The sequence below is a fragment of the Buteo buteo genome, chromosome 26, assembly GCF_964188355.1.
Source record: "Buteo buteo chromosome 26, bButBut1.hap1.1, whole genome shotgun sequence".
Lineage (NCBI taxonomy): Eukaryota > Metazoa > Chordata > Aves > Accipitriformes > Accipitridae > Buteo > Buteo buteo.
In genome coordinates, this window is record NC_134196.1 from 10,723,833 (window position 1) to 11,285,082 (window position 561,250).

The window sequence follows — 561,250 nt, forward strand, 5'->3', positions numbered from 1 at the left end:
ATTTTTCCTAGACCATGCTAGGCTGTAGATGAGTAGGCAGAAATTTTGGACATTACTTTTGAAATATTATGTAATTTGTGGTACTACTACAGTAATATTGGTTAGTATGTTTGATGTTTTGGGGAGTGTGTAGGGCTGGCCCCAGGCATTTAGATCTCTAGCAGAAATGTGGTAGAGCTGATTCTCAGGATGTGGTGGGAGCCCCTTGCTAAAGCACTGGGACTGTATGGAGGACTTCTGATCTGCTTGCATCTGAGCACCCTTTTGCTGCATCCTGCAGATTTAAAAGTATTACAAAGTCTTCTTCAACAGCTGCTGACAGATTTATGGGTGGGGAAGAAAAATAAATAGACAACTACTTTTTCAGTATACCAGATAGGTATATGCAAGAGCTATAGAACAAAATGATTTGAAAAGTCTTTAAAAAGCACGCTGTATATAATGTCACCAAGTGAAGTCATTTAGTACACTTTAATGTAATTCACTGTGCCTGTCTAAAGTGGTGGTGCTTGTATGAGTTTTTTAAAAATACTTAGAATAACTACAGATATATGTATCATATGTTTATGTTTACAAGGTTAGAATGATTTTTTTTTTAATGTAACTGACTTTCTATTCAGGTGCTTCCCTTACATCCATTTAAATAGCTGTACTTGTTTGAAAAATTAACTGTTTTGTTATAGGAAATGCTAATTAGAATTAGCGATTTGTTGCTGGTGTAATGAGCCGTCGTTTTTTAATACTAAAAATTTTAATCCAAAAATTGATTGCTTGAAAGTCATGTTCCTGTAAGAACTGCCATGGTTATTAACTGGTTTTTAAGTAGTACCTAAGACTAAAAACATAGGTAAAAGAAAACATTATTTACATTTTCCTACTTTCTTTAGTATTCAGTAGCATTCATTACTCACTTTCTTAACTTCTTCTGTTTCAGTGAGATTTCACATGTGTATTTTTGGTTGATCTGCATAGCAGCAGGAGAAAGATACTCTTCTGGGTGCACTCGGTTGTAAAAGCCCAGAACTGGATAAGGATCACCAGAAAGGTGCTTCTTATTTTGAATAAAACAGCTTGTGCAGCTCTATAAGTATGCTCTTCTTTCAGATTTCTTTTAAGCAGCTGTCAGGAGTCTCCACTGAGAAACTCTCTATGTAGGAATCACATCCTTTTTATTTGGCAACCTGTCCGTTGAGTTTACGTTGCTTTTTGAATGCTGTTAATATTGTAGCTGAGGCAGTTGAGAGCAGAAAGAATTGTACTGGCTTCCTTCTGTGGGAGCATATTCCAATATTTGGAAACTGTTCCTGGCAATAAAAGCGTAGCTTACTCCAGCAGTTGAAGAAAGTGGATTGCTATTTGGGATTTGCAAGAAGTGGAAGCGTTTGCCGATTCAAAGGCAGTAGTGACCAGCAGGTGTTCACAGGGCTACCTCTGTAATGGAGAGCAATGTGCCATACTGAATTTTGTTAAGAGATCCACAGTAAGGTTGTAAATTGGATGTTAGCTCAGATGAGAGGTCAAAGAAGTATTCAAAGTAGAAACTAAACTCCTATATCTGAAAGTGTTACTGAAATGGATGAATTAAGCTGATGTCTTTGGTCTGTCTATTCTGTAGGTCAGTGAAGATGCAGACTTCTCAGGTCTTTTGCTGTGGTGCTTCTAATCTATAGGTAACTAAAGACTCAAGCTTTCCAGGTCTCTCACTTCACAATCCTTTTTTTCCTTCAACAGCACTGAATTATTTTTTATGACACTTAAAGACAAGTAGATCTCATTTGGCTACTTGAGGATTCTACAGTAGACGAGTGTAATTGTCCTTTTTCTTGGTTTCATTTTCTTCTGTTATCTTTTGCCTTATTGATACCTCTTGAGATTTTCAGTGCTTAAGCTGAAATATAGTTCACCTTACATTCTAAATCTAAGGAAGGTTATCCCAGCAGATTACTATTTACCTCTGCAATTGAAGTGTTCTGTGTATTTTACTCATTTTTAATGCCATGGACGCAAAAACAGTTAAGGCTTCAGGAAATGCCTGTATCGATGCTGCCAAATGCTCAATATTTGAATTTATTAGCAGTCTTTTCTGGCCCTGTGCTGCAGTCAGAGCTGTGCGATTACAGAAAGTAAACAACTGAAGTACCTATGCAGGGAGCAAGAGTTATAGGTAAGCACTTTCTGTTTGGTTTTTTCCTCTCTCAGGCCATGCTCTAGATACACTGTGCTGTCCGCTGAGCTGCTGCAGCTAGGCAGCTGAACCAACGTATTTCAGGGTAGTATCATTAACTGAGTGCTGATATGAAAACCCAGTGGACAGAATGAATCAGCTTCCATTTATTTGCAAATTGGCAGAATGTCATGTTCCTCCTCTGCTCTTCCTCTATGAAATTTTTACCTGTCTTTCCCACTGCTCTCTTGCAAATAACAGCGTGTCCCAGTGCCCAGAAACAGGAAGGTTTTAAAGCAAGTCAGCTATTGATTTGTCAGCTGCCTCATTCAGCGCTGAGGCAGTGAGACACAGGATGCAGTTTACTAGGCGTTGGCACCAAGGAGAATTTTCCTCCTTGTAATCTGGCAAAATACCATATCTCCTCACCAAAGAGACTGAAACAAAACATATTTTTTCTCGTCATTATGCAAGAATTAAAATAGTAAACTGTTTTGAGATCTTGGCAAGCATTACTTTGGATTTCAATGAACTTTAATCACCTCTCAAGAAAAGCAATAATTAAATCACTTTGAATAAAGCATCTAAATTTGAAATCATGGGCAGAACTTTTCCCTCCTGTTTTGTCCCCTGCATAACATTACGTTATTTAGCTTGTTAAGCATTCTTGGCGCTTCCAAGAAGAGATAAAATGGCATTTTGAAGAATATTTCTTATTGTGCTTAAGAAATCGTATCTCTATAAAATTAATTTCCCAGTGAGCACAGAATTTGGCTAAATATTAGGCCTTTTTCCAAAATAGAGAAGGAAACACTTTAATTTAGCACAAGTTCTGAATGAGTCATGTTCTGCCTGGTGAATTGCAAAGACCAAATACACGTGTACTGCTACAGTTCTTGCTAATGTGGCTCTAGGATCCCAAGCCTAAGATGGGAAGCTGCAAGGCCAGGGAAAGCAAGCCTCAAATTCAGTGTCATACAGGGAAAAGGCTGGGTGTGTTATACAGCCTTTTCTCATTCCTCTAATTATGCTTTTTATGATGCTTGACTTCATTGCAGGTCTGCTACAGTATTTTTTGTTTGTGTGTCACAGTGAGAATTCAGGGTGTGTCGTCGAGAGACGGGAGCGCGAGCAAAGGTCAGGCTGGATGGCAGGTAGGGATCGAGGCATTGGTAAGTATGCCTGCAAGGAGTATATTTGTATGAGATGATGATGTTTGGCTTGGGAGGGGAAAAGACAATGCTGTTTGGTTGATATGTTGGCATGGAAATAGTTATCACAGTAGCTAGGCTGTACTGAATCTGTGGAAAATACCATTACTTAAAAATAAGTCCTCATGCATACTGATTCTGTTTTTCCTTTTATTTCTTTAGTGCAATAGAGAGTAATAGCTATGGGGTACAGAGGAAGTAGAAAGGGACAGAAGAGGGGTCAGAGTGTGAAAGGCTTTACAACAAAATGGGCACAGTAAGTCAAATGCGAGAGGAGGGTGGCTGGAGTCCTCTTGCCAGCAGACAGCCTGTCCCAGCACTCAGCAAAATAACAGCAGTCAACCAGAAAGGCATCCAGTCAACTTAGAAAGGCATCCAGACTAGGGGCTGTGAAAGGTGAGAGCCCGGAGATTCTTCCTTTTCAGGCAGATAAGCTTATAAAGGCTACTGCTTTTGTCAGTTTTCAGCTGATAAAAAGATCTATATGCTGTTATTAAGCCTATATGATCTTTGATAAACATCACAGTACAAGGCTTAAAACTTACTACATATTTGCAGGTGTATTTTGAAAGTGTTTTTGGCACATGTAGTTTTTAAAATTGTCTCAGTGATACGTAATAAAAAGAGAAATGAGAAAGTATCCGCAGGCAATGAAGTCGGCTCAGCAGAAGCAGTAGCAAATTCTGAGCAACAGCTGTGAGTGTGTTTGTGTGCTGCTGTGTACTCTGTTACGTCTTTCCTTGAATTACCGTGTGGGTGAGTCTGATACTGGCTGACAGCAAGGTTGGTTTGGTGGAGCTGCAGAGAAATCTGGGAGTTTGCAAGCTCTGCAAGAACCAGGCAGAATTTAAAAAACAGTTCATGAAGAGATAACAGAGTGTCTGTGATGGGACTTTCTTCACTGAGGAAAGGAGGAATTTGACTATGAGCAGCAGTCTTAAGGACAGAGCACTCCAAACTCTACAGACCAGTGCCACTAGCAGTAATAACCTGTTCCTTTGAATCACAGCAAAGTAAGAGTAATGTCTGTGAGAGAAACTAAAGAATAGCATGGGATGATCTTAGCGTGGAGTGGTTTCTGTGCTCTGTGTTAAAAAAAACCTCAATACCTGGGCAGCATCTAGTCCTTTGAAAGGATCCTGTAAAAGGAAGGAGAAATGCCATTATGTCGTTCATAGTGCCAGGTGCATTTGAAGGAAGCGGAGCTTACCTTTCTCATCTCTGATCTGCTCTAGAAGGATTCTGATTTTATTTGAGGGACCTTTTTTTTCTGTAAAGGAGATAGATCTGCTAGTCTAAGATTTTCCACAAGAACTCCTCAACTCTGAAATTTTCTGTGTTTTATAACTCATGTTTAGTATTCAAGAGAACTAATGTTTTAGTTATCTAAACACTGTAAACACTTCTCATTCCTTCCCCTTTCTTTCAGTTAGGGTAAAATGTAGGGAAAGGATTTGAAATAGTTATTTCTTAGAAGGGGAGAGGTGGATTTGATGATCATTGCTAAGACTGTGGTTTAATGGGTTTTAGTGTTACTGGAGAGCTGGATATTTTGGAAAAGATGTTCAGAACTTTGGGTGGCCATTCTAGAATCTGTTTGTAATGTATTTCTAAATTAGGAATTAAAAACAGATGCAACACAAGATTAATTAGTCTCCATGTACTTTCCCTTGTCACCATGCAGTCGTCCTGTGAGAGCTGTATGCCAGAAAACCAGGAAGAGGGCAGTCTCACCACAAGTAATTTCATTGTACAAGAACAAAAACTAATTCCCAAGTTTCCTCCCAAATATAACCATGTTAAATAGAGGATCTGTTCAGGATTGCATAACTGCTTCTGTAGCAATTACAGAAAATGCCTACATGGAAAAGCAACAGTAGGAAAGCATCTGTGTTTCTAGCTTGTCTGTCTATAAGGTTTTCTTTCCTCTTCTGTTAATTTAATACAGATACAACTGTACAATCCATTTTTCTCTTCAGTACTTTTTTTTTCTCATTTGTTGTTTCTCTTCCTAAGTGAAATGAGCGGAGTCAGCTTGACAGAGCTAGCCAGCTTTCTGTAGATCCAGGGCATGTGATTTGTGGCCAATACTTGGGAAACCACTGGTATTAAGTCGTTTATGAAATCTACTTCAGTAGCATAATGACTAGAGAAGGATGTCAGCCCTCAGGAGGGACCAGGCTGGATGGAGTGCTAAAGAGCAGAGGAGAGAGAAATCCCATAGCCCACTTGACTACAGGCTGCTTAAATCACTCAAGCTCTGGTTGAAACACTGACCTCTCCGGACAAAATAGTCTCTTTCCGATAACTCTCTGCCCTGCTTTCTGACTTGCTGCTGAGGGAGCAGGATCTCTATCCAGTTTATTACTGGATTATACACATGATAGACTATATACAACAGGTGATATGAACTCCATCCTAAACCAGCAGTTTTGTTTTCAGTAGCCTGGTTACTCTTTAGATAGAGATGTTTAGATATCTCAGTCAAGACCTTTCAGTCAGCTGCTTTCTAGAGGCAGCTGCTTATCGGAGACCTTGCCTGTATGCTCTTCCCCGTACGGGCTGGGCTGGGTCAAGGGTGGGCTCGGGCTGCTTGGGCTCTCTGAGCCTTCCTCAGGGTGGAAATACGGCTGGGCAGCACATGCCGATAGTCTCATGGAAAGGCTAGGATCAAAGAATTGTAGTGTGGGAAGCAGCCGGCTGGGGAATGGAATCAGAAGCCAGTTCAGCGATCCATTTTTTCAGAAAGCGAACGAGCCATCTGAGAGCTTTTCGAGGGAGCCAGAGCAGAGCCCTGGGCAAGGAAAGAGAAGAAAACCTGGTAGAAAACTGCTGCGTGCACATGAGGTCCCACACTGTCTTCTTCCCCCGCTGGGCTGAAAGGGACATAGCTAAACGGGACGGTGGTGTGAACAGCCCTGTCCCTAGGAAAGGGAAAAGGGATCCAATGGACAGCCCTTGTGACTGCCCTTGATACACGGTGAGGTAAAAGGGGAGCTGTGTATTGAGTGCGAAAGGCTTCCTTGCCTTGACACGGTGAGAGACCAAGGCACCTGGTGAGGTCCAGATGTCCAGCTCTCTTTGTAGTGAAGGTTTCCATTTGTATTCTCTTTCTGAAATGGGAAAGAAAGACTTCTTTCACTGGAGGCCAGGCCATTTCACAAGTCCTGAAGAGACCAAAATATCCTGAATGAAAACTTGTATGTGGTGGCACTAGGTGTTGGAAAGTTACTTTCTTGTATGTTACGTATATTTGTCTTGGAATTGCTGTTCAGGATCATTTGTTGTATTTCATCTGTATTTTTGTAGGCATAAGAGCTATTCTAATTTTAACATCAGATATATAGAACTACTAGAGCTATGTAAAAAGGAAAAAACAGCAAACCAAAACCAACAGAAACCCCCAAACCTGAAGGAGCCCAGTGCTGTCTTAATTAAAAGTTAGCAGACTGCTTTTTAATCGAGGGACTTTGCAAGTTTGTCTCAGAAGAGGTGGGGCTCACGTTGTTTTGCCCGGATGACTTGTGTGCCCATTTAATTCAAAGGGGAATAAAAATTCATCTGTCTGTCCTCCTATACAGACAGAACATTTTAATGTAACTTCATTTCACATTTTATAAAATCAAATTGAACAGTTCTACCTAGTCCTTAGAAGCGGAGCCCTGAAGGTGTGTGAGGACACCACGTGCTGCTTTCCCAGCCTCCGAATTCCTCAGGAGCGAGTTTGGATGAAGTCGCGCCTCTTGGCTGGTCTGTTTACTGTCTCTCCCATTTTCAACATTCTTCTCTTGACCTGCAGTGTTAGTTTATGAACTCCATTACAAATTCCAGTACTGCAGGTCAGTAGGTGGAGTAAAGGTTTTAAGTAATTCCAGGCTGGTTTGGCGTGGGGTAGATAGGGGTGCGTGATTGAATCAGACTCAAGTTAGGTGTGGTTTATCTTGATTTTACTCAACTGAAGTGAAACAAAATGACAAGGAAAAACATCCTGTTATAATTGTAATCAACTTCTGTGAGGTATCGACAGTAAGTGCCAAAGTTATCGTTATAGGAAACTAAAACATTAATGAAGTTGCAGTATTGGAGCTGCATCTGTTCTTGACCTTAAAGTTCACAGTAATTTCCAAGATAATTGAACTAGTATACATTTGTAAGTAATTTTCATAATTCATTGCTAAACAGTAACTGTTGCTTATTTCCAAGGCTGTGAATGCTTTAAAGACAGTACTTTCTTATTGTAAATGTGGCTTTAATCATTTTTTAATGCTGGAGATAGAACTGTTCAGATCTACATTCATAAAGAACAGTTGAACCAAAAATCTGTTCTCCCCACCCTGCCTTTTGCTGAAGGCTGGGACAGCAAAACCCTTCTTTCCTGGGGAACTGAAAAAGGACACTGTTTCTTCATTTGAAATCCAAACTGTTCTGTTGCTTGGTTTTATATGAATCTGAACCATTTGGGGATTGCCAGCTGGAAGGCAACAGTCCGTCCCATCACATGTTCTCAAATCCATAGGGTGCTAAACCTGGTACAGCACTTGCTGTTTCTGCTGGACTGCTTAGGATTTAAAATTGAAAAAAAATATGACTTGCAATCTGGTATCTGAAAATTGGCAGACCACATCTGTTCAGAATGTCTTCGGACAGACGACTGGTTGCTGCCTGCCTAGCACTAGCCACTGGGCAGAAATGAATCCACATGAGCAGGTTGTTATTGCTCCATTTGTCATCCCAGTACTCAGTAAAGATTATGGATGGGTATAAGGAAATAGAAAAGAAGTCATAAAAACCTACCAGAGCATACTCTTTTGTAGTGAAAGCAAAAGCTGAAGAGTAGATAAGCACTGTAATCTTAAATGTCATAAACCTTTAGGTCTGCAATATACTGAACTCAGTTCTGTTCTTAGTGATCAATATCTTCTCTTGAGTACCCTGAAAGGGAATCTGCAGACATAAAAAGTGCAACAGTCAAACACAATTTGCTCTGTGTTTCTTGGATAAAACAGTTCTAATGGATTGCATTAAAACCTATTTAGTCATTATGGACTTTGTAACGTCTCATACACAAATTTTCGGGAAGTTGTTGTAGCACATATCACACATGTCATGCTTGATCCCAGAGTTGTGTGGGGGTTTGTGTGTGTGTGCATGGGCATACACAGGCACGTATGCAGGTATGTTGGTTTAAACCAACATTCAGGTCTTACTGGAATTGCTCTTCTGAAGTATTAAAAGAGCTAGTGAGAGTAGATGAGAAAGATAGATATTTTTACTTTTAATTTCAAGATATAACAACGTCAGAAACTTTGTTTTCTCTTTTTCCCAAATTGGCATTTTCCTTAAGTGTGAGGCAATGACATCTGTGCCTGTCAAGTGCTTTTCAGCTGAAGGTTTATTTCTGTGGGCTTGGCTTGTTCAGGCATCTCTCCTGCCACCCCCCACCCCGTTCATGGTCCGTGCCTGACATCTTCTGGTGGCATTTCCATACTACACAGTGGCTTCTACAGCAGTTAACAAAGAACATTATAGGGCCCTAGAGCTTATAAAAAAAAAAGGCGTAACTGCTTTTGTGAAATTGTCATACTAAGGTTTCATAACCCTCAGAATTATTGTTGTTGTCTTCTGCTTCATCACCTTATTTACGTATGCAAAATCTCACACAAATTCTGTATTTGCAGTTATTCCTCTAGGTTTCCTTTGCAGACTTATTGATTTTGATGACATTTAAAAAAAAGGCAGGGGGAGCATTTTTTTTTTAACAGGTGTCAAATAGATAAGATGCATTTTAACTGTATTGTGAAGTCTAATGAATTTTTAAAATGCATTTGACATCTAACTTGCAGCTTTGGGACTACTGTCACGTAACGGCAAAGCCTCATAACAGTACAGGCTTTAGACTCTCATAAATTTCATTTCCTTAAGTAAAGCTTAAAGCAATGTTTTTTTGGATGCTAGACCACTGCCTCTCATATTTCCCAGGAATTTACTGAGCTGCTATGCATATATACACAAAGCGGTAGGAAGATAGGTATGTGTTTAATTTAAAAGAAGCTGATGGTTTTGTTTACAGGAATTACATTCTAGTCTTCCATGTCCATTCCTTTCTACATTCCTTTCATTCAGAGGCTCAGACTGTTTACATGGTCCGCTTCCCTGGCGTTACATTAAACCCTGGAAAGAAAGACGGTTTCTCCGAAGAGGTCTGCTTGGCAAACTCCCCCCAGAGGAATGGTCTGTGTGGAGAGCTGGTGGGAATTTAAAGCCTGAAACTGTCAGCATCAGCGCGGGGTGTTTGGCAGCAGTCCTGAAACGAGGGCTGCTGCTCGTGCTCCAGATGCCTGCTTGCGTCTTAACATCGCTGAGGATATGGCGTCCTTGGGCCTGGGACATGCTGTAGCCACTTACTAGCTGTGTTTGTTCCTTGAATTTCTTTCAAGTAAACAAAATATTTTCAGACACTTTCTCCTCCCATCTCTGGCTTCTTGAGCAGGCAGTCCCAGCCAGAGCTTTGTGTGGTTCCCTCTGTTTCCATCAGCACCAACGCTGTCCTGCTGCATGGCCCTCAGCCAGAAGGCTTCAGATCTGCTTGCACCATCCTTCAGGACTGTATGTATATAAGTGAGGCATCCAGCTTTCTCATGTTCTTCCTTTGGGCCACCACTGATTTTTTGGTGCTCTCCCTGCATGCGTGAGCCGGAGCAGACAGAGCTGTATGTTATGCTGCTGCAAGGCATCCATCCCTCAATGCTGCGTGTAGTCTTCAGAGCTCCATGTAAGTTGAAGTACTCTTGTCGGGACTTTCCACGTTATGTCAAAAATCTTGTTACTTTTTCCCCTTGCTGTTTGGCTTCCTGAAAAGTCTTCAAATGCCTTGTGAAGGTTGTTCAGAACATGTCTATCTCCTGCTCCTCACAGAGACCTGGGGCTTTCTCCTCAGATAAGATCATCCCTGAAATGAAACTACTGAGACAACAGTCATGGGTGAGCATTTCAGAGCACCTTAGCTGCTTCCACTTTTCTGTGCTGGGTTTGGTTTGAGTATAGCCTACAAAGCATTAAAAGCATTGGCCCTAAAATCCAAAGCTGAGATAATGCCCTCACCTACTAAAAGGATAATCCAGCTCCTCTCTCTTCCTATTATTCTGACATGGTTTTGATCAAATTGACGTGACCAGCACTTAGTGAGGCTTTACAGCTCTTGCCACAGTCTGACATGACATGAACTTGCAATTAAGAGAGCATGCTCTGCTGAAGCACAGGACGGGGCTGGCACTGAGAGGGGTTCCTAAACCATTTCACGATCTCTTCAAAGCTAAGTGCCAGAATAATGCTTTGTCCTGTGTAGGGCCAACTTGTCAGAGGGCAACTTTGGATGGTTTGGGAGAGATTTATTTTGAAATTGACATTAAACTGAGGTGCCAATTCCAGGTCTGTGCATGAGCACCGAGTGCTTGAACTCCCGGTGTAGTCACTGGAGCTCTGAGAGTGATGTCGCTCCCTAATGCACGCACCCGCTGCCTTGTGCCTGAAATTGCCATTTCATTGACCAAATCTCTGCTGTCTATATTTGGAATGGAGCATCAAGTACGCTTGTAGACACCTGTATGTGGATACCTATAGTCAAAGGTCTTAAGCCAAATCCCCACCCTCATTACAAAGTGATCTTCATTTTGCAGCATCCAGAAGTATCAGCATTTTTTAAAGAAAGTCTATTCCATATCACCTTCCTTGAAAAATCATTTCAGTTCTGTGCAGTCAGTAGGTAGCCCTGTCAGAAATGCAGTCCTCTTCCATTGTATAGAAAACAGATTTTAAAAAGAATTTGTAAATATAATTATTCTGGTTAATTAATACCTTTAAAAACTTTCGTAACTGTAGCCTCTGGACACTCAAAACCATGCCAGTTCTTCTCCAGCATTAGCCCTAGAACTGGAGAATTTCTTGATAGATGGAATACATTCATTTCTATCAGAATATTCAACAGGGTACTGAACAGGTTGAAAAATCTTCCTCCTCCTTTATGAAAAATGAATCTGTGGTCAGGCAGTTTCCATGGTTGCATATGTAGTTATATAGGAAATACATTTCCCTTCAGTTTTTTTGCATGCTGTATTTTACCATTGTTTTTGTTTATTTACAACTAAGTAGGAGGAAGAAATACAGCAAGGTGATGATTTGAGTGCCTTTCAAGTTGAAAAAGAATGAGAAATGGCCTTAGTCCTCGCTAATTGTTGTTGGCCGATTCTGAAGACCCACATCTTTTATATGCCTGCCAGGTTCAGAACCTGCACAATCCTGCAGATAACACACCTGGGTCACTCTCTGCTTTCTTCTTCCACAAAGTGGAGCTGCAGCTGCACTAAGTAAAAAGAATGTGGAAAAACGATTGAAGCATAAGGAAATAATGTTCTGCACTGAAAAAAAGTTGAAGCTTGACAGCTGAAAGTGAAGGAGAGGTAATTCATCAATTTAGCTTTGCAATGCTCGAGATCCAGAAATCATAGAGGCTTCTCATCTTAATCCATCTTGAGTGAGCAATGAAGCGTGTGTACTGCTTGCACATGGCATACCCTTTCTTTACCTTGGCACAACTCTTACTGGGGGTGGTAGGATGTGTTTCTTGTGGAAGACAATGGTTGGTTTTCAAAACAGTGGTTTCGTTTACAGGTAGAAATGCATGGTGGCATGTATCGTACCACTGAGTAGCAGTGACTAGTGTCTACTGTGACTCCTCACATGGTACTGCACAACAGCTTTGTGAAATCTTTAAGAACTTTTTGGTGATGCTTTACGGCTGAGTGAGAGCATCCATATACTCTTGAGGTTTGAGCTGTGTCAGAACCAAAACTCTAATCGCTGCTGCAGCCCTGTGTGGCGTATTGCCGACCTGAGGTCAGATAAGTGGCATTCAGTTTCTGTCTACAGAAGAAGAGTAATAATGCTTACCAACTCATTACTGAAATAATTATTTAGATATGATGGGCAAGGTTTATACAGCATGTTGAAAAAGGGTGATAGAAGTTCCTAATTATGGAACTAGTGGTATTGCTAATATACAACTCTGTTACATACTTCCTACAAAACTCTCTTCCTCAAATTCTCAAAGAGATAAAGATTCTTGTTTCCTAGTTACATACGTGGAAACAGAGGTAGCAGAAATGTGAAGTAGATTACATAAGATTCCCTGAAAAAAAGCCAGTCAGGAGTAAAACCTGATCATCGCAATATAGCATACTGCCAGTCAGGCCAGCGATTACTTAATTAGCTCCTAAGTACACTGGAAGTTCAATTAACTAGGATGGTAAGCCCAACAAAAAAACAGCTACAGCGGTGGTTGGGATTAGAGAAGGTTTGGGAAATGCAGCCCTGGACTGTAGAACAGAAAATACAGGGTACATCTAGCCATGGGGTACATACAAAGGCAGTGTTTTACCCTGATTTTAGTGACAGGATCAGCACAGAAGATGGATCGGCCACGCCTGTGCATGAACTGATGCTCACTGATGTGGAGGTGAGAAGCTTGGGGAGGTTAAGCCAACACTGGTGCAGCTGGCGGGTGAGAGGTGGTGGCTGATGGGGTCATGGGACTGATGGGACTAATGCTGGACATCCCTGAAGTACGGCTGTGCTGGCTCCTTGCTGTTGCGTTTACCAGTGAACCTACCAACTTCCTTGTATGCCTTTTATGCCAAGTAGGGAGCAAGGGGAAGCAAAAGGGGCTGGTGCAAAATCCAATTCTGCCCAAGCTGAAGACCTTAGCTGCCCCTCGGCAGGCTGTTCCTCATTTCACCCTGCAGTTCTGGTGAAGGGAAAGACCTGACCCTAAGTCTTTGCTACACACACCGCGCTTATTAACCATGGGAAAACTGCCTGCCTGTATGTGTAAACTAAGCAAATATCACGCTGCTCCTTATTAACTCCTTGGTTTTGGTTATTACACCCTGGGCTGACACTGAACTGTATCTCCAGGCAGCCTGCAGGAGCCATGCATTAGGAATCACAGAATCGTTTAGGTTGGAAAAGACCTTTAAGATCATGGAGACCAACCATTAACCTAACACTGCCAAGTCCACCACTAAACCATGTCCCCAAGTGCCACATCTACCTTTTAAACACCTCCAGGGATGGTGACCCCACCATTTCCCTGGGCAGCCTGTTCCAATGCTTGACAACCCTTTTGGTGAAGAAATTTTTCCTAATATCCAACTTAAACCTCCCCTGGCACAACTTGAGGCCATTTCCCCTTGTTCTATAGCTTGTTACTTGGGAGAAAAGACTGACACTCACCTGGCTCCAGCCTCCTTTCAGGTAGTTGTAGAGAGCGATCAGGTCTCCTCTCAGCCTCCTTTTCTCCAGGTTAAACAACCTCAGGTCCCTCAGCTGCTCCTCATAGGACTTTTGCTCCAGGTCCTTCACCAGCTTCATTGCCCTTCTTTGGATATGCAATCAGTTATTTCATGGTATTATCCAGATCAGTAATTTCCAAAGTGCTGGGATTTTTCTTCCCCCTGATGAGTAGTACCCTGTGGCTGTGTGACCAGGCATGTGTTGAATCGTGTTGCGTGGCAAGGAAGAGACCATCTTGCTGCTAGTAAGACCAAATACACTTCACAGATAACTGTTTTAGGTAATTAACAGGATCAAATGTTTTCATATGTTCTAAGTAGTTCAGATGAAAAGGATACAGTTCTTGCAGGATTTTGAAAACTGACCTAGCTCTGCAAACCCATGTCACAGTAAGTGGCTGTTCTACACCACCATGTGTAAATATATTAATGAGATGATCAGGAAATAGCATTAATCTTCTCTCTTTCTCTCTCTTAATTTTTTCTCTTTTTCACTCTAAGGAAGAGTATGACAACCTTTAAGGACATTGAAAATCCAGACAGTTTTGAGTAAGATAACTTGGCTGATGATAATATGATTGTTTAGCTGATTGTGTCAATGATAACTTCAGATTTGCAATGTTAAAAGGTAGGGATCTTGAAGCCTTTTGCTGTGGCTCTGGAATGTATATGGCTAGCATTTGCAGTATAGTAATGCCCAGGTGCCCAAACTGTGGATCAGAAGTCTGTGTGCTGCGAACAATAGGAAAAGAAGTTGAACATGGCAACAAAGTGAGTGTGAATGAAGTGGGAAAGTGTGGTATATGCCATGTCATATGCTCAGCAAGGAATGGTGCGCTGCTGCTTACGTGTGAAGGACCCCTACTCTTTTGGAGGTGCTGAGGAATACAGGGTGCCAGTGCATATTTGTATTTGAGCTGCTAGTCAAGGAACGTGCTGTGTAATTGTGCAGGGACGTGAAATATTCGGTCATGAAGGAGCTTCTCATCTATCCTTGAACATATCAAGAGGGTGAGAGGATTTATGGAGCTGTCACCCAGGAGATAACGAATGCACACACGTACAAAGGAAAGTGAAGATGCTATAAAACCGTTAGCCTGGCTAGCAAGAAAATGAAAGAGTTCCTTGATAGTTAATGCTTTTAATTTGCTTATTTTTTCAATGCATTTTAAAACCTAGATTCCAGTGAACTTTGCTTTTATTTCACCTGTATTGACATTTTATTTAATGTTTGCTGTCTACTCTGTATCATGTAAATTTTGCCTTTTCAGATAACTGGAAGTAGGTAGGAGATAGTGATGCGACCAAAAGTTTGTTCCCCGTGAGATGTCTCAAAGAGAGAATGTGAGTCACGCCGGCCTCAGTCAGCTTGAGTAGAGATAGTCCTCTTAGCCTGTGATCAGAGGAGAAGTACTTGTGCCACCAACTTCAAACAAGGTTGGGAGGAGACTGGCTGAGGCTAATGTGCAGTTCATGCTGATTGTTCAACTACCTTGGTTATAATGAAATGGGCTTGCATTACGGCCCTAGGCAAAGAGAGTGTTCGCTCTCTCTTAGGGAAAGGGTTACTGGAGATTTGATGAAGGCACTTGAGATGATGAAAGTTGTGGTGGGAACTGATTTAGAATTTCTGGTGCAGGGGAGGAAAAAAAAGCCCTTGGTGTCACCCAGTCCATCACATTTCTTCTCCATCAAAAGTGCTACTACGCTTCTTTGAAGTGCTGGTATGACTCATCATTGCTAATAAGGTATAGAATAAGATCATGAAAAAAGTATGCTTTTGACTGCATATGTAGAGAAAGGTATTATATTGTGGCAAGACATGAAACACTGTAGCATCTTTCTGATTTATACTCTGAAACAAGTAATAACTGGTTGCAAAGGCTTTTGCAACTCAGTGTTTTTACCTGAACCCATGTTCCTAAGAGATTGTTAGGCACCAGTTGTCACAAAGTGCTTGAATAAACTTTAGAAAGGAAAGGAAAGTTGGCTAAGCAGAAGTGGAGCAACGGAAGCCTGAAAAGAATCAACAACAGAACAGCTTGTGCTCAGCTGGATTAGGGAGCACGGTAATTACAACATAAACAGTAGCAAACATGGGATCAAAAGTTTAGTTGGAAGAGATCTTGTGGCTCTGTTGACATGGGGAAAGTCAAGTCATGGGCAGTGACTTGGGGAAAGACAAAAACAAGATTGTGTGGCCTGGGGCTATATGGCAAGAGACAAAGATTTGGTCCCCTGATCTGCAAGTGATTTCTTTTTCTTCCTGCATTTTTTTCCCCAATTTATTCCTCTGTGTTATCTGTACTTTAAAAAATGTCAGCTGGAGAAGCTTGCTTGCTTTTCTTGCTTGCTGTTGTTGCATTACTAATTATTGCAGATTTAATTATGGTCACGGTGCTCAAACCTTTCAGGCAGCTATTTGTGTTAAATCCAAGGAGTGAGAGCATTAACCAATTCTCCTCATGACTGGGTTGGAGTGGGAGATGTAATTCTTTCTGTGTGGAAAAAAAGACTCTTTTCAGAAGCATGGAGCAAAGCAACAGTGATAACCGGAGTCTCCTCAGGTTTTTATTCTGGAGACCTGGAAGGCTCAAACACAGGACAGTATGTGGCTTAGGTAGGAATTGTCTTTGGTACAAATCTGTAGCTAGATGCTTCTTCTCTAGTATGGTAGAAGTCTGTAGCTAGGGTATATATTTATTCATTTGCCCCACATTTATTTTTCTGTTCATTTATGCAATCTCCATAAATGTGTTACATTTCCTTCAAGATTGGCTCTTTTTAGATTTACTTTTTACAACTTCTTTCTGCCAAGGACTCGCTTGATTCTTTTTTATATGCGGTGTTTGAGCATACCTGATTCAACTGCCATGGAGAGCTTTTTACTCTATACCAGATCATATGACAGCTTTTAATGGGATAGTATTTTCCAGTTTTCCAATAGGTATTTTTCAAGGCTTCATGTGATCTTTGATAAGCGCTTTGAGATATTTGCATAGAGGGAGCTCTGTCTCAGTGGCAGTAGTCACTGTAAGGGAGAAATGTCCTTACTGAAGTCAAGAAGCATCCTGGCGACTGCACGCAGTGCTCTGCTGGGACACGTAGGCATGTTCTGTGGGTGTGTGAAGCATGTCTACAACGAAACATACTCCAAATAACATATATGAAGTCTAAATATGTATATGAGGATAGTAATTTGAACATCCTTTGTGTATTTCCACTTCATAATAAGCTTTCATTATGTTCTTAGAGACTACTGAGAAGACAAATCTATTTTTCTGTCAGCAATTCCTGTACAAAAAAAGTGGTTCTGCCTTTATTTGCCTTAATGGCTTGACCAGCTCTCCTACCTTCTCTTCCTATTTGAGATCATCTTTACAGACATTTTTGTACTACTGTTCACAGAAGAAAGAATATTTGGGTGATCAAAAACATTTGAGTTGAAGTGCCTGTCTGGGTACTTGTTTCTCAATATACGAAATTAGAGATGTCCTCGTAATTTAGGTCTGCTCCAGCTGAAACAATTTCATGCCACATACTAACTTTTGTCAACTCACTCATCTGTTTTCTAGATCATTAATAAATATTCATCTGCAACAATGGACCTCTTAGCACCCCACCCTTAATCTTACACTATGCTGAAATTTGACCATTTAATCTTCATTTAATCCATGAAAAAGACTGTCAGTCACTCTGATTACTTAATTTCCTTGATAGCCTTCTCTCAGGGCTTTTGCGTATCAATCAGTGTCAGATCAAGGTGTATGGTTGGACAGGAGTGAGTGAAACTCTTAAGTTTGATGAAGCAAGGAGTTCAAGCCAATTAAATAATTTAGCCACTTATTAACTTTGAAGAGTTGGCTTACAGATTCTTAACTGACTTAAACAATAGAAGCAGCCTTGTATTTGAAAGAAAGAAAATATATGAAAACCACTTTGACTCTGTGAACGTCACAGAAACTATATCTCAAAAAAAATTGGTTTAATAATATTGCCAATTTCATGAAGAAAAAACCCATCTTGAGCAGGATGCAAATTACTGAGTCTCAGAGTCTATCTTTCACCAGAACGAGTGGATGATAATGTTTCTGACTAAGTGTGAAATAATTGACTTCAGTGTTGTATTCCAGGTTCCAACCTGTCAGGCTTTCAATCAGGATTTACAGCCAGAAATCCTCCTCCTTGTGATGGATGGTCCCAGGGAGAAGACAAATACAGCCTGAGCCTAATCTGGAACTCCTCAATGACAGATCCATGTCAGGGTTTTGGAACCACCTCTTGGTGCCAGTGGGTGCTGCTGCTTCTTAGAAAAGAGTCATGAAATCTTCTAGACTAAGGTACATGGATGTGAATACAATAAATACAAGGAGAGGAGATTTCCTGGGCTCTGGGAGGATGTGAGCAAAATTAGGGAGGTTTGTGTAGGGTTGTGGAATGATCTTGATTAGTGGAGTAGAGAATATTTTACCACTTCTGTGCATTGGTCTTTTGTTTAGGAGAAAAACTGATGTCGGCTCTATTTGGTGCGTAACATCAGTGCATCGCCTACTGTGTGCTTTCCTTGTAAGTAATAAGAGAGTGTACAAGGATATGAAATGGTTGACTGAAATTAAATGTGAGCTGTCAAACTGATAGGACTGGTTCTGTCAGAAGATGAAACTGTTGGTTTGGGCTTTTTTGGTCTAAATGGCTGTTCAAAATCTCAGTATGTTACTGCACAGTGCCGGCATTGAACAAAAAGACTGTACTACCTGCTCTCTCCATCTTTACCCCAAAAGCCTGGAAGAACTGTCTTCACTTCTCCAACCTATTTGGCCTCTTAATAAGCTCCATTAAGGACGTCTAGATCATTTGTTTGTAGAACTTTATTTTTTCATGTTGAGTACAGCATAATCTTGAAATAACTCTCTTCGTACGGTTCTTGTGTCTGAAAACGTTGCTGCAGGTGTTAGTCACAAAGTACTACATAAAGTCTTCCCTGTACTGGTTTGTCACATGCTTTTGGAACTGCTTTCTGGTGCAATGTTAAAAGTAATCGCTATATTGAATATAAACAGATTTACTGCATATAAGGTAAATGTAACTAAGACTGGGTAAAAGTTCTTGTGGTATGTATAGAAAAACCCTTTTCCAGACTTTCTTTAATGCCTGGATGAACAACGGTGTCTGAACTGACACTGAAAATAGGGGCTGCGTGAATTTGGTAGATGTTATGTTCTGAAAAGCAGGTCAGTATGTATATAAGAAACTGAACTGGCAGCCTGGAGTAAAATGCTAATGCATAAATAAATAAGGGAATTGAGTGTTAGAGTAATCAGGAAATATAATGTTCTAATTCTTGCTTTGCATAACTAACAGGCAATTAACTTTCATTGACTCATGATGTGAAAAGTGATCGAGAGATGTAGATCCTTTGCTTTGGTAACAGTCTGTCAGTTGGGAAGAATGTTTTTTTTGACAGTTGATTAGAGGTTACATGAGCTGAATAAAATCGGTAATTTTTGCTGCTTTTCCCACTTAGTATAACAGCTATTATGTGAAGCGTTTTTCCTAACATTAGTTGTAATGACTGGCTTTAACTGATTAGCCTTGTTGGAAGAACTGTTTTTGATATTGACAAAGATGTCATTTTGGTATGCTCAAGATCTGCAAAAATGGCCGGAGCATATAGAACCTGGATCAAAGTATTTTTATTTATTGACTTTGATAGATTTGGGTCTGCTCTGAAGCAAACTGCTTCTCTGAGGGAAGTAAGTGCTTGGTCTGATGATGCAACATCTTAGATGGCAAAGGGAGCAGCAGCATCTCATACCTCCATGATGTGGCACCTGCCTTTATCTGTGGGGAACCACACTGCACCACGGGAGTGTTACCTCAGCTCCCGCACACCAAGCAGGCGTCACCTCACAGCGGATTGGTAAAGCTGCAGACACAGACTCTACTCATTCACAGTTTTGGAAGAGTAACTGCTCTCCAGATCGCCAGGAGATGTCGGCCTGCTCTCGCTCGCCGAGAGTAGCATCAGTCCATTTGGTGCTCATTGACACTAGATGATGAAAAAAAAAAAAAGGGTGCTTTCTGAGCAGTGGGAATAGGGAAAAGGGTCAGCCCTGAAAATATTTACAATGAGCTCTAACTCGTAATAAGGCCTCTTTTAACAACGGCTGTGGTTAAACTGGTGCGTATCAGTGTGGTTCCTGAAAGGAATGGGCATATTTCTCTTGAGACTGGGGAAAAAGCAAGGGGGTGGGGGGGATTGCTGTGGAAAATGGTCACATAAAACAAACATGGCTACAGGTTTGGGGGTTTTGGGTGAGTTTTTTGTTGTTTTGGCGTTTTTGTGTTTTGTTTTTTTTTTTTTTTTTTAAGCTGTTTCTCTTCATAGACTCAGGAACTTAAAATGTTTCATAGCACAATGTTTTCAATCACTTTTTGTTTGTGGATTCGCTTCCTCCCATACCTCCTCCCTCTGCCTCTTATACAGTTTAAGCTTTTATTTAATGATTTAGTTCACATGAGGCTTGATTTTTATGGCCAGCTTAGAAGTAGTTCTTGAATGTAGGTAAAAATACGCCATCTCTCTCCAGAAGAAAACTTCAATCATAGCTCTAACACAATTGGCTTGAAGAGTACTGGTGTGTAGGTAACTACTTGCGATTTTTATCGTGGTATAGAAACTAGTCCATGTTTTGATAGAGAGTGATGTTTTTGGAGGTGAAAAATCAGGCTCTTGGGAAAACAAGGTAATAGTTCTTACTCTGCAATAGAGGTGGAGAATTCCTGTACTGGAGCGCTGCTGGCTGTGACCACCTTAAAGCAGACCACACTGATGAAAGCCGCTTTTCACAAACCCTCGAAAAGTGCTGAGCTATTACACTTGCAATGATACTTCAAAGTTTATGATTGTGCTGAAGTCCTAGAGTGAAATGTCTTTTCAAAATTTTAGATCAAAAGAGAAACACTAGAACATCAACAGGAAATAAAACATTTTTATTGAATATCTGTGTAATATGTATGTTATTTTAACGACAATTGGAAAACTCTACTGTGGGAAGTCACTACACAAAGTGAAACAAAATATAAACCACCTCATCAAAAATGAAGGTAAAATACGGCTAAAGTTGTCAGCTCGCGGGCCACGAGCGATATGGCAGGATAAAACACCCCAAACATTTCTACAAGATACAGAGAAAACCCACACAGAGAAACACTCAAGCAGGCAGTAAATATACACAAAGGCAACTAGGATCTTTCTACAGCATCAGATTCTAATACTTCACACAGCTTTGTCAGAAAGGTACATGTGGCTTCTTTGAGGATGAAAATGTCATCTTGGTCACACGGCAGGTTCAGTCTCTTGAGAATCATCGTACCTTACAAACCAGTTCTATGGTGACGTGTTCAGTCTGGCAGTGTAGGAAGAGAAAGCATTAAGAATACCTTAACACAATGAGTCAGTCCTGGCAGTTTGAACCTGCGGCTATCCTGAATGAACAACTGAAAGTTGGAGACCATGAAGCTCTTATGCTGGAAAGCTGACTGTCTACTTCTTCTCTTTGGTGGGGTTTGGTCCTTAAGGTTAAGATTTTAAAGTATTCCAGCTTGATGCTTTGCATGTATGCGCCTGTTTCTATCAGAAAATGTCTCGCTTGTGTTTTTTCCGTGTTTCATGTAAAAAACAAAGAAAATGGGTCTTGCTAGTCTCACTTTTGGAGGGGGGGGAGAGATCCAGCCTTTTATTCTCCTTCCACTTCTCGGCTGCTTTTTTACCCTCAGTGTACTGAAAACATTGGTGCTTGGCCATCACGGCACTGACCTCTCAGACTGTCAGAGCCTTGAGGGAGCTGTGGAATTCAGTTTTCAGTACACAGTTGCCTGATTACATTCATCTTTGTTCTTTGTTTTCAGTAACTTCTGTTAAGGTACAATTAGTAAGAATGTTAATGGTTAATTCTCATGCCTCCCTCCAAAAGGTGTAGCGTTTCCACATTTTTGGGGTAGTTTGCATTGCTGAAAATAATGAACTCTTTGAAGCATTATAAATATATTCACAGCTTGGAAAGATAAGTGAGGGGCCTCAAAGGACAGTACACGAGATAGAAGTGATGCCCTAAATGACTTGATGAGATGGTACAAGCTGAGATGACATGCTGGCTAGCTGTAAGATGACTATCTACAGTAAAGCGGCGGGGGGCGAGGGAGGTTGGAAATGTAGAGTATTGCACAGGGCTTGACAAAATGCTGCGTGGTCAACCCATTCAATAGAGCATCCTTGTCCCCGGCATAGCTCTCCAGTTCTAAATTGGTCCGTAATAACTAGAACTGCTTGTGCTATGCGTTCCTTCGGCAGTGCAGTAGAAGGGAATGGCAGTATTATTACAATATCACTACGGAATAAATTGATTGCTATCCACTGAGAAAACTACATTTCTAAGCACACACGGCAGTCACAGTGATACACAGAGCAGTCTTTCAAGACTCTTATGGAATGACTAGTAGCTTCATAATAGTGCCATTTACTACATAATAACATTGAAAACATTTAAAAACTCCTCCTGAAACGAGCATCTAGTATACAGAAGAGGTTGCTTCAGTTTTCTAGAACTTGTTCTTTGTTTTCACTTTTTTTTAAAGGACAAATTAAAACTTAAGTATAAATAGTATATAAAAGGTCACTAGCTGTTCTCTTTTGGCTTACTTTGAAGTGCATTTAGAACTATGGCTAAATTTTGTCATCTTCTGATGGGATTACAATACTGTCTGTTTACCATGAAACTATTTCGTATAATAAACTCACACGGCTGTGTCTAAAAAATATTCTGCATTCCTTCTAATCTGAGTTAGTATAATAAAATATTTTGTTACAAAGTCTAATGTGCAAACTCATTATAATGTGAAATCGTAGATGGAATTCACAGTATGCAAATTTTGTATAAAGGTGATAACGGAGAGCTACTCTTGTTTTTGTGGCAGCGTTTCGCTACTGCTGCGTCTTCCCCCCTCCCCGCCCCCCCCCTCCCTGCACAACCTCTGCAATGGTCTTACTTTGTATGTTCGATGAAGTCGTTGCCTCCTATGGAACTGCTTCCTCAACTTTCAATCTAAAGCCATTTCAGTCTGTTACGTGTTTGCTTTGGAATATATACAAAAAAATTATATCCTGGCTTCTGGCTACATCTCCTTGAGGTCAGCCACGGAGCTGCTCAGATCATGCTAAGTTGCCTGTGAAAGAAGTCTACCCAATTGGATTTGCCCCTCCAAGATTCACTGTGGACGCGTAGCGTGTTATTAGGGTGGTCCAGTTGAAAGCTCAGATTTAAGTTGTCCTTTAAGATGTCAGTGTAACACTACTAGTGCCTTACAAGTTGGAATTTTTTTTCTGGAATGCAGACGGTACAATAGTTACCCTATAATATATTATCAGCTCTCCTATATCTCAGTCAATTTACATAATTTAAAATAGAACATCTTATTAAAAACATCTAGATATACACAGATTAGGAAACGCTTACAACATACAAATACACAAACTAGAAATAAATTCTCAGCATACTGGTGTATATATACAACTGTGTGATACAATAAATAATTTCTGTCATGCTCTATCTACACATCATATTGCTTAAAAGAAGAGTAGATCTGGGGGGGCAGTGGTGAAATGAAGCGCCTTTAGAGGGCTCTCTACATTTAAATTTGTGCAAATTAAAACAGGAATTTAAAAGTACAACTGATCTGTGTCAGGACCACATGGCTGGAAATGAAAGGACCCATATTACTGAGGTATTTACAGATACTGGCTAAAGAGCACTATGTGGGCAAATGCAGAAAGGCTTCTTCTTTTTTTCTTCTTCATAATTTAATTTAATTTAATTTACTTCTTGACTGCCAGCATGGCATCTACCTCCTCCTCGGGCTGTAAGGTGTGCCACTGTGCAATGGGCCGCCGAGGGTTGGCCAACATGTCTGACCAATGCCGCAGCTCCGCTCCGGTGCTGTTGTAGCCCACAAAGACTTTCCCGATGGCATCGTTCTTGCCAATCTTGTCATAGTCCAAAACAGTCACAACAATTTGCACTTTCTACAACGAGAGAGAGAAAGACCAGTGAGCGTGACCGCGAGGGGAAGGCGGGCAGGGATGAATCTTGGGACAGAAAACAACGGGCACTCCGTGAAGGGGGTAAGTCTGTGACAGCCAGAGCAGGTTTCCCCAGCGAGCACCAAATTCAAACTGTTGTCTTTGCTTCCTGTGAGATTCCCAAATAAAATTAAGTTCACAGCCTCCCTGTTAACTTGAAACTTGCCCCCTTGCATCGAAGAGCTTCACATGGGAATTGAGGTTGATTTTTTTTCCTTTAACAGATTAACAACGTATGGATTTTTTGGTTGTTATTGAAGACTTAAGACTGCTGGAAGGCTGTAGGGCTAAAAGGGAGATCTTAAGCTAATTTAAAAGTAGTGCAATTTAACACATCATTATTGTTTAAGTAAATATGTTAGCAGTTAAAATTCAGAAACAGCTCTACCCCAAGTTAACATTTGCAATGTCATACTCTATTCTGTTAATCGCTTTTCTGCTTCTAAACAACTCTTACCCATCCATCCTGCATGCTAATCAGTTATTTTCAGATAAGTTCAGAAGATAGCCCTTATGGTTACTATAGACATAGACACACACACGTACTCACCTCTGTGTGTGCATGTGCGCATGTGTAAGTATGTGTGTATACTGTGTAAAGTCTATGTATTTATAAAGGAGTCTAGAAAACAGGCTGCATGCTCGGGGGGTTGGAAAGAAGTATAAACCCCGCTGTCTCGGGGCTCTGACGCAGCGGCGTTGGAGTGCCACTTCTGCCGTAGGAACAGTGATCTCTGGCAAAAGGGGCTAAACTATTCCCACAAAATCTGTGCGAGCCCATCTGTCACAGCTCATAGACAATTTTCCATTCACTTAGACTGGGGCACACTGGGAGGTGATGTTCAAGCCAGGCATTTGTGTATGGATTTGCGTGCACATGCACACATTCCTCTCCTTCAGGTCATTAATATTTGTTGAAAGAGCACAAACAGCTATTCCTTCAGTCGAGTGGTGTTCTTCCCCAATAGCATCTAAGTTAGTAAAATCGGCCCAAGGCTGTTAACAAGTTGTAAACGCTTCTCCTTGGGGAGCTTTATTTTTAAAGATGAACATACAGTTCTTTTCCTGATTCCTTTCTTTCCCATGATAACTGGACCCAGCTCCTTATTACAGTCTGAGTTTCCTGAGTTGGAGGAAGAAATTCCCTGAAACAAATTTCTTCCAGAAAAATCTTTTATTCTCAAGCACCAGGTTTTAAAATTCAAGGCTTTAAATATATGTACTATCTGGATTTCTTACTAGAATGATTAATTTCAGTGCTAGTAATAAGATTATCTTTTAAAAGTAACTGACTCTTTCAAGTATATCTGCAAAACCAGGCCCATGAGGTCTATTTTATAGAGTCCATTCCCCTACAAGATTGTACAATTCACTGAGCCAGAGAAAGAGATGATTCCAACAGGCACTAAAGTATTTATATAGTTGCTGATGACAAAAGCGTACATCATCTCCCCAGAGCACTCACAATAAAAGGCAATATCCTGAAGCAGGTATTTCTAAATGCCAAAATGATGTTTCAGTGTTGCTGTTTGCAATACACTCACTTTTAATGTTGATGGTACCTCCCCAAATGAACATTTATATTTTAGATGTATGGTACAATCACAGGTCTAAAAAGTAAGCATAAGACTATTATTTTACGGTACAAAAAAAGTTGCCTGCTCTATCTAGAAGCTTGGGGGCTAGTTACTATTGAATTTTTTTATTATTATTAATCATAAGACAACAGTGAGCACTGTAAACAAAAGCCCCTTTTCCTTGCTCTATAAAGATGCAAGAACAGCTAGCTGAGATGATTAACTGAGATGATTTTCACCTCATGGTCACTGGCTTAAACCTACAGAGAAATGTGAGCATCTCTTTGCCTTTGTACCATGTATTAAAGGAACAGCTGCACTGCAAAACCCAAGAGGTGCTAGTAGAAGGCACCACCTCTGCTAATAAACACCTGGATTAGCAGTTTCCTGGGCGTGATGAGGCGTTCTTTGGACTGCAAGGGCCTGGAGACCTTGCTACCTACAGAGGCGGTCTGTCTTGTACGTGGCAAAACATGGGCTCGATCTGCCTGCAGGAACAGGATTTGACTTCCCACTGGTGCTCTCCCACTACCCTTGAAGACAACTTACTTTCCCTTCAGAGCTAGAATCCACAGTCACTACTAAACGGTTGAAAATGTTAATGTTTGGCCCATTTTAAATTCCATAGCTGTACTGCTATCGAGCTGCTTTCCCTCCACAAGCTCTCTTGTCTTCGCTCTCCAACAATCAAGAAACTTGTATAACCATTATTTTCTATTTGACTGTGAAAGTTTGCTTAATGACTTTTACATGAATTACCCAAAAGTCACAGTGATCCTTACCATATTAAGTCTAAATAACATTTAAAATGTGTTTTTCTAATGATGAAATCACTTCAGTAGCCATAATGAAATAACTTCTAAATATAGTCCTTTATAACCGACTCTAAAATATGTTGGCATATGACCAAAGTCCATAATTACAGATTTTAAATTGAGGCTATATAACTGAAGTAAATAGCTATAAAGTCATTCTAACAAACTTATCCCCCCCCCCCCCCAAAAAAAAAAAACCAAAACCCAGGCAAAAATTTAAGCATCTAAACCACAGTGCTTTTTAAAGGCTCTATATCCACCTTACAAAACTGACTTAGGATTAGAAGGCAAAATGGCCAGGTACCTACAGAATGCAGCTAACCATGCCAAAACTCGGATCTGATAACTTGGAGGTGCCCATTCCAGTTCTGCAGTCCTGCCCCTATTTGGAAATCAAGATATTTGTTGCCTAAATTGCCAGAGAGGCTCAATTTGATTCATCTTTTTTTGCCTCTGGGTCTTCGATGCTTGTTATGAGATTTTCATGAGCACACAGACCAGCTTTCATTAAAATCAACAGGAATTGGGCCCCACTGGATTTCCCACTTCTTGATTCCTACAGTCCATAGACACCTGTACATGCTGTGGGACACGAAGAAACTCTAAACAGGCTAGTCGTGCATCCAAGTCACTGTTCCTACCGCCTCACCTTGTCTAGTTTCATCATCTTTATCGGTACCAAGTCAATAAAAACCAAGCACACAGCTTTAGTTGAAACGTAGACGCCTTGGCTCCTGGGCTTCCCTCCAGTACAGCTGCTATCAAAATCCATGATAGAGTCTCAAAACCCACAGCATGCTCTCGTCTCATCAAGAGGGGGCTCCCAGTTTGGCCCAGGCCATTTAAACCCATTTAAACTACAAGCAGCACGGCACCTAACTCGTACCTAGACCTCTCGCACAAGCCACAAAAGGATGTATTCCCAGACTATCTTAATTATGGTCATTCAAACTGGGAGACCCCTGAAAGTACACTTTCTGTGCTCGGCTCCACCCAGAAAAGCTGTTGTCTTGCTGAACACCTCCACGGTTCCCGGGCTCCATGGGTGGCTGGGAAGCCAGCGTGCAGTTCTTTTCTCTTCTGAGGATATTTAAACCAATACATCTTCCCTGCCAACGAATGCTCTAACAAGTGAGCAAAACAATGAAATAGTTTAACACTAATGGTTAAGGGTTTAAAAAAGTGGAGGCGGCCTGTACCGACTGACCTTTATGTGGTTTACATTACCTAGATCAGACCAGAGACCAAAGTCTCTCCAAGTGAACCACCCAACTAACACATATCTACCATCTGTGGCCAACCATATGCTTATTTATGCAGAAATGAGTGTTGCACTCCCAACACAAGGCATGGGCACAGGGGATGAGTACTTGCTTACGACATTGAAGATACAAGTTTAAATTCACTTGGACAGGAGAGTGAATTGGATGCAGGTTCCCCACACGCCTCCTGAGATGGTTAAGAAGAGCCTACCTCTTGTGAGAACAGGCTGCTTAAAGAAGTTAAATCCCGCTCTCATGAGCGAGAAATGATTTGCCTCCCAGTAGCCCCAAGGCAGATAACTGAGTCCCTGAAAAAAATGACCCGATGCCTTGTCCTGGTATTTCCCACTGCTAAAGTAGGTGACTTCCAGCTCACTGTGCTGACTTCTGAGGCCCCTAATTTTAGGCACTGAACTCTCCAGTAGCAGCACCTGAACAACAGCTCGAGCTCCCTGAGGTGCCAAGAGAACAGGTACTGCAGTACTGGCCCCTGAGATTCTCAAATATCTTTTTTTCTAAGGGATGTAGGAATCACTGAAAAAGTTTTTATGGTGTGGTTAGTAACTGAAAAAAAGTTGTGATTGAATTTTGCATTTTAAGAGGGATGCTGCAGTGCTTTTAACAAACAGGACCAATAAATGCATAGGGAACACAAATTTAACTGATGATGCCAATTTATTATTTCAAATAATTTGGAGAAAATTGCTATATATGCCTTTTCTTTTATCCCTATACTTTTTTGCTGGCACATTCCTTTGCTATCTCCCTGTGGATTTTTTTTTTTTTTTCCAGAATCCATTTCTGTTAACAGAAAATGTCAGTTACCCATTTCTCACTGATGAATCAAAGCTTCATAAGTACTGTGCTTTTTATCATTTCCCTCTTGAAGCAGTCACACTCATCTAATGTGGCACAGGGCTGGCACCTAGGTGCTAATGAAGGCACGCACATGTGATAATTAACAAGATTCCTGTTAAATATTTATAAGGGCTGAGAGATGGAATGCAGAGGGAAGACAAAACACTGTTTGACATTACCTGAATTTGCTCGAATGGTACTTCAAAGCTGAAAGACTCGTTGTAGTAGGGATTCAGAGTGTTCTTTTTAATCGTAGTCTTTTTCTTCTTCAGCCTCTTACCGTTCTGCATCAGATGGATCTTCACATAGGGATCTAAGTAATCAAGAGAAGAAGTAGAGCTAAGAAGGGCAGATCAGCGTGTTTTCTACAGATTTTAATCCCACACATTTAAGAGGTGATGAAAAAAAAAAAAAAAGAAAAACCTTTAGCAACAAACAGGTTGTATTTAAACAAAGTCCTAATTTCCACTATAGAAAAACTCCCATACAATTGCAAAGTGTTGCTGATGGAAAAAGGTTCAAAACATTTTTACATTATCTCCTTCACATCATGAAGGAGGGCTAAATTCCCACCTAACTGTGTTCCGTAGCTCATTAATCAACCTGGAGATGTTTTTTCTTTAACATTATTTATATACTGCAAACATTTCTTAGCAACAGGGCTATGGGGTGGTTTTCCCAGCAGCCAGGGCACTGCCAAACACACGCCACGGCGGCACAGGACTCGGGTGGCCGGCTGCTCTGCAACTGCCCGGCAACTCTTGACATCGTTCCTTTTCCTTGGGCAGGAGCGGCTCCGTGGTTTTTCTGTCCTCCGACCTCCCCGGCGGGCTGCGACAGCATCCACGGGTCTGGTGTACGGCCAGGCGGCATGGCAGGGAGAGACTTTGCTCCTTAAATACCAGTCCTCTACCTTAGTGCTACATGCAGCCAGAGTACGGTGCAGGCCACGGTACCGGTATAATTTATGAATTGGTTTCGCCACTCTCTATTGAATTCCCATTGTTATTTTGTAGGACTTGTGGTGGTGAAGTAACAGAAATGATTTGGCACCTAATCAGGCATTCCTCACGCAAGCAAAACTCTCGTGGACGTTACTGCCGTGAAGCGGTATCTCGATGGTTACACTTTCAATGGAAATTTTGCCTGCTTAAAAGAACAGCATCGTCAGCCCTTAACCTGTTACAAGAGCCATGTTCCCGTTTAGAGAATGAACTAGCAGTTCTTCCACGGTGGTGGTAACTAGCAGTAGCTTCACTGACCTCAGTTATTTTTCTTTTTAGACCTACCATGAAGCACCATTTGAAGTGATTCAAGCTCATCCTTTTCAACAACCTGTATGGTACTGTCACTAAAATTTGGGTAGGTACCTCTCTTGCCTTTAGGCAGCTGAACTGTGATGCAGGTCAAGGCAAGCCTTCCCTCTAGTGAGCTGGCAGGAGCTATACAAAGCGCCAGCCAGCCAGAAGTCATCTGTGGCATAAATTAAGAGAGCCTGAATGCAAACTATCAAAGGAAAGGGCTTCTCCTTTCTCTCCTGAGAAAAGGGTGGTGTTACAGAAGAAGAATGAACACTGAAATTAAATATTATCACTACGAGCAAACCAGTACCTCTGAAGGGAGCATAATTTTGGTAGTAGATGCTTCAAGCCAGCAGACAAGGGTATAATAAGATCCAATGGCTGTGAGAAGAAACTAGATAGATTCTAACTTAGAAACAGGCGTGTACTTCAGTAGTAAAACAGCTGGAATAGCTTCTCAGCGTTTGTGGTGAACTCTCTATTACAGAGGGTTAAGATTCCTTCTCCCTCAAAAGACTCAAGTTCAAATAGAAATCAAATCTGGGTAGGTTTACGCTCGAGGCTAGACAGGGGATTGCAAGGGTTCCTTTTGGCTGCACAATGTATGAATTAAGGAGTATCATGTGAAGAGCAGAAATGCTAGCAAAAAGCCAACAGAGGTCTGTTTCTTTTTGAATACCGAGTTCCGCATCACTGCATACAGTGTTTTGAAGGTAGAAAACAGGCAAATCTGGACGCGTTCAACATTAGCTGATACTTGAGAAAAGCTGATCTACCTCCTTACTTTTGCTGAGGTTCCATGCTGAATGCACAATTATTTTAACATGAAAATGACATCTTAGGTATAGCTAATATATAGTAAGAAAGTTCAGTAGTCAAGGAGCCAATGGTAGAGTGTTAAGATATGGAAATGAGATAAAAAAAAAAAGTGTTAAATTGTAATTTGAGTAACTGCAGTGAACTGGGAGGCTAAAGAGTACAGTAATACATTATTATTAAGGGGATTAGAACTGAAGAATTCTATTAGAATAAATGCAGCCGATATAAGCCAATCCATTACTGACCTGTGCTTGTGCATGGACAATATACACAGATTTGATCATTATTCATATGCCCATAAGGAACTGTACAGTAATGATTTAAATAGCGTTGCAGATATATTCCTACCTCGATAAACATTCTGTATTTTGGAGAAAAATATTTTTAACCGAGAATTCAAGAGTATGTGAATGCTCGGGGTCTACATGTACATCCACATTAAATGATTTGCTTCTATTGGCTTTCTAGATTTTCTATCTTCGTGCTACTATTAGAGCAAAATCTGACCCCAGATAACTCACGGCCATGGGACAAGGCCCAGAAGCTCGGTTTCTGTGGTTTCTTTTTTGTGTCCTAATCAGCTGCTTCTGTTTGTCTGTCTGGGGATTTGAGTTAGGCTCAGTCAAATGCCAGTTGTTTAGTAGGAAAGATGCAAATGGTAGCAGATTGCCACTGTAGCACAGAACTGTCAGTGGCAGAGGTCCCAAATGGGGCACAGAAGGGGGCATAACAAGTGATGCAATATCCTCATTTTTTTTCATCTGAGGGTAAAATTGTCATGCTAATCCAAATACAAATCGAACGTCACCTAACTGAAATCATGTTCCTTCTCTTCTAGCTTCAGACGAAAGTATTAAATAAGTTTACTCATCACATAAACATTCTAAATCAGAACAGGGTGTCCAGCTCAAGTAAGTGGATAGGCCAGTAGAGATTTTTAACTGAGTTTCTCCTCATGAGATTGTACATCCACTTCCTATTTCTTAAAGTATCCTGGTCTTACCTAGTTCTCCCCTCTCTTCATTCTTCTGTATCTCACATGAGCCCCTCCCCACCACTGCATTATCTCCAGTTACTCTCTCCCATCTCCCACGACATTATCCCTAACTCCTTCAACTCTCCAGTAATCTATTTGCTTGCGATCTACACGGACAACCTGACACCTAAGCTCAGTCTTTCTTACAACTTCATGAATAAATCTCAGAAAAAGACAGATTCTCTCCCACCAAATAACAGAAGCTGAACTGCTTGGAGTCAATTATTGGAAGAAGGGAGGATAATCAAAAGAAAGCGGAACCTCTGGGAAGTGCCAGTCTCCAGTGATTTTCCTGAGATAAGGTTTAGTGCTAATAGAAACATCTTTTCTCTCTATTTGCAACATAACCTCAGTGCTGGCACCATTACTCATGCTGAGTAATACTTTAATATGTAAATAGTCTCACTGAATAAGTGAGACTAGTAAGGATGACAGAACTGATATTACAGCCCAGCAATGATAAATTATCTGTTAAGTGCATAGCCTGGGCATAAAGGGCAGAATTCTTTTCACCAAGTAGAAGTGTCTACATCTGACACCAATGAAAATAAATAAGCATTTTTCTTTATGTACTCTGGATAGTTATTTCATTCCAGAGTAAATATCTGTCTTTAGTCAAATAAATTGCACCCCAAAATATTTATTTCTCTCCACTGATACAAGACAGCCTATTCGCTTTCATGTAAACAGTTACACTGAAGAAATTTCAGGTTAGAAGAGGTGAACATCACTCTGTTTTTTCCTCTGGTTTTATTCCTTTCAAGAAACAGGTATTTAGATCCCCATTACATCCACAGGTATCTGTGGATGGACCTTACCCATCTATCTGGAAGAAGGGATGTTGCATCCAGAGCACTACAGATGTCCCTCTGCCAAAGGGACAGAATGGCTGTGTGTCCCTTGCTTAATAATTCATGTTAAGCAATGTGTAGGATTAAATAAAATTCTGCTATTTATTCCCTTATTAACAGTATACCCATGAATGCTAAAAAGATGTAAAATTCATAACTAATTGCGCATTGTAGATTTTACAACAACATCTCAAGGGAGGCTGGCTGAACAGCTTCTAAAGCACTGGGGGACCAGCTGACACATTTTATTTTCCTTAAGTTTGCAGTAAGAGGCCAATACATTATTTAAGAGGTAATTGAAATGGTATGTAATATCAGGTGAAGACTTCTGGAGTCATTTGGACCATGAGACATATATATACAATTACAAGTCTCTTCAAATAATGACTAGTTCATCATCATCATGTTGTAGACAAGATGCACTTCATTATTAGAGGTTTTACAAAAGCAAACTTTAGAGCAGACACCCCTCCGCCCCCAACTCAAAAGAAGAAAATTGTGGCTAACGGCTATCTGAGGAAAAGGTGGAACTTGAGAATGACTGCTTGTCAGTGCATTTTAAGATGAAAAATTTGTTATAGGAATCAGTAGTTAATGAAAAACCATTTTCCACCTAGGTAGGAGAGAATTCAGCACACAAATTTCCAATTGTATGGATCTTCAGCAGAAAAGTGTCAACTACTCAGCTTGGGATGGTTTTACTACAAGGGTTTATTCTGAATGCAAACATAAGGATGGTGCCCATCTTTGTTAAATATTTTTAAGCCTTCTGTAATCTAATCAAAATATGAAAAGAAAGCACCTAGAAGGTTGACAAATTTGAAAAATGGTACAGGGATAACTCTGGAATTGATCAGTCCTGAGCCTGTGTGTGGAGGGGAGTCTAACAGTTTAAAGAAAAAATCCCACAGAGCTCTGTGCGGGGGGGATCAGAGAAAACCCTCTACGAGCCTCCAGTAAGCTGAACACGATTAATAGGAAAAAAATTGAGCCAGAACAAACTAGTCATAGATACAGCTGAATAAAGTTTCATATGACAAAACACTGTAATAAGACGTTCTCAACTAAAATGTAGAAACCAAGAAGAAATACGGTGCCAGAATTGCCTCCAGCTGTATTTTTGTCTTCAAAACGTTCGGGATAACTGGGTGCTAATTAGCATGTTTTTCCCCATCAGAAGAAAACTTATGCCATACCCATGCCAAAGCACACATCACTGACATTTAGAGCAAAGGTGTCAGCAGACAGTAGAATTTCCATTCCAGGAAGCAGAACGAATTCCTGAAGGGCTTGGAAATTGATCCAAGAAGTAAAGAAAATCAGGTTTGGAAATGCAGCCTTATAAACGGCTCTGAAAACGCGGTTAGGACAGAGGTGACTTGCAGGGTGGATCGTTAGTTCCATGCTAAAGAGCCATAATCACTCTCATCCTGCAACAGCGCAGCGGGGCGGAAAGCAGAGGGAAGGCCAAGCCAGAGCCTCAGACCAGAGCTGGAGCAGTGCTAAATTCAATATTACACCCTTAACCTGCTCCTATTCTGTGCAAACACCCTTCAGATGAAGCTTTTTTTGGCTTGTGGGAGCAGGCAGCAGGGAGAACAGCAATTCTATACAGCAAACAACTTTATTTTCTATAGAGACTGTACCAGGGTGAAGGGTGACAGCATCAGCAATACCTGCATCCTTGCTTCTGCCTTCGGAAAGCAACGGCAGCGGCTGCCAGAGCTGTGCTATGGAAAGCAGCAGGGCTCCAAGAGCTGAGCAAAACAGGATGAACTTTCCTGGGATTTCCCACACATTTGCTGATTTTTCCCAAGGATCATGGGACATGCTCCCTCCGTGGGCATATAAAACCCTTCTCTCCCGAGAGAGGGATGATTCACACGATGCCTGTGGCGTCCAGGCCATGGGTAATTTGCCCTGACTTTTTTTCTTCTGTTTATTCATGTATGGATGAGAGGGGATAATTAAAGTCTCTGAAATAATGAGTTTAGAGTGATATTGTGCCTGGATTGTCTAAACTAGTATTTTTCAGATGAATGGAAAGCGTCGAATGGGAAGGAAAGCCAGAGGGGGAAAATATGTTATCTGGGAAAGAAACAATATAAGGTACAATTACTAAGAAGGAGTACAAATGTTATGGTACATTCTAGATTGCATAAAAGTTATAGTTTATATTCATTGACACAAGCTGTTGGGCCTTCTACCTTCCTCCACAAATGAGCAAATTAAAGTTGGAACATTATTTTTAAGGAGCAGCTGATGTCTCAAGGGAAATACTGGAAAACATTCTCATTAGAAACAATTCTCTTGGCATAAGATACAGGGTTTGTGGGTTTATTCTTAACACATTTCCTTGAAAACAGGATTGTTGTTTTTTTTTTTAAAAAAAGTTTATTTGCTACATAATGTCCAGTCCTCAGCTAATGTTCATATTTAGCTCATACCTAGGACCTCATCACAGTTCCCATCACCCCACTGGGATTACTTGATGTTATGGGACAAATCTTTAGCTGTAGCCTGTACTTGATCAATACACAAGGGAAAGGTGGGTAGCAGAAGTATTTGCTGTAGATTCCTGCGTAGTGTCTATGCCAGTCCTGACCCTGGCAAAACACTTTTTAAAATCACTTTAAAAAGCGGGCTGAGGATTGAGCGGTGTGCCTGGGAGATTCTCCCACCACCACCCAGTAGCATACTGGCCACGAATAGAGTTGAGGTGGGCTGCCAAAGTAGCCCTGATAGCCACAAACAGTTTAGTTAAACAGACTAACACTACACTTGCTAACATCTATCCATGCCCCATGGGTGGACTGCTCCAGATGCAGCGTGCGTGCACAGAGAGTACACGGCCCATCAGGCCCTTTCTTGCTCATATGTCAGACTGTAACAGGTTAGATGACTTTGGATTACATATTTCCAATAGCACCTTTAAAAGAGGATGCTGTAAGACTGGGTAATTTATAGATGAAAACATTCGTAACTTCATGTTCAATAACATTAGACAGATTCTCATAGGAATAATGGAGTCCAATAATCCATTTATAGTGAGGAAGAAGGGGTTGGTATTTATAAGAACTAATGATAGCCTGCCTATAACAGAAAAAGTAAAACGCGAGTGTAGCAAAGCAGTCTCAAAATAACAACTCTTCACTGTTGTGCAGTTAAATGAACATCAAGTTGCTATTAAAATGCTGAATTCAGAGAACCAGGGAGCCTTGGGAAGAAGGAGGTGCTGTAAAACCGACAGCGAGCCAACAATTCCCTCACCCGAGAATCCCAAACTGAGGTTGCTGAACACATCGAGCTGACAGTGGAACAGCAACATTCACAGTGGCCTAAGGGCTATTCAGCCAGCACTCGAGTCTGCAGTTCCACCCACAGCGCTTCCAACTGGAACATAACAACAAACATTACAGCGCCAGATGGGGAAAGTAGCAGAAAACTGGAGAAAAAAAAAAAAAAAAAAGCAGCCAAAACTCTTATTTAAAAACAGCACAAATTAGTGCTTATGAGCTTACGATTAAGTTTACTGCCAGAGCAAGGGCAGCTGATCTGTCTCTCTTGCATCCAAGCAGTTCATTTCAGCATAGTTATACACAGGCAAATTATAAAGCGCAGCAAATGTGGGTTGAACCAACAGGAAAACGCACCTTGAGTTTTGGCTGTGGGTAAACACAGAATACTCTTGTGGAAAAGCAAAGCAACTCAACCAAGCACTTCGTAAATGTGATTACGTGGAAACTACGAGCATCAAAGCAGTAAACCTTGCTCCCCTGTATTTGCACCAGAAGGGGAAGAACTGACTGCTCGTGAAGCTTGAATGTAGTTGCGGGGGGGGGGAAGACAGCATGGCATTTTAAAACCTTAATATACTGGAGAAGGGTACCTGCAATCTTAGATAATGAGTAAAGAAATAAAAAAGCATATTGTAATATGTCACGTTCACATACAAATAGAATACAATAGCAACTAAGATGAGGGTGGCATTAACATCAAATGGTGGAAAGGTATTAATTGGGGCTGCTGATACAGGCAGACTCTCCAGTACAGGAATTCAAACAGAAACTAAAGCAAACTAGCAATACTTTAGGCAGCAATTCTGGCAGACTGCTGAGTTTGAATTTATGTAATGCCTTTTGATGATATAGAGAAAAAATTAATTAAATTTATATTTATTAAAATGGGGGGTGGTGGTACTGAAAATACCAGAAGATAATACATAGAGGCTTAGAGAGATTCAAAATATCATCCTCAAGTGAACTGGGGAGGAGGGAGGTGGGAATACACATAGACTGAGGAATAATGACAGGCAGAAGAGTAGAGAGAAAAGCAGAAGCACATACTATAGAAAAACCCAAACAACCCAAGGTTAGAGAGCAGACCAAGCAGGATGTCTTAGCCCCAAACGCCAGGAGCTGGGTATATAATGGCATATATTAGTGAGTACATATAATTAGTACGTATAACAACGTACTATTAGTGAGTACCTTGAAGTCCTCCAGATCTGGGCTGGCTATCTAACAAGGCCATGCAGAGAGGGGTATCGCTCTCTGGAGAGGGGACAGAACCACCCTACCTCATCCTGAGGCACTGGCTGCCAAGTGGAGGCCACAATTCAAAAATCAGGCTGAAAAAGGGAGCACATGAGGAGCATCAGGTGGGGTTTGGAAGGGCCAGACACCTGGGTGGAGAGCTGCCCTAACACACCTGCAAAAGGCATGATAGAGAGGAATTAAACTTCACCTTTTCAAGTCTCCACTGTTTTCTTACAGCCGTGCCAGCTTAGGGGGTTTTAGCTTTATCTATTTTGTTTTACAAAATAAAGCAATTAAACACCGGCTTCTTGTCTCCACCCCTCTTTTGCTGATTACCAAGAGGTTAAACTGCTAATTGCTGATTTAGGAAATGTTCTTCAGTCCTCTCCATTAGCTGAAAGGATCTGAACCTACGTTTCCCACCTCCCGAGAGAGTGAGACAAGGCTATGAGATATGAGAAACAGGTTCTTGGTCTGCTCTGCTAAGAAGAAGGTATTTTTTGTGCTCCTTTCAATTACTCAGTGGAGCGAAGGCTGGTGCCAGGTCTCCTTTCTCTGTGTGCTCTCACCCACCTTGCCTGTGTGATCATCATCTTTGGGCCTCTGCTCCTCTGGATATTTAATGCATAGAGCTATTTGCCTGCATCCTGGATGCTGGTGGAAAGGCACCTACTTTAGGAATCCCAGTAGGTGATGTTGCTGGGTGGTGGTGTGACTATCAAGATTTTAGGGGACTTGACTGAAAGAAACATAGGGGATTTACAAATTTTGGTTAGTCAAGAATTTCTATTTGCATGGTGATGTTTCTCTGTGCTTCCAGGCTTAACTAGCTGGGATGACTGTCCCGAGGAAAATTACTGTGCCACTCGGAGACAAGGGTGAGGAGAGACACCCAAAAATAACTGGAAGAAAGAAAAAAAAAAAGGGGGGGATTTCTTTCATGTAGTGAAAGGCTGTGCTCATAGAAAGAACTGACTGAAAGGAAGTAATGCCAGTCAGAAAGAAGTATAGATGATACAAAATCAAAAAGAATATTTTGCCATGGCCAAGCACTGAGACCCTTTACTTAGGACAAATATTATGGAGGCTGCAGTGTGGTAGGGAGCAACCTTCCATGTCCATTTTCTTTCTCTGAAAACAGTTGACACATTTTTTTTCCTTTCATAAACTGCTGACTGATAACAAAAATATTCCTCTTTTGGTTACACCACCCCCATCACAAAAACCCCCAAACCCAAAGCTGGCAGCTGTGAGGCAAAATAAGTCCTAATCTCAAACTGCATTGAGGATAGATAGGAGTTCCAGTATTACTGGATAATAAAGAAAACCACATGGGAGTGAATGGCAGTATTCATTCAAAGGAATTACTCAACCCTGAAACACACAGAAACTCTGTGAAAACAAAAACTGGTCTAACTAGTGTATTAGCAATTTACTGTAGCAAGAACATACATTTTGTGCTGCAGACTCTTCATGTCAACATTGCCATGGTAAGGTTTTATAGCTTGACTGCACATCAGCATGGTAATACTGTGTTGTGATTGTCTTTACACGGAAAAGAGCTAATATACCCTGCTTGAGGGTAATCTGCAGCCTCTCCCACAGAGGGTTAGGAGCAACACACTCAAAAGAAGACAAAGGCAGTGATAAAGGCTGCCTCGCATCAAAACCACTGAACTATCATATTGTTTACATGTGAGAGTTTTTTTCAAATGCAGCAAACCCAGTTATGACCATATATTCCATACCCTCGCAGTCCAAAATACTGTTAGGTGAGTTGGGAGGAGAAGCAGAGGACAGCAAAAATAGAAAAGCAAGGCAGCAGGATGTTTATCTACATATGACAGAAAGGGTAGGAAACACCCAATTACCTTAGCTCATATAAATGAGTCACCAGAAAAATGCAAACCAATATACTGCAAAATAATTCTGGTGTTTTTAATAAAAACCTATTGCTTCTACTTTATAAACTGCGTTTCTCATTCAGGTAAGCTTTCAGTCTTAGACAACGTGTGAGAGACATGTTTTTTGATTCAGACGATTAAACTAGAAATAGCACTGAGAGTTAATACTGCAGGAATGCTGCAGTACAGAAAATAAAAAAAATAGTCTGACAACATCAGTGACTACCAGTAAAGCCGCCTGATCCGAACTCTTCACAGCTGAGAAACCAACCCTAGTTATGCTTTATCAAGGTTGATACTTACTTTAAGAGCACATCAAGACTTTCAAACTACATTTCATTCATCAGTGCTGCATATAACGGGAGTCCATCAGCATCTGGTTTTCAGTCTCAATTTGAAAGAATACTCCTAGTACTTTTTCTAGCTGAGAAGTTTATAGTTCTATAAATATCAGTTCTCGTTCTGTTGTCATTATTTTTCTGTTAGATTTGAGCTTTAAGGAAAAAATGTAAATGGAAGGAGGGAGCTACACGAGTGCAGTCTTGCTTTTAGCCTACAAAACGTGCATTCAGAATTACTTGGAGAAAATACTTAACAGCTCTCTTTCTCCCCCTGTCTCCTGCTTCCCAACACATCCAGTGTCTGTTAAGCAGGATTTGGGGAAGTATTTTGGGTATTCATTTAGGCACCTAACTTTAGTGTGATTCAGAAGATGAAAGTCTTTATCGCCTCAGCACATACACCGGCAATCCCATACATGAAACCTAAAGCAGCCCATGATACAGTTGTTTGTTTGTGTGTGTTTTAGACACAGAGGCCACATGAAACCTTTCCCTAGTCTCTGCTCAGAGCAAAGGCTAAGGACAAGCCCAGCCGACGTGCTTCCTAGTGGTAAGGAGAAGACTCCTGGAACTCTGCAAGGCAAGAACTGCATTGGCTCAGGGAGTGGAAGGGGCCATCTGGGTGGTGTTTCCCAATTTTGTTGGCAAGACTGGCTTTGTTTTGGATTAAATTTAACCACAATAAGGAAAAGAAGATCAAAAGCAGATTTTCTTGGGATGGGCAACATCTTTATCTCAGTCTCGGCACAAGAAGTTACAACATAGGCTAAACTGATCAGCAGTTTCAACTGAGTTCAGCTGTTACATCTGTTTTTCAGAAATGACAGCTGACTGAAAACCTATTTTGCAGTATCACAAAAAAAAAAAAGTTTTGAAAAGCCTGAGGGTCAGATTTTTAACTCGGGTACTTGCAGAGGAAGGGCTGGGAGGCTGCGTGCCTGCTCGCATTCCTGTTGATTCCACATAATGAGAAGCAGTGACCTGAAACTTAAGGCAAATTTTTACTTGGACAAGAGTAACATCTAGATTATTCCCACAGAAGAGTTATGGGAGCGCTGAAGTCCTTGGTAGAACAAACAATTTACCTTGTTTGTTTACCCCAGACAAGTTATAAAAAAGAACAAGACCAGGAGGTATTTAAGGGCTAACATTCAAGGCAGACTAAAGAATAAGTGTTCAAGGCCAACAGCATCTGCAGTAAGAACGCTTTGCTGCCGAGAACGTTAGCCCCGCTATAAGACAAGAGGACAGACAACTTGACAAATGGCATCATTAGGTGAAAGATGGAAGTATTTCTGATAACACGACCAATAGCTCATGCCCCAAGGTACCCCAAATTCTTCTTCAAATTGTCCCAGCTGTTTAATGGCACAAATGGGTATTTGACTGACAGGTTCACCGCTGACTGTACACCACTTAAGCTTAAAAGGCAGTCAAACACGACACAACCTATCAGAAATCCAAAGGTTCATGATAGTTTTCAGCTTGGATACCCGCTACAAATTTATACAGCAGATATCCAATTTGGTACAAAAGTGGTGGAGCAATCTGATCTTGTGCTTCACTGACAAACCAGATTGAATCTGGGCAGCTCAGCATATTTTTGCGTGCTGCTCCACTGAAACAAGATTCTTGATGTAGTCTAGTCAAGGGATCATGATCTGTAATAAAATCAAATAACCCAGGAATCCTAAAAGCGCATAGGAATTTCAGAAACCCTTTGGCTCTTCAGAATTGAAAGTAGGAATATTTGAAAAGACAAGTCTGGGTGTTTGTGGTTATTAGATGAGGAGGAGGAGGAGGAAGAGGATGACAGAGGAATGAAACTGATAAGTGTTTTTATTTCGAATCAATAGATTGAAAACATAGTAAAGGAAAGGTGGATTGACAGGGCCTCTAAGCCAAGGCAGTACTTGTTGTGTATAATAGAGAATATAAATAATTTCAGTGAACCTAAGCTGGAAAAGCAATACTATTTTCAAGCAATGTTCCCCAAATTTAGAATAGATTTTCAAAGGTAATAAGTATTTGGAGCTGTAGATAAGTCCATTTTCAAAGGCACCTATCTACTGTTAAAAATCACTGCTAAGAACATGAAGCAATCAATTCCCCTGGAGTCCCAGACTTCAGCTTTCCTCTGGAAACTGCTACTGAACATTTTTCTGCATTAGTCAGTACCTAGGTGACAACAGGCCTCTTTTTTCTTGCCTGTGAACAATGAAAGTCAAGACAGTCACTCAACAGCAATAAGAAATAATTTAAATTCTTTTTGTTTAACGTACATGCCAGTAATGCCAATCAGCAAGTAATAACATTAAATTTGTGGATATTACAAAGACAAAAAATTCTCCTGTCAGAAACGAAGATCACAAATGTTAAAAAGAATGACCTAAGGAGAACTGAGGTTTTAATTAAAAAAGCGCCAGATTTAGCAAACAATAAACTTGCCTTTCTGATACCCTCAGGAGAGAGAGAGACAGGGAGAGAGAAAGAGGGAGCGCCGCCGGTTAGCTTGCCATTAGCACAAAGGAAAACAATTGCAGGGCTTAGGGAGGATTTAGCTTTAACAAATGCTTATCACAAAGTCATGTCACTGCACACTATTGTTCTGTATTTGGAATGAAATTAATTTCCAACTCCATATTAACCTTTTAGAGACCCTGCTTGGTGGAGGATGTCACCAGCAAAGGCCATTTCTAGATTTGGTGAGTTTGACAGCCTATTACCTGAAGAACACTTTATTAAAAGAAGAAAAAAAAAAGAAAATCAGTTTCCTTCCATTATGGACAGCAGATATCTCAGAGCACTGAAAATTTGAGTGTGTTGAATCAAGTAGGTAAGAAAAACAAAATAAAAGGGGAAATTCTAAGTTTTTTTCAATTCCCATAACATTATTCCCCTGTGCTATAATTAATCCACTGATACTGTGACAGCATGCTTTCAAGCCATACGCTAGTATAATAAAAACTTTATTGTGATGGAGTAGGTGTTTTCCAAACTTATTGAAAAATATGTTTTCTGATGTGATCAAGACAGACCATTCAGCTGGGTAATGGGAAACAATTTGTAGCCTTACCGTAAAGTAAGACAAAAGCAGTGATTTAGAGAGTAGTGAAAGCAGGAATTTCAGCACATGTGGGGAAACCCATTTTCTGGTCTTTATTAGTCTTAGTGCAACAACTGTCTTTATTGCTCTCTGCAGGACTCTTTCCCTGCTGCATTCCAGGAGCTGAGAGGAGCCCTCTGGAAGTCAGACAAAATCTGCTGTCGCTACCATATTAGGAATCAAACCGAGTAGCAAAAGCCCCTGGCTGAGCGGAGATAAATCAACAGGGAACACGTTTGCCTTCCAGCCAAATGAGTAAAGCAAAGTGATTGAGGACACAAAATAAATAATAATTAAAAAACAAATCCTAAGTGGTAGGACTGACTGCTTCTTTATCTGTTTTTGCTTTTATCATGCTTCCTACTGAAGTGTAGCTCGAAAGTAGATATGAGCAAACCCTGCCCCTTACATTTCTTTTTTTGCTGTGGAGTGAAATAATCCCAAGATACATATCAATGATCAGCTTCAAATGCTTTTACACATCCTTTTTGGCTGGAAAGGCATCATTATACTGCACTGGAGCCAGTGTAAATTGCTCTCACTCTATTGACACAAATTTCAGTTTACAGCCAATCTGGCCCTTCCACCAAGAGTTCCCCTAATCATGGATGTAGTCACTCTTTCACTGGTGATCAGCCTTGTACTCCATAGGAAATCTCACCTGAAGTACAACCTTTGCTAATGATTCAGCTCTTCGTGTGTGGGAGCAGAACACAGGACTTGCTATGACACTTCCGTATATGTGCATGGATGTATTTTGAGCAATCTTTATTAGAAAGGATCTGTAAGATAACTAATCCATTATGCCACTGGTGAAAGGATGAAATTCCATGTAGATGTGATTGAAATCTACAGATTTTGTTTCTGCTGCGCATGAATGAGGGCCAGATCTGCAAGGCATGTCAGTGCGTAGCCCGTAAAACGTGGGAAAGTCTTGCTCCTATTGTATGGCATTTGGGAGTCCAAACGCAGCGTAACGAACCGTCACGTGAAAGCTCTCCAGCTCTACTCTCAGCACTGCAGATGCTACGAGATGGTGGGTGCTCACAAGATGCAGACGCCTGCATCCCAACCGAGAGGAAGGACGGCTGGGTTCGATGCCTGGACCCCCGCACCAGCCCCACACGTAGGGCAACGTGCCACATCCCCTCCTGCTCCTCAGCTCCCGCAGCGCAACCATCCCACCTCCTCTCACGTCGCACAAGTACGCACCCCGCTGCACGTCAGCGTGCTTAACAAAATCAAGGTATAGGTGAGGTTTGGGCTTCTATTCTGAAATCCAGATGAGCTTTGCTTTTAGCATTTGTTATTTCACAGAAAGAAAACAGTCTGGAGGGTAGGAAAAAATAGGGAGATGGATACATTGTTGAGCAACAACAGTACTTCAGCCTTTGTAACCTTGCACGTCACTTGTGATGGTTGCCTTTGGTTGCAAAGGGTAGGGAACTGTCATATCCACACATTTTTCTAACCCTCAGCCATTAGGCTCCTCTGGCATCCCTCGTCCCCCACAACCAAAATGAATGGGGTGGTTTCCCCACAGAATTTAATTCAAAGGGTTGTAAAGATACGGGCAGAAATCCTATTTTGCCCATGGAAATATTGCTACCTCTTCTGAGAGGAGAGGTGGTTTGTGGAAGGTGGTAGACTAACAATAAAAAAGAAGATTGTATGTATGTCTCGTTTTTGTTCAGGGGAAGAAAATCAGTCGGGAGATTCTGTCAACCAGCATGTTGTCTCGGTATAAAAATAAGCAATGGCTGAGGGAATGCAGAAATAGGATGGCAGTCATGGCTTTCTATAGCTTCTGAGACAAGAATAAAGCTGCAGTTTCCTAATTATATAGTGCTCACCCTCTAGCATACCGATCTCATTGTTATCTTTTCTCCTTTCTTGCTAAGGCATTGTAGTTGTGTGCTGTTGTCAGCTCCCAGCATGTTGATTTTCTGAAAGCCAGTCTTAACTATTCATATAGCCACAAACTATATGAACATTAGCAAATAAAAACTGTGTGTAATACAGTTGAAGTTACATCAAGATACTCCTATCCAACCCCAAAATCGAAGGAAGAACAGAAGCTCACAGGTTGTGACACCAACCAGTGGTGGAAGATCAGAAACATTCTTTTGTTGGGTGTCACACCATTAAGCACTCCTCACCCGTGGGAGCCTGGAAACTGGACTCCAGCCTGGGAGAGCCCTCTGGTTAAAGCTAAATTCAGACTAATTCACTCTGCAAGGCAACGTGATGGCACGCAGAGGATGCAACTGGATAACTCAGCCTATAACCACCTTGCTGCTAATTTGAGTTCATTTTTCTTTTTCAGCTGGAGTCAACAAGGAGAATGCATCCTGCTTTCTCGGTTATGTTTGTGGCTGATAAGAAAAGCTGGTGTGCTGGGTGGAAATTTATGGGGAGTAGGGAACGGTGGGGTTTGAAGCCCTGTTCCCTTCCATTCCAGGTTATGGGACTTGTATGTATACTATTGGGTGAAAAGAGACAAGCAGGGCAGAGCATTTACAGAAGACCCAACTTTGCATTAAGTTCACTATGTTTTCCTTTGCAAGACAGTTACTATGTATTTTGTCATTGATATTGCTCACCTATAGAGAAGTATTGTTCAGTTAAGAGTTAGTGTCTGAGAAGTAACACGTTTGCAGCAAAAGTTGCAGATTGCAAAGATAAACAGTGAAAAGATGTAAAAAATATAGCTTTCATACAGCTGCAATTTTCTGTCAATTAACTTTTCCTCAAATCAGGTAAAATATAAACTCTGAGTCTTACTGGCACACATTTGGTATCTTGATCAGATTTGCACAAAATAAAGGCTTAAAGTACCTTTAAAGTGACCTGTGTTATATAAATTTGCCTACAACACATCATGCACCCCTCTCATTCTAACCATAGCAAATTCCAGACAGGACTGTAGGCAAAACCCACAGAAGCTTTTCAAAGGCTCTGTATTTTCCTGCTTCTCCCGGAATTATCAGGCGCCTTTGTTTCATAAACTTTTGAACTTGCCATAAACATGTCTCGGTATGTTAAAGTATTGTCCTTCACCCAACCCCAGACTGTGAAAATACAGTAGATTACAGAGAGATTTAACATTTATTTAAAAAGATACCCATATGCCCCAACTTCATATGTTTTACTTTTTGTAAGTAAAGAGGTGACTTTGCCAACCATTTCTAAGGGATTAAAAAGCCTGCTGTGTCATCTCATATATCTTCGTTCAGTTTCTAATGCAGCCAGAGAGCACAAAGGCTGAGAGAAAACCTTTTATCATTTGCAGTTATCGACTGGGCCAGAATACAGTATTAGGTACCTTAGAAAATTTTAGCTGAAACTTCTTTGCTTTGAAAAATGGCTGATCCCTTAAGTGAAGGAAAGCAAGCAGTCTAACTTCAAAAAGGTTGTTATTATTATCCAGAAACCTAACACATTTTAGGGAAAATTTGTTGGGGGCACTTTAAATAACAACCTATTTTCTACTACATTGCTACAGTAGTGCAAAAGTTTTTGGATGTTCTAAATCACTTTATACACCAGCATGAAAGTTGCTTTGGGAGAGTTTTAGCTGCCTTCAATGATACGGTCTTTTATTTAAAAAAATATGGATCAGAAGGCAAAGGCAATTTAAAAAATCGTTGCTTCAATGAGAGGGAAAGTTAGTGTTTTGTCCTGAGGCTCTTTATTCAAGAGGCAGCTGATCTTAATGTTATGGGTTTCTAGCAAAACGTAGGCAGAATCCTTCTCTCCTGACAGCCTCTTGCAACTGCCAGTGCATTGTGGCATTCACAAACTAGAAAGCCTGAAGTAAAGGCTGATATTAAACACCGGAGTACTGCCCCAAACTAGGTGCCGAGAACTCTACAAAACAATCATATAAAATGCTATACTTTTATATATAATTTTTTAACTTACATATATATAAATGTATTTTTAAAATCTTTCAACTTGCTTATGATTCCTGGGGTTAGGTTTGCTTTTGCATCTGTCTTCTCTTTCAGTATGGATCAGAATCTGGACCTCACTCTAAGGCATCAGTCTGTTTACTGACCAGAGACAACCCACTAAAGAACTCTGGCATTGATATTCAAGCCAGCAACCAGCTCCTGTAAGTACTGTATCATTAGAGGAGCGAGACTGCAAAATCGACTGTATGCAAACTTTAAGAATATTCACCGCTGCCAATTCCTGTGATTTTATCACAGTCCCTGAGATTTAGAGTGTATTTCTCAAAGCCTTAGTTTCTCAGCATTATGTTATCATGAGAGATTCTCAGCTTGCATTTCAAATTGAAAATAACTTTCTCTAACCCTCATGGCTAGAAATAAAAGTCTGAAAGCACAGAATCCAAAGCTTGAAATCAGGAATAATTTATTTATTACTACTTAAAATGTATATATTTTTAAGCCAAGAGCAAAAATTTGGGAACCTGGGTTTGGCAATATCACTGCCGTCCTCTACCTACCACCAACAGCATGCTCTGAAACTGAGCCACCTGCGTCCTTTTCTCTTACGTCCTCTCTGTCTTAGTGCTCATTTCCACCATTGTCAACATGCAGTGATAAAAGCTTTAAAAGCATCATCAGGAAGGCCTTTTACTTGTAGTTTTGCCTGACATTTATCCCAGGAAATTTTCAGAACTGAGTGAAGTCAAAATCAGTCAAAGTCAAGTCTTCAGAAAATTCTTGTTGATCTCCGCCTCGGAGCTAGGATGGTGGCATCACTAACATACTGAACTGATAAAACAACAAAACAGACCTGGAAAACAACCAGAACTGTACTGGATGGTTCTCTATCAGGTCAGCATGAACTCACCCACATAGGTGTTCTCACCATTTTGGTAAATATTTTTCTAACTACTGCAGTCTGTGTTACACTGTTTTTACTGTTGGGAGAAGATTTATCACTAAATTTCCTATAGTCCTCTTCCAGCTTTAAGTGTGATAGAAAGCTTCTTTTGCAATTATTATTTAGGTTTTCTCCTGGGGAGAAAATAAAGCAATTTAGAAGACTAATCAGACAAAAGTAGGGTTTTGAAGTGCTGACACAAAAAACCCTCCCTGCAGTTTCCACAGCAAAATAGCTGTGCCACATGATTCTCAGATGGTGCCTGTTTATTTTGCTTTGTTTTTGTCAAAAATCAAACTTTAAGCTCTGGCAAGCATGAAAGAAGGCTGGCAAGCAAGAGGAACGGCTACAAGAGAGCACTGACTCACGGTGCATGACCGGTGGCTCTTCAGGCAGCTGGTGTCACAGAGTCCCGAGGAGAGCAGCACCTGGGTCCTGCTCCTCCTCTGAATCACTCGGAAAGAATCTGTCCTCCTCTGCTGCTTAGAAAGGGAGATAAGTGGGAAAAAGGGCTCTGTCTACAGTTTAACTATTATCCTAAAGATTCTTGACTAGTCTGGTATCCCTCATCCTGATGTGCAGCACTCAGGGGACCTCTGCATTTTATCACGTGCAATTACAAACACCGGGTTTCTTGCCCCAGTTTGTTAACATGGATTAAAGACTTGGATCAGCTTAACCACATTTCTCCTGCTTTCTCTTTATGTCCTGGCTGTAGAAGGTAACTCTCTCATATCTGTTTATATCATGCTCTATTAAATTGGATCCACCTCTTAAAGAGACTTTGAGGGAGTGGTAAATATCCAGGTCACCATTTTATTGCCTCGATTCATAGCACAGGACATCTGACTTCCATGGACAGTTGCCCATGACTGCAACATGAATCAAGACATTTCCTTCCAGAATTCAGTGGACATGCTCCCTCGTTGTTTATTTTTCATTGAATTTTATTGGTACTTGTAAAAGGAAAGCAGGAACACTGTGACCAGTCAATCTGATCTTTAGCATACGTGTGCACTATTTCACCAAATGATTACTTCATCGAGATAGTATCTTCTGGCCAAGGTAAAGATGATCTTTTAGAAAGACACCAAACCAGATTTACAGACTTCAGGCTGCTCTGTTAGCTCATATTCTCTGTCTTAAAGCTGGTTTCACATGAAATCTCATAGGATGACTCTCTTATTACTTAATCAACCATCCTCATTGTTCTGAGGTGCTTTGATAGAATTTAAAGAAATCCAGCAAACTCAAAAACCTCTTAATAGCTATGAGTATCTCTGAAACCAATATAGTCTTTTCTTTCCTCATGTATCAATTCTGGAAGTTTTAGTTTATGTAGTAGCATTCGCTAATGACTCGGTTTTCACCATTTCATGTTAAGAATTGAAAATAGCACAGTAATACAGCTATTGCAGAATACAAAAATTTGCTTTAGTAGCTGAGAACAATTCTATAGTTGAACTACATTACATAAACTAACACCTTACAGAGGTATTCACAGCTATTAGAAGCTACTCATGTCACCACAGATTCAGCTCGGTACAATGGCGGTTGTATTGGGTCTGCATGGCAAGGTTTTGGTAGCGGGGGGGCTACAGGGGTGGCTGCTGTGAGAAGCTGCTGCAAGGGTCCCCCACATCCAACAGAGCCCATGCCAGCCAGCTCCAAGACGGACCCGTTGCTGGCCAAGGCCGAGCCCATCAGTGACGGTGGTAGTGCCTCTGGGAGAACGTATTTAAGAAGGGGAAAACCTGCTGGGCAACAGCAGCCTGAGAGTGGAGTGAGAATACGGGAGAGCCCCAGCCCTGCAGACCCCCAGGTCAGTGCAGAAGGAGGGGAGGAGATGCTCCAGGCGCCGGAGCAGAGATTCCCCTGCAGCCCGTGGGGAAGACCATGGTGAGGCAGGCTGTCCCCCTGCAGCCCATGATGGAGCAGATCTCCACCTGCAGCCTGGGGAGGACCCCACGCCAGAGCAGGGGGGTGCCCAAAGGAGGCTGTGACCCCGTGGGAAGCCCGTGCTGGAGCAGGCTCCTGGCAGGACGTGGAGAGAGGAGCCCATGCTGGAGCAGGTTTTCTGGCAGGACTTGTGACCCCACAGGGGACCCACGCTGGAGCAGTCTGTGCCTGAAGGACTGCAGCCCGGGGAAGGGACCCACGCTGGGGCAGTTTGTGAAGAACTGCAGCCCACGGGAAGGACTCATGCTGGAGAAGTTCATGGAGGACTGTCTCCCGTGGGAGGGACCCCACACTGGAGCAGGGGACAAGTGAGGAGTCCTCCTCCCCCTGAGGAGGAAGGAGCAGCAGAGACAAGGTGTGAGGAACTGACCCCAACCCCCATTCCCCGTCCCCCTGCGCCGCTGTGGGGGAGGAGGGAGAGAAATTGGGAGTGAAGTTGAGCCTGGGAACAAGGGAGGGGTGGGGGAAGGTTTTTTTCAGATGTGGTTTTTATTTCTCATGATCCTGCTCTGATTTGATTGGTAGTAAATTAAACTAATTTCCCCAAGTTGAGTCTGTTTTGCCTGTGATGGTATCTGGTGAGTGATGTCTCCCTGTCCTTTTCTCGACCCATGAGCCTTTCATCATATTTTCTCTCCCCTGTCCAGTTGAGAAGGTGAAGTGATCAAGCAGCTTTGGTGGGCACCTGGCATCCAGCCAGGGTCAATCCACCACAACAGTACTGAATATATTCAGCTTTGTTTAAAGAAGGTTAACTTCTCTCTTTTACCTGTTGATTGCGGTAACTTTTTAAAAATAATAATTAGGAGAAGAACTGCTCTATAGGTCTTCCAAAGGATTAGATGAAAACATGATCTAAGTCCTGGCAGAACTAATCAAATACAATTGGAAGAACAGCAACCCATTCATATCCAGGCCCAGAGTCAATAAAACCAGTTGACTGGTTTCAAATGTGACATTTCTTAAGAAGTGCAAGAGGCCAGCTAGCTAGTCTTTGCACCATCATTCCCCCTAGAATTTTTTTTATCATTTAAAGGGGCCATGGAGTTGGGTGCCACAGCCTGTTTGGCCTTTTCTTACAAAAAAACAGAGTGAGAGAGACAGAAAGAAGAGGCAGGGAAAGACTATTGAATCTAATGGTTAAGAAGTTTACCTGAAAGGTGGGTGAACAGGGTTGAAGTCCCTCATCCAATGAATACTTAGTTATTTCTAAGAGTGGAATCATTTGGGCACGGTTACACGCCAGTAGCTAATAACCTAGTGTAGAAAGGACTCCCCTGAGGAGAAGGAGATCTGGTTCCCCACTCTAAATGGAGTTTACCCTCTCCAAATGCCAAGTTTGAAAACCTCCTGGCTGCATTCATTCTCAGGAGTAGAAATCTTGGTACTGTCTAGTTTTGAGGAACTTAAAGAGTTTTGAGGAACTTGGAGGACCCTAAAACTAGCCCTTTTTCTAAACTGTTGATTTCCTAAACACTTCTGTAAACATTGTTATTTTCATGCCATTCTCTCTTATAATGGAAATAAAAACTTCCTTTCCACAGGCAGTGTTTGACAGTCCACCTCTGGCATGACAAGTAACTGTGTTTTGCACAAACAATGCATCCCATATTGGATTTACAGGCGATGAAAAATGCTGCATACAAAAACTTAGACAAACTGAGAAATAAGAATTGGCCAAGTCTGCTGCAGGCTGCTGCGTTAGGGCAGAACAAGCATGCCGGCAGTGAGCAAGAGGTGAGTCAGTGGGATTTTTGTTTGACTAACAGCTCTGCGTGACACACATAAAGTAAAGGCAGGCACAATTATAGCGTTTATGGTCACGGAAACACAATTCCCCAGCTAGTGCTCAATAGACAAAGACCGCTGATCAGTGAAAATTATGTGGTGCTCCCCCGCAAAAGAAGAAAAAGGACCACACTGTGTTACACATTTAGATGTTAGCCAGCACCCTGCTAGGTCCCAATCCCAGGCTCGGTCCCCGTGCCACAAAACCCAATTGTGCTGCCCAAGGCTGCCTTTGAGGCAACCCCAGTGAGAAACTGATTCTAACAAAGCAAAGACAAGGAGGCACTTCAGACAACATCAGGTAATTTAAAACTGCGCACAGCTCCCTGCTAGAATAAATGGGCACATCACCGTCATCCTTGGTGAAATTTTATCTGTTCAGATAAGCAGAGAATTAGGCCAATAATGCCCTACCAGACTAAATTATGTAACTACTTATCTGTAAAGGTTACTTTTGTTTTCTTTATAATGGAATTATATCCACAAAAACAGTTATTTAGCCACTTAGTTATAAAACCATGTAGGAACACCACAATTTCTATCATCAGTTTATGATTGCCTTTCATTATTATTAATTCCAATAGTGCTATATAGTGATAATGAATCACAACAGGGGCACTGCTTCAGATATTGTAGCACAGTATATCCACCAGACCAGAACAACTACCTGCTGCATTAGGATAATTCTGACATGCTTTGTCTTTTTTCCTATATTTTTTTTTTTGTTCCCTGTTTATTTTCTCTGCTCTCAGCTTCCTAATCTAAGCAAAAGCAATGATAATATTTTCCTCTTTGATAAAAGCCTTAGTGACATCTCAATTTATTTTTGAATCAGTCTGCCTGTTTCAATTCAGATCAATAGTCAGGTCCACTAGACATGTCCAGACCAGCGAGTGAAAAGGCTTAGTTGTTGAAACTTGAGAAGTCGACCCTAAATATACCATACAACATCTAAAAAATCAGGAATGCTCCTTGAACAAGTGACATGACATACTTGGTTGTTCAAAATATGGGATTACTTTTTTTTAGATCTGGTCTCACTGCTTTGCATCTCGCTAAATTATTTACATCTGTGGTGAATGAGCATAGAGACATGCCTTTACAGTCTGGTAGCACTCTACATCATCTTTCACACACAGCTACATGATTGAACAAGCCTTTTGTTGAACTAGAAAATCAGGTTCATGTTCATCCCCAGACCAATTCCCTAATAATGATTTTTCCATCTTGCAATCTGGATTTCAATTTAAGGACTGGGGAGAGATGAAAACTGTATTCTCCCTCATGAGAATTTGTCTTGTTCAGATCTAAACATCAACAAAATATATGTTAGGAATATACTGTCTTCATTTATATGTGAATAACTTTTTACTTGTTCCTTCTTTCTTTCTCTCTCTCTCGAGGAGCATAGTCCATGTCCTCTTCTGGCATCTAAAAACCCTACCTTATCTTGCACCAGGGAAGTCATTTACTGTTGAGACTGTAACCTCCTTTTTTGCAATCTACTGCTTATGAATATTAAGCATGATGGATGCTGCATACACTTTTCGGACCCTTACAGCATCAGCTTCAAGTCCATAAGAAGGCTGCTTAGGTCTAAAGTCAGTACCAATTTCCAAAAGGATACAATCTGTGGATATATATCTCCTCCAGTACATAAGATACGCTGCAAATGCACACTATGCATAGAGAAAGGCACTCTGCCTCAGTTCACTGTTGTAGGCATTTTTCTGAAATTTTATAGCATCTTGTCTTTGCAAGGGAATCTGCTAATATATTACTGAGTGTATTTCATACAGTCCTAGTCTTCTTAGCACATAATCTATCAGAAATAATGCTCATACAACTATGATCATAAAATGCTAAATTAATAAAATGTTCTATGACTATTGTTTCATTTCTCTTCAATTCGAGGATGTTGAAACTGAACTTTATCATAATATTCAAAAGAGCCCTTGTCTTTAGCAGAAACAAAGAAAAAAATATTAGTGGTTGTTTTCTACACTTCCGCAATACAGCGGAACATTTGGTTACAGCAAAATGAGCATTTTCATAACCATTTAAAATACTTAAGTGGGGCAGAGTATGATAATATTTTTGGAATGGTTAAAAAACTCGTTAGTTCATGAGGGTTCTCAACGCCAGAACACATTAATCCACGGAGTGTTGTCATCTCAGCTGCTCTTGTGCTCTGTTACCCTGCGAGCCTCAGCTACCTGCTGTACGGAGACTCAGGTTGTTGCCTTGCATTTTCTAACGTATTTTGCACTCCCAGGTGGGCAGTCTAGGATCTGCTCGGCACAACAGGCAGAGCAGCCTGAGCAAAAAGAATCTTCAGCTATTTCCTAATTTCATTTCTCTTAGTCATGTAGTAATGTGGAATTCTTATTCTCTATACGCAGAGGTTAAGTAAAGATTGCAATAATTCTAAAAGAGGAAGTCTTTCTCTTCTCTTGCAAATCTTACCTGTGTATAGAAAATAATGAAAAGAGTCCATCTGAGCTACCTTCTCGATATACGTTAGAACTAATGACCTGTGGATTTTGTCTTTTTCTATTTTTTTTCCTTTTCAAATTACTAGCACCAAGCTCTCAAGTTTTCCTTACATAGGACTAGAAAAAATGTTTTTCCTTTCTTTTCAAGGTTCTTCTTTTGCAGCATATGATTAGCTGGAACAATGTTCTGTTCAAACTGATGTTCAGAAATTTGCTTGGAGGCTCATTTTGAGACCGACACAATTCTAGAAAGGGATTGCATATATTTTAGCATCAGTCATTCATATACAGAAATATCTTTTTCATTAGGTTTCTTTCAATAGGTTTCATTTTCTATGCACATACAAACAGAATAAGAGATACTCCCTGCCCCAAACAGCCAGCAATACAAATACAGCCTAAGACTATGAATGTTTTATATATGTACCATTTCTCCTTCATCACACAAGCTACAATCGGAGTATCAGTTCAGATAATTTCTCTGACGATATTCAACAATACGCAATTTCTTCTTCAGTGGTGGAATAAATACAATCTAGTAATTAGCAGCACTCTATGACAAATGAAACAGGTAGGTAGAAAGGACAAATTTGAGGTAAGCAATCCTCCTCTTTAAACCAAACATGAAAATTCATACTGCCTTTTTTCATCTGATTGATACTTGTACTAGCACAGCAATATTTACATAAAATAAAAGTCAGAATTTACTCACAGCTGGAGGCTAGTATTCACAACACTGCTAGTTTACCATCATAAACTCTTTACACAGTCTAACTGAGTTGGAGCCTGATCACGATGAAGACTACTGTGCACAAATAAACAGTAACAACATGATTGCTGTATTGAAGAATTATAGGCTAAACTGCCAGGATAATGTTGACTACTGTTGCATTGCAGATTTGGGGTTTTTTTGTATAAGGAAGACAAGATGTTTTTATTTTGCATTCTTGAACAAAAACATTCATTAGCAGCTCTCAGAGTTATGCTTAGCTTAATCCAAGCTGGGCATGCAATATCCGTATTTCAAACTGTCCATAAATCACTTTCTAAGGATAAGAATCAGTTGTAAAAGGAGAACAGCTGAACAATATTTCAGAATTTTGGTATTAAACTCTTTTTATACAAACAAAATAATAAAAATATTGTCTGCATAAGTCAGGAGAAAGTCATTTAAGTGTATCAGATAAAGAGTAACACATTTCTTTCACACATGCCATGAAAACAGGATAAACATAATTTGTCATTCTTTCAATTCTGTGATGGTACTGTACAGTGGGGTATATCAAACTAGCACTATAAAAGGTGGATCTAAAGTCCTTCAAAATCAAAGTATTTTTGTGAAAAAAATTTGTTTTATTCTTTCACAAGGTAATTTGTAAAGTGATAAAAATAGGATTCATCCAAAATAACTGAATTGTGTATAAAATGGCATCATTACTGGAGAAGCCATAAAAATGAGAAAAGGAGGAAAACATGCAAAAAGCATTACAAAGATGGTTTGCACAAATTTTCATAAAGCATGCCACCTAGCCAAAATAGATGAGAAAGCATTTGCAGCTTCTGGTAATAGGCAATGGTTTTCTTAGTATGCCTATAAATACCTGAAATCAGCCACAGTGCAAGTTTCTACCAGATGCAAGTTACCGTTGCTCAGAGAAGCAGTAGGTTACCAGTATAAACCTACTAATATACTGAGCTATGGGGCAGTTTAATTTTCCCTACCTCCTGCCCAATCTTGTTTGTAACAGAAGAGGCAACCATGTGGAACCATTTTTTAAATGTTGGATAATGGTACAATATGATACCAAGTACATGGGTATATATGTGATTTTTGGTACTGTTTGCTTCCAACTCATGAGCCCCAAGCATCCATGGACCAGTGACATACTTTGGATTTCTAAGCATTACTATAAAGTGTGACACAAATCTCACATAAATCTTATTGTCCTCTGGTAATATAGTCACAGTCTTAATTTTTTTATCCTAAATCAGAAATTTCCAGTTGTTTACCGTCAATACTTGACAAACTAAAAGATTGTCACTTAACAAAAAATTCTGCGTTCATGTTTACTAATTTGATGTATACATATACTGCTCCCATACACATGCATATACCTGGTAGAATTGGCCATATATGATTGTGGCAGTACCCCCCCCATCCTGCCAGCAGGAAACAAAACTTTGGTTAGTCGTGCATCCCTAACAATGATGTAGAATGCTAATTTAATACCGTACAGGGGGAATGTTTATTCATTTCTTCCAAGGTGTCTTGGTTATAAGAACTACAGATCATTCTGATTTGGAAACGGTGTGGGAGTGAGGGAGGATGACACCTGTTCAGTACCACTCCTGCAGGAGCATTACTCCCACACAAGGGATTTGCATAGTAATAGAAAAGCAGCATTTGCAGGTTTTTATTTACTACATAAATAGCTGTACACTATAGATTATTGACCAAAGCACTGAGTGTAACAAACTGGAACCCACATCTCTGCTCACAGCTTTATTTGTCATAACTACAAACTCCCATCACAGTTCTTCCAGCATTATTTTTCTACTAAACTCACCCTTTTATGTTCACTTTCATTATTATCACAACAGGTATGTGTTGCTATATACCTATTCCAAAAAATTGTACACATTACATGATTAATCCTTTCACAGTATTGTTCTTATTACCTACATGAAGTTGTATATATTCTCAGGTACCCATGAAAGAACAAAACACTGTCCCGGCAGCACAAATTTCCTTAGATATATCTAGCATGATTCAGTGACATTTGGCCAACTGAAAAGTTTTTGAAAAATATTTTCTAGTCATTTGGCTAGGTGCCTGTTTGGCTGATGCCCTTTACTGCTACTGGGTGATTCATAGCTTTCTACCTCTGAGAATCAATTCAGCAGAAATTGCTGTTGCTTGTCTGTATCAAAGAGATAGGGTTGCAACCGATTTCTCTGGAAAATGCAAATCCAATTTACACAATTTCAAAAAGTAGCGGCACTATCTACTCTTAAAAGGATATAGTTACTTTAAATCTAAACTTACCCTAAGGCAAAGGACTCCCTCCCCCAAATAAATGGCCATCTTGCATACTCCGATCACTAGCAGCTCCAATGCTTCCAGCTCAAACCAGTCAAGGTCTTTAGACAGGACTGTGGCTTTGCAAAATAAAAATCAACTGGAAAGCTAGAAAGCCATTCTGCAGTTTGGGGAATGTCTGGATTGAACCCTCCAGGAAAACCGCGGCTCAGCAGCCCGGACTGCAAGGTCTTCTCTACATGCCCTGCGGGAGGGAAGGGAGCGGGGCAAGGGCTGCAGGACCTGCATGCCATCCTTCTCGTTACTCGTTTTCCTGCGGGCTTACAGAGCTCCTCTTCTCGCCGAACCACAAGCACATTCATTGTATGACTGCAACGTTTTCTGTCCACAGCGTGGGAACAGATAGGAAGGGATACCAGCTCTTCGGTCATGTGGTGAGCACATTTTCAGTTGCATGATGGGAGAAAGATAGGAGAATTGAAGCCCTACTGTGCTCCCATACCAGGTGAATAGTTCCTCATTCTTGCTTTAAATTATAGACTTCAAGCTTTCTGGAAGAGCTGTGAATATGCGAAAGCTGCAATGCAGTTATTTCTTAGTTTCCCGGCTATTTTTGTATTTCACTTTCTAAATTATCCTGTTACATAAAATGAGCTTATCCCCACCCACTATTCAGCATCTTTAATTTCATATCTGGTTTTTTCCCCACTGATTACTAAATCTTCTCTCAACATAGTTTTGCCTTTTTTGTAACTTTGGGCTATTTTATTTTGGGGCCTTCACATACATCATCAATCTTGTGAAAGATTTCAATTCTCTCTAAAGCTTCCCCATATTATTCATTTTACTCAGCTTAAATGCTTTGGCTGATTTCAAAGAGTTAACAACTAACAACTTATACTGCTGTACAGTGTATTCCTTCCCATACACGTGCATCCGTCGGCTCCATGCTTCCGCATAACTAATAATACATGTCTAAAAATGATTTGAGGTTAATCCAGTTGATCTATTTATGTAATCCAATCAATCCCTTTTTGTTTAAATATGTTTTTATGTTGTTATGGCATTTGGGTACCTCCTATGACTAAAATCTAGCGCTAAATTAATGATACCCACAGAGAATTGTCAGGCCCCAATTACTTGTGTGCTGCTGCTGTCACTAAACTGAGTAAATAGCCCTTCTGTGTTGCAGTACAGAGAGTGGAGACGATGTATTGTAATGCAGATCCCAGTCCTGTGCATTAGCATAGCAGCTGAGTGTATGAAGCGCTCATACTGTGCTAACTTAAAAGAATCGACTTCATTCCCATGTAATACACAACTAGTAATTACATCGAAAAGCCTCCAATTAAAGCCCTATCTGAAAGCTTTCCAGAGCTGCAGAATCCCAAACAAGGAATGGTCAATGTCAAGCAAAAATTAAATTAAAAGAATTTGATAAAACCTTAATTAAAAGTGTGTCAGAACAAATACACCTCACTTTATGTCCTGAAGCCCATTAAATTTCAGTATGACAAAGTGCCACTGGGCATGAATGTCAGAGAGTCAGTGCTGCTAGAGATTCAGTGCTGCTTTCCCCAAAGCCCGTTTTTTGGCCTGTAAACTTCCCCTTTTGCATCCTGACTGTCTCTGCAGCCGGCAGGAAAAGTGGCATCTCAGAAACCTTCTCTCCAAAATACCCAAGACCGCAGCTAGCCTCTGGGAGGTGGCAGCGAACAGATGCGGGTATTACTTGTTCCCAGCTCCCCACGTACAGAATGCACTACCAGAACCATTTGCATCAGCTCTCAGCTTCTGGGCAGCTGGCAAAGATAAAGGGCAGTTACAGCACTGGCCTTCAGTCCTCTCTGCCTTGAGATTCAACGTGCACATGAGCGACCATCCGTAGCCGGCTGGCCACCCAACCCAGCCCTGGTTCTGCTCCCGACTGAAAGGAGAGCAACCTTAAATTCAACCAGCAACAACCACGACAACTCCAAACTGTCTTGAGAAGAGTGGACGCTACACTTTCTCCTCCCCAAAGAGAAACAGAATAAATCCCTGCAAAATTCTTCACAAATTTCCCCCTACCAATAAGGTTCTTTTCTTATCTCAGCCTAATCTTAGATGAGACACCCTTTTTCAGACCTATATTTTGGCTACTGAGGAGGAAGACAGGAGGATCACAGAACCTATTTGCAAAATATATGCTGCAAAAAATGTCAAGCCATGACAGCCACAAAGTAAAAAAAATAAAAGCAAAAAAAAAAAGCAATCAAACAAAGAAAAGGAAAGAGCAGATAGGTTTTATTCAGTTATTGCTCAAAATTAATAGACTAACACAATTGAATATCACTGTCATTTCCATACATTAGTATTTTTTGCAACCATAGGGGGTATCTTGATAATTTTTTGATAGCACAGTTTCCTATTATAAAATCTATCAGAGATGGAATCTCCAAACCAGTGGTAAAACCCTCCGAGAAGAAACCCCCAAATCATTATAGCACTATATAATTACTTTATGATTTTATCTGCGTGTGTGTCAGCAGGAGCAAGAAAGAGACTGCTCTTCACAGAGACAATTCTATCACAACAAGGCTTACAAAGATATTAATGTAAAAGCTTCCCATTGTATGAAAATCCTTTGCCATGGCAACTTAAAATCAGCTGCTTCCAAGTGATTTTAAAGCTTAACCATCCCTCCTAACCCTTGAGCTTCAGACCTGGTATTTCAACCACAACTATTAAATCTTCCAAACAGGTGTATACATTATCTCTACAAAGACCTGCATGATAAGCAGGTCCATTTACCCTACAGGGACAAGGAATCATTTTGGGTCTCATGCGTGGCAGAAATTATTGTATCAGGAATCCTGTATTCAAATCACTCAAACTCTTACACGCGCACTCTCAGAATGGCTGGGGTGCTGAGATGGTTTTTGCATTACAATGAAGCTGCTTTTCACCAAACTGTATTTTGTGCTGCTTTGCACTTGCTGACAGCATTGATCCTCTTATCATCTTCAAGGATATCTGATAAGAATTATCTGATTCAATAGGAACTTGAGACAGTTTCAGCTACAGAAGTACCAAAATTTGCTGTGAAATCTACCGATGCTCCTCCATTCAGTGAGACTGAGTATGTAGGTAAGTTAAAAAATCTGTTACAAATTTGAACTGGGGAAGTATGTACCTCAATTTCTGTGAATATAAAGAACTGCAGAGTACATTTTCAGCTGTGAGTTTTTAAACTGTGTTGGACTAATGGTTCTCAGGCTTGCGTACCACAAACAGTGACTGTAAACAAGTTAACCCCCCTGAGAAAATACCCAACTCTATGCATTTCATAAGGAGTGCTTACCATTTCCTGTTCATCCATTATATTCCTGATTCATGCTGAGGTGATGGCAAGGAAGAATAATATTTAAAATTCTGCTATGTGGCTTTTGGGCTACTGTTTTTAAGGGCATGAGCATGATCAAACTGACTGGAGATCTTAATTAAGTACAGTCATGATACAAATAATAACAACAGTCTCAGGGAAGAAAGGGATCTGAGCACAGATGGAAGGAGGAGAGAAAAACAAGGAAATTCAAGACTGACTTACTATTACTACTGCCCAGAAGCACTCCAACCCTTTCAGTTGGACATTGGCTCTACACAATAAGAGGCAGTCCTGTCCCACACTGGAGATGATATGAGTGCAAACAAAGGCATAAAGAAATGCTCTCCAAGGTCAAACTTAGCCAAATAACTTTACGTATGGTCAAACAACAAGTTACTAGCAAATCTGAGAGGAGTTAACCTTAAGGCTCAAAGTAGCATTTAAGTGCATACAGAACAACATTGGCACATCCTGGGTATCAAAAAAAGTAAATGTAAGAAGACCTTACACATGCATGTGAGAGGGCAGAGCTGTCAGTGTTTTCTGGAAAAACATTTTTTTCTAAGTGTCCAACATCACACCACTGCACCTCCCACAGAACACGTTCATTTGGTCATCCAACATGTGGAGATGCCCTCACTCTCCTAAACATTTAGGGATATGGAAAATCGCACACTTCAGATCCTTCTGGGATGCACTTTGGTTGGCTCAGCTCCTGCTTAGCACAGAGAGACTGAGAGATTGTGGCAGAGCTCTGCACAAAGCACAGCCTTTGCATGCTCGGTAAAAAACGCAGCTGACCCTGGAAACAGAGAAGGTGGTTCTGAGGACTAGGCTGTCAGGAGCAGAACATGCACCAGGCAAGCAGGAACGCCGGTCCTGTTCCTACTCAACGTGAGGGAGTTTAATCCCCCCCCTCCTGTCAGCATTTCCTATTCACCAGGTTACAGTCTTGGCTGGTGGTTAGGAAATTAAACCCTTTTTCTCAAATCTGGACACAAGTAAATGAGAAGGAAAGGCTCCTGGGACAAGAAGGACATCTGGCAGGAAATGTCTTGACTTTGCAAACCACAAGTTAGGACACTTAGGTGGATGAGGACAGATGAAGGACTCTCGTTTATGAGATTTTACTTTGCTGGGATCATACAAACATTTTACATTAGGAAGTTATGAGTTAAAGCCCACCCACAAAGCATGCACTGAAGTGGGAACCAGAAAGTAAGATTTCTCCGGAGGTTCAGAGCAGAAGCTACGACTAAATTAGTCATGTTCCCGTGCCACCCCTATCTCCACTGCCTCATCAACTGCATCTGCAGAGCCATTTGGAATACTAATGTTTAGAGACCCCCTGAGAAATGCTAGAGGTACGTCTCAGACAAATACAGTTGAACTTTCTCTCTTTTGGTTTTGTTTTGATGCCTCAGAAAGTCAAGAGCACTTACTAGCCTAAGCTCTCCTTTAAATATTTTTATCACCTAGCACTATATGGTTCACTGACATCCAGGAATCAGCTTTTGGACAAAAGAGCTCAAGGGAATGAGCAATATGCACATTTTTCTTCTGAGTGCTCCTTTTCAAATTTGGCTATCCAAGTCACCTGACAGATGGTTAAATTCACATGCACTCTGTCATTTCCCTGTTGATTGTACATCTAAGAGACTACGCTAAGCATTAGCTTAAGCCCTAAAATATCTATGAAGCCCCGAGTATTAGAAAGTATTTTTAAAGTCCTCTAATTCATTGAAAAAAACAGCAGCTTCTCTGTGCTGTCAGAGCTGTGTAAAAGAGTTTTGATGTAACTGAGATATCAGCCTTTTGCTTTTCAGTTTATCAAGGCTTGACCTTAGAACTGCTGCTTCAGTGAAAATTTGGTCTCTGTGACCGACTGAATCAGGAAAAGTTGGTAAAAGTACAGTTTACAATGTATTTAAAAGCCTAAGTATGGATGGGATTTTCAAAAGTACATAGCTAAGCACCTTTCAGAGAACTACTGAAAATCCCATCTTACTTCTAATTCTGTATCTCAAGACACATAAATGACTTTAAAAATAAGGCCAAATTTCTACATTTCTGTTTTTAAAAATCACTGTAAAAATCACTATTTTACTTAGAAATTTTCTTCCACAGTTAAGTGAAAAGTTGTTTGTGTATGGTTATTCGTTTTGCCTATTAAAAATGATCTGCCTCATAAGAATAATTGAATGCCACTTTTTTGCATATGCAAGAGGACAAATAAAGATTTACCAATAGTCTACTCATGCTTGGAAAAGAAAGAAATCCAAAACTCCTGTCACCCACTGGAGTTCAAATTCATGAATTGTCCTTATTTGAAATAAAAATGTTAGCAGAAGTTCCTGTTCATTTTAGTAAGGCTTGTCTTGCCCTACACTGCGTTTGATTTATTAGTATGTTATCTATTGAGCTTCATGCCAGTAACAGAGAAGAACTGGAGGTCTGATGTAGCATATGCTGTCAAATCTGTTGATGTAAAGTTTGAAAATACACATTTGAACCAATTTTAATGCTTCAGCTTACCAGGACTTTGGAGAGGAAAAGCCAAGCTTTATGTGGATTTAGGGTGTCTATTGAAAATCTCGTGCTGTTCTACAGTGGTTTGTGTTTTATGACCATTGTCAAAACCGCAATCTGACTGTGTTAGCTTGCCTGGTCTTCCACGATGCATAGATGGCAACTCTCTGCGCCTTTTACGAATGCAAAATTTTTGCCTTCCTGGCAGCTTGCATTCAATTTCTTTCAAATACTTTTCACTGTAATTATTTAGGGTTTTTTTCCGTCTTGCTGAGTATCTTTATTTATCATTCTAACCTGATTAAGTCATTAAGTGATTTACTGTTTCTTATATGCCTTTTTTCTGTCATTCTGATTAGTTTGTGAGACACTCTCTAATTGCTGGGCTTTTTCTCTTTAATATGGCTTGCAGATCATTTAGGAATATGTGCTGTTCAGACTATTTTATTATCTCCATATAAAATTCACACAGAAATTGTTGACAAGAAATAAAAAACAGACAATGATAGGCAATGTTGCTTGTTTCCTAGAGGCAGAAAGGTGGCATTCATTTATGCACAAGCAGAACAAACATCCAGTCGACAGAGTACTCCTGCAATAGCTAAAGCCTTTACTAATTCTGGGGCCATGTAGATGTTTACAAGAAACAGCATTAAAAAATCCAAAATCTGAGTTCTATCACCCTTTACGTGATAAAATAGAAGCTTTGCCTGATGGCAGTCAGTGGGACAATCTGCAAATATGTCTTCTTGGTATGCTGTGGAATGTCAGAATCTAACTCTGGGTGTTACAGTCAGTTTTCACTTCTTAAGATATGCATGCAATTTGAAAGACAAGGAGGAAAATAAACATTCAGTGTGCATGGAAAGATAAAACTGGCAGATGGAGAAGATGGCTTTTACGCTTCTGAGGATAAATAAAAATTAACAGAGAAAAACAAAGGTAAAAATATAAAACTGAGCATGAACATTTTGCATTTGACCAGAACGTTATCTTTCAATGAAACGACACTGGAATTAATACAGAACAGTACTGTACCATATGGATGCTTGGATCTCTGCCAGAAAAATTGCACCATCTGTCCTTTTACCAAAAAATGGACTGAAATGCTATGTGTTACAGGAAGGCTACCATTCTTTTCAACATACCAGACATGACCCTGACTAGCAAAACACACTTCTCAGTCCAGTAAGATTAGCAATGGTCCCGAGACAGCGCCTGTAACCAAGTCTGACCCAAAGATACTTGAAGGACTGTTTAATTACCGTGTCATACTTCGGAAACACAGGCCAGTGACATAAAATTTGATCACTGATAATGAGGAATTGCCATTAATCATATTCAGAAGCAGCTTAGAGCTCTCTTCTCTTTGGTTACAATATAACATTATTATCAAAATTTTAGACAAGAAATCCAAGCTCCTCCACCTTCCTCATCAAGCTGAGTACAATAACTTTATTTTGTCTATAGATGGCAGCACTATCAATTTACTAACTTCACCCTGTTATCCAACACATGATATAAACAGTCATAAACAGCACACGGAACATGCGCTTATACAATGCATCTCATTTAGTATGCCTGATTGCTATAACATAAGTCAAACAAACAAAAAAAACCCCCATTCCCCCAGGGTTCTTCACATTTGAAGCAGATTTCATGGAAATTTAACTCAGTTTCGGGAATATAATTGAACTAACAATCTGTTCTCTCAGACAGGATGTCCCCTGCTTGATACTGTGCAGGGCTGGACAGATGCCAAAGCAGATCTGAATGTACCTCAAAGTGCTGGTGAAAAATGACTGGGCTTTTCTAAAAGCAAGATGCGTGTGCTGGGTAGGTCAGGCAGCAGCACTCTGGCTCATGCTAGTCTTCCCTTCCATTTAACCTATCAGGATTCAAATATGCTGGAATTGTAAACAAAGAGAAAATACAGCAAACAGCATGTAAACAAGAAAAGCCAAAGTGCTTATCCTGTGACTGCTCTGCAGAAAACAAACCTGTATGCAAATGCACAGCAATGGAATGCTTGGGGACCGTGCTCTTTGCTGAAGTATGATGCCAACAGCCAACAGAGCCAAAATTTGTTTTCTAACATCAGGGTATGGCTTAGGTTATTCAGATTCAGGTTCTCCTATGCATGGAAAGCAATTAAAATAAGAGGAAGTAAGGAATGATTTGGAGAAGCTATCTAGATTTTAAAAAGTATTCACTTGCTTTATCCAGAGATCAGAAAGAAAGAAAAAAACCACCACATGGCAAGAAAATGACAATAGATTTAAATATGAATCATCAAAGCATGTTTGTCACTGGATTTGCAATGAAACAAAGTACATTTCTTTTTGTTTGGGTTCCCAAGGAAACACAGTGTAGGTAATCATTCTGTCTTCTTTGTGTGCAAGTACCAGCCTGGTGACTGACCGCCCCCTTTCCATACCTTTTTAGTATATTGGCCAGTGTCAATCAAACTTGACAGGATCATAGGTCTCTCAAGAATATTAAATTCCTACAAGCTTTGTGAAAGCAGGCAGCCAGGTGGAATAGAGAGATCCTACTAAGTATCCCTATATGAGGTGAAAGCTGCAACATGGTCTCACCTCTCATTACACACCAGAAAATACATGTGTGAAAGAGATATTATGGATGTTCAAACTGTGGGCAAAAAGTTTCAATTGAAGCACGTATTTTATTAGACATCAGAATACCCAGTGACACTCCAAAATTTAAAGGAAATCATGCCTTATAATTCCACTGCTCACAGAACTATATTTTAAATTATCAGAGGACTACTGTTGGCCTTGGGCTTTTGCCAACTCTTAATGCAATGGAACTTTTCATCAGTGCAAAACCTACCTCAAGGCTGAAAAGCTATCAGGTCTATATCCCCGCTACCTCATGGAACCTGAAGCTGAGGACCATAATACCTAGACACTACAGCAATTGGTATTTCATAATGTCGTAGACATATTAGTTACACAAAGGAAAGTGTGCATTGGTGTATATGGAAGATGTGAATAATTTCATTTATGAACAAATGATTCTCTATGCTTTGGTGTGGATTCTCTTATACTACTCCATTTTCAAACCTTGATCAAAAAGATGCAGTCCATGCCCAGATTAGACAAAAGCCGCATCTGTCTCATACTTAGGTCTATTTCTTGACTAATCCAGGTCAAAGAACTCAATCGATTTATGAAGTCACTCCCTTTCTCTCCCACGGGGACTACCAGACACAAAGACGGAGCAGAGCAGCAGATGGAAAGATTGTTCTTGTCAAGTGCTGGTTTCCTGACCAGAAGACAGACAGTAACTTCCTGAAGTAGATGTTCCTCAGCAATGGGGAGCGCTGGATCGTCTCCAGGAATGGCTAAGCCAGTCCCTGACTTCCACCATCCACGAAGGAGTTTGTCCGATACCCTTTAAGCTTGCTTAGCCCCAGTGAAAGTGACTTTGAATGACAACAGCAGAAACCTCTCCCAGAAACACCTTTGCTCCCACAACTTTCCAGATTCAGATCCCAAATACGTTATTTGTAAAGTAACATGCACTTCTTTTTAATTAAACATTCCCCCCTCTATTTTTTTATCCATGAGGGAGCAGACTAGATTAACTTAGCTGCCAACCAGCTGAAACAATCTGCAGCACAAGACTTGCTGATGCTGTCACATCCTTACATAAGCATTTCTTCACATCCCACATAGCCAGGGCTCCTGAACTTAAAAAACCCGTTATGTTGCCTGCTTTCAAAATCACTACTTTTAGCATCCCTCAACTGTTGACAAGCATGTGATGGTTTGCTGATGGGAAGAAACCAATATAGCTGAGTACTTCAACTCAGCTTCCTGGAACTTGCTGCAGGAACGCGTCCCCTCACAACAATGTTGTAATGAGACTGGCCCTGGAGCCAGCAGTACTGCAAAGATTTCTGGGGAGGCTCAAACAGATTTTAAGATGCTTTCTCACTAGGGCTCAATCAGGGCATTATCATATTCTCTTCACTGGAAAGGTGGATTTAACCTGCAGACCTGTATATGTAAAATGTTCTGTGATACCGCTGGCAATCTGAAGAAAACGAGGTCCCATGAATTGGGCTTGATAGCTGAGATTAAACAGAACCCTTTACTTCTCTGACCTGAAGCAATCCCTACAGAGATGCTGCTGAGCTGCAGAGATTACATTTAGATCCCAAAATCCTCATGTGTCATTACTTACAGGACAGGAATTAAAATTTGGTTCTGCCTACTATTAGATCATGCACAGTTTTATAACGTATAACTGTATCTTTACTTTGTTTTCGACAAACTCAAATCTGAGACAGATTATTATGTTGTGACAAAGCTCACAATACAGAGCTTACAAATCCTCCTTTCTGCCTTCACAAAAAAAGTAGAAAACAGCTGAGCTTTGCAGTGGGTGGGATGCTTTATGACAGATTTCCTTTTAGGCATGTTTTGCAAGAAAGCCTCTAAATGTTACCCATTGCACATTGGTCAATTGTGTTATATAACATTTGAATTTTGCAGTCAAATAAAGAAGTTTATGTCTGGTGGCATGCATACTGGACAGATGCTATGTGATCTGTGATTTACTTGTGTCTTTCCTTAATGAGAGTTATATATTTTACCATTCAATAATTATTACATTAATACCTAACGTGATGGGATGCAGCAAGAAACCCTACACATAAATTACTTTGATTTAAAGAGAGTAAAAAATGTTGCTATTTGTAAACTTGAAGACAGCTCAGCAGAAACAAAAGGAACTCATGTGGGGAATGAGCAATAGCATATTCATCAACAAGACAGAAAAAAGATAGCTTAATAAACACAAGAGGAAGAAAAACTTAATCTCCTATGGACTAGAGTCACTGCACTAACTACCATAAAATGTCAGGAGATGCTCCCTCCATATTACCTATTTTACTATTGCATTATGTTGGTGATAGATGCATCAGTTGAGAGAAACACATCTGGCACCATCTTATCAACGAGACTAGTATAATGGAGGAAAAAACCCCACAGTTTTTAGTTTAAAACCAATCATACTGCTAAGGGAGAAAAAAAAAAAAGACCAGATTGCTCTCTTATCTTTAGCTTTGTAAAACAATTGCCTAGCATGTTAGGTGTCCTAGATAAACTAAATATCTAAATAAAGGTGTTGCTTGGGTAGGTACTTCACTCATACCCAGACTTCCCCTTCAATATATCTGAAAGTTTCCCAGAAAGCTATGTCTGAAGAGCTCAGTTATTCAGTTTATTACAAAGAAGATGTAAAGACACCTTAATGATGATACAGAAGACCCTCATGAAGACAGGACAACTGCAGTGTTGACTTTCACAGCCAATAAAAGCACAAGAAACAGGAGCTAGGAATTAAACCCAGATAAATTCTCACCTCCACCACACAGGAACTTCTTTACAAGGGAAAAGTGGCATTTTTGGGCTTCACTTTTCCACCTTGTTGGCAGGTAATCTGCAGTTAATCAAACCCCCATGACTGACTCAATTAAAACAAGGTGGCTCTAAGGCAGGGTGGCCTGTGCTGGTGGGAAGAAACAGGGCCCAAATGCTGGCTTTTCTACCTCATCCACAGCACCATGGAAGTAAAGTGAGGGATAAAATAGTTGGAAAAAGAATCCCACTGAGATTCATATCACTCTCCTGAGACACACAAAAGGCACCATGAGAATAACTGAATGTTGGCACCTCAGACTCAATCAGCAACAAGATTATATTTCTCTTCTGTTACCTCGAGAAGGGTAATGAGACCTTTCTGGGGAACTGCATCAATATTAGAAAGGGCAGGACTTGACCTCCACCTTCAGTTAGAAAGGTTTTGGAAAATAAATTTTGGAATTGGCAATGGGAAAACTTCCTTTCCATTTTTGTTGAATGATAAGCAAGCACCTTGTAGGTGCCAGCGGACAGCTTCACTTGCCAAATGTCTGAACAGACTTGAACAACTATCACCCATAAAGAATATACGTAGTGATACTGACAAAGAACGAGAAGCACCTGTTTTCCTCTCTCTTTCCTTACACTGAAGTATATACTTTCTCTGTTGTCACAGACGTATTTTCAGCACAGTGTACTAGAGGAGACATGCAGTTCCCTTCTCAGCACACAACCCCGGTCCCCTTCAGGGATAATTCAAGATCAGGACCAAGGGTCTAATTTGTGCAATGTTTCTTTCCATTGAGATGTGCACACAAAGGAGTTACATGTTGCAAACAGCCAGGAGGCCTGTAAGAAGTAACCACATAAGGATCTAGCAGAAACTAATCATCTTTCTTGCCCACATGGGATTAAACAAACAAAAAAGGCATGTGGGATTTAAACTAATGTATAAACTTGAATTTAAAGTTGTTTCTATCTGAAAGTCCTATAAACTTCATCAAACTTCAACTGTGTCACAGTGCTAATAAAATGCTCCCCACGCTATCTTAAAAACCTGTATGACTTTACACAGTCCTGTAAAGGAAATACCCTCAATTATACTTTCCTTGCTTTTTGTGACCATTTAAGCACTGATCTAAACTGTATTTATAGAGATGAAAAAAGACATTTTCTTTTTGAGTTCATCTTTTAATTTTTTTCTTCAAACCCATTAAAAGGAAAGACATAGGCTGCAATTTTCAGAGAGTAAAAATAAATTAAACTTACTTGTAAGAGAACTGACTAATTTCCCTAAGGACTCCAGAATCTATCTACAGTATTTCCACATCCATTTTACAGCCACTCACATTGCTATGAAATTCTGGTAGAGCTTGAAAACCTAAAGTATTAACCATCTCATTTTCATATGAGTAATTAACACATTGTGCTGATTTCAGCTGGGATAATTTTCTTCACAGTAGCTAGTATGGGGCTGTGTTTTGTTTTGGATTTGTGCTGAAAACAGTGTTGATAACACAGGGATGTTTTAGCTACTGCTGAGCAGTGCTCACACAGAGTCAAGGGCTTTTCTGCTTCTCCCCCCACCCCACCAGCGAGCAGGCTGGGGGGGCACGAGGAGTGGGGAGGGGACAGAGCCGGGACAGCTGACCCCAGGGATATTCCAGCCCATAGGACGTCATGGGGAAGACGAAGGAAGAGGGGATGTTAGGAGTGATGGCGTTTGTCTGCCCAAGTGACCGCTTTGTGTGATGGAGCCCTGCTGTCCTGGAGATGGCTGAACGCCCGCCTGCCCGTGGGAGGTGGTGGATGAATTCCTTGGTTTGCTTTGCTTGCGTGCGCGGCTTTTGCTTTCCCTATTAAACTGTCTTTAGCTCAGCCCACGAGTTTTCTCACTTTCACCCTTCCGATTCTCTCCCCATCCCACCCAGGGGGAATGAACGAGCAGCTGTGTGGGGCTGAGCTGCCGGCTGGGGTTAAACCCCACCACCACACATCTCCACACTTGCTTTGGGACTGCATAACCAAATAAAACCAGACTGTAATTGAATCAGAAAGAAGCACGCATGCAAACACACACAAAATGCATTATGTAGATGTGGCTATTCAAATCAAAGAATAAGAAGTCTTCCAGCTCTCTGTTTTGGGGAAGGGAGGAATCAACAGCAATGCCAGAAAATGATGAGTATTGGCTGGCAGAGTCCACGCAGCTGGGTGCTGACCTGCTGTACCTTCGGTCAGCGTGTACGATTAAGGAAATGTACACGTACAATAAGCTTTCTTTCCTTTCTCAAATCAAGAAGCTGTTCAAACACCTCCCGAGCCCAGGAGCTTTTTCCAGTGTTTGTCCTAAAGGTTTTGAGAGCAATTCCTACAGGTTTTGTACAACTTCACTGGTAATCAGCAGGCACAATCTCTTTTGCCTTATTTTAAGCATAGAAGGAAAAAGAAGAGCAGAACAATTTGACTCTGCTTCTTTGTAGGAATCACCACATTTGATGGTTCACCTTATACAATATATTATTGTGTGTAATACCCTGTAGCATATGATTCCATGGAAATTGTGTACTCGCTCCAAAATGGACAATTACCTGACAGCTTCCTCATAAGACTCTCCAAAACGGCCTGGAATATGAGACTCTGTGTATCCTTTAACACGGCTTCTATAATGAATACATTGTAATTTGGAGTATATTTTGATTTTGGAATTTCCTTCTTCAGTTTTTAACTTGAGGAAGAAGGTGGTTTGATGTGGAAGGCTTGAGCTGGGATTAGAAGAAACAACTCCCTAAGACCTTATTTACCCACTGAAAGAGGAGCATTTCAGACAAAACCCCCCACCCTACTGCCCAGTCTTTGGGAAGATGTCACCACCAGGAATGTTCTTTCAGGCAGGAAAGAAAGATTTTAGCATGATGGAGATTTGGTGACCAATTCCATCACCACTGTAGATGCCCACAGCGAATTTACTGTGATGCCGTGAGGCTGCATTGCAAGCGTTAGAGAGATGTATTGCTGCAGCCATCTACTGTTGGAAGTTCTCCCAGCGTATTACAGTAGAGTTACTGAGATATTAGATGTTATAGAAATCCTCACAGTAAGTAGAGATCTTAAAATATTTGTTGCTACTGATCTCTGTTGGATTCTTTAGGATTACGCTCATTGCAAATGCAGCTGTTGTGGTGGTGGTGGTGGTTGTTTATTTTTACTTTTGTCTTTTAATAAGGCTGTTTTCTTTTCCCTTAATATTCACTGAGTTATGCTTACAATATGGCTTATAGCAAGGCCATGGCACTAATGGTGTATTTCTCTTCCCATAATATTGCATTCATGTTAGCTAGCTTTTAAAGTTTCTTATGTTTTAATGAAGTTATTAAAGTGAATGCTCTGACTGCATAATTCATGAGCATTCACTATCTTCAAAGAGCTGGTCTCTAAACAATTTTTAATTTTTCAATTCTTTTCTAAGACATCCAACCAAGCTTTTTGAATTTGAATGCAGTATTTAAAATAAATGTCTAATTGTAGAAAACTAGCTTTGTTTCTACTATAGTACCATTTGGTCCCCAGAGATGGTTCTGATTTATAGTATTTGCTTGGCAGATACAAAGAGGTGCTGTGTATTTTCTATTTATAACTCATAAATATTGAGATTAGCTTTCATACATAATGGGTTGGATTATGGGCCGCTTTCTCTTCACGGCTGTATGTGCAGCTTTCTGCAGAAGGAAGAGCACACAGATCCAATGACAATCCTCTTCTTGCAGTTCTTCCTAGCCATTAATTTGGTATAAATAGGTACAGTTTAGGGTCTGCTATAGTATTTGCTACTTGGCAACAGTTCCTAAGGCAATACCTGAGCCCATGCCAGCTAGGGCATCTCCTCCCCATTGGAACTCCTGGTCTGATGAGGGGGGGAATGGTGAGAGGCAGCAGTGCTGAGGAGATAAGGGGAGGGTATACTGCTTGCTACTAGGATACATTCCTGGTAATGAGATTCACTAAAAGCTAAGCACACTAAAATAATACACGGAGAACAAAACCACATTTTAGCTTTCAAAGATTTTTAGAAGGAAAAAAACATACTGAAATTAATCCTGAAAAGATAAGCTATGTTAAGGCTTACACTTATTGTCAGCTACTAAGAGATGACTTTTTGATACAAAACAAAACAAAAGGCATTTAAGCCAAAGGACCTGGGTAGCTAAACACCCGCAAGAGCAGCCTGTCCAGGTGCCAGCCCCAGCTCCTGAAGGTTCAGAGGCAAAATGCTTTTCAATGTAATTTTTGCATTGTAGTGGAGGTGGTATTTATAATAATATATATTATAATATTATTATTATATAATAATATAATAAGATAATTTATTTCAATGATTGGCTTGGTCAATGCAGGGAAAGCTGTTCAAAGTTGAAATGAAAGCTTTTATTTCATGTTAGGAACAAAAATGAATACAAATGGAGGGTATGACTAAACACATGGAAATCTATAGAACTGCCTGCATTAATGTGTATTAATATTGGGAATTTTCCTATGTAATAAAAAGCACTGTATTTATTGCACAGACCATATTTAGCTGCTAGTCACATGTGCTGAGGGTTAAACCACCATTTTTCTTTAGAAAATAAGTAAAAACTACAAATTGAAAACAAGATTAAAATTAATTTAGATGAAGTTTCATACTCATTTAAATCTGTATATGAAATCACTACCAGTTTGATTTAAATGAATATCTCATAGGGGAGCTGCAGATAATTCCTGCCCTCTTTCTGGAGCAGAAGTAATCGTAAACCTGAATGAAGTATCATAATTCATAGACAACCCTTGTGAACCGACTGGCATAGCTGAGCTGCATTGTGCTCTTATCGAGGAATTAGTCAGGCTACGTCTCTATGGCCTGTTTGGAGAGATTAAACTGCAAACTAGTTTTGAAATATTCCAATTTTGCAAATCATCTAAATGAAATTAAAAAACCCCAAACACCACAGTGACTTGGGAGTCTAAGTTCCCTTGATTTGCTGCAAGACCTAAGCTTCTAAGTCTCATAGACATTTTGGGTGAAGGATACCTATAAAGCCATGTAACTCGAGTTTACCAAATTCAGACAAATAAAAATAATCTCTTTATAGCTTACATTACTACATATCACCTGCCAGATGTCAGATTCATTAAAAATGCATTTGAATATAATTTAAATAATTAAAATGCCATTTTAAAACATGCATAATTGTTTGCCAGAGGCCCTTGCTCACCAGAAGTAATAATTTCCACTTGTTGTGGTGACTTGATGAGCTCAGGCTGAACAGTTCCAGTGTTTGAGCCAAGGTTTGCTTTAGTCACAGCCTGATGTTGCAATTAAGTTTAAGACCTGGGAGTTTATTGCTCAGATGGGTGATCTGGTTTTGTTACAAGGAGCCTAATGAATTTGATGATTAGTCTGCTGTCTTTTATTGTCTGTTTCCGAAGTAATTCGTGCTTGGCTTTTGACTGCTAATAAAATTTATGGAAAAATTCAAAATGCTGGAGAGAAAGGCTTTTTTTTTTTTTTGTTTTGCAACTGTAGTAACCTTTAAATAGGATATATACGCTGACTAGCAGGATTAAGGTTTCACCAGTAGAAGCCCTGTAGAAAAGCTAGGAAAGGTAGTACTCTCAATCTACTTTGATTGGTCTCTTGCTTTTGACAGGTACTTTTGTAACTGGGGTCTCTAGCTGCACAACATAAATATACATGTTAAAAATCAAGCGTGTATTTAAGTCCGATTGAGCACAATTATGGATTTAATAAATTTCTAAATAGAAGCTCAGAAGACTACTGAGCCACAGTGACTGGTTCTTTGTAGCGGGACTGAAGATAACATAAACATTCTAAAGCTTTCCACATCGTTGAAGTGCAAAGGGATAGCAGATATTTACTAGCAGCAGTAACAGCCAAGATGTGGAGAGCAGCAGCCAGAAGGAAACTGCAAGGTCGTCTGCCGCTGTGCTGCGACTGCTTGGCAGCACTATGTCAGACCTCCCGCAGCAGCCAGGGCTCGCTCCTCCTTTCTGCAAGGCAGATAAACTCCACAGAGAGGCATAAAGGCTGGATGCAGGAGAAAGCAGGGCCCTTTCCAAATGTCTGTCTTCTGCTTTTCCAGCATCTTCTCCAAAATAGGAGAGAACAACAAAAAGACATACTCTAAACTCAAAAACAAGATACTTTTTGCCTATTTTTGACAAACTTCTAAGATTATTCCCCCCCCTCCCCGTGTCAACTACGTAATTTTCACATCTTACTGTTACCAAGGGAAAGCCATTAGCAAGTGCTGTTGAGGTATATAGGTAACATTCAGTTTGAGATCACATTTGATTGTTAACAGTTTTCCACCTCCACTGCAACGCAAAACTTCCAGTTTTGCAAAACAATAAGCCATTTTAGTATCTAGAGAAAATAACAGAACTAGTGGGGAAAGCATTTGCTAATCGAGATAAAATCCTGTCAGCTTCATTACCACTTAGCAGTACTATGAGAGTAGGTATTATTTAGTGTGAATACTTTGAGTGTAGGTATTATTTAGTGTGAATAATGGCAACAGAATCTCAGCTTGATTTCAAAAGTTATTCCTGCATAATTTATTCAAAAGATAAATTCCCTAATGAAAGATACTGGATCCACTTTAAACCAACATTATTTCATCTATAATTACTGCCTCAGGAATACCGTACTAACTGCCATTTATCACTGTCAGTGACTTTTGAATTCCAGCTACAACCATGGTATCCCATTGGGTTTGTTTGTCTTCGAGAGAACATGATGTTTCTAGTTTGGCAATGCCCTAAAAAAGGGAGAACAAAACCTGTTGTCCCCTAGAAATATATTTAAATGTCCCTCTGTGTGCTTCAGCACATAGAGGAGAGTAAGCCCATTCATTTCCTCGTAGTTATTTCCAACACAATGCATTATATTTTCCATCTGAAGTTTGTAGAAGGTCTTCAGTTCATTAGTGCTTCCCCTGCCCCTTTCTTTTCTTATGAGCCGAGTACCCATTATCCATCACATTTCTTGCAAAGATTGGAAAAGAATATAGTTGCTCTGGCTCTTAGAGATACACTTCAGTCAAAAACCCCCACATTTCCTCATTATAAGAATCTAATCTTTCATTAGAAAACAATTAGGAAGTAAATGTGCTTAAGAACATTAATTTGCAATTTGTTCAGTATGAGCATTAGGGAAACTATTAGTGGTATGTCCTAATCCAGTGTCCATTTTAGACAAGAAAAAGCTAGACTTGAATTGAGGTAATGACAATATATTTTGATGTCTTTTACTCTATTATGTCTGTTGCTGTGCAGTGGAGGACTTTAGAAGCAAGTAAAATAAAAAAAGATAACTGGTTAATGGTAAGAGACTTTGTTTCCCCTCACTTTGTGAAGGTCCTCCTGTTATTGTTCATCAGAAGTGGTAAATAAAACCTTCAGGCTTGCTTTTATCAGGTTCCCATTTCTCTGTGTATTTTGGATATAATTCTTACCTTGTGCTAAGATTATAAGAAAATAAAACACTTTTATTGCCACTTGCCAATTCAAAATTGGCAATTGCATCATCTGTGTGTTAATGACAGCTGTAAAAGTTTTCAGTTCTAGAGCTGTGCTGGAAATATCCTCATTCTCAGTGGTCGGCAGAAACTGCCTCTTTTAAACAGAAGGTATATAAAATAAAATTCTCCTGGAAAGACCTCTCCTTATAAAGCATGTTATTTAATTTGGTGTCAGCTGACTGGCAATTTAGACAGGAATTTGTGTCCAAATTCCAGACACAGCAGAGAACAGCAGCTTACCTGGAGCTCTACCAGCTCCGCGGGACACAGCCCTACCGGAGAGACCCAGGCCTGATGTCACACGTGCCGACTGCAGCCTCCCTTAGAGATGGCGTCCATCACCTCGCTCACGGTGTGTAGAGCCTTACTACGGGGAAAGGCCGCGAAGACTACTTGGAGGTACTGAGCACGGTGGAGGTACCAACCTCACTGACTACCACAAGTGCAAGACTGTCATTTGGATTGCCGGTGTACATGCAAATGCAGAGCGCTCCCAGCTCTGTGCACGGAAGCAATCACACCCGAGCCCTTCAGATGTAGAAACAATTATCCTAGCACCTCAACCAGCAGTCAGCATGGTGACCTGTGGCGAGTTCCTCTATTACGTATTATCAGTAACATTGTAGGGAAATGCTCACGTTTTGTGAGATTAAACAGACAATAGGAATTGTAGTCAGATTTTTTTCCTCTTGCCTGAATAGTCTTTATTTATCTCCAGGCAACAGGAGAGAAGGAAAGTACAGAGAGCTTGTCATCTGACTGTTTAACTCTTCAGACCTTGTCTTGGAGTGGAACGCAATGTGTAACAAAATTCCTTTTTTTAAGCTAGAATGAATTCTGATATACTCAGTTGTGCCCTAACTTTCAGAAAACACAAACCACATTTTTCAGACAGTGAACAACAGCCCTTACCTTCTCAACCAAGAGACCTCCAGTAGAAAGTGAGTTGATTTTCTGCCTTTACAAGCCTGCAAAAATCTACAAGCAGATTTTCATGCACATACCTGATAGTCCACCGACATCCATCTTCTTCAGGTTCTTTGCCTCTAAAATGACGACAGTCAGTTTGCCAGCAGTAGGCACATAACGGAGGGAGAAGCAGATATCACCCAGCTTTTCTTGCTGTGAAAGCAAACAAGACATGATGTTACATTTTAATCATTTTTTGTACCTTTTAAAAATGCAATTTTGAAAGCCCCGCAGAAAAGTAACAGGATTACATCTCAAACTCCTACTGTTAAACAAAACATTCAAATTAACAATACAAGATATCTTGGTTTAGTGGACATGGTGGTGTTGGGTTGATGGTTGGACTCAATGATCTTAAAGGTCTTTTCCAACCTAAACAATTCTATGCCAGATACTCAGCTATAGTTCAGAATGTACACCTTCCTCCCTTATCAAGAGGCACATGGGCTTGTGTCAGAAGATTTCCTTGGAGATGCGGAATTCTTTGCTGTTCCCAACAATGGACCAGACCAGTATATATTAAGAGCAGTATTATGTAGTTATTGTTCCTTTTAATAAAAAAAAAAACAAAAACAAAAAAACCAACAACTTAGAAACTGCAACAACAATGCCATACCTATAAAGTGACAGACACTGAAATTATTATTACAAGTTAGGAACAAGACCCAGGGATTGTAATAGTTCCCCACAAAACATCAGCTCAGTGATCACCAGTGGTCAGGAAACATACAGAACAAACACAGTTATGCAGAGTTAGGAAATGTTCAGAGAGAACACAAAATAGCTCATGATGTTAAATGTGTGTATCATGTATAAAAACACTGTCAGAATGCACATGTGCCAGTACCTTGAAAACTTATGGTGTCCTCCCCACCTCAAAAAGGATATGGTAGAATTGGGAAAGATTCCAAGAAAAGCAGCAGGAATGATCAAAGATATGACACAGCTTCTGCAGAAGGAACAGCTTAAGTAGATTAGGGCTCTTCAGGCTGCAAAGGGGGTAGTTGGGGAGCAGTATCTTAGAGACCTCTATCTGACCCAGGAGGGCTATAATGATGTTATGACCTTGCTCAAAAGAACAGATCCTAATATGAGAAAATTTCCATTTTCAACTCATAGCTAGAATAACCTAAGAAGCCTTTCACAGCATGGACTGCACTGCTGTGGAAGGACTTACTACCCCTTCATGTCTGCACATACTGTTCTAAATCCCAGCATAGATTCAGATCACAGAAATATGGATTTCAGCCGTGCAATCTGCACAGCTCATGCTCGGCTCTAACTGAACCTGCAACAGCACAGTGACAGCAAAACACGCTCCTGTTCCCCTGCCATTCGGTTTTGGAAGTCCATATTGGCTAGGCTAATGGTGAAGTTGATCTATCACTTGCAGCTTGTTCAGAACGGAAGAAATCAATTGCTTATTGATTTGTGTTATCATGATCACAGCTCACCCAGCCGCCCAGCGTTCTCTGCGGTCGCTGTTCTATTACATGGTAGACTTGGTTTAAATTAGCCTGGTTGATTCATGTGGCTCTGAATAAGACTGAAACAGGGTATATTTGAAAGCTCGTTTTAGTCCCCTGTCTTGGAGTCCTTTGTACTCACCTATCTCCTGACATTTAAGGGCTCTGCCCTCACCTCTTGATTAACGAGGCAGAGTTTTGGCTGTAGCAGCATGGGAACTTGCATTCCCTTGTATTCCTCAGAAATGCACCTCATTGACAGAATATCTAAACATCTATTTTAGAAGGTACTTTTAAATCAATACCATGCTTCTAATTGTTCCTTTGAGTGGATTTTTGGTTTTGGTTTTTTTGGGGGGGTTATTTTTTGTGGGGCAGGGGGTGGTGGGGAGGTACTTGTGTTGAGACTAGACCATGTTTAGTAAGCACAAGAAGGTGTTAGGATTGTTTCTGATCCAAGTGCTTCAGCAGAGGCTGGAGGAGGTACTTTACAAACACAGTTATTGCCACGGAGACCATCACCTCTCACTAGCCTTTCTCCATCTGTAATCATGCTATGCTTCTGTGCAAATACTGCAACTGTCTACATAGAAGAGTAATTTTATGAGAGCATTTAATGCATTTTTAGCCACTTTTAACGTAATTTTAGCTGCAGGAAGCACAGAGAAGCCAGCATCATGTAAACAGCCAGTTTTCCACAGATCACTAGCAAGCCATGGGAAAAGGCAGCAGATGATGAGCTCATTCCAGCGAGTAACTTGAAAAAATAGCATAGGTACCTCTTTAAATGCCTACATAATCACGTTTGATACTTTTTTGTTGTTATTAAAATCTGTATTAACTGCATTTCTTTAGTATTTCTTGTACTTTTAACATTTTCTCTTTGCATGACTGCCACAAGTTTTCTATTCCTAAGCTGTTTTTCGGTTTTGGTGTGGTGGTTTTTTGGGGTTGTTGGTTTTTTTTAATTTTAAAAATATTTGTCAGGCAAAATACTGCAAGTGGCAGCACTGCAATGAAGCAACAAAAAGCAATCACCAGAGGTGTGGTTTGCAGAAGATAATTACAAACCCCTGCAGGGCTACAAGGTACAGATGAGTGCTTCTGGTATGGTGATTATCTCATGGAGGTGCCTCATTGTTATTATGAATTTCTTTCAGCCCTATGTATAAATAATTTATGTTAGTAAATTACTTTGATCTCTGATGGAAACTGTAAGTTAGTGTTAGAAACTTCCTTCCAAGTGGGAGGTTCATAGACATTAACATATTCATGTATAATACCTAAACACCAATCAAAAGACTCTCCCCACCAGGCAACTTCATAACTTCATTACATTTAAAGAGGATGCAATGGAGCAGAACAAGTGACACAGACAGTGCTGCTAACACTTCTTCAGCTTGGAAAAAGCTACTTGAAGTCCTGTTGAGAACCTGGACTTTTTAGAGACGACTCTAAGAGGCTCCTGCCTGTCTCATGTTTCTTCTCGTATTTGTCAGTAGTCATGTTTGCATTGACAGTACACTCTCATAATGAGCTACAGAGAAAAATGCTATTTATGCAGATTACTCTCATTCGCACTGCAAATCTCTAGCAGAGGTATCTATCTTCTTAATATAAACATTCTCCATATTTTTGTGGAGGATATTACAAGAAAGTTGATGCTTGCAGCTCTCTTGGTAAAACAATACCAAAATAACGAGCCACGGCACCATATGCTTTTTCCTAATTGGATCCAAGACTCCAAAATAGTCAGTAGAGGGAGGAAGGATATCAACACAGTGAGGTGGGTTTCCAACTTCAATACCTGGTTTTGATTGTGGATATTTACATAAGCCTGAGAGAAACACAATAGGACATGGTTTATGGGTGAAGACCCAAAATACAATCTTCTACCGATCAATATTTACAATGGAAGCTCATAATGCTCACTGTATAGTTTTCACACCAACCAAAATGTTTTAAAACTCTGCGGAGGAAACAGGGACAGCATAAAGGTGGGTTATAAGCTAAACTAGAGTCTTTCAAATTCAGGAAACCCAGGTAAACTGTAATGACAGAATCTCTAATCCCAATTCCCACATCCTTGGGCTTCAGACAGTTTTGAGGCCATCATATTCTGTCTACACATGGAGATCTCAAATCTGACAAATTCCTTTTCTTGGCACATAAACCATGAATACACTAAGCTGCAAAGGTGTCACAGTAATACTAGTAATAGAATCACATGGATGCAGAAATGGATGACATGGACTGGCCACAACTCCAATTAAGCTACCATAGCAAGTGGGCAGAATTAGCAACCCATACACGTAGCTGGGATCTACAACTGGGAAAGTATCACTCCTCCACAACCCCTAGGACAAATGGAGATCACACTGAGAAAAGGAAGTACCGGTTTGTTGGGCTCCCTTTTTTCTTTAAACCTGAAATTTTATTGTCACAACAGCTGTCTTTAACGCTAACAGCTTCAAAGACATTGCATTTTTTATATATACGTAGTTAAAGAACAAAGCAGAAATTTCAAACCTGCAATAGGTATAATCAAGAAAGACAGAAAATCTTTTTTCTCTTACACTTGCAAATCAGAGACCACACGACCCCACAATATGAAGACAATTCTGCCACAATTAGGCAGAGGAGTGGGAAGTGAGCAAGAAGCTCTTAAAACTCAGCTTGCATAAATAGGCTAGAAATAGATGGTGCAGCAGGGAAAGATAAAGAACTGGAAAGAGAAAGAAAAGCTGGAGCTAATGTGTCAGCCCATTATTATAGCAATTCTGGAGACTATCACATGAATATGTATGCACACCAAGTACCACTGTACCCCAAAGTCTATGAACTACTTTTGAGATAAAGTACTGAGGGCGAATAAGAGAGGCAGAGCTCTCCTCAGCCTTTTCAATCAAAAGGTTGATTACGGAAGTAGCTATTTCAGACCTGCAAAATGCTAACTATAAACCCAGTCAACATAAACCTAAGGACTTTAACAACTAAACCATTAATCTGACAAGCAGATTAATTCCTTTGCTGTCTAAAAGAATTTCATGCCCATGAACGGAGCAGCCACGCTGTTATACAGCTAGCAGTAAATAGGTGCTAAATGCCTCTGGAAAGAAGGAAGAATCTTCATGACAACTGTACCTACTGCACTTTTGAAGATAATATTTTAAAACAATAAAATATGAACAGACAAGTGCCCTACTGCATGTTTCCATATTCAAGGATTAGTCTTTATTTGCAGGAATAACCCACTTGTCTTACAAAATGGAAGTACAGTGTTTGTGATCAAAAGTTTCTCCTGTTTGCTTTTACTAACATTAGTTCAGAAGCATCCTTATAGGTTTCACCTTCTTCAAATGCACAAACTTGGCCATAAAAGGAGGCTCCTGTTAATGTGAAGTGTTCAGTTACAAGGCACATAACAAGTAAATTAAGAAGCAAAGCAAAGCGAAATAGGTTACAGCAGGAGATCTTGGAAGAAACAGAGGGTTCTTGAGGCAAAGTTCCAGAGGGCTCGTTTTGGATGCTGTAAAAAAGGGACTGGCAGTGACAACAGGCTAAAGAAGAGATGGAAAGGAGACTGATGCTAGGTGAACAGAGAACAGAAATAGAAGCAAAGGTCTATGAGGTAAGTTTTAAAAGGGAGAAGTTTTAGGGCAGACAGGGAACAATCTTTTGAATGAAGGGAATTGATTAAAGGTATCAGGAGGTGGTATCTGTAGGGATACAGTCACGGTATAAAGTAGGAGTGAGGAAGAGCCAAAAGAAATGGTTTAATTGCATATTCCTTTTGACTGATTTCCCTACTACAGTTCTACTCTCCGACTCCTTTGTGATACAACTTCTGTATGCCAGCACTGCTTTTTACCTTTGCTTAAAGGGAACAGACCTAGCAGGATCTTTCTGTAGAAAGAAAAATCTACTTTTTTTTTATTTCCCCTCTGAACAGCACTACTTGACATAGAAATTCTTCACAAATCTCTGTCTACTTATTGCAATATATATATAGAAAGGTAGTAGATGACCTTTCTTTTAACTGTCCTAATTATGTAATATTCTCCAACACAACAGTAAATCGGACTTGAAAGCAAGTGGGGCAATAACTTGAACCAGCCAATGTTATTAAAAAAATTAACAAGTCAGGTTTTGTCAGCTTCCTCCTTTTAGTCCTCTTCATTGCATTTTTAACTGTTTGGAGAAAGCACTTCTATTACTGCTTTCTAAAAAGCAGAGGAAATGGAAAGAGAAAACATTGTTATTAGCAGAAAATGACACTTCACAGTCATCAGTTTAAAAGCATTACAATCAGCTGCCTCTTGCAAAATGAGAAACACTGTGGCTGAAGGCACTTGAAATCAAAGATTAGCAGAAACACACTCTTTGATTTCCAGACAAGAGACCATGCTACCAAACATACTGAGTTCTTAATTAAACAAGAAAAAATTAATTTATTAAATAAATGAGAAAGGGAAGAATGAATTAGAAGAAACATATACACCCGAACATCACAGCCTGGTTTTCTGTAACTCTTTGCCTACCCACAAATGCTTGCAGCTGGCTGCTCTGCTTTAATGATTGCATCTCACTCTATTTTGCCACTTGGCTTCTCCTCAGCTCCTGCCTGATCATATTTCTAAATGTCACTCACTTTTATGCAGGCCAGTGCACAAAACAAAATTAATTTAAGTGAATGGCACATTAATATTATTACTTTTGACAGCATGGAAAACTTATTAACTATAGCATGTCACAAGGCTAGTCTTCTAGTGAGTAGCCTAAGTACAATGTTGAAAGGAAATGTAATACATTTGAAAGATTTTTTTTTTTTTTTTGGCTTATCAGACACTGCGAGAAGTCAAGTCACAAAGCTTTTCCATAATTGTTAGAATATTTTATGTGCATTGCAGTCACTCTACAGAAAGTCCTTGTCCTCCTGTGACAGGGTACAGGAAGCCACGGTACAGTACCCTCGCTCGATTCAAAAACATCTCTTGTAGTAAGTATGGGTACCTTAATGCTCAGTTAATGTAGTTTCTACTACTAAGTGTGTCTCAGTTTCCAAAAGCAATTGTCTCCAAAGCTTTTGATTATGGATTGGAATTACAGCATACATCCAAAAATACACAGGATCAGTAAACAGCAGAGAACTGTAATTAAGAATCAAATCAATTACTGATTCCTTGTAAGATGTACCACTGGATGTGGTACTGTATTAAAAACCTGGCATGAACAGAGTCCTTGCTATGATGACCATACATTATCAATTAATGAAAGAAAAAACAAACAGATTAAACAAACCAATAGGTGGGAACAATTGGCATGATGGAATGAATAATCATCTATGGCTGCTGGTAAATCCTGCTGAAATTCAACAGCCCCAGGGAAAGACTATCAGGTGGATTCAGTACCTCCATTACTGAAGGCATACAGTATATTCCTATTTGTTCTGCAAGAACCACAAAGAGAAATTCAGTGGAATTTGTGGATTAACTTTGTAGCCAGCTATCTTCTTCCCTTTCCTCTGTAACAAACTACCAAGACAAAAAGCTTGTGCGCCTCGTGCCAGTCCCAGCTACATTATAAATAAATGATTCCTTTTGCAGTGACACCAGCACAGCCTGGTTCAGACTCCTGCAGACAGATGTCCTCCTTTCTCTCATCTCTTGCTTGCTGTAACACCAGTTCAGCTTTCATGTTCCTCCATAATATCCCCCAGCACTACCTCCAGCTCCCTTCCATGACCCCAGTCACAAACCCCACACAATACAACAGCCTCCTCCAAAATCTCCTAAATTGGCAATTAGGCAAGAAGCAGTACATGATATCATTGTTCTATAACTAGAAACTTGCTGGTCAGCTAGAGGCAGGCCAAACAGAACACGTGAGGACCTGGTATGTGCTCAAGGGTTTCCCTGAGCAGGGCAAGAATCTACCCTCTTTAAGGCATTGCTTTCCATTAAACTTACAGGAACCTTCTTACCACGCTCCCCAGCTTCCAGCGCAGCATGCAGCACAATCTGTGCCAAAACCAGCTTGAGCCTTTATCCTCACAAGAAGACAACTCAGCCATACAGGCAGGTTAGGGTCCTCACTACACTGCAGCCACAGTGGCGACCTGGAAAGGGCTGCAGACCAGGGGATCGCACAGCAAGCTGAAAAGGAACTGGATTTGCTAATGGGAAAATCACAGACAGCTGATGTAAGTTAACAGCTGATAGGTGAAGTCTTATAACAAGACAGTTCTCCACCTGTAATTTATCAAGATGAAGACGACTTTCTTTCATGTATAATTTCACCCAGGTTAATGTCATCTTTTATTTCTATACACAGCTTCTGCGCTCCAAGCACAGGCAAGATTTGAAATCCCTTTCTGTATCATTGCTTGTCATTTGGAAGGTTTTCTTACATTGTCCTCTTTTACTAATTTTTTTACTGGAGATTTTTCCAGAGCATCAAAACTGCCTAAAAATATGAGATGGGGTAAAGGATATGCAGCTGGAAAAGAGGCAAGCTGAAAACCCTCAGAAAAGCTCAGAGCCACTCTTGTTCTAGTGCTTCCTAGTTTCAGGGAAGTCAGAAATATGTAAAATACTCTCTCAGATAATTTCAATATTTTTGTCTTTGGTTCCAGTTGAAATGAAGAAACAAGTACATGCCTCCTTCTACAACGCCTTGCATTGTAAGTTATAAGTTCAGCTCGTTAAATATTTGTGCTCAATTAAAAAATGAGTTCCTTCTAACTAGTGCTATGTATTCAAATCTGTTGACTTACACTTACCAGGCTCGTATCCACTTCTGAAACTAAGCATGCAAAAATACATTTCTATGAAACTACTAAAAGATATTCAAGTTTTGGGATAAATACATACTGGCAAAAAACTTCTTTTATTACTCCACTTCCCCTGGCTATTTCACTTTGAAAAACTCTCTTAACACATTCTTTAGGAAGACAAGACAGCTCATCAAAGGTCATCATAGCAATCAGTACCACACACTGAATTTCATTAATCTGTTCAGTAAAAAGAAAGAGGTCACCCCAGTCATCTATAAAAATCTAGGAAAGATGACTGCACTTATCATGAGATTTCTGGCTCAATGATGTTCATTTTTAATAAATCTTAGGCCATAAGGGAAATTCCAGAAGATTGGAACAGTGCTAATGTTATGCCCATCTTACTTAAAAAAAAGCCAAATGGGATGAAGGCTGTATCTATCAGCCATCTGCCTTTTATCAAACCCCGATGAAACAAAGAACTCAAAAACATTTGTATTAATGTTGATTTAAAGGATATGAAATATACTGAAAGTGAAGTCACATGGTTTTATGGAAAATAGGCCTTTTCAACTAAAACCAGATTCACTCTTTGATAAGATTGTAAATTTGGTTGATGGAGGAAACATGCAAAATATTTTTTTGTTCTGTTCAAGGTCTACTGATGTTTTTATAGATGTGGAAGACACTTCTGCTGATAAAATATGCAGGTGATACCAAAAATACCATAACGGTAAATAATAATGCAACGGGTTGGTCAGAGAGAAAGTGCTAAATCACTTAGCTGTAACCAGTCACACAGAATACATTTTCATACAGCCAAAAGCAAAAATTCTACATTCTAAGACAAAGAACTCAAGACTATATCTAAGTATCTACTGAATCAGAAAAGATATCTTAGAAGGCAGTGCCTCCTGCTGAGGATTTAGGATCATAAGCAACAGACCATGAACTGCTAGTGTAATGCTGTGCAAAACATTCAATAGTAGGAGCGAGAGGAAGTAGCTGGTGACTTTGCTGTTTGGCAAAGACATAAAGTATACTGCACACTGTTCTTGTGTACATATATTTTTTTTAAGATGCTGAAAACTACAAAGAAGGTAGTCTTCAAAAAGTCACAACTCTTATTGGAAAAATAGAGAAAAAGCCTGATTATGAAAAACATAAAAAAATGAATTTCTTCAGCTTTCTGAAAAGAGGATTGGAAGTGACTTGATTACAGTGCATAAGTACTGTAGAGAAGAGGAAGCATCATATATTAAATGGCTTGAATCTACTGAAGAAGGGCATAACAAGAATCAATGACTTGGAGTAGAATCCAGTAACATCCAAATAACAAATAGAGTACACATTTTTAACAGAGAGAGAGAGTAACTGCTGAAGCTATAAGGGTTGTGTTATTTCTTCCCTCTACTGATGTCTTAAAATCAGTAACTTGCAAACTCTTTGGGTTTGAAGACCCTCTACGCATTTTCCAGCGGAGGTGCAAAGCTGCCTAACGAATGCTCGTCTAATGTCAGCAGTCTTCTCTTTGTATCCTTTGTCAGTAAGTTCTCACGCAGAATTTTCCAGTGGAATATCCACAAAATTCTGATTAGATGATAATACAATGTTTCATGGGAGACTTGGTTTTGCTGAACTTCCACTAAAAACATGTAGGATAATGCTGAAAGTCAGGATACCATGAGGAAATCCGAGCTTTTGGAATTTCCAGTCTATGGCCATGCAGCCAGGACAAAATGCCATGGGCTGAGAATCAAAGGATTTCTAGCTCCTTGCTCCAAAACCAAGCAAGGTCTAACCTTCCAGCTTGTAAGGGGGTTTCCTTGTGCCACCCTCCTCCCAACTTGGCACAGGGGGAACTCTACTACCTCCTGGATCCTGCCTGTTTCCTAGATTAAGTTTGATTATAGGAGGTTCTTTAAAATGTTCCTTGAAGATCTAGGAGTCCTCCAGGTTTAGGGCAGACAACCTCACCTCATTTAGAAAACTAGCCAATTTGATAGGCAATAGTAGTATTTCTAAACAAAACAAAGGTTTTTGAAATGGGATTTATTTTTTTTTTTCAGAAAGAAAATGTTAATGTTAGCTAGTCGAGGCTCAATGCAAATAAAATAAATCAGATTTAAAGACTTGTCATCTTCAGTGAGTTCTAAGAGCTCATATAGTAGTGCCTTCTGGCAACAAACCCAAGGAATCAATGAACAGGTGGGCTAAAAAGTCTAAGAAGCATGTCCCAGGGTTTATACACAAGATATTCACAGCTTTATATGTAGTGATTGTGCTCGAAGGCTGAGTAACAGCTAGTTTTCATGATAAGGAACATATAAACAGGAAAGTTTCACAGCCTTAAATCCTTATATAATGTGACTGGTGTTTGTGCTTGCAAGAACTTAGGCCAATTGTAGAACTCTACAGCTGAAATCCAAGCAGGAAGCCAATATTCGCAAGTCATTCTGGAACATATGATTGCTGCAGCAAATCTAGTAGAGTTTAATTAAAATCTGTTCTCATTTACAGTTATCATATATCAGAAAATACTAATTTTTGGATTTTATGTTTTTAATCATAAAAGTTGTAACTTTCAATACACTAAATGTGCATATATTCCCTTTAGGCTGATGGATGAAACTAAAAGCATACGGTTCTCCATTAAGAAAGCAACTAATAGTTTAGTATGACAGACAGACATTCTGAAGAAACAATCATGTCTTTCAAAGAGATTTTAAATGATTTAATGATTTAAAGGTTATGTAGAAAAGTATGATTCTATATCTAGAGAAACGTCATCACTTGCTGTATCAAATTGCAATAAGAGGAATTGGTCCTCATTGTAAAATAAAGGATGGGGAAGCATGCGCATATTTGGATGGCATTCGAAGTTAGAGGTGAGTTTTTCTGGAGGGCTTTGATGTATTGTCATACACAAGTTAACATTTAAGAGTGACAGAAAAAGAAAATGTAGGGATGAATATCTACTATGACAAGAAGGAAATCATGGGTTACAGAGAAGTGCTGTGGAAGAACTGCAGCTCTTACTTTGTGTCACAGACTTGTAATAGTTGTACCTATTTTCTGTACAATAAGTACAAGCTAAAAAATTAGAGTAATCAAAAGTAATTCAAATGTCCCACATCTCCTGGAAAACTTGAATGCTCTAAAACATCACAGAAAATTAATGTTCAGCCTGAATGATTAACGTGGAAGTCTGAATGAGTAAAAACACTTTCAGCATAATCCGCTGCTATCTAATTCTGGGCTGGGCATTAACAGACAGGGGATGTCAGCTGCAGACCTCAGGGCGCTCATGAAAATCAGTTGCTGCCAGTTTTGAAGCCTGAGCTTCACTCATCAACAGAGATCCTCCTGTTAATTTTCACAGTTACTGAAGAAGATATGGAAAAACAAAGATAAAATAACTGGATTCCAGACAACCAAGTAGCTCTGAAGATTACCAGAAGTAATTTAAGCAGCACCTAAAACTAGTTAAGGATCTAACGGGAAGCTCAGGCGCTGTCTGCCCGCTGCCATCCATACCATTGAGAAGCTGCAGTGCCATGTTCTATGCCGGTGGCATCAAAAGCAAGTTATAAACCCCACATAACAGTAATCGTCTAGGGAATGACTTAGGTTAGAATTTTATGGCAAGGTTTCTATCTAAGAAGAAGAGGTTTGAACTCAAGGTCAGCCACAAGTGGAAAAATGCACTAGAGAAGGGTTCCCAAATTTAGTTGCCATTATCAGTGACAGTGGAAGTAGCAATAACTTCTAATTCTGTTGTGTTGTAGGCGAATGCATCCAGTCGATCAAGCAGCAATAACATACCACTGTTTGAACTCTCTTTCTCACTGCTAGTTTGGAAACTCCTACCTTTGGCTCTATTTCTGTAATTGTAATTGCAGACATAATGTTCAAGGAAAAGGTCTTGGCCTCCATGTCACTGGATTCAGTGCCAGGTATTTCTTTTCATCTAGTGCTTGGCCAGCAAGAAGCACATACAGACAATATCTGGGTCCAAAAGATTAGAAACGAATTTTATTTACGCAATGGTGATTGTATCTCAAAGTGAGTTGTGTGCCGCTCTAAGGAGAGAGCAAGAGTAGTAATTCTGTGGCAGTGACCATACTCAAGCCCTCCACAGAAGAAACCATCCTACTAGGAAACTCTGCCAGTGGAGAGGGCAGAACAACTACAGTACCACTCCATCCACCTAGCCAGCCAGGCAGCCATCTGAAACAAAAAGTCCCAGTTAATGCAATTAAAGGCTGTTCACAAAACTACTAAAGTCTGCACAAAAGCTTCCATCACAGAAGATGAATAATAAAAGAAAGATGTACTTCTGCTCCATACTCAGGTCTACATCTCATATGCACACATACACACAGAGTGAGGATATGCTGAGAAGTGAGGAGGTGGAGTGATTCACAGAAGTTTGACCTCTGGTCAATATAGATACTAAAAAGCAACAGCAACTTTAGACCGGAGGCTAAATCGTGCAACTTAATAATTAACTGACTCACTCAGGTGTATAGAATGATGGTATAAGTTAAAAAAAAAGAAAAAAACCTGTAAGAATAAGAAACTGAGAGATCAGTCAGCATTGTATGATTTTCTCCCTTCCTGTGGCCAGTGGCATGAAAGTTTGGAGATACAGAGAGAGAGAGGAGAGATGGTTTGATCTTTAGACAGTGGCATCATTCTTGGAGTAAAATTCCTCACTATTGGAATTCTAGATGACAGAGGTTACACAAATTTGAATTGTACAGCACCAACATTATAAATGTTCATGCTCAGATAAGGTACAGAAAAGCATTTACATCTATCTTATTAATCTCTTTAAATTTTATGTATGACATAGTTACCTATGAACATCCAAGAATAATAATATTTGCTTTGATCTGTGTGATTGAAAGCGAAAGACTACCTATCATCAGTCCTTCAAAAAGAACTGTGTGTATGTCGTAGACTGCAAGATCTTAAAAACTGGAAATGTCAGTTCTCCACTAACCTACAAGGGAAGAATGCATAAAATGCAGAAATAATTCTATGAAAAAGGTTTTTTTCTGAAAGTTATTATTTTGTACAACAGCATCCTGCCCAGACTGAATTAGACATGAACAAGAGAAAAAGGCTGTTATTCCAAAGGTTTTTAGAATCTAATTTAAATCATCATGGCCTGAGTATTCCTCTAGTTACGTTGGTAACAATCACACAGTAAGCTGCAGAAGGCCACGGAAAAGAAAGAGGAAAGAAGTACAGGGTTGACTGCACTAAAACCACCCAGCTGCATCACCTGTAACACACCACCAACACATCAGCCAACGTGAGGAATTTCTTTGGCCTTTGGTGGAAGGCCAAGTTTCATGACACAATCAAACAGGTAACTAGGAACGAGTTATCGCTGTCTGTCATCCATTTAGCCTAGAAATAAGACTTGGTAATACATCCTAAAATCATATACTCTACCTCTTAAAATATTAGCATAAAACCAATAAAAGCCTAATACCACCGAACTAAAAATACAGTATTATGTTGTAGATTCTAACTGTGACTTCTCTAAAGTAAGGGCATTTGGTGCTAATTCCTGTCACAGGTACAATGCAAAGTGCTTCAAATGCCAGTTAAGCTCATTGTTGAACTAAACTGAAACACAACAGGCTCTGAAAAGAGGTTAAATGGTTACTATGGTAATCCCTGACATGGTCTAAATTGGTGTTTAAGAGCTGACAGAGGAAAAAAATGAAGAAAATGGCTAATCCTTTTCTTTCTTGGATGACTGTTCCTAAATCTTTGTCTTTTAACCTTTTCAGAAATACATCTTTCTCTGAGGCTTCTGGAAACCAAGATCTTTTAGTTCTATGTGGAGTGGGCACAACAAAACGAGGAGACCAGAGTGGCATACTATGCCTCAAGCTTTTAGTGAAAAAGCTATCGTCTTCTTTGTGAGAGCTGCTCTTTCCTTGTGACTGTTAAAGTGCTGGTCTCTGTTCTGAAGGCCCTTGTCATGACACCTATGATAGAGTATTTCGATACAGCTATCTCACACCTTCCCTTAGCTCCTGATCCTGGTTTGTAACAGCAATCAGATAATGATTTTTGTCACTCTTTGTTTGCAAAGGGAGGGGAGAAAGGGAAATGAGGTATTACCCTGGACTACTGCAAAGCTTCTGCCTAGAGTCCCAGTGAGAAATGCAGTTTCTGCCTCTGGATAATGCATTCACTGATGCTGGTAATCAGAAAAATAAGTACATAAAAGTCCAGGTGGAGAAAAATGCAGGAAAATTGCATATATAGCATGTTCTGTGGCCCTTTCACACCAATCAGCTGATTCTGCAGATGCATTTGCAATCCCTCGCAGATTACAGAGCTTTGTAACTGGGAGTACTCCACAATTATGGCTGAATTCCCTGGAATTCCTTCTGCAGCTTCCATCCAAAACATCTCTTCATACTGTAGCTTTAGCACCTTCCACTTGGAATATACTTCAACCCATGCAAATGACTGATACATCCCCTATCTGAATGAATCGCTTGCAGGTACATGAAAAATACTTCCAGCATCTAAGTGATATAAATTCTGCTTAAGCCTTTTGAAGAAGGACTCTGAGATGATTTTGATCCCTCTCAGCATCTTTCTCAAAAGCCTATAAAAACACCATTCAGAACATCGCTTTCCAAATGCCACTGTATGGTTAACGTCTAAGTCCAGTGCTTTTGAACTCCTTGGCTGGTCTGGCCTCCCTCCTCTATTAAGCATTTTAAAATATCCTATACTTGAGCGATAAAAACCCCACACAATAACATTAAGAGGCAGAGGTGGGGAATTGTACACTATTCCTTCCTTTGGCCTTGTAACTTTCTACAAGGTCTTTAGGAATATGCCTTGTCTAGAATCAACATTAATACAATTATTATTATTTTGTGTATGGATCATTAGATGCTTAGCACCAAGTGTATGATCTACTTTGTCAGCACAGTTTAACCTCAAGGTGCCCTTCCACACTTGAAAGTCAAATGGTAATAGGTATGTTTTTGTCAAATAAGCAATACAAGTTTTTCTCAGAATGAATACTGTCCAGAAACAGAAGGGCCCCAGCAGAGCCTGAATTTTACACTATCACTGAACTTCTTCTTGTCTACTGTCCTCTGTATTTGAATTTAATATCTGTAAAGCCAGGAAGTCTGAGATGAATCAAGACAAGTTCCCTTTTGATTTCAAGTAAGCCAATTACATTCTTTTTGTTATAACACAAGAATGCCTCTGACCTCCTAAGGTAGGTGTCTCTTCCAGAGACGAAAGAGAATACTCAACAAAGGTATATAGTGGGATTGTCAGCAGTTTGAGTATGAAAGGTGAAAAAAGAAATGCATAATTCTAATAGCCTGAAACAGTACTGTAACTGCTCTGCTTGAGTCATATGGTTTTACCTTTAAAATCACAACATTTCAACACCTTCAATTTCAAGATGAAAAACAACTAATTAAATGCTAAAGAATTTCACATCAGGCTTGCTTATTCTAAAACTTGAGAACCTCTCTCTTGTTCCCTCACCATCAAATTCAGTTCCTTTGCAGGACAGATGCTGCACTTACAGTGTTGAACATGCATTCAACATTGTGCATTTACTGCACAAACTCTGCCACAAAACCTGAAAATTAAAACCCCCTTAGATTTAACATTTTCAAGTTTTAATTGGGTGTAAGAAGAAGTGAACTCAAGAAAACTTGAACACCATGCAGAAGACATAGTGATCCAATATAATATGCAGCTAAATAAAGGAGACCTCACATTTTAAAATTTGTCTGACACTCTGACAGGATCTCCATAGGGATAATGATACTTTCTTTTGCAAAGCACTGTGCTGTCTGCAAAGCTGTATAAGAACTAAGTGTTATTATTAGAGATGGGAAAGGTCTATTAGATCATCTGTCCATCTCTGATATAACAGAAAATGACAGTGATTTGCTGCTGTGATTTGACAGTGACATTTGTAAAAACGTCCTTTCCTCTTAACTCTCTGCAAGTTTCAGTGCTGAGGATTCAATAAGCTAGACGGCTTACTAACTTTGTCAGTCTCCAACTGCTATGAAGCATACCGAGGTATTAAATATACCCATTTCAGGTCCACTTTTCCATCTCCTTCCTTTGACTTTTATTTTTTGAAGAGGAAGGGGAGAACAATCCTCATGTACAGCGCATGTCAAGCTTCACAGAATTGGTCTTCCAGCTGCAGACTGCTTGCATCTCACCCCTTTGCAAGGCAGTACCGTAGCATCCATCTCTCCTGCTTGAGAGTGTACAACATGTAGGAGAGAACCTGTTGTGCACGTTGCTGGTGTTTTCCAGAATTCCAGCTCAGAAGCCATGTAGAAAATATACCCATCACAACCCATTGTGATACGAGCATGCATCTATCATGTAACCTATCCATGGTGGATGCCTGATCAGATAATGCATAGAGTCTTACATGATGGCAGTCATAAGAGGTGAGCAGAACTCTTGGTGGTGGACACTGGCAGGTCAAAGATCCTTCTCCTCATGGAATAAGGCTCTGATTCTCCACTGCTTTCAAGGGAAAGAATGGTTTCTGCTCTTCCTTATATTGCCTAAAATTTCTTGGAATGTTTGCTACAACAGGTTTTCAATTTAAGTGCCAATATAACAAAATGTCTGGAGGGAAATCACTTGAAGTATTCAGAAGATGACTCTCAGTATGATTCACACTGCTGTGAGCAAAGAAGAGGTCTGTCTGGCCTTCTGTATTGGAGTGATAACGGATATTGGATGCAGTATGTACTCAGATAAAGTTAATGGCAGTGACATCTGGTAGATGACACAGAGGAGCAAACTCCTATCATCTGTTTTTTAACACTCTGTGCCCAAACCATTATATGTCAGACTTGGTAAAAGTGAATAACCTTTCAGTATCTACCCCTCTTCCCTCCCATGCTCTCAGTCATATGAGACTGAAGGACTACTACATAAATCACCTCTGTATATTCACAAGGACAGCAGAGCTAAAAGCAGCCAGGGAAAAACAATTCAAGGTATGCAGCTCATTAGTAGTGGCCTCCCCAATATTTAGCAGTCATTGTACAGACTCATACATTCCCAAAGCCTTCTCACAGTCCTAACAAATGCTTACATAAAGCCTTGTACCTTCAAAGTGCTTCACCGACATAAATATATTAATAAGACCTTCCCCAGAAGAGAATGCAGTGTCAGAGAGATGCCATTCAAACGGCTGGGCTGTGAGAGGTAGAGCTTCAAATATTTCATTAAACCTTCGTCCTCTGCCATCAATTTCAAGCTCATTTAGAAAAAAGGATGGAAAGCACAAAGGAACTTCATGAGCAAAAAGAAGAATACCTGCTAGTAAAACTATTCTGCCCTCTATGATTGCATTGTTAATTAGAGTGTATATTCTGTGATGTGCATCAACTGAATGTGACATAAAGTGAGATAAAAATAAGATTTTTATACTCAGTTTGACTGATACCACCTAGATGGTTCTTTCAAAGTGACTGGTGACAATTGCCACTGATGTGCTTTGGTATACATCTTGTTTAGGGGTCACAATTAAAACATTAAGGATAGTTTGGCATCTGATACTTAGTTGCAAACATCTTCAGAATTCTAGTTAGCGCTAGGTTGTTAAGAACTGACAAACTTACCTAACTGTTGTAAGGGCAAAACTGGAAATAAACCATATCATTCTTCAAATATTGCAGACCAGATACAGATGTGCTTTTCAAGGACAAATTCATTACGCAATTATAACATGTGGAATAGTCTACAAAAGATGTTTTGGTAGTAATAGAATTACAGTTGTCATACATTTTTGGATGAAATCCAGTTGCTTAGGTTTTAATTTGTTTTTTATCATGTTTTCTTACAATCAGTAAGCCAGACCGCCATGTCATGTTCATGATCACTACTAACAGACAAGCACATGTCTGTTGTTACACATGGCATAGGTAAATCATGTTAAGCTTTGTATGTGCAGTACTGTATTTGCTAATTGTGAAGCCAGAGTACTGCTTGGTCACAGCTGTATCTGCTGTGATTTCTGCAACGTCTGCTGTGTCAGCTGGTAACAGGTTTATGGCGACAGGACCTCTCCCACTCCTCTTTGTCCCTTACTTATTATCTCTTAAAATCTACTAGAATTTGTATGGCCTCTTTGCTCCTGAGCAGAGGCTGGAATATCGAAGATGGTGAGGTACTTGGCAGTAGTCAAATATGGAAATATGAATGACATTTCCTGGGAAACACAGCTCCCAAACCACTGACAGATGTAACTCTCTTGGTTCTTTTCCAGACTGGGCTAAGCAATTAATTGAATCAGGCCCAAGACGTATATGACAGAAATAGAGGTTCCATTACAGAGCAAAAATAAGTGAAGACCTTTTGGATTAAATATACTTGACTGACCTACATCTTAAGTAACTGGTTTCTGTGGGGTCACTTTTTATTTGTGAAGTAAGCTCAGGAGCTGTTGTAGGGAAGCTACAATTAATATATAGAAAACTAAGATTAACAAAGTCTCCAACTAATGTAAGTTATAATATTTTTCCATATTTATTGGATACTTTGCATGCTTGTGAGCATAGAGATGCAAAAATGGAACAGGAGACCTCCTGTATTATGAAAAAATATTTAGGGAGTTGGTGCAAGCAGTTTTTCAGGATGTTTTCACAGGATGATATTGCCTAGCTTCTTATAAATAAAAAAGCCACGCATCAATAGCAGCTTCAAAAAGGCCCTATCAAAAAACTTCACAAAAATTACAATGTTTTTTCTGTATACATAGTACCTGAAATTTGAGGAAAGCTGAGAGCAGAGGCTCAGACAGGAACTAAGGAAAGCTAGTTTCTTCTAGTTAACATGACTCTGATGAAAATATATTTGCATAGACAAATGCATGTAAAAATACACATCTGTCAGTTCACTTGGGCTCTGAAAGCACAAATAAGGTACAACCTAGGTTTCGTCCCTACTGCAAAATATTCAAAGTTCTTGTAATACTCTTCTAATATCCAAATAATTTAAGAATTATTTCTTCTGGTTACCTTCTTCGATTTTAATAAAAAGTTCTTTCCAAGTCAGAATGCATTTTTGGAAGTAGCTCACACTATTTCAAGCAACTTTTAACATTGTTTTGTATTAGCAGGACATGAACTTTATGAAGCAACCAAGGGAATGAGTTAGGTCTCGCTGTGGACGTGAGCTAGAAAACTCAAGGGGCAATGTTCTATGCCAGAAGACAGATGAAACCCCGCACTAATCTATGCCATGTTATCTGTCACCTGCATATGGGGATATCATTGTTTATGCTCTAAAAGCTTGAAGTTATACTAAAAAGGTGAAGGTTCAATTCCTCTTTGTGTAGTATGTGGCTCCTTTATGTGTTTTGCAACAGAAAAACATGAAACAGACTGATATCACACACAATAGTGCAATAAAAGTCCAGTTTGATACTTAATAAAGTTTAGAAGGATTAATACACTCTGATTTCACAGCTTTTTTTCTAGCTATTTTTTTTCTAGCTATTTTTTCTAGCTAAAAGCTATTTTCTAGCTTTCCGGTATGCTGAGGCTTTAAAGAAACAGGGCTCTTGAGCTGCAAACTTCCTTTCTTTTTTTTTTCGTTTTCATCTTTAGCTCTAAGAGCGGAAGAAAAATGCCCCACATAGCATGGATACCAATGTCAATGCAATAAGAGAGCCCTGCAAATGCTGTCACTATGAAACAATGCCAGGCAGAATAGTCTCAGTGTAGCAGCGGCTTTCAAATCAATAAGCACTAGAAGAAAGACATCTGAAAATACAGTCTTTAAAAACAAACACTCAAAAAGGCAAGACTGAAGTCTACCAGTTTTGAAAATCTGAGGAGGCTGCATGGCTCAGCATCCGCTGAATTTTTCACAACTTGTAGTCTGAATCCAATATTCAGGATTTTGTCACTTGTATTAAGGAAGGATTTCATCCAGAGATTGTCTCTTTAATTACAGAAACTAAGGTTTGAATCCAAAGCAGCTTATTAGCTAAATTAGACAACGAGGAACTGAGAATCAGATTCCTTCTCCTCCCACCAGACAACTGAAGCATGCTGTGCATGCTATTATGAGTGGGCAGATATTATCTAGCAATCAAAAGGAAAACTAATGTAAAACTGAGTAAAAAATGGTCTTATAATAAGCAAAAAGGTGGATGTGCCAGTATGAACAACCTCACAGGAACAACAATTTAGTGATGAAATTTTTCCAAAAAGTGTCTTGGGTACATGTAATACTATACCTACTAAACAATGAACCCACAGGATGTTGGCACAGAGACGAAAATAAAAAAGGCGATTAGTAGTTGAGTGAGATGCCATTCCAAGGTCTTTGTCAAATGCATAATTCTAATCAATGGATTGCACAGCAGCTCAATAAAACTGTAAGGTATTTCAATGAAAACCTGCCATTATCTTCATGTACAATAAGATGCTTTGAGATGCAAACATTTTGAAAGATTAGGACCACAAAGAAGCCTAAATGCACACTGCTCTCATAATTCAAATGCAAATTCTATATACCCAAACTGCATCAATTCAAGAAAAAGTCAAACTCATGAAAACTTTCTTAATATGTTGCATGAAGTATCAAAAAGATTGAAAATAGGATTAGCAAAGGAGAATGTACCATTCAATGAGTATTGGAGAAGATGCTTATCAAAAATTTATCAGGTGAAGTAAGTCTGAGAAATGCTGATAACAGATGGGAGCTGTCTCGGCAAAAAAAATGTTGCTCGTTTAACTGTTTCTCTAGCTGAGGATAAAAGTGTCCTGGGGGAAAAAAAAGTCTGATTTTTCTTACCTCTTCCTTCTCTGCACTTTGCAAGTCCCTCCACTCCTCAGTGACATGACCGAAGTCCACTGTGTTCATTGCAACCTTATATTCCCCAATGATATCATGTTTGGAGAAACGATCAAAGTCATAAACTGCCATCACTAAAGTTTTTCCACCCAGCTCGGAGTATGGCACCTGCAAAGAAGAGAAAATGACAAACTCCGTACCTGAGACAATAAAGATCAGTCCACTACGATGCAAATCTATTTCTTTGGTTTATCAGCTGTCATCTCAGGTAAATTGAACTGCAGAGAAAATTATGAGGTGTATTTGTTTCAGAGTCACCAGATGCAGTATTTTTTGAGACCAGGCTCTGGCACTCGATAGAACAATGTGGCAGCTCACTCATCACTCCCTGGGTTTTTCTCATTCTACTTCAAGTCATTTTGTGGGTGATGAAACTGAAACAGGAAGCCCAATTATTTTGCACTGAAGACACATGAACTTTTCACACAATGGTATCTTTTCCTCAATAAATCAACTGTCATCACTCAGAAATGGGTAGCTCCCAGACTTATGAAAAAAACAGAACTGGCTTACTGTATCTGGTACAAAGTAATTAGACACTAAATAGTTCTCTTACAGTACCACTACCTATCACTTACCAGGGCATATTTTTCATTATTATATCTTTCACACGGTAAACACTAAGGTGCTTTCTAAGTCACAGTGTACAGCTAGAAATTGTGGTGGCAGAAGGCCAAGTTCTGACTAATTCTCCAGCTGTTCTGATGTGTTTCAGACAGATGCTGTGGGTTAGGATGCTTATGAGTCACATTTTTAATATTCAGATGAAGATATGCAGTTCAGGTAAGCTACACTCGAGTGGCTGTCTGGAGAGGTCCGATTTAGGAATTGTTTGGACTTACATTGAACACTTCATCAATGTGAATATATTCTGCAAGTATAAATGCTTTCCGTGGGCTTCAGTAAACATTTTTCTATTAACTGTCTATATAAAAAGAGAAATGAAAGCATGGCATTATCATTGGTCATGTTAACCTCTGTCTGTTCCAGTCTGTTTAAACCCTAGGACTGCTGCCTTTTGTTACTGTTTGGTTTCAACTCGCTTTTTAAAATACTTATTTAATAACATGAGTAGTTTTCCTTTTCATAACATGTTATATAATGTTTAAAAGAAGCTTTTCAAGTTGAGACCCAGCTCCAGCTTCCATTCCTGAGTACAATAGTTTCAGTGGGTACAGAGCTGTGTATTGTAGTAAATACTATAGCAAAATCTATTTTGATTCTGTAAATTATTTGTAGATTCTAAAAAGCTATAGAAGGCAAATATATGTGGAAGGCAAAATTCTAAATAATTTCACTTCTATTTTTACACAGCCTCAAAAACAGGAGAAGAGAAATGTTTTAAAGTTTCTTTCTCTATCAGTTTACAATACCTCTTAATGGATCCTGGTCATTTGGAATGCATGAAAAGACTACATTTATCATTATTCATTTTTTTATCAATAACTTGACCTCAATAAAGCTTATTTTAGCTACCTTCCTTTTTCAAGAAGATCTAGTGGCAGCGCTTCCTCCATTCACTACCTCTAAAGTAGCCCCAGCCTCCAGCTTTGTTCAGGACCACCAAGGATGTCCTCAGCTCTTGCGAAGGATCGCGCCCTCTCCCTGCTTTCTGCTCTGCTCAGACACACTCAGCCTCTTGACTTAATGCAGGTGAGACCTTGGTAGAAGGACACGTATAGGAGTGTTCTTCTGGCACAGACACGCCGCTGCTCCAGACACAAACTCTCTTCCCACTTTGGGCCTGAGGAGGAGGAACACCTCCCTCTGCCAGACTGGTGTGGTCCAGCCAGGATTTCTCAGTTTCCTTTTGGCAGTGCAGTGCAGTGCGCTGCGGGTATACGACTCGGACAGCTGGAGCCTGACGAACACCTGCACCCTGGAACGGCACCGTGGATGTCGGGGAAACAGAAATGGAAAGGGGACTAACACAGGGAACCACCCAAAGAAGAGGAGGAATGAGGTCCAGGGCTCAAGATGCAGCACAGCAGAAACGTAACCCATCTCATCCTCATTAGCCCTTCTTTGGGAGGAAGGCAGGCAGCTCATGGCTGTGCCCGGGGAGAAGGTAACAAAACGGGTCTGGGCTGCCTGGTGGGCAGCTCTGCCGAAGACAGAGATGGGAAGGATGCCAAGAGAAGCTGTGCACCACCTGAAGTGGATCACAGAAGTAAGGCTCTGCCCAAGTAAACGAGACATTGTCAGTAGTTCCCACAGAAGTCATTTATTACGGTTGCAGCAGTAGTTTAATGGTCACTTGTCTTTTTCACTGTAGACCCCAGAACAATGATAGTACTTGGCATGCCCTATTGGTTCTCTCTTGAGTACAAACTACAGTATCCAGGGGATGATTAGTACCATATTGGGATGCACTTAAACACTCTGTCAGGTCTTGTGTGGAAAGCAAACTTTCTTCTGGAGCATAAAATTTGAATATTAAAGATGTGACTTAAAACAAGTGGACATCATATCCCATGGATGATCTGATTTATAATTTGTGCCTTCATCTTAGATGACAGCATTATTGGTCCTCTCTTTTCTTTTGTGAGCTGCAGGGGAATCTGTAATTTATAACTCTGTTTTCTTTTAAATACTCTCTCAGGAAAGCTCAAGAAAAAAATAACTTCCCACAAAAGATTATTTTTATGAACATCTTGAAGGGAAAAAATAAGCTTATACATGCAGTAGTAGTTCTGGCCTCCAGGGATATCTTTCTCATTGAATGATTACATAGCCTGAGTCTTTCACTGTTCCTGTTTTCAATCTGTAGCTGTCATTATAAGATTGGGCATCGAGAGAAAGGCCTAAAGTAACAGCAGAGGAATGTATATTAGGAGAAGCCCTATGAAATGTGCAGTATAGTATTCCTTTATTGTATTTAACTGGGGTTTAGGTATGGCTACAGTTTCAGAAAAACACTTATTGATAGATACTATTGGAATGACTTAAACATTGCAACGTAAGCCTACATTTATTTAGCTACATTTATTTAATTCATATGTTATTAAACCTGAGACATGATTTCTTTTCATATCTAAAGTAGCATGGCAAAGAATTGCTATGACAAAGTCTAGCAAGATTAATCTGCCCTATTGTCCTTCATCCATTTACCTTCCTTGAGTTTTAATTTATTTTTGAGGGGAAAAGAAATGGTATACTGAAATTCATAAATCAGGCTACAAAGATATTTAAGGAAAATGCTGGTCTAGTGAAATTTACCTAACACTTGTCAAAGTGTCACTGTTTTCTGACTTTCTTGTAAATTCTTATCCAGCCATAAAATATGGATCAGATTGTCATACATCAGCATAACCGAAGGGCCTAAAATCACTGTGCCTTTTATACCTATTGAGGTCTGACCCTGTGTCGTATCATTTTCATCATAAGATTGAATATCACAGGTTTCTACAACGTGAAAAATCACTATGCTGTAGTTACCAATTAACTAAGACGTGTCACTTTGTAGCCAATCATGAGATACATACTACTTAAATAAAAAAGTTTCAACAGTTATCAAAAAAATACCTTGAATGTAAATTGCTCATTGAAAACAGGGTTAAGGGTCTTTCTGTGGACTTTTGTCTCATATTTCTTCTTCTTATCAGGCAGCAGGAAAACTTTCACATAGGGATCAGATGTACCACCCATATCTAATGCAGGCAGCTCAGCTGCTTGAATAATCCCAACCAGAAGCTGAAAAAAGAGGAAAAGAGCAGAATGAAAATTCAAATAGATACTTATAAAAAAACTGTAAGAGAAATACACATGCAGACTCTATTTTTGGTCTATGAAAAACTATTCCCCCCCCACCACTTCAAGGAAGGCAAATGAAGCAACGCTATCTATAGACTTTAGAAAACCAATTATGGCAGATGCAGACTGCACAAAGGCTGTTTTTAAGTAGAAAAGAGGTTTTCAAAGGGCAGCTGATTACAGATAAATACAGACTTCATCTTTTTAAAGACTGCAATCAAATAACTTTCAATTGCTCTCTCCTCTTGTGCATTATTTTTCTATGCTGGGCACCCTGAATAGAAATCACATTATTAAACAATCAAGAATGTCTAATTTTGACTACAAAATTTGTATTCTAAATCCCCAACATGTAACCTTCCCCCCAACCAAACACAAAAAGGTGATACATCAAATGCAAATCCTCGGGAAGAGCTTTATTGAAAAACAAATGGATCTTCCAGTCTTCCTTATATTTAACTTCTCCTGCTATGTATACAAATGGGTTTAGGTAGTAAACTAAGGTCAGCATTTTCAAAAAAATACCCAATGAAAACTAACCTTTGGTAACTAAATCCTAATAACAATTCATAATCTCATTGCAAAACAGAAAAATTAGTTTCTTAAATCTCTTATACACATTTAAAAATAAGACTGAAGCACATTTGAAACTTGTAAATGCCTTAGCCATTTTTTAAGTGCTATAAATGAAGGCTTATGTTATGTTATGTTATGTTATGCTATGCTATGCTATGCTATGCTATGCCATGCTATGCTATGCTATGCTATGTTATCTAGACATCCCAGCCTCTATTAGGCCTCAGCCAAATGGAGTTGAGAGAAAGAAAATACTTTTTATCTTGTTTCATAGACACAGAACTAAAGTAAACATTCAAGTGACTCTTCAAGGTCAATCTGGAGACAAGATATTAAGAACTGGGAATGAAATCTGAGGATATTTTCTTCTAAATCAGTGCTTCAGTCACAATATATTTGCTTTTCTCATGGATGAATTGTTTAAAATTGGAAATAGAAGCTCTAGCAACTGGAATACAGAACAATATAGTAGTCAATCTAGGAAAGAAGCCTCTGGCTTCTGCGAGATTCCTCAAAGTTGGACTTATTTTTACCAGTTTTAAATTCACAGTATGGCCTGCATGCCTTCCCACCTATAGGACTCTCAAGCTCCATGAAACATTTTCCTTTAGCTGTAAGAAACACTTCTCCTTTTCTGCCTCATTCTTATTCTAGATGCGTAACAGTTCATAAATACAGGGATAGGCTCAGGATCTACATCAAGTCTTTCACATCAAAGAGTAAAAAAAACAAGTCTATGACTTTTAGTTAACAGAGTGGAAAAGCAATTCAATTCCCTTTTAAAATTTCTCTCTCTAAAACTGAGGCATCGTGCTCTGGAGAGTATATTGGTCATCTTGTCTCCATTCTTAACCCTGTGCAATATATTACCCAGATTTCTGGTCTGCAGTTTCATGCCACCGTGCTATACTAACCTAACTGAATCCCCTCTTCTACTCTTCTGTATCATCTATCCTCTGACAAATTCCAAGCTGCAACACAGTTTAGAGCAGCAAAATAAAATAGGAATCCATAACTCAAATAATTTATTACCTTAATTAAATACTACACACTTTTACAGATTTGTTGCTCTACCATCCTATTTTGCTTTGTAAAATATAGCTCACAAAATCAACATTTCCTTTAATAAAATTCACACAGAAAGTTTGTTTTCATATTCTAAGGAAAGTGAAATCCATTTGTCAGAACACATTTGCAGCTTTTCCCTTCCCCTTCTTTAGATCTTCTGCTTCTGAAGGGTCTAACACTTCATACTGATTTCATACCGATTTCAAGGGGGATCAGTGTGACTCATCACATGGCCAGGGAATTTGCTCTGGGAGTCAAGGAAAAGCTCCTTTAACCTGAGGTTCTTGAAAGGCTTCAGAATTCTTTTGGCTCTTGCATGGAAAAACAAGCATTGATAGTCAGAAGACAGTTGAAAAGACAGGGAAATACTATGTATTACGCCAGGTCGTAGCTGTGTGTAAATACCCTGCTGCTGACACAGAAATTTTTCTTAATTTCTCTTATTTTCTTCATTTTGCAACAAGTAAGTGTACTGCAACCCATGAACAGCATCAAATAAAGAATCTAAATGTGGAAATAAATCACAAGTACATGTGGAAGTTAGTTCAGATGAAGAACAGAAATTAACAGGGATTTAGGTTCAGTAGTCGTTTCTTTCCCTAAATAGAGAAGAATGATGTGGTTTTGACTAAAGTTGTCAAAAAATGAAATGCAGGAAATGTATTCTCAAGTTCACTGAAAGACATGTGGTAGAAGTGAAGAAGTCAGATGTGTTGGTTTACTTCGGTCCAAAGTTAAGTGCGGTGAGTTTTAATGTGAGGCTGTGAATTGGCATAACTGACAAAAAGTGATCCCAACCACAGCAAGAGGCCGGGGGGCGGGGGGGGGATTAAATATGAGGTAGTTCAGGATGTGGCCAAACCTGTTAAGTAGTTTGATTCTAGGTCTACATCACATTATGGTGTCTATTCCTACTGAAAACTTGGGTAAGTATGCCGAAGTTTGGTCTTATCAGCTTCAGAGTAGGGTACTGAAGGAGTATCAGTCCTTGACTGGAGACATTCTTCTTGTCCAACTTTCCTGTTTTTTTGGGGACAGACCTTTTTATTTGAACTTTTGTTCCAAACTAAAATTTTCTTGGCTAGTAGGTGTACTTTAAAGGAGAGCAACAGAACCTGATGCAGCTAGTTAATAAGGCAAAGTGCACACTTGATGAAGTGAAAGCGAGCTACTCCTGGCAATCTTATCAACTTGCTAAAAGACCCACAATGAATCAACTTACTTTCATGTCCCTCTCCTTCTCCTCCCATCTTTTGTTTGCTCACATTTTAAATACTTGAAGGCTGAAGCTATCTTTTACTGTCTGCATGCAGACTCCATAATATAATGTGGGTTGACATTGATTGGTGATGCCTTAATATAAGTTATTAATAACCATTAGATAAAACTGTGTCTTCAATTTTGATTAAAAGTGTAATATAAACTCTGAGTACATTGAATACCAATTTAGTAGTACCTCTGTCACGAATCTTCAGTCTTGCTTTCTCCCTTTACTCCGTGCAAGCAGTAAGGATTTCAGAAATATCTACTGCAACTACATGTATTACTTCATTCTCCCCTTGCACACACAGAAATGAAATGTTACAGGTTGGTTGTTTCAAACCTGATTGTTCTGGAAGTCATAATCCAAAGAATATTGGATTTTCCCTAGTTTCTCCACTTCTTTGGGTTCTTCTTTCTCTTCCCCATCAGTCAGCCCAGTCTCAGCATCATCATCCTTAAGAGCCTAGAGAGAAGGAATGTAATATTCATAAATAAGGCAAACTCTTAACTACCAGTTTTAAATAGACATGGTCCTCAAATCTATTTTAAAGCCATTAAAAGCAAGCATGACAGCAGAAATCCAAATATGCAGTTTACATATATATTTATACTATTTAGGTTGCTCAAGAAGATGTTATAAATCAGCAAGCAAGCAATGGAAGTAGGAAGAAAACTTCCTGGACTATTACAAGCAACAATTGTTGTAAAACCTGAAAGTAGAAACAAAATATCAACCTGATATAAAAAAATCCTTCTGGGCTCACACTGGCTCTTAAAAAGGCACAAGGAGGCAAACATGCTATTAAATAAGCAAAGTCAGACATTCATTCAACTTAATATCTCGGCAATGTCAAACCTGGTTGTGCATGCTGTGAATCGTTTGCAACTGGCAACACGTTTCTGTAGGATTACTATGATAAAGAGCATGTGCTGTGGATGAGTTCTTCCTACAATCATATGCCAAACATTTTTCATGTTTATTTAGAATGAATATGGAAGCAAAGTTTTCACCATGCCATTAGCAAATGCATGTTTCTTCTTTTCCCTCCCTCCCGAGACCAATTTCCTTTTTATTCATTCTCGCTATACAGCTTGGCTGAACCAAATTGATTGCAAGTTGATTTTCCTTTGCTTAGAAAGAAACACAAAAATAAAGAAATACATTGTATCAAACCTGCTATTTTTAAAGGACACAGCAGTTATCTTAGACTTTATACATAATTAAAATACTAAATGATGTAATCATTTTTTTTGCTGTACCAGAAAGCAGAAGTATTTGTACTGTGGAAAAGGGAATTCATACAATTATTAAGCCATATGAACCACATGGAACTATGTAGGTCTTAATCCAGCAGATTCTTACCTGAGTAAGAACTGAAAAACGGGCAAAAGTGATCAGACAAACAGCGAAAAATTGTGGAAAATGTGAAAATAAATGTTGAGAGTGTGAAAAAAAGGAATCAATACTGAGCATTCATCCAGAATTGTTATTTGCATGTTACAGTAAACAGTATGCTTATCTGTAAGAGCCCTGTCTGGATCAAAAGTTCCTTCTATATGGAGCTTCTGCTTGCACAAACAGACTATTAAGTGCAAGAATAAGATTTCTTATGTTCCTTTTTTCACAATGTGAGGCGGTCTGAAGAAACCTACAGCATTTATAAACAATAGGTTGCAGCTGGAGTTCTCTATCTGAAGAGATAGCAAGGCTGGAAAGTAGCTATATCCACGGTTGATGGTAGTTGGTGAAAGAAGAAATGTGAAAGCATTAACATTCTCCCTCAGCCATGCACGCAGCGGGGGCCACACAAGAGTTGCGTGGGGGTGGTAAGAAGAAAGATTGATCCCTGAAGTAGAAAATGTTATTTTTCAGAAGCCAGATCTAAATTCAAAAGGTCAGACTCAAAACTGTACAGTTTTAAGCAATTATTTCTCTACTTTTTGAAATAAGATAGAAATTCAGCTGGCATAGCTCAACTGAAATCAATGCAACAACATTGATTTATGCAAGCTGAGGAGCTGGGTTTGAGTTAAATATCTGAATGTTAGTGAATGATGGACTCTTTACAAGGAACATAAATTACCGTGTACCTGGATGAGACTGCTGGGAAAGGTCGGGAGTGGATGAGAATCACCTGTGTTGTTAGAAGAGTAATACTTTTTGAACTAAACCATTTCTATTTGGAAGGGCTGAACTGCCTGAAATGAAAATTGTTTTGAGACATTTTAATCGCTGGGCTGCCAGTGAGTTCCCTGGCTGTAGCACAACATTTTTGTTAGTACAACAACAAGCGTGACACTTCAAAATTGACAGGCTCTATGGCAAGAGGCACAGCCCCTGCGGGACCACACGTGGGACATTCAGGATATGGGGTGATGTGATTATGCCAAACCCCTTGCTTTCATTGGTAATAAAAATAAGCTTGAGGTTTTGTGATCATGAAAAAAAAAAAAAAGATGTGACTCAATCCAACTGAAGCAACCACATTTATCTGAGCCTGGAGACAACAGGAAGCAATAACTCAGAGTGGGATGTTAACTCCAAGACCCGCTGCTCTGAATCATCCCAGTACTGCCCTAATAGAGGACTCCATGATGGAAGAGTGATAAAGAGCTCCACTGTATCACTGTTTCTGGGATAAGTACTGGACTTACTGCTGTTCCATCTACTTTTGACCTGGATTTTGTTTGAGAGGAAGTATCCTACAGCCGTTGCTCAGGGATAAAAGGGAGAATGCAAAAAAAGCTTTATATGCTAATTTCTAGGTATGAGGAATTTGTAACTATTGCATCAAGGCAACAGGTACTTATCCATACTCTCCCTAGCAAAATTATATACTTTCTGCATAGCTGATCAATCCGGGAGATGCCAGAGCTGTGGGTAACTCGACGTGAAAAAGTTCTTACTGTGACTATGGAAAATATAACGGGAGGCTAACGTCCCTCCTGCAAGGGAGTTTTGAAGCGCAGACAGAAAACATTCATAGCTGGGAAGCTCTTCTCCACAGGTTATGAGAGGCCTATTGGAAGGTGAAAGCTATTTCCCCGGGGGGATGGAAAACATTGCACATTACTCACATCAGCTGAGGAGCTATATGATTCTTCTTGACCTTGACTCAGAAACACTGAAGCACTAAGAAACACTAAGAATGAGATGGTGTTTGGATTTGGCCAAGGTCATGGCATGGGGGAGGCAAGAAATGACAAATTATTATCTCTACAGCAGTCTGTACATAATAGTTTTTACCATCAAGAGACGAATTTGCTTTCAAACTAGAGGCCAATGCTTCAAGAAGAAGCTGAGTCAAAGGAAGCGCAGAAGTTTCTCATGTTTGATGCAGCTGCTGAGTTCCAAAGAGGAAGAAGAATTGGATTGCTTCAAAGTACTTGAAACACCCCGTAGGGATTTTCATTTTGTATTGAGATTCTCTGAAAGATCAATATTTAATGGAATAGTACTGCAACCCTCAATTTATAGCACACTGTATCACACTATATTGGATCTTATTGTTGTATTGCTACAATCAATTAAAATAAGCAGCTATATTTTATTGGGTTTAGAAACAATAAAATATTTTTAATTACAAGCCAGCTTTTTCCTCAAGCCTCTTCAGCTGACACAACTGTAATCAGAAAGCCTGGATTTAGATGCAGAGGAATATAAGCCTTTCCTTTCCTAATATTTCTTTTAATTCCATGACATTTTAAATGCTTTTTTGGTGAAATATGCAACACAGAAATGCATTATTACATTGTGCAGGAGACCAGATTTATCTTTTCTAATTTGGGATGACTGTGAATTTCATTCAAGTGGTTTCTACATAACATATGCAGAAACACACAACAAACCTCTACATCCTCTTACATCTGTGGAAGTATCTGAAAAACATAGGCTTATGTGTAAACTGGCATAGGAACATACAAAAAAAAGTATTAATCCAATACAACCATTACAAGGTGATACATCCACATCTAAGGAAATCAGCAAGTTTGTGCCAGGGACCTTAACAGAGCCACACAATACACAATATATGTTTTCTTAGACCTGGAAGACAAAATGAATTTTTGAGCAACCTGTCATTTAATCCATACTTGAATGAGCTCTGTAACTAGTTCTAACCAAGGGTGCAGACATCAACCTACATATGGCATTAGGATTTTCTTTTCCGTGCCATGTTTAGTTAATTGTTTTCAAGCTTATCTACTCTGTAGTGGTTCCTACAACAAACATGGCTAAATTACAGCAATCTGGGATCCACATTTCAATCTGCTGGCTGTTTTTTCACTTCTGCAACCTAATTAAGAGTGCTTTTACAGTCTCCCCTTTTCTTCTGGGTTGTTAAAGAAAATGCTTAATTTTCAATTTTTTTGTAGTTGCATCTTCTGCATTAAAAAAGGAAGGAAAAAAAAAACCCTGCTTGTAATTGCAGTTCTGCAAACTCCACACCTTGGAGTGGGTTTTTCCATTTCCTGAGCTTCCTTCCCCTCTCATTGCCCTAGCTGACAAAAGCCTCTCTCCACCGACGCTGCCTCCTGATCCTGCGAACATCCCTTGCTTCCAGCTCAGTTCCACCAAAAGCCCTGCACCCTGTCACCGGGTTTAACCCACTACTATCCACCACAAACCACAAGAAAGGTTTAAGGGATTAAAACAGCTTTATGTACACTTTCATTTAATCCCTCCCAGAACTACGTGTAGAATTCGAGAGGGTCTGCAAGGGATTTAGCACAGCTGTCTGCTGGTTGCCTCCAGATTCCACGTGTGCAGAAGCTCCAGGAAAGCAAAACTGATACGAGACTCGGGTAACGAAGCTGCTGGGGGAGCAAGTGTTACTTCCTTGCCTCTGGTACAGTGAGGCAGAAGCCACAACCCTGTCTGAATCACCAGGAGGACGCAAAGACCCATGAAGGTATATTTTGCACTTTGATTCCGGTCTCAGTTATCTTCACGTCTCATTGTTAATGCCTAGTTCATGCCACAAGCTACTTAAGACCGCAAGCAAAGTGTCTTTCACTGTCGTATGTAAAGAAACACTTTAATTAACAGAGTTTTTAGGGTTCCTTCCATTCATGGGGTAGCCTATGGCCTCACTTTTAAGGAAACAAGTTACCAGTAAGCAAGAAGGAGAGACGTTAGGCAGGAAAACAATGCTGACTGCAGCCTGTAAGTTTATTTGCTGCACAGTGCACGCTGCCGTCCTGAGTTCCATCTCCGCCTGCCTCATCAATCATTCCTTTTGTTCACACGGTGAAGGGGATATTTTTTTAACGTGTGAATGACGCCCAGCCCTCAGGCTTGTGCGATGCCTGCTGAGCTGAATGGAAGAAAACAATATGATTTTGTAGCGAGAATGTTCTGTGCCATGTCCAACAATGAATTTGTCAGAAAGGCAATTTTTCCTCCACACTTAGGAATGGCTGCATTTCCACTAATGGTGGTGAACCTCTTATCAATTTCTTTCACATTCCAGAACACCACAATTCTGACATGGCCAATTTTTATCCCAGGGGAAAACAAAAGCCTTTAAAAATTCCTGGTTGATTCCCTATCACAAAGCAGAAAAGCCTGCAATTCTAACACATTCTCTGTCAGAGTCCCTGAGAAGGAAAGGCAACATTTCATTCATTCAGCAGCTGCTTTCTCTCCATGAATTAATTTAGAGAGCATGTCGCGCATGGGTTTCCAGTGGCTGAGCCAGGCTTTGGTCATTGTGAAATCTGCTTTGCCCTTACTGCTGCGAGAGTGTTGGCCTCACACGCCAGCAGTGGGCCACACCGATGCAGAGAACGAGCAAGACCCTGCTGTGTTCAGCATGCGATGCCTTGACATTACTTCCTTGCTTGTTATCCAGGTTTTAAATGGTCTGTTGGGTTATTCAAAAGGCTTGCTTGCTTTGGAGTTCTATGACATGAGGTCATCGTGTTCAGCTTAAGAGCTCACTGAATCGTTTGGGTACTAAAAAGCCAACTGATTCTGGTGCAATGGAAGAATACAGCAATTGCTGGAGGTGTTCAACGTAAAATATGAATACATACGTTCAAGTTGGAGCTGTTAAGTCCCCAAATCAACCTGTTTTTCTTGTGGCCAGTGTTTATTTCCTGAAAAAAGTTGCAGCTGATCTCAGCCTGGGGGGCTACTTCAGAAGTTCACCCTGTGGGTCAGAGCTCTGCTTTGAACGCAGGGCCCGTGTGCATGAACTACAAGAAGAAAGCGCTCTTGCAAGTAGGCTGGCGTGCTCTGCCCCCACCTCCCATCTGGCAGTGCTTGGTTGCGCTAAGCAGCAGGCTGTGAGTAGGAGGCAGCTTTAGGCTGCTTGGCCAGTGCGTGCTGCTCCATCAATTGTTCTGCATCCTTCCCAAACGAATGGCAGCGGGCCAGACGGAAGCATCCTTTGGGACAGAGCTGGCTCCTCCACATGGGAGGACCCCTCCGAGTACTACGCTTATTTCTGTTTGAAAAATTTGTCATACTATATAATTAGGACTACATCTATTTAACAGTGAAAATTAACCTAAATATAGCCAGACATGATTTATGGGGTGTCACATTGATCTATGGAGAAAAAGTTGGCAAAGACCTGTTCTTCTGGCTTAGTTGCTTAAAAAGAGATAAGATCATTCTCTGACCATCCTCTAAATAGGACTTTATCAAGTATCTGATATTCTCATGCTTGAAGGTTGTTTTGCTATTCGTATTTATTATTCATCATTTTGTAAAGAATAAATGCCTTGGCTTAAAAAGTAAACAATTAAATATTCCCAGTGGGATCTGAAATGTATACCTCATTGGTATCAACTGCTGTTCCTGTTGTAGTTTATTCATACCCACTAACTTCAGGCACTTAGTGTAAGAGTTTAGCTTTCCACGTGATCAGTGAATACAGGTAAATGTCTTGAAAGTGTGACTCAAATCACTTAATTTAGGGAATAATTGCATATTTTCTAAACACCACTCATTAGGAACCTACAGACTCTGGTCTTGAATAAAGAATTAATAATTTGGTCTGTTAATCAAGAAAATGCAAGAAAGAAATGTCGTTGACAGTGGAAGCTTCCAGTGGCAAGACCTTCAGTATAGAAAAGAAGACGTGTAAGAAAATGAGTAGGAACTGTATCTTCATATCATCCTAACAGTACAATAGGTTATAATAAAAGTAATAAGTGAATTATTTTACAGGAAAAATATTTTTTAAAAAGGAGGAAAACAACGCTCACAAAGCATGCAAAGCAAGCTCCTATGTCTTCTTGGGAGTGACTGAGAGGAAGAGACAGGAATGCAAATAAGCCCAGCCTTGTGGCTCACAGCTGTTACTTCCATATTTTCAGGGTTTTGAAGTCTAATATAAATCTAAGTTACAAAAGAGTTTTGTGGAAAACCCTGCAGAACACAAACACTCATCTGTAACATCATATCTTCATAAACATGTTATTTTCACATTTTTCAGGAAGTTTTATGCACCCTGCACAGTTGCCTTCTGAGGCAGGTGAAAAAAGCAGGACGACTGGTCAAACCTGAGGTTGAATTAATGTATAAATGGGACTCAGTCAATCCATTTTGACTGCCACAGTATACTTATTGGGCTTGTTTTCTAAGAAAGACTTGTCCCCATTGTTTCTGACTAATTTTCTACACTGTCATGGCTCTGCAGCGCATGCTGTCTTTCTGAGTGTGAATTAGGATGTCTCATTCATTGCATTGTGGATAAGCCACGGTGAGCATTAATGTCACCATGGGCTGCAGATGCCAGCGAATGGGAATTGGCATGCTGAGACCAAGACAGGTGGCACTGTGGCATAAATACACTCACTATTCTCTAGGCATTCAACTGCGAAAACAAACAAGCACATGAGCAAACACTGCAGAAGAGAAGACCACTGCCAGCAACACAGCTCCTGTCCCTCAAAGAGATCCTCTTGGATTATTTCTGGCAATAAAGGCTTGGGTTCCTTCGAGTGAAATCCAGGCTCTCTGGACGTCAGTGTGGATTTTACTGACTTCATTTTGCCTATCGTCTTCACGCTGCCAGGTCAACACACACTACTTTGAAATACTTCAGGGCAGCTAACATTAAAAAGATTGTTCCTTCAATATTTTGTCTCCATGAGGACAAGGGTGTTTACTGTTCAACAGCCAAAATCATAAGGTGAAACAGTCTAAGAAAACCATTATAAATTGAAGTTCAGTTAGGTGTAATTGCAGCTCTCAACATCATGTTACTTTATAACGCCCTCATGTTTCACCTGTATTAATACATAAACATTAATCATAATATTCTGATTAAGTCAGTACATAACCTTGATGTAAAAGGCCTTAGTAAAGGAAGAACAAACATACAGAGAAGTCAGGTGGCTGACTGAAGGCCACAGTATGTCAGCAGCAGAGCCAAGAATATATTCCTCATACTCCAGGGTGTAGTACATATACCTGATCCCAAATCTCCTATTTCACCTAACAGACACATTCATTGTAAGCCAAATATCTTTCACTAGTGACAGTGTTTTAGCCTGATGCAATGAAAAAGGAATGAGCTATTAAATCTCCTTCTCCACAAATGCTTTGTGACCTTATAAAATGTTCGGACCACCACAACAATTATTCTCCAAACAACAGGGCTAGATTTTAGTAATTTTTCAGTGCCACTGTTCATGACTGAAATGATTATGTCTATTCCTTTCCTCAGTCCACAGGCTGAGCTTAACCAAGAATTTTGCTGTACCAGTGCATTAAATTCAGACCCAATAAATCAGCAGCTATTATAGAGTCTCTGGAGCTGGGTGTTTGGGGGCTTTTTTTTTTTTTCCTAAAGAAAAAAGTAGTGGGAGCAAGCAGGGGCATTAGCAGAGACTGAGAAGTTATAAAGATGAAAACTGTGATGGGAAGAACTCATAAAAACACTGGTGCTAGTTGTCATTCAGTTGCACCAACAGAAATCTGGAGTAAGACCACATAAAAGAGTTTGGTATGGAGCACTAAGAACTTAAAGCATGGGTACTGTACTGAGATGATGCGAGAGCCCACAGCAAGTTTCATGAGGTACCAATCATTTTACCAACACTTAGAAACTAAGACATTAAAAATACACACTGCTTTCGTCTACTTTTGATATGGTGACATTTATACAAAAAGGAAATAAAATTAGCAAGTTATTTTTATGTGCCTGTCAATTTTAAACTTCAGCTTTCTAGTACAGTTTGACTTAATATTTTATCTACAGAAAGAATGACAACCTCTTTTCTTTCACCCTCCTCTAGCCTCCCCCCAAATATATACCCAACCAAAAAAATACCCAATCAATTTAGTTCAGCCTCTTGATGTGTGTATCAAAGCTACTACATATAAATCTCAGCTGAGGAGCCAGAGCTGTCAGAGGACTATATGTATCAGAGCTTTAGACTAGGTGCATCCAAATAGCAAAATAAACCTACCGCAAGTGACAATCCAGAACAGTCATGAGACACAACATAGACAAGGAGGACATAGAAGGAAGAAATAAAAATTAAAACATCCACACACAAACAGTAGTAAAAACCATGGAGAAATGACCTTTTTACAGTAGTACATTCATTAACAATTTGCCTCCCCTAGAAGGAATCTAATCCTCCCAGTGGCCCTTGGTGGAGTTGCATACCCTACTTGAAAAAGTAAGCATTGCCTGGAATGGAAACGGATTTCAAGACTTAAAACCTAATCTTATTTTCAACTCATCTTCCACTTTACCTCAACTACATTTGCTCATAATCTGTATTATTTCATAAACAGTTTCTCGTTTGAAGTTCTGTTCAGGAAAGTGGAAATTCTGAAGCACAAATATTCTAACAGAGACAAAATTTCATTCTACTTTCTGTAATATCTAGCTATCATGTGTGACTGTTGAGCTGACTGAGTCTCTATGTCAAAAGGATCTTTAACTATGTCAAGCTATATGGCTCTATAATGATTTGGCACGGATGTGCGGGTCAGCATGAGTACATGTAGGTCAGAAGTTCTCTTTGACAAACAAAACCAGACTAAGATGGAAATTATACTTCCAGAAGCCGATACTTTCAATTTACCAAATGTTAACCTTACCCTTTCAAGTTTTGTGTGCCTAGGGAACTAGGACCTTGCAAGATGCCAAGTGCCTATCAACTCCTATTATGTACTCTCAGCTGAAGGCAGAAGGTAATTAGTACTTACAGGTTCAGGCCTAACAATGACTGAACTAAGCTTTTTGGGTTTTTTGACAACATTTCAGATCTTTGGTACTGTACGTTGCCCTTTATAATGGCATTAGATTTACACTGTGATCTCCAATTACTTTTTTTTAACATTAAAATTTGCTTCTTTAAAGAGTAAAAGGCATTCTTGTTATCCACTGTTCTATTTTACTCCAGAGCCTCTAAAGTGATTCAATTCTCTTAACTGAAATATTCTACATTTAGCATTGCATTGAGTTCAGCTAGGTATATTAAAATTTGCCCTGATAATTCAAGATTAAACTGTTAGAATAAACAATCAGTCACACCAAAAAAAAAAAAAGACAGCTAAAATTTCACAAATTAGGAATTTAGTTGGTAAAAGTTATTGAATGCCAAGGACTTAAAAATCTGTACACTATCAGACTGCTAGGTATGAATTTAAGGGGCTAATTTAAGTAGCCTGGTTTTGAAATCCCAGACAGTGAAGAGGAAGCTTGGCTGGACAGTTGGTGATCCATCCACTTATTAAAGGTCTGACATTTACATCATCTGAGAATCTACCCTCCTTAGGTTTAAGTGTGCAAAACAAAACATATTGGTTAAATCCCCAAATGTTTGGGGAAAAGTATGTTTAAATAACTATACAGAATATTTTGAGTGGAATCATCTTAAAATACCTGTCTGTGCAACATTTCAAAATTTGAGCTCTCTTTGTAGACAAGAGCCGCATGATTCAGCTTTTTATCAAATTTTCCCATGAAAAAGATAGAAATGAAACTCAATATTAATTAGATAATGTAATTTTGCATTTAAAATATTTATTTTCCAAGAATCCATGGTCATTTATCCAGGTCCTAATGAATATAATTAAAAACACTTAATTTTATATTGTAAATACAACAATGGCCTTACATGATATGGAACAAATTCCACATAAATATCAATCAACAAATTGCACATTATTTGTCCTACAACAAAGTATTAGGTTTGTTATAATTGGTAAAACATAACAAATAAGGACTTTTTCCACAAGCATAATCAAACAGTTCTTCCAAATTATTCTTGGTTCAATGGGAAGAGTTGGCTAACAGTAGCCCAGGGTAACCCAACAATTGATGATCTGATTTTCCATGTATTGCTGAGGGGGAAATATCTCACAATTACTTAATATTAATAGCACAGAATAAAGTCTATAAATCAAGTACAGGGAATCTATGAATGCTAAATCAAAGTGCTTAAAGAAAAGGCGTTTGTTTCACATTCATCATATGAAGAAAGCAAAATCAGCATAAAATATTTTTCAAGGTAGAACTCAAAATTTTTGCTCTGTTGTTTTTTGAGCTCGGCCTCACTAATCTTCCTAACCTTGGAACAGCTGCATCTATTTTAGTGATTCTGTGTATTGAGGAGGTTGTTTTCAGGTATGAATTTGTCTTCTGTTGGTGTCATGCACTCCAGTACACCAGTGTGGCACATGAAGCATCTTCTCTCCAGGTGGAACCAAGGTTGAAGTTGCACACTAGGGCGCTATCTAAAGTCCTCTACTTGCAATGTGGATGCAAGGATCTCCAGCCGTTCGCTTGTTGTGCCTGTGTAGGACTCTGTTAGTTGCAGTACGGCAGTCTAAGATGGCTGTAAAGATATCTGCTTTGTACTGCCTCCTAGCATGTACATGAGTACACCTAAGATGGGCAACTTCATTAGCTGTAAGCATGCAATGTGTACTTATGGTCTGAGAACCAAAACAGATTGAGCACAGGTGGTCACTATAAAATGTTGATACATCCAGCTTGAATGTAATGAATTTTGCCAAAGTTTACTTTATTGGTGTAGAGGATAGACTAGAAAAGTTTCCTGTCTAATGAATCAACATTTTAGTAGTAGCTCCTGCAGTTGAGTAGAATGAACAGGAATAAAACAACTGGATCTTCAGTTATTTTCTTTCCATACTGTCTACTGAGCAAGAACAACAAAAACTGTCCTGTTGTCTGATAATGGAAACTAGAAATAGCTCTGTACCTTTGAAGCTTATCCATTATTTTCCTCCCATTATCCAAGCTCCTTTCAGACTCCACTCGTGTGATCCAGTTGCAGCTAGTCATCAGACTTGTAAGGCTTCCTCATGCACTCTCCTGATTTTGCTCTTCCCCTATCACATCTTACGTGCCTGGAGAAGCATGCTAACCTGCTCCAGGACTCTTAAGACTGGCTGACAACCCACACTGTTCCTCACTGTACAGTGGCATCTCACCACTTGTTCTGGACTGCTCCATGGGCCTCATAGCTACTGTGCTCTAAGCTTCTCTTCTTGGATCTTGTTCCCAATCAGCTGGCCCTAGCCCTGCGGTTCCCAGCTTTGGCTTGTACTTCTAATCAAACCTGCCTTCAGCCCAGCTTTCTTCTACACTAGATCCCAACTTGTGGAAGGAACTGCTCATTCCTGACCATGCTTTTATGCTCTCTCTTTGGCTGGATAAGAGGTCCTGGACTGCCCTGGCTCAACCTTACCAGGGGTCTTGGGAGCACAGACTTGCAGTCTTTATCTTTACAGCTATTGCTCCTACTGAAGAGGTTTTGCAAAGCAATTCTCTAAATTTCTTCAGCACTTTCTGTTTGAAAAATATAGCCCTTTGTCTTCTTAGCTTAGGAAACTGGGCAATGCAGTGAGGACACATGGATACTTCACATTTGTTTCCCCATTCTTCTGCTTATCCTCAACAGTTTGCTCCAGGAAGGACAATACTAAAACCCTGTTAAAAAAAGCTTTATTTTCTTTCAGGGACATATTAGTCAATTCTGTGGCCCAGAGGATTAGGTCCTGCAACCTTCTGCTTCTCTTGCATGAAGCAGATCTGAAGGACAAGTTTTTCTGCCCTTATGAAAATGATGCTGTCTAAAGGGCATTATGCTAATTTTTTCCTCCAAGTTACTCAGCTGACTTACAGCTGGAAGTATGGCCTGTAATCTTTAATCTCCTCCTCTCTAGTACAAAATGAATTCTCCCAACATCATTGTATTGAATGCCCATGTGCTCTTCCTTTTTGGTTGTTTTCCCTTGTTTCTATGCTTCTCATTTTTTTCTTCTATACTGTTGTTTCTCTGCTGAACTTTTGCTTTTGTGTAAAAAGAGATTTAGAGTTCAGAGCTACTTTTGTGTATCATGTAAGCTCAGAAATACTGCTGGAAAGACACACAAACACTGTACTAGGTCCTGGTCAAAGTCTTGAAAAAGGACAGTGAAAATTGGGCACATTTGCTTCATTTTTGGGACAACCGATTCTCTCGATAAACTTGACCCTTCCAGATGAGTCATTATATGCCTGCTCATTTTTTTTTTAGCAGAGCAGGGAAATTGGCTGACTGCTTTATCAGTAATGCCACACCCAGATTCATCTTTTGTGATACAACCGAGAAGATGCTGCCAATCAGTCCCCTCTTCACAGAGCCACTACTGAGGCAACAAGCAGAAACCTTCAAATGCAACTCAAGAGTTCAAGAAAAGGAGAGGTACTTTACCTGGTCTTTCATGGTTTTCCCTAAATCTTTAACATCTTTCATGTTAATAGCATTCTTCCCTCCCTTCTCCTTTCCCTTCTTCTTGTTCTTCTTTTTGAACAAGCATTTCTTACAGAGACAAAAGCAGCAGGTAAGGATTAATAGGACTGCAACTATGGCTATGGCTATTAAGGCCCAAGGTGGCACTGGAAGAGAAAAAGAAACACACAAAAAGAAGGTGGTAATCCGTTAGTAGGGTTAAAACACATTTCTCTCATAGCTAAGCCCTTTTCAACAAAAATGCCTTGCAGAAATACCTGAAATCCTTTCTAAAATGTCCTGCCATCATTTGTGTATTTCTCTCAACTAAGCATTTACACATGCAATGCCAATTTAACACATCTATCTGCTTACATGCCTGGTGACACATATCAAACTCATTTGCAGCTATTTTGATTTATCTAACATCTGAAAACAGTATGTCCAAAATATTTACACTTGCTAATTGCAAATCTGTAAAATGCTCGGCACATTTAGGCAATTACTTGTTTCTTTCTTTAATCACTTCCCCAACCCACCTGGCATTGTGGCTGAATCGGGTGGAACCAACTGGGAATTTCCCTTTTCTGGAACGGCATCTGATCCAAGCAGTCGGTTTTAACGAACAGCCCTTCTCTGCCCGCTGCTGTACTTGACAGACTCACAGACTCCTCGCAACAGATGCAGGTCAAGGTCACCAGTACAGACTGACCAAGGACAGAGGACTGCCCAATCCAACGGCATCTGCCCTATTTGTCACTGTGCCTTAACACTAGCAAAGTTTCAGTACACAGCTATATTCTCTCCTATACCTTCCTATAAAGAAAAGCGTATGTTCCATTTATTCATTCAGTCCAGGATGCTGGACATGGCTGAAGCGTGAATAAATAACAGAAAACACTTACTATGATAAAATGGTCTTGTTAAAGATCAGAATTTTTGGAAAAAAGGAATTAAGATGACACTTAAACACAAGTACTCTGGAAGGGAATTATCTTCATACAAATCAGCTTTAATGACCACTGATCCCCACATTTAACCAGAACACCTGACAAAACTTTAAATCTTGTAAACTGTCATTTTCTAAAAATCTCAAAATGCACTCAGTCTATCATGTCTGCAAGATACTCTCTCAGTGCATTACCTAAAGGTCTCTAATACGATACAGAGCAAAACTGAAGAGTGAATTAAATTTGACATGTTGACGTCAGTGAATCACAAAAGGGAAGGGACAGTATAAATAGAGAAAATTAATTGCTTAAAGGAGCTAAGCAGAGTGTGAAGCATGGTCACAGGAACTTCCACTACAAATTACCCGTTCAGGAAGAGGACGGAGCACCTACACCTTCCTTACTCTAAATTTAATGACCATTTTTTCTAACTTTTATTCATATGTCCTTGGTGACAGATACAAAAATAATGCAGGAGAATAGTTAAACAAGAATTTCTGTAATACTTTTGTGCCTCCAAATGTTCATTAAATGCAGCTGCTATAAGAGGGAAACTGTACCATATGTAGAACAAATGAGAACTGATTACTGAACAAATGAATGTTAAAAGATAAACAGTGAACAGATTAACATCTGTTTATGGGATGTATTTTATGGAGTCAGCAACAGGAATTCTGCAGTTAAGGTTGCATTAGATCTGCACTTATTGCAACTTACAATCTTTATTTCATGCATTAATGATTTCGTTTTGCCTTCAAATCTGTTGTGGTAACACTTTATAGCACAACTGACTCGCCCATAAATTTTATTTTCTTTCATCCAGCACTCATAAATGTAAACCTATCACCTTTCATAGGCAATGTGCGCTCTTCTCAAATTCTAAACTTCACATGTGTACTTAGTCTGTTAGACACTTCGCATTTGAAACGGTATTTACATAACACTATGCTTTATATCTAAGCTAATCTACAGGACCTATGTCAATATGAAATGAATGCTGTGGCCAAACTTATCAGCTATTTGTTGTGCTGCCTTGTCAGCAGTGCTTGAAGCATGATGCCAGCAAATATGGGGAGCAGCAAGAATATGGGATGGGGTTCTGCCAGCAGGATGGCACCGTGGGAGGACAGAGAAGAGGAACACATCAAATGTGGGTAAGCTGGGAGAACCAAGGCATCGAGGAGACAGGGAATGTGGGTGTTAACAGGCTATATACATATGCATCCTAGAGATGAAAAAGCTTGTGTAGGTAGTGAAGTCAGGTGCCTTTGCGCTGAAACTGTTGTGTGAAGTGGTATTCTGGCACTGCTGCCTCCGTTCTCTGGAGCATGAACAATGTAGGGTGCCTTGGGGACCATTTGAAGCACTTGCAGATACCTCAGCTTCTTTTTTATAATGCATTGTCTGCTCTCATCTGTTTGTAATTTAATTTCACCCAATAGCTCTTGTGATGCAATTAAATGATCATCAAATTAATATCTGAGACACCAAGAATTATGCAGAATTCCTTATTTATCTCCTCAAAGAAAATACACTTCCTTTTTTATTAAACAAAGCATAAGCAATAAAGGAAAAAGTCTGGGGTAATCCAAAACCTGGACATTTCCAAAACAACTTCAACATTCAAGTCTGAAAAAACAAAAAAGGAATGGATTTTTTTTCCCCAAAAAAGTATACTATCTCTGTGAACGAGATGGCTCACCTGAATGCTGCCATTGACAGAGATTGCCCACCCAGTGGATGTAAATGTTAGATTTAACACAAGCGAAACATACAGTTATCACTAGCTTTGAAGCAGTGATTATTTCCTCTCAAAAGCATTATTTAAATAATTTTAAATGTTAATAACTTTACATAATATGGACAAGATTTTCCAAAATTGCTAAAGACTTTGAGAGTTTCCATATCTGTGCTCTCCAATTCATGATGCTGCCAGAGGAGCTTGAATTCCAGAAAAAGATAAATTTTTAAAAATTAGTTTTCTATAAAGTCATCTCAAGGTGGACAGGCCAGAATGAAATGACTGAAGTCACTAGTCGCTTCAGAAGACTCAAGTCTACAGCCTTTAATTTTTCAGCCTTTTTACCATCTGTGAATAATATGTATAAAAACCCTGCCCACAGTATAGAACTTCCTTGGTTTTGCACAGTGCCTCACTTTGGAGATTCATATTGATTAATTCCAGTTGGACTTTGCCCACAGTTAGGCAAAATTTTCACAGAATTTCATTTTTCCAGTATTTAAATGGACAACAAAGGGAATCTACAGTATGAAGACCACCTCCATCTATATTAAACAAGTTTGATCAGGTTCAGTAGCACAGTTTGAAACCTCAGGAGGTCTTTGGACAGGATCCATTGAGCAAAAGACCTCTGTGGCAGATGAAGCAGCATGGGTGACCTGAAAAACGCAGATCCTGACCAAGTGACTGAGGTGTCAGGGAGCCAGAAGCTTCTTGTACAACTTGCCTTACCCAGTGCCTGCACAAGGGGGTGCTTTGAAACAAGCAATACTTACCTATGCGATCAAGGAAAAGCTATTGGTTTAAGGATAATTAATATGTGTGTAAACTTTCTGGTATTTCAGTGCTATTTTCTTGGTTCTGCTCCTGTGGGAAAATACAGAATACTTATTTTGAAGAAGCTGTCATGAATTGCTACATGATTTGGTGATTCTACGAGGCTCTTAAAGACAAATCTATAGGAGGGGATCTGCTGAGTAGCATAGTTAGTAAATAAGGTCTTGAATGAGTCTTATTGATCCAATCCAAACAGGGTATGCTCTAGGACTTCACTCAGAAATGCAGGAATGAAGCCTATCTGTAAAAGGAGAGCATAGAGAAAATGAAGCGCATGGCTTACTCCTGAGCAATAGCAGGGCACTGAAAAGAGTTAGCTCTAGGATTGCGTTGATAATCGAGGCATTTTGGGTACTGATTTGGCATCCTGCACTCATGTTGAACATCAGTCAGACACGGATGCAGCTAATGGAGTTGTGAGCTCTTTCACCCCTCTCTGTTGCTTCCTTCCACTAATGCCAACCAGGGTTGTGTGCATGTTGTGGGTCATTTGATGCATCTGTAGCACTTCACAAATACAGCAGCTGTGATGCACTTATCATTCTAGTTTGGGCTTAGAAGTGCATTTCTGAGGCGTACCTCCAGACCATACCCATAGACCATGCTTGGACTCCCGCTATGTGGCGATCTGGGAGGACACGATGGACCGAATGGGAATATTCGCTCCCAGAGCTCACCTAACGGTTCTCCCACTGCAAAAGGCACTTGCCTCATGGGAGCAAACCTAAATTGAAGCATTACCCCCACAAAGTTTGCAGTGTGTGGCTGGGCCCTCAGGACCGATTGCTTTACTCCATTGATTTGCTTCTACTGCGCTGCACTAAATATAGCTTGTGTCCCAACCTGTCATTTAATGTTGTTCCACTGAATATGCTAGATTCAAAGCAAAGGGTGTATTACTGAGTTATTCAATTTACGAGCTACAAATTATGTCCTTTATATAAAGATATCCTTACTTGGCCTTACACAAAATGCTTGGAGAGGTACAGGCCTTGGGTCTAAAACTGACATTCCCGTTAGACTATCTAAAATTATCAAATGCCTTGGAGGACATTTGACTCCAGAGGAAAGACAGTAAGTGGGAAGTCACAAACGTGTAACAGCATCGAAGTGCTACACTCTGTAAAAGAGAAAAAAATCCTTCATCCTGATAATTTTCTTCCCTTTCTGTGTGCAATGTCAGAGGAAACTGTATTAACTTAGAACCCAAAGAGAGGGAAGGTCAAGGAAGAAGTGAAGAGAGGAGCTGAATTAAAAAGTAAAGACTTCCATACCAAAAATGCTGTACAACAACAACTCCCAATTAAGCAATTAAGCAGCCCCACTTAAACTCTGACAGCAGAGGACTATCAGATGATGGCAGCTTCCATATTATTCTGCAAAGGAGGCCCATGGCATGTCAGAATTGATAAATATTAATAATCCATGTTTCCGAGGGGCCATGATACTCAACAGGAAGCTGCAACCGCCAAATAGTTATATGTGAAGCACATTGCATTAATCTAAAGCCCCGGTAGCCTGAACATGAGATACTGGCAGTTTTCATTTACTAAACCATAGTTTTATCTTAGCTTTTTGCACTTACAGCTTCTAATCAGGAAGCAAACCCCATATATAGCGATATTCAGACTTTCTGTATAGAAACTCCCCAGGGGCCAAGTTCTGGGAGTCTATTTGACTTTCATTAGAAGTAACTTAAAGAAAAAGAAAATGCACTGACAGCAAGGACCCAGGTAATAGATACCACTATTCACAGCAGAAGGAATACAAAGGTGAGCAATGCAAAGAAAAGCAAATACTGATACATGGTAAAATGACTTGTAAAAGAGGAAGATAAAAACTGCAAATACATACTTACAAATACCGATGATTTAAATACTAGCCTTCAGGCTTATACAGCTACGTTTCCACCCCAAACACTCTTATGTATAATCTCTTGCTTTAATAGCATGTTTGCAAAATATTATTTTCACCTTCTTACATTTACCACAGATTTTTTACGTGGTTCAAGTTAATGATGCTACCTTTGACTCATCACTAGAACGAACCATTACTAAATACCTTAACAAATGCTCTCATGCTGACATTTCCCACCCCTTCTCTATTTTTTGAGCATGTACAGTTGCATAAGACCATCTCTATGAATACTTTATGAAAGTTACTGAAGCTTTAACTGAGCTAAGAGCTGTGTGTTTTGACAGTGAAAGTTCCCCGCATGCAAAACAGTCTGTCAAAGTGCACTGATCAGATGGGTTTCACTCATTGAATATACTCCTGCCTATAGCTTCTTTGTTAGACATTATCATGCAAAATTATGCAAAATTCGTATGACTGAACATTCCAGTCTTTGCAAATAGACTGACATTGAATTTAGTGGTAATCCTAGGTATGGCTACAGATTTAGCCAAGGTGCTTGGGCTGCTTCAGAATCTGGTGTACCTACTGTATGCTCCCAAAGCTCCAAGTCAAAATGCATAAAATGACTAAAATATTTACCTGAAGGCAAACTCGCACCTGCTACTGGAATTTGCAGGTCATTTATGTTTATTATTGCTGGTATTAGTTCACCTTTTAAGTCATGTGATAGGTTCTCTGTCATGCTAAAACACATCTATCCAACAGCATATCTTCTTTCTGCAGAGCAGAACTATTTCTGTCTCTGTTGCTCTCTCTCTCCTTTTCAACATGTTTTGCTCCTGCTCAGTCTCATCGGCTCCTCTGCCCCTCGTCTCTCCAGACACATGGGGGAGAAAGCAAGGCAGGGGAGTTGGCAGGGGAGTTTCCAGGTGAGATGGGACGGTGAGGTGGCCAGAGTGAGGAAGCGAAGCTGCCGAGATGTCTCCTTGTTGAAGGAAGTACCTCAGAGAGATCACAAAGGCCTTCAAGCTCAAAAGTCAGGTTTCATCCATATAAATACTAAACCGAAAACAGCTCCTCTGTTAACCAGCCCATTCCCGCTGAATCAAAATGAAACAGAATATGAGCAAAAGAGAGTTAACACAGATCTCCTCTCTGCCGGCTGTGTCACTGTCGGTCGGGGCTGCTCTCTCGGGCTCGTTTTCAGCTCAGCCACCGTTGCGCAGCCTCCTTGGTGGCCACGGGGCTCCTTGGGAAGGTCCCTCCTGTGGTCCCTGGCAGCTGGCTGCCCTTCCCAGCAGCGCCGTGCTTCTGCAGGGCTGCCGGCTCTCCTTTCACCCTCTCACAGCTCCCAGCCCTCCTGCCTGCTCCTGCCTCCCCCTTCCTCCAGCAAATACAGCCACTTCTTCCACCGCCCGCTATGGAAGCATGATATTCCTCCGTTTGGCATGCAGCGGCCCGGTGGAGGAACCAGCCGCCCAGCTCCCTGCCGCCCAGCGTGTCTCTTGTGAAGGACCGCAACGCTGGCTAGCGTGACAGATAAAACAGCCTCCCCTTTCCGGCAAAAACTCTAGGTCTCTTACTACAGAAAACAGCATAGGGAAAGGGGAGACTTCAGTGGAAGATGCTTTCTAATCAGGTAGATAACATTTTTAGACTGGTGCTTCCTATCAGTTCATATATCTGCTGCCATAAAGCTTTTAAAATAAAATAAATGAATTCAGGCTCTAGATAATTGCCAGAGAAAGCACTGGGCACACTGAGCAGCTGGGGAAGATGAAGAAAGCTGGAGCCTCCAACCAGACCTGGAAGCCAGACAGGTTTGCTGAAGGCTTTCCAAAACCTGTATGTACCAACACCAGCTGAGGCCAAATACTTTCCTGAGAAGGGACAAAACAACCCATGGGGCTAATATTCGACTCTGACAAACAAATCTGTAGAAGCTTGAGATGACTGCTTTCCATCATGTGGACCACTGTATTTTGTGGTTAAAATACATATCGCTTTTCCTGTGACATATACAATATGTTACACTTCAAACTTGGATTGATAGTCTGAAGGAAAAAAAAAAACCAGTAAAAAAAAAAGTTGTGCAACTCTCTCTGACTCAGAACTGGAATTTTCAAAGGAACAAAATACTCCAGTCGTATCAATCCCAGGACTCAGAAATCAAGAGAGTAAGACTCAAAAGTAATGAAATTGATGGGAAAAAAAATTAATTATGCCTATATATATATTTGATTTTCTTAGCTGATTTAATTCATTGTATGCAACGAACACTGTTTTTTTTTAATCTTCCTTCTCAGTTTTTGAACACTTGGAAATGTTATTTGTGTCACATTTTCAAGGTTTCCCCTGCAAATATGAGGGCCAGCGTTGTATTTCAATTTTCAAAACAGTAACCACATTTCTTGCATATCAGAATTGGTCATGCATAGCACATGTTGAATGTTTTAAGTTCTAAAATGAGGTAAAAACTCCATTGCCAAGGAAGGAAAAGTTAATTTGGCACATTTTTTTAATAAAATATTATGCAGGGGTAAAGTCCTTTAAAAAAAGGAACTCATTTGTGATTTCTGACAAGATGGACTTATAGAAACTCTATCTGTCTGTAAGCCAATCGTCTGTTAACATACATAAACTTAACACAGGATGCTATTACACGATGGCTTGGGGTTTAAAGGAGAACAGCTACTATTAAAAGAATTAACAACCATTGGACTAATACACTAAGTTCCCACTGAAAGTAATAACCAGTTTTATTCCTTAGTGAGATTTAATATTCATTTAGAAGGCCTCAAATAAAAATGGCTCATATATAGCACTTTCATCAGTAGATCACAACGTGTCTTATAAAGGAGGTAGGTAATAATATCTGAACTGCAGGGATGCAGACATTAATACATACAGAATAAAATGACTTTGGTTAGCATCATATAGAAGACACCGTGGGACCATTGGTCTACATTACTGCCTGGTGCGGTGCACAGGAAACAACAGGGGCTTCATTCACTGCGAGCACGTTTCCAGGACCACGAGTCCCTGCTAGGTCTTTGCCAGTAGCAAAGTTCATGTCAGCTGCGGGTCCCAGGCACGCTCCCCGCAGGTGTAGGGAGCTAAGTGCTAGAGGATGCCACGTGCATGTTGCAAGCAAGTGCACCAGATAGCAGCCTGGAGCGCAGTGTCCACCTCAGGTCCCACCAGAGGACCCACCCCAAGCACCACCCGGGGGTGCGTGCACGCTGCGTGGCTCCGGGTACTATAGAGGCAACACAAACTCACACCCAGAAGGAACCTCTGCAGCGCACTAATTCACTAGCATCGAGCGCCTGGTGTGACACCAGAGCCGAGCGCCCATCAGAGGTGCCCTGGGTCCCAGGCTGTAATCTTTCCGACACATCTCACTGGCACCTCAGCTACTGCAGCACCAGGAGCCTCGCTCAGCCCTTAGGGCACCTCCTTCACTCTGCTTCTTCCCAAGCAGCAAGTCAGAGGACCGCTTCCAGATTTTCTGCGTGGCCGTTTCGTACAAAACAGTCATGCTGCTGAAAAGAAGGACTGAAACACGGCACTTCCCACCCTGGTGTGGAACAGTTACTGTCAGCAGGGTAATTACTGTCCCACGGAGAGCGTAATGACATGCTGTGCTCTGAAAATGTTCCAGGCTTGCAGAGTGTTTGGGACCATAAAACTTAATTTTGTTTATCACTATAGATCTGTAGCATAAACAAAGAGACTTAAGTTTCATTTGTCATGATGTGCTACCATGGTGGGTTGACCCTGTGTGGACACCAGGTGCCCACCCAAGCCGCTCTATCACTTCCCTCCTCAGCTGGACAGGGGAGAGAAAATACAACGAAAGGCTCCTGGGTCGAGATACGGACAGGGAGACATCACTCACCAATTACTGTCGTGGGCAAAACAGACTCAACTTGGGGAAATTAGTTTAATTTACTACCAATGAAATCAGAGCAGGATCATGAGAAATAAAAACCACATCTTAAAACACCTTCCCCCCCCCGCCCTTCTTCCCAGGCTCAACTTCACTCCCAGTTTTCTCTGCCTCCTCCCCCCCAGCAGTGCAGGGTGATGGGGAATGGGGGTTGGGGTCAGTTCATCACACGTTGTCTCTGCCGCTCCTTCCTCCTCAGGGGGAGGACTTCTCACTCTTCCCCAGCTCCAGCATGGGTTCCCTCCCACGGGAGACAGTCCTCCACGAACTTCTCCAGCATGAGTCCTTCCCGTGGGCTGCAGTTCTTCATTAACTGCCCCAGCGTGGGTCCCTTCCCCGGGCTGCAGTCCTTCAGGTGCAGACTGCTCCAGCGTAGGAACCCCGCAGGGTCACAAGTCCTGCCAGAAAACCTGCTCCCCCGTGGACCTCCCTGGGCTGCAGGGGGACAGCCTGCCTCACCGTGGTCTTCCCCACGGGCTGCAGGGGAATCTCTGCTCCGGCGCCTGGAGCATCTCCTCCCCTCCTTCTGCACTGACCTGGGGGTCTGCAGGGCTGTTTCTCTTACATATTCTCACTCCTCTCTCTGGCTGCAGGTTCTGGGCCACAGCAACTTTTTTTTCCCTTCTTAAATCTGTTCTCCCAGAGGCACTACCACCATCACTGATGGGCTCAGCCTTGGCCAGCAGCAGGTCTGTCTTGGAGCCGGCTGGCATTGGCTCTGCCAGACACGGGGGAAACTTCTAGCAGCTTCTCACAGAAGCCATCCCTGTAACCCCCCCGCCACCAAAACCTTGCCACACAAACCCAATACAGCCACTTCGATAATAATTTTTCACTTCTTTAAATTTAAAGCTTTAAAAATGATATTTTTTTCCCTCCCGACTCCTGCCATTTTATCATCCAGCCAGCAATATTGTAACCAGAATCCATATACTCAGACAAAGCACTGAAGTATGGGATAGCACAGAGTAAATAGAATTTATTCCTCATACATACCAAACTGATGAAGCTACTCATTGAAACAGTCCTGCTGTTCCTCAGGTTTGTTGCCACTTTAGATTTTCATTTCCCACCTTATTAAAAAATTTGGTGAAATTCTCAGAGAAAGTTACTGTCTCTCCATGTGAAATAAGGCCAAATGTAAAAATGTAAACTATTTCTACCTTGTAAATAATCAAATTCTTTCTGTTTGTAAAAAATATGACACCATTTCCCCTAGGACTTGATCTTTTGCCTCTATCCATTACACAGCCCAGTAGAGCTCTATTACTCACTTTGACCAGATACTAAGCAGGTTCATACATCTGCTTTTATCCAGCCCTTGAAAAGGCCTGGGATGAACCTGGTTTTCCCCCTCTGATAGGTAAGATAAAGACAGTTTAAAAGACTCATCTACAGAATAGAACGTAATATATATATGTGTGTTATATCTGCCATCCCCTTACTAAAGAAACAGATGTATTCCACAGTTAAGAATTGTGGGAATAGTTAATTTCTAAAATTGATTAATACTTTCAGACATTAAAGCCTTTGTTGGTGTTTTTCATTATTTTTAATCGCTTCAACAGGAAAGCATTCGCATACTTAAGTACGGTAAGCAGTGAGAAAGGCTAATTTCTAATAGGTTTGGGAACTTTTTCATATCTTCAATGTCCAGAATGATTTAAAAAAAAATTAATTACATAGCTGTAGTAGTGATAAATCAATTATAAAAACAACCAAGGAGCAAACCAGAAACAATCTCCTTCTTCCAGCTAGAATTAAAGCTTTGCGTTTAGATTTTTATGGTATGTTAGGCCAATTGCAGTACGTAGGCAGTAATTGCTCACATGAGAAGCCATATTTCTTTTTGTGACAGGAATCTATCTGTAAAAGCACATTTCTTTTGCTGGGCAATAGTGTATACTCAGTGAAATCAACTGAGTATCTGCATTTCTTGATCTGTTATTTTAAGTGTACAGATATAACTTTGAACAAGATTCTTTCATTAAATATTATCATTATTAATAGACACTCATTTGTGTGTGGGTAGTGCCTAAAGGCACCGACTCAGAAGACATGCCTCACCAGATTAGACATTGCACGCAGATGAAATAAAAAGACAGTCTCGCCTGAGAGGCTTTACGGCGTAAGGTCCCAAGCCTGGGTGGTGGGTACGTGCCCATTTTGGTCCAACTGACTGCTCACAAGAGCTGTGCCCCTGTCCAACCATCAGCCTACGAGAATGCACCAGGCTTGTACACTACCAGATCCAGTCTGTTCCAGCACATCGCCTACCACTCCCTTGTGCACAACCTTTGCTAAATACCCCTCCTATCACCTCAACAAGATCCTCTTAGGATCCTGCCCACCTAGGACATGAATGCCCTCTTTCCAGAGGGAGCGCAGCCAGCCTGACACCTCCAAATCTCACCAGTGGCCAAGGTTATGGCCAAGACAGTGCCCTGAAACAAAGAATACAGAAAACCAAGAGACTCTTTTTGTCCGGGACCCTCCAAAAGTAGTGCCTGAGCTGACTGCGTCATTGAGGCAATAGCAGTTATGCCCAGACAAACCAGATTTCAACCACGGCTCTCTGGTGTTCCATGTGACAGCTTTTAATAGGAACGCCCCAAATAAAAATTTGGTACATTCAAAAATTCTTCAGGCCAAACAGTCTTGTCTATTTTTTGCATGAATGGTTGTATGGCAAGCACTGTCATGCTGAACCCTCAGCGTGAGATGATATTCCCTATCTCTAGTCACCAGGACTGAAACATCCCACACGGTCTGTCACCTTTGTTTCTAGGTGTCTGTAACACCAAGAATGGCCCTATAACACTTACGTGCAGCTGCTGGCAGGCACAACCAGCATGAGCCATGCGCACGTTCACAGAGATTGTCAGTAAGATAAACCTTGTCGGTCCAGTGTCCTCACAAATCTGGATGCAAGTGGATGCTAGGATTGCGAGGTAATCCTGGTCTTGGTGCGTGGCCAGCAATGCCTGACCGGGTGCACCGTACACAGGCAAGGGCTCATTCCATGTGTCAGTTGTAGAGTGCAGCAGAGCAGGGTGCAGGCGTTGAGACGGTGCTATTCCACCCCTGGCTGGCTCTGCTCACCTCGGTGGGACTAAGCGAGGCTGGTTGTGGCTGTATGTACGCTTTTTTCCAAGGGACCTCAAATTGTGTATTGATTCAGTTGTGCAGGGGTACGCGGGAGAGCATTCCTGGCAGGCGCCTCTGTCCTTGATGCGGCACTCTGCTCAGCTCAGGAGAGGGCAGAGAGTAAACTGTCCATGCTGCAGGTGTTTTGAGAATGTTGCATGGGTGACACTAGTTCATGGGATTGGGGGCATAATGGCGTGGGCTCTGCTGCACTGGTGTATGATGCATGCCTGCAGGCCAGGGCAGCTAGGCCAGCTGTTCTGCAGTGCGTAGTCTGCCAGACTGCCTGGGGGGGGGGGGGTGGTGCTGAAGGACTGAATGGTCCCAAGCTTGCCCCAGGCATTCAGACTGAAACGTTTCCATGACCTCTATCTATTGAGCAGAGGTGCTGGTCAGGATATTTATACCAGCTTTGCAAATTTCAAGGGAGTAGGTACCAACAGCCCAGCTATCCCAAGCCTCATCCCAGTGCTGGGATGGAAAGAGAGCCGTTCCCATGGCACACACCTTACCTCTGCCTCAACAAGCACCACAAAAGATAACTCCCCTCGCTTCTTCCCCGCCAAGACAAACTTCCCAAGAAAGCAGTACTGGCATGAATGTGCACAACAGCTTTTGCAGAATTCTGCTCTGCTCTGCCAGCACACAGCTGTCAATACGAAGATGTGTATCAGAAGATATTATAAAGATACAGTTTTGTGGAATCTGTATGTTATTAGACACTTACACTGCTAATACAGAAAAAAGACATTTAATTTGATTATTCACTGACTGTATACAACTCAAATCCCTTGAACAAAATGTTGTTTTCATCTGCTATTTAAAAAAATAGCAGGCTTTGACCTTTCTCATTTTAAGCGTTCAGTTTTATTTTAAAAGACTGAAGCAAAGAATCTAAATACAGGTTGTGCCCTTGCCTCATATTTCAACCTCCTTTATTCTCCAAGAAGCTATCAAGGCTGCAACCCACATATCAGTAGTGGCCTTTGTAGGAAGAAATCTATTTTCAAGGTACGGTTAAGGTTAATAGCAATGTTGCTCTTCTTTTTCAGAAGCTCATTTAGCAGCACTATTATGATGAGGATGATGATGATTGATTACTAACTTCTGCCTTTTTGCACAAAAAGCACCATTCCTGATTGGCTAAATGTAAGTGCTGTAATGGTCATTAACTTTGTTGCAGGAACCACTGCCAAAGTGATAAATAGATTTGGTTTACATTAGCTACCAGCCTAAAAGCATCATTTGACCTCATTAATAGATCTAATCAAATCTGGAGTTATGTTCCCTAAGAAGGAAGACTATCCTTTTTAGGACAAGAACTCGGAGGCTTTTTTCTGGTCTCCATAAATATAAAAGTTGGAATTTTGTTCCACTGAGGTAAGGTCAGTTCTCTCCAAAATGCTTTGTGCAAATGCTAGGCACTCAAGTTTTCCTTACTTCTTGTTCAGACTGGAAGAAGTTAAAAATGCTCCTAGGTGGCATTAAAAGCTGCCCGTACAAGACCAGGGAAGGTGTGTTTCTTGGAAAAGTGACCAGTTTGCTGAAGGAACCAAGAACACAACCTTTGCGTATACATGTCTGGAACTTCATGTTAGTATGTTGAAATTTACATCAAAATTATATGGTTGATGTACAGATATAGCTCTTCAGGTCTGTGGAATGAAAAAGCTGCAGACTGCATTTGATCTCTTAATCCACATTTCCTACCTGCTACCTGTAAATTGTTTCTTGTTTCCTTCATCTTTACTTCCGTAAGGTACAAGTATAACACGCTCCTCACTGTTGTTGTGCTTCTTACTTTGCCTAACTAGCAATGTTAGAAGGTATTAATTTAGCATGCCTGGAACATGTTTTTCTCTCATGTTGTGCTTCAGTCTTCTGCTAATTAGCCTGAATAATTAATTTACATGAGCTCTAGTCAGGCCCTATATTCAGCTGGGCCATGAGTGTGTGTTACAGCTGTAACCCAAAGTTGATAGTTTTAGTTTAGGGGATGATGTGGATCTGAAAGGAGCCTGGAAAGGACTGTTTTAAAAGCACACATATCACCCTGAAGGACAGCACAAAATGTTCTTGTACGGTGTGGATTAATACAGGCAGTTTGTCCCAATGTTTTCTGTGTCCTGTTAATCTTATTGCCTATCAGCAAAAGCAACTACTATCAGTTTGTCTCTTAAGACAGCAACTCTCCCTAAAAATCTCATCTAGTACTTTTATCTCCCTTTTTTTTAAACCTGACATGAAGTAGAGGTGAAGTATGACTCTGCAAGCTTTGGGACAGAGGAGAAACCATGAAAAAGAAGACTCTTTTCATTAACTTCTGTATTTTATTTGGGGATTGTTGCTTATTCTAAAATTTAGCAACACTGAGAATGGGAACCAGAAATCTGTTTTCCCCTCTTATTTTGGCCTATAGTTTGAATTATTTCCTACACAATGCCATGACTTCAGCATGAGTTAGAAGTGCTGTCATACATTACAGCTTCTGGCTTGATGAAGGAATTTAAGTCTCTCCATTTCCTGGAGAAGCACTCCAACTTTCGGATTAATATATAAGAAAGGGCAAGCTGTGCTACCAGTGTAGTATCAGAAGACCCAGCCTCGTTCTACTCCTATCCCCATTCCCCCAAAAGAAGGGCTGTTGGCATCTGTCCCTCAAAGGGGAATTTTAATTCCCCAGTGTTAAGTGGACAGGTGGACCGGTCTGCTGCTCTGAGATATGTGCTAAGGGTTTCAGATGAAAACCCTCCATTTTAAACTCCTGTATCTGGCTTGCTGCTGGACAGCCAGCCTGGGAGGCTTTTCATCCTTCTGAGACCCCTTCACTCCCACCTGTGCTGAGTGTGAAGTCCAGCTCCGTAACACTGAATGCAGGCTGCAAGCTTTTCCCAAATTGTGTCAGTCATTTTTCCTGGATATGACAGAAAGTAATAAATCCCCTCTCTCAGTACCAGAGTCCACCTTTGATTATCTGCAGTAGGTGTCAGTTTTGCCTTATGCTGTCCAAATGAAAAAGACACATTCTAGGCACTTACATCCCTTATGGGATCTAACTGTACCAGCTCAATTCACAGAAAGAGCATCCTTTTCCTCCATCTCCTTCTGTAGTGTCCTATTGACACTGAGTGCGCTCAGCACAGATTGATCCTACAGGCACGTCCAGGCCAGACTTTCTCCACTAAGTGAAGCATTCCTTTAAGGGCATACTGCAAACCCAGTGCTGAAATGTTACCGGCTTCTATTCATTGGGAACAGAATAGGAAAGGGAACCTTGTGCCAGCTCTGAAAATCAATCATTAGACATTCTTGTTTGACTTTGCTGCAGTAAATAGTCATCAGGGTCTGACTCAAAAGTTCTATACTAGACTTGGATCTACAGTCCTCTGGTTGACACCACTTCATGTTCATTGCTCTTTATCTTTGAATTGCTTTCTGAACGATGCTTTGCTAATTGGCGTAGCCAGAGAAAAGTATTATTTTCCTTTTGAAGAAGGAAAGCCAGGAGAGGATGACCTGTGACTTGCTTTCAGGATCACAAAGAATGTCACTAAAACTTCAGAGTGGTCAGTCTAACCCCATACCCCATGTACGCTTCTCTCCTGAGACTGGCCTATTTCCACTCTAGTAATATTTTGCTCCAGTATTTACAGCCAACCTTAGCAGCTGCTCTGCATGGACACATTTTCTTATTGTTATTATAACAACCACTGCATCCCCTCATTGCTTAAAAGTGCATCCCACTTAGTAAAATCATTTAATTAAACCCCGTTCTTCTCATTGGATTAGCTTCATTGCTACTGATTGAAAAGGCTGAAAAAATGATCAAATCTTAAAATTAAAAGTACACAGCAGAGTTCTTGTTTCTGTCTCTCTATAAATACAATCAAATTTGAAGTGATTAACCCCAGGTTTGGCCAGAATAGAGAAATAAAAATTAAAAGGGAACGCTCTAACTAAGCATAGGAAAAATAATCACTTCTGGACTTAGAAGTCAGTCTGCTGAAATCAATGGCCATGGTCCTGATGACTTCTGTCCAGCGAGATTTCTGTCCCAGGTTCCCAATTCCTCTTGCAAGTACTCTGCCATTAACTAAAGAAGCAGCTGTGCTCTCTCCTAACAAGAACTCTGCAATAGCTAATCAACAATTCTTTCAAACCTGCAGCATCACCAGTAATGAACAATTAATCCTCCATCTCCTCAGAACCGACTTAAGCTCAGAACAGAAAGGGAGAGGCAGCAAAAGAAAATGGGCTCTGTGAAGCATGAAGAAATAAAAATGAAAAGATCATAAAGAAAACAAACATTAAGGGTAGAAGAGCAATCAATAAAGTCCAAAGCTTGCAACGTTTGTCTTGGAAAATAAGTACTCTAAAGGAACTTAAATATGTATAAATGGAATTCTCAGAAAGATTTATGTAAGACTGAATTAATTCTTCCGCGCAATTTCCTTTTTTCTTCCCTTGCATGATTGTCTCTTAGACTACTTCACTTTCTGCATATGCTGCCACATGACAATAACAACACATTCATTTCTAAGATATATATGGTCTTCCACAGTGATTATTCCAGCAAGCAAAAGGTTAACACATTTAAATGAATGCAAATGAGATAGTGCTTTGTTATTGGCTGAAAGTGCCTCAAAACAGACTAACAGTGATACACAGATGCAACTTTGCATCTGCAGTCTAATTAAAACTAATCTAATTAAATATGGTGCATCTGTAAAGCAGTTTGGGCGCTGCAGAGAACACACAGAATTCCTTTTATAGTTGGAAAGAGCTTCCAAGAGTCAGTGTGTCTGCCATGCCACTTTATTTGGAACCACTTTAATAGCAGGTGAGTAATCAGCAAATAAATCCGCTGTAGCTGCTTTGGAATTGTTCATTCACAGAAGCAGAAGCGGTGATAATGTATCCACAGATACATTACAACAGCAATGGAGGCCACATCGACTGGGGGAGGTAATGTCATTTCATTAGGCAAAATGATACACTTGGAAAAAAGAAAAAAGCTTGAAGCCGTAAGTCATCCTTCAACCTCACTTACTGAGGTAGAACTCAACTACAAAAAAACACTTTTGCAGATGTGTTACGTTACTGACGTGAGGTGTCCACAGCAAAATCAGGCATGATCAAAACCTTGTCTTGTCGAGGGATTTCTTTTAAAATATTACAGATTCCCTTTTTTTTCATGGCAAATAAACATTCCACAGACATTGTATTCAGTATGAAAACTTACTTCTCTCAGTTGAAATTCTGCCATAAGCTATTCTAGCCCTAAGAACTGAAATGGCCACGAGGTCATAAAGTAATGTGTATAATCATCTACCCAGCAAACAGTCTACAGGTCGTGAGACTAATGTAAAAGAATAAATTCCAGTGTTTTATCTTTTTTCTTTCCCTCTCAAAAACTCAGGTAAGAAACTTTATGTTAGAAAACTGTCTATAGTCTGAACTGTCTTGATACACTTGCAACATAAAATAATTGTTTATAGAAAGCCAAAGATACAAAGGTCCAGTGCTTGGCAGGAGTCTGAATCCATGCAGGGTAAAGAGGCTCTCCAGATCTCATTGTTTTTCTTCTTTCTCCCTTTTCTTATGCCTAACCAGATTGCTAAAATGTTGAATGTAGTAATATCCAGATTGCTAAAATGTTGAATTCCAACACGTCCCTGACTCTGTGGGACAGGCATGGCTCTGTATTCCTGGGATATTCTCTACATCAGGCCACACTTTGTGTTAGAGCAGATTCATGGAATGAGAGCATGCAAGAACTATACTGTAGATATGACACTCTCCTAGAAGGCCAGCAAATTGACTCTTCCTAACATTTTACATGAAATGTTCACTGTATAAAAAATTGAAATAGGCTTGAGAGTAGAGCTCTGGAGACTTCCCTTTTCTTAGTTATTACCCTAACCAGTGAGCTATTAACCCCACATAAGCCAGAAGCTAAGCCACTTCTCCCACAGAACAACGTTCCCGAGTCCCTGGGTCTCCCACGGAGGATTTCTGTATCAGCCTCAGTGAGAGGGATGAGTAATACATTCTCCATGCAGTCTAACCTATAGCCCATAGGCTCTCTCTGTTCTCTTTGGGGTGAGATACCTGGATTTAAACTTGTTCAGGCTGAGTAATGTGCAAGCCATGTTCTTACTCCTCTCATGAAAGTGCCTTAGCAACTATCCTTATTACAAAATAAAATCAGTGACAACACTATCAGCATTTCCCTTTCCTTCTTTAGCCTCACTGTAGTCCCACTAGTTCCAAGAATGAAAACACAACCTCCAGGCAAAAGAGCAACAGCCAAGACAGATAAAACTCATAGTGAAAACTGGATCTGCTGTTTGAAAAAATGTACATAGAGAGCTCTGTTATCAAAAAGAAATCATAAGTGATGAAAATTCCCCAAATTGTCCCATTAAAGTAATTTTCTTTGCTGTCTGATGTTTCTAGACAAGTAGAGCTCCAATTTGAGTCCCTTCAGTTGTAAATAGTTCCATTAATTTCAGCAAAACTATGCTGAACAATGTTTGTAGGATTATGTCTTGAGGTGAACTTACTAATACACAGGAAAAATGCACTGCATGTTTTTGGTAGCATTCCTTTAACCTAGGAAAGGTAAGCATGGTGATTCATATAAGAGGGATATTTTGGTAAGGCATAACTAATTTTCAAAAGAAATGTCAGTCTGAAATTGCTAATCAAATAGTCATTTTCATGGTCATTTTTCTATATGCTGGTATGAAATTTACTCCATTGTAGAAGCTTGCAAAAGGTATCTTTCATAACTCAAAACCTATATTAAGGTGAGGTTTATGTGCTGCACAGGCTGTCACAGAGGCCCACGAAGCAGAATGAATATCCCCCTTTGTGAATATGTGCACTGATGGCTAACAGTACTGTGCACTACACTAAAAAGCCTTAGGGTAACAAAGACTTCAGAAAAATTGTGTTTTGTTTCTCCTAAATATGTAACATGAAGAAAAGTTCAAAATGAAGAGCATTTAACTTTAAACGAGGGAATTTTTATTCAGATCCAGATTTTCTTGATGTTGTATTTTATCACGGTGTCATACACTTCCTAAGGAATGAAAAGGGGACTGTCAAATACGTTGTTATTTTTACATCATATTTTGATTTCAGTGCAATTTGGAGCTTTTAGAGTGTGGTAAAAATATATGGCTGTATATACATTGCATTAAGGACATTGCATTTACTTCTTCTACTCTTTATTATTTCATTTACTAATTCATAGAATCACAGAATCACAGAATGGTTTGGGCTGGAAGGAACCTTAAAGATCACCTAGTTCCCACCCCCCTGCCATGGGCAGGGACACCTTCCACTAGACCAGGTTGCTCCAAGCCCCATCCAACCTGGCCTGAACACTGCCAGGGATGGGGCAGCCACAACTTCTCTGGGCAACCTGTTCCAGTGCCTCACCGCCCTCACAGTGAAGAACTTCTTCCTTACAGCTAATCTAAATCTACCCTCTTTGGGTTTAAAGCCATTACCCCTTGACCTATCACTACAGGCCCTTGTAAAAAGTCCCTCCCCATCTTTCCTGTAGCCCCCCTTTAGGTACTGGCAGGCTGCTCTAAGGTCTCCCCCAGAGCCTTCTCTTCTCCAGGCTGAACAACCCCAACTCTCTCAGCTTGTCTTCATAGGCGAGGTGCTCCAGCCCTCTGACCATGTTCATGGCCCTCCTCTGGAGCAGGTCCATGTCCTTCTTATGTTGAGGGCCCCAGAGCCGAACGCAGTACTGCACGTGGGGTCTCACAAGAGTGGATTAGAGGGACAGAATCCCCTCCCTCAACCTGCTGGTCACGCTTCTTTTGATGCAGCTCAGGATATGGTTGGCTTTCTGGGATGCAAATGTACACTGCTGGGTCATATTGAGCTTCTCATCAACCAAAACCCCCAAGTCCTTCTCCTCAGGGCTGCTCTCAATCCATTCTCTGCCCAGCCTGTATTTGTTCTTGGGATTGCCCTGACAGGGGGAGGACAGGACCTTGTGCAGGACCTTGCACTTGGCCTTGTTGAACTTCATGATGTTCGCACGGGCCCACCTCAAGCCTGTCAGGGTCCCTCTGGATGGCATCCCTTCCCTCCAGCATGTCGACCGCACCACACAGCTTGGTGTCATTGGCAAACTTGCTGTGGGTGCACTCAATCCCGCTGTCCATGTCACTGACAAAGATGTTAAACAGTGCCGGTCCCAATAGTGACCCCTGAGGAACACCACTCGTCACTGGTCTCCACTCAGACATGGAGCTGTTGACTGTAACTCTTTGAGTGCAACCATCCAGCCAATTCCTTATCCACTGAGTGGTCCATCCATCAAATCCATGTCTCTCCAATTTAGAGACCCCCCACTATAATGTCACCTGTCCCTGCCCTCCCTTCAGTCCTGACCCATAAGCTCTTGGCCAGCTCCTCATCCATCCCCAGGCTGAGCTCCACGCACTCCAGCTGGTCACTGACATAGAGGGCAACACCCCCTCCTGGTCTCCCCTGCCTGTCCTTCCTAAAAAGCCTAAATAATTAGTCATTATTTATTTATCGTTTGCATATTTTTATTTATTATCTTTACTGTTACTCTTGTATTAGTCTGATCACATGTTTCTCCCACGTTCGCTCAATATATAGTACTCAATGACAAACCGCTTTTATAATGCCTGAAGGCCTTATTATGGCTCGGCCATCTGTGAATTGTCTTTAAATCAGCACAGAGTTTTAGGCCACTATAAATATAGAATGGTAATTTATATACGGTAAAAAACAGGCAAGATAGAAATTATTTTTAAAAACAACAGAGGACATTGGATACAAAGTTTTTAACTTCTTCTAGACTTAAAAGTTGACTATATTGGTGAGCACAACACTTAATAAAATTTGAATCTTAACCCTGTGCTGCCTTTGCTATATTTTCAATAACCAAGGAATGCAGCAAAGTAATATTGATTTGCCCAAATAATCTCAGAAATAAATCTGCAAATATTTGCCTTAATTTCTGATCACTGATACTAGTATATTACTCTGCAGTACAGCAAAATCAGGACTTATTTGGTGAAATCTCAAAAAGAGTTTCAGAAACTAGCAGATAACTTCTGCTTATTTTGAGATGACAGTTTGAGTGTTTCTAAACAAACTTGTCACAAACTCCTGGAGCTGCTAGGTGGTGAGGAGCCTGTCCTTGAGGTGAGGAAAAGGAAAACCTCATCAATAATCCTTTTCAGTGGAGCTTCAGAGCCAAAGTTATGGCTACATACAGGAACACTATAGTGTATGAGAAGTGCAGTTGGCAGAGGTAAAAATGGGCCAATAAATTTTATTGTTATGGTGAAACAGTCCTTTAATAAGGATAAAGTTTTTGTCTCCATTGCCCGCAATATGCAGTAAGCTTGCAAAGTAATATTTTTGTGCTGTGACTAGCATGCAACCCATCCCAAATCATAAATAACTTATGTTGGCAGTGTTGTCCCTGGAGACTCCACTGAAGTAAGTGAAGCTAGTTCTATTTATTCAGGCCCATCACAGTAGAGGTGACACTTGATGAAAGAAGAAATCCTTTCCTGGAGCAAAACTAAACACCATTTACCTCACTGCTGATGGCGTAGAGATGCAATATCTCTGCAGTGGCTTCCACAGAGTCAACCACGGAAGAACTAAAAATACCACCCCCAAATAAACCATATTAAACAGCTCTCTAGTCAAAGTATTTTAATTATGGCCAACACGTAGACTGTATTTTGATTGATAGCCCTTTTATCCCTTTACAGAAGCAGTTTCTGACAGGCATACCCCTTGCAAGTGGCTAGTACTAATTTAATTGGCCTCACATGCCTTCAAGTTGAGCCAGCTCATGCCAGGAAACAACCTTCTGGAAGCCAGCACTGTAACCAATTTTCCTTTGGCTTCTCTCTAAACTTGGCAATGCTGTGATTTATCCTGGCTTGTCTCAGTTGTTGATCCTTATCTGAGGTCACACACAATTTTACTGACTGCCATTGACATCGCAGGGTCATAGGCAATACACTTTTCTCTTCTGACTCTCCTTCCAAAAATGTTTCTTGTCCAACTAGTAGTATAGTTAGTAGCAGTTAGAAAACACTTGAGCAGGAATATGAGGTTTCCAGTTCATGGTTCAGTGCAGGAACATTCAACATATTTATGGGGTAAAGAACAACCACTGACAGGAGCCCTGTTGTCTTGAGCAAAAAGCCAGCTAGTCCTACCCTCATGACTTCTGCCACTGCGACAAGAAAAAATGGTACATTTTACAGTACATTAGTCTTGAAGTTACTAAAAAATAAACATCAGTATTCAGTTTGCTTTGCTAAAATGTTAACTGAATGCTTTTCACTCCTTCATAGCAAGCTTTGTGTGAAGTAGAGGGAAAAGTAGAGAAATATTGGTTTATGTTTATTCTTTTTCATCAGAAGTATCCTATGGCAGACACACAGCCTGGAGAATGGAGCAGAGACTAGCACTGGCAGGGAGCCTTATGCCTCTCTCAGCCATATGTCAAAAAAATTTCGTAGGCTTTAACTTTCCTCTTTCCTCCTGTAACTGTATTCTCCATGAAAGTCTTAGCACAGCAAAACTGGGGTTTTTTTCTAGAGAGGCAGGAAGTGTAAAGGAAGGAGAAGGTGCTGTGTGATGAGGCAACCAGGAAAAAGTAAGGAAAAGAGGCAGTAGATGAAAGATGGTGAGAAGAACTGGAGGTGTAAGTCACAAATTGGTTATCGTTTACTTTCAGATCACAGATGTGACCTCTAATGCTTACAAGCTATACATCTCACCAACGTATTCTGTAATAGTTATTCTCAGAACATCAGACCTATTGACACAGAGACTGTGAAGACATATACTGTCATTAATGGTCATCTGTCTGGTGGTAGCAAAGTTGTACCTTCTTGGAGAAAGAATCACTGATTATTATTTTTTTTTTTTTTACCTTAGAAAAGGCAATTTTAAGTTCATCTAGCATCAGGACAGGAACACAGATATTTTACAGCTCCCAGTTCTCCACTCCCCAAATGTCAGTACAACCACAATACTGATGCAAAACCCCTTTATTTTCCTTGCCCCATAAAATATTGTGGGAAAGCAGGGAATATCAGCATTGCTTTGCTACATCAAGAATCCTCGCTGACACTTCAGTCTCCTAACGGCTCCCAACCCTCATTCTGACAATGCTGAATGAATAACAAACTGCTGTAATTCAACATCCTCACCATTTGGGTAGAGTCTCATTAAGTTTGGGAACTGGACAGTAAGTACACTCCCCAACAACTATAAACATGGACATAATTTATTTTAGTCCTATGTTGTTGTGTGTTACAGCTTGTCTTTTCCTCTTACAAAAACCAAACCAAAGCAAAATTATAGCATTACAGCATTTGCTAATCTATTAAAAGTGATCCATCTTAGCATACATGACTGATTTAATGTATGCTCCTAGCACTTTATAATTCCCCCTGATACCAGGGGAAAGATTAAAGAAGTCTGCCCAGAGAACTATCAGTAGCATTGGAGGCAATCCCGTAATTTTGTCTGCAAGGATTAAAGTACTGCTGGGGTCCAGCCATTGAGAAAGTCTTGAACCCTCTGATACTCTGATGCTGACTTTCAGATGCTTCTCAGTGCCGAAGCTGAAAGGAGGGAGGAATTAGTGAGGCATCGCATCTGCTCCCTGCTCATTGCTACAGCACTCCAGTACACCCACCAAAGACCCGAACAACTCGCTAAAGCTCGTGGATAACCTAAACCCAGAAGAAAGCTAAACATCATCTGCCAGTATCCTGGATCCCTCTCAGGCACAGAAAGCGGCACTGTGGTGGTCCGCTTCCCCCTGAGCCAGTAATGCTGGGGAACAGCAGTGGAGACACACTGATGCAAGGGCTGCTGTACTTTGGAGGAAGCATAAAACCAACGTCCTCAGCTTTTGTGGTGATGAAAGATCCCCTGGGACTTTCCCAAAAGGATTGTAATGCCTTACAGCCTCATCCGACTCTCATTAAACTAAATGGAAAGAACCTCAATCACTTCTGTGGAAATTGGATGTTTGCAGGGTTGGCCCAAATCCCAAGTGAGGTAATTACATTCTTCCAATGGCTTCCATTGGAAAATTTCAGTCCCCCCCCATCCCAAATGATCTTGAAGTAGCACTCTACTGATAATTTAAACTAAACAACTGCCCTAAATGCAGTCTTTTTTTGACAACAGTGATGAAAATGTGTGTTGCGATAATAAGCCATGTGACAAAAGAGGGTACAACTCTCAGCAAGCGGCATACTAAAATGAAATGGAAGGTAAAAAAATTACACTGATATTTATGAAGGTCTGAAAAGAAATTTGCTACTGCCACTATATGTGTGTGTGGTACATGTCTCTAAAATTACATCACTGGTAGAGTTACAAAATTTTAAAATAACCATAGCTAAAGTAAAATTAATTTACATTAAAATATGAATTAATGTAGCAGTTCATCAGGTAAATCGCAGCATGTATTAGAAATGTAAGTGTTTATGTCTTGATCCTCCAAACCACTTGTGTGTAACAAATTTAATTTGATGCACTATTCAGGAGCTTAAAGGTTAGTACACATTTAAATACCTTACTGGATTAAACCTCTTGAAATTCTAAAATCTGCTGTGTATCATTTCAGTACCTGCATACCCATGTCATACTTGCATGGCTATATCAAGTAAGAAAGTACTTTTATTGCCTTTTAGGTTATTTACAAGAGTGGTGTAGGTCAGTTAAGAAAAGGACTTGAAAACAAGAAAAAACTTGTTCACCAATTTGCACTCGTCCTGCACTGCAGGGTTCAGCTAGTGTCACTATGCCATCAGAGATTTGGTATCACAAATTATTTTACCTAATGTGGACACAATTTAGGGGATTGGTTGGTTGTTTTTAAAGAGGATATATTTTCTGTTCCTTTTCTACCAGGAATTACCAGGATAAATATTCAGTTCAACAGAATAAAAATGCTTCTTGTCATTATCATTACAAATTTATAGCTAGTTTTCTTATTCTATGTGGCAGTGAGAAGCAGTAGCAATGTTGGACAGATCCATGCACTTTGCAGAATCAAAGTCCAGCTGTCAGTAGGTTCCTAACAAAAGAGCTGTTGCAAATCAAGGATGTTGCACAGTTTAAACACTTCAGTTAATGCATTAACTGAACAGAAAAAAGATTTTTGTAAACAGTTTCCCTCTTCCATTTTGCCTCTTCCTACATACCTACATTTATGTCAAGAAAAGCAGTGTGCGTAAGTATTTTTGTACCTTACAATCACTGTTATAAATGCATGACTGTTTCAGAATAGTCAAGTAAATTTTGACATCTTTTCATGCTAAGTTATCTTCATTAACATTATGCCCTGAGTTCAGGTAACATTAAACTTTCTTGTTTGTCCACCCCCCATACTATTTTCTGTCATCTTGGCCACCTTGCTGTCCTAGGACTTAAAACTCATCAATAAATATTTCATGAGGCAAGAGAGTTTAGAAATTGGTATTCTGGAACAGTTTCCTATAAAGTGATTACCATCACTGAGTTGTAATCTAAAATGCTATGCCAGACTGAAATTTATGAATAGTAAGCTTGCCTTATCTTCCTCTGTCCTCCTTCCCTTGCCCGTGCTGCAAGTAAATCTGCACCCATGGTATATTACAAACAAATAACTGACTCCAGGGCTGAGACCTGAAATGCTATATTCCAGCTTAAAGCACGTGTTTGCTGCAAATTGGGTACTGAGGTCTTAGAAAACATGATAAAATAGCTGGCTTTGGAGGAGGAGTGAGCTTTGAAAACTAAAGAAGAAACAAGTCTGAATGTTAGGTTAGCAACTATATTGCTTGTGCCAATTTTTTCCTGCAAGTTCTGGCTAGGAGAAAAGTGTTAATAAATACATAAATGAAATAACACAGAAGGAAAGTAGAAAATTCAGTGAACTCTGGTAAGGAAGGACCATAAAAATATCTGTAAGAAAGGTATAAAAATTATTATCAACATTGTTGACTACGTGAAGAATGTATTACCTCTCTATAAACTGTTTTCATTAAAAAAATAATCTGATGCCTGTCCTAGCCCTGGAGGTTTCCTCCCCATCTGGGTAGAGCCATACAGGGGATGGTCCTGACACAGCTCTAGGTGGAGAAAGCTTCTCACATGGAAATTACTTTCAATCTTGTTGGCAGCTCACCAGCTTTAGGATACTCCTTCTCCCTTCCTCTTCAAGGAACTGCCATCCCCACTCCACTGAGTCAAACGAAGGGTTTGTGTGGCTACTTCAAACCGACAACATGGGAGCTGCCATGCCAAAGGTTGAGGAATATCGTCCAGGCTGCAGCCTAAAATACCCAAGTTCCTGGTCTTCCTGTGACTAAAGGGAATCAAGGGATCAAGCTGGAAAACTAACTTGGATCGGCCTTTCCTGCAGGAAAAGCTAGCAAAGAAATGCAGGATTCATGGGGTCATACTCTGTAGCCCAGTGTGGGACATTTGTTTAATAAGAGTAAGGAGCTGTAAATAGCCAGTGATATTTGCTTATTTTGTACAATGGCATTTCACAGCAAAACGCATATGCTGTCCTTCAGTCAGCTCTCTGGTCCAGTGAGCGCCCTTGCTCTTCATCAGATTGTACAGTGACAGAAGAGAGTGAAACAATCACTGTCAAAGTGAGAGAAATCAGGTCTCGAAGTCCAGGGAAAGTGTTTTCAGACTGTGAATCTCCCTGTTATAAGGGCCTAACCTAGGGCTCTTCCTAGATATCACAGGCTGTGAGACCGGTACCATTTCAGACACTTCCCCCTCTAGTTTTTCCTTCTGCATAAACCCGGGCCTCCTGTTTCTGTGTCATTCTTAAGAGAACCAAGGCATTTAACTCCAATTTGTGAATTTGACTCCCAGAGCCTCGTTCCTAAAAGCTAAGCGTAGAAACCCTGAGCACTTCTAGAGCTCCCTTTTAGATGTGGGTTGAAATGCCTTTCCCATCTGAAAGGACAAACCTCATCTTTCATTTTGGCGGCTCTCACTGCAATAGGGAAACAGTGCCAGCTACAGTACTGAAACATGCCCCCAGATGATATAGGGGCTGTGAGCAAATTAGGGAGCTCTTGCTGAAGTTGATAATTAAGATTAGATTCAGATTCAGAAACCTGCACAGGAGTAGGCAGATGGCTCGCTCAGCTGCCAGCTGGAACTCCGCCTTCACGAGGCAGTCATTCAAGTTCAGCAGCACAGCTCCCTTCTGTGGAGTCAGAGCAAAGTCTACCCATACCAAGATCCTTCTGAAGATTTGAGGCCACCTCCACAGCTCTTGCAGACCGGCTGTGTGTTCTGGAAGCAGTAGAGATTTTCAAGTCTAGACCAGTTCAAGATCTCGCTTGAAATACAAGCCAAGACTAAAAAGATAAAAGGAATGCAAGAAAGGATGCCATAGGACCTACAGCGTTCCTGAAAGCTCCTGTTGGTGGTCAGTGGCTTAGTATTTCAGCCACCTTGGCAATCTGGCATTGATGACCAAGTATCTTAAACACTTCATATATCAATAAAAGAATTCTTGTCTCTTTAAAAAAGTTTAAATACTTCAAAAAACATATGTCAACCAAAATAAAGAGGTTATTATGTATTTATAATCCCTCAGGGAAGACTTTAGTTTGGATAATTCTCCGCAGCAAACTTATCCAGTCCTAAGTAGAATAGTTAACAATAACAACAAAGAATGACATTCTGTTCTTCAGCTGTGCCAACTTACAACAGTGCCTCAGAATAACAGAGGCTTCATTATCTACTCTTGGTTTTTATAAAAATGCAAGAGAATATCTTCTAGATATGCCACAGTGCCTAGGCACAAGTAGCTGAGATAGGGATGGAATATCAATCTTAACAGTAATTCCTATATTTTCCATTGCCCATTTACACTATACTTTTTAAAAGCAAATCTATTAACCATAGTCCCAAGTGCTTTTTTTTACTTTATGCAGTATGCTGCTGAGAATCAATCTTTAAATGTATTTTCAATTTTAAGTTCAGAACAATCGTTCCATGAAGTCTCATTTTCAGAGCAAGATTACAAACTGAATTATAACAGATAATGGGTAATTTCTGTAGATACTTCAGCTGCAGGTAAGTTGAAAAAGACTAGCAAAGATTGTGTTTAGTTTATGCATGTAAACATCATTTTAGTGCACTTTCCCTCACACAAAGTAATGAAATTTTAAGATACATTCCCAGTACTGAAAGGAAGCCAGCAACTATGTTCAGTTTTCTGCTTGTAAATTGAATTCTCTACTCAATTTATAAGGCGCTGGCACAACTTGACATATCTATAGTTCAATAAAATACCTACCAGAGTTGTTGTAACATATAAAATAATAATCACAGTGATGTGCTAGAGGACACCCTTGGGGGTACTCTGGTACCCTTCGTTAAAACCCTGTCACCAAACCAAAGGTAGGTGCTCAGCCCTGTTTCTGCTATAGATGAATTTCATCCCCATCGCTGTAAAAGTTAATCTGAACGGGGTTTTTTTGTTTTCATATATTTTGCTGAAATGTTCTGAGCATCATGTATTTTACAGAAGAACTTGCTTCTCCTTCCCCTTCTTTCAGATTATACAACTCAAAACCAACTGCTGTTTCTGAAAACGATGTTTCAGACACATGTAATCCATAATGTATAATTCTGTTTGACACTGAGGTTACACTCCCAGTGTGCTTCTGGCTAAGAGACAGTATTTCCTTTCAGACGGGACAGTACGTTCTCCAGGTGCCGCAGAAGAAGACATGAGTTTAGAATGTGACAGGCTTCCCCAGTGCTGGGGATGGAGGGTGCTGCAGCTGGTGCTCTGGTTCAAGTTGTAGGAGTCTGCTCTTCTGATTTCTCTTTTCCTCCTCGGCTTGTCCAAGGAGCCAAAATAATGGCCAGCATAGGAACAGAGTCCTCCCTCAGACCTAAGTGTGTCAAATGCACGGGTCGAGCTTGCTTTCATCGGAGGAGACGCGTAACCTCCTGGTAAGAGTGTGTGCTTGCCGGTGCTGGATCCAGCTACGGTCTGCAGCAGCACTTTTGGGTCATGCCAGAGCGGCTCGTACTTCTAACAGCCTGAGGGTCCTAGCTCAGTCCTGTATGAGGATCAAACTGGCAGCTGTCACGGATCCAAACGTTTAAGTACAGGATGTGCTAAGGGGAGCCTATCAGAAGGCATGTGAAAATAACTCCTGGATTGTAAAAATTCTCTTAATGACAGAACCAATCATTAAAATATCATTAGAGTGTAATTCAGTAGGATCTCAGACCACATGCTATTCCTTCCAGACAAGGATTTTCATCCATCTTCTGCTTCATGAGTTTTCACTTTTATTCTTCCACCCCTCAGCATCTATTTAGATACTTTGGATTTAAAAGCTGTATTTTCAGGACTCCTAATTTCAAGCATTCAAAATATGCTGGACCCCTAAAAACAACGAAGGTATTTTCATATTATAAGTTTATAAAATAACAGTTGAATTGTTTTTCTTTGCCTCACAATTTTTATGTCTTCTGGATGCTTGTGGGCAGTATTTTCAAGATTTCCCTACTAGCAGGTGATCTAGAAACTTTTATTTAATGAAAAAAAATAATGCTGAAGTTCTCATGTAATCACTGAACTCTGGGACTGCAGGGTTCAGGGAGAAAAAAAAGTAACCTGAAATTTGCATTTAAATTGCTATATTTAGAAATAATGATTTTCCCTCCTCTATTATTGTACTGTAATAGCTCTTTCTTGTACTTTTTTTATGTTCCAAAATAAATCTTTATTTCTGATTTCTCCTGTTTCTTCCCCAATGTGAAGCTGCATGTATTTGTTTGGCATGAGCAACTGCCAATGATTCGATGACAGGAAGGGAAACAAGAAGACTTGAATTTATGCCTTCCCACTTCCTCCAGCACCGTTCTTTGGACTTTCCGGAACATCAAGAAACTTCTTTCTTTATTCTCCTCTAAATCTCTCCTTACAAGTCCTGTTTGCCAGGATACCTAAATAGAGTTTGCCAATGTCAGATTGCTCCTAAGCTGAGATCACTGCTTATTGTATTGACAAATATATGCGTGTACATATATACACGAACATACATACACATAGTCCTCATTTTCTGCAGGCAGGCAGCTATTACTTGCCTTATATTTAGACAGGAAGGTCTCTGAAGCAGAGACTAAATTTTTTTCTGGCTAACCTAAGAAGATCTTAGGCAATGACTAACATGGGTATGTGCCATAAAAATATAAATAATAGCTATTGCTGATAATTTTTTTTAATCACTTTTATTGTGATTTTATGGTATTTATCTGTCTCTATTAATCCAGTTTTGAAATCTGAAATCATTCTATTATCAGCATTTTGCTTCCTTTTTATGAACTTAGAAAGGAATGTGCCCTCTCCTCCCTGTGCCAGTGACACCTGTACTCCAGGAACCATTAGGAGAAGCAGTGAAATGAACAGCCTGAATTTATTTTCTGCAAATGATCAAGCTGGCAGCTCCATAAAAATTAAGTTTCAGAAAGACCCCATGCACAAAATCTTCAATTTTCTAATAATAGACAAAATTCAGCAATATCTCCTTGATAATCTTCATGCCAAATAAGAATGAAAAATTAAGAAATGAAGTCTACTGCCAGTTATAGAGGGTAATAAGAACTCTTAATACAACCTCAGCTGGTCAGTCAAGAAAGGCAGAAGGACAGAACAGCAGAGACCAGCAGGGAGAAAGAAATTATGAGGTGTGTCTAGGATGACTGCTGAATGCTGAAACTTTAACTTAAATGGCTAAACACATAAATCCAGAATTATTTTATTTGCTAACTTACCCAAATATAGCTATAACTCTGTACTTCAGCTTCTAAGCTATTATTTAGAATTAAAACTGACCTGGGTCTTACAGTTATTTTTACATTTTTTATTACAGTTTCCTCTGCAGCCTCCAGTCCCATTTTGTTTTGACAGTTATTCACTAAGCCAAGGAGAGGGAAAAAAACCTTTCTCTGAATATCTGCAAACAGACTGTGAAACAAGTCTGCACAGAACATCGGGTTTTAGCCTGAATCATCACACAGGTTTGAGCTCCTGGTTTGAGGGATTATCAGTCAGTCGTACACAATGAATCAAATTTAGGGGTTTTGAGCACCAGCTACTGAGGCTAAATGGAGTTGCAAGCCAGCCGAACATTTCAGAATAAGGTTGGTATAGAAATGTAACATTTTATCCAATTACAATGTAAGACAGCAAAAAGCATTAGAAATATGCAATAACTTCCCATTAAAGAGGTAATGATAGTATCCTGGATTCAATGCATTCAGCTATTACAGCTATTCAAGATTATACCAGAAGCATTAACAGCGTATCATTATTCAGTCAGATGTATGCTGGAGTGTTATTGGATTTGTGCTGTTTTATTTACCTTGTTGGCAGAACGAGATCTTCTGTTCATATAGGAATGTGCTCTTAGGAAACACATCAAAATCACTTTCCTTTTACAAAGATGCTTATTAAGTAAACTAATGCTGTATGGTTAGTATCAGTATCTTGACATGTAAAGCCTCCGCCCAAAAGCTGTTGCTGTCTTGCAAGTCCATAGTTTTGCTAGAACTCGCTTACTGTAAATGCATGGCAGATATTTTCCTAGCCTGTAGACAAAGGCCCAGATGGAAGAGCAGCGAGAGGGAGGAAGGAAAGAATCAGTATGTCTTATCAAGTCTTCTAAAGCAATTTTGTTTTCAGAAGTGTATGTGCCATTTTATCTGCTTTGTTTTATCCCCTTCTTCAGTGTTGGAATTCCTACATTTAAAACGTGAAGTGTAAAAGCAGAGATGGTACCTTTTTTCCCCTTCTGGTAAACAGCTTAAAAATTCTGCAGATTAAAGATAAATTGGGATAGAAAGTATAAGAACCAATTAAGACAGAGTGACTTTTATACACAGTGCAGTTATGGAAAAACAACTGTACTGTGATTATGCAAATCAGCCACTCACAACCAAAATGCAGGCATTTACATAACGGAGAAAAAAATTCTTCACAGTTATGCCTCAGTAACCTTACAGGATTCTTGCACTTTAATTGTATGACTCATTGTAATAAAATGATCCAACTTGCTTTATCCAGAGTGAAATATATGTTAAGACATCACCATTCTGAATGATTTGTGTGCTTTTGGAAGCCTACACTCTCCTGCCACAAAACGTGGAGTATGTTCTACTTTAAAGAGATAAAAATCCATGAAAAAAACAGAATTTCTGCTTGTATCAATCAAAACTTTAACTGGGTTTACATACTGCATCACTGCTCTTGAAATAAATGTATATTAATACAAATGGGACCTCCCTTCTTCTTGGAACTTTTATATCCTCATTCTATTAAATTCATCCATTTTTGACAAAATAAGATTTCTCTGGTGCATATATTACAGGAGGAAACATCAGTATAATTTAAATTGCACAGACCCTATCTTGCAGTTCTGCAAAGTGAAATCTTAATGGGAATCCTGATATTTTTAGTTAGTTAAGTATGTCTAGACTATTTAACTTGTGGCTTCTATGTATTCTACAAAACATATTCTTTTAAAAAGATGACTGTTCTATTATAAGCCATATGGAAGGAACAGTATTTATTCAGCTGGATGTAGTTTGCTGTACCTTTATTTTTGTCATCATGTATTCCACTATTTGAATGTTGGGGTTTTTTATATAAGCATGACTTGATATTATGTAATTTCTATGAAAAACCAGAAAGAGAAGATTATATATAAATTAGCCCCTACTACAGCTCAGCTTTTTTATCACTCAAACCAAGCTGATTGCAGGTGAACTTTTTCACAATATGGGTATATTCTATCCTATTATACATCCATTAAATCATGATGGCTTATTTTCCATCTGCAGACATCTTAGGCACAGGCAACTAAACCATTTAATTATTTCTCTCTTGCACATAGACTACAGAGCACTGAAAAAAAAAATCCTCTCGCAGTAACTACTGAGCTTTCAAATGCCTGAAAGCTTTCAAATGACTTTCAAACTACTGAGCTTTGCATGACTCTGCCATGTGTTAGGACTAGGGGTCAGGTCTTCAGTTTGAATCTACCAGAGGAAAAACCTGGTCCATGGTCTTGGAAGTGTTCTTAGACCCAAGTATCTGTGCTGTCCCAATAGGGCCCGTTCACCATATACATTCTCTCTTGCACAGCAAGAAATTCCCAGAAAGGCACTATAAAAATGATTTGGTTGGAACAAATTTACATTCTGCTCTGTTTTAAGAGTGATTCTCAAAAAATTTGCAACCAGCTGTAAGAGGTAAGGTCTGACAACTTTTCTACCACAATTAAACCCTCAGCTTTGTAATAGGCTAACACCACCTCGCTGACAACTCCCTATGGACATAAACTGAACGCATACAGACCTGTCAATTACAGTCCATTCACGTAGGATTTGTTATTGGGGAAAATGGGAAAAACAAAAGTTATCTGGGATATAAAATGCTCCAACTTGTCAATGGCACTATTCCATATTTAAATATTTAAAAAAACCCCACACACCCAAGCCCTTTGTAGCATAATGAACATTCAACTTTCTTCTTGAAATGGCAAAATTAAAAAAGCCTAAATAAACACAGCAGAATGTCATGTTAAACAGTTCCAGTATTTAATGGAGATGCTGGGAAGATCCAATCACATCTGCAGCCTCTAGAAGCAGAGCAGACAATTGGCATGGGATCTGTGACTATCCCAGGTTCATTTCTCCACTCCACCACAAAATTACTGCATGATCTTGGATAAGAGTCCAATTTCTAAAATGGGGGCAATATGTTCTGGTCTCATTATCAGCATGAGATACCATATTTTATAGATACTCTAATGTGTTTCATAATAACAAAGACTTGTCTTATGGCCTAGTACGCTTTTTTCAGTAAGCATTTTCACCATGTAATAGTAGGTACTTTTTAATTTTTTATTCAGTCCTATCTGGAAAGATTGTCCGGATTGGACTTGTTTTAAAAAACTATGCAGCAGTGCATTCAAAGTTCCTGTCTATCTATAGACCTTTTCCTAGACCTACCAATTACAGAGTTCCTCATCTTGGAAACCATTCACGCCTCTGCTATGCTAAAATCAAAGTTTAAAAATAAAAGAATATCTACATAAAAGTGTCATCTACCTCATTTACCTAGCGTGGTGAGATAAAAATTAAAAGACAAATGTTTCAAATGCTGACTGTTTCTCCTTCAATGTCTTGTCTTTTCTTTTTTCCTCTCTTTATTTTCTTCTTGTAGTTTTGTTTTTCCCATGATATCATCAGGCAATTTAATTTCAGTATGGTCTGCACTCGACTGTGCAGATTACCAAACTAATGACATACGGACTTCTTACCACTGTAACACCTCTATTCTTGCAAGTGAGAATTTCGAGTGACAGAGCAAAGCTGTTTGCTATCAATTTTTCAAAAACTGCATCTGCCAGATTGCCAAGATCCATTTCAAAGATAAAAAATCGATTAATATTCTAATTTGTTATCTGTCTTTATCAGTCACACAACATTTCTTTACACAAATGATAACCTTCTAAAAATGAAAACTCTTACACATGTTAAAATACTTCCCTGAAAATATTTTACATTTACTCATTCTTCTAAAGTAAAAATTATTAAAGACTGAATGACTCTGTAATGCCTGCTATTAAAACACTCATACACACACAGCCTTCACCTTCATGTCTACAAAAGTGCCAAAACTATCTGCTTGTATCATCAGGTAATTTTTCTGTCAGTAACAAAAAGGATTTTTTCTTTATTATATGAAACAACTTTGACACTGTTGAATTTGTTGTATATTTAAAACCAGTGTATGCATACTAAAACATACCAAACAGGTTCAAGAACCCTAGCATTATGATAAACAACAGCAAAAAGCTAATGCTTTTATTTTTTTTACAAATGTGAACAAATTGAGGCCTCAACTTTGAGTCAACACTTTCTAGCACAGACCAGAAGAACCCTGCTGACTTCAACCCTACTGACTTCACAGAAATATACATTGGTACTTTTAATGTATTCTGCATAGGTACAGGAACTCGCCACAAACAACGTTCAATGGCTGATCTAACAGAATTACTGAGTGGGAAAAGCAAGGCTATCTTCACACATTACTGATGTATTACAGCTATATCCTTTTTAAAAGCTGTTTTCCCTTTTTTTCTATATTTTCTAATCCCCAAAGATACACAGTTTCCTTATTTTCTGAATATTTATGAGTTTTGGCCAAATTCTGCTTTAAAGTAGTATGCCCACACACATTTGTCATAAACATGAAACCCTAACTGTTACTGGTAGGAAATATTCTGCTTATTGGTCCCATGGCCACCGTGAAGTTCTGCCATTCCAGTTTTGATGATTCAGCAATAATTCATCAGTAAAAATTACCAAGACAATCTGTCATGTCAGGAATAGACTCAAATTGCATGAGTTCGGCCCTGTTTTTTCTACTCCAATTAATTTTGAGAAGCTTACTAAACCAGGTTTATCTTGTGATTTTTCTCGTTTTGACTAGAAAGCATTTAGTATGCTGTCTAAATAAATGACAAAGAAGAAAATGTCAAGTTAAATCTAATCTGCCAAAAGAAGCTTTATAATCAATCAAGTTTTACTTACATGGAATTTTGTTCAGTTCATTCATGAACTTCTCTTTTAACTTAGAAAATGCATCTTCTTTTCCTCCCCCTCCTCCGGGACTGGCTGGCTCGGTGACATTACTTGGAAGGGCTGCTGCTACTGTGGTAGCTGGCGGTGCTGCCAGGGCCTCATGATGACTTTCACTCACCATTTTAACCCCTGGGTAAGCTGTTGGAATAAAAAAACCCAAAAGATAATGTTTAAATCATTGAAATGGGTCTCTCACCGGTAAAAGACTAAATAGGCACAATATCACTTGGTGCTCACGCTTACTGGGTAAATATGACTGCATCAGCATATTGCTTCATGCTCTTCATAAAATACTTATTAGACAAGAGAGAAAAGTCTTTTGCAGGGTTAATTCCAGCCAGAATCATTTTATTGCTTAGAGTTCTTCTCCAACCATGTTGCATTTTGAACTGCTGAATTTGAAACCTCAAAATTCCTGTAGAACTCCCATGCAGATTTACGTTTTGCTCTTCAATTTTGAAAGTATAAGCAAATTGGGTAATAACTGCTCCCCATGTGCAAATTTCACAGTGTATTTACAGAACTATTTTTCTGTGAGAGTTACAGAGGTGTGGATCATAGCCAAAGTTTCTGTATAAAATAAATGAAGCGATAAGGATATAATAAAAACACTTCAAGATTTCTTGTCAAAGTAATAAACTATTGTTTCCTACTTAAGCAAGTTGTATATTAAACAGAAATTGATTTACATCCATTTTTATCTTCACTTATTGAAGGTAATTTCACCTCCAGTTATTTTGTGTGACATTTGCTACTGACAATATTCTCTTAAATTATTCAGATGTCTCATTGGTGTATTCATGAAGCTACGACACCTATAGGGTATCTAAATGCAGCCATACTGAAATATCTGAGAGGCTGTCACAAACATAATCCCACATCAGCATATTTTTAATTTCATGTTGTTTAACGGGCATTTTGCAAAACCTTTACTTGAGCGTACATTACAAAGCAAAGAATTTTGGGCCAGTGGGGTGAAGGTGAGATGACATGCACAAAGCAATTTCAATATCACAGGAAGGCTGGCTGAAATGTTTTTATTGGTTTTGAACACATTGTTCTGATTTTCTGCCACATTCTAAATATCACTGATCTGAATAATTATTCTGTTCTTCTTCAGAAAACTAGAGGGAGAAAGGGTTTGAGAGAGAACAAACATTCATTATTGCTCTGAGTGTACAATTGCTCTCAGCCCCAAAAGACATTTGGCCTTTGACCTTTTGCTGAGAAATTTAAACATCACCACAGGAAAAAAGGCAACACATCAAAATTAAAGGGGTATAAGAGCATCTGACTGCATGCAATACGATGAAACATGAGCTTCCCTGCCTTACGTGACTGTTTTCATGGATGTTGCCGAGAGTGCTCAAATCACTAAATCAAGAAGAGAATTGGCTTTTCGTCCTTCAACTTCTCTTCTACGAGCCCACAGCCATGAAGACCTGCAGGCGCAGACCTGCCTGCAGGCAGAATGAACCTTTTGAGATCACCCTCGCCATACTTGTCATTAAACAGGGGTTTGCACACAAGTGTAGTCTGGAATAGAAGCCGTTCTCCAACACTGTCATCCGATGAAAAAGATTTTAACTAAATAGGGGCATAGCCTTGTTCTGAAGAAGCAATTTGGTGGGTACTTTGCAGCAATTTTATCAATGCAGTGCTGAACAAAGCAGTATTCCCTGCCTGCCCATCGCTTCTGCCTTTGCCCTCACAGTCTCTAGCCTAATATAAAATCATGTTGATGTTGACACAGAATATATATATATGATACAGCTCCATAAATATTTCATAAGCATGCAGTCTTATCTATTTGCCTGTAACAACATGGAAGCAGTTCACTATCTAAAGCAGACCGAAGTCGATGGAAAGATTCCAGTTAATATCCACGAACTTTGGCTCAAGTCCGATGTCTGTGAAGATTTCCCCACTTGCATCCCAAAATAACAATCGGGAAAAACACGTAGTGCATAATTTGGGTAGTATGAAATAACGTGCCAGCTATTCCAGACTAGAAGACTTTTTCCATATGCTCTGATGAATGCCAAATACTATGAAGCAAAACATGCAGAGACGTCAGCTGTAAACATTAGTGCTGTTTTATATTATAGCATTTTGTCAATGAATGTCAGTTAAATCAGAAGAAAAGTTGTATGATATATCATAATTAAATCAAAATTAAATTGCTTAATTATAATATATTGCTTAATTATTTCAGGCCTGGCAGTTGACTATTTTATTTTGTAATGGAAGACACAATTTGCAGTGATGACTTTCAGCTAATTAAAAATTAAGGCAAATGTAATTTATTTGCTTCCAGTTTTGGAGCTATATTTTGAAACTGTATTAGGAGAACAAATTTGAAGCATTACACTTTCATTTATTTAAAAGAAGGGAAAAATAACAAAACAGAGTATTCCTCTGAACACCAGGAACAATCCTCGGTAGAGTCCTAGTGCAGTTGGAGGTCACTGCATCTAATGAGGCATGCACAAATGCTCTGAGACTTGCTACAGAGCCTTTGACCTTTACATGCCAATGACACTATCTTGATATTTTAAATAGGTGTGAAGGGGCTGAAAAAGAATCTTGTCTCAGAAAAAGCTTTCTGCAGTAAAGAATTTTCTGAAGAGCACATGCCCACTTACAGAGATAACATCTGATGGCTTCTATTATTGTAATGCTGCAGCTCTCCACAATAATGGTATAAACACTGTGGTATTATTAGAGACTGTGAGTATTGAATAATTAGATTTAAATTGGCCTTTTACAAAAAAAGGTTACTTTAATGCTGCAGTGCATCACTGAAGGTAAAGATCTACAAAATACTAGCAGATTCTCTGCCATTTATGAAATGGTAGTTGCAAGCAAAAATTTCTTATAGGTTAAAAAATGAAATATCATAGAATTAAATTATTATTTCCAGTTCAGTGTTCACTAAAATGATTATAGTGCTAGGTATGAAACGCTACATGTTTCATGTGCAACATGCAGTCATAAATAAGAGTACATTTGTAAGTCATAAATAAATGTACAATTTCATTTACAGGCTTCTATAAAACACAGCATAGACGATATTCCCCGAGCATGCCAATTCTTTGGTATACCACTGCCCATCCATACTAGTGCCATATAATCATTATAAGACATGTAAAACAAAACAATGAACAAATACATGTAATACTTTGAAGTAATGCTTGTTGTCTCCATACAGAAGTAGGCAAGTGTTCAGTGAAAATCCAGAGATGATGATTTGAACCCTTGAGGAGGTCAAGGGTTTAAAAGCCTTACTGTTCCCTACGAGAGACAAAATCTGACAAAAATGAGTATCAGCTCAAACTTCTACAAAATTTCTACATAATTTCCTCTGAAAATGAAGCATCTGAGTAATACACAAATGCGCTCTGGAGATTCGTAAGAAGCAAGAGATTTCCTTATGGAGGTACAAAGTATTGGCTGACTGCCTTAGTATGCTGGTATGGATCCTGGAGGTGAGAGTCCCATTGGAAAGCACCTCTTAAAGGAGTAGTAAAGTAGCAACAACTCTTAAGAGAGGAGTAAAGAAGAGGAGTAAGACTTCTGATATGGGTGATTACAGAGCATGGACTAGACTCTGGAAATCAGAGCTGAAAGAATGTGTTCCAAGGGCAACACCCTCTCTTTGCAAACATTCTGGTATATCCAAAGTAAGACATGGACAACTTGGGGGGACTAATACCATGGGAAAATTTTACTTGTTTTAAATGTTTTTTTTTTAAATAAACTGAATACTCAGAAAATTAATGAGAACACTGTGGGATGTTCACAGTGATTCACATGAAAGGGGGATTTTCAGGATTTGGAATGCGAGCAAAACTCAGAGTAGTGTATCATCTTATGGCAAATCATGGGGAGATTTATGATTGACTTACCAAAAAAAAAACCAACAACCCAAAACCAGAACAAAAACAAAACCAAAACCCCAAAGGGCAGCAAAGCAAATTTGTATGGTTTCTATGTGGTTAAATTACAGAATTACAGCAGGTATACCATAGCAGCTACTAAAGGACTTAGTAAATACTTAATCTCATGGAAATAAAATCAGTGACATTCCTTCTGCATGGTGGATTTCAGACAATTTAATTTTGCTCATTCCTCCTCTTATCTGATGAATACAAACTGTGTGGAGTGAGACAGCAAACAGGTCAGACATCCCATGCTGACCAAATCATTCCCTCCCAATGAGAAATTTTCTGGAAGGTGTCCTTTTACCTTTCTCAATTTTTTCTTCCATATTAAAAATTAAAAGTAATGGAATTATTCAAAACATACAAATATAGTGTTACTATGGGTAACTGTGTAAGTTTTCAGAAGTACGTGTCACCATTCTTTCAATGTTTAATGCTGTAACTGTGGTAGAGCTGGTCACTGTACCTCAATAAGCCTGCAAAGTTGTAAATTGGAATCTATGCTCTTAAATGCTATTTCCTGGACAGCTTATCTTTTCAGCATCCCAAACATGTTCACCTCAGCAGTTACATCCAGCTTGGAATGTAATCACAAAACTTATCCAAGAAAGAAGAAAAATCACATGTTAACATCAGTTGTGTTCCTCTGTCATTTTTATTTACAGGTCCTGGGCACTGAAAGAGAAAGAAACTATTAGTTTTCAGTGCTGATATGGCCAGGGCAAGTATGCAGAGTTACCAGAGAAAGGTTTGACACCACATTGAAAATTTACCCTATTCCATTATACTGTTTTTGATGAAATTAATTCATCATTAAGAAGATGGGAACATTACCAGAATGTCTAAAGATATCTACAATACATGATCTCTTCCTAGACTTAAGTATTCTGGGATGTTAATAATACATTTTTTACTCATTCATCTTCCTATTAATGAAATACACTATCTTTCTAGCTTCAGTAATGGACATTTATTTTAAAAGACAAGCTCAGAAAAAGAGACTTTCTTGGCTTTTTATAAAGATGGGCCTGTAACTACATTTTCAGAAGAATGGAAGGTCACGGTAAAGATGTCATATCAAAACAGCCTTTTCACCACTACCACAAAGGCTTACAATGCAATCCAGATTGAATACTGCTTTAGAGAAGGTACATGAAAGGCTCAACGTTTCATGGGGAGAAAAGTTCTGATGAAGAACCTTGGTGGGGGAATTCAGGTGTCCTGTCTGTGCTGCTACTGATGCACAAGAAATGTCCCAGCAAACCCCCACAGAATCACCCCTGCACCTCTTTTAGTGAAGGAGAGACATTTCTCCTGCTGCCATATGTGAAACACCAATTACATCAGTTGATGCTTTCTAGATGCCAGCTGTACATTAACTCTTTTAAAACTGTTTACCAATGCTTGCTACTAATACCAAGCCAATAGTTTCATCGGCTTGACTGAATGAACAAGACAAAACACCTAAATCTCTCCCCCAAAGCCCACAGCTACTTTATTGCTCAGGTTTAAAAATTACTATGCCAGTGTGTCCTGTCAAAGGAGTATCGCTGGTCCTGGAGCAGGATGGAGGAACACGATATTGCAGATAGGAAGAGGACCAAAAGGTAGTGAGTCAGTAGGGATGAGGACCCACGTACAGGGAGGGTGGCATCTCTGAGGCCAAGTTTAAGCAAGTGTGGGGGCAGGACAGCAGTCACGTACCAAGTCAGGCAGAAGTGCTGCAACTCTAGGGTAGCAGAGAGAAGGAGAGCTTGGCAGAAATATTTTTTGACAGTTAGTCAAAACTGTTAGGTTTGGGAACCAACAGCTAGTTAGACTGAGTTATCTACAGCACAGTCCTGGGCCAGGCAATAAATCTTCCCATTATTAGGCATTAGCTCAGTATCAGTCTCCAGAATTTGCTTAAAATACGAACAAATATTTTTAGAAGAACAACTGAAAGACACTAACTTGATGGCCAAATCCAAATTCATTGTCATGAGAAAATGAAATATTGTAAGATTTCCAGTCTAATAGTCACAGTGGACACCTATTATCTAAGTATGAGTTATATCCAAATCATATCCAAATCTTTGTGTGCTCTTCTTAACCTATTTCACTTTTTTAATTCACTGTATAGCTAATAAACATAGAATATATGTAGAATAAGCATAGAATAGTTCACAGTTCTCTGTCACAATAAACATACTTTATGTAATTGAAATCATTACAACATACAATCTAATCTCTAAGCACGTTTCAAAGCTAACCATAAAATGTCCAGAAAACGATCTGCTCAGTGGACAGCAAACCATCTGACTATTTTGGAAGGGATATGGCCACTGTGAACATTGGAGAAAGACAAATTCCTCACCACATGGCACAATCTATATGTTTATCTTTCAGCTTCCTGGTCACCCATTATTAAACACGGCAGAACTATTCAACATACAGGGCTCCGAAATATCTTATGCTGCAGAGTCTGTGCAAGAGAAACTTTGGCTTGCATTTTCAGAAAGAACTTCAGTCTGATATGTAATCTATGAAGAGCTAATCACTGTATATTTTGCAGTACCAAGCTATGCAAAATGATATTTTCAGACTCACTCCTTAAGCTGTTGATATGACTGCTGTTAATTTAAATGAGAAGTGAGGCCAACACTATTTTCTTACCAGCTAAAAGCCGTAATTTTTTGACTGTTCTTCAAACTTCTGCTCCTGCAATGCAGAAGAGCATACAGGAGCCAGAGGAGTCACAGCAGCTTACAGACAAATATAAAAATCAAGAGCAAAGAGCACTGCAGTAAGTCAAAAGTGGTGAGTCCCTTGCATAGATTCACTATATAAATGCCTGTTTCCCTGACCGTGTTCCGAAACTCTTATTTTCCCCTAAGTATACAATATTTCTTAGTCATGTATTTCTTTTGATTTTTAGAGGTAACCAGGCTAGAGACAGCCCTGTCTCTCTGGATGTTGACATTGTTGTCATGTTGCAGCAGCAGTGAGGTTACCAAACCTGTCAAAGCATCAGAATATGTATAATTTAATCCCTCTGTCTTCCTCTACTGCCGCAAATGCTGCTTCAAAATGACTGAGGTCCTTGATAATAGCTAGTTATGAATAGGAATAAGAGAAAGAAAGAAACTACAGTAATTTCCTCCCACATGACCATTCTGTCATCTTTCATGCTTGCATTTTGTTTCCTGAAGCTGTAATCTGCATTTCTACTCCCCTGATACTTACTTCCAGACTTCCTTTATACAGCAGTGTAAGACAAAAGAATTCAGATAAAAATTAGTGTTCAACTGCATTTAAGCATGAAATTCTAATACAGTCCACAGAGAATTCTTGCTGTTCCAAAATCATTTTAGAGTAATCCTACAAATAATGAAGCCTTTTATATCAATAAGTTCCTTGTTGTGTACATTGCATAAAATCAATTTATATTCACATATTTGGCTCCCGTCCAATCAATGGCTCCAATAATGGCTATGAACTAGCAAAGTGCCATAGAGATTAACTGTGATGTGGTAAAATTCATAAGGAACAACACAACAGAAATTGTATAATAATATGCAGAAATGCTATTAATATTCTTGTTTTGGTATCTGTAGGTCATAGCTCTAAATTCACTATTTCCCCTTTGAATTTTCCTTCTATTGAGATTTCCTATGTGTCCCAATTTCTGCACTCAGTAACCATGGGGTTAGTAAAATTAATTAGGAACTAGCAGGATAGTACATGCACTAAGGAACCAAATATGGGGAGCTGAGATGTGCAATTCACTGCTACCTCACAGATTAGTTAAGTCTTGGACTTAGGTTGTGAAATAATTGGCACCTCAGAGTGTGATTCTACTCTGACAAGTGACTATATAAAAATGGCACCTTCTTTCTGAAAAAGATCTGCTCTCTATGTATATTCAGTCATATATGCTGAATTTAATGAGTACCACATTCCAACTTCACCATGGAGTGTTTTTTTCCCTGTTACATCTGCAGTGCCAAAAAGCTGAGAAAACAAGAACACAGTAAGATTGTATTCCTCCTCTGCATCATGAATGCAGTTATAAACTAAAATTTCAAAGACCAGTTGATTATACCTTTGAGAACCTACTGCAGATTCCACAGTTACAGCTGAAGGCATGGGATTATATCCTTGTAGCCAATCACATGAAATTTGGGCTGCATTACTTGGTGGTAGGAGGGAGAAGGAAACAGCTCAGCTAGTTTTTTCAGATCCTATGATAAAATTACATGGCTGGCATTTAGAAAAATGTAAACAGTTGGTATTTGGCATTAAAGCTTTAAGATGTGTCACCCAAGTATACTAATGGGAAAAATACTCACATGTGAGTGAATTTTGTACCTCAAGCTTTGCAAATTCTGTGCGATAAAAGATTCAGACTTTTCAGGTGGATAACTTCTAGTTTTAAAAAATCTCAGTAGTTCATCACTCAGATATCAATCAGATACATGTAAAGTACCTGCGTGTACACTGTTATATATCTCTGTAGATATACATCATAAGTATATTCCTCCCATGTGTGCATTTATGATATGCTACTATGCTCGCTATAAGGTGACTAACCAAGTATTATGATTTCACTGTCAATAAAGCAAAAAATGACAGTTTAAGTCCAAGAATTTTCTTGTAAACAGATGGTGGGTTTGTGGGGAAATACACAATTTTCATCAATTGTGATGTTGATAAAAAGGTTTTTCAGGGTTTTCTTCAGCCACATCATATCAGCACTGAAATCAGGAACAACACTGTAAAACCATGAACATAATCTGATTGACTGTGACAGGTTCTGTTAATTGCAGCTACATGAAAATTACTGTTTCATGAATGTCACCAGTCCAGGAAAGAAGAGCATGGGGGTGCAGGAAGTATCTGCATTTAGATTTGTTTATTAAGTTAAAAATAAAAATTAAAAAAATTATTTGATACTTATGGTTAATTATTGTACTTACACTATGAAGGCAATCTTATCAGCACATGGAAGAAAAATAGTGGAAATTGGAACTAATTGTCCCATAATGACTGATACTTTTTCCTCCTGTTGAGAATGATATGCCATCATCCAATAGCTTTCCACACACAGCAGGAAGGAAAATTATCAATCAATTACATGACAATTAATTCCTAACTTGTAACATTTTTCTACTGAAAGGAAAAAAAATAGATCCTAATTTGAGATTAATAATCATGCATTCCCTACAGTGTTTTAGAAAGCCATCTTCTTAAAAGATGCCCTTACACGTATCTGAAACTATTTTAACAACTGATAACTGTAAAATTAGGCAGTTATAAAGTATTAGTATAAGCACTACTTTCTGCTGTTAGTACAACTATTTCTTGTACTGCAATTCTTTCTGCAGACGAACAATTTAGCAAGGATCCCATTCACAAGAATGCTGTATCGAACTCACACATGAGCAATACTAGAGAAAACAACTTCAGAATAATGATGAGGAAGTAACAAAACCAAAGGAAAAAAGAAAAATACTTGGATATTTTTTGTTTAAATAAAGTTAAGGACTGAATGGTAATTTAGGGATTTTCATAAATTTAAAACTTTCAGGTTTTCTGCACACGGAAATGCTTGGTGTGGCCATGTTCCCATCTCTTCTCTAGACCAGAGAAAGCTCATATGACATGGCTTTGAATTCCTTTGGATAGATCACAGACCTTAGCCTAAGATCACCTTCACTGAGTGAGTTCTCCCATCACCGAGTTTTGCATACAACAATGTTGTGGCCTCCATTAATTTGTGCTTCTCTGAAAGGGAAGAGTCATCACTGTTCAGCTTTTGAAAAAAAAGACTTGCATGCCCACCTTCAGGAGAGGACACAAACATCACCTGGAGGAAGGTGCTGGAGACAGTTCGGAGGAGGAGCAGGATTTGAGTCACTCTTGTTTTTTGCATACCCTGCTGATTAGGTAGATTCTCACTCAGCACGCTGGCTGCTGAGCAACCCGTTTTGAGGTACTCACATCTTCTGGATATATAGGGAAGCTTGGTCTAACGCAATGATACAGCCCAAGGTTGTAGAGAGTAGGGGTATTTATATGCACAGCATCAGGGACCCTCTAATCAAATCCACAACCTGGATTTGCTCTGCTTGTATAAATAGGATGACAAAAGCAGTCTGGTGTCTCTGTCTGATGGTATGACCCTTCTGGGTCATGAATATTCCCCACTTCCATTTGGAAGTTCAGCACAGCTTTGAAAGAAACTTGGTGGACTGAGGCCAGCTGAGATGCCTGGGCTGAATTCTGAAAGCAGTCCTGAGTGCCTCATCTAGGACGGCAGGTAAAGTCCCAGAGCATCATGCCCTTTTAGACTGAGGGAGGGATCTACCCTAAATTTGGACAACAGTCTGCAGTAGCATTCTGACTGAGGCAGTGATTGATAGACCATTCTGCCTCATTAGCCACTTACTGCTGCAGGAGGGCAACTAAGGTTAGCGCTTTTGCCAAAACAACCTGGGGAGACAGAAATCCTGCTTAATAGGCATGGCTGATTTATTGCTATTGCTGGCTTTCCCAATTTTGTTCTGAGCACTTCTTCCTTCTGCCCAGTACAGTGCTCTTTGTTTTAAACCATTGACTCAGTGCTTGTTGGGGGGAAAGTGCTGTTCATCAAAAGCCTGTAAGAAGCATAATTCAGTTTTTCAAACTTGTGCATGGAAACTTGAGCAAATTTTACTTAACCTACTGGAAATTAAACTTGGACTGCCCTGAACACCTCATTGGCTACAGGACGGTTACAGATTGTATTTTTTTTTTTTTAGCCCAGTGCAGCAGGTACTGACTGCTATTGCTGTTACATCTCTAGCAGTTAAACACCTTAGTGCACACTGTCACATACCCTAAGTTTTCCTGTAATTTTAGCTGATTGAGCTAATTGTCCAACTGGGACATCAGAAGAAGGGCTGCGTGTACGTGAAGTGCTATATGGTTAACATTCATGCAGAAAAACAACAATTTTAAGTGAGCAAATGAACATGAGAGAAGCTTAGTGTTCTACTTTGTATAGATATTGATATAATTTTTAAAAATCTGTTCTGTTTCAGATCTTATTTTCTTTGATGATCATGTTCTCTAATTGAATGCTTCAATGTGATAACGCTTTTTTTGTTTGTTCAGTTTTCTTTTTTCTCCCCTATTTTGTCTATTGCAAAGCTCTCTATATATTTAATGGTCACAAACACTAACCTGTAACCATGATCCATTTAAAAACTAAACCAAAAAACTTACTGATCCTATGTGCATAGGAAATTAAGATTACCTATTGTCACAGAGCTCAGAACAAAGACAACTAGTTATGCATTCAGTTCCCACTTTTTTAGGTCACCATAGCTGCTGTACAACTATGCATCTTCCTCAAACTTCTAGCTGAAAAAAGGATCATTTTTACTATTATGTGATCTGTGGCCTGCTGAGCACTGTGTGGCATAGCAGACTTGCAGTTGGGGAGCTACAGCACTAAAGATACCCAACCTCCATGGTCGTGTGCTACCACTGCTTGGCTGGTAAACTTGGCCTACAAGGAGGATGACATAAGGCAGAGGTTCATGCTCTCTGCTGCTCTATGTGCTCAAGAGGAGGAAGTGGCCAGGACAGACAAGTGATAATTTTAACTTCATTTCCAGCCTCTGGTAGCTGTTTTTTTGCCCTCTGCAATCTGTAAATCAAAGTGTATTGCTCTGGAAAAGGATGAGGATACTGAGCCAAAACAGAAGCAGGATGTAGGGAGATTAGCATGACCTTTAAGACCCTTTCGGTGCATGTGTTTCTGCTTTGGGGCATGGGCATTTTGTCTTCATGAAAGCATGTAAACACAGGACTGGAATCAAATAATAATGCCAGTGCTACTTCAAGAGCTTGGTCCTCTGTAATTAATGTACCACCAATTATTAAAGAAATCCTTTGCTTGCTCTAAAAAACTTGCAGCCAAGAGCTTTCCAGAGATTATACCTACATTATAAAAAGGGAACACAAAACGATTCAACATTATTGATGAAATTGTTTGCTTTCTCTTTAGAAGACAGTAATAAATAAGTTAGCATTTCAAAGTTCTGTGACGAGAAAAGATATTTGAGAGAAAGCACACGGATGCATTGTTCTGTAGCACGGGCATCCAGAAATCTCTTTGGAAGAGAAAAGCTGTATTATAGTGTGTGAAAAGAAGAAATCTTCACTATCAGGCTGTTATGTAGTTGCTAAGGGCTGGTTCTTGATGAAAACAGAGCAGAATAGAATGGATAGTTTAAGCACTGTGAGGTAAAAGCAGAAAATTGGACTTAGAGCACAAGGGACATTCACAATGGAATCAAAGTGGATGCAGTAAAATGTTAAGAATGTGACAAGATTATCATAAATACGAAGAGAAAAAAGTCAAAGTATTGCCTTCACTTCAACAAAGCCCTTGGAGAAAAAAAGGGGAATTAGCCCAGCTGAAATGTACATTAGCAAAGAGAAAAGAAAGATGAAAAGAAGAATACCACTTCAAGGTCATTTTAAACCAAGCAGCAACTACTAAACTTCTAAATTATAAGCCTGTAATTCTTGTTTGTTTATTATTAATTGCTAGCAAAAAAATAGATAAAAGCTTGAAACAACATAGTTTTGAACTTCATTCTGTTCATATTTTTGCTGCCAAAACCCAAACAGGATAATTTAAAATTGTTTAAACCTAGACCAAAAAACCCCATTTTTTCTGTAAATATAAAAGTGTATTAGCTAATTCTTTTAACACACACTAAGTAGCACTTTTTTCTTGTCTTCTGTCCTTTACAAAACCAACAGTTTTAAGTTCACAGAGCACCTAAAGAACAAAAAGCCAAGGCATCTCCTCAGAAGTTAGGAACAAGTGCAGCTCCCTTATCCTACACACACGCAGTCCGGCTTTCCTTGAAGAGTTTAACAAACCTGGAGCCAGGTTCAGAATTAAGTCTGCACCGAAAGTCTCTTCCTATTGAAACCTGGGCTAATGTGGCATCTGTGTTTCAGCCATTATCAGCTGTCACAGTAGGAAAGAGAAGCAGCATTTATGGCAACGAGTGATATTTGTTTTTGATCCACAATCACAAGCACTGACTGGAATTTTCATCACCTTTCCAACCATTTGAAAACAATAATTGTTAGCTCTGTTAAATACCTTCTCTTTCTAAACCAATACTCTCCAAATGCAAATTGTAGTCACAGCTGCAAAGGAAATCTACTGCCAAAATACACCACTGGGAGAGAAGAAAACATAGTGGCAGCTGGCTGTCTCCAAAGAGGGAGAGTGTCATCTCTCTGAAACACTGTCGGCTCTTGTAGAAGAAATGCTAAAGAGCAAAAAACTGCAATATCAGCCAGGCACTGGCTGACAGTGTATGTTGCTAATGGGAACAAATTGGAGGCTGTAACTTTAGTAGAAGGAGAAGGAAAGGATCACAAGGGCTGAAGCACTGGGATGCCTTTGCCTGCACACAAGGCAAAACTTTAGTCAAAATGTGTATCGTAAAGATGCTTTTTCGGTTAGTTTGGATTCAACAAGTATTCTTTACCTTTCTTGCTCAAACATTTCTTACTCTTTGTGTTTGCAGATTCCTGACTAAAGCTCAGTGATTGCTTCACTAGTTATTTATTTATCCGACATTCCAGTCCCATGAGTTTATCATTAGCAGGGGACAGTTTAAGGAATAAAACTCAGGGAGGTGATGTGTAGCCCCTTAGTGCAATTTCACCAAGCAAGCTGTGAAGGCACAACACTTCAAGAAATGCATGTTGCCTGTGACATGGGAATAGCTCAACACAGCAGCTTTTTCTGCTGACAGAGTGGACTGGATTCAAAGTGGGGACCTACGAGGTGAGACACTGCAGCTGATGACAACTGCCCTACAGCACTAAGTCTTCTGGTCAGAGCTCACTTCAGAGGGAACTTACCTACAGCTGCGCCACAAGAACACTGAAGTTACCATCTCAAACTCAAAAGATTCTCCTGAGGCCTTTATATTTCTACTTTTTACCTAGCATAACAAGAACCTCTAGTTATATGATCATTACATATTATACTGGGTCCTTTGCAATGCTTGAATCAAGAACTTTTAGATCTACAGTACAGCCACTTTACAGCTCAGTTTACTACTAGCAGCAGTAGCTTCTGAATCTAGTCTACACGGGAAGAGAACAGCACACACTTTGCCTTGTTACAAAACCAGTTGTAAGACAGCAGGGAAATAATGGATACTGGGGTCTTAGGTATCCATATTCTGCTTACCAAGGGTGATTATTGCCTCGCATTCAGAGCAGTGGTTAGAAACATGACAGTTGGGTACATTTATTTCTCTATTTAATTCTATCTGACAGGCAATGGTGGTAGAGTAAGTGAAGTTTGCTTCTTTCTGTTGAAGCCTACTTACACTTCTTGTGACAAGCCCTCGTGACAAAATGGGTAAGTGATACCTGCTGTGAAATGAGAATCTGGTCAATAATAAAGGTTGTGAATTATGTTGAAATACACATACTAGCCTAAAAGGCACTTAGGGCTGCATTTACACCCAACATCTACATGTGTAACCTCAGTGGAAGCCATGACGTGTTGTAACAGGCCTTCAGTTTGGATAATCAGAACCAGCATCCTGTGGTGCATTGCAGCAGCATCTACGACACATACACTCTCCTTGTCGTCACCTGATATCCCAGCATAACCTGCATTAATGTCTGTTTCTTTTTAAATAAAGTACTTGTACCTTTTTTGAAGGCTAAGTTCCTTCTTCTACTTACTTGGTGGTTTTAGCCTCATCTGTTCTCTTTGCTCATGGCTGTTGTTTCGTTCTCCTTTTCCTTATCCTTGTGTGTGACTCATGCTACCCCAAGAATCACATTTCTCTGCTTCATTAACCATCTTCAGCCTATCTCTTTAGATCTCTCCTCTAGACATTCTCTCTCCTGTTCTCTGTTCTTCCCCTCTCTCTCACCTCAGTCTCTGTGTAATATTAATAAGAGATTTTCAGAAGCAGAAAGTGAAATTTAGACACTTAGCTATCATTCATGCCTTTGGAAAATCTCCTCCTCCACCTTCATAATTCTCTTGCTATGCCGCAAAACCCTTTCTTATTTTTAACTCCCCTTCTTCTCATCAACTGTCCTTTCCTTCCTCTGTTCTCTTTATTTCGTTTTGCTTATCTAACTGAGGCCATAGCTATGCCAGCAGATCTCTGCCCTGCACACATGTCAGCAAAACTTTAAAGGTATGCCATTATCCTAATGGAAACAGTTTTTGTCAGCCTGCATTACCCAATTTCAGAAGATAGTGCAACTTCACCAGCAAACATGCCTCCTCTTCAGCACTTGTTCTACCTACACATAAGGGAATGGGTCAGCGCAGTTAGAGAAGACAAGACTTCAGACAGTCCTTGATGCAGAGACTGTCCTTTCAGAACAACAACAAAAAAAGGCAACAAAGAATGCTAATTACAGTGCAAAATAAATATTTGATAGAATGTATTTATAGATCCTGATACTCAGCATCTATCTAATGGGCTAAGTGGTTCAGTTTGCAGAATATAACTTCAACTGCTCAACACTTCAGTGAAAGCAAATAAATCTATTCATTTAGCATAGCTGGAGTGAATAATAACCAATTCTTTTCAGGTCTTTTTCATGAGTCACAACTGTTTAGGAGTGATAGAAATTTTAATTTAAAATGGCTGTCTCGTTAGAAAACAGGACTGTTAAAAGACTTGTGTAAGGAAATTCATTATAATAACATAGATTATAAAGGACTGCTTTTTAGCACACCTGTTGATCTTATTGTGTCTTGCAGCCTAATGATGCTGTGCAAAATTTAATTGGCTATATTTTGAGCCCACCACTTCCACTTGGAATGGAAACTAGTACTGAAAAAGTAAAAAGAAATTGCACCTTGGGAGCCTATCAGGAACAATTTTTAACTTATGTTAATATCAATCTCTGTAAATTCTTTTGGGGTTATATTTTAACAATTTTCTTTGATTATGTTCTAGGCATACGCAACCAAGAACCTCCCTCTCCCGAGACATGAGAGAGAGGAAAAAACAGTTTTTTGTGTAAACAGAGAGAAGTCAGATGTACCCTTTGGGAAGTGAATTGCAATGTGACCTCAACAGTCTTCTCCCACACTCTCTTCTGAAACTACCTTCACTACCCTTGGAAAGCTACAAAGTCGCATTCCGTTGTGCACTTATCAAACTGTCAGCAGTAAAGGGGTTACAAGTAATTTCCTGTATGACAGATTAATCCACAACAAGCTGGTTTAGGATATCTTGCCATGCCTATTTGAAGCATCTGATTCCAAATACTGCCAGACATTATATATGGTATTGGATGGGTACTAACCTATATTAAACTAGATGGAATATAGGTTTAATCTAGTATAGTAAATCTCTATATTTCTGTATACTCATAAACATGGAACAGTGCTTGGCCATATTCCAAGATCTACTCCATTTCTGTTGCATACTTTATACACAAAGTATGAATCATGGTTAGGCCCTGTAAATATGGGAAAGTAATAGTCATCCAACTCATCTTCATTTAATTATACTAAAATGGCTATAATGTTCAAGAAGCCGAGAAGTTAAACAACCCAATTCACTTCTGATGTTAGAATAACTGCTTCTTCCATCCTACAGTAATGTATTGCATATTGCCTTGAAGTCATTTTAATTGTCAACACCTAGTGCCTGGTATATTCAAGGCCAACTACATGAGGTTTTTGTATGTTCCTGCCTACCATCCCTTCCTTTCAATGAAACTTTCCATTCTTATTGCCTGGTGTGGAATTTTTTGTTTCTTTGTTTTGCTTTATTTTTATTGAGTAAGGCAGGGATAGAAAGCAGAGGAAAAAGGAAGAGTTAATGTCTGAAAAGAATCTCTTCACATTAGCTACTCAATAACAATCACAGTTCTTGTTTTGAATGCCTGAAGACAACAATCTCTGAGCACATCTCAAACTGCAAATTGTAGCAAATTTGTTGTGTTTCGGGTAGATCTGATCAAAATATTTTGCTGTTTAAAGAGAATAAACTATAAGTAGTTAAAAATGGGATTCTTCTTGTATGCAGTAATCACCTTCCTTGTCTTGGGAGGAGCTATGAGAACTGTGAGTGAGAACTAAGTAAATACTATAGTTAATATGCAGATTTGCCTGGTGTGAGCAGGCAAACATTATCTGCTAATGAACTGGCCCCACACAGAGGACAGTTCTGAACCAAGAAAAGTTTTTTTGGTAAAAAAAGGAAGCAGATTCTGTTTTGACATCTTTGTTCTGCTGCACAGCTTGTAAACTGCACAGCAGGGTTTTTTTGGTGGGTTCAGTTTCTAAGCACAGAAGAGAGACTTTCTCTGGCATACTACATAATCATTGAAAGAGCAAACTGGTGAATCACTTTCAAATGGTGAAGCTTATGAATTCCACAAGCTGTAAGCATTGGACATAGTTCAAAGATCTTACAACCTCCACAAATTTAACAACCTTGGATTTTTCCCTTGAAAAGAGGAAAATAAAATATAAGACTTAGAGGTACCAAGAGTAAGACTAAAAGTGTTCATGTTTGTTTGCAAATTCTACCTTTGGGTATGCTGTTCTGACATTTCTATTTGTTCATCTCAAGATGCTCATGTTTCAAAATTTAGAATGATTTCTAGTCAGTAAATTTTTGGTTTATACTACTAGCTCTAGGTAGCCCATTATTTCAGTTAAATAAACATATAAGCATAATAGGTTTCATAATAGAATCTGTTAATTTCTTTTTTTGAGAAGTGAGACAAAATATTTGTAATACAAAATTCTGCAAAATATAGTAAGCATTGATTAGCAATGGGCTGTGCTATTTGATCTACATTTTAAATTCCTAATTAAAGCAATTAATTTGTAAAGACTTTAAATTTGTACATCTGTGAGAGTTGAAAGTTAATAAAAAACTTCCAACTTTACAAAAACTGCTAGTGGATTTTCACCTGCTAACAAAACAAGTATTTCCAGCAAAGAGTAGATAATGTTGTCACATTTATTATAAATGTATTAATAAAGCAGTTCAATCTTAAAAAGTATTTATGTCAGCACATAATGCTTACAGAAATTTTAAATCATGACACTACATCATGTTTTGTTTCTCTTTGTGTTTCAGTGAATTCTGATACATAGAACACAGATTATTCCAGGACACTTCACATCATTAGTAATGTAGCAGGAAAGAAACAATATGCAATCATATTAAAACTATTGCAAGCTACAAAATGTGGGCAGCAAAATTGTCATTTTAGCTTATGTTTTGTATTTCCTGTCTCCCAAAAGCTTAGAAGACTGCTTGGGACTTATGCAAGATATTTCCTCTCTCTAAAGACACATTAATAGCACCCTTTCTATTGTCTACATTCTAGTGGTCTCATATGATTTGAATCCCAAAATATCTAATCAGAAATCTTGATTTCTAATTCATCTTTGAAGTTTGGATGCATTTTTCATAAGTTCTAAAAATAAAGAGTTCTGTCTTCTGCAGTGGCATGTCATGCATATGTATGAAGGTACTGTGACAAAATTCCAAGGCATTTTAAGAAATGTAAATGGAAGGAAAAACATAGTAGCAAAATATGATGCAGCATTTTAGTCTTTTACATATGGGAAGTCTTTGAATATATCAATACAATTAAGGGCAACCCAGTGACAATGGCAGACAAAATAGGGTCATGCACTGGAGATACAGACTGGAGACTGTTAGAGGTACAGTCTAAAAGTGAAGTATTCATTTTCTGGAACATAACATCTTACTGGAGTGTGGGGATAAGCTTAAACAATGCTCATCCCAATTACACTGAAAAACAAGTAAAGGGGAAAGAATAAAGCTTCTGAACACTGCTATTATTGAGAATGACTGATTCACAGAGTTGTGCAAGCTTAGTTTACTGTTCCCATGTTAAAAGAACTCAGTCTAATTGTGTCAGATGGGTAAGATCCTATGAATGAGCAAATATTTTTTTTATTTTTAGAAGAAGTTGACAATTTTTGTACAGGCTCTGAAATAATTCCAACTGGTAGAACAGAGCACCTCCCACTTATCCATAAGAAAAACTAAAAAAACCCATGTGAAAACAGCTCAGAGGACATGAAAAGGGTTAAATGGATGCTTTCATAGACAGACTTTTACAAAAAATGCTTCCCAGGAGATCTTTTATAAGAGATGATGCATATGTGTGTAAACAAGCATTTTAGAAAAATGCTCTCAAACAAAAAATTTTAAAAACACTAAAAGCTCTACAATTTTTGAAGAATGTAGTCCAAAGTGGAAGTTAGCTGGGATATAAGTCAATTAAAGTGAGATTCCAGTACTTGACAGTGTCATATAGAAATTTTTCAAAATACTCTTAAATTCAGCTCAGGATGTTTCTCTTCCTATATTTACAGGAAGATTGTTCCTGAATCTCATTCTTATGGCTGGAAAGTTTCCTTTAATTTCCAGTATAACTTTACTCATGGCCAGAGTTGTCTTTTAACTGAAATAGTATTTTTCCCCTGCTAGCATTTATATCATCAATATTTTTCAATATTCCTCTTAGTTGTCTTTTTGCTAGAGTGAACAAGCTTGTTCTTTTTGTAAAATTCAGGTTATCCAGCCCCCTGGTGATCTTATTAGGGATTTTCCTATTTTTCAGCATTCTCTTCTTAATCTGGACACGCCATACTAGTCCTAAGAGTATCTGCTGTCATTGCCAAAAGATTGATAGAGAAACAGAGCCTCAGATTAAAGTAGAGAGCATGGATGGCACTGAGCCTATGATGACACAAGTAGGCCACTACAATTACTGTGAAATGTAGTTTTGCCTTGTGCAGCTGCTACCTATGATCATCTTTATCCTCTCTTCATTATGCACCTACATTTAAGTGTTATTTTAGGCCCTGCTTGCTGAACTCCTTCCCAGTGTCTGCTCCTGGCACCTCAGGAGCCTGGCTTTGCGAAGCGTTTCTAAGGCACTGAAGAGAGAGAATAGAAAATAACCATTAAAAGCTGAAGAATAATTTCATTGCCTGAAGCTAAATATTTCTCTGACCTAAACATAGCCTTCCCTTTGATGACAAACTTTATTATAAAGGAAAAAAACCCAACAAAAAAAACCAAAAGAAAACTAGCAGTCTGTTTAGGTTTGTACATGGAGATGGATGTATCTGAACAACTGCATGTGAGGGCTGCTAGAATTCAGAAGTGGCGTTCCCAAATAACGCCTTTTCAGCCCTGTCTGCTCTGATTAGGCAGAGAGATTTTTATCCACTGTTCCCTTCCTCCACTGGAGAAGGAGAGGTACACAAAAATTCAGATAATATATACAAAATCAATGTAGACTTGACTAAATAATGCCTAAGCAGTGGAACCTAATGCAATATTCCAATATTCAGTGCACCCCACTAGAACAAAACTTCTTCCATCATCTTCTGTTGTTATGTAATATTTACTAAGAGACTTTGGATAAGAAGATTATGCAGCGTAGTGATCAAACGCTAGAAAAACCAAAAGCAGAACTCAACTTCTCGTAAAAGAAACAACTAATTAAATAGTAGTGGGCATGGAATCAAAAACCTGTGAGGCTATAAATCCCCCAACCCCATATCTCACAAAGCTCAATATTAACATTTAAACTCAGTAAGCGTTTAAAAGGACTAGTGCTGTGTTCCTCTTTGACCTTAATTGATGTTTCAGACTGGCATTTCAGTCTTCTGAAGTCAGCTCCTTCCCCTGACACCAGCAGTACCAACAGGAGAAAGAAAAGTCTGGGCTGAATTGCGATGCAGGTTTCCTTCTCCTCTTTACAGGTGATGCTACCTCAGGACAGAATTAGCATCTGCCCGCTCCCACTCCTCCTACTGCAGAGGGAATTCAGTACTACTGCCAGTGGGGAGCAGACAAATCTTCAGGGAAAATGCTAACCTGAAATCACCTATGATGGGAAGGAAAAGGAAATCCTGCAAGGGGCAAGTATCAAGGGATAAAACTGAAGGATAAAGCACTTAAGAAGTGCTAGAGGTAGTAAAACAGTCATGGAAGATGGTGACAGACAGAGAGGTGTGATTGTTGAGTGCAATTCAGGAGAGAGAACAGAATAACAAAAGGAGAAGAACAAAGTGAAAGAACATTCTAAGAGAAAAGGTGAAATATGGAAGAGGGGAAAACAATGCAACAAAAGAATGAGTCACAAGTCCTAAGAAAGGTCACAAGAAGGAAAGTAAAAAGTGCAAGGAATGAATAAATAAAAATTACACAATGCTGAGGTGCTCTCATGTGGTCTGTGTATTTTAATCACCATCCTTGGAACACATTCTACAGATCTTTCAGTTTAAAAAGTGCAAAGTCTTGTTTTGATCTCTCCTATTGCACAATACTGTTGAATATGCTGGCTTACATATTTAAATAGTGAAAGAAGGAGAAAGAGAAATCGCAATTTATTTTTACTTTTTTCCACCTTCTGGCAAAGGTAAGAACCTTTGGACTGGGCACCTTAAAACTGTGTGAAGTCACTGTGCGTACCACAGCACGGCCCCTCGGTGAGCACCTTTCCCCTCCTGGGGTGCCAGGAGGCAGATTTCCTCTTGGAAAAGCAATAGGGCCAGTGAAGAGGGAGAGGCAAGGAGAAGGCATGCTCCTTGCTGTCTAATGCCATGTACAAGGTGTCTACATGAGGCATTCAAAGGACAGCAACGTATTCCTCCAGGGGCGCCTTTGAATCTTCCCGAGATGGAGCACCTCTCCATTTCCACTGACAGACTATTAGGCAGGGTGAACAGTCTTCCACAAGCTTGGGTAAGGAGCCTTGTCTCCCTCTGACTCCCTTTTCTTGCAGGCTGCTATACAGACTTAGGAATGAGGTGGTCACAGGCACCCCAGCAGTGGACTGACTTCAAGGAAGTTCAGTTCCAGCACTAACACCTGGTTCTCAGGGAGCACCATTAATTAGAAAGACAAAAAAGGATAACACTCTCTTGTTTCTTTCCACAGATCACTCAAGAAATCGCAGTAGGCAGCCGGCAAGAGTGCAGGATTCAGGAGCACCACACAGTAACACCGAGGGTAAAGTGCTCAAGCCCACAGTGGTCTCCTGGGTTCTCACCTTGGTCTGCCATGGCTCTGGCTCACGTGCTCTCCAGTTTGCATGATAACCTGAAGTGGCTACAGGAGGCAGTTTTTGGTAATCATCTCAGCATGGATGAAAACTGGCAGAAACAGGCCCCACACGTAGCAGGTTAGGCAAAGAAAGCACCATGTAGGTGCCGGCTTGCAGCAGGAGAAGCAGTAGAAGCAGCACAAGCAGGACAGCTGTGAGGGGTGGGTAGCTTTTTCGCCCCCATTCAAGGCTTCTGCTCTGTCACAAAGATTGGGGGATTTTTGACGGATTCTGCCCATTAGCTGGTATGATCCTTGTGACCCACTTCTGCTCTGTGCCTCCTACCCGCTGAGTAATCCTGCTCTAATCCATGCCTCTAGAAAACAAGGCAACTGGCTTGTTTGGCACAAAGTTTCATTTAAAGCCATCAAATTTTATGAAGCAATTTTAAATGGGCTTTCATATTCTATTTATAAATACAACTTCTTTATGAATGCTTTTTGCATAATCTTCATCCTTCATAGTCAGCCATTCTCACATGACATTAAGCAGGTTTTTTTCAGGAACCAGTACCCCAGTTTATAACAACTAAAGAAATACCCATGCTAGTACATGTTGCACAGTTTGTAATGGAGCTGTTTAAAAATTCCTAGATACAGCAAACAACAGCGAGTTGTCTATCGCATATACTGCTGCCATGAGACCTTCAATATTTTCTCCTATAAGCCCTCTGTGAGTACCAGAAAATGTTCTGAATAAAAATAACTTGACTAGAGAATCTAAATGACTTTATAAAACAAAGAAATCAACAATATAACCAGTTCAACAAAGAACCTCTCCCTCTGTCCCTATACTATTGTTTTTAACTACTAAACCCATGTGGAACAAATCTCATCTGTGCCAGAAATCCAAAACTTCATGTTAACCATCGCAAACATTAGACAACATTTTAACTTCACACAAAAGCAACAAAAATAATGTACATTTGTCTCAAAAAATGCTTTCTGCTTAGTAAAACTCCCGTATAGTACAGTATCTTGGTAAAAATATATATGATTTATATATGTAGATAGATACATTTCTTTGCCAAGCTTCAAAATAAATGCATCTTCAATCTCTAAAAGAAAAGGTCCAATCAAACATAAAAGGAATGAAATGAGTAGTAAATTCTGCAGAAATTGCTCTTCGGGTCCATGGAATATGACTGAAAACAAAAAATCCCCTCCTAAAGACTACAAATACAAAGTTTCAGAATCACCATAGATATAACGTAATAATAAATTACATGACCATTTGAATGATTTAAAAATTATACAGAAAAAAATTAACTTATCACTTTAATAGGATATTCTATCAAACTGCAGTAGCGTTGTAATTGTCCTAGCCAGCCTTAGGTAAACCTTACGTATTCACAGGCCCTGGAGATCTTAATCCAAGATCAACAGAAGTTGACTGCTCATACAAAGTGAAAACTAATGCAAGACTATCTGAGTTGCTATTTTGTAAACATGTGTGAAACAGTACAATCCATGACATTTTGAAAACAAAACATACCTCCATTATACGGAGGCAGACTGAAAGCCATAAACAGAAAAGTGGAAATGATTGCTATTATTCTGCTATTCAACATGCTTACTGCTAAGATGTACTGTCCACAACATGTATTTTAAATTTTAAAAGTCAAATCTTGAGGGGTGAAGAACATCTTAACAATGAGTACAGAATGTTTTAATACAAATTTACATATCTTTTCGACTTGTTCTCATCTACAGTGACTGTGTAAATAAAAACAAACAGAATAAAAAAATCTGTAATAAAATGGAGAATTGTAAAGAGATTCTATGAGTCTTTAAATATCTACTATACAACAGACTTAAGCAAAAAAATCACATGGAATTAGTGGAAGATACCTTTAAAAATGTTAAAGATTATATAATGACCTCAAACTTGGATTAATTATTATAGGCATTAGACAGAATAAATTTAAAAGAGTAATTAATTAGGCCATGGATGGATTTTGGTCAAACTAAGAATTATTCTGATCTGATGTAATAGGTAGCTTGGCAAATGCTACTTAAAGTCAGGAATGAAGACTACTTGGTAGAATGTCATACAGATTTAATATAGTGGAATGAAAAAAATTCTGGCACAGAAAGGTAAAATTATGTGAAAGTGGAAATTGTGAATGAATTCTATTAATTGCATTTATTCTTTGAACTATAGTACCTACAGAAGATGACCTGAATAACATCAACTACAAATATTGGATCCTGTATACTAGTCCGTATCCTATTACGTTATGATACCTCCTTCATCATTGAAGACATTGTTTCCTCAAAATGACCAAAGGTCCTTTTCACCTGGAAAAGTGGATAAATTGTGCGAAGTTCCATAATACTTTAAACTGCCTCTGTATTAAAGCTACAGAGTGAAGCAGCGCTCCAGAGGCCATGAATAAAGGAAGCAGGTCCATTGTGGAATAGGAGGGAATGTACAAAGTTGCTGCAAAGTTGTTGCTGTCCCAGGGGTCAGCTTTGGATATTTTGTGTACAAAAAAAGCCTGTGAATACTAGATAAAGAGTGATCCAGTGATCCAGTGCTTTAATCCAGTCAGGATTTTCTCGGGTGAAAGGTGGCTAGCGCAGATACACTTTGACTAGCTAGAGGCAGCACCTCTTTCTATGAAGTTACCAAGCTCCATACAACCAGTAGGATTTTGCCTCAGAAGTGTTAATATTTCAGCATGCAGAAAAGTGACACCAGTTAAAGTGACACCACCCCACTGAAAAACATACTGAAGCACCTCGTCTGCTTTAATGAGACTATGATTTATAATTTAATTGTCTAAGAAAAGAGCTGAGCACACTGATTTGCTTTACTGTGTAGAGGTGATTATTCATTATTAGAGGGAATGTCCTCTGTTATTAAGCTGGAGGATGCTGATATCTTATATGTAATCCACCTTGCTCAGTGAATGATTTTTAGCAAGAAACGTGGCTCTTATTTCAAATGCAAATTTCTCTGCATATTGCATCAAAGCAATATATTTGTTAATATAAACACAGGAAAAGGTATTTTAAATTAAGTGGTTATTTGCAGATATCATAAAGCAGAGACATACCTAACACTGATTATGTCTTCATATTGAGGTATCAAAAATAAAAAGCCCGGTCTCACCTCTGAAGTGAAAACAATCATCTTTATAATACACTTGGGTACAACTCATTGCAACAATGAATGGGGATCAGAAAGGGCAATTTTTTTTTCTGTTTTAAATGAGTTCCAGCATATGAAGTATCTTTAGAAAACCAGTATCAGCATGGATTTTCAGAGATTCTGAGAAGACACAAATCTCATTGAAGACAATGGAAGAGAAGGTACTCAGCAATTTTGAAAATCAGGTTATTGAAAGGCTTTTCTAACAACAGATTATTTTAGCTTTCTTGCTGCAGAACAAGCTTAAGGCAAATGAATCCTGATTTCTGAAGCATCTGGTTTAACTTCTCAAGCTCAGTTTATATTTAATCGAAGAGGTGTACATAATGTTCTGATTATTTTTAATGCTACCAGCCCTGCAAGCTTCTTCTGAGGCTGACTATCCTGGTGGTAGTGTTATTTTAGTCAGTAGATGGCATTAGCTGCCTCAGTGTCATTTTTGCTGTGCAATTTATCAAGAAGTGGGTCAGCTACAGCCTGTGGCTGTGTGTATGTTCCCAGCAGGCTGAGAAAAAAAAAAGAAGATTTTGTTTTCTTTTGTTAATTACTCTTGCCATATTTTAGTTGTTTCACTGGACAATATAATTAGACAATAAGGAACAGATCCAACAGCAGGTACGCATCTTCAGACAATGGTGTAAGAAGTAGGTAGGCTAGCACAGGCGTTTGTGTCCAGACAGCAAATCCTTCTGCTGTAGGTATTGCTCAGGATTACAGGGGGTTGGCACTGAGGCAGCGAGGACAGCAAAACTGTTCAAAGCCATGAGAGGAAAGACAGCTAACACAGCTCTAACCCTCTTCTGACCCTTCTGCTCTAACTGACTACTCCCAGCTGTTTCTATTAATGAAGAGAGGGACACGTTAGATGTCAGAGCTAGACATAAATTGATAAGCACGATTTATATTTTGCAGATTTTTTACATCTGGGAGTTCTTAAAAAGGATGTTTTCCAGTTATCTTTATGACAAAACTTAGGCTGTAAAAATACACACACATATAAACCATAGACAAAATCTTAATCCTGTATTATTCAAATATCCAATGGGAATGTTCAAATATTCCTCTGAAGTGGTTCCAACCCAAACCCTGCAGTTAAACACCATGAAAGTGTGTTTGTACGTGTATGAGACCCACAATCTAAAATTGCCTAGCGCTGAGCAGGAAGCAATTCTCTCCTCATGTAAAAATAATTCAAGCAGATTTTTTTTCCCCTTCCATACCGAGATGAATTTGACAAACTTCAAAGCCCTTTTCGGCAAAGTTTGAAATACTTCCACTCCCTGCTCCCACAGCCAATGATTAGAACATACAACAGGGAGGTGCAAGAAGCTGAAAGACGTGTCAGTGGGTTTCCCACACCCCTGCATACGCTGCGGCTACTTTGCAGTCTGGAAATCTCTGTTTCTTCCTCAGTCCTCTCAAACCAGTGCATACATTCCTGCTGATTGTTTTCAATTGGCAGGTGCTAGTCACAGAACTGAAAAGATGGTTGTATTCTGTGGGAAGGGGTTGGTTTTTTGGAGGGATATGGGGATGGGAAAATGCGTAGATGATATACCTGGCTTTCACTGTGTTATAGGACACACTGAAAACAATATTTTCAATTTGATATTTGATTTTCTTACACAGCTTCCTTGATTTTTCTCACCTGCATTTTCAAGGCAACAACTCATAATAGGTATCTCATTTGCAGTTAGTGTTTCCTCTTGAAATTTGAGGTGTTTATTCTGGTTGTGTATCAGAACTAGAGCAAACTTTCAATAACAAATGTAATGATTTTTCTGAGGAACGTATATTTTTAATCCACATTGAATATGCATATTATACGTTTTCAATTTTACAGCAAAAATAGTTTTCTGTCAAAAGTACAGCTTTTTCTTTTATCTTACTTGCCAAGTCTGATTATTGATATCTGTGACAGGCGAATCCTTATCTAGTCAAATGGTATATGCTCAGGCAAATCAAGAAGGGACTGCATCAGTACCTTTAGTCCAGCTACACACAATCAGAGACTCATCTAAACTTGCCCTCATTATTTCATACAGTGATATATCCACACAAATGCCAAGCCAAACCAACCTGAAGTTTTTTCAAACTGGCATTGCATGTAACTGCAACAAATCAGTTATAAACAAGTAACAAATGCTCCCTTCTCTTCAATGCCTAGATTAGCGGGATTACCCTCTTCCAACCCTCTAAATTTAAATGTTTTGAGTTCCCTTACCTAACTATTCATAGTATTCTCTTGCTGTAGGGAGAGTGGAAGAATAGTATGGTTGGCAGCAGGGAAATACTATCTCAGTTTTGTATGTGGGTAACTGAAGCACAGAAAAAGTAAAGGACTTTATCAGGCTTGTACACAGTATTATGGAAAAGCTTATTCCCAAATTTCCCATTCCAGTATTGTTACATCAAAATATTGCAAATCCATCCATAGCTCTCTAAGTGCCAGTATAAAACAAAAATGTTATACTGAAAGATAAAGTCAGAACATAAAAACAAATAAGCAAAATCAACAGCAGAGTGAAACAGACAAATCTTAAAATGCTGCCTGATGCACTTTCCTAGTGAGCACTTTTCCTCTGCTTCACATTTCAGCATCTCTGATGTTTCAGTTTTCTATAATGACTAGCAGTGTAGCACATCTTCTTAACTTGGAGGTAAACATGGGTTTAATGTTTAAAGGAGAAATTAATATACAGCCAGCTAGCTAGAACTCAAGGGTGTGATGCTGCTTTCTCCATAGTCAATCCTCCAGATAGTAACGTGAAATGGAGAAAAATGAGGATAAGAAGTCCTTATATATACAGAGACCCAGGATACCATTTCATAAACGGTGAAAGATTTTGCTTCCAGCCATTAAAACATCCAGCACTGGAAGCATAAGGCTTCTTGCCAGCGTAAATATGGCATCAGACTAGCAAGTTCATAACATACAAATGTTGTTCCCCACAAGGAATTCTCAGTTAAAGACCAGAAGAAATTATTGCTGAAATAAACTAAGAAAACAGAACCAGGATTCTTTAGGACTGTAACCCATCTTGCTCTGTTCTCACAAAATTTATGCCACATGTACAAATGGCAAATTATGTCAGGATAATTATTTATTCTGCAAAAAAGGACTTTGGCTTCAAGTTTGAACATCATATTTTTTTCAACAACAAAGAAAAACAATGACAATTTTGGTCCCAAAACACTGTCTTGGCAGAAGGCCTGAGCTGTTGTTCTTAAATTCAATGACACTGAAAGCTCAATAAAATAACTTTGCCTGGGAACTCACAAGACAGAAAGAACAAACAAAGAGACCCAGTTCTGAAGGGAAATGAATTTAGAAAGACTCACAACAGTGATCATTCTAGAAATATTTTTCAGGGTTGAAACTTGTATTTAATATTTTAGAAGGAAAATTGGAAGGAACAAAATTTCAAGTCAAGCAGGAAAATATCAAGCCATCTCAGATACCAAAACATGTCTAGATAAAGACAGATAATCATCCATCTGTACTTCATTCCCTGAACAATGCAATGACAATAAAACCTCCACACACATTAGGACAAGAGAAGAGATGATTAGATAAAACAAGTATCCTGAGTCTTTTCAAAACAGAAAAAAGCCCTCCGGCAACTCTTCAAACATGAAATGACAGTCATTATAATAGATGCAAGTTTTTTTTTAAATTGGCAGTCATTTCCAAATTTGCAATTTTCAATGACTTAAACAGCTGCTGAAAATTTAGTGCCATGTCTGAACACCCTGATTATTTCACATGATGTGCACATTAACATTACTAGGCTATTGCATATGACTTTGTAGACCTACCTTAACGCACTTAACACTGGGGAAGCTCCCCATCTAATACCACTTTCTAAGATTTGTGAAACAAACTCAAATTACCAGATGAAGGGAAGCATTTTAGAAAGCACAGACCCTTTCCTGTACAGAAGCAGGGCAATAAGGTTAATTACCTGTGTGAAATTATTTAGTTTTCTGGGTTTCCTTGTCCTTCATCCAGCTGCATCTCCCCAGCAAGGCCAGGTCTAAGCGGTTCAGTCTGATATAACCTTTTATGCCAACTGAATTTCAATCTTTTTTCACAAGTATTTGCCATTCTGGAATAAGACTTGGCTTGAGTTGTACAGATGAACGCCACAAATACTGACTCATATCTGGCATTTCCAGAGCTTCATAATGTGATTCATACAAAGTCTGTAGTCCTAGAGCAATCTTGAACAATAAATAGCATGTAGAAGGCCCAGCTCAATGTAAATACCTAAATAAATAAATTACTGGACTACACCTTACTCCAAAACCTGGCCCCAGATACAAGACTAGCCTAATATTATTCGGAAATGTAATTATTTAGTAGAGAGGGTATTTTTCCATGAAATCATAACACAGCTTTTCCCTTTATCACTTAGGTAAGTGTTGTACTGACCAGACCCTTAAAAAATACTGAAATAATACTGTTAGGCAATATGACATTTAGAAAGGATAAGACCGAACTCCCAGGGATTTTCTACTGCTACCTGTGCACTAATGAAGTTGCATAAATGCATTCAGAAAACAAGTCATCCAGCAGTGAAAATGCTAGCCTTGAACTTTGGATTCGGTTCTGTCACAGAAATGATCTATCACTGAGAACTAATATGAACTTGATGGGTCACTAAAGGATTGACTTCCTAAGTATGTTTTAGTAGATGCCGAGTATCTTGGTGCACCACAGTCTGAAGATATCTGTTCATTGTTGCGAGCTACTAAAATGACAGACCGTGAAGATAACTGCTTAACGACACACACACGCACAAAGTTTAACGTAGGGTTTATGAAAAATTGGCACAAAGCTAAGATTAAGAAATTGCCAAAGCTGGCATCACATAATTTCTTGTATGGAATGCTAAGGAACATAGAAAACACAGCACAGGGATTCAAACACTACATGAAACCTATCTTTTCCATTTGAGATCTATGGGAACTCATTTTCCAGCCTGTGCTGACCTCCAGGGTTCCTGTCCCACCCTTGGCTATCAAGACAACTGGGACCAACATCTGATCATTAACTGATTTTGCTTATGCAATGAGTTTCCCTCTTCCCCTGATCATTTTAATAACCCTTCTCTTTGTCTGCTCTAATATGTATTTATCTCCCTGGAAGGGTGATGCCTAGAACCGTATACAGCATTCCAAGCGTAATTTCACCTATGCCTTTCTAAATTAACACATCTCCATTTTTCTTGAATATCTTGCCCAGTAACTCCCAGAAATCTTTCAGTTTTCCATGGTGGTATCTCTAGTCACCTATGAACTGATTTTTTTTTTCTTCTTTGTTGTTTTCAAGGGATGAGAACCCAGACAGATAAGGGTAGAAATTTTTTATCACTCTTACCTTTCATTTTGTACTTATACATATTGTCTATTTCTAATGATCCTCTCCTCAATCTCAGCCCTTTCCCTAGAGATATCATTCCTTCTACAAGCTGCCAAAACTTTCCAATGTGTATGAGAAGCAAATTTTTTAAGTTTTCTGACTTTCTGGGGTCAGTTGTTAACAGTATAATACTGATTCAAGACCAATGTTCCTTTAAGAATCATGCCAATAACCTCCTTCCTATCCAGTAACTTTAAATACAGCCCATCATCGTTTACCCCTTCTGACAGTTTAATTGCTTTATAGCTTTCTTATGTATCTACAACATAAATAAGACCTTTTTTAAAAATGCATTTCCATATCAAATGCTAGAAAGTCCATATAGATAAAATTTACTGAGTTTCCTTTCTCAAGAAAAAACAGCTATTTCATCAAAGAACATGGTCAATTTAGTCTAGCATGCTCTGTATTTGGTAATTCCATGTGGGCTTCCATTACCTCCATGCCCCTAATTACTGTTTTATTAAAATATCTTCTAAATCCTTGTATATTACTGAGGTCAGACTAATGGTCTAACATTGCCCGAATCATTTTTTAACATGAAAGCAAGAAAACAATTTTTGTGTATAATAAAGTGCCTTTTCCAGGCACACTTCAAATCATACATTTTTAAAACATAATTTTCTAAATCTAGGACTTCTCTAAATTATTTACAGTTTTTGAAAAACCACAGGCAATAGGAAGTGAAAATAGGCATGATAAATCAAAAAGAAAACAAAAAATACCCAAATATGTTATAATTTCTGAAAACTTATGGGAATTATCAACGCTTATTATTCAGATTATTTAAAAACAAATATGTATTTCAATTATTTTATTTTGCTTATTAAAATGGATTTTAAAATAACAAAGAAGCAGAAAATACAAAATAGCTAATCTTTAATCTTGCTTTTCTGGGGAATTAGTATTTCTCTTTAATATAATCCTTCTGTCAGGTAGAAATATGGAGGTGATCCTCAGATGTGGAATTTCTAGACTACAGCATTTCATGTCTCAGCTGAACTGATTCACCAGTTTGTCATTTCATGGTGTTTACTAAGGAGACATGGTTATGAAACACGAAGGTAAACTGCTATCTTAAAAACAGTTTAATTTTCAAATTGCCTGCCAAAGAACAAGGACTTAAGTAAACAACATAATATTCAGAGTTGCTGCACACACACAGCTCTGAGATGAACGGATGCTTTGAGTTCTCACCATGACTTCAAAGCAGGTTTCTCATCTGGGTAGCTTCTGTGTGCTTAGCTTTAAGAACTTAGAAAAGGTGTCTATTTAAGTCACACGTGATGAGTATAGAGAGCATGAATCAGCAATTCTTACAGACACATAATTTCCATGAAGTAAGCAGTAACATGCTACTTGTAAAATGCTCTAGATGTGGTTTGAATTGAAAATTGTATACACATATAAACAATACAAATAGACATCTTTGGCTATTAGTTTTAATATAACCATGTCCACTCATAAACCACTTCATATAAATCATTGATATTGTTCTTTAGTGACAAGCCAATGGTTGTTTTACACTTCTATAGAAAAGTTTGAAAGATGTTAGTTAAGAATTATGTGAAAAGGTGTTAATGTAATATTAAAAACTGCCCATGGCTTAGTTTTCAGTAAAGAAAAGAAGAGAAAGAGAAGAATAAGAAACTTACAGTTATCTCTGTGGTTCAAGTATAAGTTTATGGATTATTTAACTGGAAAAAACAATAGATTTACATGTTCTGTCTGTAGTGAGAAACTGCAAAATAGAATATTATTGACCCTCCCTATCACAGGCACTCAAACAAGCTCATTCATGCCTCTGAAGACAAGAAATCTGTACCCCAAAAATACCTGGAATGAAGCTGTGGAATCTTTATTTAGAGCCAATGGGGAGGACCCAGATGCAATCTCTTATGCTTATAATAGTACAAAGAGAGTAGCTGCAAAAAAGGGGGAGTGCTGTAGAATAAGAATGGTTTAGGGTGAAGAAAGAAGCAAGTTCTTTAGTTCTTTAAAGCTAAATGCCTTTTTTCTGACACTCCCTTTTATCATCAACTTCAATATATTTTCATTATAAAAATTGTTTTACAAATCACTATTAGCACTTTTATGTCCAGCTTAACAACCTTTCTTCCATAATATCATAATTTATATGCAAAAAATAATGTGCCTGATTTAATATGCTTATCAGTCCTTGTACTAATTTATGCATACATATTTTCCATCAGCAGTTGAGCTTAGTAACAGTAATTTAAAAATATACAAACTGTATGTCAAAGTAATCACTAAGCCATCATGAACTCTTTTTTTATGCATGCCAACGTTCGTACCCTTGCAAGTATGCTTAGGATAGAATTCAGTACTTTTTAGCATAGCAATTTAAATCACAATGCTTTTGACAGGGAAACTGAAATCTAATTACTACATATATTGGCCATCTTGGGAATCACCTCTGCCAAAGTACAACAGACACATACTTCTTTAGAATCCTTCTTCACCACAATAAATACAACAGAGCAGACGTTTATGGAGGAAGTCTGCATCAGTCATGATTAAAAGGATCTGAAATGCCAAGGATTTAAATTGCTGCCTTTGTCTGCCAGCAGGTTGCTGGACACAAAGACAGATGTAAGAGTTGTAAGGACCCCCAGTTAAACTGACCAATTTTGTGCAAACTCTTCATGATATTTTATCTCTTTTTCTACAGCTGAACCTAATGAGTTGAAGATAGTAGCTATAGCACTGCGCCAAGACACTGCTTCCACTTGCCTACACAAATAATGTCTTTGGAAATTCATCTGAGGGAGTAATTTCTTTAAATGCCCTTCAGCTAGAGAATCCCACCAGAAACAGTATTTCTTTTCATTGTCAGTGTTAGTGGCGTGCAGGTTAGAAGCTGTACTTCTAAGATAAGGTGTACTTCCTGTCCCCTAAGCTGTGCTTAAGAATTGTTATTGAAAATGTTGCTCAGCCACCTTACAATGGTTTTCCAAGATGCATTTCAATTTACTTGGAAATATTTTATTTAAACTTTTATGGATCACATAAAATACTATGAACTTTTGCAATACATTTAAAACACATGATAGTTACATCATTAGTAATCAGTACTGTGTGTTGCCTCTTCTTCTTGTTACTTCAATAATCCTTACATAGATTAGTATTTTAAGCGGACCTCTTAGGGCATAGAGGACTTTAAGAGTGGGATTTGCCTCACTTGACTTTAGATACTAAGTCTGAGCTAACAGCAGAAAAGAGACACCTACAGAGGAAAGTTTATACAATTTTATCTGACTTTTTTAACATATTTTTATGATGTCTAACATTTATAGATCTAAAATCAGGTAAGATGAATCCAACTCTTGGCAAATTTATGAGGCGCCAGGCATTGCACTGTAATTTTTTTTCCAGAAGACAGCAGCCTGGGAAATAATGATTGCCCCAAAAGAAGAGGGTGAGTTTTATGAGAATATTAAGTGAGGAAAGGAGAAAAGCATAGCACAGGTCAATATGAGTCTGCGAGAAACCTGAAAGCTATTTTACAAACATATAAACAGAAAAGTAAGTTTCACTTTGGCTTAAATTATTTTATGCATAGCTTTACTATCAACTAAGAGGAAAAAAAATGGAAAGAAGAAAAAAAGACCTAAAAAATATAAAGAGTTTATTATTTTATATATCACTGCATTTAGACTATGACCAGTATGTATATAAAAAAAAGATTTAAAGATTCATTTAATTTGGTTAGAGAGAGAATGAAAAGGAAGGGTTTTTTCCATGCATTTGGCTTTTGGAAGCTTTCACTGTAATTGAATCCATGTGAAAAGGTGGGTTGCTATTTACAAGTTTCATTTATATGAAAATGACCACCTGCTATGGTAATGAAAAAGTCAGTATGTTAAAACTTGAGAAATATCTTTTTATCAGATATTCCTTCACCATCCTTACAAATACCACAGAATGGTAATAAAAGCTATTTTTCATATTTTCTTCTTGAAGTTTGAAAAGAAGATAAGAACCCTTAACATAAACCAATACTTTAGTAAGAATGGGAAAAAAGGATTTGACCCCAGTCTTCCATCACCTCCATAAAACAAAACAAATAAAATACAGTGAGTTTTTGGCTACCACTAAAGCAATTCCCCATTTTGTATTCAAAAGCTGTAATGCTTTCATATAGCCCCAGATATGAGAAACTGAGAAATGGCTAAGAAATCTACCTCATTCCCTATTGCCACATAATCCTATGCAAGTATATGAAATCCTTGGTTCAACAGTATTGCCTTAGTTATCAACCTGTCATCTGTGAATCCTTTTCTACTTACCTATTACTTGCCAGCAGAAGACAGATACGTTAATACCTATTACATCTAATATACTTGTGTTCTAGAATAAAGTATTTTACACTGGAGATAGTGTGCATGTCTGTACTTACAGGATTGTAATTATGATTCAGAAGAAATGGTATAACAACTCTCTTGATTTGAAGGAAAGGAAGCCAAGGGACTACTGGCAAGTATTTTATTTGTTCTTAGCCTTTGGAATTTATTCTCCTCTCCTCTCCAGTTTACAGGGGACCTGACTTGCCAATTGTTCAGACACATTACACAAAACTCTTATGTGTACTAGAGCATGTAGCATTTGGAAACTGAGAACTTTGAGAAACTTTTAATGTTGAATATGCTTTCCATGACCTGGAAACCAAAGATTATGCAGAAGTTGGTGGATTCTAAAAATTAAACAAAATAGGTATTTATCACAGCATTTCACGAAGACCAAACACAGATGTGCTAGCATTGGACATTTTATTAAGTTAGTCATTTGCTACCTGGAGATGACCATAGCAGTAAGACTCCTTAACAAGGAGATTTCAATAGGGAATCTAAACACTTTTTGGAGGTTTAGGGTTGAAGAAGCTTACAGCCCCAGAAATAAGTAACGGGCATGTGTTTTGCATATTAGCACCGAATCTCAAGTCAGTTACAAAACAGTAACAAAAAAATACGTGGAAATACTTAAAAATACAAACAAACAAACAATCCCACAGAAAGTAAGACTAAAGGGTGGTCCTACCAGGGTTTAGGGCTCACAGATATACAAAAAACATGATGCTGTTCTTACACAGTAAACTTGCTCAAATCTCATGCTACCCTTATTGGGACCATTTAAGTTTCTCAACAGTTCAGTGGCTCAGTATAAAAATCCATATAATTTAGGCAGTAAATCAAAGTTTGGCTTTTATCTTCCCTGTGAAGACTTGGCAATTTAAAATATCCCTTTGGCCCTGTTTTCATTTATTGCAGCTTTTCTATGGTCCGAAGAGATATACTAATGTACTCACTCTTTGGAACATCTGTGTAATCTACTTCAGCCATAACCAGGCAGAGGTTTCTTCTGCTGAAAGAACCACCTTTGTAAATTACAATGTCCTTCTGAAACAGCTGTCATTAGACTCAGTCCCTTGTCCAAGCACATCCCACTAAGGTACCAAAGCAATCATCAGCCACCAACCCAAGAAAGCAGGTTCAAAGCCTCAGAGAATGTTACGGCTGAACATTAGGAAATCTGAAGTCTAGACAGGGTGTATCTTATTTCTAACAACCTGCCACTTCTACAACCTGTTCTCTACCCAGAATTTGCTGAAATAAACATAAAAGATTCCCATTGCCTTCAATTAAATTTTTATCAAGCTTTAGCTACTTCCTCTTATCCTCACCCTCCCACTCACCTTCCCCAATATATGTATCTCATCCTTCTGCTCTATTTTGCTGCTTCCAATTAGTTGTGCTTTCTACCCCACTCACTTTCTTCTGTTGACTCTTCAGACTGCTTTTTTTCATTCCCTTTTCTTTCTTGCAAGCTTTACTCCTCTTACCCTTATGAAAGTGCTACTGGCACATTAATCACCTTAATCTCCTCTTGCCACACCCATTACTTAAAACCCTTGCTATGACTATCTGTAAAAAAAGCACTGGTGAGACCACATTTAGAGTGCTGTGTCCAGTTCTGTGCTCCCCAGTTCAAGAGAGACATCGACATACTGGAACGTGCCCAGAGAAGAGTCCCAAAGATCATTAAGGGACTGGAGCATCTGTCATATGAGGAGAGGCTGCGAGAGCTGGGACTGTTGTCTGCAAGAGCTGCAACTGCTCCATCCCAATGAGCAGGAAGCCAGACAAAAATGCCAGGAGGCTTGCACGGACGAACAAGGAGCTCCCAGCAAAACTCAGACACAAAAAACGAAGCATGCAGAAGGTGGAAACAGGGAGAGGCAACCTGGGAGGAATACAGAGATAGTGGCTGAGAATGCAGAGGTGCAGTGAGGAAAGCCAAAGCCTACCTGGAATCAAACCTGGCAAGGGATGTTAAAGACAGAAAGAGTTTCCATAAGTGCACAGGTGACAAAAGGAAGACTAGGGAAAGTATGAGCCCACTGCTGAATGTGGCAGGGGACCTGGTAACACAGGACATAGAAAAGGCCCTGGAGACCAAAGGGAAAGTGTGGAGCAAGGAAGAGGTACCCTTGGTGGAAGAGGATCAGGTCAGGGAATACTTAAGCAAACAGGACATACATAAGACCATGGGCCCTGATGGGATGCGCCCACAAGTGGTGAGGGAGCTGCCTGCTGCCATTGCGAGGCTACTCTTGATAATCTTTGAATGATTACGGCAACTGGGAGAAGTATCCAAAGTCTGGAGGAAAGCAAATGTCACTTCTAACTTCAAGAAAGGCAGGAAGGAGGACCCAGGGAACTACATGCTGGTCAGCCTCACCTCCATCCCTGGGAAGGTGATGGAGCAGGTAATCCCAGAAACCATTTTCAGGCATATGAAGGACAAGAAGGTGACTGGGAGTAGTCAGCATGGGGAAGTCATGCTTAACCAACCTGACAACCTTCTACGATGAAATGCCTGGCTTTGTAGATGAGGACAGGGCAGTGGCTATTGTCAACTCTGACTTCAATAAGGCTTTTGACACTGTCTCCTGTAAGATCCTCATAGAGAAGCTGATGAAGTATGAGCTAGATGAGCAGGCAGGGAGTTGGATGGAAAACTGGTTTCGCCACCGGGCACAGAAGGTGGTGATCAGTGGTACACAGCCTAGTTGGAGGCCAGTAACTAGCGGTTGTACCCCAGGGGTCAATAGTGGGTCCAGTTCTGTTTAACATCTTCATTAATGGTCTGGATGATAGGGCAGAGTGTACTCTCAGCAAGTCTGCAGTCTGATAAAGGCAAGCATTTCAAACAGAAAGTGGTAAGAGGACAGCAGGTAAACAATAACATATTCTTCCAAACCTCCCACTCCTAGAGCCAACCGCTATCATCTGTTATGTCTTTTGTTGCTCTTTTGTCTAATTTTAGATTGCAAACACTTCAGGGCATGGATGACATTTCTTATTTGCCTAAGATGTGAACAGCAGCTATACATAAACTATATGAATTATTAATAATGATAATAGCAGCAGCACAATGGCAAAATACAGCTCTGTCTCCACCTCCCATTTAATATCCAATAATCCAAAATTAAAAAATCAAATAGTCAACAAATGAGTAAATATTTTTACTATTTTTATATTAATTTTTCCTATAATCTTTATTTGGATATAATGGAGAATATTTTCCACTTTAATAATGCTACAGAAAGTTAAAAAGAGACCTTAAATTTCACAAATTCAAAGAAAACTTGACTTTTTCTGCAGAATGAAAAGGTTCTCTAATTCAAAAGTTCAGATAGAAAATGTTAATGAAAACAGAACCCAGTCAAGTCAAATAAAATACGAAAATAAACAGGGATTTTGCTTCAGGCAGCTTGAATCTGATTTAAGCAGCACTCTTGGAAGAATCCAGCTGTTGTTTACTGAAATGTAAAATAGTGTGCTTATTCTTTTATGTGACAGCATTCATGATCCTTCAAATCAGGATGTAACATATTTCTTCTCATTGACAATAATAATTTTATGTACAGTTACTAATCTGACCAATTACCTGAAAGCTAATTACTCAGACTTTACAGAATGGGACAGCTAACCCAATGTATTTTGATTTTAATTACTGGTATTTAATAAGGAACACTGCCAAATACATCCATACATTAATGTTTTACAACAGAATTACAGATATTTTAATAGTGATTGAACAAGTCTATGATCATCTTTGTTTTATAGCCTCAGAGCTTAATCTAATTTTAGCTAGTGCAGAGCTGGGCCATGCTTTGGCAATTACAGTATATTATTCATGTTAACAGTTTACCTCTTTTCTCTGTATATACACTGAATTTCCACATTAAGACATCGTAATTCCCTCAAGACAGCAGGATAACCCAGAAGGTGCAAAATGATGCATTATTGAGAAGAAAAAGACACAGCCTTCCTCAGAAATATAACTTGTAGCAAGTTTAGACAGAGATTTACTCAGCCTAGACTAAGCAAGCCCTCAAAATCATAAGCTGCAAAACCCATCTGCACTTCTATCTAACACATCTCTAAAACCAACATGCAGTCTATCCCCACCTACAGTTCCTAATTTTTACAGAAAATTAATGAAAGGCTAGTGCTACTACAGAAAATAGTTTCCTTTCTATATCATTGTGCTAAGATATGTTCTATATAATTGCATGTATTATATACATTCTATATTATTCCACTAAACATTCAGTAAAATTTTGTGCTGCTTATAAAAGCTAAAAAAGGTCAGCAGAGAGAGATACGCTCCCACAATCCATACTAAAACATTTATTTCAGTCTCATGGTCTCCGAGCTTTCACAAGTGCTTTAAGAGGAGATTGGAAAGAATTTGCTGCCCACTCACGATGATGTCTCATAAAAGGTTCTTCAAAAACGGATCAAAGGCTGTAATTTCCATGCCATTTCTGTCCAATTTCCTTTTCTCTTAATGTTTTCATTTTTGAAATGGCTATGATTGCAATCCAATTTTGCCCACACAGCACTGCAGGTCTAAATGAACCATTTATCACAAACTTTTTGTCTTTTGGCTGCTCGTGATTTTATTTGCTTTGCAATTTTTTAATTTCATTTTTTGGTACTACTTATACTGCATTGCAATTACCTTCATAATTATACCTGCAGTGATTTACATTATTCTGCTCCCAGATGCATCATCAAAACTTCTGATCCAACCCAACTGCACTTTAATATTGATGTTAATTTTTCCTCCTCCTCCTCTATCACCAAAAAGATTTTCATATGGATCTTTCCACAGGAAGAACTTTTCTTTTTTGTCCTTCTCACTGCATGCACAGAATGCTGATACCTTGCATTGCTTTTGCTAAGTGAGACTGCCTTACTTTACATGTGAACCTCACATCCTTTTTTTTCCCCTAAAATTTTCATGTATGAGAAAAAGAATTGAGATGATAAAGTTTAGCATATATTCCATTGCTTCTCATTATCTCATTAGACAGAATGTCATATTTTGAGTAACAATTGTGTTGCTCTTCTTCAACATAAAATAGTACCAGCCACAGAGAGGTTCTCCATCATTTGTCTAAATGTTTTTGAGTTCCTTGCCTCTGAGTTACAAAAAAAAATTAAATATAAGCTCTTATAACTCAGTTTAACCAACAAATGATCTTTCAAAAGAGATTTTAAAACCCTCTCATCTGTTGCCTTTCCAAATTAAGAATTTCAGAATTCAGCCATCTAGCTCTTTATAAAAAAAGACCAGACCAATGTATTTTACTTTAATATTTACCGTTTTCCTCCAATTTTCCTCTCTGTTCCAACACTTAACCTTTAATAATAGTGTTATTTATTACAGCTGATACATATCAAAAGATTAAATATTGTTTCAAGTATAAATTTTATTGCTATACTTTTCTACAAATCTATCTTTCAATATAAAACAATATGATCTATTACAAAATGCAAAATAGATTTGTTTCAGACTTAATGGTCTTTAAAGTGAGAAAAATAAACTATACATAATCATTAGGGGGATAATTGAGACAGACAATAAAGTAATAAATACAGCAATACTCAGAAGTTCTTGCAGACTGGTGATACGTGGCTAAAATACTTCAAATTTTTGTTACCACAGTGTTCACATCACTGAGTCTAGTACCTCACAATATTTCAGCTACATATGGACTTCTGGGAAGGCTAAATGGAACTGTGGCTGGAAAAAATCTACTGAATCTAGACTTAGAAATACTTTGTGAGTCTGAGCCTTAATGTGTTTTCTCTCATCAGTTTAATTTCAGTTTTCCCAGCTCTTGCAATTCTTGTTCTTACTTCTTTGTGGACAAAGATAAAGCTAAGTGATGTTTAGTCCTCTTGATTTTCAAGACAAAAAGGCCAAAATGGTGGCTGCAGTTTCAATAGTGACAACGGCTTTGATTTCTGTCCAAGGCTATTGACCACAAGTAGATGATAATGGCAGAGAAGTTTTCTTCATTAAGAAAAGTAAAATCTGTGACTTGTAAACAGTTACTGTATTAAAATAAGAAGGAAAAATAAAAGTAAAATCAGCTCTTCTTTCCCTCCCAGGTGTGATGCCAAATTTTAAACAGGAAGAAATACTGAAAACACAGCATACAAGACAGTGTAATATGTAACAAAAAATGGCCATTCAATTTAACACACAGAAAGGCATACGTGCACATACAGCTGCTGTTCCTTACGTGGGAAATAAAACGCTCCTGGCAATATTATTTACTAAAATTTATGGAGCCAAACTTGTTTAGGATGCTATATATATGTGTAGATACAGCAAGATGTATTTCAAATAATTACACAACAATAAAAGATCTCATCAACTGAGAAGTAAGTATATAAACAAATTCTATGATTCACATTTTGTGTCCCTAATTCTGTTGTAAATCTGTTGTCATTGGCTGGGTTTACCTTAGGTGTAAAACAGCATTTGGTGATATGGACCAGTGTTCTTTGCAACTTTGCAGCATGTAATCTTTTATTACCAAGCTCAAAGAAAAATTTTATACTTCCTTCTATGTCTAACGTGACTACCATAAATAATTATATTAAAATATGCTACATTGTATGCACATGCAGACATTCTCAAATTTAAATGATAGAAAAAACATTGAAAAAAAAAGCCTTCAAGCAACAGTTCATGGACATTTCAATGGAATTCTACTTATCACAATAAAGTCTTGATTAAAAGTGTGATGAGAATAAAACTTAAATCTCACAACGTGATTGCACATGAGCTGAATGAGCAATAATGGGAGACAGTTACACATTTATGTTCCTAGGTTTCTACCAGATTTGTCACCCAAGTTTCACTAATGTTGCTGTATTTGATTGATTGCAATTTTCTCCATTTCTAAGCTTTGTGCCAGAAAGCAACATTTTGTTCCATTCATCACAGCAAGTGACACAATGTTCCTTGGCATGTGATATTAATAAAAAGTCATGTTGCCTGTCTCTCTTGGTTGGTCACACCAAGGTTGATTTTTGGTAGCATTTAACATTCAGTTAGGTTGTCAGTCACATCCCTATTTAAATTTGAAACAGACTTCTGAAAATAAATACATCTATGGAAAAAAGCCAAATAGAGATAATTCACATTGCATGTCTCCCCCAGCACATCACACCCTGCCCTCACCCTCCATACCGAAGCAATAGAAAGGCCTTAGGTTAGGTTTTCATTCCTTGGTGATATCTTCAGGCCACAAAGTGAGATTAGTTTCTTACCTGGCCTCCCATGTGGACCCTGTTTGAAGCTCTACCAAAATGCTTTGTAAAGTGCCCTAGCGCTGACTTTCCAGGTGACAAACCTGCCCATCACTGCTGCTTGCTACACATTGAACAATGATCCTGACAGTCTGAAGAGCTTTCCTGAGGTTTTAAAGTAGGCACAGCAACACGGGATTACTGCATACTGCTTGAAACAAACTTCCACCCTTTCCGCAAGCAATGCTACTCACGTCTCACACAAGACAGCTACTCAAGCACATTCAAGGGCATTCCCCAAGAAACAATATGCTAATTCCATATCTCTAGCTAAGCTGGGTCCTGGTGCACATCCAAATACACCAAAAAAGGAAACTAAAATTGATGGTACAGACTGTAAAACATAATGAACTATACTGGCAAGGTAATACATTATTACGATATCACACATACTAGACACACATACACATATGCAAATTATACTTATTGATGAATAAGTAAAATTGTGTTGAAGAGTACAAAGCTGTACTATAGATTCACTATAAAATTAGTACAGATCTGCTTTTAGTGCGCTCATTTCTTATGCACAACTTATGTTTAAGTTATAAAACTTACAGAGTTTACCATTTTAATATCAGAAAGACACAAAATCCCCATATTAGTCTAAAAATTTTACTACAGTCTTGCAGCAAATTCATACTTCTTCAGTATTTATACTGGGGTAATGCATCAGCCTGTTTTTGCTGGTTTTATTCTCTTCTGGAGCTTGCCTCTATTTCATATTTAAGCTCACCTGTGTTTAACATTTATTCAACACTCTTGATGTGGTATGAATATGCACAAACCCAAGAAACAGTAAAATAAGGTACGTTACAAGGGAAAAAAGTTGACTTATTATTTTCTTCACGAAACTACACACTCCTATATGTAGGAATAAAAACTGTAAGCTGTAGGACTAGCAAATCATGCAAGACAAGGGTAGAAAAGTACAGAGCAATGTAAGGACTTGATAGAGAACTTGTGGAAACCGAGCCTGTTCCTTCAGTGATGCAGCACAGGTCATTTGCATGCAAAGCGCTCACCCTGTGGTCAAACCTAAAAAATGTACTCTCTAGCTAGCAATCCCATAGCTGACACCAGAACAAGGAACAGTTATTTGCCTGGTAAAAACTACAGCTCCGTCTTCTTAATGATTTTATTATTTTCCAGACATCTGGTTATGAATGCAGAAGAAATTAATTATTGCTAGAAGGAAATATGTTGACTCTGCTGTGGTGCCTGTCTTGACCTCTAGTGTTTAAGGGCGTAGTACCAAAGCTGTGGCTCTGGTTTAAGTAAATGGAAGGAGAGGCGAACACTGCATTGAGAGGATATAGCTTTCATGAGACAAACTGAGATAACAGAGAAAAGGATGTGATTTTGGATATATAAGATCAAAACTGGGAGCTGCAAGGAACTGCCCTGATTTAAGGACTTATTGATACTGAAAAGGGGAGGTCTTGCCTTCATTCCTCCTTATTCCCTTGCCTGTTCCTGGCTATGTAGCCCAGCAAACTCTTTCCACTCTCCTTGTTGTTCAGTGGTCCCTGATATGAAATAATTCTGCCTATTAGTACAGCTGTAAATTATCCATCTTCTTCTGCTGGTTTATCTTTTTGCTGGATTAGTAAAATGTATTGGCTCACAGGAAGTCCCAGAGTTATGAGAACTGGTGAGTGTATAAACAGGGAAACTAGATATTCCTTACTTTGGTGGCAGGGAGCTGTTAGACCACAGATGGAAACAATGAAGAACAAATAAATAGAAAATACCATTAAAGATCAACTAATGTTAATAACTTCTATATCTACTGGCAAATGTTTGACAGAGGGAAGGATGGGGAGTTGTTGTTTGTTTGGTTGGGTTTTTGGTTTTTTTTTTTGTATTAGGAACATTACATAGTGATGTCAAAAATGTCTGAGGATTTTGTGTACTCTGATTCATGCCCTGTAAACCTCCCCACCCATTACACTATGGACACCTGTGCAGAGTTAACCCAAGCCCTCTAGATGCATGTAATTCTTAGCAATTCCAGAGCACTTCTTTAGGAAAACAGATGAATGGCTTGGACCATCCTGCCAGACTACAAACATGAGATACAAACTCAGTGAAGTCTCTCTTCTCCCTTTCATTCAGCCAGGAAGGAGAGTGAAAAGATATGAGAAGCCAAATACTAAGTCAAACACAGCCATGCATTCCCAGGGCCGTGCTGACACTCTTAGGTTACGGTGAGCTAAGATGTCATGGCACTCCACTGGGACTTAACCACATGGTGATGAAGTGTACAAAGCACACACAGCCACTTCGCATGAGAGCACCATGCTGCAAGTTGCTGGCTGCCGCTTTGTTTGAAAGGAAAGCTGTGTGTTTATTCTCACACCTGTGATGTACACTACTTTCACACCATGGTGGAAATTTTATATCAATCTACACAGTCCCAATACTTTCCTTATCACTCAAGAAAAACATCCACCGCTGCGAATCAAAGATGTATCGTAAATAACTCAGATCGTAATTTGCAGTGTTCAACCTTTTCTGTTCTTACTTTTTTTTGCCTTCACTATGTTGCATTCTGTTTCCTCCATTTTATTATTTTCAGTTAGCCTTTTCTCACAAATGTTCTCATTTTTAATAATACTTAAGTAAGGAGCCACTTACTACAGTAATTACTCTCTAAAATTAATTAATACAATGAAGTGCCATGATTAAGAACATCTTAATTATTTGCATAGAATAGATATCACAAAAGTCTTTTGTGAAGCATGCTGTAGTTCAAGTGAACAAAGCAGTCTCTGTACCATGTATTTATAAATAAAACATATACTGTGGGGAGTCAGGAAGTCAGTCTGTTATCTTCTACAGATAGAGAAGTAGAGAAGACTGGTGATGAGGTCACTTGACCACATTCACCTCATAACAAGAAAAGTCACAATTGAACCTGTCCCTCCATGGCTTTTCAGCAAAACAGGGTGATTCAGAGAGCTGCAGAGAAGGGCTTTTCCTGTGGTGCTGATACAGGTTAAGTTTGTTGTTAGCTGAAACACTGTTTTGGTTTCATGTTTGCTGTACATTAGATGGGTCAACCAGTCCAGTAGCTTCAAATCATAGTCTATGGCAAAAACTTCAGTGTTTTATGAACAGCTATCATGAGATCTTGAAAACTTAGTTTTCTTCTATAGTGTTTTATACATCTAAGATATCCATTTATATCCCCTTAAATGCTTTGTCATAGGCTACATGCTCAGACAGAGCTTTCATGAGAATTAATGAAAAAAACCAAGTACCTGAAGAGAAAATGCAGGGCTCTACAGATGTCCTACAGTTCCATGGGCTCTACAACAATTCAACTAAGGCAAGTCATCATAGGTTTTATAGTTCCTGTACCAGACCTGCAGCTGTGGCTGGTGATGTTAACATTAACCCCCTACCCTTTTCTCTCTCAACTAACAACATCAGGAAATGGAATCAGGACAAAACCATCAGAAATACTGTTACTTTGCACTTTATCTGTCTCGTTCACAAAAGAAGCACCAACAAGAGCTCAAGAACCTGGAGAAAGTCTTGCATACTGAGACAATAAATTTCAAATTCTGATTGCCACTCATCCCATTTTGTGCCACAGAGAATGTTAGCTACTTAGAGATTAGATTAGGTGAATGGGTCAAGTTTTTTATTACGCTACAGATATTTTTATAGTGATTTGGATTCTTCTTTTTTTACCAGTCAGAGATCACTGCTTGAAATGTGCAACTATACATATGTCTTCTGCAAAACCTGAAATCAAGGAGTGAATATTCAGTAATAATAATGACAATAAAAAACCCAAGAAATTGCAGAATTATTTCTTCTTAAGCATTATCTCATTATCTTCTCTTCTTTTTCAGGTTCTCTTTTTTTCATTCAGTGCTCATTCTACATTAAGTTCTTGTCTGGTAAACAGAGTACACAAAGTAGATAAAGATGCCAGTGGTCTCACACATGATCATAAGTCATTTTTATAATTGATGCAGCAACTGCCCAAGCATAAGGTCCACCTGCCTGAGCAGTATAAAAAAGCTGAAGAGCAACCAGATGTGGGCAAGTGTGAATTCCCTTCCCATTTCTCACTCTCATATAGCTCCCGCCTGTTGATACCAGCAGAGCAGCCAGCGCAAACCTCACACCAGCTTGCACATATGTGATGGCATTAGGGCCAGGTGGCATAAATTAATACAGTCCCCCTTACATTCAGACCTACGCTTAGCTGCAGCATGGCCTCGATCTGCCCCCAGAGCCAGAGTGCTGTCATTACACCTGTGACATGACTAGAGCAAAGTTCTAATTGCGGCAGGTTTTTACACAGAAAAGTTAACTCAGATAATAAAAAAGTAAATTTCTATTAATGACCATCAAGTGTGCTCACCCGGTGGATTTTCTTGCCTCAAGGCCAACACTAATCTGCTGAGTGCTCAAATACCTTTTAATTAGTAAGACACGTTAATACTACAAGTCATTTAACTACCCTTTCTTACTTAAGACCCCAGAAAATGACTGGAAAAATAAAGTCCATACAAATCTGAAACATTCTTGAATATTTTCTCACTTCAGCGCATTTACTTACCACAGTCTTTTTGAGATCATCCTCACTTAACCACTTGCAGAATTCTTAAAAAGATCTAAAATAGGACAGGGCAAAAGAAAGTTCCTAAAAATACTAACTCATACCTTGGAATGTATTCCAATTCATTTAGAAGGTACTGCAATATAAACACATAGGCACAATCAACTAAAGCATTGTGCATATCTATTTTTATCATACGGTAAATTAAACAAAATAAACATTAGAGTAAAAGAGTATTTTTTTAAACGGGCAAGATACACACACTCTGTATTTGAAGCCTGTAGTTTAAAGCAAATGGTTGCAAATCTCTGTACCATGAACGATAAAATGTAGTTTGTTCTTAATGCTGCTGCAAGTTCTTTATCTTTCTGTGTTTACGCACATATTTCTGAGATCTATGCAGATACTTGCAATGGTACTATTTAAAACTCCTTTGTAAAGAAAAAACCTTTATAACATTAGACTAAAAATGAAAAACATTAGAATATTTCAACTGAAATATCCTATGCTTATTCTGATAATCTAAAATATTTCTTTGAGACAAGTAAAATGTTTTCGGTGTGGCTCTGTGTAACACTTCTGACTTGTAATTTTATACTGTAATCAATAAGAACTCATAATAACTTTTAAATAATTTACTGGAAGTGATGCAAGTAGAAAAGACTGAAAATGTCATATTCTAATGCCACAGCCTGGTAACTGTACAGTGGAGGTTAATATCAAATGGGTCTTGTAAAATGACCAAGTATTCCTTACACAGTACATGAAAAAGTTTGATAGGGGGGTCACCTGCAAAGTTGTAGAGATATTCACCAATAGTAAACTAAACTAAACTAAGCTAAATGGAACAGGTGTTCTGCAAGGTGGCACTGATACTTGCAAAACCTTCTTCAAGAGTAAGCAGACCTTCTCACATCATTACTTATATTTAGATTTCTTATTTCTCTTATTCTTGGCTCTGAAAGTAAATTGCTGAAATTAAAATACTGTCTTTATCGTCAATGCTAAAACAGCATGATTTTTCAGTATTATTTTTGTGATCAAAAGCCAGTTGGAGGGTATCACCCCATGGGCCAGTGGGTATGGATAGAGGCCTCTTCTGGCACAACACCATGTGCTCTGAGACTCGATTACAGCCACACATTACTGTCAGTGCAACCCAAAGCCACACCTGCTTTGCTGACACACAGAGGCAGATTAGAAAGCCAGAAGGGACTATTGTTATCGCGCAGTCTGACCTGCAGTATTACAAAGGGCTTGGGAATTCCCAGAAGAAATTCCTATTTGTAGCAAAGATTCTGCCTTAGAAAATCACGACTTTGATTTATAAACTACCCGTCTAAAGAATTTACCATCATTATTTTCAGAGGTGTCACCATGGTTCTTTATTTATGGTATGAATTCATCTACTTTCAATTGCTAATCTGTTTACAAGTTTGTCTGCTAGGTTTTAAGCTTTCTGTTTTCAGTTTTCTGTTCTCCATGTGTACAGTTATAGACTAATATCAAGTCTTCCCTTAATGACTTTGTTTGCTAAGTGAATTGAATAAACTCCTCAAGATAATGTATCACTATGCAGAACATTTTCTAAGGAGTCTTGTGGCTCTTAAAGCATTCTTCAGGTTTCCAACATCGTTGCTGAACAGTGAGAAATAGGATTAGGTTTTGTATTCTCTAGCTCCATAGAGCAGAAGAGATAAAATTATCTCCTTAGTTTTATTCTATACTGTCCTGTTTATACCTTCAGTGATTACATTAAATCTTCTTGACTACTATTCTGGATGAAAAACTTAAGCTCTAGCCATTATTATAATTATTATTATTATTATTATTATTATTATTATTATTATTACTATTACTCATTACAGCACCTAAATGCTTTTCCTGGGTAGCACCCCCCGTTCTGTAACTTGAGCTGCCCTTGTTGTACCTTGACAGTTGTGCTTATAAAACATATTGTTTGCCTCAGCAGAGTTCAATCCTTTATTATTCAAGTCCCACACCTGCATTTCCATCATTTTGCCTGAGACTGATGTCAGACTGACAGGCTTATAATTACTTAGGCTCTCTCACCCATTTAAAAAAAAAATGTTAGCAGGACCTTAACTCCCACAGGCTTCTGGAACATCCCCAGTACTCCAAGCTGTAATGAAAATCGATATTAAAAATCCAGAGTTCTTCTGCCAATCCTTTAAAAACATTTAGATATAAGTTACCCCAACGTACTGACTTAAGATTTCCAGCATTAGTAGCCTTAGTGACTGTTGGATTAGAAAGAATTTCATAATCACAATACAGTATGAATATGGCAACCTGCTTATCCTCACATACAGAACAGAAATATTTATGAACACTCCTAGCTTTAGCTCTTCTTTGTCTGCCACAGACTCATTATTCATTCAATCAGAGCCATCAATTTTATAAAGCTGCCTGAATTATTATTGCTTAGTACCCTTCAGAAATGGGATCAAAGTAGATCAAACTTAGTAAACTCTTAACATCTATGTGTATGTGATAACATGCAAGTGGCAGGAGTTAGCCACAGAAAACCATAATTGAAGACATTTTTAAGGGATAAGAAAGACTCTGATGAGAAGACTCATCATGACAAAAATCAGTATCCAAGAAGTTTTTCCTGAAGAGCTCTGAAGGCCAGACAGTTCTATGCTCATTCTTTGCTTTTGCAAAATATTACACTCTTCTTTCCCAAGAACTAAACTCCTGCCTAATTATCTACAAAAGCAAAAAGAGAAAATATTTCCAGATTCTACCTAGCAGAATAGCAGTAAATTTATTGCAAAGTTACAGCCAACTAAGTGGATTTCATAGAAGGTTCAAAATAATATCTCATGCTGGACCTTTAACATTGAGAAACGCTAAGTAAAAGGGTCCCAGAGGCATAGAAAGCACTTCAAAACTCAAGAAACTCCTGACAATACACAGCTGGAGAGAATGTGTTAAAAAAGATAACTCTTTAAATAATAATCCATACACCTTTCCTGTCTGTAAATTCAAAATGCACGGTCAGGGTAAAGCTTTTATAACAGAGACGTAGTACCATGGAAATAACTACCTTTTTACAGAACTGGTGACATGCACAAGCAGTAGGGATGTTTAATAGGTAGATCATTGGACTAATAATTGGGTCCAGGATGTGCAGCAAGAATGGCAAGTTTGTCAACTATGAATTTCTTTTTTTTTAAACAAATGGTAAAGAATTTTTTAAAAATGGTAGAAAAATAAACAATTGTTCCACAGAAAAATTAGCTGTAATAGGCTGATTCCATGATGTTCAAAACCCTTTTTAATGGATCCTGAAATCCCTCAGTTTTCACTGAAAGGGTCAGCAGAAGAGATTCCTACCCTAGGTTGCAGAATTAGAGCCATGCATGCAAGTGCAAAGCTATATTTTTAAGAACAGAGCATTATTCTGCTACAGATACTTTCAAGCATCCTACCTCAGTATTTCCTGGAAATCAAACATAGAGCACGTGCAAACTCTACGTATAACCTTAGTCATATTCACTGATGTTATTTTCTAACCTTTTGCATGATACTATTTCATTTTAATACAAAAAGATTTCAGCTGCTTGAATTAACAATTTCTTTACTACTTGCAGTTCTGGCAATATTAAGACATGATACTGCCTGCCTTTAAATTTTGTCCCCTCAGTTATTACCTAGCAACAAACTACTGACAACAGCAAACTTGCTAATATAATCATCAGCAACAATAAGAATATAAAGATTTAGAGAACTATTCCAGTTCCCAGTCTATTCATCTGATGATGCGTTATTTTTGAGCTTTAAGCTGCTAACCTTTTAATCTCACAATATGAGCGTCAACTGTGAGTGATGAGGCAGACACATCGGTAAACACCTTTTTCTAAGGTGCACCTGCATGCACTTGGCTTCGAGTGACATATCGTTCCTTTGAAGGGATGTTCTACAGAAAGATGTTCCCAAACACAAACGCTCTCAGAAGCTGCCACAGCTAGCAGCAGTTGAAACCAAACCAGGACAGATGGGGGAATATTCCACTCTGAATCTGTTTTTTAATCAGGTGAAATTTGTTTTCATTCTGAATCAGATGAGCGGGTTATACATTTTCAAGTCACACTTGACTCTTTGATAGGATTATTTTTCTATGTAGATTAAATCTTAAAACACATCCTTTGTAGTAGTTGAGCGAAGTTTCACTGCCAGGTATCGGAAGCATGAGTAAGCACATAAAAATAAAATAGTAAGCAAAGCAGGGCAAGATATGGCTGGGGAAAATCAAATCTATTTCTTAAATTTTGCCGCACATGCCACACAGAAGAAATCTATGTATATTCCTTACACCACACATATACTATTTGAGGAACATTGATCCTGCTGAAGTCAATGGCAAATGTCCTGGTGAATTCAAGGGTACAACATGCAAATATTCACAAAGAATATTTAATAGTATCTGCAATACTATTCTTCAAGTAAAAAGTCTTTTTTGCGACAGCCTCATGACACGGGATTGAACATCGGTCAGACTCCCTGTTTAGCATCTCATGTTTTAAAAAGTATTCTCTAATCATTAACACCTTCAACGCCAAACACTGCTTAAACGAGGGGGGTTGTTTCCTCTCATGATCTGGAAATAAAAGTAATTGCTTGCTACTAGATGTTAGCTAGGGACAAGGGAAGCAACAACAGTTAATGAAAGGTTTTTCACATTGGACAAGTCACCTAAAAATGATGAATAAACATATAAAACAACAACAGGCATTATATTGAAAGAGAAGATTTCATTACTGAATAATTCAGCTTGTCCACTACCTTTGTAAATTCTCTCTCTCCTCAAGTGCAAGGAGTTCTTTAATAATCAAAAATATTTAAATAACTTTTAACACAAAAAAGACTAGTTTGTCCATCATCTCAAAATTTCCTCTCTTACACAGAAGATAAACCTTTCTGCAAAGGTTTTGGATGTGCATGCCCTAGTTCTTTATACACACACATCTGCTCTGGGAAGAAGGTAAATGTATTTTGTAAGTTACGACATGATAAATGGTAGATTTATAGGAACTGGTGCATTGCAACTGGCTGAGTGCTCTGAACATAAAGTGAGAGACATCATTATTGTTGCTATAAATACTTTGCACTGTAAAATCATACTGTACTTTATGTAGCAATACAAAACCAAATAATACTAAAATTGCCTTTGTTTCTGGCCCAACTGAAACCATAATAATCTCTGAATGATCCCAAAAGAAGCTGAACTGAATGGGCGCAGGCATAGCTTCCAGTTTTTACAGGACCCCAAATCCATTGCATCATCACAGCTCCAACACAGATAACAGCATTATCTAATTGCTTAATTAAATCAGCAAAATCTCTTTCTTGTAAAGTGAAATGTTTATGGCTCAGTTATAAACCATATTCTTTCTTTCACCCATCAAACTCTGTAAGATGCTTTGTACCTTATGCCTCTAAAGAAAAGTAGAGATGCAAAATTCCTGCATGTCCAAGGTCTCTGGGACCTGAGGAAAATCACTTTGGTGAAGTCCTTAAAATATAAGTGTCTGAAATATCATTCTAATGTCACCGTTAAGTATCTGAGGATTATGGTACCGTGAAAATGTATACAACAGGAAGATGAAGACTTCCTGTGTATTGAGTTCATAAGTTCATTTCATAAATGTTCTCTCCTCATCCTTTTTTTCCTGATTTTTAGGCATACTGAGTTCCCACAGCTCTCAGCAGGTTCAGAGGGAGCTTCGAGGTAGTTACCTTGGTAAAGCTAAACCTAGAATTTGAGTGCCTAAAGGGTTCAGAACCCTACTTCAAAGGTAAGTATTTTTTAAATGCATGCCTAAATTTATCTGGCCCACTTTCTCCATTATTAGTTGAACAATAATAATACTGCCTCACGTTTACAAAGCACTTTGGGATCTCCAGCTGAAAGATGCTATTCAATTACTCTTATGAAATCATTGTTAAAAATGAGATTCCCTATTATGCCCATTTTCTAATCAGCCAAAGAACACTAAGTTCGAAAGTTCACCTTGATTCTAACTGGATTCATAATCTGTTTAGGAAATTGAAAAGAGAAGGCAGAAACGGAGCAGGAGAAAAATGTCCAGTGATAACAAAACAAAGGGAGAAGAGCAAGTAAAATTAAAGGGACTGTAAAATGATTCTGAGAAGGCATGAGAAAAAAATCAAATTATAAGTATGATTGATTTCATAAATAGAGAGCTAGCAACATTGGCTGTCTTTATTTCTACTATCATACATCATACACAATTCCTAATAGTTTTTTTTTATTACTTAATGAACTTTCCATATCAAAATTCCACAGAGAAGAAATAATTGAGAAACCAAATGATTTGTGAACCCTGACTGCCCACAAAATACTTTGAAAGGTTAATTTAAGGTATGTCAGATTGTAGAAGGTTTTTTCTCTAATTATGATATTGATCTAATATAAATATAAAGCCATCCCCTCAGGCTCACAGCTTTGCAGTAACCAGTACAATCACTTCCCATGAAAAAACAAGACTAAGGTCATCTTTCACATACCGTGGAGCCAGATTTCTTGTGGATACCAAATCTGTATAGTAACATTTTTAAAGGTATTTTTAATTGTCTTTATTTGAAATTTCCACTACAAAACACGTAAAATGGATATGATTTTAAGAAACTATTGGGCACTGTGATCTAAATATTAAACTTTATCAAACACCTGATAAAATTTTTTAAGGATTTTTGCTTCTAAGACTTATTTTCTTAAAGTAACACCTCCACTTGGCTTAGCAAAAAAAAGTAGTAGTTACTGTTTACACTAGATGAGGGCATCATACATGTCGGCATCATACATGTCAGCATCATGCAAAATCATTTTACATTTCTCAGACATTTTCCCATATCTTTTTTCAGAATACCATACATCCATAGGGCAAAAGCATGTCTGACCCATTCATTGAACCATCTGCTTAACTGTATGAAAGTATCTTATCATCCTTTGCTCCTGATATAAAAACTATACATTGTTTCTTGCGGAAAAACAGATAACCATAAAAAATAAAATCTTTAACTATAAATATTAATCTGAAGTTTCAATTCACTACCAATGCACATACAACTCCATCAAAACATCTGCTGTTTCCACTTCTGTGAACTAATTGTGCATTTCCCTTAGGTATTTTGAGTTTCAGATATGATTTATATTTCCAGGAGGTGGACACAGCAAGCTGCATGGCAAGTTCATCTGCCCTAATTTAACTGACAGACACTATGTTCCTTCATAGTCAATGGTGAGAAACAGCTCCCTTAGAAGATGAGTCATCCCATCCTATAACAGAGGTTGAAATAAAATAGGATGAATTGCCCTTCCCCTGGCTGTAAAACCAGATGAGGTCAGTACTGTAAACTTAAACACCCGACTTATAGGTATCTACAACTGGACAAAATGAATCCTAGTCCTTAGTTCTCAAATAATTAAAATTAAGATGAGAAAGCATAATGATTTTAACAAATTTACTGCAAATGATCGGTTTACCCTGCCCTAGTCTTTTTTTTCCAGTTTCAGCAACAGTATTAATGCATTTGACTGGCACTGCTGACTGCAGCTTTCACCTTCACGCTTCATATGTTAAAATACGTCAAGCCAGCACTGCTATCTGCTTCCATCCATGTTCTGATGTTGGCAAGCTCCAGAAGCATGGTGAGGTGCAACTGAAGCCAACCTATGGAAACAAAATGGCTGAAAATATGTTGCAAAAGCACTGCAAAGATGCATAAATGTTCTAGAAAGTGATGCTGTTGGAGAAGGGACAGAACATTCTAGTAAAATACTGCACTGACAAAGTTTCAGATTATCAGAAATACACACTAGTAATTAATACTGCTCATAAAAGAACTTAATCATACTGGGTGAGAATTTTTTAGGTGAGTTGACACTGCATCCAAGCAAGGTAAATTGAGAATACAAAATTCAGAGTCACACATCAACACTGTATGCTTACACTTAGCTATTTTACATAAAAAACTCATCTGGGGCACTGATAACCACATGCGATGAAAGATGCAGATTTGGCAGACAAAGCACAATTATCTGTTTTATTAATCTGGTCCTGTGTGTGCTTTAAATCAGGAAATGCAAGGCGAAAACTGCAGTGAAATGAGTAGGAAATCTAAGGAAAGTGAAGCAAAAACTTTAGAATTTGGCCTTTACATGTTAGCATTTAGCTTTCAAGCCTTTGCAATTATTTTTAATTGCTTACATCATGTAATTGCTTTAGTGCCACTCAACAGGAAAAGAATTATGGTTCTATTTTAAAATAAACTGGGTAAAAATATTTTGTAAATCAACAGCCAATCTGCCACTATGCTGCAAGTATTTGGCAGGGGAAAAAAGCTGCTTATAATGCATTTTAGTGCAAGTTTAAAACTTCTTTACTCCAGCAAAACTGATGCAACTGCCAATTTTTTTTATTCCATTCTTCTAGGGAAGCAGTAGTCCCTTAGTAGAGTGATATTTAATCTTATCAGGCTGTTTTACATTTGTGTTGATGAAACAGCAGATGAGAACATGAGGACTATAATTTGATGCTACAACTATGGAATTAAATGGGCTGATGGATTACTTCTTTAAATAGTTGTACTAATAGAATAAGTCAGAACAAGACCTAACCACCATGTCGATTTCAAGTTGCAGAACTTCACAGAAACTTTGGCTAGTTCTTTGAAGCTATACTGTCTTCTAAGTACGTGAGATACAAGGTTGAGGCTAAAAACTGACTGATGGATTCGAATTCTCCCAGTAAGGTTAATTGCTAAGATCTCTTCCATTGACATTAGGTTGCAAAGTGGCAACAAACCCACTTTTGAACCATTTCATCCACCTTTTCAACTTCCCATCCTTCTGGGAAATGCAGTAAGACTGTGTGTTCAATAAATACACCCCTTACTTCACTCCCAATGCCCCACCCCCAGAATCCCCTATAGCCTGGGGCACGGGTACCCCCCGACAAGCTCCTCCAATGCTGCGTGTGGAGGGGTCCGCACAGAGGCGAGTGCACTCACCTTGGCAATGCCGAGTTGTAAGAAGGGAGAACTAAGTCTGACCTGGCGTGCAGCTGGCAGGAAGAAGTAGCTCACATTTGCCTCGAATCTAGAGAGTTACAGGAAGAAGTGAACTCTGCCTGGACATCACTACTTAGAGTTAACATGAGGAAGAAACTGGCAGCAGAGATGAAAGGGATAACGACTGGATATTTGATTCAGCAAATGATGACATGCTTAGACCAGGAGGCTGGTGATACAAACACAGCATGGTAAAGCAATCAGTATGTTCATGAGACCGTGAGGTATTGGAGGAAGATCATCTGAAGACCCCAAAGCAACAGCCTCCTATAGGCATGACAACTGTGTGGAGGCACGGCCTCACAGGAGGAAGCACAGAGCCTTAGCTGTTGAGATAGGTGCGTGGTCCACGGCTTCCCTGGTATAGCTGGGGTGTGGGCTATAGGTAGCACGCAACTCTAGCAGGTTGTGAGTGAGTTAGGGGTGTATGTTTGTGTGTGTAGTAAGTGTTATTATTTGTAATCATTGCTTCGGTAGAGTTTCTTTTGGTATTAATGCTTTACTACTTTTAGATATTGTTGTCTTATTAATATTAGTTAATAAAACAAATACTCCAATTAAGCAAGACCTTGCCTGTTACTGCCATGGCCTCACCCACACAGTACACCATGACAACATCGGGTGTACAGTGTGGGGGTGGAAGGTGCTGAAGGTGATCGAAAGCTGGAAACGGATGTCCCTGTGCCAGGTCCAGGAGTGCCCTGTGAGGCAGTGGCGGGGATGGCCAGCAGCTGCAGCTGCCCTGTGACACTGTGAGGGCAGGCTACCCAAGGCAAGGTCTCGTATTTCTCACCCTACTACTATTATTGTGAAACTTTCATGTTCACCTGTGACAAATTTATCATCTTGTCCTTTATCAGTAGTTACAATCCAAACGCTATCATTTTCAAGTACCACCATGACAGTAACTGAACAAAGACAGATATTTCCCCTTTTGTTTGGAAAAATACTTGCATTTGAGAAAGGGGGGAAAAGGACAATGCTGAAGAAATGAAGAGAATGGCTTCAAGCCTGTGATAAAGTATTTCCAGTTTCACACTTGCAATGGGGGCACTTTCCTACTTTCTTGGACACAATTTCTTCCTTGTCTAGGTCTGATATACTGAAAAGTAAAATTTTTTCAGAAACTAGCAGTGGGTTAACCAGTGAGGTTAGGGACATTGCCTCCATATATACTGAGAATATGCTCTGGTAAACAATGTAACTATATATGATAAATTTCTTTAGAACTCTTGCAGGATAGAGAAAAGGTAATTAGGACAGAAGGGTCTTTGAAAATGTGGCTACTGTACTAGTTCAGCACATGAAGAGATGTGCCTGACCTAATACAAGTTAACAAGGTGAGGAAAAATCCCTTTCTTCATTTACTCCACAAAAAGTCATTGCCTAGTTTGTACAAATTTATTTGTGCTCTAATTACACATTTGTATCAAGTACTGTAGAGGTGTTTGTGCCACAGATGCCTCATTTCAGTTACAATTGGGTAGTTTAAGGAAAGAGTGAAACACCACTGACAGTACCTAATTAGCCATTGCCCAGTTTTGCCAGTAGTCCTCTACTGTGACCATCAAATATTATCCCAAAAGGTGCCAAGTGAATCTGTCTTGCAATGGCAGAAAGTAGTAGTTCTTAGCACCCCAAAAACTTTACTTCTGATCTAATATTACTGAAACTTAAGGTGGCAGGGAATTCACAGTTTTTTAGTAATACCCCTGGAACAGAAAGATCCAGCCCACTATGAAAAATGTTTTCCTTGAATTGGTCGTTGGTAATCTCATTCTTTTCAAAATGAAAAATGACTGTAATATGCACACAATATTAGGAACTAAGGCAAGTTAGTACAGATTTTCCTTGAACGTCATATTTGGTTTTTGTCTTACTGCACAACAAAGGTCCAAAACTACTTTTCTCTCCAGTACGTTATTCTTCTTTTGGCATTGAAAGATAGCTAGGTAAAGATGATGAAGATGTTCATTCACACATCCCACCAAAGTTCACTCCTTTTTTCACTTCTGTTGATGCTTTTGAAAAAATCTGAATAAATTCTTTTGGTCTAATTTATATGCTCTTCCTATGCCTGCATACTGCCAGTTTAGATATGTCACCTGCAATAACAATGAAAAATGCTCTTTTTTTTTCATCTGCTTTAGAAGCTCACTCCAGCTACCTTAAGGGAACTCAGTTGTGAGTAGTAACAAATCTAATTTAACATCACTAAGTCACAGTTTTTTCATCTTAACAGCTATTCTGTACAGCCTGGAAAGCTCGTTAATGGAAAGACTCTCAATTCTAGAACACGTATTTTATGGGAATGAACTAGATTACCAAACAGAATGCATTTCTTAAAAAAATAGCTTAAAGACTTCCTCTACTACAATTGTCAGTACCATACAATTATTGACATAAGCAGTACCTGCTTCTTGTAGCGTCCTGAAGAATCAAGTGTGCTTAACAATACTGAGTGACATATGGAGAAATTCAAAACAAAGACAACCAGTAATGTTCAGTTTGGAGGTCAGCTCAGTTACTTGTATTACTCAAGAGGCAGCAGCATATTCTTCCATTTACAACTGTGACGAGTGATACTACCTAGACTGATACTCAAAAGGCATTAGCACCTTAATATGTCATCATTTAAATTCTAGGTTAACTAAGGAGGCAGCAGCTCCTGCTTCCTTCCATCCTGAGACAAAAATTGTGTCTCAGTAATGTGAAACTTAAGATAACTCACAGCAAAAACTGGACAACTGAGTCTAGCCTATAACGCCAAAGTTACTTTGCCTGGTGTGTCAAAAATAACAATAGAACATCTGTAGCCCAAAGCCCTTAAACTGTAGAATTCTTCTCAGAAAGGAAGAAAAAATGAGAAAAATAGACCCAGATGTGGAGGAAAGAAAGGAGGTGATCACCATAAGAAACATGTTTTCTGGGAGTGACTAAAGAGAATCAATGCTTTATGCTTTGCAACGAAAGAACTTTTTCTCACCTTTGCTAAAGATGAAGAGGTATGCTCCAAATATGCTAAGGAAAAGGACAATTTATTTCAACATAATCTTCCTGACACTTGCCCATTTCCAAAGCATGCCCACTTCTGGTGAGGCAGAAGCAAGATTTTAAAAGCAAATCAGTGCTGGACATAGCATAATAGCATTATGTTACTCAAGCAGCATCAAGTCAAGACAAGCCAAGGACAAAGCAAACTTGGCTAGAAGTGAGTTAGGACTATGGACTTACAGCAATATACATAAACACAAGAAATATACCTCGGCTCTTCCTTTTTTCCCTTTTTAAAAATGGGGGTAATGTTTCCCCTTTTCCAGTCAGTGGGAACTTCCCAGGACTGCCACAATTTCTCAAATATGATGGATAGTGCCTTAACCACTTCATCTGCCAGTTCTCTCAGGACCCACGGACACATCTCATCAGGCCCCATGAACTTGTGCACCTTCAGGTTCCTTAGATGGTCGTGGACTTCATCTTCTCCTACGGCGGGTAGTTCTTCATTCTTCCCATCCCTGTCTTTGCCTTCTGTGACTTGGGTGGTGTGGCTGGAGCACTTGCTGGTGAAGACTGAGGTAAAAAAGTCATTGAGTACCTCAGCCTTCTCCATGTCCTGGCCAACCAGGTCTCCCGTTTCCTTCTGGAGAGGGCCCACATTTTCCCTAGTCTTCCTTTATCACTGATGTACCCATAGAAGCTTTTCTTGTTGCCCTTGATGTCCCTGGCCAGATTTCATTCTGTCAGGGCTTTACCTTTCCTAACCTGATCCCTGGCTGCTTGGACAATTTCTCTGTATTCCTCCCAGGCTAACTGTCCTTGCTTCCACCCTCTCTAGGCTGCTTTTTTGTGTTTGGGTTTGTCCAGGAGCTCCTTGTTCATCCATGTAGGCCTCCTGGCATTTTTGCCTGACTTCCTCTTTGTTGGGATGCATGGCTCCTGAGCTCGGAGGAGGTGATCCTTGAACATTAACCAGTTTTCTTGGGCCCCTCTTCTCTCCAGGGCTTTATCCCATGGTACTCTACCAAGCATATCCCTGAAGAAGCCAGAGTCTGCTCTCCTGAAGCCCAGGGTAGTGAGCTTGCTGTGCACCCTCCTTGCTGCCCTAAGGATCTTGAACTCCACTGCTTCATGGTCACTGCAGCCAAGGCTGCCCTTGACCTTCACATTCCCCACCACCCCCTCCTTGTTGATGAAAACAAGGTCCAGCATAGCACCTCTCCTCATTGGCTCCTCTGTCACTTGGAGAAGGAAGTTATCATCAATACATTCTAGGAACCTCCTGGATTGAAAAGAAAAACTACACTGTACTGTTATCCCCATGCATTCAGAAGCTACATTTAAGGAATCCCAAAATCATGAACTGGCATAATGAAACTTTTTTTTTTTTTTTAAGGGGGGGTAACTATGTGATCACTTTCTACATATAAGGTTTTTAAGTTGTAAAAAAACAAACTAAAAGTTTTGTCTCCTTTTTTTCCCAGAAAGAACTAGACAATGACTGTAAAGAGAGAAGTGATTCTCATGCAAGCAATTTAATTCCAAGAGGTGAGGCTTTAAAAACATTCTCATCCCAAATATTAAGAGGTTTATAACAAAACACAGATGCTTGGTCACTGCAATGAATGACCATTTTAAGTTCCTATGCATTTGGTAAGAAATAATAACCTCTGCATTCACCTGTGATTGAGAACCAGTTTTATCTTTCTCTCCTGTGTTAACTAAAGTCCTAATTGCAAATGTAAGGTTAATTCAATACACTATTTGGAGAAATGGGTTGGGTTTTTTTCAGTATTTATACCTCATTTAGCTAAGTAAAGCAAAAAAAAAAAACCCTAAATCCTAGATTCAGGGGAAAATTTTTTTGAACACCAAAACATATATTTCAGTAAAGAAACAAACAAAACCCTATATAAATTTAATTTTAAGACTGTAATTTTTTACTTGCTCTACATGCAAGTGCTTTTTTTTTCTGAGCATCCCAAACATTAGCTTATCAACAGAGAAATCTCTTCTTCTTTTGCTTGCGAGAATCAACCTAGAACACTCTGCAGATTTAATTCTGAATATAGTCATGTATCAATCCCTTATTTGTGTACCCAGATGTAATCACTTTTACTTCAACACATACCAACACTGTGCACAAAGAAGGGCTGTCTAAATAAGTGCTAATGTTAGGAGCTTGCATTTTAACTGAATTTCTCTTTCCCACGGTTCCAAGTATATGCGCACTTTCATAATGATTTTGTGGTCATTACTAACTACTTTCCACCAGAAGATTTGATTTCCATTAGTAGCCTCTGCTACTTTGAATGCTTGAGAAGTGTTGATATTCAGGGCTGATGTTTAGATAGAATAAATCTTACACAAACATTCAAGATGCTGTATTATATTACCATAAATGTACAATGAAATAAATACATGTAGCATATACAATTTAGAAGCAATTTTGCATTCACGTACGCGTATTGCACATAACAGTAAACCAAAAGGTTGTCTCACAGGAATTGTCTTGTATTGATAGCATGTCTGTATCAAGCTAAGGGGAATAAACAACCACAGATTAAGACCTATGCTTCTCTTGATAGACTGGTCCCGGTACCCTCAATAACTCATTTAAATCTAGCTCTGGTGTCTTTATATTACACTGCATCCAGCAACATAGACTAACTATGCATGTTGATCCTGACCATGGCTTTTAAGAGGTACAGCAAATCAAACAGTAGTAATAAGATACAAGAGTATTGCATTACTAGTGGAGAGAGCAAAAAATGAAATAAAATCAGGAAACAAAAAATGTGGACCACAGTGTGTAACTTAAATCTGTAATTGGATGGTAGGAATATTCATAATCAAAAGAAGAGGTTTCTCATTCACAGCAAAATCCATGAGATGACTTTGATATTTTATTTGCATCACCAGAAATAATTTAGGCAGCATATTTCTGTTCTGAGTGTAATGCTATTTCCTTATTTGCCAAATGGTTGAGAAGCTTAATAAAATCAAGTGGAAAACATAACCTAGAAAAGCTTAAAAAGAACCATCAGGAAAAGAAAGGCATAAAAAGCAAACCACCTTCAAAACTTATCAGACTAATATATGCTGGAAAATTTCATATCACAGCTCTGTCTCAAGTTATACTGGTGCCTGCTTTGGTTTAAAGAATGTACTCAATATGCAAGGCTGCAGGCTTGTGTATTCAGTTTTAATTGAAGGAAATTCCACTAATTACTTATTAATCCAGTACCGTGATTTTTCATATGCTTTGTTCATGCAGAATAAAATCTGTGCCTTTAAAATTTTAATAGATGGAAACTAGACTGAGGAGATTGGTGAATATAAACAGATTCTTTCACACTCCTATCAGTGGTTCAAATCCAGATAATGTTTCTGGGGACCAAGAGAAACCATCTGTTTAGAAACCTACATGAAATGAGTTGATGATCTTAAATATAACCCCTAACGGGCGTATGTGCATCACCTGCTTGATTGACACACATGCTGATAGATAGCAGAGAACAAAATCTGACCTATTTTCACATCAAGAGCAGAACCTAAAGAGCAAAGATGAAGTATATTGCTACAGCAATCAGCAGAAGCTTGTATTAATACTGTTTATAGTGAAATTGTTCTGCAGGTAATAGAGAGAGAATTTCAGTTGTCATCAGTTGAGGTTGTTATCTACTAAATTACATAACAGAATTGGAATAAGGGACAGTCTGTTATTCTAAATCTCTATATAGTGTTTTTCACAAATGTTCTTCTATCCATGTAACCAAAAATGTTTCTCTAGCTCAGAACAGTCAACTCCAAAATTTTATTACAGCGGGTGAAAGCTGGTTGAATTTTGCCACAAGGTTTAAGTTAAAATAGACTGACCTAAATGTGAAGCATCTCATTCACTTTTCACAATAGATAACTTTCTTCTAGTCCAAGTTGTCTGTCTCCCCATTTACATTTTTTCCCAACTCTGTTTCCCTTCTTTATATGGTTCTTATAATTTACCAGATTTTACTTCTACCACAAAAGTAATTTAAAGTTAATGCTTGTATCTATTCATCCACGCAGACAAAACCACATTATGCAAGCAGTTCTGAAACTAATACAGAAGCCAGAGAAAAATAACTAATCTGGAAAAAGTTTTTGGAATCCACTGCATAAACATATTATCCCTCTCTCACGTTCTAACAGGACGTGCAGTGCAGTGTCTATACACTCAAGAAAGGTTAGCTGCCCCCCCCGCCCTTGATGAGAATTCATGTTGTCATAGAGAATACTTTATGGATTTTTCCACTTCATCTATCTTCTCACCAAGAAAGAAACTGTCTTCAGTAGCAAACAGGCACTGGAAGAGTGACAAAGTCTAAGACGTTCCACCTCACACTTTCACCTTTAGGCTGCCATAACTTGCAAAGTGACCATTAAGTCTCTAGGCAATTTTCCACCTGGACAGTTCAAACAAATAATTGCTAAAGGCAATAGCATCCTGTGGCTTTCCTGCACTTGCTTCTCTTTTAATACAAGAAGGTAGATTTCAGTAATCATACATAACTGTAACTTTCACATAGGGCAGCAGCCTACTGTAACTAAGCTTTGATTGATTATCTGTGCCCTAAAATAACAATAAAATAACAAGATCCTAAAGACAGACTGCAACCAAGGAACCAAATTCTGTTACATGTTATTTGTATGGGTCTAGATCATGTCATTACAAATCCACACTAGCACTGTAGTGCCGGCTGCCAAAAGTGCCGGCGAGCCAGGCTTGATCCATACGGTGTCCATTTTATCCACCCATGACTTTACAAAGTGTTGCAGCAACTTGGCAGAACTGAAGTCATCCTCCCTTCCATAGTGGTACCTGTGATCTGGGAACCATCACAGAGGAATCTGTTTGCTGTCTCCCTACACCCTCCTGCAAGATGTAATACAGCGTTTGTCTGTAACACCTGTACTTCAGCATCAAATTCTTTCCCATAGGGACAGTATTTTTTGTTTCAAGTTTCTATAGTATTTGAACAAGTTAGTTCTTGATCTATAATGAGTACTTTGCTTATTATCACAACAGTAATCAAATTCCATTAAGCAGTAGCAGAGATGAAATTCAGCCCAACTAGTGAATTTCTGCTGAAAGCCATTTATGCTGGTTTTACAACAGCCTCAGAACAAAAAGAAAGCACAGCATCATTGTAAGAACCCTAAATCAGCTTTTACTTTAAATTTCAGTAAAGAACAAAGACCACAGTGAAATGCTTTTCATTCAGGAGAAAACTTATGTATTCACACATAACAAAGAAGAGAATTTGGTACTCCTGCAACTCTGGAGTAATAAATGTATGAAATGCCAGGCGTCTGACTTGGAGCCTTGGTTGGAGATCCAAAATGCAAATATTCTCCACTCAGAGGTGACTTTGTTCTTTAATGCTGATTGAAGAAAATTGCCACCAGTAAATTCCTTGTTCACTCTGTCCATGACCCTTCTGCTTTGCTTACACTGAAAGACAGATGTTTACTTTCCTCTGATAATTCATTACAATTATCACCACTATCTTCTTGGCAAACTTGATTTAAAACTGCATTTTTTGCCCTGCCTTCAACTGAGTAAGACCAAGAATAAGATGAAGGTCCATCTTCAGCCTTTTAGGAAGGCAGTCCCAGAATAGTAGATGAGTCATAGCAAAAGTATTCTCTCCATGCCTATTCCTTTAAAGCTAGCTGCAAACAACTACAGTACCCTGCATGGAAGCTGTTTTCATCTCAGAGGGTCTTTGTGATTACTTGACAGTGTCTACACTAGGAATACTTTGCAGGAATAAGTGTCTTCTCTGCCAGTGACTTCTGATTGGCCTTGACAGGCAATCAAAGTCTCCCATCAGGTGATCTGTTATTTAGTTATCAACACACCAAAGTGCAAACTTGAAAAACTAGCTTGATGTGTGTGGCTTCCACCTCTTTGTAGTGGGGGTTCCAAGTAAATAAAGGAGCATCATGTTTAACGAGAGCTCAGTATCACTCCAAAAGGAAAGCACAAGGACAGACAACAGAAGAAGATCCCACATTCCAAACAGACTTTGCCACGTGAAAGATACACACAGAGCATTCTAAACAACAGTTACAGGCGACTGCCGCAGTATTGTGGATTACAGCAGTTTATTAGAAAGCACATTTTCCACCGTACCTAGTATCTTTTTCAAATCTAACAGTAGAAACTCATGAACAGTCCGACTATTGCCCTTGCATAATGACGGACGGAGGACAGAGGAGCAGCTCTACATAGCTCCAATAAACTCAGTTCTCTTCAGAATTGTAATTTTGGTATAATATAATTCATCTGAACTTTTGGACTTAAACCAACATAATTTTCTTTCGAAATACTAGAAGTTGCAGCCTTAGACCTCCACCTTCCTCTTACTGTGAAATGGAATTACAATAGTAGTAACGGTGAATATCATCACATGCTTAAAATGGCTATGGGTCATTCAGACATCATTTTTTTGCCAACTTTGCATTTGCTTTACATGAATGGTAGATTTTTTCTTCCGTCAGAAATATTTCAAACTCCTTTCATCACTCTCTTCTATACTGTTTAAATACAGTTCATTTTAAGTGATATTTTATGGTATGCAATATCCCCAGAAAATAAAAGTACCAAAAAAATTCTATCCTGAGCAATTTAAATCAAAGCAGTTTCATATATTTCAATTCAATTAAAGAGTGTCTCACTCTTTAATACACACCCACACCCCCCCCAAATCCTTTATCAGTTAGTATCTAGTGTTTCTATAATAACTGTATGGACAGCTCCATTAGTACTTCATTTTTAGTCTGCAAAACATCTTGAAATATTTATTTTAAATCTGAAGGGGATACCTGAGTAATACTGCAATAAATACATGTACTGAAATATTAAATCAGTTCATCAAAACCAGGCTTAACCTAAGAAAAGTTGCTAAGTTAATAATTTGGATAAGATGCTGCAATTTAGTGTTTATACATGTTTCGGGATTCAAATATTTTTAAATGATTAATTGATAGAGGATTTTATGAGTCAACTTGCTCTTAGTCTCTTTACAAATCCACCTACTGTCCGTACAGTAAAATTTCAATATGCTGTGGGGCTATTTGCTCTTCAGGCTGCTCATTTTTTTCCTCAAGAAATATCTAAGTCTAATTCTCACACAAGAAGTACTAGGCACAGTATAAAAGATTTCCAGACCAAACAGAATTACCTCTACAAGGTCTGACTGCCTTTAACCCTTTCACGTGTCATCTCTTCATACTGTTGTCAATGCTGGTTCCTCTTTTTAATCCATCACTGGATGCAGTGTTGATTATGAGACAGGTAACAAACCAGATTTACTTCCAGAACATAACATTCTGGATCCACTTAGTTCAGAACAATTTCCTGTCACAAGGATAGTTCCTTGGTACTTGCAGACACCCAACACAATCTCAAAACACATGAAGAGGATTAGGAACTCACAAATAAGAGTGACGGGATCATCTGTTAATCACTAGAGAAAACAAATGTAATTATTTGAAAGGAGATCACTAGCCAGTCTGTTTTGTCTCAGAGCACTTCTAAGTCGTGGTCAAACAAAAAGCTTTACACAAGTGAAGGCCTTACAAGCTAGCTAATCTTATTTAGTTACAGTGACCTTTTCCTTTTTGTTTTTAAGATTTACAAATATTAATATGATTTTAAAAATATATAGATGCACGCTCAGACCTCTAAGGCTAATTGATACTCAATCCTCTGATGCACCCTTCTTAGGAATAAAAAATCTTGAGGAATATGAAGGTGCCCCAATGTACACGTGAAATGCATCTCAAGTCCTCCAAGTCCTCCACCTGCCCATGTTCGTAGACCTGAAGCAATGCAACTGCAGAAAACTCAGTGGCCTGTCCAGCACCCAAGTCAGTCCTGAATGGAAAGAACAAACAAGGTATTCTAACTTCCTTCCAAAAAGAATTGCATGTCCTTACTGACTGGTTTTTACAGTCTTTCCACACTCATATATGTATTTCAAAAGTAGCAAACACTAAATATTACCACAGAAGTATTTCAGGTAGTTACATTCTTGTGTTTTTACCTTCTGTTTCATATAAAAGGGAAGTTTAAGCTTGGTCGATCCATGCAGAGACAGAAAAGCTTTGCAATATTCAGATGTAATGGAGAAGAATTATGCATTTTAAAATTTCACAAATACTAAACTTAATTCTGTGGTGATATAAAAAGAATATTTACTTTACCCCATTTTGTTTGGTCTGAGTTATTAAACCCAGAATTTAATCATAGACGTTCATTCCTCTCTAATGTATTTCTCCATTTCTGATGTATTTCTCGAATGTATTTCATAAAAGGTATTCTAGAATCATAGCAAATTTGATGACTGAAATTAGAGAAAAAAAGTCACTCCAAACTTATTGTTCCGACACAAGAAATTATTTACTATAATAAGTATATTTATTCCCCCAAAATGCATTCTTGGATGAATGATTACTTAAGATTTCTATGCACTTACAAGGGCAAGTCTATAAGGAGTTTCCAGACCTGGAAGCTACACACTTTAAGCTTTTGTTCCTATAGAATGAAAAAAATCATTAACTCCATATATTTTTTTTATTCTCAAAATAGCATATTTGCAAAAATGTTGGGGTTTTTTGCAAATTATTTTCAATTTTCAGTTTAATGCACATTCGAGGATTTGGATGGGAGGCAAAATTTGAATGCAGTAGTAGAAAATTTCCCATTACCTCTTGTCTAGGGTAAACTGTTTTCATGAAATGAAAGAAAAAACATTTACACTGTTAAAGCAAGCAGTTTTCAATACTCTGGTTATATTTGACAGCCTGAAATCAACTGAATTTGCTGATGACCCTGCTTTAAGCTGGACTGAATACTAACCCTGATTTAATCTTACTGCTGTCTTGATATCAAACAAGTGTTAAACGTAAGCAGACCACCGTTAAGTAGTGCAGTTACACAGACAGTGGCTTCTAGTTTGTGCTTCATGCAGTTATTTACACGTTTATGTCAGGGAAGCCTGAAAGGACAAAAAAAAAAATCAATACTAATATAGTGGACCAATTCAAAATTGTTCTCCAGAATATTTTTAGTGTGCTGCTCACATACTCTCCAATCATATGTGGCAAGCCATCAATTTTGAGATCACAAAGAGTCTTGTTTTTCTTGAAGCAGATCCATCTTAGGAAAATGTGTATTAGCTCAGAAAAGAACAGAAGAACTCAACACAATTACAGAACCATTGAGAAGCCACAAGTGACAAGATGTAGTTCTCCACCTGGACGATAACAAATGGGCTAGATCCATGACTTTCTGAACTGATGACTGTTGGCACCATTTAGCTCATGTTAAAGAGTTGTTATTTTTCATAGAACTAATGTTCAGTGTGCACTGACAATCATGCTCCTTTAAACCCTCAGAAGTAGGATACTCACAAATCACTACGTTTTCTGAACATCTTGGCAAGCATGCCTAACCCTTAAGTGATTAGAAAACAAAGAAAATGAAATAATCTCTTGGTAGAGACCCGGCCATAATAGTCTGGAGGCAGGCAGATGAAGGGAAGAATGGAGTAGGGAGAGAAATTTAAAACAAATAAAATAATGGCATTCTTCTTTGAAAATAAGAGTTTCACAGGACTAATGGAAACAACAGTAGTTTATAAAAAATTATGACCATTCTTATGCATAAGTGGCCACTTACAAAAACAGTAACAGATTATGTCCAATGGAAACATGTTTATTATTTTGTAAGCCTGAAGAAAAGTAGTAGAATTTTGAAGCTTGAATTCAACATTAATCAGTCAATTTTAGAAGTCAGAAAGGTTAAATTATGAAAATAAAACATGTATGACCTAGGGGAAAAAAAGTAACTTCCATTAAGAGGATGTATTTAGAAAGCATGATTTTCTGTTAAAATAAAAGTTGAAAACAGCCATCAACCTTAGAATAAAGCTTGCCTGGAAACTGTGATACATTCTGGAAGGGATAACACACTGCCTCTTCTTTAGGCAAACACTGTATATAAACCTTCAGCAGTGGCACGGTTTGTATGTGCTCCATTTAAACAATATTGAACCACAGTAAGTTCAAACTACAGAATAATTACTTCTGTTTCAATACTTATCAGGATATACAAGGTTTTCAAGAGAACACCAAGTTCGTATCTGAAATATTTTTAACTAACTTTAGGACTAATGTTCCAATACTGCTATAACTGGAAAATATTATAGGTTTCTTCTCTTGCTTCTGATCCAGCTGGTTTATTCTGTGCATTTGACAACAGCTGATTAAGAATTTCTCTGCCATATACTCTTTCCCATTTCCTCCTCTTCCCTCCTCTCCCCTTCCCTTACCTGTTTCACTCTTCAAGGGAAGAAAAGGAACACTGAAACAATGAATTATTTTGCCTAAATTAGAAGGAAAACTCAAGTAACAGCAGTGTTCTTGAAACTACTTTAAAATACAAATCATTAAATTGGCAACATATTATATACTAATAGTGCACTTATGATTACCAACTTGTAATTCAGTTGAGCTAACAGGTGATAAGATGATAAACCCTAAATAGTCTGATACGATGTCCCCAGTAAATTTAATTTCTAGCTTGTAAAAAAAATCCATTACATATTTCTTTCCTGGGAATTTGATTTTGGAAGAATTAAAACAAAACAGGCTAGGCTATTAACTCAGTTAAAAATTAGTGCAGAGATTTTTCTTATCAAGTTAACAACATACTGCACAGGCTTTAAAAAAAAACGTAATTTCATAAGCCAGGGCTAAAAAACCCATGTTTGCTGCCAGCAGCAAGCAGGAGGTATGGCAAACAAAATCTTACTGAAACACAAGTCTAGGGCAAAGTAGCAGCGAGGCTTTGACCATTTTGTCCTTCTCCATAGGGAGTTATCTCACACAAGACTAGACAGAGAGATCATTTTCACCCCCAAGTTGTTGCACAGTCATTACTGGGATAGTCCCTGCAGGTAGCAATCAATGAAACACAAACGTTTCAGTATGGATTGGCAGGTGTTTTTCATCTCAGTCTAAAGTGAAGAGAAAAATAAAAACAGCATGCAGAAAAGATGCCACTATTATTTGGTCTAGATTAGTCCAAATTCAGCTACAATAGAAATACATGGTGAATTCTTCACACTTATTCCAGGTGTCTGTTTTCATTGCCGACATCTATTCTTTGCATCATTTATTGGGATAGAACACTTGTACAAAAAGTAAAATATGAGAAGCAAACATCTATTTCATTTTAAATTTCCACATCTAGGGCATCAAAGTTGTTATGCCTCTGAAATACTATTTTTATGAATTGCAAAACAAATATTCAACAGAAGAATCCTAACAAGAAAGGAGAGTAGTATTTAAAAAAAAATGCTGTTAAAGCATCAACTTGTTCAAAAATAATGCTACTTAAATACACTGTGGCATTTGGCCATGATTTCTGTGTACAACATGTTACATAACGGAGCTGGATTTCTATTTGCATTGAGGGCAGAGACAACAAATGCTGTTTATATTTCCTCATAACTATAGCTAACAGAAAGAGTTCAGTGCTTCATAAAAAAAACAAACTTGGAGGTCTGAAAGTCTTCATCCAAGAAATAATTGAGGAAAAAAGCCCATCTGTATAATTTAACACCTGCTAAATCACTAATTTGAGGCCTTTTTTTACTACTTCAGAAAACGTATTTGTGACTGCTGTATAGCATAGTTAGATGCACTGAGGCTTATTTAACTCAAGGACACTATTTTGGGAAAGATGCCATGAGTTTTTCAAAGTGGCTTATTAATACGAAATGAAAAAATTAAGTAGGGTAGGTGGAGGAATATTTTACAAATTCATGCAAATCACCCTGATGGATTACAAACATGATGTATGTATGTGTATAAACATAAAATATAAAAATTATTTAACTGAGAGTCTGCTGTATGCAGCAAGCTATGGCCTTGGGAAAGAATCATGTCAAATGCCATTTGATGCTGCTCAGCCAGGCACATATAAAGGCACATTGCACCAATAATATTTGACAACACTGGCTGTGCTTTTTCTGCTTCAGTGGCTAGCTTGTCCAAATTTCAGGCAAAGCAACACACCAATAGTTTATGAGCAGCTACACTGTCAGCATCATCCTCTCAAAGCAATGACCACACTGGTTTGCTAATAACCATACTTCACATTTCAGGTTTGAACTGGTGAAATAACAAGAACGGAGAAAAGAGAAATCTACTAGCCTTGGGTCATCAGAAAGACATAATTTGAAAACAGAATTAGCAGCAGTTAGCTTGACATTCAATTTTAATGTCCAGTAAGCACTTATTTTTCTTCAACAGTGCTTCCAATACACTTTTTTTTTTCCTCCCACAGCAACTACTGAGTACAGTTCCTGCATCTGGACAGAGGTTTTAAAATGAATGTCTTACATTAGACAATCAAAAGTGGACACATCTCAAAGCACTGAGTTCGGTAGCTGCGTTTTCCTAACCATTGGTAGGAATGAATATGCATTATGCATTATGAGAATCATGTATGTGGAAGAAGGGCCAGTCTCCTTCCACAGCCACAACAACAAATCACTTTGATTTCTTTTCAACAAAAGTACTTCTTTTCTTGGACCACAGCAACAGTACAGTTTGGTTTCTGTACCTTGTTTCACATTTTCTTTCTTCTGGAGTCAATGGAGAAGCATGGAGACAGTGGATGTTTGACCAGTGCTTCCGTCCAGAGGCACCGTCCTTCCCCACGGCAAACTGTCTGGCCTGAGCCGTTAAACATCATTTAGCCTAGCTGGGAAAGGCAAGTCAGTAGGAGACTACAGCCCTGCTGCTCTGGGCAGAGACTGAGCTCCTTCTGAACCAGCACATCAACAAAGAGCTGCAGGAGCTTCTGAGGTCCTTTGAGAAAAAATGGTTGAACTTTAGAAACAACGATGTATAAGCTCTCCTATACCACTTCAGAGCAAATCAAAGAGAGAGAGGCTTAAACTGCTTTCAGTACCGATGATTTCTTTCCAGAATCTTTACTCATCTTTAGTCTCACCTCCACAGTCATAGCCTGGGAAAGCCTCAACACTCACAAGCCTTTCTTCAACTGCACAGGAGCCCTGCCATGCAGCTCCAGGCATGGCATGGGAGCCCTCTGGCTTGAGCTTTAGCTTTCAATAGCCCAGACGTAAATAGCAGTCAAGCTCCAAGAATTCACATGCAGCTCACGTGCAGCTTTTCATGACCCTGACAACTGAAACCAATGGCAATGCTTAAGTGACTAACCATTCAGCTGGAGAAGTAGAGGATTCAAAAACCTGTATCTGGTGTAAACTGTTCCACCACGCAGCCCACCATGACCCACCATGTTCATGCAGCGCTTGAGGCTCTCACTGTTCAGAAAGTACAACTTATTTCTAAATATCCTGTAAATCAATCCTTTCTCGCCTCTGTTCTCTGTTGCCCTTTCTCGCCTCAGCAGTAGCTAGTGTCCTCCTGAAGGGTGAGGGGCGAGAGAGAAAAGAGCAAACCTTTTTTATCGATGTAGCGACAGAACACAATACAGCTTCTTCCCAACTCTTCTGCTCCACCTCCCTGGGAATCCTATTCTGCTGCTCCCATCCTGCAACTCCGAAGAGTAACAGTGGCTCCCAAATGCAATCAGGCTGAAGGAAGCTTCTCCTCTTGTGCTAGATCTGGTTAATACATGTGGAGCTAAAGAGGGCCCAGCTATATTTCAGATTTGATCTCCCTCTTCCTTCTTGCTCATCTTCGCTCCTTCACGCATGGACACAAAACAGTGTTGCATTATAAGTGGCCCCTTCAAACCTGTGTTCTAATAACTAATAATCAGCATTAAGCCACCACACTGTATCCTTTCAAATTGCCCCAGGGAACTTACAATTAATTTTATTTATTTATTATCAAAATGGCATCAGGTTGTTAATACTATTACAAAATCACAAAAATTTAACACTCACTTAGAATGCATCATTTTCATGCAAGTGGAGCTCTCATTCTAGGAAGGCTGAATCCTGCATGAGAAGCGGGACTACAGAAATTTGGGCCTAACTTCTTCCCCCGAGATCTAACCGGCTTAACCATGATCAGAAACAGCCCAAAAGAATTACCTTTGGGGTTTTGCTGACTACACTGGCTGATGACAGAGGCCAGAGGCTCACAGTATTTCTGGAGACAGGTCTTTCGGTAAAATTCGTCCAGCTACAGTGAAGCACAGACTGACTAGGTGTTTCCTCTACAGTTGTTTAAGTTCATGGCAGGATAAGACTATTTCTGTTCTGCACCTTCCCCTATTGAAATGGCACGAAAGGCTGTGTGGGAGAAGGGAGTAGCAGGAAGGAGAGAAGGAGAGGGATGAGACTACAAGCTGTGCCTGGAAACTGAAATCATGTGTTATTTCGGGGGGGAAGCAGGAAAAGACATCTAACCTGTGCCCAAGTGATTTTGTTCTCCATTTTGTCTGCAGTTATCCTGCCTCTAACTTAAAATTGTATCCTGACTGACAGCCCAGCCTCATTCTGTCTGCTGGCTGGGGACAGTCCGTACTTTCAGACAGTCATTACCAGGACGCTCTCACACAGTCCTCCCTCCCAGCTTCACTGTCACATATGGCAAACAGGATACAGGGTTTAAATGAAAAGATGAGGTGAAAATGAAAGCACTGCACTGATTAACTGTTTGGATTTTTGTGGAGCTGTTCATCTTCCTTAGTTAGAGCACCCATAATCAAAGATGATCGAAGATCACCATGGCAAATTGCTAAACCAGAGTTATAGGTTTCCATTTATGACAATTCTTTTGACAAGTCAAACAGCTCATAACATTATTTTTTTTTCCCTCCAGGAATTAGAGTACAAAAGAGAGCAGCAGGGGCTAATACAAGGAGCAAAATGTTGTCAGCTTTGTTCAAAGTCTGATATCGAGTCTCTTAACTTCTAACCTCCCACTGTTCTGTAATACGTGGATCAGCAGTTTTGTCACTTCCCACTATCTTATATCCAGCCTTTGTACTGCTGGAAGGATTTAAGTCAGTACGTTCCAAAAAGAATTTTTGCTAAATCGGTCCCAAGCTACGTCTGTTTACATTTACTTATACACCTCCTTTGACATTATATTGTCCAAGCCTTCAACACAATTGCCACTGTAGAAGACATGTTTGAAGTTACTTTCTAATTAATATTGTGGTTTTATGTTTAAAAATTAACAAAGGAAAATAGCTTGTTACTATCATAGATTCATAATCTACAATTTTTATATAGAAAGACACCATAAGAAGATCTCCTTGAGACACCAAATAATTAACTGCACATTTTATTTGATTTGTATCTTCAAATATGGAAAGGAGAAAAACTCGCAGACATGGACTCAAACAACTGTGAATGATCTCAGGCTGCTATTAGACTCGTAATCCCTTTAGATATAAACTGTTGACAAAGTCTGGGACTAGAGTTGATCCAGCCGCACCTAGACTCCAACAGGAGTTTTTCAAACTTTCCTGTGTAAGTTTTATCCATGTATTAAGTAATAGAGCAAACCTTGCCATTGAATTCTGTGAACTCGCGCTATTATATAAATTCTTATTAAAACATTTTTCCTAATACCCTTGACAGCGATTCTTTACGTGGTCCAAACCACACCATTTCGCAACATACCTCAATAGAAAAGACATTCTTAGCCAAAAGATGCCTTAAAATACACTGAATGTGTAAGAAGTCAACACAGTGTCTTCTATGACACACTTCTACAGAATGTCGAATTTTCAAGAGGTGATTTGGAAAATGAAGAGGAAAAAGAAGGTTTTCTTGTAGGATAAAGACAGTTGTTAGACCTAGTATCTACCATTTGAAAAAAAAATTCTAACTTCAGTCTTATCAAAATACCCACTAGTCAGTGTTATGACCTATGTTAAATTACTATTCACTTGTTCTCTTCCTTTCCTACAATACTCCTATGATGTTCAGTGAACGGTATCGTCTGTTGAGCCAATACTGGACTAGGAGTGTTAAACATTAGTTTGGTTGGTAATTTTTTTTTCAGTCCTGGACTGAATTATATTGGCAGAGTTCTGTGAGAAAACCTGCATATCACCAAAGTGTTCCAACTAATAATGCTAAGCTATCATTTTCAGCTCATTAAATTCACTCCCCCCTTTTACAATTAAAAAATTAAAAGTGTAAAAATAGGAACATTTGAGTAGATCATCTATCAGTATATTAAATGTATTTTTGCATTAATTTGCAATTCTGTTTTTGACCTTGATATTTTCCAAGGTTCTGACAATCAAAACAGCAAAACAGCTTGCTGTAAACATGTACTAACCAGATTTCTTGAGAAAGGAAGATGGCACAATATTAAATGAGTTTATGAAAATAGGCTTAGCTCTTCAATAGAAGTAAACTGTCACTTACTGGAAGTCTAACAAATACTTCATTTATCCTTTCATGGCAGTCATTTAAATCTCAACACAATGCTCTACTAGATCCTATAATTGAATTTTTTCTTGTTTTATCCTCCAGCTTAATGAGTATGATTTATAAACTGATTTTAATAAAGAAGTAAATTCAGCAGTTTACTGTAAAAGATGTCTATCTTCAATCCACAGTTTATGAATTTTGTCATATGGAGAAACAGACAAGAAACTATTTTAAACACAATGTGATAGGCAACAACCTCAGGCCGTTTCTTAAGAGCTGTCAGTACTCCTGATTATGTGAGTCTATTTACTGTGCCAAATCTGTTGTCCATTGAAATTCCTGCACTGCATATCTTCCTCAAATTGATTAAAAATATAATACTAGGGGGGGGGAAAAATGGGGGGAAAAAATATCTCACAAATCTTTCAAAAAGAAGTTTTACTTTCCCACCTCTTTCCAGTCTGGCACAAGGTTCACCCTGGCACCGGAAATGTGTTGATTCCTGTGAAGTGTCTAAATCCATCTAATCAATGAGCCTTCAGAAAACAAAAATCCTCAGTTTGTCTATTTGCAGTAAAGACTAAAGATCAGCAGCTACAACCCTATCACCAAATTTCCATCTGCAATCAACTTGTTCCAGCTAAGAACTAGAAGGACCAAGGATTTCTGCTGTAGAGCAGGGGAGAATTTTAGAAATATTGCCACAGTGCTACATACAGGAACTCAGACTACAAGGACCTTTTTTTCTGTATGAAGCCTTACAGGCAACCAGACAGTATGAAAAAGCATGAAGGACAAAGACTTGATTGGCTTTCAGTCAGAAAGAAAGGAATAGATGAAGAATCCCCTTCTAAGGGGCTGGCTGGTCAGAGTGTATATGTTTGTATGCCCTGGGACCAACGCTGGATAGGGAGAAGGGATGGAAACTGGAGACTGTGAGAATGGACGTGGTCAGCCCAACAGCCCAGGGAGGAAGGTGAGCCAGAGAAGGGAGAGAAGAGACAGAAGGCAGGAAGAGACTGGGAAAGAAGCACGAAGAAGCAGACAGGCAGATAGAGACCAGAAAAGAACACACATACGTGGCAAGTTTGCATGAAGAGCTCAGTGAAGACTCTGGGTGTGGAGAAGACAAGAACTATTATAGGTGGAAGAAATCCAGAGAAAAGCATCAGCTGTTGTGGAAATAGAAGGAAAGAGCAATGCCATATAGAAGCGCTCCCCCACCAGTATGTGGCTTCAAACACAGTTCCTCAGTACTTTTCTGCTCTCCACAAGTAACTGTGAAATTTGCTAACAGTGTGTCTTGCCTCCTTCCAGTTTTAAGTCCCTCCAAAGGAGGCTTTTAATGCATTATGTGCTACAAAAAATGTAGCATTCTGAAAGAATCAAGATGTTAAAGGTCTTGTGCTCACTGGACACACAAAATGAATGGACGCTCCTGTGCATTATGTGCCTGACCCATTTATAAAATGGAACTAAAACTTTTTCCTCTTTTCACATGGGTGCTGCAAGATTCTTAGTCTCCAAGTACTGTGCTATTACCCTTACTAGATAATAATGTTAAGCATCACAGAAAAGCCCACAGAAAAAAGTAATAATCCCATCTTCAGAGAAAGATGTGAATAGCACATGTAAATATCACACTAAACAACAAGGATGAAAGAAAAGTCTACATATCCACTGTTTCCCTGAGCATTCTGCATTTTGCTTATATTCTGGAATCCTCTGCCTCAGTTACTTTAGGATACGATCATACAACTAAATTGCATCTGCTGAAGCCAATGGAAAGGCTTGTTTATTACTAGCAATTCCTATTTTCCAATATCTCATTTAACGACTGTAGTTTTTAGTCTTCCCATGTGTGAGGGTATCTACAGTTATACTACATTATGATGAGATTGAATTAACTGTATGAAAAATACATGAAAAATTTGTTGGAAGCTTGTTCATGATAAATTATTTCCATTCCAGACTTTGGCTTGTGGCCGTTAAATATTAAGAACTGCTTCTTCTTTTAGTATTGTCACCACTGCATAGATATGGCTTATTATTTTGGAGTTTTAATGTCAAAAAGAGAGAAAGCATTCATTCTTATGGACATGAACCTACACATATCAATATCCACAAATGTAAAGAAACATGTGCATAATTTAATATACACATACATATTCTCATAAACAGAAAAATAAATGTGCAGTAACTCCTCTCTCTGTCTCTCTCCCCGCCCCCACACACACTTCAGCCACAATTTTATATGAACATATCTCAGTGGGACAGAAGAGTACGTTTGGTTGACAACCACAACAACAATCCAAATTTAATCTTTTTCCAAGGACAAGTATAAGTATCTGAACACTGAATTGAAAATGTGTTTTGCTTCCTATGTTAAAAACACCATTGTCCTTTTAATTGAATACCTGTTGGATACATAATGAATAATGAAAAATTATAATATGATGAAAGCATTATTTATGATAACACTTTGAATCATCTATAGAACATTACTTGATAACGCCGTCTGTTATGACATGTTAGACCCAGGCGCAGGGTCTTCTGTTTCTAATATCACTGCAGAATTCAGGATTGATATTTAAAAATCCAGCAACACAGAGAATATTTTGGAAAAAATTAGTTTCTTACCTGTACTGGTGGCCTTTTCATACTCACTTTTATGTTCACTAACCTTCCATTCTACTTTGTTGCTAGTCATATATGAAGAATAGCACTAATTCATAATTAAATAAGTTATGATAGCACAGAATTCACTTGCATTATTTTTAGACAATATTGAAATCTTGTATTCAGATTTTTTTGAAGACTGTTCCATGTGTTTTCTCACCTGCTGCAGTCATTGCATCAGATTATTATTTCATTTATTCAGACACACTAATAATAAGCTGAAGGCTAGGTTTTTCAAGCCATTAAAAATGTACTGATTTGTAACCGATTAGCTCATTTTAAACATTTAATTTCTCCAAGTATAATTTCAATCCAAACAACTCCAAATCAAATCACGGACACTTAATCAAAGAATATTCCACTTCTTCAAGAGTCTTTTGAAACTGAACTGGCCTTAGTCTGCAAATTTTGAATGCCTTGACTTGTGTTGAAGTAGTAGTTGAAAAAGACGGTTTCCACCTTGCTTGGGCTTTCCTGATAGATGCAAAGAAGCAAGAGTTACACTCCATTGAAAAACCTAAGGGAAACCAACCACAGTGAGATACTCTTCTTTCCAAGGCAAAACCAGGAACAAATTACATACAGAATGGACAACGAGCATTTACAATAAAGCCACTGGTTAGCTGAATAAAGCCTGTGCTTTAAACATCCAGTAGCATTTACAAAGGAACTGAGGTGGCAAGCTCATTTTCATTTCAGCCTTAGGTTTGACAAGTAGCTGTCAATCAATGCACAGAGGATTCTGCAGTACAGTTCTGTTGCCCATTGTAGTGTATCATGGAATTTCATATACCCAAACTGGGTCTGGTTGTTCCAGCCTTCCAGCCAACAAGATTTTTCTGAGTCAGGTCTGTGGAAGTCTGCAAGCTCGTTCTTATGCTCAGAAACTCAAGCTCACAACATCTTTAGGGGCAAAATGGGTAAGCCCCGATGCTCAGGTTTTAGCTGAAATGTGACTGGAGAAGGGGAAGAAACTGGAACCAAGACAGGATGGAAGGAGAAAATACTGAGCATAGAAGTAGGATAAAAGTAAATAAAGGAAAAATGGGAGACCATTAAGTGAATACTTAAAAGGGGATAAAAAGATTCCTCAATGGAAATTTGCTGTGAAGAGGAGCAGAATGATGTAGAAAAACAAAGGCAGAATATGGAAAGTGAATTTTTTTTTCTTTTTTTCTTTTTTTTTGAAAGGAAGCTGCCTTATCCAGCTTTTTGAATTTAAGTCTTATTAAGAATCTAGCTACTTCTAGTAACAAAAACATAAGACGACTGATGACTTTTGACAGAGAAAGGATGACACATTCCCCCCTGGAACTGACTCTACATAGCTGTGTGGTCACTTTTATTATCCCCTACTTGAAGAGCTGACAAGATAGCAAAGCTTATAATCCCCTTTCAAGTTCATTAATATGACTAAAATCCAGACATGCTTTACATCTGTTTTTCCAGTGTTTCAGAATGGAAGCTTTCCAGACTGATAAAGGATCTATTGATGATAAAGAACTTTCATTTTGCTTGAATGGCAATTCCAAATATATTTTTCAGAACACAGCCCAGACGTTGTGCTCTCATAAAGCAGCAGCTCTGAGAAGCTGTAAGAGGAGCATCTTTCTGAGAATCTGTGCACATTTTAGCGAGGGAACTCTTCCACTGGAAAGGAAAAAAGCATGTGTTTGTGAAATTATATTGACCTTGAAAAAACTTCCCTAAAAAAAGAGATTTGAAAATTAAATAAGGAAAATTTAAAATTAAAATATCATTCTTGAAAGTTTTATATTGAGAAAATTTCTGGATTTTGTCTTAAAAGCTGTTTTTAATTTTATACATTACACACTTCAATTTATACATTTTGCATATAAATTCAGGTCAAAATATGACATGACTATTTTGTTATTCCTATTGCATGCAATACTAATTTAAGTAAGTTGTATTTATGGATCACAATTATTTTTATTTGTACATGAAGTACTCTGTGGAAGAACAGGAGACAATGATCATAAATTGAAACTTGGAAGTTCTAACTGAATGTGAGGAAAACCATTTTCACAGAAGGACAATTAAGCACTGGTACAGGTTGCCCAGAGAGGCTGCAGAAACTCCATCCTTAGAGGTTTTCAAGATTTGCCTGGAGAAAGTGCTGAGCAACCTGGTCTAAACTCAAGTGCTGATCCTGTTTTGAGCAGGAGGCCAGGCTGGGAGACCTCTCAAGGTCCCTTCCAACCAGAATGATTATGCTATTCTACAGTTTCAGAGTCAATCAAATTGTTTCTCTTGCTTCCTTTGCTGGAGATACCTGCTGGTACCAGCTCCCCTCTCAGTGTGCAAAATGAGGAACAAGTATTGTGACCAAGTAGTATTTCCTCATCCTCATTGTTTTACAGTTTATCCACATCCTAAAAACATCATCACAACTCATGGTAATGAGAAAGTTGAATACTAAGATTTTGAATCAGAAAATAAAATAATCAAAGTGCTATGTGAAGAATTACTGTATTCTAGATCTCTGTGCTTATCATACTTTAAAAATAAAATTACATAAAATAGTTAAATAGAATATTTTATCACAGGTATTAATTACAAAAATAGTGATTTATTGTTACAATACCCAAATGCCTTGCTGAAAAAATAGAAGAAAGAGAAACAGGAAACCAGGAGGACTGATAAGAAAAGACATATCTTGTTATGCCTATTTCTGACAAATGATATAAATAATGACACAAATATGAAAAAATTCACACATATCTGAACAGAAAGAACTATCTGAAAATGCTTCATACAGAAGCGTCAAAATCTTTCCAGAACAGAAGTTCAGAATTGTGATCAACATTAAGTTTTAAGCTATCTGTTGCGCTTCCCTAATTCTGCAATGACATGTGCTGTGCAGTTCCAAGGCAGGCAGCGTAGGGCAGCTATGCAAACAAAACAGTAGCAGAGTTTTGTTTAATTTAGAAAAACCTGGGCAGTTGAATCTAATCTGTTCATTTTTCATGCTAGTATGGTATTACAAAGATAATAATCGTATTACTACTATTATTAATAAGATAAAGTTACATTTGTTATCAATGAAGCACAAAAGAACAGTGGTCTCTTATGACCAACCTTCACGGCAGGCTGTATTTTCATCATTGTGATTTCCATGATCAGAATGGTTTTAATAAAATTAGGTATACAATAAAAAAAGGCCCTAAGAGAAAAGAGCAAAACTCTTAAATGTAAAATAGATGCTGTTTTAGAAAACGATAACTGTTTCTCTAAAGGCTTTCATCAGCTACCATAAAGCTTGTGGAGGTAAGAATATACTATGATAGTGACCTGATAAGATTATTCAAGTCAGATGGAATTGCCTAACCTGGAAATCTAATCTTAGTGAAGCCAATAAAAATGCAGTATGCACAGGTGTAAAATATGTAGACTAAGATGAATTTCAAAGATCAAGGCTGTTAATTTACTTCTTACATAGCTAATTATAACTAACCGCTGGACACTTATCTGCCTGGAAGTAAGACTGCTAAAAAAGTTTTGTGTTTTTAAAACTGCATAATTATTTGCAAGTAACCATAGAAACTGGCATTTCTTCAGTGCAGCTTTCTATTATACATATAAACTTTATCTCTCCCCCCCCCCCCAAAGCCCTTTCTTTGTTCCTCAAGCTTTGACAGAAAATATTAATTTAGGTAGAAAGAATGAATTTAACTTTTACTGTGGAACAGAAAATAACAGTGTAGGCAGTAAGAATTGATCATTTTCACAATGACTGTTACCCCCACTGAAATTGGGACAATTATACACAGTCCAGAAAACAACTGCACTATATAGTGACTTTTGATATAGGGCTATTACATACTATTCCCAGTTCTATTAAAGATCATTATTCACTCCCTTTTATGTACTGAAGTTTCAAGAGACCATGAACATGCCCTACAGTAAATAGACTTTTAAAAACACAGTCATAAATTTACAAAATAAAACCACACCTTTTCAAGTGTCACTTGCAGAAGACTACAGAATTTAACTATTTTGTATGGAAAGGTAATTTTTTTGATTCTCATAGTCAGTAGCTAAAACATAATCTTGGGACAAAATTCAAAGTTTCCCATATCCATGTGTGAACTGCTCTGTACTCCTTCAATATTTTTGTTTAAGCTGCACTGTGACCTGGAAAGTCCAAGTAAGTATCATGGTAAAAGACATGGAAATTAACTGATCTCTTCTTCCATAATTATAAATATCTAAATCACCCACCTACAGAAATCAGGCTTAAAGAAACTAAATATTTACTAATCGCCAGCAACTGACAGAATGCTGAACTAAAGGGAGTTAATTAGGCAAACTCCTTTTGCTAGGTTACCTCAGATATGCATCTTTAATTAAAAAGCTAAAAAATTTACCTGTGTATCTTGACAACTCTACTGGAATTAATGGGTGGCATTTTAGTAATTATATTTCAAAGGCATCACATGGTGCTTTGAATCGGACAGGCTCAGTCTCTCAGGAAGGGCCATCTAATGGGCTCTCCATCAGTAACACTCAGCTGCTAGTTTAAAAAGTAACATTACTGTAACCTGGAGGTGAACTGATTGCTTGTCCTGATGGCAAGTATTATTCACAGCACTAGAGAAAACACTGAGTTTCCACAACCAGGCATAAAGACAAATGGCGTAAGCGGGAGAAGAGTGCACGACTAAACACAAGTAGACTACAACACGTTATCTGACTTCCTGCTCTGGATGTGACAGCTTTGGCAACTGCCCATCTTAGAGTGGTGACTGAGAAATGGAAAGCCAACTTTCTTAAAGTACAGGGTATCCTGGCACATACAATGACCATGAAAAATTCTTGAAGGTATTTTCAAGGTCTCAAGTTTCAAGGCTCATAAGGTTAGACAATATAGACACTAACAAATACTTACTAGCCACCTGCACATCCAAATGCAATAAACAAACACACAGTACAACACTAAATGTAAAGAACATGCATAGTAAGATGCATAACACCAAGAATACTGCAATATCAAGCATAAATAAACAGAAAAAAAATATGCCAAAACAACCAAGGAGGAAAAAAACCACATATCATTAACTCACAAAACCAGTTTATTAGTCGGTAAACACAGATTGTTCAACAGTTTATTGAGCCCCGTACACATTTTTTAAAATCTCCTATTGATACTGCACAGAAATGGATATGCTGTTTCTGAAAAGTAACAACTTGCTTAATCATCCATATTTATTTTCAGCATTGTATCTGTATCACTCAGCTGACTGATAGTTGCACTTTGGTGGCATTGCTCCTGGGAAGCTAATGTTGAAGAGATGCCGTAAACCTGATACAATATATTGCAACAAAAAAAAAGGACAATTAGGATTAATAAAACAGAGCTTTATTTAGTCTGTAGAAACAAGTAGATCATTCAAATAACCCCTCAAGGTCTCATAATTTTATCATAACATTTCTGGGTTTATATGCTAAATCTTAGAGATTCCTTTTCACAAGCCTAATACTGTATTTTTAATAATACACTTTTCTTCATTTAAGACTCATAAAATTCAGTTTCACTGTAAAAATGAATCATTTTCCAGAGCTTCTGGTTGATTTCTTTCAATTCAGCATTGGAATTTCAGCTGAGAGGAAGATATTTGACAACTGAGGACATAATGTTCCAGCAAAACAGACAAAAAAAGCAACAGAGACACAGAGAGCAAAAGCGAGAGAGCACACACATGCATGCAAGAAGAAAAGGAAGAAGCACAAACATGGGAGTTTTTTGGAGCTCTTTGTAAAATATCTAATCAGCAGAAAACAGAAGCTCTTCAAACAGATCAGACATAGCGTGCTATAGGCAGATAATTTGGAGAAAGCACTATATGTTAAAGCTAAGGGTTTAACAACCAACAAAAAGGCACAGAGATAATGCATTCATGTATCATCTGTCAGAAAATTTAGTGAGTTCTATCTGAAGCAATGCAACCTTATAGCCCCATGCCCATAGTACATAGAAAAGGAAGAAAAAGTAGAAGCAAAGCTACAAAGACAGTTTGCTGAGTGGGATAAAGAGATGCCCAAAGAGCTCTGAGCTTATGTCAAGGAAACGAACACTTACAGAGGGAATAGGTACATACCACCCATTCCCTCACTGTTCTATAGTATGACAGTAGGATACCTGGGCATGGGGAGGAAGGAATGTACGTATAAAAACAAGTACTTTCTCTGTGTCTAGATACATTGCTGATCACACAAATGGGTACCATCCCAGCTTGAGTACCTCTTTGCAAGGTCAGTCACAACCTAGTTACAGCACTCCAGCAGACATAAGTGAAAGAAGCCATATTTTATCCCCATTGTTATCCTTTTGAAAGCACTGCTATGAAGAACATCAGAGACTATGGAAACTACAACAAAACAAATTAGGGGACACTGGGGAATGAGGGATCTCTTCCAGAAGAGTATGGTTAAGGTAGCTCTAGAAAGGAAACTAAGATTTAGGTAGAGCTGCCAATAAGACAGACAGTAGCAAAGGGAGAAACATGGGAATAGAAACAAAAAATGAACAGAGAAAGGAGAATCAGAAACAATATGGGGCTAGATGTCACAATAATATGTAGCAGATTAGGATAATTATACCTGAGCTTTCCTCTTCCCTATCCCCATCTCATTATTCAGGCTTGTAAAGTCTGCATTTTTTTCCCAGGAGAACATATAGGGGAGGCAGGCAGTGTTTATATTGGCAAAATAGGCAACAAGAAACTCCGATGTTCGTAGGATTTGTTCACAGTCTTATATAGGTATTTTCAAGATTAGGAAACACCAAGTAAGCCAATTTTTTTTAAAAAAACCATAGTAACTTGACAACAGATGTAATCTCAGTTTCTTTTAACAAACATCTAAAATAATTAGGTAGTAATGAACACATTTATCAAACAGACCAACACACTGGCACCTTCTAAGAAGTACGCACTGCTGGACAAATCAATATTCAGAACAGTCTCTTAGTCTGAAAGAATAATGATTAAGTAATAGCAGTACACAGTTCTGTAGTTCTTCAAGGTCTTTGCAATACTGGGATTGTATCAGCTCATTTTTTTCATGCCACCAACAATACTATCAATTTCATGACAGGAGTGAATTCCAAACCCCCAGGAAAAGTTGTTATGTGCCACCATATCCATTTTTAAAAGGAAAGCTACTCAAGAGGGTTTAAGTAAGGTGCTTATGTCCACTAACATATCCTTGGAAAATTTCAGTATCAGACATCTGGATTTCTTCCCTGCCTTTTCCTTTTTTTCCCTCTTTTTTTTATTCCTTTTTTTTATTTTTTTTTTTTTTTTGGGGGGGGGGGGGTCTACATAAGCACTCCTCAAGCTGTGAAGCAAAAATTTAACAGGAAGAAGGATCCCCAAATTAATTAAAAGTAAAGTTTGTTAAGTGAAGTTCATTTTGGAATAGCACAGTGAAAATGTGACACGAGATACACATTAATGAAAAAAAGAACTTCTAACAACCACACCAAAAATGCTTGACAAGTACAAGAAATGCTTCCCTCCACTTCAGGATAGAGCTTAACGATGTGATCCCTACTAGTACCGAGACATCATGACTGGAGGAAATGAAATCTCACTATTGATCAGACACGAAGGACCGCCCACATATGAATAGGTAAGTACAGCTGTCACACTCTCGTGAATACCAGAAAGCTGTGAAAGCCATTGTATATGATCCATGATGGGGTTGGATAGCATCACACCACTTTCCATATGCTTAAAATCACTGGTTCTGCTTCAAAGGCAATTAGTCTAAGTAGAATTCTAGCTGTGATTTAATATAATGAGCCTACTCAGGAGATTATTAATATAAATGACAATTGTTACTTCTGGAGGAAACAGTCTTTAAAAGTTTCAAATTCTTTCATTCTTTTTAAATGGATATGGAACAAGTCCACAAGGATTGGGACATGGACTGGTTTTCCACAGTGCAGCAGGAGTGTCTGCGCCAACAGGTCATAGCTCCATACACCGAGGCTGCAAATATTCAAACTTCAGAGAAAATACAAAAATGACAACGATATAGCAACTGAGATGTAACAATTCCTGATTATAAGCACATCTGTGTACTGCAAACATTTAGATCTTTCTCAGGAGCATATGGCTTCATATGCAAAAAGCTACTGATTTTATTCTCCTTAAGAAATGTCTAAGTAGATAATTACAAAGTTTAGATATAATTCCCATTTTAAAACCTCCCTAAATTCATATTTGCCCAATAGAGCATAACTCTCCAAAAGGAATCACTGTTATCTGCAGGATAAACTATTAACAGTTTAATAGCTAGTGGTTTATTAACTAATGGTTTAATGCAGTTTAAATTTATTAAAATTATTATCCCTGAAGTAAAATTAGATCTTTAAATAAACTCTGTTGGTGTTAAGCATTTCATTTAAACTAAAGATTCAAACACTGAGACACGCTTCTAAAAGCAAAATCCCATCAAAAATGGTTAAGGTTTCACAGTCTAAATGACATCTTACTCCTTTTTTCTTATCCTTCTTCCTAAAACAATGTTCTCACTTGGCATCACAACTTACAAGAATGGGTGAAATAGGCTTATGGTATAAAAGCAGCCTGGGCATTATTTCTGTTAGAAATGAAAAGGTATTGGGAGACCTATTATGTGAAAGATTAAAGTGTACTGCTGTACAGTACTAGCAGAGACCTCCAGGCTATCATGCATTTTACACAGTATTGCCAGACTTTGCAATAAATGTTTGGGAGTTATCTTTGGAAGCTCCAGCTCCTGGATCCATGTGACTGCATGAAAATCTCACCTTTCAATAAAAAAATACATTTCTAAACCTTGCGATTTTGGAGGGACTGAAGCAGTCATGGAAATCAGGCAGTAATGAGAAAAACTCCCAAATACACAGCTAATGGGAAAAACAGAATAATATCTTTAATGGCTTACCTAAAGCTTTTTAATTGGCGAGACTGGAAACATTGCCTATATATTATGTGCTTTATGACCACCATGTTCAAAAACTTTTGCTTTCAGCTCAAATCACTGTTGTTGCATTTGTTAGCATAGCTACAAGAGTCTCAAGTATGAAATACATCAATCAACATTGCTTTAAGAGCTCTTGTGCGGAGGCTCTGCTCACAGCAAAACCACGTCTTGCCTCTTTAGCTTGCAGTACAAAACTGAAGGTATAGCAGCAAAAGCACACTACAGACACACGGCTAATATATCTGACATATTCCAGAGCACTCCTAATCACTGCTCATTTCTAGCTGTTCTAAAGTATATCAGCCCCGTCCAAAAATCCTAATCCAAGGAAACATGTTTTTTCCAAATATACTTAATTTTTACTTTTGTATTTTCAAAATTATTTACTGCAAGAAAAATTCTACAGTGCCCATTTTCTTTCAGTTTAGATACCAATATAAACCTAGCAGATTAACATCATAAAATATATTTTTATGTGCTATTTTTGGTAATGGCTTTGCAAAACATTTTTGCTTACATAGTAAAGTGATTAACTGAATTTCCTATTTTCTTTGCATTTTCAGAGATAAATGTTGTCAATAGACTAGTAACTTAAAGATAGGACTGTGAACAGGTATAAGATGCATCTTTTCTCATTTCTGAATGAACTTATTTGAATGAGTTTCATTCACACAAGAAGAGCTGTCAAAATGTGATGTTTATGATGGCTATATGTCTTCAAAACAAGATTTATAGTGCCAAACTTTGAAAGAAGTAAACAAAGAAAATCATCATTGAAGAACAAACTCATACTTGGAGAGGATCCAAAACTGCCAAATAATGTTCCTTAGCTATCACCAACTCCATACCAGAGAGTCACCTTAACCTGTGTGTAATCACTTGTATCATATTAGTTAATTTTTGAGTTAACCTTCATGGACCATAAATGCAAAATAGCAGAGCTGACAAGGAAGTTTAGCCTTTTAGTTCCTAATTCAAGTGTAAGTCACTACAAGAACAGTGACAGAACAGGCTATCTCCAATTCTCTAATGAAATGTGGGCTGGAATTCACCTACCAGGAATTACTAAGATACATATCCGAAGCTAACCTGGTAGTCTTTAAAAGAGGATTGTGCAAAGAGATTAAGAATTAAAAACAAAAGGTAAGTACTGATTAAAGCACGCTCTCACAAAAAAAGAACAACAAACCGCCCCCAAAAAGCACGCAACACTGCAGATGTCAACGCATTTTGTTTGATTGTATTTAGAGACAGGACTACAATAGCAGTTACCAGCGTCAGCAAAGCTGTATTATGATGACACAGTATAATTCTTCTTACGGAGAGCTTTTAATCACAAGTATTAAATACAGTCAGTAGCTAAAGAGTAAAAAAATCAAAACAAAGTATCAACCTCCCCATTCAAAAAACACAGATAACATAGAGCTGTAATAAAAACTGCAGAAGAAAAAAAATTTGACATTAAAACTTCTTTGATATGTGGATCATAGAAGGAGTTCATTACAGTAGCTTCTTGGAAGTTGCCTCAGTAATTGTGTCAAACTGCTGCCATGTGTATACACAGCATGACTTAATGCAAAAAAAAAACCACCCCTTTTTCAAATGGAAACTTCATGTTACTCTGAAAGATCCTGATTTAAAATCATAGCCAAGTTGATATTCAATGTAATGTTTAAAAATAACAAATTACAGTACAGGAACATAGTATACAAGACAAGAAAACAAGCACATGGTAACCCTGCTGACTGAAGCTGGCTTGTGACATTCCAATGAGCAAATTAAGCTAATAAATATTTTGCTTTTGAAACCTAATGTGCAAAGGTGGTTGAAGTCTACTGCAGCAGCATCAGTCCATGCATTTGGCTCCTACACTTAAAAAAGGTTCTCATTTCTTTTACTGTTTTTTGGTGGACAAAGAACCAGTTGGTAAATGCACTTGCATTTCAGAATAAATATATAAAATAACATTGAAAAATGGAAAATACAACACAGATTTCCAGTGCAAAACTTCCAAGCAGTAGCAAAATATCAGCCAATAGTTTATTTAAACCATTGAATAGCTTAAATGGCTAAATTCCTAGCTGAGAAAAATAAGATTACATGACTTCTGGGGCACTTGGAAAACACATCATTTGAAAATGTGTCTAGAAAAGTATGTGTTTACCAATTGAAGAAAAAGCTGAGAAGCTGCAGCAGATAAATTAAATAGTAGAGAGTAATCAATCACGGTGCTAAAATGATAGATGACAACTAAACTGAAGCCCCAGGGAAGTACAAACACAGAGCCATTTTGCAAAATTAGGTTGCATAACTAGCATACCTCAAAGCAGTACAGAATCTAAATCCGTGTCAGAGATCTCACATTAAAAAATGCAATGCTATGTCTGTAATACAAGATGGATAAAAAAAAGAAAAATGAGGTCTTGAGGCACAGAATTTTGTAAGCATATGAGTCACAGAGAATATACTACTCTGAATAGTCTTAACATGATAACGAAAATAGAGACAAAATAAAAACCTTTACACTATGCAAATGTTACTATATAATTTACCAGAAGTTTATAGTTCTACTGTGGGAGGATAAAAAAAAAAAAAAGTGACACTAATTTAGGGGAAGACCTCATTAAAGAATTCAGGTAGTGTGAACACTCAAATGAACTATTTTATCCAAGCCTGCAGTATATGCACATGAATTTTAATAGGCAATGACAAAACCTGGGAGCACAGGGAATGAGGGCACTTCCATGCTGCTTCTAGATTACTATATTGCAATGAAAGATTGAAATTGAAATGTAGGGGAAGATTATTGTGATTAGTAGAGAACATTCAGAAACCACAGGCTCGTTTCTTTTTGAAGGCTCATAAATTCAACTTTTACAAAACTGACCCTTCCAAAACCAAGGAACACTTCATTTAGCTACTTCATCTCTGGTACATTACATACCTCTAGATATATTATGGTAAATGGTAAAATATAAAACATGGTAGTTTTCAAAATAGGTATTAAGGTAAACAACAATAACATTGTGTGCTCATGAGCTAACAGTAAGTCCAGCATGAATTTAGTTCTACATATAATGGAGTCAAATTGCCTGTACAATAATTTTCAGCAGGGCAAGCCTCCTCTCATCTGCTCGCGGCAGAGCGTGGTTTGGCCATCCTCCTCCTGTATATAGCACTTCATTTGTGCAGTCTCCTAATTTATGTCACATTACCTGAACTTGCCTTTATTAAACATGAATAATGAAAAAAATTGTTATTAACTAGCAACCACCAAAGATGTCAATTATAAACCAAAGTATGTGGCAGATGAAATTTGATTGCTGCTGACTATGTGAGGATAATGGACACCTTTTCTGGAACACATATTGCAAGATTTTTTCCCTCATCCACAAAGGATGACTGCGATCTTTTGCCATATCAAAGCCAAATGACAAAGGCCCTTGCATTTAAAACAAAGACAAAACAACTAAAACCCACAAAATATAGCATATATTACAACTTTTATTTTATCCTTTTCTTAATAAGAACAATAGTAATTTTATCTTCTTCCTATATCTGGAATCCAATATTTTTGCCTCTCAGCACTTGATATTTTAAATTTTAGGGTTTAATTCAGGTTGAGAAAAAAAAGTATTTTTAAAAAAAGATCCACAGTTTATCAATCCCAGTGTCAGAAGAATGACTTGTTGCTTAGCATATGAACAACATACAGTTCACAAGGGTGTTTTAAGCATGCCCAAAGGTAGCATACATGGACTTCCCTACATGGCTGAATGTATAGCCTGATCAAGCTGGTAACATTGCTCCTCACGGATGATGGATGAGAGATAAATGTAATTTTATTTCTGTTTTATTATTCTAATTTCCCATGTATGTTCCAAAGAGAGTGTTAAATAAATTACACATTACAAATGTTAAATAACCACTGTACAGTTTCATTTCTGTAATTATATATCATTGTTAGATCATTTGTAGTTTATAATCATAATACCATGACTGATAAAATTAACTGATGGATACTATGAAAAGGTTCTGTCAACCTATTCTGCCAGCAGGAGAGAGGGAATTTGTATGTGATGGAGTACCAATAATAGTTGATTAATTTTTTCTCACTATACACAAATAAATCCATGCTATTCTGAAACAGCTGCTTGTGAGTTCTGGCCTCTTGACACAGAAATACAACTGAGGAGAAAATCTTCAAGTATCTGCAGTAGGGAAATTTAGTTTTTACAAACAGGTCTATAACAACTCCTGGATTTTTTGTATACATACATCAGTTGAATTATACAAATTGCTTGGAATTGCTAATATTTATGCATGTAACTATCAGTCACCTGCTGCCAAAACTTAAGATCTGGGCGAAACGCTTAATTGATTTGGTTGAAGGTATTCCATGTGTTAAATAACAACTCCCAAAAGTTTCACCACATCTTTCTGCATGTCAAATAAAAATTGCAAGAGCTGACCCATATCACACTATGTCGCAACCCTTTGCAAATTCCTTCGATATAGGTATATGGCAATATTCTGTGCATTATTACTTGACAATATCAATAATGCTCTTGGTCTGCAGAGTAGCTATTTGACACTAGAAATAGCAAGCTCAAAATTTGCCAAAGATCAGGAACATTCTGCAATGCAGCTCTGCCAAGAGGAAGAGGAGATGGCCCTGTGTGGGAGATGTGAGCAGAAACTATGAAGTTGGAGCAGATTAGCTGTGTAGGTAAAAGACTGGAAAGATAAAGGGTGAAGAGAGGTGTGATAGCACATAGGGAATATAACCACAAGAGTCATGGTGGGAAAGAAGAGAAAATGGAAGGAAAGTATGACTGACAGAAGCAGCAATAGAAAGTTAAGAGGAATAGATAAAAAAGATAAGAGTTTTGAGAAGTTTTTTTAAAACCGATTTTTTTTCTAATGATCTTCTGGAACATATGTATGATTCGTTTTATGTCTAAAAAATGCCTACTGGTAGCACAGTTTAGTACATTGTATAAATAACTATATAGATTTTCAAACAAGCATTATGTTGCCCTCAGCTTCAGTGAAGTGTCACACGTTTCCTTTCATGTTGTGTGATTAAACGTTATGTTAAAACCCATCACTGAACTTGATTGCCCAGAGAGATACTGGGCATTTTTTGGCTGTTGAAGTTTATACATATTCTTTTCCACCAAAGAGTTTTATTTTTACTGCTTGCCAAAAAACATTCAACATTAAATTCTATCCAAAACTAGTCTGTTCTACACGCCAGTTTGGCTAAATGAATAGAGATTTCGTATACAACAATAAAATTCCTTCAATTCTTCTGTATGATATACTCTCAAATGTATATTCTATAAGCAGAATGGTTCTGAAGAACACGTATTCTCTGTACATTACTTACTGTCCACAATCTTCTACCACAAAAAGGCAGGCTCTATTAGCACCTAGCATAGAGGAACTGTTTTGTTGGAACTGTTAATAGAAATGCCTTAACACATATTCACCCACTTTGGTTCTCAAAGGGTATTGCCACCTTTTAATACGCAGTAATGCAGTACACCCATATAACCTGCTACGTTTCCCAGGCCATATTACTTAGGATTGCAATAAAAGCAGTGCCTGTTCTCTACTGTATCATGACTGGTACTTCACCAGCAGCCTGAGATTTTTTTCAAAGGACAACATCAATAATATCATTCACAAGACAACCATGGCTCATTTTCTTGTCTCAGTGAGTAGTCTTAATTACTTGATGTTTTATAAAGCTGTAGTTATCAAAGGCCAGTGCAGCCATACATTGTGATTGGTCATACTGTGCAGTGAACAACACAGCTCTGACCAGGGCAGTTCAGAACAATTAGTCAGTGATTAAGTGGTTAACACAAACCCATAAAACTCTCTTACTTATGTCCCGACTCAACGGGATCTGACTACGCTGATAAATCTAAGTATTTTTCTGCAAAATTGCAGGTGTGAGCAAATGCTAGTGTAATACTATTTTTAGCTTGGTACCTTCTACTATTACAATTCACTTTTACTGAGAAGGCGGTGGCAATATTTTCAGTATGGGCAGTGATGGAGACACATTGTGTGGATTAACTGAGCCTTGTACCCAACATGATTACAGAATTAATAAAAGTCTACCCCTGTGAAATTAAACTGAGTTGGATAAAAGGCAGAAATGCTCACTGCACTAATTTCTTACACTTGTTAAAAGAACTGCACATAAGAAAAAAAAAAAAAATAAAAAGGAAGTACAAATAGTGTTTAGCTTCAGAGTATGTAATCTAGTCACTTACTGTTCACAATACAGAGTGTGTGCTTAACTCTCTTCTCTCTATTCAGGACTCCACGTTTCTGTAAGAAAAACAAATACATGCATTTATCATCTACATAAAATTAATTACCTAGTTTCATTTGTGCCACAGAAGTTTGCCATTTTCCTATTTAGTTTTGGCTTACTCCAAGATTTAAAGCCTTGGGTTTCTGTGAAGCATCCAGAAGAGAAAGTCCACATCACTCCTTTTTCTTAAAAGGCAACATTTCCAGTTTTAGGTACTACAATAGCAGCAGAGATGGGAAACCCACAGGCCCAGGGGACAAATCTATTTAGAAACTTCATACCAAATTCTGAGCATATGAATTGCATCTGGGCACCTGCAGCTCTCCCCAGTTCGGGAAAGGTGACAGGCTTTCACACCTGTGAGGCTGGCAATCCTTTGGTCAAAATTAAATACTCATGCTGTATTACGTCTTGGCTGGATTACCCCGTTAGACTGAGGAGTCAAGAAAGAAACAATGTGTACCTCCAATGACAGCCACAGCGTCCCCCACCGCTCCTGGAGGAGAGTGGGACCCGCTGCAGAGGGGTGTTTGATGCCTCACTCCCACTGTTTCATGCAGACAATTAGCATATTAAGCACTGATCACAGCACACCAGCTGCCTGGCCTTTCTTGGGCAGCTTACAGGCATCACAACAGAGGTGAGTTTTAAGGCAGGATTTGAAGGAACACAGCCTACTGACTTTGCAGATTTTTACCATTAACAATTTTCATGAATAAAGGTTGCCTGAGGGAAGGGAGAAAATTGGGACTGATGGGCAGTAAGGGTTGCAACAAGGGCAACATTGACGTGAAAGAGCAGGCAGGATCAAGCTGTGAAGGCACTTACAGGCGAAGATCACCAATTTTATGCGGTTAAAAAAGGGAGCCAAATGCACAGTTACCAAGATAGGTAAATATATTTTTCATTTTACATCAACTTTATCAGAGGAAAACGATACTGCTGTTATCTAAAATTGTCAAACTATATCACATCAATCCTTACTCTGGTCTTTCTTTAAAAAAGGCAAATCATGATTCCATCCAGCATCTCACGCTAAATTAACCAGGCTACCATCTTTCATGACTCAATAAAAGATTCAGAACATAACTGATTAAAAAAATCTAATTTTCCCTTCTTTTTTAGTAAAGAATTAATATTGCTTTCTGTATAGTTCTGTCAATATCTATGATATACCAGATACCACTCGCATGGCAGTCTACTTGAAGAAACCTGTTAGGCAACAAGTAACAGCTGTTTAGAGCTGAGGTCTGTATAGTCCATGAGCCTGAAGCATATGATACTATGTTGCTACTAAATTTTAATTTTTTTTGAACTATAGGGATTAGCTCTTCAATCTAACAGCCTATTTCATTATATCCTAGACATCAGCGAGGAGCTGTGGAGCACTCGAACAATGCAAAGCTAGCTGGACAATGATATGAAACCCTTACTCCAAAGGGTTTAGAATAATTCAGATGCTGGTGTAAAACACAGCTGTGTGATCAACTGATTTCTTTCCCAGAGACAATAGTCTTAGCAGGCCTCACATTGCTTGGTGCTCCTTATCAGCTGTATAAAATGTCCTGGTACAGGCCATGACAGACCTAATCTGAACTACTGTACTTAAATACCTCTTGAACAGGTTCAACCAAAACTTTGCCTCTCCCTGTCATTCAAGCCCTCCCAAACTGAGGGATCTGAAATTCAGACACACTCAGAGACAGATTTCAATTAAAAGCTCTAATCCCAACCTCCTCCCGGGGTTCAGAGCCAGGGTTTTGGTTCAGGTGTCTGTGTACATCTTGCATTTGAGTAGAGGTAGCTGCAAGTGCCTTGGACAAATTAACACGCAGAGTCACACCTGCTCTGCAGTACACTGTCTCAATCCTCCCCTGTTTCTCTAAGCTGTCTGTGTCAAGCTGTGTCATATTATTACTGGGCCTTTCAGAAGATTAACTATTTCCTTCTGCTGCAAAGACAGAAAATGGAAAAGAAAGACAGATTTACTTGAGTATTAATTGGAAATAACTGAACAAAAATACAGGTTATGTGCTAGAGCAGCAAATTTAAGTGAAACCATGAGTAAGTGTGGTGCTTCATTAAGTGCAAACAGAGACAGCCTGCCTGCTCCCTTGAAGTTGACAAACGGAGTTTCCAAAACATATGAAAAACATAATGAAGATCTGGAATAAATAAGCAAAAACTAATCAATAACAATCAACAAATATCAAGGAGACTAAATACCAGCACTCTTTGCAAAGATTCGCAGAGCTAAAATATATAAAGAGAAATAAACAGGAAAGGTTTGCATTTCTAGAGAAAGATCAAAAAAATTACCAGTGAAATTCAACTTGTATTTCTATCACTTAATATTAAACACAGGCTATTTTTTATGAGATATGCTGGAAGATTAATTCATTCACCCTTGGTTATGGACTCCTGTGGGTCTTCAATGCAGGAGATCCCCTGCAGTGACAACTATATTTTCAGAGCTACAAACAGCATCTGTCATACCGCTAGTATCTTCCAAGGCTCCGTTTTCATTTCAATAATATTTTCAAGGGAAGACTTTTCCTAATGAAACCATTGGAAATATCAACAGAAACACATTTTGATATGCCTGAATACATCTTGTAATATCTCTTTGAAGCATAATCTATATTTAACAAATGGTATCTCCAGAAGATACTTTAGGGCATGTAATTTTAGGGTAAGTAATCATGTAAATGATCTGCAACTTTTACTTCAGTTAGTCATGAGGATATGCAAAAGCAATCAAAACAAAGCCTTTTTTAGTTAATTCTAAGCTCTCTGTTCCCAGTTACTTTTAGTGGTAACCAATTACGGAAACAGTCCCATTAAACTGGGGTAGAAGAACTGGACCTCTAAAATAAACAATGTATAGTCAGCCACACTGAATTTAAGAATATACATGCTTATCTTTGCTCATGAAATGAAGCCCTATTCCACTGCAAGGAAGGGATTCTTTGCAGTTTTTCCCAGGAAACTCTTCTTTAACTCATACAGAAACAGAGCAGATTTACATTCATTACAGGTGACAAAGAACGTTTTTAGAATCACAGAATTATGGCAAAAATAAGCCCCTTCTATTACATGCTTCACTATTCATTGTGAACTTAAAATAACAGATGAAAGGGAAGTTGCATGGTAATTAAAGGTTTCCCAAGAACTTTTAGGCCATCTGCAGTTTCTTTATTCTATTACTATTTTTAAAGCCAGGAAGCATCGTGTGATCTTTTACAAACTCCATGAAGAAACAATTTTTGTCTGGTTAGGATTATGAGCTAAACACTCATTAGTAGAGCATATGGCTGTTGTTTGACTATTTTTCTCTCTCTTCTTTCAAACACTGAGGAATAATTTTGCAAACTAAATCTCTATACTCTGGACTAATCAAGAGCTGCTAATACATTGTCATGATGGTTTACTGACAGTTTGAGAGCACAACCGGACAACATTTTTGTCATGAAAAACTAAAAGCTCTGGAAATCAGTTTCAGGAGAGTTTTGGTTTTGACAGAGCTGAAACTTAGCCCAGGTTTGCTGAGGAGTTTATTGATCATCTTTCAAAGCTGAGGGCATCCCTTTATGTGGCATATCCGGGAGATTTTGAATAAACCATTTTGAAATTTTAGGTGGCAAAATGAGAAAATATAAACCAAACTTCAAACAAAAAGCAGATGATGTTTAGCCTACTGAATTTAGCAGTGCAGCCTCAAAACTCCACTCCAGGAGTGTTAGAAATGAAAACAGGAATTTCAAATTTTATTCTCTGCTTTAGAATTATTTATAAGAGAGAAAATCAGATTAATTGAAAGTGGAAGTTATACAGTATTATGAATAGACTGACATTCTGTAAAACACAAAACTGACATCTGGGAAAATGAGGCTAGCATTCGATTATGAAGTTTAAATTAGCTAATAACCAGTACAGAGTCTGGATAATTTCTAGTTGCATAATGTATGACAAATTAAATGTATTTTGAAAAAAATGGAGTTGTGGGCATTTATTAATTGCTTCACATATTGAAACAGAAATTGTCATACATTATGAACTTTACAGTCCTTAATCATATGCATATTCTAATATTTTATGGGCTTAATTTGCTCAACATAAACTTTTTACTGTGAGTAACATTGATTTTGTTGAAGCCTCAAATAAGTCACAGAACAGATCTGAGGATTAGTTTAGAAGGGATTTAAAGCACACACTGTGAATCCCTATACAACCACCACTTAAAACACTATCCGTTCAGGCCCAGATGGATTGCTATGGCAACAGAATCCCAAATACCAGGTTTGTAACTAACAAAAATGTAAATTATTGATGAACTCAGAGTTGTCTCTCTTGGACACCCTCCTATTCAAATACCAAACCGTATGGTTCGAGTACAGAGAAAAGGTTGATATGCAATTTCCCCAGCCCAGTGAGCACTAATCCCAAAGGATTTCATTAAATCTTTTGGCTTAAATTTTTATTCTTGGAACAGCAGTCAGCAAGCAGGGATTACATTAAAACAGGCACTATTGAGGTCATTACTGCCTGAATTCAGGCCTGTAATATAACAAAAGAGAAACTAATTTTAAATACACCTCCACCAAAAAAAAAACCCTGAAGAGCACTCCTCTAGGTTACCATATATTAGACGACAGCACTCTTCCCCTCACACCTATCACCCTGTCTCCTTGCCAGTAAGAAATGATGGAGAACAGTACAGAATAGTAAAAAGCAATACACATATTATTTGATAAAGAGGTACACATACCATGGTAGAGGTGATTGTGCACAAACAAGTGAGTTGCAGAATAATGAATGAAAGGAGGCTCAGTAGTCTGATATTCTATAAATCGAAATCCAGAATAAAAAGTTCTCTAGCAAATAAGCAAACCAGGAAAAAAAAAGTAATTATTGTCATCTTTATTGCAAATTTCATGAAAAGTCTGATAAGGGAGTAAATACTGGTAGGAAAGCTAAGCACTTCTATGGACCCCCCTTCCTGGAAAGCCTCTCAGACTGTATATGGAATGCGATTAACACAGTGAGTGCCACACAAAAATACACCCACCGGCTCTCACATTTTGGACTGCAACAGTCCAGAGGGTTTTAAAACAACTTAAGGCTTTAAAAAAATAATATATATATTCTCAGATGTGTGCCTGCCATTAGGCGTCAGCGTATAGAGAAGCGATATGGCAAACTTCTGCCTGTAAGAGCTTGTTACCAGATCCTCTGTCCTCTCAAAAATAGGAGAAAACAGGACAGGGAGTAAGTTTGTGGAAATGGATACACATTGATGCATGCTGCTGGTTTTCCTGAGGGAAAGGAAACAACTGTTGAAACAGGAAGTGAAAGAGAAAAGATAAACAAAGACAAGGAGCCATTTTTTAAGACAAGAGAGAATTTTAGAGCAACAGAATGAAAAAAATTATGCGGGTTGTACCACACACTTCCTGGTGGGGCAGGAGAAATTCTCCCATCCTCATTCATATACTTCAGCATTTATTTAGCACAGTATGTAAAGACAGAATACCTATATAAGGGAGCTGCCATTTGGACAGCCATTTAAATTTACAGATATTAACTAGATTGCAAGATTTTTTAGGTCTTGACATACAATATTTAAATATTTCAGCCTACAATTTAGCGGAGTACATATGCACTGTCACTGTGGCCACTAGTGGTAAAAACAGTGTTTAGACCCTGCTTCCTCTGCCTATTCAGTCTATGGCTCGGCCATCCCCACCCTGTGACCCATGTGGTTAAAGTATAACACAGTTTTCAGCTCCAGGGTTTTCTCTGCTCAGTGAAGGACTCTGTTTATAGCAGAATTTGTCTCTGGGAGTACTTTTTACAATATTTGCAATGAAGCTGCTTTTTTTGGCCTCTTCACTTGTATTTAGTTACCTGCTGCCTAATGTTCAAAGATGCTGCTCACCTGTGTCTTCCTCAAAATCTGAGTTCTTAGCAGATTAAAGATCCAAGGGTTTCAACTCCATGGAGGCTCTTTTTCCATAGGAAACTGGCTAGTCTTTTCTCGCTTATACTCCACACCTCCATCTGACATACTGTGTTTCTCCTACACACAACTCATTCACAGGCTAAACAGTAGCTACTAACCCTAAGTGCTAGCTGCTCCTCACATGCCCCTGCACCTCTCTCCCAGCTATGCGATGCTTCTCACATTCTCAGCTTCTGTTTCTCCTACTAGCACTTCCCAGAATATGCCTTGCTGTCCTCCTTGGTTCTCAGTCCTGGTGGATTCAGATCTCCTGTTGCTCATCAACATCCTTTTCCAGGTTCTGCTTTATCCTCATGCTTGGCTTGATGCTAAAAGAGCCATCCACTCTGATATTTCAATCAACCACACTTAGGTCAGTATCGTAACTTCCTGATCAATAAACAATCATATGAATCAGTGGCCACTAAAAGATTCTCCTTTCATGAAAGAAAACCTATTAATGGTGATAATACAGTCAGTGACAATACAGTCACAAATGGGTACCTGAATGAACTTAGGTTCTTATGACAACTCTTGGCCATACACACAAATGCCAAAGGATTATCAGAATTTTGGGCAGTGCTAGCATTCCCACCAGTATCTATCCAGGAAAATATATGGCTTTTCCTCTACTAACAGCCATTTCACAGTGAAACTACTGTAATCCTGCTGTATAAATGGGATGTCAGATGTGCCAGAGATGTGGATGTATACCAAATCTGGCACAGACTCCCAGGAAATCTTTGCATCTGACAGACCATTAAAGTAGACAAGTTGCATGTGTTCACACTATATAGGGACACTTCAACCACTTTGCTGCATCTGCCATCTAGCAACTGTGGAGCTACTCCAGGAAGAATCTTCACAGTGCATAGCTTGCCATTCCTGCTTTGTGATTGCTGGGTATGTCTCAGCCATTTTCTTAGTAAACAGTAGAATTTTCAAACTTTACATGAAGCTCACATTTTTCTGTTTGTCAATACGAACACATGAGGATACTGCTGACATCTATTAGTAATAAAAAGCTCTAAAAACTTTATACATCAGAGTGTAACTTCACTTTCCTAAGTGAAAGTTTTCAAGGCTTCTGCTGAAACAACCAGCACTCCTGACATGGCATTTCAGCAAATCTAATTCCAAATATTTTCAGGCTTTCCTAGACCAAAAGATAAAGAGCTACTATTATTTTCTGAGCCATTTTAGGAAAAGGAAATACAGTTCTCCATAAGTTGCTTCATAACACTATTTAGACTAGATTTCTTGGATTATATGAAATGGTAAGAAAATAGTTCCTAGCAAAACTGGTTTTAGAAGTCATATTTAGGTTGCTTGTTACAGCTACAGACCAAGATTTATTTAGAAGCACAGTGAAGGTTTTTAATCAGTCTCCCAAATACTTCCTAGAAAGATAACATAGATCTTTACATCAATAGCTAGTGTATTTTATGGAACTAACACACGCCATCTAACTGTAAACACTTTTGAAGAACTTCAGGACTTTCGATACACACTCAGCTGCATTCCAGTGCTTGGAGATTCAAAATCTAATTGCTTTTATCACAGGACAAAAGAACCTCCTGCAATATCCACTGCAGGAAGTGATTATACGTTACATAATGCTGCTGATCTTTTTCTTCTGGAAGTTTGGCGTGAGGTTTTTTTAATTTATTTCTCAATTCTGCTTTACAAAAATGCACTAACATGGGCAAGCACTTCACCCATAAAACCTGATACTGAGTATCAGCACCTCAGCAGATTAAGCAATGTAATCTATGGATGAGTTGTTCTAATAACCTTTCTAAATTACACTGAAGAGACTTACAGTGGCAACAACTTCAATATTTGCTGGCCATTTAAATGCAACCCTTCAAAGATAACTTTTTAAAGTAAGAGAAAATCCTAAACAGACTTATTCAGAGGTTCACCTGGATATGTACACTAAAAGATGGCAATTCACCATTAGTATACTGTTAGCCCACATTTTATCTAACATATTGTAAGTTTTATTCATGCTGCTGTTTTAGTTCTCCTAAAGAAAATTATTAAAAAGAAATATGAAAGTCTACCAAGTCTAAATAGAGAGAAAAACAAGTTACTGCCTACCCCTTCCTTTACTAATCCAAGAAGTAAAAGCCTACATACCACTCAGATTTCTGGTCAGCCTCAAAACAAATCCTATAAAACCAGGTACATCAATTTCTGCAGCAGCTATCCATGATCTCATTCATTTTAACATTGCTTGCTCTGTACCCACCATGCAGTATCCTTTGTGTACACCAACTGCTCGCTGTTCCCCTTCACCTTTCTCTAACTATCTGGGGACTTCGTACCCCAAGAGCATTGTTTTGAACCTTCATGTGAAATTTCACTACTCTCACGGTCACAGTAGGCTTTTCTTTTTTGTTGAACCACATTTTAAACTAATAAGAGAATGAAATGTCATCAACTTAAATGAAGATTTTTCTTTACAAGAAGAGATGATACATTGTACCTTTCTGTGGTCAGCAGCAGCAAAGAATGAAAAGCTCAAAATTAATGACCAAACTGGAAAGCACTGATCTTTTGTAGTGGTACTAGAATTTATTAATAATAGGATCACTAAATAAAGTAACCATACTTGAAGATTTTAAAGATTTCTTTCCAGTTACAACATATAATACTTTATTAATTCATTTACCAAAAAAATATTTCTAATCATTCTATTATGGTTTAGCATTAAATTAACTTTATCATAAGAAACAGCAAGCAGTTATACCATCACTGGTGGAAATACTTTTCAACCTTATGGCTAGACAATTAGGATGTCAAAATCATGAGCAATTAGTTAAAAATCCAAAAATTTCTGCAGCCTTCTAATTATTTATGTTAAAAAACTAACTGTGGTATTTCTGTCTGATACATTTGTCACAAGAATGGATTACTATTATAAGTCTGTTTTATAAACATCACAAAGTCTGTTGGAAAATATGAATCCATCTTGTACCATGTTATTTGTCTTCCTCAGCATATTAGAATATTAGCCCTCCTTACAGTTAGTAAAAAAAACCTTTAGCAACTGTTAAAAATTGCATTTTGATAAGTTACAGCTCTATAGTACAAAGATCTAAAGAAACAAAAATTTAAATGGATTAGCATGAAAATAACAGGATTTGTGGAGATGCTGCTGAAAATTAGAGAACTGAACAGACCAGTTTTTGTAAAACTGTTATATTCACATTTGCCACATTCATCACATTTGTCACAGTCTACTCCTGACACTGTCAAGTGTCTTTCTTATTTAGTACTGTCCAGAATTTCATTTTTTCACTTACTGTCATTGTAGCAGACAGCAGTGTCTCCTGGAAGGGGCAGCATATAGCACCATTACAGAAGTAAAAAAGAGATGTGCTGATCAGTATCACTGGTCCTCAAACACAAGTAATGAGATGAACAGTCAGCAGATCTCTCTGCTTCTTCAGTGTTTTTCCTTTTACCTAATCACAGAGGAGCAATCACACAGACACCAACAAATAAACCAAACCAAACAAAAAAATAGTAGACAGAAGAAGTGTCTGGGTATAAAATACGTGAATGCCAAGAGCAATGCAAACTGGAGTTTACAGTCAGGCTACAACTTGCTGAAGAAACATATAACTTAAATGACAAGAGTGAATCTTGAGTGACAAATGACAACAGCCTGTGAAAAGTACTGGGTGGGTATGTAAGGGGCCACGGTTGCAAATGCTACCTTGATTCTCAGAAGCTGCAAAGCCAACTCAGCAGTAGCTGCACAGTTCAGTAGAAATGTCTCATAGTCCTGAGGTAAATGGTCATCAGCCTGGCTGGCTGTGCAAGGGAGAGAATATACTCATCAGAGCTCTTAACCAAGCACAGGTGATGATGTAGTGTGGCTAAGTCATGCTACTTTCCATAATTAGTGGCACACAGTTAACATAATACCTGGCAACCTTGGCTTCCTTCCCTGGTCAACAAATTGGGTAGGGCTGGGATCTAAAGTAAATTTCATCTCCACACTTATGGAAGCACAGTAAAAGTTTTAACTAGCCTATTGCTACTGGGATTTGGGTCTAAATTCATAATTGTACAACATCACCTAGAGATACCATTTCAGTACCTTAAAACATTTCTTTACACACTATGTACATATGCCTGACAAATGCATCTGATTTTGCAGTCCTAGAGATGAAACTTTGAAGCATCATGACTTTTTTCATCTTGAAACTACAAGCAAAAACTTACAGATGGGGGAATTCTGGCAGACCTTTTAATCACAGGTGTCACCCTGGGCTGTGACAGAAGAGCTTAACAGCCAATCCTTGCAGATTACATGCAAAGATACTATTACAAAAAGCAGGATAAAAGACAAGTGGTGGTTTTGCAAGTCTCCATAAAGAAAAAAAGGAAGCATCAAGTCCACATTCAACACATCTGATAGCCTAATCAAACAGTAGCACATCAGACATTGAAGAGTGTCGAGGTACAGATGGCTAGGAACATTAGAAGAGGTAGTTATCATTATTGTTCCTTACATAGTTGAGTAAAGAAAAGACATGTTGATATTGTATTTGGCTATAAAATGAACTTCCTCAGCTAGATATTGCCAGAAGGAATCTAATGGCAACGTCTATTTAGTGAAAATCAAATAATTACCTCGTAATTACCATCTCATGTGTCACATTTAATGTTAGCATCTCTGAATCAAGGAAAATTCAAGAAAGGTCTATTTGAAATCCCTAAAAAACCCATATGGCAAATATTTTAATTGGGCTACTTTTGCTAATGAAGCTAAGTATTCCACATAGCAATACTTCTCCCACTTTGTAGAGCCAAATGTTAACATAAACCACCCTTTAATTTAATCTTCCTATCCATCTTGAGGAAACCTGTTCAATTTTTGATTATTAGATTCTCTGAAATAAAGCTTGTTCAGACCAAACTTTAGCCACTTCATAAAAACTACTGATTTGCACTCAAATAGCACACTGGAACAGTTTGAAGGGAAAAACCATGTGTTCTGTCTCAGCTGATGTATAGCGTAATTTTGTGAGATTCTTTCATTGCAATTTGCAAACACATTAGCTAAGACTATAAAACAAAAGCAATCTGTACTACCCATGGCCCAGAAGAGGCAGAGGCAGAAAGTTAGAAAACATAACAAATGTCTGAATCATCTTGAGGCAGGGACATACTCTACCTCAACACAGAACATCATTATCCAAAATGTGCCTCATCTATTTTTCTAACTGACAAAGCAAGCCTGGCCACTGAACACCTAATACTGCAATATATTTTTAAAACAGGCTGTATTAGACTTTTAAGGAGGGGCCTAGAGAAGGCAAACTTATGCTAGACTAATTCAGGGGAGCAGCACTGCAGTTAGGTTATGAGACTTCTTCCAGTTCCATCCTCAATTCTGTAGTCAGCCTAGCTCTCGAGGGGAATTTATTTCCCCTTCTTCCTTCTGTATCAAACTGCTATAATGCCACAGACCTCACACCAATCCAAGAAGAGGGAAGCTGCTTAACACTGAAACGCTGAAGTTTTCTGCTTCAATGCAGATTTTAGCAGGTCCCACTAAACACGCTTTAAGTTTTTTGTTTGTTTTGTTGTTTGGTTTTTTTTAAACAAAGCAGTTGTAAGGGAATACATTGTGAGTAGGAAGGTGCATGTAAATATAGCTTGGGTAAACAATCAGATGAGAGCATAACTGCATTCTTGGATAGGAAGGGACAGCGAAACAGACATTGCTACACAGAATGATTGCTTCAGCATCTCTCAGCATGGATTTGAAACAAATCAAGAAAACACCACATGATGTATCTAAAATTGCATTCCAGCATCTGGCAAAAAGGAAGTATCTGTTAAAGATCATCTAGTTCAAGGAAGCCCTTAATATGAGTTTCTGTGAAAAGAGAACTTGAAATTGCCTGTCAACAAATCAGCAGATGCCCTTTCTGAAGCTGACAGGTGCTTTTTGGCATTAATGTAATGACCGTAAATACTTCCTTGCGCAGGGTACAATCAATTGCTTTAATCAATTTCTACTATCACTTATGAAGTATGCAGACGATTTTCTAATCTATGCTTTGCAGTGACATTAAATATGCATGTTTAACATACTCTAGCAAAGCCGACTGTCAGTTTCTTTTCCTTTTGACAAAAAGGACATTTTGCCTATAAGGTTACAGTCCTGTCTCAAGAATAACTGAAGTGTGGGCTCTTAGGCAAAATTAATTCCCCTAGAATACAATAACACAATCCACAGCAGTGTCAGTTTTCAGCAAAGCTCTGTGATACATGGAGATTTTAGGATGCAATGTGAAATGTTGCTTTATGAACAGAACAACCTGACAGCTTAAAACAGGAACATTAGGGGTGCATTCAGGTACATGAATATACATCAATAAATCAAGCACCTCTGTTAACTATTTTCTTAAAGCTCAGTCCATATATTGGAAAATTCAAGACATTGAGTCTGTATAATATTAGAAACCAGTAAGAGTCAGAAAGAAGGTAAAATACCAAAGAAAATAAATGTCTCCTCCCCTGGCCCTGGTTTCATTTGCTCCTTCCTGATGTGCTGTCTCTCCTTCTTCTCCACCTTCTCTTTAAAGTAAAATAGGCACCAAACATAGTTAATACTTGCCTTTCTCTGCACCTGAACAGTTCCTTTGAGCATACAGTAAGAAACTTCTTTAAAGTACTTTTATACTGAATCTTGCAACACCCCTAAGAATAGGTAAAAAAGGAGCAGAGAGGTTAAGTTACTCTAACTGCAAAACAATTCTTGCTTGACACAAAATCCAGATCTACTGTCTTGTAATTTACCCAGTGCTCTCTCATAAATATGAGTTTGCAATGAGATGTAACAACAAGAGACCAATGTGATTTTTGGTCTTTCAACTGCTATCTTCCATGCATATTACAGATAATACTCTCATCTTGGCCTGTTGAAAAAATACATCCGCTTTCATTTTTTGCTTTGCAAATGGGAATAGTAAACCATTTGAACAGATCACTGAAAATGTTAAGAAAAGCAAAGCAGACCCTCAGATGGTAGATTTTGAAGAAATGAGACAGGCAGGTAGTGTTAAAAAAAAAAGTCTGAAAAGAGAGTAGAAAGTATCTAAGTATCTGCAAGATTGAAGTTTGGACAGTATTTGGCACACAACCAGCACTGTAAGCAAGAATAACAGCATAGAACAGAGAAAGAAAGCACTGACTGTATACCAAACCCCTCTTCTTTTGCCCTAAGTATTTTAAGGGAAATAGTAAAGTTCAGCTATACGTGAAATTTAAAACTGGACTAGGAGAAGCACAATAAAGTAGGTAGCTGAAATCATTTTACATTAGTTGAACAGAGGACTAGTTGAACTAAATACTTATTTTACTGTTTTCACCTTTCCCCTCAGTGAATACTAAGTTACTATTGTGGAGGTGAGTGGAATTACTGGAGCTAATACAGGGTTAGAAGTCAAGAACTCTAGAGCTGTAATCCTGGATTGGTCTCTGACTTGCTCTGATACCATGTTTACGTCATTGTTCAGTTTCCCTAGTAATAATGCAGCGACAATAATATCCAACTCATGAAGGAGCTTGGAGGATTAAAGTCTGTACTATTTTGAATAAACACTGCCACTTTTAAGTTTCCTGCAGTACTTATAATGATCAGACTATAGGACTGGGTCTTAGCTTATGTCTACAAAAATGTAGACTTCAGTAGGAGAGAATCAAGGCAACCCTGAATGTTTCTAAAAATCTCACCTATGCATTACTAATCTGTTTGCCAGGGGTACTGAATGTTTGCACCTCTGGGACTTCGTTTGATTTCCAGAATTAAATTACAGGACAGCCTATATTCTCTTTTGGCCCTAACGCCTTAAAATTGCTTTTATAGGGCATTATAAACAGGAGAATTTTTATCCCTTTCTTCATTTTTTTCACCATCTTTGAAGCCACAAGTGCCTCTCACTATTCATCTGTAGAGGGCTCATCACATTTGACTTTCTGGGCGAGGCTGTATTACAACAAAACAATGTTTGATAATATATTTAATGTGGTTCACCTGCCTCTACTACTAATACTACATTTATCCTACTAAATCCCAGAGTAGTATCTCTTCAACAGCATAGGAATTATTCAACCAAAAAGTAAATGTACTCTTAAATGAAGTGGTTTAAACAAAGATGAAGCAGTACTACAGGGCCAAAGGACTGCAAGACTGTTAACAGAATTTACCTGATGTATAGGCATGTATCTGTATTTGCAGGCATGTATGCCTTTGTCAGGCTGTATCCACTCACACATACATCCCCCCTTTCCTTTCCCAGTGCCCCCAGAAAACCAAGCTCCAACTCTGTTGCATATAGCTGTTTTGGATATATTTGAGGATTTCTGGTTACGAATTAAAGTGCACCAAACAATAACTGGATAAAGTCCATACATATGCTTATGACAGACATAAATTATATTCTCTATATGATTAAAAGATTGAGGCAGGAATATTTTCTTTGGATAACACAGTGCAGTCACACCAGTATGGATATAAAACTGAATGTGTGAATAAACAACACATTAAAATTCTAATTGTTCTCATTTCTGAATATATAGTAAGGTATAGTCTTTACAATACAATGTCATGTGACAGTACATCACAAAATATATATTGTCAAAGGATCACCCATATCTAAGATACTGGCTACAGAGTCTTGAATTACAAAAGGGAAGAGGAGAGATGATCCCAATTGAGATGCCTCCATGGTAGCAGTTAAGAGATTTATATCACTGTGCAAAACCAGTGAGGCCTTTGATGCCCAGACTGTGTGAAAACCTTCAGTTAGGTCAGTGTACCGTTCTGAAATAACAACTGTAACAAACACTATACAATTTATGGCACAGGAATAACGAAAGAAGATGGTGTGCTCCAGCATGGATATGGCATGCAGAGACTGAGAGAGAGACATTCTTTAACAGGGTTCTAGGTCTTTATTCTGCCTGGATGCCTTCTGAAGTCTTAAGCAATGTAACTAAAATAGAGACTGAAAGATATTGTCATTGATAGTGATAATTACCTTGGCAGGAGGCAAAAGGTTGTGCTGCAGGAGTATGGGAACACCTCTTTTGGAAGTCCACTAAATATATTGATTTGGCATATTCTGTACCACAAGGCTGTTTATTAAAAATAGCACTTTACTTACACTAGTCTTCCAAACATCAATAGAAAACTTCATGCCTGAATTTTTTGATTTAACCTAATAAATACAAATAATAGCTTCCTATTTTTTTCTATTACAGTACCCAGAATGAAGTGGCTAACTCATTTCAAATAATGAAGGAGCCAGAAACAAATTAAATTATCAGTTGTCAGTTATTGCCTGTGCATCAAGAGAGTATATCCATGAGGGAATACTATGCAGAGAAACATGAGTTGTATCTACTCAAACTTGGATACCATATAGCACGGTTTTCTGCAAAGGTAACAGATAGCCCTGCATTGGAGATGGCAGTCCCGCTGAACCTATCAAGGATGTTGGGATTCCCCCTTGAAGGAGGGCGGCAAAGGGCACATACTGTCTTAAGATTAAAAAGGCAAGACAAAACGGAGTCAAGTTCAGCTGGGTCAAGAACCTTGCAGGAAGGATTTCAGCCTCTGTGGGCTCCAGGGATAGCACTGAGCTGGCCAGGCTGCTGGCCTTACTGGTCCTTAGTACTGAAGACTGACCTGGTCTGAAATTTTTGGTAGAGCATGGAAAAAACCTTCTCCCTGAGAATCAAAGTAGCAGGATTACTACAAAAAGTATAGGATCTGACATTTTTTGGCTGGGACAGCCTAATTCATCTTCCTGCTTAGTTCAACCTACCTTGTTTAAAGCAAAGCCAGACAATTCTGTGTCATTTTACAATTTCCTACATAACCAACTCCAAGATAGCAGTACTGCTTTGAAATGACAAAGAATGAAATGACAAAGTCCCAGACTTCCAATACTTATCAAGGAAGTCTATCAGAACAAGGAAATGAACCACCTAAGAGCATGGAAGGGATTGCCCTGGTCACCAAGCGCAGCCCTCTGCAATCACAGACAACCCTGCAAAAAACCTTAGGTTAGAATGGCCTTGAACAGTCTGCACATTGCCAAGACAACAAGTTGCAGAACACACCCTACTGCTCTGACACACCTTGACACTTTTCATGGGAGGAGCCAAAAGCTACATAAATCTCTAAGCCACTGGAAGGATGTAGGAGAGCTCAAGAACACCCAAATGTCATAACGCTTTGCAATAACAAAAGAATTTGTTAGGTGAAAATACCCAGAGGGTAGCATGGCGGGGCAGGACCTTTCTACTTCTTCTACTGTATTTTTCTACTATGTGCGGGATGGAAGGGAAAACAGACCTGTTTCTATTAGCTTTGCCCTTCTACAGTGATCATGCAGCTTTTGTGAGTTTTTATTCAGATCAGTGGAAATTAGAGACCCTGTGTCACTTCACTGGATTCTACCATGGGTCAGTAAAACTAGTCAGTGCAGTTTTCGTAAGGCATAACACTGCATCCCAAAGCTTCCTTTGTGCCTCACACTACCTCTCTTTGTTCCGTTCCCTAGGTAATATTCCTCCTAATTTTTATAAGGAGCTAGTAAACTAAATATTTGGCTTGTTGGCTTTACATTTAGCAGGTTAACTTCATTCACTGCTTAGTTCTAAACATATATGCTTCCCCCCAGACCAAGAAACAGCTATTTGCTGTATATTTAGTCAGTCTAATGTGATCAGAAGGCATTTTCCTGTGAGATGCCAAATTCCCTAAACAATAGCTATAGCTTGTGGAGAGGTAAAGACACTCAGCAAGACACTTCAGCACATACTCAACTACTTTTAGTAGTCTGAAAACCTCTGAGACTACTTCTGTAGTTAAAGTTAAACATATGTTTGTATAACTGAATCAATGAACAGCACTCACAGTCAGGCTAGAACAGAGTCATAGTGGTAAAATTTGGTGGAAAAGACCCAGATGCTTTCTGACAATACCAACCATAAAATCACAGCATACTAATTATGCTTTGTTGTTCTACTCAGGGATGCTTACAGTTTTGATTTTTGATGGCTACATGTTAATTTAATTCTGTACATGGACCAAGCATGCCCTGAGACAGGTAATCTCTCTCAAGTATTAGTATCTTGCACCACCAGACATAGTTTTCACACGAGACAAACACATTAGTTTCTGCATGCTTTTATGTCATCTTGAAATTAATTCCATTCCCAGTATGTCAGTAAGAGGCAAAAAAACAAATGCCAAAATTCCCATAATACTACTGTGCAGCAGAGGCTGGATCATCTCCTGGATCTTCCTTAATGAGACTCTGAACACCTTATTGTTCACCTTGTCAGTACTGTTTATATACCTCTTAGGCTTACCATACAGTTTCATTGTTAACTTTTGGCTACACTCCTTGATATCTCAGATTGAATAAAATGTCTTGCTATTGGTCTCTAATGATTATATAGATAAAAATAAGTGCTTTTAGATTACTTTAGAGATTAGCTCTCTCTCTTTTCAAAATGTTGTTAAAATTGTAAGCAGACACGCATCTCAAATAGCATCTAACTCCAAAACTAAAAATGATCCCATATTGTCAAAAGTTAAGTTTTAAAATGTTCTGGAACAATTAATCTTGCTATTTCAAAGAAACAATAGTATCTTTTGAAAGAAAAAAACTTAACTGGGCTTTTCTTAAAAAGTCTTTGTCTTCCACTTTCTCAAGCCAATTATAATTAAATTTGTGTATATTTTTAAAAATAAAACAAATATTACAGAGCAGATTCCAATACCCTCAATGGCCTTATGTGATCCTTCACCTCTAAATTATCTCCATCCATGATATATTTATTACCTTATTTGAGAACTATCCATAGTTCTTTGTCATTGAAATTAATAATGATCTTTAAGGTTCCTTCCAGCCCAAACCATTCTATGATTCCTTGATTCTATCTTACATCTTCTTATACAAGATACATCTTACATCTTCTTACACTTGAAATTACCATCAGCAAAAGAAAAGTATCTGATGTATTAATAGGAAAGTACTTGAGTTATAAAAGACAAATAACTAATACAGGTGTATACACTTATATTCGAATCTTCTTATCTATCCGCCTGGAGTACTGTGATCACCTCTGGGGCCCCAGTGTAATAAAGCCATGGACCTGCTCGAGCGAGTCCAGAGGAGGGCCACGAAGATGATCAGGGGGCTGGAGCACCTCGCCTAGGAAGACAGGCTGACAGAGTAGGGGTTGTTCAGCCTGGAGAAGAGAAGGCTCCTGGGAGACCTTAGAGCAGCCTGCCAGTACCTAAAGGGGGCCTGCAGGAAACCTGGAGAGGGACTTTTTACAAGGGTTTGTAGTGACAGAACAAGGGGTAATGGTTTTAAACTGAAAGAGGGTAGATTTAGATTAGATGTAAGGAAGAAATTCTTTACCATGAGGGTGGTGAGACACTGGAACAGGTTGCCCAGAGAGGTTGTGGCTGCCCCATCCCTGGAAATGTTCAAGGCCAGGCTGGATGGGGCTTTGAGCAACCTGGTCTAGTGGAAAGTGTCCCTGATCATGGCAGGGGAGTTGGAACTAGATGATCTTTAAGGTTCCTTCCAGCCCAAACCATTCTATGATTCTTTGATTCTATCTTACAACTTCTTATACAAGATACATCTTACATCTTCTTACATTTCAATTTGAATCTTCAAGGAAATAAACCTACCTGTCAATCCTTTCTTCATCTATAGATGAACTCTGAACTCTAGACTAGTAACCAAATCTGAAGAAACCCTATAAAACTGCATTGCTAGTAAATACCTTTTATTTCTCAAATGCTACTGCTTCACGTTTGTCTTGATGATTTGGGGAAGAGACGAAAAGAAGTTAAAATGGTTCCTCTATTCTAGAATTAAGAAGGAAGCAGAGATTCCAAATGTGAAAGAAACTCGCCCTATACGAGGGAAGCCAATGAGAATATTAAAATTCATTAAAACTCATTTCAACCTTAGCAGATCAGATTTGGCAAATCAGTTCTTTCAGGAAAAAAAAAAGTTAGGCTGGCTTTGCTATCAGGTCATTTCTCATTCCTTTCTAAGTAAAAAAGGACATTCTGTAATGAAAACTGTAAATATTCAAATACATGAAAAGCATTTCAAGTAACTAATTTTGATAGGGGTATTTTGCTGAGCTGTGCAAACTGGTAGTGAAAAAATGTAATCTTTAATGATTTAAAAATTACTGCATTGACAACTGGAACATTTATTAAGTTTAAGGAAAAAAAAAATGTATTTAATATAAAATGGCTCCTCCATTCAGTTCTTCCAGCATGTCTTTTCCTATACCATGAAAGTACATTTGTAATGCTGACACTGATTCCATGAGAATTTTTTTAAATGGAACATTTAAAAAATTTATTGTTATTTGAAAGCAGACATCGTTTTAGACAATCTTGTGTTTTCACTCTCTAGCTACCTACTATATATAAGAAGTACCATAAATCTTAAAGCCTGAGGAACACTTCACATTTAACCTATTACCTGAAAAGTTGTTGGAGGTAAGGATTGTCCTTTTGGTTTGGGTTTGCACGTTCTCCTTGTACAAGCAAGGTTGGTTCACAATGCAGAGTCTTAGTCACTGCCATAGCAAGAATGCATTCTGTTAGATGATCATCCTCCTCATTGGCTATTGATTGCCCAAGGATATTCCATTTTCTTTGGATACTTAGCCTTGCACATTACACAGTTTCATGATGTAAAAATGAAAGATTTATGCTCTCTTTAGCTATTAATTTTCTTGACTTTTAAGAAACGGAAGTTTGTATACATTATGATAGAAAAAATTATTTTTAATTAGCTAATTTGGCTGATTTTTTTTAAAGGAAGCTTGGAAAGTGATTTCTATTTTGATTTTGTTGAAAATGAACGCTTTTAGATAAATGTGTTAATAGCACTGACAACACTGCTCAAGGACTGAAAGGACATCTTGTAGTCTGCAAAAAGTAAATCGCCTGTTAGTTCTCTGCTAGGTCAGTTTTTACAAGAGATTTATGTTTCGAGGTCAGGACAAAGCTGATGGATTTCATGAAATATGAGATTCCTTTTAAAACAATATAGAGCTATTTTCAGCTCAATGAACATATATTTTGCAATCCCTCCTCCTCCTCCATTCTTCTTCTGACCTATAACCTCCAAATTCCATTTCCTATTTCTGTTCAGTCTGAATGCCCTTGGGTGAAAAGCTGGGACCAAATCAATTTCTTTTACTACAAATCTGTTCTGTCCTCTTTCAGCTCAGTTCCTCTCCTGGCCAAGAAGCAATTATTTTCTGGGCCTAATGAATATCACACCTTCTACTTACATATAGTTTTCACTTCACCTCCACCTCTTCTGCTGTCATGTGATGTATCAACTTCTTCAATCAGGTCAACAGGAGTCATCCTTCTCTTTGGGTCTTTTCTATCTCCTTCCCACCTTCTCTTGACTTTTCTTCTTCCATTTGCCTTCCTTTCTCCTGCTCGCAAGTCAAATCCTTCTTAAACTCTTATTCCTTAATCTATTCCATATCACTTTGTCTCTAATTTTCAGCCCCTCACAATGCTGCGAAATGCCGTTGTCCTTTTTGAATCTTCTGTCCAGTTTCCAACCCCTCGCCCAATTATTTCCTTCAGCTTAATTCTCCTGTTATTTTTACCCCTGCTCTTTGACCTCCTGATCTCTTCTGGTTTTCTGACTCATTGTTTTCAAATTCTAGGCAAGAATGAGGCAATTTCTAGTTCAGTACTTTTTCCCTGTGATTATATTACTGAGACTATGTCTCAGCTACTGCAATGTAAAAGCGTGGATGCTTCAAAATCCTAGTTCATAATTGAGAGACTTCTGGTCAGCAACATCAATCTACAAAACCAGAAATGTTTGTAGTTCATACTTACTTTTATCACTGCCAGTGGTTCAGTTCTCCATACAGTAACCACAAGTGATGACAAATGATTTTGCATTTCTCACAGTTCGGTTTTATATTCTTAAATTATTGAAAAATGCCTGACTTCAGAGTATTAAGCACCCTTTTCCAGCAGAAAAAAATGTTGGTTTCTATCTGGACATGAAAAAGAACACCATCATGAACCACTAGACCTTTTGAAAATCACAACAGATATACAGTAATATATGGGTTTGGTTTGGTTTTTTTTAAATCAAGCAATAGATTTTAGTATGGGTAACAAGTATTTATCACCCTGATAGCACAACTGTCTGAAAGCACAAAATTCCTTTAGCAGACATGGTACTTCAACACTGATGTTGTTAGCTCCATGTAACTACTATCTATCTTAGATGTAAAGATTATAAGCAACCCCCAATTTTGAGTGACCAGAGCAGGCCAACAGGCTGTAAAGGTACACTACAAGGGGATATGAGAGGCAGAACTAACACTATGGAGCATTTTTAAGTCTGCAGACATACTTCTCTAGTTAGAGGTCATGTTCACATTAAACTGACCCTGTATAACAATGACAATACAAACATTTCTCTCTTTTTTGTGATACATAGTATATGGTAGGGAACCAAATCAAACCCACCAAGATATATAACTACTTTTTGCCTCTGGAACTTCAAAATGAAAAGTGAACAACCCAACCCAGGCTGCACATTAACCAGTCTTTCATTGAGGCTCATGGTGGGATCATATCATCACATATGTCTTAAAATCAAGTGCAGTTCATATTCATTAGCCTCAAGCCAACCCAAAGTATCACTCAATTTTCTTTGCTTGAGTTCAAGAGCACTTGCATTTATATTTGTTCTTGCTTCCCATCTAGGAGCCTTATAGTATTCTTTCTCAAGAATTTGCTTAATAAAAGCACATGAATCAAAAATCTATTCAATACACGTAAATAAAATAGCTTTTCCTAATGGTCTAGCCTATCCTTTCAGATATGACCATACTGATTTCCATTTCCAAGCTTGTAAAAAGCGATGCACATTGTATTGAAAAAGTAGTGGGCACAAGAAGAAACTGTTCACTTGAGCATACAGTTAAGAACACAGATCTTGTAATACATAACCTCTGATTTTGGCAATACTGGATTAAAAAAAATTAAAAGCAATGTTTTGCTAGGCATTTTTGCACCTTATTGCATAGTTACGTTCCAGCCCTAGCTACTATTTTGCTGTTACCTGTATAAGGTAATATACATAAGGAAAGCTTGACTTATGATGCCAAACACAGAAATGGTATTTTTTTTCAGGCCAGGATTCCAGCTGACTGCTATGAAAGAAGGGACAGAGCAAGGTAAAGACAAGAATAATTTTCCTAATTGAAAGCCTGAAAGCTCTTTACAAGAAGTGCTGACTGCCTTCCATCTCTGAATTACTGAATCCCTTCCAACTTGCTCTCTGTAGAGCCAAGCAGTGACAACAGATATCATAGTTTGACTCTGTACTAACTTCATGTAATTGAATTTCTTAATCTGTTGGCAGTTGAGGAACAGTTCTTTATGTTGCCATCTTTTATTTCTACAATTACCTACATTTCATAATTTGGGTTCCTCTTGTCGTTACAAAGCAGAGCTACATCAGAAATAAAGAATCTCTTGGAGTTACAGGAAGAATTACTAAAAGGAATTGTCCCAATACCTCTGAGCATGAATAACGTGTACATCTCCCTCAGATGAGATATTTTTCACACACTGGATCCCACACTTGGACATTAGCTGCTGTGGAAATTTTGTCCACTGGAAACAGCCAAGAAGGTTCTCAGGCACACAAATCAGTCAGAATTTCTTCCTTTAGCAGCATAATGCTACCCACTGGCATGAAGCAAATGAGTCACATCCTAGCCTTGTCCCTGGTTAAATTGATTTAGGTAGATTGAAATTACATGTTGGAAAATAACCAGAGTTCATAGACAGGTAAATTAAAAAGCTGTTAATTTATTTTGATGGAGAAGGAACTTGGTAACGTGTGTCATTTACATTCCAGGGCACAAACATTATTAATATCAAGGTCAATGAAGAAGAGAGTTGACCTTCCAAATAATTTGTTTTAGTTTTGAACTGTCAGATTCTATATGAGCTGTGAATGTGGTATTCACTCTCTTGCCATGTAAAGTGACATGGATTTTGTTTCATAAAATGAGGTTTTGCAGCAGCTCAGAGTACAAGTGTCACTACACAGTGAAGTGTGGCATTCTAAAGCAATTTGTAAGATTATTGGTAGAAAAGATTATTCTATTTATGCCAATGTGGAATAGCTGCTAGTAAAAGGAGGTATAAGAAAGGAAAATATTTTATACAAATAAAGAGTCAAATAACCTTTCTGTATTCTTTCCCACATTCTATGTCTCCTGCAATGCAAGGAAAAAGTTGCTTAAGGAAAGCTGTTGGGGGTAGACTTGGAGACAGCACTACAGCATTCTGTAAGTATTCATGAAGTTGTTTAATGCAGATACAGCGCTCTGTCAGACACTGGTAACATGCTTTGATTTATAATGTTTATGCTGACGACCTATGTTACTGCAGGCTCCAGTAACAATTTTACTTATCCATCTAATGAACTACTGGACTTAAGTTAGCTATTTGTTCAACTACAGTCATTTATTAGTTACCTTAAGGAGATTACATTTTATAGAGAAGCAATAGGAAGCTCTTAGTCTAGCATGTAGGTTACTCGAACAACATGCAGAATTGTTTACAGACTCGTATCTACAGATTACACAAATATTCAGCAACGGTTTTGTCAAAGCTGCAAAGTCAAGCAGATTAAAGTTTAGGAATGTTGTACCCCCTACTTAGTCCCCTAGAAATGTTTTGCCCCCCAGTTAATCCATCTGTCACACTGATTTATTAATATGGCATCAGAAATTCATATCCACAATGGAGAACATGAATGTTTTGGAGGATATGTCTGAGTGGTTAAAGCAGTTCATAAAAAGTCATTCTCAATTTTTTTTTTAAAGCAGGCAAATAAATATGTATCACAAGCAGAGTTTGAAGTTTGAACTGTTCAAAACCTGCAGAGGAGATTTTTTTCATATACACTTGAACTGCTGCTGTGAGCTGTAGTTACCCATCTGAGAGATGAAAGCTGGTATTCCAGCTGAGAGGAGCTCAGGCAGAATTCTGTGTCCACCTGGAAGATCCACTAGATGATGGGAGAGAGGAGAAGAAAAGCACGGTTTTACAGAAGTCATGCAGTGGACACTAAGCAGTTAGGAGGAAAGAAACCATGGGGAATGTACTTGACTGGACTGCTTCAGCAGCTCCTGGGCAGTCTCATGTACTCTCACTGTATTCCTATGCAGCTCTTCTGTTTCAGAGTGGATGTTTCAAATCACAAAAGCCTACCACAAAAGCTCTTAAAAAGGATACTACTACCATGGAAATTTCTAGCAAAACTGGAAAAAAAAAAAAAGTTTTTCAAAATGGAGGGAAGTTCAGTTTAGTCTGAGCTACAAAAGAAACATTTTTATTATGGATACCCAAAACATTTTTTAAAAAGTTTATATATATATATTGTGAGACTCTAAGCATACAGAAAATTCAAAATTTTGCTTTCAAGATGCCTACAAGCTCTATATCAGATCTTATTTTTAGGGTAAATTTGAATGATTTTATTTTACCAAATCAATTCCAAGAATTCCATGAATATCGGAAATACCTGAATGAACCTGAATAAAGTTCAATGAAACCTGCTAATTCAAAATACTTTGACTTTGACTTCAACCACAGCATTCTGCCTGTGCTGGGTCTTTTTTGGTTCTAGAGCAGAATACCAGTACTTAAAAAACAGGACACTGGGAAAAAGCGTGTCTTTGACATTAAATCTGATTTTATATAGAACTGACATTCATCAAACACTTTAAAACTGCTGTATGTATTAGGGTACTTGACTGCAACCACAGTGCGGTCAAACTTTGGCTGGGAATACTGAGCGAGTTTGGTGAGCTTCCAATTCTTTCACCAGAAGGAAGCAGCAAAAGGGCAATTTTAATAGACTGTATTTCAATCAAACTTGAGGAGCATTTCAAAGAACAAATGAAGTTCTTCTCTAGGGCCTTAAGATTAGTTTATGAAGAAGGACAAAAAGCCAAAATGCAAAGGAACAAGTGAAAGCTATTTAGGGGAGCAGGAAGAAACAGTTTAGCTCAGGAATTTAGAAGATAATAGAAGCATGACGCTAAATTGTGGAGGAGAACAGAGACAAATGGAAAGGCAGAGATGTATTACAAAGGGGAAGGAAATTTTCTGAACAGAGTAAGGGAGAGGTTGCATAGGGGTTTTTTTTACTTTTTATATTTCTGAGAAAGGAAAGTCATTCAGTGGTTTTGGTTTTCCTCAGCGGAATTAGTAAAAAAGTAAAAGAAAGCTATTAGCCAACAAATTTGGCATCTACTCAAATACTCATTAATTTTAGAAATGTATTTTCTACTTTAAAGATATGCGTCAGTTACAGGCCCATGTTTCCGTCACTGCTGTTGTTGGCTGATACTTAAATTGATTCTGATTTTGAAAAACCCGCATATTTACTGTAGAAGTTACCCTCATATCTCACAAATTATATTCAATAGGACAGCCATTTTGTACAGCATTGTAATTATATACAGTGTAAAAGATAGTCAGCTGAAGATCACAGCTGTTTAAACATGGACAGAGCTATTTAAAGGACAGACACATGTTTTGTGAAACAAACAAAAAAAAGGCAAAACGAACCAAACAAAACCCAAACAAATCTAAACCCAAACCCCAAAGCCCAACACCACACTTTTAAGCCCATTACAAGTCTCCCTTAGTATCAGTAACATATAGGATTATCATCACAGATAGTAGCACAGAGCTTGTACAGAGGTGCTTGATGGTATGCACTACATTAGTTTGACACTGCCATCAAACTTGTACAGTAACAGTAACAACAATACTTGAAGAGTAGCTAATATGTTGAAGGAAGAACTTGACATTTCCTGATTTTACTTATGTGCTTTTAATAAAATATCCTAAGTATTAAAAAATGAAGAAAAAAATTTGAAAATGCTGCTATTCCTCTTGTTCAAATTAATTTCCCATAAACCACATAAAGTTATCAGCTGATAAAACCCCTTCCTTAGCACAGCCTTGGGTTTATAATACTCTAATGTAATGTAACATTTTTATTTATCATTCACATTAATACATTAAAAATTGGCTAAAATTCATTAAATAGACTTTGTGAATACGATTTGTAAATAAAAAGAGTATAATAAAGCAAACATTGCCAGAATGAGGAAGACTAAGCAGAATAGGAATATGGAGAGATGATAGTAGCATGAAATTTAAGATAGGAACTGTTGCACATTTGCTGAAAGTAAACCAGGACCAACATAGACCTGTATATCACATTTCAGGTAACATGGCAAAAAGCAGTAGTGGTCTTCTGTACAGAGTCATGCGTAACAGCTGTTTGAAAAGGCTACTATGGTCTTAGGGTGCATAAGCAAGGGGATTATTTATAAATCAAGAGAAATAATGGTTCCATTAAACAAAATCCTCGTGTCAGAGGCTATATCTAACTTCTCTGGGTTTTAATCTTTGCAATACCTGTATATATGATTTTAAAGGCTTAGTCTCTGAGCTCGAGCTTTCCTTAACACAAAGCAGATAAAAATGACTTAGCCATTTACCTTTTCAATGGGAAAAAATGTGACCAAGGCAATCTTCTAATAGACAAAATTCAAGAAAGGATCAAGCTTAATGGAAGAAACTTGCTTATTCTGCAAGGAGAAGGAATGTGTGAGTTGAAATAACTACAAGAGAGAAAGCTATAACAGCATTTATTAAAGGGAAATCTGATGAACTCACAACCAAAATTTCTGTCAGCAAGTTTTGGGCCAGTATCTTTTAAAAAAATAAATACTCATATTGCAAAAGAAACATCTTTTGACAAATTGAACTGTTCAGCCGTTGACATACAGGCTACTTTTCTCCATGCTCAAAACATTTCTTTCTCTGAAGTCAAACTTTTCCAGAAGGCATATTAATTTAGAAGATAATAATAAATTTGAGTATTAAAATTGTCAGTAATTGATGTTTAAGCTCATGCTGTAAGCACGACCTAGTTAGTTTTTGCTAGCTTTTGCCCTGTCAGCTGTCAGAATGTTCTACCCGTTGGTAGATATGGATGACTTTGACTAGGAGTTGATTTTGCTACTTGAGTTAGTCAGAAAACACTGCTGTTGAGGCAAAGAAAATAGAAATAGCTGGTTACCAGAATCTAAAATGAGATGGTGGAATTTGTATTTTTAGAGAAGAGCTGGTAATAAAAAAAAAGGCTAAACAACTCCAAAATGCAAGCTATAGACATATCTTATACACCAGTCTTGAACTGTCATTAGCAGTTCAGGACACTAAAGTCAAGGACATTCAAATTCTTTAACAGGGAGTACCCAGAGACCTTAACTGGAGATTAAAAAGTTATTTTATGATTAAAGGCTTCAAGAGTTCTGAATCTGTTCAGTATTTGAAAGAAGAATAAAATGATGACGGGAGGTACCAGTGAACTTGAAATAGTACTGTACAGATTATAAATGCATCAGAATGAAAAATAAGGATAGGAAGATGGACAAGGAAGTGATATACCAGAGGAAAGGGAGATGATACTTCTCTATGTTGCACAAGAAGCAATGGAACATATGAAGGCAGCGAAAAGACTGCTAAGAGAATTCATGGTCACTTAAATATTCAGTATCACTGTTTGCTAGCTGGTACACTGGTTGCATCTGTCCAAAGGCAACTGGATAATGTTGGTGAATCTGTATTGTTCCTCAACTTCCACATGTGCTAAAATGCAGTCAGAGTGACTGGGGGTTGGTTGGTTGGTTCAGCAGAATATTACATGCCTGAATCTTTAATCACACAATAGTTATCTGGTATTTCAAAACTTTCTTCTCATGGCTGAACACTGAAAAGCAGGACCTATTACCATACTATCTCTTCTTGTAACCTGTTCAGAATCTCAGGCTTTTAATTGAAAGAAAATTAGATTAAACTTATTTCTTCCCTCCTTTGCCTTTGCTTTCACTTCTTTTTGTGTCTACTGACTAAAGCATCTTCCGCTTGCCTTACTACTTGTTGCTCATCACACTACCACACTTACACTGACTCCATCCATTGCTCCTACTCCACCCAGTTTATCAATAATCTCTGATTCTACTTACTGGTCCATATACATTCTAAACTAAGGGATCTTCAACTCCATCTGCCATTTTACTGTTCACCTCACAGCCCTATGTTCATCCCTCACCCTTCTGAAGCATTTTTTAAGCAGAGTTTTACAGCCTCCTTATAAAACGCGTGTCCTGCTCTTTCCTCACAGGTGTTTTCTACTACACTGATCAATTCTTAGCCAAGTCTTAAATCCTGCCATCCTAACACCTCTACAGCCTTTCATATTACTGTTTACACTCCTTTTCTTAACATCTATTTTAGACTCTGTGATCCTGTAGTTTAGTTTTCACTCATCCAACTTTTGCCTTATAGTTTTTTTTCTCTATTGTACTGGACTCTCCTACCTTTTAATCTTATCTCTGGTGAATATTATGTGGATTCAGCTACAATTTGTGAGTCAATGACTCATCTGTTTTTCACAACCAGACAGTTCCATTCCCCATGTTTGACCTCCTTTCCAATGCATTACTCTAAATGGCCTGTTAGCAGCTCAAACTTACTATGGCTAGTCCAGAACAACATTGACTTCTCTAAGTCCTTCACCCCATATCCTGGCTCATCTATTCTACAGTGCTTAGCCTCATTAATGGGAAGTTTCTGCTGTGGCTCAGGACATTTATTAACTCCTGCTCTTCACTTACATCAAAACAAACAAACAGCACTTTTTCTCTTAAAAGTGAAAAATACTGTCCATAGTCTAACTTCTTTCTTTCTTGGTAATCATTATCTTGCCAACTTCTCAACTCTTGCTCACCTGTCATAAGCCTCTCCTGATATACTCCTCAGATCTTGTTTCTTATACATTCAACAAACAGTCTTATCAAAATCATCGTTTCTCTTTCTGTGCTTCATTTTGTAACTTCTTTCAAGTTGCTCCGATTGTGATCTTTATTAGTCCCAACATAACCATATTAATATAATTTCGAAAAAAAAGCATGTCATGGAATCACAAACTCTAACTCACATTAGCTAAATTAATCTCTCCACCTCAATACCACATAGTAATGAAACAAATCAGGTAATTTTGTAATAAAAGCATTTCCCACAAACTTCTAAGTGCATCTTGTTTGGCTGCAAGACCCTAAACCAGAGACTGGTTTAATTTGTATCCTGTGTGAATATAAATACATGGTATCTGGAAGGCACCAACTGGGCTGACGCAACTGGAGCCCAGGCTCTATGCATTATCAATTTGAAATTCCATTTGTAAGTTAATGATGCTCCAATATACACCTTTTTGCTTTTATTAGAAGACTATTCCAATTGTACTAATAGCAAGCAACCTTCTAACACTAGCCTGAAATAATTAATGGACATTTTTACACCTGCTTATTCTAGAGTATATTTAGTACTTCACAAATACTCAGAGGTAAGGAAGGTGAATAAGAGTTTACCATACAAAGAAAAAAGCCAGATAGAAATTTTGTCTCTACAGGCAAAAAGCTTGTAAGGGATTTGAAAAGCTTTCTCTTCAGACACAGTTTTATCTTTAATAACACTCACAACAAAAGCTGCCAGACATTCACAGAGACAGAGGTGTTGGTAGCTCAAATTAAAAATTAACTACGATCAGTTAAAGTAAAAGGAAAAGAACACACAAGAGGAAGAGTGAAGAAAAACAAACTCGGTTTTAAGTTTAGATCGTTAAGTAAGATTATTAATATAAATGAGAAGGAAAAAAATCAGATTAGAAATACATTCTATGAGAAGCACTGCTAGTAAGAAATATCATCTGCTAGAGATAGAAATTAAGAAAAAACTTCTAAAAGTGAGTGAGGTACAACTGCAACTGTTGATACTACCAGGCATCTGTTGTTATCTGTGCATTAGTTAACACTGCCTAATACTTCTGTATCTACAAACCTTTTCATATATTTTGTCCGCTATTCTTATTTCATACTGGGTTGTAGTTTTCTGCCAAAACATTATGAATGGCCCCATTCAGTATATAAAAAGCTATCCCTACCTGTAAAATATTTTTAGAGGCTGGAACTCTCAGTAGATACAAGGCAATACTGTCTCTTTCTTGCCCCCCACTCACTGAAAATATTACTGAGGTTTCTGCTCATAAACATGTGAACAATTCTCATTCCACCTCAAACAAAATGACAATGTTAGAAAAAAACCCTGATGAAATATTTTTTACTTCATAGACATCTTAATTAGTTACACATTACTGGATTCATATTTCATATTTACTTTTTTGTTAAATGTAAATTGAGGGACTGTTTAATAGCCAGATTGGATGCAGGCACCCCTTCACTTCAAACTTTAAAAAGGTAAGTTTAATCTTTACACAGTCTAAAATTCAATGTATGTTGAAAGCTAGCACCATATTAGATAGCCTACCACTATCTATTTAATGTTGTGAAGCCTATCCAAGAGAAAAGTGAGCTCCTATAAAATGATGTATTCTTATTTCACACTGATTTGAAGTGGATGCTCCAGTTGCTGAACTTGTTTTGAAATCTACCACAAAAATTAAGAACAACTTGTTTTCTGTATTATTGACTCTACAAATATGGCGTGAGATACATTATGGTTGTGGTTCCAATATAGAAAAGTTCTAATATAATCTATATACCCATACGTACATGAACGAATGGAAACATCTCTGTGTGTATATATTTACATGCACACACCCCTTTTCTGCAAACAGAAAAAAAAAATGCAACCATAGAAGTATTCAACGTATATACACACAGAGACACAAGCACAATCTTAATGAACAAACTAATGATTTAGAAAGAACTTTAATTACTGTTACTCCTTTCCTCAGGTTTCTAAGGATAGGCAAAGGACAAGTCTCCTATAAGAATTTAGCAGCAAAGACAATGTAATCATCAAATAAACACAGTGTTTAGCAAGGCTATACTACACGAACTGCTAATGTTGACATGGAATATAAATTGAATCAGCCGGAGGCAAGAGTTCAGGGCAACTCAATAAAAAGAGAATCAGGTTGTTTACAGTATAATCACCTGAATTTTGAAGTTGATGATCCAAAGCCAGATAGTTTGAAGATCAGCAAACAAAGAAGTTACTGGAAAAAAAAATTATTCTAAGCGTACTTTCACAAATAGGCATAGACAGAAATTAGCCTTTGAGGGTTAGATGCAGCATACTCAATCTTTCACCTTGAAGCTAGAAATGTATTTCTGTTCGTCTGCAAAACTACACCTATAAGACAAAATGTGTGAGTAAAAGTAAATTATGAGAATGAATAGAAAGCATATGGCATGACGAACTTTAATTTACTACTCTAACTAACCTATTGGGACACTGCTCTGACATGTTTTATTCCCCTATGAAACTGACTCCATAATTTTTTTTCCAGAATTTGCGTCTAGAGTGAAATTATTTTAAAGTGGTTTTAATTAAGAATTTTTGTAGCATATACCATAGATACCATATATACTAGATTTATAAAATAATAAATTGGAAATTTTCTGCTGTGTCCTGCATCCTAAAAATGTAAGTTCTTTTATTATGTAGATCATTAAAGGAGAAGATTTACTTTAAGAAAAATTACAAAACCTTGAAATTTTCTAATGCAAACCTGTTGGTTAACCCTATCATTCATCTTAATCCATGCAAATTAAACATTCTTACATTTTTAAAATTAAATAGAAGTCTCCCCCCAACAAAAAAAACCCCACAGTTTGGTTAAAAACCCAAAACACTAAAACATTAAAAAAAAGAAAAAAAATTGATAAAGCAAGCTTCACATCATGAAAGAAAAAAAATTATATTGTCACCTTAACATGGTTAAAAATTGTTTCCTTTTTAATATTAAAAACCACTCCCATAGCAAATCACAATTATTTTTTTTTTCATTGGTATCTGCATGTGAAGCAGACTAAAAATTGGTTGACAGAAAGCAGTGTCAACATGTAAAGGCACCATCCAAACCCACCTATATCTACCATATATATCTGTAAAAACCTCAGGAAAGAATAATGATCTACTATTTATCTATTATAATTATCTTTTTTTTTCCTATTCCTCATTCATATCCCATTATGTCATACTGTTTTTGCTGTCTTCTGTAAATTATCATGTTGGGTAGGTGCAAGATACTATCAAATCAGGACAGGAATGTTTACAGACATAAACAACCATTTGTGTTTAAAAATTCAGAAAGTCTTATCCAGTTCCATGTACTTGTGATGGCTAGACAGAAAAACTGAATGGCAGAAAGTATAATCACCTCTGGCCCTCTGCCCTGCTCTTCAAATAGTTTTTCCTACCCTCCAGGCAAGGACAACTGATGTGCTCAAAGGGCCAGCTCCTGAAATGCTGAGAGTTTTTAACACCAATGCATTGTGGTAAACCAAAGACAGGCTAAGTCAAATGAGCAGGTTGGACATGATGTTCTCAGGGAAGATGCCACCTATCAGAAGGGTCAAGACACTAACTCATCCCTCCTCAAGTCATCTCACTTTAATCCACTGTTATGTTGCATAGTAGTGGAAGAACAACTTCAGGAGCTGCTGAATTATGCTTGAGATACATAACAAAAAACTGCAGCGTGTAAAACTTGAAACAACTAAATTGGAAGACAACTCCTAACATTGACACTTCTGCTTTCAAACTGAAATAGGTCATGATGTGGCTAAGTGAAAAGCAAAGATAATGGATTTTTTTTCCTCAAATTATATAAAGGGTTTTATACAAGATGCAATCAAAAAGGCTAACGTATCCATATCTGCATCCTTATCCATTACACTTTTTTCCCCACAAATTCCTATGTAAACAAGCATAAGTATATGAAGAAGTCAATCTTCTATAGAATTAATATCATAGGTAAGGGTGGTATTTTAGAACAGTACAGTTTTGCTGTAATACTGGGAAACGTTCACCATACGAATAAGTTAGTGATGAACTTCAGTGTAAAGCTGAGACCTTACGTGCATGCAGCGTCAAGCACAATGAAGCCTTGAGGTATACCAGAATAAGTAAGATCACACTTCAAAATGTCTGTAAGATTTTCTGCCTCTTCATGTTTCTAGAGCACACATAATTGACCGGCAGATTTCTTAGAACTATAAACCAGCATAAGAAATTCGGTATGCAACCCTTTTTGGGAATGTGAGTAATTTCCTACTGAGAAACTACCTATTGTTTAATGGAAAGTCATTGATCTCTGCCCACCACCTGCTTAGTCCAGCTGCTTATTTAACACATTGGGTGATAGCAACACTTTATCTCAGAAATTACCCTTGCTGAAGCTAATGAACATCATGTTGTAATTTTAACTAGATTCAGATTTATCTCCAGTCCTAGCCAAGCACTGAGTTCATTAGTTGCTGACAGTGACTAGTGTGTTTGGCTAGCATCTTAACCCACAAATTGTTCCACTAAAATCAACATAACCAAACATGCAAAAGTAGGCTCAACAATTCTCAGGTGGGATACAATGCGTATTTCAAGTTGTCATCCTTTCACAAGAACTGTATACAACTCTTGAATTTGATTAGGAAAACTTATTTTGGCTGCTTTCATGCTACAAATTTGTAGACACATAACCTCATCTGTAAACCTCAGGGTAGATCAGAAGAGCTAGCTGTGTTGCCTATGTAAAACACAATTCAACCACTGCTAACCTGTATTTGAAAAGAGGAAGGAACTCATGCCTTTCACTGGAAATTACTTACACATGAGTAAAATATCCTCCCTCCCTGTAAAAAGTTTTTAACCCAAGAAATATCCGATCAGGGAATTTACAGATTCAAGTTATGTAGACACAAGTTATGTAGAAAATCCCCCAACATGCAACTGTACCTCTCAAAATGTGGTATTAAAGGCCAGGAAGGGCTGCTGACTTCTGCTGCCACCACCCAATCAGGAGGAAGTGATCCTTTGAGAAGTGGCAGAACGTGGCCTTAATGCTTACACGCCTCTATGCTTGAACATTTTAATTTTTCAAATTTTCCATGGACAAAGAGTTTGAATTAGGTTTCACTTTATTCAAACCAGTCTATTCACAGTGCCACTGTTACCTTGCCACTGTTAACTTTTGATCTCAACAACTTATTTTTTTTTCCAAAAGCTGGATTAATAGTATATCCTATGTCACTGTCAACAAAACAACATGAAAAGAGGTTTTCAAATGGTGTCATCAAATTGCAGGTTGCTAAAACACAATAGTAAGTGAAGTCTTACACAGACATGCAGAAAAGTAGGATGGGAAAGTTTATGTAAAAGTTACCCAACTCACAATTATGTCTATCAGGTCCTTCCTATTTACTAAGAATGTATTGATTTATAATGGAAGCAGCTGACTCACAGACACCAAACTGACTGAATAACCGGCAGGTTAGCATTATCTATCTGACTTTCTTGTGCTGCTCAAGAACAAACATGCCTGAGCAGCCATAAGCATGAGCCTGCATTATACACATACAGCTGCATGCATGAATATATGTTTCTCACATTTATTATATAACATTCTCCACATAGGAACACAGGACGAAGACTTGCAAGGTTGGTTACCTTCGATGTTGTTTATAAACAACAATAAAATGCACATTTTAAAACACTGTTCACTGTAGCATGATCTGAATCTCTCTCTCTTTCAGCAGCACATACAGGGAATGGATTAATCTAGAAATAACCATGTGGTTGCTAGTGGAAAAAGAAGGAGCAGAATGCAGAGTAGTAGAGAGAGAGATTGAAAAGATTTTTTTTTAATCTGTACATTACTGTGTTGTAAACAACTGTTTATTTACAAAATGAGTTTGAGCTTACAAATATGTCAGGCCTACCCTCATATATGAATTACATACAGTTTTGCAGCAGTGGAATGAAATTTTGCAGCCAACACCCTTCACATATAACTAGTTTGTGCTGAAACAATTTGTCAATCTTATTTAACTGTCATTTGCTGCAGTACAAGGAAATTCTAACTGATGCAGGTTAGACTTCTGCTGTCAAATAAAAGTAGTAACAGCTGTCTTTCACAAAATACACTAAAGCTAGCTTGCATCTTCCTTGCCAAAACCAATCACATATTCTAAGGATGTCCACGTGCTGCCACGTATCTCTTCTTGTGTCCCAGAAAAGTAGAGCTGTATTCTCTACCTCTATGTGTGTAATTTCTCCACAAAAACTACTATTTTTTTTCTTTTAAATGGCATTCAGGGTTACAGAATGGAAAGGAATCCCATTTCACTGCAGCCATCTGTTCCTAACACGGAGATGGAATGGCGTGACAAGATGGAAGCTCTCTCTCCTGTCTCCACCTGCTCCCTCTCTAACTTTTTTCAGTACTATTCCAGTACACTTTAAGCCTTACTTACAAAAGCCAATATACCAGATGTCTTTGATTGTCCCACCTGCTGGCTGTGCTGACGTTTGCCATAACTAATCCTCCTGTCCATCCTCTCTTAAACACACGTACATAAAAAAGGCACTAGGCAGTGTGCATGACATCCTCTCTTGGACATTGCCCAGGGTATGTGAGGAGCAAAAGTTGTTTGTTTTGGAGCTTTTTACTTTAGTTCTAGCTGCACAGCCTCGTGTGCTTTGGTCAGGAGGTTCCCTGTTGACGATACCATAATAACCGACTTGGAAGCCACCACACAAGCAGGACCGGGTCTGGGAACTGAAATGTGAACAGCCTTAGCTACTCAACATGAGCTTCCTCTGCCTAGGGAAAATATATAATCCCCCGATCAGTGAGTATACATCTTCCTCACCTGTGCTCTGATCATCAGGGGTATGGTTTTCACACAGCTGTACCCACCTTGCTTTTTCTTTCATACAAGATTTTAAACAATCATATGATGAGCTCAGGAAACTCTGGTTTCTATCTCTGCTTCTCCTGAGAAGCAGGCCACACCATGCAGACTCTTCTGTGGCACACAGCATAGCTTAAACTTGTTTACTGCTTCTATCAAAGCCTATTGACAGCCTATCAAAAAGCCAAAAATACTTTTGGTTTTCCCACAATATAAAGCAGATTGCCACTGTTCTCATCAAATCAGATACCCTGCCAATGAAACATACAGGTTTCTCCATGCAATCTTCAGTCAGCACTGAATCCAGCTGTACAGACCAAGAGTTACAAAGTCAAATGCCATAACAGGATCATTGTGCACATACAGCACTGTAAAATCAAGAAATAGATGTTAAAAAAAAAATACTGTCTCACAAACAAACATTGTACAAATAAAACTCTGCATACATTGGAACATAAAAAGCATCAAAATTTCCTATTGTTCCATGATATATTTACATCTTACCCCAATATGTAGATGTAAGTACACCAGGATGTACTTATTGTCCACTATCCACAAGTACAGACCAAAGTCATGTATATAAATATGCTCCACATATAAATATCCAGTATTTTCAGTCATTTAATTTGGAACCTACAAAGCAAGAGTTATGTTACAGTTGCTTGTATTTATATCCCTAGTTCTTTAATGACAGATTTCTTTTACAGATGACATCAAGTTCTACATGTTTGCAATTCTACACTTTTTTCCAGCTGACTACTTTTATCTGTAAACAACAGATTATTAAGACTATTTTCCCTCTTTGCAATGACTCCCTATCCCCACCACATCCCCCCAGAATTTGGGGAAATGGACCCAAGCCCCACATACCTTGAAGAGTCCAATCATGGTAGCTATGAAGAGAGAGAATCATGGCAACTAGTAATTAACAATTTGTTCAGAAAACTAGCTGGAAAAGGGAACAAGGAAACTCAGGAGTGAACAAGAAAGATCTGTCTTGGTTCATTCCTTGTTTGGACAATGATTTATTTGGTTTTGTGGGCATGTTTGCCATGCTAAAGCTGCTTTTATGATCTCTGTTTCTTAAGATATCTGAAAAGCTAAGTCTGATGCAAAGACTTGATGGATGTCTGCCTAACTAATGCATGTAGCTATTACTTTGTATTTTCCTTCTTTATTACGTTTTCAGAATCAAAAGGAGATAAGCATTACCATGAGCCACTGTTATCAATATCAAGGAGACATACACACAAAAGATGTTTGAACAAAATGAAATTCTACATGTCAGTGGTAGACAAGCTACTGTTAGAAAGTGCCAGATAATTAAATTTTAGAGAGAACTACAAATTTTGGACCTCTCATAGTGATGAGATCTGTCAGACACAGATAAGAATTTGTATTTTAAAAATATACAAGGTTTCATATCACATCTTTTTTTAATGTGAGAACAAAATAAACCAGTTGTTTGTGCCAACAGATCCAACCAGTCTGTCATGCTATAAAGGACAATGTATCACTCTGGCTGGGCCACCACCTTTCTGACACTGAGAGACAGAAGTTAAAAATAACACTGCAGGAATTGGTATTCACCCAGTTTACAAAAGAAATAGTGGGAGAACAGCAGAGGATTAATTTATCTCAGGAGAGTGTCCTAACCAATGGTCCAGAGAACAGGCAGCCCCAAAAGCAGAGGTGGGCACCAGAAGGGATACAGCAGATCTGCCCGACTCAAACTGGAGACCTGGCTGTCTACCTCCCACCCGCCAGCTGAGAGCCTGCCAGAGTCCGGGGCTTGCCTGTTCTCTGGCACCCATTTCTCTCTTTTCCATGTTTTACACATCCAGGACATAAAAATTTTGGATTCAAGGTGATACAGAAGACAAATATTTTTTACTATTTTAGAAGAAGGAAAGTAATTTTACTTTTTTTCTTCTCAATGCCATGTATGAAGCTTACAGGCAAAATTCTATCACACCACGATCTGCACAATGAACTTGCTGCGATGCATGACAGATGGGCTCCAAATCGTAGCGTAGCAAACCACCTCCCCTACTAGTTTGCATTTCTAGCACAAATTTTCAGCCATACTTAATATCAGTAACGGATAAATACAAAAACATAACATAGAAAACATCTTTGCATCTACCATAAACACGGCCCCGCTGAAAAAAAAAAAATTTTCTTAAAATACATAATGGGATTTTTTTCTATTTATACTTACAGAGGCATTTAGAAGGAAGAGCTCTCGTGCAATCAGTATTGGTCTGCTACTGGAAAACAGGTGTCTGCGGGATCAGGTTAGGAAAAAAAACCCTCAAGTTTTCAAGACTATCCTGAGAAAATGACCTTTGCTTTCACAGGCTGCTTAACTGTTTGAGAGGCAACTTGGTGTGTGGGACACAGGTGCCCAGGTGTTGGCAATGAGGGAGCTGCAGGGGCCTCTGGGAGGAGCGGCCAGGGCTGCCCCGTGCCGGACACAGCTGGTTCCAGCCGGTTCCAGCCGGTTCCAGCCGGCTCCAACCAACCCCCCGCAGGGCACGGCTGAGCCCCGCAGACAAGATGGCGGCACCTCCGGGAAACTATTTAAGATGGGGCAAAAACACTGCCCAGCAGTGAGCCGTGAGGGAAAAAAGTTTGAGAAACAGCCCCGCAAGCACCAGGGTGAGAGAAGAAGGAGGGGGAATAGAATAGAATCGTTTAGGTTGGAAAAGACCTTTAAGATCATCGAGTCCAACCGTCAACCCAACACCACCATGCCCAGTTCCACTGTGGGAACAGGTGCCCCAGGGGCTGGGGCAGAGATTTCCTTGCAGCCCATGAAGGAGACCGTGGCGACGCAGGTTGTCCCCTGCAGCCTGTGGAGGACCCCACGCCGCTTGCAGGTGGGTATGCCCTGAAAGAGCTGCAGCCCATGGAGAGCCCACGCTGGAGAAGGGGAAAAGTGTGAGGAGAAGGGAATGACAGAGGACAACTGTTATGAACTGACCACAACCCTCATCCCCCAGCCCTCTGCGCTGCCCAGTGCAGGGAGGCACAGGAGTTGGGAATGAAGGCGAGAAGTTGAGCCCTGTTCCTTCCCCTGTCCTGTTGAGAAGGGGGAGTGAGAGAGCAGCTGGGTGGGGGCCTACTAATTTGGGTGGTCGAATTACACAAAAGTGACTAAGTTCATTCCTCATTACAATGCTAAGCACACTTAATAATAGTGAGGTGAGCAGTACTTGCTACATAGAAAGCAAATGGTGGTGTCAGCACCCACTGCCCCCAGCCACCTTCTGTGAAGGCTCAAAGTTCTGAGTGGTTTCAGAAGCTGCTTAAACTGATTGAAGGCTCCGCTGCTGCCAAAAGAGAAGAGATCCTGCCCTACTTCCCACATGCACATCACTGCACTGTTCCTTGTGTGGCAGCAACAAGGCTTATCTGGCTGAAAACTTCTCCGTTAACTTTTAGTGCTGGAACATAAAGGGAGCATAAGATCATCACTTTGAGAAAAAATGTGGGTTTATGCTCTCAGGAGACTACACCACTGGACTGTTTCAGGCTCATGATTCCAATGTACCTCAGAATAAAACTATCTTTATTAGACTTGGATCACAGCTCTTCCCCTAAATTTATAGTGGCGTTTCTTAAAATGTCCATCCTGATTTATTCAGATGTAAAGATGGTCAGAAATACCCTGTTGGTTTTTGAGCCAATTTGTCACAAATTTTTTTCTACATCACCTGACCAGACCTGTGATAGCACCAGAGGACTTTCTAAACCAAACTACATTTACAGTCTACCTAATCTTGTATCCTCTTTCTGACAAATGAGAACATCAATTATTTTAAAAAAATGTGTGTGACTTCCTGCAGTAGTTATCTGGAACGTATTTCATTCCATGTAAGAATATCCTACCCACTTGTCCATTTATTTTGCTCTACATGTGGGGTTTTTTTCTTCCCACTAAAATCTTGCAAGAATTTACTGTTACTATTCTCACTGCCCTATAAATTCAAAAGTGTTTTGAATTTTGCCAGCTTCTTGGCTTCATCCTGTAGTAATCTGGTGGGCCTTTTACCCACCCAGTTAAAAAACACAATACTCTTCCCAGGTATGTTGTGTACTTGTAGGTGCATACTTTCCCTGTAAATCTAGTTTTTTCCAAAGTGGTTTTAGTTTCTTTTTTGCCTGCCAAAAAGGAATGAAAAGTCATGTCCCCCCCACCACATAAACATATGCAGGAGAATGAGGGTCTATTTTCTGACCATCACTGATGCTGAGATTGACTGGGAGAAAACAGCAAGGCCTCCAAGTACCACCTCTGGCTCAGTGAGCTGACTGTTTGATTGTTCTCATTTTGGTTAACAGCTTATGTATAATTGCTGCTGGTTTAGACTGTAACACAATAAATGCAACGCTGTGGGAAGAAAGAAGCCTTTTTTGCACCAGCAATTTTATTATCTTTCTTATAGAGAGTGTAAGACCTGCACTTGACTGTATTACTTTGTGAACTTTTATTTTCCCCAAAAAAGCCTTTGGTATGTCTCATTCATCCTCAATCACAAAAAACCCAGAAATCTCATTGCAGCCCATGTTGCCGGTATAAGATAGATGAAGTTACTTTCAGGTAAGGAGGTTATATACAGTTTAATAAATTTCAACAAATTAAAGTTATTTTTGCATTTATTGTTCTCCCTATTTTTTTAATGGATGCATGTACCACAGATCTATCTAAAATTCAATTTTCACTGTTGCTTAATGGTTTACCTTTAAGATGGAAATGATTAAAGAAGGCAAGATCTACCCATCTACAGCCTAGGGATTTTAATTTATCAGTGGAATGTTGGCACCCAAAAGAGGAATGAAGTGAAGTGTTAGTTCAGAACAAAGGAGGTCAAAAAATACAGGAAGAAAAAAAAAAAAGAAATCCTGCAAATATTTATATTTTCAGAGACAGGTTTACAGTCTATCAACCTTTGCTCCGAGACAAGTCTACAAACTGTGGCAAAACTGTTCACCTGTAATTTTGGTGTTCATTGCAACAACACCTTAGTCCTTGATTCTTGAACAGTCCCATGACAATATGTGAACATCTTTCCAGTAGATAGGACTTTGCTGACCAGAAAATATAGAAACATACTAAAATTATTTAAAAGACAAAAAAACCCCCACAAAACTGGAAGAAGTTGAGAAAGCATAATTTTTCTCAACCAATTTAGAGAACACATAGGTAACAACTTTTACCTTATGGGGAGATATTTAACATTGGTTTGTAAGATACTTTCTTTTACTGAGGAACACTGAGTATAAGTCCTAAAATTAATCACCGGTTTTCTCCACCAGCCAAACTCACTGACTGAAATGGAATTTATCTGTAGTCCTACATGCTCCATCACAGTTAATGGAGTTTTACAAGCATGAGAATGAAATGGGGATTCCAGGATTTCTTCTTGTTTTCATAAATGGGCTATAAACAAAACACTGATAAGGCAAGAAAAGGTGAAAGAACTCATGAGAGTTTTGCTATCAGCTGGCATGGTTTCTTGAATTAAATGGGGTCAGACCACTGAGACTGGTTGGTCTGGGGCCTCCTGATTCTGGACCTGTACTATTTATAGCTTTCCTCTGTGCTCTGTGGAGATTCCCTCAGTGCTGACCTGAGCACCGCTCTGCATTTCTAGAACGTCCAAAGCAACTACAGTGGAAGTAATAGTTCCTGTAATATGAGAACTGCTTTCGTCCTTGTTACTATCATCAAATACAAGCAAAAAATAACACTAAAATCAACACACCATAAATATTTCTAAATGGAAGGAGTATTCAAGATAAATTGCATCTAAAACACTTAAAGCAGTATTTTTACCAATTTAATGGATTTTTAGATAGGAAGACTCCTTGTAACACTTAACCATCTGCAATTGTGTTTGAGTAAGCACTTCCTAATACTCAAAAAGTCTCAGAAGATATTTCCTACTGACTCTGTTTATTACAGTATACCCTTTAACCCAGTGTGTAACGTATTATATAGATGTCAACAGCACTGACCTACCAAACAAATTTTATGACTTGGGTGACAGATTAAGAAGCACTTCTAGTTCAGATTTGTGCATCAGATCCTCAGGTTTTGTTGCATCCTTAAGTTCCCAGTGTAGATTTTTTTAAATTCTCATGGATTCATTCTTACTCTATTTTTGCTTTAATTTGCTTTTCCACTTCATATTTACCTCACAGACATTACCTCACATTCCTGTGAACCTTATTGTAGCTCATGGGTATATGTGGATAATCTCTTTAGTAGCAATCCACCTCACGGCACAAGACAGTCAAATGTGCATGCAAGTCCTTGAAGCTATTGTTCAAATGGAAATTCAACTTTCAGATCCCAAAACATTTGCCTTCATTTAAATTAGTTTGAGTTATAACATTGGTGACTTACTCCCAGACACATTCATAGACAATATTTCATATTCTCAGAAGAAACTGTCTGTAACTGAGACATGCACGATAGTGAACAGAAATGGAAATTAATTTTATCACTGTGATGAACACACTGCTACTTCAATCAAAATTCATTTGCAAGTTTTGGTGGAACAGGAAAAGATGCAGGGGAATTAGAAAATAAAATATTTTTTCAGTCTCTCTCTCCCCCCTTTTTCCACATTCAGCACAGAGCTGTACTGTGTTTTATCACTGAAAATAAAAGGTAGGCTTTTGGCAAAATGACAGCCACTGCTAAAGTCACACATTGAGAGTCAGTGTCACAACAATCTGCTCTACAATACAAACGAATAGTATTATTCTTTCCAGGAGAGTTATTTTCTTTGGGGACAATTTGCTTTGAGGACATAATGCTTTGCATTTTCACGTGGCTCTTCACTTGTTCTGTGAAGTTTCATTGAGAAGTGCCCTGACATTTCATTGTCTTTATATGTTGTTGCTTCTCATTTGACCTGTGAATGATCTCCACTTCCAAAAGCTCTCTGCGAAACCATCTGCACAAACAAAAAGCTCTAAACTGAATGAAGCCTTGAAGCCCTTGCAAGTATAAACAATTAATTGGTACGGGAACTGTGACATGCAAACAGACGTCCTGTAAATATCTTCAGACTATACAGAAACTCTTTTCCTCTATTAAAAGTAGTGGTTTTAGCATAATGTTGCACTGAAATTGCATCAAGCCTAGCAATTATAAAGAATCTTAACTGAACAAGATTGTTTCTCTTATTCTCCTTATCCCTGGAGAAAACATCAAAGCGACTGGGTGAAGGCAGCCTATCTAGGCTATAGCAAGCTATGCTACTTAGATTTAACATATTCAGAAAAGTATCTATGCAATTTCCCCAAAACAGCTGCTTTGATTAATTTCAAATAGTCATCAAGAAGTACTGAAAGAAAGCTAAAATGGGTAGTAATAAATTTTCACTGTTCATTGTTGAAACAAATATTGTCAGATGAAGCAGTAACAGTAGCAGTATAATAAATTAATTTCCAAATTTTTTTATCACCAAACCAGAATAGCAGTGAAATGACCTTAGAACAACCCTAAAAATATATGTTCCTTTTCCCCTTGCAACAATAGTTAAACAGAGATGTAAATTAGAGGTATGAAGAGGACTTTTATTTACTAATATCCATAAGCACTGTGCATTTTTACTAATTGTCTTTCAAAAAAGAATAGTAGTCTCTTACCAATGTAATTAGCTGACAGGAAATAAAGACTTCCTTAGTAAATATATTTATATCTGGATATTATAGTTCTCTGTTAACAGTCGTGACATAAATTTCATTTCTGGCTCTTAAAATCAGAAAAGTCAAAATATAGGATCTAGAATGCAACACTGATACTATAATCACAGCTCCTAATTTCAATGGGCTGTCTACATTACTGCTACAGGAGTTTATAAAATGACTACAGAAGCAATGTGACTGCCTGAAAGAGATTGAGGCATACAAGCAATAACTCAAATGGAACTCATTAGCAGAAAAGCCACAGCAAACATTACATCTACAACCTGAAAAATCACAGTAACTTAGTATATGCAGCTTCCATTGCTTAAGATATTCACAGGCAAAAATATAAGAACACACACTACTGAATGTACAAATCAAAGACAAACCTTACTCAGAAGTGATCTGTATAGTGGTGCACAATGGCAGATGCCACAGCATATTTTTTTATGATGCAAGGCTGCTCAAGATGATGAACCATGACAGCTTGGGATTTGATAAAACGCAAGTTGATGGTGAGAGAAGGCAAAGAATACAACTACTATCGGAACAGCCAACAAATGCATATAAACTGGGTTTTTTTCCACTTTTAATGTCAGTATGAAATATGATGTATTACCAGAAAATTGCATGTTCACTAATAGACTTTACATCAGAAAAAGCTATCTCTTTACATTATTTAGTACCTCCATTTTATTTCTCGGAAAGAACCACGCATTAAAGCATTTAACAGGGTACGGAAGATAACAAAATCCATGTTTGTTTAAAATACCTTATATGATTGGCATCAACGCAGTTTTCTTTTCACAGGGAAATCTTGAATGAAGGCTTTATCAATCGGTTTGTAGTTTCTTCAGAGCTCAGAAAAAAATCCCTTTTCTCCCTTTAAGAGAAAGACATTGCATGTAAACACTTGACAGTACCTATGCAGCTGTATTTTCCATCTTTGCCCACAAACAAATGCTGCTTAAAAACTCCTTTAATTATACTTGGTTTGTTCAGTGCTCTTCACCTGCTGATTGCCAGAAGTTGATTATGATGGTAGTTAATCAGATTGTTAAGATACATGGACAAACAATACATGAACAAGTCTTCTTCACCATGGACTCATTTGGACTGTTTTCTTAGTGTGCTCCAATATTACATATTCCTGTAGATCTCATCAGTGAGCCAAGTACAGTGAACTGTAGCCATCTCACACATATCATGTTTTCCTACTGTTGTATCCCACACGGTTCCTTAACTTAGCATGCTCAGTGAACTCATCTGATACCAAAAAACCATGGATTTATACTTGCACATTTTTTATCTTCTATAAACAACCAGACAATTTCAAAACAGTTTGCGTTAAGGAGCAAAAGTGACATAATTCAGCCTTTAGACTCGAACAACTTCATAGAACTATTCAGATTATACTATAGATTTTTTTTTTTTTTCTTTTTCTTTTTACTTCTCAGCTCTTCTGTTATCCTTCTATAGAGTCTCCTATTCTGGTAAATTAGGAGAATTCACGTCACTTTTTCCCCACAGCTATAACTAGAAGCTCCAGTGAAGACTGAATGCTTACTGTGCTGGAAGTTGTTTGAACAAGAGTGTTAGAGATCTTTAAGATTTTTATAAATCAAATCCCCGAGACAGGCAAAGGATAGGAGTAAAGCTGTATCAACATATTTTTTGTACAGATGGAAGCTGAGGTACACAAAATTAAACAATATGCTGAATGTCACACAAGGAGTCTGGTTGAAGGAACCTTCTCAGCCTTAAATGTCTTGAATCCTTGCCCAATACCTTAGTCATACACCATAAAAGCTGTCCTCAGTCCCCATATCTTGCACGTAGCACTTTTGATTATTTTCCTTAGTAAAGAGATACCATTATTTCATTTTGCTGGTCAGCAAAACCAGCAAAAACTCTTCGAAATAAAGATATTTTTTTTAAACAACAAAGGCATTGCATAAATCAAAAGTTCATTAAAAGTATTTTAAATAGTTTGGAAGCTCTCATTTTTCACTAGAGTACTAAGAAATCAATATTGATAACTACAACAGTAAAAGCGATGGAATTTTCTATAAATGTGGATACCTATAATTTGCCTTCTAATTTTTTAGGGAATAAAGCTCATATCAGCAAGGAGCATTGCATTGAATGTACAGTCACCAAAGTCATGAGGCAACAAGAATTTACACCACCACACAATAAGCCTTTTCCATCAGAAAAGAAAAGAAAGGCTAAATCCTTTAAATGACTCCAGGACCTAGGGTTTTAATGAAATAAACATCAGGAAAAGCTGGTTAAAAATGTTCCGGCTTTCACAGTCAACAATTATTTTGTACCTTGTGGCTGTCTGGATAGAATATATTTATTTATCAAAACAACAAAGTAAAATTAAACTCATTAGATGCAAACCACAACATTAATAAAAGAACATCGCTGCAATATCAAGCCTCTTTCTGAGGCTTTATGACAGACTCCAAGTCACATATTTTTTGTGGGGAGCCATGCTTATCCAGTGTCTAGGTTGGCTTTTTTAAAGGAATTTAAAGGTCCCACCCCTCCTATTCTGTGAATGCTCTATAATTTATATACCATACAGAGTACATTTCTTAAAATAAAATTATGATTTTCATGGTGACATTTTCAAGATAAAGAAACCCACCGATTTTTTACACCCAATAATGGATCCTCATTTTTCCCCCCTCTTTTTTTCTCATTACAGCACGTAGTATATACTGTGTGTTCCTATATACCCAAGCACAGTTTCCACTGAATTCCATTTTCCTGCCTTCCTGGCTCATTTCTCAACCATTCCCAATTCTCTCCAGCTAGGATTACTGGCTGATGCTAATGGCAGTTATATTGGCAGCTCTACATCTGCTGCCCGGATATCCAATTCCTTATTAAATCTGTCCTCCCTAGAGCTCCCTGCCAATTCTCACTCTTTGTCTGGTCAGTCCCAGTTTCCCACTCCTTGTCCAATTTTTATGTCCCTTCCCATTCTCCAGGTTGACTGTTAATCCATTGACTTTGCCCATCAAGCCTCGGTCACTCCCTCCTCAGCTCAACGCTGGCCTTTTTTCTCCCATACTGGCACCCTTCTGTCCACTGGGGTCCTGACAGCATCCCAGCTCTCATTGCTGGGGCTGGTTCCTTCCCATCACACAGAGGAGTTATCAACAGACATCACAGAAACTCTTTTTCTATCATTTTTGTCTTGCAACATGAGTACACTGAGTCACTCCATGGGAACACCATGAGTTTATTATAGTCTACCTTACGAGTTTTGAGAAGCTTGAGCACACTCAGCAGTGACCTCAAATGGAGATTTTTACATCATTGGCATTAACAGATCTCTCTTTCCTCTGTGAATTCTGATGCTTTTAAAAAGGCTTATGATTTTTCTGATTCTCATAGATATTCACAGGGATGGCCACAAGCACATTCTGTTCAGAACTGGCAACCTCACTAGTAGGCAGGAAAACTTTCAACTATGACACTTAGTTTTGTGTCGAGAGCTTAACTGTGTTAAAAAAATCCTAGTTAGAAGCAAATATTTCCGAGGAGGCAGCAGTTAGCCTTTGGGAGTCAGGAAAAGATGGATAACTCAATCAATAAAGTAAGTTTTAGTATGTTAATAAAGGTAACAGTGAAACGTGATCCATGTTTCAACAAGAATTTTCAGGTTTTCTTAGAGATTTAAAACTTCTTTTTACAAGTCCCTTGGGGAGCACAATGAACCTCTCTCACTTATTGGACGAACAGTGCATGATACTTTGCGTAATGAAATTAAGCAGCCTGAAATACATGTGAACATGACTAACGAGACCAAATGCAGCAGGAAAAAAACCAAGCAGATGGCTTGAGCGTGCTGGAACAGAGTAGCAAGGAAAGATCTGAGTGTTTTGGGGTTTTGCAGGATACATACAGAAACACAAATATAATCTTTGCATTTCTGTATAATACTGCATCTGTCAGCACTTTGATGGTCTATGGATCACAAGTGAGAGCTTGCCAGAATACTAATAGTGTCTGTGGAAAACCTTTATGTGTCTTCCATAGAGATGCAAAATGCAAACAAAATGGGGGGGGGGGGGAGTTTCAGTTTGCATTGTCTCTCTTGCTTTTTTAATTACATAAAAAGATACTTAATCTAGTGGTATATTTTTAATTAACTAGTCTTTCTCTACCAAAAGTCCGGTTCTCAGAGACCTCCCCAGCAGTATGAACACTTGGGGGAAAACACAGAAGGACAGAGAGAAAGAAGGCAGCAGGTATTAAAAGATGATAGGAAAAGGTTTTCTTACCAAGAAAGGTCAATGACCAACTTATGAAGGATGCTACCAGAAACACAGTAAGTTGAAGATAAAATCAGTTTGTTCTCATTGCTTTCTGGGAAAAAAATAATTGTGTCCATAGGAAAGATTAGCTGTTCATTTCTATAATTTGAGCTAAAATGAGGGGTTTACCAGGCAGCTTCTCCTCGAGAGATATTTCTTGGCTGAAGGTATAATTCTGTTCTGCATACAACACATACTCACAGTGGCTATTTACATCTGCAAACTTAAGGGGATTGCCTACAGTTATGTTATAAAGAACAAGCAGATCCAGAAAGAAAAAGTATCAATCTAACCAATTTTACAATGTCATCCTGCTGCCTTCTCTACCACAAATGACTGGGATAAAATGCCTTCGAATGTGTATTTTCTGACAGCTGAGATTTTTTTTTTCACTAGAAAACTTTATGTTATGTTTTTGAAAGAATGCAGAGACCCTACCTGTGATCGCAATATAAGGACATCTTGTCAACAAAGTAATCCAGAAGAAAACTTTAATTAATTTATCTGCACCTGTTTGTAAATATAATAGTCTAGTCTACTGTTGATGGTAATGCTACAGCTGTAACCCACCTACCACATCTTTGACTATTACATACTCCTATTATTTAGTGCTCACAATGCAATTCAGTAGTGCAGAATATTTTTATTACCAACACAAACAGTAGAGGTCCAAGATTCAGACATTCAGCTAGTTTTCAGAACATATCTCTACATTATGTGCATTGGTTTCCCTTTTTTAAAGTTCAGAATTTTTAGAATCACAGAAAGATACTGAATAATTTCATGGAGCATCACTATTCAGCAAAAAAAGAACAAAACCCACCAAAACACAATACTATTTTTAGTTCTGGAAGACAGTAAGGATATTTCTTTACTACTTTTTCACTGACTTCTGACTGTATTTTTATCTCCCGTACTAAACAAAAACCAATCCTTTCAGTTTGAAGCATATTAAAGTTATCTCCACTCTGTAACAACTACAGGAGTCTCTAAAAACCCGGCATCTGTAGACCAGCAAGATCTTTCAGTCAGCCTTAAGTCAAGAAATGTCATAAAATGTTTGTTACATGATAAATTACCTTAAATGAAAACTGCAATACACAGACATCATTCCAGCCTATATTACTTGTATCAGGTCTCACTCTGACTGTCCATTTAAAACCTTGGCCACTACTCAAACTATCCCCCAAATCCAGCTTATACCACTATTGTTGTAGCTTTCTAAAATAATTTGTGTTAAATACGTGTACCTATTGCCATACTAACAAAAACATGGGGTTATTGATCTCAGTGCATTTTATCGTACAATGTCCATACAGACCAGGTATGCAATAGAGTTTTGTGAGAAAAAGTATCAACTGACAATTCTTATCTTGTCACTGCTGTAAAAATTATATTCTCCTTCTGTAAAGCTGTTTGTAAATAAATTCAGTTGTAAAGCGCTGTTTGTAAATAAATTCAGTTGTAAAGCTGAGTTTCTGTGATCTTCTGCAATAATTTGTATCAAATCAGAGGGCTCAAACTATACTTCTGTATCATTTTAGGTTTGGTATATTGTTGTATATAGGACAACTAGCAACCGTAAAGGAAGCTGGTAGAAGCAAAGCGCAAAACAAACAAAAGAAGGTGGTTCTTTGTCCAAAAGGCGGAAGATCTTTGAAACTCTCAGAAAAGCATTAGGGGGTACAAGAGAATTTTTAAAAAGTTGCATGGGGAAACTGAACAAGAACCTGGAAGAGAGATTCACTGAGCGTTAGAGAAACCACACCAAGTTCAGGAAATCCCTTGAGCTGAAACCAGTCAGAGGTTGAGAACTTTTGAGAAATGTGTGATATATTCTCACTCAATTCCTGTCTTCTCTGGAAATCTGCTATGGCTTGTGGGAGACAGGATGCTCGACTCTGTCGGTCCCAGGCTGTAAGAATCCCTGGTCTGAATTCTTGGGACCATTCTTCCATTCTAACCAGAGATGCTCTGAATTTGACCTATACTTTTGCCTAAGCAAAGGCAAGGAAACGGATGCCTTTGTATTCCAGGAATTAGTCAAAAAACATGACATACCTGCATCACGCACTGATCCTTAGTATTGCATGTGAGTCCATTTCTACTGAACAAATTTGTATGGCTTAAATTTATTATGTCCATGATCATCGTTACGATAGTAGTAGTGCAACTGCACCTAGAGTACAAGTATCTAGTCATCTAGAAAAATACATAATTCAAAAAACACGTATGAGAAAGTTTCACACTATACTACAAGTGAAATGTATCTGAACCTTCCCTACAGTTATTCTGCAAGTACTTTGGGATTAAGATCTGCAAGACCATTTCAACATGCCTACGTTTCCTGTTACTCAGAATGGTGAAAGAAAAAGGTAATAATAATAAATTTTAGATCAATTTTCTATCCTTACATAGCATATGCTAGTATAAGGCAGAGAAATGTAAACACAGAATCCAACAGGATGGTCTAAAAACTAGGAGGAACTACACTTCATCTTACCTGGAAAAGCAAGTGCAGAACATAAAGTGACTGCAGTACAGAGTCATGTGAACACAGAGACTTATAACCATCTCATCTTGTAATTGCAATGGAGACAAATTTGTTCCATCCCTGTGTATCGTTTTAGGTATCCATAAGGTAGCACGTAGCTAGATATTTATTAAAAAACTGACTTTGGTGACATATGGCCAACATCTTTGAGTTGTAACCCTTCAAGAAGATGTGCCTGTCCTCACATGTCACTACTCAAGCTCATATGTATTTTCTAGTCTCTCTGGTCTCAGTAGGATATTTTTTCACTTTCCTTTTGGGGGTATTTTTCCCCCAGAGAATTTGAACTGAAATTCCTGTTCGTCTATTAAAGTTACACACATTTAAGGAAGGAAATTCTGGTCCCTTTCTCTACTTCCTAATCAAAAGCAGCAAGCAATAAATATATGCAAATACACACTTTAGTTTGCACTGGCAAAAGCATCACTCTTGGTCTTGTCACTTAATGGACAGAAGCTAAAAAACCTATTTCTAATACCACCCTATCTTACTGGTCTTTGTGAAAAATTATATATAACTATGACCCTCCTACATCCACTTCACTTAGGTGAAGTGTAACTTAGTAAAATTCTTTTGCTTTAGCTATATCTCAGATCATTAATTTTTCTCCTATAGCAAAAGCAGACTGTGACAGATATCTTACTTTGCTATAAACTTTTTTCCTCCACATGAACACTGAAGCATGCAATAAAAAGTAAGAATCAATAGTTCACTACAGAGTGAACACATCAATTTTATATGATTTCCTTATATTGTGCCAAGTCCTATCCTCAAACTCTCATTCTGACCTCTCTTACCAACCCAATTCCATACTGATCAACTCATTTACTTGCTACTAAGGAACAATTTCAAGCTTAAACTATGAGTGTGACCTTCAATTTATGAAAGACATCAAACACAAGATCAATCTGATGGTATAGAACTTACTGCAGAGGGAAACTAAACTTTTTTTTTTTTTTCCCATGCTACAAGTGAAAATAACCCAAACACATAAAACTAACAAGCTGACAAAGAAAGGGTAAGTTTTTGAGATTCTGTCTTCCAGATGTGTGCATTTGCTCAATTAGTAATTATTAAAGTCAATTGATGTGACCAGCTGACAAATTGTAATGCCAAATTAAGAGTTTAATGTTCTTTGCCAACATCCAGCTGATGTACGATGTGCCACCCTGTACCTAGAAAACTCAGCATATCCTTTTTGAGATGACAAAATGATCTTCACAAAGCTTTGGCAACAGGAGCTCACAGTTTACTGAGATCCTGTATGTTATCTCAGGTTGGACTCTCTTCAAAGCAGTTTATTAGCCAATTAGGTTGGAAAGAAGCATTTTCCCCTACAAACAGCTTTGATGAGTTGAGTTACCATTCTTCTCACATACACAAAGGGGAAAAAAAAAAAAAAATCCACTCGCAAAGCATTGCTTCCCAACTGCAAAATTTAAAGGGAAGGTTGCCATTTCCTTTGGCAAAGACTTACGAACATAAAAAAAATGCTGTGGCCATAAAACCAGGAAAAAAGAAAAAACCCAATCACATTAGAAATCTCAAAAGGCATGAACATATCACGTGCATCCAGGCAGAGCTCTCTCACAGCTAGGGATCAGATAAAGATTTTAATTAGCTCCCTTGAAAATTGGTGTTTGCATTTAGAACGAACGAAAAGTTCATCATCACTTCTTTTTCATCCACTATCCAGGAAGCTTCCTTGTCAGAACTTATACTAAAGCTCTACACTCAAGCAACGAATAGGTGCACACATAAAGCAGTCAATTCAAGGTAAGTTACAATAAAGTGTCGTTTAAGAGTGGGAGTGCTTTGCATTTTAAGCTTGGAGTTCCTGTTGCCCAATCGGGCAACACAGCTTAGATCACTAGTTTTTACAGTTGCACTTATTTGGAAACAGGAAAACATGGGAACAACACAGCCAACTCACAACAGTGAAACCAGGTTTTCAACAGGAATGATATAAATGTCAACACACATGAGATTTTAAAATTAGTTCAGACAAACAAATAACAGCACAGTTAATTCTGCCTTGGCAGAGGAAAGACTGCAAGGCCCACATATTTTTTCAATCTGCATCTTCTATTTTTAACTTTCACATACATTATATGCATATAGATTAATTAACATTAATGTATTAATATCCAATTTATAATTCCAGACTAGCCAGGATGTGGTAAAGATACCATTTTTAATTATTTTCATTTGTCTTTGAAGTATCACTTTCTTAATCATAAGGAAATGACTATAAAACACCTAGCAGGAGAGGAAACTAGTCTGTACTGCCTCTGTGTGGGTGTAGGTGAAATGCATTTTTATAGTCTTTTAGTTTTCACCTTAGCTAGACATTCTGAAAGACACCATGACCTTATTGTAGATACTTTTATTTTTCTCAAGACTCAAAATAGAAAGTGAAGAAAATAACCAGATACAAAGTTACTATTCCTTGATTAGTTCAGTACAAAAAAGTAAGTTCATACTCATTGATATAGTGCCCATGTGATGAGCAAAATGTCATGACCAATGATTCCACAAGCCTTCAAGCCGTTACTTCAACAATACCACTCAAAAAAAAATCCATTAAAAACACACGAAAAGTCTCCTTAGTTTTCTAAGGATGTCCTGAGGAGGTTTGTCAATATTAGGTGATCAGACTTAAAAGGTGTGAAGTAATGTGTCATAAAAGCAAGTGTTTTCTGAGAACCTCCAACAGAATATTAAGTGATACAGAAGATCTTATCAGAGAAGTTAATAACACAGTGCCACAAAAACTTCAAAAAACCCAAATGGCCATTGACATAATCAGTTTATTAGACAACATTTGTATCAATATTACTTTCTTTCTTTTGTTTTCAAATTTTCAGTCAAAGATTTTTATTTTAGCTACAGATAAACCAACATTACCACTTCATTTCTAGTTGGCAGCTTTTGGGCTATCTCTAAACAGTGGGACTCAGAAGGACTCTCAAGTTTCAGGTATGTGGTGGGTTGACCCTGGCTAAAAACTAAGCACCTGCCAGCCACTCACTCACTCCACTTCCCCGCAGGGAGGAGAGAATTTGAAGCACAAAATCAAGAAAAATTCATGGGTTGAGATAAAGGTAAGTGAAGGGAAAAAAGAGGGAGAAAGCATACACAAGTGAAGCGAAGGCAATCACTCCCTACCTCGCACCAGCAGCCCAAGGCTCACGCAGCCTCTAAGCGACAACTACTTTGGAAAGACTACCCCCCCAGTTTTTATTGTGGGGCATATGGCATTATAAGGTACAGAATACCCCTGTGGTCGATTTGGGTCAGCTGTCCTGGCTGTGTCCCCTCCCAGCCTCTTGCCCACCCCCAGCCTACTTGCTGGGGTCAGCGTAAGAGAAGGCCTTGATGCTGTACAAGCACCGTTCAGCAGCAGCTAAAACACTGGTGTGTTACCAACACCGTCTTCGTCATTAACCTAAATCAGCACCATACCAGCTGTGATGAAGAAAGTTAGTTCTGTCCCAGGCAGACCCAATACAGATAGGCATCACAGTTCGTGTCTCGGTTTGCCAGGAGGACATCTAGCTGCACACTCTCCCCGTTTTCCTTCTCCTATCATTTCCACCCTCGTTTCCAGGCACACTGATGAACAGGCAACCAGGATCCCCGAAAGCACTAGTCATGCAGTCTAGATGTAGTTATTGAGGTCACAGTCCTCAAACTAGATGTCACCTCCACTGCCACCAGTCTCACTTCCATCCCCTTGATGTTCCACTCTCCAAATTGCAGCACAAGAAAAATTACTTAACTGACTCTGCTCCAGGGTGGTATGTTATAAGCTCTGTAAACACCTCATGTCCATAACTGTATCACCAACATTCTCCCTCTTTTTTTTTTTGTCTTTCTACTTTCTCCAATTTCTTCCCCTTAATTTACAGCCTGTCAAAGCTCGTCCAGTTCTTGATGATCTCATTCTTGCTGTATTTGACATCTCTCAGCTTCCTTCTACTCTATACATTTCTTCAATTTCTCTAAAAAATCCAACTAGCATCTAGCCCTGTAAGGAACTACTGTGTCGTATTCTCTGTTGGTGTTTCTGAACATTTGTGCTTGAATGGGAGTCATGCAGGTAAGAGCTTAATGGTGGCCCTTATTGATATAAATGCAACTTCTAAAGTTTGTGATAATACATATGCAAAAAGAAGTGGAAAGATGATTAAATAAATAATTCTGATTTCCATACCATTTCAAAGTTTACTTCAGGAATATTATAACGTGGCCAAAATAATATTTGAGGCAAAACTTAATTTCCAGTATAAATTGTATATTGCATTGCATTCAAGAAAACAGAAGGCTGACTCACTGCAATGTTGTCAGTCTATATTGAACTGAAACAAATTGAAGAAGTAATTCATAATACAATAGCATTCTCAGCAGTTGCACATGCTGTCCAGGCTATTTAAATATTCTATAAATAATTGCTCAGAGAGGCACAATTGACAGTGTGCATAGACTGGATGATGAATCATCAGGTAGTTTAAGTAAAATTTTGCTTGATTAACTGTTTTGTTTTTAAACCACCTGCACCATATTGTCTGATGTATCAGGACAGATCAGATTGTTCTCGGTCTTTTTCTGAAAACCAGACAAGCTTACAAATGGTAAGTTTTATTGTATTATGAACTTGATGCCAAACTGAAAAGCTGTGTATTGTGTGATTCCAATTATCTATTTTTTGGCTAAGGATTTAATATCAGGCATTGTTATAGATGAAACTAATCCAGATTTATCAGACCTCTAATAGCTTTGTGTCATATGGAAGTAATTTTACTTTTTGTCTCCCCATCTTCAAAATACATTTATTAGTCCTCTTGAAATGCAATTTTTCAGTTGAATTTTTTTTTGGTCAGCTGGCAACCAAACAGATTACAGCTAGAATATTTTCAGACTGAGGCATAAATGAACAGAGCCCATTGATTTGAGTCAAAGCATACCTGACTTCCATCACTGTAAATGTTGCTGGTGCATGCACTTCTTTGTTTAGACCAGTGCATGAGGTATTTAGATGCCTAAAGATGCACAAAAGCACCTAATGGACTTTATAAAAGCATGTAAATGAGTAAGCACCTTATTTCCATGGACTTTCATGGGAGTCAGCCACCTATTATGCTTAGTCACTTCAGTAAAACCTACTATATGTTTCCCTTTATCTTTGGTCACCTCCAAATACTTCTTAACAATATCCTAAAGAATGTCAATCAGAAATCTCTTTTTCCAAAAGGTAACCAACAAAATGTAACATCCAAAGCAATATAGAAAACCTTAAAATCAGAGTATTAAAAAATCTATTAGCTCTATCTTTTGGCAAAAGTAACATCTCAGGTAACAGAATCAGCTTCATCACCAGGTTCTGTAATTGCAAGGTTACTCTTCCTGGCATATATACAGTTTTAGAATACTACCTTTATGCAATATATTACTATATAATGTTTATGATGTACCAAGTTTTTCCCTCATCTTCATGTAATTTCAGGATTTGGCTCACTCTTAATTAAGAGCTACAAATGAACCATGTAGAAGATCATCTTTTGTAGTCACAGTATTGTAGATTTATGTCATTGCTGCCATAAAACGACACTAATGAACTTGCTAACCACCTGATTTTGCATGTTCATTTAAGGAATTAAGGACCTAAATGAATCTTTTTTAACCATTCCTCTAATTGCTGGTGGGTTGATTTTGGGGAGAAGGAGGAGAGTGAGGAAGGAATTGGTTACTTCATCTTATGTGTATTTACGGGATCCCAGATCCTTCTCTGCCACATTTTCCCCAGGTAATTAATACTCATTCTTCTTTCAGCAGAATCCCAAGGTTCAGTTAAGATCAGAGTCTCAGTGTGTTGGGAACTGTGCAAATATGCAGTCAAAAGAAAGAAAAACATTATAGCAATAAACCAAAGAGTTTCAGCATGCTACTGACATATTGGCATTGAAGAGTCAGGACATAGCACCCAGTTACTTTCGGAAATTGCCACATATAAGTAGAAGTCCCATTTCTGCTGGAAAATCTACTATAATCACTATCCAGCAAAGACAGTTCAGTAAGAACGTTAGAACAGAGAGTGTAAGCTATAAACTACTATCTGAATGAAGGTGTAAAGACAAAACATAAAGAACAGCTGAGAAAAAAATGCACTCATTCTTAACCTTGGGAGAAGCTTAAGAAAAAGACTATCTTATGCCATGAAAGGAAGCAAAACATGAGTCTTTCAATAAGCACATACGGCTTTTTCCTAATTAACTCCTCAAAATGGTATTTCAAGAAATAATATTCATTGATACCTTAAAATTCTGTTTCTGGAAGATTAGCAGAAAAGAGTAATATTTCAATTTTTGCTGTATGCCACTTAGAATTGCTTTTGTTATGCTATTCTTTTTTACACTACAGGAGCATGCAAAACTATATTCAGTTCAAATGACACATCCGAACAACTCACCTCGGAGGCTATTTTAAGGCATGCGTGCTAGCACATCAAATGGGACGAGCCTAGAACAAAGAGATGCGAGGCCAAACTCTGCTACTATTTCAGGCCGTCTCTTGTGGAGAATTTACGTGTCAGTTATGAAGATCATATAAATGCTTTATGTTTTCCACAATCACTATTGATTAATTATGACCTACATTAGCATTCAAACAACCTCAGCAGTAAGACCTTGTAAGACTGTAGACAGTCATTTTAGGTGAATTACTGGTATGATCCTACAGAATGCCAGTAAATAAGGAGATCATCTCACCACAGTAATTACTGAGGCAGTAGAAAAACAAACAAACAAAACAGTGTAGCTGTGACATATTATCTAGTCACAATGTCATGTTTGTGCAGAGCTTATTTTTAAATGTATCCATTTGAAAATATTGAACCTTCTGTTACGGCTATTCTAATATATGCCATTCAACTCATGAAAATAAGAATTTATAACTTAAGGTCCATCTGTTGTCTTGGACATACTTATATCCATCACTGTTTCTCCATGGGTTTGTGTACTCTTTGAAACCCATGCTCAGAACAGAACTAATATTACAAGAATCGAACATCTTGGGGCAGGATGTTCCACCTTCATTTACGTGGCAGAGGACATGGATGTCCAACGAGCTGTGCTGGAGAAGAGGGCAGAGTGCTGCCACAAAAGCTTTTTGCAGCAGGTAATACTGGGAGCTTTCGTGGAGCCGTGACTGAAACCAGAGTAAGCTTTACTCCGACTAACAAACTGCTGACAGTAATTAAAAAGGACCCATTTATTTCTAAAAAAAAAAAAAAAAAGCTTTTGATTTAAAGGTGAAATATATAGATAGGAGAAGAAAGAGAGCAAAATGACCATGTATGAAAGTTCAATAGTGTTTTAGTTGAAAATAGGAAAATTAAATAGCAGCCTTTATTGTCTTTCAATGAAAGAACATAATCAAACAAGCTATTGTAATTGTTTTTTAACAACAGTTTTTTCCATAAATAGCATTTATGTTTTAATTACATTGTTAAAGCTGTGCGAAGATAATTTATTTCGTTAGATGCTGTTTCTTTACAACCATTCTTAATATTGCTCATTAAACTAGCATGCCATTGAGATAAAAGAGTATTTTTATCCTATTCCTGTAAATCACTTAAACATCTATATAATTCCTTAGCACTGATTTAACTACTGATACAGTTGATAATCTAGTCAGCTGAGCATCTTCTTCCCTTTCACCTAAATCCAGTTTCTCCATGGATTTATGAGAGAACAGATTGGCGTAAGAGTCCCATGTAGACCCATAAGTTCCCTTGGGAACTTATTTGTTGTGCAAGGTTTTTCCCCCCATATAGCTTAATTAACCCTTAGAAGGATTCTTTAAATACTGAGAATCATGAAAGCAACAGATCGCTTACAGAGAATACATTCTCCTAATAAAATTAATATTAAAATTTCACTAATAACAGAGGCTGTGACACCATATTTCACAGCCTTCATCAGTTATTTTTTAATTGCAAAATCTTCATAAGTTATTTTTTGTTACAAATGAAACTTCTGAGGAAGAAAAAGCTGAGAACAAAACCAAAGTGTACAAGGAACGGAGCCGTATTTCCTGAGTCCTCCCAATAGCTCAGAGGCCACTAAAATTTCAAAAAGCAAAACAGTGGATCCTGTCTCTAATTTTAGAGCCTCAACCCATAGTGTCTGCACAGAACAGCACTTATTAAAGCAGTCAGTAGTACTACTAACCTGCCTAAACCCTATTAAGCACAAAGGCTGCAGAAATGAGGGGTTTAACTCTGGCTATGATCAAAACTGACCTAATAGTTATCCATTCTTTAAAATCTACTTTCTGGGACTTGTACCCCCTTTCACTGTTATATTCATCTGCTGACTCTCGTCTTAAACCGCACTCCTGTGCCAGTGGTGTCTTTATCATTACGTACACTGAACACCCCACATGATGGATCTACATTTCTTGACTAGGTGTTAGAGCAGTCCATAGCAGAAGGTGGTGGGAGCTTCACCAGGTGCTCCAACAAAGCACAAGAGTTAAGCTTCTGTTTTAAAGTTTTCATCCATTTATTTCCCCAAACGTAGGACGTTCGGCACCATCTGTAAGATTAGACTCCCAGTTTCATTAAAACTTACTCAACTCTTTTCTACCCCTCAAGAAGGCATGGAAGTGTCTCATCTCAGTAACTGCCCCGTAGCTGTACGTCTATCACAGCTCCTTCCCTTTTGCTTGGAGGAATGAGCTGGCACTTCCAAGGGGATGAAGAGGCACAGCGATGGATTGCAGTCCTGAGCAAGTTAAGGACTGTTCTAAGTTACACCAGACTTCCAGCCACAACGAGGGGCCAGCAGAGCTTTGTGAAAGCTTGGCCACCTCTGTTCCAAAACATATGCCCGTATCCTGCCCTCTTCTTTTAGATGTTACTCAACAGAAATCTGGCAAATGCATGCACAAACACACACTCATGCACACAAGCCCTCAGCAACCCAAATGACACTTTCACGATCCCTTTCTCAGCCAGGCAGATGTAATTAAACAACACTGATCCCCAGAGTTTGGTATATTGTTATTGGTATCATCAATATCTCAGTTCTGACACCAGGTTACAAATAGATCAAGACCATGTTGTTTTACATACCATTAAATAATTAATAGAAAATAAGTCATTAAAAAAAAAAAATAAAGGAAACCTCAAAAGAAACCCTATGATCTCTTGAGATAAGCAGTTCTGAGCTTTGCTCTGTACTACTAAATTAATATACTGAAGTTCTAACACTATGATTACAGCATCTATTATCAAAATCCATGCAAAAGGAGCTGGAATTTTTCTTAGTACTGAATTCTATCAGAATTAAACTAGTCTTTTTTGAAACAGCAAGCTGAATTACATTAGTGACCCAGCATCTGGCAAGTAATGCAACACATTATGGTGTACCTGAATTATTCATAAGCTTGAAAAATACTGTACTCCTTCCAAAAGGCAAAAAAGACCCCCACTAATAATCACATCGTACAGACAAAGGAGATCAAGAAAGTTAGCGGAAGTTACCCTAACATTTTTGGTGGGTAACAAATAAAAAAACTAAATAAAAATTAAACTTTGATCTCTCACTTGTTTTTTTTCCTTTCAACCTTTACTTAACCCAAACATGGCCACAATCATACACTGTCACTTTCTGCTCTCAGTTGCACAAATTATTACAATGTATTAGTACAATGTATTGCTTTATATTAGTCTTCTATTTCACTGTATCACTGAAGCTGTGGTTGCCTCCAGCGAACACACAACTGTCTCCTCCAGGCTCAAAATCTCTTTCCTCTTCCTTTTCTTCCCTTGTCTTTTCACATTGCTTTAAGTGGAAAATTTCAGTCACCTCTCTTCTCATCGCAGAGAACTACGTTCTCGCCCACTGAAATATGTAAACTCCATGACCTGCCTGGCTCTCGCTTCCTTGGTACTGTCTGTGCCTGCCTGGCGATGGCCTTCCTCATCACTCTTTTCTTTTCCTCTCTTCTCCTTTTGCATTAATTTCTGCTCTCTTGGTTCAACTTTTAAGTTTTCATTCCGGAGTGCTTCATTTCTTCCTTACCGATTTCAGACATTCGACCTGTCTTTGGGAAACAGCCTCCCAATCACCACCTGACTGGCATTTTCCATTTCCTCCTCCCAGTCTCCCTAAACTCCCCTTAATCTCAACACTAACTTGACTTAACACACAAAAGAGAAGCCAGTGGTTTCTTTTAATATAGATGTTTAAACCTATTCTTTCATTTTATTTGCACAGGTTAGGCTAGGTTAAAAACTGAGCAAATAAATTATGGTGCTCCTTTGAATATCTGCCTAACCCTGTCTATATAAAGTGTATTATAAGTAAAAAGTTACTTCAAAGTTTTGTGTATGGATATTAAGACAAAAATCTAGTGGGTCCTGCTGTTTGATTTAAATGTTATTTATTAGTCCAAAATATTTGTTCTTCTTATACACATACATATATACACACACACACGGGGTGGAATTAGCAAGAAATACACTAGTCCAGTTCCCATGGTGTTTGAAGTAGATGATGATAAAAAGTGAAGATAAAAAATCTGTACTTAAGTACAAATAGTAAAAGATTTTTCACTTATATGAATAAAATACAAACAAGAAAAATGAGGGATCACAAGAGTAAAGATGGTACAGAATTTAAGATTATGCTGAAAATATGGAATGCAGGAATGAAGATGGGTAACAGGAGTAAAAATTAGACATTATCAGTTATGTTAATTATACAACTCAGAAGAAAAGCTCAAGAAGATTAAACTGAGAGTGACAGGACAGCCTCCAGCCCAAATTCTGAAAGAACAGGAACAGGGTATTTCATACGTAGCAAGATTGGTATCTTGTCCTATAGGCATAGGAAAGAGTAGAATAGCAAAAAGCAGCAAAAAAGGAGAGGAGAAAGCAATCTGAGCAACAGATGGTCAGTAAACCTGATTTCAATACACTTTTCAATAATGCCTATGTTTTTAGAGGAAGTTTTCAGAGAAAGTATATTTAAAGACATGCAAGTCAAGGAAGGATGAGAAGGTAGATCACACCACATCAATGCAATAGCTTTCTTTGACGTTTTGGGTTTATAAGACATTGGGAATGTGAGAGACCTCACATATCTGAGGTTCAGAAAAGCATTTTTCATATGGTGCCACATGGGAAATCATTACTCAGTCTACAGAAAATTAGGATTAATATCAGAAATATTAGGTCAATAAGAAACTAACTGAAGGGAAAATGAAAGTGCTTAATATTGAAAAGTTTCAGGCTAGAGGGAAGCTATTAAGAGAGTTCCTCAATGATCAGTCTTGGGAGAAATCTTGTTATTTTCATAATGACCTTGGCCAAAGTATCAGTACTACACTGGTGAAATCTTATGATAATTCATTTTGGGGGAGATAACTGATACTGAGGAACATTAGGATAGCCATATGCAAAGATTTTGATAACCTTGAGAACACAAATAATATAAACAAAATAAAAATCTATCATGCATAAGGCAAGGCCATCCCCCTAAGGAATAATAAAAACATTTCTTCTATAAGCCAAAAGTTCATCAGTTGAAGATGACTGAGGTGGAAAAGGATCGGTCATAGGATTTAAGTATGAGTTGTTAGCGTTATATGGACAATGCAACTCTAAGCTGCATCAAACAAGATTGTTCAGGAGAGAAGGAAATACTGATGCTCTTGTACACAATGTGGGGGAAATCTAATCATCGGCATCTCTAATACGCAATAGAATCCTGTTCATTCGTGTTAAAGAATGATAAGCTTAAATTGGAAGAGGTGCAGAAAAGAGGTGCCAACATGATCAGAGAAATGGAAAAGCTATCTGACAAAAAGAGACAAAACGTTCTTAAGTATATCTGGTCTGGTGAAATGCAAGCTGAGAGAAAATATGCCAGGGAACTGAACAGTGAAGGAGAAAAAAAATAATAATTATTCAGTCTAGGGACCACGGCTGGCACAAGAATGAATATAAGATGGCCATGAATAAAGTTAGGCTGTAAATTTAAAAAAAAAAAAAAAAGTCTAAACATTAGAACAATGAGAACCTGGAATAGCCTTGGAGCAGAAGAAATGGATGCAGCTCCCATCCCCTCGCTAGACTAACAGCTAGCTGCACCGTGCTCTACAAGCTCACGAGGTGGACCAGTATGAAGTGCTACTTGAAACAGTAAGGAGCTGGAGCTGGCAACCGAAGAAATCCCTACCCATCTTACACTTCCAAAGTTCCTTAAACAGCAACTAGCATTTTTCAGGAGTAGCCATACCTGCTTACAGAATCATACACTGTTTTGCCATAGACTAAACGTGCTAATTAAAACAATGTATTTAACTTTTTCGGGAATTCACTACTGCATGCCCCTGAGACATTTGTGATCTTTCCACTTCAACTACATTTTATTACTGAACTGTTAAGTGACATTTTCATATACTTGAATACCAACTCTGTCTTAAGTAAAGTGAAGTACATATGAAAAAGACTATCCAGCACCAGCCATGAAGAATTCAATTTCTCAGATCACGAATCTATAACTTATCCTCTTCTCAATATATATACACCTCTACTTGTTTAGAAACTTAATAATTTTGCAGGCATAATAATTTTGCTTTGTTTTTTTACATAACTATTCAGACATAGTATAAAGGATGCACTTAGCTGATGCAGCCTGAATGAATAGAGGGAAAAAAGAGCTTTTGTAACACCACTGCATATCTGTACCGCTCTTTCATTAACAGCCACTTTCCAGAACAGGCTCACACGTGCAATTTATTCCTAAGGAAGTAAGAACTGACAAAAGTCAAGTATTTACTTTTTGTAAAGAAAGAGTCTAATCTAACTAGATACATGAATTTAGACAGTTCAATTATCATAGACCCTTATGAAGGGATATTTAAAGAGCAGTAACCTTTTCATTTGTCTGAACAGAAATGACTGAGGAGCAAGGAGGAATAAGTGTCAGTAAGACCTTGGCAGCCCTTTCTTTTATGATAAGGTCAGGACTTTTTATTGGACCAAATGAAGAGCCAAGAAGTGGCTGGGAAAGCCATTGTAGGAGATGCTTGAAAAGGCGTTTTCAAAGCTAAGTTACTAATACAGCTGTTGATTGAACAGCACCCTGGCTAATCGTCCCCAGCTCCGCGTCTGGGCCGGTACAGAAGTACACTTTCCCATTCTGTACAGTTTGCATTTCCATATTGTTGGCGCGTTTACCAGCTCATGCTGCTCACAGCTCCAGGCACCTGAGAGGGCTGTAAACCGCTCCCAAAATCAGTTTGCAAATTCACATACTATCACTAGACATCGTTCTTTTAAGTCAACTGTACACTTCCCAGAACAAGCCCACGCCTTAGATTCACCTGCCTATTGCAATAGTTGCTTCTTTTATTTATAAGTTATTTAAGCTTTATTTTAAATAAATCCATAATAAACCACCTATATCACAAACCAAATAGATGGTGAGAAAATATACCATTACCAGTAGTGATAGATAGAGCTTGTTTTGACCCTAGCATAATGTAAATGAGGAAAGGCAACATTAATAGCAACATCAGAGATCCACTGTTTGTACACAAATACAAAAGAAAGAATAAACAACTACATACAAACAACTTCATTCAAAAAATAATTATCTGGTTGACTATACACAAGGATACTGTCTCCAATACTGCCTTGCAACAAACAGGTATTCAAACTTGTGCCTCTATTTTTAGTATGACAGTTATTTTCCAATACTTCCTGACTGCAGTGAAGTTACACAGGATTTATGTGTGTTAAGGGATAAAAGAATACAGCTCAGTGCCTTCAACTCAAGCTGCTCTGAATAAAACGTTGTTCACCCTCTTTTATCACAAAACTTGCAAAAACCATTTGGACTTGGCTTTCAGAGACATCCATCCTAGAGAGCTTCATGTAGGTCTAGGATGCGTGCGCTGAGTTTAATGAAAGACATTCTGCTGTAGCAAGGTTCAAGAACACGTATTAACTGACAGCTACGCTGCGGTCACCGCGCTGCCTGCAAAGGCAGAGCTGTAAATGCTTCTGTTTACATTCAGTTGGCTTCATTTCTCCTGCCCAAGGTATGGTCTGCTCCATGCCCATTGACATAAGTGGTGTCACGGGATGTGCTGCTGTGCTTTTGCACCATCTAAGTGCAAAACCTACCATCATTCCCCATTTTTCTCCCGCCCTTGGGCTTTTCTGCATCAGTAGACAGAACCTGATAAATTATAGCTTTCAAGAGCTCATTCAAGAGCTGGAAAGTACAGATTGTATTTTTAAAACATGGAGCCCTCCAGAATCCACTTTCCATTCATTCATTTTTTTAGTATTTGTTCTGAACGCTACCTTCAAGATAATTCACATCTCACCACCAGCCATCTTGAATAGCTGGCTTGCAAATGCAATATATGACTTTGATCCTAGATCCCTAGAAATGTAGAATGATTAAAAAAATCACTTTGATAACTGAACCCCAAATTTACATTTAAATGAGATATTACTTGAAAGAAAATAACTATCTCGTGTTACTCTAAAACTATTAAAATGTTCAGTTTTAGACCTTGCCTTCTTTTATGTAGCTCTTGAGTATTGACTTTGATCAATGCTCAGCTGTTCCATTTATTAAAATCTGCCATTTCATCTGCAAAATTTGTACTTGTTTAGTATTGCAGTTTCATCAAGATCTCTTAAATAAGCTTAAAAAAAAGGTGTTGGATAAACATAATCTTAGGCACAATATACTGCTCAGTGATTTCCCTAGAAATGCTTAGATTGGTATTGCTGAGCAAAATGAGTGGAGAACTACATTTACCTCTGTTGTTACTGAAGTGTTCTCTTATTTCTGGCACTTCCTAAGCAGCTAATTTGTTTTGTCTTTGTGGGGCTCTGCAAAAGCAGTCTACGTAGCAAACTACACAGAGAGAACAGCTGGTCCCATAATGTTATTGTACATTGCTTCACCTCCTGAATGAGATTTATCTCCCTGATCCAATCCGTCATATGATTTGGGGGAAAAAGTAAAAGATAATAATTTTTATTTACTAAGAAAAACATGTAAATCATAAAAGTAGAACAATTTCCAGTGAGCGTGGAAACACTCATGTGTTGAGTATCCACATTTTTCTTGGGACAGTGGGAAACTAATTTGTTTCTTTCCCGGGCCCATTAAATAGATGATGTTGTTATCTCAGGTGACATGTGAGCAGAAAGCTAGCATGCAGCAAAGGCAGTACACAATACTAATGAAACACTCCAGAGGCAAATCTGGTATACACTGTCACTAATTCAAAGTTTATGGTAGGTTTTCTTATCAGTGAAGCCACCTTTTCCAATTTCTCTTTCTCTACTGGCTTTATCCATATTAAGCTCAAAGCAACAAGAAAGCTCTCGGACATGGCTTGCTGAATATTGGCATGATTAATACCTGCTCCCTGACAGCTGTTTGAATTGAGGTTTTCTCTCATTGTAAACAGCCTGGACTGTGTTCCTACTGAGGTCTGGCTTTTGAGGAAGGACTTTGCCTACGCAGAAGGGGTGCCAGGAGAGAGGGGCTGCAAAACCCTTCTCCACACTTGCCCTACTTTCTACAATATCTTTTGGGACACAAGAGTAGTCTGAGCAGTCACGGTCAGGATTACAGCACCAGGGATTTTTAAATAATGCTAATTCAGAATTAGCATCGAGTGCCAACAATTTATTCCATATAATAAAAGGTGCTGTTTACTTGCCCCTCAGGAGGCAGCTCCAGCTGAAACACAAATGGGGCCCCATTGATTATGCATGACAGCAGAAGTACCAATAATTAAAACAGTTTTCAAAGAAAAAAAATCTCTTCCCTAATTGCAGGCCTGTGGCCTGAGGGTCACCAAAGATTTATAAACAACTCTAAATTGTCTTTTTTAATGCAGTCATCACAGCATCTCCATGATAAGGCAAGTATTGTTGCCATTTCCACGGGAGATTGACAGGAAAAGGTGATGGTGTGAGGTTACCCGATAATGTATGATAGCAGTCCCTAGTATTTATAAGCAAGGGTGCTTTTCTTCACACCTCTCTGTTCAACCAGGATGTATCTTCTGCTATTTCTCTTGCCAAACGACATTTCAATCAGTTGCCTGGGTGGATTAATGGGGAGAAGCCCTATGCCAAAAGCAGCTGTTTCACTGACCCCGTCAGCTCCCGTTCCCTGTAAGTGCAAACTGGTTGCTGTTCACCACCAACTGGAGGCATCTGCCACCGTGGCTTCCCTGAAATTTAGCAGGACACTATGAGTACCTAGGACAATGGTTGGAAACAACCCACAAGATCAAGGGTAGCTCTCTCGTAATTAATTTGATGTGCGTGGTTTACACGGCAACTCACAAGAAACCTCCAAGTTGAACTACTGATGCTCATCTCGAAGAGCACCTTCACATAACAGAAGGAATTTAACATTTTTAAGGAACACTTGTATTAATTATAGCAATTCACAGCTGTGGGCCCTAAAACATTGTCTCAGCCATGCAATTACAGATCTTGATTTGATCCCCACCCCCACAAAAAAAAAAAAAAAAGCTGCTGACGGGTTGCAGTGCCTGACTTTCCATGATACAAGCAACTGATTTTCCATGGCTCTGAAAAGCCACATCTCTTTAGGGAGACAATGTTTCTTCCTATTGCATCTCCTCTTCCTCTCACCACATCACGTGCGCACTTCAGAAGCGCAAGACACCTTCCTGTTTTGTGCTGAATACAGGTTTTTTGCTCAATTTCTAATCAGCCATTTGTTAAGGGAGCTGCAAAAGCACACAAAGAGAGCAGCTGTTCCCTGGCTGTTGCAAACGTGCAGCTCCCTGGGCAAATGCAGCTTGAGGCACTACCCAGAAGTGGCTGCCAACGCACACCGAGGCCTCCCCCACCCCAAATGCTTCTTCTCCGGGATAACTCTCGCCCTATGGCACGCGCAACTGAATTTCTATCAGCATTTTCTTTAATACGGGTGTTAACCTGATGAAAACCCACAACATTTTCCAAAGATTTTACTTTAATAAGAGTATAATCCAGAGACATAGAGGTTGCTTTAAAAAAAATACATTTATTTTTTAAAATAGTCTATGTATTTTGCAGCAGAGGTTACTTTACTATTTTGTGATTTTCATGCTATTACAAGCACCGAAACATTCGGTAACGGAATGTATTTAACAAAATTATATATAATACCTAAGACAGATATATCCACCAAGGTAAGCAAAAATAGTGTTTTCTAAACCATGAGTCAAAAGGTACAGGGCTTATTAAGGAATGGACAGAAAAACATGACAATTCAAAATTAAAATGGAACATCTAGGCTGATACTCCTTCATCTCATTATAACTTGAAACACTTCAACAGTTTTTAAATAAGCAGTATCTATTAAACCTGATTTCCTCAGTATTCTAAATTATGTTTTAAAAAAAAAGGGGGGGGGGAGAATCAGGTTTAGATGGAAGTGCTCAAACAGAGATGGATATAAATGTAGGTTCTAAATGGAAGTTGTTGGTGTGCTGCTGCTTTAAAGTACCACCAGCTGAGCATGCTAAAATACAAGACCCTACAAGACTTCAAAGGAAGGTTCAATACTTTAAGAAGTATTCCCAGGGTTTTTCAAATAAAATAGCTTGCTCCTTCCCAAGAAAGAAACTTGCCTTTTTGTGCTTTGCTCCAGTGAAGACCCCTTGCATCGGCAGAGCTCCGTGACAGAACAAGATGTGGCCATATGGGTTAATTTGAGGTATCTTGCTCCAAACCTCTACTACTCAAGAAATGAAACATTCATACAGCTATTCAATTCCCAAGGAAGACATATAATCCTCCATTTGAAAAAACTAATGTGGAAGATGAGAGCAGTGTTCATGTGAATAGCATTTTTTAACTGGAGAGATACTATTTACTTGGATACCTTCTGATTCTTTTGCTTAGTACTTCAACTGGGCTTAAAATTAATACTTCTGGTTTTATTTATAAAGAAGCTTTTTATAAAGTATGTTTTACAGTGAAGTGTCTCTAGAATAAAAGATAGATAACCATGTTGCCACTGTGAAAATTGCCCAAGAAATTACCTAATAATGGCTTTAGTTTGTATTAATGTGCAAAACAATGAGTAAAACAGAAATTACACAGATTTTAATGATAATTTAAGCATTTCCACTGTATTTTCTGCAGGTTTTAACCTAGTCATCAAGCAAAGTTATTTGAACAGTACGTAGTCTTTTCCTAATTCAGTTTATTTGATAGCAGTAATCGTCAAAATTATATATATATATTAAATATACATAAGTAGAAAGCAAGATATTGAATAGTGAAATGTCAAGTTAAATCACAATAGAAATTCACTGTAGGACTTGAATCCACATGCATTTTTAATTTAATGAAGTAAACTTAGTGTTACCTACATAATTGCTGCTATTGATAATTGCAGTGTATTATAAATTAAAATAACCCGTTTCACTGAGACAAGACAGACTTGAGAATGTTAAAAGGAATATTTTGTACCCAGGAAAACGAAACAAAAAAAAATCAGTCACCTATACAATTCTGTATCCCCAGATATCACAAATAGAAAGCAGTTATGCTAATTGCTAGCATTTAGCGTTACGTTATGTATAGCAAACCTGTACTTAAATATCTATTTCTAGAGTAATTACACGTGAGAAGGCTGTAATTGCGCACGGCTAGCACGGCGCACTCGATGTCCCAGCTGACAGTCTCCTCCGGCATCGCAGAGCCGGGATGGCCTCGCTCAGCCAACCCTTCTTACTGGTAACGGCCCCCCTTACGGGAGGGAACCCACCACGCCAGTGCTCCGAGAGCCGACCCCGGTCGGAAAATGCTTCCTCTGCCTGGAAAGCCATCCTGCCTCCCCCGGGAGGCCTCAGGTGATGAAGTGGGAAGGCATGGGGGGGACAGATGGAGCAGCTCCCTCCTCCCACCTCCCCAGCAGCTGGAAGGGACCCTCGCCAGATGTTCGCCGCTCTCCTCCTTCCTCCCCACCCGCCTGTCCCTTATCAGCACGAGGGTGCAGGCCCTTCATCTTTAGGCAGGAAATACCATTTGCATGTATGTATTAGAAAGCCTTAAGTGGCTCTGTATGAGACCAAAATCACAATTTTTTCTATTTACACGAGCTGATATAATGAAGGAGAGAATCAGCCTCCTATAGCACATGATACTATGCCACCTTCGGTGTGAGAGATATACAAAAAGTCTAAAATACATTCTATTTGAGTGAGAATATAAATAAAATTAGGCAAAGGGTATGCTTGTGACACAAAGTAATCTTTTGTGCTAAATTCTGAGTAGGAATGTTGCCTAGGCAATAGCCTGTAGGGTAAAGACACAGTTAGAACTAAAAAGCCTTCCTGGAAAAGCCAAAAAAGTATGATAAATTACGGAGTTGCATGAAGTTTACTGAGTTTCTTGCACTATTCCTGTTGAGCTATAATCTGGTCTGGCTGTCATTCTTGCTCCGATACCCATTTTGCACAGAGACCGAAAAAACATGTTCTGTATGTCTCGTACCATGCATATGCATAAATCTCACCCACATTTTTCTGAAAACGCACAGTTCTTTGCCACGCAAAACTCATGCCTACTTTCTGGACTTTCTTAATGAAAGATGCAACAATAACCAAACATTAGCTGAACTATAACTCCCATCCCAAAATCTGGTTAGCTTCAATCTGTCTCTGTGTAGAGACTCACACCCATTTGCCATATAACCCAGCAGGCAAACAACTCACCTGACACAGCACCAGCCAGGAGCATCCACATATACTAACAAGATGAAATGTTTTAGACAAACATTACTCACTTGTTAGAGAAACTGTGCATTGGGTCAAGGGATTTGCCTTTTGGGGAAGCTGCAAAAGAGTTATTCTACTTCAACGTCTACCTCTGTTACTCCCCTGAAATAATCACTCAAGTTTAATGAAATATTTACACTGTTTCAAGCACTTTGGCCATTTCATTATTATTTAAGATGGGAAATTATAGTTAAGAGCAGCAGCTTTAAATCTGAGGAAGATGATATACTAGGTCAAGCTCAGTAATAAGACAAAATTATATACACTGATTACCTAATTTTAGTTACAGCAAGTCTTAACAGACACACAAACATATGACGAATTCAAATACTAATTGTATTTTAACAAACTACATTCTGTATTAATACTAAATTCTTGATAGTTCAGTGACCCATGTTGAAAAGGCTGGCTTTTGCCACTTCTGCTATTTCTGTGAAGAGTATTATATAAAAGTGGAATATCAATATAAAATGTTATTCATTTAATGAACGCTATGAAAAAAAAAAGCTAAAATACTCCTCGGGAGTTTAACTAGGACTGAAGGGTGGTAAAGAGCAGGGAATCAACAAATGAACAATGTCAACATCTGCACTTCAGGCTCCCTTTAAAGTCAGAAAGGAGTAAACAAATTCAGAGGATGGTTCTTTCGGCTCAGTTCAGGTATCTGCTTTACGTTAAGAGCAACTGACTTTAGAAGTGACTGTTTCTCTCCTCTGACTATAAAAATAGATGCTAGATCACAGTCAGATGGTTGTAACTGTAGATATCCAAAAGGTAAGTTGAATCCACCCACTGTTTCCAGATGATAGCAAAAACCCCACCCCAAAACACAACACCCCCTCTGTCCCCAAGAAATTTAAAAAAATCTTATTGATAAGGAGCACTTACTTGGTTTAAAGAACAAGAGACTTAGGTGCAATAAGATTACACCATTTCCTTCAAAAAGGAAAAAGAGAAAATGTATTCCCCCTTCACTCAGGACGGAACATCCAGCCGTGGGCTTAAATCACAGCCAGGCAGATTTAGATGTCCCATCAGGACAAACTTTCTAATGGTCAGCTAATTGCTGTCTAAGCCTAAACAGACTCCATAAGAAGGCTGTGAAATGTCCACCCCTTTGAATTTTGCTAAAAGCGTTGATACCCCTTGGGAATTATTTCTGTTTAAAAGGTAGGGGACAGACAAGAAAATGTCTTTATAATCCCTCCACCATAAGAGCGCTCCTTGGCTGATGGACTCAGTGTCCATCTTACAGTCCTGTCTGTCACCAGTTACTTTCCAAAGCCCATCAGAAATCACTGTTACTCAACCTTGGCAGCACCATTCCAGCTTTCAAATCCAGCAGAGAAGTTGAGGGTCCACAAATGCACGACACATACAGCTTTGTTTTGTTGGGTTTTTTGTTTTTTTTTTTTTCAACGCTGTTCAGTGTCAGAAACGAAGGCAGCAAGCCTAATTTCATTACGGTGTTGCAAATTAGCCTCCTTTAACCCAGCAACAGTCATTTGGCACAGTGGCTTAGTTTTCCATTAACTTTCCCTAATCATATTCCAAGTCCCAGTAATGATTTAATACCTTGTGTTCATTGCCAGTTTTGCTGCTGCCAGCATTTTACCTGCCTTCTTCCTCCCTCTCCCAGCTCCATCACCGACGCAGCCTAGGCAAGGCGCAGTTTGGAGAGCGCTTATCCACCATTAATACTCGCTCCGTGTCTCTCAGTCTCAAGGAAGCCATCAAGTCTCCTTGCATCAGTGAGCTTACACTCAGTTAGCTCCAAGAGCACTGAAAGTCCTTACTTACGGCCACAAGAGGCACTATTTTGTCTTTATTTCCTCTGTGCCAATAAATTTTCATAAACAAAATACATTCACTATTCTTACCCTCTACCAAAACAAATGTCATGTTTAACTGGAAAAATCAAAGTAGAAAAGTTCTGCAAATTCAAAAAAATTTCTATTTTATCTGAGAAATTTGTAAAAAGCAGTGTTCTCCCACAAAAAAAAAAAAAAAAGCTTTGCTGTCTGCTTAGTAGTGTTTTTCAGGGCAATTCTGCATTCCATTTTTGTCCGATCTAGAAGAAATTAACTGACTGCTCTCTTTTGCTTTAAGAGTGAGCTGATCCTCAACAGTATCGCACCCATCCTCCTTAACCATCCTTGTTTTCTCCCTCTTTTCTCTTTCCATCCTTCCACCACACAGAGATATTTCTTGCTGCTTTACTTTTTTACTCCCTTCTTTTTCCAGCACTCATGTTTGACACCATCTCTACACATATTTCTTACGCTACTACCACTGTTACAGCTAACTGAAGCTCTTGGTAAAAAACGACAATTAAAAAAAACCCTAAGTATTCTGGAACTAATCACACTTTTCAGGGAATATAGTTAAGCACAACAGTATGATGATACCCTATAGATTATGCACAAATTACATATGCTTTTTGTGACTGAGACTGGATACCTAAACCATGCAGCTATGATTTTTTTTAATTGAATTACTAACCTATACTGGTGTTACGCCTTGCAAGGGAGAGAGATACTGCCAAGATAATATTTTTTTGTACTTTATACTTCTATAATTCAATCTGGCACCTTAAACTCTTCAGTTTCTAAAATAGCTTGAGTGCCTTCAACAGATGTAGAAAATGAATGTATTAGCTATCTCAGATTTCCTTTTAACACTTGTATTAATTGAATTTTGTAGCTGTTGTGTGTCTTGCCTGTATCCTTCTATTCAGAATTTTTATACGGTGCGTATCACTATAGGAATGAGGTGTTCATTTCCCCTTGCCCCTTTAACATTAGCTATGGTTGGTTTTCTGTATATCCCTGATGGTAGCGGAAGGAACACTTAATGGTCCTTCTCCTGGCATTTGTGCTGTTACATCCAAAATGGGATCAGTGTGCAACCAACTGACAGCAGAAATTTTCCTGTATCATGGTCAGAATTAGTCCCAGATGAGACTGAATGACTTAAAATAAACTCTAACAACTAATCTGGATCCATTTTAGGCAAACACCGGTAGTTATAGTCCTATTTTAAAGAAATTAAGTATTATTTGTCACTCCATCAGTAGACTAAAACAAGCACGAAAAATTCCAGTAGAAACTTTCTGCATCTACAGAGAATAATGGAAACTGCAAATGTGTTAGAGTAATTCTGAACACTGCACATTTCATTAAATCTTGATAGGTCAAACCTGAAAGGGGATTAAGGTGAAGCCTGAAAGACTTTGCACTAATATTTGAGATCTTGTAAATAGGTTTTTCCATCTTTCATTTAAGTTCTTAGTCAAGTATCTACAAGAATACACAAAAGCACATTTTATTGCTTAAAAAAAAAATCAGAGTAAAACATGCTCTCATTAAGTATAATTTTTGTACAGGTACACTGCAGGGAAACCAGTGAGAATGGGAATACTTATCTGCTGTTACTGGGAGGAACAGAACATGGCTGCATCTTATTGGCCATGCTCAAATACATAGCATGGACATAGCAGATCTTGGACCTCTTCTCAGAAAGGTGAACACCAACAGCGCACCCAGGATGGAGACATCAATCTAGCTCATGCCCAGCTATTTAAGATGCACAGGAATGAGGAAGCAGATAAAGTTATGCATATGTAGAGAATAGAGTGTACCTGTGTTAAAAAATGGGAGTCTATCCCAAGTAGACTAGACTGTTGTGTGAAAAAAATAAAATCTGAAAAAAAAGAAACACATTTTCAGTACATTTCTCCTAAAAAGTAGGGAGACACTTATATTTAATACTGCTTACTACACAAAACTGGCTGAGCATTCAAGATACACCTACCCTGGACACAGAGTGATTCTAATTTCCCTTTCTGAGGTATCCAACTCCAAGACCTGGAGCAATTGTGCATCATTAGACACTTGTCTCGCTGAAAGACTACTCACTCAAAAGACTGGAGAAGTTTGATCTCTTTTGTGCAGTTCTTGATTGGGTGAATTTGTGTTCTCAGTCCCTTCAAAATGGTGACGTGACAAGTGATCTTGACCGAGCACTGTGAAGAACCAGTGGGAATCGGCCAGTCAGGTTCTCATTTCCTGGTGGCACCTTTTGTGTTGACTCCAAGGCTGGAATAATAGTAAGCTGAGGTCACAGTCTCACACCATCTGATAAATTGTAGGGCTTTTTGGTAGATGATGTTGGGTTGGGGTTTTTTTTCCTAGCAATACTCATAAGGACTGTCATGTTTACAAGCCAGTCATTGGCTTCCAAAGTAGAAAGGAGGGTTGTTCCATAGGGGAGTTTTCCCTGGACAACAGAAAGGAAAAAAAAAACACACGAGACAGAGCTTTGGCAGCAGCATATGCTAGACAAGGGACCTTCAATGGACAGCTGATACAAAGAAGCTAGCTGCAGTCTCACAGATGTTTTTTACAGTGTGTACTTCCATAATCATTGTCAAGGAAAGATAATAGGAAAAGCTGGTGCTATGAAAAAAACACTAACTTCAGTATACATACAAGTCACAGATAGTGAAGTCACACTTCAGAAATTTATATACAAGCACAAGGAGATTAAGAAGCAGAGAGATTCATGCAACTGACATTTCTAGAGAAATGAACCACTAAAGAAGCAATTAAAAGCCTCAGTTTGAAAGAATATTATCAAACAAACATATAGTCATGGAAGTAATTAAAAGCATTTGATTGCTTCATAATGGGCAGAGCTAATCAAGTGTGTTCCTAATCAAAGTGTGTTCTGCTCATTTTAAACATAGCTGTAAAAAATACCAAAATTAATAAAGAACAGCCTACACTGCAGGGTAGTAGCTACGACCTAGGTAAAATCTGCCCAGGTACATTATGTACCATGCAAGGAACCAATGTGGATAACCACAGCATCAGAAGGATGAAAAAGCATCGGCTCGTCAACAGCCCAGCTACTTACGCTCCAGGGAGCTTGCTCAAGTATGTCAGGGATGTGGAGGAATGTGTGAATCCACATTTCTGTACCACTTGTACATCTACCCAGCAGCTGCCATTCCTGCTCATGGGCAATGACAGCACAACAGACTGTGCCCATCGAGGTAGGGTGAGGAAACTTCTCTGTGTTTCCTTTCCTAACTGGCAAGGGATCATTCAGTCCTCATCGAAGGAATATTGTTATTACTGTGAATAAAAGCAAATCTGAGCCTTTTTGCTCCCTCCTTCTTACTAATGCAACAAGGAAAATAAATGCTTATTTAACGATGGTGGGCAAGAAGAGAGAAGGCATGATCTAGATGATGCATAACACAGAGCAATGCACCACTTTGATCGTAATTTAGACAAGTATGGGCTTAACCTACTAATCTTTGTTCATCCATCTTAATGCCAGTGTCATGTCACTGACTCTGCAATGTTGAAGTCAAAATAGAATAAAAATCTGAACAGGTATATTTTTGAGGTGACCGCTTTGCTACACTACCTGCTAATCCTAAAAGGCAGGAACATGTGTGTTGGCTCGTAAGTAGCAGCAACTCACCCTCCAGCGGCACTTATCAGTCAAACTCAAAGTATTGTACCAGGGAGAACAGCACCACTTTCTCAAGAGCCCAGATGGAGATGGTGAATAATTTGCCCAGGGTCACCAGAGGCCACTGGGACTGTAACTCAAGTCTCCTGAGCACCAGGCTGGTACACTAACAGGTCATAAAACTAGATCAAAACAAGCACCAAGTGTTCTTTTATCATATAACATCTGAAAGTTACATACACTTTGAATATACATGATGAATCATGTTACAATACCTAAAGATGTAACAGAACAACAATCATTTATGATTGACTCGATACTACGGCTATAATCTGGATTTTAAACCCTCAAATATGGATTCTTACTTAAAACACAATTGACAGAAGCCTCTAGGAAGAATTCTAGTTTATTGCAATTTCCAGGTATGAAAGTTCTCAGATCAGCTAAGACATCTCACTTCCACTTAAATTAAAAATACTAGACTGCCATCATCTTTTTTTAAAAAAAAAGAAAACAAAACAAAAAACCCAGCTGAAGATCCTTGGGGGCTACTTGAATTCACATCCATTTTTTCAGCAAATATATTCATGTTATTACTTGACAGACTTTGGAAAATAAAACAAGGCTAGGTCAATCTTTATTTTCAGCTAAAATAGTATGAAATTGAAGAAAATGCTACTGTTGTGATGCTTGATGTCTGTGCTCACAAGTTGCTTCGCTGACATGAGGCAACACATCAATACTCTTCTTGTAAAACTTAACATCCATCCCCTCTTTTCCTAGTCCCCTTCTTACAATACAGTCGAAGTATAGTATAGAAAGTGGGCAGTCTGCTACAACAAATACAGGTCAGATTAAATATCACATATAAATACTGTATTGCCACCCATATTCTGGGAAATTCGAAGTATATTTAAAGCTTTTTTATGTAGATGAAGAAAAATACAGCTACGTTTACCAAATTAAATAATCATAGTTACTTGAAAACAAAATTCTTATCTTACAAGCAGATTTAAGTGCAACGTTTTAATAGGGCCTTTCTTTGACTTACTGGTTGTTGCATACCCTTCCCTGTTACTGGGACTGTGATGGAATTTAACAGCACATCAGCCATGGGCAAAGTGGCACTGTTCATTCATAGAAGTCACAAGTAGACATTTCTTCCACTCTAGATTTTCAAGCAGCAAATCCTGGACCTGCTTAGCAAACAACATTACAGCTAATATAAGGAAGAACACAGAATATTTCGCTTGCTCCTTTACTTGCCTTTATCCCAGTGCCGTGGTATCCTGCGAACAAAGATGTAGGGTGTCAGTCATTCTAAATGCAGTGTCACCCCAAAGCAGTTAATTATCATCACACCCTCTCTCAATGAGGAACTATATGCATTTATTACTGCATTAAGTAAACTTACTAATTAAGCAGACTGAACCAGTTCTTGGTCAGTACCATGCCCATCCCAAGTTAGGCACTGGGAACAGGAAAGAAAGAGAAAGCAGAGATGATGAACAGAAACATCTCCTGTTGCTTGCAATGAAGTGTCTGGAATCCTGCCCTCAGTCTTGAAGAGGAGATACGGGGAGACTATTATCTCTCATTCTGTTGATGAATTGTTAACCGTTTAATCAATACAGAAAGTAACGCTGTGTCTAACAAACAGACATTTATGCCTCTGTAGGAACAGAAGGATCTTTATTGTAGTTAAGAAATATACTGATTAAAGAGAAAGACAAGCTTTAGGAAAAAATATCAATCTGTATTGATCTCCTGAAGGATTTCAAGAAGGAAATTAATCAGAAAGATGGATGCAATCAGGGGTTACAGAAATACCAAATTCCTGGCCAGCTGAGAACCTCAGAAATACACAGCAAGTCTGCTGGATGAAGGGGGCAGGGGGAGAAGGAGGGGGGAGAAGGAGAGGGAGCTTTCCAATATAATTTTATTAACGAAGAGACCTAGCATCAGCTACCTTTCATTTCTTCTTTTGTATCTTTTATAAATATTTTATAGACATCTTACAAGCATTTCACACCCAGATGTCCAGCTCCTATTCTACAAGTAGCCAAAGGATAAGCACCATGCCCACATACATGCTGCAAAGGGTATGTGGAGAATTGGTATCCATTTGGTCCAGAAGAACTGTTGATGCAGTAATGGTGACACACTGCAAAGCTCCCTGGCATGCAGCATGCCAAACCTCTGAAGGTCCCAAGGGAATTTTCCACACGCTGACTTCTGTATGTCCTGCAGGGTCCCACCAAAAATCTTTTATGGTTTGGCAAGTGACTGGATAGCATAGTAAAGGGATGCAGCTTGAAGAGTGTCACAGCCTACACTGGATCAGCAGTAGCAACACAGACCAAGACTTTCTGAACTGTGACCCCAGCAATAGTGTCAGCTGTAAGAGTCCTCTGCATCATTCCTCTGATTGCAGAAGAAGTTACTCAGCAGCTGCACTGTTAGAAGATGAAATAGCAAACCAAATAATAGTGCAACATGTGCAAAAAATTTAAATACTATAACATCAGAATATAAAATATAACTGTTATATGTATTTGCTTCCTATTTGTAAGCTATTCATGCTATTGGTTGCATGTAACAAAAACCAAAAGGCAACTGGATGATGTTAATGCATCCCATTTAATAAGCACAAACTGTCCTGTGGACCCTAAATATAGTAAATTGCCATTTTAAAAAGAATAAAGGCAGTTGCATCAACTAAAAATCATGGAATCCACCTTACTACGGTTTGTCTTTGCACAGTAGAAACTGTATGCAGCATTATAGCAGAAACTAGTACTGGTTTCTACTGTAATTTCATAACTGTGAAAAAGAGATGACTAACTAAGGATTTGTCAAGAGAGCTGAAATAATTATTTTACATCAATAACCTCCTCAAAAGTTCAGGCACAGGAAATTTTAGTTTCACCTGGGCTTTGAAAAAATCTAAATAATTAGACTTTTTAAAACCATTAGTCTCTGGAGTGACATACTGTTTATGTTATACTGTGTTCAGTTTGAATTCCAGATAGACTCAACAGCCTCCTACATAATGTAACTGTCCTGGAATAAAAGGAGGGTTTTTTCTTTCTTTCTTTCTTTCAGGCATAAAATGTAGGAACGCTAGAAGCAGGCAACATGTCTCTAGTGCAGCATTTGGGCTCTATTAGTCAAAGTGTTGTATTCCTTAAGTATACATTAGAGGATAGATGTGCACATAAAATACCATATGTCAGTTTCAAAGCTATAATTTACATAGTTATTTTAACTTATGCAAATGAGGACATTAGAGTTGAGACACACACCAATAAAAGGAAATTATAAGTTAAAGCTGCCACATCGTCCTTAACTTCCTGCAAGCGACTAGGTATAGCAGAACATATGGCACCTACGCTCTCCCACTGTTCCCACAGCTCCTGAGAGAAGGCCATATGTGCTGTCTTACCTAGACACAACAGGGCGCGTTAGAACACACGGTAGCCTTACCTCCCCGTTTAACTCTTACAAACTCACGCCAACTACCTGGAAACAATCCTTAAGCCGTGGCCCTTTTTGTCCTATTACTCCTCCTAGTTCTTACCACAGTACAACGTGGACTAGAGCAAAGAGCTCAAGTCTGTTCCTCGTCACAGCTTGGAGAATTCAAGATTTCCAAACAAGATTCATAGGATTTTCTGCCCCGCAACATACTTAAGAATTAGCTTGGTATAAGTCATTTAGACCTCTCACCCAAGTATCGTAAGGTCTTTGCCTGTTCCAGCTGGAAACCAGGGTCACAGAAAGTTTATCTCCTCAAGCCTGGACTCGATCTCCTACAGCTTTCCCGTAAACAAAATACTGGATATAAAGTTTGAACAAGAGTCACATGTGACAACTTCGGCAAAGTTTTAAATTCATCATACAGATGATGTTGACAACCTGAGATAAGAGAAAAATATTTGCAATACAGAGGAAGAAAAACATGATAAGAGGGTTTGCTTTGCAAAGGTGGCAGAGGCTCAGTTTTACCCAATTTTACACAAAACGTGTTTTAATTAGGAAATTATTGTGGGGTTTTTTCCAGCTCATGGTAAAAAAAATAGTTTTCTTTCCCCAAAGCTCTTACCATTCCAGGTTTTATTTGCTAACTGAAAAAAAGGACAATTGCAAATTTAGCATTTATAAAATGGCCTCCCCATACATTGATAATGTATATATAATTTAAGAACTTTAAAATGCTTTTAAAAATTTTTTTTAAGGTAAACTATTCATGTAGGTCTCTAAATCAAAGGGGACTGACAATGAATTATAAAATCAGGGAGATTAGCAAAAAAAAAAAAGGGGGGAGGATCTAATAAAGACAAATATCATACTGTTAGGCTTCACCTGTTTACTCCACACTTTCAAACAGTAAAAAAAGAAAAAACTTCATGGCTTCTTCCAAATGAGAGAACATGGTAGAAGATTAGAAATACAGATCTCACCTATGCACTTTGCCATGTTGTACCTCAAAATTTAGCATCAATTTACTAAATAGCTTTGGTGCATCCATCTGTAAGAGCAGCAGAGCTGCTATTTTCCAAAACACACTCAAGTTTCCTGAGACTGCCTACTTATTACTCTCAACATTAAACTGTCAAAACTTCAAAGCTTTGTAAGACATCTTAATTCAGACCTATAAATTTATACTTGAACATATTTGAAAACAAATAGGCTGACAACTGCGATGTGTTACTGTCACTGCCTGCTAGGGAGGTGAAGAGTTACAAGACAATGAAAATACTTGAGACAGAAGTGGGATATTTAAATAAAAAAGTCAATATAGCTTTCATCGCACTAACTCGACCTAGCCACTTTTTCCAGAAATCGCTCGCGGAAAAGCACGCGCATCCTCCCGCGAACCTTCCCCTTTCGCACGCAGCGATGCGAGACTGCGCTAGAAGGCTCACCGATCTCACGGGACGAAGGGGGAAGCGGTCTGAGCGTACGTATGACGTGTCTGCTAGTGACACATGCCTGGAGCCACGGCTTACAGCTCCTCACGCTGCAAAACGCTCCTCTGGGCTTGGAAAATCCGTGCCGTTCAGCTGGGAAGGCACAACACCGTAGCTGTGCTGTAGTGAGGGGAGGGAGGTCTGGATTAACTGAATCTCTCCCTGACAGATTTGAGATTTGTGTCGCAGTATTTTATATTACACCATGTGAGAGTCCACAGGACACGCGCACAACAAACAAACACAGCATAAAAAAAAGCAAAACAGTTATTTACTCTGCACGTTTGGAAACACGGTTGCTGATGGCTCTCCAGAAAGCGTAGCCTTGGTGTAAATTATGTCAGGGTCACCGACAAATGCTGTGCGAGTTAATCAGATCGCAGACTGCCGTTAGTTCAGCTGAGTGAGGCCTCAGTGATACCCGTTTCTTTTACCAGCTTTTGTGAAGCTTTTGTCACAAGGAGGAGACAAAAACTTTCTGACCACACACACAAGGGACTAACAAGTATTCCTTGTCCTTCCTGCTTGCTATAGATTTGAAAAACATCCTCCCAGTTAAAAAAAAAAAAAAAAAAAAAGGATGTAATTTTACTAATAACTCGAACAGACACTGCCCTGGGGATATTCCCACAACACTAAGTGCTAGCTTGGAAAAAAACCAGATGAAGTTCAATGGACATAACAGAATGGTGCTACAGGTTAATCTCTAAAGATTTCACACAACTGCACTGAGGAAATCAAGAGGAGTTCCAGATGCCACTATGAGCTGTTATCACGACTTTAAAAAGGGCTTAAAAATGTGGTAACTCACAGTAACGATCAGTCTATGTAACCCACTCCGAGCTGCAAGAGAAATGACATGAACTCATTTTGCTCCTTTTCTTTCCTTGAGCAGCAGTTCAGAGGGGCACCATCCTGCCGGCGTGTACAGCCTATTGATCATATTTGATGTCAGCCTAAAATGACCCAGCTAGTAAGTGAGGCTATTTTAATATTGCATTCTCAGAGTGACCTGTATTATGCCCAGGTTAAAAATCTCTTTATCAAAGGACATAAAAGTACTATATTCCATTGGATACGTTGAGGAAATCAGATATTGGCAAACACTATCAATTACGGAGTCAAAATTTTGTGGCAAATGTTGACCATAAACAAAAGAGACAGGGAAAATGCCTAACAACAGATTTTCTTGGTGAGTACTTCTGAATATTTCTGCGAGGTCGCATGGGTGCAGAAAGGTCACCAGCCACAATTTGGACCTTCCAAACACCTTCTGGAGCCCAGAGACAGGGAGGAGCACTGTGCCAGACGGAGACAGCCAGTGGTGCTGTGGTGGGCAGATTTCCTGAGGTCTTACACCATTTTCTCTCCTTGCCTGGAGTCACCAGCCTCTCTTGGCAATGGCATCCAGTATTTGGGTAAAGTGCTCTGACCGCTGGCACCGGCCTTTCATCAAAAAGGTAGGATGGTGGGAAGAGTTATCACAGAAAGGGATCCTGATGGGGCACTGGGGCCAATTAGTAAGAAAGAACAGAGCAGCTGCAGAACTCAAACAGAAAATGGCATACCAGCGGGAAGGCTGTACTGGAATGGTCACCCTTCAGTGACTCTGCTGCTGCTGCTCACTCCTTTCCCCTTCCCTATTGTTGAAGTTAGTCACTCAAAAAAGAATCATGATATGCTGAGGAAGAAAAAATTTTCCTCTCCCTCAAGCTGTGAAACATCTTATCTGAGCAATACTTAAATGTCAACACAAATGTGTTCTAGTGTACAGAAAAAAGTATTATTATTAGAAATCACAGCTGCTATTGCATTTCATAGTCAGGTGGATTATGTTGTCTAGAAATAGTTTGAGAACAGCTCTTTGAAGCACCAGCTACAGACCACGACCAATTTCATCTGCTCTATATGCCACTGAAACATACTAAAGTCTGAATTTCTTACCTGGAGACCAGCTTTTCCAAAGTTCAGATACCTTGTGATTAGAGGTTATGGTCTGAATTCAATTAAGTTAGCTTAATTTTGCCTAGCTGGACATAATAATTTCAAGGCTGGTCCAAGCTCCTTGGACTGTAGGGGCTTATCATGATGGTAGGACTACCTGCACTGCTGCTCCCACCAGTGTTTTCTGACTGGTTTGGGTTGTGGGTTTGGGGGGGGGTTCAGATAAACTTAGCAGGTTTGGACTAGTGTTTTAGTAGGAAATTTCACAGCTTTCCAAATTTAGAAATAATCTAGGCAAAGTGACCTCTGTATTCCCACCACTGTAAGAGGGAGCCAAAGGTTCAGCTAGTCTCTTTTTGAGAGCCTGGCTCTCAAATCATCACCAACAGCATTCCTCTGGAGAAACAGTTTTACTTAAAAACAAAAGCAAATCCGTAGAGAATTTCTGTTTTGTTTGTTGTTTTTTTTTTAAACTGTGTATTTCTGTATTTTCATTCAACTGTGCATTCTCCATCCCATTAAGATGCCCGAGTAAGGCTTGCCTTCTTCAACACTTGCCAATGTTCCCTGCTCTGCTCTTTTTGCCTCATGCGTACTTTTTAAACCTGGCAGAACTGCTCTGGACTTTCGAGTATGATTTATGCCTTTCTTTGTCAGGTTAGATTTGCAGATTGGCCAGAAACAATAAAATAGGACTTGTCAGTGTTAATGGTCCTGGCACTGCCTCTTCACAAGTTTTCGGCATTTGCTGTTTTGCTAATCTGGTGTCATAAAATTCAACTGCATCTGACTAAGAACCAGCTATCTAAAACCATTCTCCCCTTTTCATCTGAACAAGATACATAATGGAGTTAAACTAATCTATTCCTTTAAGAAATAACACTGCAATGGCTACACCAAAAGTATTCCTCAACTATTACAGATGGTTCCATACATGTTATTGAAAAGTTTCCACTTTAGTGCACAATGAATCAGACCCTAAACATGGTACGTTGAAACTAAATTACTAATGTTCGATCAATAAACACATTTACTGTTCTCCAGTCTTGTTGATTATTAAATGGCTTGTAAGGTCATATAAACAATTTTCTATGACTTCCAAAATAATCATACATGGCATTTAATTTCCTTTTTCTCCTTAAGCAATATTATTTTAGTATTGGCTTAAATGGATCTATAGAGTTCTCCTTTTGACATTCATTCTTAGAAGAAATAGGTCCTTCAACTCTTATCTAGTTGATTAATCATATTAAAATGTAGTTAATCTTATTTTATCATTGATAATACAGAGCTTATAACACCCACATTATACTTAACTCATGTTTTTTAATTAGACAGTCATTGTTTAGTTGCTTATAGCTTTGGCAGACTGAACAATGGGGCTAAAATAATCTATGCTTCATCTCCTACTCTGCCAGTCTTCAGGGGAGAGGGTGGGAAAGACATGACAGGCTTTTAGATTGAAATACTGGTTTTCAAAAAACTAAGCTGAGGAATAAATATGCAATTTTCTAAGTGCTAGCATTCTCTCACCTCCCTCCTCCACCTCCACCACACTCTTTCCAGTCCGCTTGTTTTATTTAAAATAGGAGGGGATACAGGAAAGGAGTCAAAAGCACTGACCCATGAAAACACATGCAAATTTGGCCAGGCTGAAGCTGTTAAAAATTGCTAGCTGTGGCTGATCCTAAATCTGACCTGTTATTCTTGCTAGAGAAAGCTGGCATAAAACTAATGACAACATGAACTCCACAGCCATTTCCTCCAATATGCATATCAATGTTTTGCATTTTACTGTTACCATATAGAGCAAGGTACAACCTTAATTTAGCCTTCTTGTGGGTCTTTAATTACATATTCAGCTTTCAGTCCTCCATCTCAGCTGGACAATGAGATGGGCAGTAAACAATACTGAGGACTTCAAGAAGACTGAGAATAATCTTTGGAGATCAACAAACAAAAATTTGTTTCTTCTATTCCTGTGTGATCATGGGGAAACATATGAAGACAATAGAAATAAAGTTACCTGGGTAACATTATAGTCAGCACTGCCTAGGTTTTAGTGCTTGACTTCACAGCTTTAACATTAATCTTCTCTGTAATTTTATCCTGTATATATGCGTGCTAAATTGTGAGAAGAACCACTCAAGATCAACATAGGCTTGTATCCCTATTCTGCAAAATGGTACCTAGCTTACTCACCACAGTAAAAGGTGAACTGTACTTTTAAGTCTAGAGCCCAGCTGTTTGAAGACTGTATTTTCACTTATATTCAAATAAAGTGGTCTGCTGTTCCATGTTCTACTTTTCTCCTAAACCCCCCCAGATTTTACTTGCAAAGAAAAAAAAAATACTTGCTCATTTTAATAAGAGACATTGAGTTTAGCTTACAGATATATCATATAAGCAGGTTTTCAAAATTGCTTATCAGCATTTAGCTACATAAATGGAGCTGAATATAAACTTCTGCATTTCACATTAAACAAAATTCACTGTCATATAAAAATTGTTATGTTGAAGCAAAAGGCTATAAAACAAGGCACTGCAAAAACTGTCTCTCCCTTTCCCTATGCATATAAAACCTTAATTTAGCATGTTACAAGATGTAGTTTTACCAGCCAGGGCTATCTCAAATGGTAAACTCTTTAAAGTCATCAGTAGTGTAATTATCATTCAATATTACCATAGGATATCATTCCTGTAGCAGGTAAGGCTTCATCCATAATGCACACCAAATTAAGTTTTTATCTGAGAAAACTGAAGGGGATTACTTAAAAGATTACTTATGCTCTAGCTCCAAGTTGAAACCTCACTTCCCCATCCTATTACAAAAAGGGGGAAAGAAGATTTATGCTTATGTATTAGAGCTGTTCAAGTAATTGGACTCTTCCTGCCAACAGCAATTTCCTTGCCAAAGCTTGTAATCATAGCTCCCACTTTTGTTGCTATATGATTCATTTTTTTAAGTTTAGTATATACTGCATAATATCTGCCTTTTTCAGTTGTTTTGTTCTTCTCTCAGAAATGATTCATTTGAAGTTCGATCCATCTCATTAAAAACAAGGGAAAGATTCAAACCATCTATACAAATATTTGGATTGGTCCTTAAGGTCTAAGAAGTGACTGCCTGGTCCATCATTCTTGTATATGCATATAAATAGATTTTGGGATATTTTTACCTCTGAAGTAAGGCGACAGAAGGAATATGTCTTCCTGCACCTACTCTGAGATGAACAGTAACAGTCACACTAAAACCAAGTGAGCTTAACAAAAGGGACAATGATTCCATTAACTAGAGAGTCAGGTTAGTTTACTTTACCTTTTGTTCAAGTATTACCATCCAAGAAAATGTCACCTGGAAGGATGCAATCATTTAGCATGACAAGAATACCTAGACACTAAAAACTCATTAAAATTACTCTTTGTGTAACTTAAAATCTATTAAACTTCAAAGCCAGATTTTTGCTATTACTCAAGCTAGCAAAACAAAGCAGCATCACAGATTTAAATAAGACAGGACTTCCTGAGAAGTCTTTAGGTAACTTCAGTGAACATCACATGAATGTAATGCTTCAGTGAGAAGTGAATAGAGTACTGAAAAAAGCAACGCTATTGTTGTCCTGTTACTCTCCTTGGTTATTTGTCCTAAGATACTATGTGCTTTAGAAAGAACAACACTTGAAAACATATTTTTTTTCTAAGCATTTGTTCAGAATTTTGCGCAGTAGCGCAGAAGTTGGTTTTGCATGGAAATTGTTATCTTCTGCAATCCTGCAATAATTTCTTCCAATATCATGACTTTTAAGAGACCCTGTCACACATGGACAAAAATGAATCATTTCTCTTTGGGGCGAATCAGGTGTCACAGCTGTGACTTCTCCTGCAAGAAGTGGCCCTACCCCACAGAGTCAGCAGGGAGCCACATGAAGACCTCTGAGCAGCAGGATGAGTTCATCGCCCTGGTCCTTCCTTTGATTCCAGTTTTTGCTCCCACTGCAGGTATCTGAGATCTTAGCTTATCTCTTGCTCTGATTTAACCTGTGGATCCATTACCAAGGACTCCTGATCTTGATATAATCAGTATTGGTTTTTTTTGCTCAGCTAGGACTAACACAGGTGGCCAGATTTAAAATTTCAAAAATCAAACAAAATCAGCTTCACAGATTTTGAGCAGTTAAAGTATCATGACTGCAGGACACACGAGGCTGACAATGCTGGTTCTGCTGCCAGTGACGACATGGAGCCAGAAAAGAGGGAGAGTCAGAAGTTAGAAAACATGAAATCACTCTGACCTCTTCACCACTAACACACAAATCTTCAGCCTTTTGCTAACTGAGGCATATTCACCATCTAAATACTGCCAAATAGAGTTTGCAAAAGAAAAAAGTAAATTGAAGTCTCTGACTGCTTGCAGTGATCTCACATAGAAAGCTATGATAGTCACTATGGCAAAGGAAAGTGAAAGATATCCTTAGTTCATACTTACAGAAATTAATTACGTATCATTAAAATTTTACTAACAAAATTTCCAGATGATGTTTTAGAAGCAACAAAACCTGGGGGACTTCAGGTTGGGAAATGGGGAAATTTTAATAATTAATTTGTATAGGTAATTCCTGTAACTGGTAAAATCCAATGATAGAGAGACTGTTTACTATTGGGTCCCACAAATAGTTTAAGATAATCTTTACTCATTAATTGTATTCATATTGTGAAAAAATAAAAAGGATCAAAGTTTTCGGTATAGGTAATAGAATAAGACCCTTGCAAATCATAGTTAAGTAAATGCCTATCTTTTAAAACCAAAGAGTAAGACACTGTTCAGGAGAAGATGCTTTTGATAACACATTATTATGAGCAATTATATGTGATTTGATTCTTCCTGGACAAATTTTGTTTGAATTTACAGGCAAAATAATCCATAGCTCGATATAAAAGGGAGTATGTGTGTTTGGAAGGAAGGGGGGATAGCATGCTAGCCAATGACAATTTAATTTTTCAAGCTTTACATACTAGCTATCCGTAAAGACTCTAGTTAGTGTAATCATTATCATGAAAAATTACCTAACCCTTCCACCGATGACTAATTTTGCCACCCAGTTGGTAGTTGATCAAATCTCTCTTGCCACACATATGCTGAGCACATCGCTTCCAGAACGTCTGGCAAAACACTCAGTATTTTTTCCTTCACTTGGATTTATAAAGCATGTTATGTCACTGTCTTGCTTGGGCTCCTTCCACTTTTTCATCTTTCCATTCCGGTGTAAATGTCTGTGCAAGGTGACTGAGAAAGAGGTTTATAACCTGTTGGGTGTTTTACAGGACTTGGAAAACACAGAAGAGAGGTCCCAGAGGGGCATGTGGTGCCAGCTGGCATACTTGGGTATACACAGCATCTCCCAGAAGCCCCCCCCAGCATCTCCCAGAAGCCCCCCCAGCCCTGCAGCGGGGTGTGCATTTCTAACAGCCCTTGCGTAGTACCCAGCAGCCCCATGGAGAAACCTCACATCATCTGAAGCATCTCATAAAGAAGCAAGTGCCTCTGTGCAGGTAAATCACTCAAGTTCAGCATCTCTTCTTGTGAAACAAGGAAAAGATGACAGAAAAATCTCACAGTAATTCAAGCTCCAGTTAGCAAAGGTCTGTCTCTGTTCAGAGAAGAGAGGGTGTGAGCTCTCTCCTAAGTTGGAGCTCTTGTCCTAATCATTACAACTGCTGCTCAGAGAGGCTTCCTTAAAAGAGCTTCCCCTTCCCATTTACCCTCCATCACTTCTTTGTCTGACTGGATACCTGCGAGTGTTCACCCACCTCCCCATTTAATGGTAACTCAAGCCTCAGCATCCCGCACTGTAACACGATGCTGATGTTCACACACTCTAACAGCGAGTGGCTCCCTGCGGAGAATAAGGGTCACTGTTGTAGTAACATTATATACGTAAGATAGATCTTTGCTATATTTCCATTTTTTTATGGTATAGCTGTTAGACACATGGAATACATTTCTAAAGTATCAAGGTTTCTTTCCATTCTTCTCCATCTGTTATCCTTTCAAAAATACAATATTGACTAGTCTTCAGAGTCCCTTAAATTCTTTACATTGTGACTAACCTTCTCTTAAAGTTCAAGAAACAGAGGATTCAAATCAGCAAATTCAGTTCCTTAAACATCCTCTAGTTGAGGACGAGACCAAGAGACAGAACTCTTTTTGCAGACATGCAATACAATAGCCTCCAAGCCACAATAACAAAAGCAGTGTGGTATTCTGAATTACTTAAGTACAAAATCACAGATCCCTGCTTCTGTATCTTCCTTATGTAAGAAAAGTTCTCTACAGAAGCGCACACAGTATTTGTATTTTTCTGAGGTCCAACACACACATGGCTTGGAAAAATCTCCATAGATTGCATTTTCTGCATCTCACATAAACCAGAGCTGCAGGCATAACATAGAATCATGGTTTGGGCTGGAAGGGACCTTAAAGATCATCTAGTTCCAACACCACTGCCATGGGCAGGGACACCTTCCACTAGACCAAGCGACCAACATGACCTGAACCGGGCAGTATCCCATGGAAAAACTGTAACAGGCATTGCCTGCTACCTTGTCTACTTAATTATAGACATAGCAGGAAAGTAACTTGACATTTCTGTTGAAGGAGACTGTGTTACTAAGCTATAATCTGAGTACAGAAAATCTGATTTCTTCCTTGCTTAAACTACGGCAAAGGCCCAAGAGGTAAAAAACACAGAATGTTATTCCTCTAACGCAGGAGTAACCATTAACAGCTCAAGTTGCCACCTAGCAAACAAAGTAAAGGACTGCGGATGTGACAGCTCTTGAGTTTCCAGGACTAGCTATGACAATATTCCCCCTTGTGGCCTTGGGCAAGTTACTTAACCACTCCAGATGAGAGTCCCTGTCTGTAAAAATGAGGATAATGATATTTACTTACCTCTCTCAGAGGAGATGTGAAAACTAATTAAAATAATTTGTGCAAAGGGCTTTGAACCTGAAAAGCACTACATAAAGTGCTGAGGAAATAGTGTGTATATAAAAGACTGAGGGGAAAAGAAGATTCGAGTTACACCATAATACATCAGTTTAACAAAGAAACATAGCTTGGTTTTCCTTTCTTCCATTTTTATGCCCAATCAAAACTACACATCTAAGATTATTATTACACTTACGGTAGAAAAATTAAGGACATGGGTATTGAGGCATTTTCATACTACTGACCATTCATACTCCCCTTTTGTCTAAACTTAGTCAAGGGATGACCTGAGGAAGCAGTTACCAAATTTGTCCTTCAATATTCCAAAACATGTCATATGGATAGATTGCAACCAAAATTTGTTCAGAATTTTGGCATTTTCTTACCTATAAGCATTGTGACACTTCTTTTGGTCAAGACCTGGATTCTGTTTCCCTACTTGTGCCGAATTTGGTGAATGTCACTATCTGCATAAGGGATTAGATGAAGCCTTCACTATGTTATTTTACAACTGTGAAAAAACAGTGCAAGTGAACACAGGGGAGCTGTCAGGAGGAGAGACACATTCTTCTTTACCCACACAATTGTGCGGCTGGATCTCGAGAGTGGCTGAGCATTTGATTTAGACTGTCTGTGACTACAGAAGTGCTGCTTTACCTAGTGAGAGCAATGTGAAAGCAGGTGAAACCATACCAGCACCGTAACACAGCACCTGACAGTCCCTGGGAGTGAAAGATTTATCAAACACAGCAATGCTTCTAGGAGAAAACGATGGCTTTTTTAGGAGAGAGAAGATCTCTTTAAGGTCACCCAAACAGCAAGTCAAATTCATTGATAATCTTCCAGACTGTGGCAAAGTAAATCTTAGAACTGTAAAGAAGAATGATATCCCAAAGATATCATCCCAAAAGCCTCATTCTGGGCAAAAATACTTCTTTGTAATTATTGCCTTGACTAGATCTTAAGATCACTTAACTTCTAGAATGGTATTTAGTAATAGCCAAATAAACAGATACTTACTGTCAGTTCAGAAAGCAGCACAAAATTCATTAAAATAATCAGAGAAATAAAACAAATATATCTTCATTAGATATGTGAATTCTAATGGCTGGTTTTGATCACTGTTTATTAATGTGATGACATTACCAAGCCATTCTCTGTCAGAAAAATTACATGCATTGGATTAGGGTAAATTCTGTCTTCAAAGGCTTCCTAAGAAAAAGCATAAATGTAAAATAAAGCTAAATACTTACCAGTACTATAGCTAAGTATTAAAATACATAGCCAATATACCATATTTTACTTATAGCTCCCTCCCAGTGCATGGGTGATGATTAAGGAAATGTATGAGGAAGTAAGAAAACAAAGAAGAGTGGTTATTTTAACAAAAAGTAAATAAAATTATTCTCTCTGTACACGTTTTGGCCAACTCCACCATCTCCACCAACGTATCAAAAAGTCCCCAGCTCAGAGAAGGCAGCCTTACCCCAAAGGGGGAGAAACCAAGTGCAGTAGAGACCAAGATAACTCAAACTGGGTGTGTTAACCAGACAAGACGAGATTTGGTTTTTGGTTTGGGGTTTTGTTGTTGTTGTTGTTGTTGTTTGGGGTTTGTTTTGATTTGGTTTGGGGTTTTTTTAAGGCAGTTTGAGCTTTTATTAGAAAAACAGCAAACCCACCAAAGCACGAAACATGCTCGTACACATTCAGGCAGCACCGAAGGAGGTTATTTCAGCACTGACCATACAAGGTGGAAGACTGGACAATAACAAAGCAGCATGGAGGGATGGTTAATTGAGAGCCATCCTTATATGCCTGGCTCATTTAAAACCTGGGCAAACTAATGTGCTCTTACATCTTTGATCAACTAGTTTACGCCATACTGACTGTCTCTTTGCATACATTTGAACACAACCCAGAGTATGGAGTTCAATTAATTTACAATACATCTGCGTTTTCTTCTTTGCTTATGATTAAAAATTACTAATCAGATCAGAACTGTTGATTAATGCACTTCATAATTACAAACAATTCTGTAGATGGCATAATTGCTTTAAAATGCATTTCTGGAGTAGTATAAATACACGAATAAAAGTTTTTGTCTAACAAGGAAAAAAACGTGACTGCACATGTAAGCAGCTTAACAGCCCCCTCAGCATCACTATACCTGCTCGGGCATCCTATTACAAACCAAAGCATTAGCATTCTGAACCCTTGTGAAACATAGCAACCAGAATTATCTCTAGCTTAATGTCTTTCTGGTTGGATAATTCTGTTATTATTTTCAGAGGGTATACTTCATCTTCAGAACAGTTAGATACTATTTCAGGTTATTGATGTTGAAATTGGAACAACTGGAACTAATCTAGAATCCCACGTTGCTTCATCTTTTGTACTGTAAGTTTTAATTATTCTACTACTTTATTACGCTTTCCAAACGAACATAAGCCTCGGGCAGAAAGATTAGAAAAGGTGTTTATATCCCAACACATTTTGGGTAGCATTGTGGGGTGTGCATATCAAGTGTTTTGTTGCAGGGCTTCCTCCCCCCCATCCCGTAAATGAGCTCTGTGATGCATTTGTTACTTCTCCAAGTTGATTGCTAATCATCCACAGATATTAATATCCTGCTGGTCCCTGTGATTTTCAAGTGTTTTCTTTGGGTTTGGGGGTTTTTTTTTGTTTGGGTTTGGGGTTTTTTTTTGTTTGGGTTTTTTGTTTGGTTTTTGGGTTTTTTCTTTGTTGCTTTGTTTGTTTGTTTTTTAATTTAAACAAGTTGGTTGCCATTTTCAAACTCCTACCTAGTAGTGAAACCAAGATGAATCAATATTGTCAAAAAGTTATTCTGATCAGCAACTTTTTAAAAAATGCAACATTTCAAATAGAAAATTAAAATTATAAAAGATGATGAATCCTAAAACATGTCAGCTATCCTGGGTAAAGAGAAAAAGCTCTGTGAAGACGCTGACAAATAAAGTAACACTCCATGTGTTACTTTTTCTAAAGAAACAAGCATATACTTTTGATGATTTTACACATGGCCTAAATTAATTCCTATTTTGATCATTTTAATTACTTCACTAAAACCTAGCAGTAGCAGCATATAAGTTTTGTACCAAAGCTCACACTTTTGTTTCCTAAATGTTATATAATACTTAACCTGTAAGTTACACGGTTATTTTAGCCGACTCTGTAAATCATATCAAAGAACTCAAATTTAGCTAAGAAAAGCTAATTTAAGTTGCCATAAAAAATTTTATCCTTTTCCTCAGATAAATCAGTCTTCCATAAAAATGTGTAATTACAAAGTATTTTAACTGGAAGTTGCTCTTTGTTGAATCAAAGCTTGAGTGATCATCAACAAGACCTTGCTGATAGACAATTTTAATTAAAAAGTGCTTGTTTATAAAGTTTCACAGTTCCCTCCCTTCTTACCACTCACATTACTATCTCAGAGACTACCCGAGAGGAGCCCATGTCATGACATATTTTTCTTTTTCCTTTCATGGGCAGGATATGCAATGTGCTTCAAACATATCCCAGAACTGCTATGCCTTGTATGACTTCAAGATGGAGTTAAACTCTATCTCAACTGCTACAACACAAAAACTTTCCACTTGGCATTTAAGGGCTTTTATTGTTATTTTATCCATATTTTATGTCTAAACACACAAAATTATATATATACTTATTTTTCTTCCCTACAAAGAAAGCTAAGATTTCTGCAGGATAAGTCAGATCAACACAAGTGACAGATTTACTGATTGGAAAGAAGGCATTAAGTTTTCTTGAGACATAGGCTTTAAATGGGCTGAAATTAGATCTGGATAAAAGTATTATTTTATAAATCCAAACATTCATCAGCAAGCCAGCAGCCCAAATTACAATATGCAGTCTTAACTGAAATAAAGTTGTCAGAGGATGTTTGGATGAAAGGTGGATGTAATGGAAATAAATGAACTTAAAATAAATAGAACAGTGTCAAGTGTAGCTCAAAAGCCCATGCAGCCTCAAATGAGGATTTATGAACTAATAAACTATACCCATTCTTTTGTTCTTCAAGGCTGCACTGTAAACCTGAGAGACTGAAACTACAGTCTTAGATACAGTACTGACAATCTCTTTGCAAGCTGTCTTGTACTTCAAACAGTAGTCAGCGTATTTTAATGATTTTCACATTGAAGGGGGCAGCAGCACTGAAAAGGATAGCAGCAACGTTGAGCCTGGTCACGGCTGTCTGAAGACTAGGGTCTGTCTACCATTTTCCTTCTGTCAGAGCTTTGGTTTCATGGTTTCTGGTACCTGCTCCAGGGCTCAGCCATTCACTGTTCGTATGGTAACGGCAATATGACACTCTAGTATTTTCTTCATTCAAAGAGAAGTTGGCTTTTGAGGAAAGCTGTTTTTCCTTTTAACCTTTGTTGTTAAAGACCCCTCTTCTCTTTGATCAAAATTTGAGCGATTTCCCCTGTTTACAAAAAGTCCCAAAAGTTTCCAGTGGACCTACAGACGTCAGCAGCTACGGTGCTAATTCTTTGTAACTCAAATCACAAATAGACGCACACTTAAACAACACTTTGCATAAAATGTTATAGTCGCTGTCAGTAAATGCCACTAGCAGGCCACCTCAGTAAAAACACTGGCCTATTAAGATTTTAATCATTATTCCTTGAGCTAAAATCCACTATCTGAAACCAACTATCAGTGTCCACAAATGAGCTTTCAGTCAAGTTTTACACGTTAAAAGAGCTAATAATTGATACCAGGTATAACACTATCCATCTCTTCAGTGGAACCAGACCTCCTAGGACTTCAGAAGCAGAGAAGGTAGTATTATATTTTGGCTTGATCTCCATCTTCCTTGTGACAGAAAACATAAGTATCGATGGTAATTAGATGTTTCTAGTTACTATCTCATCCTACAACTCGCTTTGGCTCCTTGTGAGCGGAACAAAATGTTTTAACAAGCAGCATTAACAACATCGTTATTAACAATGCTTTAACAACCTCATTTTACTGATGAAAAGATAGAAATGACATAATGAAAAGAAGAACAGTATAAAGAACAGTATATGGAAGAATTATGCTGTTTCCAAATCCCATGTATACTTCCAAATTTTAAAGTGTAGTCTGTCAGCCTGGTACTGCTGCGAAAGTGAGTAAAAGGAGTAATAGGCGATAGACAGGGAGGAAGGTTTTAGTTTTAATAATTTCTGCATACTAGCCGGTTCTTAAAAACCTATCATCAATTTTAAAACATTAGTGAAATAAAAAAAAGCATTTTAAATATATCACTAAGCTCAAGGCATAAATCCTTGGAATAGCATTTATGCAGTACTTGGATGACAATTTTCTGCTGGCTCTGCACATTTCACCCTCAAGGTGAAGCTGAAGCAGCTTCCCACAGAGGCACTCACCAACAGGTCAGTCGGTATGATGAGGAGGTGTCCGTCCTGGCCCACACCTCACAGTCATTTCACTGCTGCACAAAACACTGAGTTCTTGCACAAGCACAGCCCACGCTTCAGCTTGGATTTACAGCGCCTGTTTCCTCCCTTGTCTATGGGAGGAAAACTTCAATAATGTCAACACTTCTTGTTCTCCAAAAATAAAAAAATAAGGAAGGATCCTAAGTCTTAAATTCATCACTGCCACCAGCGTATTGTTCTCATCTGTTTTCTGAGACTTGCTGTCCAAACAGAGCAAGATAAACGTTCACTGTCTTCCATTAAGAACCACTCTCAATGCAAGCACTCAGTCAAATGGTCTATGAGATAAAAGGCACTATAATAACAGCAAAACACCACAAGCTATACAGACAAAGCAAAACCACAGGCAGTTTTCAACCATCTCTCATGCCCTGGCCTACATAACATCACACAGTTGCTTTTTAGCTTCTCAAAGCCCAATTACCTTTTTTTTTCTTTCCACCTCTCCAAGTTTCTGTATTTCCTCCATAGATGGAGAAGAAACATTCAGCATCAAAATACTTGAGTATGGGCATATAACACACAAAAGAAAAACAAACCCCCAAAAAACCCACACCACACACACTCAAGGCACATTCCTGCTTTCCCCTCTTTCCGGCTCTTTCAGCCTAAATCAGTACCTCCAGCTTTATTAAAACAACACAACAAAGCAGGTAACAGAAATAAGCAAGACTGTGGCATACCTCAAATGGCTCTTAGAAGAGGTGCTCCTTTTCCTATTTTCCTGTTATTTTTTGTTAGAAGTATTTTATTAGACCTAGCTCTTTCACTGCCAGGCAGCCAGTAGCTCTGTTGAGGATTTTAATAGGTAACGTTATCAAAGTTTATTTTAGGAAGGACAAGGTGCTTGCCTAGATGCAATAGGCTACAGCTTAGCTTAATCAATTACTGTACTGGGAGACAATATTTTAAGACATAGATACTTTCTTCAGGTCTGTCAGGTTTTAAAAGTTACAAGAAGATCTAAAAAAAATATATATATAAAAATCACTGCAGAAAAACTACAGTAGTTTTTATTCAGTAGTTTGTGTTGGGGTTTTTTGTTTGTTTTTAAATTTGTTGAATAGTGAAGCATCTCACTTTAATTTCAGTATAGGTGTTACACAGCTGAACACAGGGGAGAAGTTATTCCAGAATTACTTAAACTTTGGCTTCAGGAGAACAGCAGCTGAAGATGTGAACCCTATCCTCAGTCTTACCAGACAGGAGTTACTCAACACTGGCAAAGCCGTCTGTGGTACAAATAAAGAGGAAACAAGGACATATTCTGAGATTAGCCATTGGTTAAACCAGGGATAATATTACTTGCTTGCTCTGATAGGTATTTGCAAGGTTTATGTCACTGTATTTGTTAAATGCTTCAACCCCAAGATAAGCCTAAGTGGAACGGTCTTTGAAATTGGACTCAGATGTGGCGTCCGTTCCCAACCCTGCAAGGAATTCAGCAGACAGCCTTCAAAAAGCCAGTTAAACTAGGACTAAATAAGTAGCGAGAGACTTCTGCATTTGAGTGTGGAACCAAGATACACCACTGGTTCTGACTCTCGCACAAGCTGACATCTCATGACTCGGATGGAGTGAAGAGATCATGCCTTGAAGTCGGGGCATTAGCCTTCAGTGTTTGTCAGGCTCTCAGATGTAATAAAACTCAAATAAAGCTGTAAGTTCAGAGCATTATTATAAAGAATACTCCGTTATTTTGAGATATCTGTGACAAGCGATCTCTAAATTACAGTTTTCCCCAGGTGAAGCAACAGCAGGTATGATGATGCAGTTCAGTAGTTTCAAAGTAATGACTTTTTAATGTCATCACGTTAAACCTAAAGAAAATTAATTTCTAGATTCCCCCTGTCCAAGGCAAAAAGCAGCCTTCCAAAGTAATTTAGGATTACTCATTCCCACGGATCCCTGCTCAGGTCCACTTTCTGCGCCCTCTGCTTCTCAGTTATCTTGTTTCTTCTCTATAATGCCAAGTCCCAGAAAGATGGGGTTATTCATTAGTATCATGGGAAACACAACTTTTCCAACACCCCGAACAATAAAACAACAAAACACAGAGGTCCAACTGAAAAGGAAGTCTTGATCATACTGGTAAGGGGCACATGCAATACAAATGGAATGATAAAAAAGTGTTAACTGCTAAAATCCAAGGCTCTGATGCAAATGTTTTTTTAGAAACACAACTCCCACTGATTTTAAGCTTCTCCACTACCAATTACTCATAAGCCAGATCACAAGTCCAACTAAAACATGGACACAGCAGAGCTTCTGACAAGAAGGTCAGTAGAAGTTGTTGATATTCCCAGCAGAGTAAACATTTAATATTTGCACAAGGTTAAAAAAAAAAAATATATATATAAATGAATGGCCCATACAAGTTTCTTCTGAGAACAAAGACTGGAAACTGGAAATTTGTTGCTAAAAAGCTATTTATTTATCCATCTTGTTTCTTCTGTTGTACACTGGTCCAAAGCCAAGTATCCCAGTTCTCAGCTGCTACCTACTGAAGCAAATGAAAGACCAGCAGACAGAAGTGACTTTGGCCACTTATACTGCGCGAGCATACTCATTATGGGCTACTGAAATCAGCATTTTTATGAAGTGACATTTGACAGTGTACAGGCAAGATCTTCATGTTTTCTTCCACCTTTGAGTGTGTATTTGGGTTTACAAGGAACTATATCAAGGCATACAATCTGAAGCTCCCTTGAAATTAGCATTTTGCACCAGCTAGTGCTAAGTTGCCTAGTGCCCTACACTAATGCCTGGATCGATAACGTGGTCAGGATACATTACAGAATGGAATACTAGATTTGTTTTACTTCTGTGCATGAATGTACTGATGCAGCCATTTATAAGTTATTAGCCTCCCTATGTGTTGCACTGGGAAGAATGACTAGCAAAAAAAAAAAGGTCAAGATCTTTTACAGATGCAGTAATGAGGGGAAGACGTTTGGGAATGCCAAACTGGGAAAGCATGATATCCCAGATGTAATGCAAGGTACTTCCTTCAGGATAAGTGCCAAATCAACCCTTTTAACAGACAGGATTTAGCAATAAGAGACTAAGTGTATTCTGCTCTATTAGAAACGATTAAATGTAGATTTGCAACAAGGAGAAACAATTGTCTCCCCTCCCCAACCACATAACAAGGACAATCAATCATGACCCCTGTTAGCCCCTCAACTTGCCTAGAAAGTTACTACTTCTTGTACAGCGCCATAGCAGCATCTAAACGAAGACTTCCAGGCTCCTGCTCTTCTCCCTGCCCTTGGCCATGCAGTCATGCCTCTTCCTTTGCACTGGCACTCACGCTCAAATGAGCACGTTATGAGCAAGTCCAGTGATTTGAGCCAGCCAAAATAATTACTATTTTTCCTCTCCTGGATCCACTTTCTGTTGGCTCAGTTCCTTGAGCTGACTTACCATCTGGTCATACAAGAGCAAGAAACGGCATAAGAGGGGGCAGGACCACTAAGTCAGGGGAGAAAGGGAGGAGGAAGGTTTGTCGGCAGTCCAAGCTGAGATACTGTAGGTTAGCACTCCTCCTACTCTGGTGGAGGATGTCTCCTTCCAGATACCACATCACAAGAAAACCGTAATATACTATACAGCATATTACATACGGGGAGACAAATCTTACCACTGGACAAGTATATACCAATCCTGGTACAACTAGGGGAAGTTACTTCTAAAACATACATTTTACACAGCTGGTGTGATGTCTATTAACAGTCAAACCAAATGACCTTTGCCTACTGTAATTATTTACAGTTGGCTAAATTCACACCAGAAAGAGAGCAATCATTATTAATATCCACAGGAAATGCAGATAAGAATGAATTCCTATAGATTTCCAGTTTGGTGAAGTATTTCCAATGACACCAAGTGAGAATGAAGCTATAAAAAACTTGTTTCAAATATGTCAGCTTACTTAGGTATAGCTAGTTATTCTAAATAGTCATCTATAAAACAGTAAGTATATTCTTCTTCTGAATGTTTCAAAAAGAAATTTTAATACAGGAAACAGGAATTTACCAGTACTAATAATTTAAAGACTCCTTACATTAGAAGAAGTCTTATCTATAAAAGCAATCCATGTTGCTCAGTTGTTAGCAGACTGACAGAATAAATTTCCTTCTCCCTTTTGCTGTTCTCTTGTGTTCAGTGCTGTCTTGTTTCCTCTCTCCTTTCTTGAGGAAAGAGTTAACCCAGCTTCTAATTGTGAGCTTTCTTTAGCTAAAGAAAGATAAAGCAGGATTTAAACACCATTTTCAACTAGCTTCATAACACACTAAAAGGTCACTTGCTTGTTCAACCAATTCTGACTTTAAGTTCAACGGCTATTTTAAAGACACTGATCTTCAGACTACTTTTATTTATAGAACAAAGAAAATAAGCCCAGATTTTAAAACAAATCCCTGCAAATGCCCTATAAATTTGTAATTTACCATGTTCTTCAATTAATGTTAGGAGTTTTGGTTACCTAAAAACATTTAAAGGTATTTTAATTTTAAGATTACAAAAATTAGACTCTTCTAATCAACATACAGAGATGGGTCATTCACATGATGAGAAAATAAGGGAACCAAAAACAAATAGCTACATCTGATCTAAACATAATTTCTCTTTTTCAGTCCATGTCATATCTTCTTTATTATTATTAGAGAAAGAAAGCAGCTGATTGTAATGTATCTTAATATTGCCAGGAGAACCAGAAAAGAACTTCAAATTGTAAGCTGTGCCTGTTGCCTCTTTAAATTAGCAGATTAAATTAACATTTTTTCAGTTTAAAACAATTCACAATATAATTTGAGAGTTAAGAGTTACATTCAACTACTGTTTAGGAAGCCATGCCTACCTTTGAGATTGTGTTATTAATCTGGAAGCACTATTAAAGCTTGGTTCTGGGGAAATTCATTATTGGAAGAATTAACTTCATTTTTCTTTTGGTCGCACCCCAGGTTTTTCAAGACTAACAGATTTATTTTCTCAATTTATATAAATCACCTACTGAAATGTTATTGTCAGAGTTGTTGAAGAGAAAGAGGAAGCAAAATGAAGACTGCATCAATTCAAGAACTTGACATACTGGTTTACATAGTTTCATATTCTAGAAAAGACTCAGACTGCAGTATCTCACTTCAATTACATATATTTATGGTAGTTCATTATAGATAAATACACAGAGATATAAAAATCTTATATAATACTATTATGGCTACACAGAGACTCCATATCCAAAACAATATGTAAATGTATCTAGTCAAGTATTTCTGACCTATTTTGTTGAGTATATTTTTACATATATAATTGGGTCATGTCCCACTAATATCATGCTTTCTTCTTCAACTCATTTTTATTCATTTATTTTATCACATTTGAACAGCTTCTGCTAATCCTATTCTCTGTCATATTTGGATTAGAGCAGTGTAGAACTTTAACATCATTTTAGCTGACAGATAGGATTTCTGGCAACCCTAAAAACGTGGGCAGAAAAGGCTGCAGAGTGAGATGGTTTTCTTCATGCGCACCTATTTGTTACAGTCCCAGGCTGCATGAAGAGACCTGCAAACAAAGCTCCAGATCCAAAAAGTGTTCTAAGAAAATGCTTCAGTCCTTTTTATGATTAAAATCTGTAATCCAACCATTAAATAATTCACAAAGAACACTCACTTTCAGACTGCTAGGTGGGTCAGCACACCTGGAAGCAATAGCTATTTACATAATACAGATCAAACCACTGAAGAGGTACACTAGGATTTATAAATCATTACCATTCACAGTAACTGTAACAGCTATTTTGCAAGTATCTCCCTTCCACAGTTCCCCTCTTTAAGAAACCCCCTTCCTAGACTACTGTCTGTGAGCCTTCTCTTTTCATAGTATTTTGAAAGTAAAATTGATTAAGTAGTAGGCAAATTGTCTCCTCAAATCATTGACACAATGAGGTCAGGAAGAACTGTACTTCCATGGGAATATAGCAGGTTGAATGTTTCCTGCATACTCTACAGTTGTGCATATAATTTGTCTGTATTTATCACAACCCTCTTGTCCCCCAAACTTAGATTAAAATAATGCTATGGCTGCTAAGATAAATACTCTGAAGTTAAGAAAAGCCCTAAGTGAGATTGCTAGTGCAAAGTTAATTCAGCCCCCTAATGTAACACAGTCTTTAGGGTTTGGGTTTTTCAAAGGCTCTACTATTTTTCTCCACAGGATCCTGCTTCATTTAGCACACAGGATGCTCTGGGGATTAATTTGGGTTATATAGTGAAGGAGACTGTCAGTAGAATTCCAGCTTCATTTGCTGCAGTAATAGGAAACTATGTAGTAAATGAAGCAAATGAGTGCCTCCATCCCTTCCTTTCCATCACTCACTCCCAAATCCATTCCCGTTTTCCTTCCTATTTCCTATTTCCTTCCTATTTCCCCAACTCGGGCCCTAACATTGGCAGCCTCCAAGTTGTAACACCTTTTACCAGGCATTCCACCTCTTCCCTACAACTTCCCATCTCTGGGTTGGTGCCATCAGCTGAAGATGAACAAGGGGGAGCGCGTCCCTCCGCACGCCGGCTGGGTGGCTGCAGGGAAAGCACGAGCTCAGCAGAAGTAGGATATGCAGTTTCCATACCCCGAGCTCACTAGTCAAGAAGAACTGTTGTGACAAGTTACCATCAAATCCCAGGCTAACTAACATATGAAGACAGATTTTGTCCCTATTTTGGCGGGACATAGCTCCCAGACTCTAGGCATGTTCTCGTTGCTTTGCCATTGAGTTCACAGAGAGAAGCAACCAAATTCAGCCTTGCTGGACACGTTCATTAGAGATGCTTCCAAATTATTACTAACACTAAACTAATTATTTTAATGAATTTATTCACATTACAATAACTATTTCAACTTTTATTCATTGACAGATCACAGCAAAGGCTTCTGAATCGATAAACACTGAGAAGTAGCTACAGCCCAGTGTCAGTTTTATACACAACCCCACCAGAACAATTGGATACAGATTTTACTGAAATAAGTAATTACCACTAGTAATATATTAAGCTTTTAGGAGTTGATATTCAATTTGAACTTATTGCATCAAGAAAAAGAAATCAGGTAGCAGCCTTTTTTATGTGCTCAGATGCAACACTGAATTTGCCACGGTGCAGGTGGCAATGACAGAATCATGAAGTCATTACTGAGCATTAGAATCACAAACAGATCAATATGCAATTGTGGGAGTGAACAGCATACACAGTGACTCCTATTAGTTGAACTCGGTTTAGCTGAAACTCTCATGTGACATATTTTGGTCATATACCTATGAGTTATATGCCACTAGAGCAGTGGTAGTGGGCAGGAATAGCAGCTGGCTAGTCTGAAAAATCAATTTGTTTTTATTCCTTACACTCAGATTTTGGATCAGCAAAAGCATAAAGTATAGCTCTATTCCTACATTTCCAAATGATCCTATTCTACTTATGTTTCATGTTCAAACGACAGCATGGTAATTATAATACTTAGTTGGGGGTCTTTTTCCCCTGAAATACTTCAACTCCATGAATCATGACTTCATAACTTTTCACCATGTAATAGGGTTTCTAGTTCCCAAATAAAAAAGCAGATAAACATTTAAAGTAATTTGTACAACAAAATTTTCTGCCAGTTTCATATTTTAAGTCCAATTCATGATTTTTGAATACCTATGATAAATATTCTTAAAGTAGTTAAGGAACTCATGAAAAATCAGCTCAAGTTTCTCCATGGTGCTGAACACATGCTCCTACACACAACTAACTTCTGGAAACAATAAGGAATACATTATTTTGATCAAGGATTAAAAAGTGCCACAAACATAGGTATATTTCTATACTTGTTATAAGACAGTGTTATCAATTTTCTAAACTTTTTTAAACTACTCCTCAAAGTCCCAGTAAAACTACTAATTCTGTTTGGGTTAGTCAGTTAAAACTGTTCTTCCCAAACATAAAGATAAAATTTTCAAGTTTCAGATCTCTTTATTATGATTCCCACATCACAAAAGTAACCCATAATTTAAGGCTGTATCAGGATCTTTCATAATGGAGATAGGTATTCACATAGGGGAAAAAAAAAACAAACAAAAAACTGTTTCAGTATTAACTTTATCACTTCACCTACATTTCTGCATAATAAGGCTTACAGCACTGCAGCTTTTACATCCCTGCTGACTGGTAGGTACCCATAGGGAACGCTGCGCTCCTGGCTGTCGGATATCACATGCCGATTTCCTCACTCATCACGTACGTAGCACACTCGTTGCATCCTGTTCCCAAGGCCCACGTGTTCCCATAGTCGTGAGCAGTCTCAGTGCTGGTTCAGACGCCACTCTGGAATACCTGTACTTTAAACTTGTGCTCCTCGGGTTTGTGGGTCCTTTATTTATCTGTTCACATGTAATACTGGTTTCTACTCAACTTGAAAACTGCAACATCCTTTTAAACAGTGCTGTGAACTAATAAGATACTTAAATTTCTTTTACATGTCTTCATTCCTCCCTCTTAGAGTGTTTCAGGTTTGTGTCCTACCACCATTTTAGTTTCCGTTCCTACTATAGCATTTAGCCAATGTTAACTCCCTGAAATACCCACACTAACTCTATTCCCTATATTCACCTGATTTTGTGACATTTTCCTGGAAAGAAACTGCACAGAGCAAATTCATAATAGCAAGAAATTGAGGTAGGAAGTTGAAATCACATATTTGTTAAATTGAACCTTTTAGAAAGTAATAGTTGTACACCAATAATATATTCTGCTTTTGTAAAGTTAAATTTGTGAACTTACATTCTAATCTGACTGATCTAAACAATTTTTCAACTTCTTTCATATTACGTAAGTCTCAGGCACATTAAAAAGGCTTCTTTCTAGTGCATGGTCTAGAGAGATTCATTAAATCTGTAGGGTTTAAGTAGCTCATAAAAACAAGACAGCAAAGCTAGATATCTAACATCTCAAATTATGAGCAACATGACAAGAAACAACATATGTCACCAGAACTACTGACTGCTAAATTATGATTTTCCACAGTTTTAACCACTTGGTTTTTTGCATGCCATTTGATAGACTTATATTGGCTAAAGCTTCCAAGCTTTATTAAAATAAATACAGACCTGTAATGCACTTCTTTCTGAAGAGAAGACAGGGAATATATTTAACTCAATCCTTTCTTATTCACATTGCAGTTCCAAAAGTTCATCTTAAATCCCAGTTCAATTTACTTCAGCCTTCTTCAATAAGTTTCTGACAGCTCTCTTCTTTGGTCTTCATGCTGAAACTGCCAAGTCTCAGAGATACTTAACTTCTACTGAGATCTATTCTTTACAGGAACAGACATGCACAACAGATCTTTTTTCCTTGCTTGCTCTGCTAGACTAATGTCCTTTGGTTTCTTCATTAAAATATCCTTAAGGCCACAGAGAATTTCTAATGTTGCATATGACCACTTCGTGAATTGATGACAGGTCAGGAACACAATTCCCAATCTCCTTACCAAAGTGTTTGGCGTCTACATCTTTCAGTTAAGGTCTATACATATCAAAGATTCTGAATATATCAAAACTGCTTCTGTTTGCCAACATTTGTCTTCTGGCAGTCCTACCCTCTTGGGACACCTACATGAAGCATTCATTTACCTGTCTATCTCCTGACGGTATGCTAAGGGTAGGCTTTGAGCATCTGCAGTGCTCACCTGTAGGCAATATTTTTAATCCAAAAACACAGATTCCTCTTCCTTATCTATCTCCCATTTTAATTAATAACCAAAGAAATAGTGACCACTTAAGTATTTTATCCAGGGTCTTAAAAACATGAAAAATAAAAAAACAATCCTAGGAACAAGGCTGGAAGGCCAAATATCTTCATTCTGAACTCCTTCTGGGAGATGACTGATTTGAAGGAACAGATCACTGCATGAGGAATATTCACTACTATCTTTTTATTCCTTAAGGAAAGCAGACAAAGGTATCTCCATGGAAATGATACAAGCGCACTTATTTCCAGAAGAGGGCTCAGGGCTACTGAAACCAAAGTCATTGAGGACACCTGCAGGCAGTCCAAAGATAGGAGCCAGGTGGTAGCACCAAGACAGAAGTGTCTTTACAGCATTTTGCAGCACTGAGAATTACCATTCCAGCTTTTGGAAAACCTGTTCTGAGATGCTCAACTCATTGTATATGGAGTTGAAGTTCCCATGCTAAGTTTCTAAATTCCATACTAGGTGACAAGTGCCTAATGGTGAGATAATTATCATTTTTCAGCATCAGAGTGTTTAAGAATCTTTGAGGACACAGGACTAAGTAACCTGAGCACAAGGTTAAACAACCAACCACCACCCCAGCCATCAATTGTTCAAACATTTTACTATTTGATTGCTTAAAATCAATGTCCTTTACTAGCATTGCTATGTTGTTAGGGACCAGGGTCCTGTCAGAGGCAGGTCAAAAAAAGAAGAAAAAAGTTGTTTGTCTGTTTGTGGTTTTTTTAATGTTTTCTGCGATTCTTATGAGGCATTAACTTCCAGTAATAGTGGAAGACTAAGTTATCACTTAAATCTTGGGAACTATTTTCTGAAGTGTGCTTGCTACCACTAGAAACAAAAGCCTAGGGACTTATCTTTTTTTAGGGAACATGTGAGGAATGAAAGTTTGTTGCATAGTTATTCCTTGGAATTTTATGGTAATCTCACACCTGAGATCTGACCCTCCTCCCTGAAAGCTCAACCAACAGAATTTTCAAAAAAAGGTTTCAGCTCTTGTTGATGTGGAGAAGAGCTTGGAAATCCACGTTTGGGAAAGAATTAGCAAGTGACAGGAAATAACTCTTCACAGGCATCTTCAGGTTTTTTTGATGACTAATGCCAGTGTCACGCACCAATTTGTAGGGTTTGTAGTTGCTTCTTTTCTTAAAATAACATTTGCATAAAAAATTAATTTAGCAGCTCTAAAGCATTAGTTATTCTAGCCTTTTTATTCTAACTCAACTGATGGACAGCTAATACAGGTAGTTTGAACAGAACAATTACACATCTTCACACTATCCTTAAAGATACAAAATAGCCAGTATTCGCACACATATTTACATATACATATTTCCATACTCACCTTCAAGTCTGTACAGCCATAAAAACTTTATAATCAAAGGCTCAGCTCTAATGAACTGGAGAGGCTGTTAGCATACATAATACTTAAATGCTTTAAAGCGTGGCTACCCAGGACAATACTTCAAGGACATTCCTGAAGTATCTGGGCTAAATGACACTTAGCATCTCTGAGTTCTCTCCCACAAATATAGAATGACAGAGAATAGGAGGGAAGACACAGTCTCCTAAGAATAGCAAAGACATGCCCAGGGACAGGAAAAAAAAAAAAAAAAAAAAAAACACAAAAACCGAACCATGCCAGGCTAAAAGCATTATTATTGGCAGACACATGCAAATTGTGCAATGCCAATGTATACTGTACATCAATCTATGAAGTCATGTGTGCACATTCAACTCAGCTGAAGTAGTAACACTATTATTTAAATATGTGAGATTCACAGTACCATATATGCAGTCAGAGAAAGAGAAGAAGCATGAGCAAGAGAATTCTGCTGAGATTTTATACAATTTTCAGAAATCTGTTTTGGTGCACCAGTAGGTATGCTGCTTCCAAGACCTTAAGAAAAAATGCTTAAGAAAAAGTGCTTAATGGCTGGTCTCTCTGGATCCCATTAAGTGATCATGTAAACAGCAGGGCACTGAAAGGTACTCAACGGAAACCTCTTAGCGACATTTTATGTCACCATGCAGGTTGTATTTTATTTGTTCCTTAGGAGACTTCAAAATTCATTCAGGTTTGCAGAACCAAAATGTCATATATGAGAGAATCTGCACCTGAACACTAACGGAAGTACATATCAGCTACAAGTATGAATAAAGACAAAGTTACATGGACACAAGACATATGCATCCTGATCACAAAGTATTATGGACATGGTTTTCATCTTTATTCAATAGTGTTCTGTGATAGTGAGTGGAAACCTGCTTAGTCCATTTTGTAGACTGCTGTGCATAAAGAAGTTTCCAAGCTATGATTAGACAAAGCAAAGTAAAACAAAGACTAGAAGATTGATCAGATTAGAAAAAATATCAGATACAGTAGAATGGTCATAGGACAACTAGTACTGATTAAAACTGATTATTTTGAATGCTTCCTTATTCAATATTCTAAGCCATCTAAGCAGTATCATGCTTTAAGATGCTATACCTAAAGTGCAAGAGGCATAAAAAAAAGCAATATTCATATGATAAAAACCCAAAATCAAAACATAAATTAGGTAAAAGTACCTCATTGCTTTCATTTCTCTACCCGTTTATACTTTCAGTACTACTCTCCACAAAGCCTTTTATCAGAAAAATTACCCAAAAGTAACACCTCTTGCTTAACAGAAGTTGATACTCTCTACTTGTTTTCTCAGATAGAAGATTAGAAAAATTCTTGAAAAATGTTTACCTAAATGAGCATTTTAAAAATTCCATTTAGCTTTTCCCCCCTAAAATGGTGGTAATTAATGAATCTTTGATGCAGACATCACATCCTTCTAGACCAATGGTAGCTACTTTGGCTCCCACTGTATGCAACCGTGAAAGAACTCCAGCATTAAAGGATGATTCCTCATCCTAAAATGGCTATCTAAAATTGGGACAATGAAGAATCCCTTCTTCTCTGTCTTTTAATGATAGAAAATCACCCTTCACAGCTTGGACTAGCCAGCTACCTTTAAGATGGTTAAGTCAAGTGACACTGAGGACATACCAAAATTTATAGTAATACTTCCATATGCATCTACTCAGTGGGTACTGAGAAGATGAAGAGCTTGGTGCCAACTTGAAAGAACTCCTAAAAGCCATTGTACTGCTCTAACAAAGTGTGTTTTACCTATTAATCACATTTTACACAGTATAGCTATGCTCTCTCAAAGACCATACATGGGATGCATAGGACCAGTACCCAGGACATCCTGGATGGGGAAGACAGACCTATAACACAGGATCAGGCAACTTTCTCTATAGTCCTACCAGTCTGTGCTCAAAGTGTCCCTATCTCATAGTTTCTCTAACACATGAATAAAACTTGCCTTCAGGTCAAGCGTGGATAAAGCCTGATTTTAGCAGGATGCATGCCCAGCACATGCTGAAAACAAGGCACTTCCAAATGTGCTTCAAGCTGGGCACTGCTGATAAAACCAGTCATTTACAAATCCTGACCTGCATAAACAGTAATTTAGCTATTCAGTTTTGCCCTTCACCCCAAAAACTTGGGGAGATCTTCTGTCAAGTATTGCCTCCCATATATGCTTAAGATGGACAAGATTGTTAAGCATTTATGATCTTGACACTGTTACAATTCTTACCATATTAAACTTTTCAGCATCTATTGTAGTGAGTATCAAGCTGTTTGTCACAGTAGCATCTGCCTTAGATAATTCTTTCTCTGGCAAAAAGAGCTCTTCAATGACGAAATAATCGTAGTAGCACATTGACCACATCTTGAGTTTGGGCATATGTCCCAAGTAGATCTATTTCAAAAGCAATGAAGCACAACCTAAAATTGAATGGAATAATATGTCACTATCTTCTACCATGGAAGGGAACTCCTGTGCAGTTTTTTCTTCTAGTCTTTGTGGAAAGTAAACTTTGAAGTCCTTACGTGTAATGTCATTATTGCTATTGTCAGCATAATTGATTTTTTTCTTCCAAAAATATAATCTACTGAAAACTGAAACAGTAGTGAAAAGTTTCCATGTAAAAATTGGAGATATTATTTTGTGTCAGGTTTCTGTATTGCTGCAAGTTTCTCCTGCAGCTTAAACCTGTCCCCCCTGCAGCCCTACCAATTGCCTATATCTACAGAAGTTCCAATGAAATCAGCTCAGAAAGTCAAAATACGAAAAAAAAGGGGGGGGGGGGGGGGGGCAGGAAAAAACCCAACTATCTCGACATTTTATACTTTCAGCACACTTAGTTTTTCTTCAGTTGTCAACAGAAAGCATTAAGACATTCTGCTCCACAATAAGGATAGTAATCTTTAGGCCCAATTACTTGCATAATTGGAATTTTGAAGTTTTAATGAACTCTAGTTTGTACAATGCTGTTCATCACAAGTATGGACAAGAACGATTTAGAGGGTTATGTTCTTTTTTATAACATACAGAACTAAAAATGACTTCTCATTTTGACAAAGACTGATATGTCTAGTGTTCAATGTCACCAAGTGATATGAGTAATGACTGGTTTTCTGCTGTTGAACAGAAACTAAAGCTACTTAAGCAACAGAAATTTATTTCTAAATGCTTTATTTTACTAGTATTCAGTATTAATGGGTCCAAAAAAATTCAGCATTCTCTGAAGTGTTTCAGTCTTGTGACCCATGATAATGTTTTCCATATGGGACTCCTACATCCTTTTGCAGCTATTTGATGTGATAGCCATCTGAACTTACACACTTACAGTTATTTTTAAACACCGCTGTAATACAGCAGAGGTAGAAACAGCTTGATTTCCAAGTGAAAGTTTCTAAACAAACTTCAGAAAATTTAAACCACACAGAACTCTTGAGACAAAATCTTGCTGCAATAATAACCAGGTGACTAAGGTTTCAGAAGACTACCCATTTCCTAATAAACCATAATGAAGCGTGCTAGGGTTCAACAGTATTCCTTAGAATGGAGCAGTGAGTGTCTCTTAAACTGTAACAGGAGTTTGAAAGAGTTATTGGAAAAACAAAACAGAAAATTATTCCCTTTTTATAAGCTATTTGAAATATTTCATAGACTTCTCTTAATCTCTCTGGTATACCTTCACAAGCAGACATATCAATAATGTGTTCTCTGAAGAGATTCTCAGCTGAGATATGCCATTTTCTCTTAAAAAAAACCAATCTGATATGGTGAAAGGTTTCCCCAAGATCTCCTCCCAGCAAAAGTAAGTCTACACACACAGCCATTTGATAGCAGCCTCTCATGCTTTTATTTCAGAAGTTTGTTAGTTTGTTTGGGGTTTTTTTACATACAAGTACAATTTCACTTGTACAGATTACTTTAACTTCAGAGGTATTTCCAGATGCTCAGAGACTCATGCACAGAGCACTGTATAGGATGAGTGCCTTAGCATAGGGACTTCAAGGTTTACCCACCCAGTACCACCATACTTCCCAGGAGAATGGAACAAGAGCACTCAGAAATCCAGATTTTAATCACTGAAGAACAGTTGATTAACACACTGAATCAGTGATAAACATAGGGTCAATAGGGTGATACCCAATCACCTTGTCTACTGTATTAACGATGGGGGTTTTTTTATTATATACGTGACACCTCTTTAGCCTTTCCAGTATGTTGCATGCTATTTACCTTCTAACCAGAGTTTTTTGCAGATACCTGTGTTTAATTATACATCTCATCCTTCTCCCCTCAGTTTTTAAAAAAAGTATGGTAAAAAAGGGAATGTGTAAGGGAAGAAAAGTATGGGAAAAACGTCTAGTCAGTTCAAATCCTAACACAGCCATAGGTAAAAGCAATCCAAGAATCATACTTGGGTGTTCCAAAAAAAGAGCAAGTGTTGTTCAAGGTCTCTCCAAGAGTGACACTGTAGCCTTAAACACATGGTGCTGACTTTGTATTTTCACATACCATCTCTCTTCTCTGGTGAGGAGTTCCGACAGAAGTGAAAAAAACCATCATAACTATTTACATATTACACCTGACATACCTGATGCTACACTAAGAATTCTGCTATTGCAGAATGGAAAAAAAAAGTAGTTTACCGAAACCAACACCTGGAAGAAAAAAGTTCAAAATGTTTTGCTACTGTGGTCACATTTAGAAACACTGATAAATTCAGTTTCATTAGAAAGGTGATAGGTGGCTGCAGTTTTGCATTGCAGTTTCTGAACCTTGAAATCTCTTTTTCCCACAAAAGGATGCTGTTTCAAAGCCTTCGTATCTGGAAATGAAAGCACTAGAGTAATTGCTACAGGATGGGCCGCCAAACTGCTCTGAACAGGCCAGCGTGCCCAGCACCTTGGGCTGTGTTTGATGAGAGGCCTGCAGCTGAACAGATTGGGCCATGCGTGTCCCCATCCTCATGAGCACGGGAGCCATCTGGAAACAAACAGCTCAATCATGAAAAAGTAAAGATAACGAGGAAAATTTCAGCTCCCCAGTCAGAAACATAGGAGATACTCGCTCATCTCCTTATGACTCCTGTTTTAAGCCTCACCAAGGATGCAGGCTTTTCTTTACCTCCTTCTTTAAGTATCCTGTTTGACGGCTACATTAAGAGCATCACCACCAGAAAACAGAGTCAGTGATGAAAGACAAGGGCGAGTACATCGTTCATCTGCTGTTGATGCCCTAGTCAGAGGCATCGCAGACCCAGCAGACGTGCAGCCTAGCAAGTTTTGCTGAAGACTGCTGTCAGGTCAGCAAGACCCTCCGAGGGCTTGCTATATACAACTAAATTTAAGGCCACGGCATCCTCTCTCTCTCAGAATAATACTCAAGAGAAACAGCAGCTGGATGAGGGAGACAAGTTAAAACAAATTCTGTACATCATCTGGGATCACATTTTGAGCACCTCCCCGAAGAGGTGGCCATCGATAAGCCGCACTAACAAGGTGCTATTTCGCTTGGCCAACTTCCCTGCAACTCCAAGTCAGCCTGTGCCCCAGCAAGCACCCAGGCCCTCGCTCTGCTGACAACAGCTACCCAGAGCCAACCCCAGTTGCTCTGAAGTTCACCAGCCCACCTTTACTGAGCCCAATTAATTTACTTTCAAGGTAGTCTGACTCCAGATTGCATTGTTTTTCCCAAGTGTTCTCCATAAAGCCAGAGGGAAGAGATGCGCGCTTCCTTTGAGCCCTGCCACGATCCCGGGGCATCCCTCCAGCGCAGGCGCTGCTCAGCACCTCTCCCGGCCAAGGGGAAAGACCCAGTGCCTGCTCCCAGGAGGGCCTGGGGAAAATCAAAAGGGAAGATAGCCTGATGGACGATTGACCTGGGATTTTATTATTAAAGCGAGTCCTCAGACGAAGAATTATAACTGCTAAAAGCTTTTTTTTTAATACCTTTTTTTAACATGAAGTGATATAGAAACAGAGATCACTGCCCTCTTTAGAAGGTGCTTTTATTTCCTTATTCACTCCCTCAGTTTTCTAACATAAATTTTCCTCTGCTACTGACAACCTCTGCATTATTTATACAACGGCCAAAGTATAATTGGCCTCTTTCACATGGGTGAATATCAACATATGGGGGGGAAAGTAGGGCAGGGAGAGAATGCAGATAAGTGACAATTTCCATATTTGTAGAGAAAACAGTTGCACTCTGACAGTGTGACAGATTTTAGATGTACTGTTCTGCCTTTATATATAGTTGATGTCTAGCTTATAAAGGTTCGTTTAGGTATAAACACATGTTTAGCTGCTGACTCAAAGGAGGCTAGAAACAAATGAGAAATTCTCCTGACCAAAGGTATCAACAAGACAACCATTTTGCTGTGATAGAAAAATCCAGTACTCTGAAAAATTATTTCTAGGCCATTCTAATTTAACTTTACAACTAACCTGAAGATACAGTTCCTACTATACACAGTACTGGGAAACCAATAGCCATTTCCCATTCTTTAGAGGAAGAAATTGCATCGGCTTAAAATATACATCCTATTTTATTCTCCACATTACCAGCTTCTGTTTTATCTTAATATAGCAGAATTTTTCCCTTTTTTTTTTCCACAGCACTTCATTGAGAAATATATTTTACACCCTGAAGCTTTAACACCACAGCGTATTCCCAAGTAGAGATGAGATGCCGTGAATTTAAGGGGGTCACATATTACCAGGATCATGTGAGCAGATTTCCATGTACAAATTACACAAAGCTATTTAAACAGTTTCTGCACTACAGCTCAGAAAACAGGATTTCATCTCAGTCACAAACCACACCAAAACTACAGCCTTAAAGTACATTAAGGTGGAAGAAGGGGGCAGGCATGTGCAGGGAGGCAAGGAAGAACCAAGCTAACCCCCAAAAAGCACTGTGCCTGCTCAGGTGCAAAACTCACTGCAGTTCAGAGGGGGAAAACACACACTCTAGCAACACCTGAGCTGCTGCTTTTCTTCTCTCCTCCAAGAGCTTTGCTCACCAGAGGAGAGGCAATACAACAAGCCTTCCTCTACTTTGCCAAGCACAACTATTTCCATCACTACCATTTGTGCAGACCTGCTTGGTTCCCTGCACGCTTCAGGCAAGATCCAAAGCCTGGCAAAGCCCATAGTGCTCTCCCTAACAGCTTTAGTATTCACATTTCAGAAAACACTGTACCTCTTAACTGTTGTGATTCACAGTAATGTAAGGTGTCTCCTTTCGTGCAAGCCCACTTTCACCAGCACAGACTGGACAGGACTGACTTCAATGAACTGCCCATAACCACGAATACAATATTGTCACCCCCAATACAACAGACCTTTATCTACAGTTTTACTGACAAGATGTCCATCTTTCTGTGGAGCTGACAGTAAAGTTTTCATTACTATTAAGAACTGTACTTTAGGATATAACGTTTATTCCTTCCCAACAGCACTGCACGGATTCTGCAGACAGACAAATTTGCTATTCTACACAGCAAAACATTTATCTCCAAATACTCTTTTTAAACCTAGACTCTTGCACAGTTACTGCACTATTGAGGTTGACATAATCCCATGAATCAAATACAGTATAATAATTTGAGCTGGATCTTAACTGGGTACTTCCAAATACACCACCACCCCCCCTTTGGACCAATTACTTTTTTTATTTGCAACTGTTAAAAGCAATTTTAATCAGTCACCACACACTAGTTCTAGACATAGATCTAATTCTCCTCTTCGTAGAAAAGACAGTATTGTAATTAGCACTGTTAATTTGGATTCAGAAAACCTGGGTTCAGTTTTCAGCCTTAGCCACAGGCTCCCCAGAAAGGCCTTAGGCACATTACTTGGTGTCCCATGCCAGGTGTCTAAAATTAGACTGATTAAGTCTCACCTAGTGATCCCAGTGATTTTTACAGTCACTGGAAAGGAACAGATACCTCCAGAGAGCAGTCAGTCTCACACCAAGACAGATGCCTAAGGTAGGTCAAATGAATCACCTTCTAAGGGTATTTAAAGTTAAATGAGATGAATCCCATCCTTAATCTCCCCCTGCCATTGATCCCCATCTGTCATATGGGATCTATGTTTCACCACATCAATAGGACACTACTTTGATTGGGTCCTACATAATATAAATGACCACCTGATGTGTACAGACTTGCACACTTCACAAAAAGCTAATCCTAAAATCTTCACCTGAAATCTGCAGGTCTACCTTCAAGACAGGCTACCTGGGCAGTTACAGTTTTGGCTTTCAATTTGTTTTGCCCATTTATGCTACCATGTATCAGAGTAGGACTAGATGTTCTCCTGTATCAACTTCTCATTGAAAGGGGGGGCAGAAATCTCCAATAATTACATCAACCTCCAGACAGATAAACTGGCTCCTGTACTGGGGAAGCTGATGTAGCAGAACTTTGCTAATTCCTCCATCATAGAGACTTTTAGACATTGCTTTCTGGCATGAAGTAGCTAGTCTCTTAAGTATTGCTGGAGCTGGAACTAGTTTATCCCCTTTATGCCAGATAAATTCCCTCCTGTCCACATCAGGCTAAAATCTAGCCCCTTTGTACCATCCCACCTGCAAATCATTCAAATCCCAGATGTGAGAGCATGGCATTATGCATAAAATAGCTTTCTTCAGTAGCAAGCCAAACAGTTTACCCAGTTTTCAACTGGAAAGTGGCAAATCAGATTACTGGGAAACTGGAAACACTTTTTCTATTTAAAACTGATAAATTCCTAAGTTGTACCAGGATGAAGGTAAAGAGGTTGTAAAGAGTAACTCAGCATAGTTTCTAAATAGAGCTCTAAACTGAGTGTCCAAATCCCCTAGTATGACCAGTACAGCCTTAATGACCAGGAAAATACACTTATATCTAGCAGAGTGCCTAACAGACAAGCATTCACATTTTCAAGTATGAAGTTTCCATGATACAATTAAAATCCCTTTGAAGGAGAAGGTTGATATGGTTACAGCAATGAATTGTTTATTGATCTCTGGGGGCATAAAATAATGGCACTTTTTCAACATTTGGGCTAATTATTATTTGTTTTGCACAGCAGTCCACATCCCCAGTCAAAGATCTGGATCCTATTATGTTAGGTACAGTATAAACACATTACAAGATATGTCAGGCCCTGTTCTAAAGAGACTGCAAAGCAAACACTGCTTTTGACAAACATGAAGCAGCTCTTGATGAAGCAGCTGTCACCAGTTACAACCCACATTCGGATTTTACCATGCTAATGGAGGATGTGGAGAGGTGAGCCATCACACACACACACACACACCCCACCCAGTATCTTTTCCTTTATTCCATATGAAAAAAATTTAGAAACTTGCCCATCACACATTGGGATGTTCACAAAAAAAATAAAATACTGCTTTTGATTTTTCCCATGTGTCCAGGTAAGCAAGCAGCCTAGAAAAACAAAATAGGTTTAAAAGTCTAACTAGCTATTCTAAGTGATGGTGACAATAAATGACTTTTTATGCAGCCTTCCAAGTCATCTATAGGTGCTTTGAAGGAAAAAAAAAATATCTACATTTCTGGGATCTAATTCAGCTCATCTAATAAAAGGAAATATGATTCACTGAGAAATATATTAACAAAAATTTGGGTCTAAGTGAGCCTGAATTGGATATACAATATTAGACAAAGTCCAATAGAAATAACAATGTGGCCTGAAGCAGTTGCTTTGTAACAGAAAACAAAATTTCAGCACATGTCCGGTCCAGGCTCACTCTGTGTGCCTTATCTAGGAAAAAAAACATGTATTTATGCTTTTAAAACAAATAGCTATTGTACACGCTGTGACTGTATCTACATTTGCAAGGATACTGGCCACTGGGGTGAACATGCTTATTGCATGTTAGTCCTGGAGACCAACTTGCTGCAACTAACCAGCTAACATTGGTTCCATCTCTGCTATGCAGTGTTATATAGGTCATCATCTTTATCTCTGCACCAACACAGACAGAATTTTTGACCGTCACTGAGCAACATACAGCCCCTCCACTCGCACACGTCACTGCTAAGCCCTTTACCTTTAGTTCCTCCCAGTCCTACTACAATTTTGCAAACATACAGAAAACTCATACATCCAGTAATAAGGGGGCAATAGCTGTAAATTACAATAAACTTGATGAATCACAATCAATAAACTTGCTGATGGTCTGTAAGAGTGGGAAACTTTCAGTACATTCCCCTACTCTTTTTTTACAAGTACTACAGCATGAGATGAACACTAAGCACAGTTCTACATTATTTACAATACACCTCAGACTTCATACTTAGAATTTATTCAATATAATTATCTCTAAGCCTGATTGAAGCAACTACCTTTAAGCATCTTACCAGCACTATGGCTGGAAGCAGGACAGGCTGAACTAGTATTTTTCACAGTTTAAAGATAAATCCTTGTATTACCTTATCAGCACAACTCTTAAGCTATTCAGAACCATCAATACATTTATCCCAAAAGGACCCATGAAATAGCCAATATTTGGCCTAATGGAAGAAAAAACCTTGATTATTTGTTAACAATCTGATTATATCTTCATCTAGGCTCAGTATTCACTACACCTACCTATGGCCTTCTGTCCACCCTTGTGTTCATCCTTTCAAACTTACACATTCACCTACTTAAAACATCTAAAGCCAACACTGCCAACTATGCTAAGAGGTTGGGTTTTCACCTCCCCAGAAGAGATTACTTTTCTTCATCACAAAAAAGGTCACAGAACTGAGTGGGAGAAGGCAATAACACCACAGACTAAGGCAATGCAGGTGATGACCCCTTTCAGCAAATAATTTATCTTTATTCTGTGAAATCAGTTAACACCATTGAACTCGTAAATTGTTTTAAAAGTAGCTGAAGAGCAGAGCCATTCTAAGAGCCAAAATTCAACCCAAAGCAAATTAAATGCTCTTAGTTGCATGTTAATACTAAAAGGAAATTCAGAAAAAAACTGTAACTAGCATAGTATTGACAAGTGCCATTTAAATTGTGCCAACTATTTTTCCTTTCACCTATATGCAATGCGTACATTTTGGAATCCTGTTGATGGGTACAGATATCGAAGAGCTATCTGGAAAGGCAGAAAAAGGTTTTGGCTTTAGGGATACATTTGAACCCTTCAGTAACAGTGTAGACAGTCTCTACTATGCCTGCAGAAGACTGGTTTGTCACCTTTAATGGACATTTGGCTGGCTGTTGCTTTAGAAGCTAATTGACACTACATGGATAAACACTACTCAGTTCATAAGTCTGTGTTCTAGCTCCTTGATATTGAGATAAAACATTTATTACTATGATTCTTCTTCTAAAATACTTATTTTCATAGCAGGTTTTATGCCTTGCACACCTATAACAACACAGAACTTCCATCAATATTTATAAAGAATAATTTATTCTAGAGTAAACAGCTCACAATTATTAGCCAGTGTACGATTTGTAAAGCTAATATTTGCATATCAAATATTAAAGTAGGTCTATGTCATTATTAAAAAGTGGACATATATTTTTGAAAATGACAAATGCAAGGAAGAGCTATGGCACATGATTTCAGGTGGGTTTGTCCCAGATGATTTTACTTGAAGTTTTCACTTTTAGCATTTTCTCAGCAAGCTAAAAGAGCGCTAAATACACATTAATACAGAAAACAAACCTTTCAATCCTATTATGCAGGATTTACAAAAATAAAACAAATATACAAGAGAAGAGTAGCAAAGGCCTTGTACAGCTACAGCATATCATGAAGAAGCAACTGACCTCTGTCAAGGTCACATGGATATATCCTGGTGCTTCTCTGCTCTAACTAGCAGCTGAGTAAGCTAACAAAGCTGCAAGCAAGCAAGCTGAATCTGAAGAGCAAGTGCAAGACAACTTCTTGTTATTAGTATATGAAAAACTATGATGAAATTAAAACTACAGAAAAGATAAAAAGGCATCTACTGTCAGACTTTTCCTGAGGAAATGTTAGTGTCCCAGATACAGTTATCAAATGCAACAGTTTAACAGATACATCTTTAATTAAACACTTGGGCTGTTAGCAAAGAGGTAAACTTTAATTTCAGGGTCCAGAAATCCTGCAATTCAACCATCTCTCCACTTACAGTCAAAGACGTGTTTACCTTCCACCCTCGCCTGGACTACTCAAGGACATCTCTTTGGCAATTCAGTGGGAGGACACTCTCAAAGACAACTCTTACCTGCCACTTCAGCAGAGCTGCACCCCTCTCATAAGAGACACCGCCAATTAACCATCCACAGCTCGACACACAGAAAGAGGACACAGAAGATTCTCACCAAAGCAAGTTTATCCTGGTGCAAAGTGGGTTCAGGACAGGGTTCCCTGGCTCAGATGCTAGGTGCAACCATTGCCACCTGCCAGGCCAGCTCCAGAAGGGGTTTGGCAGAACACAGTACCTGACTGATGGGCACCTGCAAACTAATTAAGGCCTATTTACACAAGCCCAGGCCAGACTGATGGGACACATGATATTGGTCCTCCCACACTTAAAAGAGTAACAGGCAATCTCTTCTTAAACAGAATTCGTATTAATAAGCACAATTTATAGTTTTAGGGCACATCAGAGGAACAAAATAAATGGAAGGAACAGTTATCAGTTTTTATGGGCTTTAAATCAGGTCTCAAAGATTAGCACCAGTTAGATAAACAAGCAGGAATTTCTTGTCAGTAAGGTGGGACAAAATAGGATTATAACATACAAGGGCAGCTTAAGAGAAGTTCAGACAGAGCCTCTTCACACTACACAAATAACATGTCAAAACACCTTTTACAAAAAATATGGTTTAATCCAAGAGACACAATAGGAGTTAATGGCAGCAAGTTCAAGGGGTTGGTGATTTTAAGGCCAGAAGGACAGCTGATTATCTACTCCGTTCTCATGGATTAACACAAATCAGAAATCCAGCAGTCTCTACATCAAAACTAGATCTTGTACCTGCTCCAGCTGAAAGGAAAGGAAATGCTGATCCAGAGACTTCAAGTAGAAAGGTGTCATCTCCTCAGTAAGCTAGCCCATACACTTGCTACTCCAATAGACAAAAAATTGATACCTTATTTCTCATCTGAGCTCATATAGCTTGTATGCCTGGCCAGGCTGCAGCATGAACTTTTACATACTAGAGCACAATTTAATACCAGTATTTTCATTGTGTGGGAATCAAGAAAGCTCTTGGCATACACAGCTTTCCAAAGGGAATGGTAAGCTTTTAGGAGTCTCAAGAAGCAGATTTGGCATATCTCAAATGAAGCAACTCTTGGTCCCTTCTCTAGACTAATTTTAGTCATCCAGCATCCTTTTTGAAGTTGGGCACCTTTCCTACTCTCAGCACTTCAGTGTTTACAGCTGCATATGGCTTCTCTGCTCTTTGAAACAATGACAGATGATGTTCCCTCGATGTAATCCCCAAGTCTTTTCTCAGAGCCACCCTTCAAGGGGAAATCACAATTTTTTTTCTACTGGAAGTAGGCAAAAGTATTACAGTTCACTTTGCTAAAACACCGATTCAGATGTAGCAGGATGAGAAACCAAATGAACTCAGTCTATAATAACACTTTTTCCAACTTCTGATTTTTTTGTGCCAATTTTAATAAATATTCTCATGAATATGGATTTTGTATTTTATTCCAGATCACTGTTAAAGGTAATGATTAGAGTTGGAATAATGGAGACGGTGATTCCCCATACACTATCTCTTCTCCAATCCATTAAATAAAAAAAATTTTAATCTGTTCACGTGGACAATGATGCCCTTCTACAGTACTACTTCTTTCAACCAGAACATCACCCTAAGCTAAATCAAATGACTTACTGAAGTCAAAACACAAAGCTTACAGTTTCAACAAGAAACAGAAACAGTTCTTTTTTAATTTAAAAAAAAAACCAACACACTTTCAGAACTATTTTGCTTGGGATGCATTACACTGTCAATCTTTAACCCTCAACTATTTGCCAATACATTGTGTCTTCTGTCAGAACACCATGCCACTAAGCTTTCCTTAAGTTACCACATTTAGCCTTTAAAATAAAATTTAAAAAAAACAAACAAAAAAACATTTTAATGGTAATTGTCACATTCTTCTAAGAATTCCTCCCAACTCTAAGATTTGATCATAGAAATAAAATAGAAATAGACTATTATAAATACTCTCCATAGCTTTGGAAAGAAGTAAAAGAGTTAATTAAAACTACATATTACAAGTGGTCATTAAGTGTTCTAAATAAGAGTGAGGTCTAATGCCCACCTGACTAATGATGTATGTGTACACATTTTCTAGAAAAAGTATTACTGTTAGAGACAGGGTCCTGAACTAGATAAACCACTTGCCAAGGAACCTTTATCTCCACAGCACCTTCTACAAAAGCACTGCAATTATTTTCAACTGCCATATCTACATGGTTAATCAAACACATGGAGACAAGGGAGTTTGCAGGCAATCTTGTCTCTGAGCCAAGCTGGATAACGGTTACCAGCTTTCCCATATTGCAACTGCTCCACTGATTTTCACCCACACGTAGGAAAACAATACCCCTAAGATAAAGGTACAAAACAGAACCCATAAATGGGTTTTTAATCAACTTCATTAAATCATCACTGAGCAGCTTTGAGGCACGTATCCTCATGTACTTGAGGCGCTGTACTACCTAGTCACTGCAACGATGGCTACATTATTAAAACTACTACAGAACATTTGGCTACTACCATAAATCCTGAATAATGCCCAGGAAACTTAGCATCCTTAAAGTAACCAAACTGCTTTTAGCTACTTCTAAATAAAATTCTATATACCTGAAATATTATATTAATAAAATTATTCTGAGTTGATGAATAATAAATAGTTTGTTTGGATAATTCCTGGTGACACTTTTTAAAATTTGTATGGTCTTCCATTTAGAAGAAGACTAAAGACCAAAGACTGCCACACAGGAGACATTCTAGATTTATTTTGTGTTCCAACATATTTCTCCCAGCACCTTTGGGGATGGCTAGGAAAGAGAAGTGGCATCCTGAGTTAGCAAACCTCTGAGAACTTAAAAAGATGGCAACATCACTCCCTCTAGGATGGAGAAGGAGAAGCATTCAGTGCCTGCTGTTCTGGGGAAATACCTCCAGACTAGTAGTGATAAGAAAACAGGTTAAGAAAAATAATCAACTCTCTTATAAGCATTTATAGCAAACAGAATGAGGAACACTTCATGGATCTTAAGTCACTGGGGAAAAAAACAATAGAGAAGAAAAGCCAGCCTCAAAAAAATTCTGATTAAGACTTTTATCAGAAGTAATACTTAAGGAGACATTTTTGTTACAGCTCCTATCTAGCTTTTGGTCATTACATGCCTCAGGAAACAAAAAATTTTTTTTTTTTTTTTTTTTTTTATTTAAACCAGCCAACTTTTTCCACGCACTGCTTGTAGAAATCACTTTGCTACTCCGTGTAGTCCTTGAAAGAGATTGCCTGTAGCCTGCTCTTATCCTCTCACCAGAAGAAATCATGAAGAGCCCTTGTCAGTTGTCCCCCCTCCTAATGCATTCTGCTTTGGTATCTGATATTTCTGTAAAAGATGTTAACAGTTTAAAACCAGCATTTCCTAATCCCCCCTCTTACTGAGGTGTATTAGGAAGGAGCAAAGCCTACTCTAGCAAAGATGACATTTGTACATAACAATCCTGAAAATATTTGTTAACATAATGCTTTGTTTATTTAGTCTGGCAAATGCTTTTATTTTAACCTCAAGTATCTTTAGTAAATGTCAGCAATAAATATAAATTCATAGTTGGCTAACAAGCCTCCCTTATGTGTATTTCTAATTAAGCTTCTTCCTAGATACCAAGTAACGTTTAAAACAAACATTCTGTAGAGAATGAAAGTAAATCAAACAATGAAGTATTTCTCTTTGTGAAACTGCATATTTATATAGGCATCACCAGCAGAGGGAAGGAGATCATGGTATCCACACGTAACAATTCCTCCATGCTTTTCTTCTGGATATGCAGAAATATTTTCTTGTCCTTTTCAATTGTATTGCAAACTTTGATGTCTCCTCCACAGCAGGTAATACGAGGTTGCGCGCACCCTTTATTCAGAACGCAGTTCCCAGCAAGAATTTATCTGTGTGTTTAAATGTGTACATAAATATAAAACCACACACATTCACACATAAGTATTTTTAAAATTGTAATCAGACTGCTGAATGGACAAGAATAAGACTGTGATATAGTAAATAAGAGCTTCATCTTCATGCGAGGAAACATCAATTAACTGAGTTCTGTACGGCTGAGTGGCTTAAAAACTTCTGCCAAGACCCTAAGCTGCTCCTTCTTTTCACTTATTACAGCCAACCCTGCCAAAAGACCATAAAAATTGATTTTATGTTTCCGGTCTCTCTATGCTAGCTGGAAAAGTATAGATTTTTTCCCCCCACACACCACCCTCTCTAGGCTTCTGACAAACAGAACCTTCCCTTATCTCACACCTTCTCAACTACCATGCTAACCAATGCTGAACATCTTCTGGGCTCTTATATCTGATTTAAGTTATGATTAAAGTAAGAGAACATTTCAGATTGTTAAATCAAACACTGTTTTGTATCTATGGCTTTAAAGGGTTTCTTGCCTGTCAGTGTTACAGAGAAGGCTATATCCCACTTGTGCTGCTATGACACATGTGGTAAATGATTATTTTTTCACATTTGTTCTGGGAAAGTGTTAGAACTGCACTGTTAGTCTGTGAGCTACCTCTTTAAATTCCAGTATCAATCCTTAAAATGGATTTAGCATCTTTTGCATCAAACATTAATAAGGCTCACTTAGGCAATCTTAATGTGAAGGAAAATTGGGCTTGTATGAAATGGCTACACTGGAACATTTCATGCTTTTGCAAGTGCAGGGGTATGATTATTTCCTACAGTATGTCATTATCTTCTGCCCTGTGGTTCTTTTTTAAATTATCTCTTCTCACTCAAGCTGCCTACACTATGTTTTTAAGCTATATAGTTTCAATTTATGAATTGCATGCATGCAAATTTTAAGCAACTATACCACAAGCCAAGTAATAGACCACATTAAAGTATATTCCCCACAGACACTACTAATAGAACTACAATTCCGAAAAGCTTGGAAGAAAAAAAAAAAACATATTTGACTCAAGACATAAAATCAGGTCATTTGTTGCCAAGACAGACAAGAAAATACTATTCTAGACACACGTGGAATCTCCTTACACTTTTCCTGAGCAGGTTTATTTAAGCATGGCAGGAGATGTCATTTCATATCCTCGCAAAGCAAATTAGTTTGCTGCCTAATTGTCCTTGTACCCAAAAGCTCCCCCTCTGCTTTTCAGGGTCACTCCTAAAACAATTGCTCATCGGTAACTCTAGATGTTGACCCACCAGGGAAAGGAGTCTCCTCTCGGGTCTACAACTGTTGTCCTCCGTTTCGTAGGATGAAGTAACTCTCTCGGACAATGAAGCAGTTTAAACAGCGCCTAACAGATTAACGCACAACACGGATGGCACACTGCATAGCCGCTCGGAGGATCGATATCGCCGTTGCTGATTAGTAGTCTACTTGTGGTCTACGACATGTATGTGCATCTAAAATTACTCTAGTGACCTTTGCACAGAAAATATTATTTCAGAGACAGTGAAATATTATTGCACTACAGCATTTCGCATCGAGTTTACAAGGTAATAAACCCAGAGCTCCCTCTTCTTCACCTGCAAATGGCTATTAAATAAGGAAAATAAGACTTGACATCCCCCGGACAATCAAAAGAAATGATTTATTTGGATGCTAACATCTGTCTCGAGATTGTGGCCAAGTGCTTTTCTGTGCTCATTTAGGACTCCACTTGGAAAGCTTTCCAGTTACATTTACCTAGAGATTTCTCTCTACCACTTCCCATCTGACAGAAATCACTCAGCTGGGTCTGATGAATAATAGCAAAAGGCAGCTTGTATTGGAGATGATTGAATTACAGATTGTGGAAAGTGCCATAAAGGCTCATTCCAATGACTACATTTAATTTACTTACTATACTGACTACCAGAAGCTGGTAGTCGTTTGATATCTTTATTCCAGAAGACTGGAAACAAAAGAAATATTAACATTCTTTGCCACTTTCTTACTACTCCCTACCTAGCGGAGTTCGATAGGCGAAATTAACTTTTAAGCAGAGCGCTGACGCCTATCCGTACCGTGTGCGCCTACGAACCGGACCCCAACGCACCCCAACCCCAACCGAGGCGAGCGGTCTTCAAGAAGACGAAGGCGACAACGTCCGAGGACGCAAAACGAAATTGCGTGGAAAGAAGACACGTTCGCCCGACAGCCTTTCGAAGCAATGGAGGAAAAGGCTCTGTGGAAATTCATCCCCCAACGATGCGCTGCTGCCCTGCGGGCAGGAGGGGAGGGCCGGGGGGAGCCACACCGGCGTGTCCCACCGACCCCAACCACCGGGACAGACCCCCCCCGGCGAGGTCGGGGGGCAGGAGGGCAGCTGAAACCCGGGGAAACAAGTTGGCGCGGCGGCGGTCGCCTCAGCGCCGGCTCCGGGGAGGGAAGCAGAGGGCGGGAAGGCGGGCGGGCGGACGGCGCCCCGCTCCCGCAGCCGGGGGGGGGGGGGGGGGCGCCCCCTTTGTCTGAGGCGGCGCCCCCCCCTTCCCTCCCCGGTAACCGCCTCCCCCCTCCCCTCCCCACCGGGAGCGCCCCGGGGGCGGGCCCCCACCCCCCGGCAGCTGCGGGGGGAGCCGCCGAGCAGGCGGCGGCCGCCCCCGGAGCATGTGTGCCCCCCCCCCCCCCCTTCCGCCTCACACACAGCCCGCCCGCCCCCGCCCGAGGAGACACCGCCCGGCGGCCCCGGAGCGCTGCCTTTACCTGGCAACCGGGGCGGGCGCAGCCGGTTCGTCCTTCAGCCTCTTCCCGCGGCGGCAACCACACGCGGCCGGGCCCCTCCCGGGGCGAAGCTGCGGTGTACGGCGGGGAGAGCGGCGGCGGACCGCCCCCGCGCCCGGCAGGCAGGCAAGCGGGCGGGCGGGCTGCCCCAACGCCCTGCCCTCGGCGGGGCTGGAGCGGCACGCCGGGGCGTTAAGTTTCGGCGGCGGGCAGGGCAGGGCACGGCGAGGGGAGGCGGAGGCGGCACGGGGGCTGCGCGGCGCCGGGAGCGCCGCCACACTGCAGCGTCTCTAGGAATCCCTCCCGTGAGAGGCAGCCCATCACCCCCGGCCCGCCGCCCTCATTGGCTGGGGGGCGGGGAGACGGGTTCCGCTAAGCCAATCGCCCGGCTCCCAGCATGGGTGGAACCGCCGCGCCGGCCTCGCCCATCCCGCGGCCGCGCGGTCCCTGTCCGCCCCGTCGGGCGGGGCGGGGCCGGGCCGGGCCGGGCCGGGCGGTGGCGGGCTGAGGCGGGAGGAGGATGAGGAGGGTGAGGATGAGGATGAGGAGAGGGAGGGGGAGGAGAAGGGCATCCCCGCGCATGGCGGGCAGGGCTGGCACGAGGCGCCGTGCCCACGGACGCAGCGGCCGTCGGGTGTCCGGGGTGCCCCGGGCCGGCGAGAAGCGGCGGCGACCCCCGCCAGGCGCTGCCGTCGCCCCCCCAACCCCCTTCCCCGGTGCTCGGTACTTTTAGGGAGCCTGCGGTGCGCGGCCCTCCCGCTGCGGCGGGCCCCCGGGCTGTCGCGACTGAGCGGTGAGTCGTGACAGGCGTCCGTGGCTTAGGGGAGAGCAGAGCGTATCGCGTGTTCGGGTAAGGACGTGCAAGGGTTAACTTAATTCCCTTGATCCATCCACTCCGAACGGGAGCTTTGATTAACATTGGTCTGCAAAATGTAACTGTAACAAATTCAATTAAGGGAAGCACATTTCTTCAACTTTTAATTAGATCTACCCTATTTGTCTAATGTTTAATATAACATAAAAAGCTGCTCAGGTTCCAGAGGGAAATGGAAATAGATTCAGATGTAAGCTTAGCTTTTAAAAACACAACGGACTAAAGTTCTTTGTTCCTCAGCATATATTATTGTGGCATCTATACCCTCGAAGGCACAGGAGGAAAACATAATTTTATCTGCAAAATTGTACAAATAATCGTGTGGTACTTATGTAAGAGTTTCCCTTTAATTGGTTGCAGGGTACCGAACAGACAGGTTCTACCCCAGGCTTGATGCACGGTAGTACAGGATCCTGCTGAATTACAGTTGTCGTAAGAAAACTTGAAGTAGTTATGTATTCCACGACCATTTAGTTGGTTTCACTTAGTACATGAGAGTGAAAGTTATCTAAATTACGTCTTAATATGATAAATGGCAAATGTTGGCAAAGAGAGGAGCCCCTACGCCGTCGTTAGCAGGTAACCGAGAAAGTCAAGAAGCTCCCAGGCACCCCTCAGAAGTGACGGTGCCTTCAACGGAACGTCGTCCTGCCATTCCCCACCCACACTTTTGTGGTGGGATTTGCCTCTCAAAATCACAGCCCTTTTCCAGTTCAGTTCAAATACACGTTTTCTGATCGCGTCAGTTCTTAGGTCTGTTAGTCACAATATGAGTTTTTCTTCTATGGGCACGTTAGGTCGTGAGAGGGATAAAGGGAAGAGGAAAGCAAATACCGGCTCTTGCTGAGCTACGGAAAGGAGGAGCCGCCGTAATTTAAACTGCATATGCAAAAATGATCACCTGTGCCCAGATTACCCTGTGTGATTTAAAAATACAGCTGTTTTCTCTCTCCCAGTACGATAGAGATCAAGGACTGTTTTCTCTCGGATCATTTATCTGGTCAGTTAAAAACCCCACACATTTCAGTGCTAATAGTTATGAGGACGTGGTGCTGTGTTCCTAACAGCCACACAGCCAGAAGTCTGTGGGAGTCTGGCATTTGCAAGGCATGACACATCATACCCTGTCCTAGTGTTTGAGCAAAGACAAGAAACATCATTTAAGCCCAATGGCCCTCTCTTAGCTTACAGACAGTGAGGAACAGAAACGCTGTCTGCCAGTAGCCCTGAAGTGTATACCATCGCTTTCTCTGAGTGTGGTAGTCCATATGTGATTATTCTGCTAGATTAAAAAAATAAGTGAAAGACAAGGGTAGGTGTGGTAGGGGCTGAGAGGGTGGTGGGAGAGATTTCACCTAATCTTTTCTGAGCTTGGTAGTTTGCAATGGAGAAATTGCTGCAAAAGTTGCATTCCTACTAGCACACGTACTTCCTTCAGTTCCTTTTGGGCCTAAAGGCTTGCTGAGACAGAAAAAGGTCTCCACTCCTGTGAGCAAGTTTTATTTCACTAGTGTGTGCTCAAGGAAACGGGTAGTTACTGTCCAGTCATGATGTTAATGAAACCAAAGGAAGCTGTGAACCTTAAGGGATGCCATACGTGTCCTGAATGGACAACGATGCTCTAGAAGAGCCCAGGAGCCCTTTGATGAATGCTTGGAGTGCTAGCCAAACGCTAGCCACTAAACTCACAAAACACAAATCATTCTATTTATTATTATTGTTGTGTCTTCCACAGTTGTGTTCAGGGAAGAAGAAGGTATCCTATCATGAGAAAAAAAGAAGAAACATGCAAAGCCAGAAGGAATGATGTTCTAAACCCAAGACCTATTTTGTTTTGGGTTTTTTTAATGTGCAGTAGTGTATCAAAAGAGAATTTTAAATAGTGTCTACCATTCAGAAGTTCCATCAGGAATCTTACTAAGTACAAATGAAGAACTAGACGCTGTTATGTCCTTCATATCCCTTGTTTTTAATTTGGACTTTGACTGAGCCAGTGTTAGAGGAGCGTCTGGGAAGAATCTGCGTAAAAAAGCAAGACCAGAAATGGTGCAATGTTTGTCCATACCATTTTTATTTTTTACTCTCTGTATACTATAACTTCAAGGTAAAACCTTCAAGATTGGAAAGCAATATGAGCCATAAAAACTAGGTTTTGAAAGTAAAAGACTCCTGCTTGCTCCATAAAGAAGGAGAAAGCCTGGGCCAAAGCCAATGAAACCAAAATATTCTCAGGCCTGTCCTGGCAAGTTTTATGGCATATAAAGAGCAGCTACTAGAATGACAGTCACTGAACTGAGCAAATTCAGGAGCAACAGCATTTGTAGCACATCAAAAACAGCAATCAAGTCTCTGGCTTGGGGCCCAAGCTGCCATCGGTTTTCTTTTGTACGTCAGCCTTTGTGTGACCAAATATCACAACCGCCACAATTAGAAGTATCAAGAGGGGAAGTCAGGCACATCATGAGGGCAAATCGGCGGCAGGTGAACAAGTGAATGATACTGGTGGCATGTTAATTTGCTTACCAGGCAGAGTTGAGAACTGTATACGAACAGGGATTGAACTGTGGCTGTCATGATGAAATTATTCACTGACCTTGCGTTGCACAAGATCACAGGTACCTATTTTTAACAGAAAGAATCCTCTACTTTGTTCTTCATTGCCATGTTATTTTATTCCCATTTTTCCTTTGTTTTGGTCTCTTCTATCGAGTTTTTCATTATGAGAGTAGTTTGTTTGCCTGAAGATAAAGGAATTGGCTTTTGCTTAGGAAGATGGGAGAAATGAAGTTCTGCCTGCATGAGTTCAAGTACATGTTTCTGAAACTTTTTTTAGCAAATGAAACACCCGCTCTCAATTGGGTTTTTTTCCCCAGTTGACTGGGAATCCAAGGGCTGGTATGTACAGCTGAAAATTAAAAACTCTGAATCCCATTTTAGGGCACTGTCATCCCATCCTGGATTTCAGTGAAGTTTCCACAGTATATACCGTGCGATGATGATGTTTTTAGAAGGCACATTCTTTCGGAGTCAGGAAGCCAAGCCTGCATCAGGAGAACATGAAAAACATGAAAGTAAAGTGAGAGAGCTAAGTCCCAAAAGTGAGAATTAACCTTCAGTAAAATGAATATGTACTGGAGTAACTATTCAGCTGTACACAACTAACAAAAGCATCGTATGTAGTAAGCCTTTGAAGGTGATTTCTGGAGCAATGTGTGAGATTGTGAGTTGGATAGAGGGAGTGGAGAGCAAGTGTTGGGGTTTTGTTTTGGTTTTAATTCTAGCTAAAAATCAAAGGGCAAAATCAAAGAACTTGTTAGTCTGCTGACTGATGTTTGTCTCAATGTGTCATTTGATTTCATTGTTTTCTTGTGTTTGATCCGGACACATCTGCTGCTGCTTCTAAGTTGTTTAGGCAGAGGTGGTCTCTCAATCTGCATTTGTGTAGCCGCTGACGCAGAAAGCTCCTGCTCTGTGCCCAGGGCTCCTGGACACTGTGGCAGCATAAATGAAAATGAAATAGGAAATACTCTTTTACGAGGGAGTGTTCAAGTGTAGTCGAGCCAACCTGCCTAGGCTTTGCACAGATGTCAGCTGTAATGCAAGGACAGATCTGAGTCAGTGTCAGTCTGTTCCCCTGTAGATGGTGCCCCTAGTTCAGGGATCCTCTTTTGGGTTGACAACGCTGCATCCCTAATCCTCCTCCCCGCTTTGAAAATCAGTTTTCACCAAAGTGGTGCTCAGGGTGGTACTCCAGAAATAATGCATTTTCGGTGCGGGCAGGACGAACTGGACTGAAGTCCTGGTTTTCTTTTCAGGCAGAATCTACTCTATAAAATGACAAACGACTGAACTGTTAGCTTCCCGAGTGCCCAGATATTATCAATCTCCAATCTTACCTTATGGTGGTAGACATTATGGCTTCCCCCGTGTAAAATTTCTTATCACTGGTGAGCATATGCATCATATGGATGACTGTGTAATAAAAAGAACGAGTCGTGGGATTTCTAGTTTAATTTTGTGGAGCTGACCTTCACAAAGCGTGAAGAAGAGCTGTGTAATGGCAGGCAGTGTTACCTCTGAGGAGAAGGTTGAAACTTAAGCAAGGTCTTTTCAAATGGACACGCATGATTGTCACAATGTGCATAAGAGGGGACATTCCATTGTCTCCGATACAAAATAGGGATAACTCTGTTTGGAGAGACTCCAGTGAATTGCCTATTAAGTGCAAAACGTGCTTGTATTTACACCAACCAGAGAGTGGAATGAGGGTGAATAATATACCTATCAGGATATAGCACTGAAATGTAGGTAAAACCTTATGGCTTCAGGGCTTCCTGAATGTCATGTCTCTAATTTGAGATCTCCACAAAACCTTCACCGTGCAGCAGACATATACCAAGGATCCCCCAGAAAGCCAGCCCAGCCATGAAGCATGGCAAGTTCTACCATCTAACTATGCAGAGTAGGCCAAGAACATCCGTGTCAAGAAAAAATGGGATAGAGTTACTAGGGTAAAAAGCTAGTTAATGTATTTTAAATTTCAGAAAATACTTTTGAATATCAGCAGTCTGATAAATAATTCTCAAGGGAGTTTGTTTGCATTTAGCTCACACCATCACCTCATCCAAAGGCACAGTGAAATTACCGTAGAGTTTACATTTAAAATGCCAAACCATAAAAGTGTCAGGATTTTTTTTTTTTTGCAGTTGTCACCATTTCATAATATTTTCTGTCCTTTTTTTTAAAATGTATTTACTTCTGTTACAGAAATGCAGTCACTGTACAATTCTGATGTTTAGACTACTGTTGGGCTTAAAAGCTTGCAAAACACATGGCTAAATGAACTAGAAATTATATATCATTAATGTAATTAGGAGAAAAGAATTTTTAATTTCGATTTCTTCACAGCTATGTTTTAGCCAGCATGCAATACAGTGAACTAGTTACCTCTGGCAATTCTGTCTGTCAGCAGCACCATTTTGTTTGCAAACTAAAAGGCTTGTTTTGTTTCCCATATTGCTTTTTCTATAGCATATGCCATAGCCTTCAGATTACATGAGTATAAGAAGGGAATAGAGCTCTCTGACTGTAACAGTGTTGTTAAGATGATAAGGTCAATGGTAATGTCTCTTCTGCAAACCTTGATAGATATTTATCCAAGTCAAAGCTGAATTTTTACTCATGACAATATGTTAATGTAAAAAAGGCCTTTCTTGTTGTTTAAAAACTTAGGCAAAGAAAAAATAAATCCTACCCCGTAAACCTAATTCTCCTCACAGTTACACAGGTATAAATCTGTAGTAAAATCTGCTGTCTTAAAAGCACAGTTCCCATGACTGCTATCTTCTATAAATCAAGCTATTTTAGAGACCCAAAGAAGTTAATGTAGCAATGCAGAATTTTAATTCAAGTCCTGAGTTTAAATATGAAGTTTTAAGGGAACAGAGACTGCAGTTGCACACTGGGGACGTAGTTTCTTCCTTACTCAATAGTTCTTACTGAGTCTGGAGCAAGATCATCTTCCCCAGCTGCTCATAAATCTGTGAATGAGAATCCCCTATCACCTTCCTAGTTTTTTGCTTTTGACCTCTTCAGTTGCCAGTCCTCTTACCTTCCTTTTTCTCTGTCCTTCCCGTTCATCTGGGAATGTATTTTGTGATAACATTGCCAGTCCTAAGTGAGAAATGATCTGGACAGTCACAATCGTCCTCTTCAGCCTTGACATTAGACCTGTTTCTGCAAGAATCAGGATTGGTCCTTTTCTCTTAGGGATGGAGGTGAAGTCTGTAGTCAGAATTGTGACTGATGATGAAGTACCATAACAGATTGTTCCCTGCTGAGGAATGGAAAAATCACTAAATTGTTGGTTTGGTTTTAATTTTTGTTTGTATGTGAACAGAGGTAGCTAGTCAGGAACGTTATTTAATGGACAGAACTAAAAAATAGAAAATGAAAAGAATAAAAACAGACTAAAAAGCAATTTAGGATGGAGATAATAAAGTATAAAGATTCTCATCACTAGCAGCTCATCCTTACCCACACCGAAATCAGACTAAGAGCTTGCTAGGTTAAGCTCAGTAATTTGATCCTAGGGACAAGTTCAGCCCAGAGGAGTGTTTGGTACTAATTAGTTTAAGGATTTGGGCCAATGTCTTCTTGTCCTTAAGTGTGGATTTTCAAAGAAATGGTGATTTCATATGGTCTTTGATGTTGGAACTCTAAATTAAAATGTTCTTTCTAAAGATGAGAGCCTAGATTAAGTTATTCAGAGACTTACAGTGGACTCCTTCATGCCTTAACTTTCTTCCTTCAGCTGGAATCTGACCCACACTTTCCCCACCATAATCACAGAAAGGCATTATCATCATTATTCCTTCATAAATACGCAGGTACCTGCAGAATAACCTCAGGGATTTATTAGAGCAACAGTCATGCCTCCGAAGTTTAAAAAGGCCTGTTCAATGCTAAGGTTTTTTATTAACTAACTCTTCAGTTTGGCTTTCCCTCTGAAAGTTATTAAGCTTTATCTCTGACCAAATTGATTTTTTTTAAGGAAACTGGTCATGCCATTTTTTGTCTTACAGGGGCTCATAAAAATGTCCACGTTTGACTTTTTCCAAAAGATTTATATTAGTTTGCCTTTCCTTGTACTCTAATTTAAATAGAACTTGTTTGATTTTTCCTGCAGTCACTTCTCGTAAAAAAAACCTTGACAGTTTTCTTTGCGGAAAAAAAGATTATTTGCTGAAGTTATTTACAGGTTAATTGCCAGTTTAATTACAATCTAATGTCTCGTTTACTGTGACAGACTCTACTCCGTAGGCTGAGCTGCAATAGATTACGGGAGTCACAATGGCAATGGATTCACCTGTGTCTGGAGCTGGGCAGCCCCACACTGTTGTCAGCAGACCTGCCCTAAAAAACCACGCCGACCCTCTGGTGAGGGTCAGAACATGAAAACTGTTCTGACCAAATGTATTGTGGGTATTTCATTATTGTTGGGGATTTTGCACTCCCCTTTTTTGCCACTGACTCATAGTCCACTGAGTTTCTGTACTGCCTATATGTTGGTGAACACATTCAGGGGCTGTCTGAGAAAAGGCTTCTCATCGCATCAGTACAGAGACTAGCTGATGCTTTTGGCATGTTTTGGCTCTCTTCGCCATGGATGCTATCATACTATGTCTGGCCAGCTTATAGTCCTCCAAAAGGATCCCAGCAACCTAGGTACCCTTACAGAAGGACCTCACTGCCATACTACAAAGAGCTGTGTTTGTAATATACAGCAGATGAATTTGATGTTCTGTTCCTATTTCTGGTGCTGGTTAGAGAGCTACGTGAAAAGAAAGATTTGAAGCATCCAGGTGCTAAATTTCATAGTCATGCGGGTTTGCTGCTAATGACATGTAGTCATGGATTTATAAAGTAACTTTGGTTGGGAGAGACCTTTAGGGGTCATCTGCTGCAACCACAGTCTCAAAGCAGATCCAGATAGAAGAGGTTCCTTAGGGCTTTGTTCAGTCAAGTTCTGAGTGTCCTGAAGGATGAAGGTTCCATAACCATCTAGGTGGCCCTCCACTGGCCTCACCCCAGGGTGTCAGTGTCTTTCTTGTACTGCAGTGCCCACAACTGACGTAACGCTCCAGATGTTGTCTTACAAGTACTGGATAGAAGGGAAAGATTTCTTCCCTTGACCTCCTGGCTTTTCTCTTGCTGATCCAGCCAAGGATGTAGTTGGCCTTCTTTGCTGCAACGACACGTGTTGCATGATTCGTGTTCGTGATTCAGAGTCACAGGTATAAACTGAAGAACCGAAAGGCTGTGCATGTGCATGCCCCTCCTTGATCAGAACCAGCCAAAAAATGGAGCAGCTTCCCACACCCGCTTCATGAAATCGGTGGCAGGAGGCCACGAGCCAACCTCTTGAGGGGCCACAACCATCCCTCCTGTTACAGAGCTGTATCTCTTAGGGTGGTGGTCAGCTGGAACACCATTTATAGCTCTGGAAAGTTGGGGAAGCTGTGCAATGCCTGGCGCTGGAGGAGTATAGGGATTCCTCTGAAACCATTCAGTCGTGGATGATATACATGAGGTCTGTGTGCATCTCTATGATCTTGACAGAAGATTCTCCTAGCCCAAACTAGTGATCAAGAATGACTAAGCTTGAAGGGGTAATGGCTTCCTTCTTAGATCTGGAGCTTCAGAGGAGTATGACAAACACTAGGCAAATGTGATGATTCTTGTCCTGAAATTCACCGTCATCCTGAACATCTGCTTTCAGCTGTTCCACACCTGGAAAGGGATGTTGTTCCACTAGCTGGAATTAATTTCATTTGTTCCAAGTTGCCAGACAGCAAAGGGTAGACTGTGCTCAGATGTAGCTATGACCCAGTCTGCCCTGGTAGGAGGTTAGGACTTGCTTAACAGATTCCGTCCTGGTTCTTCTGGTGGAGATGGTGGAAATGAATGGCCACGCACAGGCAGGATGTCTGCAGAGCAGGTTCAGGGTGCCTGTGATGCACTGCGGGCTTTGGGAAGCAGAGAGCACCCCTGTGTTTGGGACAATTACAGCGCATGTTTGAAACAGATATTGAATGTCGTCAATAAATGCAAAATAATGCTCTATAATGATCTATAACTGTCAAGATTTTGTAGTGAGGGGAAAACAATGTGGGACAGAATGTGCCTCCTTGATGCATTGCACAGATTGCAGCAATGTGGGTGCAGCTGGCGCACACACACCTTGGATGGAAACTTCAGTGTGCCGCAAGGTGCTGCTTCCAAAGACAGTACAGACTTAGTCTGTGAATCTCCTTTTCAAAGTATATATAGTATATATGTGCAACTCTTGGTGTAGTCCATGAATCACCTCTGAAAAAAAATATAGTGTGTGTGTGTATATATATATATATATATATATATACAACTCTTGATGTAGTTCTAGATTTATACTTAGGCTTTTCATGTTCATTCATATAATCCAACCTTGGAATAGATATCTCAGCACCTTTCCCTTGCTTGCTCTTTCTACCTTCTCATCACACACTGGAAACCTCCTTTTCAAGCTGTCATGCACAGATTCAGACTGAGATGGGAGGATGTTACCTATATTTTCCACAATGAAGTGTTATGCTGTCTATGCTGTGTGATATGCTTACCTCTACTACACCAGTAGGAAAGCTAGTATAGTAGTAGTAAAGCTAATATAGAGTAGTAAAGCTAGTACAGCAGTAGTAAAAATAAAATAGTAAATTAATATAAAAGTAAAATTAAATAATATATTTTGTAAAATAAAACAAAAATCATATATAAAGTAAAATAAAATAGTAAATAAAGTAGCAAAGATAGTATAGCAGTAATAGTACAGTATAAAGTATACTGTAGCAGTATAGTATAAAGTAAATTAAATAATAAGGCTAGTACAGCAGTAGTAAAGCTAGTAGTAAAGCTAGTATAGCAATGAAGAGACTCTCCTCTTGGCATGGAGAACATACTGTGAGTTTAAAGTTTGTTTTGGAATTGGGGTTTGTGCTGTCTGGAAAAAAAAGAAAAAGGCTCTTTCCAATATCATTCTTTTTAACTTTAGGGGGTTGCTGGAATACCCTGAAGCAACCTTAAAATATGCAAGTGTCTTTCACTTTCTAGAACTACGTTTTTAATACAATTTCAGTAACAGTTCCTTCTATGCTACTTTTCCTCCAGAAAATTGTGTATGTTTGTTTTTCTAGTTAAAAAATATATCAGATGCATTCTTTTATGATAGAAAGTAGAGCAGAGTAATCTTTGCCTTCAGATCATACCGCTTTAGCCAGAGTTGGAGAGTTGGCTGAAGTAGAATTCTCCTAATAAACCACAGAGAAGTGATATAATGATAAACATAATCTCTGCAGCTGTTGCTGGAACCATCGGCACTATCTGCGATCGAGTATTATTACTATTCATCATCAATATCCTCTGCCTCAGGATGTCATTTCTAAGGTGATTTTCTCATCAGTATTTTTTTTCATTTTTGGTTTCTTATCTTGACTTCTTTATCCTTGCCATAGTATTTATAATGTTCCACACAGGAACTGTAATTAAACCTTTTCTTTGCTCTGTGCCTTCAGCCTCTAATGCATTGTATAATGTTATAGTCCTAAAGTAGAAGAGTGAGAATCCACTAATGTAAACTTCTGGGATGGTTTCCAGAAGTACATTCTGATTTAAATCATGTAATCAATTGCACTGACATACAACTGCTGATAATGGTGTACCAAGATCTCTCCACAGATATCACAGGAATCTGGGACTTCTGTGACTTAGAATTTGTAAAATGGAGCTCTTGGTGAAAGAACCCAGGTAATCCGAAGTCTGCGGATGCTTATGACTAGCTCTCTTTCCAATTCTTCATAACTGAACCCGTATCTGTCTTTAATCGGTATGTAAATGGGGGTATTATCATTTAAATGAAGGTAATTCAGATATTTTCTGGCTTTTGTTCTTCATAATGTAAGAGATATGTTTGGCTGTGGGAGTACAGAGTTTTTGTTTGGTTTGGGTTTTTTTTAAATTTCATTTCCATATGTTGTTTGTATTTAACTGTATCATTTTACTCCCAGTTCTCTAAAGTTCTTCGTCCATTTTCCTTCCCTAACGCCACGAGTAATATTTAAATTGCATTTGGACTAGACTTCGTGTATGTGACTCACTCTATACACATTGCATTATTTAGCCTAGATTTTCCATTACTAAACTGAAAAATGCATTGATTACAAGATGACTGACAGTTTTGGGACATGTCCTTATTGTTTTCCATTTGGACATTTTAACGGTCTCAAGGTGCGTTTAATAGAACCTACCCTTCTCTAATTAGAACTGATTTGGGAGTGTGAAGCTAGTTTGATCTTTGACTATCCTAACTTCTCAAATTCAAACCTTTTAGTTAAATGCCTTAATTGGCTTCTGGTTCTTTATATATTCACTCGATGGCATTGACCCCAAGAATACTGGTCCTTCACTTGAACATCTTTTTCTAGTAGCCTAATTTAATATCAGCCTATATGGCTACTCAGAAACTGCTGAATCTCAGGTACCTTTCTAGAAATTGCCTTTATATTTTTTGGTATCCCCTTGACAGATACCTGTTAATGCATCATTCACCTTTAGACCAATGCTTATATTAAAAATATAATAAATTTCACATCTGTATTATTATAATTTTCTTTAAAGCAAATTGACTGCTTTTTCTTAAAAACCAAAGAAGCTCAAAGGTAGATAGGCACAAAACCACTGCTTGTAGCAGCAAAAAGCTCTATGTTTCTAAAAATGGTTTCACTTGTTTTCACATCTCAAGGATTCAGGTTGGCTGTTATCTTGGCAGAACCAATTTGCTGTTAAAACTAAGGAAGAGTTGGAACCTGTGTTCCAAACAGAGATGTGTGCTTAGAGAAAGGTCATCATGGAGTGGGAAACAGAGCCACAGTTTTACAGAGGGTCAAATTTACCTAAGAACAGAGATCCACAGTGCTCTTATCGATGCTCAATCTCTAATTAATTGAAGAAAGGGAGCGGATCTGAAAATGGCAGATTCCCAGCGGAACTGTACTGGAAATACAAGATGGTAGGGAGGTGGCGGAGGGCACTGAAGACACTTGGGTTCGGGTTTCCATGCTATAGCTGTGTCTGTGCCAGGATGCCCCGACTAGCACAGTTTTGTCGAGGTTGGGTTTGGAGGGTGTTGGCAGGGCTCGGGAGAGTAAGCCTAACCCCACTCCATCACCCAGTGCCTTGGGTAAGAGGCTTGGAGATCACATTCACATCAGGGCTGTGCCCTCCTCAAACAGTATCTGCCATAACAGGTAGAACACGAATACCAATCAGAAAAGATTCAGTTTTAAAAACCGATTTTCATGAAGCCTCTCCCAGCAGCTATCAGTAGCTCCTGGGTTGGGCTAGAACCACATAACATCCTGCTCATATACTGACTCTCAGATGTCTTCTGTTATGAAAATGCCAGTCATCATATATCACTAGAACATGTTTAGCATAACTGTTTTGCATTGGCATCCATATGTTTCTGATGTTTGTTCTGCATATCCCTCTCTCTGATTCCACCGTGATTTCAGTCTTCTACCATTTCTGTTTTTTAATAATTCATAGCGTGTAGTTTGAAAGTCAGTCTGCTTATCTTTTAAAGCAGATCTTTCTCTTTCAAATCAGAAGAAGAAACAGCAGAATCAGTGTAAGGTAGCTGGAATTTAGATAATTAGAAATATACTTACAGAATTCAGATGCTCTGTTTTTCACAGTCAAAATTTGCAAGCCAGTTTAATGATGACTGTCCCCCAAAATATGCCTACTATCATTGCAGAAAACAAGTTGTTTTGTAAAGAAGTTATGTGGAATGATGCAACATGACATGAGTCATGCAGTTTAAACTGCATTCCAAATTAAAATTAATATACCACATTTCATTTATCTGTTACATTTCAAATGCACAGTTTTTAAAAAAATGGTATGCGTTGGTATTGCAATTTACCCATAGTAAAACACCGAATGGAAATAAAAATTCTGCTTCAGTCGACTCCATTTCTCTTGACACTGAGCACTCTTTCCAGCTCCCCTCTGAGCCTCAGGATTTCATGAACATTTCAGATTTATTTTTTACTGGTTTTACATTTGTGGCTAGCTTAAAAACGTTATGCAGTAAAGCTTGAAAAAACCAGTCAAATAAGACAGGAGCAAGTATAATCCAGAAATTCGTGTATTTTTTTTTATTTCACTTTCAAGCCAATCTTTTGGGATTTAGGGTTTGATATCTTTTGTTTGAATAGTTGCAGTTGGCAATACTAAAGATCCTCAAATCCTCTGCAATCCAGTCACAATGCCAATACACAGGAATTTACATTTACTGACTGAACTATTAACAAATAATTATTAGAAAGGAAAGAAAAGATGGAACAAAAGTTCATTTGACCTTATATGGCTACTCCAAAGACACAGAATACCTTTATCCTGCTGTCATATTCATTAACTTAAGGTAAACACTGAACAACCAGTATTCTCACATCCTTAGTAAAAGCTACAGCAGCTTCTAAACAAACAGAGGGTCTACTGGAGAATACTAGCAATAGTGGCATCTTCCCTGAACAGTCAGAAAACTGTTTCGCTCTTGCCAAAATACTTTCCTGTACAGGTAAAACTAATAGTACAGAACAGGTACATCAGATTGAATTCCTGCCGAAAATCAGCTAAGAGGATTTCATCTAATAATCATCAGGATGACTATGTATATTCTGGAAATTTCCCAGGAGGCCTTCCCAGGGGACACCTTGTCCTCTGTGGTAGCATCATCATCTCACTAACATGCACTGGATTTGCTTAGGTGCAGCAGCTTCTTTGTGTAATTCAGTAGTTTGGCACGAACATGCCGCACATTCTGGCATATGCTGAACTGGTGGGATTGCTTTATATGAAAAGATAAATTTTTCAACTCAGTTGACAGCAGAAGGCCCATTTTTGTGTTTCTGTCAACTGCTTTCACATAAGATTTTCTTCTATACCTTTCCTGTTACATCTCAGTAAATGTGTCTGCTTTCTGGTGGTTTAGAACTCCAGAGATTTTCCTGGTTTAAGATTTTCTTCACCGGTTCAATGACCTGTTCCTATGCCTCTAACTATTTGCATTGTCATCCTCTAGAATTCATACACTCCTAAGGAGTCTGCACAGAATCTGTAAAAAACAATTGACAAGACCATAGGTGTTTTCATATCCTTGGGTTTGCACATATCCATAACAGTCCTTAACCTCTTGGCCTTTGTGATTCCTGTGCAATCGTTTCACCTTGCCCCAAGTTATCTGGGAGTTGAACTGGACCCTGCCCATCTCCTAGTGATAGAAGAATCCCTCACGCTCGGTCTACAAGGGTCACTTAGATCATGTCACTATTTGCAGTTGAAGTGGGACGTGGCTCCAGTACTGCAGACCTTACAAAGAAGCCAGTTTGACACCAAACCCATGACATCTCAGAGCTGCTAGACAGGCAAGATTAGATATTTGAACTATTTTGTATCTGAATAAAGTGGGAGAGATGAAAAAAGCTCTAATACCTTTCGGTATTGACCTCCTTGGCTCTAACCAAATTATATTACCTCATGGTTAACAAATTTAGCATCTTTAGCTTGGAGACTACTGGAATGCAGATTTCTTCTCTCAGATCAGGTGATTTGCTCAAAATATTAAATCTGTTTTTCTGAGGAAAACAAACGCATCAGCACATCCGCTCAAAGGAACAAAGCAGGAGGTTTGTCCCCTTGATGAATAATTTTGAAACTTCTGGACAAAGCAATGTCAGTGCAATAAAAAAGAATCCTGCTCTGCCTGAGGGCAGTATAAAAAACAAAAGGGCACTTACATAAATAAACTTTACTTCAGAAAGTGTAAAAGGAAAAAGGTGAAGAAAAAGGCAGAAGAGAAAGCTTTGTGGGCTACAATAGGCATCAAGAGTCTTGATCCTAAACAGGGCTCTGATGGCTTTCCAGCTATAAATGCAGCTTTCTGGATTCAAAACTGACTTTGATAACTCAGTGAATTAATAAACAGCTTTTTCTCTGATCTGGTGCTCACTGGTGAGCAGAAAGTCTGTTGGCCTTGTAACTGTAAGCAGGACAGACATCCAACCAGGAATTCTTTGGAGATATTTTTAAAAGGGAAGACAAGTTTTTGTTACCCTTCCAAATAGGACTTTATTTTGGCTTATCTACCTTTTTCTCTGATCCCCTGCCATTCTCTTCTTTTAACCTTCCTATTTGTCTTCTTTTAAATAATCTTTCTTTAGTGTAGCTCCCCAAAATATTCTTGATTCATTGATGTTGGCAGAAAATGCCAATCTGTTTTAAATCAAATTCTATAGGAATGTATTTGTTTCAATGAAACTACAGCTGAAAGCAATTATGGGCTCCAATTTGGAATCCCTGTAACAAAACTAAAATTAAAAAATCCCGGGAGCTCTTCTAGCTACTAGGTTTTAAGTTAGTGGCGCTCGCTTGGGAATTGAGGCTGCAAGTTCAAGTCCCTGTTCCATCCAATTTGGAACTGGAATTGGAACTGAAAATTGGATCTGGGTCATCTGCATTTCAGGCAAGCATCCGGCTCAGCAAGCCAAGAAGTCAGCATCCCTTATCCAACAAACACTTTTCATTTAAACAAATCTTGAATGGGACGGATTCAGCATCTTCCATGCTGTGCGGAGGAGGCACTGGTACCCAGCCCCGCCATGCTCCTCTGCCTGTCCCACGCCGTGTGGCAGTTCCAGGAACAGACTCACAGTTTCATGGAATCCTAGAATGGTTTGGGTTGGAAGGGACCTTAAAGATCATCTAGTTCCAAGCCCTTGGTTGACGATCATCTAGTCTCGCTAGACCCATTCCTTTCTAGTAAGTGAATAACATCAAAAGCCTTGCTAAACAGGGTTTTTATACTCCAGCTGGCACTTCTGTGAAGCTGTGGGCCATCACTCACCCTGGCACTGCAGAGATGCTCTGTCTGGTCCCAGAGGTGGAGCCAGAAAACATGGAGAGGGAACCGAGGAGGTGCAGGCTCCCCACTCCCCCGTGATGCCGACCCTAATCACAGCTCTGCCCTCCCTTCCCAGGTCCAGGGCTGGAAAACGGAGGAGGGACTTCTCCCCAGATAACAGGGGCAGCAGAACTTGCCTGAAGCAGTTTTTCTTTTCTTAAGGGGAGAGGCTGGTAAATGGAAATTTAGAAGTTCGTCATCTGTTTGAAATATTGAACTCTTGTGTTTACTTCATTCTCTCCCTGGATTTACAGGGGTGAGCTATTTTCATCCAAACTAAAATAAAAAGCCCAGGCAAACTGACACGTGTGGTAACCAGCTTCTCTCTATCTCATGTAGGCCTATTATGAAGGCTTATTTTAACTTTCCTTTATCTCCCAAAAGACATGTTAAACCCAGTTTTTAAGGGCTTTACGATATAATCAAACCAGCTCAGCACAGCAGGCATTTGCATCTTTTCCCCATATTATTATGAAGTCTGCTTTCAAGTGTGTTTGTACCCTGTTGCATTTTGGGAATTCTGGAGATTATAAATAAAAGCATCTTCTTTTATGAAAGAACCTCCCGGCAGGTTCTTTCAACAAAAGCTTCTCTGCACAACATTAGAGAATGCAGTGTAAAGTTCACTATTATAGGCAAAATGTTCCTCCCACTTATCAAAGAATTATTTTAGGCACATTAGTTTAAGACATACCTTTAAAAGGTTGTCTGTTTAAAAAGCACAACAAAACCCTTTGTCTTCTCGATGTTTATGTTTGCTTTGTCACTTCCAGGCTATACCTTCATCATTTTGTTGCTTGTTTACTAAAAGCGCACAGATCAACCTGCAAATGCTCTTTCTTCACATATGGGCATGACCTTACCACAAAGTGCCAGATGAATATAGGGAGGTAGCAAGAGAGCTATGTGAAAAGTAGAGATTTTCATTTGCACTTTCTGACAAGTCTTTCCAGGAGATGGGAAGGGATTTGCTTAGTCCTTCTTCAGTGAAGGTTGGATTCATACTCTCAAACAAGTCCAATGGGAAATTCATATTAGGTCTGCCAGTTTTGTCTGTTGTGTGAAATGACATGATGACCAACAGCCTTCGTTGATGAGAACAATAATGTTTTCCATGGATAAAATATGTACTTTCTGGAATGTGGTTCACAAATAGAAAATCAAGGAGAAAGTTAAAATTCTGCTGCCTGTGTATTAAGTTTGCTGACCAAAATTAAGAGCTTAATAGGCAGATCTGCGATCTGTTGAGTTTTACAATACTTTGCAGTTTGAATCTGGTGTAGAAGTAGCCCAGCTGGAGTGAGGACTTACTATGCACACCCACTGTGTAGTTTCACAAACTAACAAGAGAAAATGAGTTTTTTGAAAAATATGGGAAACGGTAGTTTATAAAAAGAATGTTTCTTTCTGTGAAGAAATGGGCTACCAATTATTTTCAGAGCTGATTTCAGGAAATTCAACACATCATATGCATCAGTGGGGAAGAAAAAGCATGACCATGGCTGTTGGTACACAAATGTTTATAAAGAACCTCTTAAAGAATTTGACCCACAGGATCAAAATGTAAGATAGCTTTTAGATCAGCCACATCTTAATTCAGTAAATATTTGTCTTTACTCCTGCCATATAAATGCATGTTCATGTTTTAGCTCTTGCCAAATGCTGTTGAATTAAATTAAAAAATATATAGGCTGTTATTTTTCAGAATCAGTGACTTCACAGAATATTACAACAGGAACTCAAAAACCCATTGAGTTCCGTTTTAATTTTATAATATTCTGGTTAATAATGTCTATTAAAATGTCCATTAAAAGACCATCATGCTAATTTAACTGGGAACATATAATAGATGCTGTTGGAATGCTTCCATTAAATTAATGCTAGAGACTTAATGTCTTAAATAGATGTTGTTATTAACAATATCTTAAATAGAGGCTGTTGTTAAAAAGAGTAATGCAACATTAATTAAAAGCAAGCTAGGACTTCACTGAGAAACGAAAAACTCCTTGCCTAATAGACACCAAAATATTAGCAGTAGCAAAACATTTTCTTCTTTGGTTTACTGTCTTCTACATTCCACCATTATTTTCCCTTTAGTGTAATGACCTCAACTGTGCTATGTAATCACATGAAATGCCAAACGGATACAAAATGTATGCTATCACAGTGATAGAATGGTTCTTAGTTTCTTTCCCTTTCTTATTTTTATTTTTAAATTAATTAGCAAAGTTTAAAGACCAAAAAAAGTCTTTATGTCCAGGTTTTATTTGATGCTAATTTCTGTGTATTTGTTGACATGTGTATCATTTTCAAGACTTTTTTTTTTTCATTCAGTCTAATTCATAAATCCTATAAGGCCATAAAGCTACTGAAAGGCAAGAAATGGCCATATTTGACTGATAATGTTTGACTGCTATGAGACAGAAACATACAAGTAGGTCTCATCACACATGGAGCTGAAGCAAGTGCAAAACAATATGAAAGCCAAAAGCCGTGACATATTACAAATACCACACTAGAACATATCTTACAGATAATATCCAGGCTAGTATGGCATTTCCTCACCTTGAAATGCAAGCTAAAGTACTCTCTTAAGCAGGGTCAGAATACGAGATAATTTTTTTTTTTAGCTTGAAAGCGATTGCTTTTCTCTGTCATCACAGACTGGAAAAAAACAGAGCAGAAATAAATACATGAGAAAGAAAATATCATGAAGATAATGCTCATAGTCACATCTCCAATAGGGAACAAGATTTACATCACTTTGTAGACTCATATTTCCTGACATTTGTCCTAGCATATTATGATCAAAGAACTAAAGCAGTGGCTGGGAAACACCGCAGGAAGGATTAAATTAAATGATTATGTAAACTTCCAGAGGAAGACAGCTTCCACTTGCATCCTGGCTGCTAGAAACCTTTTAGAGTTTATTTAGAGACTGCCTCTTTTTCAATATAGCAGGCTCTTGTTTAGGGATCCCCTGATGATTTTAGCTTGTTTTATTGGGCGTGCATTGCCCTACAGTTACCGTCTCCTTGAACAGAACTGGCTGCCAAACCAGCAGCTGCTGCCTGTAACCCGTCCACCAGTGCCAGCCAGCAAGAGACCATGACCGAACTGCAACGGATAATATCATACACAAGCCACTGAAGGAATATTAGGTTGATACGTGATTAAAAATCTCAGGGACAATGCTGAGGGGAAACTGTACAAAATCCTCATATTTCTAATGAAGAATTATTCCAAGAAAGTAAGAAAGCTTTGCGTTTAAAAGTGAAGAAATAAAAATGACTCCTCTGTTCTAACCCCAGTTGCTTAATATATTTCAGGCAGGGAATTCAATTCAGTGAAAGCTAAGCGAATTGAACACTGAAAGGATTTTTAAAATAGATTGGACAGGTTTATAGCCTATGTAAAACAAAAATAATCAAATCTTATTCATGTGCTAAACTGATTACCTTCAGCTCCAGTACTGCACAACAGGCATGGTCGTAAGGGAACGGGAGGAGGACTGCGGTGGTAGATCGATCACAGGTAGCCTGACACCGGCTGGGATTTCTTCCTGATGCAAAGAGCAGGGAGAAAGCAGGGTTGATGCTCGCATTAATAGACCTTTCCTTCAAGCAGCAGATTATCTGATGTTTGATAAAGATTTTTTTTTTTAACTTTCCATTTTCATTTTCATTTTGCTTTATAGCGTTAGTTATAACCCAGTTGCCAAAAATGCATGTGAAATATGCATGATACTTTTTGGCAGCTATCGACCACCAATCTCTCTAAAGAAGTCTTTGGTTTTTAACTTACAGGCTCTCCCTTATGTTCACTCTCCTCAGAGAAAAAGATACCTTTTTAACTCATCCCTATCTCCTACAACTCAAATTATCCAAATCCTTGCATCTTGGGAGATCAACTGTACAGAGAATGTGAAGGGGGTACTAAATGTTATCATGCTGCTTTCATACTTTAGACCTGGTTTGAACAGCTACACCAAGGCAAGCAGTGAAGAACCAGACCTCAGTAGCCTTTTACATGAAGTTTATAGAAGCCTTTTTTCAGTAGGGAAAAAAAATTGGTTTTATTTCTGTAAAATTAACTCATACTATAAACAATTAGTTCATAACTTACCTATGCATCCTGGTTTATAGAGGGAAGAGTAGGTAGATAACGTTTTAATGAGTACCAGCTAGTAAAGTTAAACATCACTGAAGAGTTAAACATCATCAAAGAGTTAAAAGATATTTTAAATTTGTCTCACTAAGATTCTCTGAGATGACTATCTGAGGAGCTCATTTTATTTTTAATTGAAACTGACCTCTGCGGAAATATTTGGTGTTTCCTTGCCCCTTGTTTACCATATGTATTCATGGCTTTAGAAACAAACTCATGGGTGCATGTATATGAACTAAAGTTAATTGAAATTTTGTAGATTTGTGATATTCTCATAAAAGTTTGCAAACACAAATGAAGTAGAAAGTTTTTGTCAATGTTATAAATCACCACTTTGAGCCATTTATAACTAACAGGGTGCTTTTATCAAATTAAGACTTTAAACAGTAATTTAGAAAGATTTTATCCAGCCAAGTCACAAATAATAATAAAAAATAAATTAATGAATTTTAATTAAATTTATGGCTCTCACAAAGAAGGGAAAGATTCCATTTTGGGTGTTGAAAAGCTGAAATAGTTATAAAGCTTTCAAACCACTAATTTTCAGCATTGAAATCAGTGCAAATGGAAAAAAACACCACCTTATGCATTCTCTTTCTGACAACAAAATGCCTGATCTGTGATACACTATTAGAAATAAAAAGCTCCAGCAAATGGCCTAGAAAATAGAGGAGTTCCTAAATCTGACAGCTGAGTCATTCCTCTTATTTCATGGTTCCCCTCAGCATTAAAGCATGCTGCTGACCTACCTGGAAGCCAATGATTTGCAATGCCAAATCTTTCAGAACAAAGGTGATCGCTTATTAAAGATTCCTTAAATTTGTTGGTCAAACTGTCCGTGAATCAAGAGGAGGTGTTTTGAGAGCTGGCACTGGTAAGCACAAGGCTGTCATAGAAAAGCTGGCCGTGGAAAATACTCTGGGGTTGTATGATAAATACATGATTCGTTTTGTATTCATAGATGAAAAAAATGCATGGAAAGAGAAAGAAAATTGTACTAAAAAATGCATTCTTTTTCAAAAGGACAAACTTGGACAAACTTTGTTAAACTGAAGAAATCGCTCAGTATTAACAATCAGGCAGAGGGGACCAGGACTCACATGTGAAGGAAGGTTTAAATTCCTTCCAGTCAATGGATGTAAAACTGTCTAGAATTTATATTCCAAACAACACAGGGGTTAAAAAACCTGCAGGCTGTAGATCTGCCGGCTGGCTGACTGCTTCACGAAATGCACTTCAGAACAAGCAGAAAGCATATTCAGAAAGGAAGAAGGACTGATTAGCAAAGAAATACTTGTTTAAGAGGTCAAAAAGTGCAGGGATGAGAAAGGATTTGAGAAATATATTAAAATGATAAAAGGTTCTCCAGCAATACAAGTAAAAAGAGAACAGAAATACCCAGGGTTCCAAACAGTAGGAAGAAAATAAGAGCTTTGGCATGATGCCTTTGGTAGCACAAAGAATTTTTTACTTTTCAAAACAGGGCTGTGATATAAACTAGCAGGGCAAAGCTAGAGGGTAGTGCAAAGAAAATGGGTATAGATATTTTCCACCAATTTTGATAGAAATGCCATACGAGCTTACAAATTCGATAGTGTGTATTTTTAACAAATCTTTTCAGTAAGAAGTGTTACTATATGGTTGGAGAACAGAAAAAGTAGTAGTGATATTTTCAATAGAGAATAAATGCGATTCAGGCAAGTGCAAACTGCTATTTTGTCTGCATATAAGATACTAGAGCAAATGGTGAAGGAAAGCTCATTAAAGACATTGGGGGTAAGAGAAAATCAGTGAAATATGACAAGAAATGACCAAAAGTAGATTTTGCCAGAGTAGTCTGATAATGCATTTTCTAGACGAATTCAACACAGATCTTAACTACAGTAATATGTGAAGCACCGAATAACTGAGTCAAATGTAAAATTGTCAGTGAAGTTGGAGAGGCCAGCCATCGGAAGGTAAACTAAAAGTGAATAAAAAGATCTATCCAAGGCAGATAGGCATGAGTAGTGATGATGAACAGCAGTAGGCTGGAGGAAGTTTATTAGCAGTATTCCTAAAGGTCTGATTTTCTCTGATAACTTCATAAATGAGTGGCACCAGCAATAGGTTAAATTTTTCTGGTGATAAAAAAGCCAAACCGATGAGGAATAGACTAGCAAGGATCTAAAAAGGCCTTCCGAGGAAGACTGAGCTCTATGCACCCTTCGGGACTAGATGAAATGATTGCTATAATGGCAGTGTTTGGATCTAATGAGAGAGGTCCCTTTCAGATATCTTTGCATTCACCAGGATGCTTCAGAACCAGGAGCCCATCTTCAACCTTTTATTTTAATTTGCATTTCACAAACCACATGCTAAACTGGCATGGATCTTGCTTCCCGTTTGGATGCATAAGTAGTTTACATGTTCTTTGAACAGTCTGCCCACAGTATACAGATGCTCTGGAGTCAGAAAGATAGTGCTTATGAATCTGAGTGGATCCGTTTGCCAGCTTTGCAGTGCCAATAAAGCCCGTAACATATGCACTGGGACCCAACACTCATACCAGATCAGGCTGAACAAGAAAAAGATTGGTTAGGTGTTTTGGCAAGGCAATAAGGGCATTGACGGAGCATATGCCAACAGTACTTAATATTTAACATTTACTATGGAATTCTTAGGCTAGGTATAAATGTACTCCCTGTTTTTACTTCCACATTACCAAACTTTACATGTTATAACTCTTTCACTAATAGAACCATCCTCTTTAGGTCTCCTGGATGCTAAAGTGTTCAGCTGGAAAAGGCCACTTCATTTAGCACACCTATGAGATCTCTTTTTGATGGCTTTGCACTTATCTCTGCAGAGAGTTTCAGCTGGCTGTTTCAGGTGAGGTGTGAGCTCAGCTGCTCATCAAGAAAGTAAGAAGGGGTCTTGCATATAATACCAGGATCTTCCAGCTGGTGCCCTCTGTCTTGGGAGCAGCACAAAGAGTTGGTGGAGTCCATATTCAGTTCACAATATACCAGCTAGCACAAACGAGTGAAATCCGATGTTCTGCAAACAAAAAGGTTAGTGTAGGTTTGGTCCTTGCTTCTTTTTTGCTCCAGGTTGAGAGTTAGGTTATGAGTGAACTCAGGTCTGAGTAGAATTGCATATAAAAACATTTTCTTTAAGCATGATGGGGTGTTTAACTTGAGTTGGTTGCACTTCAGGAAATCATTGTGCAGTCGTTGTGTTCTGCTGGAGGTGTAGTCAGTGGTGTGACCGCTCTCTTGTGTCAGCTCTTCAGTGAAAACACAGCCTCAAAGTCTATCTTTGCTGCAGAGTTATTTCAGTGATAGGAATTCACTTGTTAAGGGCTAAGTGGATTCTGCCCTACTTATGGGCAGTGCATTTAACAGACATGCTCCATCTTTCCACTAGGTTATAAGTTTACAATGAAGCCTTCGGAAACCTCGATGGAAGGGCTGCCTTGCTGCTGCCTGTGGCACAGATTCTCTTACTGTAGCTTTTAAACTGCATCACTGTTCTTTCTCTCCTTGATTATATATTCATACACAGAAGTAAGCGTGGAGTAAGTGACTGCTTTATAAATGCAGTGTCCCGGAATGTAGAGCTGCTATCTGCAGGGAACGTTTATTCATTGAGGGCCTGCAAGGCCACCGTGTGAGCAGTAATGTAATCTGACTACGACTGCATGTAACCGAGGGCAGCCGTGCCACCGAGTCTTACAGCTGCTGACCTTGGGAATGCTGTGTTTGCAGCAAGTCACAGAAAGGCACCAGAACCAAGAACAGGTGGCCTTGAGTTGTGCGAACAGCCTACAGGGTTTTAAACAGTTCTGATTTATTCAGTGTGACAGTCCCTGTATAATAAGGTTGGACATGGAGATTGCAAAATATGAAGTTTCCACTTTTTTTTGTGTGTGAATATGATAAGGAAAATGGGTTATAGCTTTTCATGTAAGTGATTGACATTCATTCCATCATCACTTTTAAGGTTCTGAACAGCACCGCTCGTGCACATCTTGTTTCCCCTGTTATTACATGAACTCTCAGCCAACAGTGCTCAGGCAGAGCTTCCCATCTCTTGAGCCCCAGTACAGTCCTTCTTTCTAATTTGCTACCTTCTACCATGGTGGTCATGTTCCTGATAATCTCAGTCTAGTAAGATAAGTACTACTGAAATGATTTATTGAATTTGCTAGTTTTCCTGCTATACCTCTTTTCTTTTTGGGGGGATTTTGTCAAATTTCAGTCCTGATCCTTCAGTCAGACCAATGAATTCAGTGGAACTGTAAAACAGGCACACAGGTCCACTCACAAAAATAAAAATCTTTACCTGGTTAGCGCTCTGTCTCTAAATGCAGTTCTCAGTCCAGTCATGAAGATGTCTGACCTTTGCTTTCTGCAGTAAAGACATTCTTGGTAGAAGAAAAATTCTCTCCAGTTCTTCACGTTTTGCTCAACATTAATTCCCATTTACTCGTACCTTCATACCAAAGAGTTGAGTCAGAGCTTCCTTTGAGATCCTTCACATTTCCAGTCCTGGGCCTTTCTAGATGGGCCATTCTCATGGCCTCCCTGAATTTTCCTCTCTCTGTTTCCCAGCTGGTTTGTGATTCTCTCTGACCCATAGCAGAAGATACCTGTAATACCCACCTTCACTTAGAATAATGCTGCTATTCCCCACGGTTACAGCTGCAGACTATATTCTATACCGGCCTCTTATCGGCCTCCCAGTCAATGACCAGCTACAGGGCCTTGGAGATATAAAAAAGAGTCTTGGGGGTGCTTGTAATTATTAGTAGCTAATGCACTTACATATACTGATGATCAGTAAGGCAACTCAATGATTTTACAAAGTGGGGGAAGATCACATTGGATCATCTCTATCTTTTATTAAAGTATACAGTGAGCATTTGCTGACTTCTGTCATTTGTCAACATGATTTTATCTTAAAGAAGGAAGAAACTGAAGGAAACCCAACAATTTTCCACATGATATTTATTTTTCATTTTATACAAGGCCCTGTTACATGGCTTCTTTTATCCTGTCTATTTTTTATTCACTAGCAACACTGTCACCACCTTTTAGAATCACATCAGTACTAGCAGCACTGTTAGCACCCTTATTCAGCAAAACACATGTTCCAAAGTTTCACATGCCCCTGCAGCAAGAATAGTTATAGAATGATCTGGAAAAAAATCTCATTTTTCTTGAAATTTTGTCTAACAATATTGTACTTTTGCTGTTATTGAGGTTACAATAATAATATGGAAAATGTGTTTTGGCTTTTATAGGGGTTTTTGTCTTGGTAAAGTATCACTAGGAGCTCTCTGTGCCTGATAAAGTGATGGAATCACATTTATGTTTGATATAAGAAAGGTAGATGAAAGCAGGAAGAAAAAAAATTGATGCAACTTAAGAGCAAAGCAATCAGGTACTCTAAAAAGATGACTTTTTTTATTTAAAAAAAGCCATGCACATCTCCAATCAAAAGGCAGGGATAGAAAATGAGGAGAATTTGAGCTGCACCATTTGCTCCAGCAGTATTCTCTCCACCTACCCTCTTCATCCATCTTCCTTTTCCATTTAACTTGACTGGGTGGGAGAATAGGCAATAAAAAGCAGTGAAGAAAGGTGGGCACAGCATTTTTTTTTCCCTGGGAAATCAGTATCACTCGTCTACAAATCAAGATGCTGTAGCTGTCTGAGCTCATTCTGCACGTTGAACTAAACTGCAGTGCAAATTTTCTTCCTCCATTTGCTTATTTTAAGCTCCAGCTAATTACAACTGTTTAATAGTCTTACTAAGATCACCCTGAGGAAACATTAGAATAATAGTCTTTTTCTTAGAATCGTGACTACAAGGTATTTTTAAGGTGAATGCGGAATCTCAAATGCTATGCAAGTGCCCATAATGCACACACGAGCATATGTTTGTGTGTGTGTGTGCACACATGTGAATGCCTACCTGACTACACAAGCTGACGGACATCTCGCAAGGAAAGCAATAAAGGGCACTTTTCCTGGCCTTGGGGTCAGGAACTTAAGGATGACCAAAATAAACATCTTTGGCATGAATATAAAGGCTCCTGGAGCATGAGGCATCTTTATTCTGATGCATTGATCCCTATCTTTTTGTGGAAGAAAATTTCTGGCTTGTTTAGAATACCCCCAAATTTCAATTAACTCCCTTCACAACTGCTTTGTGCAGTTAATTTCTCTAAGCTACTAGTTATCTCTCCTTTTGCTATGGATTTATACAGTGCTTAGCATAATGCATCACTGATGCCCAGCTATTTCTATAAGTGAACGCTGAATAAGCTAAGGTACTGAGTAGCTTTTAACTGCTTTAAAGTAAATTAGGTAGCATTCGTCATTGACAGAGTGTTTACTAAGTCCTTTGGGGAAGGGATTTTTTCTCCTTTTTCTTTCCTTCAAATTTTCTCAACTCAGAGATTCATGAACTGCTTATTGAATTTCAACCTGCAGTTCATGAATCACTTAGATGCTGGCCTGATTAAATAATAACAAGACCATTTCCATAGAAATGGACTCATTATTATGTTACTTTCATTTTTTTTTAGATGGCAGTTACAGAAAAGAAACTCTCAAAAATACCTTTATTTTGGGATAGAGATTTGGACTTTAGAGGGAAGCAGTCCTCCTGCACTTTGCTTACATTATTTCAGTGTAGGAGATTGCTTGTTCTCAACTGGGATGCTAATCTGCAATTTTTCTTGTCCAGGATATGAATGTTGTTTGTTTGACCGAGTGCTGATCATCAGAGTGAACTGCTTCTGTTACAGCCTAAAATCCTGAATATTACTGTGTATAGTTTTTGGGTGTATCTTATACCAAGACTGAATGTCCAGTAACTGAAAAAGACTAAAAAATATTTATAATGGAAATAAAATATTTGGGTATTCCTAAATTAAAATGTTTTATTTTCAGTCCTTGTGCTGACCCAAGGAATTCATTTTGAGCTACTGCAGCTCTGAACTATATTACGCAGGAGAGCACATTACCACTATTCATTGGCATTTGATGGTCCTATTTTGCTTTTAGACTAGATTTCCTGGCAGGTATGTATATTTGTCATTTACTCAGAGTTAAGAGGTACCGTAATGTATTAAACAGCTCTAGTAAAAGAGTGACGGCAGTGATGTCAAACCTGAGTGGCTGTTTTTTAGTAGTCACAGATCAGTTGCATGAGAAGAATGAAGAAGTATTTTAGTTTAAGAGAAATTTTAGGAAAATAACATTTCAGTTAGCATATTATGCAGCTTTCTCTCAGCTGTGTATTTCTACTGTAATACGATTGTCCAAAGTTTTTTGTTGTTGTTGGAAACTGTAATTATCAATTTCAATGCAATTCAATACATCTTTGTTTTTCTAGCTCAGTTAATAAAATTCTTGTGCATGTAAAACTGAAATTAATTGCAGTTTGTTACTTGGCTATAAATGATTCAATATTTAACAACTTTTTGCTGTATGTTCAAGTCTGTTTCCACAAGGAAAGTGTTTTTTTCCAGCACATTTGAAATAGAAATGAATATGATAAAGTCAACATGCTTTAGAATTTGAAGATCCAGTTTGAAGACTGAACATTATACACTTACGAACCACATATACCTGTACTGTTGAATCTCTTGGCATGCAATATTCTTGAGTCAAAAATATTTGCATCTCACGTCTTCTCAGGCTTCAACCCTTGAGGAATTTATGGAGTCATACAACTATAAAATAGTTTAGGGTGGAAAGGACTTCTGGAGGCTGTCTTGTCCAATGTCCCACTCAGAGAAGGCCAACTTTAAAATTAAATTAGGTTAATCTGGCCCTTGTCCCAGCTGAGTTTGAACATCTCCAAGGATGCAGATTCTATAGTCTCTGTGGGCAGTATCTCAGCATTGGACTGCTCTTACTGTGGAAAGTTTTTTCCTTATATCTAACCACAATTTCACTTGCTGCAATTTGTATGCATTCCTTCTCTCCCTTCCATCATGTAGCTCCAAAAATGTCTGCCTCAGTCTTATCTACACCCTCCCATTAGGCAGTTGTATTGTCTTACCACAGCTGCCTTCTCCAGGCTGAACAGACACAGCTCTCTCAGCCTCTCCTTGTACATCATGTGCTCCAGCCCCCTGACTGTCGTGGTGGCCCTCCACTGATTGCACTGCTTTATCCTAGTGCTTCTTTAACTAGAAGTTCTCATTAACTCCTTACTTTGCCATTAATTTGTTATGTCACTGACTGCATGACGGCATAAATACCAATGACTGTAGAAGAGCATGTCATAAGAAGCAGATTGTGAAAATGTGTAATTAACACTGGTTCACTGAAAGCGTTCTTCTCTTTTCTGGTTTATGACACCCTTGGAGAACACATAGTTGCACAGGGAAACACACATGCTAGTTCTAAAGTTCTAATGGCAGAAAGACCTTTCCAGGTGCCAGGTGGAGAAGGAACTCTCTTCTGGGGACTCACCCAAGATTTCCGTATATTCAAGGAGGTATCTGCCTCCTGAGATCCATCAACTTATAAAGAAAAATGACTGAGAAGCTTTATAATTTTGAATATCATGTAACAAATATATAACGTTCTCTAAAGCATGCTTTGCTGTATATTTGGTATATGAGCTGAGCATCAGCTGTAAGTTTTTATTTTTCACTCATTTATAAACATAGCTTCCTTTAATATTAATCAGCATCAGCAGCTGTGCTGTCAAAGTTAAATTTTCTCACATTTTTAGTATTAGTTATACAACTTTCTTCTGTCTTAAAAATTATCAGGTGGACAACGCTTTCAACTAAATATGTCTTTTCAGTGGCAGGCAAAGTAATTTCTGTTCACAGTTCATAGGAGAAGTGAGCTCCTTTAATAGTAAATACCACAATAATGTAAAAATAATGATATGTAAAGATACTTCCGGATTTTGCAGTCTCTTTGGGTAGTGAATATTTGTAATTGTCTTAGTCACTCTCAGTTCTTTGCCTTTTCTGACTATATTCTTCTGTCTTCAAGTTGTTCATGTTCTCAATTCAGAGAAAACACATTTCCCTTTCCAGCTGCACTAAATGGTTCTCCTTAAACACTCTCCTCAACAGCTCAGTCTATACCAGCAGTATAATACAGCAAAGGCTCGTAAGGGATGAAGTACTGCTATTTTTGTAGGATGCAAACTGGATTAAAATTCGCAAAGAGTCCTGGTATGATCCCTACTTACAAACTTCAGGGTGTGCCAGAAGAAAATGGCTTATTACTGTTTTTCAGAGCTCTCACTTGCACATAGTACACAGCCAATAAGAAATACTAATTCCCCTGTGAATCACGAACAAGAAGCAAAGTCTTCCAAATGAAGCTACGGGAATGCTTTGTGTTCCAGGTTTTAAATTTAGTTCAATCTTAGGATAACATAAAAGAATAATCACTTTTAAGCTTTTGTGGTTAGCTTTTGCTAAATGCACAGGTTTCCTCAGGATGAATTTTACACTGGGAAGAAATTTTAATCAACAATTGCATTCCCCGATGTTGCTTTGCAAAGGTTTTCTTGATTGTTTGAAAAATTTCAGCTTGCTTTTACTCCAGTGACGAACCAAAACAAGAGGTGGTCATCTCCGCACTGACGTTGCATCCAGCCCCCAGGCTGCCAGCTGGAGCTTGCTGGTATAATGGATTTTGCCTCTTGTGATTATGGTCAGTTTGAGAGAAGTAGAGTATTTTGGGGGGAAGGCAGAGCTGTCTGTTGGTTGCTAGAGAAGAGATGGGCACAGCTGTAGTTTCATCTCATTTATAATCTGTCTAGCAAATGCGACCACATTTATTTATAGCCCCTAATGCAATAAAGTAAGTAATTTGAAAACAACAAATTATTGGTCTCAAAATGTCTGGCTGCTGATCATAAGCTTGGTGATTTCTAAGCAGAGCCCTCACGCATTTTTCAGTGAGACAACTATTAGCAGTCAAAGATATCTCAGGATGAGGCAAGCTTGACTTTAATGAAGAAGCTTGCATTCAAGCTACTTTATTGTTCCAGCAAGACCACTGAAGTGGGAACTCTGTAATTGAACTTTGAGGATTACCACCTCTGTTCTCAATTTGATATAGTTCATAGCATTTCAAATTGGGATATGAGAAGGGAGGGGATTTTGTGTGTTTTCTAAGGGACTGATTATGGCTGGGACAGAGTTGTTCTTTATTTGCAGTCATAATTTCTGCTGTGGCTGAATCCATGGGTGGATTCATGCAGAAAGACTGGATGTTTACACCATAATCTAAATTATATAGTGTTTTTCCATCAAAACACTGCTTTAGTGTGAATCATACTTGTTGGATTCCACCTGTTGTCTAATCGCTATGTTAGCAAATTGTAAATTTAAGTCTCAGCATGAGGGAGGGACAAAAATCAATCTTTTTTCACTGACTTATGTCATTATCTTGCTATTGACTGGTTTTGCATTTAACAATTTCCAGTTTCATTTCTGTTTCTTTTCAGAGTTCATCTAAGTGAACACTGTGTAGAACAATTTTTTTCCCTTTTCTCTTTGAAGGCTAGAGGTGTCTCCCCCCTCCTGTCCCCAAATGTGACCTGCCGTGCTTTATTGTTAAAAGCAACAGTGACTATATGCATTTCTCTAACAACCAGTACTCTTTAATTAGATGTGGACTTTTAAGAGAAAAACTTTAGTGGTATGCAGTCTTGAAGATATGCTCTCAGTACACTGAAGTCCCAGCCATATTTTGAAAAGAACCTTAATGCTCTGAGAAATGCCTGTAGGGCTTTGAATTAACATCCCCCACTGATAATTATGGGGTTGCCCAAGCTAGCTAATGATCATGTAGCAGCAGCATGAAATTAAATATTTTTGTACCCTTCCACACCAGGGCTAGAATAGAAGTCCAGGGAGAAAATTTATCTGCAGTGCACTTGAATCACATAGGTTCCAGTAAATAAAGAGGGGAAAAAAATTGTTTCAGGTGCCATTGGAATTTCAAGAAGAAAAAATAAAAGCTTACATTTTTCAAAGGGCATAATTAGTAACTATCCATATAATTATTTTTAAAATTAGTAACTATCCATATAATTATTTTTTAAATTAGTAAACAACTTGGGGAAATTACTTGACATTTTTCTTGAGTATTTAAAGTATTGTCACATGTTTTTAAACCAAATGGGTTGCTTTTCTGGTTAGAAAAATTTGTTGTGCACCCTTCCAATTTGTAAGGCTGTTTTGTTATTGCAGGAGGACTGAAAGCAAGACAGCCTCTGACTAAGCAAGAATAAATCAGCCCAATTTCCTTCTATCAATCCATTTTCTTTAGGCTGAAGACTCCTATCCTTTCACATGAAGGAAGCAATAGTGCTTGCCTGCTTCTCTTGACAGCAAAGGAATATTATCTCAACAAGGGTCATTTACTCCAGTGTATTTTTATTGGCCACTGCAGTGTCCCACTGTTACATCATGAAGATATGATGCTGTATAGCAGCCTATTAGGAATGACAAGTGTGGCTAAATGATATCAAGTGGTTTGATAAAAACAAGGAAAGGCAAAGATGCTAAGAAAAAGGAAGACAAGAAGAGCGGGAGGCACCAGAGACAGGATAAGGGGGAATGATGGAAAAACACCATAGCAACAAAAAAACCCCTGCCTAGTTCAACTTAGTGTTCAAAAGAGCAGAGTTGTCCTCTGTAAAACCTGCTAAAATTTGAACCTGCTGCCTCCTGATTTGGCTGCCGGGACCAGGAGAGGCAATACCTTTAAGATACTTCTGTAAACCAGCAGTAATTGTAGTTTGCTGGCCAAAAGCATCACAGAGAGCACAGAGCTAAAGCAGGGGGTGGGGAGGGGTACAAACAAGCCTGGTGAGGGGGTCAAAGCATCTGGAGACTTGAAGGGAGCAGAAAGTTTGGGCTTATTTTTAAAGGTAAAGTGTGGTTTCGTGAAGTAGGGAAGAAAAGACTAAGGTTCCAGGTGGGTCCCAAGCTAAAGTCTGGACATCCTTTCCTGGCATCACTTGGTCTCCAGGAAAGCTCCCACGGTTGGCCAGAATACCTCCTCCAGCTCCTTGTCTCCACCTCCGGTTCCTCTGCTCTGTCCCCATGGCTGAGCGTCCTGGGCCAGTGCTGCTGATACTGCAGCTGCCCTCCTGAAGATGTTCATTCTTCACTTCTTCCAGCTTTGTAACTGAAATAGCCTGTCCTGAAACCATAGTTATCCCTGAGAAGGAGGTCATATTTTACCAGTATAATAGAAACAATAGTATGTGAAACAAAACTATATATATTCTTGTTAGCACTGTTAATTAGGAAAGAAGGCTTCATTTGCCGAAAGGAATCCAAGTGTGTAGTAATGTTTGAATTGAACGCTGAGTACATTTTCAGCGGGGATATTATTTTTGATCACTGAAACTAAAGTGCTTCAGTGAATTATTTCCATAACATGTTCGTGGGAAATATTTAGTTTGTGTACAAACCACCTGTGAACTGCACCTCTCCAAACAATTAGGATGTTCAGTCATACAACAGTTACACACAAGTAACAAGATAGTGACAAGACTAATGGAGAAGGTTTTATCAAAATGACTACTCTGTTGCTTGAAAGGAAGGAAATTATAGCAAGGGCTGCAAAGAAGAAAATTACATGTTGTCACCATTTATTTTACACAGGAGGAAAGTTGTGTTTTTCCATGCTCAGTGTAGCAGCAAATTCAAAGAAAAGAGCCACATACAAACACTGTGTAATTCCAAATAAAATAAAGCTACATTCTAAGCTCCAAGGAAGAATCTGAAATGCTGAACCACCATCATAATCTTTTATTTCCTTGTGACCATCCGAGCGATCCTGCCTAGATCAGACACAGAACATGCCTGCTCTTATACAGGACCTAGGCTACAGAATCACAGTTCTCTATGCCGTGAGGGAAGAGTCCATTCAAGCACCACAAACCTACCCCAAACCACCATGAAGGGTAAAGTGAACTTCAAGAATTATACAGGATCAAATAGTGCTACTGCAGCTCTATCTCTGGAAAGTTACTGTCAGAAAAGCAGAGCGAGTGTTCGCACCTTCAGGTTAGATGTTTAAGATGCCTGTCGTATGTCTGAAAAAAAAAAAGCTGTGTGTCAGTGCACTTACTGTGCCTGCCTTTACGTATAGAGCCAAGTAGGCCTTTTCTAAAGTCATAAATTACATGGTTTAATTGAAATCTGTTTTAAAATCAATTCTGTTAACTCAGTGCCTCTGAATTCACTGACGCAAATCCAACAGGAAAAAAACCAGGTTTAAGCTGATTAAAGAGACTGAACATAAAGACTGAGTATAACTCTTTTTTGTGTAGCCTGGGCAAATGCAGATAGTCTGGATTCATTCAAGAGAAACCTAAGGCTAACTCTATAGAAGTTTGTTTTTCAAGGAGAGGGATGATAGCCAGAACTTACCGGGACAGTTTGCTCGGTCTTGCTCCTGTTTGCATCATGCCTCGCTTAAGGTCATTTGCTCTCATGAGCATTAAATTCAGAAACAATTTATTTCAGATTTCCATTTCAATGCATCATGAATCACTTTCACTTAAAAAGTGACACAGCTTAGAATCGCATGAAATTGCTTCCAAAAAGGAGCGAGACACCTTGGCACATATTAACTCATTGAGAATTACTTAAATCCTTCAGAAGAACCACTGATATCTCAGATGCTCTGCTTAGCATCATGTCCAGAGATTGGTATGAGTGTGAGAAGACCAAAGAGGGTTCTTGGCAGTTCTCATACAGCACAAAGCGACAACTTCTTGCTTCCTTTACTTCAGGTGTACTGCCTCCAGCATTCACTGTATATCAAAACCACCTACAAACTCCTAAAAACACGACTTTTTTTATCCATAATTTTACACTCTACAATACGCAGCCACAACCTTATGGAATTTTTATAGAGGTTTCTGATGCAGTCAACAGGTTTGTATCATGATTATATAGTTGGATTTAAAAAAAAAAAAAATTTAGCAATATCCTTCTGCAGGTGTCCCTAGTGCTTACAATCTTATCTCATTTATCATCAGCAAAATCCTGTACAGCATTCTTATATGGTTGTGACTGTTCTGCAAGTGTGGCCTACAGGTAGGACAGTGTAGCTGATGATGCTTGTAGGACATTTCAGTACTGAAGGTACCAGGTACCTACAGTCCTTCCAAGACTGCAGCTTTTCTCCTCACATCCTCTATTTCATCAAAGAAAAAAGGATGTAGAAATAAGAAAAATATCTGCCCCTGTAATATTTTGTTCTGCTAATGCATACAGGAAAGAAAATAAGCGAAAGGACTGAGTTCATATTTGACCCCTTATCTATTGTCATTTAAGTCCAATTGCTATAAAGCCTTTACTATAGCACCTTCTTGCTCTTATTGATAATAGCAATTTGCCTATTGACTTCAGCAGGACAAAAGCAGGACTTCGATGAAGTAACTTTTCTAGGTACACACTGCATTTTTTAAAGTTTGGCAGCAATGAAGTAAAAAGTGTAAATTCCCTTCATTGTTACGAGGTCAGTACACTGGGTTTTTTTAAGACCAACCTCAGCAATGACAATCTAACAGATACCAAATTACTAGTAACGTAGTTTTCTTCTGGTTCCTCCTTTCATACTTAACCATGTTTCATTACAGATCTGAGAGCTTCATTAGCATACAGGACAAAAGTTGTTGTCACACATTGTTTAGCTTTTCATTATTAAAATAAATTAATGATGGCTCTTGAAATCTGTGAAGGACTGTCACTTCCAGAGGTCTAAACATATTAAGCTATCTTCTTGGGAGAAAACAAGAAGGCCGCATCAGCAAGACTGACATTTATTTCAAACACCTACTCTGAAATCTGCAGTTAACAAGGTCAAAAAGCTTTGGGTGAATTATGGGACAAGAATTCTTAAGATGATTTGCAGCATGGATTTATTATGAAGCCAAAATTGTATTGTCAGGAGGAAGCAGATATGTAGTGAATATGAGCAAAAAACAGTCCATCTACTTTACATGCTGTCAAATGTTAAAGGCAGGAATGATTCACAACTGTACAAATGTGCAATTCTGAAACTGTAGGAATTATTTCCTCTTGTGTCAACCTTTGCGAAGAAATAGCTTTGCATATGGCTAAAGTGTGGAAATAACCGGTTTTTTCCCCTCTCTAAGACAGGAAAGTATTACCCTATGTTCAATTAAACTTACTTTGCAATGACTAATTGAGATACATAAGAACAAATTTGCTGGAAATGGCTCAGACCATGTATTTTAAACTTGCCTGCAATGGGTTCCCTTCCTGAGATTTCCTTTGCTGACTTCCAAGTGATGGAGGTTCCACAGTCCTTTTTTTCCTTCTTCTTACACTTTACAGGTATAGGGGGTCTTCTGTGTAGCTACACATTCCCCTTGAAAAGCTGTTGCAATATGCATCAGAAGGAGTCAAGAGAATGCTCCAAGAGGCTAGAGGACAGCATGGAAGAGCAGGGTTGGATGAAAAGCACATCCTGAACTCTGAGAAAGCTGCAAGGAGGCTCCTCTTATCTGTAGACCTTTTCAGATCTTTGGCCTCATGCAATGTGTGTTCTATAGACAGCTATGATGCCAGCTCTAAGCATGTTCCCTGCTTTTCTGTATTGTTATACTATTGCTAAATAATCTAGTAATTCACCTGAAATACTTTGCAGCATACAGCAAAGCAAATTCTCTGAATGTCCTGCTTCACCGTTTTACCAAAGCTCTGAAGAGAGGTTCTGGGGAAGGAGGATCCCGAGGTCCTGACCCTGCCAGGGCAGGCGTGGAGAGATAGCGAAGTGGTTGAGTCACCTCGTTTGAAAACCAATCTATATCTAATTAGTGAATCCTTGCTGCAGCCCTGGAAGGTACATAAATATTGCCGCTCTGTTTTACAGGAATCTGGGATGGAAGGGGACAAATTCTGCTGTGCTATAAAAAATGCCTTTAACCAGTTGAGTGAAGGCAAATGAGGCAGTAATATGCTGTGACTGTGCCTTATCAGGTACAGCTTATGCTCCTGCTGATTACAGTTCCAGTTTACCTGCTACAGAACCCTTATACTTACTGTTTTAGCCAATGCTTTACAATTTTGTTAAATTTCACAGCCACGAACTGTTTTTTCTCAGAACACATGATGAGATGTACTCTGGAAACCTGCTAACTGTTGGGTTGTTATCAATTCTCATACCAAAGGGAGGAGATTTATCCTCTTATAAGAAACTCTCTGACTTGCTGGTAAATAGGTATCCAGTCTCTCCTGAGAAGCATATGATGCAAGATGAAAGAAAACATATAGCATCTGAACACAGCACAACAGAGCAAGTGAGGTACAAATATAGGTGTATCAAAACATATATTGAATTTTCTCCTCCCAAAGCACTATTCTTTTACACTGGTAATGTTTACTGGGGGAGTGGGAGAAGGAAGGGGGCTTTTTACAGCTCCTGGTAGAGCAGAAAAAAACCCAAAATCAATAAAATGAGTAATGCGGAGGAAAATTTTTGTGCTCGGAATAAAACTGGACTCATCAGTCTCTGGACTGATTGTATGTTTAGCTGATAAACTTACTGAGCATTTAAAAACATATTCTTAGCAAGCAAAATAATGTTTTATACAGGTGTGCTTCTCTTGGGGATATCTGGTGAATCTCAGAATCAGATTAAATAAGAACAAGGATGTTATGCTCTTAAGATGACAATACTGCTCTATATATCGTCTGAGAATGCCACGTGTTTCTTGTCACTGCTTAAAGCAATCAGTCCAGAACACATTATTTCTTTGCACTTTCTGCTTTCATTATTTAGCAAAAAGAAACTTTTTTTTTTCTTTGAGTGGATGTCACTTGAATATAACCAGAAGAGCCACAACTGATTTTGAACATCTTGAAGGAACCTATTACGCAAATAAAGTGCACTATGGGGCTTCCATATTGATGAGTTAAAAGAAAGACATTTTCAAATTGATGCATGCTTGGGAATGCTAATGAGCAGTCCTGGACAAATGACTAAACAGCAGCGTTAGAATGCTAGTGAGTAGTCATCTTCCCCAGGCTGTGTCTGCCAAACAATAGCTAGCAATTTTATTTTCATCACAAAAGCTTCTTCCTCTGTAAGTGGCTTTCCTTCTTCCCCCCTCCCCCCTTTCTTTTCTTCCTTTTCTTTTTCTTTTTATTTTTTCCTTTTCTTTTTCTTTTTTCTCTTTCTTTTTGTCTTTTTCTCTTTCTTTTCCTGTTTGTCTTTTTTCTTTTCTGCTAGCTGAATGTTAAAAAAAACCCCTATTAACACAAAAATTCCTGTTTATGGTCAGTCCTTTCATTAAAATATCTCTTCATTGATTTTTTTGCTTGGTTTTTTTTTTGTTAAGAAGCAGCAGAAGTTCAGAAACATTCTATAGTTTCTTTTGTATGGAATTAGGGCAAGAAATGGGGAAATCACTTTGATAGGAGGTACTTCCCCCTTGGACATCTGGCCTCTTAATTTCTTCTTTCAAGTTGTACAAAATATGAGTCAAATTGCTTTCAGATATAAGTATTACATCTGTATTACAGATAATTCTCAAAAATTCGGTCAGGCTGGAAGAGCACATAAGACTGAATATTTACGTACATACACATATCTCTGAAACCACTGAAGTTTTCTCCCTTCTGTAGGGTCTAGTCTGGCTTATTATTGTTTTTATCTCATCCCTTTAAGACCTGATGAGAGCTCAGCGCCTTTAGTTACTCCCTGAGCCTCATTAGGGTGATGCCTGAGGTTGTCCATCCAGGACTGTATTCCTCATATATGTTTTCCTCCTTTAGAAAGATGTTACCAGTCTGTAGGAAAAAGAACACCCTAAGATGCCAATAACTGGAAAAGCCTAAAAGCTTACATATAAGAGAGGTGATATACGGTAATAAATGGAAGCTTTATGATGCGTTTATATTCTCAATGGATGTGAAAAGATAGGGGCCAAATATGAGACTATATGGGCAAATATGATGTGCTAGTTAGCACTGACAAATGAAGAAGTCAGCATGGAAAAAATGATAGGGAAATTTAAAGATATTTAAAAAATTAAAGGGAGGTGTCATTAAGAGCATGGAGATTTTCCATTTCCTGTATTAAAGGAGCTTATATTCAACAAACACTGGGAAATAGATAAATGAACCAAGAAGAAGAAAGGCACTAAAGACAAACTGCTGAGAGCACAACCAAGTTATAGTTTCTTTGTCCAGGGACAATCAAAAGGAAAAATCAGTATCATCCAAGGTTAAAAGTGATGTAAAACTCCTAAGTGGCCATAACTGTCCAAACAGGAAGGAATGACAGAGTAGTTCAATTACACCGAACATAAATTAAACACATTTGTCAGTGAGTTCTAATGGCAAGATACAGTGACTTTTATGCAGGTGAAGTCTCCCGAATAAACAACTTCTCCTGTATATTGACTATAAGTTTGAAGAATATCCTTTATGTTAAAGATTCTTTCAAAAGACAATGTCACCTTGCATTTTTCCTACAATGGGCAATATAATAAGACCCATCAGTTCTTCTAAAAATAATATCCATGTTTTGCTATCAAAAAAGTGGTTCTTTAAATATAATATGTAAACATTTTCCAAATTTAGTTCTTTGTATACAAATTTAAACATATTTTATATGGCTGAATATGATTTTACAGACCATTAAAGATTTACACAGCCAGCATTACACTCCTGAAATCCACATTTTACTCATATTAAAAATGGTCATGTTAAACAGTCTATTAAAAATGGTCATGCTGATGTATCTAACTTTATTGAAGTTGTCTTATGGTATCAGAACTGTTTGTGCTAGTCTCTTTACAACCCAAAAGTTCCTTCTGTCATCACCCCATTACTTTTTAAAAGAGATCTGACAGGCTTAAACATTCTGCTTATCTAACTCCTGATTGAGAATCAAACTTCTGCACTGCCAGATAACCACTTATCTTCAAGCACCGTAGTATTCTAAAAATTTAACAGGTTGCAGTTATTAATAATTGCATCTACTGAAGCTGCAGCCCACAGAATACACCATATTTTATTAGAACTGTGTCTTCTGGAAAGATACTTTCTCATTTGGGAACTGCTGTGTTTGCTGAGCTATGAGAGTGTACAGGTACTGCATACACCTACCTCCATATCCAAGGCTTCCTACCTAACTACATTGCTTTTGTGGCATGATTCTCCTGGTTACTCAAGAAGAGAGAGGGCGAGCACAAGAAATGGCAAGGTAGGAAAATGTTGCTCTTGAATTACTAAATACCATAGGAGTTCACTGGAATTACTATTTTAAAATCCAGTTATGTTAAGCTCTATGGTCCAATAATGTTAATGCTAAAGTATGGCTATTTCCTAGCTATTACTATTTTTAAACTGTCTAATTCTCAATTTCAAAGCATCAGATAGGATGTATTTGCTTTGGCCATTAATAGTGACTAATGCTAAAGCAAAGAGATAAAAGGTTTTAAATCATAAGACCTGAAATGATATTTAGGAACAGTAGAAAGTGCAGGTTTCACCCCTTTCAAAGGTCAGATGGGAACAAATAAAAAAAAAGGTAAGTCCCTGAACTTTTATTAGAGCAATAAGTTCTTGCCTTTGTATGGTGTCTTTTGTCTGAGCACTGTACAAACATTAATAACATTAGAAGTTCTGCAAGCCTTGGAGTCTCCATTTTAGAGATAGGAGAAAGTGAGGAATAGAAAAAGTTATGGTCTAAACTCTCAGCATTGCCACTTAGATCAATCTTGGAAAGTATTGCTTCATTTATGGTATTACAGAATAGCCATAATTCCCAATAAAATTACAAAAGAGTTAAATAATCCCATACTAATGGAGCCAGATCCAGAGCTCCTGAAGATGCACCCTTAAAATTTAAGTGTCTTGCTCACAGTCACACATAGGCAGCAGCAGTGGCACTAGAAAGCTCTATTTGAATTTTTACCTCAATATTTACACATGGCAGTGATTCAGCAGATAGCAACTAGTGGAATCGGCAATGTGCCCTTTGTATATATAAAGACAAGATCAATTTACAGTTTGGGTTTAGTTTCCTTAGGGCAAAAATCAATCTTACCATGGCTTATTGTGAATGGCCAGTCTCTTTGAAGCCAGGTCAATTGAGGCTCACCTAGACAGTGGGGAGGTCCATCAAGCTATATTTTGGCTTGCACTCTGTAAAATGTCAGTGCTTTAATTCTGCTCTTTAGCTGGTACACAGAGCTCCCTTACAAACATCTTTTAAATCTAGTTCACAGCTGCATTTTCTGTTGCTAGATAAAAACCCATGTGTCTGTACCACGTGACAGAACATTTTAGGTACACTTCAGCTACACCAGAGCATGTAGTAAAGCAATATGAACATAAGAAACACTCAGTGCATCAGACCAGTGGTTCCTCTAGCCCTCTATTCTTTCTGGCACTGGGAAAAGTTATTTAGGAAGAGCATGCAACCCTGGCCATTTCTCTTGGTTGTCTCCCAGCATTTACAATCACTGGATAGATGTTGCTAGAGGATACATCCATGACTATCCCCCTTTAGTATCTCTTTATGGATTTTTGACCATTAATTTATTGAATCCCTTCACGAACCTGATGATGCTATATGCTTCTACTGATTTTCTGCTAGTTTCACTGAATACCATCTAGTTCTTGTACTGCAGGATGTGTTGAATGGTAGTCTGCATTCATCTTACTCAGCAGCACCCACGTTTTCACCGTAAAACCTTTCGATTTTTTCCTCTCCAAACTCAGAAGTTATAGCCTTTTTCATCTCTTTATGTAGGCACCTGCTCCATCTCTTTAATCATTTTAGTCGCCCTTCTCTAGATCTGCTGTAGCTTCTTACCGGCTGAATAAATATATATTGCCAGGCTAAATTGAGCAGCTCAGCTTGTGCTGGGTTGGGCATCCCTGCCCTGTTTTTTGTGTGTGGTGTAGTCCTGCCACAGAAACATGATTTTACATCCACTGACTGCAACAGTAAGACTGCCCTACATTCCCATCCATTGCGATCAAAATAGGTACAGTAGCTCCCATTGTATGCAAAAAAAAAGTTTTTTCCTTTTAACTGAAAGAATAGGAATAGAACAAGAAGCTATTTTGTTATGTTTTAAAATGGACTTGGAGATGCTGGCAATCTCCAGAAAAGCTTCTTTTTACCTCCTTTTGTGCCAAACTTCACAAAACTATTGCTTGGCCATGCATTGGCCACACACTAAACAGCTTGTGCATTGTCATTGCCTGGATTAAATCAAGTTTTAAAATATAATTTCTAAATAAAATACAAATTCTCAAGCTGTCTTTCACATGTAAAAATTACAAGGTCCTTTTAATTTTTCAGTGTTCTTTAAAAACTGATGCCTCTAAAAATACAAGCAATTTCCATGTCCTACAAGTAAGAAGAGACACAACAGTTTTATTAAACAAAATTATTAACCTAAAGGGTTCAGAGGAGAGAAATGAGCTGATGATTGACTCTTTTGACTAAATAGGTGCTGCAACTTCATTCTGGGGCGACTATATTAGTGACCAGGTTCTGTTATAGCTTTTGTTAGCCAAGTAGTAGGGATATTATCTTGGCATTCATAAGTCACATATTCTTCCCCTCCTCTGCCACCGACTCCTGTGTGACTATGAGCATGCTACTCCGGTCACAGATTTTTTTTTTCTAGCAGAATTCCATAGAAATAAAGCCCTTAAATATATTTTTCAAGCTTATCCTTGTTTTCCCTAAGTCTACAATCTGTGCCTATAATGGAAGCATAGAATTACTATGTTTGTCACCCCAAAGCGTGGAAGACCCACTCAATTTCAGAGGTAAAAAATTTAGAGACCTTTCTGTTCAACCACTAGTAGGGCGCCTTCAGCGAGTTGTCTGACCTATTTTGGAATATATTTACGCTGTCATGTAACCTAGGCTCCTGCTGGGTCCCGATGATCCACATTGCTGAAGAAGGGGTCCTCCGGCCTCCTGGGATCTCCTTGGAGTGAATCCACGAGACGAAGGCTGAGTGTGGCTCCGACAGCTTGTTACCGGCCTTATTCCTCAAAGGCAGCAGGGATGACGTTCTGCCAGACGTGGCACCTTCACCCTCCAGAGATCGGCAAACTACCCCAAACCTTGCCCTGCCAAGTACTGCCCTTCCCTCAACCTCATGGCAGGCCTGAGAGCACGCAACGTGTACTCCCACTGTCCGTCTATAAATACTCCGCTCTGTGGGCCACTTCTTTTCAGACACTTCGAAGTGAAAGACACAAATATCTATAGCTACAGACATATGCCTTGGGATTGCAGTCAGGGTACTGGAGGAGGCCTGGGCCGAGTTGCCTGCAGTGCGGGAGCAAGCGGCCGACTCTCGAGGAGGTTCCTCAGGGGCACAGGGACATAAATCGCTCCTGGCTTTTCCCAGACGGCCCGTTTACAGCAGATGATTCCCTCAGCCCCTCCGCACCTTCCTTGGGCATACTCGGGTGCTTTGTGTAGGAGATTTAGGAGCACTCTAAAATGACACGTAGGCCGAAGTGCCGGAGGTACATGTGTTACTAAAGCACTGGCTTTAATGTCATGCATCTATTTACCTAAGTCCTTTTCCCCAGGGCTGTTGTTCACTAGAGTGTAATAATTTTGATCTCTTCATACTGTCACTGCTTCTTGGTGAAGCTTGAAAATATCACAAGGCTAAATGAGATCCTAGTTTACCTTAAAATAGACTCAAGCAGTTCAAAGACAAATGTAGTTTAGATATGGAGCAGAAAAAGGTCTCTCTGGAAAAAATAATTGGATCTCTGCCAAAGCTACTGCAAAGTTTGCCATTTCTCCATTAGTTTAATATTCACGTGCTGGACTGAAAATGACTCTTGCTCTTCCTCACAAGGACTACTTAAAAATGGAAATGACTCTAAATTGCCAGGCAATAATTTCTCTCAGGGGGTCTGCTACTTTTTAATCCTACTTACTTCTCTCTTTTCTCCTATTTACACCATCCTTCAAATGTTGTATTTGCTTAAGGCTGTTTATCCTCCATCATGAAATTTCTGTGCACTGTCTGCCGGACAAAAATATTCAAAAGTAGGTGAATGCAGAAACTGAAAGGGACGCCTGTCTTAGCTGGCACACGTGATGGCTACGGCATTTATACCAGGTCAGGTAAATTGACCTTACGTGGGACTCCTACCACAGAATAAGAACAATATAGATTTCTCATAACCAGGATAAATAGCTGATTATTCCTCAGCTCACAGGCAATATTCTACCCTTAACACCTGTTCTGAATGAAATAGGGTCCTACTGAAGTAGTGAACTTTTAACAACCACATAAGTCATGGAGAAAAAAGCCTCCCTGCCCAGCATTGAAAGAGACTGGAGACCCAAACGCAGGTGGAGAGAGCCTGCGGAACATGATACACTGAGAACTTTCCTCTTGAAACCCTCAAGAACTGTCCTCCGTACAGGCAAGCAGGTAAACCCCTTCATCTATGTAACTTCAATAGTCTCACTTCCATTTTGGTCTGCTAATGAATTATCTACTTTTACACATATGCGCAACACAAGCGAGCCAAATCCTATTGACATTTGTACATCTTCAGGACTTGATACAACAGTGCAAAACTTCAGTAGTTCCTTAAATATTATGACTGTCATGAAAATATCTCTAACAGCTATATACTGGAGTACTAAAATTGTTAAGAGGAGAAAGGGCAATTCTTCAAGAGGGATGATGACATTTTCTATGAGGGAAGAAGGACCAGATCATCCTTTCCACCACCCCATGGGGAAAATGGCAAAGTGCCATATTGGTGAGCCATTCATTCTGTACTGAACCACGATTTATTTTGCCATACATCCTGCAGTGCTTTAAACCCACAACCTGGAAAGGACGGAGCCCAGCAGAAGCATGTCCTTCAAACTACTGCATCCCTCTGCATCCTTTAAGGATTTTGTTTCACCTTGATCCACTGAAGTCCGGAGAGTTCCTATGACTTGATGCTGAGGGGTATAAAACAAGAAGAGGAAAAGAGCACCAAATTTATGTGGAGCTGTGTGACATAAATCAATGCTTCAGTGCTTTTTGGAGACACTAGTCTATAACATAGAGAGCTGCTATAGCCAAGAATGCGTTAGTTTTCAGTAGCCTATGAAAAAAAAGAAGGAGGAGAGGAAGTTTTGTTTCTGGTTTTTGTTTATTTGCTTTAGGTCAGCATGATGATGCATTGTTTCTCAGGGAGGAAAAAAGAAGTTGTAAATTCATATGCAGAGCCAGGCTGGGGTGGTCTGTTTTACATTCTTCACAGGGACAGTGCTAGACTTATTTCCTTTCCTTTCTATTTCATAAATATATGATGATTTAAAGACTGTAACATGAAAACATTAATAAGGATTATGTGTAGGATAAAAAGGAGTGACAAGAAGTAAAGCTCACTGTATAGAAAGTGCTGAGTCTTAGGAATACCTAGGTCTATATTTCTTTTCTACTGTCACAGGTAACTACTTGGCACTGGTCTCCCCTGAGGGTTTAGTAGGACTGGCCTCATTCTTTACTTGGAAACTATGGTTAGATGAACAGCAGGTAAAGACAGTCTGTCAATTTGCAATTAATGACATTAAAAAAAGGCTGAGTCAGACATAAAAGTTGTGTTTAGCCTTGAATTTTTATAAAATTGGTTCAGATAGTCTGACCTAAGTATTGCTATTAGCACAGCTGAATTCATGGAGCATGTATTCAAAGCAGGCTTTGATATCGTAACTAAATTAAAATTGATTTTGTAATGGGAATATCTTGTATTTCTTCCTTAGTTAAAAATCTCACTTCAAGCTAAGTGGCTTGGGTCTGACAAGTCAAGGAAATCAAATCATTTATATGTGATGGCAGGCAAGATCATAATGAAGAACTATATGGACACAAGTGTATTGATAACAATTAAAAAAATGTATTACACACCACATACTGTTCTTTCCTTTGCAGTTGTGCCATTGCTAGGCAACTGAAAATGGATGAATAATAGATTTCAGATGTATATCTATACACTTACATTAGGCTTCATTTGGAGGATCACGAAAGGGATTTGTGAAAAACAATCAGTTTATTTCTGACCAGGGTCCAATATGTCCTTATTGCCAATAAGGACAAGAAAATAGATTATTTCCAACATGAACAACTTTTGTTGATAAACACCACAGTGTACATGGACTTTTTAAAAAATGCAGCCTTCTGTTTAGTAACAGAGTGTTTTCTCAAATTTTAATGCTGAAATTTTTTAGTCCCCATATTGTGACATTGTACAAGCTATGCGTCCTATAGCCAATGAAATCATCAATGGTGAGTGATCAGCATTTACATTTAAAAATATTCATAAAATTTCCTTCAATAGGGATTGTATGTAGCTCTAACAGGTGGTAACTCTTTGTACTTGAGTAAGTAACCTAACGTCTTCTCTGTCATTTAAAATCCAGTTATTCAACTCCTACTGTATTTTGTACATGCTTCAGCAAACATTTAATTTCTTATTTCTAACTATGTTGCAACAATAAGGAAAGAGAGACTGCTACAGGAACATTAGAAGTAGCTGATAATTCACACTTTCTCTATAGCCTGCTACTCCTTAAAAAGGGGGGGGGGGAATGGAAAAAAATTCCAGTCCCCTGATAATTAGTACCCTTTGTCAAAGCTTCAGTTACAGTTTGATGAAAAAATATTCCTAAATGTCAAGAACCATGCAGTCTGATAAATATGGATGACATTTAAAAAGCAGAGGAGGCAGTTTCTACAAAAGCAGAAGAGGCAAAAAGAAATGTAATATGTATTTATGGAGAGAAATAGTTTTTCCACCATGTATCCTCCTCATGTGTTGACTGTTTTGTACTCTTGGTTCTGTTTTTCATGATGACTGTGACCCCTTTGTCTTATATCAAATGCCTCATCTGCATTTTGTAGTGTTTCTTTGGTGGAAAACAGTACATTTGAATGGCCCAGGCCTTTCCACTTGTAATCACTCAGTATAATTGATTGAGAAAATACAAGTCAGAGAACCCTCCAAATATTTTAATTCTTCAGCGTCACTTAAATTTAGCAAAAAATGACACCCTGAGAAAATGAAATGGCACGTACTCATAAATTGCTAACTGTGTGATACAGATCAATCACAGCCCTCGGTGATTACTCTTTAAACAAGTCTGTCTCACAAGCAGATTCAAAGGAATTGACTTGCTGAATGTTAACAAACAGAAGGGGAAGATCTTTCGATTCTAACAACTTTGAAAACTGTCTTCTTGGAAAGATTGAAAGACAAGTCTTTTTTAGCAGGTTGAAGCAGAAAGCTAGGTTCTCCATATTGCCCATGCTGGGTGCGCCAGTACCTCCTACTACGGTCTTTGTCGGAACAACGCTCCCTAAGAAAGCTGCAACCGAATGGAAGATTATCATGTCCTATACAGCTAATTGAAAAGTAGTGTGCAATGAGAAAGAAAGAAGTGAGTGAGCTTTTCAATGATAGGGTTAGAAACGTGTGTCAGTGTGCCTGCACTGGCAGTATGAGGGACAGGGGATGTAATGAATTCACAACCTTCATTTCCTGATTTATCATCCTGCCAGAGCTGAGAGCATTGAGAATGTAAATGCAGTCGAAGAATAAGTCCACATCTTACACAGCCGGCACTGACGGGGTCCAGGTGCCACGACCACCACTCTGACTCTTACTCTACCTGCTCTGACTTATTTTTCAAGAGATGGCAGTAGAAACAGCCAGGTCCCATCCATACTGCTAGCAGTAGTGTAACGGGACTACACTGGCTAGTGAGCGCCTGTCGTGGTAGCCCTTACTCCCCGAGGTACCCGGCTCTCTGGGAGCTGCTCAGCCGAGGCTACTTTTATCAAACTTCACTAGCTATGAACAAAAACTAGCCTACCATATTACAAATATATAATGGGAAATTTTATTTCTGGAACAATTTTAGATTGTCCAAAACTATGTTTGACCTACTTATGAGTGTAAAATATGTGCCTTTCCTATTTAACTGGGAATGTAAAATAAATATCTCCCAAATTATTGTGTTAACAGACCTTGACCCTATTATAAAGAGGTGTTGAGATACCTTTGAGATGAAAGCAGCAATATATAGCAAATTTAGCTCAGATAACAAAACACAGTTCTGTTTTCATATATGATGCAGCTGCCACTTTATAACCTGAAAGCTGTTGGACAGCTCATTAAAATTGCTGTCCTTTAACCATCTCTAAGGCCTCCATCGGTTTGATGCATTCTCTCAGGTATGTCTCCCAACACTAACTACTTGGACTGCACAGTACTTTGCACTGCTGAACTACTATGGTACCAATGCTACAGTAACAAGGACTGAGAGACCTGCACAAAAAATATATGGGAGATCTGTTAAGTGAGTGCCTGTATCCTGTCCCTAAACCCATGAACAGCTCAATCCACTTGGTGCCAATATGCAGTTCACAGGGTTTCCCCTTTCCTCAGCTTTCTGAGGCAAACAGATGCTTTTCAGATTATTGCAAGACTGTATTTGTCCCCAGGCTTCCCCACTGATGCATGCTGAAGGGAAAGAAGAGCTGCTGTCACAGCACTGGACCGGGAGGGATACAGTCTGGCCTCAGATAGAGGGATGATGCCTTATCAGCAAATATCCCTTAAAAGAGGGATCAACATATCAGCACTGAAAAAGTGCACAAAATCCTGTGAAATAAAAAATATGCATACGTACGTATCTTTCTCTAACTGATAAATGAGGAGAAAGATGCAGGAAGAGAAAAAATATTGGCAGTATTGAGTTTGTGGGAAGACACAAATCTTCAAGCCCCCTCAGAAGGCACGTATCCAATCTTGGCCCCGTGTTTCTGAGGAAACACAGCTGTTCTGCCAGCAATCAGCTAGTGTGCAGAGGTGTGACGTTTTGTTACAGTATATGCAGTTTTGTCACCTGCACAATGAGAAGGCCCCAAAATAAGGACACAAGCCACCAGTTTCAGCTGCACTCCCAATTACTATTCCATCCTGTTTCTGGTGAAGTCAGGGAGAGCTTTCCCACTGTTTTGGGGGGACCAGAATTAGACTTTTTGTGACCAAAAGTCCTGCAGTTAAATAATAATATCTATATATTCAGGTCATTTTGTTTTCAGGCTCATTCACAGTGTGGCTAAGCTAAATGTCCTGCAGCACAGACAAAATACTTTTAGGTTATCTATTAAAAGAATCAGTGACATATCTGCACTCATACACAGCTGCAGCAACTGTCCAGAAGCCATGAGATTTGCTATATAGTGTATTTTAAGTCATAACCTTGCTTATGAAAATATGCTCTGCCCTTGTGGAGTCTGTTGTGTTGGTTGTGAGCTTTTGGTTTTTGTTGTTGATTTCTCAGGTGAGCTTTCCATCTTGCACTGGGCTGTTTGATATGCACAGCACAGCAGTACCTTTAACTGGAATGGTAGTTATACAGAGGGAAACATGGTGGTGTCATCTCCCCTCCTTCTGGGAGTGCTTTGCAAAAATTGCTTTTCATGTAAAAAAAATCAATGTACCTTCTTAAGGGTGTTGGAATTCAAGTAGCAAAAGACTAGACAGAAGGTTATTTAAAATGTAATCCCTTTGTTTAAATATTCACATCCCTTAAAAAGAAAAATCTATAAAAGTAATGCATGTTTAAAAATTAATAAAATATAACTTTTTCAGATGCAGTAGGTACTTTTTCATAAAACCATGTATTTGAAAATGAAAGCTGTCTGATATTTTTTTGTAGCATTGTCATCTTTTTCTAAGGCAAATGTAAGAATATCTTTGTCTTCAGGAATAGCACTTCAGCATGAACTTTGAATCCCAACCCCCAGCCATCAGCTTCTTCCTAGATTAGCTGAGTGCATTGGGCCTATTTAACCATTAGCTTTTATTGAAGGATAGATGAATATCAGTCCCTGAAGAATAGTGAATTAGCTACTGCCTTGTAGCAAAGCATTTTCTCTTTTCATTCTACAATAGGTCTGCTATAAGCACAGCTTTTCATAATACAACTAGCAAGTAAAGTGGCAGGTCTGGAGAAGAAAATGGAAATCTTCTGGAAAAAAAGAGTCTGATGTGCAAGGGCTCTTGCTTTCATTTTAGTAACCTTAGAATAAGGTGATCTTTCCCACATAGACTTTTGTGATAAAAGGATTTGACTGATGCTTAGCTGGTCCAAAAATATTCTAGTAAGTATTAAACAACATATGTTTAATAGCATATAGAAAAGTGATAGCATCTCTTAGAAAAAAAAAAAAAACACTCCAAAATCATTGAAATGAGGGACGTGAAATATGAAATATGGTCACATGAACCTTGAAACAAAGAACATGAAAAACTTGATAAAGAATATTTATGGTAAATGAAATTATGAACTTCTGTTGCTGCATCTATGTTTATCCCACTTATTTTCCCTTATTCTTTCCCTCCCTATGAGGCCAACTGAAATTACATCAGTTTAAGAAAAAAGATGAGTCAGAATTACTGGCTTTATTCCTTTATTTGAAAATATCTGTGTTTACTTTGAAAAAAAAAATATTAAGGCCATATTCTATTCTGTGTTACCTCTTAGCTAAAGCTCACACAGATCTTGGATGTCTTTCCTTTAAATTTGGAAGGATATTCTTGCTAAGCCAGCATAAATAAATCTCCATGTTTTCTTCAACAGAGAACAGAAAGAGGGAGGAAAGGAGCTACAGATGCTGATGCCTCAGTCCCTGATAACCACAGTACTAAAAACCTTAAAGGCAGACAGCAGATGCTGTAGAGGTAGAAAAAACAGCTCTCTGGCCACTAAAATTTTTTTCCTTACCTTTTAAGCATCATGGCCTTTCACATTTAGTCACTTTGTATTTTAGTGGCAATAGGCAGCAAAAAGAGAAAAAAACCACAGGATTGGTAACTTGCATTTGAAGCAGAGAAACATGAAACAGCCTCAGGAATAGAGTGGAGTGCATTTTCTCAGACTTCAGCACTGATCAAGACAAGTGACTGAGTCCCAGTGATGGAAAAAGGGGTTTAGAGGAAAGGTGTAGGAAAGGAGAAGACTGATGACCTGGGTTTGTTTCTCCAGCAACTTGTCTTCACAAGTGGCAAACTATAATTTTTCACAACAAAAGTTACCAATGTACCAGCTTTTTAAAAATCACCACGCAGATCTGAAAGACAAGAGGAGAGCGATGTTTCAGGTGACCTGTGAAGTGCCCAGGGATGCTGGACAGGCTCTCATCTAATATGAGAACTCCTTGTAGTCCTATATGAAATGCTAATTTCGGTCTCATTTTCTTTGCGCATTCACACCACTGGCCAGCACCTTTGCTGGTCACTCCATCCTTTCCTTCTTGATGAAAATACTGAAAGTAGAAATCCCTCGAAGAAACAAGACAAATTTACAGATCCATGCTGGGAAGGAGGTATTCTCTCCCTGACGGTGAAGGGAGAGTTCCTGTGGCATCCCAAGGGCTTGGTCATTTTCTGTAATCAACCTAAGCTCAAAGGCCGAGTCTTAATCCACTTGGGAATCTAAGAGCCCAATCTAAGAGCCCATTTGCCTTTTGGAAATATCCTACTTTCTGTTTCTAGCTAGGGACTCGGGAAGCCAAAGGCTGCTGATCTAGTACCATAGGGTGGTTCCTAATAACAGCCCATCTTCCACTGGGTGGGTTGTAAGACGCTCAGTTCAAATGGGCAGGACCTGTCAATAGATTAGAAATAAAAACTCAGGCTCACAAATATTCTATTTGTCCCAACTTCTCTGTAATCTTACCCTTTCCTGTTGTGCTGTAGATATAAAACCAAAACAAAATGGCCAAACCCACTTCTCATTTACTGCAGAAAAGTGAAAGTAACAATAATGAAAAGGTTGCTTCTGTTCTGTTTGGCAGTTTAGTGAAATACAGTTAACTTAGTGTTTGCAGTTTCTTCCTTAGCTTTAGCTAAATCCGTAGTTGAGGAAGTACAAAGTGCATCTTGCATGGTAAATATTGGACTATGATTAGGCAAAACCTGCATGTGGCGAGGAGGAAAACCACACCATAATAATATTTCAAGTGGCAGAACAGAGAAATTTGAGTGTCCATTTTTGAAGACATTTATTTACATATCTCTCAGAGTGTTAAACTACATATGGAGCAACAGAACAACATGTTAGTGAGAGAGATGGAGACAAAAAGGAGTAATTATGTCCTGAGATGCTCTTTTTATCTAGCAAGCAGTCTGGTCCTGCTCAGAAGCTGCGCCAGCTCACCCAGTACACCTGGCTTCTCACCTTACAGAGCGTGGCAGCCCTCAGCCCGATCCTGAACTGGACCTCTGAAGGAAACCGTGTGGGGAGGTAGATAAATATCTCAGGTTCAGAATGTGCTCAGGCCTGTGTTTAACTGATAGTGTAGAAATCTCTGTTGCACCATCCACTGAGTCTAACCCGTGCCATGCATCAGAAGCACAAAAGCTTTCTAAGGTCGAAAAACAAGCCTGAGAGATTAAGCAGTATATCAATATATCAGCCTAGGCCTTTCTCTGAACTAGTGTTTAGGACTGGCCTGCTTTCCAGGTGAATGAAATTTGAGTTACACCTATCTACCAGACTGAAGGGTAACCATTAAAAATACAAGGACAAACGGAATATTACTGGCCAAGGAATGAATATTATTGTGTGGGAACGAGGCACCATTGATCCAAAAGAGTTCAATGCCTTCCAGAATTTGCTTGTGTTGCCTTGTAACTGATTAAAACCCAGACAGTGAATGAAGTAGACCTTCTTTGGACACCAACACTGTGATTTTGGACATTTCTGAGTGCCAAAAAGTTGTAGTAGAGCCTTAACTCCACAAAGGCTCCAAAGTCTACTTATTTCATCCTCAGGGACAACCAGAGAGTTACTAAGCCATGAGATCTGAACATATCCAAACTAGAAAGTTTCATTTCATAGAATCATAGAATGATAGAATGGTTTGGCTTGGAAGGGACCTTAAAGATCATCTAGTTCCAGCCTCCCTGCCACGGGCAGGGATACATTCCTCTAGACCAGGTTGCTCAAAGCCCCATCCAGCCTGGCCTTGAACACTTCCACTTTCAAACTATGACACTGAAAGATAAGAACATACAGCAGTAGTGTCAATAATAAACAACAATTTTATTTTTTAAACTCTAGAAACTTCACTCCCTTACACACATATACATGTTTAGCTTGGGAAAAAATGCAAAGACATAGAAATATTTACTTCAGATGACTCATGTAAAGGCTGCTAGCCTCAGAGAAGTAAGACAGTACATTATCCCATTCCTTCTCTCGGTTGTGGCAGCCACGGGACCCAGCAGCTAAGTAGTGACAGAAACATTCCTGGTGACATCTGGCTCCTTGGTAGGTTCCTCTGGCAGCTCTGGAGTCACCTCTAGGCTTGTCACATTGTTGGTTTCTTGATGGGCTGCCTACAGCTCCAGATTACTTGATAAAAATCATTATAAAACTTCAGAGGCACATGGAATTTATTGGAGTTGTATCATAATCCCTTTGTCCAATATAGCTAACATTTCTAAGACTGACTACAGGTTGGAAAACTGTTTGGGCACAGTATGTCCCAAATTTGTGGTGAGATATGGACAGATTTTTATAAGCACATTTCGGCCGTGTATACCACTTGCCTCATCCGTGAATTGCTCTGAAGCCAGTATTTTTGTCTGAGAGCTCTGCTGCACAAAATACAGTCCACACAACATAATGGAAAAGCTTAAAGGGACTAGATTGCAGAGCGGCTAGAACAATCAAGTGCCTGTGAAAGAACTAGCTACTATATTCATCTTCAAACTTCAAAAGGCACTGGGTTAATCAAAAAAGTCGGCACTATGGTTACTACCATAAGTGACTTTTAGTGTTACCTCTATTGTGTTCTTTGGTGGACACAATTTGTGACTTTCCCATCTATTTAGATAAAAACACGTATTATTTTCTCATGCAGGAGCTACAGGCCAGCTTTATCATTTTTTGCCTGAATTTTCATCCTCCTTTGCAAGCTTTGATGAGTTTCATTCACCCCAGGGACTCAGGGGGTAAGAGAGTGGCCTTCTTGCAGCACTTTCTGGCTGTTTGTATGCCTGAGATTCCCTTCAAGCAATTGCAAACTACTGCTTCAGCTTCCTTGGTGTTTTCTAGGTCAGTGGTTCAGAATCCTTGATCCTAGCCTTAGGACAGCAAAGATTAAACCTCTCTAGCTTAGAAGGAGCCAGGTAGGGGTATTGGCCAGTTAACAGTGCCTCCCTCACTAAGGAGCTTAATCTTTTAATTCTTTTTTTCCTTTTTCATTTTCTCCTTACTCTTTTCCCTTAAAAAAAAAATCCTCATTTAATTATCCCTATGCCATCAGGCAAGATACCATCACACTGATAAACTCAATGTTTGGCATAATATAATGAAGCCCCTGAAGCCAGTGATTTGGAACAGGAACACCAACGTGGTCTGTGCTGCACTCCTTGCTGCACCTTGGGCAGATGCTATTTTAATATACATGCTTGGAGATAATATTTCTTTTAAATGCACATTATTTTTCCTAGAAACGGATATAGCTTCCATTTTGTGGATGTGCAAACTGCAAAGCCTATGTGCTTTTGAAACATGCAAGGAATTTTGTAACCTTCTACTCAATATAATTAGTTTAATCCTGCAGCCCAACATACAACATGTGAAAACTTGAAAACAAACAGTCAGAGCAAGTCAGCTAAACATAACATTGTGTCTGCTAAGGTACGAATATTGACTCGCTGACAAATTACTTCTAAGCAACAACACCCTGAGACAGCAGGAGGATGTATTCCTACCACCGTGCCCCCGTCGAGGGGATGGCCTACAGCTTTGTATTTCACACTTGCATGGATGCTGAGGGCTGAAGCCACTGCGGCGGCACCCAGAGAAATACAGACTGGGAAACCCTAGCTAGGCAAGTTTGTTCCCATCCTGCCCTGTAAGTTAAAGGCTGTAGGAATTGCTGCTCACCACTTAATTCACAGCACGTACATCCAAAAGCAGCATCCAACAGAGCGCTGTATTTGGGATTGTGCTCCAAAAATTAACTGATGCAAGGTAAATCCATGCATATTTATTAGCTTTGATTAAACTCGCATATCCGCCAACTTTTTTAGAAGTAATAGTTCAAAACTGAGACTTTACAATAGTTTAATTATGTTATATCCATTTCCTACTCATCCCCCAAATCTATGCAAAGCATCATCATTAATTAGTCTGCCCACTGAGATTGCTAACAAGATCGCTGATTGATAACAGAGCCTTCTCAGTGTAAGGTCTGAAGTCTGAAATACCATTTCAAATAAGATCAGACAGACTTTGTCCCTCACTGCTTTCAGGTCACTGTCAGTCACTGTTCTTTGCTGGTGTATTTGTTCTTCCTACCGCAAGAATTTCAGTAATCTAAGAGATTCAGAAATGTTTCAGTAATGTACAAGACCCAAATCACCTGGAACTGGAAAACAGTTTCATGAGCTCTCTTTCTAAAATGTAGATAGTTTTTCACTTTACACAGTTCAGACTGATATGTTCTGGTCTTTAGAATTTAAATCAGATTTTACTTTTTGAAAACATACATTAATTTTTCATTCAATAAAATACTTAATAGACACCAAAAAAGTAATATAAATTTAAATTTTTAATTCTAGCATATGAGAATATACTTTACTCATAGAAAACATTGCAGTCACTTCAAAGTTTGTGAAAATTGACAATGTGCTCAAATTCGGGACCTCATCAGAATAAAGGAATAGAAGAAAGAAAATACCACTATGGAACAAATATCATTCTATCTCTTTATAAGGAAATGGGAGATGAAAATTAAGATTAGGACTAACTTTAAAATCCTAGTTTGATTTGTACCCCCCATTTCCCTGATCCAAGGAAAACATTAAACTGGCAGTAACCCTGGAGATTTGCTCTCTTTCCAGCCCCATGCTTCATGTATTTCTGGCTTTGCAGTGGCCAGAAGAAGTACCAGCATGAAGGCTACTCTAATGCAGATTCAACTAGTAATATGTTGTAAGAAAAGCTGTACTTTTAATTAAAATGTAACTCTCATCGACAATCAGTATCAGGTACATGCAGGCAACATCAGTCAATCGCTTATAATTGGTCTTATTCTCAGGTAATTGACATATAGCTCTCTCAAAAAATAAGCAGATTCACAAGAACATGGATGTTGAAGGATGTCAACTAATAAACATCCAGGGAAATGGTGAAAAGATTCAGTGGAGCAGTTCTGCAAATGCTTAAGGACAAAACAATTTGTGGGAACAACTCCATTAAAATTGGTGGGACAAGAATTGAGCATTATCTGTGTAGAAACCTACGTGTTTAGTATCCCACATTTGCTGAGGCTCAACAGTGACGTCTGACAGCAAGGCAACTCAGAGTGCTACGTTTCCAGTAGGTCTGTTGACAATTTTTGAAGGTATCTACCTACCCTTCCAAAAGATATCCATTTTACATTAGTTCTGTTTAATTTTTTTATCCATTGATTGCAGTCTCACTGAACCATGTTAAAGAAGTGGAGTGCTTTGCAATCAAAATATAGAACCTTAAAAAGGTCAAAATTAGTTTAGCACATTACAATAATTTCCAAGATTGCATTAAAACTCCAAATCCTGATGCCCTGTTCAGTGAAAAAAAATTATAATACTAAATGTAAAATGCACAACAGGATTCCACTCTCTTGATAAGAGGCCACAAACGATTGGCAAATGATCCCATAATTACAGACTAAAATGTAGTACAGAGTTTTATGTAAGAGAGCATTAAATTGGGAAAGTCAGTCATTTAAAACTAAAGAAATAAAGTTAGAGTTATGTTCCAGCATGGCCCTAGGGAAACGTGTTCTAATTGACCCTTCTCTGAGCAGGGGGGTTGGACTAGTTGATCTCCAGAGGTCTCTTCCAACTTGAGCCACTTTGAGATTTTGTGATTCCTTCAAATATACCCCTTATGCACAGGCATTATCTATTCAGACATAATTACAAGGTCTCACACTATTATTTTCCACAAGAACCCTGACCTGTTCAGAAACTGATCTAAAGCCCACTGAACGCCACAGGAGTTTTTCCAATGGACTTTGGTAAGCTTTAGATAAAATCTACAATCCATATGGTGGACGGTATCTCTTGAATGAGGGACAGAGACTGACCTTTGCTTTGAAATAATAATTATCACAGCGGCACAGAGCAAGACGCCAAGGAGTACAGTTGCTGTCAAGGCAAATGTTATTTATCAATGGATAGAACATTAAACAAATCTAATTAATTGTTAGTTAACCAATCTATTAAATACTTATTTTTATTCACTGCTCATTGAAGCCCTGCATTTATGTCTGTATTCAATACATGACATTATCTGACCTGCCCATTATGAATCAGGGCTTGCTCTGAATTACTTTGGTATCAATTTAAAAGAACTTCTTTGCCTTCAACTGAACTATTCCAAATTTATGCTGATCTGAATGTAACAGAACTGGGCCCATGTCTTATCTGTCATGACACTGAAGTGCATAGTGAGCATGGAAGTTAGTCCTGCATAGGGATTTTTCCAGGGTTTGCAGTGCTTTAACCTGCCAACATTGCATTCAGTACTGAAAAAGCTTTATGATGATTGACTGGAATGGCATCTGTGAAAATAATGAACAATAAAGTATTTTTTCTTTGATAGCTACATAATTTTTATTTTGCCTTTTGATTATTTTGCTTAGACAACAGTTCTTTCTCTCCCTTCTCATCTGATGCAACATCTGTTAAGTCTTTCAAGATCCAGCTCTCCATCCAGTGAGTAGTGTTTCATGAAATTATGTTTCTCCATCAGTTTGTGTTTCTATAAAACTCCTAGTTTAAACAATAATCAGTAAAAAAAAAAAAAAGAAAGTGAGGAATTGTTGCTGCTTGACTGCAGGAAACTGGGGAGCCATTACTGAGTCTTGAAAAAACGTTTCTCATTGCAGAAAGCACAGTATACTTTCTGGACTTGAGTCCAATTAATTTGCTTTTATCTTTTGGCTTTGTAGCCATTTTGTGGAGAGTCTGAGAAGTTGTCAGAGTTGATAGAAGAAATCACCTTAGTTTGCCTCACGCTCTTCTTCTGTTTCCCATGACTTCTTACACTTACTAATTCAGCTTATCTCAGCTCAGGTATTGAGTTCTTGGCAGAAAGACTGCTAATCTGCCCTGTAACTTTACAGTCCAAAGGAACAGCCCCTCAAACCCTGATTGCGGTCTTGGGCGGGAGTAGCTACTACTGAGTGCCACTTCCACAAAAAGCTGGTATTTTCTAAGTTTATCAACCAAGTTAATTGACCATTACAAAGCTTTCAGAAATATACTGAGTGCTACGTAGCGGCACCAAAAGCATATTAAAGCCTTGAGGCAATTTTTTAAATTTCAGCGCTGTGAGGAAGCTGTGCATCTTTTGCTAGAGACTCAAGGCTTTTTTCTTGGTAAAGAATACAAGTTTTTATCTTCAGGATATCATGAATCTAAAAGTAATGAAAGTTTTAAGGCTAATGGTCTTTTGTCTATAGGGAGTAAATTTTGCTTTTGTCTTGGATAAACAACACGTATATGCCAGTATGTTATATAACTGAAAATTTCTCACCAGAAGTATCAAAGCTCACTAGTTTATCTTACTTTTGGGCACAGAGGGGAAGATACTGAAATGGAATTCCCTCAGTAACAATAAACTAAAATTGTACCCCATTTTATTTTGATGACACATTGTATTATTTCAGTTGCCTTTTCACCTTATCTTCCTAGTGGAACAATTGCCTTTGGAGGACTGAGTCATATAATGAAAAGCAAGAAACACGGGAGCTCAGCCAGAAGATAGATGAGAGTCAGAAAAAATAAACAAGGAATTGCATTTTTTTATAAATTACAAACAGTAAACTATTGCTAGTATTAAACAGTATAAAGTAAACTTAACCTTGAACATACACAAAGTTTTAAAAAACTAAAAGGTAACGAAACTGGAAAATGTATTCATATTCACTTTTGAATAACAAGGTTCACAGATCCACTGCAGTCAGTATTTTAGCTTGCTATCAAAACTGCAGACAGAACCAGAGATGTTAGCCCAGGAGCTGCAGGAGCCTGCTAGCTCATCTCTTGATTTTGTCCCTAAATAAAATAGCTTCTATTACCAGCATAATTTAAGTCAAATTTCTTAAATTAGGAACTCTGTTAAGTCTACAATAGGAAAAAATCAGGAGTTGTTTTCAAAGTAGACTAGTAATGGGTTATATACTGGCACTGTTGCGATATGTGGGATACTTGCTCTGTGCCTCATTTTGCATCATCATGTCACAGTGATACTTTTGCACAGTCTTTCCATTGCTAAGAAGAAATATGAGTGGAAATGGCCAGGTCCTGATCTTTAGCATCTTCCAACCTTTCCAGCACCTTCCAGACGGATTCAAAAAGATCAGAAGATGACCAGAGAAGACTTGGAAGTTCTCAGATATGTAGGAGCAAATCATCTTTATGCTGCATCATCTTTACATGCTTTCAATGGGATTGCAGCACACTCACCTGGTGGAAGAACTACAGCTATCCAAGACAAATTATAATACCTATATCCTTATTTTTGATTTTTTCATTAGTTTGGTCCTTCCCAACCACTGTGACAGATCTCACTGATAAGGCACAAGTCAGATGAAAAAAGTGTAAGTCTGAGCTAACAAGCAAATCCTACTCTTTGTTTGCACCATGGGAAAGAGCTGAGAAGTAGCAGTCTTGGGTTAGAAAAGAAAGGAGGAAGGCAAGAAGTTGGAGGCAATAAGGCGTAGTACAATGCTACTCTTCTCCAATCAACTGATTGTTGTGATGGCCAATGTTAGTTAGTCATTGGTTTAGATAAGCACTGGACAGAATTTGATTTATGTGATAAGTACTGTAGAAAATGTTATTCTGCCACGTCATCTCTTTCTCACTAACAGTCAAATCTGGATGCAGGGATAACTCACAGATTATTGGCTTACCCCCAGGAAAGGCATGGTTTTCTGATGATCCAGGCTGCCTAAAATTCTCTTTTTCTTCCATGTTATGCTGTATGGATAAGGTCAGGACAAGTGTCTTTGCTATAGCAGGCTCCTGCATCTCATCCCTGAACGGGAAAGATCTCAGCAAGCATAAATGGGAGACAAGAACCATAGCTTGCCACTGCACAGAACTACCATGTCCTGTCCTTTCCACTCCACCACTTTTGCCTATTGGAAATACGACAGTCCTAGCAAGCTGGATTTCTTCTTCCTGTGAAGGATTTCCATGCATTAGGTCTAGTTCTCTTTGATTTGTCTGTGATAGTGCTGACTCTCATGAAAGAATGACAGCAGTCATTAGTTATCATGTATATTTGGTCTACTAATCCATTCTCTGTAGGCATTCCTGAAACTGGTTAAACTAGTAACAGTATGTGTGGTGCTGCTGCCCAGAACCTGAAATTCTTTTATTTTTTCTTCTTTTCTCAGAAGCTCCCGCAACTCCATGTCTTCTTTTAAACGATGTGTGGGAAGGTGGGAAGTCTTTATCTTTAGTACCATTAAACCATGGATCAGGAGGCCTCCAGTTACTGTCTTATCTATAACTTTTTGCTTAATAGAATGTATGGTCGGAAAGGAAGGCAGATTATAGCAAAAACAACTCTTTGCCAATACAGTCACACAGAGTGCATGCTTTTTCTTCATTCTACCTGTTCTAAAGGAAACTTTGTTAACCAAGTAAAACTGGGAGAGCAGCTAAATATTGATGAGTATGTTCCTCATTCCACCATCCCATACCATCCTTAATGATTTCCTTATCCAAGTAAGGTAAAACCAAACTGAATGTTTCCAACATGCTAAGCACAACAACTTTAAAAGACAGCAGAGAAGGATAAAAAATAAAAAGAAAAGAATGTATGCTTCAAATGAGGTTTTTATCTATGCTTGCTTGTTCAATTGCTGAGGCATTTTCACTATTGCCTGCAGTAGGCATCACCCACCAGTTGCATAATAGGGTAAGCACATCTGAACTCCCCCAGACCACTTTCGATTCTTTCACTGTGTGTCACAGGAAGGCATGAACAGTCATCCGTTACCATTGCTTTAATTTCCAAAGCCCCCCTAATTTTCAAATTAGTTAACAGTAACTAACAGTAATTGAATTTCATACATAGTATATATATATATATACATTTTATATGAAATATACTTCTGATTAAGCATTCAGAAGAAACTTAAGGGAGAATATTTCACCTCTCTGTTCTGTTTGCAGATGCAATCTAATCCTAATATTCCACCAAGACAAAACTCACAAACTTAGTCAGGATTGTTCCTGCTAGAAAAAGAACCTGCTCAATGAAGAACAGTTTTGCAAGGAACACATGGTTGTAGGTCTGTGACATAGAAGTGATGGCATGAATATTCAGAATCTTTTTGCTATAGAATTCAAGACAATCTATATCCCAGCAAAGATAATTGTATCTTGAATCTAAAATCTGAGACCCAACAATGATCGTAGACAATACTCTGCTGTCATCTTTCGTATGGCAGGCTCTGAATTATAGAATAACGCAAGTTGGAAGGGACTTCTAGAGGTCACCTAGTTCAGCTCCTGCTACTGCTCCAAAAGCAGGGACAACTTACATCAACATACTCAGGGCCATGTGCTGTTGAGTTTTGAATATCTCCAAGGGTGGAGATCATGTAACATCTCTGGACCAGCTGTTCCAGTGTTTGATCACCCTTGCTGTGAATTTTTTGTTCCTAGCATCTGACCATAATTTCCCATGTTTCAACTGATGTTTCTTGTCTCTCTCTGTTTCAGCAACAAAGACACCATCTCAGATGAAAGTCAGACTTTTTTCATGTCAGTTCCTTCAAATGTTAGTCTGCTACTACTCATTCTAAGGGAAATGTTTAACACTGGAGATATTTGGAATTCCCAAAGCTACCAGGGAAAAGAAAAGTTTATAGGAAAATAGGAAACAAGAATGCTATTAAATCCAGCTCTGTAAATTAAAAAATGAAATATACATTTCCTGTGAAGAAAAAAGCTTGAACAATTTTTCAATGTCTAGACAGAAAGACAAAAATATTAAAAATGCTGAAGCTTTCATAACAAATCCACATATATCACAAATGATAGTTCAAAACCAGACTGCATAAGGTACATGGTTTTGGTTTTTACCACAGTCGGCTGATTACTCAGCTTCATCTGTCACAAACCAACTGTCAGCTAAGAGAAAGGTCACTGAAGATGGTTAACAACCATTTTGGTATGTCCAAGCAAATGAAGGGTCAGCTTTTTTTTTTTTTTTTCAAAGAAGTAAAATCCATTATGATTATTTTTGTAGTTCCTGTTGAGAAAGCTGAAAGCAAATATACTTTGTTTCTTCTATGTCTTATTAATACATGGCTTTGATCCAGGTGACTCAACTGGTATATGAGTTTATAAGTACACAAGGGCAAATGGACCATCTAAGCTTACCGATTCTGCAAAAAAGTTATTTATTCATGCCTGGGCAAAAATAATTATAGCCTTTTCAGGTTAGCAATTTATTCAAGTTCATTCAAATGCTTTAATAATGCAAGTGTTTTAGTGTCATGAATATATGTATCCATGATTTAACAAAAGAAAAATAATTGAGTTATCCTTTTCCAAACTCAGTGTTTGTAGTTGTAAAATTAAAAATTGCAGTACCTGACCTTCAGTTGCATATGTCTGGCAGGAATCAAGATTTAAGCTGGCTTTTCTAATGACACTGCGCAGCTTTCACTTTCCATTAGGTTTCTCTGTTGTAACCCTGAGACGGTTGGGGACAGTAAAACTAAGTAAAACTTTTATGTAAATAGATTCACTGTGTTATTAATTTCTTTCAAGAAATGAATGCCTTTGGCAGAGTGTTTTGCAGGTTGAGAAGGACCGCCACTTACCAAATCTGTCCACCATAGGATCTAAAGGTGAAAGAATGACCATCTGCACATCATCCACGTAACAGGAGGCTCCTTGCTGAGAATAAAAAGAGAATTCCTGACAAACAAGGAAAACTATGAAGAGTTATTTTTGAGAGGCATACATGAATAATCTCTTACAGATGCATGCTGAGAAGCCTTCTTTTGCAAAATTAGAAGCTGAGCTGGAAACGTATAAATCATAAGCCAAAGGGTCCCATACTGCCTGCTGATTTTTATTAGTGAGTTGCCACCTGCTTTGAGGGTCACGGTGGATGTAGGTGGATATAAATGGCACTGTGACAGAAGCCAGAAATGCTAAGCTGGTCAATGGGATGTAATAGTCCACAAAATGATTTAGGATGACCACCCAAAGCTTCTCAATCTTCTAAGCATGTTTGGAATTGCCTGCCCCAAACAACACCCTCCTAGTCTATTAACAGGTTGTCTAGTCTAGCTGTAAACATCTTAACATAACCTCATAATGTTTTCTGGGATATTTCCTGTGGATCTGCATGCTACAGATTGGTCTGTTTCTCCATCTAAGATATTTGCCTTGATCTGTAGGGTTCTTCCAGGTTAAAAAAGGAAAGATAAATGGAAAGAGTGTCAAAGCACCACTCAGAGGTACAGTCCCTGGCGCAAGATATAGCTGAGTTCTTGTCTGGGCTTCATCTTGTATGTTGCCCTCCTGGCAAACTCTGTCTATGGAAGCGGGGTAGGGACTAGAAATTCTTCAAAGCCAGGTTCTTTTTATTTCTTGTCTCTTTTCCCTTCTTGTGTGGGAGCAACTCATCTGGGACTAGGCTTTCAAGCAAAATTCACTTGATTTAAATAGTTGCCTGAACTTCCCAATGCACCTCCCAGGAAAGGGCAAGGAGCAAAAGGCCCTGTTTTTTCTCTGTCTAGCCCATAGTGCAACTACCTAGCAAAACAGAGAAAAAAAGATTTCCACAGTGAAAATTTCCCTCCCACATATCAAAGACCAGTCTTGGGATACAGCTGGGAATGTCAGTTTTTTGACCTGAGCTGTTAGTCTAAAGTTTGAAGTTTAAAATTCAAAATTCTCAGAAAATCACTGCAGACCAGGGAATTGGTGAGTCTAGTTCTTCCTGCCTGCTAGGAAGAAAAAAGCTGGCATCATCCTTACAATGTACAGAATTTCCCTCCTGCATGTGATGAATGTGTCTCATACTGCTTTCTGTCTACTAGTAGGCTAAAATACCACTATAATAAACCCAGAGGTCTTAACATGAGAAGAAAACAGATGGATTCCAGCTGAGAGACTTGGATATAAGAACAACTTAGTATGTGCTAGCCAAGTGCAAATAACTAGTCCTGTAATGATCTGAGAAATCTGTTTCAATTCTTGTGAGTTCTCTTTAATACTGCAGACTCTCATTGTGTGTGTCAGACTCCAAACAGTAAATTGATTGAAGGTTTTGTCTATCTGGGTATCTTCATCTCTGTAGAAGTAGAAAGTGATACAGGGCTAGCAGGAGAAGGCTGCGAGTCCCCGGTGATCACTCATTCACGTGGAAGCACCACTGGATGAAGTAACTGGCAGCTCTGCAGAAGAGTCAGCCTGGCCAAGGGTACCGGTAACTAATCAATCAGTCACCTGGCAAAGCAGAACAGGGGGTTGTTTGTCAAGAGGAGCTGGGATTTATTTTTTCAAGGGCTTAAGGCTGGTTATTTTAGACAGGCGAAATGACAGAAAAGGAACAAGATGTGGAAGAAAAAAAAAAAACACCAAAGTAAAAATTGGAGGATTTTGACCAGTCCTTTCAAAACACACCACAAGAAGCAAACAAAACCCACCCCAAACAGCTGAGGAAGGTAGGAGACTGAAGCAGGGAAAGGCATATAGGCATTTTGCTTTTCTGTCTCATCGACCGTGAGTTCTTTTCCAGGTTCACGGTTCAGATTCAATAGGATAAGGTCTCTTGTTCCACGTGGCCATCTGGACTGAACTTGCAGATGAGTCAATATATATGTGACGCCATTGGCAGCAATTGCCAGCTGTTGCCAAGGCTTCAGCTATATAGCACATGCATCCCCGTTGCCCCTGAGAACATTTGCCCCAGTTGCCTTTGCTACCTTTTTCCAAAGCCCACGCTAGCTGCACTCATACTTTCTCTACCAGCAAAAAAGTTTATACTGGCTTTTTGGGGCACTCAGAGTAGTAGAAACCACTAGAGAAATCAATAGTTTAATTCAGAAACATATGCCTCTGTAACAAAAATAGTGAGGCTCAGCCCCCTCGGTGGGTCACACGCCAAGGACCAAGTGTGCCACATACAGCATGCTGAAGTCCTACCGAAGCTCCTTTCCATCCCAAACCAGTGGCACCAGCATAGATGGGAGGCTCAACACAACTTCCAGGGAATACACCAGATCCCTCTCTACCTTCTCCCCAAAGCAGTGAGGCTCTTCATTCAGCTGCTACAGCACGGTGCCAGCAGCGTGTGCGGTACCAAAGCCATTGAGCTGCAACAACAGATAGGAAAAAAATGCCTCCTTGCTCCCCCTCTGGCACATCCATGCCTATATATTAAAGTGTCAGTATTGGCTGTCTTGTGGGAAAATGAGAACCTGGAGGTTTTGGACTTCTCCCATAATCCATCCAACTGGAACATGCTCATCATTATTGTCTCTGCGTCGCTCCTTCTGTTACTTTAGAATCAATCTATTCTCATTTATGTCCTTTCCAGAAATATGAAACGGGGGGAAAAAGTAAGCATATCAGTGACAAACTCCCTCTCAGCTGCCAACACCATGAAAAAGGATTTAGCTGAGCAAACCTCAACTTCTTTCTGGATTCACAGCACAGATGCAGAGTTAATGTAAGCTGTTTCAAAACCTGACACTGTTTCGATAAATGTGCACCAGGTATAATATACATGTACTGCATTTATAATATGAGCTACTTTCCTTACCTATTAAGTATAAACCACATCTCAGTGCAGTTAATACAGCCTGAAATTTGGATAATCCACTTAATTGTTAACGGATATATTTTAAAAATAGATCCACTTCCATTAAGATACTTCTTAGACCCCACAGAAACTCCAAAGTGTATCTGGACTGGTAATGGGAAAGAGTAATTTCCTTTTGGGGTATCAGTTCGAATCCAGCCCAGACTGGTGGTAACCTGAAATTGTTATCTTCTGGAAGTTATCTGATCACTTTATTCCCTATAGACAAGTGTGCCCATTAGAAATATGCAACAGCTGGCATGAATCGGCTTCTTGCTGGCATTCGCAAGAGCGAGGCAGGGGAAGGTGTGTGGTTGGAATCTAAATTATTCCTCCCTCGAGGTGGTCTGGCCAGCACGGGCAGAAGCACTTTAATTGGAAGGGAAACTTGAACTTTGTACTTAACAGGTGAATAAATGGAAGGCTTTGGTCCGCAGGACTGTCAGATGGGTAGCTTTCACAAACACTCAAACTAAATCCCACATCTGAGTGGAAGAAATTAAGATGTAAATATCCAGGCACCAGTGCCAAGCCCAGTGAAATCAGAAAACAGATTTGCACTATTTTGGTTCTGTGCCTCAAAATACAACAATACATCAAGATCTTGTTGCCCATAAAGATGGTTTCTCATGTCTTAAAAAAGGTACAAAGGACCTCAAATCTTTATCCTGTGATCTGCCAACAAAATAGAAAAAAAAAAAGACTTAAAAAATAGCTTCTGTAAAAAATCATATATTTATGTTGAGAGGGGTTCATTGGACACTACCATTGCTATCAAGAGAGATTTCTCTCTGCTGAACATGAGCGCTTTTCTGAGAATTATAAGCAGCCCACTCCTCTATCTACTGTGTCTACTTACTGACGAATCATGCCAGTAAGGCAATTTATAGGGTGCTCAGAGTGACCACTGGACAAGTCGTTGAAAACAAATATTGGACATGCCATAAATCTACCCCAAACGATTTCTAAATGCAATAGTCGAGACACATTTATACCAATAGTCGAGACACATTTATACCAGCATAATCTAAACACGCGTCGAACCTCCTGAGCTTGTAAGAAAATGCAGCTATTGCTTTCTGGGCTGGCTGTCCACTGCAGAAGCTCTGTCTCCAGCAGGGTTGGCCGCTAGCACCGGGCTTCACTGTCATCCAGGGCACCTCATGGCTCTGGAAGGCGAGCTGCTGGTCACAGACAGCTGGTGTAGACTAATGCATGTAGTCTATACTCCTGATGGTCAATATGTGAAGCTCCAGCTGTAAGGAAACATAAATTGTACAGTTGATTTGGTTTTGCATATCAAATATGTGCAGCATATTATTCACAGATTCCGTTAATTAATCCTCATGAAATCATAATGAAAAGAACATTAACACTAATAGATTTGGATGAGATGAAATTTCTGACCTTCCTGACATTCTCATTTGTGGCACATACCATATTAAAAACCAACCAACCAGTTTCCCCCCTGCATTAGCTTCCCCAAAGGTAAAACAGAAGGTCAGCTTAAAAGTCCCATTTTCTACAATGAACAGCAATGCTTTAAATGACATAGAACAGCATGCAAGCATTAGAGATATTGTTTTCATAAAGCTATTCTGCTAGTGACTATTCATAGCCACCCTTTGGCACGTGATTCCTTTCTCAAGCAGCTTTCCAATTTAGGTTTCCATAGACTACGGTTTGACTGAGTAGCTAGAAGAATTCATGCATGTACGTTATGAAGTTTCATTACCCCTTTTTATTTTATTAATAACATTCCTTATAGGATACGTTCTGCGGCTGCACCGTGCCCAGACAGCATTTTTTGCACTTCTTGACTAATGAGGGTTCACCACAGAGGGATCGCAGGGTTGCGCAAAGTCACATCTCTTTTTGAAGGCTCAGGAGAAGGCAACTTTTGATGGCAAGCAGTTGGACCTTCATGGAAGTCCCGCTGGCAGCAGTGTGAACTAGCACCTCTCCTGGGCTGGTCCCAAGCTGGTCACCGACCGCCACGGGAGGCCCCTGGGAGCTCATCACACGCCTCTACTTGCAAGGCTTGTGAGTAGCTGCTGATGCCAAACGCCAGGATTATACGAAAAGAAATCATAATCCAGGTCAGAGTCAAGCCCACAAGATGTATCTTTCAACTGAGTTGGAAACCATTGCATAATTTCTCACCCAGACTCGAATAGCATTTGTTTAATCAATCCTTTCCTTCTAAAGTTACCCTTTTATCTTTTCTCTCTCAAACAAGACCACGTATTTCTATTTAAAATGCAACTGACAAAATAAAAATGTACCTCAAGCTTTTCATATCTGCAGTTCTGATGCTGTAACACCTCCAGCTGACTAGGTAAACTGACGATCACATCAGAACAAATTTTCAGCAGAAAATGTAAAAGATGCAGTTTCATTATGCAGAGGTAACACACTGCTTATTCCAGGAAGTTCTGCAGTCTTCTGGAAAAAAAGAAAAGCAACGAAGAAACTTTGGAATAAAATATCCACCTTTGACTACCCTAGAAGACAGTCCCCCATGGTCATTTAAAATGGCTATGAAAAGGTCTCCACTTTACACTTTCCTGAAGTATGCACGAACAGGAGACTTGTATCACAGTTTATCTTTCGTTTTCTTGTATATTTGTACTCATGGCTTGTGAAGGCCTAAAAATGAGTATGTATGATACCCAAGTTATATCCATCTGTCACCAGCACTAAAGGCTGCTGCATTTTAAATCACTTCAGCATACTGCTTTCACAGTGACTCAGCCCTGACAGGGGCGTCCACCCTGAGGGTGAGAAAATGATTCAGTATTCATTAGTCTACCTTAATGCAGTCTCTTCTCAGCGGGAGAATAGCCAATCATGTGCCTTATCTCTGGCTGTTTCTGTGATTTATCCACTGAGGACTGACCTCCAATCAAGAACTTTACTTAAAACCTTTCGACAGGCAGTTAGCTGCCAATCCAGAGATAAAGCTGAGCTAAATACACCCATGCTAATTTCAGACTTTGCCTTTCTTTCATTCTGAGAGCTCTCCATAAAGTATTTGAACAAAATAAATCAAAAATACTGCTTAGACATATGTATTTTTTTCATAAATCAGAGATTCTGTTTTCTAAATTGTTCTTGTTTGGGTTTTGTTTTGAAAAAAAAAAACCATTGAAAGAATGACGGTGGTCTTAGTACATCACTTCAGAGATATGTGCCCCAAACCTGTGCAGGATTTCAGGATGGTGTTGCAATGTAAAATTAAAGCATTAAACATCTTGAGCCTTCTGGGTCAAAATGGAACTTTTTCATTTGTGAAGGTGGGAAGACAAACTCTGCTTAACTAAAGAACAGAGAGAGATACGGGTCTGATTCCAGCACACTCTTCTCAAATAAACCTGAAGTTGAAACATTTTGAAGGTCCCTGCATCATGAGACAATCTAAAATGCTTTCCAAGGGTGGCTGATTTGATAACAAGACATGAAGAGGGGGAATAGAATGAGACCTGTCAATATACCTATATAAAGAAATCTTCTTTCTATTCTCTGTGCTGATATTTCCTTGTCGAACTTCTTGTGTTTGCAGGGGGAAGGGGAGATGAGAGAAGGCAATAAGCTGGTTTTTGTTTCATTTTGCTTTGCTGTAAAGACACTCCCAAATAATGATCTTTTCTTCCAGCCTGGGATATGCTTTAATTTCTGAAATAATATTCACAACAAACATTCTAATTCTCACTAGATTTTCCCCTGTACCTTTACAGAGCCTTTAATTCAGTCAATACAAGACACTTTTAGTTTCAGTTTCGAGACGGCAGGACTGAATGCCTCAGCCCACAGCGAGGGGGAAATGAGAAGGATGAACCCAGAAGAAGGATCATTTTAAAAGTGTTCTTTGGCCTTATGTAAATTTAAATTCCAAGAGAGGAAAAAATATCACATATTTTCTTGCCTAAGTGTGAAATTATTGGACTCCTAAGGAAGCTAGATAGATTTAGAAGATTCGGGTGCTTTCAAATACCTAGTCAATTTATAGATAGCAGTATTCCATATAAACCCATGATTGAAGAATGAATGAATCTGACAGCCAGCATCTCAGTAAGGTAAGGACTCAGACTGTTTTTTTTTTTTCCCCAATGTCAAATCAGTGTCATTCTTTGGAGGAAAAATATCCCTATTTGAACTCAGTTTTCTAACTTACTCCTGTCTCCAAGAGAAAAAAGGAGAGGAAGCAGCCTATAATTAATATAAGCATAAACATGTTTTGATTTGTTTTAATATCTCTCCTTTCTGTCAACTCCAAACACTATCAGATGGAGTTAGCATTAACCATCAGATAATTCTCAAAAAATTTTGGATGTCTACAGACCATGCAAGTTGTGAGATATTTTTCAGTAACCTTTCTTAAATTCAGCAAAGAGTTTCCCCTAGCTCAGGACTAATATGTTTTTTTGTTTTGGCTTTGAGGTTTCTTTGGTGCCATGAAATAAAAACCACAGCACTGAAGGCTAATGGTGGAAGTCAGCTGTATGTGCACTCTACCAATTCTCTGTTGTTTGAATCAGTTTTTCTAATTGTTACTAGGTGTGACACATTTTAAGTCATTTGGGCTGTTTCCTTTTAACTGATAAAACTTACATGTTAAATAGCTCTTTTAATTTCTGTGTGTGTAGAAAGTAATTTTCTGTATTATATCAGATGGAGAACTGGGACTTCCCAGTGTCCAGCAGGCATTACACAATCCAGCACTCATGTCAAAAGGTCTGGTGAAACTTCGTGAGGGCTTGGTTCTGAAAAAAGCTTTAAAAATCTTGTTTGGCAAGAGTTTACTTCTCTGTACAAGCAATAGATGATTTGTATGCACCTGAATGTTACCATTTTAAGACTGCCAGACAAAGCCAGTAATAATGATTTGTATGTCTGGAATGTATTGGTATTTTTGATCCTTCTGCTTTTCAGATAAGCAGACGGGAAATAGATGAATGCTGTGAAGCTGTATGGAAGCATATGAAGCATATGGAAACACAAATAAAGTGGTGTAAAACAATGTGTTTAGCTACCCTCCAATTTTAACTCCTGCAAGCACTACAGCGAAAAGATTGGTAACATTTACTGAATAAGGCTACAAAGGCAATAGTCAATCCATAAACTAAGATGAACTATGTAGGACTGGGATTTTTTATTTTACATTAAAAAATATCTAATTGTCAGCAGTTAAAGCCCTAGTAATATTTGAGTCAAAATCCCAAAGCTGAGAAACACCAAAATAGTTTTAGGCATTGCTGTATGGCTTGCCCTTGTTTATATTTAAGTGCAAACATTGCCTTTGATTTTTAAGATTGGTCAAGAACTGAGACTACTAGAGCGCTTCTTAGGTTTATTTCACCTTAGGATGACAGAAAATTATGCATATTTGATTTTGTAACCCATACAGTAGCAGAAGTTCAGTTATGCAGTAGTTTTCACAAATGCTTTCTACCACTAATTTCATATGAAAGTTGCTCGCACAATGTTACAGAAATGTTTTGAAGCTGCTGGTACTGCAAGGGCAATCTGGAGCAAGAAGCAACAACTAAATTTTTCCTGCTTGATTTTCACTGGTTTGGAGATTTTTTCTTCTTCACCTGGGATTTTGGTGTTTTGTTTTGTTTTGATTTTTTTGTTTTGTTTTGTTTAACCTGGGAGAAGCAAATCAGACTGCTCATTCTACCAACATATGAGTACTGGGATGGAAAAGAGTTTCAGGAAGAGTTTTAATGTGCCCTCAAACTGACCTTTACTTATGTATGTGGGAATTAATTAAGCACATGGACTTTTCCCCACCTTATGTTTTTTTTTTTTTTTTTTTTTTTTGTCCAGAGCTGGAAGTTATCAGATTGTTATTTTAGTTTTTATGAATACTGTCTACCCTCTGGACTTCATCTAGAGTCCAGTCAAGTTAGTAGAATACTATGAATACTCACGCATATCAATTAACTTAGTCACACATTTTTTCCCCCAAACAAGTGGAGTTGTGGGCAATGCTTCTTACAAATTACTGCTAAGCCATTTTAAAAAAATCTGATTTTTTGGTGATTTTGGTGCTTCTTTAGGAAAGAAGACATTACTCCAAAGTCTATCAAGAAATAAAGAAATGTCTGATGTGACATGTCTCCTCTTTTCTTGTGACCACACTTATTTACATCTAAACAATTTCCCTTTCATATTTTACTGAATCCTTCCACTCATCCCCTGACTTTCTACCCTGTCTGTCTGCCTGTATAAAATGTTAAGGAGGCCCACAATGACTTAGAAAATCATGCAATTTTGCAACACATTATACAATCTATTTTCATTTTTAGCAAGATTCGACTCTTTTTGCTTTGAACACTTTCATTCCTGCTGCTTAAGAGGATGAGGTTTAATTCTGTCACATACAGAAAATGTAAAGTGATTTTGTCATCTAAAAGCTGTGAAGGTCAGAAGACATATTTGCATTCAAGTGAATTTAAAAAGAATATGATGTTAAAAATGTAAAAATAACATGATGTTAAAAACAAAGCCAGGGATGTAGAATAATGTTAGGGTAGCCACTTCTTTTCCTCATAAGTGAAGGATAAAGAGAAATATTAATTGACCCAAACTCTTCTTTTAAATTACCAAAATTGTAAATTAAAAACAGATAAAAATTAAGAAATACGTATATTTAAAGCAGAATGCAAGATATCCTCTGAGTCCTTTGATCTCACTTCATGAGTGCTAGTAGTAGGAATGGTTATCTTGCCACTCATGTGAAATACTTTCCTGTGTGAAATCACATCAGCCCTACCCAACTGCTTTCTGAAGGGTATTCCTATCAAAAAGGGAAAGGGAGGAAACCATGGTCCACCATGACTACAACTTCACATTATGAAGGATATTCTGTTTTCCCTATGGATGAGTTGCTTCTTGGAGTAGGAAGTTCTGGAATATGCATCAGGTTGCAGATTGAAAAGAACCAGTTCAGAGTATATTCAGTACTATTACATTTCCCATAGTTCTCTATATAAATAGCTATCAGTGACTCTTCTAGTTGCTTGTAACTTCTTCACGGCTGTTCATAAAGAAGTCCGTTATTCAGAAATTGACAGGTACTTGATAAGCTTTTCCATTTCCTCTTTGCAAGAGTTTAATTTCCTTTACCCATTTAATTGCTTGTATTTCCAAACTTTCAAAGCCTATCCTCTTAAAAATGGATTTGCAAAAGCAGAAGACAATCACTTCAGCAAATTCTGAATTAACCTGATGGAATGTAAATGTACATTTTTCAAGACTAAAACCAAAAAATATCTTTGCTTATAAATATTCTGTTTAGTGTCTAAATGTTAAGAGTTCACCTGCAGCTGTAACTCAGAATTATAAGTGCCCATCAGCAGCTATTTGGTCATTAAAAGACAGGGGAAATTCAGAGACAAGTCACCTGACACAACTTGCCAAACTTCCTTGATACGATATAAATGGGAGGGATCCTCTCATTTCAAGTAATAGCAGCTTTTGAGCACCGTGAAGGCTGAAAAGTTTGGATCCGCTTGTCAGTGAAGAACAATTCTTTTGCAGCAAGGCAGTCTCTTGGCAGAGCAAAGACGTGGTACAAACAGGGTTAGAAAAAAGATCTTAACACAGTGGATGAAAGTGTTCTGAATACACATAGGTTTTTTGCTTTATTGGGTTATTAATTCTCTATGATAGTGACAGAATATCCTAATAAATGCTAAGAAATCACATGGCTACTATATCATTCAGCGGTAAATAGCACATCATGGTGATATAAACATACGGGTTCTCTTCATTTTCATTTGCTATGGTTACTGTTGGTAAAATAGCTGAAACATAACCAAACTGATAATTTCATATTAATAGAGTGATAGCTGAGGTTACACTGTGTTCTTTCATTCGCCATGGTAACCATGAATAGGATGTATAACTTTAAAAAAAAAAAAAGAAATTAACTGGATTAAGAACCAGAATTAACAACCAGAAGTGATAGTTTATTGATGTATCAATATCTTCTGTGTAATAAAAATGAGTCATTGTTTCTGTGATTAGGTGAAGGAGAGATAGGATGTGTTCATGGACATTCTATTTTATTAAATCTATTTTCAATATGTAACTTATGTACTGAAGAGTGTGATTGACTTTTAAGGGGGATTTCCATCTCTATGAATCTAGATCTTGTACAACCCAGCTTATATTCATCAGAGATCCAGAACAAAGGCAGCGATACAAACACTTAAAATTAGTTTGAATTTAGGTCATGATCCACTGAACTTTGTGATCCTTACTGACTCTTTTCTGCAGAATGCTTTTTTTTTCATTTAAATTTTGCTACAGCTTATCTACACCAAGAAGATTCAGACTTTCCATTTCCTCACAACTCAACTGCAGAACAAAAGATCTACCATCACACTCATTGTATCATTTTAATTAATGATATATCTAGTATATGGATAGATAAATAAACTAAAAATAATTACAAAGCCTCCAATGGTCTCCTTTCTTTTGGTATGCACTTTCTCCTGCAGTCGTCTTTCCACCTTTGACTCCCTTTTAAAGATTTACATGCTGCTCTTTTGCTATTATGACCGGCTGTAAATAAAGCAGATCACTATATTACTTTCAGAAAATATCACCTGTCTTGCTGACTTATCACTCTCAATTTTTTGCTTCCTATCGAGATGTTTGAATTTACTGTTACTGATCTTGTACATGAAGGAAAACACTTCGGAGGTGGCAGCTACAACCACAGCCGCCACGTCAGAGAGCGCAGGGAACATGGAATTACGCTCATTTGACTGGGCCGGTTTGCACCTATTTTCCCTTCGCTTTGGGTGCCAGTCGCCATCGTCTAACCTTGCTATCACAGTTACTGGTGGTGTTCCCGCTCTCCTCGCAGGCTGCCTCTGGCTCTCTTGCTCTCAGTGAGGTCTCGGTCCACCAGGAGGGGTGGGAGACACTCGGGTCTCCCCACCTGCGGGAGAGACCTGCCCCACGGCGCCTGCAGGACCCGTCCGATGCCTGCCCCACTGTTAACGTCAAAAGCTCTTACCCACCTTCGGGGCAGACTCCCTCCGCCGTTAGCAGCCACTCAACCGAGGCAGACCTTCCGCTCTTGCACCCACAACAGGCTGGACCAGCTCTGACGGAGAGCCGGCGCGCTCCTTCCATCCAGCTGGGCTACCCGAGTACGTCCCGTGCCTGTTGCAGTGGAGAAGAGAAGGGGACTGGTTTCCAGCCTGGTGTTTTTCCAAAAGGACTCCTGGCTTTTCCACGTGCGGGGGAGCCCACCCCCAGCAGGGTGCATTGCCAACGTTTTTCCAACATGCTGGTGGAACACGTCAGAGTGTGCCGGCTGCAGGACCTGGCCGTGACCTCGAGCAGAAGGGATTTTATGAGAGGACATAACCAGGACCCGTTTCCTTGTGCAGAGTAAAAATAGCAACCAGCAGTGGTGCTGGCTCTTCGACACCATTTATGAACCCTCTGCTCTCCTCTACTCATTTTTCCCTGAGAGCAAGTGATTGTGCAAATGTGAAGTTTGAATAGATGGTCTCGCTAAGATTAAAGTTAAGAAAGCGAGTTTCCAACCTCCCTATTAAAGTCCTACTACACAGACAATGATCTAGTCCTCCTTCTAGAAAGGGAATGCGCCATGCTGTGCTTAAACTGTCTCTAAAAAGATAATACCTACTGTTTGGCTGAATTAACACTAAAGAGGATTTATACAATTGTGATCTTTTTTTTCCAAGTTCACCTTTACCATCGTCCTAGTTCTTTCATTTTCTTTCACTAGGGATCTAAAGTTTGTTACATCACGAGTAAGAAAGGCCCACCGACATCAGCGAGAAAAATAATGATTAAGAGTATGTTGTAACCTCAGCATTTAGAACTGTGCTTCTCCAAAAGCACATGACCCCCGTTGTTCTTAAAAAGCCTGATTACTTTCTTGATGTTTTTAACTTTGATTCTTTTACTGGTTGCATTCCACCTTATTTTGCTCAAGGATAGAAGGGCTGCACAATTCTTTAGAATGGTTTTGATGGCATCTCTGTGTAATAACAAAGTCTTTGTTCTTTTTTCTTTTCCTTCAGAAAAAAAGAAAACGAAAAAAGCCTCCAGGCTTTCTGTGCTCCGGTTGGTATATCATTTATATGTTTACAAACCTTTCATAATCTACAAAAATATTTATGTGCTTCACTTCCCTATAGAAAATATTCTTTAACTGGATGCAGTAGGTATAACTTACAGTGCTAGCTGAACATGAAATTATTCAAATTCTCAATTTTGGATTAGCTAGGAAAGCAAAGATGAAGCCCTGGTTCCAAGGAAATCCTTTTTAACAGGTTTAAAACTGGTTTTGATGCATCAGATTTTATTCCAAAACTTGATATTCATATGTAGGTGAAATCAATATGTTAGGCTGGAGCCTCACATCATATTGCTATCCTCATCACCTACTTGTATTACCTGAGAGCCCTGGAGTCTCCATTCTAGGTTAATCAGTGTGTAAATCCCAGATGTTCCCTGCTTCAAAGGATGGGTGCAGACAGGATACTACAAAGAAACAAGAAAATATTGTTCAGCAGGAGACATGATGATATCAGCACAACAGCACCAGATGGATGTCATGTCAGTACAAGAACTTGGAGGAGGAGAATAAATTAGAAATGGTTATGCAGAACATCTCCAAAGTGGAAGGGGAAAGGAATATATGGGCTAAGCCAGAGGTTTGAAAGTGGTGTATGTGCAGAAGTTGTGCCAGATGAACAGGAAAAGCAGGGTCCAGAAAAAAGTCAGAGCAAAGATACCCTTTATGAAGCTTAGTAGAGAGCCAATATAAATTCAGAATGGAATTCAGCACTTCTTGTTTTACTCAAATGCTACCATTTCTGATCATCGTCAATACTGGGATACTCAATTATAGGAGATCACAGAAGCACAGACTAGTCGAGGTTTGAAGGACCTCTGGAGGGAATCTGGTCCAACATCCCTGCTCAAACAGGGTCACCAAGAGCCCTTTGCCCAAGACCATGTCCAGATGGCCTTTGAATATCTCCAAGGATGGAGACTCCACAACCTCTCTGGGAAACCTGTGCCAGTGCTTGGTCACCCTCACATTAAAAAAGTGTTTCCTGATGTTCAGAGGGAACCTCCTGTGTTTCAGTTTGTGCCCATTGCCTCTTGTCTTGTCACTGGGCACCACCGAAAAGAGCCTGGCTCCGTCTTCTGTACACCCTCCCTTCAGGTATTTGCATACATTGACAAAATCCCCCTGAGCCTCTTCTCCTCCAGCTGGAACAGTCCGTAGTCTCTCAGCTTTTCCTCATATGAGAGATGTTCCAGTCCCAGTCCATGAATCATCTTTGTGGTGATGCACTGGACTCTACAGCATGTCCATGTCTCACTTGTACTGGGGAGCCCAGCACTGGACACAGCACTCCAGGTGCAGCCTCACCAGTGCGCAGTAGAGGAGAAGGATCATCTCCCTCGACCCACCGGCAACGCTCCTCCTAATGCAGCCCAGGAAAAAACTAAGCGCCTTTCCATCAAGGGCACATTGCTGGCTCATGTAGTAGAAAAAAGTAGTGTTTAAGAGTTTTACTTTTAAACTTGATTTTATTTTCGAAAAAGCTTTATTTTGTTAAGGAGTTTGTAAAGGAAAGCTATTAAATCTATACCAGACCAAGAGGAATCCAAGGTCATTATCTATGGGGTTATAAACCAGTCCTTTAAAGGGCCATTTGATAGCAAACTGCCACTCCATAATAGGTTTTTCTCAACAGTTAAAGTATAGAAAACCAGTTACATCAAGGAGAAAAGCAAAATCCCCCATTTGTGACCGCCTATGCTGTTTTTATGCTTGACTATACTAGGCATTTATCATTACATTCATCTCCTGCAAAAGGAACATAGACTGCATGTTAAAGGGTCAAGTGGATTATTCTTCCGGATACTGAAAAATGTGTTCCCCACTCTACTTTTTCGGAAGCATGTTCATTAAAATCATAACTACCTTTCACACCTTACTGACCATGTATTTTACAAGTAAAACTAGTAGCTGTTAGGTCATATGAATTAATATACAGTGGTAGCTTTTACAAGTTTTTATACTTTGCCATATTCCTCTCTCTCCAAAATATTTCCAAAGTTAACACATTCAGTTGCAAATGTTGATCCTCTGTTTAGTCAGAATGATTAAGTGACGGTCATTGTAGCATGACTCATTGCTTCTGGATAGGAACATTTACACAATATTATCTTTGTTATGAAGTGCAGTTATGATTCACATCAGTCCAAGCCTTTTTCAAGTGAGGATAGTTATGATTACATTTGGAATACTTCATTCTGCTTGGTGATTTACTGGTAAGTGAGCTCAGTACTTATGCTGAGACTTTCCAAAGGAGAAAAAAAAAAAAAGAGGCTGACTGCATTTCTTAAAGATTGGTGCTGCCAAAACCATATGTTCTCATTAGACGAAAATGAACCTCCTTAGAGGAAAATTCTTGAAATCTCCTGTATTAGAACCTTCCCACAGAGAACAGGAGGTTGCTGACGCATTTGGTCTTGTACAAGGTACTGACAGAGACATAGGGTAAAGTCATAGGCAGAGCTTCACTCTTCAGTGAAGCTTTGATTTTACTTATGCTACTAGCTCTGCAGGAAGATTCCAATAAAAAAGGGTGATTTGGAATAGAGTTACTATAAAATATGTCCCCATTAAGCTGACTTATTTGAACTGGTGTTTGAAATAAAACAGCTGAGCCCAGCTTGTATACTCATACTGGTATCTGGGATTGTGTCCTTGTATCCGTGCATGATCTAACCTAGCCTTTTGCTATGTTGACCTTGCACACTACATTCAGTGTTTCAAAGCTAGCTCAGTATCTGATTCAACATGGCAATTTCTGTCCCATAAAAATGATGTTCTAATGGTAAAGAGAAATAAAAAGTTTCTAATGCCTTTTTTTTTTTTTTGAGTTATAGGGGCAACACCATCAACTAAACTATGCAGTTTTGACAAACCTATATAGTTTTCTTTTCATTAGTCTATTAAGGTAAAAGATAAATCTGAACATACTTTCTATTTTAAAGCATAGCGATCTCCATTTTTTTGTTCTTGTAAAGTAAGGATGTGAATCTTGAAACAAGCAAAACATTGCAGGTATGCTTGAAAAGGAAAGGTTTTGACCTTACCAAAAAGCAGCATTTCATCTTTTTCTTCCCCAAAACAAACAGACACATTGACAGACATCAAGGGAACTGCTGAATTTTAAAGATGCTATATTCTCTGAGAGAAAAACAACATTTGTGACTGCAATTTTTGACCGCTACTCCTTCACATCTCTTAGTGTGCACTTTTAAAAGTCACAGAGATGCCTCCGCTTGCCTTATGCAGGGCATGCCTAATATACGAGTTAGCTATGCATTAGTTCTGCCTTCTTCTACATAATGAGTCAATCAAGAAGGAGTTGCATTTGTCATTTATATAGGTCTCAGAAGATGTGAGCATGGACGGAACTGTCTTTCTTTCACAGAATCGTGTTTACCTTCTCTTCATTGCACTTTCATGTCACTTAGGCTGTAACAATTACTTTTTACAAACTATTTCACACAGGGCACGTCTTACTTAACCTACGCCAAGTAAAAGGGAGGTGCCTAATCAACTTAGCTGTCTCACATTTCTATGGAAGTGAAAAGGTTAGGTTTCTTCAGTTATTTCAATTAATTAAAAAATAAATAAATCAAAGTATCTCACCCTTGAACACACGGAAAGAGACCTGGTTGTAGTGTTGAAGCAATCAAGAAATGCTTTTGCAATGCAGTTTGGCAGCATAAAGTCCATAGCTTTTTTAATAGCATTCAATCTACAGAGGGTATTTCATCTATGTAGGACAATAAATACAACTACACCTGCAGCAGCTCTGGACATCTCATTACAGGGAGACAGTGACAGATTGGAGGAAATCCAGAGCAGCAAAACACAAGTGATAATTCACTCACAGGACAGACTTATGGAAATATTAGGTGGGCTAAATAGATAGCAGTTAAGCCAAAGAGTAAGTAAATGGAAACAGAATTCCACTGCTATTTGAATAATGCAGACAGAGGAGATGGAGATAGGTGGGTTTTGTTTGGCTGGTCTTAACCTTGATATAATGAGATTTCGCTGAGTTCATAGCAACAAAAGAAAGATTTAGGACAACACCAGGAAAAACTCCTCAGCTGTATTGCTCAAAATACTGGTCTGTACTAATCTGGGTCTGCCACATCGAGCCGTAGATACAGCTACAAAAAAATGCACTCCAACCTAACCAACTAACGCCCTCCATCCTTCAAAAAAACCACCACAACCCAAAAGCAAAATAAAGAACTGCCAGAGTACACCTACCTAGCTGCACAACAGGGGCAATTTCTTGCTCACACAAATGAACTTCTAGCACCTAAGGTTTTGCTGTAGTTATTGTCTTAATACATTGCTGTAAGTAATGAGCATGGTCAAGGTATGGTAGTGATTCTGTCTGCCGTTGGTTGAATAAAGGTCCCCTCTCAGGAAGGACTGACTAGAAAATAACAAGTTTGTTCTTATTTTCTGGAGAGCCCTCAAACTCTCGTGTAGAGAGTTGGACTCTGCATATTGGAAGTTTGCACCGCAGAGGAAAAAAAATCACATCCTTGGGACGTATGGTAGTAACATAGAGCAAATGTCACTGAAAGTTTACCCCTTCATGTCCAAAGGTCTGGTTTTCCAGCCCAAATGTTAACCGCACTGAAAAAATTCTGCTTAGTACAGAGATACTGAGAAGTTTTCTAATAGGGAGATAGTAGAGCTATACATTATTCCCTATGCACGACTTAACTAGGAGTCTTTCTGGATCCTGAGAGATTCTTCTCCAGATTCATCTCCAGAACTCTGGAAAGGTATAATTTTCCAAACTTTGTTATATATGAAGTGTTTGCTCAAATAATTCAGTACAGGAGCAACAAAAGAAGTTTTAAAATGTTTCTAAACATTAAAATGTTTTCTAAAAGGAGTTTTGAAGTGTTTTCTAGTAGTAGCCATTACTTGAAAAGAATCCTATTGCCATGAGGACATGATTAATTCCTTCTATGCTATTAGTCTAGGAAGAATTCATGATTTCATACTTCTATTCAGGGAGTCAGAAAGAAGAAGAGCTAAATCCTTCTGATCTTATTCAGTCAGGGAACAGTCATGGGACCAGATGCACCAGAAGGATAACAATAATCTGATCGGTAATGGTAATTTCTTTTTCTGCAAGTGCTCTCTATTTTGAGGGATCTACCAAAGATACTCAGTGAACATTACAATGATCCTAGATTAGTTTTATTTATTGAGCTTACTATATGAAACATAATTATGAATAATAATTCAAACAATGCCCAAGTCCAAACAGCAGGTCGCAGTGGCAGTGGCATTTATTTGAAGTATACAGGAGTGTGACTCAGTTCTCCTTGCTGAGAAGTCCTGCCATGATTATTAATGCTTCCTATAATGTAAAAGGAAATTTAGTTTAAAGCAAACATAGAAATTAAAGCCCAAATATTTAAGTAAGGTAAGAATTTTCTCTCTTTGTTTGAGAATGCAACAAGCTAAAATTTAAGACCACAAAATATGTTATCCAAAGCCTCCAAAGAAACTTGTTACTGGCTCATATATAAGGAATTACAGGAAAGGGAGTGCTCGCTTCAGAGATCTGCATAGCCCGAAAGGGGGAAAATAGTAAATTATACCCCTTTGTGAGATAGGAAATTAGACATAAAGGAATTAGACAGAAATGAAGGTATTTGCTAGGTAATATCCTTAAAAGTTTTAAAGGGGATGTCATAATGATAAGGGAATGGCACGTAAAGGCGGGCAGATGGGAGCAGCCCGGGAGGGCTGCTCAGCAGGACAGCGGACGAGTGAGCCCTGCTTGCACAGACTGGACGTCCGTGTCTGACAGCTCGATTCTCTCTTTCCAGAGAGGAGGCCCTAAGCTAATGAAAACTGCTGCCAAGAACAGCCTACACAAACCCATTTGGCTGCCAAACTGCAGCAACATCAGGCTGTGAAGTTATTTTCCCCTGTTGTTGCCAGACTTATGAAGGGACTGTCACTTTGATGCCTTGTTTTAATCTTTTTATTTTTTTATTTTTTATAATGAGAAATTAGCAAATATCTGTTTTTTTTAAATTTTCTATGACGAGACCTACAGGGCACCACTGTCAACAAACAGCATGTAGAACTCTAGATTTGCATTTTTATTTTACAGAGGAATAAACCCCAAACAAAAATAATAATCAGTGAATACATATTTTCCTGTTAGTAGCTAGGTTGGCCGTAGTTTTGTTTTCTATGACAAGCCTTCATGAACAGGCAGGAGAGACAGCTGTGCTCAGAATTGTGCACCTGTAGCCTAAGTCCTCTCTCTCTTCCAGCTGATTGGGAGGTAAAAAGATTTAAACAAGAAAAAAAAATATTGGCAGGGGTTTTAAGTTCTGGAGAAAAATAATATAAACATTAAAAATGCAGAGCACTGCCTCGCAGCTTATTAGAAAGACTTACCAGCTTGAAAGCAATTTAGAGGCAGACACCTTATAAAGTACACTCTTTGACAACAAGCAGTCATACTGCCTCCGATTGAGAAATCATAGAGGTGAAGAAAACCAGGGAAGAAGTGAAGCCAGGTAGAGCCTGGGGAGGGGAAGGAGGAGAGCCCAAGCTGATTTATAACCCTCTTAACCAAAAATTCAACATCTGCCTTCAGCTGTAGAGATGCTCTAATGCAAATGCCATAGATCCCTAGCCTACGTTCTTGTAGCGTATCTGTACAGGTAACTGTCAGTATGGCCCCTGTTACTGAGGAGCCTGAAGGTTTACAGTATCCAAAGAGGCAAAAATGTGCCTCTGTAGACATAACTTTCTAATGGTCAGTATGACTGTAAGGTGGCTGATGTGAGATGCACATTAATTTTTTCTCCAAAAATTATATTTTTGAGTTATTTTAAAAGAAGTGTTAAAAAAAATCTTTCCCCTTTGTAGGGCCGCAGTAAAAGTATCTGCAGTCTTAGCTTTCTTGGGGAATAGGTAGCCTATTGAAACCAAAATTTCTTCTGCTTCAGTTAGCGGGCTGCTCTCCTACAGGGTTTTCTTTATGTCTCCCAAGAACTCAGATAATAATTTTCATCTCTGGACTACACCAGCTTGGCTTCTCTTAAGACCGCCTAAAATCTGAGCTTTCTGCACACCGAATATCAGACAAAGCTCTTCCACTTTTTTCCATGCGATGCTCACGTACGTGCCCGAAGTCAGCTGTGAGCCAGGCGTTGGCGTGCCGGTGGGGTGTTGCCCCCAGGGTCGCCCACCCAGCAGCACTGCTCTTGGCTTTTTCTTCGCTGCAGCCGCTTTGTGTGGAAGGTTGGCGATGTGCGATGGCCCCGGAGGAAGAGCCCACGTGCTGACTAAGCAGCTTCTCAGACACGTGCGGTTCCAATGCCCACGACTGTTAAAAAGTCTATTGAAAAATTCCTCATACCAACTTGGCAAGTCAGGATGCGATGGGTTAGTCTTGGTGCAGCAGAGCTTCGTGATACTCGGGTAATGCAAATTGCAACTAATAAGCGCAGTGGTACCCTCCAGCCCTGTGTGCAATGAGGGGTGAATAAATGCTTTTATGTACATAATAGAATTTGAAACTGTTACTTCCTGCCACTGGAGTTTTTCTGAGCGGCAGCGCTGGGAAATCTTTACAGTGGAATCGCACCTCCACGAGTTACTTTCAGCTGTGGCCGCTGCAGAGCTGCGCACCATCTGTCACGAAGGCAGCAGAGAGGAGCGTTGGAATAGCAGCCCAAGCTCCTTCGGGAAACATTGGCACCGGCTCCACGGCGGAGCCACCGGGAGCTTCACGAGGGAGGCGACAGCTCCCTGTTGTAGCCTCCTGAGAAATGACAGGCAGAGCCGTCGCACAAAACAGATCCGGGCTCTCGAGGAGCTAAACCAGCAGGCAGCACAGCGAGCGAGAAGTTGTTGCAGGCAATTCTCCGCACTTGTTGTACCAGACCCCGATCCGCTCTTGCTAACAAAGGCAGAGCCTCTGCCTCGCGGTGCTTCTTCTCCCCACGCTCTCCTAGGGTCCCATTAACAAAAATGCCGACACGTGGGTAAAAAAGTATTTTGGCACAGAGAGCGTGTTTGTGAGCAACAGTAACACGCTCAGCTGCTCTATTGTTAATGGAATATGGGAGAAACCAAGCGTGCAGCAAAAAGATAAACAGGAAGGATTTGTGATAGCTTTAAGCTCTATCTACTCTGCAATCAAAGAAAAGAAACTGAATTTACAGTGAATGTCTCGCTTCATTTAGTATACTTTAGAAAGCTGAGTTTGAATCTCACGTGCCGTTGGGTACGTGCGCCAGGCTTCATTATGTATGCAATGCAAAATTAGCAGCAGTTAGTGCCCAGCAGGGCATTTGACAGCTGTTTGAACCAGAAGCTGATCATCAAGTTTAGAGGGTTGGCTAGAAAGGAGGGAAGACTGGGAAAATCCTACAGGGTCACAGTGCAAGCAGAAGGCTTAGTTCAGAGCCTTGTGAGATCGGGGAGACACTTGTCATTGATTTGGCAGTGAGTTGTGTAGACCTTGAGTAAAGAATCATATGAGCTGAGTAGGGACAAGGAGAGAGAAGCGGGTATGAACACAACAGGATTTGACATAGGTCTTCTTTCAATAAAGAAACAAATCAGCTGGAGAGGCTCTGGAGTTTTGTAGGGATTGGAGGAACAGCTGGAATCCTCTCAAGATTCACCAGAGGCTGGTAACTTGACAAATAGGATTGATCTTACAAAACTTCCTTTAGTGAAAGATAAAAAAATGTACTGGCCAGTCAGAGATCGTTGTCTAGGTCTTATCTATAGTCAGTGGAGAGACAGGAGCAGCCACAAAGCAATTCACTCCATCTACTTTTTTCTGCTGACAACAAAGGAAGATGAGATGACTATCTCATGCTGCACCGAAGCAACTCTTAAAGGACTAAATTTATGTACAAAGAATGCAACTCTCGGTTGTTATTAAGCAGTGTCACTTGAAAGTGTGCTTTGAAGAACCCAAAAGATAATCTGGGGTCTACTTCTTGGAAGCTGTTGAACATTGCCTCTTTACAGATTGAGTTGTGGTTTTGTAATTGTATCTCTTTCAGAGAACAGTTTACTTAAAATAACAAAATTACATTCAAGCGCACTTTTATTAAATAAAAGAAAAACCATTTTCTGCAAAAGTGCCTATTTAGAAAACACTGACGCTGTAATTGTCATTGTTTATTCTAGCTGTGCAGAGCCTGAACTGGTGGAGGCTTCCTAATGCTAATAGCTGTGATTAGAATTGTTGAACACTTCGATCTAGGAGGTCCTCATACCTTGTCCTTTTGTACTGCTCTGAGAAGATGTAGTAGGAAAAAAATCTCCTAAGTGTGAAACAAAGCCTTAGGCTGGGGTGGGGGTGGTGGAAACTACCTATAAGAAGAGGTAAGCAATGAAAGAGATTTGCTTAGGGGAGTTATTGAGCTGTCAGCATTGGAGATTTTTAGAAATTACATACTATATGCAGCTGATCTTAATTTTGGACAGATGGAAGTATCTTTAAGGATCATGAACCTTCCATCTGGAAGGAGCACTTTGAACTCAGAATACTGACGTGGCTTGGAGAAGTACAGCCTAATTTTCCAAATATCAGCTAAATAGATATGAGACAATTGAGTACACAGACAAAGCATTATGCTGTATTGCATACAGCACTTGTGTTGTATGTAGAATTAAGCCACAATCAGTCTTGAATAAACTAAGATTTACATCATCTATGCAGTTTGAGAGTTCTCTACCATGCTGGGCAGATGGTTACCTCGCTAGCCTCTGCTCAACCAGCTCAGTTTCTCAGGTGTATCTCAACACTTCCTTAGGAATCACAACTGGTTTTTAGTGTCGCAAGCACACACATATAAATGGGTTTAGTATTCTTCTGCTTAGAGACCAATAAAACAATGGAAGAATCATTCATCTTGCCCCCAAATTCTGTCATCAAAAATGATATATGCATTGACAAATATTTGATACTTAACACTTCTTTCAGATGATCTTCTAAGTATCTTCTTGAATTTCTAGTCTTGTATATGCAGGACAAACTGCAACAACTTGCTTCTAAAAAAACCTGTAATAGACATCAGTGCAATAACCAAAAAATGACTGTATCATGTTAAAAAAGCTTTGCTAGTTTATGTGGATGGTCAAGAAAATGGAAAATATTACTTAAACAGTGGTGTACATGTTAATAGTTAAATTATATTTAAACATTGTATGAAGTTGAAATGCCTGGTAAGGCTAAATGCAGAGTGATTAAGCATTCCTACTAACATCAAGCAAAATATGTCTGTAGAAATGGGGGAGGGCAAAGGTTAGGAATTTTAAAAAATCTCATAAAAGAGAGGCTGTTTCCACATGATATGATGATATAAGGCTCTGTGAGATATAAGGCTCTGTGATAATCCTTGAGGAGTGATTCCATTTAATCCTACTTTATGCCTCATTATTTATATATTTTCTTGTTTCACCTGCTTGCAACAAACATTAATACTGATAAAAAACTATTTTCATGATGCAGTGGATCATGATCAGAAGAAAGAACGCTGTTAATAAAGTTCCATAATCGAAATGGCTTCTAGTAGATAGTATACTTTCTTCATTTTCCCAAGTGAGCTGTAGCAGACTATACTTCTAAAACTCAAAGGTGTTGATGCAGTATGTCTTCTTTACGCCTCTTGTTAAACCTATAGTCACTGGAATGATAAGGCACACTTAAAGATAACATCTTCCAAGAGAGATAAAATGCTACATAAAAAGCAGCTTCAGAATTCTGAGGACAAAATTTGACACAAGGAAAGAAAATGAAGAGGTCAGCTTTTGTTTCACCACTGGATCTATTTTGGAAAAAAGTCACATTTTTTCACCAACATAATAAATCTTCATGCAAGTCCTTTAGTGTGACCATCAGAAAATTGAGAGTAAATGTATCTGCTATGCTGCAAAATGAAGAGCTAACTGGACTAAGCTATTGGAAAAGTGAACAACTGCCAGTTTCTGAACATCATGCCTACAAGTCCCGTGTCACCTTGCCTGTAGTGCTGGATCTTCATTCTGTTTATTCCGGACAGCTGAGGACAAAACTCAAACTTGACTCTTGCAAACTGTTTCAGGCAGTTGAATGTGGCTTGCAGCTGTTACAAGGGAATGGAAAAACGATGCTTGCCGCAAAACCAATGGCTGTTGTGCAATGCAGGTTCTAACAGAGATAAGGAGATTCACAAACAACTACCTCTTTTGAAACACGTAATTTTTTTCCTTCTTTATTCTGAAGTTTAATCACTGAGTCAAGAATCAAACCATACTGATGGTTTACAAGTTCAAAAACTGGACTTAAAGACAGGTGGTTTTCCTTGGAAGCATAATACAAAAATATATGCTCCTACTCAAACATATAAAACAATGTAAAACTTTTTCTGAATGTGATTTTATTGTATAGATCATGCATTATTATTTAATCATTAAATAAAGCAGTCTAAGGCATTGTTGGAAAACATTGCTATAGATTTTTGTAAATTTATATCTCTTGCTAAAATATAAAGTTGGTGGAAATTGTACCCGGTAGTAAAATTTGACAGTGATATTTCTAGCCACTGATTTTTGATAAAAATACCTCCTGAATCCTATCAGTCCTACATATAAGCTTTTCATATATCTGCATAGAAGAACAAGATGCTGACATATATAGGTTGTACCTGCATGTTTTCAGGCCAGGATTTATACCTCCAAGGCAGGTGGTGACCTCATCTTGAACCATGCAGAGGCATAAGTGAGGTGAGAGTCCACAGGTTATCCTCCAGATAGTATTTTTGGTAAGTTAGGACGAGTCATAGCACAGAAACAAGTCTGAAGTGTGCTAAAAGCACAGGAATTAAATTGGTCTGTTTTCTGCTGCTTAAAAATCTTTACATAAAAGGTCTGGTAGATAACATGGCTACTTTAACAGTGATACCGACCTCTCCTCCAGGGAAATACTGATCTTTGGGTACAGCCAGAAGAACGTGTTACTGCAGGATCCATTAAGGAGTTAACTTGCAATATGGTAAAAATATTCATGATCTACAGTAAAACTCCATGACAATTTATCATGAATTTTTCTCCTTCACTACCAGTTAAGAGCTCTTAGGTTAGCCAGGAGTTTCAGTGTGTAAACTGGCAATTACTGACACGTCAGTCTCATGACGTGAGTTTAAATCAGCTTTAGTCTGCAGAGACTCGTTTCTCTGTGCATGTGCCAGGCACTTACCGGATGCTGTTTAAGTGCTAAAGAGAGTCACACACATGATATTTGGGACAGTGATCTGCTTGCTATTTATATTTCAAAGTGAGTCAAGCTAACCGGATTTTTGAAAGCCTCTTAAGGAAGATTTAAAGGAAGAAACAAAATCCAAGAATAGAATAAACAATGCAAAAGAGGTTTTTTCCCCCCAGATAGTTATGTGCCTCAGTTTACCTATTTGGTATTACATTGGGCAAAAGAACAAAATTTAAAGATGACAAAAAGGAAGGGAAAGGACACTATCTTTACTTGGGAGATGCTCACTTTCAGCCATACTAACACGGTTATTTTGCCTTAGGCCTATGCCTCAGGGTTTCCAGAAGTGTAGACTTGAAAGAAAGATGCTAACTAACTAACAGAAACTGTAAGTGAATTTCTAACAAAGAGCTGTCAGCTAAACACTATAGGAATAGTCTTGTGGTCCCACAGCAGAAACAAGATTTGAATTGTACTAAACTTACTAAAAAGCATGCAAGGAAAGAAGGTCCGTGAATTCGCATGGCCAAGGGTAGCGTACACTTCTCCAGCCACTGAAATGCTTTTGACTGTCATATCTTCCTTTTGACAAAGCTGAACAGTGTACGGCTTCTGGTCACTGGGTAAATTGCTTCTGTTTATGAGAAAGCAACGTGATGGACAGCGGGGCTGAAACCTTCGTACGGCATTAGCTCCATTTGTCAGGAGAAAGGATGCACTGAGAGTCTGCAGGAGAGCGAGATGTAGCAAACTACCTTCCCTTGAAAAGGGCAAACTCTAACCCCGAGAGTTTAAATCTTTAATGTGGCCAGCTAACTACAAACCATCTGAGGCTTGTTGAAAAGGCGCACCGGTTGTCAGTTTGAAGCATAAGCTACTGACATGCATATGTTTTCACAACCTGAGGCTTTATTTTCTAACTGCTTAAATAAATATCAAAGCAGCATCTCTTGAAAAATGCTTCTTGAAAAGAATGCTGAGAAGGAAAGAAAGTTCATTTACAACTATGATTGCCTAATAATGTCAAGAATCCTGCATGCTGTATCTGAAAATTTTCTTATACATTATAGCAAATAAGGTTCATATGTTGTTAAATGCATTATTAAAATCTGTGTAATATTTAATATATCTTGAACATCATTCCATTTTTGCCTATATTATTGCCTTAAATAAATATATTTAAGTATCATTGTGGAGCAATTTCTGTGAGACATAAAAGAGAAAATTCCATTCAAGTAATTGACATTAAAGTACCTGAGCACTCAGGCAGAAATTCCCTAAAAATAAACATATATCACAAGGCCACAATACCTTATCAATGAGATATAGCATTGCTGTTCCTTTGTTGTCTTTAAGACTGCATATAACATTCAATTGCCAAGTTGGAAATGATCTTTTTTCGTTACTTATTCCAGAAGAGTGTCTATAAGCTTTGCTATAATCGTTGATTCCTCTGTGTCAATTCCGTTTCTTGAAGAGATTCAAGTTGCCTCAGAACACTTAGCTTATTTATATGATGCTTAAATTTCATCCACCCACAAGTCACCTTTTTCCTAAATCCTTAGGCAAGCATGATTTTGAGGTTTTTTTTTTTTCCCCACTGCTCTTTTTACAGAAGTGGGCAATATGCATTTAACATTATTGTCACTTAGTCTCAGGTTTGCTGAAGCATAGCTTCTGCCTGCTGAAGCTTACACAACCTTTAAAGTTCATCTACCATCTTTTGGAGACTGTTAAGGAGCCACCCTACTTAGCAACAATTTTGCTTAACATCTCACATTCTTCCTCATTTCTTTCCCTGCCACGCCTGACGCTGAATTTCATGGAAATAGTTCTGTATATCAGTATTTGAGATGGAATTATGACCACATAACCAGCATTACGGCTTCAGATAGAAAAGAAGTAGGTGGCAAGTTGCTTTCCTTTGTTAGGAAGGGACAAAAGTGCATATTGTTCAACCAGAGGCACTTAAGATTATAATGTTAACTTAAAAATAAAATCAGCAGTCGGCCATTTTACAAGATATACTGAAAATGCAACATTTCTATTGATAGTTTAGGATTAAATTTTTGAGTAACATCCCCTGTGAACTAAAAAACTAGTTCAGCAACCACAAAACCAATGGTCTGGCTTCCTACAAGTCAATGTCCTGTGGTTGATTGTCTTTGGTGTGTTAGAAGGTACAAGACACGCCAAAGCATATGGAGGAGGTTTATAAGACATTTCTCCATTGCTTGGTGAGTTAACACCAGCCTTTTCTTTACTGGGGCTACTGCAAAGGTGTCATGGCTGCATAAGACTTGACAAAGTTAATTAACCCTGAGACTTTTAGTTTTCTGCCAAATGTGATTGAAACTGGCCAATAGAAAAAAAAAAAAAAGGCTGAGATTTCTTTTTAGTGGGAGAGTAGGCAGGGAAGACAAAGCACAAGATCACATACAATTTTTGAAAGAAAATGTGATTTAACTCCCCTTCCCCCCATCTGCCCACCAATGGCTTAAACTCTGTCCTGGCCAAATGCTATTACAGTTAATGTCACTGATTATAGAGCTGTTAATGGGCATGAAGATTACAGCTACTTTCTCCTCATACTGTTTGATTTCCATTAGCACACTTTATCATCAGGCTGTACCTAACAGAAGGTGCTGAAATCTCTGACAGTAATTCCTCATAATTTTGGCTCATATGGAAATAAGAATGCATCTCCCAGGTGAAGCAGTATATCCATTTTCCACTGCATCCTGCTAAACATGGTATTAATTTTCAGTTGGCCTAAATACTGTACCCCTTCAACTAAAATGCAATTATTTGCAAGTATGCTTGGCAAGTAAGAACTGCAGACTTTTCTATTTATTTCACTACATGGAATGTACTTCATCTTCACCTGTTCATATTAAAATATAATCTAACAATAGGTTTCCAGCTCTCAAACTGACATTTCATTAATTTTCATAGACATCTGAGCACATTTTAAATGTTAACTTTGTGCATAGTGAATAGGATTTTTCAGTTGCTCAGTAATTTTTTTTTTATTTATAGCTTTTGTCTATTAAAGCATGTAATGTCATGAGGGCTGCACTACCAAAACATCTTTAATTGTGAAGCACTACTGTTCATATCTTGTGATCTCTACTGGTAGTACACAACACAAGAAATTTGTTACCCCCTTGCCGTGGATGAAAACTTAAATTTCTGCCAACAAGTACAGACCATATTTTAAAATAAGTCAGTAATGAAATGACATGGGCATGGATTAGGGTCTCAGGACTCAAAAATGGAGGGAGAAACACTCCTAGAAATGCAAAAAAAAAAAAAAAAAAGAAAAAACCAACACTTGTGCAAGGTCCTTTGGAGGCTGCAGGGTGGAAAAAGGATGAGGGGACAGAGAAGAAGACCCAAGAAGCAGCACCAGGCCAGAGGCCAGACACCCCGAGGGGACAGCCAGAGCTCTCTTTGCTGCTCCGGTCTGACATGAGCAGGTCGGATTCTGACCTGCCCCAAAAGAAGGACCTCAGAAGCGACCAGTTGTGGCTGCTGAGGTGGCCCCAGCCGTGGGTTGGGTTGGTTTGTACCCGAGCAGCTCAGCGGAGCAGCTCTACCTTCCCGTGGCCGTGGCAAAAGCTCCAGAAGCGCCCTGGAAAGCGGCAGCGGCTTCTGTTAGAAAGAATAAATTCCCCCGTGGCAGTAGCTATCAGAAGGGATTACGTGTCTCCTTGTCCCACACGTCTCACTGTATCACCGTCCACGTTCCCAGACCGGAGGCGAGGGTTTGTGCAGACGTTGGGTGCATTTTGTGGGGGGACGTGCCGGCCGCACTCCGATGGTGTCCTCCTGGCTGGCAGCAACAACTGAAGCTACCCAGTAAACGTCACGTCCAATTCGTGGGGTGGGAAAGGTGTGACTTGGTGTTAGGATGCTACAGCAGAGGCAATAAGTCTGAAGCCTTTTGCAGAAAATGATGTATTTGTGGAGACGCTTGGAAGGAAGTATTTAGAGAGATGGATCAGCCGGGAGCATCCGATGTGAGTCACTAACTGAGAGGTCGGAAGGAGCAGCTGGACAGAGTAGAGCGGGGATTTTTTTTCCCTGTGTCTCGTTATTGCTCTGCTGGGAGTTGCATAGTGCGGCCAGCACCATGGGCATTAGTTTAAAAACTGACTCAGCAAGAAAAGTGGTGTTCGAGAATCTATGACTCCCTGCTATAATAGATCTTATATAAAAGCATCATCAACAAAAATCCCAGCATTTCTCTGATATATTCCTGTCATTCTCCATTTAAAACTCTAAATTAGTGTTTCTAAAATTCAATAGCAATGTTTTGGCAAAGATGCAATGCGAGAATGACAGTTTTCCAAAGCTCATCTTATGCTGTATGCCTATTAAATTGAGGTGCTGTGCTCTATGATGGATCCCCTTAGTACTTACTAAACCCATTAAGTTAAGGGAAGGAAAAAATCAAGCTCACAATTCAATCTCAATATTTCATCTGAATACCGCACATTTTTATGTGTGCTTATTATCAGTCTTTAACTAATTCATTCAAAGCTTGTTTCTGTAACAAATCAAGAATGAAAATACTTTCAATTATATCATGCATCAGAAATTCATTGACTAAGTAATTATAAGTTTGTTATGAAACAGCCCTTATGGGACCTCAGCATCAATTCCTAGAAGTAGACAGCCTCAGACAGCAAAGGAAAATAGACATTTTGTCCCAAGATTTTCAAACTAAGATAGCAAGCGACACAAATGTTCACAATATTCTGACACATTCACAGAATACTAGAATATATCTACTTTATTTAAAAAAGAAAGTCATAAATTGATTGAAGTAGGTTATCTTTCCACATCACTATTTTTTCAGTCATCTCAAAAGAAAAAAAAAGTTAGATATTAACTGTAAAATAAATCTGTTTTTTTAAAGATAAAATGAATATTGTTAAGAGCTTCAGCACCTGCATACCTCTCCTGTTTGACCGCTGCCTTTTATGACACGGTTTACAAAGAACTTTTGAGCACATATATTTTCAAGGACAGGAAAAGCATTTAAGTGATATAAAGATCCATAAACATAAAGCTAGCATTGTCTACCACTAAACACATATTTCTGCTTAGTACACCTAAAAAGTAACCTTACCTGATTCAGTCAAGGCAATTTCCAGTACATTTTTCTCTATTGAAGTCAATCAGAGATGTGAATACAAACTAGCATATGTGATATCATAGAATCATAGAATCATTTAGGTTGGAAAAGACCTTCAAGTCCAACCATCAACCATGCCCACTAAACCATGTCCTGAAGTACCCTGTCCACTCACTTTTTGAATATCTTCAGGGATGGTGACTCAACCACTTCCCTGGGCAGCCCATTCCAATGTTTGACAACCCCCTAAGTAAAAAATTTTTTCCTCATATCTAACCTAAATCTCCCTTGCCTCAAATTGAGTCCATTACCTCTCGTCCTATCTCCACAGCCACCTGACAGAAGAGACCAGCACCCACCTCACTACAACCTCCTTTCAGGCAGTTGTAGAGAGCGATAAGGTCTCCCCTCAGCCTCCTCTTCTCCAGACTAAACAACCCCAGGTCCTTCAGCCGCTCCTGATAAGACTTTTGCTCCAGACCCTTCACCAGCTCCGTTGCCCTTCTCTGGACACGCTCCAGCACCTCCATGTCCTTCTTGTAGTGAGGGGCCCAAAACTGAACACATATTCGAGGTGCGGTCTCACCAGTGCCAAGTACAGGGGAACAACCACCTCCCTGCTCCTGCTGGCCACACCATTTCTGATACAAGCCAGGATGCCGTTGGCCTTCTTGGCCACCTGGGCACACTGCTGGCTCATATTCAGCCGGCTGTCGACCAGCACCCCCAGGTCTTTTTCTGCCAGGCAGCTTTCCAGCCACTCTTCCCCAAGCCTTGAATGTCTTGAAATGGGCATTTTTTTCTGTCCCTTGGTTTCATTACAAAAATGGTAATAAACCTATCTAACCTTAAACAAGCCCAAAGTAAAGTATTAACAGTTTCTTCTTGTGTACTCCTTCACTGGAGTGACCTACAGGTCTCCAGAGGTAAGTGACGTGACCCGAAAGGCTCCTTCTCACGCCGACGTAAGGAGTGCCACCAGCCTCCTGCCCACAGCCTTTCCCAGTCACCCTGCGTGGACTGGCATACGCCCCAAAGAGGACGACGCACGACTGTGCTCTGACATCCTTAGACTGCAGATTTCTCAGGGTCAGTTTGGTTCTTGGGTCAGCAAAATGCGCACATTTTCAAATCCTTCCACATGTTTAAGGAACGCTGAACACAATGCTGCCCATGCCTTGCTAGTCTGCTGCAACGTGAAGCAAAACCGGCACAAACCACAACAAGCAACAGCTGGGACGAAGGGGTGCATGTGGACCCACTGGATGGACACGGTCCTCCTGGAAGGGAGCATGAACCTCCACTAGAGATGGATGTAACTCTTTAGAGCTTTCCAGAAGAAGCACTCCTCTCATCCTGTCCTACCTAAATTTAGTAAAAAAAAAAATAAATTCAGTAGGAACATAAATACAAGTTGCTGCTTTCATTTCTATTGACAGGAAGAGAAAGGGTTACTTAATTTATTTTTTTTTTTTCCATTGCAAATCATGAATAGCTCACAGACTTGGAGAAGAAGGGAAAACTGGTTTACTATGAAAGCAAAATATGGTTGCAGTACTGCTCTGCCCACCTACACAATGACAAGAACAGGACAAAGCTGCAAAGCTATTCCCAAGGCAAAGTGGATTCTAAGCAAGAAGGGGTGGGAATAAACAAAAAAGATCTTAATAGGAAGCTGTAAGATACATATGGCTTAAACTATAGCTCTTGATGAAGACACTGGCAGTACAAAAGCTTTTAATGGTATTGCATTGTCTGAAATCCTTGCAATACTCGGCATTGAATTTAAATCTCAGAAAATACATTAAGGATGATTGTGTACTAGCCAGAAAAAGCAAACTGTTCCTTCCCGGCTCTTGATGAATCATGTGAATGATGCGGTAGAACAGATAGTGCACTAATGGTCAATACTTTATGGAAGGCTGCCTTGAGACAACTGTACTCCATAATGTGTGTATCGCTGTTCAGAAGATTTTGGGGGAATGCAAGGAGTCTTTAAAAAAAAAATCCCAAACTTTACAGCGAGCACAGGCAGATATTTCTAAACTCATTACCGAACATCTGTGATTCTCAGCCAGAGCCTCACAAAAACAGAAATCAAAACATAAGAAATAAAAGGAGGAAATAATTACATACACGAGGAAAAATGCAGGTTAAGATCTAAGGAGATGAGGGTGCAAATAAGCTCAAATAATGAAATCACATGGGTGTTTTGCAAGTGAACTTCATGAATGATAATGAAGTCAGAGCAGTTACGCCAAAATATAGCTGATTTATCAAAGTAATATATAAATTATTAAATACAATGTAGTATTAGCAATTCTGTATAGTATAATAGCGAACATAATACATAATGGTATACACTGTATGGCTGTTAACATACTGCTGAGATTTGGCTCTGTATACTCTGGGCTACTTTTGTATATCTATCTGAGTAATGTTTTTTTTTTAAACACATAATCTGAAATTTTACATTATCACTTTCAAGAATATTTTATGGAGATTTTTGCTTACCAACTAGGATTAGCTGCAGCCTAGCAGGGTGAGAATAATTCGAATTGCATTCATTGCTTCTGTAATTATTTTAAGTGACTTCTAATCAGGATTGAAGAACCGTGCCTATACTCTCATTTTTAATTACAAACTGAGGTTTGAAGGACTTTAACTTGACTCAAGTGGCCCTGATGTATGCAGCTCACGACTCATTCACGCTAGCCCACCAATAATTCCATTGCGGTGAGGGAAGAGAAACCAACCTTTGTTTTTAAAGAGAAATCAGTCACTGAAGTACGTCACTCTTGAAATCGCAGCATCTTAGAATCTACATTACATACTGTGGTGTTTTTGGAACAAACCAAAACAACAAGTAATTTCAACTAGATCTTCAAGTCAATGCATCCGATAGAGACAAGTTTTCTTTAATGAGAAAAGTTCTACTGATTAAGAAAGATCTCATTAAGCCAATTTCCAAGATAGGCTGCCTGGCAGAATTAGTTTTAAATTAAAGCTCTCCAGGAGCTGCATGCTATCGACATTGAATTCGGAAGCCACGAGACTGTGAAAGTTACATATTTACCAAAGAAAATCTAAGGCAAAGAAAATCCGGGTAGGTATAGACAGAAGACGATGGCTTTTTAAATACGACCCATTTCCCTCTAATCTGGGTGCAAGTGGCCAGAGGTCCGGTCCGAGGGGAGGCAGGAGGAGGCACAGCCTTCCCTCTGGAGCCCTCGAGACCCCATGGCCCAGACACCATGGGACCACTCGCTCGGTGCGGGCAGAGGTGTATCTTGCAGGTCTAGGCAGAGCACGAATGTGGCACATTTCCCACCAATCTGAAGGTTGGAGTGTTCAAGATGTTTGAATGTTACCTCAGCTTCTTCCATAGCAACGTTTTGTACACGAGTCAGCTAACAAAATGTCCAGTGTTTTTACTTTTTTTCGTTCTCCAAATATACTTTTAAAGTTATGCCCCTTCTCAGGCAATGATTAGTTAATTCTTGAGTTTGGGGGTAAACGTGCTCAAATCTGTGGAACTCAAAGCCGTTACAAGAATGGAGTGATCTTGACTTCCCTCTCACCTCATTAGAAAACAAACGGAATTAGAAAGTCCATATAAAGAAGACAGAGTTGTTCCAGGACTTGTCTCCTTGCCTGTGAGTGATTAATACGTAAAGTCAGATGAAAAACATTTTTTTCCTGGCAGGTGAAAACAGAGATAGCAGGACCAAATTCATCTCCAGTGACAATTCATTAAGCTCAATAGAGTTACACTAGGACAGCATTTAACATTGTTTCAAAAACAAAACATAACAGAAACCTCTCTGCTTTTCAATGAATAAATACTGAACAGGTATTTCTGTCTTCATTTACCTAGATTGCTTTAAAGGAAATGATTTGCAAAGCTATGAGACAATTTCTGTTTATTCAAACAAGCAAGGCTTTTATCCTCACGCACCTGTGTCTTCTAACCTAGAAAATTAATCAGCTATGTTCTGCTAAAGATAAAGTACTATGTTTTTAACTAATTATGCTGAACACTCTAGCAAAGTGTTTCTGAATAGGAGCATAAAACATTCTCCCATTTTATATGGTAATCAACAGAAGCATCATTTAGTGTCACTTGCTGCAGGAAGCCACTGCGGTAGCTCTTTTCTGCAGGACATGGGACTGGGGATCAGGACACTGGCTCTTTGAAGAAACTCCTCTCACATCCTGATCGGATGCTTGAGCTGTTATAAAGCTTAACTAGTAAGAACCTTACTTTGACAGCCCAGTTGTCTGTGAGCAAGCACAAAACATTTAAAAATACGTTTCAGGTGGTGAGTGGCATACTTACCACTGCTCTAAAATTAAAAATTCTTGACTATTAATGACTATTAATGTGTCCATGAGTTATGCAGGTTCTCACTGGTTTGTTTGAGATGTAGGGAAGACAGAAATTCTAATAATAGACTTGGTGAAAATCCCAGGTCGGTGTCTCAAGTGGAGACACACCATGGTGAGCAGCCAAAACTCCATTATTCCCAACAGCACCCAGGCAGAAGTTCTTTTCAGCTGTAGCAGAATAACATCCTCACTAGTTCTATGTTCTCAGGTAGGGATAACATGGGATTTTCTCTTCTTCTTTCTTTAAAGCAAACAATTCAGTATGCAAAGAAACTGATAATGCTGACGAGTCTCACTTGGAATAAGCCACCCTTCACCATCTAGACACTCTAATAATGCACTAAGATTTACAGAGTTTATATTAATCTACAGTGGGGAATTAGTAAAGAAAAACTATAGCATTTTGCAATCATACTCTCACGAGTTCACTTTCACTTTCTGAGCAATTCTCTGTATAGACAAATGAGGCTTTGGCGGAGGGGGTAAATTCACAAGAAGCCATTGAGAATCCCATCCATTCTTGTCTGTTATAAAGCATAAAATATTACCTATAAAGTCCTCCTATTCTTACACATGTATGCAACCTGCGGGAAAACTCTCAAGAGATTATTAGAGCCTTTTATTTTCAGTGGGCTCTTCTCTGATGGGAAGTATGAGATGGCAGGGAAGGCACAGGACTGAGGGTGGCTGAGAAGGGACTTCTGCTGTACCATTCCCTAGTCTCAGAGGCTGCATAGGTGATCTTTCTATCCTTTTTCTCATTTCAAGGTGACCATTCACACAGATGGCTACTCACACAAGTTACAAAACAAAAAACCCTAATGTGGCAAAGGAGAGAGAGTAAAAAGATATTTTTTACTGTCTTGTCCATTTTAAGAATATTTTGCCTGTTTTAAATATGCCAGAAAAGTTGAAATGTCAGTATTCCCCTAGCGAAGATGCAGTTATACAAGTGTTCATGCCAATATTATGTCACATTAGCTCTGTGAAGCACAGCAAGAATGGTATAAAGAACTTGATACCAGCACACCTCTGCACTGTGACTTTTCACAACAGGCTTATGTACATATATATATAACCCTACCAAAATGGTTGATTTGATAAAATTTACCAAGCCTGAAAACTATAGGGTATCTGAAACTAAAAGCATCAGTATGTCCCATTTTTGTGGTGTTGTTGGACTATAGTAGGTCGATTGAAGAGTCCTAAGGAAGAAATAGAGGATGAAAATTTGACAGACAGCATGGCTGCATTTGTAGCAATCTTTCTGGCATATTCAGTTTTCTTGTTGCCACCACACTAGATTGGAATTTTTTAACCTATTTCTTCGCTAAGCTATGGATATTTTCCCCTCATTTTTGACAATGCTGGTCAAAACTGTGTTCTTACTTACATGCAGCAGCTCCATTGCCCTGCTGGGAAAGTGGGAAAGGCAGCAAGGAAGCTTATTTTCCTACTTAACCTCTAAAAATATTGAGCATTTTTGATGTTCGTGTCATTATAAAGCAATAAAAAGGGGCCTCTTAAAAATAAAAAAGATAAATGAAATTTGAACCTGCTCCCAATTGTGTTAGTTCTAGAATATATAATTTTATTAGCAACTGCATCAGGCCCAGAGAGTCAATTTTGATCCTTTCCAGTTCAGTCTGGAATAAGAAGCAGCAATTGTTGTTGTTGTTGTTTGTGGTGGTTGTTTTTTTTTTTTTCCTGGCTGCTCTCACTCAGCTAACAATTCCCTTTAGCAGTGAGATGAACCTCTCTGAGGACGTACCATCCACCAACCTCCTGGAGCTGAGATGCAGCAAGATGAATTTAACTGCATGATGTTATTCTATTCTGTTTCTTCTGTCTTTCAGGACAGATCCTGGCTCAGAAGAACACTTTAATTCGATTTGGATTCTGTACTAGGAACCTTGTCTATAGCCCTCCCAGCAGTGTTCCTTTATGAAGGAAGACTGCACCTCAAAGATAACTGATTGCCATGCAGAAATCAAGTTATTAAGACAACTTCATATTTTTTCAGATTTTTTTTTGTGTGAATATGTCTCAGTTACTAATGCTGTGGCCAGGAAGTGGGGGAGAAAGACACAAATGATTCAATTTCTTTGTCTGAATATGTATTCCCCTTTTCAGCCATTTGAAAGAAAAAAAATACCCCATGGTTTTTATCACCAGTTACTTTTTTCCCAAGTTCTGCAAGCTCTGTAATTTGAATAAGATACTCTTTCTTACCCCACACCAGACTCTACAATTTGGTTTTGAGCACCACTTTCTTTGATGTAAGAATTTTAAGATCTTTGTATACCACTTACTAATCCTCTCTATTTGTATTTCACCACTGTACTCCTTACGGTCCCAGTCAGACCCCCCTCAAACACTGCCTGGTATTTCTTTTCTGCTCATAAAACATACATCTACACCATTAGTTAATCCTAAACATCTCTTAAGACCTGCCTAATTGCAGTCCTAAGACTCCTAGCATCATCAATAACCTCCTCTTCTCTGGAGAAGGCACTCTGGAGAAATTGGGAAGGTGAGCTGCTCTAGAGAAACTTCCCCAGTCACAAAGATGGTCTTACTGTACACAATTATAAGGAACTGCCACCATTTGAATAACTGACCTGGGGAAAATGCAATTTCTGTATATATTAACTATCCCATGGTGTTTTGGGGCTCTACATTTTTAATTCCAAATCATGGACTTTGCCTTAGTCATGTAATGAAACAATAAATTCATGGGTGTTCTATGATATGAGTGAATAACATAAACAATACAAAAGCAAAAAGAGCAAAATATATCTGAAGACTACAGCTGAAAACTATGAGAGAAATACAGAGCAGATATATGACAGAAAAATAACACATCTCCAGCTTTTCTGTATAAGTCCTAGCACAGTTTTCCCTTCAGTGCCAAATCCTTCTGGATGATCAGCAGCAGAAACATAGTGAAACTCTTCCCCTTTAAACATTTTCTATTCTCTACATTGTTTCATTCCCCCCCACCTCAAATCTTACAGATCTGCATCAATATTCATCTGTATTTATTGATACAGGCTCTGCTAAGTGTTTCCATTTAATTAATTGGTTTGGTTTGTTTCAACACTGATTGACTCAAGTCCCAGCTTCCATTAATCTTCCCTGCTGACCATGACAAAGCTCTCATAAATTTGTCCCACTCACACAAGTGGCAGATCATTTTTCAACTTCATTTCATGTTACTTTCTGTGGGAGAAGCTTCTTGTTCCCTTGGCCAAGGGCAGCGCTTGTTAAACAACTGCATTTAAGAACCAAGTGACAGCTTCTGGTTTTGTTAGACCAGGTAGCCTCCAAAATAACTCAATACAGAGCAAAGTCTGAACCAGATTGCCAAATGGAATACAGTTTTGGAACAACTGCAGAAGCGTGTTTCTCTCTTGCATAAATTTCTTTATTAGGCAGAAAATGTTACTCTTATTTTTAGCTGGAATAGTAAACTAAGTATGCAGAGGGTTTATAGAAAGGTTTCTTCTAGATTGAAAACAAGAAGTGAGCAGTTCAAGGCCACACAATAGACAATTTCAAAATGAGTTCTCAGAGCTGGCTGTTGGCCGAATTCCCTGAAAAACATGATTTTACAAAACCATTACCAAACAGTGTTGAGGCCTGCAGAGCTGCATGGTATCACCTTTTGTAAACACATTTTCTGCTGGTCCGTTCGGGGGAAACTGTTTCCTCTCCTCCGTTCCAGCTTCAGGAAGCTGAAGAAGAAAAGACAGAGCAGATGTGTGTATTCATCCACATGGCAGAGAGAAGTTTGGAGGTAAAGGATAGACATCCGTGTGCCTTGGGATGAAGGAACAGTGAAATCCCATAAATCAGCTTTTGGTGAAGACTGTGGGAACCTTCTAGAATAGCAAAAGATATTCTTGCACGTTAGCTTCATCTTCTTAAAACCACCTTTGTGTAGACAAGTGTTACGCTGTCATAAGAGGACAGAACACAGCAGTGGAGATGTGGTTAGGACAATTAGACCCATGATCTGTCATTAGCTAGAGTAGTTGACACCTAGTCCTAACTGCATCTAGGATATTTCTTCTTTAACAGAGAAAAGGACAAGAATAAATAGACTATGCACATAATTAAATAAAAGCTATCAAATTTCCAGCTCCAGCTTTGCTGAACAAGTCCTAGAACACTCTTTTTCCCACAGTACCAAATCCTTCTGGATGATCATCAGCAGAAGACATTGTGAAACTCTTCAGCTGTCATTAGCTAAGTAGAGATTACCTAGTCCTAACTGTATGCAGGGTATTTCTCTTTCAATAGGGAACAGGACAAGAGTAAACAGTCTATGGCCATTACATTAAAAATAAGCTATCAAATTTCACTTTCTCCCTAGTAACTTCTTCTCTCCTCACCCCCTGTAAAACACCAGACAGCTCTGGAGTAAGCATCCTTTTCAGAAAGTCTATCAGCTCATAGAAAGGCTGCAACAACAGTACCGTACAGGCTGACATTGAAGAGCATCTCTATTTCATTATGCAAAATAAACCTTTTCCTGACAGAATTATAAAAGGAAAAAGAAATAATTTTCTGTGGCGTGAGAGGAATTTATCACTTAGCCAGAATGTTTAACTGGGGTGACAATGAAAACCCATCAGGTGTTGGAAATGATATGTTGTTAAAACTTATATAATTCAATTTTGTTCCATTTTTACCTTTGGGGAAAAAAATATTGGGTAGGGCAGTTTTCAGACAAAGTTGAAGAATGAAATTTGAATACTTAAATAAAGCTACAAGCACCTGAAAACAACATCAGAATGATAAGTGTTTTGCAAACAGTAGTAGGCATTACACACATCGCTGCAGTTCGGAAATACATTATTTCTGGAACAGGTAATCGAAGAAATCATGTCAAATTTCACAATGCTAGTAGCAATTATATTTGCCAAGATTATCCCTTGCTACTTACCCTGTTCAGACAGCAACGCTTTCTTCCTTCAGGCAACTCCAGGCACATCAGGAGGACTGAGAGTCGTTCATGTGCCAGCAGTACTGCCAGCTGGACCGAAACCTGGGTGTGTAAGGGAAAAAAGGGTCCAGAGAGCTGCTAGAGACTGGAACCAAAGGGCAGGATTGTACCTGAAGAGGGAGAAAGACACACAGAGAGAAAGGGACAATAAGAGTGGGAAGGGAAGGGAAGGGAAGGAGAAGGGAGAAAGTCCAATCATATAACAGATGCTCTCAATTTCATTGCTTAGCTCCAAAGACAATGAATAGGCAGGGACAAATTTTGGGAAGCCTGATTCTTCTGGCTGACCTGTTTTAGGGCAGTATTTCTAGAGTAAGGCAATGCATATTAGCCAAATGAAGATTTTACTGTATGGCAACCTTCAGTGCCCTGGGAGGGAAATGCATTTGATTTCAGAAGATAAACATTTTCCTTTTTCCTTTCTCCACATCAGCTAGAGCTTGAAAGTTAATCCTTAAGCTTTTTACTAAGTGTTACCTTGTCTACACTGATCAAATGTTCCTCCACTCCCACTGATACAACCATTTTATTAAAGACTGGATGCTTTTCTTCTCTTTACTAGTCAGATAGTATCTCCATAATCCCTAGTACCGTCTGTGTTGTAGAAAGTCACGCTGATGGTAGCAGAGCTGACTGACTCTCTGCATCACATGTCTTTTGATCACACAACACAGGAACTTCAAATGTGATGCCAGGAGAAAGGGAGAGAGACACAGTCCAAATGAAAATTAATTTATCCTGCCCAAGTCCAGTCTTTCCCTGAGGCAGAGCAGCAGGATAATACAGAGACAAGCTAACTCCCCTTCCCAGAACCACACAAAGCACAAATAGAAAAAGCCCTATGAAGTCATACAGTCCTCTGACTTATCGCTGTAGAATTGTCCTTTACAGTATATTGTACACTACAGTTTTAACTTACACAACCACTGAAACAACCAACATTTCCCTTAGGAATTTATTCTACAATCTACTAGGTCTCATTCTGAGGAAATAAAGGGGTAATGATTGCAAAAGCTTGCCATCTGTCAGATTTTAAAAGTCATATATAAAAAATTACATACAAAACTACATTAAAAGGTCATGGAGTATAACACTCCAAATTTTAGAAATGTGGAAATTAATGCTAGAGTACTCAACCTTATGCACATCTACATGATGATATATTCTCCAGTTAAACAATTATATACTCTTTTTTTTTTTTCCTACTTGACCCTGCCTCATTCAGAATGGACAGAGCTCATTTAATGAGTTGACTGTGACTGTTTTGCCTTCTCCTTATTTTTCAGGCTTTGGATTCAGGCACTACACATAAAGCAAACTCTTCTGAAGATTAATCTCCTTAAAGGCTTTTCTCTGGTGCTCTTCGCAATACCATTTGGATGTTTCACACACACTATGCTCAGGGCAACCTTGGGAGCTGCCAGGAGAGGTGTTAATTCCATCTGACAGCCAAAGAGCCCAGGCAGGAAGCCCTCCTAACATTTGGGTGCTCAGTCTGAACCCCCAGAGCCTAAATGTTCAAAATACTCAGACTTAGGCACTACCGTATCCACCCCAAGTGTAGCTGCTACTGCATCAATTCCAGTGAATTGTCTGTAGTACTCCTGGAAATCAAAGCACATGTCCCAGATCAGGCTCTAGAAACCAAGGGATGAAAGCAATGAAAATCAGTGCAAAGTGCTGGTTTAATGCTGGAGAGACCGACACCCCAGGCTCCACAGACTAGCCCCACTCCATTTACAGGCTTCTACAGCCTCATGCTCCCTGTGCAATATCTAAGAGCAAGATTCACAGGCTTGCTGATTCACAAACCCTCAGTGGAACCTATTTCCCATTGGATAAAATAAATACACGTTTGCTTAACCTGAGGAATAGAAAAAGCTTCAAACTTAAGATGGGCATTCATGGAGATGCACTTATGGGTAATGGGTGTGAAACAAAGGGAGCTGAGTTCTGATCCTCCTTCAGGTGAATGGTTTACCTCTTTTACTCAGAATGGAGCAAATTCAGCAGAAACCACTGAGCTTTTCAGCCAAAGAACACCGTTCGTTAAAGTCATTATAGTACAGTGATTGGTTAAGTAATTTAAACCAAGTTTCCACACCTAAATGCATGTTCTAGAGACTGGAATTCTGGAAAAATACTGGTGGCAGTGCCTTTGGCAGTGGCACCCTGCGTTGTGCAAGGCTTAATCTAATAGGTAGGCTCTGAAACAGATATCTAATCAAAAAAGACAGGCAAAAGAATGGCAATTTGTGAATCTTGACAACATTTAGTTGTAAGATAGATAGGTAGTTATTCAGCACTGTCAAGTCTTACGAGACTTAGCTAGAGTAGGAAAATTACTGGCACAGGCATAGGTATCTGGGGACTAAGTGTGAGGTCCCCCATTCAAGTCCCCCACTTAAAGGTGTGGAAAAGAGGCAAAGTTCAATACAATGTTGAGGTTGACATTAGCCTGTCCCACCACATTTAGACCTACTGCACAACACTCTAATGCTTTATTGTAAGCAATTCATTTTTGCTTGTGTCTTTGTGTTGTTGCTCCCTGTTTTCTTGGAATCAGTTTCTCTAACGATCCCAGCTGCGTATGTGAGAGCTCTCATCTGGATCAGAACTGGACCAAACTTTCGGCTTCTGATGTAGATATGACCATTTTTGGCCTGAGAACAGGGACTGTCTCTGACAGATAGCGAAAGCAGTGTGTATCAACCAGCTATCGGTGTGGAACACCACCATTGCATATTTATACACTGTAATATGTTGTAACATATGTACATTAATTTAACCCTAATGCATATCTGGTGTCAGAGGTCTTAGCATGAACCGGGCCCTTCCCGGGTCTCTGATTAGGTGCAATCACACCTAAAGGAGATCATACCGCCACATCCTTATTATTATCTAGTCTAAATACAGCAAACTGACATGGGTAGCATATGCTGCAAACACAGGTACACCTGGCCATCACTGGAACCAATAATACAGCAAGAGGGCCTGGGATCTCGTGTCCAGTGCCAGGCTCTATAGAAGAGCGTGCTTTAACGGGAAAAGACTTTGATGCTTTGTTCCCCACCTGCTCCAAGCTCCATTCAGTGTGCCCATCATCCTCAGCCTGCCTCTGCCCTTTGCCTGGTTGCTCCTAAGACACATCTTCTCACTTCACTAGTCCCAGAAGTGCTCTAATTTCTCATCCTACTCCTGGTCCTTTTGCATAGCTAACCCTCCTCCACTCTTCTGCACTGCTGCCCACTGCCACATCTTCTTCTCCCTCATCCAGTAGTCTTGTTAACTAGTCTCATTTTCCCTTTCTGGTAGCTCGATTGTATTTTCCTTTTCTTCCACCCTAGGTTTCCAGTTGTCTCCCAAACTCTGTGTCTGTTCCAGTTATCTCCTTCAGCCTTGCTCCCCACTCTCGCTGCCTGAGCAGCTGCTCTCCCGCTGGCACTGAAGCTTGTTTCAGACCTATTTCTCCTTTTTTCCAGTTTCACCAGTTCCTGGATCACCCTCCAAGCTGCTTGGAAGACCAAGAACACTGACTGCTCTTAGGGGTTCCTGGTCTTGCCCAAAGACATTTAAGTGTCTCTGCAGGAGATCCACGCCAAACTCCCGATTTTGCTCCCCAGTGCAACTCACAGTCTAAGCAAGTTCTTCCCTCTGTTTGCCACCCACCTTTCCCGTGTCTCTGCCTCAGCTCTGCCTTGCCACCTGCGCATCTGAACTGGTGAGCTTCGTCTTGCAAACCGCCGGATCAAGGGGCAGGAGGAGAACTGGAGAAACACACAACCCATCCAGCGTGGGTGTGTAGACCATGCACAATCACAGCAGCCCAGAGCTGCAATGGCAGGAAGAAATCTTGCTCTGCTCCACATTCAGAGAAAATGACACTTTCAGGGCATTTATATGCTGGAATTTCAAGACGTGTGAGCTGCCTACATTGACTTATCAAGTGTGTGGGGGTTTTCACGTATAAAGAAGTTACTCCTCATTAAATGCCAAATCCGACTCCAAGCCAGGAACTGCTGGAGTTTCTAAGCAAAAAGATAGTTCTGATAATGTATATCCTGTCCAAACTTCCTCTATGCTGATCTTCTTGAAAAAGGAGAAGTTATTGGTTTATTAGAGCCTTAAACATTCTTCTCAGCATTCTACCAAACTCATCTAATAGAATAAATAAGTTAAAGGGAAAAAAACCCCCAACAATCTGTTAATGCCTCCCACAAAGAGCAATCATCTGAAGACTGAAACTTGAAGATCAAACCAGAGAACTGGGTATAAGAAAAAACCTCCCCTAACATGCTGCAGGAGTAACCTCTCATCTTTTCAACAGACCAGGCAGTAGCATGGGAGTATGATGAACACTGAAAACAATGGAAACCAATCCAAAGCACAAACACTGGAAAAGTAAAAAATCAAGTCATGATTTTTGATTTGCTTTACCCCATTCATGTAAATTTAGCACACAAATGCTGGTAGATATGCAAGTTCTACTTGAATAGAATGAACCGTGTGCAGAAGGCAGTATGTGTGATATCTTACATCCACGGACATTTTATCTAGCATTTTTCTACCTCTGTAAGGAATACACCAGGCTATTTTAAAACAGCAGTTTTGGTTGTTTCCCTTGTATATGTGTTTTTTCACAAGTTTTAATTAAATTTAACAAGAAAAATAGCAATTGGGTTAAATAACAAGCTGTGAGAGTAAAACTACCCAGTAGTCAAAGAAAAATAATAATGTAAGAACTAAAATGCTAATGACATACTATGAATGTAATGATCAGCTGATTAGCCATTTAATTTCTCATTTGAAATCAAATTTACATACCTAACTTATCAATTCAGATGTGACAGTAACATTAAAATTAAATATGTGGTTTGGTATTTCAGTAAATGACAGCCATTGGTTAAATAGCAATAATACTAGCCTTTGGGACAAACATCTAGAGCACATTGGCTAATTCATTTCATTTTCAAATGAACAAAGCCTGGCTCTGAATGCCCTGCTTTCCTACAAATATGCCTGGAAGGGCTTGTTGTTAACTCTGGAGACTGAAAGATGGTGGCTGCAAAAATGAGCCCCATTTATTATGTCAAAACCCAAGCTTTCAAGCAGAAGGGTACCGTTCAGACAGCACAGCAGCTCCCCGGAGAGGATGGATGCTTCGGATGTGGTCTGTACAGAGCTGCTCACCAGGCACGTTAGGGCTCCATGCCCCACTCTTTCTAGCAACTAATAGCTTTAGGATTACATTCTCAAGAAGGAAATATGAGATTTTTTAAGCCCTTTTTAATGAGAAACAACCCCCCTTTCCCTGAAAATGAATTGCTTATGTAATACTTAATTCATTATTTTTCAGAAAAAATAGCCACTATGGATCACACATCCGTGAAATTTGGGTTAATGTCCGCTTTGCTGCTGATGCTGTTGAGTGACTTCAGGGACATCAAGAGTAAAATCTCGTGAAAAAATAAAGATATCTCTTCTGATGTATTTTTCAGTACTGCTAATTAATGCATTGTTGATTAGGACCATGTGTCTGAGATAACTATACTTTATAGCAACATTTCCATTACAAATTCCTATTTATAAATCTGGGAAAAGAGACACATTGCAATTCATCACGGATGGATTATCACTCTGCTTTTTAAATATGGTTGAGAAATAGTAAGGAAAAGTAAAAAACTTCTTTTCTTCTTTTTAACCATGAGAATAGAATTGGACTTCCCCACAGGCAGGTTACCTTTCCTTCCATTTTCTCTTTGTAACAAAGACACTTGCCTGGAATGTTAATTCACAGAGAGAGAAAAGAAAAAGAAAAACCTGGCAGATTGGGACTCTACCTGCTACTACACATTTGGAAAGATGGAAACACAGCCTAAGGAGATGTAGAAACAAGTCATAGTGCAAGCTGTGTGGCAAAACTTGCATGCAGAAATCGCATAGTTATAAAAATTGTCATATAGGGCTGTGGGTTATCACATGATTATCTTTGCTAACAGCATGTGTGTGTATATATATATGTAGTGCCCAAGTATATGCAAGGGTGGAGGAAATATTCTTTGCCCTGTGATGTTTAAGGCTTTTATTCACTTCTGTTGCTACTTACCGTGGTTATTTGTCCCATCTGCATAGCAATATGTTGTGCGTCAATTTGTGAAAACTATAGGAGATCACCACCTACATAAATGAGAGCATAAATGGGAACATTTATGGACTGAAAAAATAGCCTGAAATGCTGCATTAGTTTTGCCTTTATTCCTTCCTTACTGAGTTTCACATACCTGTTTTCCCAGAATTTACAGTCTTTCAGCATAGAGCACTTTCTGTGTTGTCAGTCTCACAAGCAGCCTGCAGGTTCAGAGACAAGGTTTGTTGTAAGCTTATTTCCTTTCATTTCTCAAGTTCTTAACAAAACCCCCAACTTTTCTATCTGTCAAACATTGCCATGCCATAAAAATTAGTCTGGTGGATGTGGGCATTAAAGTGCTTCAATTTTTCTGGCACATATTTATCTCAGAATGGTGTATATACATTCCATTTGCAGTAAAAGAGAAAACCTGGCTTTGCACAGGCATGGAGGATTAAAGAAAACATTGCAGAATAGAAAGTGAGGCTGCCCAAAGCGTGCAGAGTACCCTGCCTTCTGGGCTCTGCACCAGCCTTCTGTTAATAGCAGACCTCTGCTTTTGGCAGCAATTAGGAGGATAATTTCATAAAGAAAAGTGCTGTCAGAAAACGGTAAGACTAATGTATTTTGAACTGCATGTTGCTCTTGGAGAATATTACCCAGGACACAGGTTTATCTCCATGAGTCCTCCTCTGAACAAAGCGTTGTGGAAAGAATTCAGACTCTGACCGCCAGCCCCTCACCTAATTGCCCCGAGGGACATTGATTAACAAATCTGAAGATTATAGTGACAGAGTGAATGTTGGTGGCAATTATTTCATCACAAAAGAGAGTTAAATTTGGCAGCCATGCTGTCATTTCATTGAAGGATAAGGGAAAAGCACGCGCTTTGTTTTTCAGGAATATTCAAATTGTGAAAGTTTGTTGACACTGGCCCTTTTGTTAAATTAAAACCCAGTGAGCACATTCAGACCCTGACAGCCAGATGACAAGCCTCTGTTTCCAGTTTTTACCAGCTTAATAAGTAACCAAATTGTCACCATGGCATAAAAGAGCCACGCTTACTCCTATGCCATGTCCCCACTCCAACGCCAAGCCACCAGAAATTGCTGAAGAGTCACTCCATTCATCTTCTCCCCAACAGCCCTAATGGCACTTTCGGAGCAGGCAGACAGCATGAGCGACAGCAGCCCTGAAGCTACTTTAATGTGTTCCACAGGCACAGGCTGGCATTTTTTACCTGAGATTCAGGGATATGCATCAATGTCTTAATGCCTCTTCCTTCTACTTCAAATGTGCTTTAAGCACTGTTCCACTATCCCAGAAAGTCAAGGCCAAACTGCAAGCTATTAGTTACTGCCTGGAGCAGGAGCTAGCCACAAGCAGCGCAGAGGGAAGAGCTTAGTCTTGGGATTATTTGCCACAGAGCTGTATTCAAATCATGTTTGCACCGAAAGTTTTTTTTCCCCTCTATATCTTAACTAAACTTTTGTTATATAGATCTGCCAATGCAGCTTTTGTAATAAATGAAAAGCCCATGATGAGTTTGAAAACAAAACCTGATATAATTCTATCCAAGGGAACTTGTATTTCTTGCAATGACAAAAAAAAAATGACACCTTCATATTTATTAGTAATAACAGGTAGCATCACCATTCCCAGTCAATGCTATCAGATGATTTGCGGAGACATAAACATAACTGTTGATGAATCCTCACAACAAGCGGAGATAGAAACCAGCATCCAGAACATGACTGATTTCTTTAAGGTACTGTAATGAATCAATGTCATTCCTTCTGTTAGATTTCTGGATCCCTGGTACCCAGGCCTGGAACCGAGCAACCCAGCCACACTGTAATCATTACCTTTATTCCATAGCAAGGTCAGAAATGTTGCAGTAAACTCGGGTTGAAGGACAGAACAGTTCCTTGGTGTATTAGCTGAGAAACAGTGGACCAACACAGCCACATCCTTTCATAACGCCCAGGATCTTCACACTTCCTAGGATAGCTGTATTTGCATCAGTTAAACGCCTCGTCAAAGTTGTAGCACTGTCCAACCTCCTGTTTGTTTGTTTATTTATTTATTTTCTATATTCATTCAACAGCAGGGAGCATAGTAATTACTTCCTTGGTCACTGATTTTTTCCCCCCACATCTCTATGACCACAAAATTCATGTGCTCCCGTTTCCTGTGTTAACCCTATTGCCTTTTATTTTGATAGCATCCAGCTGCCTGCTCATTTTTTTTTAATTTGTCCTGGGGTTTTGGCAATTTTTGTCTGTCTTGTGTTGACATCTGTCATTGCTGATACCTCACTGACCGTGAGTTAGGATGGAGGGAGGCGCTGCCTCAGACTCAGTGCAAGTGGTCAGGGCTGTATTTCTTAAGGGAGCTGATGGTACTGATAGAAATGACTTGCAAAGTGATTTCTGTGCTTTTTTGCAACGTAACTACGTCTGCTGCAGGCTCACAGGAGGGGCAAGCAGCTCAGGAGATAACGCTGATGGATTAGTGGAATGAGAAACTTGTTCCAAAGACAGCTTTGCTGCTGATCCTGTTTGTCACACTTGAATGAAAAGGAGGTGGGAGAACATTATCCTTCATCAGAGCTGCTACAGGTGGGCAAGTCATACACCAGGTTTGGGGGTTGTTCTGAACTGGTCCCTAATCAAATATCCCTGTAATTCTCTTATTATCAGCATGCCCCTCAGTTTCTGTTTCTTCATTTTACCTAATCCATCTTATTTTTTTATTTTGTCCTAGTTCAGTCCCAGCTCCTCTTTATAATTTGCAGCCGTTGTCTTCACCATTTAAATGACATGTCAAATGCAAGACTGCAGGAAAAGCGAGGAGCCAAAACGTCAGGGAACTGCTGCTCTCCCCCACGCCTGCAGCACTCTGCCATTCCCTGGTTTGGTGGCAGTGCCTACAATAACTGCCTTCTTGCACTTGCCTGTGACTCGTGATTTCTTTTGCATAACCACAATAAAGAACACCCACACAGAGCCATCAGTGACTTCAGCAATGGAAGCAGCAAGCAATTTCTTTATTTCTCATGAAATATTATATTTTTGAACCCCCCCCACCTCAAAACCCAAACCCACTACCTGACACAGGCTTAATTGTTCAGTGTTATATTTTCAAGGACTATTTAAATTCATTTTGGAGAGAAATTCTCTTGCATAGCCTATTGAGCAGAAAGGAAACATTCTGAGAGTCTGCAAAACAATTTGATTTTAAGGAATTACTGAGTCTTTACAGATTTTAGGGAATCAAATTCATTATAATCTGCTGATGACAGATTTATACAGGGTAAGGGAGACTGAATATCACAACAAGTAGGTAACTGGCATCTCCTCTATGCCAAACACTTTACTGCCTTCCCTAGTACACGTTACCCTACCTACCTCCAATGAAATCCAAATAAATTCATAAAAATGTAATTACTGGAGGAAGTCTGAGAAATATAGATATAAATTACCCAGACAACAGCACATGACTTGCAGCCAGGCTGCAGAAAAGAGAACGACTACAATTGCTGGTTTGAAAACTCTTGTCTAGGTCTTTTAGTTTTCTAACTATAGGACACATATGAAATTCTACTGCAGAAAGGCCATAAGCTCTCAGTGACCAAACCATTTTCTTTTAGAATTGGAGATGCATACTTTCTTACTCTCTACTGAAGTCTCATACATGAAAGCTAAAGGTTTAGATCACGGTTTTGGGAACACATTGCTGTATGCCTTTGAAATTAGCACAGTAAGTAAAGCAGAACTTTATCTTCAGGAGTAGCCCAGAGAGAAGGGGCAAAGTTAACATAATTCCTCCTGCATCCATCACTTCACTTTATTTAAAGAGCCAGTTGATGTACAATGAAAGTGAGAAGCTTTTAAGAAATTGGAATTTTGTATTATCTTTTTGCTAATTTGCTTCAACTTCTAAGCAACCTCATGTAGAGACACGATAAAGCACCTAAAATGCAGCATAGACAGCATACATCACTCCACTTGACTATTTCTTTGAAAAGAAAGTCAAATTTCCATTCTGTTTTTTTTTTTTTTTAATAAATAATGAAATGCATTTATTCCCTGGACTGACTGATATGCCAGAGGTTGCAAGTTTCAGTTTAATTTACTTGATAATAAACTTTAGCAGGGGCACAGTATGTAATGCTCAAAGAGGAAATTAGCATGTCACTTATTGAACAAGATAATATTCACTAGATGTGTGGGTATCTTTTGTATTCTTCTCATTCCTTGGCTCTTCCACCTCTATTCTCAGCCCTTTACACCAAGAGAGAAACATGAATGCTTATCCGCAAACACACCTTTGTAGTTCTCATTTCCCATATAAATCAACAACTTGTAACAAGTGACAGAGCTGGTAATATTTTTCACGATCCATGCCCTCAATTAACACCGTTCCAGTGGCATCCATGCTAGGATGGATTTCTTCCTGCACTTCTCTTAACAGGATCCAGAGTTACAAACTTGGGATGTACAAAGCCGCACAATGCTTCCCCCACCGCTTTCATTTGGCCTTTTGGTGACACTTTCTAAAAATCTCTATTAGCATTTCGTGTTTGTTATCCCTTGTAGCAATGTTGTCCAAAAGACAGAAGGAAGTTCTTAAGGTTGCTGTTTAGAAACAACTAAATCGGGGGGGGATTCTTGTGTTTGTTCTGTCAACGTTCGCAGGCTTGAAATGTAGCTTTTTCCCAACCCAGCCTGCTCTCTGCGTGGATATTCCCCGTGCTGCCACGGAAGCCAAAGGATCAAGGATGAGCAGTTCAGTGCCTGCGCTGCAGGAAGCCTCTGGTGGGCCAGAAGTTTTTCAGAGAGCACGAGCTGCAAAACTAAAGACCGCAACCGCTGAGGCGCTTCCAAATACAACTACCTCTAAACAAAACGATCTCCAAATATTTTCCTAAAAACTCTTTTAAAAGGCTCTTGCAGTTTCAAAACTGTACGGCTCTGTGACCGGTTCCAAGTAGAGAGTTGATGGCTTTGGCTGAAATTTGAATTATCTTCTTTGCATTAATGCCCAGCAATAATTAGCAAAAGCATCCTTAGCGTGTGACCTCACCTGCGGAACGGCTTTGCTGGCTTGGTGATTGCTGTTCTAAATAGGCAAAACATTTTTTCTTAAGACAGCCTTAGCTGCAGAGGTCATGAGCTGCTCCACACAGATGAGGGAACTCAATTGTGTTCTTTCTTATTCCCAAGGATTTCTGAAACCTTTTCAGGCTAAACTGGCGATTAATTTGTTGAACTGAAATTCATTAAGCACTCAAATTGCAAACATGCAGCTGAGTATTAACAGTATATGAATCATATTTTGGTGCTTTATGCAACAAAATAAATTTCCAGTTGAACTCAATAGGACAAGTCACACTGCCCAAGGCAGTGATTCCTTAACTCAGGGGACTGAGTCAGATTCCTTTATAACCAATATTCCCCCAAGAGGGCAAAACACTGAGAATGAAGCTGAGCTAAAATGCTGATTTGCTGAACTGTGAGTTCTGGATTATTTACTGGATGAATTATTATGTATATGGTGCCCTGTTCTGTTAATTCAGATGTCTGAGTGAGAAGCCTAAAGCTAGCATGGCTGCACACAAATGACACAGTCAGCTGGGATAAATACCTGTGCACATATGGGCATTGCTTGGCATGAGATTTACACTATCTCCTCCAGATTTTCAAGGACCAGCAAGAGCTCGCTGGATGCTGCCAGGGCCATGACGCTTTCCCAGGCTCAGACCCTTTTGTTAGGGCAAACCCGTTCCAGGATACCCTGCCCTCCAGAGAGAAAACACACATTTCCCTGGCTCCCACCTGCTTTCCCTGGATGGTTTGCTTAGTGGCACTGGGTGTCATCTCTAAAAAAGCCAAGGGGAAGGTTCCAGGGACTTATAGACCAGCCAGCCTCACCTCAGTCCCTGGAAAGATCACACAGCCTGTTTTTTTGGGCTGCATTCCCAAACATGTGAAGAACAAAAACTTTAAAGTTGTAATCAGCATGGATTTACCAGGGACAAATGATGTTCAGCAAACCTGAGTGCCTCCTACAACAAAATGACAAGGGGAGACCAGCGGATGTGATATACCTCAGCTTTACAAAAGCTTTTGACTCCATACCCCACAGCATTTTCATTTGGCAGCTGAGGAATTGTGGACTGGAAAAAATGAGGGTTAGATGGACTAAAAATTGCCTGTACCTCTGGGTTCAAAGAGTGGCAATGAGTAGTTCAGCATCTGCTTGGTGGCCAGCAATGAGCAGAGTATGCCAAGGGCTGAAATCTTGCTTGTATTGTTTGATGTCTTAATCAATGACCTAGGTGATGACCTAAGATGTACTACCTGCAAATTTATCAGTGATAATGCAAATTAGAGTGAGACACTTGCACAATGAATGGCAGAACTTGAATCCACAGGGAGTTTTATAAACTTGAGAACTGGGCCAACAGAAAACTCATGATATCCAACAAGGAGAAAAGCAAATTTCTGCTCTTGGGACAGTGTAAGCTCACACATGATTGAAGGATGAGTAGCAATCCTGCTGAAAAGAAGAGTAGTGATGGGCTCTAGGTTGAATATGCATGGTGGTCATTAGGAAAAACTTTTCACGAGGTGGAAAAACTGCAGTGTAGCCCTGCGTCAAGCTGTGCAGGTAAACTCTGAAATCCCCATCTTTGGAGGGTTTCAAGACGCAGTTACACAAAGCCACTGCTGACCTGACCCAGTGTTAGCAACAGTCCTGCCTTTTTGGGGAACAAGTTGGACTAAATGACCTCCAAAGGTCTTTTTGAAAACCTTCTGTGATGAGCAGTTTTATGTTTGCCTTCCATTACTCTACACTGACTAGGGATTTCTGAATCTACAACATGAATTCTGGCTGCTCCACAGAATTTGAAGATTAATAGCTTGGAAAATACCTTTTCCATGGTTGTCTGGGAATCCTTAGCTCTGTCTCCTTTGCATGCAGAAAATATATATTACCAAGACCTGGCTCCTGTGGTGAAAGCGTTATGAACTGTAGCTGTCCATGCAAATTTGTATGGGAATTAAGATTACACAGACAGCCTAATTACTGGAACATCCTATATTTCAGAAGTTTGGCCTTTCAACTTAAGTATGGAATACCTTTCTATAATGAACCCAGCATTTCCTGTCATCAGGAGAGTTTGAGCTACACACCTCCAGAACAGACATCTCGCAGCATACTTGCTCATAAGCAGCTGATAAAGGAGAAGACTCTTGCTCCAAGGGATGGTGTGGAAGACTCAAGTCCAACAAATAGTCATTTGGGGCTTCTCCTACACTTAACACCCATACATGGAGAAGAAGTGAGGAACCTGAAAACCTCCCCATGATGACTTTCACCATCGTCTCACCACAAGAGTGAGACTGTAATTCCAGAGAGCTCTATACATTTTTCTGCACCCACCAGAACACGAGGGAAAGCAAGGGGTGACCCAGACAAGATGAGATGATAATAGCACTGCTGATATGAGTCCAGAGAGATGTGAAGACACAGTAGGTTTATTTCTCTCATAATCCCTTCCATAATAGTCACTTCTGCAAGAAGCACCCAGGCATTGGTGATGCAGCTGGTGCTAGAGACTCTGATCAAGCTAGTGAGCCAGCCTCTGCAAAACATTTCTAGACATTCATTAATTTTAACATACTGCAGAATCTTCCCAATCAACACACATTACTGAAGGCAATTAGTTATTTTAAATAATTCTCACTTCAGCCAAAACTAAATGCAACTTCACTGGCCAAGAATAAAATTTATCCCTACCTAAGGATTTCCTATTTTCAAGTTCTAAAAGCCCCTGAGAAAAAACAAAAAAACCCGCCAAACAAACAAAAAACAAAACCAACAACAACAAAAAAGGAAATGGGAGGAAAATACCGTAAAATTTAAACATAACATTACTAAAAAATCCTTTCCTGATTCAGGTTGTAAACTGATAAAGGGAAACAACACGTGATAGAATAATGCCTTACTCTCAGAAGGTTTTTTTTTTAAGATAAGAATTTACAGGTTTTTTGAATTCAAAGCAGGTGTTCCCTTTTTGTGTTAATGCCAGAAAAATTGCAGAATTTGGCACAAAAATAACAGAAATATAGTCAAGGAGAAAATATGCTTTAATTATTGTACCACCTTAAAAGCTGTATTTCTAAGCTGCCAGGAAACTCTACTTACGGATTTGTTTGCTTTTCTTTTATTTGATGAGCCTTCACCCATTCTGCTTTATTATTCTCACTCTTTAAACCCGCATCTGAGATAACTAGGAAATTAACTGCCTGCATGCCTGTGGGTGTTCGCCCAGGGCCTTTGCAGCTTGTCTCGTACAATTTCTCTCGGTGTTGCAGAGACCATTGTAAAAGTACCTATTCAGGCTGCAAAAAGTAAAGCATGAAAAAGTTAGAGGAAAATAGCACTGATAATTTAACTAGAGAGTCTGTCATGCTGCATGTGCAAGCAGTAAAGGCAAGAGGGAGAGGTGAGGCGTTTGAGAAGCCACAGGCGTTAGCCCAGTCCGCCTGTCTCTTTCCCTCTTTCTTCTCCCAACCCTCTCTCCCCGTTTTCCATCTGTTCCATCTATTTTCCAGCTGTTTCCATCTCCAGTTCGCTCCCCAAGAGCACCTTCTTTCTTAACCTGTATGCCCGTGTCATGTCGCAGAGAGCATTTGTCTCAACTATTGACACCCGCAGAAGAAGCGATACGCAACTGACTGTTACCAGCTGGGAGTTTGGGATTATGGCTCATCTAAAGCCACTTTCCAAGGGCTGCTGGTTTGGGGTCACCCCATGGGCTGTGGTGCAGAGCTGTGGGTGGTGGTAGCCGCACTCCTCATCACCGGTCAAGGTCCAGGCAGATGACCAGGCACATGTCCATCTCTGCCTCTTCCACCATATGCCCTTGACACTTCCTCAGATCTCAGTTAACGCCATGTCCCACCTTCCCTATCTCCTGCTTTACCTGGTGAACAGGTAAAGAGGTTTATTCCCTGTACTCAGTAGAATCTCTGTGGTCCCCTTTATCTACCCCGATGATCTGGAAGGCCTCAGACAACTCTTACAATCTTGTTGCGCTGGGGAAGGTACAGGTCTTGTCTCAGAGCCTCCGTGGCTGGAATTGCAACCTGAATCCTCAAAGATACTGAAAGATGGCAAGCAGAGGCATCGCTGGGATGACAGTCTCATGAGGGTGAATATCACAGTGTAACTGTTGGCAGTTGTTTATACATACTGCAATCCATATTAGAGAACTAGTCTGAACTTTAGCATTCACATCCCTCAAAGCATTTGGCTTAAATGGATACTTCATTTCCCCAAGCAAAAGGCAAGCTGAGGCTTGATCGTTAAGTCTCTCTCTCTTCAGTGAATCCTACAGTAGGAATTATGAATCTTCACTCTCTTTTCTCCTGAACAAAGCTGTTGCAATGTCATTTGTAGAGTGAGGCTCTGAATAGAAGTATGGCTAATAGCTAATATGTTCTCAACACCCCACACAATTGTGTCAGACTTCTCAGGGATAAAATTTCTACTTTTGGAAGAGCTTGCTATAGAAAGTACAAGCCTAAATTTACTGTTAGTCACTCTAACCATAAACTTTCTATAGACAACCATATTGTTCTGGAAATTGCACCACATCCTCCCCTAGCTCATTCTCTAAAATGTTGTAATACTGGTCAGAATGTTGAAATCTTAACTTGGTGCTTTCCGTGGAAAACAGCTACAGTGACATAATGAATGTATAGTCTTCTCCAAGTATGCATTTTGTGTAGAGCCCAGATAGTTCTATTGAGCAATGCTCTAGCTCTCCTCTACTACTTCCATTAACAGCTGGACTCTCTTGCCCTTTCCTACCTTATAGCTGAAAGAGCTTAGGAAAATCTGGCAGGCTCCTTGACATGCAGCTAGGTTTTTTAACGCTTCATTACAGTTTAAAAATCCCTACTGGGGAATGAATTTTCTGATCATTCAAACTCAAGAAAGTCAAGGAGTCTATTATATTAATGGCATCTTTCATTGCTTCAAAATTCAAGAGGGACAATATATGACACCATTTAAGAACAACGGAGGGGGAATAAGCTCAGCAGCCAAGGCGGTGAATGACACACTGCTCTGCACAAAGCCCAGTGTCAACCCTGAGCACTGTAACTTCCTACAGCCGAAACTACTGCTGCAACTGAAAATTCAGTGCTTTAGAAGGAGAAGACTTTTTCTTGTCCATAACTGACAGTATCTGCTCAATAAAAGAAATGACATATTCTGGGGGTACCTACTTATGATCAGCATTCATTTTGTCACTATTGTGCCAGTGCAGATTTTGGGTAAATCCTCCAGGCACCAGAGAGAAATGATTTGGAGGATTTCCTAAGGAGAAAAAAGTTGGGGGACATTATTAGGAGACCTATCCTCCCTCTAAACAAATACTCTCGACAGCAGTAATTATGTCTTTCAATAAGGTAAGTTATATCAGTCAGCAAATAAACTATGGTCATAATGACTGTAATAAAGCAGTGAATACCATCCGAAATGATTCATAGAAACTGCAATAATTTAAATTTTATCTAAATTGTGTAAACATATAGTAGTAGCCAAAAAAAAAAATCTCAACATTACATTCAAAAACATACACAGAAAAATCCCTAAACTATCAGTGATTTTCCACTGCACTAGGGACTGTGAGAAATCTGTCTATGCAATCTTAATTAATTTTGTTTGATTTTATGAACTCTATTTATTACTATGACCTTTGGTTTGCTTTAAAACTTTCTTTTTTATGGTAGAAAAAGGCAGTATCTCTGAATCTGAAACAGGAACATCAAAGACTGTCATCAAAGAGACAGGCTCTTCAAGAAGAACAAAAAGAGACGAATCACCAACCACATCAGAGGGCTGAGCTGAGCAAGTGAAGGACTGGAAAGACACACGATCCCTAAGGATGCTGAAAGGCATCCCAGCAATGGTGATGGTACAAGAGGGAGGAGTTTGCTGTCAGATATTGTTTTTTGTACACATCTGTAAATCTCAGTTGTCTGCAAGCAAAGCTACTGCAAGTTTAAGAAAAGCTTCAGGAAAGCAAACTAGTTTATGCCTTTTATTTGGTAAAAGAATTAAACCAAGGACCCTACTTCAGTAAGTTCTGAGTAGTGCATGCAAGGGGTTTGCAGTTATCCTGCAGTGGTGTCAGGTCCAGCTCTAATACAGAGAGCCAGGGAAGTGGTCTGGAGCCTTCCAGAAAGGGGTCGCTGGAAATCAACATCATTTTTCCCCTCGAAGGTGTGCCTCGCATGCCAAAACTACATGTGGTGTCTATGCTTCTGCTCTCATCATATGGAACTCACAATGTCCCAGCTGTCCTTTGGCAAAACAAGGTCATACTCCATACCCATACAGCTTCATTTCAGAGTGCTGCTTCCCGTCAGTAAGAAAAATAAGCTTTGCTTTCTAGCAAAACTTAAAGCTTTTCGTAGGCCAGCAGATGACTATCACTTTCAGTCTTTACTGGCCTGGACTCAATTATGACTAACAATATAGTTCAGAAAAGGTCCCAAAATCTTGCACCCATTCTGATCGCTCTCCCCCTCCTCTGCTCTTTCTATTTCAGCTTCTGGTTTTTTTTTGTTTTTTTTTTTTGTTTTTTTTTTCCCAAATAGCTATGTATTTCCTTCTCTCCCCCCAAATAGCTACCCAGATTTAATATAAGCCATTCATTGCAACACCAAAAACCCTCCCAACCCCAAACCAGGCAAAAGCTAACAGAAATAGTCACTGTTAATTCTGTCATTTCCGAAAATCTGACTTCATAGCTTAGCTGTCTTACCAAGCTTTTAACAAAGTTTTACTTATGCAAGTTTGAGGGGGAGAAAAAACCCTTAAAATCTAAGGGGTGAATTTCTACTGAGCTGTATCAAGAGTTGTCATTTAAGAAAGTTGGGAAAACAGAGTTTCCTGGGAGAGTTCACAGCTTGTTACTTAGTCCTTTTCAGTCTCATAGACATGGGATACAGAAATGGTCTCTCCTTTATCTGTTCCGTTATACTTATATTCATCTTCCCAGTTCTTGAACCTTGCCCACGTCCATTCTTCCTTTCTCTCCAGTGCCTACCTCTGTCATCACTCCTAAAGATGCCTCCCATTCTCTCTTGACACTGAATGGAAGCTTGCTCATTTTTTTCTCCTTAATGCCTCCTCCCTTCAAGTAACTTCCCACTCTCTCATTTTCCTTCCCTTCCAGATGTTCTGTTTCAAATTAATTGTTCCTAGTTCTAGCTCTCACCATCGTCCTCTGCTTTGTCTTCTCCTCTACATATCTCCTACACCCAGTTCCTCACCCTCTGTGTTTTGGGCCAAGCTCTTCCCACTGAAGAGAAAAAAGGTGTTTTCTAGCATAGCTTAGAGCTTTTCAGGGGCCAGATGAGAGATGTTCCTTGGACAAGGAGATAGGGTGTCAAGTCCAGGCTGTTGGCAGGAACAGGTCGGGAACATGTGAGAATTTTGCTACCAGATTTGTAAGTTACTACTGAACATAAATATGTGGAGTTTGGGCCAGGTGTAGTTGATTTTTACAAAAATAGCAAGACAATCTCTCCTTCAAAACAATACAATACCCTGTGAGGTTACAATTTTCAGCTCCAAGGCTTGGAAAAATAGTTTCTTAGTCAAACAGCTGCTAGTATTTTAACATGGGAAAAGCATTCTTTTCCTAGTAAACTCAGTTCTGGAAACACCTTAAACTTTCACAAACAAATAAATGATGCACCTGAGCAGGAAAAACAGTATTCTGAACCATTCAAGTTGTTAAATGTTATAGGCAGTTAATAACAGGATCACACAGTACAGCGTGCAGGGCCTTCTTAGTCCTATAGGTGCACCTCTTACAGTGATAATGATTGCCTGGTATAGGAGGGAGTCGAATATAGTCCTTGTAAATATTTCAAATGCGTTTTCCGAAAGCACAAGTTCTCGATGGTTGTAGGCTGTACTTCTCACCGCTTTGTGTTCTCATCATGTCAAATCCTTCAAGTTAAGTGACATTACACTCAGTCTGCACTGAACAGTACTGGTGATTCACTAGACTGCAGTCTTCCTTTTAAGTCTGTACTGAGCCAATACTCCAACTGGGGTTTATTAAAGAGCACCCTGATGATGCAGGTCTAATCCTTTGATGGGACCTACTGTTGGGATGTGCCCCCTTTTTGATCATTTAACTCTCATAGCAATTTTTCTGAAAGCCACAGTTTGCCTCTTAACCTGGATATCTTGGACAAATTCCAGCTCAGGAACAACATGCTAAAAACTCAAATCCCCAGAGAGTTTCAGTGGTAGAAACCAAGTTACTATTTAAACTGTTTATTATTGATGAAGACTTTAAGAAGTGGTTGTCCTCTACACCAGAGGTAATCACCTCTGGTGATTCCGTCCTTTACCGAGTACTCATTACGTATCTGTTCTCTGCGTCTTAGGGGTGTTATGAAAAATAAATATTTCGGTCATTGTGAAGGCACTGCAGACTTTTATGTAAGAGGTACCATGTAAGTGTTAAGTATAATTGCTTTGCTGCAATGTTATTATTACATTGCTTTTTTTTTTTTTGGTAGACCATCCAGCTAGCTCCACACTGGTTTAAAAATACAGTTCACAGGCACCTAGGAAGGAATTCTTTCCATGGGCTGGGAAAACAGGGTGCTAAAATATTTTCATTTGTTAACCTGGCATATAAATTCATAATAATTTGACTAGCTAGAAAGCGACATTAAAAGAAGCTTGTTACATTTCCTATTTTGTATGCAATAAACAATAACTATAAATCATATTTAGAAAAAAGAGTTGGAAAATGCCTTTTGGGAAAAAAAAATAAATAAAGAGAACAGAGCTTGCTAGAATCTTTAAAGGAGACCAGTCTTCCAGAATGAGAATGAGTCATCTATAATCACACATCACATCTTCTAAGCAGTTCTTTGTCAGGTGTATATGTTTAATTTCCTGCTGGGTTTTTAATTCTGCCAGATAACGTGGGGGGAAAAAGGAAAGATGTTTGAGTCATGAAATTTTTTTGTTGTCCTCCCTCCCTTCCCCCTTCTCTAAAACTGTCATTTGGATGGCTCGAATTTTGGTCTGTTACAGTGCCAAACAGAGAGAGGCAGCTAACATTTGCAGCAACAGATTCAGACTCCTTACAGTATTTTTACTTTTCCTCTGCTAGAATTCTAACAGACTTGATTTATTTATTTTTTTAAACTGTTGTCCTAAAAAGCAATGGAACAAGTCCCCTGTGTCAGGGTTCCAGTGCAAGCCATATATCTGCTGTGGCCTCTGGCCATTTTAAAGCTCCGAGCCACAGCGTAGGGAAGAACTGCAAACACACACGGGTGTGACTGCAGAAAGCTGGACACTTCTCCAGCTGCTAGAAAGGCTTTGTGGAGACCTAGGTTTGGAGGGGCTCTGGTGAAAACCTCTCCACAACAACCAACTAGGGAAAGGTAAGGAAAGGTGAGCTCTCTCCTTCCTCACGCTGCAGTAAAATGTATTTGTTAAGAAGTGTTATGCACCTCTTAGACCTTTTGTGTCTTTTACTTAAGAATAACAACTCTCTAAAAAAAGGAACAAATTCAGGTATTTGTGCTGCTAAGAAGTCTTCTGGTGATCCTGCAAAAATGTAGAATTTTCTCAACTGTCAGAAATGATTGGCTGTATGAAGAGTTGATTTTTCGACCACTCAGATCTGGACCATGACTGAAGTTTTCCATATTCCCTATCTGAACAAGGAGTCAGACTGTAGCTGCTGGGGCAGCCCTCAAGAAAGAGTATTTTCATGTAACAACCTTTTCAATAACTTCAATTATGATCTACAAATTGAGGTATTTCTGAATTGCTCTGTGTTCTTTGCCCTTAATTTAAGTTTTATAGCTCCAAAAGGGATGTCTGGAATCTGGATGTCTCTCTCTCTCACAATGCAGAAATGGGAGAACACACAGCAGCCTGCATGGATTTAAATCACTGTTCTAAATACTCCTAAGGCATCCAGCTCACCTCTACGTACCTGAACAGGCGCCTCTCAGAACATTAGGGTATATAATCCTCTGGTAAGTGCTAAGTAGGCTGCTATTTTTTCCAAGCAGAAAGAGCTATTCTTTTCCCTCTCCCACATTGCCCTCCAAGAAACGTGTTTTTTGTAAGAGCAAAATGGAGACTCTATTTTGAATCTCTATAAAAGCACACACAGAGAATGAAAAAAAATAAAAATCAATATGAGCCCCTTTGGCAGCTGAAATTAGATGCTTCATAATGCTGTGCCAATCTCACCGAGCATCATGTACCTTACCTTCTGTGTCTTTTCACTTCTTTTTGTCCCTTTACCTGTGGGAATAAAATACAGTCTGGGTTTTGTTTTGGTTTGGTTTGGGGTTTTTTTGGTCAACTTTTTATATGCCTTAGCATTTTTTTATTAAAAATAAAAAGAAAGGTCACATCCCAGATCACTGGTTGGTATCCCTTTTTAATGAAATGCTCCCACGTCAGGTGATCCCAGTTCAGTTAGGTTGTCAGTGAACATGTTGTGGTTATATTCTAAACAAACAGAATCAGTAGCTTTCATGAAAGCTCACTGCTAAGGAAGATGCACAGAGCAGGCAGAAACAGTATGTGTGCTAGGGTGCTCTGAGACTGGCTGAGGGAACATGATTTTGAGATGTTCCTGAATATACTAGCATTGTACTGGTGAAATCCCTCCAAAAGGACTACTGAAATTGCAGTGGCTGTATGAAAGTACTTTGGGATCGTCAGCTGGAACTAACGATGTCAAGCACAACTTAGGAAACATTTCTTTACCGAGAGGGTGGTCAAACCCTGGAACAGGCTTCCTAGAGGGTGGTTGATGCCCCAAACCTGTCAGTGTTTAAGAAGCATTTGGCCAATGCCCTTAACATGCTTTATCTGTTGGTCAGCCCTGAAGTGGTCAGGCAGTTGGACTGGATGGTCATTGTAGGTCCCTTCCAACTGAAATAGTTCTGTTCTGTTCTGTTCTATTCTATTCTAACTTTAGAATATCCTGTTTAAAACATCCTATATAGAAATTCTTCAGAGCTGCATGTAAACTACATCTTTTTCTAGTGATAACCAGCAAAAGACAATACTGTTGAACATTCCTATGAGAGAAGAAGTGTGTTTCAGTGCTTATCTCTGCCCTTTATTGACCTTCACAATCCTGATTAAAACAAGAGGCCAGGTACTCCTTCTTGTTTAACATGCTACCTGACTGAAGCAGCGTGGCGCAGCAGAATAAACCCGTTGAGGAACACCCCAAGGTTTTTCTGCCAGAGAAACAGAAGACGGTGCAAAGTCTGGGGAGAAGGGCAGGGAAACCCACCTCAGCCCTTCAGTACTAGAGCAGCTTCTGCAGGACAAGGCAGCGGGAAGGGGTTAAAGCTGGGCAGTCCGACCAGTTATTAAGATGCAGAAGAAGTCTTTCTGAGTGGAGTAAAATTTAACTATTTTATGTACCGAATCCCCCGATCATTGCCTTAACTTGCTTTCTATTTTTTCTTTTAAAGAGAGAAAACTACCATTGACAGAGATTCAGAAAAGAAGGATGTGATTCTTCTTGTTACTAGGGCTACCAAAGTAAAACCTATTTAGAAATCGGTTCTAGTATGTTAGCATTTTTATTTGTTAATCTCAGCACATTGAGCTGTTTAATAACATCTATGTTTGATAACTGATGTTAACAACAGCAGTACAAGCTAAATTTCAGTCCCTGTATTTCAGTCAACTATTGGGTGACAGTGTTCTGAACTGTGGGCAAGGCAACAGGTGTACTCCCTGCATAGCCTGTACCCCTGCCAAGGGTTACAAAATGTTGAATTCTGCATCTGTGACCTTTATGTAATGAAGAAGGTCATTTTAATGCTAGGACATCTGCACTAAGCCATATGGTGAGCTAGAAATGGTGTTATCACCACTCAAAATATGTTGCAGAGATATTATTCTGGTGCCACATGCCCTCTGGTATCTTCAGGCAGAGTCTTATTTATCACACAGTAAAAGCATAATCGTTCAAAGAAAAATGATCTGGAGTACTTAAAAAAAAATATTAAATACTTGAACAGAAATATTTGCTGCTGGATCTGAAGATCATCTCATGGACATTGCTCTCTTACATGCCCTCGCATTTGCTGCAATGCATCATAGGACCAGTGAAGCTAGGAGCTCTCACAAGTAATGAATTAATGAGACTAATTAGAGAACTGTGGGTTATTCCTGTTCCTGTTTGCAAGGCATCATGATTTAAGCCTGCAATATGACCCAGGTGCCAGTCAACTGGATGAGAAGATCCCAAATGGTGGACACCCAGAAGAGGAAAGTTCTTTCAAAGGGTTGGTGTCCAGCACACTGAACATTGAACGAATAGTCTCAGATTTGTCCATGAATGTCTTTGTCTTCATACAGCAGGAATTGTTCTGCTTAGTGATGCAGTATAAGAAGCCCCCCTACACAGACGGAGTTGGTTTTTAGATTAAATGAGTGCTGGAAAAGGGATTCAAATCCCCCCAAAATAATGCTTGTGTAAGAACACAGTCCAAAATAACCAGGAGAGCCAGTTTGCTTGCTCTCAAAAGCTGCCCTACTATTGTTAAGCGTATTAAGAGGATTAGAATCAGGATGTGCTGAACACATGTGAAACACCTGTGATAAATGCTCCGAAAATAACTCAGCAGTACAGAGCTCTTACTGGGTCACAAATTACTTGATTAAAGCTGGAAAAGCCAAGGTTGTTTTTGTTTTTCTTTATCAAAGCCATGATCATTTTTTCTTCCAGCAAACAATGCTTTAATGTTGAGTTTTAATGGGATTCTTATCATTCAGATGCAGAATATAACATTTTAGTGATTGTCCTGGTTTTTTTCTAACTTTGTTATTCCACTGTTACATTTGAGAAGCTTGATGAATGGATAAAATGAAAGAAAGTTTCAGAGAAACAAAGAAAACCCATTTCCAAGAGGATTCTTTGATTTTGGGAAAAGTTGCCCTTCCTTATTATGAAAAGACAGCTTTCGATTGATCTGCAGAATTTCTTCAGGTTAAGAGATTGACGGCTTTGTCTCAGTAAGGTAATTTAAACTTGGCTCTGAAATGAGCCAACAGAACTGCCATACTTCTTTTGGAAAGAATCAGAGATAATGAAGGAGATTACAAACAAGGACATGTACTTACAGTCGGTAGCCTTCCTTTTCCCAAAAAGCTAATTTCCTGGAAAATAATTAATAATTCAGAGAAATTTGGATGTGATGCACAAAAATGTGGCTTTCAGCATCATAATGAAAGATTATGAATTGAATGTCATTAGAGGAATAGTTTAGAAACATGAATAATCTGTAGCAAAACTTCTAATCTACTAACAGGATTCCCAGCAAGCTCTCCAAAGCTTTACCTCTTAACTAGGGACAGGGTTTCGTCCTGCAGACTTGCACTTCTGAGGGTAATAAATGTACCTGCAGTCTTTCTGCTTGCCATGTCTGCCCTCACAACAGAGGCACGTGGAAGTCAGCCTGAGTGCTACCCAGACAGGCAGCGTTCAAGAACCGGGTTTTAACAATTCTGCCTGAGCCTACAAAAAACCAAACTCCCCGTGGCTGTAGTTTCAACTGAAAAATCCATCAAAATATCCTGCAGCTGCAACGTGAGCCTGGCAGCTGTTGAAGAAAATGGGGAAGGTTGTTACTTCCACCCGCTCCTTCCTTCGCAGAGTGCTTTTTCTCAGTAAACACTAATAATCTCCCGGCAGTGCCTGTAGACTTTTGGACAATCAGGGCGTACTGTGGGGAATCTGCACTTTGAGATTTCCCCTGAAGTCTAAGAGAAATCTCCCCACACACTGGTTTAACTACAGGATTGTATTTTCAGCATCTGTGCAGTTAGTCTCCAGTGAAATACTGTGTTCGAGAGACCCACTAATTTATTTCTGTTCTTGCTAACTGACTTACCCTGCATATTAATATTAACAATCATGTTTGTACAAATGGGTCCATTAATTCAAATTTCATTTCTTTTTCGATTGGTAATATATATAAAGAACAATAACCACCGCAGCATAATTTTACCCGTGGCTATTATAAGTGGGTACACAATATCATATTTATTTCCTTCTAAAAGCATTGCTTTTAAATGAGCAAAGAATATTACACAAGTGTTAGCTTTTCTCCTTCCCTCAATGCATTGCAAAGATGTGGGATGGTTGGGGAAGGAGAAGCTGTTTAAACCCAGAATGGAGTTTGATGTTATTTGGGGGCCTGATGCAAAGTCAGATTCCTCCAGGGGGAATGTTTCCTTTTACTTTGTTAGGGTTTGGTATGGGCCCGTGACGAGCATTAACAAAGATGCCCCAGCAGACACAGAAAAAGAAAATGTTCTAGAAACTGTGCTTTCACTTTGCCACAATAAACTGTTTGTATTTAACTGAGTCATTATGGGAAAATGAAGGAACGTATTACAAAGCATGGCTGAAAAAATACTGTGAATTTCAACACCAGAAAAACCTTAACTCAATCCAAATCTCCAGTGCCAAGAAAAATTAGTAAACATTCTTTTATAAATTAAATTAGGATTATTTTTCAGATTAGGAGCACAGAAGTGGGTCAACAGATAGTTGCAATCATACTTCAGTGTTAGATTGTACAGCAGGGAAGGCAATCAAGAAAGTTAAAACTACCTTTGGGAAACTCAGGCTGTAACACTTAAGGAAACAGAATGGAGTTCTACTAGCTCTTGAGTTTTTAACAGGCAAGACCCTGAATAATGAGGAAAAAGACAATTAGATCCTTCGTTACAGGCAAAATACTAAAAGGATGAGATGATCTTGTTTCTATAAGAAAAAAAGGGTGGTTACTGAGGAATTCCTGGTGGTGTGACTAGAGTTTCAAAGCTAGGGTCATATAGATTCCCACACAGAAAATCCCGAGAAAAAGCACTTCAATCCAACATCAATACTGTCATCTTGCACGGTCAATACCTTTAAGCCAAGCTCAGCACTTCCATCCCATTGCAGCTACTCCCATGAAGCTGAACTATAAATTGTTTTTTCGATTGGATTTGCTAAACGCTGTCTATATTTTTAAAACTTTCCCAAGATGGGCAAAAAGCATGGGTTTCTAAAAAGAAGTTTTACCACTTTCTCTGGGAAGTATTTTTACTATCTCCTACCAAGTCTATCCTAAGATCTTCTTACCATAATGGGATAAAGCATCACAGAGTGTACATCAAAAGAAATTTCCCAGTGGAGTAAGCGTCTTCAAACAACTGAGCTGGCCTCAGTGAGTGGAAATATCCAGTGCCACAGAGATCCCTCCAGCACCTACTCCAGAAAGAAGCATTGCAAAGATAACAGAAATGAGCTACCTGATTACTTACCAGCACAATCTTCATATTTTACTTTTCCATATTGTTTAGTGGTGGTTTATTAGTTCATTTCTGAGGAACAGCTATCATGTAATTCATAGCCCAACAGAAAATTTGGTAGTCAGTACCAAAATGTGATCATCTTTCAAGTTATCCTGGGTTTCTTTCCCTTTGGACTAGATCACTCTGAGAAATAATGGTCGAACATTAACCCTTAATGAAGTAAGTGCATTGGATGGGAACTGGTTAAGCCTATTTACTTTCATCTAGAACTTAAAAAAATGAGATAAATTCTTACTGTGGTTGTATGATACAAAGCCCTGGGGGTGGGAGTTCTGCCTGAGGGCACATCCAGTGCTCCGCAGGGAGCAGGCTATAAGCTGGCATGTGATTTCATGGCAAACTTTTCTATGTGTGATGGCGTTAGGTGCCATTAAGTGGTTCTTTCCTCCAACAGGTTTAATCTCCCTCACTGACATAGGTAAACACAATAAAAATTTAGTTCAGAAAGGTCTATGGGACTACTTAAACATTTATACCAAATAGCCCTGGGTACCCTCAGCATACTGTTAAATAGTAAAAGCACATTATTACAGTGTGTCACAGAAACAGAGCAGAAGAGATCAAGGGTCTCTGCAATAGGAAGAAATTTGCAAAACTAAATTCCTGGACCATCTGTGGTGATGCCCCATGAAATTGGGCAAGAAAAATAGAAACAAAACAGGTCTCAAATATCTGCCCTATGGAAATATTCTTTCCTTCCCACAAATGAGTCAGTCTCTTTAAACCTGAGCAAGCTACACTAATCAAGCCCCTGAGAAATTTTAGAAGCAGTAGGAGTACTCCTGTACCACTCCCAACAACCTGTCTCCAGTCTCCAGTGCATCAAAAGAAAAGACAACTTCTCCTCTTCTCTGTTCCCCACCAACCAAATTATGCATCCAGGGAAAAATTTCCTATGCAGCTTTCTCTTTCTCATTCTCCCTGCTTCACCTTACTTTTCAGTATCCCTTCATAATATTTCTTTTTGGAAATACCCTCTGCATTTTAATTGAACTTCCAGAGTCAAAAACCCACTCTGAGTAAAAACTCCTTTTAGCATAAACTTGGCAGACTTTCTCCCTTGCTGATAACAGGCATTTGGGTATGTTGCCAGCAGTTACTTTGATAATAGTCACACTATCTTACTGACAATTAATGTAGGCTTCCCTGTTAGACTAGTAATTAGGCCTTCAAAATGTCAGAATCTAGTCCAGGTTGAATTTTCTGGATAGTAATTGTGCATAAATAAATAAAAAATTAAAATTAATGGGAATTGAAAATATCTGGCTGGATCCAAGTGCAATTCTACTCCCTGGTGGGGATCACGGGGGGGCCAGGCTGGTTCGTCCTTGCGAGTGCTGGCCCCCTCCAGCTCGCCCGGCAAAATCACTGCAGTTGCTCACTGGCTGAATCAGATATTTTTCACATGAGTAAAGAAAATAAAATCTGTCACTGTGCAAGGCAGAGCGAGATCTTTCTGAAACACAAAGTGCTACTGCAGTGGTTCGTGTTTATTAGTAGTCTTGAAGATCACTGCAGTTAAAATGGCTGGAATAAACCTTATCCTCCAGCTGCATAGTAGTCGATGGCAGAAAGACAAAACCAGGAGCTGGAGGGCTCCCAGTTATTCCCAGCTATGGGAGAGGACCTGCCACAAATTCCCACTTACTCAAACCAGGAAAATGGGATGAGGGGCATCTGCTATTGCCCTTCGTCCTAATAGTATGCATATTTACAATACATGCCACTGAATCAAAAGAAATGCTCCTTATAAGTTTACCTTCGCTGGGAGGATTTGGAGAGTAAAGCAGCTGCCAGCTGTTGAGGTGCCCAGCCTTCCGGCCTCACGTGCCTCTGAGTCGCCTCTGTTTTCAAAAATACTGATTTGTCAGGAGACAGACATTTAACCAAGTTCTGCTGGCTAAGCTGTAGCACACGGCTGCCCTTTTTGACCCAAGCAGTTAGACAGAGGATTTTGGTTCAAATGAAGATCTGAGACAGACATCTCTCCTATGCAACCTGTGTACTTCCGACTAAGGTTCCCATGCCAAAATAAGAATAAAACTTGGGCATGAGGAAGTTCACAGCCCATTTTTATTTAGTCCTCACTCCTGAAAAACTTAGTCTTTAGTTTTCTTCTAACTACTTCTTTTTCTTAGACTCTCTAATGTTACTCCTGCCTTTTTTCCACATAGAGGCAGAGAAATACATGCATTTCCCTACAAAAGGAGAAATCTTTAACCATATCCCTTTATCTATATGTGCCCTGCAAGTATCCCAGGGACGGCTGTATCCCACAAGGTGTTGTACCACCTCAGTTTTGAGTAGAAGATACCAAACAGTTGGGTTTTGGGGTTTTGGTTTTTTTTTTTACATTCTCTATTAATAATGACGGACGTGTAATATTCATGTCAGGGTGATTTAATCCAACCATAGCAACAAGTTTTGCTACTGTCTTCCAATTTAATACATTGGAAATAAGAGAGAGATTCTACTTCCAAGTTGTGTCAAACATAATTTTTCAGTACACATATAAAGGAGATCATAAAAAACAGTTACAAACTTTCTCTTCTATTTAGAGGGGAAAAGGTTGTTCTGGGTTTTTTAATTTCAGATAAAATATTGCCGTTTTCAGTAAACTTTATATATTTCACTTTTAAATGAAAAATATGTTCTAGCCATGAAAAAATCATCAGTTTGTCAGCAAACTTATTCTAAAAGGTGGAAGACTTTATTCTGAAGCAGCAGAAAAATATTTTTTTTTTAATTTTTTGTTGGTTTTCTTTTGAACTGAGCAATCTGGTTATTTAAAAAATACACCAAGATTATATTTCAGCCTGCCATATTCTGCAGGAAAAAAATATCAGAATTGCAAAGTGCTGTAATCACTGGAAATGGGAAACTGGAGTTGATAAGCTTCGTTTCCCATATAATCATTTCAGGTGAGTTGGTGACAGCTGAAATCAAATTCTGGGGATGAGCAGATGTGTCTTTAAATGGCTGAGATGTCGGAGTTCCTCCTCCCTCTTCTCTGTATTTGCAGATTTAAGGAAAAAAAAAAAAGATATTTTAGGGTTTTGATAATACGGCTTTTAAACCAAGCTGTCTTTTTCATCTTTGCTAATGTGTTTGAGAAGGAAAGGGCTTTTGATTGAGAAAACAGTATAAAATCCAGACCCCATTTTGAAGGACAGTTTCTTCCCCTCTGTTTCAAATACCATCTCTATTGCTTTTTATTTACAAATAAGTTTATTTGTTGGACTATGTGTGTGTTGAACTGATAAGGAGGTCCTGGACTTGTCAGTAGGCTAGAGGGCTGAATGCTCCCACTAGGAAAAAAAAAACAACATTGCTTATGGGTTTGATTTTGAGTTTTTTAGTTTTAAGTTTTTCAGATTTTTCCACAAGCTTCTCTACAGCTAGCAGAGAAGAGAAGAGAAATTCCAGCTGTGGCAGAGGTGAGAATGCACAATTTATGTTTGATAACTCTTCATTTTAGGTAGGGTGGGTTAGTAATTGCTGAGGTCAGTGGAAGAGGTGGTCATGAAGGTAAGGGATGGGAAATCATGAGTCTGGACATGACAGGAATTTGGAGTGAGGAGAGGGGGAATTAGAGAAACCTGAAAAGGGAGAATAAACATCCTGAAAAAGGGATTTTTAAATTTTTTTTTCCCCAGGTAGAAAAGCAAAAGGAATAGAAGAGGATAAAGGAGGGCTTTAGGATGGAAGCCGTGACCCAAGCACCATTAGCAACACAGTAGCTTCTCTGGACTAAATCTGCATTTCTCTTATCCTATTAACTGGGAAGGGCAGGTTATATTTACCGCTTGCTCCAATTAAAGAGCAGCACCTCCTCCAGACGAGACTGGGGATGAAGGCTCTGCCGCAGATGCTCGGGGGGGTTCCTGCTCTCCTCCCCACCTTCCTCCCTGCCCACCCATGACCCGGGGAGCCCCCGTGTCCTCCTCTGCCGTGGGCCCTCACCCCCCCGCGCTTGGCAGGGGAAGGGAAACGCACATCCCAGCTCTGCTCGCGTTTAACCTCTCCTCACCGGCTCTGTCACCGTGTGGAGAGGAAAGGTGGAAAAAAGCGTCTCCTGGATGAATTGTAAACCACACAACTGGGGGGGGGCAGGGGAGAGGCTCGGGGGATTATCTTTAAGAGCATTCTTTTGCCACCTGTGGTTTTGGATCTTCAAGAAGTAGCAGAAATTTCTGGAGAGGGCTCAACGCACGCAAATATTTCCAAGGAAGGAAAGGAACAAGATGCAAACACTGCCACAAAGTCCCTTTTCTGCTTCTTGCCTGCCAGCCACAAAAAAAAAGCTGCGATGGGAGTGAAGATCCTTGAAAAAGTTCATACCCTCCCAACCTGGAAGGACCTTTCTCATCATTTCCAAAACACAAGGGAACATGCTAGACCGTTCGGTTGGATTTTCAACTGCTAAAAACCTTCACTTTCCATGACAACTGGGCTGACTCTCCGGGGTCCTCTCGAGGGGCTGAGAGCTCCTTGTTCCCTCTTCAGTGTGCCACTGGAGCTGGCAGCCATCCTCACGCTCCAGGTTTCTTTTATTCCCTTATTTTATCTCTAGGATTAATTCATTAACATTAAAGAATGCCCACTAAAGGTGTATTATTCTGCCTCGGCGGGAGCAGCCCAGTGTGGGATAACGGAGCTTGGTTCTTGCTCAGGTATCTGAAGGGACCATTTAAATCAGCAGAGTAAGGCACAGGGGGATCGAGGGGGTATCTCACCCCAGTGTGAGATTTAACAGCCTAATGAAGTACCTACATCGCCGCTCAGCGCCCAACCTGCTGAGGGCCGCAAGGGTTGTGCTGGTAAGGAAAATGGAAGCAGGATTAGGCCCAATGCCAAAGGCTGGCGGACCAAGATTAGCACACCTGGTCTTCTTTCACAGCTCCTTTAAGAGCCAACTTGGCCATCTCACTTATTTCTTCTCTAGTCCACCTGGAAGATATTAGAAACTGCGCTTTTAAAGTAAAGTTCAGTAGAAATTCCAACTCTCCTTCGCAGACGTCCTTTCTTATGAATGGGCTGTGGTCTGGTCGGTGCCTCTAATGGAAGACGGCTGCTGCGTCAGACTTGGACGAGCAAGCCCGTCCTGATTACCCTAGTCTTGTTACGTGAGAATTTGTAGCATATTTCCCCTGAAACAAAGAAACATGGCACATAAGGCAGCCAGAGACCGGCACGCATTTCTCTCCCAGAGCTACTGAGTGTTATTATCTTGGAAGACAGCACTGCCATCTGGGGGATGGAAAACCAGTATTTCAGTTATTTCAGTCACAGTTCAGCTACCCTGTTGAGGGGGGGGGTGATGGTGGAAACATGGAAAAATAAATAGAAGCCTGCAGTAGCTCACAATGATATTCTTATGGTATACATGAATCAACAATCCCCTATTGGATTATTGCTCTCAAATTGGGTAATATTATTTTTCACTTTAATACAAAGGTTCTACCCTTCCAGAAGCATAAGTGGGGTCTTGCCATTTTAATGTTTATATCACTTAACAACTGGCTACATGGTGCAAACACTCAGTAATGAATTCCCTGTAATTCCTTGAATTACAGTATTATTCCCTTTTTGCTCACTTATACCAGTAAACAAGGGCAGAAGTGATTTGCTGAGTCCAGCTAATAAACTGTTCCAGAGGCCAGTCTGCAGTCTTTGAAATTTGTTACAAATAATAATGCAGACATTACCATACCCATATCTTTTGACATCCTACTGAGCCTACTGCCATATGCTTTACACACAGTATTTATTCTGAAACATGTGTCTTATTCCTGGGAAAACTGCTGTCCTTTCTTCCCTCTCATCCAGGTCTGTCAGGATTTCCTTCTGTTTCACTAATAGAGAAACTGCTGCACATACTTATATAGCTAATTATTGCTTTGATTTAGCTTAAAATCCATGTAGAATATGGAGTTAGCAGTCTAAAAAACTACCCCACAACCTCAAAACCACACAAAATACCCAAGCCCAAAAGTCAGCAACGTGATTTATCAACTATTATGATACGCTGGCATGTAGCCAGCTGCTTCTGATGTCCTAAATCAACTGTATGTTTCCTGCATAGGCGTGTTCGTACCGACTCAGAGTGTGATGGCACAAGGAGCGTAAGCCGACCTAAGACCAGACGGAGGCCAGAAACGTGATTCCCATTCCTGCTCTGCCCTTAGCCTTGTGCTTCCATCCTTTCACTGTGTTGGCTCAGCAAAGCAAATTGACCTTGCTGAAAACTTTGTGGGTTTTTTTTTGTTTGGTTGGTTTTTTTTATCTTCCCAAATGCAGGTTAGTCTTCAGCCACATCTGCTCCCTAATAACATGGGCACAAGGGAGAACTGAGATCCTGCAGTTAAAACTGCTGTTTTAAGAGGTGGTACAAGACATGTATCCGCTTACACTGAGCATGAAACCACATCCTCCCATATGCAGTTTACAAATCTAATCATTCAGTCATATATGAGGTAGCATATTTAAGTCCAGAAGATTATTGCATAAAAATTCTGGTAGTCCATAAGTTTTCTAAAAGAACAAACCCATTTTTTTTCTGTAAATCATACAGAAGGAACCTTTCTTATAAGTCCAAAACAACGTAAAACTGAACAAGACTTTTAAGACTGAGTGCAGAGATTTTAATGTAGATTCTTATATAAATAGATTATATAAGCACACCCAAATGGATTACCCCAAACAATATTATTTGAACTGACTCACTACTTATTTTTTATTTGCCATTTAACTGCAAATGACTGTCCTCTGCATGAAGCCACTTTCTTTTTATATCATTTACTATTTTAGTGAGCCCATATATCCTACCTCTGCTGAAAGGATTCTCCTGCAGTAGATAGAAAGCATTTTTAATTCTGTCTTACAAACCTCCATTTTTACACAATTTTCATGGAGCAAAGCTTCATAATAAATGCTGAAGACCCTCTTATGCAGATGTTCATGAAGTACATCTGCCATCAGACAGGCGTTACTGACCCGCAGGATAGAAATGCTTTGGTGCAGCATTTCTGCTCTTGAGCTATTAAGCAGTTTGCTTAAGAACAAAGTGACCAGAGGGTGGCTCTTGAGCCATGTGCAATCCAAGTGTGACTCCCTAGCACAGCTGGGTCCAGCTGTTCCAGCTGTGGAAGCCTCCAAACCCTCAGCTGCCGGGAGAAGAGACACAGGAGGGACAGCTAAGGTCTGCCCTCGCAGCAGAAATCCAGCCTGCAAAATGACTAGGAGCAGCTGCCTGCCCTCTTTTCTCATTTCTTCTGTAAATATGGAAGGGGTTGGGTTGATTGGGATCATGTGAAGATTTGGGAACCTGACGTTGAGGCTGGCCACCCCTGGTCCATAGCATCTTGAAGGAAATTATTGCATATTTGTCATACCACAGATAACTGCTGCTACTGATGGCTGCCAGAATTTTATGTACTTTTATGAGTAGCAAATTTTGCTCTAACGTAAGACATTAAAGATGTTGCATTTATACTGAACAAGAAAAAAGACAATTCTGGCCTTCTAGTCACCATTTTAGGAATAAAAATTAAAAGTACTTAATAAGATCCTCAGGAGGTTTGTTCATTCTTAACCAAGCCAGCAACATTCCCTTTCAGGTACAATAAAGCAAGCTTTGGCCGCTTTACACAGAAACTAGTGTCGAGCATTAAGACTGCATAACATCCTATCATCTCAGGTCAGCTTAATGGCTTTTTCTTCTGAAAGTCTCAAATTAAGACTGCATAACATCCTATCATCTCAGGTCAGCTTAATGGCTTTTTCTTCTGAAAGTCTCAAAGCACTTACGAACCCAAGAAGATGCAGGTGATGTATTCAAAGCTGCCCAGGGGTTTTGGACACCCAAATCTCATTAATTATAATGGAAAAATGGGCTTTCAACCCCCAGAGGCAAGTCTGAAAACCTCAGCCAGATGGTATTGTTATTAAAGCACAGAACTGGGAGTTGGGAGCTGCTGTGAAGAGCTTCACAAAGAAAACAGTGCTGTGCACAAGAACAATTAGCATTAGTGGATTTACAAAATAAAATACAGGTGCATGGGTACAAAATTCAATATCACCTGTTCTACATTAAGCAAAAACCTAAGAACATGGGCATACAAATCCTTACAGTTTTTAGTTTTCTTGTGTCCTGTTACATCCCTCTAAGCTAATTCCTTCCAGTCTGCTGAAGTTATTTTGCTACTGCAGTAGCACCTACGGAAATGGCTGAATTATGTCTGGGGTTTATATTCATACTTTAAAACCAGTCTAACCATCACCGTCTACTGAGGGGAACCAGAATAGAAAGAGATTATATATTTTTTTTCCCCACTGGCACTTTTAAGTTAACCCAGTAAGTACAACTTATTGTGAAAGCTCCACACTGGAATCACTTCAGGATGGACTACAAGCCAATGTGTTTGAAGGCTTTTAACAGCTGAGGAGAAGAAATAAAAAAAAAAAACCAAGCCACCTTAGATCATTCAAAAGTGGACGCATCAACTACCTATTCAGTAAAATAAAACAGCCTCATGTTCTCTGCTTTGTGGGAAGCAGGGCATCAAAAGGAATAGACAAAGAAAAAGCTGGGCAAGGAGGAAATAAGAGCTTGCTTTAAAACCTAGGTTTTCCTTTAAATTACACAGGCCTTCCACAAAATATGGTGGAGTGACCAACCAGAGACAGATGAAGCCATGTCCTAATCAGCACTGGAAGAACTGCTTGCTGTAAAGACAGACATTAAATTTGCTTGTGACAGCATTCATTTTGATTTGACAACATTCTGGCCCTTTAACTGGAGTAAAAGCTTGCAGACAGTCGGTGACAGCACAGCTCTTGAGACGCTGCAGTTTCGCAGAGTGGAAGGGCATTTCCTGCTGGAGACCAGGAACAAACTCGAGGGGCACCAGGGGTTGTGTTATTCATAGCCTGTACAACTGTTGCTTCCTTATAACAGCTATAAAAAAATAAGTTATGTCTCAAGGATTTGTTAGATGTCTACTTCCTATCGTTTTATAGCAGAGAATCTGTTCTCTTTTATTCTTTGCTCCATATTACAGGATATTGCTGGACTCTCAAAAATCACAGCCAGAGGAAGCTGTCTATTTGAAAGAAAATTTAAGCATTTCGTTTCAGAAAACTTCTGTTTTGACTTGTGGGTCAAAGCATTCATAAGCTACTAGTTCTGTTCATCCTCCACACACTCTGGTCCTTTTGCATCGGAGTCCCAGCCTTGGCAGACAGCATGTTGTAAGACACAGTGTTTCCCAGGATCTCTGAAGCGACATCTTCTTGCTGGGAGTTGCCTTTGCTCTGAAAATGAGGGACCAATGAAGGTGGCAAATCACAGGTGGGGTGCAGCGTTTCACCTGCGTTACACGCAATATTGAATCCTTTATTGGGAAAATATAAAAGGGGTATGTGCAGGGTGCTTCTGCAGAGTTAAATGGAGTGGCCAGCTCATGGTGTGCCCTTCCTGAGGAAGCTGAATGGTTGTGGGATAGGCTCAAAACTCTCAGTGGAAGTAGTGAAACCAAGTCACAGCTACAAACAGCTGCACCTGTAAAGAACTCTCACGGGAGCTAGGTTTAAAGCACTGCCAAATTTACACAACTGCAGTAAAGGAACTGTTAAAGGACTTTATGAAAGAGAAGCAGAAAGCATCACGGAGCAGCAAAAGAGACTCCAGAGAAGTAGCCACCTGAAGGAGAAGTGAGAGAGGAAGGAAGCAGGACTTTAGCTCTGTCCCAAGAGTGGTGAGGTATTGGATGGAGGGTGGAGAGCAGCAGAATCTCTACAGAAGTATCAGCATCTGGCAACTGTCAGGGTCGGAATGTGGGGTTTGATGGGCCTTTGGCTTGACCCTCTACAGCTGCTCTTTTGTCATTTACTGTTGTGCCAAGATCTGCATACTTGTACTAGTTTAGTAAGAGCAAAGAGGATGAATCTATGCATCTATTTACTTCCACTTTGGCAGGTCTTTAAAGAATTCAGAGAGGTCAGTGGTCTGAGTAATATGGGACTTATTCAAATTATGGAATGGAGGGGTGGTTCCTGAGCAACAAGGAAACACAAGTGCAAGTGTTTTCTTAGAAAAGATTTATTGAGGATTACCCTCAGATCTGTCTAAGGAAGTATGACAGTGGGGCCGTGAAAGGAGCCAGCCCTGCAGAGTATTCAGAGCAAGCAAGACTCAAGAGCTGATGAGGCCAGAACAGTGGTGACCCAGTAACGTGGTCAGTAGGGGACATGCAGCTGGTATCAGTGGGACACCAGGTGGAAGGAAATGTTACAGCTTCTTTGTTTGGTTTTGGTTTGGTTTTTTTTTTCCCCAAATAAAAGTTTTCTCATCCACGCATTTATAAATTGTATGTTATTTTCTCTTATGATACCATATAAAATAGATGCGATGTTTCACACAACCAGGTTTATAATGGACACAGTAATGCTGCCTGAACTGTAACACGGGATAGTTACATAGAGAAAAAAAAACAATTCACAGAGGAAAAAAAATTCTCCACCTTTGCCTTATCTTGAAAGGCAGCAAGAGAAACTTTTTTCCCTTTCTCATATGCAGCCTCGCCAGAGGCCATTCCTCTAGTCACACTGCAGGTGTGGAGCCTGGTGGAGCCATCGCATGTCCCAGCCTGCCCTTTCTAATATATATCCTTTTTTGTTAAAGAGGCAGCTTTAATTGAAAATATGTCTGCTTGAGAAAGAACAAGGGTCATGAACTTGCTCCGCGGTGGGAGCCTGCAGGAAAGAACTGGCCTAGCTTTGTTAAAATGCCTTTTTCCGCGAGCCAGATGCCGTCTCTGCAGAGTTCAGTCCTGCTCCTACGCACATCATCCCTCCACCTCCTGCTCCCAGCAGCTCAATGGTTTTGTGGCTGGACCAGCAGAAATAAGTCCAAACAGAATACTTCTTAAAGACAGCTTTTTGGTGAAGGTGAGACAAGGCACGAGGCAGGGCACAGACCCTGCGCACAGGGATGCCCATCATCCTTGGTGCACAGCCAGGACAGTTCATCCCAGCCGCTCTGAACAGCGAGGGATCTCGCAGATGCCCATGCTATAATTACTATTTGTAAAAGCGTCCTGGAAATTTTCTGTTGCATCGTGGCATTTTGCCCAAACAACAGCAACAAAAAATAATCCAGCACACAAGGCTGCAAATCATAAGCTAAGGATTAAGCCTTCCTTAGACTGTGAAGTTTACAAAAGCAGTGGAAGAAAGGAGGAATAAAATTCATGGTCCCATTACCAAATCTAGTGCTAATTGTACTGGCTACAGCAAAGCTGAAACTTGAAGCAAATGGAGTCTCAGAAAAAGCATTTAGTCCCCCACTGGATTGGCCTCCTCTTTTTTGTTGATTAAGTAAGCCGACCGGTCCCGTTTAAAATAATTTAAGCCCTAACCCAACTAAACAAGGCATTTAGAGACTTTTACCCTGACACTGAAAGGATGCTTTCTTTCCAAAACCCAACCTTCTCCAGACCCTGAAGGGTACAACTCCACCTCATTACGTGGGTACTACTGCAGAGCCCGACCGTCACCGCAGACGGACTCACCTGCGACAGAGCTGCCTACGGGAGGTCTTTACGAAGAGATCTGTGCCTGCAAATGGCCAGCGAAAGCAGCAAGAGGATTAGTGACACCTCACTTCTCCTGTCCCCTACAATCAGCTAGGGACTCGGAAAGCACAGCTTTATTATTTTGAAGCCTAAGTTGTGTGGGGTAAATTGAGTCTTTTACCCTAAATCTTTCTCCAGCGGTCGGAGCTGAACTGATTTCCTCCAGGTCGCCGGGAGTGTCATAACAGGTTCTCCATCGTTCCATTACGCTGCTCCCGACACCTCTCCCTGATGGCAGAGGCAGCCCCATTTACCTGTGTTTTTTTTCGTTCCCTGACAGAGAAACCACAACAAATACAAGTCAATCACTCTCCTTTGGAGGGTAGCAGCAGGAAGATAGGAACATTGATGTTGAATTACAGCTATTCCAAAGAGATTTATTGTCCCCCTGGGCTAATAGTGGAGGGCCAGCTTGTTAAATGGTGTAAATCAGCACAGTCACAATTTCACCTAAGCTTCTAAGGAAAGGGTTTCGCTGCCGCTCTGAAGAGATGCCTGACCTCTATCATGTATTTCCACGTATTGCTCCTGTAAACCATTGCCAATCGAGAGCACAGTATAAATTTTGATGATGAAAAGCTTCGTGTAAACAGAATGACCGGCAACATGGCATCCGCTTTGCTCAATCAAAAGCGAACGTGATGTATCCAGCATAACCCAAAGTTACTGTGAAAAGCAAACACATTTGTAATTCATCTGATAGAAAAGCAACAGAGGCAAATTAACTGACTGCTACCATCTGAGAAATAGGATAGAAGCATTTTAGTTGGAAGCAAAGTTCATATAAGATTCACCTCGTATTCTGCTTATTCAGTTTTATTGTCTGAATCTGAGAGGTCCTAGATCAGCAATGAATTCAAGTGCGTTTTTAGACTTCGCTAAAGCAAACAAACTCTTGTAAAGCCTTCGGGCTGCTGATCCGTAACCCAGTAAGGCAGCCTTTCCATTAAAATTCAGTGGTTACGTCTACCCTGGCCTTTGAGGGCCCCCTCCACTTGCCTCTCAAGATGAGGCGCAGTCTGTCCTGACTGTGAATTTGCCCCCGTTGAAGCATCTGACACCCCAGGTTCCTGAGAGCATCTCGGGCTTAGGTAGCCTCGGATGCCATGAACTGACGTCTGACGTTGCCAGAGGCTCCCACGGAGCCTGCGCGGAGATAACTGCGCTCGCCGAGGGCTGGGAGAGGCAGAGAGGGTGGGCAAAGCTGCCCTTAGTGGTCTTCATCGAGGGCTGGGCAGGCAAAACCAGCCTCTGAACAGACCCCTCTTGAAAAGGGCTGGACTGTAATAATTTAAGCCTAAATTAGAAAAGTAGCTATCAAATTAAATAAAGACATAATTCTAGTTAACCAGGTCTGTGGTTGGTTAAAAATTCAAGGCAGCATTTCCCCCTGTAGTTTTGCAATCTAATTTGAAAGACATTTATTCCCTCCCTGCTCCACTTCACCCAACCGTGACGATCATCAAACAGAAGTTGTTCAGCCTCATTGCATGAGATGAGCTGTCTGGCTCACAAGCAGGCAAACCCTCTCCTCCCCTCCAAACTCTTCTGTAACTGAGTTATTGATCACCTTTTTAATTACAATAGTTTAAAGGTGTAGAACAGTAAAACAGTAGCATGGAGCTGTAGCAACCTCCTGGTGACTTTGTCATGGGGTGGGGGAAATGACAGGGGACAAAGGGACACAAATTTTGAAATGAAGATTAATCGCAATTGTTATTCTAACAGAAAATTTCCATCTGTGCTTGTATCTAGTTCTCATTTTATGTCACTGTTGTTATCACTCCCTTCAGCTAGGAAAGGAGGAGTTCTGGATTTTGATTCAGGCTTCTAATGAGAGAAGAACAGAAACCTGCTGAAAAGAGCAGAAGGTACCCATATGGGTGAGAGCAGTAGCCAGATAGACAGTGGTGTAAATTAAACTGCTACATCTAATCCTTCAAGGAAACTGGGTCTGGGAGGGCTCCTAGGATACTATTGCAATGAGCAACTCTAGCCACTGATTTAGAATGTAAAACTTGATGTTGCAGAGATAAATAAAACCTGGTGGAAGAGAAAGAGGTATGCTAAATAATGCACTCTCTCTAGTAAATAAAGAAATTGAGGTGCAGGTGCTCATATAAACTGCATTAATGATGTAATGACACATGAGGTAAAAGAAAGAATAACATAGGCAAAACAGATTTTTGTTTGTCGTGACAACTTCGGGGAATGATAGTAAGCAGCCTGTACCGAGGCAGGTTTTTTTGTAGGAGAAACTGTTATAGACTCCTAGAGGGAGATCTGGAGGGCATGGAGGTGAAAGCATCAGATCTGAGGTAGAAGCAAAGTACCCGAATTAATCGTTCTGCATTGATAAGTTGCAAACAAGGCAAAAAAGACAAACATGACCCAAGATCTCACATCAACAAAATGGTGTGCTGGTCCTCAAAGAGTGCTCCAGCATCTCTAGAACCAAAGAACAAGAGTTCTGTCCTTGGTAGCACTCACTGCTCGTTCTGTATTTAAGAAGTGAAGAACCAATGATAATAAAGTTGTGATGAAATGAATAGATAACAATTGACAGAGAAAAACTCCCTGTTACAATAAGTCTTTCACAATGAGGTCGGAAAATGATAACCTGTAATTTACACAGTCACAGAAACCCATTGCAGAAGGTATCCTGGTGAAAAACCAGCAGGACAGAGTTATGTTATACATTTTAACTTTTCTGTATGCTTCACATACATTTTCCCAGCAGGACCTCATCTGCAAGACAGACATTTTTATTTCCGTATGTTCAAGATACCTCACTCACAATGGAAATACTGCAGATCGAGCAGATGCAGTATACTGTTCCTAGACTGGCAGAGGCATCAAAAACTTGAGCTATTGGAAGAGACTAGCAGAACTTGGCTTGTTAGGCTAAACTATATGAAGGATGAGGGTGGATAAGACTCCTATCTATTAATACATAGGGAGGAGGAAGAAAGAATAAATGCAGAGACACAGGAACTTTTTAAACTCAAAGGCAGTACTGGCACTAGAATAAATGAGTATAAAGCAGTCACGAATATATTTAGGCTAGAAATGAGAAAAGGTTTCTAACCATCACAGGAGTGAAGTAGCTTTATAATAAGAAAAAAAGAGGTCAGAATTTTAACTAGTGTTTAAGACAGAGCTTAAGAGTTATTGTTTAACGAATGGAATTGAACAAGGCAGTGATGAGAGAAGAATAAACTCAATATGAAAGATTCCTTCTAGTTCACTTTTTGCTATAAAAACCCCTTTGATTTTTTCCTAGAGTCCTAGATAAAGATTGAATAAAAATATTTTCTTTAATTATCACCTGTAAGTTATTTTCTAAATTACAATAATAGGAACATGAAAGGACACTAATTAAAATGCAAATGTCATGCTAATAGTCACCTATCTCTCTTATCTTTTCTTTTGCCATAGCTTACAATTGGTATATGTGACACCAAAGATAGAGATCTAAAGAGCGTCTATGAAAGATCCAATGGTTTTATTTGCTTAGTATTTCCTGGATAGTAACACAGTGTTCCAAGGGGAGATAAATTACATCGTTTGATGAAGAAGGGATAGAATTTACTTTCAAGATGTGTGGGATCATTGCCTTGTTGTAGGGATCATTGTCCCTGGATAAGTGATAAATAAGAATCAAGGTCCCCCTTTGTCCCTCCCTTTCCCTTTATGAATCACAGCATGGGATATCACAGGGAACCTTATGGTAACAAAAAAAGTCTTACTTGCTCTTACTGCTCAGAGGGACTGATGTCCCATATTACTGGCATAAAACCAGGCAGGCGTTTGCCTTAAGTAGTTTATACTTTACTGACACAGCTATTAGCTTATGCAAGCACACACACACACACACACGACATTAACTCATTTCTAGATGCCCTCCCTCATCCCCTGCTTTGTTGCTAGTTTTCAAGTATGAAACACCTGTTGTAGGAAAGCAGCTGTAGCAGAACTCTTCTGATATGCCCAGGCTGTTTCATGCAGCCTTCTCTTCATATAACAGCAGTCCTAGGGCAATACGGAGACTTTCCTTAGAGAGGCAGCAGACACACCTGGGCGTAACGTGCAAACCTCTGAGAGACACTGCAAATTGATATATTCTCTACCCTCTAAAATAAATGTTTTTTTTTAGCTCCTCTATAAGTGTAGAGTCCCTCAAGGACTAATAGAGCATTGTTGATTTCAAACAAAAATTATATGCTTAAGTACCACTGAAATCCAGTCAATGTCTCTAATTGTCTTGAGAAAGCCAATTGTCTTATCTTGTTCTGCACATTCAAGTAATTGTTTACATTATATAGCAGATTATATATAACTGCAATACCCTCTTAAACTATTTTAAACTATATTGAGAATCTATTTATGCTGCTTGATGCAAAAAGCTGGTAGCTATGTAAGATGAGGTTTTGAACAAGCTCCATCAAATCCTAGGAGGCATATTAGAGAATGAAGAGTATAGAGCCTAACAAAATATCATAACAAGGAAAACAATCACTTTATCCATAATGTCTATATTGCTTTCATAGTGCTTAGTTTAAGTGCTTCAACAACTTTTGTTATTACCTGCTAAATGTATTCTAATCTCAATGTTCACTAGACCATTTTTGCCAATATATCAGTGGAACCACTGATGCAACAGTTGTTATCTATCATTAATAAATAAAACTGAGTCTCAAGCAAATGGAAAATCCTGTAATTAAGAAAATCAGGAAATATTAATGGAGCCTTCCACCCTTTCTTGAGAGAAGCATGACATAGTCATCGTGATCTTCAGGGAACTAAAGGACTCCTACACAAAACAATATTTAAGAACAGGCAAACTCAAAACCTGGTGCTACTTACTAAGTGTGAAAGGCAGGCAGAAAAGAGAAAAACTTTAAAACAGAAGCACTGCAAGACCCAGAACAGAACAGCAGAGGAGATGGCTAGGTTTTACACAAAACACCGGCTGGCCTTCTCCTTTTCAGCCCTTCCTTCATGCAGCAGAAAGTGGCTGGAAGAAAGCCGGAGAACCAGGAAAGAACTCCTGAAATATTGATAAGCAGACTGTAGAGGAAGATTTGCAGAAGATTTGCAGATTTAGTGACGTATTTCTCTGCTAGAGTGGACAAAAATCAAGCAACTGCTTTGAAGTAGATGGTACAGTTTACCGGGGTACAGAAGTCCGAACAGTCATGCAGATGACTAATGATTTGGTATACAGCCAAAACGGTTTTCCAGGGCATCCACCGCAACACTTTTGTATGGTGATCGTAGAAATTGCTTGCTTTCTCTTGCCAAACTCCTTTTAGACAGTTACAAGGTCATTAATGGAGGTCCCTTCGGTACTGAAGCAGCAATGAGATTCAAGTTAAACCTGAATCACAACCACGACAGGAATCTATTGCTACCCTGAAGTAACACTTTCCAGAAATATAACTGAAAACTGCATACTGCAAAGGGATAAGGAAACAAAATTAGATAGCAATTTACTAGTTTTTGCTAAGCCATTTTACTGAAGAAAAAAATGAAGAATTCACCCAAATGAAACCTTGGCAGTTCTCCTTGGGCCAATAAATTTCCTGATGAGACAAGATATAAATGAAGAGATGCATCAGAATTTCCTGAAAGAAGCAGACATGATGTTTTTATTTGGCCTTCCTTCTAAATGAAATCTATTCATAATATCACACTGATGGTTTAAACATAAGCCTTGCCTTGAGGGAAGAACCACAACCTACAAATTGCTTCACAACAGTTCAAGCGTTAAAAACACACAGGCTTCCCGATGAGAGGCTTCTTGGGAAAAGAATCCCATCCAACATTCTTTCTGTGCTAACTCCAAAGGTTTCTTCTGTCTACCACAGCATTCTTCCATACTATCTCTGCTTCTGTGCCTGTACTCCAATTCTCTAAAGTACTGCCCTCGTAATCCCCAGGCCTGACAATACCTTTGTCATTGTACAAGGCTACTAGCTTGAAAACCCAAAAGTTCTTTACAAGGCAAGAACTGTTTCTTAACAAGGCGTAGAACCAGTAGACAACAAATTGAACAAAAAATAACAGTAATAACTCCAAACCAGACCCAAAGTAAATAAACCTCCCTGAAAGATGAATAACTAGTGTATCAAATATATTTTGTAATAAGACAAAATTTATTTAGATGCCTTTTTGTTTAATCTATGCACTGTTATGGAGGTATCTCTTCTACAATCCCTTATCTGCAGGAAGGGATCATCTACAGCCCCTTCCCATCTGCAAGGAACACAGAATGTTTTCTTGTTGCATACTTTGTAAATATCCACCTTCCAAACAGGAAAACAGGTTTTCAATCTAAATAATAATAATAATGAACCTGAATAAGGATACAGCCATTTTCAACGCAATGACCCTTTCAGCAAAAAATCAGCTTCTTGAAATTCCATCTCTCAGACTGATGAGTAGCTAACTTTATGTAAAATTCTGAGCATATCACTATCAGTCTACCTTGGTTTGCTCAGTTACAGAAAACTCAGACATAATTGCTACCTCTTCTCAAATGACACAGATGCCTTGAGGTAGTCAGGGCTTCTGTCTTCTAGCTAACAAACATATCCATTTTGTCTTAGATAAAGGCCAGGGAGGAAGGAGCAGAATCCTAGCCTGTTCCAATATGAATATCCTAACTGTTAGGCTGCAGATTAGACTGGCTTTTATCTCGACTCTTAAAATTTCCACGCTTGGTTGAAGAGTAGCACAACCCCAGTGTGGGTTTCAACATGGCAGGAAGAGAATTCCTCTACCCCAGTCCTCTGCAGCCTCTGGCCATAGAGTAATGTACACAACAGTAAGAGAAAATTCCCTATGTCTGAGCTGCTCGCTACTGTGGACAAGCAGCTGGGGATGGTCAGGATTTGGGGAGAAGAGGTGTTGCAGATTCCTAGGAAAAAGGGATCTCTTCTTGATCCATGCAGTATAACAGTATTTACTAAGTATGTACCTTCAGCTCTGACCTTTCAGGAATTATTCTGATGTAGCTGAAATATCTACTTAGAAAAAAAGTAGGTATTCCTTCTTTATTTGGTATGGTGCCTAAATGTTCCTGGAGAAACAGTGCAGACATATGGGGTGGAGGGGTCCCATACAGCTCTCTCTGAAAGTCTAGATGTGATGTGTGAGAGGTGGGGAAATAAGCAAATGGGCAGGGAGGGAAGAAGGAGGAAAGAAAGGGAACAGGTGACAATTGGAAAGGCCATCTTGAAGGATATTAAAAAAAAATAAAAATCCTTCCCACACATGGAACAGAGTCATTTTACTCTAGTGGAAACCAGCACAAAGCAAAGAGAATCCTCTGCGCAGACCGTCTTTGCTCAGACGAGAAATCGGATCAGCAGAAAGCCTTGTTAATAAAAGCAAGCGGGAGGGAAAGCTCCAGAAAAAGGTTCACCCCTTCCTCCCAGGTCCCAGCACTACTTCCTAATATTTCCAATGCAGAAGAGTGCTCTCAAACAAAGTAACATATACAGAGCTTTAGTTAGCTGAGAATAATTCTGATGTTGCCAACAAGAAATTTATGGGGAAGCCAGGGCACAGCACTAATTGAAGTGCTCTCCCACCTTGACGCAGTGACAGGACGTCCTTGTTCATGTCAGTTGTTTTTCCACACCTGATAGCTTAGAATTATAGATCTGCAGGACGACAGTGACTTTTGTCATCCAGCAAAGGCTTCATATTGAGCTTCCCACTAAAAATAATGCAATGAAATGGTGACAAGTGAGAGGATTCGAACTCAGCACCTCCTCATGGTAATTTCAGTTTAATCTTTTTTGTCACAGCAGTGTGATTTCTTTCAGTTTCCCTTCTTTACCTTCCTTTCATTTGATCCTGTGTCTTGCTTTTTATTGTATGATTATATGTACCTTGGAAGATCAAATGGTAGAAAACAGTACAGTGGCTGTATTGTTCTTCCCCTCACCCTTGTTTCTTTGCACGTTTGCAGATGCTGGGAGCTTTGTCTTTCAAAAGTGCTACACAACACAGAGCTCTGTAAGCATTTCCTGATTTATGTTATATGAAAGATGTTAATTATAATATTTATTTAAATTAAACCATTTGTATGCACATAGGGGACTTTCAAAACCATTTTGTGCACAAAATTGCTGCTACCATTTATTACTACATGAATATTAATTGTTTTAATTAAATTGCAGTAATATGAACATTACAAACCGTAAGGAATAATACACAATGCATTCATCAGTAAATTGGGGAGGTGAGGGAGTGGAGGGAGCATCAAGGCTGTGCTATAGCCAGTGAGAATACAGTTATTCAATGGGTTAAGGTCTATGTGTACCCGTCAGATACGTAAACACCTCGTGCCTTCAACAGACTGTGTAAGTTTAGGTTCAGCTTGACAAATATACACTCAGGAGTGTATACTAGTGTATTAATCTTTTCGTGATTTAAAAGAAATAAATCAGAATTTCAAAACAGGCAGTGTTAAGGAGCATGCAAAACCAGAACGATAGGCAAAATGTCCCTACTCTAAACAGGCCACAGCTCTCTGAAGACAAAATGCCTGAAGTGGGACAAGCAGGCAGCTTCTGGCTGGGCTCAAAGCTCCCTGAAATCCCTGGGGAGCAGTATTTTAAGCCTTGACATTTTAAACAGATGAGCATTTCCCTCAGCCCACCCTCTCCTCTTTTTCTCCAGTGCTCACACATCTTCTTTTTAAATAGTCATTACTTGAATGCTGTGGTCACACAGCATCGATTTCAAAGCTTTTTTTTTTCCGTGCACAGAACTGAGCAGCCACAGGAGCAGGGCTTTGAAGAAAGAGAAGAGACGAGCAGCTGAGTTCACGCAGCCTCGAAACACTGAGCAGGAAGAAAGGACAGGCAAAGGGGAAACTCAAGCCTGACGTCAGCACCAGCATTACCAACACCCATTATAAAGAAGTCCCCTGTTTTTCTTCAGGGAGTGAGATCCAGAGCTGGGCTCTTGGTCCGGTGCTGGGATCCTTGGTCCAGTTGCTCTTAGAGCTTGCACAAGGCTTTCAGAGAGAGGGGACTGGCCGGGCATCCCCTGTGACAGGTAGGATGCTTAGCCAGAGGCAAGCATCTTAGGCACTGCTGTGGTGCACGTGTGGGGTTTTTTTTCCTAAACAGGACTCAGAAGTGAGTTACCAATGGACGACTTTTTTTCTTAACTAATTTGCCAGTGTTGTTCAGTCCACTGAAGTCAATATGGGTTCCAAAGTGAAATCCCCTTCATCCCAGCATCAGTTTGGCATTCAGGACACATCAGTATTTTTGACTACTAGTCAATACCAAGTTCCTCAGCAATCAAGATCACACAGACACTCTGTAGTTCCCATGCAGAAGTAAAGCAATTTTTAACCAATCTTTTCATCTAATCATCAGGGGTACCAGGGTGGTTGGGGACTGGAGCACTTGTCCTGTGAAGGGCAGCTGAAGAAAGTGGGCTTGTTCAGCTTGGAGAAAAAATGGCTTTGGGGGCCTGATAGTACCCCCTGGTACCTAAGAGGTGGTTACCAGGAAGATGGAACCGAACACTTTATGGAGGTGCATGATGACAGAATGACAACAATGGTCATAAATTAAAATGGGAGTTTCTGACTTGAAATATAGGAAAATAAAAATCTCAAAAAGGAAAACTAAACATTGGAAAAAATTTCCCTGGGGGTTGTGGAAAAAGCCCTAGGCAACCTGCTCTGAATTCAGTGCTGACCCCACTTCACCCAGAAAGTTTGGCTAGGAGACCTCCAGCATCCTTTTCAGCCCAGATGAGTCTGTGACTCTGCGTGGATCTTATGACTGAACTACCCTAAGGGAGCAAAGCCTCAGGAGGTATGCCCTAATGCAAATCTCAGTCTTGCTGTGGAAAAGCCCTGAAGTCTCAAGAGATGATTTATAACTTTTCACAGCACTGTGAAATAATATGTGTAAGATAAACTCAGGCTGTGTCTATTCTGTATTCTGTATGTGCTATTCTAGATAAGAACTTAAAAAGATAAAGCCCTATCTATCCTCTAGTCAGTAATGATCTTATGGCAATATTTATTATTTCAGAGTTTTACTGTGAGTCATTGCTAAGACTTCTAGTTTTGCAAACCCAGCTATAGCCTTCTAACTCAGTCTTAGCTTTATAAAATGCAAAATCTGTATTTCATAATATACACAGTTCTCTGAGATGCCATGATTCTGTGAGATATGAGCTCTTCAGATCCAGTTTGAACAGAGCCACAAATGAATTCTATTCCTATTTTGAATGACCTATAATCCAGAAGTATTTAGAGGTTTATTTTTCAGCCAGCCACATCAGAATAGTCATCCAACAAACCTAACTTTCAGCTTAACATCTATACTATGCCATACTGGATTTCAAGGGGACTGAACATTTCGTATTATTGACACGTCATATGACGCACTGCATAGACTGTATAAGGATTTGCTCATTAGTGTCTATTGACTAAAATGGGACCACAGCTTCTGTTGACATGTATGAGGAATTTTGTTCTTGGTAATATTTATTTGCTTTTATTTCTACACATAGTGACACTATAATGTAAGAAACAAAATCCTAAGAGGCAGTGAAGATATAACCACATAAGAAGTTAATTTCACTTTGTGATGCATACAACAAAAGCATATTTGGGAACAGGGTGGATCTGGAGCTATGGATTTTATGCAAGTTCTGTCATGTGGACCCAATGTGGCACCGGTTACCCTGTGAGATGCATTGATCTGCCTTCCCCCTTGTTCAGGACAGCTGAATTCAAATGGGAAGAAATGCAGAAAAGAGCCACTAGATCAATGAAGAAAAGGTAGGCTCTAAAGTCTAGGAGCTCAGGTCTCAACATGGAGGTTGAGAGAAGATACGATTTTTCTCTCTAAGTACATTCGAGGGTGACAGCAGGAAGAGAGAAGGCCTATTAAAGCTGAAGAACAACACTAACACAAGAACAAATGGATATGTGCTATGACTCAGTTTAGGCTGGAAGTTAGAGGAATATTTACAGGAATGGCCTTTCAGTATGACTAATGAAGAGGCAAACAACTTGCGCAGCTTTCAGATAAAGCTTTATTAACTTTATGACACAATTTCTGGTGATGGCATGTATCCAGGAGTTCCCTTCAGTCTTATGAAATGTGTTAACAGGACACAGCTACTCAGACAATGTTCCTCCTCCATGATTGCTATCTAAGGATAAATTTAGGATGGGGAGACATTCTCTTCCATGTGACTAGCAAAGCAATCTTGCATCTTAGATCAAGAGAGAACATTACATAATTTGTTCATGCCTCCTTTGCTCAGAACAGAACATCCTTTTACTTTAAAATCTTGGCTTCCCCAGAACCTTATAGGAATTTTGTCACTGATCGCAGTAAAAGGCAACTGTATTTTTATATGTTACAATCTACGTATTGTATGGCTAATGCTATGGCTACTCAACATTAAATAAAGGCAAACACTGGAAAAGTCAACCTCCTGAAATCACAGCGGTGACTGTTAGAGAAAAAACATGAAAACCTCTCTACTCCTTGTTACTTCTTGTTATTCATTGCTTACTTCTTAGCAAGCTTTGGGGCTAAAAGAAAAAAGAAAACCACCCATAGCTATACAGCAATCAGCAGCACTTGGGGTAAAGGATATTACACTCAAGGGAACAATGTCTAGATACCCATAATTCTAAGATAATATGCAGTGATAACATTAAATCCAAAAAATAGTCTTGACACAAAACAACATACTTCTTAAAAGAAGAGCTGAATTTGCTATTATGAAATAAATAGGTGGCCAAACCCCCAGACATCTCATAAAAGCCTATTGTAAATTAGCATGAAATCAGATTAAGAAAAACTTCATGGCAAAATGAAAGACAAAAAAAATCCTTAAAGAAAAGAACATCACATGCATGAATGAGGCTTAAAAAAAACCATGAAAATGAGGACAAACTAAAAAAAAAGATATATACAGGTTGTGAAGTAACCAATAACTGTATATTGTGTATACTCTGACTGCAGCTGCAGTATAAAACCCCTTTGCACTCTCAAGATAATCTTTTTAAATTATGGATTTGCAACCCTAAGATTTCCTGTTGCCATGACAGCATGAAACAGTTGTTGCCCATCATTATGGATCGTGTGTTTTAGAAATTTGATTATATTGCTGTAGTATTTAGGTTACTTGGAAAACACCCTGCTGCTTTTCAATGTATTTCATTTTTGGGGAGATGGGGCTTTTTCTTTCAAAAGGCACTCTTATGAAGGGTGAAATATCAGAAATATAGTAGGTTCTGCTCCCCACAAAATTAGTTTTTCTACGAGTACAAATACTGTACTGGATATTTAATTAACATATACAATAGTGCTATAAAATTCTGTAAATCTACACCAGAGATCAGGCTCTGTTAATATGGAATGATGGTTCTGTGACCGATGGAAATATGACAGATCTCCAGCACATATAACCCTTTCCCTTCCTGAATGCTGTAGTACTAAGTGTACCACATTTAGTATAGAACACTTATTTAAGGTAGCAATTATGCTTGGAAAGGGATGGGTTTATGGTTGTATCAGGATATCCTCATGCTGTGAAAGTTCTTGGTTTTATTATTTTGGTGGGGATTTTTTTTCTTCCTGATTTTCACGGTATAGCAGAGGGGAAGGAGGTGTGAGTCTTACTGAATTCCTTGCTGGTTGCAAAGATTCGGTCCTCTAAGCCCCCAGGTACAGTAAATCAGAGATGACAACACCTCTGGCAAGCAGATGGACAGATAGAATCTCCTCTACTCACAATTTTGGAGCAACTTCGCACTTCTGATTGAGCTCTTAAAATATATTTATATATACTAAAAGCATAGGTGCTTTATTCTTGATCAATACAAGCAAATACATCCTCAGCTTCGCAGAGGGTTACCGTCAGCAGTGCTGACACCCAGGCTGAAGCACAGCAAAGGTCCCTGCGAGGTCTCCAAGGGCAGGCGGCCACTGGAGCACCGCTGGGAGCAAGGAAGCTCTGACACGAGCAGGTCTGCTCTACTGGTGTCCCCTATAACAAAATAAAAGTTTTTCTTTGCTTTCCCCCCACCCCATGCAGCATGCATAATCATAGCCCCATTTTGAGAGGCACCACAACAACGCAGTCCGTATCTCACAAAACAAATTTTCATGATTAGCCATTTGCCAAAGAGGAAAAAGCATATGAGATTCTCTGTTAGGGTACCATCAGTGGGATAATGAACTTGAGCAAGTACATCATGATCTGGTGTCACAGCATCAGCTAACAGGATTAACTGGCTGATTTTATCCCCTTTGGTCTTACTTCAAACTCCTACTTGTGATTATTGTAAATAGCTTAGTGTTTTTTTAAGCGGAGTGAAACAGGTATATTTGTGTACACATAAGCCTCAATCTCTCTATCAGAAAAGGGACAGACAAGCTCTTCCTCAGGCAACACAGATTTTTCTGTATTGAAGAGGAGTAGTGGAGAAGAAAACATTTGGTTCTTAATTTTTTCTATCATTAAACATGACATATAACTGAAAAGGTAATAAACATGATAATGAGTTTGGCAAATTCAAGACATTATCTCTAAATTTGAGGTGAATTGCTGAATTAACGTGAAGAAGTGAGCGGTGTTTTCATATACTATATGGCATCCAACTGCCTCCGCTAAAGATTATAAAATATATTTATGATGTGTGAAAAGCAAAGTTAAGCCTCGGAGTAAAACGCAGCTGAAGGTATACTAGTAAATCCAAGTATTTGGGAATATGCAGAAATTCAGTCGGTTACGTTAATAGACTGTTACCATTCTTCCTTGCACTGTTTTGGCCTGTAACAATTAGCACTCTCTGCAGCCATTCCCAAGCCTGGCTTGGATGCTGTACGCTCCAGGGAACAGCCCCACAGGCAGCAGGCTCACTTCATCTCCATGAGTGTTTCTGGGCACATTTATTTGACCTGTATATGGAGTCTACGGCATCTGAGACACACAGGGTAAGACAGGGGTGATAAATAATGACATTTTTGTGAGAGCAAACTCACAAAGCATTTTCTGGCTTATGTCAAGGGCTAAGCTCAAGTATTATTTGATGGAATTTAGATGATTTAAAGATGACTATGGTCCTAAATATCTCTGCATATGGTTTTACAGTTTATTTTGTATACATTTCTTACAGTTTACTATATCTGCTCCGTGTAAAGGGTCCTTTATTTTACCACCATCTGCTGTATGATTGCATCTTGCATTCTTGTGAACACACCCAGTGACACAATCACAATCCAATGGTATAAAAGAAACCAAACAGTAGCAAAAGTCAATTCTTTCAACAGCTTTAAGCAGTGCTGACAACATTAAACTGTTCCATTGTCTCAGTTTCACCTTACAACAGTTGCCAGGAGCTGTATCCACATTGGTGTGTAGGCAAAACACTTCTTCTGCAGCCTGCTTTGTTCAGCCATCACAATTCAAACGTCAGCGATTGCCCTGTCAATCAGTAGAATCCATATCTCGAAGCCAGATGCAATGCTAACCCCACCTCTGTGGGTATTCTGACTTTCCTACCCCACTTTCTTGAGAATCAGTATATATCTGCAAGTTTACAAGCACACAAATATACTTAAAAGTGGGGAGGGTTTTTTTTTGAGGGGGGATTGTTAAGGGATTTTTATGTCTTTTTAAGCCAGACTCTACTTTATTTCAGCATATTCCTTCCCTTCTCTTAGCACAGAGCTCCTTTGTGAATAATCCTCTGAAGCTTGTACAAAGCAGAGTTGCAAGAAGTTGTGGAAGGAGGTAGGGAGCCTCTGCAGCTATGTGAAGAGCACAAGACTTGGTCACGAATGATTAGGACAAACTATGAAAGCTGCTGATTGCTGAATGGGCCAGCATGGTTGCTTAGATGGGGGGAAACTGAGTCAAGGCTACTGATAAGGCTTTGCCAGCCTTCCCTGTGGGCTGGCAACAGCAGCCTATCTCCTCTAGAAACCTCATTTAGCTCCTGGTGGTCAGCTGGAAAGCATCCCAGAAAACTCCTTTTTATATAGTGCTTCATATCTAGCAAATCACTGTTTTGCCTGATCTGAGTCTGAACTGATCATCTAGGGCTGGATAGCAAGGCACTGATGTGGACGAGCGTATAACTGCCCGAGAAAAGTAGCTCCCTTCCTACCAAGCTGACTGTGAATGCTACCTGCCCCCGCTATCTTTCATTAAACTTGCTGGTTTACTAGTGTTCAAAAAACTGCATTTTCTCTTCCTCGGTCAAGTATTTCGTTTCAGGATGTTAATGCAGTTGTAATCTTGTGGTCCAGTTTTGCATACTGTAGCAGTAAGGGAATTACTTTGCTTTAACAAGTCCCCTTGCATTATGCTTGAGGCAAATACATTTCTTAGCTTTCCCAGAACCCTTAATAGAGCTTCCTATAAACATGATGGGACTTGCTGACAGAAAAAGCTATTCAGAGGGCACGCTCAGAGCAAATGCATGCAGGAAAACATCTAACACATCCAAAAGGAATTACATCACAGAGAGCACCTCAGCATGTTTATCCTTTCATGGAGTGCTAGTGATTTGTTTTTTCTTACTTCAGTAGTCTAACGGTTCTTTGCAAGCGTACAAGGACAAGACAGATTTCTATTATGTAGCATATGTAATTTACATTAAATGTAAAAAAATATTAGACACAGCCTTTCCTAAAAACCTTCATTTCAATCATTTGTCAGAGCCTATGTATGGGTCCACCAGAAAAACTTACAGACATACAAGGTGGTATTTATACTCTATTTACAGCGTCAAATGCAGGCCAGTCATGCTTATTCTACCATAAACATGGTTTTGCTCTCACAACTGGAACAAGCTAATCAAGGAAGTTTTAAATACTTTATTAGCAATTGCCCTGGACACATGGCATTAGTATGCATCAGAAAAAGAGGTCTCCAGGAATATAGTGGAATCCAGCCACATCTGAACTGAAGTATGACAGCATAAGCCTGGCTCTCCCAAGTGATGGAGCTGGCAGGAAAAGATGTCTATAAGCCACTTTGGGGTTACGAAGACTCTTAGGTCTATGAACAGGAATGCTTCACCCCCATCCCCCAAAGAACCAAGCCTTAGGTACCACCCCAGAGTGCTTGTTCAATCAGGACATCCAAAGCAAGGCAGGAGGAGAGGTCAGGATTTGGCCTACAATTTGGTAGGGTCATAGATCAAAGGTGCCTCTTAGCTTAACAGCCTTTGTAATGCTGTAATAATATATTATAATATTCGTAAGCCAAATAAAGAAGCTCCACTCATTCAGTCAGGAGGTTCTGTACATTTTCCAGTGAGATTCAATCTATTGAAGTTTTGCCTCTTCAAATTCTGCAACCGCTGTACAAAATGTAGGAATTAAGTTTTTCAGTCTTGCAATGTAGTCATATGATTCTGCTTTTTTTCCTGCCTAGAATCTTATAAATTCATCCATGTAATGAGCTCCCAAACTCATCCTATTTATTACAATACTTACAAATCAGAAAAATCACCTTTACAACGCTTTCTTTTGGTAGGTACCAACTGTGTCAGTCGTATCTGCCTGCTAGCAAACAAGGATGCAAAACATGCAGTCTGTGGTGGAGCATGGGTGTTTTCAGCAGAATTTTAAAGGAATGTTTTCCCATCCTATCCCAGAACTGATGCCAGTCCTATACTTAAAGCAATAGGTCAGCAAGAGCTGCAGTGCCTGGGGTCCTTATTATCCTTCTGCTGCAGTGAAACAGAAGCTATCTTCAAAAGACAAAAAAAGACGACAGAAAATTCTGTTCAAGTAGATCTAAATTTAAAAGCTAACATTACAGAACTTGGTACAGCACAGACAAGAAGCTGACTCGCAGATGACCTCTCTCAGTCCCAGGGTCCCCCTTACGCCAGGGCTTTTGGTACTGGTGTCAGTACAGACCATCACAGATAAACACAGGCACAGGCAGAGAAATTAGAAGAAGCTGTCAAGAAGTCCAAACAGCTGGCCTGTTTCCTAAGGAATAGCAGCAGTCCGGTGCATACAGACACTATTTTGCATTACTGTGCTCTGAGCTTTTCCATCTGTCTGTAAGTTTTGACTCCTGATGGGATTTTTTTTTTATTTTTGTTTTGGCATGAATAGCACTGGTGTAAATTCAGGGGCAAAGAGTCAAGTTGCCAAGCAGATGCGATGCTGGTTTCACAAATACATGGCAGTGAGACATGAGGTAAAGGGGTCTCAGAAAGCCCTCAGGCAAGAGAGAGGTGGGTAAGGGGTAGTTCTGCTGGGGCAGTGTCCTAAGCACAAGGAGAAGATGGCAGAAGAGCTGTTACCACTAGCAGGAACAGACAGAGGTGGCCAGCAGCAACTGGTTTGCTACCTCCCGAATGGTCCGGTGGTACACAGCAACACGCCTGTAGGGCTTTAATCAAAGGACATGGTTATGAAATTGAGAGGAGCTCGTTCCGAGGGCTCATAAAGCTGATAAAGCTTCTGGAGCACAAACCTAGACATGTGCTGCCTATTCAAATTCCACACTACTGCATAAATTGCAAAGGTATAAAGTTAAGGTTGAGAAAGTAAATGTAAAATCAAAATTCCCTGAGTGTCAAGGTCTAGAATAAATGTAATATATTTTAGTTTATACCTTAGCATAATTTTGCCTGCTTTGGGCATTAAAGTAATGAATTCTTGTGACTGGATGTTGTGTTGAACTAGGTGACAGGCCACTTCTCTCTCTCACTTCACTGGCAGGGCTGGTGCTGGACTGAGTTTATGAAGTCAGACATCTGTAGGCTTGGCTATTAAATTTACAGGCTCTTATTCCTAACTATACCCCAGAAAAACATGACAGAATGACCTATAAAACAAAACAAACAAACAAGTTATAGCCATTCTTGTAAAGGCTGGGGGGGGGGAGGAAATGAAAACCTGAAAAGGCAAAGAGACTTTCCCTTAAAGATAAGCTTCAGCCGCCTACACAGGAAAACCCTGTGGTATGGCTCTGCAGTTTCAGATTTTACCTACATGTAGAAAAGCAGTGAGCTTATTTCTCAGCTCTTATGTGAGCTAAACTCTCCACTGGACTGCAAAACTCACAGTACAGAGCTACAAACAGAAAGAACTGTGTGTCTGCTGGAGTGGCTCAGGTAGTTCTCTGCTCAGATTCAGTCTCTGGTGTCCTGCGTGGGTTTTCCCACATTTCTCTCGGTTGTTGCAGAGTCCGTCTGAGAGCAGAGTGCTGAGGGTCTACGCAATAATCCCCAGAACCCCTTTCTAAATGGGGTATGGAAATAGCGATTTCTTGGAAAGATGGCATTTCTGTCATTCATGTGTCACATCTAGTAGAACAATGCTTCCATTGATTTATAGCAACAAAGCCACTGCTTTTTCAGAGCATGACATTTACTATTATCTCTTTGCAAAGCACGACAATCTCAGGGCAACGGAAAGAAGACTTGGATATCGATTAAAACAAACTTGATTCATTAAAAATACTGCTGACATTTCCACTGATCTGTGGTATTCTTTTCCTTCACATTAAACAATGTAGTCATTTAAAGCTCTTAAGGTCACTGTTCTATAAATGCGCTGTGTTTAAGGTACATGCCATTTAGCTGTTCCTTGGCCTAAAGAAAAAAAAAGAGAAAAAGAGAAAAAAAGAAAAAAGAGAAGAGGAAGTAAAGAGGGGTTGGGTGCCACAACTTGCATTGCTTCCCCTGCTCCAGAGCTGAGCTTCCTTCCAAGGAGAAGGAGAAAAAGATTTACTGGTTAGACACAAGCAGGTACTTCACATGCAGACTCCCTCATTAAGTAAAGTAATGGCAAGACTTCACGCTGTTAGGACTACTTGTTTATTCATCCCTGATGTGACTTTAAAATTGCCATTACAGAAGAAGGTCCAGCAAAGCACAGCCAAGACCCGCACACTTCGGAACAAAACCTTAAGGCAGAGCTCCTACGAGTCCAGCTCCCAGGACCCACCAGCAGCCTTATCCGCCACCAGTTCAGCTCTCCAGCAGCACATGACAGCACCCTGTTCCCTGCCTAAAGTAAGATTTAAGATTTTTATGATTTAACAGCACAGTTCCTACAATTTCGGTACACAGCATTTAATTCACTGTTTGTTTTACAATGAAAGCGGGAGAACATACTTCTAGAAAATTTCCCATATCCAGTAGGGTTATTGCCTCAGGAAATGTTAGTAACAGCCCAAATGTGGCAACCTTTGCCATAAGCATTACTCACGTTTTAAAATGCCAAGGCTGTATCATTTGTTTGACTTCACTTCTACCGGAGCGATGGTATTCTCTCCCCAGAGGAAGACAAATACCTGTATTACGCAGAGGTCCTGGAGAGAGAGAAGCCGGTCTCTCCCTAGGGAAGCTGCCTTATAGCTCACAAGCCTTCTTTCACAAAGGGCTGAAAGGCAGGTATATGCTTGTAGCTATCTAAAGGAAACATAATCTCTGGAAATTTTTGTCTCTGCAAAAATCAATAGTTAAGAATTCAGTTGTCTGTAGACAAATTTTATCATTTTATCAGTCCAGAAGTCTATCTCAACTTTTTTTTCTTTTTAATACAGTATTTTCTTTCATATAGGCTTTAATGTTTGTATCACTGAGACAACAGTGGCTTAGCCTCAACACATATACCTGTGGTGGTGTTAAGACACAACCTTTGTTTGTCCTTGAGCCTTCCTCTGACTTCATGGGGACAACTGGATATTCTAAAGCCTTGCAGAAGAACCCATCTGGTTTTGAAGGTCACGGAAAAGTTATTGAAATCTCCTGCTTTTTCATTTGTCTGTATATTGACTGATGTAAATCTCCTGAATACTGAGACAAAATGCTCTCAAAGAGGCCTTAACTAGGTGAGAATGAAGTAAGTCCTGTCTTGATCATTCTCCAAACAAGAGGCCAGATTCTAATTTCCTCTTAAGCCTTTGCTAAATAATAAAGCCTGAAAGACCAGGAGAATTATTTTTACGCTGTGATGGGCTGATAAAAGGCTAGAATCAGAAAGAAAAGAGAAAATCTAACCAAGATGGAATTTGCTCTGACGACACCAAATGATGTTTGCCTTTTGATAAGCGTATGTGATCTTCATTTGCTTGTTGATCAAACCCTTCCGTGCCCAAGTGTGTATTTTGGAAGCAGAACCAGTACAACTCACCAGTCGCTAGACTAACATGCAGCCCAGGATATTTCTAAGTATGTGCATCGCCTATCTCAAAAACATCTGATGAATCGGCACTGTGTAAACTCCTGTGAGCAATTTCAGAATTTATAGCATCTAAATGGAAGGAGAATTGCTGCACAAAACGTTTAGTAGACAAATTGGTCTATTTTTCCATACAGAAAGCACCCTTTGAAACAGTCATCTACAAGCTATCTGAGAAACACACTGACACTGAAGAAAGTAGCATAGAACTTTTGAGGGGATGATTTTTTTATTATTATCATTGAAAGCATCCACTAACTACTCTATTCCCAATTCTTCCAGTAATAAAGTCTGCCCTAACATCACTTACCAGTGATTTTTGGTATAATCCCACTGTTGCAGCCAAATAATATGGCATGTTAATGCCCATAGTTACCATCCAAGTACAAATTCAAAGCATTTATGTCCACACAGATTTGATAATACTGATGTTGCACATTTGAATGACCTGGAAAATAACTAAATAAATGGAAAAGTATCTGTCTTGGTGAATTACTTCTGAAATAGAGATTTGATCCTCTTACGGGCATTTTAGACTGCCTGCAAGAATACAAGAAATATAAAAGATTTTCCCAACTCCGTTATAGTTGAAACTGGGAATGCAGTTGGAATGACTTTGGAATTCCCAGAGTACTCAAAGTAATTCTTTATCCACAATACTTTTCTTAGCATACTTCACCAAGTCTGTGCCCAAACAGACTTCCTTCCTCTTCCCGTTTTGCACATGGATTAGGACTTACTGCTGTAAGGTACTAGACCTAGATCAAAGGTGAGGGGAAGAGGTACCACAATTCCCAGAAGACAGCAAATTTTTCCTTCCTTTAAGAAGAAAAATTTATCCACTCTACGGAAACTCAAGATCTGACCATTTGATTTTAGGGTTGTATGGGGTTTTATTTTATATTTATCTCTTTCCTATGGTATGATATTTCAAAACACATTCATTAGGTAAGAATTTGCTGATATTTCTAGATATCCTTAGCAACTGAAGAAACCTCAGAGGAAAGAAGAGTTACTCAATGTAAATGGAAATGTAAATGGAATATTGGCCTATTGCTAGAGAAAAAAGTCACATTTTCAAATGCTTAAACATATAGCTGTATAGTCATACTAAATTTCTAGAAGTGAACGCTTCACATATCTTGAAGCAGGACAATTAATTTCAGTCACGAAGTATGTATGACCTTACATTCCTAAAAATATCTAAGAAGGAAACAAACCTTCTTCTGCAGAGCTCAGGAAAGGAATCAGTTTGGTTTCTGAAGCTTTTTCAAGCTGGAAATGTGTGACTACTGAATTCTGCAGAATCAGATAAAATAAGTATTGATTTATAGACAAAGGAAAAAAAAACCAATAAAAATTTGGTCTTGCAGCAACTCCAGTTATGAAGATATCTGTCTGGGTGATTCAGTTATTTATGCACAAACAACATCCTTCCTTCACTTTCTTGCTGCCATGCATCTCCAGCTGTGTCAAAACTACAAATTAAGATGCTTGCTCTTCAGCCAAGAAACCTGCCTTTCCTCTGAAGCACTACATCAGTAGATGATATACCCTGGCAAATACAAATTCCATAAAGAACTGCCAGCTACCAAAGGTACTGATGAGAGGCATTTATATACAGACCCGTTAAAAAGCTGTAATGATAGAAAAGACACAAAGATTCTGCAGAACCATAGTTTGCAAATAAAAGAGCTAGTTTATTGCCAGCATGTTGTCCCCTGAAACACAGCTCGGTTTTGAATGTGTTGGTGTAAGAAGGTAATCTATCTGCGAACCAGACTGGGGTAACATCGTCAGGAAGAAGGCCAGTTTGGACTTCTGAAAATGTCAGAGAGTGCAGCAACAAGATCATGTTGGTCGTGGCTGCTAGCTGAGTTGCAAAGTCATGGAGATAAAGTTAGTTCACTCACACTTCTTTGTCACCTTAAAACTACTTTGATCTTAGTGTTCTCATATATACTAGGTACCACATTTCCTTTGCAACCTTCTGGTTCATCAAATAGAAAATAGCAAATAGGATTTGCGATGCTAATTCTTATACTTGCTTGTTATCTTATTTCTTTCAGAACATTTCTGGACTAGATAGTAACCTCTTAAGCCCAGGACCTCAATAATTTTTCTACTAGAAACATGCAGAGTAGAAGTCTGTGAGGTTAATGATGAGGAAAATGGGTGGCAGGAAGGATGACTACGTGAAGTATGTATGTCGGTTATTGAAATAAATAATGGAGATAGCAGGTGTCATCAGTGAAAATGAGAAGAGATTCTGGACAAATCTTCCTGAATGTTAAACTGAGGTTAATTATGTACAGTCTAATTCTGCCCTGTCCCCCAGTAAGTTTTATGAAATTAAACAATCTGGCAAATGTGGTGTCCTCCCTATCACTTCATTATTATACTGTTTTTAAAGGTATGCTATCTGCATTCACTAAAACCATGGAGCACTATGTATCTGATGGCAGAAGGAGCAACTCTATTTTAGTGACATACCAGTCATGGAAAGTGCCTTTGAGGTTATGATGGCTTTAGACTGGCTGCTGTTGATTCATTAATGCCTGTCAGAAGGGCAAATGATCGACTTGCGTACCATAATGGTGGGAGGACTTTCCTCTGCAGGTCATTATCCAAGCAATTGGCCTTGACTTCCTTGATGCTGTGAAAGAGGCTGATCTTTTAAGTCCAGTTTGCCCTGGCCAAACAATCCCATTCAGCCAAAAGCTTTCATTAATACAAGGTCTGTGTTAAAGCATTCAAAAACCAGGAAAAAAAGGCAAGTGGGTAATACAAACACAATTAATATGCAGTGCTCTGAAATTTAAATTCTGTTCAGCCTAGCCTTACTAGAAAGGCAAATAACAGAGGTGCTATCATTACTACTGATCGGCTTAATACACCCAGGAATTGTGCAGATAGAAATTAGCGTCTGTTTTTCATGCCTATCTAGACCTTTTCATGTCCTCCCTGTTCTTTTGTTTCCTTCAGTTGCTGTTTCTTATCTCTACAGTTTTAGGTCCTTCGCTTCAGGGACTCTCTTTTATGGCATATCCCTCCAGTACAGTGGGGCCCTGACCTAGTTAAGGTTGTAAGAGCTAATGTGGTGCAAATAAGCAATAAGAGACTGTTTTTCATTTGTAGCAAATAATAAAACTTTGTTATGCATGAGATGCTTCCCTCTATTTCAACATCTTCCAGTACAAGTTTTACTAATAAGCAAAATTAATGCCACTGAACAAAGACAAAGACAAGAAAAAAATAAACTAACGGACTAGGGAATAACTGAGAAAGCAAAAGTTGAAAATGATAAAAAGGTTGCTCCCACTACAACAAATGACTTGGAGCTCGTTAATGCCAGTGTTAAATACAGCAGGATCCATTTACAGTGAACTCTGAAGATTCAGTGAGACCTCATAGACCTAATACTCAGGCTGTGTGAGTTCGTGAAGCTCAGTGGTGGTCAACGAAATCATAGCAATTTACACACCAGAAGGATCTGGCTCTGTCATGACTGCATTATCTCTTAGGAGGCAGCATCAATTAAAACTTAATACAACTATTATCCATTTAATCTCTCGAAGGACTTATACAGAACACTTCTACAAATGTAGGGAACATAATAAGACCTTTTGTCTCTCATTGACTTTTCCCCTGCTGTTCTAGGGGGAAAATGCTGCTTTCTGGTTTGTTCCAAATATGGGATTCTGGTAGGGGTGACAAATAGGTTAAGTCAAAGAATATCAACTAGAATACCATTAGTCACTCAGGTTATTAGAAGAGATTACTTGAAAAATAAGAGGAATAACCTTGAGGAAGATGTTCCGGGGTCTGTGCCATGAATGTGCAGAACCCGTTATCCATATGGAATGGGCATTCCAGTAGGTACAGTCAACTTGCAAGTGAAATTACAAACAGTTTCACTAACTAAAACTCTTCCAAAGAGGCTGTTATAGTAGAAGAGAAATACCTGCCCCTGAGCAGTGGCTTGCTTAGAGTCCCTGGCCTGAAACCCACATGCCTGCAGCCGTCCCCGTTGCCTCCCTGCTGAACAGGCTTGGCTTCTCCCCGGTTCAGAGCGGGCTTTGCCCATTTCCCAAGGCAGCCGCTTCAATCTGCGGAAGCAGGAAGGTGGTAGAGTTCCTTTTGACAGAAAAATAGGGTACGAAACCCAAAGTCAGACAAGGAACGAAAGAAGCCAGTCTCTCATACAGGAGCACTGCTGGCAATGCCAAGGACAATCCTCAGATCCTCCTTCGTGCAATTACAACTCCTTAAAGCTCTTCAGCGTGGGATGAACTGTGAGCTCATGCAGTTCTGCATTAGACACCTATAGGGTTCCTCTCGCTCCTTGTCTGCAAGAGAGGTCAAGGGAAAGAGTTGGTCGGGAGAAACCTAACGAAGGAGGAGCAAGGGAGAGGGAAAAACAATAATTGTTAGACAGGAAAGGAAGAGATAATCCAAGAATGCGGAGAGAAGATATACGGGCACCCTAAAGCCAGAGAGACAGGAACTTAGTCTTAAGGAGTTACTAGCATGTCAAATAATACCATAAAATAAATATTAATTGTATAGACACTGAACATTTACACTAGCGAGGTCTGTCTCCTGGTAAGGTTTATCACAATTCCCTGCCACGGAGCTTTCTCTGGCTCACTGTTCCAAGTGAGATTTGTCTCCTCCTGGCTTAGATGTTTCACTTTCAGGCACCTGAGTTACTCATCCCAAGCTCCCTTTCCAGTCAAGGAAGAAAAATAGATGTTTCCAAAGAGCGATTCATTTGACCTACATTAGATGTCTTTCTTTGGATGAGATGAATTGCTCTCTAGAAAAACCTGTTTCTACAAAATGAGCCAACAGTAGCTAGCTTAATGTTAGATATCAGAACTTCTTTTTATGACCTATCATTGAAAGAAAGTTACTTTGGCTGGTTTTCTACATTAGGATGAAGCAAATGCCTTCCATTTTCAGAAAAATATACTCAAAGATGAAGGTGAGATCCTTTGCCCTACTAAATCCCTAACTCTTTGGTCTACAAACCATGTTAAGAAGCCACTGACCGTGATCTACCACATGTCATTTTATAAAAAAGGGTTCTCAGGCGACCTTATGTAACCAGACCAGGTAAGATCCAGCTGGTATGCATTATATGAGGACTTGGGATTTGACCTTGAGTCAAGAGGACAGAAACCTCAAGTACACCCTGACCAGCTGAATCCAGACTGTGGTCCCAGCGCTTTGCTGCGGTGAAGGCAGTGCTGCCCTAATGCACTTTCAGGGATGGATCAGGAGCCCAGTAAGACCTGGCACCCTCAGCATCCTGTCAGGGTACCAAGTTAGAGTACCAGACTTTGTCATAACTGCAAAAAGTGACAATTTTGCCTCACCCTGCGGTCTTCTAAATTGTTCTGCTCAAACTAAGCACTGCTTGCATTTAGACAAGCTTGTTGGCAAATTGGTAGAGATTTACTCTGGCATTTGGACCAGCTGATTAGAATAGTCTTACAAGAGATACTGGACTGCCCCTCTCCACTGTGTTGTGGAGTTATTAGGAGGCTGTTGCAAAAAAAGAGCTGCAAGTTTTTTTGTTCTTTAATTTCATGTCTCAACTTGGCAAACGCACCGTATGGCCTGTCCTCCTCCACACTACATGCTTCCTATAAAACCACTCAGAGAGTCTGGGGGAAGAGGGTAGACCATACTCCTCCATCACAATTATAAGTAGCAGCAGACCAGTGAGAAGAAGAAAAAACACTTTAGTTCCTTACTTGCTTGCATAGTCCCCAAGTCTAGAAGAAAACTACTTCACTACTTCTTCCCGTCCCTGCATTCTTAATAGAGAAATCCCATCTTAATAAGTATAACAAACACAAATTGATGAACCCTTCTCTTCTAGAAGAAAGTAAGTACATCTCTAGCACAACTGCTTGTGCTAGATACTAGAAAAAAGATATCTTCTCAGGAAAACAAATTTCTAACTCCCAATAGCATGCACAGCAGTAAAGACAGAATGCTGGAAATTTCCTATTATTTTGTCTGTGACCCTTATAAAATGGACAATCTCCCTGCCCTAATAAGCACCAGACAATCTCCAGAAACTGTGTAGCAGTTTCATTTGGCTGGAACACAGCAATTATCTAACGAAGTGGCTGCCAACACAGGAGAAAAGAAAACCCTCTTGAAAACCTGTTATTTGCTGTGGGAGTCGAGAACTTCTGTCTTAATACACATCTTCTTTCTTTAAAGACTTCCAGCTATTTTTTTTTTTCCCTCTATGCACATTAAGACTTTCTTTACTACCTTCTGCACATATATTTATATCTACTGGAGACGGATGGTAGCTGCAGCCCTACAGTGCTGACAATGGCAATTACAGTCTTAGCCACAGAGCGCAAGATCTCATTTAGCCCATAATGCACCCCAGAGCCTGGGACCGAAACTCCATGCCTCCGGGTCTGTAATGACTGCTGAGCTCCAATATCCACAGATTACACGAGCCATGTGGGACTCGGGTAGAAGAAGTGTTTTTTACTTCTTCCCGCTGGTGTGGGGAGAGCGGGGGCAGCACTGGGGAGCCAGGGTCCCGCTCCGGCTGGCACGCACCAGCCCAACCTCCCGGCACGGGTGTACCGAGGACGCCCCGACTTCAGGGGCCAAATGCAAATCAGAAACAGCAAAGCAGGCTCCGATCCCCCAAATCCCCACTCTTTTTTTCCTCTGTTCTAGTATTTGGAGCACCTTGGGGCCAGCTATACTTTCTGTAGGCTCAGACACAATTGCAAGGGTATATGAGTTTAGAAAATAATAAACACATTTGACTGAACCATGTATTCCACAAGCTCCTTACACAGAATTTAAGAGTAGTCTGTCTTATTCCATCTCTTTTTGCTTCCCTGATGAGAAATTAATTTTATAAAAATAACTTCTCACATCACCTAAGAAACACTTGATTATTTCACCTCTTTTTGTGAAATACTTTCTGTTCAAATTGCAGAAGAGTGTTCCTTTTTAACTAAGCATCAGAAGACTGTAATATTAGGCAAACTGAAGATTAGAAACTGTCAGAAATATTGCAGTCTGCCTGCAGAAAACAGGCCGTTCGTAATAACCTTTAATATGGAGCTGCACTGTGCACAGACTACAGTTCCCAACATTCAGCTTCACATCTTGCAAGCTGCCTTCTGTCCTGCAGCACTGTGAAGCACTGCAGAGTGGGACTTGTAGTCTATAAATGGCACAAAATGAGAGTAATTGTTGTTGGATTAATCTTTTAAGATGAATATTAGCACCATTTGTACCAGAGGCAGTATTCAACCTTCTTCCACCCCAAATTTTACAGGAGACAATATTCTCTCAGCTAGAAACTTGCCTAAATCTTTTCCTGCTCAATGCAGCTGCTCAGCAATTTCTAATATTTATTTTTCTAATTGGAGACAAGCCTAGTGGAAAAGACTAAGTCTTTGTTGCAACATATTTTTTGCTGATAAGCCTCTTCTTTAATACAGCAAGATGCTCTCTGTGTGGAAAAGATCATCAACAGAAGGAAAGCAGTTTGATTTGAAACTCATATTTAAAAATATCACAAATCTCAGTGACTTAGTTTTTATTGGAATCTGAATCCACATTCAGTAATTCAAGCTAAAATTCATTTCTGTGTTGTGTATGACTCCTTTTCCTCAGATAAGAGCCTAAGCCATAAGCTTCAAACAGGAACATTTGAAGAGACTCTTTCATAAACCTTGATTTCAGTGAAACTAGCTGGCATTAGTCATGGCATGAAAAACAGCCAGTGTGCTGAGCTGCCTTGGCCTTACAAAAAGTCAGGAAAAGATGAAGTTCAGCACAAGCCCACTCTGGCAAACAACAAGTATCTTTTTTCTTTTTTTCTTAAATGAAAATGAACAGTTGTGACTAGTAGCAGGTCCCCATCTAGGACTAGATCACTCTATAAAGATGCCATATGAGGTAGATGTTTCTTGAACTTGGCTACTTTTATAATAAGGCAAATACAGCTCTGAACTATGTGATTTCTAGAGGCTGTTTCCCAGCTGGGTCTGTTTTCACACAAGCCCTTCTTTGTCTCCACCGACCTTCGTCTGTCCACGAGCCAAGGTGGCCCCAGCAGCAGTGTCCCCTCTTGTCACAGGGAGGGTCTTCAGTCTACCTTTTTTTTTTCCCTTCCTGAACAGCTGATGAATAAACTCATTTAATTACCAGAAGAGCAAAAATTAGGGGCCAACACAATGAGCCGCTCCCCATGCATAGCCAGACCTAGTTCCTGCTACAGTTTTCTCTTTGCAGTTGTCACAAATATTATTCCCCAGCTACTTGCAAAGCCAGCAGTAAGACTTGAAGTTAGCAATCTGGATTATTTAAAGGTGATCCTTATGACTGAATTAAAAGCAAGTAAGTTCCCTCCCTGCTCGAGGAGTATTGCTGAGTCTTTTCCGACTCAATATGCCTCTCCAAACCGTGGCACCAAGTAGCCCTACCCCATCATTTCAAGGAGCTTCCTAATGGACCTCCCTATCTGGCTGCTGTAGAAAATCCCTTTCCTGCTTTCTGACCTGAAAGCCTTTCTCAGCTTACAGAAGGACCACAGTCTCACTCAGAGGGGATCCTTGCCATCATCTACTGACTTCTCTGAAGATGCCTTTCTAAGGCACTGGCCCCACTCATTGCAAGGAGCGGTCCCCTCTTAAGGAAGGCAGCCCCTGATAATACAGCAAAGCAAACATCACCTTGGGTCACCAAGCCCAACCGCTCCCCGCTGGGACTTGCCTCTACAGGGGCCCAGGAGTCCGGGAAGGGTCCCCCATGGCAGCAGCTCTCCCTCATTGCCACATTTGAGCTCTGCCTCCTTCTTGTTTCCCAAGCGAGGAGAAGACCAGCCTGCCACCCTCAAGGGAGCTGTGAGCCAGGACCTGGTCACAAATTCCAAAGCTTTACCAGTGGCTAAAGCCAGGTCTGTGGAGGGCCAGAGCCGCCCAATGATTAATGATGCCATCGCGTGGAGCTTGGCCGGCAAGTGGTCCCCAGGGCTGGTGGCTTCCCAAAACTTGTGGCTGCTCTGTGGACTCATGTCTGAGCTCTGCAGCTCACTCTACAGGCAAAGGCTCCCAGAAGCATCGGCCAGCAGCTTTGCTCCACTAAATACTTCAAGATTAGCCCAGCAGTCTATAACTGTAGACCGAGTGACACCAGAGCTGATCACTGGCTTTTTGATAAATCCTTGACAAAATATGCCACTTCCACAAAATGCTCAGAAAAGACCATATCCTTGAACAAATAAAAATCTTCCTAATTTCCTGGTTTTGACTCATTTAATTGGGAAAAGCATGGCAGTCATTTCATGGAGATCGCACAGAACCTATTCCTCTTTTGAGGCATTTTTCACCCATTTAAAAAGCAGGAATGCTTTCAGTTTTCGTAACAGGGATTGAACAGATGGGTGGGCAGAAGGTGGGTATAAAATAGTGCTGCAGGAAACAGCCAGGGAAGCAGCTTGCTCCTATCCATCCCTGCTTGTTTGTTAGAGGAAAGATGCTATTTGAGGTGTGGACTATAACGGGGCAGTGCCTCAAAAGCATAAGGCCTAATCTCATCGTGGTAGCTTTGCTCAATAGCACCCACTGACTTCGGTGGGAACGGGGCCACGCTCAACGAACAGCACGATTTAAATGCTGCCTGATATAAAAAGGGCATTTTGTGCAACTGTTCTGCCTTCCATGCCACCTGGCACGCTGTAGGAGACTGCATAGGGAAAAAAAAAAATGGTTTTTACATAATGCCTTTATATGAAGAGCAGTACATATAGCTTCAGGATGCTGAAAGCCGCAGGACATAAAGAGAGGGGCAGGCCCTCTTAGAAAGGCAAAGAATTGGTACCAAACCCAAGGGTTTACCACTTGGCTGACCTTTTCTAGCACAGACTTGCTGTCTGCCAACAGTCTTATTCAGTCGTGAGCCTCCGGCAAAGGCTGTCCTCCCAGACACCAGCTTCGTTCCTCCTTCCCCTTTCAGCTTCACTGCTGGCAGGCGTGTTCTTGGTGGGACCACATCTCCCCTGGCATTTGATTGCTCCCATCTTTGGTGAAGATCTCTGCTTATCAGCTGCTTTGTCCTTCCCAATTTCCTCAGCAGTGTCCCTGCTTCTTTCTGACTTGATTCTTCTGGTTCTTCTCTGTCTTCCCCTTCAATGTTGCCTCCTGTGTTACCGCCACTCGGCCTAGGGACCTCTCTCTCTGCCAAAATGCACCTTTTCCTCATCACTGTCCTCACTGCTATGATCGGTTTTCTAATATCTGACTTCTGAATTAAAGCTATGCAGATGTATGTATCACAAAGGATTGGGCTAAAATATTACCCTAAAGAGCTATGAATATACATATATATCATGAAGAGCAGGGCTAAGAAATTATCCTGAAGAGCTTCTGTTTTCAAGACTCCAAGTCCTTCAAGTACAATTTATATGGAATACATACGAATAATTGAAGCAGAGGCTGGTTTAGAGTACTAAAATAGGACTATGGCTTTAATAGCAACACCTCTGTACTTCAAATGGGGTCCTGGCGGGAATCAGGTTTTGTGAAGAGTGTCATGAACCAAAATCCAACAGCCTCTCCTCCCCCAACTAATATATATTGAAAGCCAGGATTTTTACAGTGTCTTCTGATTAACTCTGGAGTAAGCATGTGTATTTTCTTCTAGCTCATCTTAGTCCAGATGTTATTCTGCATTTTTAGCCTTTACTCCACAAAGACGGTTTGTAATTCTACAGCCAGGCTCTTTCTTTCTGAAAAGCTACATGTTATAAAGGTTATTAAAATTTTATGAGTGGTGGATCCTCAGAGCTAGTAAGCCTGGGCAGACCTGTTCCACATCAGTGCTATCGTGCTTTTGCAATACAAAGAGGTGCAACACAGAGTTTAAATCCTGGCTGCTATTTACTTACCTCACCTTATTCTTCCTGTAGTTCCACTGATTTGAATGCTTAACTGTGTTACATTCTTACATAAATATCTTTACAATGTTTTTTCTTGTCTTCAAGGATTTATTCTTATCCCATCAAATATACACTTATTAAGAAGTCTTTTCTGTTTCATCTGCTTATTATTCTATTACAACTTGGAATTAATAAACTTAAGTAAACTAGAAATCATGTAAAAACATTTATGAAAACATGAAATTAGCTGATGACTTCTACCCAGCTGTCTATATCATTAAAATGTTTTCCACAGTTACCATTACTTGTTACTGCTGTAGACAGGGAGACTGAAAAAAATATCAGTTGTAATACATGCTTGCTCTTCAACTCATTTGGAAACCCCTTCAGAATATTTTGGGGTATAATGACCTGTCAAGCTTATGGAATTTCACACAGCACTTCTTAGAAATTTCCTTACACTACAATTCAATGATATTATCTAACCCAGTATTTTTTCCTCTACATGTGGCCACTGGCTAATTTTAGATACTGCATCTGATGAATTATAAAAACAGAACAACCAAAGGAGGTGATTCTTCGTAACACCAGGTGGGTCCTTGATTTATATGCAGAAGTGTGCAGTTTTATTATATCTTTTCAAATATTTCCTTTAAAAATGTGGTTAGCAGCTAGATTTACTAGGGAGTTCAGAAATCATAAACCACAGTGGTTATTTCTGGTAACAGATGAGCTGCGGGTTTTTTCCTACCACAACCCAGGAGAAACTTCCTGTACATAAAAATGCAAAATGATGGCTGTCCAGAAGAGTAATAAATTAGACTGAGAAGTAGAGATAAGATATAGCTTAAGATAAGACAAAGTTTCCAAGGAGAGAGAGCTGGCCACAGAGGAATGGGAGGGAGAGATTTGTTACACATAACCGATGGCAACGAGAAGACCAGGATAGGGAGGTAGAGAAGAATGGTTGTGCTTTGGTCAACAAAGAGGAAACCAGAAGAATTTCACATATTAGATCATTAGGTCATCGACATGATAACTGCAGCTGATATCATAGGTGCCAGTTGGCCAAGAAGGAAGGAAAGCTACTGTAAAGAAATGGGGAAGTACGACACATCCACACAATTCTCAGCTATAAAAAACCTAAATACACCCATAAAAGAGAGCCCCATCTATCCAAACAAGTCAGACAGCCTTGTCCAAAACATTCCAGCCTGGTTTGAACTTGGCTGTGATAGAATGCTCACAGTTTTGGTTTGGTTTTTTTTTTTTTTTGGTTTCATTGTTTGTTTTTTTTTTTAAGTTTCAGGTCAAGTTCAACAGACTTTCCAAAAATCAATCAGGATTCCAGAAAGAATAGTCACTTTGACAGTGTTTGGTTAAAACAAAGATTTCAAATAATAGTTTGGATTAATTTCTGGTTCAGGGACGTAATGTTTAAAACAAGTTTGCAGAGCGGAATGTAGTTTGGTGTGATGCCTTCTCCCCCAAACGGAATTGAGAGAACATCCTGTAAAGGACAAGGAGACAGCAGATGGTGTGCTATCTCCCTGAGGCAGACACACAAGGTGCCACTGTCTAAGTACAGCTACTGGCAGGTCTTCAGTGAGGTATTGCAGTATCAGAACCAGTTTTCAGAACTGATACAAAAAAAGAAGAAGTTAAAAAAAAAAAAAAAGGTCAGGCTTGCTTGAGTCTTGGCAGCAGGAAAGCAAGCAACAAAGAAATCAAAGCAAGCTAATTGTCTCCTCCTTCTCCAGTAAGTTACACTTCTAGGGCTAGGGCCATTGCAGACCGTAATATCAAGCGAGTTCATTTAAGGCTGGCTGGGTACCTCTACATTATAGTGTAGCCTCTACTGTATTTTGAGATTCAATAGGCTTGTGAAATCAGTAATGAAGATACACTGAAGACGGCAGCCTAATGATGCTGCACTATAGCATCTTCATGGTCTATAGACTGTTTCAGAGAAACTCAGAAGTGGGCTGAAGGAGGAGCACAGGCAGGTGGCCTCCTGGAATTCATTTGTCTTTCACTATCTCCTGAAGAGAGACTGTTGTTTTTTTTTTCTCTGCTTGGTTTTTGCTTAGGTAATTGTTACAGGACTGATGGTCTCTCTTCTGCTACTGCATTTGGTTAACCTTCCACAGGGTAAAGGAGTTGTATGATTTGACTGGAATCTATGTTAATGTAATGAAAACTTTGAGGAGACAGCCCAGCTAAACAAATTGGAAGGTATTTAACAAAAAAGGGAAAAGATGAAAAGAGGAACTGGGGGCCAAAATAAGGTTTGTGAACAGAATTAATCAAGACATCAAAGCACGAGGAGAAAATAAAAAGTATCTCTAATTGCCTATAGAGCAATATCAGAGACCTGATTTATGAACAAAAGGAATCAGAATTGCTCATTAAAGGACATACATTTCACCTAGCAAGTATTACTGAGATATCATGGGAACATTTGCATGGCCAGCACGTTAGGGCTGTTGGGTAGATCCAGTCTGAGGCAAATTAAGTGGGCTGAAGGGCAGAAGTTTGACAGGGTCAAAAATTACTGGTCTCATATCTGGGAAACACAGTGTCTTGGATTCTGAGGTATCAACTTTTCCAAGACTTAGAGCTGTAATTGGTGTTCACTTCTGATCATAACAAAACAGACTAGAGAACAGGATATGCACCATCTTACACATCTACTGATAACTTAGAGTCACGAGGGAGTACTGCATTATCACGAGGGCTTTTGTTCTGCACGACATGGCTGGTACTAACCGATCTGTGTATGTTCATGTCTTGAGTCAGATGTGTTTGTCCAACACAAAGGAACTTTGTAATAGGCCTCATTTTGACAGATAATTAGGATTTGGATCACAGAGCCAGAAACCAGCAATAACACGTGATGTGTTGGCATCACAGAAAGAGCCTCGCTGTGATCTATGTGATCATGTGGATGTGATCACACAGTACAGATGTAATCACGACTTTTTTTGTTGGCTTTGTGCAAACAGAATGAGAAATAAAAATATTATTGATAATGAATTCAGTGTTCTTGAAACTGAAAACAAAGTAGAGGAAATGAATCATTCGGAAAAAGTAATTTGACAGAACTATGTGAACATGCCTGGAAACTTAAAATCAACACCAAAAACTGTAACCACTCTACTCAGACGAAAACAACAGTGGCAGAACAGAATTGGTTAAGAGACAAAGTCGAAAAACATGCAAATAAAATAATACATATAAAACCATTATTTATGTGTCTGTGTGTATACATACGTCTATGCCTATATATAAATTAGAAATATTTGTCTTCTGGTATGTATATTATAGACATATTCACAAGATAAGACCTTTCTGATATTTTGACTGATATGAATCAGAAGGAAGGGATGGAGGAACACTGAGAAGGAAGGCAAAGGGGGAAGCAGCCTATTGCAGGAAAGTCTGAGTTAGTTGTAAGTTCATAAAGCAGAGTCTGAACAAAAAAAATTCTAAGAATTAACAGAAATGATAGTACTGTCAATAATCATAGATACAAGGCAGAACATAGAAGTACATTTATCTGCAGTAGGAAAAAATGACAAAAAGCATAATTATGTCATATGATGATAAAAATACTTTCTCTCCTGGAGTAATTTAGGATTTTGTTAAACAGCAGGGATTCAATAGGAGCAATTTAAAAAACAGAATTCTTGTATGCACGATTTTTTTGAAAGAGTTGTGTGAACACTGGTCACAGCAATTCTTAGCAAGCTTAGACTACTTGAGAAATTTTGTTAAATTTAAAAGAAATAAATGGGACAAACTGAATAACTCCAGACCCTTCTATGGGACCTCGGCCTCAGATGAACAGTGACATATTTAAAAATGTATGAAGAAGAGTTGCACACACAAGGTAATACTGACCAAGCTAAATTGTATGGATTTAGAAGATGGCATTTAAGCCACTGCCTAGAATAGATTGTCCATTTCCAAAGATCAGACTTCAAGATGGAGGCTTGTAAACCAGAAGTGGGTCAGAGAAGAACCATGAGGTGGTTTAAAGGAGTAAAAAAACCAGTTCTTGCAAAAGATTCTGGGAATTTATTCGATGAGCAAGATAAGAGATGGCGTAGTCACAGTTTCAGTACATGCTTGAGAAAGAGACTTTTGAGAAGCGAAAGCTCTTCTGCAGAGTGGGCAGAATGCCTAAATAGGTCTAGTGACTGATAATTGGTCTTTAAAGTCATGAGCACAAGTAAAGGCCCACCACAATTTTGTCATTATCCCTTATTTGTGAAACTTTTAACAAGCCAGAGTCAGCAAGCAATCAGTACTGCTTGCAGCACGTCTTCATGCCCACGCTAAACAAACTAACAGAATAAACTCTCAAATACTTAGCATGGACACAAGACTTTTGGCTGATCTTGCTATCCAGAAGGACAACAGGGATTCCAAAGTTAGTTTCTGTGTCTAATTAAGGTGAACTGCTGTAATATTACATGCACAAAGTCATAGCAAATCTGATTTTCTGTGACAACAGCTAAGCAAAGTTGAAGACTGTGGCTAAAACCACCTGCTGTGTCAAGGAACGTGCATTTCTGCTGCCAAAGTCTACTCAGTCAAGCGCTACACAAAAGCACCAAGGGAAAACAGGTGGTGCGAGTCCTGGCTGCCTTTGTGTTATCAGTGTTGGACTCACTTTTAATTTTTTTTTTTCCCCCTTTAAATCAAACCATGCCACAAAAGTCTCATGTCACAGCAAGAGGAGGTTTGATCATCTTTAGCTATCTATCTTCTGGTGAGCTGCGTGGCAGGGACGAAGAGGGGAGGAGACCATCTCCATCTCCACTGGGGCACCAGTTCTCCCACAGAGCACGTGGTCCGGGAGCAGCAGGCGGAGATGCACGCAGGCTTTGCCTTCCTTGATATGCCAGGCAGCATCCCGGGGCTGGATAAGAGCTGCCCTTTGCTATGCTTATATAGCTTTCCAGAATAACAGTAAAAACCACAGTTTCCATTTCTAGCTTTGCCCTTTCTTGCCATGGGTAGGCCAGTCATTTTCAGTCAGAACCAGTAAAAGGACACAGAGGCCAATACCCAGGTAAATGTCTGGCGCTGGTGTTCATGGTGTGGGGACTGTGACCATGGGGATTCAGCAGTTCGCGTCATAATCACTGCACATGGGCCTACTGCAACTGGAAAACTCCTTTTTTTCAGACACGTTGTTTCTTTATCCTGACCCTTGGACACTCATGGCTGAGATCCTTTTCCCAGTTGTGTTTGTGTAATGAAACTTGCCTATCAATCAACAGCACCAGGTTGTTAACTGATAACTTGATTCACTGGTTGTCCTCCTCCTTCCCCACTTGTAGCACAGAAACAGGAAATTAAAAGTGTTAATTTTTTGTTCTCTATTATTGTTCATGGCTTATGATATGCCTATACCCTTTTTAATGATCTTTCCTTCTCTGAGAATTCCCTGGCTATCTCACCTCCAGTCACATGCTGTTAATCATTTCTTCTTCTACTACCTTTCTTGAACTGGGAACATCATCACACCAGCTGAATGCAAAGTATCTATTCATATAATATCCCGAGTCTTATTTTCAATTCCATTCTTCAGACCTCTCAGCAATCCACATGCCTTTTGAATCACCACTGTGAAGTACGCAGAGGTTTTTCACAGATGGCCAAGTGTTTACAATTAATTGAGAACCCAGCGAGTGTATAAATAATTCCATGTGCTTATTAAAAGCTGAATTACTTACATTTGCTAATGCATTTTTCATTTGCCATTATGTGCCCTTTCTTTATTTTATTTTTTTTTTTTTAATTTTTTTTTAAACCCTCTGAAGATTTTATCACCTCCATAGTCTGGAGGGGATCACCTCCAGACATTACAATCCAAGTAATGCTATTATCTGCAACTACTGCCATCTCAAAGTTCAACCTGTTTCCAAGTCATTAATAATCATAATAAACAGTGATGCTCCTCGATGCTGCCCCTCCTAGATGCAGAATGTTACTAGAGCACATGAGGCTATAAAGCTGCCAGGCTCTTGTCTATCGGTCAGTAAATTTAACTGTAAACTCTTAATGTTGAACATTTCCATTAGAGGTTCACTCATCCATCTCACACACCTTTAAATAATCAAGGAGTATCAACAGCTCTGACCATGGGGAGCAATCAGTATGTGTTGCAATAAAGCTGAAAATTTGGTAAAGAAAAAGAGCGCGCCTGAGCTGCAGATGGTGGATTACAGCAGAGAGCAGGTGCTTTTGTTCAGAAGATGGGAAAATTATCTGGGAGTTCTTCTTACTGGACTGTAGTAAAGAGATACTGAAAAGCAGCATACATACACAGGAGCTGTTGCTGCTCCCACTTGTTCTCTTTAGAGCGGAATTTCAGTTTGCTGCACCTAACCGCAGTGTTTCATTTTACTAAACTAAAGGCACTTTTTATGGAGCCAGACTTGGTTCCTCGGTTTCTCTTCTGATCCTTCTTTTCTAGAATCACAGAATAACTAAGGCTGGCATTGACTTCTGAAGGTTACATCATCTGACCCCTTGCTCAAAGCAGGTCTAACTTAGCAGTTGGAGCAGGTTGCTTGTGGTCACATCCTTTCAAGTTTTGAACACCTCCAAGAATGGAAATCCCATGACATCTCTTGGCAAGCTCTTCCAGTGTTTCACCACCCTCATTTTGATCCTACCCGGCTTCCTCATCCTACAATTTACCGCTTTAGGTGGGAAGAGGACACATGAAAATTTTGTTCTCTTGCTCAGTTTTTACTTCTAAAGGCAGAGAAGAATGTAAAATATCCTGACAATTGAAAGCAGCTCTGTAATAGCAAATACTTCAGACTTCTCTATCCTCTCAAAACCCTTCCTCTACTACTAATAACCTCTGTTTCTCAGCTGCCCTGAGAGAACTAGATCCAGACAGGTTCCAGCTGTGCCACCTGGAAACAACAAAGCAGAGGCCACTCACTTCTCCACACCATTAACCATCTGAAATCAGAAGGGTGTGATGGGAAAGGCTGTACAGAAACACTCCCCAGTTTTTAGACAAGCACTGCTGCTCCCACACACTACCTCTGCTGCTGTAGGCTCTCCTGTTCCTTCTGCCGTACAGATAATTGCTCTCAGAGTCCTGTCTCTGGCCTTCTTAAATGATAGTTCTTCAGCTGTCACATAAACATCATGGTGTCAAGGCTAGCCCTTGACATGCCTGCTCTAAACAGGGCTAAAATATATCATTTTAGAAAACAGATTTATGTTATACCCTCAAAAGTCACCTACCTTGACCTTCCAAGAAGCTGTCTCTTTTAGGAATATTGGGAAGAAAGGAAGAAGCCCTTCTCTGAAGGAACACACTTTTTCTTCCTTATTCAACTACTTGGCATCCCAAGCACATGGATGAGTAACTCAGACACTGTTCAAGTTTCTCCACAATTGAAGCAGGGGTGGTTTATCTGCAGTTCCTGTCTCCTCCCCCTACTTTTTTTTTTTTTTTTTTTTTTTAAGGTCACAGGTGTACTTAAAATCTACAGGTTTCCTGCTGGGGCTTACACAAAACCTGCCCCTTTCTGCCCTCTGTAAGCCTTAGTCAGAAGAGGGCTGTGTAGCCACCCTTGGGATGTGCTAGCCTTCTTGGATGGGTAAGAGGACACAATGACAACAACTTGCATTAATATCTAATCCTGGCTGATGCACTCAAGTAGCCCCAAAGGTTGCTCAGTATCTGGGCTCTGCTCTTGGCTCTGGTCAACCTACAGCCTACTCAAGAAAGCAGAAATGGATGGAGGGACTTGCTATGGGTCCAAGACAAGTTATCATCTTTGTGTAGAAAAACTTGTTTCACTAGGTGGGATTCCTACTGAGGTAGATGAACTGAGTAGGAGAAAAGCACAGCATTATTGTCTTTCCTGTTTAGTGTTTTTCTTTGTTTGGTTGGTTTTTTGTGATCAGAGACCCTTTTGTTTTTTTCCTGGCCAAGAACAATAAGCTGATGGTCTGGACTCATGTGCAACCATATGTAAACAACACATATAGATCATCTTTTGTCCCAGGTAATTCTATCATTGCTGCCAGTACCATCTCATACTTGGATGTGATCAAGTGATTGGCAGGCTGAAATGGAACACAAATTACAATTGGCAAGAAGAGTGGAGGGTAAGAGCAGGGTGGTGGTTATTCTTGATTTTGTCACCTGTCAGCTGGACAAAGGTCCTGTGATATATCTGAGCACGAAGCCCTAGAAAACCCCAGGTAATGCGGAGTATGACAGCTACCTTTGTCAGCAAGCCAGGGTGCTGCATACGTAGCAAACCTCTCTCTGAACCCCATATAGGCTTTCCATGGCCATTAGAAGAAAGCTAAACACATTGATATAATCTGCTCGAGAAGCTGTGTCCAAGATATATTAACCGAACCACTCTGTACATCTGAGAGAAAGACAGTCCTCGACATCTGTGTGCATTTGGTGCCCAGGACCTCTGTGAGCAGGGTGGGTCCTGCCCACGCAAGCCCCCGTGGGAGCCCCACAGTGTGACGGAGCTCCTCACCTACTGCTGCCTAAGATCCACCCCGACCCCTTCAGTCTCACAGCAGCACATGTATTTAAAGCAAGACAAATGAAAACGTCTGCAGAAAACAAAATGTTCTTCTGCCCCTGCTCCTCCTCATGGGGGAAGGATTGCTGTGCAAACAGGACATAATATAGAATGATAGACTGGTTTGGGCTGGAAGGGACCTTAAAGATCATCTAGTTCCAACTCCCCTGCCATGAGCAGGGACACCTTCCACTAGACCAGGTTGCTCAAAGCCCCATCCAGCCTGGCCTTGAACATTTCCAGGGATGGGGCAGCCACAACCTCTCTGGGCAACCTGTTCCAGTGTCTCACCACCCTCATGGTAAAGAATTTCTTCCTTACATCTAATCTAAATCTACCCTCTTTCAGTTTAAAGCCATTATCCCTTGTTCTGTCACTACAAACCCTTGTAAAAAGTCCCTCTCCAGGTTTCCTGCAGGCCCCCTTTAGGTACTGGCAGGCTGCTCTAAGGTCTCCCAGGAGCCTTCTCTTCTCCAGGCTGAACAACCCCAACTCTGTCAGCCTGTCCTCATAGCAGAGGTGCTCCAGCCCCCTGATCATCTTCGTGGCCCTCCTCTGGACTCGCTCCAACAGGTCCATGGCTTTCTAACAGATGTTTATCATTATACATAAGTGCTCAGGTGCTCTCAATATAGCATCAGAAAAACATATAGTTTAAAACATAAAATAGCCTTCTATCTTCCCTGCCTGCTTCTGTACTATTATTGCTCTTTGCTCCCTCACCTCCCCTGCATCTCCCACGGCAAAGTGAAATCCTGCTTACCACCCAGCACAAACACTGTCAGCCGGCTCTCACCTTTCTTCTTCAGCCCTCTGCTGCGTCTACAGGAGGGACATTTGTAGGCAAGGTGGTAGCAGCGACATGCAATGGTGCTGCCCTGCCACAGCATCGCTTAAAGCACCTTTGTTCAGTTGACTCAAAAGGAAACACTTTTTTTTCGGGTTTCCTATGAAAGGTTCGGGTAAGGTCTAGCTAACTCTAATATTTCTTCAGCTGTTCCCCTTCAACCATCACTCACATTGCAAGAAACACCTACAGGTCTGTATTTCTAAGCGTAAGACTCGGCGTGGCCGCAGGGAGGATTTTTCAGGGGGAAGGAGGAGTTGTTCCCCACCCAACTATTGCTTTGCACCTCATGCCCCTCAAAGTAAATGGAACTTATTGCAGCCATCTCAGGAATGCTTCTGCTGCCACCTCCTGAGAAAAGGTAGGCTAAGCGTGTTTAATAGAGTTACAGAAGCTGCTGCTGCCAGAACGTCTGCCTAACCGTGTCCTGATAAAATGGAGTCTTTTGGCTGGACTAGACTAGTCTGTAAATGAGTTATATCCAAGATTACTGTTATCAATCTAAAAATACAGGATCCAAAAACATATGTCTAGCAGTTGCCTGGAAATCTCATTTGCAGACATAACATTAGATCACAATATATGAGGTGATTAATCTTCTCTGCTTCCCAAAGGCACACAGGAAATCCCTGCTCTACCAAGCCACGGAGGCCTCCAAGAGCAGCTAACTGGGAGAGCTGGAATTTGGAATTCAGAGACATAAATACTGCCGGGACTCTAAGCTGAAATGCTTACCCTTGTCACTTTTAACCCTAAGCATAGAGATTTTGAGGAAAACTGTCACAAACTACCATAAATTTAAAGACTATCAAGGGATAATATGAAGTCTACTCAAGTAGTCTTAAGTCATTACGGAAATGGAATTCAGGCTCCTTCGTCACTTGGGTAACATCAACTGCCCCGTGAAATCCGCTTTTCTAAAATCCCCAAATCCAATGATTTTTTTTTTCCCCCTCTCTCTTTCTCCATATGTGAACATATGATTGCATATGTTCTCACAGACAACAAAATGTTTCATATTTTCTAGGAGCAATTATGTGGGTCTAAAGGGTTTTCCTAACATCTTTTTTTTTTCAGTTATTTTAAGCAGTATCTTACAGGATAACAGTTCAAAAAATGCTCTGAAGCTATGTATTATATACATCCCCCACCTAAATGAGGGATGATAGATAATAGGAATGTCAATCAGTTCTAAGGCTTTCTTCATTAGCAGCTTCTTGAGATACAGGTCTATGCATGAAGCTGTGCTATATTGCCATCTGCACCCCGCTGCCGTTAATGAGATTTTTTTTCCCATTCATTCCTTACCAATAATGCTCATCCTGACCTTTGTAAAGTACTCTGAGATGATGCTTCAGAAGCACTAAGCAAGTACTAAATAATATTATCTGATTATTGTAACTGCAGTGACAGCTATGGAAAAATGTTTTCTGTGTTTGCCCAGAGCTAATGACTACTTAACAAATATCACTATAGTAACATGACTATTTCTAATTTTCTTCCAAATTGCCAATGAGACTTTGGTTCACTTTCAAGATGAGATGTTTCTGCTTGTGCTTTCTGAAACTGAATCAAAATCCCACCATTTTTTTTTTTTTACAGTGAAAATTCACCTTTCTTGGTCACAGAAGTGGCAGTGCATGCCTTTCTTTTCCTCTGGCAAGCAATAAAGAGAATAAAACTCCTTTGAAAATACTCAGTCTGAGAGCTGAAGAAGAGTTTTGGAGCTTCTGCACCCACTTTCCTATATCCTAGCTGACTGCGTGTCTCCCACAGCGTCTTCCTCTGGGCTACAAAATATGAACTCCTTAGTTTTGGCAGAGTACTAAAAAAACAGTGAAAGGTTTTTTAACTTAGTATTTCTCGGTCAGCAGAGAGAGTGGCATACAGAAATGGACAGGAGCACTGAGGAGCCATGACCTTGCAACTCATCCAACTATTTCACTGCAAACGTATTGCCAAGGGTAAGGTACGGGGCTTCCTCCCGGAGCTGGCTGTCCTCTCCCAGTGCTGCACTGCTCTTACCACGGTGCTGTGACTGGGAGGGGATGTCGGTGGCTGGATCGCTCTCGCCGCACAACTGCTCAGCTGTGAGAGCGTACGCTCGGCGTTCAGAGCCAGGAAGGGACACGATGCTGTCCTTGCACGCTCTGAGCAGCAAGCGGCCTTCTGGGGGGTGAGTGAGGAGATGGACAAGTGCAACGTGCCAGGGAGAGGAGGGGACCCAAACCAAGGGTCGGTGGGAACAGCAGTGGGAAGAGGAACATGTACAAGAAAGGCAAAAGAGGAAAAAGGGATGTCCTAAATGACAGAAGGGCAGGGAGGGGAGAGGGCAAAACACAGAGGGAGAGAAAAGACCTGTGGTGGTGCCAGGAGCTATTTTCTTATCTAAAAAAGAATCCAAGAGAGAGAGAGAAAAAAAAAAAGGCTAAACCCCAAGTGCTTGGAGTTGTCTGAGCACGTGCCTTCCCTGCTTTGGGAATGGCAGTTCCCAGAGAAGCTGCGATGTCTGCCTCAGCAAAGCAAATCCAACCCCACTCTGCAGCTAACGTTGCCACTGTGGCCTAAATGAACTGTTAAGGAACCTGCATTAACAACAAAATGCTGGTTTCATATAGAAATGACCTTTAGAGGAAATTCCTCTGTGTGCATGCCTGTGTGTGTTTGGAATAATTTCTGTAAACGCTTATCTAAAAAGTTCCACTAGAAAGAAATGCTCCATGCTTTCATTCCAGAAAGCATAAGCGGTTTTGCTCATATTGTCTGGAATGGATCAGGGCAACTATCTGCTTTGTTCCTTGCCCCTGCCTTACATCCTAACAGTTTTTAGAGTATCTTCACCTTGAGGAGGTGTTCCTCCATGGGAGTTGAGGGCAGCGTGGGTATTTTCCCAGCATCAGAGGGATGCCGGGAAACCCTACGTGCTCTGGTTGCAGCAGGAGCATTCAGGGCTGCCAGGGGAGCTGAAACCCTGCAACGAGCATCCTTGGCCCTGCAGCAAGAAGCTTCACGCTGTGAGTCCTGAACAAAACTTCACCAGAGCTGCGGACTTTTGTAATTCTGGTTCTGAAGCAGCTGCCTGGGAAGCTGGCAGGAAACAAGGCCCAAAATATCCTCTGCTTGTGGTACATCCAGTGTTTATTTACTCTGATATTCTTTGGTGCATCATTTTGGCTTCAAAGGGCAGCCTTATTAGTTGGAAACTTCCTGACCAGCTGTGGTTTGATATTCAGCAGGTCTGCTAACAAAACCGAGGGGAGAGAATCAGCAGCAAGGGGATTTTTTTGTGAATGTGAAGAGGCAAATAAACCAGAAACCCCTTTTTCTCTTTATCCTGCTCCCCCAGAGGACGGACAAGAATAGGACTCGGTGTTTTTGAGCAAGCGCGGAGCTTTCTGTGGATATAGGTGTAATTTCCACTCATCACGGTATATCCCTGCTCATTAGGCAGAGAGTTTCAGTATAAAATGGCCTTTAAAGCATGGATGTTTGTTCTAAGGTTCATACTGAATTTCAGTCCTATATTTTATATTTTGATTACTCCTTAGTTCAGAAAACCCACAAATATCTTCACACCTCGTAAGATAATGTTACGACTAATTACAAAAGTTACCGGATTGATTCCAGTATACAGCAAGGGATGGTTAACACCTAAATGATACTGATATTTTTCCAGTACAGCAGATTTCTTCCAGTATGCTCTGTACCATATGCTATAGCTTATCTATCTTCCTCTAGGTGAAGCAACCTCTCTATTGTTCTGCAGCTACAAATAGGCACTTAGGTTTTATTGCTAGCAGCTGCTTCACTCCAGAAAAGGAGGAGGTGTCCCCTCATAGTCTGAAGGTCTTATTCAACTTCAGAGAACATTACAACAGGCAATATGGCATCCTGCTGAATGCTGTGTCTAAGCATGCAATTAAATTATAATTCTTGAGTGTAATATTCTGCATAGTCTCTACAAACAATGTTCAGCTGAATCTTGCAGCAGTTAGTTGACCATCTTATCCTCTAAAGAGAGTTGTTTGTGGAAGAATGAGTTGCAGGCACTGAAGTCTACATTAGGGAAGCACTTCACATGCTTAACAGTATATTCAGGACAGAAATTAAAGAATATCACTTACTTGGAACACACAGTAAGACTAAACGTGTTCTTTAATATCAGAGACCCTTAAGATAGAGATGAAATTTACTGTGTGTGGATTAGTTTGTTAAATAAGCTGATAGTCCAAACCAAGGTATTAACCAGCTCTCAAACAAGCAGTATCATTTTACACTTGGAAAGACAATTTGTTTTTACAATAAAACTATATATAAATTATTTGAGACACATTTGCACTACAAAAACAGGAATACAAAGACATTAAGTAATAATGAGATTAATCACAGCAATGACTAATAAGACAATAAAGTTTTCTTACGTAGCTTTTAGATTTCTTATTTCCTCTAGATGAAAAATGCATTTGCTCTGTAATGTTAGTTCAGTTAAGATGTAAGATTTTGCCTCCAGTGTGACTTTCCCCAGCCACAATCAAGAGTCAGTATCACTCATCCAATACAGTGCCATTAGCTTGACCCGGATAAGCAGGGACAGGCTACACTAAAGATCATTATAGTTATATGAAGAGTGTGGTAATGATGGAGCTAAATTATTCATTCTGCCACCCAATTATTTCTGATAGCTCAGGGACTGCTGTACAGAAGCCATATCTCTTTAATGTACGTAGCCTACATGATGGAACAGCTAACCTGCATCAATAGTTGCACTGAAGAGTCTTTTTTTCAGTCTGCGTGTGTCTTTTCATTGCACTTGTAGAGTGCAGAACACGGGATTAGCTGAACGTATTTAAGGTGCATTGAATTATCAGTGCTAAACCAGAGTTCACTAGTTTAAATTACTTAGTTCGCTAAGTCCTTGGGGTTTGGTCATACAGGTAATATGTATTTTGTCTGCTCCTTTGTTCTTTCAGAGCCATCCATTTATAGCATGATAAAATCATTAGTGCTGGTTATGCGTCACATGTAAATGCTTTCTTTTGTTACACAGCAGTTGCCAGGTGCCTTTTCTTTCAGCTTTGGCATTGAATTATCAAGATGCATTTTAGTTTCCTAAATTATGTGACCTGATTTAATGAAAACTGCTTGCAAAACAAGTCAATACAGTGACAAATGCAAAATATTATTTCATTTATGAAATTTGTTACTAAACCCAGGACTTTACTTCATTCAGTGTGCTCACTCATTGCTATTTATCAATGTTTGTTTAAGGTTGCAATTGAACAAAGAACAGTAAATGCAATTTAGTGTAGAAAGGCAAGGTCACATGGCCCAGGTCTTACTTAATTTATCTTTCATGACAGATTCTATTTTCTGCTGCTACTATTATTACCTGGCAATACGTTTCTCCCATGATAGTGCATCTGTAGCTCTTGCACTGCCAAACTTAGTGGCAGCATTTAATTTGCGTGACTTTATTCAGTTATCAAGAAAAAGTAGTGCATGCTGAGAAACACAGTGGCTATTTAATGATAGCATAAAAAATGAGTTCTTGTAAGCAAGAGCAATGTCTCAAGTACTTTGCCAAAACCACTTTCCTTTCAGAGGCTGCACTATCCCGTTCCCGTTCCTGTCCTGGGAACCTGGGCATTCACCAGGCAGGTCTCCAGATGAAGGCTAACAGGTAGATATGCTGAGACAGTAGACACAGAATGAGTTTGACAATTAAATTTCATATCTTTTCCCTTAAGTAATGGCAGCTGGATAATGTGCAAAGGCTGCAGCACTGAATTATAGGAAAGCTGCACTGAGATCGCTAAAGTCATCTAGGCTATTCCCCTTTCTGTGCAAGATCAGCTCTACATATGTAATTTTCAACAGAAACTAATCTAATCCATCCTTGGAGACCTACAGTGGTGGAGAAGCCATGTAACTCATCATATATTTCCTATAATATTATACACATATGGTTTTGTATGACATTCCGATACTCATACCTGCGTTAACTGCAATACAAATATACCCATGACATAAGTGACCCAATAATGTAGCTGTAAAACAAACCTTCATGGAGGGCCCTAGCAGGATTCAACAGGGGCCTGTTCTTGACAAAACATTGCTTACTACCTTTACCTACAAACTGAAAGACAAAGTAAGATGATGGTTAGCAGCTTTTGGAAGTCAGGGAAGCTGGTGGAGCGGTAAATTAGGTGCTGATTGTAGAGAATGATCTGAATCATTTGGTAGGGTGGGCTGATTTGAAGATCCTGTTTTAATACAGATAAGTTTGCAATCATACATCTAAGGAACAAAGAGCATAGTTTATACAGACAGGATTGGACAAAGTATTTCAAAATGATGCAACATGAAAAGAAGTCAGGGTCTTGGTAGATAATTAACTGAACATGAGCCTGCAGTAGGATGATGCAATTAGAGAGTGAATGTCAGCCCTGAAGCCTAGGCAGGGAAAATACAAAGTGGGAGTAGAAAGGTGGTATTAGTTCTGTTTATAGCAAAAGTAAAATCATCACAGGAATACCGTGTGCAGTTCTCATACCCACACTTCAGGAAGGACTCTGACAAATCAAAAAGTAGTTAGAAAGTCCTTAAAAAATCTGTTGAGGTCTGAAAGGCATGCTTTATCATGAAAAGCTAAGAATGAGCAAGCTGCTTGTATTATCAAAAAGAAAAGCAAGAAAGACTATTACTTAAATGTAAAAGATGTTTTTGATTGTGGTTGGCCTTTTAGTATAGGAGGAAAAGGCATAACAAAAGACAGTTTGGGGTATTTTTCTCTTGAAAAGAAAGATAGGTAAGATCTAACTGCAAATAAAACCCTTAAAAAACAAAGCCACCCAGCGAATAATTAGCCACATTGACAGCGAGGTGCTGGATCTCCTACTCTGTACTG

General features: G+C 39.1%; 1 protein-coding gene and 1 long non-coding RNA gene across 3 annotated transcripts; one reads left to right on the forward strand and one right to left on the reverse strand.

The window, feature by feature from the left end:
* The first annotated feature begins 9,885 nt into the window (after positions 1-9,885).
* On the forward strand, positions 9,886-21,344 carry LOC142044948 (uncharacterized). 2 transcript variants are annotated; one of them, XR_012654461.1, is made up of 4 exons: positions 9,886-10,147; positions 10,291-10,356; positions 11,521-11,831; positions 17,855-21,344. It is a non-coding gene; the product is annotated as an uncharacterized LOC142044948 (long non-coding RNA). The 2 variants fall into 2 exon arrangements; XR_012654462.1 differs by having other exon boundaries at positions 11,524-11,831.
* Positions 21,345-22,758: 1,414 nt separating this feature from the next.
* Positions 22,759-373,321, reverse strand: SYT1 (synaptotagmin 1). The gene is given in 12 exon segments (XM_075057975.1): positions 22,759-23,802; positions 28,551-28,684; positions 76,280-76,397; positions 97,344-97,511; positions 100,929-101,096; positions 104,404-104,526; positions 117,759-117,943; positions 153,958-154,146; positions 247,520-247,577; positions 372,983-373,036; positions 373,038-373,207; positions 373,210-373,321. Coding segments are annotated over 12 exon segments (1,686 nt in total). The 3' UTR covers positions 22,759-23,595.
* Positions 373,322-561,250: the final 187,929 nt, after the last annotated feature.